Raw genomic sequence first — 576,716 nt, 5'->3', positions numbered from 1 at the left:
AAGAACAGGACAAGGAGCACGGAAGAGGCAAGGACAAGGTAAGAAGCAAGACCAGGAACAAGGAACAGAACAAGATGTGGAAGCAACATGCACTGGGACACATGGGCACCAGGAGACCTGTTGCTGAGGCAAGGAAACTCTGTGGGCTTGGGCTGATATAGCTCTGATCATCAGGATATGCCATTCCAGTTTCCTGCTGTGAACAAGTCAGCAGGGGCAGTGATCTGGTAGCATCTCTGCTGCATTCGTGGAGCAGCTGGAGCGGGCGGCATTCGTGCTACAGTGGACCTATGATGGCATCAGGGGTAAGAGAGGCGGTTTATAGGGGGCCGTCTGAGCAACTAATCATGACAGCACCTCCCCCCATCAGAGCCTCCTGACCCCCCCTTATGGGCTTGGATTTCCTGGTGAACCTCTGGTGAAATTTGTGTACCAGTTGGGGGGGCTTGAAGGTTGATGGCCAGCTTCCACGAGTTCTCCTATGGGCCATAGCCCTTCCAGGCAATGAGGTATTGTAGTAGATTCTGGACCTTGCGAGAATCTAGGATTTCTTCCACCTCAAACTGGGTGTCTTCTTTGATGGTGAGTTCAGGTTTTCAGAGAGGTGTTTTGTCTGGCCAAGAGAGGAGCGTAGGCTTCAACAACTCAAATTCAAATCGATTAAAAAAAAAAAAAAAGACCAGTGGGCTTGCCTGGGGTGTTTAGTCTTTGGGCTTGTGCCAAATGTTTAAGGTATTTATGATTGGTATAGATTGTTATTGGGTGCTGGGCTCCATCCGGCAGATGCCGTCATTATTCTAAGGCCAACCTGACTGCTAGCAGCTTACAGTCTCCTATGGTATAATTCTGCTCTGCAGGGGAGAATTTCTGAGAGAAGTACAAGCAGGTCTCAAGAGTATTGTGGTTATGCTGCAGGAAGACAGTACCCACCCCGAGGGTGGATGCATCTGCCTCCAGGATGAAGGGTTTTGCTGGACCGTTGTAGTCTAAGCACGGACTCCAGATGAACTTGTCCTTGAGTTGTTCAAAGGCTCGAAGGGTGTCTGCAGACCAATTCCTGGTAATGGCTCCCTTCTTAGTTAAGGCGGTCAAACAGCAATAACCAGGGAGAAAATTGCCTGTAGTAATTGGTGAATCCCAAGAAAAGTTGCAATGCCTTGAAGCCAATGGATCTAAGCAGTCTAAAATTTCTTTCAACTTGTTTGGGGTCTATCTTGAGTCCTTAGTGATATATAATGTACCCCAAAATGGGGAGCTCCTTCTGTTTGAATTCACACTTTTCTAGTTTTGATGTAGAGATGGTGATTTTGGAGTCGCTGCAGAACCTGCTTCACATGATCTATGTGTTGGATGAAAGACTTGAAGAAGACTAGTCATCCACGTATACCACTGTGCAGAAGTAAAGAAGGTACCTGAAGATCTTGTTGACCATAAATTGAAATATCACAGGAGCATTACATTACCCAAAGGGCATTACCAGATATTTGTAGTGCCCATCGTGGGTATTAAAGGAGGTTTCCTATTCTTTGCCTTCACAAATTCTGATTAGATTGCATGCTCCCCGGAGGTTCAGCTTGGTAAAAACTTGTGTACCCCAGAGGCGGTCAAAGAGTTTGGAAATCAAGGGTAGCAGGTAGCGATTCTTTTTTGTAATGGAGTTAAGACCCTAGTAGTTTATGCAAGGGCATCGGGTCCTGTCCTTGCCAACAAAAAAGAATCCAGCCCCAGCAGGTAATGATAGAGAGGATGGATAAAGCATCTGTCCAGATTCTGTTTGATATCCCTGGACATTACTTTTGTCTCAGGAGCTGATAGAAGGTAGGTTCAGCCTCTGGGTGGAAGCTTGCCAGGGAGCAGATCTATAGAGCAGTCATAGACTCGATGAGACAGCAAGGTCTCTGCCTGTTTTCTGAAGACATCTGAGTACTCTGTGTTCTGGGCAGACAGGCCAGTCAATTGAGCAACAGCCACTTAGCATGGGAGTCTTTTAGGTAGTGCATGGGTGAGAAAGTATGTCACCCTATGCTGTGATCTATTCCTGTACTGGTTACTCAATAGTCAAGGAGAGCATCAGTCATATAAACTGCATCACAGTATTGAGAGCCATCGGATCTTGGGGTTATCCAAAGTAATATTTTAGCTTAATGAAGGATTTGGTATCTTCTTTAAGCATTTTGTAGCTGTTTAAAACTCATAAGCTAATATTACACAAGGCTTAAAAAATGTAACAATTTTTACAAAAATATTGGGAATTGTGCCATCACTGCGATCTTATAAATAGAAAATATCAAATTATTATAGGGACCAGCTGTTAAATGTAAAGAATCACTTATTTAAAATTGATGTATAGGAAGCCAATACTCATATAGATTAAAAAATAAAAGTAAACAAAAATAGTAGTCTTGCACTGTTAATGTTTACATACCTGTTTTATGTAAACCGATTTGATATGGCTATTACCATGAAGGTCGGTATAGAAAAATGTTAAATAAATAAATAGTTAATGTGTCTAAAATGCTCACGTGAATGTGCTGAAAAATGCTGCCGGTAGGAACTAGGCTCTTCATACGCAACACCCAATTTAGCAGTATTGGGCAGTGCTCTTCGAAAAGTTTGTTTTCACTAGATAAATACTTTAGCGATCCTCTGAGGTTGTCTGGCGTTTCTATATCATCAGAAAGTCATACCATTGTTCATGTTGTTCTCAATAAATTGTACATTACTTTTTTTATGTTATCACAGTATAAGTTCCTAGTATTTGCTGGCTAGTTTATATGCGATGCAGTTTATATGACTGACTGCTCTTCCTGACTATTGAGAAACCAGCACAGGAATAGATCATAGTATGGGGTGAATTTAAAACCTTCAATGTTGGATATCGTACTCTGTTATATTAATCGGAAGGTATGTATGCAACAGTTGACACTTTTTTTTTTCCTTTGTCATCTTACATAGAAACGACGGCGGAAGAAGACCAAACGGCCCATCGTGTCTGCCCAGCAAGTTTTGCACTTTTTTTTTTTCTCATACTTATCTGTTACTCTTGGCTCTTAGTAACCTTTTGGTTCTATTTCCCTTCCACCCCCACTGTTAATGTAGAGAGCAGTGTTGGAGCTGCATCTAAATGAAATATCTAGCTTAAATAGGGGCAGTAACCGCCGCAATAAGCAAGCTACACCCATGCTTATTTGTTTACCCAGACTATGTAATTCAATCCTTGTTGGTTGTCTGTATATAGATCCACTTTTCTTCATTCCCCCTGCCGTTGAAGCAGAGAGCTATGATGGATATGCGTGAAGTATCAAACTTTCTCCCCTGCCGTTGAAGCAGGGGAGAAAGTAGTCTATTTTCCATCCTCTCTTTTTATTTTATTGATCACACTACACTGTATATACAACTCATTTGTAAAAATGTTTCTTATTTATTAAGATTTTATATTTGTTTATAATATTATTCAGTCTGAGCCTGTTTCTTCACCTCTCTTGATTTTTCTGTTTCTATACCATGTGATGTCTTCAAATCCACTATTTGTTATTTGTTTATAATTTAATGCTAATTGGTGCAGCTGGTCATATCTTCTGTCATTGCTGATGGATTGTATGTGCTAGAATGGACCACATGATCCTTGATATTTCTGCCTCTTGAATATGCTATACGGATAGGTTCCTTGCTGCACCAATTACTCTCATTGCTCTTTAAAATCACCACATACTACGATCCGCTCACTATCAGGTAACATCATATCATTACCCCGTGCCACTTGTAAAACTTCACATGTGGTCTACGCAATATTTTGTCCATGCCCACTCACTTACGTGGGCATGACCAAACGTCCTATACGCACCAGATTAACAGAACACAAATGTTGCTTAAACACTAGAGATGTGAATCGTGTCCTCGATCGTCTTAACGATCGATTTTGGCTGGGAGGGGGAGGGAATCGTATTGTTGCCGTTTGGGTGTGTAAAGTATCGTGTAAATCGTGAAAATCGTGAGCCGGCACACTAAAACCCCCTAAAACCCACCCGACCCTTTAAATTAAATCCCCCACCCTCCCGAACCCCCCCCCCCCAAATGCCTTAAATTACCTGGGGGTCCAGCGGCGGTCCGGAACGGCAGCAGTCCGGAACGTCCTCCTGCAATTGAATCGTGTTGTCTTCAGCCGGCGCCATTTTTCAAAATGGCGGCGCAAAATGGTGGCAGCCATAGACCAACACGATTCGACTGCAGGAGGTCGTTCCGGACCCCCGCTGGATTTTTGGCAAGTCTTGTGGGGGTCAGGAGGCCCCCCCAAGCTGGCCAAAAGTCCCTGGGGGTCCAGCGGGGGTCCGGAAAACGATCTCCTGCCGCGAATCGTTTTCCATACGGAAAATGGCGCCGGCAGGCGATCGACTGCAGGAGGTCGTTCAGCAGAGGTTCCGGACCCCCGCTGAACGACCTCCTGCAGTCGATCTCCTGCCGGCGCCATTTTCCGTACAGAAAACGATTCGCGGCAGATCGTTTTCCGGACCCCTGCTGGACCCCCAGGGACTTTTGGCCAGCTTGGGGGGGCCTCCTGACCCCCACAAGACTTGCCAAAAGTCCAGCGGAGGTCCGGAACGACCTCCTGCAGTCGAATCGTGTTGGTCTATGGCCGCCGCCATTTTGCGCCGCCATTTTGAAAAATGGCGCCGGCTGAAGACAACACGATTCAATTGCAGGAGGCCGTTCCGGACCGCTGCCGTTCCGGACCGCCGCTGGACCCCCAGGTAATTTAAGGCATTTGGGGGGGTTCGGGAGGGTGGGGGATTTAATTTAAAGGGTCGGGGGTGGGTTTTAGGGGGTTTTAGTGTGCCGGTTTTCCTGCCCTCCCCCTTCCCCCGATTTACGATTTTTTGACGATAAATCGGGGGAATTGGTATTGTATCGTGGCCCTAACGATTTTTGACGATTTAAAATATATCGGATGATATTTTAAATCGTCAAAAACGATTCACATCCCTATTAAACACAGGCAGGATGGAAGAACCTCTTGTAGCGCATTTCAAAGAATATAATCATCAGTATTCTGAAATTCAATGGACCATTTTAGAAATAGTTTCAGCACATTGGAGATGAGGTGACAGGATTAAACGGCTCTGTCAATGTGAACAAAGGTGGATTCATCAACTACAAACAGTGACTACGTATGGGCTTAATAAGGAAATAGAGTGGATTCACTTCATGTGAGCACTATTTCATTAGGTATGTCTGACATCCAGGTGTAGCATGACAATTCACATATCATCAGTACTGATCTCGCGGTCTCTTCGTTCAGACGCCGACAAGAGGAAAAGGCAGCAAGGTTTGGTGAGTTGCGTTTTCAAACAAACCCTTGGGAAGTGTGGCATTTTTTCTAAAGAATATGTGCGATAAAATGTTTGAATTCCTTTTCTAGAGTAAAACTTGCAAAGACAAAATACAATGTGGATACGATAAATTAGATTTCTTAGTGGATATTTCAGGAGAATCACGTCCATATAGTCCCTGAAGCAGTAGCTCTGCGAAACATATGTCGGACTGGACAGCTTTCAAGTAATTGTATATCCGAAGCACGGTAGTACCACCAGTAAACAAGGGAAATACCGTTCCACATTAATTTTAGAAAAATTACAAAAAAACAAAAAAATGATTTTTCAGTAAAAGAGTTTTGATAGATTGGGACTGATGATTAAACATCACCCATAGCGGTTAGAAATACAGGTTAACTTGCTTGTCAACCGTGGGTGTTATGATGGTCCTATATACAAACTGAATGAAATTTAGCACATAGAAGGTTAAAATAATTTTTGCTCACAACGTGTTTGTCTGAGATACAAACACATTGTATATTGACATTAACTGTAATTGGTTTTGTAGACTTCAAATACCCCAATATTGACTGGGTAAATGTATCATCGGGACATGCCAGAGAGATAACGTTCCTGGATGGAATAAATGATAGCTTTATGGAGCAATTGGTTCAGGAACCGACGAGAGAGGGAGCAATTTTAGATCTAATTCTCAGTGGAGCACAGGATTTGATGAGAGGTAACGGTGGGGCCGCTTGGCAATAGTGATCATAATATGATCAAATTTGAATTAATGACTGGAAGAGGAACAGTATGCAAATCCACGGCTCTCGTGCTAAACTTTCAAAAGGGAAACTTTGATAAAATGAGAAAAATTGTTAGAAAAAAACTGAAAGGAGCAGCTACAAAAGTAAAAAGTGTGCAAGAGGCATGGTCATTGTTAAAAAAATACCATTCTAGAAGCATAGTCTAGATGTATTGCACACATTAAGAAAGGTGGAAATAAGGCAAAACGATTACCGGCATGTTTAAAAGGGGAGGTGAAAGAAGCTATTTTAGCCAAAAGATCTTCATTCAAAAATTGGAAGAAGGATCCAACAGAAGAAAATAGGATAATGCATAAACACTGGCAAGTTAAATGTAAGACAATGATAAGACAGGTTAAGAGAGAATTTGAAAAGAAGTTGGCCGTAGAGGCAAAAACTCACAGTAAAAACATTTTTTAAAATATAACCGAAGCAGAAAGCCTGTGAGGGAGTCAGTTGGACCGTTAGATGATTGAGGGGTAAAAGGGGCACTTAGAGAAGATAAGGCCATCGCGGAAAGATTGAATGATTTCTTTGCTTCGGTGTTTACTGAAGAGGATGTTGGGGAGGTACCCGTACTGGAGAAGGTTTTCATGGGTAATGATTCAGATGGACTGAATCAAATCACAGTGAACATAGAAGACGTGGTAGACTTGATTGACAAACTGAAGAGTAGTAAATCACCTGGACCGGATGGTATACACCCCAGAGTTCTGAAGGAACTAAAAAATAAAATTTCAGACCTATTAGTAAAAATTTGTAACTATTATTAAGATCATCTATTGTACCTGAAGACTGGAGGATAGCTAATGTAATTCCCATATTTAAAAAGGGCTCCAGGGGCGATCCAGGAAACTACAGACTGGTTAGCCTGACTTCAGTGCCAGGAGAAATAGTGGAAAGTGTTCTAAACATCAAAATCACAGAGCATATAGAAAGACATGGTTTAATGGAACAAAGTCAGCATGGCTTTACCCAAGGTAAGTCTTGCCTCACAAATCTGCTTCACGTTTTTGAAGGAGTTAATAAACATGTGGATAAAGGTGAACCGGTAGATGTAGTAAACTTGGATTTTCAGAAGGCGTTTGACAAAGTTCCTCATGAGAGGCTTCTAGGAAAAGTAAAAAGTCATGGGATCGGTGGCGATGTCCTTTCGTGGATTGCAAACTGGCTAAAAGACAGGAAACAGAGTAGGATTAAATGGACAATTTTCTCAGGGGAAGGGGTGGGCAGTGGAGTGCCTCAGGGATCGGTATTGGGACCCTTACTTTTCAATATATTTATAAATGATCTGGAAAGAAATACGATGAGTGAGATAATCAAATTTGCAGATGATACAAAATTGTTCAGAGTAATTAAATCACAAGCAGATTGTGATAAATTGCAGGAAGACCTTGTGAGACTGGAAAATTGGGTATCTAAATGGCAGATGACATTTAATGTGGATAAGTGCAAGGTGATGCATATAGGGAAAAATAACCCATGCTATAGTTACACAATGTTAGGTTCCATATTAGGTGCTACACCCCAAGAAAGAGATCTAGGCATCATAGTGGATAACACATTGAAATCGTCGGTTCAGTGTGCTGCAGCAGTCAAAAAAGCAAACAGAATGTTGGGAATTATTAGAAAGGGAATGGTGAATAAAACGGAAAATGTCATAATGCCTCTGAATTGCTCCATGGTGAGACCGCACCTTGAATACTGTGTACAATTCTGGTTGCCGCATCTCAAAAAAGATATAATTGCGATGGAGAAGGTACAGAGAGGGGCTACCAAAATAAGGGGAATGGAACAGCTCCCCTATGAGGAAAGACTAAAGAGGTTAGGACTTTTCAGCTTGGAGAAGAGACGGCTGAGGTGGGGATATGATAGAGATGTTTAAAATCATGAGAGGTCTAGATTGGGTAGATGTGAATCGGTTATGTACTCTTTCGGATAATAGAAAGACTAGGGGGCACTCCATGAAGTTAGCATGTGGCACATTTGAAACTAATCGTAGAAAGTTCTTTTTTACTCAACGCACAATTAAACTCTGGAATTTTTTGCCAGAGCATGCGGTTAGTGCAGTTAGTATAGCTGTGTTTAAAAAAGGATTGGATAAGTTCTTAGAGGAGAAGTCCATTACCTGCTATTAATTAAGTTGACTTAGAAAATAGCCACTGCTATTACTAGCAACGGTAACATGGAATAGTCTTAGTTTTTGGGTACTTGCCAGGTTTTTATGGCCTGGATTGGCCACTGTTGGAAACAGGATGCTGGGCTTGATGGACCCTTGGTCTGACCCAGTATGGCATGTTCTTATGAGCTAGTAAATGTAGGCAGATATACCCTGGAGTCGTGACGTCAAAACAGTGGGACGCCCCTGAGGTTCACGCCAACCTGGAAATAAAGAAGAGGGCGGCATGCACGCGCACACCCTAGAGATACCTTGAAGGAGCATGGCGGGAGGCAGCACCAAAGCCGGTCCGGGGACACTGGAGAGGTCAGCAAACAGACGCCGCGGTGGCCATCAGTCCAAGGTGAGTGGGAGGAGCCGCAAGTAGAGAGAGAGGTAGGTGGGGCGAAGCCGTCGAAGACCGGACGCAACAGATACCTTGCTGTGTTGAACCAGGCCTGGAATCATCTGCAGGGCAGCCAAATTTGCCGGATACAAGGCCTCAGCAATGTATGATGGGAATGGACCTAGGGAGCGAACCCCCTGAACCCACACCAACAGCTAGTGGATGTACCCTGGGATGAGACTGGTCAGGAGCTTTACCTTTACCAGCCCCTTTCCCCACATGTTGAGCCCTTGGGTTCCAGGGTTCAGCATGCCAAGAGTCTTTCAGAGTGATAGAAAGTCCAGAGGTGGGCAGCAAGCAAGAGTAGTCAATGTCCAGGCAAGGGTCATATCCAGGAGTCAGTCCAAGGAGAGAACAGGGACAAGATGAGAAACTGATGAGACAGGGCAAGTATGGGTAAGACAGGCTGGAGAGACGAGGTTCTGTTCTGAAAAATATTAATGGCTCCTCAAAAAACACTGAATATAACTAGAATATTCCAATGATGGTGAATACTTTGTACAATTGCTGAGAACTTATCTGTTTGCTGTAATACGCAAACGTTCTGGGACATTAAACATTTAGCCTGATATTCCAACAAAGAGGACCTAGGTGAATATAACGCCCTTTTATAAGCAGTCCGTATTGCCAATATTGGATACCCACATTCCAAAAAATGTGTGGCCAAATCATACGATTCTTTTGAATTCCTCAACATAAGAACATAGTCGATGTATGCGGAAGAATTGACTCACTAGGAGTCCATTTTTACATGCCCTAGGATGGAAACTGATACATCAATAGATTGTTCCTGTCTATTGTTAAATTACAAATTATAGAACATAGATCAAGGATTAATAACAACATCCTCTCTGCACCTTTGGTCAGCCACTGTATTGAACGAGGGCATGTGTTTGAAGATTTAAAATGGACTGTCATCGACAAGGTTATGAGCCTGCCCCATTTGCAGATATTTCTCTTCTAAACTACAGAGAACAATTTTGGAATTATAAATTAAAAACAGAACACCCTAAGGGTTTAAATGACCTGGTAAACTGGTCATCCCTGTTATGATTGTGTTTTCTGCTATTTGTGATATGGTATACATTGTTGCCATTGACGTTATTGTGGGGTCACATGGTTTAGTCCCTTTAAAAAAAGGACGCCATGAATGGGAACTGTTGTCTGCCATTTTGAAAGAAGTTTATCACAGCACTCCGGGAGTGAGCGGAGAACGGATAAAGCTGTATATATGAAGCTTCCAGTATAGCTCCGTGAGAAAACAGAGATGTGTTTGGTTATTTGGTGAATTGTTACCCCTGATGAAGAATCAATTTCTAAACCTGGCCATGTTGGGAAAGAGTGCTACCAAGTAGGGAGGGATGTGAATCGTTTTTTGATGATTTAAAAAAATCGTCAGATAATTTTTAAATCGTCAAAAATCGTTAGAGTGCGCGATACAATACAAATTCCCCCGATTTATCGTCAAAAATCGTTAAATTGGGCACGGGAATTATTTGGGGGGAGGGTGGGAAAATCGGCACACCAAAACAACCCCTAAACCCACTCCGACCCTTTAAAACCAATCCCTAACCCTCCCAAAATGTTAAATTACCTGGTGGTCCAGTGGGGGGGGGGGGGGGGGTGTCCTGGTGCGATCTCCCGCTCTCGGGCCATTGGTGCCATTTTGGTTGCCACTAATATAAATGGTGCCGATGGCCCGATAAAAAAAAAAACCAAACAACCCACCCAACCCTTTAAACCGACCCCCTTAGCCTCCCCCACCCTCCCGACCCCCCCCCCCAAAACCTTTTAAAATTACCTGGTGGTCCGGGGGGGGGGGAGGGCGCGGGGAGCGATCTCCTGCTCTCGGGCCATCAGCTGCCACTCATAAAGATGGCGCCGATGGCCCTTTGCCCTTACCATGTGACAGGGTATCCGTGCCATTGGCCGGCCCCTGTCACATGGTAGGAGCACTGGATGGCCAGTGCCAGATGGCGCCGGCCATCCAGTGCTCCTACCATGTGACAGGAGCCGGCCAATGGCACGGATACCCTGTCACATGGTAAGGGCAAAGGGCCATCGGCGCCATTTTTTTTAGCGCAGCTGATGGCCTGGAAACGGGAGATCGCTCCCCGCGGTCCCCCTGGCCCACCAAGTATGTGTAAAAAGTTTTGGGGGGGGTCGGGAGAGTGGGGGAGGCTAAGGGGGTAATTTTAAAGGGTCAGGGTGGTTTTTTTTTTTTTTATCGGCGCGGGCCTCACTAAAAAAAATTAGTGATGTGAATTGGGATCGGTTCCGATTCCATCTCTAACCATCAGATTCCCCCCCCCCCCCAGCCGAACCCAATCGTCCCTACTACCAAGTAATTTTGTTCAGCGTCCTATCCAGCTTATTTTCATCAGCGTTCATTCAGCTAAGTATTACTTCTTCAATTTTGACTGTTTAAACAACGGAATTAAGTCTCATGAAGCAATTTTTGATAAGCAATTTAACAGTGTCCATTTGACTAAGCCTTATTAATTTGTGTATGCATAACTATGGGACATTTTGTCATCATGAATCATCTCGACATAAGGATTGCTAAGGCTATGTAGACACTAGTGTGTGGACAATTCCCATTTTTACAAAACAACAATTAAACTGAAGTATGTTGAATTAAGTTTTTGAATTTTGAAAAAATATTTAAAAAAACAATAAGGGTGGTGATGGTATGTTCGTGATTAGAAAAAGAATGGGGGAAACCTGGATGGTACCCTTTGATTCAATTTTATGAAATAACCACTACTCTCTTAAAAACATTTTTTGCTTGGATGAAAATTTTTCTTGAATTAATTTTGAGTCTCAGAAGGGTTGAATAATCAAACAACATATTTTTTGGTAAATCTGAATTTGTAGTAATGTGGTTATCCAAAATGGAGGCATAAGAGATACGTGGCCTTAAAGTCTCTAAAATGGCAGAATGTGGGGAGGCGCGCTATGGCTATATGATGAAATTGCCAAATCAGTTCAAGATTGGTGGGGGGGTGGGGGTTGTAAACCTGACCCATGATTGGGTCCAGGGCATAGTAACAGGGATAAGGATATTAATCAAGGAAAATGCATAATGAAAATCTCTTATCTGTTAATTGGTTCTAGCTGCTTGTTATGATGTAAGAGAAATACATTATCGAATCAAATGCCTGGGCACCCAAAGAGCTAAACAACATTTGGATTACCAAATGTCATTTCATTTATTCTTTCTCAATAAAAAGAAAAAGAGGACTTTCTGCTCTTATGTGAAATATTGCTTTTCCTATCTTTTGATTTGGAGATAATTTAGTTTCAGCTGTTCCCTGGAGGCAGGGGGCCAGGAGCTTAAGCCTTTCACCAGGCCTGTTTTATGAACAGGAAATCCTATGGCTTCTGCATGCCCAGTAATGCCTTGCATCATCTTCATTTTCCTCCTCTGTTAAATAATTGGGGAGGAGGGGAGGGGAGGGAGAAGGCACATGGTAGTAAAAACTAAGGGACCGTAACCATTGTTTTTGCTGCCCTTGTGTTTGATATTCAGGCAACATCATTGATAGAAGTAGTATGTCTTCTTGCATTTTCTGGCCGACTTGCGCATTTTGGGAAAGTCACACCCCGTGATGTGTTTTGGAAGGATACGAAGAACATCTGTGTCATGGCCACCATAGTGGTAAGTTGTGTCATATTTTTCTTTTGTCTAATAATGTACAGCAATATTAGGGCTATGTCTTTACTTTTGATTTCTCCATGTTTGATGCAATATAACCTAAATCCCATTATGCCAAACTACTCATTGACTTCTCATATTTTACTTCATAGAATATAATGTGATATGAATTGGTGACATAAGAGCTAAATAAAATGTCTTAATTGTCAGACAGCTTTTATACCATGGCTCTGGAATTTAACCTTTAGGGTAGCTGGCCCTTTATGAAATCAATGAATCTGGAAACAAGATGGCAAGTACTGAGGCAGACATGAGCATTCACACTCTTCATTTTGAATTTTTTTTTGATTCCAGGTGGAATTTTCTTAAACTTTGCACTTAAATAGGCAACATCTTAGCTTTCAACTAGTCTGCAGTCTGACCCAATGGAGCAGGTTGTCACATAGTAACATAGTAAATGTCAGCAGATAAAGACCAAAATGGTCCATCCAGTCTGCCCAGCAAGTTGTTTAGGGAAGTAACTGTCATTCCATGAAGGTTACCCCATTCCTTCTGTTAAGGGTAGAAACTGTGGCTCAATGCAGGTTACATCCATTAGGGGTGTGCATTCGTTTGCAACGTATTGGCAATCTGCAATGTATATGCCATATTCGTTGTATTCGTGGGGGTCATGAAACGTATGGCGAACCCCCACGAACACAACGTATCACTAACGAATAAACCCCCACCCTACTGACACCCCAAGACTTGCCAAAAGTCCCTGGTGGTCCAGCGGGGGTCTTCGAGCGATCTCCTGCACTCGGGCCGGGCCGTTGGCTGCCGGTATTCAAAATGGCGCTGATAGCTTTTGCCCTTACTATGTTACAGGGGCTACCAGTGCCATTGGTTGGCCCCTGTCACATGGTAGGAGCACAAGATGGCGCTGGCCGTCCATTGCTCCTACCATGTGACTAGTAGCAGTGAAAATCACTCTGAAACAAAATCAAGCCTGTTGCTAATCAGAGGGGACAGGAGAAAAAGTTATTCTTTTTTGCATCAATAAAAGATCTAAGTTGCTTAGGAGAGAAAAAGATATAATTATCAGAATATTTAATGATATTTACAGAGGTATTGTAGTGTAAAGGAAGCCCCCAATGTCAGTATCTCCTGTCTAAGCATAAGAAGCCCTCTCCTCCACGCCTGAGTAAACCTAGATAAATCAGGAAAAACACAGATTTTCTGACCATGAAATTCAGAATCTAAATTTTGAAAATAAGATGGCATGACCTTACTTATATCACTATTTCTGTAAAAAATAGTAAGGAAACAAGTAATGTTGCATACTCAATTATTTCGTATCCCGATGTTACAAGAAGTTGAGACAGATTAAGAGAAAGCAAATTAGAACATATAGAAACAGGAAGAAAAATTACCTTATTAATTGATGGCAAAGCATCAGTGGGAAATTTCAAAATATTCATGAAATATCTTCTTAGTTTCATAATAGTAAGTTCACCCATAATCTTGGGAAAATTTAATAAACATAAATTCAGACATCTAGAAGAATTCTCCAGAAATTCAAGCCGCCTAGAGAAATTTCCACGCTCCTGAACCAAACTAGACTGAGCAGCCAAATTATTCAAATCTTGCTGCTCAACGACCCCCGTCCCACGTGGCTTGTGAGTCATCACTCTGTGCCACGGAAATCGACAAAGGAGCATCATGTCCGATTGCCGGCAGCAATGCTTGAAGCTGGGGACTGAGAGATACCTCTTCCCCCGGAGAGACCAGCGTTCCTCCGCCGTAACTCTCAATGGGGACTGGACTGCCGGCAGCACTGGTGGATGGAGACACAGAGGAGGTAATCAAATGCTGTCCCTCAAGGTAAAGGGTTTCAGTAGGATAAACCCTGACCTCTTTCATATTCTCTTGGGTGCCATAATAAGGAAATCTTGACAAAAGTAACGAAGGTAAGATGAACAACTCTAGGTGTCTCCGTTCATGCAGCCATCTTGCCACCGCCTCCCCCCAGCTGCCAAGTTTTACCTTTCAGGTATTTAAAAAATTCTGTATTATCTCTCCCCTCTCCTCCAGTATATACATATTTAGGTCTAGTCTTTCGGTTGTCTTTCCCTAGAAAGCTTCTAACCTTTTTTTGTCTTTTTTGAGAGAGTCTCCAGAGCATAACATAGCACTCTCATGAGGCCTGAACACTTGTACAGGGGCATTATCATGTCCTTTTTCCTGCTGGTTGTGTCTTTCTCCACTGGAAAGACATAAAGCAGATCTTGCGGATCTGTTCTCAAGGTTTTTGGAGACTGAAAAGGCGAAGCTTAATATTACACAATTAATGGTTCTAAAATCCGATGGGTTTTGGATTCTGAATATCAAATTGTACAATCTGGCTTGTTTGCCCCACACACAGTAAGACTGGATTGGAGAATACACACATTATACTGATTTGACATTAGAGAAACAGCTAGTGGCCCCATTTGATCTCAAATTTATCCTATATCAGGGCTTCCCAAAGCTGTCCTGGGGACCCCACAGCCAGTCGGGTTTTCAGGATATGTGATGCTTTTATTTCTCCCTTATTGTTACGCCCATCTGTCGCAGACGGCTGCGACCACTAATGCTCACCTCATGTTTTGCTGCATTATCATCCTTTGGGAGAATGGTGGCCTCCGCCAACCACCGCCGACCAGTCTGGCGTTCCCAGGACGGCATGGGCGCTGCCAACCGCCATCTTACCCCAGAAATTACTTAGGCGCGCACACACATGGGCCACCTTTGTATATGTCATGGCGGGAACTTCGGGGGCGTCCCCTCCGGATGACATCACCCATCCATTGTACTTAAGCTGGCTGGCTCTTCGCTTAGACGAGTTAGCAAGGATTTCCCTCTTGCTGAATTCCACTCCATGGACTTCCAGTTTCACATTCAACATTTGGCGTGAGACAATCTAGGTACCCGCTCCTCGGGGACTCTCCTTCATCTCTGGTCATCCACTCCTCGGAGGACCTTCTGCCTTGGACTGCTTTCTGTCCCGCTTCCTGGGATTTCTCCTGGAACTACCTACTGTGAGTACCTTTTCTATGGACTTCAACTTCCTAACCTCTTTGTGGGATCCTCTACGGTGTACCCCGTGCCTCGGGCCACTACCGCTTCATCCCAGAAGGAACCACTTCGGTATACCCTGCCTGCAGGTCATTACCGCACCACTGCTACATGAACCTCATCAGGGTTCCTGCACCTCTGACAACCTTCTCACTACCATTACTGAGACACATCTCTGGCGTACCCCGCTCTGCGGGCCACTACCGGATCTTCACATCTGAGGTATCACCTGTGGGTATACCCTTCTGGCCAAGACTGCACTTTACTGCATTCCCCGCTCTGGGTTATGCCTTTCTCTTCCTTCAATAAAGAGTCTATTTACAGCTGTGTCTGAGGTCACGCCTACCGACAGTGAGGCTCACAGGGCTCCTCCCTGTGGGCGGAGACACCTCTCACTTCAGCCCAGGGGTTCACACTTACAAAACATAACACTTACCTTTGGGATTACAGAAACAGTTTGTTTCTACACATCATTCATGTTGGAGTTCTTGATTGAGATGAGTCTTGCCCAGTTCTTCTGCAAATGTTGATGTAATAAGTTACTCATGTGTCTTTGGACTTGCCATCTTTTGAGTCACAGGGAAGGGTAGGTTGGTATAAGATTGTAAAAAAAAAAAAAAAAACAATAAAAAAAAGGCTGTTCTTTGTAGAGTACATATTTATATTTGTATTGTGTTAGAAAATCAATAAAAAGATTATGGCAAAAAGAAAAATATCCTTGAGGCACTCCAGTTATCACAGTTTTCTCTGCAGGGTATGTTCCATTTCCTATTACACACCGTTGTATGTCAATCAACCAATTTTTAATCCTTTCCCCCATTTCGGGACCTACTCCCAAGCTTCTCATGTTTTTTTATGAGCCTGCTAATTGGGGCCATATCAAAATCTTTGCCGAAATCCAAGTAAACCACATCCAGTGCTCATGCTTGATCTAATTCTCTAGTCATATCAGATTCATTTGATATGACATTCCTCTGGTAAAACCATGTTTTCTCCAATCATGCAACCCACGGGCTTGTAGATAGTTCACTAGCCTTTCCTTAGTAGAGTCTCCATTAATTTTCCCACCACTGAAATGAGGCTAACTGGCCTGTAGTTTCCAGCTTTCTCTTTGCTATCTGTACTTGGACCAGTGCTTTTAACTATATTTATAAATGATCTAGAAAGAAATATGACAAGTGAGGTAATCAAATTTACAGATGATACAAAATTATTCAGAGAAGTTAAATCACAAGTGGATTGTAATAAATTGCAGGGAGGACCTTGTGAAACTGGAAGATTGGGCATCCAAAAGGCAGATGAAATTTAATGTGGACAGTGCAAGGTGTTGCATATAGGGAAAAATAACCCTTGCTGTAGTTACATGATGTTAGGTTCCATATTATGAGCTACCATCCAAGAAAAAGATCTAGGCGTCATAGTGGATAATACATTGAAATCATTGGCTCAATGTGCTGTGACAGTCAAAAAAGCAAACAATGTTAGGAATTATTAGAAAGGAATAGTGAATGAAACGGAAAATGTCATAATGCTTCTGTATCGGTCCATGGTGAGACCACACCTTGAGTACTGTGTACAGTTCTGGTCGCCGCAACTCAAAAAAGATATAGTTACGATGGAGAAGGTACAGAGAAAGGTGACCAAAATGATAATGGGGATTGAACAATTCCCCTATGAGGAAATCAGCTTGGAGAAGCGATGACTATTGGGGATATGATAGAGGTCTTTAAAATCATGAGAGGTATAAAACGGGTAAATGTGAATCAGTTATTTACTCTTTCAGTTAATAGATGGACTAGGGCAGGGGTGGGCAGTTCCGGTCCTCGAGGGCCACAAACCAGTCTGGTTTTTAGGATATCCCTAATGAATATGCATATGAGAGATTTGCATGCACTCTGCCTCAGTTGTATGCAAATCTATGTCATGCATATTCATTAGGATATCCTAAAACCTCGACAGGTTTGTGGCCCTCAAGGACTGGAATTGCCCACCCCTGGACTAGGGGGTACTCCATGAAGTTATATAGTAGCACATTTAAAACTAATCGGAGAAAGTTTTTTTTCACTCAATGTACAATTAAGCTCTGGAATCTGCTGCCAGAGGATTTGATTAGCGCAGTTAGTGTAGCTGGGTTTTGATATGTTCTTGGAGGAGAGGTCCAATAATTGCTATTAATCAAGTTGACTTAGGGAATAGCCACTGCTGTTCATGGCATCAGTGGCATGGGATCTACTTAGTGTTTGGATACTAGCCAGTAGGGATGTGAATCGTGCTTCTGACGATTGAAAATATCGTACGATATTTTGAAAGTAGTCAGAAATCGGGGGCTCCCCGAAACCAATAGGAAAACCCCACGAAATTGTTCATGGGGTTCTCTTATCGTTTTGGGGGGAGGGCGGGAAAAACGGCAAACAAAAAAACCCTAAACCCACCCTGACCCTTTAAAACGGATCCCTTAGCTTCCCCCCACCCTCCCGACCCTCCCAAAAACTTTTACAAGTACCTGGTGGTCCAGTGGGAGTCCCAGGAGCGATCTCCCGCTCTCGGGCCATCGGCTGCCACTAATAAAAATGGCGCCGATGGCCCTTTGCCCTTACCATGTGACAGGGTATCCGTGCCATTGGCCGGCCCCTGTCACATGATAGGAGTAATGGACAGCCGGCGCCATCCTTAAAAATGGCGTGGGCCACCCAGGCTGTTTTGAGTAGAGTTGTTGAGAGTAGTCCAGAAAAATCTTTGCAGCCCATCAGTAGAATTAAATATATTATGCCATTTATCTCGCACTGCTGCAATATATTTGGCCCCCAGTTTGTGCTTGACTAGAGAAGCCAGCAATTTCCCAGCTTTGCTCCCATGTTGAAAAAGACACTATTTATAATAGAATATTGACTTTTTCATCCTTTGGTGGATCAATGAATTCAGAACAGCAAAGGATGAAAAATAAGTATTTCTTAGCATTCAGACAGGTCAATCTACACCAGTGGGTTATGCACTTCTACCAGCAGATGGAGAAGCGAAGTCACGATAGAATTACGCCTGGCTGACGTCAGCCCACCAGTATTCTCCTATCTCCAGCAGATGGTTGTGCATCTCCCTACTGGAGATTGCATAAAAAAAAATGAAATTAATTTGCCCCACCCTCCTATGGTGATACTTTATGGTCCCTCCCTCAATCGAGTTTTCCTGAGGTGATATCTGCGGATCCCTCCCTCAGTAGAGTGCCTCAGTCCAGTAGTTGATTTTCTGGCATGGACTTTAGTTATAGAGGAATAGCTGAGAAGGTGCAGGAAGCCAAGCATGGCAGTGAAGGCTTTTGCCTCTACCCCTGCAGCCAGAGACCAACTCTATACTCAGCCGGGATGGGCTAAGCTCAGATAAAGAGTAAATATATATTAAAAAAAAAATAAAAGAAGGGGAGATACTTTTAGGGATTCTATTCCCCTTCCGGTTTCCAAGCTCAGTGCACCAATCTGACGTTCATTCCTGTCTAGGGGAGCTTGGGGAGTTATGGCAGCTTGGCGGGTTGAGCGGCCTTTTTGGCTTGGCACTGCTCTCAGGCTTTGCTTAGACACTGTATGGTAGTGCAGCATTCGCACTGCCATACAGTGTATGGGTGCGGCATTCGCACACTTTTCTATTTCGTCTACTGCAAAACAGTATCTAATGTCAGTTCATGCTTGCATGCCCAGGTAGGAGCCTACCTGGACTGTGTATTGGGCATCTACATTTTGGGTGTCCGTAGTATGTGCTTATTGGACAGAACTTGTTTTTGGGCACTCTGTCCAGGTTCGCTTGTGTGGGCGCACAATTGTCAGATGCTTTTGGGAGTGTGCTGCTAGTGGGGGTTTATCCATGGTGCCGATAGCAAAGAAGCCTAAGCACCTTACCCTTTATGCTGCTTGTCATATTCAGGCATCACAGGCTAGAGTCCCCTCTAACTTGTGTCAGCGCTGCTTGGAGGCTCAGGGAGAATTGTCTCTGACTGATTTTGCTGTGCCCAGCCTTTCCCAGCATGATAACAGAATGGGACAAGAGAGGAAACTGCCAGAGATTTCACCTGGTTTTTGGGCCCCCTAACTGGTTCGTCAGTAGGGGAAGGCAATTCAGTGAGCGCAGGACACTGTTTTTTTCTTGGGTGGAATTTTTTCAAGGGCTGCAGTCCTTTCTTCAGGCACAGTCAGCGGCCTCGGCCGAACCTAAAAGTTCAGGATCGCAAGCTACGGATCCCCGCTCACCTGATGCCGTGAGTAAGCATCGGACCATGTCTAGACCTGCTGGGGGTCACACTGATAGGGACCCAGATGGCACAGATGGTGAAGGTGATTTACTCCCTGGAAGATGGGGAAATTCCTCCAGGGTTGGAGCTGTATAGAACAATATTGCGTTTCTTTCAAGAGATGATTTGCCAGCTCTGATTTCCCAGACATTGAAGATGCTGAGGATGCCGGGTGCTGATTCCATGTCTGAACCAAAGAAAAATCCCATTTTAATTTCTTTGCGTAAAGCATCATGTTACTTCCCCATTGTGGATGCTATTCAAGAATGGATTGATATTGAATGGGGTGCCCCGGAAGCTAATTGTAAAGGGAATGAGCCTTGGAAGCACTTGGAAGCATCTGGCAGCGAGAGAATAGTTGCACTTTCTGAAAATGAATGCACTGGTGTGTGCCGTCACCAAGCGGATGACTATCCCTGTAGCTTGGGGTGCAGCATTGAAGGATGTGCAGGATAGGAGAATTGAGGCTATCCTTAAGCATGCCTTTGAGGCACTTGCAATAAATTTGCAGGTAGCCTCTTGCTGCTCCTTCGTAGCTCACACTTGCTTCTCTCTCAGGAAGTCGATGAATCTGGATTGAATTCCAGGGCAGTGATGGAACTGGCAGTCACCTCTTTGGCAGATGTGGTCTGCGACCTGGTCCGCACTTCTGCCAGAGGGGTGGCTTCTGTGATTAGCGGACAGGCATCAGCTATGGCTCATATCATTTCAAAGGATCACTCTTTTTTGTGGGTATGTTGGAAAAAATGGCCAATAAGTGGGGTGAGTCTCATGTTGCTTGTTTACCAGAGGATAAAATGCAGGCGCCAAGCTCGTTCAGCAGACGAGGCCGCGCATTAGGGTTTCAAACGTTTTCAAGCCTACAGAGGAGCAGCTTCTCAGAGGGCTCCACGTTTTGATAAGTCTCAGTCCTTTCTTCACAGGCAGCCCAGATAGGGTGCAGGCTCGAGTGGCAGTGTCCCCGACCCCCCTCAATGAAGGTGTGCCAACCCACCCCCAGAAACAGGAGATAGGGGGTTGCTTCTCTCTCTCTCTTTTTTTTTTTTTTTTTTTTTTTTAATTGGAGATAGGTTGAAATACGTTGGACCAGTGGGTTCTGGAGGTGATAAGAGACGGCTATGCTTCGGGATGTTTTCATGGTGTCTCCCTGCAACTCTCCGCAGAAGAGACAAGCAGTGGAGTGTACGTTATCAGTGTTCCTCAGCCTGTGAGCCGTGATCCCAGTGCCAATGTCACAAGAAAACATGGGCCGATACTCCATTTATTTTGTTGTGTCCAAGAAAGAGGAGGGTTCCTTTCGCCCCATCCTGGTCCTCAAGGGAATCAACTGTATTTGCAAATGACTCATTTCCACATGGAAACCTTACACTTGATGATAATGGCAGTACAGTTGGGGGAGTCTCTTATGTCTCTGGATTTGGCCTCCATATTACCATTTGGCTGGAGTATCAAAACATTTTGCTGTTTTGAGATGACATTGTCAGTTTCCAGAGCTACCCTTAGTTGTAGCCAAAGTCATGGTAGTAGTAGTGGCAGTGTTGAGAGAGGATGGCATTCTGGTCCACCCGTATTTAAATGATTGGCTAACTGGGGCCAAAAGTATGAAAGAGAGTATTCAGGTCTCGTGCAAGGTGATCACCTTTCTGCAGGAACTATATTGGGTGGTGAACTTGGCCAAAAACAATCTACTGCCATCCCTGACACTAGAGTATCTCTGTGTTCATTTCAACATAAAGCAAGGCGGAGTGTTCCTACTGGAGATCCGCATTCAGAAACTGATAACACAGGTGCCACTGTTGACAGAAACAATATGCCCGATGGTCTAGTCTTACCTACAGGTGCTCGGGTTGATGGCAGCCCACCTTAGAGGTGGTGCCTTGGGGAAGGGCGCATATGCATCCTCTTCAGCACACACTGCTTGCATGTTGCAGTCCAAAATCTCAGGACTACTCGATACGGCTTCACTTACCGGTAGAGATAGCACCCAACTGCAGTGGTGGTTGCAAGTGGATCATCTAAGGAAGGGCATTCTCCTATGAACACCAGACCTGCTAGTGCTTACGGATGTGAGCCTCCAAGGTTGGGGGGCTTACTGTTAGGAGTTGACAGAGCAGGGGTGCTGGAGTTCAGAAGAGTCTCTGTGGAGCATCAGTTGACTGATAGATAGGCATGCTTGCAATTCTTCGACCACAGGTCAAGTGGTCCAATTAATGTCAGACACTGTGACGACTGTGGCTTACATCTATCACCAGGGGAGAACCAAGAACCACCAAATGTTGCAGGAAATAGCCCCAGTCATAGAATAGGTGGAAGTACATCTTCAGGCGATCTCAACCTCACACATTGCAGGAAAAGACAATGTAAGAGCTGACTTTCTCAGCAGACAGTCTGGATCCAGGAGAATGGGAACTATCAAACAAAATGTTCCAGTTCATAGTAGGCCACTGGGGTCCTCCTGTTTCTAGATTTGTTGGCAACATCACACAATGCGAAGGTTCCTTGTTTTTTCAGTCGAAGGAGCGATCTGAAGTCTTTGACGATAGATGCCATCATGCAGGAGTGGCCAGAAGGCAAGCTTCTATATGCCTTTCTCCCATGGTCCATGCTGGGCAGAATGAGTCAGAGGATTGAGAGACACATGAGGATGGTACTTCTGGTGGTGCCAGATTCGTCCAAAAGGTCATGGTATGCAAATCTGCAGAGACTTCTGGTGAACTTTCCTCTCCAATTACTGGTCCACAGGGATCTGCTGTGGCAGGGGCCTATTTTTCATGAAGATCAGACTCAGTTTTGTCTTATGGTATGGCCCTTGAGAAGGCTCGGTTACTGAAGTGTGGATACTCCACTGTTGTGATTTCCACCCTGCTTCGAGCACAAAAGTTCTCCACTTCCTTAGCCTATGTTTGGGTTTGGTAAGTGTTTGAGGCTTGGTGTGAGGAACAAGAGGTTCATCCTCGCTTGGTTAAGATCCCACTCATTTTGAATTTTTTGCAGGATGGATTGTGTAAGGGTTTGGTCCTTAATTCCTTGAAGGTACAGGTGGTGGCTCTTGCCTGTTTCATTAGTCAGTAAATGATGAACCCTTATCAGCCCATCTGGTTGTAGCCTGGTTCTTAAACGGGGTGAAGCATCTTCGTCCTCTCTTGAGGTTGCCGGTGCCCTTGTGGAATCTTAACTTGGTTCTGGATTTTCTGGCAAGCCCCACCTTTTGACCACTGCATAGCCTCTCCTTGAGGTTGGTTACTTTGAAGACTGTGTGGCAATTTGTTCTGTGCTTAGAGTTTCTGAACCGTAGATCTTATTTTGTTAGGAACTGTTTCTGTGAGTGACTCCAGGAATGGATTTTCACTTGAATCAGTCAATAGTCCCTGGACAGGAAGAGAGATATGGATGAATATCACCTGTTATGGACCTTGGATGTCACGCGGCATATCATGAGGTATTTAGAAGATGGACTGATTGTTTATACTCCATAGTGGAAGTAAGCAGGGTGAGCTGACGTCGCGGGCTATGATAGCCCACTGGATTAAGAAGTTTCATGGCCATGTATGTAGATGCTGAGCAGCCATTGCCTAGACAAGTTAGGGCAAATTCTACTAGGGCTCTGGTAGTGTCATGGGAGGAGATTAGATTGTCTCCTGTCAAGATTTGCCGAGCTGCAACGTAGTCCTCCTTACACAACTTTTCCAGGCATTACCGCCTGGATGTGTAGGCCTGGGAGGATGCAGTGTTGATCGGGCAGCTTCCTGCCCTGTTCCGGAGTACCTTTGGTACATCCCACTTGTGTGGATTAACCTGTCTGAATGCTAAGAGAGGAAAAGATTACTTCTTACCTGATAATTTCCTTTTCTTTAATGAAGAAAAGTTAATCCACTTTCCTGCCCTTGGCTGCTGTTGTCATCCTGAGTGGCTGTTTCCAGGGATTACTGGTAAATGGCAGATCCAGTCCCTAGATATTATACTCCTTTTTTTCCTATTAACTGAGTGCTTGAATGGTTGTCTGTTGATAGTTATGTTCATGTATTGTTTAGTTGTCTACAGTTGGCTTTTGCACAGAATACTGGTAGGCTGATGTTAATGCAGGGGTATATATACTGTGACGTCAGCTTTGCTCTGTCTCCATCTGCTGGTAGAGGTACATAACCCACTAGTGTGGATTAACCTGTCTTCATTAAAGAAAAGGAAATTATCAGGTAAGTAGTAATTTCTCCATCCTCAACTGCTCAGATCACCGCCTGGCCAAGCGCAATCTAATTTTACACACTTGCTGTTCAAGTTTTAATAATTTAGATTCTAAAACCCTATGTCTTTGCATTAAGAAGGCAATAATCTCTACCCCGAAGCACTACATTCCCCGTCTCCCAAAAAAGGCCCAGTTCTCCAACATGCATCTTATTGTGCTCCTGCAGCTCGAGCCACTAAAAGTTTTGATCTTTGGCTAAATAACCTGGGAAGCACCACTGATGGCTATCCCACCGCACGTCCATATAGCACAAACCTATCCAAATAAAAGCGTGATCAGAGACCTCCAAGGGCCCAATTACAACTTTGAACTTTTTAGAAAAAAGAGTGGTGGATAATAAGAGATAGACAATAAGAGACTTAGACGCATGTACTCATGATACATGTGTGTATTCACATTCTGTAGCGTGCAAGATGCAACATGCGTCTATCAAGTTCAACTGTTTACATATAAATGGAATACCAATATGGCTCAGGACTTTTTCAGATGGCTCAAAGTGAGATTTGTCCCGCACCCGGATATATACCATACTTAGTTACCCCCCCCCCCCCCCCCCCCCCCCGAAGACCAAGGGCCCTGATTCAGAATTTCTAAGAGTTTGAAGAAGTAACATAAAAAACACATGATCATGTTGGTTAGGAGCATATAATTACTCAGTGATGGGTTTCCCCATAAGAGAGCCTTTGAGAATAAGAAATCAACCACCTGGATCATTAACAGTTTCCATAGTTTGAAAAGACAAGTTTTTATTCACTAATATTGCCACACCTACTTTATGTGAACCTGAAGAGGCCAAAAGACATCGCCCACCCACCATCTGCAAAGTTTACCATGCTCCACATCATTTAAAAGCATTTTTTGGATCATGGCAATGTCAGCAATAACGTTTCTTTAACACCTTCAAAATCTTTTGTCTCTTGATTGGGGACCCTAAGCCAGAGACATTCCAGAATACAATTCTGATAACGTCTTCAAAAGAAGAAGTAATTCAGCATCTATAATAGTAGAAAAGAGGCATCCCCTAGTGCAGGGTGACCATGAATTAACAAAACACCGCATACCAATAATGGTCCTCACGTTCAAAGTGTCCCTTACAATTAAACAAGACAAAACAACCCTCCCACCCATCCCCTTCATTTTCCTTCCCCCATACAACCCCTGTCCCTTCCCTTTTTTCAACTCTCTCCCCCTGGAGTCTTCTCCCACACAGGACTGATCATGCATATGATGCTTTTAAGGCCCTCCACCCCACCCCCAACACATCAGAAATACCGCTTTAGACAAAACTAAATCTACAAGAACTACAATGGAGAAAAAGAACTGAACAGTAATAAAAATACACAAAATCTGGCCCCTGAGAGTCTTGCAAGGCACTAGTTAAACAACTGTCCAACAAAATGATTCCCTGAAAGTGGACCTAAGTTAGGCAACTTCTATGTCCTACAGACTCTCCCTCGTCACTGCTCCATCACATGTGGTCTGCGATGATACTACTTCCCTCTCATAACCGGAAGGAAAAAAGTAATCACCAAGCGCAGGGAAAAACTGCACAACCACATAACCAGATATTGTACATGGAACAAAACTTCAGTGCAGAAAAAATTAGCAAGGCCTGAACGTTCCATAACAAATAGCAGGGGCAGAATAATGATCCAAAGGAACTTATAACACCAAATGATGGGTGAAGTCAAACTCACCCTCTCCATCATAAATAGTAAAGAAAATGAAGTCAGACATCCCATAGGCAAAGATGATGACCTTATTGGTAGATCCAAAGCACTGTTGCTCTACAGTAAGATTTCACTCCCTATCCAGCAACCGAAGAAAACTTTGCATCTTCTCAGACATATTATAAGTGGTGGTATTTCCACATGGGTAACCTTCAGCTTAGCTGGGTATTGGAGAGAGAAGCGCACCTTCTTCCTAAGTAATGTATTGCAGATGGAAGAAAAGGCTCTACAGAGCCCAGCAGCTTAACAGAATAGTCTTGAAATATCTAGATTTTCCTCTCCACCATGATGGCTTGTGCTCACCTGCAACCTGCTTATAAAACTGCAGCCTTGTGTACAAAATTTAAGAAACAAGCAATTATCACTGGAGGCCTGTCATGATTCTCTGGTCTCGGGCCGACGCGATGCACTCTCTGTATATGAATGGAGTCCAGTGAATCTGAAAGTTGAATTGAGGCTAGTAACTATTTTTCCAGAAACTCCCGCAGCTCATCCTCCAACAGTGACTTAGGCAGTCCACAAATCACAGGTTATTGCGGCATGAGCGATTCTCTAAGTTCTCCAAATTATTTTCCACTACCTCGAGCCATTCTTCCATTTTACTTACTGTTGTACTGTTGCCGCAGGCGCCATCTTTGAGGATCGACACATGCTGTTCTATCACAGCCAAACTCTGAGTGGTCAAGTCTAACACGTCCAATAAAGCATTCAATTTTGCAAAAATCTATTCAAACTTCCCACCCAGTTTAATGTTGATGGTCTTCTCTATTGCTCCAGTCATCACTTCAATCAGCACATTGGTATTAACCGGTTCTGTTGCTCTGTCTGTTTTACTGTCAGCCATCTTAGGGTCTGCCAGTTTGGTTTTTTCCCTTTCCTTTTTTAGCGAGTCTGTTAGACATGACCCGTTCCAAAAGTCCACTGACCCATTTCACTTCTATGCAGCATTTTATTCAGCCTGATTCAGGATGGCAGGGAGGCCCAAGGGGAACTGAGCAAAAGCAAGTCTGGCTACCTTCACAGCATCACGTGATCTTTGTTTTCTGTCTTTTAACCAGTTTGCAATCCACAAAAAGATATTGCCTCCTGTTCTGTGACTTTTTAATTTTCTCAGGAGCTCTCATGAAGCTCTCAAACACCTTCTGAAAAATCAAAATGCACTATATCCCCCGGCAAACCATTATCCACATATTTATTAACCCCTTCAAAAAATGTAGCAAGATTTCCCTTGTGTAAATCCATGCTGGCTGTGTTCCATTAAACTATGTCTTTTTATATGTTATGTAATTTTGCTTTTATAATAGTTTTCAAAATTCTCCCTGCAACTGAAGTCAGACTCTGTGATCTATAGTTTGTGCACAAAATAAGAGTGGGATCTGGGGATGATCATATCTGATGATCTTGAGGTAGCCAAGCAAGTAGACAAGTTGACAGCAAAAGCCAGAAGGATACTTGGGTGTATAGGGAGAGGAATAGAAAGCAGGAAAAAAAAAAAAAAGTTCAGTTGCTTCTGTATAAATCTTTGGTGAACCAAAATCTAATATCACCACAAAGCAGGGGTGTAGCCCTAAAACCAATGTGTACAAATATTACACCTGAAAATTCACGTATTATAAATAGGCAAAGTAAACTTTTTAAACCAAAAACTACTCTCTACCGAGAATCTAAAAAAATTGTTAAGGAATGGGTTGATAGTTTCATATAAAAGTAACAACCGTAACCTGCCCGGATAATCGGTGCTATGATGTAATTATTATCATTAACTACCAACCACCTTCCATCCTACCTACTGTATATTTTATTAGAAAAAATATTTAAATTACAATTATATAGGTTTTTCTTAAAAAACTTAGAAGTATGCTTTCAAAGGCTTCTTTATGATGTACTCCATATGCATGTGTATGAAAATATACTGAGTGAAGAAAAACACTTATGCCGAGGTTTTACTTATGTGTTTTTTTAAGTAAAATCTATATAATTGTTAAAAAAAAAAAAAAAAAACCTACAAAAAACCCCCTTTTTTTTTCCTAATAAAATATACAAATTTTCTGTAGGTAGGATGGAAGGTTGGTAGTTAATGATTGTAATTACATGTCCAACCGTGGGTTAACAAAGTGCTAGCCTGAGTGCACAGTATTGCATCGGCTTGTTATTTACCTTTAAATGCCTCTAATGCAAGAAGCTGTAAGCGGTTCATAGTATAGCATACATAGAATTAAAGCAAAAATAAAATTAGCAAGACCTAAGCAAACACAACAAAAAGTCTAGTATAAGTTTGCCTGTCAAACTCAATGCATGTCAATTGCAGGCAAGTGAAGGAAGTAGTGTGGGAAGGGGGTATCGTCATCACATAAGCATGACACCTACTTGTAGTATTCAGAGAGTAGGTGAGCTGTGTTGACTCCCTAACCAAGGACATTTACTGCATATCTGTTACTGACTCTGCTACATCCAGAGGGGTGACTGTAGCAGCAACCACAAGATAAGAGACTGGTGGCTTCGTATTGACTACCAGATTTATTGAAGTTTTCGAGGACAAGAGTCCACTTCATCAGACGGCTGTACTACACATTTTCAGTTTGGGTTGTCTATACAGCATACATCTTTGTAAGTAAGTATTAAACTCTTCTGTGTCCTGACTATATTTTTACTGCTCTTTTATAGCTAAATTTTCTTGATTTGATCATCTATGGGGCTCTCAAAGTCGCTGACATATACAGCATTAGATGGTCAAGAGTGCTACGACCCATCTACCTGATTAACTCTGCAGAAAATCGCCAGGTGAGGATTTTTAAATGTAAACTAATCAATTTACTAACTTTTGTGTGTGGGAGTTCTTTTGCAAACCTTGTCATAGTAAAAACTACTTTCACTGATCTTAATGGCATCATAGCACTCGCACTGAATTCATTGAAAAATTCAAACTGTAGCATGCACAATATCAATTGCATTTCAGCAACTGAAACATTTTTGTTGACCTCCAAGAAAAAAAAGTATCAATTTAACCAGTAAAAATAAATTGCAGACTGAATTGTCACCAAAATACAGCTTGAATATGATCAGACTGATAGAAAGGAAGGTCATTAGAGTGACATCTGTAAGCCATTCCATACTAGAATAAAATCATTGCCCCAGGAATTGACTAATTTGTCATGAGACAGAATTTTATAACTATTGTTGCTTTATGACGCACATCTGAAGTAATGTTGGTGGAAAGGGTAGAAACCCATCCTCTTGATATTTATCACCCTTTCTCATAAGAACATAAGAATTGCCATACTGGGTCAGACTGAGAGTCCATCAAACCCAGTACCCTGTTCCAACAGTGGCCAATCCAGGTCACAAGTACCAGGCACGATACCAAACAGTAGCTAGATCCCATGCTGCTGACACCCAGGGATAAATAGTGGCTTTTCCCAAGCCTGTCTGCTTAATAACAGTTTATGGACTTCTCTAGAGTGTGCATTCGTTTACAACGTATTGGCAATCCGCAACCTATAGAGCCATATTCGTTGTATTCGTGGGGAAACGAAACATATCGCGATTCCCACAAATACAACAAATCTTCACCGAATTATTCGGCCGTCTAAAGGAGCGAATTTAAACACCCCCCCTCCTGAACCCCCCCCCCCCCCCCAAGACTTGCCAAAACTCCCTGGTGGTCCAGCGGGGGTCCGGGAGCTGCCACCGCACTCATGCCGTCGGCTGCCAGTATTCAAAATGGCGCCGATAGCCTTTGCCCTTATTATGTCACAGGGGCTACCGGTGCCATTGGTTGGCCCTGTGACATGGTAAGGGCAAAGGCTATCGGTGCCATTTTGAATACTGGCAGCCAATGGCCTGCGTGCAGGAGATGGCTCCAGGACCCCCGCTGGACCACCAGGGAATTTTGGCAAGTCTTGGGTGGGGGGGGGGGGTCAGGAGGGTGGGGGGTTGTAGTTAATTACATTTTAGCCGGGAAACGAATAAGAATGGAACGGATCTGGGCCCCCCCTTGCCAAATGCAACATATCTGCCCCCCCACGAATACCGAATGTAATGTATGCGGTCCCTCTGCACATCCCTAGACTTCTCCACAACTTTTTTTAAACCCAGCTATGCTAACTGCTTTTATTACATCCTCCAGCAATGAATTCCAGAGCATAATTATGCATTGAGTGTGAGAGAATTTTTTCTGATTTATTTTAAATATGCTAATTACTAACTTAATAGAATATCCCTTAGTTTTTTTATTTGAAAGAATAAATAACTGATTCACATTAACCTTTTCTATTCCACTCATGATTTTATAGTCTTTTATCATATCCCCTTTCAGCTGTCTCTTCTCTAAGCTTAATAGCCCTAACCTCTTTAGCCATTGTATCCCCTTTATCATTTTGGTTGCCCTTCTCTGCAACTTCTCAGTACAGTTGGTTTTTTTTTTTTTTTAGACATATTAACCAGAACTGCATACAATACTCTTGAGTAAGGTCTCACCATGGAGCGATAACAGAAGTATTATGACATTCTTCATTTTATTCTCCTTTCCTTTTATAATAATTCCTAAAATTGTTTGCTTTTTTGACTGCCGCCACTCACTGAGCCGAGGATTTAAAAGTACTGTCCATGATGTCTCCCAGATACTGGTCCTGGGTTATAATTCCTAATATGGAACCTAACATTGTGTAAATACAGTGTAGGTTACTTTTCCCTATGTGCAACACTTTGCACTTGTCCGCAATGAAACTGATATTCAGCACTACTTAGCTGGATAGTAGACATTTACCTGGCTAAATGGCAGCTGCTGAATATTCAGCTAGATACTACTTAACCGGATAAGCCACTTATGCGGCTAAATAGATAGCCAGATATCCAGTGGGCAGGCCGTGGGTAGATCAAGGCAGTGCTACTTATTTGGCTGCCTTAGCCGGATAAGTTAGACCTGGCATAGAGCAGATCTAATGGCTGGATATAACTTATCTAGCTTAACCCCTTTCAGGACGAGAAAGCACAACACAATAGGCTCACTGACGAATATATTCGGGGTGGACCGGAAAGGGGTTATTAGTACCAAACACGGCGATATTTAGCAGCGTAGCATAATATTGAATATCCCATATAATTTAGCCAGATAAGTCTTAGCTAGCTAATTTATATAGATGGTTTGTTTTAAATATCGACCTCTTTAAATTTCATTTGTCATTTGGATGTCCATTCTCCCAGTCTCACAAGGTCTTCCTGCAATTTCTCACAATCTGCTTGGGGTTTAACTACTCAGAATAATTTTGTGTCATCTAAACATTTGATCATCTCACCCATTGTTCCCTTTTCCAGATCATTTAAAAGCATTGGTCTTAATATAGGTCTCTAAGGTTCTCCACTGTTTACCTTTCTCCACAAAACTGACCCTTTGGTCCTACTCTCTGTTTCCTATCTTTTAACCAGTTTGCAATTCACAATAGGACATTGCTTTCTACCTCATGACTTTTTATTTTTCTTAGGAGTCTGTCATATGGAACTTTGTCAAATGCCTTATGAAAATCCAAATGCAATATATCCATTAGATCATCATCATCCATATGTTTATTAACCCCTTCAAAAAATGTAGTAGATTGCTGAGGCAAGACCTCCCTTGTGTAAATCTTGTAAATCATGCTGTCTGCGTCCCATTAAATCATATCTTTCTATATGTTCTGTGATTTTATTCTTGAAAATAATTTCTACAATATTTCCTGGCACTGAAATCAGGCTCACCAGTCTGTAGTTTCCTCAATTACTCCTGAATCCTTTTTAGGTCTGTGTCACATTGGCCACCCTCCAGTCTTCAGGTACAATAGATGATTTTAATGATAAGTTACAAATTACTTATAATAGATTTTGCAGTTTTATTTTTTAGTTCTTTCAGAACTCTGGGTTTAAGCCCTAGACCATATTCTTTAGTTTGTCAGTCTGCCCTTTTACATATTCCAGATTCACTGTGATTTGTTCTTGTGAATCATAACATTAAATGTTGTTTTCAGCACAGATATCTCCCTGACATCCTCTTTAGTAAATACTGAAGAATTAATTTAATCTTTCTGCTATGGCCTTGTCTTCCCTAAGTGTCCCTTTAATTCCTTGATCATCTAACAGTCCAGCCAACTCCCTCATAGGTTTCCTGCTGCAGTTACATTTAAAAAAAGATTTTATTATGAGTTTTTACAGTTAAGTCCAGCTTCTTTTCAAATTCTCTCTTTGCCTGCCTTATCAACATTTTACATCTGATTTGTTAATGGTTTTTTTTTTTTTTTTACATGTTCTTCAGTTAGATCCTTTCTCCAATTTTCAAAAGAAATTCTTTTGGCTAAAATAGTTTTTCACCTCACCTTTTAACCAATGCTGTCAGTTGTTTGGCCTTCTTTCTGCCTTAATGCATAGAATACATCTGCTCTGGGCTTCGAAGATGGTATTTGTTAGTGTCCACCCCTGATGTACACTCTACCTTTGTAGCTGCACCTTTTATTGTTTTCTAACTATTTTCCTCATTTTTTTTCAAAGTCTCTGTTTTGAAAGTTAAATATTAGAATGTTAGATTTACTTAATGACCTTGCTCCAGTCTTTATCTCAAATTTGATTGCATTATGTCGAGTGGCCCACTACTGTTATCTCTCACACCAAATCCTGTGTTCCATTAAGAATTAGGTACCCCCTCTTGTTGGTACCGCCCTAGCATATCCTGATGTGACATTTACCTAATCAATATTGGGCTAATTGAAATCTGCAAAATTTGTTAGTTTCCCTAATTTAATCATCTGTCTGTTCATTTTGGCCAGATGGATGGTAGTATAACCCTAACTACTATACTTTTCTTTATTACATATGGAATTTCCATTCAGAGTCTACTGTGCATTTAGTCTCCTGCACTATCTTTATCCCCCACCAAGCTGATCCACCCTATCATTGTGATATAATGGTTTAGCACTCTTCCATTGGTTATCCTGTTTCCACCAGGTCTCTGAGATGCTAATTAAGCCTACCTTTTCATTCAATACTATACATTCTAACTCTGCCATCTTATTTTTTAGACTTGTAGTATTAGCATATAGACATTTCAAGGTATATTTTTTATTTGTATATACACATTTTTTGCAATTGACAGGGATAATTTGGAATCTGTTCTTTACTTATAGACAACTGGGATATGTGTGTTTCTATTGGAACCTCTCAATTGAGATGCCCTAACTCCCCTGTTTTAGTACCCTTTGAAGATACCTCCTTACAAACTATGTGCTTCTGATTGACAGTCTGCTTTCCCTAATGTTCTAGTTTAAAAGCTGCTTTATCTCCTTTGTAAAGGTTAGTGCCAGAAATCTGGTTCCACTCCTGTGAAGCTAGAGCCCATCCTTTCAGAATAGGCTCCTCCTTCCCCAAAATGATGTCCAGTTTGCAACAAAACTAATACCTACTTCCTTGCACCATCGTCTCATCTATGCATTGAGACTCTGCAGTTCTGTCTGCCTCTGGGGTCCTGAGTGTGGAACAGGGAGTATGGAAGTCCTGGATTTCAATTTTCTACCTAGGAGCCTAAATTTGGCTACCAGAATCTCCCTCTCACACCTTCCTATGTCATTGGTGCCACATGTACCATGATAGCCAGTTCCTTGCTAACACTGTCTAAAATCCTATCTAGGTGATGTGTGAGCTCTGCTACCTTTGCACCAGGCAGGCAAATTACCAAGCAATTGTCACATCCACCATTCAGCCAGCTATTTACATTCCTAATCATTGAATCACCAATTATGACAGCCAACCTAACTCTTCCCTTCTGGGCACAAGACTCATCCTTTGTGTAAGAGGATAATATATCATCTAGAGAGAAGGTCCTAGCTACAGGATCACTTCCTGATTCACCAAGTGATGATCTCCATCCAGGTGACTTTGCTTCTCCAAGGCAGCATGGGATCTGTCAGACTGGAGATAGGACTTGACTATTATGTTCCGGAAAATCTCTTCTTGATACTTCTTTTCCTCATCTCCTCCAGGACTGCCACTCTAGCCTCCAGAGATTGTTCTTATTCTCTGAGAGCCAGGAGCTCTTGGCAATGGGCACACACATGCAATCTCTCACCAGCTAGAAGATTAGCATACATGTGGCACTCAGTGCAAAAGACTAGAAAGTCTCTATCTCACTGCTGGACTACTGTCTGCATCTTAATATTGTTGTGTTCTTAGTTAATTTAGAATTACCTAGCTTTCTTTTCTTTTTAGCAGGCACACAAACTTAGTTGTCTACCTTTCTTTTTTTAATGAAGGAGAAACTAAAAATGAATGTATTCCACAGTCTTTCTCCCCAAACTTTAAGTTCCAAGATTACCCAGTAAAGCGATACTCTCTGATCCTCTTCAGCCACCAGAAAAATGTTCTGCTCTCAATACTCCCTCGGGATTGAGGGTTACCCAGCTCTTCTCCTGCTGTACATCTTGAGCTTGAAAGGGAAATTAGTATTAACAAACCAATTTCATGATGCACACTTTAATTAGTTTGCCAGAGTGACCCTCTGCTATTGTTCCTGTTTAACTTTAACACCTAATCAATCTATTACAGTTCACTCACACTTTTTCAAAGCAGATTACCTACCTTTCTTTTCTTTATCAAGTACACATACTTGGAGCTGACTACCTTTCCTTTTTAATGAAGCACATAAACTAAAGATGAGTTAACTCCATAATCTCACTCTCTCCTAAACTTTAAGTCCTAAAATTATCCTGTAAAGTGATACTCACTGATCCTCTTCAGCCACCAGCAAAATCATTTTCAGCTCTCAATGATCCCTCAGGATTCTTAACCAGAGTGATTGAATTGTGCTTGTTAATAATAATAACAATGGGCTTTATAATAATAATACTCTGAAAATGGATGGAGAAATCTTGTGGGTATGTAGGCTGATAACACTTTTCAAGACTAAGTAGCAGTGTTGAACACTACCATGCAGGAGATCTGGATTGGATTTCTGAACTCAACTTCTGGTCCTCAGGTCGGCCAGCTGGTTGGAGCTGGAGATACTGTGGAGGCAGTATTCACAGCTCCTGGGTGGAAAACATTTTGGCTAATCCCACAACAGAGACACCTGGCAGCTAGACTTTGGGAGCATGTGTGCAGGTTGCGGAATGAGTTGCAATTGGTGGCTGCAATGGCTGAGCTAGATGGGATGAAGGAGGAAATATTGGGAAAACCTTCAGAAATTTCAAATGAAGATTAATGCTGCTATGCCTCTAGACCTATGCCAGGAAAACTGCCCGCTGGCCTTTAAGAAAACACTTAAGACATGGCTGTTCAAACAAGCCTATCCCTAACCTATTATCTGTAATGTTACATTCAGTATTGTATAATGTATATTTTTTTCTTATGTACATTGTTGTCATAACACATTTCATCTGTTCCCTTCCGCGGTTATTCAATATATAGACTACTTCTTAAATGTCCCTCTCTCCTTTCTCTCTTCCATCCTCCAAGTTCCAGAAACCCTCATTGTAACTCACCTCTTCTCTTAATTCTATTAGTAGCTTCCTAGCTACGATTAAGTTAATGTTAATTTACCCTTGTTCGATGTGAACCAATGTGATATGACAGGCATCATGTATGTCGATATAGAAAAGAATTAAATAAATGAAATAAATAGCCCGGAAGAGGTCAATTCTGATTGATTTGGTTGCCCAAAGAAGATTCTGCCAGGCCAGAAAAATGAAATATAAAAATTTTAAAAATGTTAAAAGGACCATCAAGTGGCCCATTGTTTTGGAGGGCCACTTTCTAGCCCTGTTTTTGATCCCCTCTGCTAAAACATTTTGGTACTTCAATGCTGATTTCAAATGGGAGAATAAAAATAAGATTATAAGTACCATAGTGGATTGGGCTGAAATTTTATAAAACAGAACTGGATTGCAATCTTTCTTCAGAAACTGGGATCACTTGGCAGTTCTGGGTTAAAGTCTAATAAGAAAATGTTTATTGCCTCTAAATCAAGGGAAGTTTACCGACAATGCTACAGGAGTAATTTTCAAAAGAATTTATGCATGGAAGAGCATATATTATAGCAATTTTCAAAAGCCCGTTTACATGCTTAAAGCGCACTCACACATGTAAAACCTATTGACAAATCTATAGCATATATCGTAGCAATTTTCAAAAGCCTACTTATACACTTAAAGTGCATTTACATGCGTAAAACTCAGTTTTAAGCACACACATCTGTTTGAAAATTACCCAGTTTAGGCCTGGATTTATCAAAATGCACTAAATATCGCATGCGATAGAAAAAGGGGCGTGTTTTATGGTAATAGGCAGTTTATCGCAATTTGCACTATTACCTATGCGAAGTGCTAAGTTACTGCAAATTGTGAGAACTTTTTCGCACTTTGAGATAAGTGCCAGAATTGCGTTATTTCCTACATACAACCACTGGGGGGACCACTGAGGGGGGAGGGGGGGGGAGAGAGAGAGAGCAAGCCTAGCCATAATGCCCTATCCCTAAGGTATTTATATCTCTATGGGAGGCCCACCTAGTAACTCGAGGTGAGTTTTAGGTATTAGTGTAGGGGTTAGGGGCCACTTTGACATTCAAAGTGAAACATACAAACAGAAAAGTGCTCTCTTGTGAAGATTTGAGGACCCTCTGAGTGAAGAAACTCACTCAAAGATGATATTTGTGCAGTGTTTTTTCAAACTAGCTTGATGTTACCCAGGTAGAGCGTCCATCAAGCTAGGTTGAGAACACATTGCACAAATATTATCTTTGAGTGAGTTTCCTCACTCCGAGGGTCCTCGAATCTTCACAAGAGAGCATTGTTCTGTTCGTACGTCTCACTTTGAATGTCAAAGTGGCCCCTAATACCTAAACCGCACCTCGAGTTACTAGGTGGGCCTCCCATAGAGATTATAAATACCTATCTAGGGTTAGGGCATTATGGCTAGTGTCTCTCTCTCTCTCATCGCATACAATAAGCCCTTAACGCATGCAAAAACACCTTATAGCATTTTGATAAATGACCCTATTAGCTTTATATTGGTTATATGAAGTCATTTGTACTTGTAGGTGCATTATCTGTGGAAAACCTATATGAATGTTCTATATCTACTATCTAACTAGAGCATTCATAGTGCCATCATATCCTCTCCAATTGACTGAAATTGGAAGAGAAATATATTTTTTTCAAATTTGATACAGGATTTTGTCAAGTTTATTCACTGGTCTGAATCATGTTTTGGCAGATACGCAGAGCATTCCGGAGCATACGGAACACCTTGCCAGAGATCTTTTATGTGTTTCTGCTGTTCATCTTCAATGTTCTGATGTTTTCACTCATGGCCCTAAAGCTATTTGGTAGCCGGTGAGTTTTTTTGAGAATTGCAGTTAATGGAATTCCCTTTAACCTGTTTCTGTATATTACAAAATACAATATATCAGTTTATTTTATGTAGTTTCTTTTGATTGCTTATCCCAAAATGTGCTACAGTAGTAGACAACAGGAGAAAGAGTGACAATTAAAAATGGATTTCAAGGGAGAATCAATGAGCCAAAAAGACATGGGAGAAATCAATAGGTCTCTTCCATTTTTAATCCAGAATTGTTCCAGTATGTTTTTCTATTGATATTTTTTCATTGATAAATCTATAACAATATTTGCGCTGAATCATGCCATGGTATTTCATGTGGAAACTGGCAGCTATAATCACAGCCCCTGGTTTCCTGCAATGCATAGCAAGCACTGTGAAATCTAGCCCTGGCTGCAGGGCTGGTATTTCCTTGTTTGCTGCTCTGTGCAAACAAGTACTCTGCTGCTGCCTTCCGTCCCCCTTAATCAGTTTCTGTCCTGGGCTGACACAAAAAAAGCCCAGCTCCATCCAGCTATACAAAGTTTAAAAACTGATACCTCCCTCAATCCCAGGGTCTTCACCCCCTCCCCCGGAATCCATGGCCAATGCCTTGCACCCCCTCCCTTAGCCCCCTCCAACACACAATTAAGAGTTATGCATTTATAATAATTTACATGAAAAAGATCAAGTACAGTTTTCTGGGGTAAAAACATCACTTACATTATATTTATATGCACTGCTGTGATGCCAACCGAAGTCCCTGCAAAAAAAAGACACTTGGAACCCATATGGTATTAGGCCTATTGTAATGTGTATTGGGTTTGTGCATGCCCCTCCGAAAGCCCTAAAACACTAATACACTTCCTAGTAGAATACCTCACCTTAGTGTCACATGCAAAACATAAACAGACCCTTACCAAATACAGAGCAGAGCAACCATGAAATAGAAATACAAATTTGCAGACAAACTGAACTGGAAACCACAAGAAGCCAGACTCTCTATGCAGTACAATGATAGAAAAACAGAACAATCACCATTTCTCAAACATCAAACAAAATCAAGAAATATAATAAATACATAATCATAATAGTAAAAACATGCTAATATTTCAAAAAAGCTGACAAATAAGATCGAATAATTAAAAACATATACAATTTTTTTAAATGTCCCAAACACCAATAAAATATTTCAAAACTGCAGACACAGCAAATAACACCTGAAAAATAAAACTAAAAATGATTTTAAAAAATTCATGCTCTTCACCCCACTCCCAATTTTAGTTTTTTTGCAGGTTTTTTTTTATAGGAAGCTGTGGATAGTGTGATTAAGCTTTATTTTGAGTACTCTATTTGATTTATACAAGTACAATCGAAAAACATGATTTTCTCTTTCCATGATCCAAAATTGAATAGTGTGATACAAGTCTAACATTGCCTAGCAAACAGAGAAGCTGATTTTTTTCCCTTGTTACAATCTGGACATAGCATAGAAAGAACAGGTGGGCTTGAAATTGTTTGTCATGGCTGTGACCATATAGATGTGCAATATATTTTTCTTTATAGTCATACTTTTGCATTAGATAACTATTATTATAAATGTTGCATAGCATGCCTAGTAATACACAATATCTTATTATTTCTTGTATTTTTAGGAAACTTAAAACTTCAGATGGAGCACCATATTTTACAAACTACTTAGATGCAGTGTTTGACTTGTATGTCTTGGTAACAACAGCTAATAGCCCTGATGTTATGTATGTAATACTTTTATATTTTGTATTATGCAAGTGATTTATAAAAATATTAATCTGCACTTTCTTCTTCAGAATTGGTACAAAGCCCATGAATAAAAAGCACCCATGGACCTTGTCCCAATACAGTCAGTTTGAAAATGTACCTCATAAAGTAGCACAAAGAGCTGAAGAGCAAACTGGGGAAAACCCTGATTTAAAAGCAAATGCAGAATGGAGGTAGCAGTCGTTAAAGTGTGACCACTAGAGATGTGTATTAGTTTCAAACAAATGGGGAAAATGAAACAAATAGGATTCAATTTGTTTCTTTCTGGAGACCCTGAAACAAATTGAGAGGGACTCCTGAATTAAACAAATCATATTAGTTTCATTTGTTTTGAATAGAATGATTTCTATAAGCCATTAAAGTCAATGGACTCATACAAATCGATAGGAGAGCAACAGGTATACAGTTAGAAATTGATACAAAGTATATAGCAACTAGCTAATAGACATGGGTAGGATGGACATGTCAAGGAGACAACAGGGATGACATATTGCAGCAAACCATTTTGCCGATCCATCCTATCATTGCGCATCGGGTATAGTGAAGCTGATCTTGAAGATTAAGCATGTCAGGTTTGCTGTGCATTCCTTCTGAAAGCATTGTTTGTGAAGGAGTACGCTACATTAGCGCTCTCTGAATTCCAGGTTAATTTTTCCCAAACAACTGTTTCACTGCTTCCCCTTTTGTGATTGTCACTGTGCCAGTCACATACTAGAGGAAAGCCCGGAAAGCACAGAGAAACTCTTTCTGTGTTAGAGCAGACTTGGTGATATTTTTTTTTTCTTTGTGGAGACCGGAGGCAGACTGGAGAGTTGCTTACAGAGCTGCTATTGATTTTGTCTCTGCCTGAGTAGTAGGCAATGTGGGCAGTGGGCATAACTGAGCACTGAGGGCAGGGCAGAGACTGAAACATACCAGGCTATCGGGCTGATACAGTAAAGTCCGCGGGACAGCGGGCGAACGCCCGCTCTCCCGGCGCGTGCACAGGCCACTCTCCTGTGCGCGCGATTCTCTATTCAAATGAGGCCCGGCGGTAAAAACAGGCAAAAGGAGATGCTAGGGACACTAGCGTGTCCCTAGCGCCTCCTTTTGGACCAGAGTGGCAGCTGTCAACGGGTTTGACAGCCGACGCTCAATTTTGCCGGCGTCTGTTCTCGAGCCCGCTGACGGCCACGGGCTCAGAAACCGAATGCCGGCAAAATTGAGCATCCGGTTTTCGACCCGACTTCAAATTATTATTTTTTTTTTTTTTACTTTTTGAAACTTTCGGGACCTTCGACTTAATATCACCATGATATTAAGTCAGAGGGTGCACAGAAAAGCAGTTTTTACTGCTTTTCTGTGCACTTTCCCGGTGCCCGAAGAAAAAGGTAGGTGCTAATTTCTGAAAGCAAAATGTATGGCTTGGTTGCACATTTTGTTTTCTGAAGCGTGTGGGAATACCTAATAGGGCCATCAACATGCATTTGCATGTTGCAGGCGCTATTAGGTTCGGCGGGTTGGACACGCATTTTCGGCCCCTTACTGAATAAGGGGTAACACTGGCACGTCGAAAACATGCGTCCAATGGCGGGTTAACAGTGCGCTCTATCAGAGCGCACTGTACTCTATCGGCCCGTATGTTGTGAAGCCTATCACTAAGCTTATTTCAGCGTTGTCAGAACTAGTGCACAGTCACAGTGTGACACTGTGCAGTATTGTGTCTGTGTTCCTCGCTCACACACAGTGTGGCACAATCAGTGGGCATATAGCCCTTCCACAATCTCAGCTTTGTTCTCCCACCCTGTTTGATGGATTATTACACTTGGGTTGTTTGTTCAAAAAAGGCCCTCATTTAGAGGAAGAAATACTGGCACAAGACAAAAGATGCTCAAGAGAAATGATTTCCTGTACTGAATGTTATAAGAGTTATAAGAGAGAACTCATGCAAAACTACAAAATCAGGAAATGCAACAACCAGAGCTCAGGTACAGGATATAGGACATTTTTTCTATTAAAAAAAAAACCCTCACAACTTTACTAAAACCCCCTATCATTGTGAAACTATTTAGATGATGTGAATGTGATATCAATCTCATTTAAGACAATCCATTTTACAAGAAAATCCAAATTCCACCTTGCACTTTGGTGGTCTTTGTGCCACTCAACCTTGCTTCCATGCTCAGACCTTAAACCTTGCCATTTTCTTTGCTACTGTGTCTTGCTGTTGTACCCCAGACCTTACACTTTGCCAGTCTATGGGGGGGGGAGGGCATGGCTACTTTGCACCTCTTATGTTGCTTTGGAGTCTTGAAGCCGCTCTTTGTGCTGCTTGGTCCCTTTATCAGTGCCTGATTTGGGGTGGGTTCCTGCTATCTTTTCTGTTTCATTCCCTCTTCATGCTGCCTTATGAAGCTGATGCCACCTTTGGTACCGGTTTGTCACTTGAGATGCCATCAAGGACGACCGCCCGTATGACATAGTGAGGGCAAAGGTAGCGCCGGCGCCATTTTGAAGATTGGCAATACGGCCCGCATGCAGGAGGTCGCTCCTGGACCCCCGCTGGACTTTTGGCAAGTCTTGTGGGGGTCAGGAGGCCCCCCCAAGCTGGCCAAAAATCCCTGGGGGTCTGGGGGCAATCTCCTGGATGCTTGACGTCGGGAACCAGGAACCAAAATGGCACCAGCGCTACCTTTGCCCTGTCACATGATAAGGGCAAAGGGCCACCGGCGCCATTTCTCTCAACGCAGTCGTGGCCAGAGAGAGGGAGATCGCGTCGGGACCCTCCCACTGGACCCCAGGTAATTTAAAACATTTTGGGGGGGGGGTTTGGGAGGGTGGGGGATTTGTTTTAAAGGTTCAGGGTGGGTTTTAGGGTTGTTTTAGTGTGCCGGTTTTCCCGCCCTCCCCCGATTTACGATTTTTAATGATTTAAAAAAAAAACACGACTATAAGATTTCCCTCCCCCCCCCCAGCCAAAATCGATCGTTAAGACGATCGATCACACGTTTCACACCCCTATTATCCACAGACTTTTCTAGGTACCTTGGAGTTCCTTTCCCCTTCTATTGATTTCTTCCCACAAATTTTAGGACAAATTGATTAGAAAACCTCAGTTTTGGAGCCAAATATAGGCTGTAAATACTTCCCCCATAGGTTTTAATGGCAAACAAAAAACAAATTCAGCTAATACATTTTGTTTTCATTTTGAAACTAAAGAAACAAATTCCCACAAAATGAATTTTGAAACAAAGCACATTTTTATCTCTTGCACATCTCTAGTGACCACTTTTATTTGTTACAATTGCCAGATGCAATATTGGAAAAGTAATTGGTAGTTCTGGTGCAGAATATATGTAGCAAAGTACTTAACTGCAGGCGCATGAACAAAAGCTCAGAATAGTGTTAGATTTCCCTATAATGCAGTAGGAATCATTTTCCAGAAAGTATCTTTACAAATTTCTAAATGGTTTGAAGAATCACCTTTATTGGGGGGGAAATGGATTCTTTGTGTGTTGCATTAGCTTTTATTGACCTAGCATAAAACTGATCCATAGATGATGATGATGTGCATGAGCTCTTGAGACCATATAGTTCTTTTCTTCAGTAAAAGGGGAATTGCTTGATGATTAATAGCAGATTTTGTAAATGACTGTGTTCAAAGATCCTGTATCTTAGGACTGGCATTGACAGATCAATAAACTCAGTACAGCTTTCAATATGTTTGTCTGTGTAGTGCAACAAGCTAGTATGGTAGTTGTATAACTAAAGCTTCTTTTGTCCCCATTCAGGATGCCTGCTTTTGACTATAATGGGTGGTATTCCATTTTCTTCATAGTCTACATTATAATCAACACTTACATTTTCATGTCGGTTTTTCTGGCTGTGGTATACAACAACTATAGGAAGCAGTTAAAGGTAATTTTCTGAAGAAAGAGGAAGTCAAAGAGGGTATACATTATTTTTTCTAATATTAAGTTTTGTTTATTCTTTTATGTGAAAGGAAGGCGCACTTGCTTTTACATATCTTAATGAATGTTTAAAGTGTTTTCGTGTTTTAAACACTTGACTTCCTTTTTAAATATTTTAAACACATTCCTGACTTTTTTGGAAGAAGGTCATTGGGTAGCTTTTCTTCAATATTCTATTCCATTGCATCAGTGCATGCTAGTTATACTGAAAGAGTAGATGTGTAATGAAGGCTCAGCTTCTGGCTCTTCTCTCACTTCAAGTGCTCTGAACAAATTGTAGCCAGTGTATAAGATTATTATAAATCTCAGTTCAGCAACATTTCTGAACTATGTCAATGATTGAATATCTGGAATAAGACATTTTTCTTACTAGCTGCAACCTGGTAAAAATTCACCAGAAGATATTTGACTCTCTACCCTTCTATCACCCCCCACCCCCCACTGGCCCACACCTCTCCAGCTCATTCCCAGTTCACTTCCCTATTCTTTCTTACTACTTCTGAACTTCCAGGCATCCTCTTCCTGCTACATCCCTCTAAGAACAGAGTCACATTTTTTTAATACCATGCATAGTTTACAAAGAGTACCCATTAGTTCACAGTGCCCCATTTACAAAGACCTGGAAGTGTTTTGCAAGGTTGCAAGCTGGTGTCCCGTAGCTGACAGGGCATTCATTTCAATTCATAGAAGCCTTGATGACTGGCACTTCCTCTGACAAGTTTTAACTTGCAGTAATTCAACCCCTTTTTGTATTTGTTACCGTGTGTCCAATATGTGTACATATATCTTTCTGTGTAATTAAGATAAGGACAAACTGCTGATGTAGAGAGCATTCAGTTAAAAACAAAAGTGACATTTCAGTTACTTAACTTGATAAATTGTTGATTTTTCTAATTGGCACATTTTTAATTTGTATGTAGTTTGAATATTGTTTAAAAACAATATGAAAACTTTTCTATTGAAAACAAGACTTTTTTGCATAGGTTGAGATGTGACACTCTATGTAAAATTATGAAAATTTGCCACATAATCACCAAAAAGTTTGAAAACTTTGTCACAGAATTTGAAATCTCCTGCCACAGAAAACCGGAGGATCTGTTTACTGGATCTCCTAATGTATTGGCTGGATTGGATGCAGTGTATAGTATTTGTACATATTGACTTTGCTTTTCCTTTTTTCTATTTCCCTGTGAATTTGTGAGCTCTCTTCCACCTTTTCTTTTTTTGTGGTCTAAGATTGACATGCCATTATAAATGTAATATCTTATATATGTTTTTCTTTGTCTTTCTTTTTTAAACTTGAATATAAGGTATGTTATTACTGGAAACAAGTTTTACTTATTGGAACTATGTTAAATTCTACAAACATTTTTTTAAAATGTACGGGAAGAGGGACTTACTCCCCATATCCCCAAGATTAAAAAAGTGTAGTGGGATGAGGGTAACCACTTATCTCTCTCCCCTTCCCCCCAAGATAAACTAAAACAGAGTGAATGAATGGTATTGATTCCCCACATTCCCTAACTAAAATATAGGGGCTGATGTAATGAAACCTGAGCCAAAACGGCAGAAATGTTTAGCATCAATTTTTTAATACCACATGTTAAAAACACATGTTCCTGCTCAATGCTGTAAATTAATAGTATACAAATCAAACCAGCACTAAAATTCCATGGTAAGACCAAAAAGCGGGTCAAAACTGATCTTAAAATCAACATGCTGAAAACAGCAGCAAAAACTAGCGCTAATTTGAGAAATGCTTCAGTGTTCCCTATTGGTTGATAAAAGTGATCTAGGGTGACCTGTCATGTGACTGGTGGTGCACAAATGTCCATCTGTTTTCTTGGACACTCCTACTTACGTGGAAATAAAAGGCAGCTTCTTCCAGGGCCATTTTGTCAGTGCTGGCTGGTGTTAGGAGAACTCTGGACTAAGCGATGGAGGTTTTCTTTGTGTTTAAGTGGTGGTGATGGTTCTTGATTGGTGCTTTGTGATTGCTAAGTGGTCTCTTTTGTTCTGCTTGTTTTCCCCTTGTTGTTTCTCATCCTTTTGTCTTTTATATGTGTTCTTTAGAGTGCTTCTGATTGTTAATTTGTGATTGTCTATCTGTCCCACTTTTGTGTGTAGGTTCTTGAAAAAGCAGATTGGGCATTCAGGGCTGTGGAATGAATGGAAAGTGACTGAGGGGATGAGCGTGGGGATGTGGATGAGTGTGACAGGACAGGAGTGTGGGCAGGAAGGTGAGATGGGGCAGGAGGAGCATGGTGAGCCTGAGCTAGAGGGGGAAAGAAAAGGAAGCGGAAGGAGGTAGAGAGGGGGAAGAGAACAAGTAATGGAAGTGGTGCTAAGGAGGTAGGGACCCATTCCAATCATCATCTGGGAGTGATGATCAGACAGGAGCCAGCAGCTGGGGGAGAAGTGGTGTCAGTGTTATGCCGTTCATGGAAGAAGAGAGAAATCTTCTGGTGCACTGGATCTGCGATCAGCACAGTACACTGTTCAAGCAGAAGACATCCTTGAAGAGCAAGAGGTTGATCTGGGAGAGCATTGCCAAGGATGTCAGCAGCCTATCAGTGATAACCAGGACAGTGGACCAGCTAAAGCATCGATGGCAGGACACCAGGGCAACTGTCAAGGCCAAGCTGGCACTCATTGAGAGGTCGAAGCACCATATGGGAGGAGGCCCACCATGCAAAGTGCAGCTGATGCCACTGGAGTTGCTGGTGTGGGGGACTCTTTAGCAGGACAGTGTTTATACTGGTGGCACTGATATGGATGCTATAGAAGGAGCAAGTGAGTATGACGGGGAATGTATCTCTGGGGTGAAGATGGCTGGCTTGGGGGGTGGACAGAAGGATGTAATAGTACTTGGCTCTGATATGTCTTTTCTTATTTTCCCAGGTGATCATTGGTCCATGAGGGGCCTGCCACAGAGAGTGAGGCTGAAGAGTACCAGCCAGAACCTCTGGATCCACCTATGAAGGCAACTGCAGAGCAGTCCAACAATCTGCACAGTGAGACCACGGCTCTTGATACACAAGAAAATAGTCAGATGGTTAAGCTCCACTTCACATGGCCAGACACATCCAAGACAGACATCCTGGCACCAGTGCCGGCATTGTTCTATAGGTGCCTTTATGGTCGTCAGCGGTGGGGCTCCAGATCATGGAATTCTCCCACCAACAGGAACACCACTCTGACATTGACAGAATGGCAGAACAGGTAGCTGTGAAACTGCTTGCAAGGCAGGAACTCATTGAGGCCAGTATGATGGCAGCATGGATGGCAATATACCAGGAGATGGAACACATGAGGAGGGAAATTTTCAGCTGCAGAGAGAGTCCAGACTGTGCGAGAAAGCACCACCACAGCCAATGTTTTGGCTGACCGAATTAGAGCTTCATCTGGTGATCTTGTCTGTGTCCTACGAGGAAATGAACATGACCCTTTCCCTTGCGATCGGGCTCAAATTCCCCCAGGAAGCAAGATCATAGTCTGGTTCTGAAACCACAGAACACAGCATCTCCCCACACAGAGCCAGATGGAGGCAATATCCTCAAGGCAAGTTCCCACTGTGTTGAACTGTTCCTGACTTTATCTGGACCCAGCCAGGCTCTGTTTTCCAATGAAGAACAGCCAAACATCGGCTGCCAAACTGCCATGCCAGACCACTAATGACTGTCTCTGAGCCCCGCTGTCTTTTTAAGGCTGCATAATGAGAGAGGCTCTATTTTCCAATGGTGTCATTCCAGATAAGCCCCACTCAGATGCCTTGGAGCCATCGATCACCAAAGCACCAATGCTGGTCTCCTCTCCTCCCGTGAGCATTTGCCCTGTGGGCACTGCATGATCACTTTGTAGGCTTCAGACTTGTATTTCTCACTTTGTTTTCTTTCTTTTTTTTTTTTTTTGCAGGTGTGTGCATCCATCGGTGCTTGTCACTGTAGTTTAGAGAAATGGTGGTTCCACTTCTGCTCTTTCTTCCGCCACAGATGCTTCTTTTTCTCAGATGCCTCATCTCTATGCGGATGCTTTCCCCCCCCCCCATCTCCGCCATTACTCAACCCAGCACTGACACTAGTCTGTGGGCACTGGATGGCTTCAGACTTGCATTTGTCACTTTTTTCTCTCTTCCTTTTCTTTTGCAGGTGGGTACATCATTGGCACTCATCTCCTGCAGTATACAGAAATGACAATTACACTCCTGCTTTTCCTTCCATTGCAGATGCTTCGCTCATTCGGGTGCCTTGTCTCTACATAGACACTTCTCCCACTCAGATGCCTCATTTAAGCCAATTACCCACCATGCTGTTCACACTTGTTTCCTCTCCTACCATGAGTATTTACACAGTGACATTCCTCTGTACTAGTCTTGCTAATTCCACAGTGGGTATTGGATGGTACATCTCTAGGCTTCTGATTTACATTTATCACTTTTTTATTTTTCTTTTCCCTTCTTTTTTTCAGGTGAGTGCATGTACACCATCAGCACGCATCACTAAAGTCTGCAGATATGGTAGTTCCATTCTTTCTCCTTCAAACAGGGGATACTATGTCTGCTTTGCCAAGCTGTTGGTGTGGGTGTTCCAGTGTCTTGCAGCCATGGCCCACCCACTTTAGGCTGAGAGCTGCCCAACACCAAACGAGGCCTGAAGAATAGTCTCTGCTGATTCCATCATTACAGTGGCTGAAGAAGAGAGCCCGCTGAAGCAAGGCCATCACAGGAGCCCATCCCTGTCGTGGTGAAAAATTAGTCCCACCGAAGCAAGGCCACTATGGGAGCTCATCCCCGTGGCAGCGAAGAATTAGTCCTGCCAAACAAGGCCACTACAGAAGTCCATCCTGTGGTGGTGAAGAATTAGTCCTGCTAAGCAAGGCCACCATGGGAGTCCATCCTCGCAGCAGCGGAAGAAGGGGTTTGGCGGTGAGGCCCAATGCATGCATTTGAGAATGGGAGCCAGAGTGTAGATGTTTGTGTAAGAATGGGAACCTGCGTGTTTGTTTATGAGAATGGAAGCCTGTCTGTATGTGTATCTGTGAAAATGGGAGCCTGGGTATGTATATACAATATGTAACTGTATAAGAATGGGAGCCTAGATGTGTGTGAGAATGGGAGCCTGGGTGTTTTGTGTTTGTGTGAAAGAATGGAAGCTTGGGTGTGTGTATGTGTGTCAAAGAACGGGAACCTGAGTGTGGGTGTTTGTATGTGAGAATGGGAGTCTGTGTATGTGTTGGGAGACTGGGACCAACTGATTAGAAAAATAAAAAGATCAGACAAAGGTTTAAAAAAAATGATTTTAGCAATTGTATGTGCATTTCTTATAATTTAGATCTTTAGCGTTCCACTGTTCAGAGTCTGGTTTCTCAGGATTTCTATTTTGGCTTTACTTACATGTTTCTGTCTCTAAATTATAGGTGTAGTATTGCTGCTAGCATGTAGTTTTTGTAGGGATTTGTAGCAGTCTGGCTTGTTCTATTATCCCAGTAGGTGGTGTATTAATGTTCTGACTGATGTAGTATTTGCATTGCTTCTTTTTCATAAGGTTGCTGTTTTTTTGAGTCCTGACAGTCAGTGCTGTTTGTGTTACTTCACAAAATGTTTAGCAGGGGGGGTTTGCTGCGGTGACTTAGCAAATATAGTCTTTTTTTCATGTTGGGTTGTAATTTGGTAGTTTCTCTCTGCACTCTTTCTTATGATTGCCATTTTTTGTAGCTATGGTGATCCTTGCCTTTCTGGGCAGACTGGATGGGCCGTTTGGTCTTCTTCTGCCGTCATTTCTATGCTTCTATATGGAATGAGGATTCATGAAAAAATACATTGATATTTGTTTTATGACATGATTGATTGGATCTAATGTTTGTGTTCTTTGCTTTTTACCTGATATTCTTGTCTATTTATAAATTGCAATAAATCTAAAATAAATTAATATAGATTAATAAGGAATTTTTAATATTGGTAAGTGCTTGAAAAAGAGAGAGAGAGAGAGAGAGAGATTCTAAAAGGTTTCACTCATGATGCCTACAGGCTGTTGTAGACTACTTAGGAACCCATTTTAATGTGTATGCTAAGGCATCAATTATCAATAAGAGTACACCTAGTAGAATTCACATCTGTATGCCTACAGCCCACCCTTGTTAACCTTGGGCCCAACCAATCTTCGCTATATTTGTCTTTGTTGCCAACTTGCACAAAGATGAAGGAGTCAAGGCTGCTTCTGGAAAACTTGGAGACAAGGCTGAGGATCTTCATGCATGCATTACGCACAATTTAAATATTCAGAGAGTGGAAATACAACCTGTTACGGTATGCCATTTCTCTTTTTTGTGTTGGGGGGGATGGTAAGTGGGACTTGGGTACAATCAATTGCACCCATTAAATGGCATGCCAGCTATATCAAAGAAAGCTCGCTTCATCTCCTGCCACTCTGTAAGCTCCTGAAGGGGAGTTGATGTACTCCCTGACTTGTTTCATCATGGCCTTCAGTATCTAGCTGAAATGCCTTGAAAATTGAGTGGTCCATATGGGCCACTACAGCCACTGTATTCTGGAAAGCCAATGGCAAGAAAACGAAAGCTTTGAGAAACTTGACCAAGCTTGGAAGGGCATGTCCATGTTGGTTAGAGGATCAAAATAATCTAGGATTTTTTTGTAGAGAGAAATAATTGCCCTGGAGTTTAGTCTATATGTCTGAACCATATCTGTCTCTGGTAGCCCCAGCAGCGAAATATCCACTGCCTGCCCGCCCTTCTGCGAATGGTTTGAGCCAGGACAGCTTGCTCCTCTCAGACCCTCCTTTCTTCCTCAGCAATAAAGCGTATTCTTTCTCTCCATTTCTTCCCTCCCTCTTCCCTCCCCCCTCCCCTAAAGCTTCTGTCACTCTAATTCAGGGGTGGACAATTCCAGTCCTCGAGGGCCACAAACCTGTCGAGGTTTTAGGATATCCTAATGAATATGCATGACATAGATTTGCATACAACTGAGGCAGAGTGCATGCAAATCTCTCTCATGCATATTCATTAGGGATATCCTGAAAACCAGACTGGTTTGTGGCCCTCGAGGACCGGAACTGCCCACCCCTGCTCTAATTCATAGGTTCACCCACAAAATGTACCAAAGCATCAAAGAAGAAAACATACATAATCCATGTTTGCCACAGAAAAGCTCAGAGAAGCACCTATGCACAGTCCACAATGGACTAAAATGGCCACCAGAAACATAACATTTATTCCTGCCCTAACTCAGATGTTAGATTTTCCATGTAAATAAGCACTAAAATGTGTCTCTGTTAACATGGCTCTCTACATTGCCTTGTAATAGCTAATACTATCTTTTACATGTTATTTGCATGAACCCATGCTAAGTATAACATGGGTTTTTCAGCACCAAAGCCCATAGTACGTAACACCAAAAAACCATGCTAAAACCAGAGTAAAAACCCACGGTAGGCTTAGCATGACTTATTACATTGACGCCATTGTTTCCAAATCCCCAAAATTACCAGAGAGGAGTCAAGGCTCTTGCCTCCTCCAGCTGGGTTGAATACTGTGCTGGTACAACTTTTAGCAGTATTAGCACATAATATTCATTTATTCACTTTTTTCGGCTGAGTAGACCACTAAAAGATTGGTGTTTTCAGTGGCAGAAGTTCTTCCTTCTGTGTTCCTTCACGTAGTTTCTGCTGATACCAAGTATCACTCCATAGAGACCCAATATAAAGCTTTGATTAAAGGCCTGAGTCAAAATGTGCCACGCCTACAATGTTAAACACCATGCATTTTTTTCTAGAATGAGATTCGGAAACTGGCTTATATGAAGCGTCGCAAGATGGTAGATGCTTTCAACATTTTGAAGGTGAAGGAGAACTCGGAGTTTGTGGTTAAAGAAGCCCGATGGAAACAGCTAGTGAAACTGGTGGCACCAGATATCAGCAATGCACACCGGGAACTCCTATTGAGAGTATCTGATGATGAGCAAACTGGTCATGTGGGTGAGTAGCAATGAGAGTGAAATAATTCAAGGTTTATGGGGGGAGAGGGAGGTAATGACTGTGGTTCTCTAAATTAAACTGGACTCATACTTGCTAGTTAAAATTGAATTAATTAAAAAAAAAGTACTAAATCTAATCAGTGATTAAAATAATATAATGGATTCCCCTTTTTTTCTTCTTTTTATTTTATTTCTGATGTAAAGCTCATGCTTAAAGTTTTCATTGGTTCTTCTACTTAGCCACTCTCACCATTCTGAATCTAAGTAAATCCGAGAGCTGCTGTGTTGATCTTCGACAGACCCCTATGCAGGTATCATATTGATACATGCAAAGCATTAATGATTTATTCATGGACCTAGAGGTAGAGATTTACAGAAAAAAAGGATGTACCAAAAATAAAAATTGCATGATTTTTTTTCTGAAAGAACTATATGAAGAAAGTAAATATATATTAGGATTAAAAAAGAAAGAGCTGTGAAAAAGGCATAGATAAGTTGATATTCTAAAGGTAACTTCTTTATTTAGTTGTATTTTCTTACACACCAACACCCAATCCCAACAAAACTCCAGACTAGTCTCAAAGTCCCATCTCTGCCAAATATATAACATGGATTACAGCATAATTGTACAAATAAGTGTCATACAGTTCATAACATCAACATTCAAATTCCAACAATAAAACCCATTCCAATACCACAAACCAATATCCCAATGCTAACCTACCCACCATAAACGCATAGTATCGCTGCTTTTAAGATTTTATCTTTTCTTGGATTCAGCTGTAAGTTGAATGGTTATTTTATCTAATAAAACTCTGTGAGCTTCCAAGTAAGTGTAACATCCGGGCTGAAGTCCTCTCTAGAAGTCCAAAGGCACACAGTAAATCCTGGGGCTCTAGCTATCTTCACTTCCCATACAACTCATTGGCCTTAGTTTCTCCAGGATTTTTTTCTTTTTATCTAGATATGCCAATATAAAGATATTGCTATGTCACATACAGACAAAACCAATATGATCAACATAAAATTTCACATATACCACATAATTTGTCAGTATTTACCCTTGAGGCATATTTTGCATTTAACTCAACTAGTAAATTATCATAATTTCTATAACTGTACATCATAGTCAAGAATTTCCTAGACATCATCTTGTCTTCTAGGCCTCTTCATGGTTAGGTTATCATGAGTAGAAGAAAAATCACACTTGATTAATAACATCCTTATTGGCAGTAAACCAAATCCAGTGCAGACAAGAAAAGTCCAGACTGGATATTCCTCTTAATGAAATGTCATGCTTTAGGGTCACTAAGACTCTGGAACCTAAAATAAAACACACACTAACAACACAGAGAGAAACAAAGGAATCTCTCTTTGCTTGAAAGTCCTTTCAGTAAGCATCTGGAACATGATATAGTGACAATTCAAGGCAAAACATATCTGTCCTGGGCAGATAGTCTCTTATACTCCAGTCTTCTTCAGCACTCAGTGTACTTCTTTCTCTGAAGTTGCATTTACTTGAAGCTTAATAGTAGCACTCCGAATCAAGGCAAGCTCACTAGAGTTAAGTCATTTCAAGTGCTGTAGGTTCTTGTTCAATGTTTAAATCCATGCACTTGGGATGCAGTGCCTAATGGTCATCTCCTATCCTGGATCAGGTGGTGTTCTCAGTAGGTGAAGATCCCTTCTCTCCCTCTGAGAAAAATTCTTCTATAAATTCAGGATGCAATACCCAGTGGCCATCTCCCATCCTGATTAGTGCAAATGAAACTGTAGAAATTCTTGTCACAGCAGCAGCTTCCCAAAATTCTTCTTCCTATGGCTCCTTCACAGATTTGTCATAAGTTTCCAGTTCTTCTTCCTCCAGTACAAAGATTGTTTCCTACACAGCCTATGGATCCCCTTTCACTACCTCTTCTACAGTAGCACAGGCTCCCAGTGATACCCATGATACCCCAAAAGCATCATGCAAAGGTTCAGCTCCTACCCTTATATCTGAGTCTTCAGAGGAAGGGATGCTCTTCCATAGGCTGCAGACTAAATTAGACACTATCCCTTTAAGAGAGGCTCTTCTCTCTGCTAATGCACAGCTCAGCTGTCTCTTTAGTGGATTTTCAGTCAGGCTGTTGGCACTACATTTCTGCCCTGAAGTTTCCCTTACTGCAAGCTCCAGCCTCAGCAAGGGAAACAAAACTCAGATGGAACAGTCCAGGGCTCAGTTGCCTCTGCACTGGGGTTTCGTACTATGCAGCTGCAGATTCTCTTCTTTAGAGGTGCTCTTGCATCCTACCCTATTGCTTTCTCTTTGGATGCAATCTGCTTCCCTGGGTCCTCTCATTTCACTGGTCGCTAAATCAGGTAGGCTTCTGCAAGGAAGAGCGGGCTCTTCTCTTCTCAGGCATGTTCCCATGCCTCATCAGTTGTCCCACTCAGCAGCCTTGCTCACCTCTGGCCTCCCTGCTGAGATAGGTGGCTGATTCGCCCACTCCTGCAGCCCAGCACTCTGCCAGCTGATACTCTAGGCCTCTGCTAGCACAAAAGCTCTCTCCCGCCTAAGGCTACGAATCCTGACCACCTGCTTCGACAATTTGGTGGAAGCGGGGAGAGCACCAGAGCAGAGGAAGAAAGCAGCTACTTCTGTTTTGATTGAGTCCAATTGGTGGCAGATAGATCCTTCATTGGTGACCTGCTCAGGAAGGGTTTATCTTCTTGTTTGTCCCATTCCCTCAATACTGCTGACCTCTTTTTGCTACGTGGCAGCAGAGAGAGAGGCAGTAGCAATGAAACACACAGCTTCCTCTCTTGGGCAGCTGACAGCCACCTCCTCCAGATCACTCTGCTTTTTCTCCATGCCCAGTGAGATCCAAGGCATGGGTTGGGGAAGCAAAGGAAGGAGGCACAGCAGACTCCAGCTGAGCCCCTATACAAACTGGATCCTCCAGTCCTGGGACAACAAGGGATACAGGTCTGAAGGAGTGTCTTCTTCCCCCCAATCTCCATCAACTCTAGCATGCAGGGTTTCTCCTTCTGGATGATATTCTCAGAAGCTCCATGCTCCTCCTTGACTGATGTCACTCACCTCCCCTGTTGAATAGTATAGAAAATCCCTTTTTAGGGACTTATCCAAGAGGCCCTGTGGCTTGGCTTTGTTACCTCTATTTGTATCAGTTTAAAAGCTTTAAAAAAATAGTTTATCTCTAAGAAGACAGAAGGCAATTAGCTTACTTCCTTATTTTATTATCTGATTGTTCATGCACAGACAAAAATACAATCAGCAGCTAACAAAAGATAATGAGAGCTCTGAGTGGCGCAGTAATATTTCACATCTTATATATGATCGGAGGATAGTGATAACAAGCTCTGGACAAATCAATGGTCAGTTTCATACTCTACATGCATATTAATGGATTTTTACCAATATTAATTAAATTCCAATAATCTTAAGCCCCCTTTTAGAGTAAACAACTTTATCTGCCTCCATATATGGTTATACTTATGCTACTAAATATTATATAAATATATAATTCCTAGCATGTGGTAGCTAGGTTATCTTCAGTACTTCTGCCTTATAGCAGTTACTGGCTAGGCCTAAAACCACAGTTCCAATCTTATGACATCAATTACCATAACCTAACTGGGATTTCAAGCCTGAAACCCAAAAATTCAACACACCTTTTTATGCTATCTGCTGCAGCTGGTGTGATGCAGGCAACCATTCAATTGTGTAACTCAACAGTGAAGATGTTTCAGGAAAATCCAGGAAGGAAAGAGGTGGTAGAAGGTTAGTGACTGCCATGATGGTGGTAGGAGACATAGAGGTGGCAGTCTTCCTGGAGAAAGACATAAGGCACTGAACAAGAAAACACACAGATATCATACCTAAATCAACAACAATCACAAGTATGAAATAAGCAATTTGCTTTCCCAATCCCCCAAATCACCTATTCTCAAGAAATCCCAGTTCCCATCAATTTGCAAACTACCCACAATCAAGTCATGGACCTGATTAGCTAATTCTTTCAAGATAAGGACAGACTTTTGAATGTCACCTTGTTTATCAATATAAGTGCATCAGATAGTTTTAATCACTTGACAAATACCATCTTCTTTGGCTAACAATATGTCAAGGCCATCTGATTATTCAAGACCTCTATAGAAAGGGAATAAACTTCTTGCTGAAGGGCATAGATGGCTGTACTGCTTTTGTTGGCTATTTGTTCGACAACGGAGGAAAGTTAAGGACTGTCTCAAGTTCAGAAACGCCAAGACTTGGGAAAAGGAAATGGACAAATTTATCCCAACCTCTGTGTCTCAGGGGATGATGGTAACTCTTTCACTCTGCGATGTGGATGGATATGTGATGATGGGAGGAGGAATTATTGGTGAGCTGATGATGAACAGAGAAGTGGGGCACCACATGTCCCAAGGTAAAACGAGTTGTCATGTTAGAAGATAGTCTTTTGAAAGCCCTTTTCCCAGTGATAAAGTACAAACCCAAGCATTGGACCAAAAAAGCAGGAGGGTAGGCTATCTAAAAAAGCCGTTGGGGCAAATATGGAGATTAGACGCCAGAGAAATGTCCAAGTACAACTTTATTAAAACTGGAGACCAATGGTTTTTATATGTGCCCGACTCAGGCCAGAGTTTCGCCCCACACCGGGGCTGCCTCAGGGGCTAGAAAAAATAATAAATAAATATAAATCGTATAAACAATACAGGACATACATAATTACAAAATAAATAAAAATAATAATTAAAAACATGACAATGTGTGAAAACAGGTAACACACAGATATCGATATTTTACCGAACACATCAAATGAGGCAGACAGGAATACACTCAAAATGAGACATTGGAAGACAGTATTGACATAGTTCTTGTTACCTGTGTATGTTGAAGAGCAATATTTAGAGAACCAATAATATTCTTAAATGAAAATATCTAGTGGTCAGATGCTTCTGGAATAAATAAGAACTATATATAGGTCACTTAATCAAAAAATGATTGAATAAACACAAAATGAATTTTCAGAAAAACCAAAATGAAATGAACAAAGGCTGGCTGGAACAAAAACGAAATAAATGAAATATTTTACCTCAGAAGACTGTACTTTGAATATTCATTTTCATATAAAACCTGAATAATGAATGAATAATTTTTAACTGTGTTTATGGAGAGAGCAGGGGGCATGGTGCACAGGTATAAGATTTGCCTAGGGCACTCCCCTCCCCTTGCACCAGAAATGGATTCCAGGGGAGGGAGTGAAGACCCTGAGGGTAGAGGGGTGACAATTTTAAAGTTTAGGTCACTAGAAGGAGCTGGGCTTTTTTTTTGGCAGGCCTGAGACAGAGACTGAATGAAGTGTGTTGGGATGGGGGGACACAATAATTGTTCGCATAGGGCAGAAAAACAGCTAGCACCGACCATGTCCCTCCCCCATTTAGCTGTCTCTTCTCCAAGCTAAACAGCCCTAACCTCTCTAGCTTTTCCTCATAAAGAAGTTGCTCCATCCCCTTTATCAGTTTGGCCGACCTTCTCTGTACCTTTTCCAGTTCAGCTATATCTTTTTTGTGATGTGCAACCAGATTTGCACACAGTACTCAAGGTGCGGTCTCACCATGGAGCGATTCAGAGGTATTATGATCTCCATTCCTTTCCTAATATTTCCTAACATTCTGTTTGCTTTTTTGACTGCCGCCATACACTGAGCCGATGTTTTCAAAGTATTGTGCATGATAATACCCAGATACTTTTCCTGGGTTGTACCTCCTAATATGGAATCTAATGTTAAAGATGTTCTTCTTTGAGCAGGTTTTTGTGGAATAAAGAAAGATTTTATTTTTTTGATCATTGTTGCATTTTAGTGTTGTAGTTTGTTTATTCACAGAGTTTATATCTTTTTATGTATTACTTTAATTTTATGTATTGTTTCATTTGTTAGCCACTTAGAGCTGTGGTTAGGTGGCATATAAATCCTTAAATAAAATATGATCTCTAAATCTGGTGTCCATCAGAATATGTACAGCAGCATTCTGTACTGTTTGCAGTGCCTTTAATGTGGATGCCTAAAGCACCGTGCAAAAGTTATTGGCTGGAAAATAATGGTTTCAAACCCCATAAGATTCATAACTTAAAAATGAACATTTCTTTTTTACCACCAATTAAACTTGAGAATGCATTGACAAGTTTAAGTCTAAAAGAACATTGTTTTGGATAGTCAAGGAGATTGGAATTGACCGACCAGTCCTCATACTTAATATCTTAGTATATCGGAGGGAATCATCCTTCCCACAACCATCATCAAATATAGGACTCTTCAGAGTTCTCTGACACATCAAGATTCTCTTGTATGCTAGACAGAAAATTGTAACTACTTTTCCTCAGTTTACTGAGGCATTGTTCACTGATGGCTTAGTAGTGCAACATGATGTTTGTTCAGATGCATTGAATTTTTTTTTATTTTTTATTGTAGAATACATATATGATTTTGTTATTACTGCCTTGTGAACAGTATGAATGCAAAATGTTGCATATCTTTCTTGTAACAGATGGGCACAAATATCAAATTATTTTTTCTCATAGACATAGAAGCATTTGTACGCCTAGCAGACCTTCTAAACATACAAGTCATTACTACAAAAACACGCATGCATCCCTTGGAAGCCTGGATACCATCTTTATACAACTCATTAGTGAGCTGCTTCATCCGCAAGGTCGTCCAGCACAAGTAAGCCTCTTTTGTGTCAGGTAACCCACTATTGTGTTGGTTATCTTCTAAGTAGCAAAATGACAGTTTTAAGTGGACATCTTGCATGAGGATGGCCTGAGATTGTGCTACAGTATATTTTGATGCTTATTTATAGCTTTGTATGGATACTTACATTTAGAAATGATACTGTGCCCAGTTAGCTATGTGTTTAAATGTAAGGATGAACAAGGTTCATGCAGTTCCACCCTGCTTTGAATATCTTTAGGCAAAATTCTATGTGGTAGCCTGGCAGAAGAAAAACTATGTGCCTGCTCCACTACACTTGGAATCCCAAATGAGGAAATCCGTACAGATCCCTGGATGAATATGTCCCTCATTCAGTGCATCTCTAGAAAGAAGTATTTGGGAGGGCTGCAAGGGGTCGTGCTAGGTATGGAGGGGAGCAAATCAAAATTATATGTCCACATATCACGCCTATCCTCAGAGTAGTGACATGTTGATTGCAGAAAACCTGCACACAGAGGCACAATAAGGTGGTACTTCTATTCCAGTGGAAACTATATGTACTATATCATCGTTATACAGAAAACATTGAGATCATGACCCAAACAAAATTACAGAGAATTTGTGATCACCTGGGACAATCCCATTCCAGCTGATAAAAAAACTCAATGCAAGAAAACCAGGTATAGTGGTAAAGGAGAAACACACAAGAATGGCATTGCTAATAGAAGTGTAGCAAACGACTGTTCTGTACAGTGTGTGGAAAGAGAGAAGATCAAGTACCAAGAGATGCAATCCGAGATCAAGAAAATGTGGCAGAAGAAAACAGAAGCTCTCCCAATTGAATTGGGTGCCTCCAACCTGATTAGAAAGAACTTCTAAACGTACAGTGATGTGTTGACTATACATATTACGCCCTATGAGCTCCAGCTCTCTTTGGCACCATGCAAGCTTTAAAAAGAGCTTATTTCCTTAATGGTAAATGCAAAACAAAATCTGTCATATGCAAACAAACTCTCTATCTTTAAATTATCTACAAACAGATTACAAGAAGTTGTCCTAATGACCTTTTTTTCAACAAAGTCAGTTTCACCCACTCAGTAACATTATCATTAAAATGATTTGATAGCATCATTCAACCAATTCTATACTGTGGAGTCTATACAGGAAGGGACAAAATTTCAATATTAACCCTGCACCTCCGTTTATGCAACATGCCGCACATCCACAGGAGCTTCCCTAACCAGGATGACAGAAGGAGGTGGCACCTTATAGATTAGCAATGAGCTTTCAAGAACCAGAGTTTTCTTGGTTGGATGTATGTAGTACGGGAGGTGGGTAAATAAACATGAAGATGGGTGAAGGTGGGGAAAAGATACAGAAAAAAGAAAAGGCGCTGAATAAGGCAGGCCAGGGTGTTGAAAGGGAGTGTTTAATAGGAATATAGTTCAGCCTATTGACAACTGAGTTAAGTGAGAAAAACCAGGATGATTTGAGAATAGTTAAGTCCACGGAAACCTGTAGTGTGCCTTGAGCAGAACTAGAATGTATCACTTTACAACTCAACATACAAAAATATTATATTCAAATTCTGGTGTCACTTCAGTAACATGACAAACTCCCACTTTTGCCAGACACTTTTTACAAAATGACACAAAATCCTGCAAAAAAACAGGCACTCAGAACCATAACTGCAGCAACTCCTAAAAGTCAAACAGCACCAACCTTACTCTTGAAAATGCACTGCAAATATTGCGCCAGGCCTAGAACACCAATACACTTTCTACTGGGAAAATAAGACTGCTACAGATACCTACACAGGAACTACATGCTAGAAGAATCCGTCATCTATCACACATACAGAACACAGACAGACCATCAACTATTAAAGAATAAGAGATTACAATTTAGAGACACATGAAGCCAAAAACTGAAAAGGACATCAAGAGAAATTAGGCTGTGTGAGCAATGAAACATTGAAGAAAGAAACAGAAATGCTTTTCTTCCTGTACTAAGCAAAATATGAAAATAACAGAAACGTACATTCCAAAAGCTGGCATATTCCACTCTCTAACAGAAAATGAAATGCTTTTTTTTGATCATTTTATTTTTCTGATCAGGTTGGTTCTGGTCTCGTTTTCCACTTCCTTTGGTCAGTCTTCTCCTAAGTCTTTTTCCAGGGTCCCATTTCCATTTTTCTTCTCTCTCCCTGTCTTCTTCCATTCCTCCTGTACATCGGTTTCTGACATTGATCTTTCTGTTTCATGTTTTTCTCCATTATTTTGTCTGCCTATCCACCCATATCTAGATTTTACTCCTCTTTCTTCACCCTCCATTCCTCAGCCTCTTTCTTTTCACCTCCAGCCAATCTCCTGTTCTCACCTCTTTCACTTATTCCTCAGCCTCCTATTTCCTCTTTCACCCACTTTCTAATCCTGTTTTAAGCCTCTGTACTCCCCTTCCACAGCCCTCTTCTTCTTTGCTCTACCTCTCATTCTGTCACTAACCTGTCCCTTTCTTCTTCTTACACTCTGCTCAGCCTCCTAAGAACATAAGAACATGCCATACTGGGTCAGACCAAGGGTCCATCAAGCCCAGCATCCTGTTTCCAACAGTGACCAATCCAGGCCATAAGAACCTGGCAAGTACCCAAAAACTAAGTCTATTCCATGTTACCGTTGCTAGTAATAGCAGTGGCTATTTTCTAAGTCAACTTAATTAATAGCAGGTAATGGACTTCTCTTCCAAGAACTTATCCAATCCTTTTTTAAACACAGCTATATTAACTGCACTAACCACATCCTCTGGCAACAAATTACAGAGTTTAATTGTGCATTGAGTAAAAAAGAACTTTCTCCGATTAGTTTTAAATGTGCCACATGCTAACTTCACGGAGTGCCCCCTAGTCTTTCTATTATCCTCCATTTCCACACCATTCAAAGACTTGTCCCTTTCCACTGTTTCTCGCTTTTTACACAGCCCCTTGTCCCTTACCACTTCTTCCAAATTCCTCCCCAGACCCTCCATATTCTTCATACCATCCCCTCACCTTTCTACCCCATCACACCCCACAGCCCATCTAACATATACCCAAATCAATCAACTAACCCTGCTGTACTCCTAATTTCTAAGCCCCTGTTCAACCTTAGGGGATCATTCTCTAATGCTATCGCAGGCGAAAAGTCCCTTTTCGCCTGCGATAGCTAGCTCGGGGCGGTGTCGGGGCAGCACACGGGTGCCGATGCTGCAGACACATCGCTGGCGGCAAAAGATAAGATTCTTTATTGCCGTCATTTTCGCACCGAATAACTACACCTTTTATGGTGTAGTTATTTGGTGCAAAAGCCAGCAGCGATCGCAGGACCACCCCCCGTTACCACCGGATTAGTGAATCCAGGCCTAAGTCTCCACTTGCACTTTGAGTCCAAGCTCTTCTCCCAATATTCAATCTGTGTTCGACTCTACCACTTAGTCGAGTCCCTGATGTCCCCAACCCCATGTCCCAAATATCCACCCTTTTGTCTCCTATCTCCATTCTCCAGAATCTGCCTTTCTTCCTCCTTCCCCAACATCCATTCTCCATGCCACCTCCTCCCCTTCCCCAGCATTCATCCTTCTGCCTTTCCCTCTGCCCTCAGCCTGCTTCCTTCCCCTGCCTCTCCCTGACTCCAGCTTTTCCCTCCTCTGCCCCTGCCTCTTCTCTACCTCCACAACGTCTGTTCCTCTGCCTTCTTCTCTCCCCAGTGTTTGCCTTGCCCCCCTGCCTCTTCACTCTCATTATTTACCTCCTACTTCCTTCTCCAGCCTTCAACTCCTTTACCTCTTCCTCTCTAACTTCCCAAGCATCTGCTCTGCCTCTTCAGCACCTGCCTCCCTCTCCTCCCCACTGTTCTAGAAAAAGGGGGGTCATATGCTGCTCAGAGTAAATTCAGGAGTAATAGTAGAAAATATGGCATACCAGTGGAGGAGATAGAGAATAAAACAGTAACAGAATTTAAGAAGAAGTGGGATAAGCACAGAAGAACCTTAGATACAAGGAAGGGAGCATAACACCAGGATCGAGTAAGGTGGTGTTTCAGAAATATACTAAATGGGCCTTATGGTCATTATATGCTGCCATTTTCTCTGTACTGTACCATTTTCCCTCTGCAGTGTTTTTTTGTTCTTTTCATTAATTTCTGTTTTTGAAAGAGGATCAGGCTTCATACTGTCTGCCCTCTCTACAGCTGAGTGCACATATGCCAGGGACACCACCTTTCTTCTCAGCTGTGAGGAGTCAAGGCAACATTCAAATAATTCTGAAGGAAACAGCCCTGAGAAATCTCCTGCAATTCTCCCACAACTTCTCTGAAAATAGTTTTCAGTTTTCTAGTGACCCTGCTAATGGATCCAAATCCCCAGTTTGGAAATCTCAGGGATAAATATATGTTTGTTTGTTTTGTTTTTTTTAATTTTCATTGTTGTATTGTAAAAATATTTTAGCTCTGAATACCATGGTATGCAATATGTAGTTTGTGTGAGTGTGTACATGTAATAACATCTCCTGTTTATAAATGAATGCAAACTAGTATCTTAATTTTTTTTTTCTATTTCAGGGGATTTGTTTATGTTTATGATGTTGTCATTCTAGTAAATGCCATCTTCATTGCCTTGGATGAGAGAAATCCATTCATTTCTTATGCAGAATGGGTGTTCCTTACTTTGTATATTGCTGAAATACTTCTGAAGCTCTACACATATGAACCTCGAACCTTTTTTGCAAAAAACCAGTTTTGGAACTGGTAAGAAATTTTTCCCTTTCCTGATTTTTCTTTTATTGAGGTGATGGCTGTTAACCTGAGTTGTATCTTTTTCCATATTAAATTCCTTTCCATGGTTCCACTTTACCATGTTGATGGCAAATTTGCATGGTGGATAGAGTGTTTTAAATTGGAATGCTAACCTGACCTTGGGGGTGCTAGCTGACTTCATTGATAGTGGTGATACATGAAGATGTGCAAGCCCTCATCAGAGGAGCTAGAAGTGCGTGGACACATGCCAGAGAGAATGTTGTTATGACCCCGTGGAGACAATATAGCTCAGTTTGTCTCTATTAGGCATTGAATAATTGGGAGTCAAAAACAAACTTCCCTTGCAACTTAAGGCGATGGGTCACTTGATGAAGAAGAAAACAATGAGAGAGAATATTTATGATTTTATTTAATTTAACTTTAATGTTAATAGACATGACTGAATGTAAAAACAAAAAGAGATGCATCAATAAATGTCAGTGTTGTATATATGATGCATAACAATACAAGTACTAATGGGATGGATCACTTTGTATTAATGGAGTTCCTCACCTACCCCCTTAAAGCCAAATTTCACAAATCATTGGGTGCTATCGCCAAATCTAAAACAGATCTTGGTTAATATCTAAATTCCTTGCCTTGTACACTTCACATATCTACATTTAAAAAGTTCAAAACAACCACTGCTTATTCAGTTATTCTTAGAATACACCCAAATGATTAGCTGTGATCACTAGCCAAAATTCACAGAATCATAACTTATTTATTACTTTTAAATGTTATTTATTTTGTTTTGAGATTCTGCTTTTTTTTTCTCAAACATAGTTCAAACCAGATTTGTGGGTCAAGGGGTAGGTATATAAAAACACTAATAAATCATGGATCACAATTTGGAAGGTTTGCTGTTAAAATGCAAATTGCAAATTTTGGATCCTACTTTTAACATTTGTTCTATTAATTTTGCACATACCATATAGTCAGGATATATTGCCCCACTACGTCACTACAGCTTACAGTCTATTTCCTTTCTTTACACCAGGTTTGATACTTTAATTATCATTGCAGCATTAATAGCGACTCTTGTCAATACTGGACTAAAGTCAGGTAAGGAAGTTCAAATAAATGATGAAATATATTTTACTCTAAAGTTTGTTTATGTAAACTCCATTTCATGCTTTTGAGATGCCTACTCATAATGTTGTGTATGTATTTAAAACAAAGTCCCTTCCCCCCTCAAAAACAGCTTCCACGGTTTTAAGTGTCGAAATATAATATGAAAGAAAAACTTTATTATCCCTTTACAATTATTAACTGGAGCAAAACTATTTTTATACTGCTTGAAGGATTGTGCATTTGAAAAAAAATTTCGGTTTGGATTTTCAATTCAGTTTCATGTTTTATTTGGTTTTGTTTGATTTAGATCAAAAGCTCATTTGTTTAAAGTCAATAGGGGAAACAGTACATTCTATTTTGACTCAAACTTTGGGATTTTCAAACCAAGATTCATAAAACTTGCTGGCAGGCAGCAGCAGAGGTGATAGCACCTCAAGACAACAAGAGGGACATTTACATCTCTATGCCACCAAAAAAGGGGCAACCAACAGTGACATGAATAGTTCAAGCCCCTGGATAACTTATTCAGCTAAAGTTAGCTGGATACATTATCCTGGATATTCAGTGGGATACATTTCCCACTGAGGGACCGATGCAATAAAGTGTGCCCAATCTAGGTCAACAAGTGGTTCAACACACATTTTATTTATTTATTTAAAAGTTTTATATACCGCACAGTGGGGTAGAAGTCTATCCGTCTAGGCAGTTTACAAAATAAAACATTCATAATTAAAACAATACACCATGCACAAAACATAGAGTTAAATACATTAGTGTTTTTGATGGAAATATAATACGTTATATAAAAACATTATTGTAAGTTATATGCGCACGTGAATAAATACGTTTTTAGCAGTTTTTTAAATTCTTGTCAGTTTGATGTCAAACGGATATTGTCTGGAAGGGAATTCCATAAAGTAGGTCCGGCTACAGAGAAAGCACGTTTACGTGTTAAGGATAAGCTAACTGATTTTATGGATGGAATTTCAAGAATGCACTTATCGAGAGATCGGAGCTTTCTGGTGGGCTTATAAATTCTTAATAATGAACATAACCATGTAGAGTTCACATTGTATAGCAGATTATGTATTATTGACAGTATTTTGTAAGTTATACGGAATGAAATAGGAAGCCAGTGTAGATATTGTAAAACGGGAGTAATATGATCTCTGCGAGATATATTACAGAGCATTCGAGCAGATGCGTTTTGTACCAGTTGTAATGGGTGAATCGTTGATTGTGGTAGGTCAAGATACAGGGAGTTACAGTAGTCCAATGCAGATAAATCCATGTTTATTATTGTGTAAAATATTGTTTTCTTCAATGTATTCGGTAATTTGATGTAGTGCAACGGATTCTATAATTTTTGCGATAGATGGTAGTGATACAATTGGTCAGTAATTAGTTAAGTCTGAAGAATTGTGGTTTTTCTTTTTAGGGATAGGTAAGATTGATGTTTGTTTTAAAGAGTCAGGAAAAATGTCTTGAGGAAAAAGAGGCATTTACCAGTTTTGATATTGATGGGGCAATCTGATCTTTTATGCCTCTGAGTAGAAAACCGGAACAAGAATTGAAGGGGCTATTTGAGGGTTTTGATTTAGATAAAATATTAATGACTGTTTTGTCAGTGATTGAGGAAAATTCTGAGAATGAACAAGCCATTTGTGGAAAGGTATTTTTTGGAATAGGTAATGAATCAAAATCTTTTGAGAGATCCTCTGTTTTCTTCCTAAAATATGATGCAATTTTATTGCAAAAGTCATCAGAAGTTATGAGAGAAGATGTATCTTGTATTGTAGTTAAATCTTTTACAATTGAAAAAAGTATCTTGGGATTGCCATTTGCACTTTTTATTTTCGTTGTATAAGCTAGACTAACTCCCGATGCAATAAGGGGATTAACGCAGTCAAAATGCATGCCCAAACAACTGCATAGCTGATAGCGCGCGTCACATTAAATTACATGTAGATGAGGCTATTAGCTATTACCCCCTGATGCAGAAAATCCCCAGGCACCCAACACACATTTTTTAACCTGGAAAATATAATGCCAGCTCCAGAGCTGGCGTTAAGTGATTTATGAGTCATGAGCGTATGAAAAAAATAAAAAATACTGTCCTCTGTGGTCCACAAAGGAGGAACCACAGAGAACAGTAGATCTACTAAAGATCTACTAAAGAATTAATGGATCGATTACCAATAAAAACCTTTTCTGGATGCACAATATACATGCTCCAAGCTGATTTCGCCCCTTGTTATTGTGCATGTATATTGTGCATCTAGAAAAGATTTTATTTTTTATTTTTATAATCAATAACATTTCATTAATTCTTTAGTTGATGTTTAGTGGATCTCTTGAGCGCCCATAGCAATAAGTGCACAGCCACGTCTCCTGGTCACTAGGGACGCACAATTTCTCCCTAGCGCATCCCTTTTAATGCAACAACTCATTTTCATATAGCATCGGGTGTCCAGAAGAGGTGGCTGTGTGCATGTTAAAAAAAAAAAAAAAAACCCAAAACAGGGTGTCCAGTTTGGGGACACATTTTTACGTGCATTTTATTACATCAGCCTATGAATGTCCCAGATTAAAGTTATTTGGCTAATTTTAAACCTAACTAGCTATCTATTGAATATTGCCAGTTAGGTTTAAAGTTATCTGGCTACAGGTAGCCAGACAACTTATTTCTTTAAAAATTTGTAGCCTGCCTATCTAGAATACTAGGTGGGCTATAACTAAATACTCATAAAAGTATAATATCAATAAGTAAACAAAATCATAAAAAATATTCATAAAACTAGAAAGCAACAATAAAACAAGTATAAAAACAGAATGCATAAATCAACTGTTATCTTCTCATTCTGAAAAAAAAACAATTAAAACATAACCACCTCTATACATCTAAAATACATTTTTTAAAAACCTGCTTACATCATATAAACTTTCTGTCCCAAATTTTATCAAAAGATTTTAACCTTAGCCAGCCAAATTCAAAAGAATATAGCTGGTTAAGAGCAGAACAGAGTTAAAAAAAAAAAAAAAAAAGACAAGCAGGACTAGTGGGACCTGATCTCCCACCCAAGTGATGCAAATATAGGGTCTGCCAGCCCAATCCTGCCTCCACCCTTGGCCTCGAGAGAGAAGACGAGATGCAGGAACGGACATCCAGGAAGGCAGGAACACCAGGACGTAGAAGATCAAGACACCAGGACACCTGGACGAGGACCTCAGGCACGAAGATATGACATGGCATGACGAGAAGACATCACAAGATGAGGAGCTCCACAAGACTGGAAGACCTTACAAAGGCTCTGGCAGGCAGGAGCCTCCAGAGCGAAGACACCATGATGCAAGGCCAGGAACAACTGACGGAGCAGCCCTTTATAGGGCTGAGGCAGGAAACAGTCACCAAGGTGGGGCCAGCACATTTCCTGTGCCTGGCCCTTTAAATGTAGAAGAAAGGTGCGCGCCGGCGCCTAAGGAGCAGGAAACAGGGGCTGTGCAGGACCATGGCCAGCGGCCTGCACAGCATCTGTGCGTCAGACGCAGGCAGGGCCTGAGGAGCAGGCCCTGACGTCTGCAGCGGCTCCAGCTGCTGCGGGGAGCCCCGGGGGCGGCTCCAGCCGCCGGATGGCACCGGGGCTTGCGGCCTAGCGCCGCAAAGAAGAAGACAGCGTCGGGGGCACTCCCAGCCCCGAAGAAAGCTGGAAAGTCCGCGGTGAAGACTAGGAGCACGAGCGGCCTCTGGGCCGCATAGGCAGGCCGACAGAGGCGTCCTGCCGTGTCGGCGAAGAAACGCAGCGTGGGTAAGTGTCTGATAGTTTTAAAAACCCCAAGTCTCTTAAGTCCTTATGGGGGTAATTTTGTAACATTACACACCAAATAGTTCAGCAAATATGTCCATCATTTGGACCAATTTTAAAGTGGACTTACATGCATAAGTCCACTTTAAAAATTATTACACCAAATTTACCTGCACACACTTAAATCTGCTAAATTGCCTGCACAAATGTTTGTGAAAATCTACACATGCTCTTTTTAAAATCCAAAAGTGTATGCATAAGTCCAAACTCTTCAACTCTGCCCCAGGAACATCTCTCCACAGTCTGGTTAAACTGCGCAAATATGTCACATGTGAGTAAGTTTACCTGCATGTGGGGTGGGCAAAATGGCAAAGACACTCAACCTAATGTAATGTAATATAGATTATCTAATGCACAAAATGTGAAGATGCATGCTACATTAGTGAAAGAGGACCTACACAAGATTACACATCAAAGAAAAGCAAGGAAATGCTTCCATGCAGGAGCATTTTTTTTAGGACTGGACCACTATATCAATGACCTTATGATAAGGGTACTCAAAGGGAAACTCAGAACCATCCAGGAGTATGACATTTGAAGTTAAAATGATCAAACACTTAAAAAAAAACCCCACCATAAAGAGAGTAAGGTTAAAAGGGACAGGAAAAACTGTTTTCTATATATAGAGAGAAATGGTCTTTTACAAAATTCTTCTTTCTGAGGCCTGGATGCTTATAATGAGTTCTAATGTGTGTGCATATTTTTATACACAAACTTTATTCCTGACTTAAGGAGTTTTGCACACAAAAAAATGTGCAGACACATTAGCGTTCCTTCATTCAAATCTGGTATTAATCAAGCCATTAGCATCTCCCCCATTCTTCCTACCCCTGTGCCAGTGCAGAGAAGTGCATAAGCTATGCTCAAAATTTAACTCCTGCTCAGAAATGGTTTCCAGGGCTAGTGTTAGTCTAAGGAGGGTTCATGCTGTGGAGATCCTATACTCTTGGATTTATGCACATGATTTGTACATAATTTGTGTTTTCTGCACATAAACCATGATTTCTGCATATAAACCATGTTTTGGGATCCTTATTGAATGGTATTTAGCCAATTCTCTTGTGAATTATCCGGCTAAATTCAGACTTTTGAATATTCCTGCCAATTATTCAGATAAATTTTAGCTGGATAACTCATTGCTTACTGCAGTTTAACCAGATAATGTAGGGGCATTCCAGGCTGGAGTTTTAAGCCAGATAAGTATTTTTTGTGTATGTAAATTGTATGTGCAGAAAACATGATTTGTGCACATAAACCATATTTTTTGTGTATGAAATATTGTTTATGCACACAAACGGGCGGATTTTAAAAGCCTTGCTCGCGTAAATCCGCCTGGATTTAGCAAGTGTAAATCTGCCAACAACGGTAAGGGGGGGTTTAGATAGGGCCGGGGGGGAGGGTTAGGAAGGGGGAGGGCAAAGGAAAGTTCCCTCCGAGGCCGCTCCGAAATCGGAGCGGCCTCGGAGGGAACAGGCAGCGCACGCTGGGCTCGGCGCGCGCAGGTTGCACAAATGTGCACCCCCTTGCGCTCGCCGACCCCCGATTTTATAAGATACGCGCGGCTACGCGCGTATCTTATAAAATCCAGCGTACTTTTGTTCGCGCCTGGTGTGCGAACAAAAGTACGCGATCGCGCAAATATTTAAAATCTACCCCAAATTGTTCTGTGTGCTAAGCCTCTGTGCACATTTTCTGATTTGTGCACTCTTTTCTGTACTCCCAATGCATTAGCATACCATTAGCCTACTGCATCAGGAGCTTAAAAAAAAACAAACAACAAACTTGTGCGTTAAGAAACTGTGGGCTGAATTTCAGCACATAGTTTTAATGCTCAGCTAATTACTTTGGCCTCTGAGTACTCCAGTAGCGCGCACATAGAGTATTGCTCAGCTGTTCCTTGGTAGCTATGAGCTTTGCTTTCCCAGCATTCTTAGTTCCAGCTGGCCTGGGGAGTAGGAATTCAGTTTGAAGCGCAAACTGTTCTGCGACAAATTATAGGACTAGGACTGGAAGTTATATGCTCTGCATTTCCATTGCTTTTCCAACTGTAAATTTGATCACCAGTGGTGCTCCCTCCAAAGGGTGACTTGGTGTGTGCAAATTGTTTTTCATGTGGGCAAGAATTTTTTTAAACCAACATTTTTTTAGCGCCAGTATCAGTGTTGCATTTCTGTATATAGCATAAAGAAAAAATGTATGTGAGCAACCATGAAAACCTGTGAGCAATGCTCTGAAATGTATGAGCAATCACTCAGCACTCAGCTTAGAGAGAACTATGATCACCACTGTAAATTATCTTAATTGCAGTTTTATCTGTTCCTAAATTTGATTGTAATCTACGTTAAGGCTATGCATGGTATATAAATGTAAAATGTCAATATATTTATCAACATTTTACATTCACATTTAATAGACTTGTTGAGAACACTGCAATACACCAATGAAATAAGGAAACAAAACCATTATAAGCAAAGCAAAGGGTCATCTTATTTTACATTTTACTATACTAATACATTTTAACAATACAAGAACCTGATTATGGAAATAACCCTGTCTTGCATCAACAACCATTATTTTTATGAGTTTTCTGCTCTAAACAAATGTATTCAATTTTAAATCTGGAGAGCATACAATGAACAGGGTTCAGCCACTGAAATCACTTGTAGCTTGGGGAATAAGCATCAGAGATTTGATACAAAGATTAGCTTTCTAGGAAAAAACCTCAAGAACCTTATAAACTAAGTACTTTTCTTACATTGTTACGTGCTTGTGCGTTATGCTTTTTCCCTGCATTAGCAATTTGACTTCAAGATGGATGCACTCAGATAACTCGTGTTATATAATAATTATTCACTATAACCAAAGGCTTCTGCACTAGAAAGGGGTTTTTAATCTCATTGAAAGGAACGTAGATATTGAAAAACATTAACTATAACAGCAAATTCATTGTATTACGTTGTGCTGAAAGTCAGAGCTTCTGTGTCTCTCTCTGCTTTCCATCTTGACATGCAAGCTATGGCAAATCTGGTAGATTATGTCTAGGAGAGAGAGCTACTGATAAATGTATACTAAGTCAGTTCATCTTCTGTTTATTTTAGCAAGTCAGTACAACAGTCAGCAAGTTCTGGATATCGTCTTCATTTTGAGAGTCCTCAGGCTCATTAGGATTGTTGATAGCATCCAGAGGTAATTAGAAGAATTTCACACCGCATTACACTATTGCATGACAGTTTATTTATGTAAAACTATTTTAAGGAGAGGCTTGCCTAACAGAGGAGCATTGTCTTTACATGCATAGGTCCTAAATGGTCGCCTTTTGGTCATTCTTATTTTGATCCAATTAAAGGTATCACAAGACAGCTTTCTCCAGCTGTCTCCAGAACCAATACAGCTGCTGGAACTGTGCCCTTTGCATGGCTCTGTATGCAGGTTTTTATGGCTGGACTGGAGAGGATCTCCGTGCTGGGAAAAGATGAATTGGCAGTAGCATGATTCATCTTTATCTAAAATAGTAACATAGTATATGATGGCAGATAAGACCTAGTGGTCTATCCAGTCTGCCCAGCAAGTTGTGTAGGTTAATAAAATGTATAGGAGAGATGCTGTGGCTCTAAATACACGAATCCAATTCAGCAGTAGGTGAACAGTTCCACAAAGTGCTATATTAATGAAACTATGCATAGGATATTTTAAGAGACTATCTTATAGATTTTAAAAGGGACACAGCAATTTTATAACATGTGCATTGGAGTGGAGGAATAGCCTAGTGGTTAGAGCATTGGGCCTTGAACCAGGAGACCAGGGTTCAAGTCACTTTACCCTCCATTATAAATAAAATAAATACTTAGAGTTCAGTGTTGAGTGGCAAGTTATCCAGATAAACTTAGCTAGGAAACTTTAGGTGAGATAATTGGTGGGAAACACATTCCATTGAATATACTTGTTTAGGTTTAGTTATCCAGGTAATTTTACAAGGATAATTTTATACCTCTTTTCCTCCATAAATTTAGCTGGGTAGCATTGAAACTTGATGCTAACATGCTAAATGATGCCCCTGCACCATTTCTTTTTTTGATCTGGGTTCATTTCAGCCAGGTAATGACTTACCCACCTAAAACATCCACCCCAGAGAATGGGAAATTCAGAACTTTGGGTTTGTACAGCTAAAGTCCAGGATTTAGCCAGGGAAACCTGCTGAATATTGACCTCATAGCCTCATCATCTAAAAGTTAGTGTTCATAATCTTCCTGCAATGGAGAGCGCCTTCTGTCAGTGTTACAAAGAGTAAATCCAGACTTTATGCCAATGTGCAGAAAATCTCATATGTGCAGGAGTAACACAGAGAGAGGCTTGGTAAGATAAAGACAATTATGGAAATGATCTAAATATTTATGCTTTTACAGTTTCTGGATTTTTTTTAAATTTGATCTATTCCTTTCTAGAATTAGGTGCAATTTAATTCTTCATTCTTGGCACTCATGTACCTTGATTGTGCTGTAACATCTTCCTTTATTTAAGGCAGGCATTGCACTCTTGATTTACTGTTTAATTACATACTAAATCACTAACATTAGACATTCAGACATTGGTCTGAATATGCATTGATTTATTTATTTCATATTTTTTTACTTGCCTTATCACAAAAAGCTTTGCACAAAGCAAAGTACTCATCAGATCATTTCCAAAAAGCTTATATGAAAAAGTGGAGAAAAATAATTCACAAAGCACTAAAAAAAAACCTATAAATAAATCTCAAAAAGTTTTCCAAGGATTTTTCTCTAGCTGCAGTCACTTCTTTAGAAAAAAAAAGCTCTGTAATCACTTAATAGCAAAAACATGGAGGGGAGGTACTAAGTCTATAGCACTGCACAGAGCTGTACAAAAAAAACACATAAGAGGCAGTCCCTGCTCTTTAGAGCTTACAGTCTAATCAAGACAAACATACAGGGCAAAACTGACTTGGGAAATTTCATTTATTAAGAAAGAAAATTGTTAAATCAATAAGGCTGTGAGAAGGATAATCGGGGTTTAATATTTAAAAGCAGCCCCCAAAAGGTGGATTTTTACACTGGATTTGAACATGGCCACAGAGGTAGCATGACGCATCAGATCAGGAAGTCTAATTCAAGCCTACTGTGCAGCGAGGTGGAAAGTACAGAGTCAGGGGTTGGCAGTGGAGGACAGGGTTATAGATAATAGTAGCTTGCCTGATGAGTGGAGTTGATGAAGAGGAGTATAGAGAGAGAGAAGCGGTAGTGAGCAGCTGCAGTCTAAAGATCCTTGTAGGTGAGTAAGAGGAGCTTGAAATGTATATGGGAACGGACAGGGAGCCAATATAGAGACTTCAGAGGGGCTATATGAGTGTAGTAACTTTGGTGAGAGATAAGTCACGCAGCTGAATTTTGGACAGATTTTAGTGGAGAGAGATGGTCCACTGAGAGACCTGTGAGGAGTAGGCTGTAATAGTCTAAGCAGGAGCGATGAGAGTGTGAATTAAGGGTTCTGGTAGTGTATTCAGGAAGAGACAGGTTTTGGTAATTAGAGAGCAGGAATCCACAAACATTTCAAGCAAAGAGCAGCATAGGATACTTCAAATCACCATAAGGGGTACGAGGTGGGGTCTTGGAGTTTGTTGAGCAGGACAGGAGAGGGAGAGAGAGGCCCATTTGATGATTCAAAATGGGGGAAGACAGGCTGCAGGGTTCCCAGGGCTGTGGCAGTTTGTGAGTGTCGGTAATAATAGCATTTCTACTAGGGATGAGCATTTGGGAGAAATAAAATAGGAAATGAGATGAAATTTCCTATTTTGTTTCAGATTGTTTCTAAAACAGAACAAGTTAAATTCCAATGAAATTTTGTCAGAATCTCATTTGTTTTGAAAACCTATAAAAAAAAGAAAAAGTTGCTGGTTGGGCCTAGGCAGTAAGCCAAGACCCAAAGCAGGGATCCTGGCTTATTTTGAAGATATCCAGTTAAGTAGAAAGTTATCCTGCCGGCTTGCACAGGTTAGGAAAAGGGAAGCTCGTAAAATTAAGCTTCCATTTTCCTAACCCATTTACAGTCACATCTCCTGGGCGCCTGCTGCCGAGGAGGCGCTAGGGGTGCACAGTTTTCCCTAGTGCCTCCTTTTTACCGTGGCAGCTTATTTAAATATTACATCAGGTGCCCCGGTTAGGAGCGCGGGCGCTTAATCATGAGCGCCCGTTTTCCGCACTCCAATATTGCAGGGTGGGGAACATGAGTTCTGTTAGGGGCAGGGTCACTAAATTTCACACAATCCCCAAAATAAAGCAGTCCACTCCAAAAATTGTATTCCAAAATAGAAAGCATGTTTACTGAATGAAAATAGCTGATGTTTTAGTAGATAAAAGAAAAATACAAAGAAATCCAGTTCTTTCAAACATCTCAGTCACTTGTGTAGACACAGTTCTTCTGCTTCTTAAGTCTTCTCACAACGCTAGACATCCCATACTTCCTCCCCAAAAGCATTTTGCTGTTCAGCTCCAGGAATCAATATTGAGTCCTTCTTGAAAATCCTCAGTGCACTCACAAACTGGCTGGCTGGCTCAGGATAAATCTTCCCACTGGTTGGAAGTTCTTGAGATATAACTCTTGCCATATGCAGAAAAGATCCTTTCTCTTCTACATACCAAAAACTGGAACCCCAAACTAAGCCACAGCTCCTCGTGGTCCTCCTTGGCTTCCCAGCAAGACACAAATTGAAGAAAAACTCCCACAACTCCACTCAATAACTCCTCAAGATCTCCTCCCAGTGCCTCATTGGAGGATGCTTTATTCTTCCTTTTGTCCATCCCTGTTACTTGCTGTTCACATGAACTCACTCTAAACTTCCCATTGCTGAAACATTTTTAGTAAGGGCTATACCCCTTACAGATTAAATTTAGGCCAAGAATACTTTTTTCCATTCTTGAGTTAAATGATAAGGCATTCCAGGGTTGGTGCAACGTTAGCACTGTCCACTATCATACAGAAGAAGTGTCTAGTCCTTGACCTGACGTCTGCTCATCAGGTCAGGAGAAGTTGTGGTGCTGCAGAAGCAGTGATCACAGCTCTTGGCAGGGAATTCCAGGTATACTTACAGGCTGGCTTTCAAGGTGTATGTGTACCAATTGCTAGTGTCAAATGAGATAGACACAGACTCATATGAGTGAGTTGTGTTTGGAATAATTTATTATAACAGATAGGAAACTAAGCTTAACAATTCAGCATTAAGGAGTTGAAACAAAACAGGAGGAAGTCCATACAGAAAGAGGAAAACAAAAATAGATTAAACTGCCTAACATACCACAGTGGGTTATAGTGTCATCTGCTGGTGGGAGAAACTATTTTCATGTCTACCTATTAACTTAGGGTCAGATTCATTAAGGCTTCTCTCCCATTTTGAGTCTATGAAAAAAATGCTTTGTGAATCAGGTACTTAATTGTCCATTCAATTGTTATCAGTTATCAGAGTATATGAAATCAGTGTAAAGCCCAGTCAATACTCATGTCTTTTGACAGCCTAAATAGTAGCAGTTCCTCTTTCTCCTCCTCGTCCTCAATTCCAGTTTGGCTATTTGGCTGTTTTCATTCAGAAAAACTATTTAATATTGATTGTTTTATTGTAAACATTTCCATTCATGATATATTTATGTAGCTCTTTGTTGCAGGTTCCGGGTAATCATGAACACATTAATAAATGTTGTACCAACAATGTTAACCTTTGGTGGACTTATTTTGGTAAGGTGTTTTTTTTATCCCTGAAGATTGGTTGTTTGTTACAATGCCCTTTATTTGTTATATTTTTGGAATACTTTCCAAGTTGATAACTATTGTTCAAATTTGCTCACCACCTTCTGTCTAAAGGCAGGTATTCTCAGGTGACTGAAGAGACTCAGCTATGCTTCTTGACTCCTTATCCTAACATGACCAGCTAGGTCCATGACATAAGGGGAAGATTGAGCCAGTTGCAGTTTTACTCGATTGCATCTATGAACTTGTGATCCAGTTTTATTCAGAGAATAAACTATACTGGACTAGCTCAGCCTATGTTATAACTTGAAACTATTTGGTCAACTTACCTCAACCTTTCCAGAACATGCAGTTAAGAAATTCTAAACAGTATCTTATTTATCCCTTTCTTAGCCTCTGCCATGCTTATGCAGTATAGCTCTGATTTCAAGAGGACAGCTGCTTGTAACATTTCTTATTTTCCAGGCGGTTTACTATGTGTTTGCTATAATCGGAATGGAAGTGTTCAAAGGAAAAATCCAGTTCTTTGAAGAGAATTCAACCGCCCCCTATGCACGAGAATGTGGCAGCCCAGCGTTAAAGGACTCTGCCTTTTCTAAAAGCAAATACTGTAAGAACAACTTCAATCATATTGCATCCTCGTTCATTGTTCTAGTAGAGCTAACTGTGGTCAATCAATGGCATGATATCCTTTTTTGTGCAAATGATGGACATAAAATGGAAATGTATAATATTTCTTGATTGATTTGTCACCACAGTTTCTATGCTTAGAATAGACTGTATTTGATTATATTGAACTGAAAAATGGAAACATTTAGATTTGGGTTGCTGTAATCAACTGAATCAAGAAGAAATATTAAGAAGCTTTCTCATGACTAGATGAAAATTGAATCATGTAGAAGTCATCTTCCATTGTCTCTCAGTCAAACTGACATAGTGTTTGATTCATTGAATTTGTCTATGATGCACATGTAACCCCCCCCCCCCCTTCAGGGGGCCATCTTTCCACCCTGAAGAACAATGGACTGCTCACAAAGGGTGGGAGAAACTTGTGATTCTGTGGAATGTGGACAGGAAAAATCCTGCAGAGCCACCAAGATGGTTTCTCAGTCCAAAAACAAAATACACAGTGCAAACTGAAATTTATATTTCAAACAAAAAGGAGTTTACTAGAAGCAAAAAGTAAGTCCAGATGATACAAAATGTAGAAAAATTAAGAATAAGCTCTTCTTAAGTCAGTAAGTAGCAAGACAAATCTGACACAATTTAGGCACTTTCACATATTCTTTGAAGAAATCAAGCTAGGAAAAATCAGACTTTCCTAGGCTCCTGAGCAATTCTTCTTCCCAAGATACCCTTCAGAGCTAAGAATTCCTCTTCTCTCTGTTCATAAAAATACTTTTTAAATACCTTGATGGAGAAGACTGCCTCATGGACAAGCTCCCAACACTGATGTCATGGGGATAGCAACCCTCCTGGATTAGCTCCAAACAATCCAACAGCCAGAAGAGAGAGACTCTTCCCAAGAAAAAGGAGCAACTGATGTCTTTTTGTTCACTGGAGCTCGGGCAGAGCACAGCCCCTGTGTTGCCTCTCTTGAGTTCCTTCTCTGAAGACTCCTCCCAGTGACTCCTTGAGTCACCTTTATCACCCCTAACTACTTACCCATTCTTTAGGGGAAGGACCCTCCTAACAATCACCAAACCTAACAACTCCCCTTGAACCTCCCAATGCTAGAAGATTCACTTTGCTACTAGAGATGTGAATCGGAACCGGAATCGGTTCGGATTACGGTTCCGATTCACATGTGGGTTTTTTTTCCATCGGGCCCGATTGCGGTTTTGTTTATCGGCTGCGCCCGAGCCAATAAACAAAAAACCCACCCCAACCCTTTAAAACTAATCCCTTTGCTTCCCCCAACCTCCTGACCCCCCCCCCCCCCCCAAAAAAAAAAACTTTTTACAGGTACCTGGTGGTCCAGTAGGGATCCCGGGAGCGATCTCCCGCTCTCGGGCCATTGGCTGCCACTAATAAAAATGGTGCTCATGGCCTTTGCCCTTACCATGTGACAGGGTATCCGTACCATTGGCTGGCCCCATCACATGGAGGGAGCACTGGATGTCCGGCGCCATGTTTAAAAATGGCGAGTGCCATCCAGTGCTCCTACCATGTGACAGGGGCCGGCCAATGGCACGGATACCCTGTCACATGGTAAGGGCAAAGGGCCATCTGTGCCATTTTGATTAGTGGCAGCCGACAGAGCAGGATATCGCTCCCGGGACCCCCACTGGACCCCCACTGGACCACCTGTAAAATGTTTTTGGGGGGGTCGGGAGGGTGGGGGAAGCAAAGGGATTAGTTTTAAAGGGTCAGGGTGGGTTTAGGGGTTATTTTTGTGTGCTGTTTTTCCCGCCCTCCCCCAAAACGATAAGAGAACCCCCACAATCAATATCGTGGGGTTTTCCTATTGTTTCGGGGAGCCCCCGATTTCTGACGATTTTGAAAATATCGACGATATTTTCAATCGCCCGAAGCCCGATTCACATCCCTATTTACTACCAATATCTATACTTTGCTAGTAAGAGTATATGTACCCGTACACAAGAGAGCAAAACTACTTACCTGCAACTGGTGTTCTCCATGGATAGCAGGATACATTAGTTGTAGATGTGGATGATGTCATCCAATGGCACTGAGATGGAACAATATTGCTCATTCACAGCTAGCCATGTGCTATAAGGTTCTCAACCATTGATCAGAGCTATTAAAGAAAAATGTTTAAACTCCAAGGGGGAGGTGTGAGGATATATAGGTTTGATTTATTTTGTTGTCTGCTGAGAACAGCATTATAGGTAAGCAACTTTGCCCTCTTCATGGGCAAGCAGGATGAATTATCCACACATGTAGGGACTTTCATAAGGGATGTCTTGAATTCTCTTATCCACAGAGTCCTTAAGACAACCTGAACAAATATTTTTGGTGGGAAAGGATTTGAACAAAAATGTGTCTGTTTTTAAAAGGATTTCTTAGTCGTGACTGGTCAAATTTTCGAGAATCAGGATCCAGGCAATAGTGAGAAATGTAGTATGCACTAAACTCATGTATTGGTTTTACATATTTCTTCAGTACAAGTAGGGCCAAAGTGGATTATAGATACTGCCATTGCTCTCTTACATTGTGCATTTTTGCATGGCCTTGTAGAACAAGGTCTATTTCAGTATAACAAAAGGAGATACAGTCTGAGATCCAATTTGCAATTGTATGTTTCATGAGTGCTAGTCTAGATTTATTAGAGTCAAAAGAGATGATAAAAAAATACTGGGTGGACATTCTATCATTTTTAGTTTGACCAGGCTTTGCCTGTCACTAATGTTTTGTTCTGTAGTTATCTGACGGGTTTTACATTTCAGGGGTCCTCCCTCTGCTATATCCCCACCTTTTTCTGAAATGTGGCTCAGGAATATAAATTTTTCTCTCATCAAGTGATCAAGAGGCTGAAGAGCTGCGGTGGTGTTGGTCTTTCGTCTCCAAGGATTGATCCCAGAGAGTGGAGATTTTTGAGAGTGGAAGAATATTGAAGTTTTAGAAGATTTTTGGATTTGAGCCAGTTTCCTGTTAGAAGGGCAAACCCCTGGAATCTTGTAGCATTGGGTTCTGGATCTTTTTCCTTTGCCATCAGTTAACAGCAGAGGTTGGAGATTGTGGAGTTTTTTGAAATTTTGGAAGAGACTGTTGGAATTATCTATTTTGGAAGATCTACTTTTGAGCCAGGGGTCTTGCCAGCTTTCAGCCCTTGTTTCATTCTGGAACTTGAGAGAGGTTATCCTACTCTCCAAGGGTAAGGCTTTATAGAGTTTGACACTGGTGTAGTTGGGAGAACAACTAGGGGACTTAGCATGGACAAGGAGACTATTGCCTTTTGATTATGATTTATCTTATGCTATTTTTAATTTTCTCAATACTGGCATGAATTTTGATTTTCAAATGGTAAGTACATTTTTCTTTTAACACCATTCTTGGACTCCGTGGTTAGAACATAAGATATGCCATACTGAGTCAGACCAAGGATCCATCAAGCCCAGAATCCTATGTCCAACAGTGGCCAATCCAAGTCACAAGTACCTGGCAAATAGATCCCAAGCTACTATTCCTTAAATAGATCCCAAGCTACTATTCCTCATTGATTAATAGCAGTTTATGAACTTCTCCTCTAGGAACTTATCCAAACACCTTCTGAAAATCCAAATACACTACATCTACCGTTTCACCTTTATCCACATGTTTATTAACCCCCTTCAAAAAAATGAAACAGATTGGTTAGGCAAGACTTCCCTTGGGAAAATCCATGTTGACTGTGTTCCATTAAATCATGTCTTTCTATATGCTCTACGATTTTGATCTTGAGAATAGTTTCCACTATTTTTCCCGGCTCTGAAGTCAGGCTCACTGGTCTATAGTTACCTGGATCGCCCCTGGAGCCTTTTTTAAATATTGGGGTTACATTGGCCACCCTCCAGTCTTCAGGTACAATGGATGATTTTAATGATAGGTTACAAATTTAAACTAATATATCAGAAATTTCATTTTTTATTTCCTTCAGTACCCTAGGATGCATTTGAGGTATTGGCACAGGTGATTCATCTGGATGAGATTAAAGGTTTTTCCCTTTTGGCTGGAATCACAAAATATCCTTATATGCGAATGATGTACTGCTATATTTAACAGATATTGTTAATTCAGTACCCAAAGTTCTGAAGGGATATGGAAGAGTTTCAGGTTACAAGGGTAATTACCAAAACTCTGAGCTATTTTTGATGAGAGGCGTCAATGTGCAAATGCTGCTAGCATGTGTGCAGCATTTTCGGGTGGCTGTGGATGGCTTCATATTTTTGGATATTTTTATCCCTCAAAAATGGGCAGACATGTATAGAACAAACTACATGCTAGTGTATACCAAGATTATAGAGGATTTGCGAAATTGGACAGGACATCTGGTTACTTGAGTGGGGTGCATAGGGATGCTCAAAGTGAATATCTTACTCGGGCTTACTTATCTGTTTCAACATATCCCATTGACCTGCCAAAATAAAGTTTGTAGTAATCTTAATGGGCATATCTCAAGGTTTATCTGGCAAGACAAACCTCCCAGAGTGAAATTAAGTACTCTAAGGTGCACCAAGAATGGGGGTGGGATGTTGTTACCTAATTTGTTAGGGTACTACTGGGCTTCAAGACTAGCATGCCTGAAAGTCTGGATGATCAGAGATCATACACAAACTTGGGCCTGTCTAGAAGTGGGAATAGCAAGAACAGTGGACTTGTCAGTGTTGCCATGTATGCCTCCCACCTCGCTACATGTATGAAGTTACTCGAGCCTGCCCAATAATAGCGCACACAATGAAAGTTTGGAGAGGGATGTATAAGAATTTGAGGCTAATTGCAGATGCTTATGCACTGCTGGTGGTGTTAAGGGATAACCCATCTCTTTTGATTCTACTTTTCATATGGATTTGGTTAGTTGGTAGCAGGGGGTCTTAAAGCACTTGGGGTGGTTCTCTTTTGAAGATCTACAAGATGAATTTGACCTGGAAGAGGGGACAAGAGAAAGTTATAAAAGAAAACAGGCACAATTGATGAAATCTGAAAGGATATTGTGAGGAAGCAGGATGCCTTCTCGAGTAGAGCAGGCACTCATACTGTCAGGCCCCAATAAACTTTCATTGTGTGAAGAGCAGGAGACTAATGCGAATTTGATTGCTCAATGGAATGCTGAATTGGGGTTGTGCCTGACGGAAAGAGATTGGATGGGGATATGGAAAAGAATACAAAAAAAAGTTCAATCTGCAGTTGCAGAACAGAGTTAATGTGCAAACTAGTGAGAAAAACCTATAGATATCCTTTATACTTTGTGTAATTCTCTGCATGGTCATCTGTACTGGGTTGGAGAGGGTGTGGAGAGGAAGAGTCTCACTTTCATGTTTGGTGGATGTGCCCCATGATGCAGGGCTTCTGGAAACGGGGAAGCGAAGATGGCAGACATCTGGGGCTGTCTGGTGGGCCTTGAGTCCATCATTGTGCCGCCTTGGATTCTGGGTTGATATGTCATTGGCTAGAGCCCAGCGTAAATTAAGCAGTCATCTTATGCCCACTGCCAGATTTACTATTGCAACACACTGGAAGCCTCAACAGCTTATCTCTCATTGGTATAAACAAGTGCATGACACAGCTGTCATTGAAAGAATGACTCATGCTCTAGGTAAGAAGCTGTTTCTGTAAGAAAAACTATGGGGATCTTATTGGAAGTATTTGGATGTGAGAGAAAGGGGTTTAGTAATGACTTGAAGAATTATGTAGTGCGATGATAATTAGGTTAAACTCCAGAGATGTTAACTGTGGTCTTGTTATTGGCTGTACCTGTTTTTTGATGTCTGCTTATTTTTTAAGTAGTTTAAAAAAAGGTAGTCTCATCAAATGAATAAGGAGCATATTAAGATCCCAATTGGTTTTATGGGAGGTTTGAGGTGAACCAAATTATAGGAGGATATAAAGATACAGGGTGGTTGTTTTTTTAATTCTTAGTTTTGGCATGTTCCAATTACACTAAGGTGAACCAGACTGAATTTTTCAAGCCAGATTCAAACAGATGGAAAAGGTAGTCTAGTAACCTTGGCAGAGGACAGTAAAAGAGGTTTATATCCTTGTCTCTGTACACATTATATGTTAAACCTTTTTCACTTGAAACATAATAGGTTCTGGTTGAAAGTTTCCTTGATGTGAGTAGCACCTAAGACCAGCTGTGCTAGCTGTATTTACTTTTAACTTAAACAGAATCTATGCCAAAATGGAAAAAATCATTAACAATAAAAGAAGATGACATCTAGGACTGGAGTTTCTTTGTCCATGGTGCTCTTCCTATTAACTCTTCTTCTCTGATCTGAATCAATGTTCAATATACCCTGCCCTTGAAGGGTGAGAAAATTCTCAAAATCATAAGCAAGAGGTAAAAATGGAAAAAACCCTCTTTACTTCAAAACTGGGTACAAACTTCTTCTAGTCTAGTAATTAAGCAGAAATGGTTGGGATTTACGGGATATGTCAATCTGCTCTGCGAGTTTCTCATTGAGACAAAGAAGGTAGATTTGGTTTTTCCAATTTCCAGTATGTCAAGTTTGGAGAATCTACCCCCACCCAGTAATAAAGAATGGTTTTCCTGGCTAATAATACAGTTTTTCGAAGCCACAATCTTTTGTGTCTTTGCCACAGAGCAACCCCATATTGTTGGTCAAAAAGAAGCACATGAGTTTGCAGGGGGAGGTGAATCCCAGCGACTCAGGAGATTTAAGCAACTACCACTTTCCAAAAAACTTGAATTTTCATACAGCCCCAAAATTTATGACCCAGAGTACCAGGGAGTTTGGTGCACTTCTCACAGATGGGCGAGGCAGTAAGTTTGAGGTGGGAAGCCCGCACCTGGGAGTAGTAATAACGCATAAGAAATTTATACTGAGTTTCCCAGAGATCTTGGCCACAGACAATCGTTGAAATATGTTTAAAGCATACTGAGAAGCATTCATATCTAAGGGAAGTTTGTTTTGCCACTGCCCCAGTAAGCCTGCAAAGTATAATTTAGGCGTTAAACTCAGCAGGAGTTTATAATATGATTTAGAGTGAAGGAATGGCTTCTCTATATCCAATATATTGGATAGGAGTACTCTTTCACTGTTCCATTCTGGGTTTCGGAGGGACCGAATATAACTCCTGACTTACAGATAGGCAAACATATGCATCTTGAGCAAGTTAAATTCCTCTCATATACTGGAAAAAGGTTTAACATTGCCCTCCTCCGACCCACTTCAACCCTTGGGTAGCTCATCTGGAAAATATGCCCTTAGTAAGCCCCGGTATGAAATCAGGGTTCCCAAGCAGAGGTAGAAATTGGGAGACTGCACTACCGAGATGTAGGGCTGTACAAAAATATCTCTACACTCGAAGTACGGGAAAGTTCAATGAACCAAGCTTCAATAATTTAGGGGCCACTTGAGGAGAAGCATGTAAGAAATAGCTGAGACTAAGACCCGGTGTAAGAAGCATTTGTTCAAACTCAACTGGAGTAAAATAGGATGACTCCAGCACCAGTCAGCGGTGTGGCGGAGGCTGCACGCTATACTATATGTTTTCAAATCCACAAAACCCAAACCACCCTCCTCCCTTTTACATGAGATCATCATCCAGGCAAGCTGGGGCTGTTTATTTCGTCAGAAGAAACTACGTAGGAGACTATCTAAGCATGCCAAATCATGATTGATAAAAAGAAAAGGTAGAGTTTGAAATAGAGCCATTTAGGCAGGAGAATCTGAATAAGACTGACCCGGCCGGAAAGAGAAAGCGGGAAATCATTCAACATGGCCAGCAGGCGCTGAGTGGCTTAGAGCAAGAAACAAAAATTGTTTCCCAAGAAGGGCCAAATCAGTAGTAATCATGATGACCAAAAAAGAGAATGAGTCAGATACTCATTTCATAGGAAAAACCCCAAACCAGTCTCTACGCATGGCTGGGTCCACAGGCAAGGCCTCACGTTTGTCAAGGTTCAATTTAAACCTGGTCACACATCCATATTCTTCTGCTTCTAAGAGAAGAGTTGGTAGGGACTTCTGTGACTATGAGACATGTAGCAGAATATCATCCGCGAAAATGGAGAGTTTAAAAATAGGGCCTATCAGTTGTCCAATGGGGATGCCCCTAATAGCTTGGTTCATTCGAAGCTGACATTAAAAAGGTTCCAGAGCTAAAACGATTAACATTGGTGATAGGGGGCAGTCCTGGTGCATGCCTCTCTCCAGCAAAATTTCACTGGACCTGTAGCCATTAACATGCACAAAAGCCCGGGGTTCTTGGTAGAGTAGATGCAGCGTTTGAAGAAAAAAAACAGAAATGCCAAAAGCTTCCAGCACATGAAACATAAAATTCCATTCTAAGCAATCAAACTCTTTTTCCATGTCTAAGCTTAAAAGAAGAGAAGCCAGGGAGTGGTGTTGACTATGGATTATGGATACCAATAATTTCTGAATATTTGTGACTGTATTCCAACCAGGGACAAAGCCAATTTGTTCTTTCCCCACAAGTTCCGGGAGAAACTTCCCCAAGCGATTAGCCATTATTTTGGACAATAGCTTGGTGTCAAAGTTGTTAAGGGAGATGGGGCGATATGCTGCCGGAGATGTGAGGTCCCGACCCTCTTTAGGTAGAACAGTAACCATGGCTGTATTAGGCTATAACAGGAATCACTGCGAATCAATGAGAGCATGAAACATTTCAGCTAAGGGTACTAACGCTTCTTGAACTAGCAATTTATAAAATTCAGTGGGAAGACAATCTGGTCCCAGGGCCTTAAGGAGAGGTGCAGCAGTGACCTCCTGCAGTATCTCTTGGAGCTGTATTGGGACTATTGAGGCTTTGTAATTGCGACTCCGACAGACATGCAAGCCCACTGCTTTCAGATAACTTTGGATATCGCCCTCAGAGCCCAAAGCCACAGTGTATAATTGCTGGTAGAAATCTCGAAAAACATGACAAATCGAGGGGGCCAGAGTTCACTAATTGACTTGCCGGATTTCGTAGGGCAGTTATTAAAGGCACCCCTTTTTTCACACCGAATCAAATTAGCTAAAGTCTGCCTCATCTTATTCCCATATAAGAAAAAATGACTCTTATAATACATCAGACCTTTCTTCACATGCTGGTGTAAGAGGTATTTAAAATGGTCTGAAGGTCAAAAATTGTTGCCGCGAGATGGGGGTGGGATGGGCATCATAGTGACGTTTAGCTGCAAAGAGCCACTTTTCAAGAGCAAGAATTTCCAAAGTTAAAGATCTGCTTTTATGGGCCATATACAATGCAATGTCCCCTCTCAACACTGCCTTCACAGTTTCCCAGAATAAAACAGGTGAATCCATATGTGCGGAGTTGAAGGAAACATATGGCTTCATCTCTACTTGAGATAATTGCTTATCCTTATACAGAAATTTGGGGAATTGCCAGGAACGCTGAGAAGATCTAGTTGAGAGCCAGACTGGTGCATGGTCTGAAATGATTAAGGGTCCAGTGTGGGAGCAAATGTCCCTTTATCAATCAATAGATAATCAAGGTGGGATAGTGTGGCATACACTCGAGAAATGTGAGTGAATCCCCGATGAAGAGGGTGAAGCGTTCGCCAGCCATCCACAAGGTCCAAAGCGGAACATAAGTTTGGTAAACCCTTGTAGGGGGCTGTGCCCCCTACAAGGGTTTACCAAACTTATGGAATTAAAATCTCCACCCTCAAAATCTTTAATTGGTGAGCTGTGAGGCCTACCAGGAGCTCTACCTCTAAAAAAAAAAAAAAAAAAAAAAAGAAAACCAAAAAAAAAAAAAACACCCCACCTTCCTCAGCTCCACACACTCAACTACTCAAAAAGAGAACCCTCCTTTCAGCATGCTTACCCCATATTTATATAGGGCAAGACCTATTCCAAAAAGGGGATTGCCCGAAGATAGAGGAGGATTAAAATATTCCACAAAGCTGTCACAAAGGTTTGTGAAGCCACCATCACAGCAGTATCCCAACTAACTGAGAGTTCTCTAGGACAGATTTGGGAGCCACTTTCCTAAGTCCTTCAGCCTTGTCCACCCTCCCCCCAATTTTCAAGCCCTTATGCCCATAAGAGTTTACTAATTAAACTCATCATTATGTCCCCACCATAACTCTTCCCAGAACAATCCTGTAAAGTAACGTAATTGTGCGTCATACTTTTAAAATACTAGACTTTGTGTCTGTATGTGTGTGTATATATAATTTCAGAAATTATTTGTGTCTGAAGAATGTGTCATCTATGATTTTTGGAGCTTACCAAAAAATAAAATTCCAAGAAATACCTAAAATTTTCAATTAAAATAAATTCATACTACATTGGTTGAAGGTAATCTCTAAAATAGCTGGCTGGACTGAACTACTCACCATAGGAAAAACATTCAAAAATATTCACTTTATAAAGAAACACAAAACCCTGCAAAATGTTCCTCAGATCCTATATATCAAACCTGCCATACCAACATAGCACTAATTCCCAAAACTCAAACAGCAACAATCTCATATGAAAAGACAATTCCTCAAATATTCTGCTTGTCCCTAAAATATCAATACACATTCTAGTGGAAAAACAGAACAAGCTTTATTACTATCACTTCTACTACTACTAAAACATTTCTATAGAGCTACACGCAGTGCTGTACAAACATATAAAAAGACAGTCCCTGCTCAGCAGAGCTTACAATCTAATAAAACAAACATACAGAACAAGAGACTTGGTTAAAATAAAAGAAAGTTAGTCAAGACGAAGCAGACAATAAAGCATAAAATTTAAAAGCGGTTTCAAAAAGGTGCGTCTTTAGATTGGATTTAAACATGGCAAGAGAGGGAGCATGACACCCTAATTCAGGAAGACTATTCCAAGCACAAGGTGCAGCCAGGTAGAATGTACGGAGTCTGGAATTGGCAGTAGTGGAAAAGGGCGTGGATGGGAGTGACTTATCCGATGAGCGGAGTGCATGGGGGGGGGGGAGAGAGAGATAAGAGAGGAGAGTTAGTGAGGTGCTGCAGAGTGAAGGCATTTGTATGTGAGTAATAGGAGCTTGAGCTATATGCGGGAGCGGATAGAGAGCCAATACAGTGAATTCAGAAGAGGGGTTATGTGAGCATAGCGACTTTGGCGAAAGATAAGTTGCGCAGCTGAATTTAGGACAGATTGCAGTGTAAAGAGATGGCTTGTCCGGAGACCTGTGAGGAGCAGGTTGCAATAGTCTAAGCGGGAGGAGATGAGAGAGTGGATAAAGGTTTTGGTAGTGTGTTCAGAAAGGAAAGGATGGATTTTTGCAGTGTTATAAAGAAAGAAACGACATGTTTCAGCAGTGTTTTGGATATTCGTAGAGAAGGAGAGAGGAGTCTAAGAGGATTCCAAGCTTACAAGCTGATGGGACACGGATGATAACCATGTTATCCACAGAAACAGAGAAAGGAGGGAGGTGGGTTGGGGGGGGGGGGCGGGAAGATAAGGAGCTCCGTCTTGGCCATGTTGAGTTTAAGGTGGCGGCGGGACATCCAGGCATCAATGTCAGACAGACAGGCTGAGTACAAATCCCTACACAGAAGCTACTTTTTTTTTTTTTTTTTTAATTTATGAATTTTTACATTCTACACAAGAATATTTTAACCAAAACATCTTGCTAAAGGAAATACAAGTCATCTACATCAACCTATCTACTTATCCCGAAGAAAGAAAAAACAACACTTCTTAATCCTCAATCAGTAGATGAACATCCAACTACAGGAAAATTTTTTGAAATTCGATACGAAAAGGAGCAATTTCAAAGAATTTAAACTCACTTTATCATAAGTACAGTGGGATCTCTTATTTCTTATTCACCTGTTCTATTTTCGAGAAGGTTTTTTAACTGTTCTGGATCTAAGAAGGAGTAATCCTTCCCCTCAAGCTTTATTATACACCTACAAGGGTATTTTAGGAGGAAGAAACCTCCTCTGTCCTCTATTTCTTTCTTAAAGGCCAGGAACTTTTTCCTACGTTGTTGTGTATTCTTTTCTAAATCTGGAAAAATCCAAACTTTCTGACCAAAAAAGGTTTTAGTTCTATTTCGAAAGAATAACTTTAGAATGTTATCTTTATCCGTTATAAAAGCAAACTGAACTAAGAGGGTACTTCTATCACTAATGTCTAATTCATCTTGCGATTTCTGTAGCAAATCTGATATATTTATTGATGGCTCCAATACTTGTTCCTTCTGACTAGCGTTTTCTCAACTTGTCCTTTTTTCTTTGTTAACCCAACATAAAATGCTCTAACTACTACAGGAGATGCTTGTTCAGGTATGTTAAGAATTTTGATAGCATATGATTTAAACAAGTCAATTGGGCTTAGATAATCAGAAACTGGGAAGTTGGTTATCCTCAAATTCAATGCCCTTATTGTGTTTTCCAACATTTCAACCTTTCTTTGAAAAACTATCTCACTTTTCATCTGTAACCCTTGAATATTCTCAACTTGTTTCAATCAATTATCTATATTATCAATTTTCCTTTGCTGTTCTTGAATCTTTTTACTATTCTCCTTCAAAGATATATTTACCTGTCTCACTTCACCTGTCAAATTTACAATAAGAGAATCAATTTTAACCATATAATTCCAGAGGGATTCTAGAGTTACAGTATTAGGTTTTTTTATTTTAATATTAACTTGATCTAATTTTAATAAATCATTAGTATTAGACATTTTTGGTGTACTAGAGTCTTTAAATTCCACTTGAGATCTTCCTTCCCCACTTAGATCCAATACTTCTTCCTTCTGAGGAGATTCTCCCAAATGATCACACATTTTTAATTCTTCTTGTAGGTTTAGTCCAGATTCAGAACCAATTACAACCTTACTAATTTCCTCTGGCTCCACTAAGGGGGAGGACCCCTTATAGCCAGGAGGAGATGGTATGTCTGGTGCCCCCGGACTTAAGGATATTCAGTGGCCAGGTGTGGGAGATTTTGCTCAAAATCCTCCCGCACAGCGGCCTGTTCCACGGGGGTTAATTGAGAAGATTCCAGTCAGTCTGATACCTGTCTTTGACCAGGCATTGAAGAAATATTAGAGACTAGGCGCAGTTTTGCCTTTCTCTTTGTGTGAGGCATATTATCTATAGTGAAAATTAAGCCTGGACTCTTCAAGGTACCGTCAGGTTTGTACTGTTTATTCTAATTTGTAGCGAATTTCTTGGGGAAGGAGTCGGTAAAGAGAGTTTAACCAAAAAATCTTTTAAGAAAATCTTAACTTACTATTGCTTGGAGTCCTGGCAACTCCGGCAAATCAGGCAAAGCCAGGCTAAGCCAGACACATCTGCGCGCGCCCCTTAGGCGGCGCGCCTGGCGTCAGCTGCGCGCCGCCGTCAGTAGGAATATATAGTCCCGCCTCCTGTTCTTATTGGAGGAATTAATTGTGCTCCACCTCTCCGTCTGGGCTCAGGGGGCCTCCTCCAACCCCCGGTAAGGGGAGAATAAGCAGGAAATACAAAACGAAGGTTCTCTCACCCGGACTCCTTCACAGTGAGAAACGCAGTCAGTAGGAATATATAGTCCCGCCTCCTGTTCTTATTGGAGGAATTAATTGTGCTCCACCTCTCCGTCGGGGCTCAGGGGGCCTCCTCCAACCCCTGGTAAGGGGAGAATAAGCAGGAAATACAAAACGAAGGTTCTCTCACCCGGACTCCTTCACCTCACACAGAAGCTACTTACTAGCAGAATATTTTACCTCTGTCATATGTAGAGAACACAGGCCCTCGCTAAATAAGGAATAAAGGGATCACAAATTAGAAATAGAAAGATAAAGATAAAATCTCAGTTCTTCTTTGTTGTGCTATCCACTTCAGCTTCATCCTCTGTGCCCCCCTCTCCCTCTAGGTTCCTGTTCACTGCAAAGGGGAGAAGGAGAGGAGAGGCTGGATTAGGGAGCAGATAACTCTTCTCAACTTTGCACTATGCTCTGTCTGCTCCATACTCACCTTGACTGCTCACTGTGTGCCTTTCATGCTTCCTGGGAGGGAAGGGAACTGGAGCGGAAAGCAGTGTGCTGGTTTCTGCTGCCTGAGAATCAGGGCACTTGCCGAAGAGTCACTGGGGCAGAACCTTGTGTGTTTATGCCTACAGGTAAAAGCAGACCTGCTGCTGATGTCACAAGAGGCAGCCCCCTTCCACCCCACCCCAAATGCGCTCCCTAGTCTCAGCCCTGGGATGAAGCAAAGTGCCTTGACTTTGTGATACACAGATGGAAAAAGGCTTCAGCTGAGTTGATTCCCTTATTGACAATAGAAAGAGGAGAGGAAACCAGACATGTTTGGGCCAGAAGGGAACTATTAGCATCATTATTCCCTGTTCCTCCTTCAGTGGCAACAGAGTAGGCATCCAGCGCTGGTGTGCATTGAGGGTTTCTTCTGGAGCAGAATGCTTGAATATTGTTGAAACTGGTGGCAAACGAGCCTATTTCCAGAATTGCTACTTGTGAGGGTCCAGGTCGCAGCTGAGTCTGTCCACTATTGCATTCTTCTTTCCTGATAAGGAATTGTCTTGCAGGATGGAAGCATGAACAATTGCCTATTTCCAAATCCTGATGATCTCTAAACCTAGAGGAAGAGAACCCGTTCACCCATATTTATTGCTATAAAACATGGCCATTTCATTGTCAGTTTGAATTAAGACAATCCTGTTGGACATTATGGGGTGAATTTTCAAAGCTATTTACACATATAAAACTGAGTTATGTATGTAAATGACTGTATTAAAATAGGTCTGGGCTCAGTGCTTATAAGGCAACTTTTGGATATTTAAAAGAAGTAATTGACTTCTCTGTCCACTAAAAAAAATTTTCCCTAAAAAGAAAATAGCTAATGATTTGTTTGCTTAATGCACTTAATTCAGACTTGGATTTATTTGCTCACCTTTTCAGATCTGTCCCAGCCCTAGAGGGCTTGCAGTCTAAGTTGGTATGTGAGGCAATGGAGAATAGAGTAACTTGCCCAAGGTCACAAAGGAGGGTGAGTGGGAAAAGCAGGGTTTGAACCCTGCTTTCCCTGGATCTCAGCCTGCTTAAAACTGAAATAGCATAATGTTATAATGGATTAGATGTCACAGAATGGATCATAACTGTTCTATGCAGGGCATTTCATGCAAACAGGGATTTCATTGGTATGAGATTTGCCAGATTTTATGCATATAAGTGACTCTTTGGAGATAGTCCTAACCGGTAGACATGTAAAGCATGTGTGGTAGGCATTCTGGGATGAAGTTTGGGGATTTTCCATACCCACAGAAGTTATGCACTGCTAGAAGCAGGTGCAACTTCCTGTGTATAAGTTGAGTGTACTAGGGGACTTTACTCCAGCCTAGTGGTAGTCTGTGTGTAACAAGAATGCGCAGACTATACTACTATGCATAGTATTCAAAAGTTACCCTCTTATTAAACATATTTCAAAAGCATGTAAAGTCCAAATTCCTCCCAACAGCACAACCAGTGGAATGCCTCCATTCAATCCTGGTGCTCTTGCTCGCAAACACATATACATTTGCTCAAATATTGGATGGGTGATTTTATTAAAAGCTCAGTTTTACCAGTGGAAATGTCTTTAAAAATTACCCTTCCTATGTCAGATTGGATGAAGTTTGCATTGGGAAAGTATTATTCTCTGTTTACTCCATAATAGGCCAAATCAAAGGTACACTTACAATGGTTTGTTTTTTTTTTGTTGTTTTTTTTATTGGGATCTAAATATATTGCAAGGAGGCAGCAGAGTTCACCAGTTTAAAAAAAAAAATCATTATCACAGCAAAGTTCAGCTTGTGTTCAGAGGAAGCAAAGTATACCAAATTAACATGGAATGATTTTAACATGGTAGGTATTGGTAATTAGTCTCCCTGTATTTCATAAGGTATTAAGCAAAATTGAATTGCAGAGGACCATCTTTCAATACCCTTAAGACACCAGTCAAGTAAAACCAACATAGGTATTCCTTTGATTTGGCCAATTATGCAGTAGACCAAGAAGTACACTTGACCAATGTATATAGTCCATCCATATTATGTAGAATATATTATTATCCTGTGCAATATTAGTCAGTTTTGTGAGTATCCTCAAAAGCTCATGCCTCAAATACGTTAGTTTATAAGGTGCCACCAACCTCTTTATCATTTAATATATATAATGTTACCATAAATCACACAGGTATTACCATCTTTTGTGTTTCTTCCTTAACTTCCTACTCTTGGCCAGTGGATTTGCACAGGTTACCCATGAGGCGGCAAAGCTCTACTTCATTGCCTTTCATGTTGTGATTGTCATCATGATCATTAAGTAAGTTCAGCTCCTCAGCATTTCTATTACCCGTAACTGGCAATCACAGTATAACACTTTCCTTCAGGAAGACTGACAGAAATCCTTCAAATGCATGCCATTTTAAATTAGTGATAATCTTGTGTCTATTTCTTAGGCCACTTTGGTCATTTGGGGGAAAATGTAAAAAATGTCTGTATTGCGAGAAAGCGGATATTTTTAATTTGCAGTCTCCGTACTAATTTTCAAAGCGAAAGTGCACACATACTTCTGGTTTGAAATGTCTTCCTGGTAAATTTGCTCCTACTATTTCTGTATGTTGGTTTTTGGGGGTTTTTTTCATTGAGAACACTGTAACATGCATAGCTTTGAAAATGTAATCTGTGCAAATTATTTCCCTTCCCAGCCTAAACATACCCCCAGAAATGCCTCTTCTCAATGTGGCTAAATGTTCAGCATGTGTAGTTCTAGCTGCAGTGAAGGCCAACCATTTTCAGGCTGCCAGTTTACATATTTAAACCACTAGTTAAGTTACCCCCATACATATCTTTAAAAAATGTCCTCTTTATGGTGTATGGGGAGATATTGGAGGCTGGTTTTAGAGAACTGGGGTGTGACAAATCGTTGGTTTGTTAAAGTAATGATAATCGCACATTTGCTCAAATTAATCTTACTATGAACTTCTTTTCCACAGGATAAAAAGCAATTCCTTCCTAGTAACATGCATACATAGTAAACAATGGCAGAAAAAGACCACCCAGCCACTTTTATCTCTGTCCATACTGTTGAGGATACATCCCAGCTGCCAGTGCTGGAGCATAACTGCTTATTGAATTTCACTCCTTAAGAGGATAGTTTTTTGTCAACTCCCTCCTTAGTTATCCACCATCTTGGATAGATGAATATGGAAGATCCCCTATCTGGTTCACACCCAGCACCAGCTGCCTTTCCATGTCAAACCACAAAGCTCTTGCCTGAACTAGTTCTTTCACAGCTATGGCTTTTTAGATGTTTTGGGGAAAAAAATGTATGTTTAAAGGACACCATCAGGAAATTATTTGGTTTTCCTACTTTATAACCTTGTGGAATGAGAATTTTTATTGGCTAAACAACAAAGAGGAAGTGGCATTGCAAATGCTTTGTTCAAAAACTGAACAAAAACAAAGTATAATTATGGGAGTGGCATTCCCTCCAGCCTATTCCTCTCAAGATTCCCATAGCTATTAATTAGTTGTGAGTATATTATTTTGTTATTTTGATTCACTGTTTTACATTGCTTTCAGTTTCATTTGTTTTATATCCATGCTCTTGCCGTTACATGATTTTATGAATGTATAGCTGTTAGCCACCCCGATCTATTGGAGGGTGTGGTAAAGAAAACATTTTAAATAAAATAAATGTCTGTACTCACAGCATTCTTTTCTGCAGCCCTGTTCCAGTAGCACTTCCCCTCTAGCATGGAATGTCTCATTCCCTGCTGTATGGTCCCTGTTTGCTATAACTTTGGCGTAGCTTTTCAGCTCCCATGGGGTCCCAGCAGTAGTCTGTTCAGTCCAACACTTCAAATCCCAATCTCCTGTAGTGGTAACTTTCCAGATTCCCTTCACTTGACCTGCAGCACCCTTCATTCTGAAACTTCAGGATGTGATTGCAGCACTACTGCTGTTGTATTCTTCAGACCAGAACACTGTAAATAACTGTGGTATTGGCAGAAAGATTGGGTCACAGACAGATGGATGGACAGAGCATTCCTAAAAGGCATTCTCATTAATGCTTCACAATCACAGCAATGTGAATGCTTGTGGTTTTAACAGGAATACAGGGTTATAGATGGATGAACAGAGAGGGTATATGCATGAGGTGTTCTTTATTACTTTGTAGAAGAATGCCTAAAAATAAGCATAGATCCATGAGAGAACTGAGCAAAAAGACTAAAAATGCTCCAAATCCAAATAAGTAGCTAAATAAAATATACATTTATTTCAGTAACCAGAACAAATAGGAAATATATAGGACAGAGTGCAGAGATTTTGCTATCTTCCTTGGAGATTTCTGGGATGCTTGTTCCACAAAGCAATCACACTATTTTCACTAGTTTTGCCGTCTCTATTAAGGCTAAGATGCTCTTGGTTTTAATGAGATGAGAAGTTGTGTACAAGCTGTGAACTTGACAGGGTGGCCTGGGATAGGCATTAGAAATTATTTTATTTGTTTTGGGGATGGAATTACTCAGACCTGACCCTCGCTCACATTACCATGGAGTTACAGTGCATGGATGGCAACTTTGGATGTGCCTCCTATCTACTGTGACACCCTCATTACTGAATATTATTACATTGTTTAATATTAGAGTATTTCATATGCTCTCTCAGTTGGCTACTACGGTTGTAAGAAGAAATTAATGACAACTTGATAAATATTCTTGACTGTGCCACAGTTTTCTTATTCTAGGTATTTCACATTCTTGTCACGAAACAGTAGTTCAGAGTATGAGGCATGACTGACTAACTTATATTCAGGCCTACAGAATTGCTGCCTTCTAGCTGTGCAGAATTTCACTGAGCAGGAAACAGCTCTCTGCATCCCCTCCTCTCAGGCCAGCATGCAGAGAACAGAAGAGGAGGGCTGAGACTTGAAAGGACAAAGCAGAGCAGGCAAAACTGCTCTTCTCCCTAACCCAGCCCCTCCCTTCCTGTCCTGTTACTGCCATTGCTCTTCTCCCTAACCCAGCCCCTCCCTTCCTGTCCTGTTACTGCCATTGCTCTTCTCCTCCTCCTCTGGCCAGGATCAGCTGCAGTGACAGAGGTATTAACTGGAGATGAGAAGAGGACCATAGGGTGGCGGGGTGGTAAGGGAAAGAAAAGGGAATGATTGGGGGATTATTATTATTATGTGGTGGGGGAAAAGGAGAGCCTGAGAGAGAGAGATATCACTGGGGGAATGAGAAGGAGATCAGCTTGGGGTGGAGGAGCTAGGGGAACAAAAAGGGGATCATTTTGGATCACTGCAACAGTACCTGGGGGGGGGGGGGGGGGGGGGTGCCAAAAACTTATATCGGCCACTGGATTTATTGCTGCTGTTTACCCAATTGCTACATTTTCCATCTCAATGTCCTTGTCTAATCCTTCACATGACCATGAGATCAGATACGGAAATGTTGCTGGAAAGAAAGATGTTCTTTGCCTTTTATATATTGTGATATTTGCCCTGACTTGGGATTAATTCTTGGTTTAGTTATTTTGCTCTTTGTGTTAGCTTGGTCTAGGATTGCAGCTGAAGAAATCCTTGCAGGCTTGTAAGGGTAGGGGGTAGAGCTCAACAATTGGTTTTGTTATGAAAGCCAGTGACTAGTCAAAGGAGCACTGAAAGCAATCCTACAGAGAACTGTCAGGCACAGGATGACAGCTTTATTGAGACCCTCCTCTCCCCCCCAACACTCCTCCAAATAACTCTGCACATGACCATGTATGTGTAGGGAGCAATTGTCAATAGTCAGCCCAGCTGCAAAGTATGCATGCACTTTTAACATGCATACTTTACAGCCAGTTTTAGAGAGAAGCCACCAGTCACTTCTCTTTGAAAATTAGCTAGCATAAAGTCAGGGCTGGTGCAAGGGTATTAGGCACCCTAGGTGAACCTTCTGCCTTGCACTTGCACCCCTTCCCTTCCCCCGGAAGTTCTGACCCCGACCTAGACTGCATTCACTCACACACACACACTTAGGCTCCTTGTCTCATTCACACACACACACCCCTTACATAGGCTCCCTCCCTCTCTCTCACTAACACAATTGCTCTCTCATACACACCACATCCTTCTCACTCACACACACACACACACACACACAAATAGATGCACTGTTCACACCCGCCGAGTCTCTGCTTCTCTCGAGGCCCCACATGGCTGCTCTTTGCCACCCCCTAATGGCTGGCACCCTAAGTGACTGCCTACTTCGTCTGTTGGGATGCACTGACCCTACATAAAGTACACACTTACTCTAAAGGTTTGCATACTCTTACCTGTTACATAAAATAGCATACATACATTTAAAACTTGAATGTACACATGCTGTTTTTTTTACATCTGTCTCTGGGAATGCCTCTTTTTAACCCAGCTAAAGAATGTATGCTGTAGACAAGTAATTTTCTGACAAGCTGATCTACCTGAGTAAATCTCTTTAAAACTGCCTTCATAATATATTAAAGTAAGTTTGCTTACTGTAAATTGTGTTTTCTGCAGATAGCAGGATGAATTATCCATTACATATGGGTGACATCATCCAGTGGCATTAAAAGGACTCATCTCTCCAAGACAGTAAAGCTTTGAGATCTACTTAGCATGTATGGGAATTCCTGCATGGGCATTGCCTCTTGAGCCTCCTCAGTCAGCACCAGAGCTTAGCTATGTAGTCAACTTTTGAGGGAAGTGAGTGGATATTCTATGGCTAATTCATCGTACTATCTACAGAAAACACAGTTTATAGTAAGCAAACTTGCTTTTTTCTGTCGTTGGGGAGTCCCAAGTTGAGGATTGCAGTGGAGCATTTATAGAGGGGCGGATTATAAATACATTAAATAAATAGTAAGCAACTGGGTCTCCATCATGAAGAATGAACTACAGTAGGAACAGATTCTGCAAAACTGTCTGTCCAAATTTACTGTCAGTCTTTGAGAGGTTATCAAGATAGTAATGGGACATGCTGGTATGAACTGAAGACCAAGTTGCAGCTTTGCAGATATCCTCAATGGGCCACTTCATGAAGGTGAACAACTGAGGCCATAGTTCTCACTTGATGAGCTTTTAACAGAGTCTGTGAGTTGTAGTGAATAAGAGCCTTGAGTTCGCTAGGTTGTCTAGTAGAAGTGACTGCAACTAGAAAAATCATATTGCAAGTAAAACATTTTTGTGAAGCTAATTCCAGAGGCTCAAATGATGGCTTTATTAACTGGGAAAGAACCACACTGAGATCCCATAGTATGGGAGCTTTTTGCACTAGAGTTTTGAGGTACAATAGTCCCTTCATGAGTCTAGATATGAGTGGATATGGGTTTACAGTCCACCATAGTATGTTATGATGCTATGGCGCTGAGGTGCACTCATTCTGAAGAAGTGGCAAGATCTGAGTCCAAGAGGTGAAGAACATACTGTAGTAGATACTGAGGCTGGCATGAGAAAAGGTCAAATGCATTCTACAGACGCTACTTAGAATATCTATTTCACTTGAAGGCATATCCCTATCTAATTCATAGCTTTCTAGATGAGACTAATATATTGACAGTCTCTGTAATTAGTTCAAGATCTGCAATCACTGAGCGTTCAACATCCAGGCCATGTTGAGGGTAGCAAGGTTGGAATAATAAGAGTTCCTTTCTCTTGAGTTGTTAACATTTGATCTGTTCCCATTGGAATGGAAGGACTGCTGGAAAGTTGGATAAGATATGCATACCATGCTTGTCTAGGCCAGGCTGGAGCTATGAGGATCAGTTGAGCAAGATCCTGAAGAAGTTTTTGCATGATTTTTGAAATCGGTAGAAAAAGCATACATGAGGTTTGTTAAATGAGGAGGAAAGCATCCTTAGCTAGCCTTACCTTGCTTGGAAGTATTTAGCAAAATTGATTTACCTTGCTCTTCTGTGAGGCAAACAGGTCCACTGATGGTTGACCCCATGACTTGAAAAATGTTCCCACTACAGATTGTTGCAGAAACCATTCATACAGATGGAATATTCTGCTGAGCCAATCCGTGAGTATGTTGGAGTTCCCATGGGAGATAGGAGACTTGCAGTAGTGCCTGATTCATGTCTGCCCAAAACCAAAACTTGAGCGTTTCCAGCTTAGGGGCCATGAACCTGTTCCCCCAACTTGTTGACATAAGACATGGCCACCTGGTTATTGGTCTGAATCAGAATGCTCTTGCCCTCAAGAAGGTGTGTAAATACAACAATGCATTGCTTATTGCTTACAACTCGAACAGAATGATTTGATATTGACTCTTCAGAGCCAGCATGAGCTCCTCACTCCTTTGTTGAGGTGTCCGTTGTTAATATTATTCAATAAGGAAGCTAACGAAGAGGTTGCACCCACTTGAAGTACATGAGCCTGTAGCCAACCACCTGAGCTTCTGAGCCATGTTCTGGGAAATTTGGACAACTCTGGAGAGGGGCTGAGTGAGTGATTCCCATTTGGGAACAGGATCCGTTGAAGGAATCAAATATGCATGTGAGTTAGTGGAACCATATGAATGGCTGCTGCCATGTTTCTCAGCATGATTAGAAGAGATCTCACTGTTGATCGTTGAGAGGAGAACAATATGTAAATCAATGAGAGCATGATTGACACTCCATCTGAAGGTGGAAATGCTCTCTCTTGGGAATAGTCCTCTACCTTTTGCCCAGGACCTCTGAGATTTTCCCGAGAGCTGATCACTGCAGGCAACAATTGTGACACCCCACCACTGGGTCCATAAACATGGGGGGGCCCTCAAAACTAACTGGCAATGAGTGGAAGAGAGGGGACAGCTTTTTCTGCTTGGTACCTGGAGATCTTCCCAAAAGCTGACCACTGCAGGCAACAACTAGGACACCCAATCACTGGGTCCATCAACAACAGGGGGGGGGGGGAGGCCTAAAAAAGCAGTGTGTTGCAGTGCGCCACTACCAGTGAACCTAAGCCACGCTCCAAAGGGGCATGCCCCTTATGCAAGTTTTCTTTTTTCAGAAAGAAGGGGAGGGGAGGAAAAGAACAAGGGAAAACATAGTGGTTTTCTCCGTCGGTTTCCACATTGATATGTGGGCCCATGGATCAACATGCACCACAGTCCTACCTCACTATTGCAGGTACCCTGAATACAGAAGCAGTAGATACCTCTCTGACTATGGAAGAGTGTTCGTCACTGTCCATATCATTAGCATTGAGTAGTGAGTGAAATATTTTGTTTTTGCTTGGTAAAACATAATGTTTTTCATGAATGTGGTCGATCAGGTAAGTGCATAACCGGAAGGAAAGAATAAAGAGGCTTTATATGGAAGAGGACAAATAGAAAAATATAATCAGGAGATCTTTAAGGTGTTTGTATGACTAACTGTTTTATAATTTCTACAGCATTTTTGTAGCATTTATTTTGGAGGCTTTCTTTGTGGAGTATTCACTAGAAAGAAGTGACGTTGAAACTGCCATTGAAAAGAAAATCCAGGAGCTTGGAATGGGAATCCAGGAGTAAGTAAAGAAGTGGCACAATATAAATAAGGGCATCTGAATTGTAATATTTTGCAAATGGTTGTGGTTTTTGTTTGTTGGCATCAGTATTTCAGCATAGCTGCAAGCTCTGGCCCAAAATGAAGAAGGGTGCCAAATCTAAAATTTTTATTTAAATGGGATTATTACAAATATGTGAGAAAGGATAAGGGGTTGTACTAATTTAAATATCAGATAAAATATTTTGTTAAATTTATCCCACTTAAAAAAAAAAAGAAACATAAATGATTTAAGAGTGAAAAAGGCTCAAGCATTCCAATAATTAATTCCAGTAGCACTGGCTGCTTTTTATTCTTTGTAATTATCTTGAACCAAAAACATTCAAAACCCAGCTTGTGTGCAATAAATAATATAAACAAAACCATATGAGGTGTCACTTCAGTTTGTGCTTATCAAATTAACATGAATAATAGAAAAAATATTTAACACCTTTAGTCTTCATTTATAGCTGAAATCATATAGAAACAAATTAGAAATGTTTAAATGCAAAATATATTTTAGTGCATAATCCAGTATTTTGATGTATCAATCCATATTCTGTCTTTACAATGACACACATTTTCTGTCAGCATGGTGCAAGATATCCACTATATTTTATTAATAACAGTCCAGCTATAATTGTAATTGCAACTTCATGTAAATGTCAATGTTGTCTATTTTAATTATAAACCCCTACAAAGGTCCTCTGTTTCGCCCAGAAAGGGCTTTTCTCAAGGGATGCAAACCTGGCATTCCAAACGCTGGTAAAATAACAAAACAGTTATTAAAGGAAGCTGTTAAAACGAAACATTATTCTCAGAAACAAAACTCATATAGAAAGCTACTGCACTGGCTGCAAATAGCTTTTCAAAAATGCTAATGAAATATCAAAATGGTAATACTTATCTGGCAAAATTCTGGAAGTGCTATTAATTTGGTTTTTTAATGGGATTATATTCAAACTAAATATTTTGTTTGTAATATTTAAATTAGTATAAACACTATCGTTTCTACATATTTATATTAAGTTTTGGATAGTGGTTGATATTTTGTGGTATTGTTTTCACTAATTGGGATTATTTCATCATTAGCATTCTTTTACTGTTCCCAGTGAAAACTGAATCAGATTGGATGGCAATTTGTACATTTAAAGAAAAACAAACAGGAGAAAATGCTAGCAATTTTATAAGCTGTTATCTGTTTGACTGTAGTTTTCAATATAGAAACTTGCTGTTTAATCGCAGAATATGTTACTGTTTTCTGATGACAGATCACTGAGATTATGAGCCAAAGCCAGAGGTTACCATCATGTATCCCTTAATAGAGATGTGCAGGCAAAAAGATTTTGTTTTGTTTTTCGTTTTGTTTTTAGGAGTTTTTTCCCCCACGAGTTTTGTTCATGAATGTGTCATTGTTTCATTTGTGTGAAACAATGAATCAAATATTACCCCCCCCCCCCCCCCCCCCAAAAAAACCCAAAAACCCTTACAGCCCCAACTTTCCTGTTCCGGTGGGGATCTGCCGATAAGGCCTATGCCTTGCGTAGGCAGAAAATGCATTAGATCACCGTGACCTCAGCCTCGGCCTACTCAAGGCCTTGTGTCTAGGCCAGAGCCTGGACCAATACCTGACACGCGACCTGGCGTAGAGGCCAAGTACCGATGCCGGGGCTTCAACTCAGACCCAGTCCAGAGGCTGGGTCCCAATGCCTAGGCCGGAACCTGGACCTAGGCCTGACACCACGACTCAGGCCTGGAGTCCAGGTCCCGATGCTAGGGCCTCTGCCCAGACTCGAGCCCAACACTGAGACCCAACCCCAAAACTGGGTCCTGACGCCTGGGCCTCTGCTGAGGCTGGAGCTCAGTCCCAGACCTGATGCTACAGTCCAGCCCAGAGGCCGGATTCTGATGCCTGGCCTCAGTCTAGCTTGGAGCCTGGACCCATACCCGATGCCGCAACTCAGTGTGAAGGCTGGGTCCATACGGTGGGGCCTCTGCCCGGACCCAGGCCTGATGCCGAGGCCTGGTCTGGAGGCCCAGGCCTCAGCCTAGGGTCAGGCCCAGGCCTCTCAGCTCCTTGGGTGATGTCCTCTTCCTCTCACCGGAGTTAACTTTGGCGCGTTCACCTCAGTGGACATCGCTGTTTTGATGTATGGCATCCAGGCCACGCTTAAGGATCAGGTCTGTGTCTGAGCTCTGCCTAGGCTGAGGCCCAAGTGTTGGGACCTGGTTTGGACATGGGTCCTGTGCCCAGGCCCCGGCGTTGGTACCTGGCCTCCAGCGCAGGCTGTGGCCTCGGACCTGAGTCTGGGCTCCAGTCCAGGCTGAGGCCCAGGTGTTGGGACCCAGCCTCTGGACTGGGTTCCATTGTAGGACCTGGGTCCGTGGCCCAGGCCCTGGCATCAGGACCTAGCTTCTGGGCTGGGTGGCAACATGGGGCTTGGGTCCAGGTCAGGGTCCCGGCCTCACCATCTGATACCTGACGGATAAGGTATGAACCTATTTGTATGTTCATGTCTTGACCAAATCCCTGGCATCAGCCCAGGCCTAGGCTGAGACTGTGGCCATCACATGGGCCTAGGCCCAAAGCCTCGAATGCCCCAAAGCATTCATTTCAGCAAATGCAACAAATAAGGGTTGTTTCATTCGGGGGGCAATACTGATTCATTTCGGGGCCCCCCAAATGAAACAAATTGCCCTTATTTGTTGTGTTTTCGAAATTCATTTGAAACAAATGCACATACCTAATCCCTAACACTAGTGCCTGGCTCAGAAAGAACATGTGCTGCTTGATCCGACTGCAAGAGCTAAAATAGTTTTTTTTTTTGACATTTTCTTAAAGTTTAAATAGGACTCACTGTGTTGCTATCTCATCTAAGAGGGAATGGGGCATGGACTAAACAGCAAAGTATGCAGTGGGGATAGCCCCCTTGCATATGTTCTGCTTTGTTAGAGTTTCCCTCTCATTATTATCTTTGTCCCTGTTTTCTCTACAACAGAAAGGAGAAAGCAGGGGCCAAGATGCACATAATCCAGCACATGCTTTTTTATATATTGTAAGTCCTGAAGGTTTGCCATAGAAATACACCCTATTGTAGGCATTTCCTGCTGCTGGAATAAGTACTGAACACTGACAGTCAGCAAAGAGAAATTCTTTATTAGTAAGATATCTTACGGAGCAATGTGGAATACCATAGCAAAGTAAAGTACACACAGAGTTTGCTTTTTCTGAATCTGTGCAATAGATTATACGTGTCACCCTCCTCTAAACTTGCATATCATTGGGTTAGTATTTTTACATAACATTTTCTAACTGGTTAATACTCATCCCAGATAAGTTAATAATAGTGATTTCTTGTAGGTCATATAATTTCTTTTAAGTTGAGTCCACAAGGCAGAGGCAAAAGTTAATGCTGACCTTTGACATACTTTAACATTCTGGCTGACCTTTAGTATAGTTTAGCATTCTAACAGCCTTTGCCCCCGGGTGCCGGAGACCCTTGGTGCGCCACTGGGTGCGAGTCATATGGGGCCGCAAGCGGTGGCAAAGAGGAGTGGAGATTTAGCGGGCCGCAAGCAGTGCCCAACCTGCTCGCGACCCAGAAAACCACACAGTCAGCGGGCGTGATCGAGAATGAGGTAGGAGTTGGGGCCGAGCCAGGGGGTGGCGGTGCAACTGGGGGGGTGCGCAAGGGAGAAGGCTCGCCTAGGGTGCCAAATCCCCTTGCACCGGCCCTGGGCTGTAGTACCCTTAATATTAAACAAAACTGCTAATAGTACTTCTGGTCAGGTAACCCAGTTTCTATTACAGCTTTAGCAATTCTAGTTTTAAATGGTTTGGTTTTCATCTTTCAACTTGGCCAGAAGACAGGGGGTGATATGGACTCTGCTTCATAATCACTGCAGTGGTTATTTGCTCAATTACCTTATTATGAAATTCAGGTGCTTGGTCACTGTCAATGCACTCTGGTACACTGCGGCAAGGAACGTATTCCTTGAGGACCATGAGAATCCAGTTCTTCAAACCCCAGCCAAAGGATGAAGATCCCCAGTGATGGATCTTCAAAAGTTTTGGCTCTTCTCTCTGTTGTTTTTGAACTCCTCCTGATGACCTCTCTTGGGGAAAGGTCTGATGCTGAAGGAAGCAAAACTGTTACAACCCAGCTTCACTGTGAGGAAAGGTGGTGGTAAAACTTTCAAAGTCCATAGAACTTCCCCTGAGGTAATTATTCTCCACTAATCCTTCCCTGACAGTGAAAGGAGATATAGCAGATATTCCTGTTACTGGATCCAAGGATGTTCTTACTCTAGTAGAACCAGGTTCTCACCTCAGGTAAAAATCCCCCCAAAAATCTCCAACTTCTAACAAAAGTCTTTTTCTTCAGAAGTGGAAGCAGATCCTAACAGGTCAGTGATGCACTGAAAGTGATCCTTTTCCTTAAACACCAAGTCAGGCTGGGAGGCCCTAGCTCAAATCAGAGATAACTGAAATAGCTCCTCACTGTCCAAAATCCAAATCAAAATGACCATATGCTATGCTGTCCTAACTCCTCTTTATGAATCAGGAGCTCTCCACACCAGCAAATCCTCTGAGGAGGTACTATTTAGAATAGTATTCCCCTCTACTGCTGACTAACCCAAGTTTAAGGACCTAGGGCCATCTAAAGAGATCCAGAAGGTCTCTACACATTTTTACCCTGCACCAATGTTATCTGAACTGAAGATAATTGAGTAATATTAGACTCCAAGGTATCAATTCTGTCCCCTTACATAGTAAGAGTTTTTTTTCTTGTGAGCAAAGCCTAGTATGAATATCCTTGATAACAGAAAGAGACCGATGCACAAATACCAACCCTCCCCAGATAGTATCTAAGAATGCTAAGGAGAAGGTCTTTTATTCAAAAAATCTAAGACTGCCTAAACCTCAGAGGGCGCAACCTTTTCAACAGTAGTTGATAGTCATAACTCAGTCTCAAGAGTATAATAGTCCAACCAGCTCCTAGCATTAACCTGGCCTCTTAATCCATACTGAGAAGTATAAGGTCCAACCTGCAAAAGACCCACACTTACATTGCTAGCTGAATTTGGAGTCAAAGCACCTCTAATCAGTTGCTCCAGACATATTGCTCTCCAAGGCCTGGAGCAGTAAAAATTGGAGGAAAGGGAGCCACTCTGATGCCTGGACTAAGGGATGCATCTGCATCATCCAGCTGTGCCATTTCTCCCACAAGCACTGGACTCAAATGGCATCAAGAATGCAAGAGACTGCTGAAGGTGCTTGTAACTTAAAACTTGGCATGAAGAAGGGGCCACCGGTGTTTCGGAGGAACCCCACGAATCTTCCCCTTCCATCCCCATCTTTAAAGAACAAATAGCTGACAAAAACAGATAATGATGACATCTTGGATTCCCCTGCTAGAATGAATTATTGTACTTGCCAGGATAAACTCGAGTTATTTCACATATTCATAATGCATTACTTTAATGAATTAGCAGAAGCAGAATAAAAACAGTTTGAAAAGAATTATTTAATTTAGACCCACAATTGACTTTGTGCCAAAATGCAAATGCATGAATACCTCTGTAACCAGTCATTATTTGTTTGTTGAGTTATAACTATGAATGTCTCTTTGTAAACTGCTGTGATATATACATGGAATGACAGTATATAAAGTGTCTAAATAAATAAAAATAAATAGTGACATGTCTCAAACTTTCAAAATATTTAGAGTTCTTCAAATTAACTTCTGCAATCCATATAAATACTTTCTTAAATAATGCATAATATTGATAACAAAACTAAACTTTTATTTTCTTATTAAAATAAAAATGTATTAGTGTTCCAGGGAAGCAAAACAAAATATAGACATATCTAAACTATGCTAACATGGCCTAAAGCTAGCAGAGACCCCTCCAATGGGAGTTATTCTATTGCTGGACATTTAGCTGTCTGATCTAGGGCCATATCTGCTGTTTGAATTCTGAATTTTGTGTTGGTTCCCTCTGTTTCTGTGACTGGATAAGATATACCACATTTATCCTACTTTGTGTTTCCTGCAATATGTTCTAAGTCTATCTTTCTTAAGCATAATGATTATATTTTCTACATGTTGGTAGTTTTTCCTTTAAGAGAAAGAAAGAGAGTTTGGTTGTAGACAGACATAGGCTGATGAAAGAAAATCGACAAGGAGAGGAGAATGAATTTCATAGATAAGGTAAGAGGGAGAGACAGAGGAAAAAACATTAAACAGGACAGCTGAGGAGAAAATATGGACAGAGCTGTTTTTTCTGCTTGCTAAGCACAGAAAAAGTGTCAAAGCCTAATTTTTCGGGATACCAACCAGGATAATTTACACTAGTGTATTTTCTCTCTCTCTCTCTCGCTCCCTCTCGAACTCACACACAAACACCCCAAACCCCCCCCCCCACACACACACACTTATGCTCACTCATTTTCTCTCTCCCTGCCCCAAACCCACCAATGGCAGCAGCCTCCTCCTTGAGGACCATGCAACCAACACTATTCTGAAGAAATCCACCCTGTTGTTGGCATTTCCCACTGCTGAAATAAACACTAAACATCGACAGTCTGTTATGGTATTCTGCATTGCTCTGTAAAATATCTTCCTTGCTTTCTAGGCACATTTCTGTTTTTTAAAGCTAATATGGAACCCAGGATACATTTCTTAATGAAACTTAAATTGATTTTAACCCTTCCATTTGAGTCTGCTTTCTTTGATTATGCTGTGAATTTTGCGGTTACTGTTAAATATAACTTGTCTTACCATAAAATGTATCACTTGTATACCATTTGTTTATTTGTCATATCTTTAAAAAGTGAGTTAGGCCTAATTTTGTTAAACTCTTGCTTGAAAGTACCCTGAGAGTTTCTCAATATGGAACCCTTTTAAAGTAGGACTATCTCATCTGCTCCTCCTTCCCAAAGGTTGGTGATCATCCTAAAAGAACAGAATAATCCGATTTCAGTGATATTTACTTCAATGAAAGAGCTGCATGGTTTGGTTTCTAGGAGTCATTTTTCATGACTCCCTAGGTGCAAAGTTTGCGGGTACTTTGTTACCAGTGTTCCTAGCACCCATTTTCAAAGAAAAAGTACTTGTCTGCTTTTCCTTTGGCTAAAAAGTATATGCAGACTTTGCACCAGCTTTTTGTGCAGGTGACATTTCAATGGAAAATATGTTCATTTGAAAATATAATCTGTACTCATTGTTTTCTTCCACTGATCTAAGTGCATCTCTGGGTATACCCTTCATACCCCAGCTAAAAGTACCTATAGTAAAGACCCATGCATACATTAAGTCAGATTAAGGCAGGGCAATTTTCAGACAGCCAGTCCACTTGGGTAATAGCAAGTTAGCCCAGGTAAATGGCTTTGCAAATTGCCTTCCCAATCATTTACTAAAAGTAAAGAACTAAAACATCAACTACACTATTTTATCTAATCACTTCATGTAATTTGTTCTGTAAAGGGAAGATTTGCCAGATGGACAACTGCTGGACAACATGGAGACACATGACAATGATCCAAGTACTTTTGAAGAAGCAAAGATCAACTCTAAAGACCTGATGTTTCGAATTGCTTCAAAAAGTGAGTTTATTAATTCTAGGTTTTGCTAATTACAAAGTTGTCTGATAGTCAAGTATGTTCTATACCTTTATGTCTGAGGAATCTCCTGGTCAGAGGCTTCACTTGACCTCTTCTTGAGTTTTTGTAAATGGTTTGATGGTGCGGCATAGAGATGTTTCTCCTCTCAGGAAAATAACCAGGAGACCTGACCTAGGTCAGTTTAAAGAAGGAGGGGTAACACAAAGTTCCACTGTGTCATGGAAGATCTGGAAGTGAGGAGATCCAAAGAGGTTTGAGTTGAGAAATCCAGGGATCCTCTAAGTATCATGAGAGTATACTGGAAGATTTCAAGGTCATAAGAGAAATTTCTTAACATGAGAAAGAAATAGTATTCTGGAACCAAAATGAAGCTAATGTGAATATGGTATAGGAGTTTGAGTAACAAAGTGAGATGTAGTTGGGTAAAGGTAGGCTATACCTGGTGGAAAGTAATTGTTGTACTATTAAAATTTTGAGTAGTAAGTTCTGTCTGGAAATTAATTCTGCTGCAGATTGGCTGTTGGATGCCTATGAACTTCTGACTTATGGCGCATTCTAACTCTTTGTAAGCTCTGACTGCTAGTAACCCCAGAAAAAAAAAGTTGTTTGAATATACTTTGGAGTGAGACCTTATTTTATTTACAGGTTTGAGTTTCTGGGGAGAGCAGCATCTGAAAAGCAGTCTGAGGAGATCATAAAGGGGATACCTAGGTTGTTTATTCTCTGTCCAGCTCAAGAATTTTTCCCTTGCCTCTGGGCCCATGTCCATTACACTATCTGCTTGACCAATAAGAATATAAGAAGTTGACATTAGTGGGTCAGACTAAGGGTCCATCAAGTCCAGCATCCAATTTCCAACAATGGCCAATCCAGGATACAAGTACCTGGCAAGTTCTCAAACACTAAGTAGATCCCTTGCTACTAAAGCCAGTAATAGCAGTGGCTATTCTCTAAGTCAACTGATTAATAGCAGTTAATGGACTTCTCCTCCAAGAACTTATCCAAACCTTTTTTAAACCCAGCTACACTAACTGCACTAACCACATCCTCTAGCAACAAATTCCAGAGTTTGTGTGTTGAGGGAAAAATAATTTTCTCTAATTTGTTTTAAATGTTCTACTTGCTAACTTCCCTAGTTCTTGCTAGTACCCTAGTCTTTCTATTATCTGAAAGAGTAAATAACCGATTCACATTTACCCGTTCTAGACCTCTCATGATTTTAAAGACCTCTATCATATCACCCCTCAGCCATCTCTTCTCCAAGCTGAACAGCCCTAACCTCTTTAGCCTTTCCTCATAGGGGAGCTGTTCATCCCCTTTATCGTTTTGGTCACCCTTCTCTGTACCTTCTCCAGTAGAACTATATCTTTTTTGAGATGTGGCGACCAGAATTGAACACAGTACTCAAGGTGCGATCTCACCATGCAGTGATACAGGGGCATTGTCATTTTCCATTTTATTCACCATTCCCTTCCTAATAATTCCTAACATTGTTTGCTTTTTGACTGCCGCAGCACACTGAGCTGACTATTTCAATGTGTTATCCACTATGACGCTTAAATCTTTTTCCTGGGTGATAGCTCCTAATATGGAACCTAGCTTTGGGTTATTTTTCCCTATATGCATCACCTTGCACTTATCCACATTAAATTTAATCTGCCATTTGGATGCCCAATCTTCCCAGTCTCGCAAGGTCCTCCCCCAAAATAAAAATAAAAAGTTTTAATTTATGCATGCAGAGGCGGCCCCCTCCTCTCTCCCTCTGGCCACACAAAGACAAGACCCTCTGCCCCCCCCCCCCCCCCCCCCCAGAGCATCAAACCCCTCTTCCCATCCTTCCGGCCTCCCCTGGAGCATCAAAACCCTCACCCCCTGACAGCTCATTAACCTCTTCCCTGCCTCCTGTCCCCCTGATACATCAAGATCCCTCTCCCAGGCCCTCAGGCCTCCACCCCACCCCCCCCCATTCCCAGCCCCCCAACAGCTCAATAACCCCTCCCCCAGCCACTGATCTTCAGTGAAGACAAGACGCCCTCCCCTCACTCCCTTGGTTTCCCGAAGCATCAAAATCCCCAGCAGCTCAATAACCCCTTCCCCTGACCCCCCAATATCTCAATAACCCTTCATCTGCTCCCCTGAAGCATCAAATCCCCCCCTCTCCCTGGCCCCCTCTTGAGGGCTCAAGACCCCCCCCTTGCCTCCTGGTCACAGATATCTCAACCCCTCTCCCTTCCCACAGCTCAAGACTAACCTCTCCCAGCCCTCTGACAGTTCAAGATTCCCACTCCCCTGTACCCCTCCAGAGCTGTTTTACCTTATCCTGGATCCCATGGCCTTGGTCCCAATACCTGGACCTTACCCCAGTCATGTAACTGGGGCAAGGTTAGGTCGGCGCCATTGTGGAAAATGGTGTCAATCGTGACAAGTGCTAGGGAGTACCCATTCCCGACATTGGATTCAGGATAAAGGGGGCTCGGGAGGGGGTGTGGGGGTCTTGAGACAACAGGGGTAGGGGTCTTGAAGCTTCAGAAGCTGGGTAAGGGGGTTATTGACCTGTCCAAGGGGGATGTTTGATGCTTTGGGGGTGGGGGGTTTGGACATCGGGAGAGCTGCTGCCGCACATAATTAAAACTTGGTTTTCATTATTGGGGGAGTCAGGGCTGCTTCAACCAGTGGGCCCAGATTAAAATGGGGGTCAGCACTGACCCCCGCTCAATCTCCCCATTTGTTCCTGATTTATTTTTTGGAGGGCCAGCAGCCCTTTAAGATGATTGTGGTCCCATGAGGTTGGGGCCACCTTATTTTGTGTCACGGTGTTTGGCCGCAACACAAAAGAACGTGCCAACGAGTCATGATGTGTTTTCGGCAGAGGGGCCCCACTATTGTGGTGACACCTCATCCCCCCTCCCCCCATGATAGTGGGACCCCTCCTGTGGAAAAATATAGTGCTTTGATGAATCTTGGCTTAAGTTTGTATCTGAGGTAAACTGACTTGCCCAAGTTCAGAAGGAGTGGCAGTGGGATTTGAACCCTAGTCTCCACTAGACTATTCTTCCTAATTTGCCCAGGGACTTTAGTTGTGTGTGTTTTTATTGTTCATTTTGAGATATGCTTTTTGTCAGAGTGACTTTTCAACTCATAGTCTCTTCAAGAAACTGTCTTGAGGAGGAACCAAGAGCCAGCAAGTGTCGCAGGAAATAGACCAACTTATGGGATGGGCAGAAGGACATCTACAGATGACCTCAGCCTCTCACATTGCCAGAGAAAACAACTTAAGAGCAGACTTTTGCAGCAGAGAGAATCTGGTTCCAGGAGAATGTGTGTTGTCAGCTGAGGCATTTCAGCTGATAATGGATCGCTGGGGCCTTCTGTTCCTAGACCTGCTAGCAACTTCTCACAGTGCAAAAGTTCCTCGATTCTTCAGTCGTAGGAGGGATCTGTGGTCTCTGGGCATAGATGCTCTCATACAGGTCTGGCCGGAAGGCAAGTTGCTTTATGCGTTTCCTCCATGGCTCTTGTTGGGCAGGATAATTCGCAAGATCAAAGGCCACAGGAGGCTGATACGCCTGGTGGCACCAGACTGGCCCAGGCATCCATAGTATGTAGATCTGTAAAGATTCCTGGTGGAGACCCCCATTCATCTTCCGCTGCATATGGATCTGTTGTAGCAAGGAACAGTTCTTCATGAGGAGCCGACTTGACTCTGTCTTATGGTTTGGCTCTTGAGAGGGCTTGCCTGTTGAAGCATGGATATTATTCTGTGGGGGTTGTCACCTTACTTTGCGCTCGAAAGTTTTTTCCACTTCCTTAGCCTATGTGCAAATTTGGAGAATATTTGAGGCCTGGTGTGAGGAGTGGAGTAATCTTCCTTGTTCAGTTAAGATCCCAATAATTCTGGATTTTTTTCAGGATGGGTTGAATAAAGGTTTGGCCCTTAATTCCTTGAAGGTACAGATTGTGGCTCTTGCCTGTTTCAGAGGCCCAGTGAATGGTGATTACTTGTCGACTCATCCTGATGTGGCATGTTTTTTGACGGGAGTGAAGCATCTTCGGCCTCCCTTGAGGTTACTGGTTTCTTTGTGGTGTCTTAATATGGTGCTAGATATGTGGTGTCTTAATATGGTGTCTTAATATGGTGCGTAGCATTTCCTTGTGGTTATTGACCTTGAATAGTGGTGGCTATATGTTCTGCGTGTCAAATTTTCAAGCTGCAAGCCAGATCTTGCCGGGAGCCATTCCTTCCGGTGATTCCAGGGGCATTGCAGCTGCATTCTGTTCCATCCTTCTTGCCTAAGGTTGTCTTGGAATTTCATTTGAATCAGTCCATTTCCTTGCTGTCCCTGGATAAAGTCAGGGATATGAAGGAGTATTGCCTCCTGCATCCCTTGGATGTCAAGAAACTTGTCATGCAGCATCTGGAGGTTTCTGAATCTTCCCGGAAGACAGATCACCTGTTTGTCCTCCATGCTGGAAGGAAGGGCAAACAGCTTCGTGGGCAACAATAGCTCGCTGGATTAAGGAGGTGGTCACGGCTGTGTATGTGGATGCGGAAAAGCCGTTGCCTACTCAGTTTAGGGCTCATTCTACTAGGACAAAGGCAGTGTGATGGGCGGAGGTTAGATTGTTGTTTCCAGTCAATATCTGCGATATGGTCATCCTTACATACTTTTTCCAGGTTTTTATCATCTGAATGTGCAGGCCCGGAAGGTCGCAGCCTTTGCATATGGGGTGTTGACTGGACCGCAGGCAGCCTCTCACCCTGTTCGGGAGTAGCTTTGATACATCCCACTGGACTTGAGTCCATCTGTCTACACGCTAGGAAATGGAGAAATTACTTACCTGATAATTTTGTTTTCCTTAATGTAGACAGATGGACTCAGCTTCCTGCCCTTGGTTGCCAAATACTTGTGTCAATAGTCCTCCCTTGGGGCTCCGAGTCCCAAGGGATTACTGGTAAAAGTGTTCATCTAGTCCCTAGATTGGGGTACCTATATTCTTACTTGAGTTCAGTGTTCTTGTTGGTTGAGTACAGTTAGGGTTGCCTGTTTTAAATCAAGTTTTTTGCTAGTCTGTCCACAGTTGCTTTTGAAGAGAATACGGGCAGGCTGGGGTCACTGCAGGGTTATATATACTGTGACATCAGCTTGCTCCGTCTTCATCTATTGGCAGGGGAGCATAACCCACTGGACCTGAGTCCATCTGTCTACACTAAGGAAAACAAAATTATCAGGTAAGTAATTTCTCCATTTTCTACTTTTCTGTTTAATTAGGGGGTGATAGCTAATAGCCTCATTAACATGAATTTACACTATATTGCATCAGCCTGATTATATGAGATTCTGCCAGACATTTGGGACCTGGATTGGCCTCTTGGATACAGGTTATCGGGCTTGATGGACGTTTGAGCCAACCTACTTTGGCAGTTCTTATTTTGTTCTGCTTGTTGAATTGGTGTGGAAGAAAACTTTGCAGTGCATGTAAAACGAGATTGATGTACTGTAGCACTGAGTTATGCTAAGTCTTCTGAATGAGCTGTTGCACCATGATGTAGGAAACACTTTTACAAAACCATTTTCAAATATATATATATTCCTTTTCAGATGTAGTTGGATTCATTTCAGGAGATTGTTCTGAAAGTAATACCTCTTGTTATTTTTCCAGGATACAGAACAGTGGATGCATTGCTGCAGCGAATGTTTGAGGCAGAGATATCCCCAGGGGATGAGGGCCCTCCAATGGAGGAGATTTTAAACCTGTCACCGGATGACCTGTATGCATCAAACTCCACTTTCAGTAATGTTGCATAGCGTTCCCAAGTGTGGAAGGAGAATCTGAACTGGAAATGTAGCATTTCAAGAAATACTGCCCATTTTTCTTTTCTGCAATCTAACAATTACTTTCAAAATATTCTCTTTCTTACAGAAGCTTTTTACCCCAAAAGATTCTCAATTATCATGCAAAACACTTATTAGGCTAATTGATTCTTTTTAATTATTAAATAAAATAATTTGCTGCTGAAGATGAACTCTTAATACCAATATAATTATTTTTTGGAAAGGATAAAGAAAATGTCTTGAAAAGTGGAAGCTGGTGATATTAAAGAAGGTAAAATTACATAGTGGTTAAACCCCTTAGTTGTACATAAAAAAAGGACATTGTATTTTGAAGCATATTATGCATAGTACAGATAATTTCTTATACTGGAATTATTCATATTAAAAACTGATGGACTTATTGCAGCATTTGACTCTTTCATAACTAAATATTTTCAGTCACAATTTTTGTAACCATTATGTATTAAAAGAAACAGGATTTGCACTCTGGCAACTTCAGTATCTGTTGGTTTGTTGGGCTGCTGTATAATAGTGGGAAATAGTGAAATAATACAGGATTCCTATGATGGAAAGGGTAGCCCCGGCATGGAGTCAGGTGGGAATCAAAACCAGGTTCAAAGAGATTATATAGTACATGAAAGGAGTTTCGGGGGGGGGGGGGGGGGGGGCAATACTGGAAACTGCCTGCGTTGGTGCAAACTCTGCAGATATTTTTTACCTGTGTGGTTTGCACCAATAATGAGAGCAAAAGTCTACACAGGTTTTTGGCTTTGATTATTGGCTCTGGAAAAATTACCTGCTTTTTCTGTGTGCAATTTTTCCTTTGGGAACCAAGTGGGTAGGTTTGAATGAATAATCAAACCTACATGTGTAATTTCTGTCTCCACCCCAGGGAATGCTTCCAGAGCCCTTGGGTAAAAGTATGCACTTTGTATAACAACACTCATAATTTACCCACAGACAGATTAGGCAGTATTCAAAGTTCCCACTTCTGTGGGTAAAACACATTTTCACCTGTGGAAAGGGCTTTGACTATTGCTCTCCCTGTGCACAAACAAGCCAAGTACCAGTGCCTTCCTGGCTGTATGCACTGGTTTTCAAATTGCTTATGAAGGAGCATCCACAGTGCATCCATTTGGTATCCAGGAGCAGTGATTTATTTATTTATAACTTTTATATACCGAGGTTCAATTAACAAGATTAATTATCACTTCGTGATATCAGATCTTTAGTTAATGAAGCCCCGTGGATGGGAGCCAAACTGAATGCACCTAGTATTGAACCCCATTTTATAATCTTTTAGCAATTTTCAAAACTGTATGCTCTGATGCAAAGTCTGCAGATACTTTGATTTGTGGATTTTACATCAGTTTTCAAAGGAAAATTACATGCATAGTTTAATTTTGAAACCTGCCACAGAGATTTGCACTTACTTTTTTTGGCCAAAACAGTAAGGGCCAAATTGTATAACATGCGCGCAGGCGTAGATTTGTTCTCGCAAACAAATCTACGCCCGATTTTATAACATGCGCGTGCTGCCGCGCACATGTTATAAAATCCAGGGTCGGCGCGCGCAGGGGGTGCACAATTGTGCAACCTGTGCGAGCTGAGCTGAGCCGAGCAGCCTGCCTCCATTCCCTCCAAGGCCGCTCTGAAATCGGAGCGGCCTCGGAGGGAACTTTCCTTCCCCCCCCCCCCGACCTTTATTGAAGAAGTTACACCTGCCTCTGGGCAGGCGTAACTTGCATGCACCGGCTCTCCATCGCCCGGCCCGGTGGCTGTTCTTGAGGCCTCGGTCCCGTCCCCGGAACGCCAATTTTTTCAAGTCCAGGGACTTACGCGCACCGCTGAGCCTATGCGGCATAGGCTCGGCGCGCGCAGGGGGAGGCAGGGGTAGGTTTTCTGGGGTTGTGCGTGTATCTTATGCGCGCAACACTTTGAAAATCTACCCCTAAGAACATAAGTTGCCATACTGGATCCATCAAGCCCAGCATCCTGTTTCAAAAAGTGGGCAATCCAGGATACAAATACCCAAACAGTAAATACTTAGATCCCATGCTACTGATGCCAGTAATAAGCTGTGGCTATACTCTAAGGGGCGGATTTTCAGAGCCCTGCTCGCGTAAATCCGCCCAAAACCGGGCGGATTTACGTGAGCAGGGCTCTGCGCGCCGGTGAGCCTATTTTACATAGGCTCACCGGCGCGCGCAGAACCCTGGGACTCGCGTAAGTCCCGGGGTTTTCGGAGTGGGCGTGTCGGGAGGCGTGTCGGGGGCGGGGCCGGAGCGCGCGGCGTTGCGGGGGCGTGTCGGCAGCGTTTTGGGGGCGGGTACGGGGGCGTGGCTACGGCCCGGGGGCGTGGCCGCGCCCTCCGTACCCGCCCCCAGGTCGCGGCCCGGCGCGCAGGAGGCCCGCTGGCGCGCGGGGATTTACGCCTCCCTCCGGGAGGCGTAAATCCCCCGACAAAGGTAGGATGGGGGTTTAGATAGGGCCGGGCGGGTGGGTTAGGTAGGGGAAGGGAGGGGAAGGTGAGGGGAGGGCAAAGGAAAGTTCCCTTCTAGGCTGCTCCGATTTCGGAGCGGCCTAGGAGGGAACGGGGGTAGGCTGCGCGGCTCGGCGCGCGCAGGCTATACGAAATCGATAGCCTTGCGCGCGCCGATCCAGGATTTTAGCCGATACGCGCGACTACGCGCGTATCTACTAAAATCCAGCGTACTTTTGTTTGCGCCTGGAGCGCAAACAAAAGTAGGCTGTTCGCGCTCGTCTGAAAATCTACCCCTAAGTCAATTTGATTAATAACAGTTTATGGATTTCTCATCCAGGAACTTGTCCAAACATTTTTTAAACCCAGCTTCGCTAACTGCCCTAACCACATCCTCTGGTAATGAATTCCAGAGCTTAATTGTGCATTGAGTGAAAAAGAATTTTCTCAGATGTGTTTTAAAAGTGCTACTTTCTAACTACATGGAGTGCCCCGAGTCCTTGTATCATCTGAAAGAGTAAATAACCAATTCAGATTTATCCATGCTAGTCCTTATGCACAGTTGTCTCCTGAAACCTGACCACGCTCTGGGAACACCGCCAGGTATATATGGGAAATGTATGCAATGTTGTTGATCCATTCACAGTCTTTTACCCACCCTGTAGGTGGGTCATTTTTCCTAAAGCTCTTTGACCTGGACAAAAAGCTTTTGAAAATTATCCTCCATGAGAATGCATCAGCTAACATAGAATGCAGCTGTTTCAGACTTGGCTGCCTTTCTCCTACACCAGTTTCCTGCTTCTTCTAGGGCAAATAGAACACATCGGAAGGAACTGGTGAGTTGGAGATATATATATATATATATATGGAAAGCCAGGGTTAGTGCAGCTGTGGATGATGACTGCCCCCATCCCAGAGCCTGATTAGCCACCATACACCAACTTTGTCAAAACAGTAACTACAGCTGTTAGGATTTTATTATTCGGGAGAACATAACTGCATAGTAACTTCTGTAAAGGGTGCTAACTAGAAAGAAAGCACTTCTGTATGAAATGATCCTTTCATTTGTGAAGGTTATAGATATGTAGAATATTTATATATGTGTGTGTATGTAGTGTTCCGCAACACTTATGATGACAACAGTAGTAACAATTTTTGCTTTGGTAGGGGAGGTGAGAAATCGAATGTAAAGTAACACTCTCACCAACAATTCTCATTTCTAGTATGATCAGATTTCTAGAGTAGAGCACATGCCCTTAGTAGCCCCACATACTACAGTCTTCACCCACTGAATAAATATTTCAATGAGGTTTAGAAGTGCTAGAAGAAATGGAATTAGAATTTTCTCACATTGCTGCACCACTGATATCATGCCCTTGCACTCCTAATGAAGTGATAGACATATAAGATATGATGACATTGTTTTCTATGCTATGAATGATCTGATTTAAGGATTTAGATTCAGCCTTTGAAGTTTGTTTTATCAAAACACAAATGGTCAAAACAATAAACTCAAAGCCATATCAGTTTTCCTCCAACACACTCACCATGTCACGTTTCAGAACAGTAAGCCCTTGGGCTGTTGGATTGGCGCAGCCTAGTTTGTGCAAGCATGGACTAGGCCCTGGGAAACGGGGGCTGATGTGTTGCTGGCTATGGTCAGGGCAGCCAGCTTCCAGGTGGACATGGAAGGCAGGCTAAGATCAGGGCTGGCAGAGTTCTAGCAGCAACGAGGAGTCAAGCAAGCAAAGCAAAATCGAAAGTCAGGCTGGGTCAACAACAAGAAATCAGTCCAAGGTGGAGGAACCAGGGAAGGCAAGGAAGACAGGAGCAGAGCAAGGCAGGAAGGTCAGGAATGGAGGAAGAAACACAGCAAACAGGCAGGCAGAGAAGAGGAACAGGAGTTAGGATCAAGAATGACAACATCTAGGCAGAAGAATCCGTAAAGGAACCTGACTGACCTCCCTTTATCCAGGGACAATGTTGATGTCATCAGCAGGAACCCACAGGAAGTCCTGAATGCAAGGCTTATAAAGGTTCATGGTTAGAACTTGTCCTTAGGTACACTGGATGCAGGAGGTTGCTGGGAGCATGTTGGAGAACCTTGTGACCGCTGGACATTGCTGAACAAAGGGTCTGTACGAAGCACTGTAGCAACGCATGGTTGTTGGTGTGTTACATGCTACTTTAACATGTTACTTTTTTTAATCATCAAACTAAACTTTTTAGTAACTTTGTGATCTTAATTTTGTTTTTGAAAAGAAAGTACAGAAAATTAAATACCACCCTATGGTATTTACATGGCACAGCATAGATTGTCATTAATGATATTTCATGGATCATTCCTGCTCTTCACAGCTGCAAGCTCCTCTGGTTTCTCTTTGTGATCCCCTGAGTTCAGTAGTGCTGAGCAGGTCCCAGAGGGGAACCTATAACATGCAGGAGGAAGAGTATTTATTTAAAACAATTTTTAGCCTGCGCAATCTTCAACCCTAGGCAGATAAAACATAGTTAAAATAAATAACCACTTAAACAAGCAGCAAAAAAAACTCTGCTTATCCAGAGTGAAGGAATAGTCTAGTGGTTTTGGAGCAGCAGACTGCGAACCAGGGAATCCAGGGTTCAAATCACACTGTTGTGCCTTTTGATTTTGGGTAAGTCACTTCACCATCCATTGTCTTAAGTCAAACATACAGATGAATTCTCAAAAGATGCACATCTAAAAACAAATAGCACATGGGCATGTATGCCAACTTCCAAAAGTGTCTGATGTCATGATCTGGACCAGTGCATTATAGATGTCGGCTTGTACTTGGTCTGTTGGGGTAGTGAAAAGTGGATAGGTGTCTGTAGGTTCAGTGGGGAAGGATGTGGATTAGGCGGCTTGCACCAGGGGGTGTGAAGGTGGGAGAGGATATGTGTTGTAGGACTGATGTCTCCATGTTCTCTCTCTCAGCCCCTCTCTTCCACACCTGTGGTCAAATGATGTGTATATGTTGTGGAAGAAGTATGAATGCTGTCAGGATATGTGTGTGTGTGTGTGGGGGGGGGGGGGGAGGGGGAGGCAGAATGAGTGTGTGTTTTTCCTCTTCCTGCCTGCAGTTTCCACTTTGCCCCCCTTAATATTTCTCCCTTACCAACCCCTGAGTATGTGTATGTGGAGAGGGGGTTACTCTTTCCCCCATGCACATTCTCCTCCCCCACATGTGTGTGAGGGAGGGGGGCATGTATGTTATATGTAGAGACCTTAATTTTCAGTTTTTTTTTATTTTTCCTGGGAATTTCAATGTAATGAAAAAAAAATCAGAGGAAAACTGTTAAACATAGGAGAAAATCAGTAGAAAAGTCATTTTTTCAGATTTTTTTAAATTATAATATTGAAATTCCCAAGAAAAATAAAATAATGAAGGGCCACAGTTAAGTGACTGGCATGAATGGTAAGGTGGAGGAGGAATTTTCAGGGCAATGAAGAATTAGCTGGGTGTATGTGTTATGGGATTGGTCTGAGTGATCTTGGGTAGGTGTTAGGGCAACACTGGGATGTGTGAGTGTGCACACATGCACTCTCTTTGTTGCACTCATTATATTATACAAATATTAGGGGCTCCAGGTGTCATAATGCACCATTATGCTCACCTGGAGCCCTTATGCAACTCCTGCATTTCCCAGAACCTAGGTAAAGAAACTACTACTTAATATTTCTATAGTGCTACAGGCCATATGCAGTTTGGGGTAGATTTTTATAAATCTGCGCCCGTGCGTACTTTTGTTCGCGCACCAGGCGCAAACAAGAGGATGTGGGATTTTAATAGATACACGCGTAGCCATTAAAATCTGGGGGTCGGTGCGCGCAAGGCTGCCCAAAATCAGCAGCCTGCGTGCGCCGAGCCACGCAGCCTGCCTCTGTTCTCTCCAAGGCCGCTCCGAAATCAGAGTGGTCTTGGAGGGAACTTTCCTTCCGCCTCCTCCCACCCCTTCTTGTACAAGTTACGCCTGCCCGAAGCAGATGTAACTTGCGTGCGCCGGGCCAGTGTGTGCGATTCCCAGGCCCGGGAGCCATTTCAGAGGCCTCGGCCATGCCCCGAAACGCCTCTGGGCCAGAACCCCCCCCCCCCCCCCCAGGAAAGCCCTGGGACTCATGTGCGCCGCCGAGCCTACTCAACATAGGCTCAGTGCGCGCAGGGGGTACTTCGGCCAGGTTTTCGGGGGGTATGTGCATACCCCTTTGAAAATCTGTCCCTTAATACCAAAACCCTTTTCCAAACTGGGAATAGCATGTTACAGCTTAGGTACTGATTGAAGTGACTATTACCTCTTCAACACGGTGAAAGCTTTACTGCTTTCATTTTTTAAATGGTTATGGAGGTTCAACCATTTGCATTCAATGAAGTGGGGAGAAAAAAAAGAGTTAGAGCTGATTTTACAGCCTATGGGCAATATTCAGCCCTTTTGATCCTTGACCAGTAGGAGTGGTCATCTACTGGTTAAAGCAGCAACCTGCTAACAAGGGACGGCAGGTTCAAATCTCACTGATACTCTGTGTCCTTGGGCAAATTACACCATGCTCCATTGCCTAAGGCAGCGGTTCTCAAGCCAGTCCTTGGGATAAATCTACACCAGTCAGGTTTTCAAGATATTCACACTGAATATGCATAAGATACATTTGCATACAATGGAAGCAGTGAATGCAAATCTCTCATATGCATATTCATTGAGAATATGTTGAAGACCTGACTAGCTAGATGGGTCCTAAGGACTGGGTTGAGAACCATTAGCGTAAGGTACAAACTTAGGGGCAGTTCAAACTGGTCCTTGGGGCACCCCCCTCTCCCCCAGCCAGTTGGCTTTTCAAGGTAGCTCTAATAAATATTCATGATACATTTGCATATATAGGAGGAGAGCCTGAAAATCTGAGTGGCTGAGGGGGCCCCCAAGGAGTGGTTTGAGCAACTCTGCACTAAGCTGTGATAGGGCTTTACTATATGGTAAACACCTTATCATACGTGAATTGCCTGATTTGCAAGAAAAATGTTCACATCCTGTGGTAAAAATCAAACCGTATAGTAAAATCTATTTGTACTAATCTTTATGCAAATAGGGAAAACAGACACAAACTTCGCAGATGAGGGAAGTCTTTAGTTTCTCTCAATGAAATGTCATGCGGTAACACTGGAAATATCACAGATTTTATGGAAAAGCAACTTCACCTCAGGAGTTGTTGTTTGGGTAAATTGCTATTTTCTCATTTTTTTTGTTCACATCCTTCAAACCTAGCTACCAAGCACTAGGCCAATAAAAATGTCTTCCTACCTAACCAAGTTACTGCCTGGCAAAATGTTTGGCCATAATAATCTGCTTTTGGCATAATGGGGGCTTTGGCTTTGGGGATATGGCACTGTGTGCAGGAAGATCACAACACCCCTGGTATCAGGGATAGGGCACTGCATGCAGGAAGATCACAACACTCCCAGTATCAGGGTTAGGGCACTGCGTGCAGGAAGATCACAACACCCCTGGTATCAGGGATAGGGCACTGCGTGCAGGAAGATCACAACACTCCCAGTATCAGGGATATGACATTGAGTGCAGGAAGATCACAACACCCCTGGTATCAGGGATATGACATTGAGTGCAGGAAGATCACAACACCCCTGGTATCAGGGATAGGGCACTGCGTGCAGGAAGATCACAACACTCCTGGTATCAGGGCTAGGGCACTGTGTGCAGGAAGATCACAACACTCCCAGTATCAGGGATACAGCACTGCATGCAGGAAGATCACAACACTCCCGGTATCAGGGATAGGGCACAAGTTCTAGTCACATTGACTGATCACATTACTTTTTTTGTCAAGCTACCAACTGTTCCATTTCCCATCCCCTATATATTGTCAGTGGGAACCTTGGTAACATGAATAAATAAGAGGGCAGCCAATAGGAATACATATTCATTCCTAAACTGACCTGAAAAGTGTCAAATTGTATCATTTTCTGTTAGTGCACACTAATCAGAAAAACTGATTTTTTAACTAAAAAATCGTGCCAAACACGATTTTCTTCTCCTGCCAGACGATTTCGATCGTTAAGATGATCGGGCACACGATTCACATCCCTCGTATAAAGGAATACAAGTACCCCCAACCAAAACCACGCACCTATCAACTACCAAAGAATGAGCATTCTCTACAGCGGGTCCTGCCATCTGGAACAGCATGCCTACAGACCTCAGACTGGCACCCTGCCTGACAACCTTTAGAAAAAAAACTTAAGACTTGGCTTTTCCTTCAAGCCTACCCTTAATCACCTAAAACCACCTATTCACTATCTAATCAGACTCCCTTTACTCGACTAGACGTCCCGTCTAGTGTCACTCGTTATGTAGTTGTTTATCTCTGCCGGTCCTTATTTCTGGCTACCCTAGCCCCCAAGTTCAATCTCCCTGTTATATGTAGCTTTGACTCTTGTTGAATGGTTTGTTAAGTTATACCCCTGTTCCATGTAAACCGATTTGATATGATCCTTTCATGAAGGTCAGTATATAAAAGTGTTAAATAAATAAATAAATAAATACATAAATAAATAAATGTTCATTCAAAGAGTTAAGATTGTAACTATGCAATATTCCTTGCAAGCAATTCTCGCCAACTTATTAATTTAATTGAATATGTCCTGACTTATCTGTACAGCCTCATTTTATGAGGTGATTTTGTGGTTCAATAGTAGATACTAGTTTTTGAATCCCTCTGAAATTCGTAAGAATTTAAGTGCATTTGAGTGTGGTAGCAGTGAATGATGACAGACTTAATTGGCATCTCAGAGACATGGTGGAAGGAGGACAACCAATGGGACAGTGCTATACCGGGGTACAAATTATATTGCAGTGACAGAGAGGAGCACTCGGGAGGAGGTGTGGCGCTTTATGTCCGGGATGGCATAGAGTCCAACAGGATAAACATCCTGCATGAGACTAAATACAAAATTGAATCTTTATGGGTAGAAATCCCTTGTGTGTCGGGGAAGACTATAGTGATAGGGGTATACTACCGTCCACCTGGTCAAGATGGTGAGACGGACAGTGAAATGCTAAGAGAAATTAGGGAAGCTAACCAAATTGGTAGTGCAGTAATAATGGGAGACTTCAATTACCCCAATATAGACTGGGTAAATGTATCATCGGGTCACGCTAGAGAGATAGCGTTCCTAGATGAAATAAATGATAGCTTTATGGAGCAATTGGTTCAGGAACCGACGAGAGAGGGAGCATTTTTAGATCTAATTCTCAGTGGAGCACAGGACTTGGTGAGAGAGGTAACGGTGGTGGGGCCGCTTGGCAATAGTGATCATAATATGATCAAATTTGATTTAATGACTGGAAAAGGAACAGTGTGCAAATCCAAGGCTCTCGTGCTAAACTTTCAAAAGGGAAACTTTGATAAAATGAGAAAAATTGTTAGAAAAAAACTGAAAGGAGCAGCTACAAAGGTAAAAAGTGTGCAAGAGGCATGGTCATTGTTAAAAAATACCATCCTAGAAGCACAGTCCAGATCTATTCCACACATTAAAAAAGGTGGAGAGAGAGATCACGTGATGCCTTAGGGAGTGAAGACGTGTTTCCCTCCCTCTCCGCTCCCCATCTAAAACTACTTGCTGCACATATCTGCTACCGGTGAACTTATAATTGGAGCCTTATCTTCTCAATTCAACCCCGCTGCCTTATTGTGAGTCTGACTTGCTAATTATGGCTGCACAAGGCGCGAAACGGGAGAAGGAGAAAGACAGAGCCCGACTGCTGGATGCCGTGTTGGGGGAGGAGGAGCCGGGACCCTCCGAGCAGCTGGCGAATACTGCTATTGCCGATATCAAGCATGCAGTGCAGGAGGCTTTGCGGCCTGACCTGCAGGTTATTTCGGCGCAAATTGCTGACCTCTCCTCCACTATTGCCGGCTTTGAGCCACGACTCCAAGCGCTAGAGCAGCGCCTCTCTGATCAACAAGATGGCTGCCGGGAACACAAGGAGATGCTGACATATTTAAAAAAACAGCTTGCCAAGCAGGAAGACCTTGAAAGTAGGTCCAGGAGGTCTAACCTCCGCTTTATTGGCCTCCCGGAGTCCATATCGGATCAGGACCTGTCGCCCTTCTTGGAAAAATGTCTCACAGGAACTTCAGCTCCCAACGGCTCTGGGCCCACTACGGATTGAACGCGCCCACCGCTTGGGTCCCCGGCGGGACAATATCCGGCAGCGAGTGGTAATTGCAAAAATTCTGAATTTTTCACATAAAAGCGAGATACTACACCTTCTGTGTTCAGGCAAGTCTTTCACATGATAATAAAAAGATCTTGGTCTTCCAAGATTTTTCTTCTGATCTCTCAGCAAAACGTAGGGCTTTTGCTCCCATTTGTTCCAAACTGTACTCCCTGGGCCTAAAACCTGCATTGCTGTACCTGGCTCGCCTGCGGGTAACTACGGAACGGGGCACATAATGGCTGGATACGGCGGAAGCTGCCCAAAGATTTTTGCAACAACAAGAGGCTCGGCCCTTGAGTACAACATAGTAGTCAAGCTATTCCATGAAACACCACCAGAGACAGCGTTGGCTACCGGGCTGATGGGACTTCCTTCCTCACCGTATCACCTTGCACCCTGGCTCCCGCACTGACTAACTACCATGGATTCCTATGCCAGTGATGATCTCAACCTCTGTGTTGGACGGCGAGTGTTGTGGCATTTTTCTGACTGCGTATGGTTGCCGGTGGTTGCTTCCTCTGCACGCCCACACTCCCATTGTTGGGAGTGGGGATGCAGTTTTCATCCCTACGGAATTGGGTCCCTCAACTGGGGGCCCTTTGTAGGTCACATACCACCGTTATGGCCCTGTGGAACTCCAATCCTGCCGATTTGACTCTGGTTGGTGTATTAGGAGGTGGCCTGTCTTACAGGACTCCTGGTTCACAGACTGGATTACTTTGCAAAGTACATTCCAGTTGTCACTAACTACGGTGACCACAGTTTGTTTTGAGAGGAAGACGGGGGGGGGGGGGGGGGGGGAGAACGGTTGGCACATGTGCTCTCCACTATTGTTAGTGTTAAGTTTGCTGCGGTGGAGGGATTAAGGTGGGAATGGGAGGGGGGGGGGTAATGTTCTCTGAGATGTATTTCAAAATCCTAATGTTACCTTGGACATTTTGACTTTGTTGTTCTGCTTGTCTCTTTCTCAAAAGGGGGTCAATTTTAGTGGCTGGGGACCCTAGCTGGGGGGGCTCCCATCAAGGTTATGAGGGGAAGTCTTTTCACTTTCTTTCTACATAGATTACTGACCGCGTAAATGTCTAACGCTGGGTTGAAACTCTATTCCTGGAACGTGTGTGGTATAAATTCCCCCAAACGATCTAAAATACTGTCTACATTGCAGAGGAAATCGGTGAGTGTTGCGTTTCTACAGGAAACACATTTAACAGATAGTGAGCACGAAAAATTATGTCGAAGTTGGGTGGGTGAGATTCATTATGCCTCGGCAACCACTAAATCTGCGGGAGTGGCGATACTTATTGGGAAGCATACACCTATCACAGTTAAGCAAACGATAAAGGATCCAGAGGGGAGATACCTCATTCTCATCACAGATATTCAGCAACAGACATACATCCTTTGCAACATATACACTCCTAATAATCCTGGGTTGAAATTCTTTCGTGGAATATATAGTTTACTGGCCTCTTATATGGACAAAATCATCATTATTGGCAGTGATTTTAATACAACCTGGGATGCTAATCTGGATAGAGACCAACCCTTGGGTGGGCAACCTCCGTCAGACAATGGCGTTCTATTCTTAGAACACTCGTTACAGTTAGTGGATGCATGGCACACTCTCCATCCTATGGACAGAGAATATACGCATATCTCAAGGGCCCATCAGACTCAGACACGTTTGGACTACCTTTTAGTTAGTAGCCACCATTTCTCAGCCATATGAGAAGCACATATAGCCGGACCTCATTATTTCTGATCATGCACCGGTGGGACTCACTTTATTGGGGATTCACGCCCGCATCACTGGGGCTTCTTGGCGGTTCCTGCACTATATGTCCAAGGACAGTCAATTTACTGAGTACCTGTGGGATCGCTGAGTGGATTATGCTAGCCTTAACCAAGAACACTCGGACAATCCGTAACTGTTCTGGTACACAGCCAAGGCTGTACTCAGGGGCGATGTTATTTCCTATATGGCTAGATGGCGAAAAATGCGGGACAAACAAATTTTAAGTTTAAGCTCTCAACTTCACAAGGCGAGGGCCGCCCTGTCCAGTAATAACTCTCAAACTAACAGGGATAATTTTTGAACCATACAAGGTGCTCTTAACACATTAATTCATCAGTGAACCACTAAAAGCTTGCTTTATTATCAGCACAAACTGTTCCTGTATGGCAATAAACCTGGTAAACTTATGGCTAATCTCATTAAATCTCATCAGGGCTCCCGGTTCATCCCGGCCATAAGGACATGAACGGGCCAGGTCACATCGGGCACGACGGACATTTTGTGAGCTTTTCAAAGTTTTTACGCAGAACTCTATACAGCTGGGCAATGGAATTTGGAACGTTGCACTTCATTTCTAGCTATACTTAATTTGCTCCGGTTGACACAGGAACAAGTCTTGGGGCTCAATCGACCCATTACTGAAGACGAGTTACGACACACAATACAAATGGCCAAATCCTATAAAGCCCCGGGCCCGGACGGGAACCCGGCCGAATTTTACCAGACTCTCCTGGACTCTGTCACCTCCCCATTGACTAGGGCCTTTAAAACTTGTTTTGAAAGGCTTTTACCCACCACATACTAACCTAGCTCACATTACTCTTTATCCCTAAATCAGGGAAAGATCCCCTGGAAGCAGCATCCTACAGACCCATCTCTCTTTTAAATCAGGATCAAAAGATATTAGCTAAAATACTAGCAGACCGTCTGGCCCATCTGCTTCCTACTTTGATACAACCTGGACAGGTAGGATTTGTTCGTCGCCGATATGCTCTTACTAATATCCCGAAAGGTATTGGTGGTGATGACTTTGTGTCAACAGACGGATACGTCCTATCTGGTCGTCAGCTTCGATGCCAAAAAGGCCTTTGATAGGGTGGATTGGGCGTATTTGTCTTGTATCCTGGAATATATGGGATTCGATGGTTACTTTCATGATGCCATCAAATTATTTTACAATGACCCTGTAGCTAAAATTGTGGCCAATGGGATGACATCGGACGAAGTTAAGATAGAGAGGGGCACTAGACAGGGCTGTCCCCTTTCCCCTTTATTGTTTCTATTACAATTGGAACCTCTTTTGCTAGCCATCCAGAGTCATCGGGCTGTAAAAGGAGTGAGGTTCCAGACTGAAACTTTCAAATATGCCGCGTTTGCGGATGACATTTTGGTCTTCCTCACAGATCCCGCCACATCCCTACCCCCACTCCTTCAACTTTTTGAGGACTTTGGCACCTTTTTGGGGCTTAGGCTAAACAAGGATAAATCAGAAGCTTTAGCATTCCCCAGCACACTTTGAGGGGCCTGGGGAGGGCCATTCCCCCTCCTATGGGCTGTCGATAGTATCAAGTATTTGGGTGTCACTCTCCCCTCTCATGTCTCCCAGTTGTATTAGTTAAATATTCAGAGCCTTCTCTCCCACACTCAGGATAAATTGCAGCTTTGGATGACCTTGTCATTGTTGCTGGGTGGGAGGATACATTTGTTTAAAATGACTATTCTACCAAAGTGGCTTTATCTCTTCCAAAACCTACCCATCGTTTTGAAGCGTACGGATCTTTTTACTTTGGAAAACTCCATGTGATGCTTCCTGTGGGGAGGGAAAAGGGCAAGCATTCCCCTTCATTATCTTAAATCTGCCTGGGGAAGGGGGGGCATGGGGGTTCCTGATCTTGGAATATATAACGTGGCCAGTAATCTTCGCATAGTGCGTGATTGGGTACTGGGAGCTCTTCCTGGGTAAATATGGAGGCGGAGTGCACCCTTGTGGCCTCGTTTAATCTACACTACATATTACAAGTAGATCCACGAAGGCTACCGTTATCTGGGGTTATTGGTCTGTTGATAGCCCCCATAAGACAAGCCTGGCTTTTCCTGACTCGATATCTAGCTATCCCATGGCACTGTGCCTATTTGCTCCCCATCAAGGGGAATCCGGAGTTCTTACCCGGCTCTTAGTCACCAGGGTTTAAACAATGGGTCATGTTTTGGACTCTCAAGGCAAACTATTACCATGACCGGAATTACAGGATATATATGGATTATCTCCAGGTCACCTATTTTCCTATCTACAATTGCAACATTATGTTTCCTCCTTGCCTGCTGAGAGTCGACAGGCTGCTATCTTTCATAAATTGGAAAAATTCCTGTCTTTAAATCAAAATCAACCTCCCTCCCTCTCTAGACATTATAAACACCTGAGTCTGAATCGTGAGCCAGATCTGTGGTTGTTGCTGCATGATCGCTGGGAGAATGAACTCCCCTTCCAATTAACTGGTAATATGATTAAAGCAGGATTTCAATATATCACGGCTATGATTTCCAATCAATATTATCGAGAAATGCAATTTAAATTTCTTTGGAGAGCCTTTGTCTCCACTCAGGCAGCCTGCCACTCTCAGTTAATATCTTCTCCAATTTGTAGGAAGTGGAATTTACAAGCGGGTTCACTGTCACACCTGTTCTGGGACTGTAAATGCATTAGGAAATTCTGGGGGCAGGTGTTGCAGTACTTAAATGGTTTGTTGGATGTCTCTGTTCCACTTTCACCACGCGCTTTATTATTTGACCACCTGCCTTTGATGATAATAAGGACGGTTTCCACACGTCTACTGTTTCAAAGGGCGTGTTATGTGGGGAAGAAACAGATCTTACTGCAGTGAAAAGAAATGACTCCCCCATCCCTTTGACAATGACGAAATCAAAAAAGCAAACAGAATGTTGGGAATTATTAGAAAGGGAATGGTGAATAAAACGGAAAATGTCATAATGCCTCTATCATTCCATGGTGAGACCGCACCTTGAATACTGTGTACAATTCTGGTCGCAGCATCTCAAAAAAGATATAATTGCGATGTAGAAGGTACAGAGAAGGGCTACCAAATGATAAGGGGAATGGTACAGCTCCCCTATGAGGAAAGACTAAAGAGGTTAGGACTTTTCAGCTTGAAGAAGAGATGATTGAGGGGGGATATGATAGAGGCGTTTAAAATCATTAGAGGTCTAGAATGGGTAGATGTGACTCGGTTATTTACTCTTTCGGATAATAGAAAGACTAGGGGCACTCCATGAATTTAGCATGTGGCACATTTAAAATTAATCGGAGAAAGCTCTTTTTCACTCAATGCACAATTAAACTCTGGAATTTGTTGCCAGAGGATGTGTTTAGTGCAGTTAGTGTAGCTGTGTTTAAAAAAGGATTGGATAAATTCTTGGAGGAGAAGTCCATTACCTGCTATTAATTAAGTTGACTTAGAAAATAGCCACTGCTATTACTAGCAATGGTAACATGGAATAGACTTAGTTTTTGGGTACTTGCCAGGTTCTTATGGCCTGGATTAGCCACTGTTGGAAACAGGGTGCTGGGCTTGATGGACCCTTGGTCTAACTCAGTATGGCATGTTCTTATGTTAAGTGTAAAAGATTGATAAGGCAGGCTAAGACATAATTTGAAATGAAGTTGGCCGTAAAGGCAAAAACTCATAATAAAAACTTTTTAATATATATCCAAAGCAAAACATCTGTGAGGGAGTCAGTTGGACCGTTAGATGACTGAGGGGGTTAAAGGATCTCTTAGGGAAGATAAGGCCATTGCAGAAAGACTAAATGAATTCTTTGCTTCTGTGTTTACTAATGAGGATGTTGTGGAGATATTTGTTCCAGAGATGGTTTTCAAGGGTGATGATTCAGATGAACTGAACCAAATCACTGTGCATCTGGAAGATGTAGTAGACCAGATTGACAAGCTAAAGAGTAGCAAATCACCTGGACCAGATGGTATGCACCCCAGGGTTCTGAAGGAACTAAAAAACATGAAATTTCAGATTAGTTAAAATTTGTAACCTATCATTAAAATAATCTATTGTACCTGAAGAGTGGAGGGTGGCCAATGAAACTCCAATATTTAAAAAAGACTCCACGGGTGATCCGGGTAACTATAGACCAGTGAGCCTGACTTCAGTGCTGGGAAAAATAGTGGAAACTATTCTAAAGATCAAAATCACAGAGCATATAGAAAGACATGGTTTAATGGAACAAAGTCAGCATGGATGTACCCAAAGCAAGTCTTGCCTCACAAATCTGCTTCATTTTTTTTTGAAGGGGTTAATAAACATGTGGATAAAGGTAAGCCACTATATGAAGTGTATTTGGATTTTCAGAAGACATTTGACAAAGTCCCTCATGAGAGGCTTCAAAGGAAACTAAAAAGTCATGGGGTAGAAGGAGGTGTCCTTCTTGGATTATAAACTGGTTGAAAGACAGAAAACAGAGAGAAGGATTAAATGGTCAATTTTCTCAGTGGAAAAGGGTAAATAGTAGAGTGCCTCAGGGATATGTACTTGGACCAGTGGTTTTCAATATATTTATAAATGATCTGGAAAGGAATATAATGATTGAGGTAATCAAATTTGCAGATGATACAAAATTATTCAGAGTAGCTAAATCACAAGCAGATTGTAATAAATTGCAGGAGGACCTTGAAAGACTGGAAGACTGGGCATTCAAAGGGCAGATGCAATTTAATGAGGATAAGTGCAAGGTGATGCATATAGGGAAACATAATCCATGCTGTATTAGGATCCATATTAGGAGCTACCACTCAGGATCATAAGCGTCATAGTGGATAATACACTGAAATCGTCAGCTCAGTGTGCTACAGTAGTCAAAAAAGCAAATAGAATGTTAGGAATTATTAGGAAGGGAATGGTGAATAAAACAGAAAATGTCATAATGCCTATGTATTGCTCCTTGGTGAGACCACACCTTAAGTACTGTGTACAATTCTGATCACCGAATCTCAAAAAAGATATAGTTGCAATGGAGAAGGTACAGAGAAGTGCAACCAAAATGATAAAGGGGATGGAACAGCTTCCCTATGAGTATAGGCTAAAGAGGTTAGGGCTGTTCAGCTTGGAGAAGAGATGGCTGAGGGTGGGGGGGGGGGGGGGGGGGGAGAAATAATAGAGGTCTTTAAAATCATGAGATGACTATAATGGGTAAATGGGAATCTGTTATTTACTCTTTTGGATAATAGAAGGACTAGGGGGCACTCCATGAAGTTAGCAAGTAGCACATTTAAAACTAATCGGAGAAACTTCTTTTTCACTCAACGCACAATTAAGCTCTGGAATTTTTTGCCAGAGGATATGGTTAGTGCATTTAGTGTAGAGCTGGGTTTAAAAAAAGGTTTGGATAAGTTCATGGAGAAGTCCATTAACTGCTATTAATCAAGTTGACTTACAGGCCGATACAGTAAGGAGCGGTAGGAAGAGCTGCGTTAGTGCCGGGCGCACCCGCAGTTGCCGCACGCACAGTCCGGCTCACCTACCGCTTGATACCGTATTGAAATGTCATGCAAATGCAAGCTGCGTCCGTGAAGCGTTAGGCCCGCGCAACCCATTTTACTGTATAGAGCGCTATACAGTATCCTGGGTGCACTGGCCTAACGCTTCACAGACACGCTGGTATCTGTCATTTCAAATGTCACTTCAAATGACATTTGAGATGACAGGTACCAGGAAGTGGACGGTTCTCCTACGCTCGGGATTGCCAGTCCTCTCTCCCCTCCTCCCGAAGCAAGGCACAGGGAGGGGGGGGAGAGAGGACTGGTGAAACGACATGTAAAGTGTAAAGCAACGTAAAGTCCGGAGACGGACCACGGCTCCCTTGCCTCCCGGGGGGCAGCCGGCGGCGAAAGCGGACCTGCCGGCGAAGATGGATGCTTGTATGGGCGAAAGCGTGCAATTTGGCCGCTCAAGACATGACGTCACATGCCGTGACGCCAAACGTCGTGACGTCACGCCTTGAGCGGCCAAATTGCACGCACAGGGGCCGCTTTCGCCCATGCAGGCATCCATCTTCGCTGGCAGCTGCCTCCGGGAGGGAGGCAGGGGAGCCGCGGTCCGTCTCCGGAGGAGGGCTGCAAGAAAAGTAAGTCGCTTCGTTGCTACTTTTTTTTTTTTTTTCTTTTCGTTTTTTCCGCTTTCGTTGCTTCGGGAGGAGGGGAAAGAGGACTGGGGCTGCCCCGGAGACCAGCACCCATGGACACGGCCAGAGCAGGTGAGCGGGGGCTGGGGGAAAGTTTGCCGCCTACCCTTACCCCTGCCTCTAAACCAGGGGGGTAAGGGTAGGCGGTAAGTTAGCAGGTTAAACGCGCGGCAAAACTGCAAGTTAAAAAAGCGATAGTCGGGGTGCGCGTTACTGTATGGGAGGGAATAGCTAATTCGATCATTTACATCTAATAAACATGCCGCGAGCGGAAGGGGTTACCCGGTGATTTAAAGAGGCGGTAAGAATGGGTTAAAGGGGATAGTGTATCGCGGGTTGGACTAACGCGGCCGAAAAGTGAGTAGAAAGCGGTTTAGAAGCAGGGTAACCGCGGTGGCACTTTACTGTATTGACCTGTTAGAAAATAGCCACTGCTATTAATTGCATCAGTAGCATGGGATAGTCTTGGTGTTTGGGTAATTGCCAGGTTCTTGTGGCCTGGTTTTGGCCTCTGTTGGAAACAGGATGCTGGGCTTGATGGACCCTTGGTCTGACCTAGTATGGCAATTTTTTATGTTCTTATGTACCAAAATTTAAAACCCCCAAAACTGATTATAACTGCTTCAGTATAGCTGGAGGCTGAAGTTGAAGCAACTTTTCTTTGAAACTAGAGGTCAAATCCCTACTTTCTTTGGAAATTGTAAGACCCCCAAAAATCCACAACAAATTTCCTCAGAGGATTTTTTTTTTTAAGGCGACAACATATCCAGCGTCTTTCAAAATTAACCAAATCTGTATTAAAGTTTACAAATGCTCACTTTCAGTATGATCAGTGATATAGATATCAACATAAACCGCAACATTAGGGAAGTGTTTCAACAGGTTTGCCACATCTGCTGACAAAATGGCAGGAGAGTTCAAAAACCTTTGTAGCAGGTGCAGAGGCGTAGCAGGGGTCGCCAGCGCCCCTGGGCCAATGCATTTGTGTTGTCTCCCATGCACCCCCCTTTCTCCCCCACCATTGCATTACCACATGCCACAACTTTGGGGGATCTCTTTTCATTGGGGAAGGGTGGGAACCCAGCCAGCACGTCACTGCAGGGCCAGTGCTAACATTTTTTGCAGCTCTGTGCGAGCATTTACAGAGCTGGCCCTTCCTTATTCTGTGGTTTTTTGTTTTTTTTGTTTTTTTTACAGTTTATTTGTATTCATTTTCTAATCAGGGTCAGTGCAAGAATATTAGGCACCCTAAGTGAATCTTACAGCTTTATGCCCAGCTTTCCGCCCACCATGGCTCTCTCCACTCACACTTTCAAATTATACATTTATAATAGAATATTTTACATGAAAAATGACACAAAGTACAGTCTTTAGAAATAAAATATATCACAACAGTATGTGTATTATGTTTACATGCACTGCTGTGGTGTCAACCAGAAAACTCTGCATAAAAGCCAAAAAGACCCTTGGAACACATATGGTATTAGGACTATTGTAATGCATGTTGGGTATATACTTGGCCTTTGAAAGCCATGAGCAAACTAAATTACAATTACAACATAATAAACCTCCCATTCCAAAACAGCACTAATTACCAGCACTCAAACTGTTACCACCTTATGAAAAGATGACCCTGAAAACATTACACCAGGCCCTAAAACACCAATATACCTGCTATGAGAAAAACAGAACAAACCAAACTTTTACACATTCCTGCATTGAAATGATACATTAGCAGTGCAGAAAGACAGGTCAGGTTGAGAAACACTAATGGCAAGCAACCCAAAGAGAAAGGCTTGTCTGCGCCATGAGCACTGGTAACAGTGCGTTTAGGCTTGCGTTTGAAAAAATATGCACACAAATTTCAGGCACCCCTGAAGTAAGCACGGCAAGGCGCATGCTAACTAGTGCGCTTAGCTAGAGCGGAGTACCATGCTCCAAACAATTATGCAGACAAACATCATGCCTAATGTGGCACGAACATGTGTGCAGTGTCGACGCACTGTGCACACTGACGTCAACCTGCCAGGCTGCTCAGGTCCCTTAAGCCCAACGTGATTGGGAATGACATCAATACGGTGTGCTGAGCAGGGAGATCAAAGGAAGGTCTAAAACTCCCTAACTGCACTGTAAGTAAAACTTTTTTTTTTTTTTTTTAAACTTACTGGAGCTCAGCGCTTACTTGCTGAGTACAGAGACGTTCTCCGGCTGCGGGGGAAAGAGGGTGCTTGGCTCCTGCACGTGCTGCCTTTCAGCTGCACAAGCAGCTAAGTCCACGCTGGAAATCGGCTACCGGACCAAGGCACACCTCTGAGGGACCACGGAAATCACCGTAGGAATTTCTCAACTGGAGTAGGGACCTTTAGGTATCACTGCAATACTCCTCCACATCCATGAACTTATCCAGGGATGGAAAGGAGATGGACTGATTCAAATGAAAGTCCAACACCACTTTGGGCAAGAAAGAGGGAAAAGTACGCAGCTGTAACACACCCTTGGAGTCACCCAAAGCAATGGCTCCTGGCAAGACAAAGCCTGCAGCTCAGAAATTCAATGAGCAGAACATATAGCCACCAGGAACACAGTCTTCAAGGTCAACAACTATAAGGAAAGGCTATGCAATGGTCAGAACATAGGGCCAGCCAAGAAATCCAGCACCAAGTTAAGGACTCCACAAAGGAACCGGTAACCTCAAGGGAGGCTAAGATGCTTCACTCCCTTCAAAAAACGGACTACATCAGGATGGGACAATAAGGAATCACCATTCACAGTGACCCCTGAACCAGGCAAAAGCCACAACCTGCACCTTCAAGGAATTAAGGGACAATCCTTTATTCAACCCATCTTGCAAAAAATCTAGAATGAGCGGGATCTTAACTGAACGAAGAAGAACCCCACGCTCCTCACACCAGGCCTCAAACACTCTCCAAACCCGCACATAGGCTGAGGAAGTGGAGAATTTCGAGTGCAGAATAAGGTGAAAATCACCACGGAAGAATACCCAACGCTTCAACAAGTGTGCCCTCTCAAGGGCCAAATTGTAAGACAGAACAGAGTCAGATCCTTGTGAAGAACCGGACACTGCTGTAACAGATCTCGGCATGGTGGAAGCCAAAGAGTGGTTTCCACCAGGAGTTTTTGCAAATCCGCATACCACGGACGCCTGGGCCAATCCGGCACCACCAAGTGTACTAGCTGCCTGTGGCCTTTGATTTTGCGAATCATCCTGCCCAGCAATGACCACGGAGGAAAGGCATAAAGCAATCTGTCTTCTGGACAGACCTGTACGAGAGCATTTATGCCCAGATACAACGGATCTCTCCTGCAACTATAGAAACGAGGAACTTTCACATTGCAAGAAGGCTCCAACAGGTCTAGAAATGGAAGGCCCCAGCAATCCATAATCATCTGAAACGCCTCGGTAGACAACACCCATTCTCCTGGGTCCAGATTCTCTCTGATGAGAAAGTCCATTCTTACATGGTCTTTTCCTACAACATGAGAGGCCACGATAATCTGTAGATGACCTTCCACCCATTCCATAAGTTGGTCTATTTCCTGCAACACTTGCTGACTCTTGGTTCCTCCCTGGCAATTGATGTAGGCCACCGTCATGTTGTCAGACATCACGTGGACCGCTTCATTCTGCAGCCTGTGGCTGAACTACAAGCATGCCAACCAGACCCCCCGGGCTTCCAGACAATTGATGTTCCAGCAGGGCTCCTCAGCATTCCAACACCCTTGGGTCATCATCTCCTGACAGTGAGCTCTCCAACCCTGGAGACCTGCATCTGTCATAAGTACCAACCAGGTCAGGAAGGACAAGGAAACTCCTTTTCTCAGATGAGCCTCCTGCAACCACCACTGGAGGTGAGAGCAGACTTCCATCGGCAAGTGGAATTGAATCAAATAGTCCTGAGAATGCGGGTTCCAACGAGACAGTGAGCGCTGAAGAGGACGCATATGTGCTCTTGCCCATGGCACTGCTTCCAGGGTTGCCATCGAGCTGAGCACCTGTAGAAAGGACCACACCATCTGGTGTGTAGTGTTCACCAGATGACGCACCTGAGACATCAATTTCTGAATTTGAACTTCTGGCAGGAAAACCTTGTCCTGTCCTGTGTTGAATGAACACTCAAATACTCCAACCACTGGGATGGCTGAAGACTGCTCATGGCCAGGTTCACCACCCAACCGAGCTCCTGCAACAAGGAGATCACCTTGTGCGTCACCAGGTGTGTCTCTTCCTGAGACTTGGTTCGAATCAGCCAGTTATCAAAGTATGGAGTGCACCAGGATCCCTTCTCTTCCCAAGGCCACCGCTACTATCACCATAACCTTGGAAAACGTTCTGGGGGCGGTGGCTAGACCAAAGGGCAGTGTCTGAACTGATAATGGTACCCCAACGCTGCAAAACATAGAAAACGGTGTTCCAAATGGATGGGAATACGAAGATAGGCCTCGGACATATCCAGGGAGGTCAGAAATTCCCCCGACTGCATTGCCATTATCACAGAGTGTAATGTTTCCATGCAAAAATGAGTCACTTTTAAATGACAGTTGACCCTTTTGAGATCCAGGATGGGTTGAAACGAACCCTCCTACTTGGGCACAACAAAATAAATGGAATATCGCCCCATACTTGATATGTGGGCACTGGGAACCACAGCCCTCAGCCTGAGGAGCCTTTGAAGAGTAGACTCATTTGCTTCTTCTGCAGGGAGAGGCAAGGAGACACCATAAACGTGTCCTGAGGAACACTGAACACTGCAAAATTCCAGCTCATATTCTTCTTGTATCAGCTCCAGGACCCACTAGTCTGATGTGAACTTGACCCACTTCCAATAAAAGAGAGACACACATCCCCTTATCTCTTGTTCCTGAAGGTAGGTCAGTAAACCTTCATTGGAAATCTCGGGAAGGTCTTGCACCTGAGCCTGCTCCTCTCTTGGGCTGTCTGGGATGAAAGGACTGATCTGCCCAAAGGCCAAGTCCTTTGAAAGGTCTACCCTTTGTAGGGACGAAACCGCTTGGAAGCCTAGAGACGACCCCATCATACCAAAGGGGTGTTGCAATTGCTTCTTATCCTCCAGCAACAGAGGAAGCGGCGATTTGCCCCACTTACTGGCCAGTTTTCCAACTCACTCCCAAACAAGAGCGAGCCTTTAAAGGGCATCTTTGTAAGATTAACTTTGGAGACTGCATCAGCGGACCAATTTTGCAACCAGAGTTGACGCCTGGCCACTATCACCGAAGCCACTCCCCTGGCCGATGTACAGACCGAATCGCAGCCCACTTCTGCTAAAAAGGCAGCAGCAGGCTTCATAACCATTCTGGAATTCCCTCCAGAATCATAACCTCCTGAGGGAGAAGTAGACAAGATTGCGCCACTAGGGAGCAACAAGAAGTTATCTGTAAAGTCATTGCAAATGCTTCAAAGGCTTGCTTAAGGTTAGCCTCAATCCTCCTATCATGCACATCCTTCAAGGCTGCTCCTCCCTCCATGGGGATAGTCTGCTTAGAGAAGGCACATACCAGTGCATCCACTTTGGGAAAATGCAAATGCTCTTGCACAGCTGGATCCAGGGGTACAGGCTTTCCAATGTCCGACCTCCTTTAAAATTTGCCTCTGGGGCGTCCCATTCAAGATCAATCAATCCCTGAATGGCATCCATCACAGAGAAAAACAAGAGCTTTACACAAGGAAACCAAAATGGGATTCTTCTTCGGCTCTGGCATGGCATCCGCACCAGCTGCTTTCAAAGTCTGGGAAATCAGGGCTAGCAGTTCATCTCTATGAAAGAACCGAAATATGGTGTGATACGGTTCCAGACCCGGAGGTATTTCTCCATCTTCCAAGGAATCATGATCTGCCTCATCATCAGTGCCATCTAGGTTCCTGTCGGGAATACCCGCAGGGAGCAGAGGTGAGCCTCATCGCTTTAGCATAAGGACTGGAAGAGGGAGGAGTCACCGGCTGAGGGTCCAACCTGACAGGATTGGGTGAAGCTAAGGACTGTTCCTGAAGAAAAGCTTGTAAGCCTTGAAAAGATTCCACCCAAGAAAACCAGTGGGCTCAAACCAAGTCCAGAAGGAACTGGAGCAGGGTTCACAGAACTACCCTCTCCGGCAGAGGAGCTAGTCAAGGGAGAATCAAGGTCTGGCGTCCCTCCAGCCAAAGCCGTAACCAACCCATCATCAGAATGGAGGAGCCAGGATTAGCAAAATCCAAGGAAGACAACTCACCCCGAGTGTCCGAACAGCGCTGACATGTTAAAAGATAGGTCAGGCTGAGAAGCTTTAATATGACAAGCAACACAGAGAAAGGCGCTTAGACTTCTTGTTTACTGGTGCCATTGCGGCAGTAATCATGCGTCTGAACTGCTCGAGCTCAAAAACTTATGCGAAAATTAAGCGCCAGAGAGGCAAACATGGCAAGGCACACACACAACTTGTGCGCCAAGCAAAGTGTTTGAAACAGTGCAAAACTGGTGTGCGCAAAGGCATGCCAAAAATGAGCGCACAACTCGTGTGGAGGAGACGCATTGAGCACATCGACAACCTGAAGAGGGGAGGAATCACGCACAGGAGCGCGCTAAAATACTGCTGCAGCTTTCCTCACGGCATGCAAGCACAAAGCCTAATTGCGGGGCCTAGCCCACTGGGGCTGCTCAACCCACCAGGCTGCCTAGTTCCCCAACTCCAACAGGAGCAGGAACGAATGTTGGGATGGCACACCGATCACAGACACTAAAGTAAGTCCTAAAAAACTCTTCTGTCTGTATCTGAAGGTAAAACGTTTGCTTTTTTTTTTTTTAAAAACCTTACCTGAGCTCAGCGCTTACTGGTCCCCGGCTGTGGGGGGGAGAGGACATCTGCCATCATCGCCGCGCTCAGCCTCCTGCACCCACTGCCTTTCATCTAAACGAGCAACTAAGTCCACGACAGGAAACCCAGCTACCAGACGATGGCACATCTCTGAGGGACCACAGAAATCACTTCAGGAATTCTCAACTGGGGAAGGGAAGGAGAGCAAGTTGAAGTCACAATATATATATATATATGGAAGGAGAAATTTGACTTAAGGAAAAAAAGCCCTGCTCTCCTGCAGTGATACCAAAAGGTCCCTTCCCGTTGAGAATTCCTGAAGTGATTTCTGTGGTCCCTCAGAGATGTGCCATCGTCTGGTAGCTGGGTTTCCGTTCGTGCTTCAACTTACTCCTTCTCCATCTGCTGGCAGGGGAGCATAACCCACTGGGTCCTGAGTCCATCTGTCTACACGCTAGGAAAGGTAGAATTGCCAATTGCTTCAACAGCTTTTAATGCATTAGTTAGGTTAAATTCATCACACAAAGAGGATTTAAAAAATTATTTTGACATTTCAACGATTGGAATATACCATCTTTGGGAATGTGCATTTCTTATATTTTTGTATTTTGCCTTTTCTTCAGTATTCCACTGTTCAGAGTCTGGTCTCTCAGGCTTTCCACTTCTGTTTTGCCTGCATAGTTCTGTTTCTAATTTGTATTTCTTATTCTGTATTAGATAAGTGTTTGTCTATGTTGTGAATCTATGACAGAGATGCAGTATTTCTGCTACTGTTCAGGGATGGCCAACTACAGTCCTCGAGAGTCATAAACAGGCCAGGTTTTCAGGATAGCCACATTGAATATACATAAGGTATATTTGCATGCAAATCTCTTATATGCATATTCTCTGGATATCCTGAAAACCTGGCCTGTTTATGGCTCTTGAAAACAGGGTTGGCCACTCCTGGTGTAGTTTCTCTATAGGGTTTTATAGCAGTCCAGGCTGCTTGTTTGCCTAGTAAGTGGTATACTAATGTTCTAGGACCTGATATAATGTTTGCATTGCTGCCTTTTCATAGATACGGTTGCTGCTGTTTGAGTCCTGAGAGTTAGTGCTGTTATGATATGGTATGGTAAGGTTCTAGGTGTGGTTTTTGTTTTTTTTTTTGCAGGGGTTTTTATTACTTCACAAAGTGTTTAGCAGTGGAGTGAGTTTGTTTTGCATTTACCTAGGTAACACAAAAATGTAATATATTTTTTTGTATGTAATAGCTCAGTTCCACACCTGTTGCAAATCTTAAGTTCTTATGATTATTGCTGTTTTATTGTAGTTATGATATTCTCTGCATTTTTGGAAAGCGTATTTATGAAAGAATACATTGTTTTATTAAGTGATTGTATCTGATGTTTCTGTTAAGTGCCCTTTGTTTGCTTTTTACATATTATGTATTAATAAACTGCAATAAATATAAAATCAATACATACAAATAAGTCAGTCTTTTTTAATGTAGATAAGTGCTTGAAATAATGAAATATTTTAAAACACCATTCATGATGCATGATGGCTGTTGCAGACTACTTAGAAATCCATTGTCAGGTGTACTCTAAGGCAGTGTTTTCCAACCTTCTCATGCCCAGGGAACATCTATATTAACATAATTGTTATGTGGCACATCAACCTCCATTGGGCAGGCAGTGTAGACATGGAGAGGACTCATATGGCAAAAGAAGAGCTAGAGAATCACTGAAAGCCCCACCAACCTCTCAATTTTAAAACAAAGGGCAAGGGGCAAAGACACATACATGAACCCCGCATGATGCACCAGCTCCATCTATATGCAAGTGCAGGAGAAGGAAGAAGCCTCTGTGGTGTGGGCAGCCAGCTCAGTTAGTTAGTTACCCATTTGCCGGATGTGGCTGCCAGAGCTGCTGCTGCCAACACTCAAAGTCAGACATATCCAGTGCTCAGTGCATGTTCTTCCCATCTCACTCAGCCTGGGGATAAGACAGAATCTGGAAGGACTCAAAGACAAGGAAAATGAGGAGGTATTATGTGCAGTGTATGTGTTGCACAAAGTGGGTCCCAGTTATCCAAGTCCTACATGCTACCCAGTAATTACCACATTCCAGGGTTGATGTGTAGCTAGGAAGAGGAGGCCGATTACACATGTTCTCAGAAAAGAGCTTCTACAAGTTTAAGAACCACCATCTTGACTCTTGTTGCTATGAGGTGCTGACAGCAGAGCCCAGATGTTGGTTTGGATCTGAGCATCAGGCAATTGTGACTTTTCTGTGGCACACCTGATAAGGTGTGAAGGCACACTGGTTGGGAAACACTGTTCTAAGGCATTATTTATTGATAAGAGTACAAACTAGTAGGACTCAAACCTGTCTTTTGCCTATTCATGCTAACCTATATAAAAGTTTTATATAAAAGTTTTCAAATAAGTTTTCAAATAAATAACCTTGGGCCCCCCCCCAAAAAAAAAATCAGTTCTGGCAGTGCCACTGTATTAAACAAATACTTGAGTTCTGGGTTCACTAAAGACCCTGGAGAAAGACCATTGATAGTTGACAAGAACATGGATGACAGTGGGATAGATGCAACCCCATTTACAGAAGAAAATGTATGGTAAGAGCTTAGAAAACTGAAAGAGGGCAAGGCCATGGGGGCTGGATGGGTTATATCCCAGGATACTAACTGGTTGATTTTAAAAGCCGTACTTGCGCCAAAGCAAGTACGGCTTTTAACGTGTGACTCGGCCTGGTGCGTGCCACGCGGATTTTAAAACCCACGCGGGTAATGGCATAAAAACTTTAATCCTTTCAAGATTTACCTCAGCTGTTTTTTCTTATAGGGAGAGCAGTTAAATGCTTCCCCCTTGCTTAAGTTAGATGCTGATCTAAATGGGACTGAAATGACAGTTAAGGACTTTAGCATTCTTTTTAGATAGATGTAAACTGGCTCATTTGTACTTATCAGCTTGGCCATATCACCAGTTACCAACGTACTCAAAACCATCTTTCTTGTACCAGTTTTTCAACCATAATTTAAAGGTCTTTTATCAGGACAATTCCTAATTTTCTGCTCTAGGCAGTTAATATTTCTGGAGATGGTCAAGGATTCAGCTACCTTTTTAACACCCTTCCCCAACTCAAAGTGTTTTTCAATCTTGATTAGTTCACCATTTGCCATGTCATCTGTATCTAGGTGTACAGTGATATGCAGCTCACCTCTGTCATATTTCTCTAGCTAGCCTCTGGAAGGCAAATAACTTCCCTTTCTCACCAGGGTTATTTCCCAATTCTGAGAAAACCAGAGAATTAAGTACAGGTACTACTTAATGTAAATAAGAAATTTTGCACGAATGCCTCAATTAGGGGAATGTATATAAGGACTGAAAATAGGGAGGAAGGGAATATAAACGGTATCATATTCTAAGCAAAGTAAAACATCCAAAGATACTTTAAAATATCCCAAAATATTTAGTCAGGACTATAGTTCTACTTCTTTTGGGAGAAAGGAGGAAAGGAAGCTTCTTGTGTTCCAAATTATAAATTTTTGTATAGTCATTTAGATACAAAAGTATTAAGCTCCAATTTATATTATGTTATTGTACACTAAAAAATGGTTGTCCATTAGAGTTTTTCTATAAAATTATACTCTCCCTCACTAACTGGTCCTAATATGCTGGCAAAGAGTTCCATATATAGTCACAAGTCAAGCTCTCCAAAAGTCTCTTATGGACATTTTTATACTCTGCAAAACCTGGAAATGGGAGTACAGTGAACATAATTGGGCATTTCATTAACTACAAGTTATGTTCAATTGGTAAATTCAGTCATTAATAGAAATCAGACATTATTAAAGAAAATTATGTCCAAGAAAAAGTTTGAAGCTTTAGTTAATTTCGTAAACATGCATTTTATTTTATTTCTGATTGGGTCACAGTTTAACGTACACACAAAAAAGACTAACAACGAGGCATAAAATAGAAACTTTAGTTGCAATGCCACATTTTGAAAGAGACTTAAAACATGACAATAGTATGATCTAGATAATAAAAAAAAACTACACAGAGAACAGTGGTTTTACATATCAAGCTAAAATGGCAGTGAAAGTAAACTAATTCAACTCTATAAGATATTCTGAAGTATTATTTAAAAGCTGTAGGTGAGCTGCTAACAAAACAACTTAGCATGAAAACTGGCCTTTCCTTCATCTTGACAGCAATTAAATGTATTAATTAGGTGCTGTACAAATGAAAAACAGATGATGTACTCATGTTACCAAGAAAACAGCACAAATATTCCAGCTGCTCAATAAGTTAAACATCAAAACTAAATTGTGTGAAAGCAACTTGATCCTCAACAGAAACTTTTGAAAAATATAAAGCATATGAGATTTTCTTTAACAAAACTTGGGGGGGGGGGGGGGGGGGGGAGTAATTTTTTTTATTTTTTTTTATCTTACAAATAAAAGCAGATAGGTCAGTCACAACCACCCATGGAGTCTATTTTGAAAGACAGTAAGTACAAGCACTGGTAGCATATGTCGTTTGTTTTAGTTCCTATATGCATCATTTACCAGGAATGGAACAGAGCTCTCTCAACTGAGAATGTTTTTGTCTCCCTCACGCTTATTCCTCTAGTTAGGAGAAGTCCACCTTAATCAACAGCCATAGAAGCATGATAAACCACAATCAATTTTACTCATTAGCTGACATCTCCATTTTTGGTTTTTTTTTTTGCGGGAAAACACATATACAAACTTTTTTTTTTTTTATTCAAGATTAATAAAGAGATGCCCATCAGCTGCCCTCCTTAAGGCACAGGGAAGCATTGCAAAACCTAGGAAGTCACTGTGGATCAGATCCCATATCCTCAGCATAGTACAAGAATTTGAGTACTCCGCTTTAAGGTCCCCAGAACTATGCAGGAAAGGAGTAAAAGGTTGTGTTTGGAGATGGGATGGGATGGATGTGTCTGCTTATTTTTAGTAAGTTTGGGATTGTCAGCTTGTTTAGTTTTAATTGAACTAATTTGTTTTCACTGGTTTGGGGTGGGGGCAGGGAGACTTTTCATAGCCAGTCCCTTGGTGGGTGAAGGGGCTGGCTGAGGAAGTTTGTTATCATGGAGATAATTTTTTGCCGTTATGATTATTACGTTGTATTTATTATTGTGTATATTATAAGCTGATTTTGTATTTATATGCCTTTTATGCTTTTTGTTATGCATTATAATCAAAACATTTCAAAATGAAAGCAGCTTTAGGCTAGACGAGAAGGGCAGGATATTAAGTGGAAATAAAAATAGAAGGGAAGTATTTAGGGGGGTGGGGGGTGGGAGCTTAGGTGTGTTTTTATGAACTTTGGATTTGTAATGCCATATTGGTCCTGGGGGTGGCTAAAGCTCCTGACAAAGAAATGACTTTCAAAACTTAAATACATTTTTTTGGATGTAGGGAGGATAGTGGAAGGGAAGCATTTAGATATTATGTTATTTTAAGAGTGGCTAGCTGAAAGAATTGGGGGTTCAGTATGGTTTCAGGGAGGAGGGGTTACATATGGTATAATGGATTTTAGATCTGTAATAAGGTATTCCTACAGATGAAGATGTGGTCAGGATGCTATGGTCTGCGTATGGTATTTAGTATTGTAATACTGGGGATAAGAGGGTGGTCACAAATGTTCCAATAAAAGCAAAGAAATTAACTCAATTATATCAATTGCTATTGATTCAGTTTGAAATGTATTCTGTTAACTGCTTTCAACTGATTAGACATTGGGAAAAGCGATCTATGAGTTTTAAATTAGTCTCAAACAAATGAGTTTATATTGCCTTTCTTTCCATTACTGGTTTCGTACAAATATTTTTGTACATATTGTGTTGCAAAGGTGAACTTATAGGTCAGGAGGTAAGTAAAACTGATTTGAAATTTAGCAATATTTTACAGCTGTTGATTGTCTAATTGTGGATAAATTGGTGAACACTCTTTTTGTAACTGGAGCTAAATTTTATACATTCCTCGTTTGCCAACAATAAAAGAAATTAATAACATGTAGCCCATCAGTTCCGGGCCCTCCATGCTTCTCTCTGGAGTTTAGAAGTGGTACCATTGCTATGACCCTGAGCTCATTAAACTTGAGTCCCTCACTACAACAGTTGCCATGCCACATGATTTGTTTTCTCAAATTATCTTTTGTCGAAAAGTAAACATACAGAAAGAGAAAGACCCAATTTTTGCACAGTTGCACATAAGGCAGCCACATTATCTTAACCAGAGGGTACTACAACATTTTTCTGATCATATAAAATTGTATTAAAGAATTAACTTTGCATTTCATAAGTCATCCCCTTAAAATATTTATTTTCGTGATTTTTCTAACAGTAGTACTACAAGTCTATTGCGAAAGGACTTGATCTTTTTACTATACAGATCTTGAAACAAAACCGTTAATTTTTCACGGAGAGCTCCCAAAGAAGGCAGATGATGACAATCTGGTACATTCAGCAATATATGAAAGAAATCATTCCACATGTCCATATTGGGTGTCCTAGAAAGTCAATGATAAGAAATTTAATATTAAACGATTATCTACAGCTCAATATTTAATAAAAGTTGATTTAAGAATTGCCATCAGCAAAATCCCTTGATTCCTTTGGTAATACATAATCAGCACAGTAGAAGCAAAAAGTCTACAAAAGGGCTGACTCAGAACAAACAGGTACAAACTTAGATTGTAAGCCCTCTGGGGATAGAGAAATACCTACAGTACCTGAATGTAAACCGATGTGATATCTCAGATCGAATGTCAGTATATAAAAATAAATAAATAAATAAGTTTAAAACTTGTGAGCAGCAATTCCACTCTTAAGGCTTCGGCCAATACTCTAGAACAGGGATGGCCTACTCCAGTCCGCGAGAATCACAAACAGGCCAGGTGTATAGGATATCCATGATGAACATGCATAAAATGCATCCATTATATGCAAATTATTTAATGCATATTGATTGAAGATATCCTGAAAACCTGGCCTGTTTGTGGTTCTTGAGGACCAGAGTTGGCCACGCCTGCTCTAGAAAACAGAATCAAGTGAAGGAAAGGAATATTTTGCTGTGAAGGAGTGCCTCTGAAAACCCTCTTTAATGAGTGCTAGATTAGGCATCTTGTTTGGTCCACCTTAAAAGCTACAGATAGCTCAGTGGGTGGATCCAAGAGAACAGGAATATGACTCTGGGCGCAGCTGGGAACAGACAGGCCCTGGGTCTCGAGGAGAAGGCAGTTCCTGCAAGAAGCAAACACTGAAGGTAAAGAATGAATATGGATATTAGAAGTAAATGCTGAGAAATGAATATTGAATACTGAACACAAATGTTGAACTTTGAATACTGAACACAAATGCTGAGTGTGAATGTGGCTGAGGGTAAGCCACTGTTGTTAATTACCTGCCATGTATGAAGAAAGGCAGGTAATAAATGTTTTAAAATAAATAAACCAGAATCTAACTTTACCAGACGAAGGTGTAATAATAGCTACAAACAACAATTCACACCATTTCCCGACAAAAATTATATGTGAAGAGATTGGTGGTTTCATATAAACCCGGTAATCAAAGCCACTCTGTTTACATAATCATGAACCACCAGCTGCCTTCCTCCCTATAATGTTAATTTTTTGTGAAAAATATTTTTAAAGAAATTTCAAAAGTAAAGCAAAAAGTTTCCTTTAAAAATGTGCTAACCTAATGCTCATATATTAAACTGGTGTATATGTTTAAACATCAAATTGGTAAAAAGTAAATTAATGACATGAAATGATATCTTACTGCCCTCCCAACAAGGCCACATTTCAGATAGAATCCTTCATCAGGGGAAATTTCTTCTTTTGTCCTGTGTCGATTATGCGCCACTGGAAAAATTATCCCCTTCGCATTAAACAATGAATGCAAAGGTAGAGCATTGTACAACATCCATGTGTGTATATATATATATATATATATATGTATGTATATCACGTTACCTGGGAGAAATCAATGAAATGATAAAGGGGATGGAACAGCTTCCCTATGAGGAAAGGCTGAAGAGATTAGGGCTGTTCAGCTTGGAAAAAAGATGGCTGAGGGGGGATATGATAGAGGTCTTTAAAATCATGAGAGGTCTTGAACGAGTAGATGTGAATAATAGAAGGATTAGGGGGCATTACATGAAGTTAGCAAGTAGCACATTTAAGACTAATCGGAGAAAATTCTTTTTCACTCAAAGCACAATAAAGCTCTGGAATTTGTTGCCAGAGGATGTGGTTAGTGCAGTTAGTGTAGCTGGGTTCAAAAAAGGTTTGGATAAGTTCTTGGAGGAGAAGTCCATTAACGGCTATTAATCAAGTTTACTTAGGGAATAGCCACTGCTATTAATTGCATCAGTAGCATGGGATCAGTAGTATGGTGTAAAGGACTTGATCTTCCAGTCCTTTACACCACTACTGAATTCTTGTTTAATTTATTGTAATTTTAATTTATTAGTTATAGTTTTAATGTTATTAACTATGTTTCATTCTATAATTAATTTGGATTATAAAGCTTGTTGCTAATTTAATGTTCTTTGTAAACCGAGGTGATGTTTGTTAACGAGCCGCGGTATATAAAAATCCATAAATAAATAAATAAATAAATAAATAAATAATGTTTGGGTAATTGCCAGGTTCTTGTGGCCTGGTTTGGCCTCTGTTGGAAACAGGATGCTGGGCTTGATGGACCCTTGGTCTGACCCAGCATGGACATTTTTTATGTTCTTATTGTTGCTGCAAAATCCAATTACATCAAAGTAAAAGAGAAGCCTCAAAAACCAATCAAATAGCACAAACTGAATCCATGGATTTTAAACGCCCACATATCAAAAATATAAAAAAAAATACTGTTATACCAAAGATGTCCAATTTAGTTCTTCATTCATGTTGGATGGAGTTACTGTATGAAGTGTATACATCCAGAAAGCTTCTCGATGATTGAGACATGCTTGTATATTGCCCCCACCCCCCATTAGTAATTATTTGTTCTATAATAGTCCAATTTAAGTTATCGAAAGTGTGTTGCATCTCAATACAATGCTCAATTTACTGTTTTTAGGCAGAATTTATGTTCTGTTAACCGTTCCTTAAAAGCTTGTGATGTGTGCTCTATATATACTTTCGGGCATATAATTATGATAGCGTAGACCACATTAAGAGAACAACAGTCAGTAAGTGATCTCTGTTTGATCTTAAAACCAGTGACTGGATCCTGCCAATCCTTACCCTCAATGGTGTTTATACAAAAACTGCATGAACCACATTTAAAGTGCCCAGCCGTAATTGTAGAGGATTGTTCTTCCGGTAACTGGGAATGTACAAACATATCTCTGGTGTTAATGTCCCGAGATGTGGCAATCTGTGGTGGATTCTGAAACACATTATATAAAGTTAAAACATGCCAATATTTTCTTATAACTGCTACTATCTTACCCATCACTGTTTGCTTCAACACACAAACAAGCTGTGAATGTTCTTTGACAGGTTTATATTGTAATAAAGATTGGCGATTGGCAAATTTGGCCCGTTTATAAGCTCTAGATATAGCTGTATAGGGATATTCTCATGCTAGAAATTTGGCGGCCAAAATAACAGCTTGATGTTCAAACTCTATCATCTTCAAACAGATTTGTCTAATGCGAGAGAACTGGCTTATTGGTAAACCCATTTTAAATGACCTCGCATAATGACTATGAAAACAGAGTAAGTTGTTTTTATCTGTCAGTTTGTGGTAAGCTGTCGTCCCAAATTGTCCATCTCGATAAAACACAAGTACATCTAGAAATGAGATTGCATGGACCATTGTGCTGTAAATTGTAGGTTATCTAAAGTATTAATCCATATGCTACATTCTCTTAACTGATCTTCTGATGCTGTCTATACAAGAAAGATGTCATCTATATATCTATACCAACTGCGATATGCCGCCATCATTCAGATTGATATACGTACGTCGCCTCAAAAGTTGCGACATATAAATTAGCAACTGCTGATGCCCATTGGATTCCCATTGGAATCTAGTGCACTTGAAGGAAAGACTTGGATTCAAACTGGAAAAAATTATTAAATAGTACGACTTCCTTTAACTGCAGCAAAAAATCAGATGGTATACAGTGAGTATCTGATCTATTTAGTAATGCATTTTCAACCACAGATAATGCTTCTCACTGGGGAATATTAGTATAATGTGCCTGAGGCACCAGCAGTTGCCAGTTTATATGTCACTACTTTTGAGGAGACATACATATATCAGTCTGAAAGGTGGCAGTATATCGCAGGTTGGTATAGATAAATAGATGACATTTTTCTAGTATGGACAGTGTCAAAAGATCAGCTAAGAGAAATTAGCATAGGGATTAATACCTTAGATAATAACCTGCAATTTATAGTACAATGGTCCACACAACCTCTCTCGTTTCTAGATGTACATGTGTTTTATCAAGATGGACAATTTGGGACAACAGTATACCACAAACCGACAGATAAAAACTTACTCTGTTTTCATAGTCATCATGCAAGGTCATTTAAAACGGGTTTACCAGTAAGCCAGTTCTTTCGCATTAGACAAATCTGTTCGGAGATGGTAGAGTTTGAACATCAAGCTGTTATTCGAGCATGAGGATATCCCTATAAAGCTATATCTAGGGCTTATAAATGGGCCAAATTTGCTGATCACCAATCTTTGTTACAATATAAACCCGTCAAAGAACATTCACGGCTTGTTTGCCTGTTGAAGCAAACAGTAGTGATGGTTAAGACAGCAGCAGCTATAAGAAAACATTGGCATGCTTTAACTTTACATAATCTGTTTCAGGATCCACCATTGATTGCCACATCTCGGGGCATTAACAGAGATATGGTTGTACATTCCCGTTTACCAGATAAATAATTCTCTACAATTACAGCTGGGCACTTTAAATGTGATTCATGCAGTTTTTGTATCACTGTCATTAAGGGTAAGGATTGGCAGGATCTAGTCACTGGTTTTAAGATCAAATGGATATCACTTACTGACTGTCGTTCTCTTAGGGCCTCATTTTCTAAAGTATCGCAGGCCTGTGATACTTTAGAAAATCGCGCTAACGGGGGGGGCAGTCAGGCAGCAATCGCTGCCGGCATCGCACCCAATAACTACACCATAGAAGGTGTAGCTATTGGGCACGAAATAGCCAACAAAAAGGGCCTTACCTTTCCGCTGTGCATGCCGTCCTCGCGGAGTCGGCCCCGGTGACGCCCCCGACTCCTCCTCTTCCGGGGCCGACTCCGCCCTGATTTCAGTAGCGCAGGCCCGCGCTACTTTCGCTAGCTATCGCAGGCTTGCGCTAACAGGCTAACAGCACAAGCCTGCGATAACTTTGGAAAATGAGGCCCTTAATGTGGTCTACACTATCATATGTACATGCCCGAAAGTATATATAGGGAGCACGTCGCAAGCTATTAAGGTATGGTTAACTGAACATAAATCCTGCCTAAAAAGAATCAAATTGAGCATTCCTATAGTTCAATATTGTATTGAGTTGCAACACACCTTTGATAAATGAAAATGGACTATTATACAACAAATAATTACTAATTGGGGGGGGGGGGGCAATATACAAGCACATCTCAAGAGAAGCCTTTTGGATTTATAGGCTTCATACAGTAACTCCATCCGGCATGCATGAAGAACTAAATTGGACATCTTTGGTATAATAGTATTTTTTATATTTTTGATATGTGGGCGTTTAAAATCCAAGGATTAAATATGCGCTGTTTGATTGCTTTTGAGGCTTCTCTTTTACTTTGATGTAATTGGATTTTGCAGCAACAATCTGTTTCACTGGTTACTCTCAGTTACATGATGGCTGTATATACAAAAAGAGAAATGGACGTTGTACAACGCTCTACCTGTGCATACATTGTTTAATGAGAAGGAGATAATTTTTCCAGCACAGCACAAAAGAAGAAATTTCCCCTGACGAAGGATTCTATCTGAAATGTGGCCTTGTTGGGAGGGCAATAAGATATCATTTCATGCTGTTAATTTATTTTTCACCAATTTGATGGTGAAACATATACACCAGTTTATTATGAGCACTAGGTTAGCACATTTTTCAAGGAAAATGCTTCACGTTTGAAATTTCTTAAAAAATGTTTTCACAAAAAATGAACATTCTAGGGAGGAAGGTGGTTGGTGGTTCATGATTATATAAACAGAGTGGCTTTGATTACTAGGATGGTAACAGTTTCAATTTTATATGAAACCACCAATCTCTTCACATATGATTTTTAGCATTTTTATATGGATTAAAGGAAATATATTGATACACACATAGTATTGTTTTATTTCTTGAATACTGAGGAATAGTGTGAATTGTTGACAGTTTTTTAAATAAAGTCAGAGTCCAGTGTCTGGGAGTTACAGACCGCTTGTGCTCTCTCACACTTGCAACATAAGAGAGACCTAGGTTATTTTTCAATAAAGATTTTTTTTCCTTAGGCACAAAATGGGAAAATGTCCTCTCTGGATAAGGCCTATAGTTTACAATAAATTTAAGGCATGAAGCCAGCCCTGTGGTTCAGCATTAGACTTGATTTTTTAGTTGGGTGTCCAACATTGCCACCAGAGCCTGGCATGCTGCAAAGGTGATAGAAACCAAGGAACAAGGGAAGATGGCTGCTCTAGCAGACTGCTAGCCACAGAGCAATACAGAGAGAATATCAGAGGAGACTTCTCCTGCCCTCAAGGATTTTGAGTTGCTATGGCATGTAGTCATTAGTGAGAAAATGATGGGAAAAAAGGAAATAAATAACTTATTTTCCTGTTTTAATTTAAGTACACTATCATTTCCTCACTCACCAGACCCTGACCCAAGAATTTACTTACTTAATGCCTTTCATCTTTGCTGGATCTCATCCCTATCAAACTCAGGGTAAGCTTCAGTTGTGCTAGTGGTGTTTGGGTGTTTTTCCGGCATGGCACATGCGTGAGTAAAACAATGGTACTGGCGCTATTTTCACCTTCATTACTGGCAAGGCAGGAGCAATGGTGGTAGTGGAACAAGAAGCTTAAGAACATAAGAAATTGCCATACTGGATCAGACCAAGGGTCCAGCAAGCTCAGCATCGTGTTTCCAACAGTGGCCAATCCAGGTTACAAGCACCTGGCAAGTACCCAAACCTTAAATAGATCCCATGCTACTAAAGCCAGTAATAAGCATTGGCTAATTCCCAAGTCAACTCGATTTATAGTTTATGGACTTCTCCAGGAATGTATTCAACTCTTTTTTAAAACCAGCTACACTAACTGCCTTAACCACATCCTCTGGCACGGTGCTATGAACCTAGAAGTGCCAGTGAGTTAGGGAACTGGCACTGCAACTTAGAGGCATGCTGGGCCAGTGGCAGTAAAGATGCGAGTGTGGTGGTTACTCCTGCCACATCTGCTTTATGTTCTCATGAGGGAGCCCTGGGTAACATAGGAGTTCTGGGAGGAGGGACAGAAGGGGTACAATGCCATTTCATCCTGTCATTTTGTGATGTGGTTTTATACTACCCTCCATTAAAAGACAGTAAATGTCCTGTCCAAAAGGGTGTACTGCTTTGTAAATTAAATTTGTGAAATTGAATAGGTTTGTATACAAGTTTTAGCTTTAACCATTTATGCAATTGTAATGTTATAAGAAAGAACATAAGAAAATGGGTCAGACCAAGGGTCCATCAAGCCCAGCATCCCGCTTCCAACAGTGGCCAATCCAGGCCAAAGAACCTGGCAAGTACCCAAAATTAAATACTTTTATGAAGCATAATATTCTTTGTGTTCACAAGTTATATAAATAAAAACTTTACATAATAGCCTCCTCTGAACTGGGATTAATTACCAATTAGAGCCTCTATCCCAAATATTTATGAACATTTGATATTCCACCTTGTCCCAAGTTGGTCTTAAGGCTGATTAAAATATAGAAGCAATAGAACAGCTTACAGTCAAATCAGAATTTGCAATTAATGAAGCATTGGGCTCCATTATAGGAAATCCCATTTGTGAATAGTTTCAAGACCCAAATGTTGTGTATAACAGATTCCTTTGTAAAGGATTCAAGAAGTTGGATCGAATATGTGATCTTAGGGGAAGGTCTGGTTAAAAAGCTTTGCCTTCGTTTTTTTTTTGTTTTTTTTTCCCCTGAATTTAGGGTAGCATGGCTAGTGGTACTTTGTTCCATATGTTCGGTGCTCAACTGCTTAAAGCACGGAGTCTCATGCAGGACATTCTGCCAGCGGTCAGGGGCAGAGAGAACAGAAAAGCCATTTCAGCTAATGAAGTCCCTTGAGGGCGCATAAGGGAAGAGATGTTAAGAGGTATTCAGGGGCCTGTTCATTCAAGCTTTTGTAGACAAAGTAGATGGTTTTAAATGTTATCCTGTTTTCTACTGGGAGCCAGTGAAGATGATGTAGAATAGGCTTGATATGATCAGTTGGTTTTGCACCTACCAAAATTCTCATGGCCGTACTTTGTAGGAGATAGAGGCGCTTCAAAATATTTTGAGAGTTGCTGTTGTACAAGGAATTGCAGTAATAGGTTCAGCTGGTGATTAATGAATGGATTACAGTAGCAAGAATGCATTTATCAAGGGATAGACTATTAAATGTATACCCTAGAGCAGGGGCAGGCAAACTATGGCTTGCAGGCCAAAACCAGCCCATCATGTTTCATCCAGCCTGTCTCTCTCTAAAAACAAAAAGGTATGTTATGTGCGGCCCGCACCATATGTCAGCCAGGAAGAGGACCTGTCCTGCACTGTTGTGCTGTGTAGTGTCATGCAGGCAGAATTCCCAACCCAGCAAGAAGAAGAATGGCACCGTGGACTGATCCCACATTTCCTGTCCTCCTCCCCTCTTATCAAGGATCCAGGCCTAACTCATGAAAATGCTTTTCTCCAGGAAAATATTACTTGTTTGCAAAACTTTTTTTAGTTGCTATATATCTCTAAGAGCTTAAAAAAACCCATAGTTGTGCAGCAATCAGAAGAGCCATTTAGGCTAGACAGCGCAATTGGAGTTGCAGCTTTCTCTCGCAGTGCGGGGTCCAGCTGGAAGTTGATTTTGTTGCATGGAGGAGAGTGAGGAGAGCTTAGATTACTAAAACTGTTTTGTTTTCCGCTCAGCGTTAAGCCATTGCCGCTCCTGTGCAGCACAGGAAGAGGTGTTCTGCATGTGGGGATCACAAGGACATTCTGCTACCATGAGGACTGTGCGATATGCACATGAGTGGCAAGGAGGGTTTCTCAGAAAAGGTTCTAGCCATCGGGGAGGTTAAACAAGCTAAAAAACCAGCAGTCTCGGAAGTCAGTCCCAGGCTCTCAGACAGAGCTGGAAAGAGTGGGAATGGTGGCCAATTTAGAAGAGACCCCAAGGTGCCGTGGAGAGATATGTTGGCTAGGTTCCCACCCCCAGCCAGCAAGAACAGGCCCTGTATGGTGGTGGGCCCGAAGTTGACCTGCTGGCGGGCTTCAGCACCCAGCTGGCAGGAAGATGACAACGATGATGCTGGCAGGAAGGGTGAGTCACATGGTGGGACGAGAAGGGGTGAAAGTGGGAAGTTACTGAGGGGAGACAAGGGAAAGGAGTGAAAAGGGAAGGGAGTGGAGATATGTGACAGAGGGAAGAAGTGAGTAGGGGGAGGTGAGTGACAGAGGGCAGGAGAGATTGAAGGCTTTCACTGAGAGGGAAGGGAGTGAGTGGGAGGAAGTCAGAGGGAAGGGAATTAAGAGGAGGAAGTCTGTCAGAGGGAAGAGAGTGAGTGGGGGAAGGGAGCCTGACAGAGGGAAGAGGATAAGAATGAGGGGAAAGGAAGGGGTTTGAGTGGATGAGTTTGAATGACAAAGAAGGGAGTGAGGGGTGAATAACAACGGGAAGCGTGAGTGGGAATGAGGGGACTGAGTAGGAGGATAAGTGACTGATAGAGGAGAGGGAAAGGAGTGAATGACTGAAAGGTGCATTAGAGGGAAGTGAGAATAGAGGTTAGAAAGGTTAGTTTTAAGTACTTGTGTTTGATATATATATTTTTTAATATATTGTTTATAATTGAAAAATATATTGATATTTATTTAGAACCAATTCTTTATTTTAAATATAAAGAAAAGTAGCTGGGAGGAATTATTAATAAAGGGGGGAAAATAGTTGGAGAAATTAATAATTGAGAAAGAAATTACAAATTATTTTAATTGTAATTGTTTAAAGAAAAAATGTTTAATTGTATTTATATTTAACTTGTATATTATGAAAATTTCAATAAAAATATTAAGCACTAATATTTAATTGATTTTTTAGAAATGTTTTAACCTTTTTTATTCTTAATTATATGTTCTTAACTGTTTTGAAATATTTTTATTAGTATATCATGATTGATTTTATATTTATTTTGTTTTATGAGGAATGGATTTCTATTTTTGCATTGCTATACTTGCTTGTACTGGTTTCCAGTTTAGTTTTTTTGTCTGAACCTGTTTTATACTTTATGGATTTTTTAAATTTTTATTTGGTGAGAGTCTGTCTGTGTTCTGCATTTGTGACTGAGGTAAGGTAGTCTGCTAGCCAGGAAAACGCCTTGCACCTCTTAGTTTGAAGGTCTTGCTGATTTTGTTAGATGCTGGGATACATGATTGAAGGGGCTCCTTGGATGCTAAATTGATGGTGCTTAAGCTTGCTCGATACTGAAATGCCTGCAAGTGCTGGGGATTTGGTTGTCATGTTGAGGAGCTTTAAGGGGGACTCCACCCGGCCCTCGTTGCAGTCGATAACTTGTAATGTGGGCTCCAGCACAAAAAAGTTTGCCTACCCTTGCCCTAGACTTAGAGGATAGGCAGAATAGGGGAGATATGAAAGATTTAAATATCTTCAAGTTTTCAAGCAAAGGAAGTGGGCCTCTTTCAAAGGAAAGGAGGCTCTAGAACAGGGGTGGCCAACTCCGGTCCTGGAGAGCCACAAACTGGCCCGGTTTTCAGGATAGCCACAATGAATATGCATAAGCTAGATTTGTATGTATTACCCCCATTGTAAGCAAATCTATCTCATGCATATTCATTGTGGATATCCTGAAAATCTAGAATGTTTGTGGCTCTCCAGGACCGGAGTTGACCACCTTTGCTCTAGAACAAAGGGTCATGGGATGAGTGTGAAAAGGGGTAGACAGAAGAAATCTAAGGAAATATTTCTTTAGAGAAAGAGTGGTGGACACATGGAACAGTCTTCCCTGTGAGGGTATCAGTATCAGAATTCAAGCAAACGGGGGGCCCAAACAAGAGGATCTGAGGGAGAGGATGGAGCTATAAAGTTTAGCAGTAGATGAAGATGGGCAGACTAGATGGGCTGTATGGTTCTCATCTGCTGTCATGTTTTCTGTTTCATGTTGCCTTATTACTTATACAGAGCATTTTTTTGCCTCTGCTTTCATCACTAAATAGCATATTACAGAAAATAACTGTTGTAATGAATATAGGCTACATATATTTTTTTTATAAGTATTTTAGAAGCAAATCTGTTTTAGTTGGTATAATTTTGATATAAGAAACCTGAATTCTTGATGTAATAGCAAAAGCACCCAGCATTGACATATCAAGAATGTTTTTCCAAGCAACTTAAACCATGCATTTGTATTTTCATTTAAATCAAAAACTTTGATTGAAGGAAGAGTACAAAACGTTAAAGAAAAAATAATGCATCTAATTCACTTTTGCAAGTTATTAATCAAAAGTATATATTAAGACCTAAATTATCTATGCAGTTAATTAGAAAGATAAGATACATGTTAAACATCTTTCCCTCATTGCAGTCTGCTTTTTTCTATTACATCTTTGCTAACTTCCATCCTCAAATTCTGCAAATTGTCTACACAGTGGAAACAACCAATGCTCAAAAATTAGACCCAAGTTCATCTCTTTTTTCTTAAACTCCTCTCTTTTAATAGGAGAAAGAGATCCACAGTAAAAAAAAAAAAAAAAAAAGGAACTAATTCAGTTTATTGCTCTCTCTATATATATATGAATGTTCTTGAAATGCAAAAGAGTATACTATGTAATTGACTCATCTGATTATATGAAGAACATATTTGTGAGGCCAGACTTTATAAGAAAAATATTACCTTTTGAAGACACCATCAATTTTCCAGACTCCTTGTTCATTTTTCACTTTCATGTAATTGCCAAAAAGCATGCAGTAAACTGTTCCAGCAATTCCAAAGTAATCAGTCTTAAAAACAAACAAAATCATTGTTAATAAAACTACTGAAACTGAAGGATTTTTTCTGCCTCAGCAATTTTTTTCTATTCCTGTGGGCTTCCAGTTCAATCAGAACTGGCCCCTATTGAGCTGTAGGACCATCAAGCTTCATTTCCACCTACCTAGGATTTACCCCCTATTTTTACACTGCTCCACCAAATTCAGTCCAGCCTTCATAATAGCAGTCCCCAGCTACAGACAACAAACCACAGCTCCTGAAGCAACCCGGCTAATGTGGATTCCCCAAGCATGACCACTAGGTGCCAGCACTAAGCAATGACAGACTTCCTCTTCCCCATAGACAGTGAACCCGGTCTTTGACTCATCCCCAGCCATGACCTGAATGGAGAGCATAAGCCTGGCCCAGGAATTGAAACCATGACTTCTATATGGCAGTGCTCAGAACTGACCCATCAAATATTTTAGCTCATCAGAAAATTTTGCTGAAATAAAGATGTATAACAAGGAAAAATAAGAGGTGCTCAAGCAAGGGGAGATAGCTGCCCTTACTGTAGGAGCTCCTGCCAGTCAATGAATGGCATCAATATTGTATCTTAGACAATGTCCCTCCAAACCCCAATCTGGCAAGGATATATATATATCAAAAATAGGATATATATATCCTATATATATAGGAGGGCAAAAAGGCAACAACCTCCCCCCCCCCAAAAAAAAAAAATACAAAAAAACCTTAACCTTTTATTAATGAATAACAAATAGGACTCCAGTTATACAAATTAACAAATGACTTGCAACACCTTATTTAAGAAAATAGTGATCAGTCATGTTCCATGAGTTTATCTGATACATAGATCCTCTAAACTTTAGCAAAAATGTTTTAGCTTTCAAATTGTTGATTAAACCACCACAATGTACCCTTGTTGGGAAAAGTCATCATCCAGAAACAATGATCTCAAAGTTACATGTTAATTAATATTACTTTACATACTATTGTTCACTAGCAGTATTTGTTCTATGTTGTCTTCATTTATTTACATGTTCATTTTGACAGGCTTGCTAACATTTTCTACACAAATTCCTTTGGCAGTACCACTGGATGTAACATAACATCCTCAATATGCCTGCTCCTTAGTGTCTCTCCTTTACCACATCTGAGTCGCCAGTACAAACACAGATTCTTTTTCCACAAGTTATTGAACTAAAAAACAAGCCGGTGCAATATCCGCGAGGGAAAAATGGGCGCTCATGATTGAGCGCTTGCTTTCCTAACACGCCCATCTACCTTTCCTGGGCACGTGATGCAGTAGGCAAATGAGCTGCTGCATTAAAAAGGAGGTGCTAGGGGAAATTGTGCGTCCCTAGTGCCTCCTCAGCATCGGGCTTCCAGGAGAAGTGGCTGTGCATGAGTTAAGAAAATGGATGCTCGTAAACTGAGCATTTTCCTAATCTGACCACCGTCAGGATTTAAAAAACATTTTTTTCCCAGGTTGCTGCTTTCTGTGGTTCCTCCGACTTAATATCACCATGAAGTTGGAGAAACCACAGAAAAGCAGTATTTTCTGCTTTTTAGTTCAACTTTTGGGGCTCCTCAAAACTTAACACCAGCTCCAGACAGGTGTTAATTTTTGAGAGTAGAATGTGCGCATCAGGCGCACGATTATTTTTTTACATTGGGGGTAATAGCTATTAGCCTCATCAAATGGTATTTACATGTGGTGAGCACTATTAGCTACACCCTGGTTTGGATGTGCATTTTAGACGTGGTGATCCCCTTATTGGTCATGGACACGTGTCCAACCATGGGTTAACCCATGCACAAGCTTGAGTGTATGGTACTGAATCTTTGGCTAATATAGAAGAATGAGACAAGTAACACAAACCCTACAGCAAAATCCTGGAAGAAAGAAGCAAAAGTATTCCAATGCAGCAAAGACTGCAGCGGTGGAAAGAAGGCTGAGATCATGCAAGAAGAGAGTATGCTGCCAAGGTTGGTATTAAAGGCCACAGGATAGTAGCGCATATATTATGGATGATGCACAGAAAGCAACATTCTAAAAATATTATAGGACTAAGTACTTATTTATTAATTGGCAGATGTTCATTCTCTGAAGGTAATAATTTCATATAGTCACAATAATAGGTTATGTGACTGTACTGAGTTATGCCAAAGCTGAATGGTCTAGCAAGCGGAACTTTGCCCAGTAACTATCTGTATTTGCATTTATATTGAAAGCAGATTACATGTTTCCACGTACATATATCTGCAAGAAAAACATGCAGAGCCTCTTGAAGGCTGCTTGTCTGCAACCATGCAAGCCTTTGGGCCCCTATAGAAAATGACTAAGTTATGACCACAATTTCAAAAGCATCATACATGGAAAGAATAAGGTATTTCTCACATTCCTTCATGTCTATCCATTGCTTGGTGGAAGTCAGTCTATCCTGGCTCTAACAATTACCATCAAGGATTTTAGTTTCTGTACACATTTGTGAAAATACTGCACCATGTAGAGCTAGTGGGCTGAAATCCATAGAACATATTGTCCCCTGTCACATCCAATATGCCTTCAGGTTCTTTACAGATGTATTGATGATCACGTGTGCTTAGTACACTTCAGTGCCAATTCCACCACCATGAAGTGGTGTGATAACCAACCCAAATTACAGGGCAGTGTGCATTCTATATTTTAAGGCCTGATTCCAAGCATCTGCCACACCCTTATCTGAAGATTCTGGAGAAGTGTATGAATCGGGATAGCTGCAAAATCCGCTGGGTGTTGAAGACAATGAAGGCTGTCTGAATCAAAGAGAATGAACCCTTTGCCTTCTTTGGGTGAGAGGAGCCAGATGACAATCTGTCTCCACAGTCCTGCTTGATGTTGAGGGGGTTCAATGCATTACCAGCACCCAGAGCAAATCCTGCTTCCACTGATGTCAATGCCTTTGATGACAATTCTGAAAGGCTGGACTTATGGTGCCTCAAGTGCTTCTCCATGAGTTCCAAATGGAAAATGCCTCTAGGTGTCATGGTCATGCAGTGACACCCTGGGATGTCATGTGTAGCCCCCAAACACAGAAAACATTTATCACAGGAATCTATTGCACAAGGGGCATTCATTTGAAGCCACTGGCAGGCTTTTCCATAACTGCATGAAAAAGCAAAGGGGCTAAATAAAAAAAATGCAATGACTGAACGCAACATCAGGGGTACAAAAAAAGAACTGAAACTTACAAAAATAACTGAAAAAATCCCTAATGAATGCTAAAGGGTCCCTGTGATGCGATGCTATCCGGTCTTGGATTCAAGAAACTGCAAGGGAGCTGGAGAGCCAAGATCTGTGACTGGTGGGCAGAAAAGACGAGACTTAAGGGGTCCTCGAATGGACATGTCATATCATGCCATGCCGCACATGCCCAATAGGGTATGGTTAAAGATCTAGAACAGAGGTTCCCAAACCTATCCTGAGGGACCCCCCCCCCCCCAGGTATTCAGGTTATCTTCCATGAATATGCATGAGATAAAATTTGCATGCTCTGGAGGCAGTGCATGCAAATTTATCTTATGAATATTCATGGTGAATATCCTGAAAATCTGATTGGCTGGGATAGGTTTAGAACCTCTGTTCTAGATTTTTAACCATGCCCTACTGGGCATGTGTGCCTTGGAATGCTGCTTATATCCAGTTCCAGTGTTCTTGTTCTTTGCGTTTCTTGTAGCTTTTCTCCAGCTCCAGAACTTCGGCACCACGTCTCCACTTTGCCTCTCAGATATGTACCTTCCCACCACGGTGGCCTGATTGCCAAAGCTCAGACTCTCGTGACAGTTTGGACTAGCCCAAACCAGAGGCAAGGGTGTCCAGTACGTTTTTTTCCCCTATGAATTATGTACACTTAAGATGCTTTTTCCCCACAATAGATTTATTGTGGATTTCTCTCTTATGCGACTCTCATCAAGAACAAGATCTGTATAGAAGTACCTGCTCCACTAGACCTCTAGGATATGATCAACAGCTATGGAGAGATGATGAACATACAGCCTAGGTCTTGCACGATTCTCTGCTGGCGCTCCAGTTTCCTAACGTGCTTTTGGGCCCACAACAGATTCCTCTCAAAGCTGATCTCGCAGCATGTCTGTGAAGAAATGGCCCTAAAACCCCTTCTTAACCTGTTCAAGGCCAGGCATCTAGCCTGGTCCACCTTAACAGCCAGAAAGACAGAAAGATTTGGGGGCAGGGCCCCTCAAGAATAAGAGCTGGTAGTAGGCAGGCCAGGCCCAGGTCTCCACAAGGCAACACCTGCCACATTGTTGTCTTAATGTTGAATCCTGTATGTGAATGTTGAAGGCATTTGTGAATACTGCTGAAGGTAAGCAGACATTCTGTTATTTCATGTGCACTATAAATAAAAGCACTCAAAGAAGCCTTGTCCGTTCATTTACCATGCCACAAGGTTCAAAGACTCCAGTCCAGTCTGTTTCCACAACACTTCCGAAGACTCCAATCCAGACAGTGTCTGCAGCACCATCAAAAGCTTGGCTTCAAATAGTGAGTGCTACAGGAGACTGAGCCAGTTGTTCCTGCCATGTCGCCACTCCCAACCAAGCCAGTTCCTGCTACGACTCTGCTTCAAGCCGAGCCAATTCCTGTCACAACTCCTCCTAGCCGAGCCAGTTCCTTTCATGGCTTTGCTGCAAGCCAAGCTAGTTCCTATCACATCTCTGTTCCTGGCCATGTGAGCAAAATCAAAGATTCCATGCCAGGTTGTCCTAGATTCCTAGAAGCTCCAGCCCTTGCACTGATGAGGTCAAAGGCAGCTGTTACCACAACTCCAGTGCCTGCCTTTGCACTGGTGAATTCAAAGTCTACTGTTCCTTCAGTTCCATTTCCTGTTTGTATACCAGTGAAGTCAAAGCCAGATGTTATCACAGCTCTAGTGGGTTACCTTGGTCGTACCTGCTTCAGGTCCAGGATAGGTGAAGGACCCCTCTTTCTTTAGGACATAAAGCAAAGGAATTATCATCCTAAATCTTCCTGCATCCTTGATGCTGGGATTACAGTCCTCAAGTCAAAGTCCCTGCAAGGTAGATCTTACCTCCCCCTCTTTCCTTGATTTAGCGATGATCAGGAACCGAAACGTTGTCAGAAAATGGAATTAGCAAAAAAACACAGCATGCTCATCTTTGTTGAGTGGCTTTCTTTTGGTCTTTCAGGATCCACTGAATTGTCATAATGTGGTCCATTCCACTCCATTTTTTTTTTAAACCAGGATTTGAATTCCCTCAAGTCTTGATTCCTACTGTGAGATGAGTAACTGCTAGATGGGGGCCTTCATTCTACCCCATTCAAGTTTTCCAGGCCTTTGCTGAACCAGAGCCTATCCTTAAAGTTTATGTTCAAGCTTACTCTTCCAGTGCTGCCTCTAGAAGAGTAAGCTTGAACATAAGATGTACGAGTAAGGTGGAGACATGGTGCCTCTGACAGAGCAGAGCTGAAGGCACAGAGAGTGGGGCATTGTGTATCTCACTCCTGGCAAGCTAAAATGAGGTAATTGGGGGGGGGGGAGGGTATGAGGAGGGTTGTGGTGAAGGGGGGCTGGCACCTCTTAATATCTTTGCAGGCAGGTACGTGGGAGGCAGGCCAATTGCATGATTTATTGTAAACTAGTTTGGAGGTGATGACAGCATGGCCCAATAGGGCCTTTGTAAGATGTGCTGGAGGAGGGAGGGGATTGGCCCACTGGCACTTTTTTTTTTTGTTTGGTTATGACAGCACTACCTAGCTGGCCACACAAGACTGGATAACTAAAAAAAACAAAAAAAACAAAACCAACTTACACCTGGCTATATTCAAATATAGCTGGCTAGGTCTTTTAGTTATCCGGCTACATGTACCCGGATAACTTTAGGTTATTACATTCAGCAGGATTTTTATTATCTTGAATATACGGAACAAGTTATCAGCCAATGGTAGACGGATCAAGTGTCCACCAAATGGCCAATCAAATATTGGCCTCATGTTGAAATCCCAAGTTTAGTATGTTGTGGCAGTTAAAAAGCAAATAGAATATTAGGAAATATATGGAAAAGAATGCATAACAAAACAGAATATCATAATGATTCTGAGAGATGTATGGTGTGTGGCTGCACCTTGAGTACCACATGCAGTTCTGGTTGCTCCATTTCAACGAAATATACAGACACATAAGAACATAAGAACATAAGAAAATGCCATACTGGGTCAGACCAAGGGTCCATCAAGCCCAGCATCCTGTTTCCAACAGTGGCCAATCCAGGCCATAAGAACCTGGCAAGTACCCAAAAACTAAGTCTATTCCATGTAACCATTGCTAATGGCAGTGGCTATTCTCTAAGTGACACACTAGAAAAGTTACAGAGAAGGGCAACAAAAATGATAATGTGAATGGAATGGCTCCCTTATGAAGAAAAGCTAAACAGATTAGGGTTCTTCAGCTTGGAGACAAGATGACAGAAGGGATATGATAGGTTTTTTTTATATATAATATACTAGGGAAAATACATGTGTACTAAGGAAAACATCAATAATCAAATTAAATAGCATTTCCCTCATAGTCCAACATAAACACATAGGGAACTGAAATGCCAAACATACACCACCATATCAACCTGGATGACTATTAATAGATCTTTTATCAGAAATAAAGGTTTCTAGATGTAAAGGATCCATAAAAATAAACTTATTCTTTTGATATTCAAACATTTACACAGAAAAGGTAAAATATTCCCCCTTTATCAAAAACCTTATTGTAGCAGAAGAAACTGCTTTCTCCTAATTTGCGTAGATCTAGTTACGTCTGGAAAAATTTGAATCCATTGGCCACAGAAGAAGTTTCTACAAGAAAAATATTTTTGAAACAGTAAGTCCCTATCCTTTTCAGAGCAAAAAGAAAACTAATAAAGCTGCCCTAACAGGGACATTTGTCAATAGAAGCTTCTAGAAAGGTAGATAGATTTGGGCTAGCTGGTATCAAAACATCTTCACCCTAGTCCCTATCTTTTTTATAATTGGGTACATAATATATTTTTAAAATACTTTTGTCTACAGGATAACAAAATATCATGAATATATTTTTTGAACAATTCAATTGGTGACAACAATCTTGTAACCAGAAAATTTAAAAAACGTAAATTCTTAGCCCTCTGAACAATATTTAGAGCTTCTGATTATGAAGTAACAAACTATCATACCTATAAGGGAGCCCGGACCGACGTGCCGCAAATGCGCAGTAGAGAGCAGCTCTACTGCGCATGCGAGCACGTCGGCCAGAGCAGAGCGTCCCCCCCCCCCCCCCCCGAAACAAAAATGGCGCCTGCTCCTTAGGAGCAGGAGCGGCGGCGGCAGGAGCGACGAGCGGGAGGAGCAGGAGCGGCGACGGCGACAAGCAGGAACAGCGGCGGCGCGCGAGGGAGGGAGGAGTAGTAGCGGCGGCGACGCGCGCGTGGGAGGGAGGAGCAGTAGCGCGCGCGCGCAAGGGAGGGACACCCCCCCGTCTGCCGGTTGTGATCAGCTGAAAGGGGAGGGAGGAGGAGAGAGTGAGGAGAGTGAGCTGAGGGGAGGGGGAGGGAGGAGAGAGTGGGGAGAGGAGAGGGAGAATAGAGTGAGGTGGAGAGAGGAGATGGAGAATAGAGTGGGGAGGTGGAGGGAGGAGAGAGTGAGTGGGTGGAGGTGAGAGGGAGGGAGGAGAGAGTGAGGTGAGGGGAGGAGCTGGGAGAAGAATAGAGGGGGGAGGTGAGAGGAAGGGGGGGGAGGAGTGACGAGTGATGTGGTGTGGGGAGGGAGTGGGAAGGAAATAGACCGAATTTTTTTTTACAATGAAGCCCGTTGTTACGGGCCTTAACGGCTAGTCTTAATAAAGGATGAGTTTAGCAATTTGCAATGTAAAGAGCAGAGTACATAGAACACTTCCAAAGAAGTTATATGGGCCTCACAATTTTCAATCTTTATTTTAGAATCACCCATAAGAGAAACTGCTGGACATAGTTTGTTATGGTGTTATCAATTTTGGCCAAAAAACAAAATCGGAAGCCAATCAATAATGCTGGAAAGCAGAACAAACAGTAGTGATCGGTGTATCAGGGGATTCTTTAATGGTATAGTGCCCGACTCTGGCCGAGTTTCGCTCGCGCAGGAGCTGCCTCAGGGGCTACTGTACCAATGGCTACTTGTCTTATGTCACACTTTCAATGTGACAAACATTACACCCATGTTAATTGTGAATCCTTAGTGATTAATTGCATTCAGTGCTTTCAAAATGGAATGCCAAAATTGGTGGTGGGGGTTTTCTGTGTCACGTAGTTGGGAGGATAAAAAGGTACAGTAGCCCCTGAGGCAGCTCCTGCGAGAGCGAAACTCGGCCAGAGTCGGGCAATATAGCAATAAAGAATCCCTTGATACACCGATCACTACCGTTTTATCAATTTTGGCTACGGCCCTCCAAACATTTATTAAAGTCACTTGGGAAGGTTGTTCTAGATTTCCCACTGGAGATAGTACAGTTTGTTGGGAAATTTCATCTTCCCCTTCTTGAGATTTGGGGGGGGGGGGGGCAACTGCAATTCAAAATCCACAACAGACTGTCCCACTGTCTGAGTTGGTGGGAGGTTCTGGCCTGGCTCAGCGAAGCCCCAGAACTAGGTGAGGCTTCCAGAGAGGGCTATTGTGCCAGCCGTTGCACATGGTTATCCATTGGCCCATGCACCACTGAGGGGGTTGGAGAGGAAGCCCATACCTTTCTCATACAAAAAGATGTTCCAAATACAGAGGGGGAGGGGTGGGGATTTTCATAAGGGGTGTGCCCATTTGGTATATGGCAGCGTGCCACAGGGATGCTGCTTTTATGCATTCCGGTTGCTGCGATGATGTCAGCAGGGAGGCTCGGGTAGTTAGGCAGGCAGATGGTCTCCCATGACTCCGGCAATCTCTCAGGGTTTCTCCCTGGCAGCGGCTCTTCTCTCACTGGGGGATATGATAGTTTTATAAAATGAGTAGGGTGGAACAGATAACTAGGAGATGGTACATAGACAGATTTCTGAATTTTGTGATACAAATGATAAATTGAACAGGGCTCAAGCCAGATTCCGTGCTGGATAAAAGTACAGAGACTGTGATGTTGCCAATGATTAATGCGATCTTACCACGATTACATGATTTTTCCTGACTTTTCAAGTATGTTCGATTTGGTAGATTTGATTTTGTTTAAGAGGCCAGATTTTGAAACTGGATTATCTCTTTTTTGCAGGGTAAGTTTCAAAGGGGTCAATCAGAGTTTAAGCGATGTGAAGCAAGGTATTCTACAAGGTTTCTTCCTTGCCCTGCTTCTTTTTAATATATTTTTTAAAGCTTTTGGGTAAGCTTATTCGGTCTTTTGGTTTGCCCATATATTTATGTGGATGACATACAGTTTTGATAGTTTCCTGGGGAGAGGCTCAGTGGAGACAAATAATCAGATTGTGTGTTTGAGTGGTTGAAAGAAAATGGATTTTAAACTCACAAAAGATGGAGTGATTGCAGCTGGCACCATCAATTACTGGTTGTTTAACTCCTTCAGAGGAGGTCAGTCTCCGGGAGTTAGACTGAATTCAAGGGCTATCCATGGAAAGACATATTGCATTGGTTCTTAAAACAGGCTTATGTGAAACTGAAACTGGTGAGACGAGAATTGTCTTAGAGAAGTATTGAAAAACGGACCATATGCACAAGTGTTATCTCAGCTTTATTATTGTAATGTGCTTTATCTAGAATTCCCAGGGAAATTAACCTGTAAGTTACCGATTATACAGAATGCTGCTGCGTGAATCTTAAAGAGTGCTTGGTGGGTTCTGGATGCATCCTTACTGTTACAGCTAAATTGGTTGCCTATTCTATTACGGCAGTGGTTCCTAATCTGGAGTCCATGGACCTTCAGGGGTCTGTGAGGCCATCCCAGGGGATCCTCCAGAAGGTATGCTAGTAAGTATAGCTAGGGAGAAAATGAGCAGGCTGATACTACCTGTGATTGGTTAAGCTATAGCCACAAGCCAGGGCCATTAGAATGCAGCCTATTATGGCCCCAAAAACATCACCCATATTGCTGCAGAAGAGGAAGCAATCTTGTAGCTAGGAACTGCACACTCAAGTTGATGTAGCATCCTCTCTCACCGAGGATTGCTTGGAAAATTCTCTGCCTGGTACGAAGATGGCGGACTTCACGCATCATATAGATAGGATTTTAGATAGTGCTCGGGAGAAGCAGGCAGTCTTGGTACACGTGGGAACCAATGACATAGGAAAGTGCAGGAGGGAAATTCTGGAAGCCAAATTTAGGGTTTTAGGAAGAAAGTTGAAATCTAGAACCTCCAGGATAGCATTCTCAGAAATGGGAGCATTTCCATGTGCAGAACCCCAGAGGCAGGCAGAGCTCCAGAGTCTCAATGTATGGATGAGACGATGGTGCAGGGAAGAGGGTTTTTGGTTTGTTAGGAATTGGGCTTTATTTGGGAAATGAGGGACTTTTTCTGGAAGGATGGACGTCACCTTAACCAGAGTGGAACCAGACTGCTGACACTAACCTTTAAAAAGGAGATAGCACAGCTATTAAAGTAGATGAGGGGGAAAGTCGACAGTAACTCAAGAAGTGCATGGTTTGGGTGATGCATCTTTGAAGGATACTAAGAGAACAGGGAAAATATAGCATCCCAGTATAGAGGTTGCAATGAATGCTAAAGTGGACCAGGTGTCTAAGTAAAGTGCAGAATCATTTGAAATTAACCCTGTCAACTGATTAGCAGGTTCTTAATGAAAACAAAAAACATACTTTGAAATGTCTGCATACAAATGCTAGAAGTCTAAAAAAATAAGATGAGAGAGTTAGATTGTATAGCACTGAATGAAGAGGTAGATATAACTGGCATCTCAGAGACCTGGTCGAAGGAGGATAACCAATGGGCCACTGTGATACCAGGGTACAAATTATATCAAAATGATAAGATGATCAAATTGGTGGAGGGGTAGCACTATATGTTAAAGAGAGCATTGAGTCAAACAGGATAAAAGTTCTGCAGGAAACAAAATACAATGTTGATTCTTTATGGATATAAATTCCAGCTGAAAAGGGGAATAAAATAGTAGTGAGGGTGAAATGCTAAAAGAAATTAGGGAAGCAAACAAAACCAGCAGCTCAGTAATGTTGAGATTACTTACCTGATAATCTCCTTTTCCTTAGTGTAGACAGATGGACTCAGAACGAATGGGTATGGTATGCTCGTGCTAGCAGTTGGAGACGGATCTGACATCAGCACGGGTATATATACCCCCACAGGAAGCGTAGCAACTCAGTAATCTTCCTTGCAAAAGCTGTTATGGATGTGTGTGTACTGACGCCCAGTGAACTAGTGAAACAGGATTCCCCTGACCGATTGACAGTAGCTGGAGACCGCCAGCATTCCCAAACGGAAGGCGTCGACACCTGGCAAATGACATGGCTTACCTTGAATCGGTGAAACCCATGTACACAGGCAGCTGGGCGGGATGCTGAGTCCATCTGTCTACACTAAGGAAAAGGAGATCATCAGGTAAGTAATCTCAACATTTCCTGGCGTGTAGCCAGATGGACTCAGAACGAATGGGATGTACAAAAGCTTTACTCCCAGCCTGGGCGGGAGGCTGCCTGAGGCCCGTGTAGGACTGCCCTCGCAAATGCTGTGTCCTCCCTGGCCTGGACATCCAGACGGTAGAACCTGGAGAAGGTATGGAGGGAGGACCACGTCGCCGCTTTGCATATTTCTGCCGGCGACAGAATCCTGGATTCTGCCCAAGATGTCGCTTGTGCTCTGGTAGAATGAGCCTTGACTTGTAGAGGCGGAGACTTCCCGGCCTCTACGTAAGCTGCTCCGATAACTTCTTTAATCCAGCGGGCGATGGTGGGCCGAGAGGCCGCTTCTCCTTGTCTTTTCCCGCTGTGCAGGACGAACAGATGGTCCGTCTTTCGTACTGCTTCTGTCATTTCTAGGTATCTGGGCAGTAATCTGCCGATGTCGAGATGGCGTAGCAAACGCCCTTCTTCTGATTTCTTCAAACCCGCCGTGGTTGGCAAGGATATGGTTTGGTTAAGATGAAACTGTGAAACCACTTTAGGTAGAAAAGAGGGAACCGTGCGAAGATGGATAGCCTCCGGGGTGATCCTGAGAAAGGGATCACGGCAGGACAGTGCTTGTAGCTCCGAGATGCGGCGTGCTGAACACACTGCCAGCAAGAATACCACCTTCAAAGTTAGAGAACGTAGAGACAAGCCCCGAAGGGGTCTGAAGGTGGATCCCGCGAGGAAGTCCAAAACAAGGTTGAGGTTCCACAGAGGAACTGGCCACTTCAGTGGCGGACGAATGTGCTTGACTCCTTTCAGGAAGCGAGAAACATCTGGGTGCTTGGCAATAGTCTTGCCGTCCCTCCTGGGCCCGTAGCAAGACAGCGCAGCCACCTGAACCTTGATGGAGCTGAGGGAGAGACCCTTCTGAAGCCCATCCTGCAGGAAATCTAAAACAATCGGAATTGTGGTCGCATGTGGGTTGGTGCCATGAGTGTCGCACCATGCTTCAAATACTCTCCAGATCCTTACGTAGGTGAGGGATGTGGAAAACTTGCGAGCTCGGAGGAGTGTATCTATCACGGGCTCCGAATAGCCTCTTTTCTTCAGTCTAGCCCTCTCAATGGCCAGACCGTAAGAGAGAATTGAGTCGGATCCTCGTGGAGGATGGGACCTTGACGTAGAAGGTCCCGGAGAGGAGGCAGGGGAAGGGGCTCCCCTGCCAGTAGTCTTCTCATGTCCGCGTACCAGGGTCTTCTTGGCCAGTCTGGTGCCACTAGAAGAACTAGGCCCCGGTGTTTCTGAATCTTGTGGATGATGGCGCCCAGCAGAGGCCACGGAGGAAAGGCGTATAGCAGAGTCCCTGGAGGCCATGGCTGAACCAGGGCGTCGATTCCGTGTGAGAACGGATCGTGCTTGCGGCTGAAGTATCTGGGTACTTAAGCATTGGACTTGTCAGCTAGTAAGTCCATGTCCGGAATTCCCCAGTGATCTACAATCATCTGGAAGGCTGTGGGTGACAGCTGCCACTCTCCCGGATCTAGGCTTTCTCTGCTGAGGAAGTCTGCCGCGGTGTTGTCCTTCCCGGCAATATGAACGGCGGAGATGTCCTGGAGATTCGCCTCTGCCCAAGCCATCAGCGGGGCTATCTCCAGAGATACCTGTTGGCTTCTGGTTCCGCCCTGACGGTTGATGTATGCCACCGTGGTGGCGTTGTCGGACATCACTCTGACTGCACTGTTCTTCAGTCTGTGAGCAAATCGTAGGCATGCCAATCGGACTGCCCGTGCCTCTAGGCGGTTGATGTTCCACGCTGACTCTTCTCTGTTCCACCGCCCTTGTGTGGTGAGTTCTTCGCAGTGTGCTCCCCAGCCGCTCAGGCTGGCATCCGTGGTGAGCAGAGTCCACGTGGGGGAGGACATCTTCGACCCCCTGCTCATGTGGTTGGGCTGCAACCACCACCGTAATTGGGTCCGCACTCTGGCTGGTAGAGGTAGATGCACGGAGTAGTTCCGGAAGTGGGGACGCCAGCGCGAGAGCAGGGAGCGCTGTAGAGGTCTCATATGGGCCCTTGCCCAAGACACCACCTTCCAGGGTGGATGCCATGAGGCCGAGCACCTGCAGATAATCCCAAGCTATGGGCCGACTGGCTCCCATCAAGTACCGGAGACGCGTCTGAAATTTTAACCTTCTCTTGGTAGTGAGACTGACTGTGTCTGCCTGGGTGTCGAACTGGACTCCCAGGTATTCCAGTGACTGGGAAGGCTGTAGGCAACTCTTGCTGAGGTTGACTACCCAGCCCAAGCTTTCCAGAAGGGCAATCACTCTGTCGGTTGCCCGATGGCTCTCCTCTCGTGATTCCGCCCTGATCAGCCAATCGTCTAGGTAGGGATGGACAAGGATTCCTTCCCGTCTGAGTGCCGCTGCAACCACTACGACCACCTTGGTGAAGGTCCGCGGTGACGTGGCTAACCCGAAGGGCAGAGCCCAGAATTGGAAGTGGCGTCCCAGAACCTTGAAGCGTAGATAGCGCTGATGATCCGGATGGATCGGGATATGCAGGTAGGCTTCTGACAATTCTAAGGCCGTGAGGAATTCTCCTGGCTGTACTGCGGTCTTAACTGAGCGCAGAGTTTCCATGCAAAACCTCGGGACCCGTAAGTATCGATTGACTGACTTGAGGTCCAGTACAAGCCGAAAGGTGCCCCCTTTCTTGGGTACCATGAAATAAATAGAATAGTGTCCAGAATTCACTTCCCATGCAGGTACTGGGATGATGGCTTTCAAGGACAGGAGCCTCGCCAGGGTAGCTTCCAATGCTGCCTTCTTGTGTATGGGACATGAAGATTCCACAAACTTGTCTGGAGGGAGATGATGAAAGTCCAGATAATACCCCTCTCGGATGATGGCGAGGACCCACTGGTCCGACGTAATCTCGACCCATCTGGGGTAGAAGAGGGTTAACCTGCCCCCTATGGCTCCGTCCCCCAGATGAAGCGGCAGATTCTCATTGGGAGGCGCGGCCGGGACCGGAACCCAGACCGGCTCCCCTCTTGCGCTGCTTGATCCGAAAGGACTGACTCCTGGCCGGAGGACGAGGCGCCTGGTAGCGACTCCTATAGGGAGTGAAGCGCTGGGAGCTTCTACCCCTAGAGGGCCTTGGAAAGGCGCGCTGGTTCCTTCTGAACCGATCTTCCGGCAGTCGAGGTATTGGAGAGGCGCCCCATGTGCTGGCTAGTCTATCAAGGTCGCTGCCAAACAGGAAAGAGCCCTTAAAGGGCATTCTGGTGAGGCGTGTCTTCGAAGGAGCACCGGCTGACCAATTCCGGATCCAGAGCTGCCTCCTGGCTGCTACGGAGGATGAGATCCCCTTAGCTGTTGTCCGGACTAGGTCAGATGTAGCATCCGTGAGGAACGAGAGAGCTGACTCCATGTCTGCTGCTGGAGCATTGTTCCTGACCTGTGACAAACAGGAACGCGTCACCACTGTGCAGCAGGTTGCGATCCGCAAAGATAGAGCTGCCACCTCAAAGGTCTGTTTCAGAATGGCGTCCAATCGCCGGTCATGAGGCTCCTTGAGGGCCGCCCCCCCCTTCAACTGGAATGGTAGTGCGCTTAACCACAGCGCTAATCAAGGCGTCCACCTGAGGGCACGCCAGCAGTTCCTGAATAGCCAGTGCCAGGGGATACATACCTGTCAGGGCCCGACCCCCTTTGAATGAGGCCGCTGGAGCAGCCCATTCTAAATCTATCAGTTGTTGTGCGGCTTGCAAGAATGGAAAACGGCGGGCTGTAGGACGAAGACCTTCCAGCAGGGGGTTCTGCGCAGAGGGTACTGTAGCGCTGGGACCTGTAATATCCAACTCCGCAAGGCATTGAGATACCAGGTCGGAGAGATCCTCTTTAGGGAAGAACCGCCTCATAGTTCAGTATGGCTCAATCCCTGAGGGAAGTTCCCCCTTGTCCGGGGATTCGGACTCGTCCGGTGAAACATCAGGGTCCGTCTGAACCGGACTGTCTGGAGGCGGGAGATCCTGCCCACGATACGGGCATGAAGGTCCAGGAACAGGATCCGCTGGAGCCGCAACCGCAACAGCAACAGCAGCAGCAGGAACCGCAGGAACAGCAGGGCCTGGACGGGAAGCTGTTTTGCAATCTGGACAAAAGCATGAATTCCCTTAAAGAGATCCACCCAGGAAATGGAAGCAGTCTCTAATCGCCGGGGTACTAGGTCCCCCGGGATTCCAGGTTGGTCGAGACTGCCCGCTAAATCCGGGGTAGCCCCTGGGGAACTGTCAGCAAACCGTGGCTGAGACTGGTCCTGGCCCGAGGGTCCCACGGCCTCCTCACATTGGGCACAAAGTGAGTCTGGCTCTTCACTGTGCATGGCTCTACGCTGGCATGCGGAGCTGAGGCCGAGGGCTTTAATGCCGGAGGCAGGAGGCGCCCCCGCTGAAGACGCTGAGGCGTTCTGTTCCATTGAAAAGTATGCGCTTAATAATATGCGGCAGCAATGTACGCTTAATATAACAGGCGCACAAGAATATGCGGCAGCAATGTACGCGCAATACAACAGACGCTGAACAATATGCGACAGCAATATACGCTTAATACAACAGGCGCTCAATAGAACAGGCGCTCAATAGAACAGGCGCTTAATAATATGCGGCAGTAATATACGCTCAATGGTATCCAATATGCTCTTAGCAATATAGCAATATGCGGTTAGCAATACACGCTCAATAGTATTCAATATGCTCTCAGCAATATGCGGTCAGCAATATACGCACAATGGTATGCAATATGCTCTCAGCAATATGCGGTCAGCAATATACGCACAATGATATATATAATATGCGCTTAGTCATAGACAGGCGCCTATCATGGGCGCTCAATACCTGAACAAGGCCAACAAAATGGCGCCCTCCACGGCATGCCACGCCACCGATCCTCGTCCCTCGGAGACCAAAAGTAAGAGATGTACGCCTTACCTGATCCTCGGCGCTTCCCGGCTGGAACCCGGGCGGTCTCCGGCTGCAAGGGGAGAGGGCAAGTACCTTCACCGCCGCGTTTGAGGATATGCACCCGCTGCCTCGTCCACACCGGGACCGAGGCACCTCGCTCGCCACACCCGAGCCTCGCCCGGGGGCTACGTCCCTGCCGCGATTCGGCCACCGGACCGAGGTCTTAAACCTCCGGGGGATCGCGGAAATCACCCCGGGAAACTCAACTGGGGGAGGGACCCCAAGGGTATCACCGCAGGAGTGCGGGGCTCGACGTTGCAGTAGAAATTTAGTAAAAAGAAAGTAGAAAATATAAAGTAGATTGGAAACACGCTCAGCGAGCGTGCAGGCTCTCCAAACTGCTTTGGAGACGGAAATTACTGAGTTGCTACGCTTCCTGTGGGGGTATATATACCCGTGCTGACGTCAGATCCGTCTCCAACTGCTAGCACGAGCATACTATACCCATTCGTTCTGAGTCCATCTGGCTACACGCCAGGAAATAATGGGTGATTTCAATTACCCCAGTACTGACTGGGTGAATATTACATCAGGACATTCTACAGAGGTAAAATTATCCAAGATAAAATAAATGACTGCTTCATGGGGCAACTGATAAAAGAACCAACAAGAGAGGAAACTGTTTTAGACCTAGTCTTTAATAGAAAAGAGTATTTGGTGCGAGAGGTAAGTGTTGGAGCCACTTGGAAACAGTGAGCGCATCATGATCAAATTTGACCTAATAACTGAAGGGAACCCACTAAAGACATTTCCTGCAACAGCATTTAACTTTCAAAAAGGTGACTATGTTAAAATGAGGAAAATTGTTAGGAAAAATCTGAAAGGAGCAACTGCAAAGGTTAAGAGTTTAGATCAGGAATAGACGTTGTTTAAAAATACCATCTTGGAAGCCCAGACCAGATGAATTCCAGGCATTAGAAGGTGGAAGGAAGTCTAAACGATTACCAGCACGGTTAAAAGGTGAGATGAGAGAGGCTGTAATATCTAAAAGAACAGCTTTCAAGAAATGGAAAAGGGATCCGCATGAAGAAAACAGAAATAGCATATGCACTGGCAAAAGTCAGATGCAAAGCAAGAATATGAAAAGAAGCTTGCCATGGAAGCAAAAGCTCAAACTTTCAGGAACATTCAAGGTAATGCAAGGGAGTCAGTTGGTCCAACCAGATCCTCCCACGCAGGTACCCTACATACTCCCTCTCTTAAAATTGCTCATCTCACTTCCACGAGAGAAAGGGCCTTTACCATAGCGGGCCCTACACTCTGGAACACTCTTCCCACCTTCCTCCGCCTTGAACCTTGCCTGGCCACTTTCAAAAAGGCATAAAAACGTGCTTTTCAGAAAGGGCCTATCCTGAAACCAACCAAACCTAGACACACCTACCCTGTCCCCCCCGTCTAGTCTCCTAGTCTCCCTCCATCCCACCCCGCCTGCCCTTCCCCTTATCCTAAGGCAATACCTCATTGCCATCCCCCTCCCGCCCCTTCATTTTATCGCTCTGCAATTTTACAAAATCTTTCAGATAAACTGAGGTAAAACAATTTTACTTTAGTTGCAACTATTGTAAATAGATCCTTCTGTAAATAAGTTCCTTTTATTTTTATGGTTGTTCTTTATTCTCTATTTCTCGCTACCTATCTTCCCTCTCCTCTCCTGTCTCCCTTAGCCCTCCCTCTTTCTGGCCTGCTCCCATCCCCCGCCCCCTGTTCATTGTAATTCCTCCTTTAATTGAGTTACTTGTAAACCGGCGTGATGTGCCATACGAACGTCGGTATATTAAAAGTTGTTAAATAAATAAATAAATAAATAGATGAGAAAGGGTAAAAGGGGCACTTAGGGATGAAAAAGCCATAGCAGAGAGACTAAATTAATTTTTTGCTTCGGTATTCACTGAGGATGAGGTAAGAGATATACCCATGCCTGAAATGATATCCAAATGTGATAATGCAGAAGAACTGAAAGAAATCTCAATGAACCTGGAAGATGTAGGGCAAACTGACAAACTAAAGAGCAGTAAAATCACCTGGACCAGATGGTATACATCCCAGCATGCTGAAAGAACCGAGAAATGAAATTGCGGACCTACTATTGGAAAATTTGTAAACTATCGCTGCCATAGATGATATTATTGATTCTCAACCAATGTGTCACCAAGCACCAGCAGGTGTGTTGCACACTTCCTGGTCTTCCGCTGCTCTTCCCTCCCTCTCCTCCACTCCAGTGAGATGCAGACAATTCTTTGACAAATACTACTGCCATTCCTGCCCAAGCTATCAGTACATTGAAGCTCAGAGGGGGAAAAGCAGCAGTGTTTGTGGAAGCCAGCAACTGCAACATGGCCTTTTCTTCTCGCCCTTGCAACCCGGAAGTTAGCAGGACATGCAGGAAGAAGAAAGGGCCATGCTTCTTAGAGATAAAGTGCCCCAAGGCTCCCTGCGATCGCGCTTCCTTCTCCTTTTTGAGGAAGTCCTTCACTACCACAGAGCCGGGGCAGCGGCTCAAAATGAGCTTTCATCAGCTGAGCTAGAACCACGTTGAAGTCCCAAGACAGACCAGGATGCCTTAGGGGAGGCTTCAACTGAAGTAGGCCCCGCATGAAATGAACAACTATACGCTGTAGTGAGATAGGTGCACCTTCCACACCCTGGTGGTACATGCCAATCGCACTCAGGTGAGGCCTAATGGAATTGGTCTATAAGCCAGTTTTCAAGAGGTGCAAAAGGTAGTCAAGCAGTTTTTGAGTGGGGGCAGGAGAATGGATTAGGACATTCTGCTCAAATAACAGGGAAAACCTCCTCCTCTTCAGTCCATAGGTCTTTCTTGAGGAAGGCTTTCTAAAGGCCACCAGGACCCGAGACACATCCTCAAAAAGATCAAGTGGCTGCAGGATTAACTCTCAACATCCAGGCTGTGAATTGACAGGGCCTGGAGGTTGAATTGCTGCAGCCTGCCCTGATCTTGCGTGATGAGATCTGGGAAAGTCCCCAGACTGATCGGTTTCCAGATGGAAAACTCCTGTAGGAGTGGAAACCAGACCTGTCTCGGTCAATAAGGGGCTATGAGGATTATAGGTCTTGAACAAGTAGATGTGAATCGGTTATTTACACTTTCGAATATTAGAAGGACTAGGGGGCATTCCATGAAGTTAGCAAGTAACACATTTAAGACTAACCGGAGAAAATTCCTTTTCACTCAATGCACAATAAAGCTCTGGAATCTGTTGCCAGAGAATGTGGTTAGTGCAGTTAGTGTAGCTGGGTTCAAAAAAGGTTTGGATAAGTTCTTGGAGGAGAAGTCCATTAACGGCTATTAATCAAATTTACTTAGGGAATAGCCACTGCTATTAAGTGCATCAGTAGCATGGGATCTTCTTAGTGTTTGGGTAATTGCCAGGTTCTTGTGGCCTGGTGTGGCCTCCGTTAGAAACAGGATGCTGGGCTTGATGGACCCTTGGTCTGACCCAGCATGGCAATTTCTTATGTTCTTATGTTAGTTCCCCTGTCCTCAAGAAGCTTCAAGAGAGTCTTCGCCAGCAAGGGAATCGGAGGATACGCGTACAGAAGACCCTTGCCAAAGTGACAGGCAAGGGCGTCCGAGGCTGGTTTGCTGTCTGTCCTGTACAGGGAACAGAACTGAGTTACCTTCCTGTTCCACAGGGATGAGAGCAGATCTATGTCTGGGCTTCCCCAGAGGTGGAAGATCCGATTTGCGACCTCCCAGTTCAGAAACCACTCAGTCTGTCCACGACCACATTCTCTGTACCTGCCTTTGCCCTGAATACCATCCCTGCCTTTGCCCTGAACACCATCCCTGTGTCAGGAAGCATGGACTGCTTCCTGACACAGGAGGTACAATTCCATACCTCCCTGCTTGTTGACATACCACTTCGCTTCCTGGTAGTCTGTTTGGATCAGGACAACTTTGTTGGTCAGCCAATCTCTGAAAGGCCATAGCACGTATCTGATTGCCCGGAGCTCCAGGAAGTTGATCTGGCAACAGCTTTCCTGAGATGACCAGAGGCCCAGAGTGCAGAGCCCCTCTACATGAGCTCCCCAGCCCAGGGTGGATGCATCCATTGTTAGAACAATTTGTGTAGGACGACTCTGGAAAGAGATCCCCTGTTCCAGATTGGAGAGTACCCACCACCAGGACAAAGAGTCCTGGAAAGACGGGGTGACTCTGATGCAAGCCTGGAGGCTCTGCGTGGCCTAGCGCCACTACGATCGCATGGTCCATTGCACTCTGCGCATGTGTAAACTTGCCAAGGGAGTGACATGGACGATTGCGGCCATGTGGCCCAACAACCTCAACATGTCCCATGGTGACACCTGCTGGCTCCCCTGGATCTCTGCCGCAATAGACTTCAGGGTGGCGGCCCATTAAAGAGGCAGGGATGTTTTTGCCTGAGCTGTGTCTAGCAGGGCTCCTACAAAGTCCAATTGAGGTGACGGACTGAGATGGAACTTCGGGAAGTTGATGACAAACCTTAGTGACTCCAACACCCAAACGGTGAAGCTCATGGAATGAATGGCCCCTGCCTGAGATGTGCTCCTGACCAGCCAATCGTCCAGATAGGGGAAAACATGCACTCCCAGCCTGCAGAGGTGTGCCCCCACCAGTGTCAGGCATTTTGTGAAGAAATGTGGGGCTGACACTAGTCCAAACGGCAACACTCTGTTCTGGAAGTGTCGTTTTCCCACCACAAATTGGAGATACTTCCTGTGACTTGGGAAGATCTCAACATGGGTTTATGCATCCTTTAGATCGAGTGAGCACAGCCAGTCCCCGTTTTGTAGAAGGGGGAATCAAGGTGCCCAGGAAACCATCTTGAACTTTTCTTTTTTAAGAAATTTGTTCAAAGCCCTTAGGTCTAGAATGGGATGGAGTCGTCCTGTTCTCTTAGGAATCAGGAAATACCTGGAGTAGAATCCCAGCCCTCCCTGTCTTGGTGGAACAGGCTCGACAGCCCTAGCCATTAAGAGGGTGAAGAGCGCCGCAAGCCGTACTTCCTGATGTGCTACCGGCCCCCAAAATGGGTACGAGGTACAATTTGGCGGGACACCCAATAGATTTAATTGGTATTCTTCATTGATGATAGAGAGAACCCACTAGTCTGAGATTATACTGGGCCATCAGTTTGTAAAGAACCGCATCCAAACCCGCAGAGTCTCAGGTATAGGCAATTGGTTTATGCTCCCTCCGATCCAGTCAAAACCCCATCCTGAGAGTTGATTGATGGGGGCTTGGGAGCTCACATTCTGCTGGCAGGAGCGAGGGGGAGAAGGATAGTACCTCCTCTGGTGATAGAAAGACTTCCTCTGCCCCTGACTCGCCGGCCCCCTAGATAAAAAGGATGGGTCTGGAGTGCCAGCGGAGAGCTAATGAAGTGTCTCATGGTGGTCCATAACTGGACCACCTTGTCCCTCACCCTGTCTCCAAAGAGATTCTCCCCAGTACACAACAGGTCAGCGAGCCGTTCCTGAACCTCTGAACAGAGATCCAAGGCCTGCAGCCATGCCATTCTGTGGGTACAGATTCCAGAGGCCCTGTGAGTATTGGCTGATGTAGAGCTAGTAGGAGGTGATGCGGGCAATAAGCATGGCTGCCTGGAACACTTTCCTCCCAAGAGTCTCTAACGCCCTGTGGTCCTTTTCCAGGGGCGCCAAGGAATGGGTCCGAGTGTGCTTGGCACTCTTGAGGGTGGATTCAACAACCACCGATTGATAGGGCAGTTAAAGCTTATCTAATCCTGTAGCCTTCTGGATGAGGTAGACCCCTGTCCACCTTCCTGTTAACCAGAGGTACCTGTGGGGGGGGGGGGGTGTGTTCCTATATCCTCAACAGCAGCTCCTTAAGGATATTATGCACTAGGACTACCACGATTTCCTCAGAAGGCTCCACAAATGGGAGAATCTCCAGTAATCTTGTGCCTGGCATCTTCATCTGTCAATAACTGAAATGGAATGGCTTCCGCTACTACCTGCCCAAAGCCCAAAAAGGATAAGTCCTTCGGTGGGGACCTCCTTCCCTTTTCTGGAGGAGAAGGTTCTGAGAGAAGACCCTCTGAGCCATCAGAGGAGGACTCCGCAGTATCATCCACCCCAGGGATCATAAGGACCTTCTTCCTCACTGTAATCAAGAGGTCCCTGGGTGCTTGGCCTTTGTCCAGAGGCGCAGTCACCAGCAAGCCCAGTGTAGGCCCAGGTAAAGTAGGATAGGAGGCAGCAGGCCTAGTCAGAGCTTCCCCCTCCTCGGAACAGTCAATGACCATCATATCAGTCAGAGGAAACATCAGTGCCCCGCCGGGCACTGATGGCCTCCCGGGAACCAATACCAGCCAGGTCAGTAGCACACCAATGAGCCCATTGAGCTGTTCCAGCAACAGCTCCAAAGTGGACAGAACCGGCATTGTTGCAACAGGACCAGTGCCCTGCATTGCCCGCTCCACCGCCAGCTGGATGCCAAAACTGACTGGGAGGAAGGAGGGATGGCCAGATCTTCCTCAGATCCCCGAGGTGCATCGGTGACTGGTACCAGAACTGATGGAGACAGTTGCTGACCCCCAACATCAATGGAGGATGGACGCTTCTCGTTGTGGGGTTACTTTGGGGGCATCATGGCATGAGCTAGTGCATCCCCATGCCCGGCATCATGCAAAGCTGAACAGTGCCGATGCTTCCTTGGGTTCCCTCGGTGCTCGGCCCGGTCTTTTCACAGTGCCGAGGTCGAAGATGAGGAACCAGACTTCATCACCCTGGAGGAGACAGAGCTTGGCTGGTCTCCGGTGCTCCTATCCAGTGGCAGCATCGATGGAACAGATGGAGCAGATGGCTCGGACTTTACTGATCTGAAGAGTTTCTCCATCTTGTCAAGTCAGGCACGGCGTCTGTTCTGGGTCATTTGGGTGCAATTACGGCAACCATGGACATCATGCGATACCCCCAGGTGGAGGACACATATCATGGTGATCCGTGATAGACATGGCCCTCAGGCACCAGGGACATTGACAAATACCGACTGTAGCCATGACAGAAATGAAAAAAAGAGGGACACAAAAATGACAATGATGGCGGAGGGCTACAATGATCAGTGGGCACCAAGGCACCACCGCCTCAGGGGAGGTAGATGTGAAAGGATACACACTGAGAACCTAGCTGAGGAGGCTATAGGAGGGACCAAGAGGGACCTAGCTTCAATGGAATGCAAACTCCGAAGAAAAAAAATCAGGGGAAAAAGGTTTCCTGTTTCCACAAGTTTCAGAGAAAAAAAGCTCACTTAAACCATGATGCAACAGCTTTGCGGAAAAACAGATTGAAAAGGGATCCTGCGGAAATTTTGACAGAAGTTTCCATGCCAGGCTCCATCTGATTATGCCACCCATGTGTGAGGACTACCAACCTGCTTGTCCTTGAGAAACAAAATGATTCTGGAGCAGAAGAATAGGAAAATTAGTTCTTACCTGATAATTTTCGTTCCTGTAGTACCACGGATCAGTCCAGACCATGGGTTGAGCCTCCTGCCCAGCAGATGGAGACAGACTAAAACTGTAAGGGTATCCTATAACAGGACAGAGTCTACCCTGCAGCCCCTTTAGTATAACCATTGTCAAAGCAGAATAAAGATAACCAGTAAAAGATCAAGCAAGAAACAAAAGAATCTAAACAGGTAACGAGATAACTCTCAGAACAGAAGCAATTGCAAACATTGAATGGACTCTGTATAAGATCGCTCTTGTATATCCCTCATCATCAATATAGACGCTTCTGGTGCCTTTAAGGATAATCGTAGAGAAATTCCAGTGCCATGGACGGATCCAGAGTACCTCTAGGGACAAAAAAACCAAAATTTCGAGCGACCGAGGACAGATGGGAGGGCGTCAGGACTGATCCGTGGTACTACAGGAACGAAAATCATCAGGTAAGAACTAATTTTCCTTTCCCTGTACGAACCCGGATCAGTCCAGACCATGGGATGTACCCAAAGCTTCCCTAGATAGGTGGGACCGAAACAGTCCTGCTCGAAGCACTTGCCTGCCCAAAGGAACGAAACACTGAAACCTGTACATCAAGGCATTAGTGCCGAGCAAATGTATGCAGGGATTTCCAAGTAGCGGCCCTGCAAATTTCCTGCAGAGAGACCGAACGACTCTCCGCCCAGGAGGTAGCCTGAGAACGCAAGGAATGAGCCTTTAAGCCCTCTGGAATCGCGCGGCCTTGAGAAATATAGGCAGACAAGATTGCCTCCTTCAACCAGTGGGCGATCGTAGCCTTGGAAGCTTGCTTGCCCCTGTTTGGGTCACTCCATAAACAAAAAGATGATCCGAGACTCGGAAATCATTGGTGACCTGAAGATGCTGTATCAAGACGCGTTTTACATTTATTCATTTTTCGAGTTTTATATACCGTCCGGTTTCGCCATAACAACGGTTTACAAAGTTTTGATGTTTAACAGAGTGTTCAAAAGTTCATATGCTTGTTAACATGGTTATCTTAATCATTATAAACATAGTTTGGTTGTTAAATTGTACACGTTATATTACTTGCTTTGGATTGGTTCTGCATGTTTATTTGGGCCGGTCGGGAGGGAAGTTGTAGCATAGGGTCATAGGGTGTTTTGGTAGGCTTTGGTGAATATCCAAGTTTTTAGTTCTTTATTGAAGGTTTTTAAATTTTGTTGTGTTCTCAGTTTGGTTGGGAAGGGAGTTCCATAGTTCGGGGCTTCCTAGGGATATGGCTCTCTTCCGAGTTGAGGTAAGTTTGTGACGAGCAGGTGGAATTTTTAATAGACCTTTGTTAGCTGAGCGGAGATTTCACTTTAGTGAGTGGAGTTTTATGGATGCACTTAGCCAATTTGTTTTTCATATATTATTTTGTGTATTATGGACAGTATTTTGTAGTCTATCCTGTATTTTATTGGGAGCCAGTGTAGTGAGATGAGAGTTGGAGTAATGTGATCATATTTTTTCGTTCCTGTGAGCATTCTGGCGGCTGTGTTTTGAAGGATTTGGAGCGGTTGGATGGTGGTGAGAAGTAAGTTGAATAGCAGGGAGTTGCAGTAATCCAGGTTGGAGAATATGAGTAGTGGGAGGACTGTTCTAAGTCGTTGGGGGAAAGGAAAGGTTTTAGGTGTCGTAGGGTTAGGAGTTTGTGATATCAGTCTTTGATTTTTGCAGAGATGTGGTTCTTGAAGGATAGTTCCTTGTCAATTATGACTCCTAGGTTGCGAGCATGGGTGACAGGGGAGATTGCCATTTTTTGATTCATTATGTTGAGCGTTGGTATGTGCGTAGGGTTGTTCTTTCTATCCAGCATGATTATTTCTGTCTTATCTATGTTTAGGATAAGTCTCATGCTGGTTAGTAGTTGCTTTATTGTGGTGAGGCAGTTGGCTGTTTTTTTGAAGGTGTCTTCTAGTGAGTTGTGTATTGGGATAAGTATCTGGATGTCATCAGCATATATGAAGTGGGTCAGTTTAAGGTTTGAGAGGAAGTGGCATATCGGGAGAAGATAAATGTTTAAGAGTGTCGCCGAAAGTGCGGAGCCTTGGGGAACTCCAGTGTCAAGGTTTATTTTCTTTGAGGGTGTCGTTGATTGACACCTGGTAGGTCCTTTGTGATAGATAGGATGAGAACCATTGTAGGGTTTTTTCATTTACACCGATTTCGGAGAGGCGGTCAATCAATATTGAATGGTTAACCATGTCGAAGGCTGCTGATAGGTCTAGTAGGACTAGAAGGTAGCTGTGGTCATTGTCATTTAATGATAGGAGAAGTGATTCAGTGTTTAGTTGTTTCCTGAAGCCGAACTGCGTGGGAAGTAGGATGTTTTTCCTTTCCAGGTGGTCACTGAGTTGGGATTGGATGATTTTTTCAATAATTTTGGCGATGAATGGTAGGTTTGATATGGGTCGGTAGTTTAGTTGGTTTTCTGGATCAAGGTTGGTATTTTTCAGTATGGGTTTGATAATAGCTGATTTTAGGCAGTTGGGGTAGTTTTCTTCTGTTAGGGATAGATTCACGATGTCAGTTAATGTTTTGGTTATTGATGGTTCGATGGCTTTGATCGTCTGTATGGGTATGTTATCGATGGAATGCTTAGCTGGGTTCATTTTTTTGATAATATTTTGGATTTCCAGTGATGATGCTGAATCAAAGTTCGGCCAGCTAGGTGTTTGATTAATTTGTATTTTTGGGTCTTGCGTGTTGTTGTTGAGGTTTTTGTTTATGAGGTTTTTGATTTTTTCGTTAAAGACGTTGCTTGAGAGCTTGGTGATGTTTGTTCATTGGAGGATTTGGTTAGGCCATGTACGATATTGAAGAGCATACTTGGGTTGTGTTGGAATTTGGTTTTTTTTTTGAGTAGAAGTCTTTTTTTGCATTGTGGATAAGTTTTTTGTAGTATGCTAAGTGTGATCGGTAGGGGTTCAGTAGTGTAGTTTTGTTGTTCCTCCAGGTTTTTTCTTTTTTCGGAGTTCGCGTTTGGCTGATCTGCTGTTGTCATTGTACCACTGGTTCTGGTGTTTTGGGTTTTTTATTGTTTTCTTTATTGTGGGGTTTATCTTGTCTGCTATTGTTTTTGTGATGTTGAGCCAGGAGGAGGTGGCGTTTTCTGCGTTAGATAGGTCTATGTTTGATAGTTCTGTTTGTAGATGATCTTGCAGTGTCTGTATGTTGAAAGGTAGACAGTAGAAGGATCTAGGTGGGCTTTTTTCTGATGTAAATTTGAAGTTGGAGGACAGCTTGGCATAGATTAGAGAGTGGTCCGACTAGGGGATTTATTTATTTAAAATCTTTTCTATACCATCGTTAAGTTATATACCATCACAACGGTTTACATATCTATATTTGTGTGGAGAGTAATCCATATGTCGGTATTGATGAAGACGAGGTCTAGTGTGTGACCTGCTTTGTGCGTTGGGCCTTTGATGATTTGACTTAGTCCAAGGGTTGATAGGGCTTCTGTTATTGCGTTGCATGTGGGGGATTGTGTCAACGTGAATGTTAAAGTCTCCTAAGATGATGATGGGTTTGTTGATAGAATTCTTGTCAAAACTATCAGTGTTGAGCAGTGCCGATCTAGAGAATTGGGGGGGACAGTATATCAGACAGATTTGTAGTGAAGGTGAGTCGAATAGTGCAATTTCCAGTGGTGAATGGGTGTTGGTTGGGAGTAGTTTCATCTGTAAGTTTTTTTTATGATTAGTATTATTTTATTTATTTATTTATTTATTTAATGGCTTTTATATACCGACGAACGTTGGGAACATCTCATCGGTTTACAGAGAAAGGAGGAGGTATTAGACCTCCTCCTTTCTTTTTTGGTTGAGGGATTGAAAACATTCTGTAGCTGGGGTTATTGATTTGGTTTATTAAGACTGGGTCAGTGTTCCCGACCGGGGAAGGTCACCCCCAACTGAATTGGCGATATCCTCAGAGGAAAAAGCAGGGAGCTCCACTGTCTGACATGAAAGGAAGAGACAACTTTCGGGAGGAAAGACAATACAGTCTTGAGGGAGACTCCCGAATCAGAAAGACGCAGGAAGGGCTCCCTACAGGACAGCGCTTGGATCTCAGACACCCTTCTGGCAGAGCAGATAGAGACTAGAAAAACCGTCTTAAGCGTGAGATCCTTAAGGGTAGACTGTCGGAGGGGTTCAAAGGGAGCCTGACAGAGGGCCCGAAGAACCAAATTAAGACTCCACGAAGGACAAGTGAACCGGAGAGCTGGATTCAAATGCTTGGCGCCCTTGAGGAAACTGACATCTGGATGCGACGCAACCGCGTAACCATCAATATTGCCCAAGAGGGAGCCGAGAGCGGACACTGCACCCGGAGCAAACCAAAGAATAGGCCCTTGCAGAGGCCTCTCTGAAGAAAGGAAAGAATCAGGGAAACCGGAGCTGCATGCGCCGACACACCCAACTCTGCACAGACAGTTTCAAAAACCTTCCATACCCGGACATAGGCAAGCGAAGTAGAGGTCTTGCTAGCGCGCAGGAAAGTGGAGATAACCTCCTCCTTATATTCCTTTTGCCTTAGTCTCTGCCATTCAAAAGCCAGGCCACTAGACAAAAGCGATCCACCTGGTCGAAAAATACAGGACTTTGACGGAGATCCGTCGCCAGGTTGACCAGATCCACGAACCATGGTCTGCGAGGCCACTCGGGAGCTACAAGAATGACTGGACCCATGTGGAGTTCTATTCTTCAAAGAACCTTTCCCACTAGAGGCCAAGGCGGGAACATGTACAGAAGAGCATCTTGTGGCCAAGGAAGGGCTAGTGCATCTACCCCTTTCGAGCAGTGCTCCCTCCAGTGGCTGAAGAACCTGGGAGCTTTATCATTGCCCTGGGTCGCCATCAGGTCCAGGTGAGGAGAGCCCCACCTGCGGATGATCAGCTCCATCGCTCCGTCTGACAACTCCCACTCGCCCGGATCGAGGCGCTAGCGACTCAAGAAATCGGCCTGGACATTCTCCTCGCCCGCTATGTGAGAAGCTGCTAGGCGTTCCAGGTGGCGCTCTGCCCAGGCAAAGAGCTTGCTGGCTTCCAGGGCTACCAGACGACTCCTGGTGCTCCCCTGTCGATTGATGTAGGCCAAATCCTTCAAGGTGGTTTTGCAAATAGGCTCAAACGAAGCGCCACACAAGGCCTGAAGAACAAGATTCAAATTCTAGGACGGACAAAGCTGACGAATCGGAGGCCGCAGATGTTTCGCCCCTCGCAGGAAACGTGCTACACCAGGATGAGCCGCCACTGGTTTCCCCTGAATCAAACCACGTAAGGAACCCAGCGCCGCCACCTGAACCCGCAAGGAACTACATGAAAGACCCTTAGACAAACCGTCCTGCAGGAACAGAAGGATATCCGGCATGGTCGCTCGAGTAGGAACCACGTCCCGGTCCAGACACCACGATTCAAACAACTTCCAGACCCCAACATAAGATAAGGAAGTAGACGTCTTCTGGGAGCGTAATAGAGTAGCGACCCCCGGTTCCGCGTAGCCCTTAGATCTCAGCCTTTGCCTCTCAAAAGCCAGGCCGCTAGACAAAAGCGATCGACCTGGTCGAAACACACGGGTCCTTGGTGCAGAAGGTCCGGAACATACGGGAAACGGAGAGGCTACTCTACCGTCAGGTTCAGGAGATCTGCGAACCATGGACGCCATGGCCACTCGGGCACCACCAGAACAACGTCCGCCGAGTGTGCCTCGATCCGCCGCAACACCTTTCCTATGAGTGGCCACGGAGGAAACACATAGTAGTTCGTCCGTCGGCCATGGAAGAGCCAGAGCATCTACTCCCTCTGCTGCCGTCTCCCGCCTTCGAGCAAAAAACAGAGGCGCTTTCGCATTGCGGAAGGTTGCCATCAAATCGATCGCAGGTGTGCCCCAACGAGCACAAATGAGCCTGAAGGCATCCTCCGCTAGATCCCACTCTCCTGGATCCAGCCAATTTCGGCTCAAGAAATCGGCCTGAACATTGTCTACCCCGGCTATGTGGGAGGCTGCGAGACAACTGAGATGATGCTCCGCCCAGGCGAACATGAGACTAGTTTTGGACGCTACAGCCGGACTCTTGGTTCCCCCTTGTCGGTTGATGTACGCCACCGTGGTCGTGTTGTCGGACAACACTCTGACTGCCCTGCTGCGAATCAGTGGTAGGAACTCCAGAAGAGCCAGCCGAACCGCTCTGGTTTCCAGATGATTTATGGACCACGACGCTTCCTGAGGCGACCACTGCCCCTGTATTGAACGCCGTAAGCACACCGCTCCCCAGCCGAGCAGACTGGCATCCGTGGTAATGACCGTCCAAGACAGGATCTCTAAAGGAACCTCGCGACTCAAGTTGGCCGGACACAACCACCAATCCAAGCTGTCCCTGGCTGCCAGAGTCAGGGGCAGATTAAATTCTTCCGAGACCGGGTTCCACTGGGAGAGCAACGCTGACTGTAAGGGCCGCATATGAGCGAACGCCCAAGGTACCAATTCCAGTGTTGACGTCAAGGACCCCAACACCTGCAAATAGTCCCAGACAATGGGCACCTGCTTGGATAACAATCTGCGAATGCGCGCTTGCAATGTAAACATTCGGTCTTGTGTAAGAGAAACCGTTCCCTGACGCGTGTCGAACAACGCTCCCAAAAACTCCAGGGACTGCGACGGCGTCAACTGACTCTTGGAGACATTGACTATCCAACCGAGCTTGTCCAACAATTGGAGAATCCGCTGGATCGCTGCTCGGCAGAGCACCTCCGACTTGGCACGGATTAGCCAATCGTCCAAATATGGGTGCACCAACAGACCTTCCCTCCGGAGGTGCGCTGCCACTACCACCATAATCTTGGTGAACGTTAGAGGTGCTGTGGCCAGACCGAACGGGAGGGCCTGGAATTGAAAATGCTGGCCCAGCACTGCAAACCAAAGGAACTGTTGATGCTCTGCCCGAATGCAGATGTGGAGATACGCCTCCGTGAGGTCCAGGGAGGCCCGAAACTCCCCCGGACGCACGGACACGATCACCGACCATTCGGTTTCGAATGGAACACAGACCACCGGTTCCATTCAAAACCGAGGAACCTGCAGACATTTGTTGACCCCCTTCAGGTCCAGGATGGGCCGAAACGTTCCTTCCTTCTTTGGTACTACGAAGTAAATGGAATATCGGCCCCTGCGAAGTTCGTTGATCGGAACGGGAACGATCGCGCCGAGCTCCCTGAGACTATCTAGTGTGACCCGTATCGCCTGTCGCTTCACTGAGAACCCGCAAGGGGATACCAGAAAAAACGGAAAAGGCCGGTGTAAAAAATCTAACTCGTAACCGTGTCTTATCACATCTAGGACCCATTGGTCCGACGTGATCCTGGTCCATGCCTCGTGAAAACGGCCGAGACGCCCCCCAATTCTGGGAACGGAGGAATGGACCGGCCGCCCATCATTGTGCAGGTTTGCCCCCCTACACAGGCTGACCGGCGCCCGAATGACCGAAACAGCGCCTGCGAAAGGACTGCGAATAAGATTGTTGACGCTGTGCACTGTGACGAAAAGAAGAAACGGATCCCCGGGAGCCTCGAGGCCGGCAACTACTGCGAAAACGCGACCTGGAAGGGCCAGCCCCCCGAGACCGCGGCCTGTCCTCTGGTAAACCTTATTCTCCCCCAGGGATTCAATCAAATCTTCCAATTCTTTACCAAACAACACTCCCCTTGAAGGGCAAGAAACCTAGCCGTGCTTTAGAAGTCACGTCCGCCGACCAATGTTGTAACCACAACGGCCTCCGCGCGGCCACCGCCGAAACCATCGTCCTGGCCGAAATGCGAAGAAGATCATAGAAGGCATCCGCACTATAAGCGATCACCGCCTCCAAGCGACTCGCTTGGCGTGCTTCTTCCGGCGACAGAGACTCATTGGCCAAGAGCTGCTGTGCCCAGCGGAGACCTGCCCGAAGGGAAAATTTACTACAAATCGCCACACGAATTCCCAATGCGGAGACTTCGAAGATCTTTTTCAGCTGCACCTCCAGCTTCCTGTCTTGCAAATCCTTAAGAGCAGTACCTCCGGTGACCGGAATGGTGGTTTTCTTTGTGACCACCGCTACTGCCGAGTCTTTCTTCGGCATGCGCAGCATGTCCAGGCCGTCCTCCGGTAAGGGATAGAGTTTATCCATTGCCTTCGCCACCTTCAGCCCCAAATCCGGAGTGTCCCATTCCTTAAACAGCAAATCCGAGGCAGAAAAATGCAAAGGGAAGGCTGAAGGAGGCCCGCGGAGACCCATAACGACTGGGTCCGTTACTCCGAGCCGGGACTCCTCCTGTGGCACCTGGATCTCTAATTCCCCCAGAATTTCCGGGATAAGAGGTCCCAGCTCCTCCTTTCGAAACAAACGGATCACCTTCGGGTCATCCCCCTCGGTACCATGGGCCCCTCGGGAACCCGAGGCCCCTTGGTCTCCGTCCCCATCAATCCCCCTCGGGGGCTGGGACGGAAGCTTTGTATCCCTGGATGGGTCCTCCGGCTCATCCGTGTCCGTGGTCGATTCCAGCTCCCTCCTGGGAACGTAGGACCGGAGTGGTCGAGCCCTACTCTGGCCCTCCGACCCCGGACCTGGCTTGGACCTTTTTTCCGCCCGAGGCCCCGAATCCAGAGTGGAGGTCTCCCATGCCCTCTTCTTGGCTCGCCTACGGGCCTTGAAGGCCTTATGCATAAGCAGAACAAACGCGGACCCAAAGGAAGAGTCCGAGTCCTCTTCTTCCTCCCCTTCAGAGGGATGTGGAGAGAAAGCCCCCATGGCAGAAGCGCAACTGTCCCCCCTTGGGACCCCCCCGCTGCGAGGATAACCTCAGCGGAGGGTCGTCCTCCCCCTCACACGCCGGCAACGCGCCTGCCGCGGCTTCCCTCAGACCTAAAATGTCCGCCGTTCCCGCCGAAAACGGCGAAGAAAACAAAATGGCGCCCGGACCCAGTGTCCCCGAAGCCGGCCCGGCACTAATCGCCGGCCTGCTGACCTCGAGACCGGCGTGTACCTGCCTGCTGCCCCGCAACCCTGCCGGCGTCGCGGACCCCCCCTCCCCGCCGGAAACGCATGACGAACACAGGCTGTCCCTTGACAGCCGCGTGGCCGCGGACCCGCAGGCCTGACGTGCAGCTCTCCGCAGCATCGCGGCCCCAACGAGGAAAAAAGGGTAGGCACAGTACAAAAAAGAAAAGATCTCCCTGGCGACGGCGGTCCTCTACCTCCCCCCTCACAGGAACAGGACAGGAGAGACGAGGCACAGACAAAAGAAGAAAACAGGCAGTACTTTTTTTTTTTTTTTTTTTTTTAACACACAGACACAGTTACCAGTAAATCAGGTCCGGGTCCAGCTGGGAGGGGAAGGAACCGGGCACCCCGATGTCACCCCCAGCCCTGATAGACGCTGACAGTGGAGCTCCCTCATGTAATAGTGGCCTCAACCAGAGGGGATGGTCCCCTCAGGACCTCACTACCCTCTTGGAGGCATGCTCGGTGACCAGCAGGCAAGCCTCTGCAGTCCGAACCTCAATCAGTCGGCTTCCTACTCTCAAACTGCTTTCTCTTCCTTTTTTTTTTTTTTTTTAAACACACTAACTACCACCTAAATCTAGGCCTCAGAACAGACAGTAGGTTTGGCACCCTCTCCACCTGCTAGGAGACAGAAGAATACTGCCGGACTGTAGGTGGCACCAGCCTAGATATAGGCGGAGTTTTTGTTTGTAATCTTCTGTCTCCATCTGCTAGAGGGGGGGCCAAACCCAGGAGTCTGGACTGATCCGGGTAAGTAGAGGGAACAAAAGATTGTGGGATTCTGCCCAGGGTGCAGGGCAGAATCCCTACTGAACTGCACATGCTCAGTAGGGTATGGAGAAAAGCTGTAGAGACTACGAGATCAAAGCTCCGGGCCGGACTCCATCTGATATCACCACCGATGCGTGACAACTGCTATCCTGCTTGTCCTCTGAGAAATATACTTATTAGAAATCAAATTGATTAGACATTACCTTAAAATATTGTTAAATCCAATCAAGACATGGTGCTATTCTAGCTGCAAAAGTAATATTAAGATTGGCGAACAATCAATCCATTGGCAATTATAGTCTAAATGTTCAGAACATGGAAATTAGAATATACCTGGTAGTTCCATGGTTTCTTCATTAGCATTTCAATACACTGAAAACCAGATGTTTCACACTTTGCCATAAATGCAGTCCCTTTAGGAAATAACTTCATGTCTATGCTTTGTCCCAAGTCAATCAATGCTAGGCCATGAGATAAATTGTCTAGGTTGCACTCATTATTCTTCAGAAACCTAGAATGAATATCCATGTTTAATATAATATGTTTTAAATGTGAAAGGAGCAAACACATGCAGAGGTTGACATTCAAAGACTTTGGCTAATTTTTGGAGTTAGCCAGACAAAACTTGATATTTTAATATTTCCAACCTCTCAACATTTAAATTTTTCATTGGTAAATCAATACCTGCACAAAATGTAGCTAGATTAGAAGAGGCAGTGAGGTTGTTTTCTGGGGGCATAGCTAATATATATCTCCAGTGCTAGCTGGATAAAGTAATCCAGGTAATTGTCATCAGAAAAAATGCTGTTGTGGACAGATAACTTAAAGAAAAAAAAAAAATCTAGAGGCTGATTCCCCCCCCCCCCCTCCCCAAATACCTGAAATTGTAGCATGGGCCAACAGTTTCTCTTCTGCTCCTCAGTACAGGAAAATTAGTTCTTACCTGTTAATTTTCATTCCTGTAGTACCACGGATCAGTCCAGACAGTGGGTGTTAAGCCTCCCTTCCAGCAGGTGGAGACAGAACAAAACTGAAAGGACGTCCCACATTAGGACAGACCCTATCCTATAACCCTTCAGTATAACGATTGTCAAAGCAGAAAAAATAACAAAAACCCACTAGGGTCAAGCAAGTAACCATAAAGCTCAAAGGAGCAACCATGGAACAAGACAACAAACATGGCATACCTATACGCTCTTGCATATACTTGGTATGAAAAAACAAGGACCAAGGCTTCCAGTGTAATTGCTCAGTATTCTTGCACAAAAAGAAGCGGATCAGGACCTGTAAACCTGCAAGAACAAGCTTCGAGAGGACATAGAAAACGACAGACAGGGAAGGGCGTCTGGACTGATCTGTGGTACTACAGGAACGAAAATTAACAGGTAAGAACTAATTTTCCTTTCCCTGTACGTACCCGGATCAGTCCAGACAGTGGGATGTACCAAAAATTCCCTAAACCGGGTGGGACCGAGACAGTCCCGCTCGAAGCACTTGCCGGCCAAAGTAACCAAACACTGGAGCATGGACATCCAGACGGTAGTGTCGAGCAAAAGTATGCAAGGACGTCCAAGTGGCGGCCCTACAAATTTCCTAAGGAGAAACAGATTGACTCTCCGCCCAAGAAGTAGCCTGAGAGCGTAGAGAATGAGCCTTCAGGCCCTCAGGAACCGGTCGACCTTGACAGAGATAGGCTGAAGAAATCGCCTCCTTCAGCCATCGGGCAATAGTGGTCTTAGAAGCTTGCTTACCTCGGTTAGGACCACTCCAGAGGGCAAAAAGATGGTCTGAAACACGAAAGTCATTGGTAACCTGAAGATAGCGGAGCAGAACCTGTTTGACATCTAGCCAACGGAGATCACCCCCCGTGGATCCTGCAATCTCTTCTGGAGAAAACGCCGGGAGTTCTACCGACTGATTAACATGGAAAGAGGTAACAACCTTTGGCAAGAAGGAGGGCACAATCTTAAGGGAGACCCCTGAATCGGAAAAATGCAGGAAGGGCTTCCGACAGGACAATGCCTGAATTTCGGAGATCCGCCGAGCGGAGGAGATCGAGACCAGGAAAACAGTCTTTAATGTGAGGTCCTTTAGCGTAGCATGGCGGAGGGGTTCGAACGGAGCCATGCAGAGAGCCCGAAGGACCAGATTTAGACTCCACGAGGGTCAAGTAGCACGAGAGGAGGGTGGAGATGTGTAACGTCCCTGAGGAACCGAACGACGTCCGAATGGCCCGCTAGGGAATGACCTTCCACCTGACCCAGGAGAGAGCCGAGCGCAGAGACCTGCACACGCAAAGAACTGAAAGAAAAGCCCTTGGAGAGACCCTTCTGAAGGAAAGAGAGAACCACCGAGACCAAGGTGGAGCGGGCAGGAATACCCGATTTCACACAAGCAGACTCAAAGACCTTCCAGATGCGCACGTAGGCCAGGGAAGTGGACTGTTTGCGGGCCCACAGTAAGGTGGAGATGACCTCCGCCTTATACCCCTTGCGCCTCAGGCGGCGCCGTTCAAAAGCCAGGCCGCTAGACAGAAGCGATCGGCCTGGTCGAAAAATACAGGCCCCTGTCGGAGGAGCCAGGGTAGATGACTGAGGCGCAGGGGTCTGTCCGTCGCAAGGTTGATGAGATCTGCGAACCACGGTCTTTGCGGCCACTCGGGAGCTACCAGAATCACCGGTCCCTGGTGGAGTTCGATTCGTCTGAGAACTTTTCCCACCAGGGGCCACGGAGGAAACACGTGCAGGAGAGTGTCCGCTGGCCAAGGCAGGGCCAAAGCGTCCACGCCCTCTGAGCCATGCTCCCTCCAGCGGCTGAAGAACCGATTGGCCTTGGCATTGCGCAGAGTCGCCATGAGGTCTAGGTGAGGGGGGACCCCATCTGTTCACTATCAGAGCCATGGCCACATCCAAAAGCTCCCACTCCCCCGGGTCGAGGGATTACTGGCTGAGGAAGTCGGCCTGAATATTCTCCTTGCCCGCAATATGGGAGGCTGCTAAGCACTGCAGATGCTGTTCCACCCAGGTGAAGAGATGGCTGGCTTGCAGAGCCACCAGAGGGCTGCGAGTGCCCCCCTGGCGATTGATGTAGGCCACCGTGGTGGAGTTGTAGGAGAGGACTCTCACTGCCTTGCCGCGAAGAAGGGGAAGGAACTCCTGCAGGGCCAGGCATACCCGCCAGGGTCTCCAAACGATTGATGTGCCAGCGAGACTGAGTCGGAGACCAGGTGCCCTGGGTGGACTGGGAGAGGCACACTGCACCCCAGCCCGAGAGACTGGCATCCGTGGTCACTATCGTCCACTGCGGCGCTTCGAGGGGCATCCCCTGAAGGAGATGAGGCAGGGAGAGCCACCACTGCAAGTCGCCGACTGTAGAGGCCGAGAGCGGGAGAACTATGTGGAACTGCTCCGACACTGGCTGCCAGCGGGACAGCAAAGCTTTCTGTAACGGACGCATATGAGCAAAAGCCCAAGGGACAAGGTCTATGGTGGAGGCCATGGATCCCAGGACCTGCAGGTAGTCCCAGGCCGGAGAAGATAAGGCCACCAGGTTCTGGATCTGCTCGACTAGCTTGAGAGCAGGCACCCGCGGTAGGAAAACCTTGCTGACTCGGGTGTCGAAGTGGGCCCCCAAGAACTCTAACTCCTGGGAGGGCTGAAGGTTGCTCTTGGCGAAGTTTACTATCCACCCGAGGGAAGTGAGAAGAACTAACTCGATCCACCGCCTGGCGACAGGAGGCCGCCGACTTGGCCCTGATGAGCCAGTCGTCCAGATAGGGATGAACAAGAATCCCTTCCCGGCGCAGAGCTGCCACGACCACCACCATGACCTTTGTGAAGGTGCGTGGCGCCGTCGCGAGACCGAAAGGCAGCACCCGAAACTGGAAGTCCCGATTGAGGATTTATTTATTTATTTAAAGGCTTTTATATACCGATGTTCATGTACTGGTACATATCACGTCGGTTTACATAGAACCAAAGTTGGAAATTACATCGAACAAGAGGTTACAAATAACAGGGCAAATAACAGGGCTAACTTGTAAGAGATTATAGAAAAGGTGAGAACGATTTAAAATTATTATTACAAAAAACACATAGTAAATAACAGTCAAGCTCGGATTAACGAAAGCCTTAAGCCAGGGTGCATATTTTAGTCCAATTAACTGGCGAAATTATGGTTACGGCATCATATATCTGGCGTGGAGTAAGAAAGGATGTGAAAGCGAAGATACTTCTGGTAGTCGCGGTGAATAGGGATATGGAAATACGCCTCCGCGAGATCGAGCGAAGCGAGAAACTCTCTGGGACGAACCGCCGCTATGACCGCTCGCAGGGTTTCCATGCGGAAGTGAGGAACTCGTAAGGCCCGATTGACCTTCTTGAGGTCCAGGATTGGACGAAAAGACCTGTCCTTTTTGGGAACGATGAAGTAAATAGAATACTGGCCGGCGCCAAGCTCCCTCTCCGGGACTGGAACCACTGCACCCAGATCCAGGAGCTTGGCAACAGTTCCACCGCGTTCCTCTTGGACTGTCCGCATGGCGAGAAGAGAAAAAGATCCGGAAGATCGTGAACAATCTCGAAAGCGTATCCGTCCCTGATAATGTAGAGGACCCACTGGTCCGATGTGATTTTGACCCATTCCTCGAGAAACAGGGAGAGGCGACCGCCGAGGCAAGGGACCGAGGAATGAGTAGGCTGAACTTCATTGCGTGGCAGGCTTGGGGGTGGCACGCGCAGGCTGGCCCTCACGAAAGGACTGCGACCAGGACTGAGCACGAGAGGACCCCCTCAAGGAGCTACCCCGCCCACGAGGAGCGCAACGACGCTGAACCCGGAAACGAGAACGAGAGGGCGCAAAAGACCAGGCGGGCTTAGGACGGTCCTCCGGGAGCTTATGGACCTTGTTGTCAGCCAAGGAATCCATTAGCTTCTCGAGATCCTCCCCGAACAGCATCTTACCTTTAAAAGGCAGCGTACCTAACCGGGCTTTGGAAGACTGGTCAGCCGACTAACTGCGGAGCCAGAGAAGCCTCCGGGCAGACACCGCCGAAGCCATCGCTTTCGCCTGAACACGGACTAGATGTGTCCGCCCCGTACGCTATTACGGCTTCAAGACGCTCAGCCTGCTCCGCCTCTGCTGGCGGAAGCTCCTGGGCACAGAGTAATTGCTGGACCCAGCTGAGGCCGGCTCTCAGCATGAGACTGCTGCAGCAAGTCGCCCAGACTCCGAGAGCCAAGACTTCGAAGATGCGCTTCAAGTGAAATTCCAGCTTGCGATCCTGTGCATCCTTGAGAGCCGTCGATCCCTCTACCGGAATCTTAGTGTGTTTGGTGACCGCGGAGACATAAGAATCTACCGCGGGATACTTCAGCAATTCCAGACCTTCCTCCGGGATGGGATAGAGTTTGTCCATGGCACGCCCCACCCGGAGAGCCCCCTCAGGGGCTTCCCACTCCCGTAGGATCAGGAGCTTAAGCATGGGATGAAATGGAAAAGCGGTAGCCGGGGCCCGGAGCCCCCCCAGGAACGAATTCATATCCTTGGGCAGGGAATCCATGAGGTTATCCACGGTGGGACCCTCCAAGCCAAAATCCTGTAGGACGAAAGGGATGAGGGGCTCGAATTCCTCTTTACAGAAGAGACGCAGGGCTCTGGGGTCATCTCCCTCTAGAGGGGGGAAGTCCACCGCATCCGGAGAGGCGGCGGGGTCCATAAACCCGGATCTGCCGGGGGGTCAGGGAGGGGGGGTTACCCCTGGGACCACCTGCACCCGAACCGGCCCCCGGGGCTCAGCAGCCGGGCCAGTAGACAACGGCGCTGAGCGAGGGATTTTTTTTTTTTTTGGGGGGGGGGGGGGGGGGGGGGGCTTTCGTCCTACTACTGCAGGCTAGCTAAATAAGATTTATGCATGAGGACGACGAATTCCGCAGAAAAAGGGACCCTGAATTTCCGGGGGGGGGGGGGGGACGGACACCCGCGGGGCTCAAATCGGGGGGGGGGGGGGGGTTTGTTCAAAAAAATCTGGCCCCCCAGCCTCAGGCAGCTCCGAAAACGGAGCCGCTGAAAAATCCAACATGGCCGCAGTTCCCGGGCTTTGCCGACCTGGGGAAGGCCTAGCCATGCCAGGAGAAATCGATCCCCGGGCTGGATTTGCCTGCCCTGCCGAGGAGGGGCCTTCCCCACCCGGCAGGCAGGCAGAACAGAGGCCCTGCCGCGAAAAACGCGGAGAGGGCAGCCCACAAGAAAGGCAGGCTGCCTGCCGCGGCATAGCAGAGCCGCGACTGAAGGAAAAAAAAGTAGAAAAAAAGCTTTAATTGACAGCCTGCAGGCCCGGAGTGAGCAGGAGGGAAACCTGCTGACTCCTGCCTGTCTGGCTGCCTGTTCAAGGCTGTGAGGACCAGAAAAAAATAAAAAATACTGGTCTACTGCTGCAATAAGTCAGAGGTAGGGGAATACCTGCATCTTATTAAACTTTTAAGATTTTACCTAATTTTTTTTTTTTTTTTACTGAGCGCAGCAGCGGGTTCTAAACCCTCTCGGCAGCCAGATGGGGGGGGAGACGAGCCCCAGAGAGACTCGGTCCCCACACCTGGAAGCGATCACGGACCCAGGCTATGCAGCACACAAGGGGCAAAGCCCCCCTGAGTCCGGCAAGAGCAGGGAGACGGAGCCGTCTCCCTCACAGGAGAAAAACACTAAGGACAAAGAAGCACTTTTTTTTTTTTAAAGGAATAAAACCAATAAGTACTTGCTTGAATTTATTTATTTATTTATTTATTTAAAGGCTTTTATATACCGGAGTTCATGCACTAGTGCATACCACTTCGGTTTACACAGAACAAGGAACAGAAAATTACATCAAACAGATTGAACAATTAAACAAATATACAATTACATCCAACGATTGGATTGAACCTAAGAAAGAACCTAAGAAAGAAGAAGAAAAGGCTGACTAGCCTAAGGCAGAGAACCGAAGGGGAGCTGCTACACCTGCTGGAGACAGACGAATACAGAAGGGTTATAGGATAGGGTCTGTCCTAATGTGGGACGTCCTTTCAGTTTCGGTCTGTATCCACCTGCTGGAAGGGAGGCTTAGCCCACTGTCTGGACTGATCCGGGTACGTACAGGGAACTTAAATTGTAGAGGGCCAACTAGTGCTGATATCCACCCCCATTCCTTACTTTCAAAAAAAATCATAGGCAAAACTCCCCACCCTATCACCACCTCAAAGTTTCCCTAAAGCATAGCAAGAGTAAGAGAAGCTCTTACCTCTTTTCACTCTGCTGAATACAAAGTGCCAATACAGCTGAAAGATACTAGCACTTAGTATTTATTTGTTCGATTCAGGGTGTAAAGCCCAATCCCTGTTCAGAACTCAGAACTGAATGGGGATTGGCTGCTTTCCTGTCATTGAGTTTTGAACAGGGATTGGGCTTGGGCTTGAGTGATATGAATAAACTAAGAGCCGATATCTTTCAGCTATACTGGTATAGTCAGCAGAGCAAGTAAGTTTCACTGAATTTTTAGCTAAAGTTATCTGAAAACTTTATCTGGATAACTTCTCCGCTTACTAGCATATTAAATATTGACCTCCCAGTTTTTAGCACAGTAAAACTATGGAAAATTTTGCTTTAAGTTACTTGCCTTTCTCCAAGTACAAAATTGTCTGGTTTAATATCGCCATGAATGATTCCAATGTTATGTAGCTGCTCGACCATGTACAGAATACCAATCGCAAAGTAAAGTACCAATGGCTGTGGCATTGTCTTCTCACTAAGATTTTTATACAAATTTATGGCATTCTGTAGGGAAAAAAAATGAGTGTGAAGAAAAATATCCACATAAATGCATTTTCAATGAAGCACAAGATGTGAAAGTTTACAAAACTACATACTGGGATTCTAAAAAATTAAAATATACCCTACCAATAGTGACCCATAGTTGTAGAGCTCTCCAACTAAAATACTTCCATTTATAAAGAAATGGGCAGAGTAAAAGTTGATAAAAAGATGGTACAGATTTGGGTGGAGTCTCTCTCTTAGCTGGGTACCAATATAGAACTCCCATGGCTTTGCTGGTTTCTGAACCTGTAACCAAAAGGGGCAAATGGGTTACCAGAAAAACTGTAACAAAATTTTACAACAGTGAGTTTGTAATTACAATTGTTTATCCCAGAGAATATACATCTAAATTTTATAGGAAGGTATTTTCGCTACCTGGCACTATGCTCAGAATACTTAAAACCAAGAATGGAGAAATTTTCCTTACCATTAGTCCTGGCAGCACATAAGAACATGCCATACTGGGTCAGACCAAGGGTCCATCAAGCCCAGCATCCTGTTTCCAACAGTGGCCAATCCAGGCCATAAGAACCTGGCAAGTACCCAAAAACTAAGTCTATTCCATGCTACTGTTGCCAGTAATAGCAGTGGCTATTTTCTAAGTCATCTTAATTAATAGCAGGTAATGGACTTCGCCTCCAAGAACTTATCCAATCCTTTTTTAAACACAGCTACACTAACTGCACTAACCATATCCTCTGGCAACAAATTCCAGAGTTTAATTGTGCGTTGAGTGAAAAATAATTTTCTCCAATTAGTTTTAAATGTGCCACATGCTAACTTCATGGAATGCCCCCTAGTCTTTCTATTATCCGAAAGAGTAAATAACTGATTCACATTAACCTTGTGGGTTGTTTCCCCTACCAGTAGATGGAGGCTTGAGAACACTTTCTCAGCATAACATCATCACCATTACTTATGAGTGGTGCAGCTCCTGAAAAATCTGGTACACCATTGTCAAAGCTTCAGAATCAGACCCAACATCCAAACTATCTTTTCTCTCTCTCTCTTTTTTTAAAACAATTACATTGTATAACCTCAATTCCTCTGTCTTCATGCCCCCTAAACCAGAAAAGAGCACAGAAGTATAAGTAAATACAATCAGACAGCACTTAGAAGACTAATCATGTTGACACTGCAAACTGAAAAAGCCCTACTTCCCGGGTGGGTCCTGGACTGATGTAGCAGGACTAATGGAATAGAAATAGGTAAGGAACATTTCTCCTTCTATATCGCCCAGCTACACCAGTCCAAGCAACACTTATGTGAAGTACCAAAGCTCCAGTAACCCGGGAAGGAAGAAGCAAGGGCTGTCTTAAGGAATACTGGCTCTGAAGGCTGTATCCTCTTTGGACAAACATCCAGGCTGTAATGCTTAACCAGGGTTTGTAGGGAAGACCAACATGCAGATGTCCATGGGAATGACCACATGTATTTCTGCCCATGAGGAAGGTCATGCACTCTTATAGAATGAGCTTGGAGGCCCTCGGAGGCTTCCTGCCAGCTATAAGGTAGGTAGAATCAATTGCTTCCCTGATCCAGTGAGCCAGAGTGGACTTGGAAGCGGTTTCTCCTTTACACAACCCACCAAGTAAGACAATCTATCAGACCTGTGAAAGTCATTGGGCACTTCCAAATAATGAATGCGCCAAAGGTGGATAGCCAAGCATCTAAAAAAAATCTGAATTCTTTTCTGCACTTTTCCTGAGAGAAAGCTGGACAGAAAACTTCTGATTCATATGAAAAAAGAAACTGATTTTCGTGAGACAGGAAGGCACTGGACGAAAAAAAAACCCAATTTCATTCGAGGTAATCAGAGGAAAGGGATCATGGCACGAAAGGGTCGAAGCTCAGATATGCACATAGCGAAGCAAATGGCTACCAAAATGATTGCCTTCAGAATAAGAACCTTGAAATAAAAATGCCTCAAAGACTCAATAAGGGGGTGCTGCTAGCGCCCTTAACACCAGTGGAAGATCCCATTGAGGAAACAAAAGGGACGGAAAAGCGGCTGCAATCTCTTAACACCTCGGAGAAAGGAACCACATCAGGGTATGCCATCATCGACATGCCATTCTTGTGCCCTCAATAACAAGAGATGGTGGCCACCTGCACGTTTAGAGAATTCAAGGCCAAACCCTTATCCAAGCCCCCTGGAGGAAGGCCAAGATACAAAGAATCTCAGATCTGCAAGGGGAGACCAAATGTTCCTCACAGAAACTTGAATAAGTTCCAAACTCTAATAGAAGCCAGAGAAGTGGATATTTTTCTAGACTTCAAGAACATAAAGATCACAGATGTGGACTAGCCCCTTCTGAAAACCATCTCCACTCAAGAACCAAACTATAAGACAAAACTGAGTCGGATCTTCCAGAACCCACCAGGCCCTACGACTCATTCTGATCTGCATCAGAGCCACATTCCAGTGTCTACTTGGCCAATCCGGAGCCATGAGGATCACTCAGTTGTGTTCTATCTCCACTTTGCGCAGCACCCTGCCTATTAGAGGCCACAGAGGAAAGATAAACAGAAGCATTTCCACTGGCGTCATTGCCTAGCATGGCAAACTCTCTCAGACAGCTGAAGAACAGAGGGACATTGGCAGTTTTGCAGGTTGCCATCAGATCTATGTGGGGGCAGACCCCATTATTAAATGATAAGGTGGAAGGTCTCCTGACTTAGTTCCACTCCCCTGGGACCAGAAGAGTCCTGCTAAGGAAATTTGACAGCACATTCTCCTGACCCGCAATATGGACCGCCAACAGCTTAAGATTCTGCTCTGCCCATGGGAAGGGCAAGCTGGTCTTTGCCAACACTCAGACGCCAGGCGCGTTGTTCACACAAGCCACTGCAGTAACATTGTCCAAGAAAATCCTGACCACCTGGTCCTTGAGGACTGGAAGAAAGTGCTGTAGCAGCAACTGGATCACTCGGGCTTCCCACTGATTGATCGACCACGAGGCCTCTTTTTGAGTCCATTGATCCTGAGCTAAGTGCTACATGCAATGTTCCCCCCAACCTTTGAGGCTCACATCTGTCATCACTTCGATCCAGGTAGGCATCAGTAAACTGATCCCCTGAAGTAGATGAGAAGGCTCCATCCATAAGTGGAGAGAATCTACTACTGATGGGGGATAAGGGAAGTTGGATCCTATAATCCAGTGACTGAGGAGACAGTCTCGACAGGAGGGAGGACTTGCAGCGATCTTATATGGGCTCTGGCTCAAGGAACAAGATCCATTGTCACTGTCATCAGCCTGCAGATAGTCCCAAGTCCTTAGGGTGACCTGAACAATGAACATCTGTACCTGGTGAACCACTTTGCTCACCCTTTGTTTTTGGCAGACGCACACCACCAACCTGCGTATAAAAATGGGCCCCCAAACACTGCAGCGATTGTGTGGGCTGGAGATTGCACTTGGCAAAATTGAAAACCTGGCTCAAAACTTTCTAAGACATGAGTCACTCACATAATGCTTGAACGGCTAACCCATAGGACTTTGCCTAACACAGCAGATATGGATGGACCATAATGTCTTCATGCCTCAAAGCAGCTGTGACTACCATAACACTGGAAAGACACATGGGTAAGTCGCAAGTGCAAAAGGCAGCATCCAAAATTGAAGATGGTCCTGCAGAATGCAAACAAAGAAACCACTGAGCCTCTAGCCAGACTAAGAACATAAGCAATTGCCATGATGGGTCAGACCAAAGGTCCATCAAGCCCAGCATCCTGTTTCCAACAGAGGCCAAAAGAACCTGGCAAGTACCCAAACACCAAGAAGATCCCATGCTACTGATGCCAGTTATAGCAGAGGCCATTCCCCAAGTCAACTTGATCAATAGCAGTTAATGGACTTCTCCTCCAAGAACTTTTCCAAACCTCTTTTAAACCCAGCTACACTAACTGCACTAACCACATCCTCTGGCAACAAATTCCAGAGCTTAATTGTGCGTTGAGTGAAAAAGAATTTTCTCCGATCCGTCTTAAATGTGCTACTTGCTAATTTCATGGAGTACCCTCTAGTCCTTCTATTATCTGAAAGTGTAAATAACTGATTCATATCTACTTGTTCAAGACCTCTCATGATTTTAAAGACCTCTATCATATACCCCCCTCAGACATCTCTTCTCAAAGCTGAACTGCCCTAATCTCTTCAGCCTTTCCTCATAGGGAAGCTGTTCCATCCCCTTTATCATTTTGGTTGCCCTTCTCTGTACATTCTCCATTGCAACTATATATTTTTTTTTTTAGATGCGGCGACCAGAATTGTACACAGTATTCAAGATGCAGTCTCACCATGGAGCGACACCGAGGCATTATGACATTTTCTGTTTTATTAACCATTCCCTTCCTAATAATTCGTGTTTGCTTTTTTAACTGCTGCAGCACACTGAGCCGATGATTTCAAAGTATTATCCACTATGATGCCTAGATCTTTTTCCTAGATGGTAGCTCCTAATATGAAACCTAACATTGTGTAACTACAGCAAGGGATATTTTTCCCTATATGCAAACCTTGTACTTGTCAACATTAAATTTCATCTGCCATTTGGATGCCCAATCTTCCAGTCTCGCAAGGTCCTCCTATAATGTATCACAGATTGTGATTTAATTACTCTGAATAATTTTGTATCATCCGCAAATTTGATAACCTCACTTGTATTCCTTTCCAGATCATTTATAAATATATTGAAAAGCACAGGTTCAAGTACAGATCCCTGGGGCACTCCACTGTTTACCCTTTTCCACTGAGAAAATTGACCATTTAATCTTACTCTCTGATTCCTGTCTTTTAACCAGTTTGTAATCCACGAAAGGACATCTCCTCCTATCCCATGACTTTTTACTTTTCTTAGAAGCTTCTCATGAGGGACTTTTGCCTTCTGAAAACCCAAATACACTACATCTACCAGTTCACCTTTATCCACATTTATTAACCCCTTTAAAAAAAAATGAAGCAGATTTGTTAGGTAAGACTTCCCTTGGGTAAATCCATGTTGACTGTGTTCCATTAAACCATGTCTTTCTATATGCTCTATGATTTTGATCTTTAGAATAGTTTCCACTATTTTTCCTGCACTAAAATGTGGAAGCATGTTTCAGACAAATCTAGAGAACATAGGTACTCTCCCCCCTGCCTTAGTGCCATGAGAACACACCGAAGCGTTATCATCCAAAAACAAGTAACATACAGAGTCCGCTTCTATTTAAAAAAATGCAAACAACCACCTCTGTGGAACTTAGCAAATTTAAGGTCCATTTCAAGTTTTCAGACATTTTATAAGCTGTTAAAAACATCTGTTCATCCAGGCATTTAAGATTAATACTGATCGCTAATGAAAGAGCATAATAATGATTGTACTATGCATTAGAGATGTGAATCGTGTCCTCGATCGTCTTAACGATCGATTTCGGCTGGGAGGGGGAGGGAATCGTATTGTTGCCGTTTGGGTGTGTAAAGTATCGTGAAAAATCGTTAAAATCGTGAGCCGGCACACTAAAACCCCCTAAAACCCACCCCCGACCCTTTCAATTAAATCCCCCACCCTCCCAAACCCCCCCCCAAATGCTTTAAATTACCTGGGGATGCAGCGGCGGTCCGGAACGGCCCCCTCAATTGAATCGTGTTGTCTTCAGCCGGCGCCATTTTGCAAAATGGCCGCCGCAAAATGGCGGCGGCCATAGACCAAAACGATTCGACTGCAGGAGGTCCTTCCGGACCCCCGCTGGACTTTTGGCAAGTCTTGTGGGGGTCAGGAGGCCCCCCCCAAGCTGGCCAAAAGTTCCTGGGGGTCCAGCGGGGTTCCGGGAGCGATTTCCTGCCGCGAATCGTTTTCCGTACGGAAAATGGCGCCGGCAGGAGATCGACTGCAGGAGGTTGTTCAGCGGCGGTCCGGAACCCCCGCTGAGGGAATAGAGGTCCAGGAAGAGTAAGGAATCACATCTCCACCTGAAGAAATGGGAGCTTCTCTTCTTGGAACTCCACCCGGAAGAACTGCAGACAGACTGCTGGAACCAGCAAAGAAAGCCCCTGCTTTGAGCTACTCCCTTCTTGCAGTTCCAAGTGTCACTGATCCCGCTGCGGCAGCAATCACACCAGCGGGAATGGCCTGCAGATGACCCCACCGATGTGGCCCTTAATATGCTACCCTCTTTTTCTCTCTTTCCCACAAAATTTAGAGAGGCTTCTCCCCTCCAAATTTCTGACAGTATGACCCACAAGCACTGCAAACTACTGAAAGCTTCCCATGTTCCTGAAGACACACAGTTGCTTCCTTCACACACAGCTTTAAGAAGCAGGAATCAGGTACTGCACAGGGATCAGGAGAAAGGAGGAAAAAATACAAGAGAGCCTTGTTTAGTCTTTTTTTTTTTTTTAAGATGAGAAACTGCAGAAGAGGAGAGAAAAAGCAAGGTGAGGGAGGTGGGAACAGAGTAATTCCAGCAACTCGACACTGCCAATATTTCAGCAAAGAGACTGATCCCGTCTGAGCCTCTCTAAGCTTTTGAGATGGACGTCTGATTAAATTTCCCACATTAAAACAAACACAGTAAAATGTCTCCCTGCTAACAGGGTTTTCTGCATTACCCTATAATGGAGAAATTACTTACCTGATAATTTCCTTTTCCTTAGTGTAGACAGATGGACTCAGGACCAATGGGTATAGTGTACTCCTGTTAGCAGTTGGAGACTGATCAGATTTCAATCTGACGTCAGCCCCTAGTACATATACCCCTGCAGGAAGTGCAGCTCTTCAGTATTCTCCTCGAAAAGCATTGTGGATGTGTGTGTGACTGACTGATTGATTAACTTAATAATGTGATTTACTTAAATAACTTGTTAGAACATTTAAACTTGATTAACTTGAACTGGTTGATTGACTGTAGCTGGAGACCGCCCTTGTACTCAACCGGAAGGCATCGACACTCGGCAGGGTGGATGCCCTGGGTAGATGAAACCTGGTTTACCCTTGATTTCTTGACAAAAATCCATGTAAAACGGCAGCCAAGGGTGGGATGCTGAGTACATCTGTCTACACTAAGGAAAACAAAATTATCAGGTAAGTAATTTCTCCATTTCCTAGCGTGTAGCAGATGGACTCAGGACCAATGGGATGTATAAAAGCTACTCCCGAACCGGGTGGGAGGCTGCCCGTGGTCCACTTAGAATTGCCCTTGCAAATGAAGTGTCCTCCTGAGCCTGCACGTCCAGATGGTAGAATCTGGAGAAGGTATGGATGGAGGACCACGTTGCCGCCTTGCAGATCTCGGCAGGTGACAGCATTCTAGTTTCTGCCCAGGATACCGCCTGGGCTCTGGTAGAATGGGCCTTGACCTGTAGAGGTGGTGGTTTTCCCACTTCTACGTAGGCCGCCTTGATGACTTTTTTGATCCAGCGGGCAATGGTTGCCCGCGAGGCTGCTTCTCCTTGCCTCTTTCCGCTGTGAAGGATGAAAAGGTGATCCGTCTTTCGTACTGGTTACGACATTTCCAGGTATCTGGATAGGAGTCTGCCGATGTTGAGGTGGCGTAGACTATGGGCTTCTTCCGAATTCTTCAAGCCATCCAACATTGGTAGTGAGATGGTTTGGTTAACGTGGAAGTGTGAGACCACTTTGAGGAGGAAGGAGGGCACCGTGCGTAGTTGGATGGACCCCGGGGTGAGTCTGAAGAATGGCTCATGGCAGGACAGTGCTTGTAATTCCTTGATGCGGCGGGCCGAACACGCAGCCAGCAAGAACACAGTCTGTAAGGTTAACCGACGGAGGGACAGTCCTTGGAGGGGTCTGAAGGAGGATCCCGCTAGGAACTCCAAGACGAGGTTGAGGTTCCATAGAGGTACTGGCCACTTTAGTGATGGGCGGATGTGCTTGACTCCTTTCAGGAAGCGTGATACATCTGGGTGCGAAGCTATGCTGTCGACCTCGCTCCCGGAGCCGTAGCATGACAACGCTGCCACTTGTACCTTGATGGAGTTGAGGGACAGACCCTTCTGTAGTCCGTTCTGTAAGAATTCCAGGATTATGGGAAAATTAGAGGGGCGTGGCTTGACGTTGTGGTCTTCGCGCCAGGCCTCAAAAACTCTTCAGATCCTTATGTTCGTTAGAGATGTGGAGAACTTGCGTGCTCGGAGGAGAGTATCTATTACCGTCCCCGAGTATCCGCTCTTTTTCAGGCGGGCCCTCTCAATGGCCAGACCGTAAGAGAGAATTGAGCTGGGTCCTCGTGAAGGATCAGGCCTTGTTGTAGTAGGTCTCTGTATGGGGGTAGGGGTAGTGGATTCCCTGCCAGTAGTCTTCTCATGTCTGCATACCAGGGTCTTCTTGGCCAATCTGGAGCCACCAGAAGAACTAGTCCCCTGTGTCGCTGTATCTTGTGTATGATTGCGCCCAGCAAGGGCCACGGCGGGAAGGCGTATAGCAAGGTCCCCGGTGGCCAGGTCTGTACCAGGGCTTCGATTCCCTGGGAGTGCGGATCTCGCCTGCGGCTGAAGTATCTGGGTACTTGAGCATTGGATCTGCTTGCTAGGAGGTCCATGTCTGGGGTCACCCACCGACTCACTATCATCTGGAAGGCGGTGGACGACAGCTTCCATTCTCCTGGGTTTAGACTTTCCCTGCTGAGGAAGTCTGCCGTGATGTTGTCTTTCCCGGCGATGTGGACTGTGGAGATCTCCTGGAGATTTGCTTCCACCCACGCCATCAGGAGGTCTATTTCTAGGGACACCTGTTGGCTTCTGGTTCCGCCCTGTCGGTTGATGTAGGCCACAGTCGTGGCGTTGTCCGACATCACCCTGACCGCTTTGTCTCAGAGTCTGTGGGCGAACCGCAGGCAGGCTAGTCTGACTGCCCGCGCTTCTAGGCGGTTGATGTTCCATCCCGCCTCTTCTGCGTTCCACTGTCTTGGGTGGTGGACTTCGCAGTGTGCTCCCCATCCATGTAGACTGGCATCTGTGGTGAGCAGGGTCCAGATTAGGAAGGATAGTCTTGATCCCCGGCTCATGTGGCTGGTCTGCAGCCACCACCATAGTTGGGTCCGGATTCTGCCCGGGAGTGGTAGATGTACGGTGTAGTTCTGGGACAGTGGGCTCCATCGCGATACCCACTTCCAGTTTGGATGTCATCAGCCCGAGGACTTGCAGGTAGTCCCATGCTGTGGGATGAGGAGCGTTCAGCAAGGTCTGCAGCCGGTTCCACAGTTTTGATCTCCTTGAGGGGGTCAGGCTGACCTTGCCTTCCTTGGTATCGAATCGGACTCCTAGGTATTTCAGTGACTGTGAGGGCTGTAGGGAGCTTTTGTTTGTGTTGACCACCGATCCTAGGCTTTCCAGTAGTGTTATGACTCTGCTGGTTGCTTGGTGGCTTTCCTCCGGTGACTTTGTCCTGATCAGCCAATCATCTAGGTAAGGGTGAACGAGGATCCCTTCCCTCCTCAGTGTTGCCGCCACCACTACTATCACCTTGGTGAACGTCCGGGGTGCTGTGGCTAACCCGAAAGGTAGTACCCGGAATTGATAGTGACGATCCAGGACCTTGAAGCGTAGGTAGCGCTGGTGTTCCCGATGAATTGGGATGTGTAAGTAGGCCTCTGAAAGATCCAGAGATGTGAGGAACTCCCCTGGTTGTGACGGATCCTAGGGTTTCCATGCGGAAGCGGGGGATCCTTAGGTGGCGGTTGACTGACTTGAGGTCCAGGATAGGCCTGAATGTACCCTCTTTCTTGGGTATGACAAAGCAGATGGAGTAATGTCCAGTATTCATTTCCTGTGTAGGCACCGGGATTATGGCCTCGAGGGCCAGAAGTCTGGATAGAGTAGCTTCCACTGCCGCCCTCTTGAGGAGGTCGTGGCAGGGGGATTCTATGAATCTGTCTGGAGGGGTTCGAAGGAAATGCAGGTAGTACCCCTCTCTCGGATGATGGCTAGGACTCACTTGTCCGAAGTTATCTCGACCCATCTGCGGTAGAATAAGGCTAGTCTTCCCCCTATGGCTTCTTCCCTTGGATGGGTCGGCTGATTCTCATTGTGGGGTGCGGCTGGGGCCTGTCCCCGAGCTGGTTCCCCCCTCTTGTTGTGCTTGTTCCAAAAGGACTGGTTCCTGCCCGCAGGGCGGGGGGCTTGATAGTTGCTCTTGTAAGATTTGAAGCGCTGTGAGCTTCTGACCCTGGAGGACCTGCGGAAGGGACACTGGTTTCTCTTCGTCTTGTCTTCTGGCAGGTGTAATAATGGGGAGTCGCCCCATTTGTTGGCCAGTTTCTCTAGTTCACTGCCAAACAGGAGGGATCCTTTGAAGGGCATCCTCGTGAGGCATGTCTTGGAAGAGGCATCAGCCGACCAGCTTCGAAGCCAGAGTTGTCTCCTGGCCGCCACTGCGGCCGCCACTCTGGCTCCTATGCGCACTAGGTCGGAGGCAGCGTCAGTGAGGAATGATACTGCTGGTTCCATGTCTTCTCCCGGGGTGTTGTTCCTGGCTTGGGATAAGCAGGCACGTGTCACCACGGTGCAGCAGGCCGCAATCTGCAGGGACATGGCTGCAACTTCAAATAACTGTTTTAGGATGGCTTCCAGGCGCCGGTCATGAGCATCTTTGAGCGCCGCTCCTCACTCCACTGGGATGGTAGTGCGCTTGGCGACCGCGCAGACTATGGCGTCCACTCTAAGGCATGCCAGAAGCTCCTTGGTCGCTGGGTCCAGGGGGTACATGGCTGACAAGGCTCGTCCCCCTCTGAATGTGGACTACGGAGCATTCCATTCCAAGTCAATTAGCTGTTGTGCCACCTGTAGGAGAGGAAAATGGCAGGACGTCTGGCGAAGGCCCTCCAGCAGAGGGTTCATTCTAGGTTCCCCCGAGGTGCCTTGGCCCGGGATAGCGAGTTCCGTTAGACATTGGGATACGAGGGCCGGGAGCTTGTCCTTTGTGAAGAAGCATCTCATGGTTCGGTGTGGCTCTGTCCCCGAGGGGAGTTCCCCCTCTTTCAGGGGCTCGACTTCCTCTTCGGAGAAATCCGTGTCCCTGTAGATGGGGCTTCTGGGTGGTGGGAGCCTGTGCCTAGGCCTCGAGGGTCCTGGGGCATGTGGGTCCTCCGGTGGAGCATGTGGCTGATCAGCCAGAGGCTCAGTTTGCATTTTGACAAAGGCGTGAATACCCTTGAATAATTCCACCCAGGATATCGATGCTGGGTCTAAGTTGAGGGGCGCAGGTTCCCGGGGGGTCCCCGATTGTGGGGCAGGCCCTGACCTGGATCTCCCAGGGCGTCGGCTTCCTCACTCTGTGCGGCTCTGATGTGGCATGCAGGGCAGAGGCCTTGAGCTTTAATTCCTGTTTCTGGAGGTGCCATGTCTGTGAATGCGTAAGCTCTTGTGCGCCTGAGATGTGCGCGTAGATATGCGCCCAGCTCTGTGCGTGCAACTTATGCGCGCAAGGTTTTATGTGCGCGTAAGTTTATGCGCACAAGGACTTTTGTGCGCTTTGCTTTATTTGTGCGCTAGGATCGAACGGCGGGCGGCGCGGTGAATAGTGCCAAGATGGCGACGGCGAGCATGCGGGTAATATGGCGACCTCCTCGGAGGGTCTCCATGTGGGCAGACCCTTGGAAATAGCCGGGGCCTGGCCCTGCTAGGGCGGATCAACCCTGTGGCACTGGTTCCGATCGGTGACCTGTGCTCCTCCTCGATCCTCGGAAACCGGATTCAAACAGAAGATTTTTTACCTTACCTTGTCTTTGGCGCTTCCCGGTTTCGTTCTGGGTGGCTGCGGGGGGAGAGGGCAAATACCTTCACCGCCGTGCTCGAGGAGTGCACCCGCTGCCTCTCAGCCGTGCCAGAGGATTGGGGGCTAGGTCCCCGCTGCAATTCAGCCACCGGACCGAGGCTCACCTCCGAGGGACCACGGAAATCACCTCGGGAATCTCAACTGGGGGAGGGACCCGAGGGTATCACCGCAGGAAAGCGGGGCTCGTCTTCAGGTAGGTTTTCCCCTTTAATTTTGGTTTTCTTCTTTGGATTCGGTTCAAACGCTGCGAGAGCGTGCAGATAGTCCCTAACTGCTATGGAGACAGAAAATACTGAAGAGCTGCACTTCCTGCAGGGGTATATGTACTACGGGCTGACGTCAGATTGAAATCTGATCAGTCTCCAACTGCTAACAGGAGTACACTATACCCATTGGTCCTGAGTCCATCTGCTACACGCTAGGAAATAGCTAATAGCTTTATTTAAATGTGATTTGCATATGCACATGCTAAGCATTGTTGAGATTACTTACCTGATAATCTCCTTTTCCTTAGTGTATGCAGATGGACTCAAAACAAGTGGGTATAGTGTGCTCGTGCTAGTAGTTGGAGACTGATTTGACGTCAGCACGTGTACATATACCCCCGCAGGAAGTGCAGCAATTCAGTAATCTTCCTTGCAAGCGCTTTATGGATATATGTGTAACTGACCGATCGATTAAATGAACAGGATTACCCTGACCGATTGATAGTAGCTGGAGACCGCCAGGATTCTCAACCGGAAGGCGTCGACACCCGGCAGGGTGGATGCCCTATCATAAGATAACATGGCTTACCGTGAGTTGGTGAATCCCCATGTATGCTGGCAGCCGGGCGGGATGCTGAGTCCATCTACATACACTAAGGAAAAGGAGATTATCAGGTAATTAATCTCAACATTTCCTAGCGTGTAGCAGATGGACTCAAAACAAGTGGGACGTACAAAAGCTACTCCCAGACTGGGCGGGAGGCTGCCCGAGGTCTGTTCAGGATTGCCCTTGCGAATGCTGTGTCCTCCCTGGCCTGGACATCCAGACGGTAGAATCTGGAGAAGGTATGGAGGGAGGACCACGTCGCCGCTTTACATATCTCTGCAGGCGACAGCATCCTAGTTTCTGCCCAAGAAGCCGCTTGCGCTCTGGTAGAGTGAGCCTTGACCCGTAGAGGTGGTGGTTTTCCCGCGTCTACGTAGGCTGCCTTGACAACTTCTTTGATCCAGCGGGCGATAGTTGCCCGGGAGGCCGCTTCCCCTTGCTTCTTCCCGCTGTGAAGGACGAACAGGTGGTCCGTCTTTCGTACTGCTTCTGACATTTCCAGGTATCTGGATAGTAGCCTGCCGATGTCGAGATGGCGTAGAATTCGACCTTCCTCTGACTTCTTCAAACCGTCCGTGGTAGGCAAGGATATGGTTTGGTTGAGGTGGAAGTGTGAGACTACTTTGGGTAAGAAGGAAGGAACCGTGCGAAGATGGATAGCCTCTGGAGTGATTCGGAGAAACGGATCACGGCAGGACAGTGCTTGTAGCTCTGAGATGCGGCGTGCTGAGCATACAGCCAGCAGGAACACCATCTTCAAGGTTAACAAACGGAGGGACAGGCCTCGAAGTGGTCAGAAGGCGGGTCCCGCTAGAAATTCCAAAACTAGGTTGAGGTTCCACAGGGGTACTGGCCACTTCAGTGGCGGGCGAATGTGTTTGACTCCTGTCAGGAAACGTGACACGTCTGGGTGTGTGGCGATACTGTTGCCATCACTCTGGGGACCGTAGCAGGATAGCGCTACTTGAACCTTGATGGAATTGAGGGACAAACCCTTCTGAAGTCCATCTTGCAGGAAATCTAAAATGATAGGGATTTTAGTGGCATGTGGATCGGTGCCGTAAGATTCGCACCATGCTTCAAATACTCTCCAAATCCTGATATATGTTAGTGATGTGGAGAACTTGCGTGCTCTGAGGGGTGTATCTATTACCGGCCCCAAGTATCCTCGTTTCTTCAGTCTAGCCCTCTCAAGGGCCAGACCTTAAGAGAGAATTGAGCTGGGTCCTCGTGGAGGATGGGACCTTGCCGCAGCAGGTTCCTGTGTGGAGGCAGTGGTAGTGGATTCCCTGCCAGTAGTCTTCTCATGTCTGCGTACCAGGGTCTTCTTGGCCAGTCCGGGGCCACTAGAAGAACTAGGCATCTGTGCCGCTGAATCTTGTGTATAATGGCACCCAGCAGGGGCCATGGAGGAAAGGCATATAGCAGGATCCCCTGGGGCCATGGCTGTACCAGGGCATCAATCCCCTGGGATAGAGGATCCCGCCTGCGGCTGAAGTATCTGGGTACTTGAGCGTTGGACCTGTCCGCTAGGAGGTCCATGCCCGGGGTCCCCCATCGATCCACAATCATCTGGAAAGCGGTGGGCGACAGCTGCCATTCCCCTGGACTTAGGCTTTCTCTGCTGAGGAAGTCTGCGGTGGTGTTGTCCTTCCCGGCGATGTGGACGGCGGAGATGTCCTGGAGATTTGCTTCCGCCCAAGTCATCAGGGGGGCTATTTCTAGGGATACCTGTTGGCTTCTGGTTCCGCCCTGTCGGTTGATGTATGCCACCATGGTGGCGTTGTCTGACATCACTCTGACCGCTCTGTTTCGAAGTCTGTGGGCAAATCGCAGGCACGCCAGCCTGACTGCCCGTGCCTCTAGTCGGTTGATGTTCCACCCCGACTCTTCTCTGTTCCACCGCCCTTGGGCGGTGAGTTCTTCGCAATGTGCTCCCCAGCCGTTCAGGCTGGCATCTGTCGTGAGTAGGGTCCAGGTTGGGGAGGGCATTCTGGACCCCCGGCTCATGTGGCTTTGCTGCAACCACCATCGTAGCTGATTCCGCACCCTTGCTGGAAGAGGTAGGTGTACGGTGTAAGTCTGTCATCGCGGGCTCCACCGAGATAGGAGGGTGCGTTGTAATGGTCTCATATGCGCCCGCGCCCATGGTATCACCTCCAGAGTGGATGCCATAAGGCAGAGGACATGTAGGTAATCCCAAGCTGTGGGCCGGGTGGCGCTCAGCAGGGCCTGCAGACGATCCTGGAGCTTTGCTCTTCTCTTGGAGGTCAGGCTGACTCTGTCTGCCTGGGTGTCGAATCGGACTCCTAGGTATTCCCGCGACTGAGACGGCTGTAGGGAACTCTTGCTCAAGTTTACTACCCATCCTAGGCTCTCTAGAAGAGCAATAACTCTGCTGGTCGCCCGGTGGCTCTCTTCCGGTGACTTTGCCCTGATCAGTCAATCGTCCAGGTAGGGATGGACGAGAATCCCTTCCTTCCTGAGGGCCGCCGCAACTACAACTATGACCTTGGTAAAGGTCCGCGGTGCGGTGGCTAACTCGAAGGGTAACGCCCGAAACTGGAAGTGTTGGTTCAGGATTTTGAAGCGTAAGTAGCGCTGGTGATACCGATGGATTGGGATATGCAGGTAGGCTTCAGACAGATCTAGGGATGTGAGAAATTCCCCTGGCTGTTCTGAATTTTTGACAGATCGCAGAGTTTCCATGCGAAAGCTGGGTACCCGTAGGTGTCTGTTGACTGACTTGAGGTCCAGGACGGGCCTGAAAGTGCCCTCCTTCTTGGGCACTATGAAATAAATGGAATAATGCCCAGAATTCATCTCTCCTGCAGGTACTGGGATTATGGCTTTTAGGGATAGGAGCCTCTGTAAGGTAACCTCTAGTGGTGTCCTCTTGAGGGGCGAACAAGGAGATTCCACAAACTTGTCCGGCGGGAGCCGCAGAAAGTCCAGGTAGTACTCTTCTCGGATGATGGAGAGGACCCACTGGTCCGAGGTAATCTCGACCCACCTGCGGTAGAAGAGGGTCAGCCTGCCCCCTATGGCTGCTTGTCATTGCGGGGTACGGCCGGGACCGGAACCAGAGCCGGTTCCCCTCTTGTCGTGCTTAGTCCGAAAGGACTGGTTCCTGGCCTGCGAACGAGGTGCTTGGTAGCGAGTCCTGTAAGGGTTGAAGCGCTGAGAGGTTCTACCTCTGGATGGTCTAGGAAACAGGCGCTGCCTCCTCCTTGGCCTGTCTTCTGGTAGACGGGGTAATGGAGAGGCCCCCCCATTTATTGGCCAGTTTCTCGAGGTCGCTGCCGAACAGGAGGGATCCCTCAAAGGGCATCCTCGTGAGACGTGTCTTGGAAGAGGAGTCGGCCGACCAGTTACGTAGCCAGAGCTGCCTCCTGGTTGCCACTGAGGATGACACTCCCTTGGCTGCTGTACGGACTAGGTCGGAGGCTGCGTCAGTGAGGAACGAGAGAGCTGATTCCATCTCTTCTCCTGGGGTGTTGTTCCTAGCCTGTGATAAACAGGAACGCATCACCACGGTGCAGCAGGTCGCAATTCCTAGGGACATAGCTGCCACCTCAAAGGCTTGCTTCAGGATGGCGTCCATGCGTCGGTCATGTGTATCCTTGAGGGCCGTCCCCCCTTCCACCGGAATGGTGGTGCGCTTCACAATTGCGCTAACTATGGCGTCTACCTGAGGGCACGCCAACATTTCCTTAGTTGCCGGGGCTAAGGGGTACATGCCTGCCAAGGCCCGACCCCCTTTGAATGAGGCCTCCGGAGCAGCCCATTCCAGATCGATTAGCCGCTGTGCTGCTTGTAGGAGGGGAAAATGGGAGAGAAGTTTGGCGTAGGCCCTCTAACAGAGGGTTCATTCTAGGTTCCCCTGGGGCGTCATGGCCAGGGAGAACCAGTTCCGACAGGCATTGAGAGATCAGGCCTGGGAGATCCTCTTTGAGAAAGAAGAGCCTCATGGTCCGATATGGTTCAATCCCCGAGGGAAGTTCTCCCTCCTCGGGGGGCTCATCGTCTTCTTCCGGGCAATCTGAATCCCCATAAGTGGGGCTTTCAGGTGGCGAGTGGCCGTGCCTAGGCCGTGAGGGTCCAGGGGCCGGGTCATTCGGTACGTATGGACCCGGTCGGGGAGCCGATTGCATTGTGACAAAGGCATGAATCCCCTTGAACAATTCCACTCAGGAGAGCGAAGTAGGATCTGGCCTCAGGGGCATCAGGCCTCTCGGGTTCTCTGGCTGCTCACTGCTGCCTGCGAGGTCCGGAGTGTTCCCTGAGGAACCGGCAAGTACGCTGGGCTGCGACCGGCCCTGGCCCGGGACTCCCAGGGCCTCTTCACATTGGGCACATAGGGAGTCTGCATCCTCGTTCTGTGTGGCTCTGAGGTTGCATGCAGAGCAGAGGCTTCTGCCTGATTCTGGACGTGCCGGCTCTGCTGAAGCATGGGCTCTCTTACGCTCCATCTCGCTGTTAACTCCGCTAGAGTCTGCGCTTTGCAATATGTGCGAAAGGTGTGCGCCTGCCATCAGCGCTCAGCAACATGCGCCTAGGAACGGGCGCCTATGAACGTGCGCCTAGCAGCGAATGGGCACCTATCACGTGTGCCCATCAATACGCGCTTAGCAACAGGCGCCTATCGACGTGCGCATAGCAACGGGCGCCGATTAGCAACGGACGCCTATTGCCGTGCGCTCAGTAACGGGCGCCTATTGTCATGCGATTAGTAACGGGCGCTTATCGCCGTGCGCGTAGCAACAGGCGCCGATCGATGTGTGCTTGAGCATGTAACCACAGGCGCCCCTTGCGCCGTGACGATCCAGGCAGAAGGCGACGGCGAGCAGGCATGCAAGATGGCGACCCCCTTGACGGGCTGCCACATAGGCAGACTCTGCTACTCCTCGGTTCCTCGGAGACCAACAAGTAAAGATATACGCCTTACCTTGTCTTCGGCGCTTCCCGGCTGCAACCCGGGCGGTCTCCGGCTGCGGGGGGAGAGGGTGAGTACCTTCACCGCCGCGCTCGAGGAAGTGCACCCGCTGCCTCTAGGCTGCGCCCGAACTTATCTCGCTCGGGGGCCAAGCCGCACCCGAGCCCTTCTCACTCGGGGGCTGGGTCCCTGCTGCGACCGAGGCACTTACCTCAGAGGGACCACGGAAATCACCTCGGGAAACTCAACTGGGGGAGTGACCGAATGGCATCACTGCAGGAGTGCGGGGCTCGTCTTCAGATAGATGTCTTCTATTAATTTAGTCGTTAGAATTTGGAAAAAAACGCTCAGCGAGCGTGAGGTAGCTCCAAACTGCTTTGGAGACGGAAATTACTGAATTGCTGCTCTTCCTGCGGGGGTATATGTACACGTGCTGACGTCAGATCCGTCTCCAACTGCTAGCACGGGCACACTATACCCACTTGTTTTGAGTCCATCTGCTACACGCTAGGAAAATGTTGAGATTACTTACCTGATAATCTCCTTTTCCTTAGTGTAGACAGATGGACTCAGAACGAATGGGTATAGTATGCTCGTGCTAGCAGTTGGAGACGGATCTGACGTCAGCACGGGTGTATATATACCCCCACAGGAAGCGTAGCAACTTAGTAATCTTCCTTGCAAAAGCTGTTATGGATGTGTGTACTGACGCTCAGTGAAAAGTGAAACAGGATTCCCCTGACCGATTGATAGTAGCTGGAGACCGCCAGCATTCCCAACCGGAAGGCGTTGACACCTGGTAGAGTGTACGCTCTTATGGAAACAGATGACATGGCTTACCTTGAATCGGTGAAACCCATGTACACAGGCAGCTGGGCCCATCTGTCTACACTAAGGAAAAGGGGATTATCAGGTAGTAATCCCAACATTTCCTGGCGTGTAGCCAGATGGACTCAGAACGAATGGGATGTACAAAAGCTTTACTCCTAGCCTGGGCGGGAGGCTGCCTGAGGACCATGTAGTACCGCCCTCGCAAATGCTGAGTCCTCCCTGGCCTGGACATCCAGACGGTAGAATCTGGAAAAGGTATGGAGGGAGGACCACGTCGCCGCTTTACAGATTTCCGCAGGCGACAGCATCCTGGATTCCGCCCAAGATGCCGCTTGTGCTCTGGTAGAATGAGCCTTGACTTGTAGAGGCGGGGACTTTCCAGCCTCAACGTAAGCTGCCCGGATAACTTCTTTAATCCAGCGGGCGATGGTGGGCCGAGAGGCCGCTTCACCTTGTCTCTTCCCGCTGTGCAGGACGAAAAGATGGTCCGTCTTTCGTAGGTCTTGTGTAAGTTCCAAATATCGGGGCAGCAATCTGCCAATGTCGAGATGGCGTAATAAACGCCCTTCTTCAGATTTCTTCAGTCCCACCGTGGTAGGCAGGGATATAGTCTGATTGAGATGAAACCGTGAAACTACCTTAGGTAGAAAGGAGGGAACCGTACGAAGATGTATAGCCTCTGGAGTGATCCTGAGAAAGGGATCACGGCAGGACAGTGCCTGTAACTCGGAGATGCGGCATGCCGAACACACCGCCAGCAAGAATACCATCTTTAAGGTGAGAGAATGAAGAGACAGGCTCCGAAGGGGTCTGAAGGTGGATCCCGCGAGGAAATCCAAAACAAGGTTGAGGTTCCACAAAGGTACAGGCCACTTCAGTGGCGGACGAATATGCTGGACTCCCTGCAGGAAGCGAGAAACATCCCGGTGCTTGGCGATGGTCTTGCCATCCCTCCTCCCTCCTGGGACCATAGCAAGATAGGTCCACAGGCAGATCGCGAGGCCTTTCACCGCCGGCAGCCCCGACGCAGCACGCCGATAACTCCGCCTCCAGCCAGCCCCTCCGGGGACCAGCCTATCGCAGAGCCGCACCGCCAGCCAACCAAACGCGGCCACTGAGGCCTTTAAATCTTCACCCAAACGGCGCCGCGCGCCATGCGTCGCGCGCACGAAGGAGCGCGACAAAGGGGCCTGCCCCTTTGAGCGCCCTGAGTGACCCTTTGACCTAATATAAAGCTCTGTTCTATGCCCTGCCATTAATTACTGTTGCAACAATCAAAAAAAAAAAAAATTGCCTTGGACTCAGCCTTTTTAGAGGCAAGTGTTTACTTGTTTTATTCTAGATTTTGTTAGAATTAATAGTACCTAAAGCCGTTTACTTGTCTCATTTACCTATCTTACTTACTTACCTGTATTTACCTAGATTAGTCCTGTCTTTACCTAGAGTTGGTTGGATACAACAGCACCTAAGGCCTAAAGCAACTAGAGTCTTAAACACTCTTCTACATATCCTTAACTCTAATGTTACGTACTCAAACTCCCCTTTACGTCCCTCCTCCCTCCCCCTCCTCCCTTAATTATAGGTAAGTTACATTGCTTCCTAGTATCCTCCACTCTGTCAGCCCTCATCTACTGCAATCGACTGACTGCTACACTCAATACAAAATACAACCTCACTTTATACAACACACAAACACACAAATACACACTCACTTTTACCTGTGCAGCCTCAAAATGCTAAACATCCCAACACTCAGCTATTATAGACATAGACCTACTGCACCGCATGCCATACGACAACGATCAAACCTCAAAAGCATTCACACAACCATGATCTCCCCACCACTCACTCAAATCATCGGCCTCACAGCACTCACACTCATCCTCTTCAATGCACAATCATTAAACAAAAAAACCTCTATACTTAACGACATCCTCTCAGACGAAACACCAGACATCTGTGCAATAACAGAAACATGGTTGAAAGACACTGATAATGTTCTCCTTAACCAGCTCCCCAACAATATATACGATATAGTCTCCATCCCCCGATTAAAAAAGAAAGGTGGAGGCATTCTCTTAGCCACCAACAAACAACTCAAACTCACACTCCAACCCATCCCCCCCCCCCAGCTAAATTAGAAATTGGCTTGTTCAAAGCCCCCTCTCTACAAATCTGCCTCATTTATGCTCCCCCTGGAACTCTTAACAACAACCCTTCATCTCTCATTGAATATATAGCTAAAAATATCTCTATCGACTCCCCAGCTATTATCCTAGGAGACTTTAATCTCCATGTCAACACAACACCTCATACACCTAGCTGCTCCTCCTTCCTGGAAGCCATGAAATCACTAGGATTCAAGCAAATCATAAACATGCCCACACATAAAGCTGGTCACTCACTCGACCTCATCTTTACAAACCGTCACTTCGTAACTGATTCTCTATCATGCACACCCATCCCATGGTCTGACCACTATATCATAAGAACATCCAACACTCTTCAAAGACCGCCGCCCCTCCCAATCTGCTCTACCACTATACAATACCGAAAAACATGCAATAGACGCGAGCTTACCACAGCTCTATCCAACACCCAGTTTAACCTTGATCTATCAAATGCTGACACTGCTTTAACTTCATGGAATGAATACACCCTCTCAGTTGCTAATAACATTTGCCCCCTCATTACAAAAAAACTCTCCTCTCAGAAAAATACAAAAAACCCTGGTACACTCCCACACTAAAAGACCTAAAACAAGCCCTTAGAAAAGCTGAAAAAAAATTGGCGTAAAGAACCCACACCTACTCTACTTGCACGATACAAAACTTCGCTGCAAAACTATAGTGAGATGATCAACAATGCAAAAAAGAATTTCTATGCTGGTAAAATACATCAATTTCAATTCAATCCAAAAGTATTGTTTGAATATGTCACTTCACTTACTAACCTCACTCCAAATATCATACCAGAAGAAGAAGCCAAAATCAAATGCGAACAACTGGCTTCTTTCTTTCAGGACAAAATTAACAAAATTATGACATGCTTCCCCCATAATTCCCACATGCCCCAATTCAATAACCTCTGTCACACAAAAGACTCTGCACCTCAGCTAACAATCTTTGAAAACACAGCAACAACTGAAATTGAATCCCTGCTCAAAAAAGCTAAACCCTCCTCTCACCCGTCTGATACCATCCCCACAAAACTCCTACTCACTGTCCCTGATCTAATAGCCAGCCCCATTTCTAACATTATCAATACTTCCATCGAATTTGGACAAGTACCCAACTCTCTCAAATTTGCTATCCTTAAATCTACTTTAAAAAAACCTAAGCTCGACCCATTAGACCTTGCCAATTACCGCCCTATTTCTAATCTCCCATTTATTGCTAAAATCCTAGAAAAAACTATCAACCGTCAACTCAGTGACTATTTAGAAGAACACCAAATCCTCTCTCCCTCACAATACGGGTTTCGCAAATTACATAGTACTGAAACTCTTCTCTTATCACTGTCTGATTACTTTCTCAAAAGCCTAGATAGAAATCAACTACATCTTCTAGTAATCCTGGATATCTCAGCGGCTTTTGATACCGTTAACCACCAAATTCTCCTCCAACGCCTACACGAGATTGGAATAATTGGTACCGCTCATAACTGGTTTACTTCCTACCTGTCCAACCGTAATTATAAAGTCAAAATTGGCAACCACCTATCAAAAGAAATCCCCCTGAAGCAAGGAGTCCCGCAAGGCTCTTCACTTTCATCTACCCTTTTTAACATTTATCTTCTTCCGCTTTGCCATCTCCTCGCCAACCTTAAACTTCCACACTTTTTGTACGCTGATGATGTACAAATTCTTATTCCAGTAACAGAATCCATATCCAAAGCCCTTGAAATCTGGGACACTACTCTCACTGCTATCAACAATCTATTAACCTCCTTACAACTTGCCCTCAACTCCACAAAAACAGAACTCATGATCATATCTCCTCCTACTCCATTACATACTTCGCCTACCTCACCTATAACACCAACGCACATACAATTCTCTCACCAAGTCCGAGACCTAGGAGTCATTATTGATGACCAAATGACCCTCAAAAAATTTATCAGTGCAATCCTTAAAGAATGTTTTTTCAAATTACATACACTCAAAAAATTGAAACCCTTGCTTCACGCATCTGATTTCCGGACAGTTTTACAAGCCATGTTGTTTTCCAAAACAGATTATTGCAATTCACTCCTCCTAGGCCTACCTAAAAATGCCATCCGCCCCTTACAAATTCTGCAAAACACTGCAGCCCGTATCCTTACCAACACAAACTCAAAGGAACATATTACGCCAGTTTTGAAGGACCTTCACTGGCTTCCCATTCAATATCGCATACAGTACAAGACATTAACACTGATCCATAAAGCCCTCCACAATCCTGAAATGAAATGGTTTAATAATTCACTGCAATTTCAAACTTCTATTAAACCTACCAGAAATCAATACCTCGCCACATTACAGACCCCCTCACCCAAACTATATAACCATGCCTCCACCAAAGCACGAGCGCTTTCCTTTGCTGGCCCATTGTTATGGAATACCTTGCCCACTGAACTGCGCCTTGAGCCATCTCCCAAAACTTTCAAGCAAAAACTCAAGACATGGTTATTTACACATGCCTATACCTGAAATATATATGTCTTTCTTCCCCTTTATATGCCCTGCCTTATTTACCCAACACCCCCTTTCTCTACACTATCTCTAATTTCCCCTTTTTTATGCCCTTACTGTAAATACCATTCCATACATTTGCTCTTAATTGCACCTGAAGCGCTTTCTCCCCTCTCTTATCACCCCTAATTTATAACTCCATCTCCTAACCTGTCCCTAACCTCACACCTAATTTCCTAAAATCCCTTTACTTTCCAGCTCTAACTCAGCTCAGTTAATCCTAAATGATAGTTCTGTTTTAAAAGATTCTACTTGTTTTATGTTCAAATATATATATTCTTACTTTTGTTAAATGTATAATGCTTATTTAATCCTGTTAAATGTATAACGCTCCGGCGTAAGTTCCTGTTCATTGTACACCGACGTGATATCTTTGATGAGCGGCGGTATATAAAAAACTATAAATAAAATAAAATAAATAGCAAGACAGCGCAGCCACCTGAACCTTGATGGAGCTAAGGGAGAGACCCTTCTGAAGTCCATCCTGCAGGAAATCCAACACAATAGGGATTGTGGTTGCATGTGGATTGGTGCCGTGAGTGTCGCACCATGCTTCAAATACTCTCCAGATCCGGATGTATGTGAGGGATGTGGAAAACTTGCGAGCTCGGAGGAGGGTATCAATCACGGGCTCCGAGTAACCCCTTTTCTTCAATCTAGCCCTCTCAAGGGCCATACCGTAAGAGAGAATTGAGCCGGATCCTCGTGAAGAATGGGACCTTGATGTAGGTGGTCCCGGAGAGGAGGCAGGGGAAGGGGCTCCCCTGCCAGTAGCCTTCTCATGTCTGCGTACCAGGGTCTTCTTGGCCAGCCTGGCGCCACTAGAAGGACTAGGCCCCGGTGTCTCTGAATCTTGCGGAGGACAGCGCCTAGCAGAGGCCACGGAGGAAAGGCGTACAGGAGGGTCCCTGGAGGCCATGGCTGAACCAGGGCATCGATTCTGTGTGAGTACGGGTCGTGCTTGCGGCTGAAGTATCTGGGTACTTGAGCATTGGACTTGTCCGCCAGTAAATCCATGTCCGGAAACCCCCAATGATCCACAATCATCTGGAAGGTCGTGGGTGAGAGCTGCCACTCTCCCGGATTTAGGCTTTCCCTGCTGAGGAATTCTGCTGTGGTATTGTCCTTCCCAGCAATGTGGACGGCGGAGATGTCCTGAAGATTCACCTCTGCCCAAGTCATCAGAGGGGCGATCTCCAGAGATACCTGTCGGCTTCTGGTTCCGCCCTGACGGTTGATGTATGCCACCATGGTGGCGTTGTCGGACATCACTCTGACTGCTCTGTTCTGCAGTCTGTGGGCAAATTGAAGGCATGCCAAGCGGACAGCCCGGGCCTCTAGACGGTTGATGTTCCACGCCGACTCTTCTCTGTTCCACTGCCCTTGTGCGGTGAGTTCTTCGCAGTGTGCGCCCCAGCCGCTCAGGCTGGCATCTGTGGTGAGCAAGATCCACGTGGGTGAGGACATCTTCAATCCCCTGTGCATGTGGTTGGACTGCAACCACCACCGTAACTGGGTCCGCACTCGGGCTGGCAGAGGTAGGTGCGTGGAGTAGGTCCGTAGACGGAGGCTCCAGCGAGAGAGCAGGGCGTGTTGTAGAGGTCTCATATGGGCCCTCGCCCAAGGCACCACTTCCAGGGTGGATGCCATGAGACCAAGAACCTGCAGATAATCCCAGGCTGTGGGTCGACTGGCTCCCATCAAATACTGGATACGCTGCTGAAGTTTCAACGTTCTCTTGATGGTGAGACTGACCGTGTCTGCCCGGGTGTCGAACTGTACTCCCAGGTATTCCAGTGACTGGGAAGGCTGTAGGCAGCTCTTGCTGAGGTTGATAACCCAGCCCAGGCTTTCCAGAAGGGCTATCACTGTCGGTGGTCCGAAGGCTCTCCTCTCGAGACTTCGCCCTGATCAGCCAGTCGTCTAGGTAGGGATGGACCAGAATTCCTTCCTGCCTGAGTGCCGCCGCTACTACTACTACCACCTTGGTGAATGTCCATGGCGACGTCGCCAACCCAAAGGGCAGAGCCCGAAACTGGAAGTGGCGGCCTAGAACCTGGAAGCGTAGGTAGCGCTGATGATCCGGATGGATCGGGATATGCAGGTATGCCTCTGACAGGTCTAATGCCGTGAGGAATTCTCCTGGCTGTACTGCGGCCTTGACGGAGCGTAGAGTTTCCATGCAAAACCTCGGGACACGTAAGTATTGATTGACGGACTTGAGGTCCAGGACAGGCCGAAAGGTACCCCCCTTTCTTGGGTACCATGAAATAGATGGAATAATGTCCAGAATGCACTTCCCAGGCAGGTACTGGGATGATGGCTTTCAAGGACAGGAGCCTCGCCAGGGTAGCTTCCAATGCTGCCTTCTGGTGTATGGGACATGAAGATTCCACAAACTTGTCCGGAGGGAGATGATGAAAGTCCAGATAATACCCCTCCCGGATAACGGCGAGAACCCACTGGTCCGACGTAATCTCGACCCATCTGGGGTAGAAGAGGGTCAACCTGCCCCCTATGGCTTCGTCCCCCAGATGAATCGGCGGATTCTCATTGGGAGGCGCGGCCGGGACCCGAGCCCGGGCCCGCTCCCCTCTTGCGCTGCTTGGTCCGAAAGGATTGATTCCTGGCCGGAGGACGTGGGGCTTGGTAGCGACCCCTGTAAGGAACGAAACGCTGGGAACTCCTGCCCCTGGAGGGCCTTGGAAAGGTGCGCTGGCCCCTTCGGAACCGATCTTCCGGCAATCTGGGCCCTGGAGAGGCGCCCCACACACTGGCCAGTTTATCAAGGTTGCTGCCAAATAAAAAAGAGCCTTTAAAGGGTAATCTGGTGAGGCGTGTTTTAGAAGGCGCATCAGCCGACCATCTTCGGATCCAGAGCTGCCTCCTGGCGGCTACGGAGGATGAAATCCCTTTAGCTGTTGTCCGGACCAGGTCAGACGCCGCATCTGTAAGGAACGAGAGAGCGGATTCCATGTCCGCCGCTGGAGCGTTGTTTCTAACCTGTGACAAACAGGCACGCATCACCACCGTGCAGCAGGTGGCGATCCGTAAAAATAAAGCTGCCACCTCAAAGGCCTGACGCAAAATAGCGTCCAGTTGCTGGTCATGCGGCTCCCTGAGGGCCGTCCCCCCTTCAACCGGAATGGTAGTGCACTTGACGACAGCGCTAATCAAGGCGTCCACCTGAGGGCATGCCAGCAGGTCCTGGATAGCCGGTGCTAATGGGTACATGCTCTGCAGAGCCCGACCCCTTTTGAAGGCAGCCGCTGGAGCCGCCCATTCTAAATCGATTAGTTGTTGCGCCGCCTGTAAGAATGAAAAATGGCAGGCCGTAGGACGAAGACCTTCCAGCAGGGGGTTCTGCGCAGAAGGTACCAAAGCGCTGGGACCTGTAATATCCAATTCTGCCAGACACTGAGACACCAGGTCGGAGAGATCCTCCTTAGGGAAGAACCGCCTCATGGTTCGATATGGCTCAGTCCTTGGAGGGAGGTCCCCCTTGTCCAGGAGTTCGGACTCGTCCTGTGAGACCTCCTGGTCTGACTGATCCGGGCTATCCATCGGTGGGAAGTCCCGCTCGCGATAAGGTTGTGATGGGCCAGGAACCGGATCCGCAGGAGCTGTTACTGCAGCAGCCGCCGCAGGCGCAGCCACCGCAGGAACTACAGGAACAGCAGGAACCGCAGGGCCTGGATGGGCCCTGCGGTTCCTGCATCTGTACAAAAGCATGAATCCTTGCATCTGTACAAAAGCATGAATCCCCTTAAAGAGATCCCCCAGGAAATGGAAGCAGCCTCTAATCGCCGGGGTACAAGCTCCCCCGGGATGCTGTACCCCCGGGATGCCTGATTGGTCGAGACTGCCCCCTAACTCCGGGGTAGCCCCTGGGGAACTGTCCACAAATCGTGGTTGAGACAGGTCCTGGCCCGAGGGTCGCACGGCCCCCTCACATTGGGCACACAGAGAATCTGGCTCATCCCTGCGCGTGGCCCTAAGGTGGCATGCTGAGCAGAGGCCAAAGGCTGCAATGCCTGAAGCAGACGGCGCCGTCGCTGAAGACTCTGCAGCTTTCTGATCCATTGAACAATAGGCGCTCAATAATAATATGCGGCAGCAATAGGCGCTCAACACAACAGGCGCTCAATAATAATATGCGGCAGCAATAGGCGCTTAATACAACAGGCGCTCAATAATAATAGGCGGCAGCAATAGGCGCTTAATACAACAGGCGCTCAATAATAATAGGCGGCAGCAATAGGCGCTTAATACAACAGGCGCTCAATAATAATAGGCGGCAGCAATAGGCGCTTAATACAACAGGCGCTCAATAATAATATGCGGCAGCAATAGGCGCTTAATACAACAGGCGCTCAATAATAATATGCGGCAGCAATAGGCGCTTAATACAACAGGCGCTCAATAATAACAGGCGGCAGCAATAGGCGCTTAATACAACAGGCGCTCAATAATAATAGGCGGCAGCAATAGGCGCTTAATACTACAGGCGCTCAATAATAATAGGCGGCAGCAATAGGCGCTTAAAACAACAGGTGCTCAATAATAATAGGCGGCAGCAATAGGCGCTTAATACAACAGGCGCTCAATAATAATAGGCGGCAGCAATAGGCGCTTAATACAACAGGCGCTCAATAATAATATGTGGCAGCAATAGGCGCTTAATACAACAGGCGCTCAACAGGAATATGCGGCAGCAATAGGCGCTTAATGTGCCCTCAATAGGCTTTCAGCAATAAGCGGCCAGCAATATGCTCGCAATAGGCATTCAATAAGCTTTCAGTAATAAGCGGTCAGCAATATGCTCTCAATAGGCATTCAATAAGCTTTCAGTAAGAAGCGGTCAGCAATATGCGCTCAATGTGCATTCAATAGGCTGTCAGCAATAAGCGGTCAGCAGTATACGGTCAGTGGCATGCAATAGTCGCTCAGCAATACACCGAAACAAAGCCAAGGAGGAAGAAAGCCACGCCTATTACGGGCGCGGAGTACCTGAGCAAGGCCCAACAAGGGCGTCCTCCACGGCGTGCCACGCCGCCGATCCTCTGCGCTTCGGAGACCCGTAGGAAGAGATGTACTCCTTACCAGCTTCGGCGCTTCCCGGCTGGAACACAGGCGGTCTCCGGCCGCGGGGGAAGGGATCACCTCACCACCGCAATTTGAGGAAATATGCACCCGCTACCTCGTCCACGCCGGGATCGAGGGCCTCGTATACCGTCCGGGGACTGCGTCACTGCCGCGCGTCGGCAGGACCGAGGACTTTCCCACCGGGGGAGCACGGTAATCACCCCGGGAGCTCGCTGGGGGAGGAACCCTTGGGTATCTACCGCAGGAGCGTGGGGCTCTAAGTCAAATAGACAGGAAAAACGAATCTAGAATGATAAGAAAAGAGAAAAATTAAAGTAGTCTTGGAAAGCACGTTCAACTAGCGTGCAGGCACTCCAAACTGCTTTGGAGATGGAAATTACTGAATAGCTACGCTTCCTGTGGGGATATATACGCCCCCGTGCTGACGTCAGATCCGTCTCCAACTGCTAGCACGCGGATACTATCCCATTTGTACTGAGTCCATCTGGCTACACGCCAGGAAATGCTGGTTTTATTTTAAGCTAAGAAGACTGATAGCTAGGTAAGGGAGGGCGTGAAAGGAGAAAGATGAAGGTTATTTGATAAGACCTTGAATACATTTTGGTATGTTACTGACTGCTGTGTACCAATTTGCATGTGCAATGTTTTATGGAAAAATTAATAGTTTAAAAAAAATTGTACATAAGGACCGAATTTCTGGGGTTTTTTTGTTTTTGGTATGTCTCATTTAGTCGGTACAATTGGTATTTCTTCTCATCATGAAATGCAACTTTATTCCTTCATCAATACATTTTCAGCTTGCCCATAAAAATGAACAAAGACTAGTGCATTTAATTCTTGGTGTAAATGTCATATTGTCTAGAACTTAAATGTAAATTAAGTTGTGCTATCTACAATAAAAGAATATTCCATTTAAGTCTTACCTTTAAAATAACCTTATGATTGTTTTTAATATTATTTATATCCAGAACAGAAGCTTGGTATACATGAGCAAAGGCTCCTTCTCCAAGTAGGAAATCAATGTGAAATGTTTCGTTACCTTTATTGAAAAGGGGATGTGAAAGCAGAATAAAATGAGAAAAAATAGAGGAGAGGAAGATACGGAGAATTAAATCAATCAAAAATTCCACTTAATACAGAGAGGTATTTTGTTCAAGTTCACAGAGAGAAATGGAGAACTTCAACTCTGGGTTACTCTGCCCAGGGCTTAATTTGTAGATAAAAAGGAAGTGGAACTGTGGAGCAGGAGGAGGAAGTGAAGAATGGGTACCATGGCCAGGCGTGATCTGTGAGAGGGGTTGGGGCTAGGAGTTCACTACCAAACACTTCCTCCTCCTCAGCTAGTAATCCTCCATCCTTGGCCCCCACCAGTGTTCAACCTCCAGCTATCCTTCACCCACCAGAACTGATTTATATCACTGGCACTGCTCCACTTCCTCAGATCCCAGAAAAAGAGTGGTAGAACTCTGTTCTAGGTCATTCCATCAGAAATTAAGCCCTAAAATGGAGTTGAATTATCACAAGTTTGAAGCTTGTGAGCAATAGGCTAGTAACCAGGGTTAAAGCCTTGCAACTGGCACTACTGCTCACAAGTTAAAATTTGTTCTAATTAAACTGTTTTTTGTGTCTGTTCTATTTGCTGCAGTGCTTGAGGATCACACTCTCCCTTCCTGCTCTCTGAAGAATAGAAAGGGAGAGGGCAGAACAACAGGGACAGAGTGGCTGCTCTCTGCTCATCCCTCTCTTTCCTGCTGCCCTGCCTCTCAAGTCTAAAAAGAAGTGATGGAACTGTGTTCCAGATTGTTCCCCCACAAATTAAGTCCTGATGCTACCAGCCCCTACCATTTTAAACTTTGAATTACTTACTTACAAAGGAATTATAAAGATGTAGTCAGTCAATCCCATAGCTTAGAAGATTGATTTTAGATTATCTGCCTGTATTAGATTAGTGTAAATGGCATGATAGCTGTAGGCCATTGCCAACAAAAAAGTACTCATTGACCCTGAGTATTTAATACAAAATATTAACTGAGCAATGCTGTATCATATGAAATTCCTTTTCACTCAGTATTGAACTTTAGATTATTCAGCAGTTGGGCATTTTTAACACTTGCTGAGCATCCTGTGCTTCTTGCAATTACTGAAGACATTGCTACTCATTACAGTTGTGCTTATAAGTTTACATATCCCTGGCAGAATTTGTCAGATATGTAAGAAAACATACGTGATCAGACAAAAGCATAGCAATAAGGGAAATAATAAAATAGTCCTGTTCAAAAGTTTGCATACCCTTGGATGTTTGGGCTGATAAGATATAGTCAAGTTGACACACACAGATTGAGATGGCAATGAAGGCTAGGTATCCACACCTGTGCCTTGATTGAAATTAGTATCAGTGTATAAATAGTCAAGGAGTTTCTTAGCTCTTGAGAAACCGTTGTTCATGTCACTGAGGGCTGCACTAACTTTGGTGGTTACTGAAGCATGGGGAAAGCAAAAGAGCTATCAAAGGATTTGCGAGCAAAAGTAGTTCAACTTTACAAATCAGGAAAAGGATATAGAAATATCTGCAAAGATTTGAAAATGCCAATCAGTACTGTTCAAATTTTGATAAGAAATGGAAAGTTATAGGTTCTGTTAATACCAAGCCACGGTCAGATAGACCAAGAAAGAATTCAGACAGAACTGCCAGGAAAATTTGTCGGGATGCAAAGAAAAATCCACAAACAACTTCTACTGAATTACAGGCTTCTCTGAAACAAAAGTGGTGAGGATGTTTCAGCATACACAATAAAGAGATACTTGAACAAAAATGGGTTGCATGGTAACTTTGCCAGAAAAAAAAGCTATTGCTGCACCAACACCACAAAACAGCCCAATTACAATACACCAAACAGCACTAAAGGAGCCTCAAAACTTCTGGAACAAAATAATTTACAGTGATGAGACCAAAACTGAACTTTATGGGGATAACCATAAACACTATAAAGAGAAGCACACCATCCTTACAATGAAGCATGGAGGTGGCTCTCTGCTGTTTTGGGTGTGTGTGAGCTACAGAAGCAGAGGGAATTTAGTCAAAACTGATGGCAAGATGAATGCAACATATCAGAAAATATTGGAGCAAAATTTGCATTCATCAGCTGCACATGGGGCACACTTGGACTTTCTAACATGACAATGATCCAAAGCATAAGGCCAAGTTGATCCTTCAGTTGCTTCAGCAGAAGTGAAGATTCTGGAGTGGACATCATAATCTCCTGACCTCAACATCAAGACACTTTGGGGAGAACTCAAACATGCAGCTCATGCTAGACAACCAAAGAATTTAGAGCATCTAGAGGCAAGAGGAATGGGCAGCTTTACCACTTGAAAAAATAAAGGGCCTCATTCACAATTATGACAACAGACTGCAAGCTGTCATTGATGTAAAAGGGGGGCAATACACAATTTTAAGAACTAAGGGTATGCAAACCTTTGAACAGGACTATTTTAGTTCCTTTATTGCTATGGTTTAATTATTGTGCTATTCTATGATGCATAATAGTTTAATTTGAAACATTAAAAGTAACAGACATGTTTGTCTGATCATTCATGTTTTCTTAAAATGCTGCACATCTTACAAATTCTGCCAGGGGTATGTAAACTTATGAGCATAAAGGTAGATCTGGACTTCTAGCAGAGTATTTCACCATACAACTGTCTGAACTTTCTCTACTTTTTAGTGGAGAGTACATGAAGAAATTATAATCTTTATTTTATTCTCAAAACAAGTTCATCTTTTAAAATACTGAACAGAAGTCTACAGGAATGACAAATGTTTAATTAAACTATAAAACAATCTCATTATCAGGGCAAAAGGAGCTCTGGTCAGCTTTGAACTAGGTCTGTTTTGGAGAAGAGTTGGAGCTTTGCCTCTGAGCCACTATGTGGCTCCCTTGATCAAAGGCTGAACAACTCAGAAATGGCTTGCCTGCAATCTCAAGCATGTACAGGCAGCCCTCTCATGGATGATCCAGATTGGGCATTAGGAATTCAAAAGAGATTGCTGGGACTTTCAGTATTTTGGCAACTTGATATCTAGAAGGCCAAGCTGAAATGAGCCATTGGATTCAGTGACCCATTAATGCTTATAACTCTGTTTCTGTGTACCTATTTCTGTAAGTAGAAGAGTATTGTGGAAGTCATTTAAAGTATTGTGGAGTTTGTCTGTTTCAAGTATATGGTAGATTAACTGACCAGACTTTAGACTGTGTATGCATCATATAAGTCAGGTTGCAGTTTAGGTTCTGCTTAAATGCCTGCACATACTTTGAACTGGAGTTGACTCATTCTGCACAGAGCTCCCTCAACCTGACACACAAACACATATATATTCAGAAAAAAAAGATTTTGATACAGACTTCATACCTAAATACATTTTCTCTTAAATAAATGGTCAGTAAGCTTATGTGCAGTCATCTAAGATAGAAGGCTAATTCTTACCAAGTTTGAGCTGAGTCTTGGGTCGGACAGTTGACAAGTTTGAATCACATTCATAGTAATTAGAGAGAATGTTCAATGGTTCCGCTAATCCTGCTAGCAGATCTCTAATTAAGTCGTCATCCCAAGGGTTGTTGACAATGCCATCTTGAAGAAAAATATTTTTACGCAAATATTTATGTAAACCAAGCAAGCATTCTAATACCAGAACCACAACTCCGCATTCATCGCTCATGTATTTCATTTATAAACAATGAAACATCATTTATTTATTTTATTTAAAATCTTTTCTATACCGTCGTTAAGCTAGTTGCCGTCACAACGGTTCACAATAAGGCACATAATTTCAAACTTAAATGTGTTGAGTTATATTAACTAAATAGGTGCCATCAAATACTGTAACAGTTTCATATTAAATATTACTTAGTGGTTGTGATAAGTCATGTCTACTTTAAGTAAATCGGCTATAAGATAAATTAACACTTAAGTCTTGTCCTCTGTTGTTGCAATCTAATAGAGGTAAAGTAAAATAAAATATACACACACAAACACACACCATTCGAGTAAGATGATGTGTGTGGGAGTTCTTCGGACTGCATCATACAATTCCCTGGATTCTACTCTTCATTCCCTTTGTGGTATGCTTGCTTAAATAGCCATGTTTTTAAACTTTTTTTTGAATGCTTTGATTTGATGTCTCTTTGTGTTCTGATTTCTAAAGGCATTGTGTTCCATATTATAGGTCCTGCCAGGGATAGGGACCTATCCCTTACTTGCGTTAGTCTGGCTGTTTTTGCTGACGGAATAGTTAGTAGGGCTTTGTTTGCTGATCTCAAGTTTCTATTAGGGACGTGTACGTGAAGGGCTGTGTTCAGCCATTCTGCCTTTTCGTCGTGTATTAATTTATGTATGTGCAAAGAGTCTTGTATTGAATTCTTTGTTCAATGGGTAGCCAGTGTAGTTCAATTAGGGTTTTGGAGATATGGTCTCTTTTACCGGTTAAAATTCTTGCAGCTGTGTTTTGTAATACCTGTAGAGGTCTTATCGTGGTGTGGGGTAATCCTAGTAGAAGGGCATTACAGTAATCAGTGCTTGAAAAAATTAATGCTTGTAGTACTGACTGGAAGTCATTTGGTGTTAGTAGTGGTTTAAGTCTTCTGAGAGTCATAGGTTTGGCGTAACCTTCTCTTACTTTTAGAGATATATGTTGTTTCATACTTAGTTCCGTATCGATAATCACTCCAAGGTTTCGTACTTTCTCTGCTAGTTGTATTTTTTGGTTGTTATTGATTGTGATTGGGTTTTGAATGATTGTGATTTTTTTCGTTCAAGATGTAGGAATTCTGTTTTCTCTATGTTAATAACTAATTCCATCTGGTTTAAGAGCTGTTTTATTATATCTAGATACATGTTGGCTAAGGTTAATGTTTTCTCAATTGAGTCATTAACTGGAAGTATTACTTGAATATTGTCAGCATATATGTAGTGTGAGATGCCCAGACCAGCTAGCAGGTGGCATAACGGCGGCATGTATATGTTGAATAGTGTGGCAGATAGGGCTGATCCCTGCGGAACTCCTGTTTGAAGGTTTATTCTTTCTGACATTGCTTTTTTGATTTGCACTTGGAAATATCTGTTATCAGATTTCAAAAGTTGAACACTATCCTTATGAGATAGTTTTAAGACTTCTTTGGATCCACATGAAAACTCTCTTACATTGGTTCCAAGCTTTGTAATCCCAGTTGCTTTATGTAAGCTAAAATTTTATTGCATTTTTAGTATGGTCTTTTGTTAATGAGTTTTTTTGTTGTTTTGGGTGATTAGAATAATTGCACCCATTTTTATAGCGTTTTGATATTTTAGCTCTTGTATTGTTTTGTCTACTGTATTATGAAATTTATTACTTGAATTATATTGAGATGCCATTATTATTCAGCGAGGTTTAAATATTAATAGAACAAATACTCTTTTTCTGCTAAAGTGTTTTATACTTTTGTCTGAAATTGTACCAGTTCTAAGTTTGTTAATAAGTTTTAAAAATAATTTGTGTTTTTCTAATACGTATGGTGTATCTTTGGAAAACAGTCTAGACATTCTAGTAAGTCTCAGTGGATTTGCAGTTGTATTCCCCACTTAAGACTGTCAATCAGGAAATTCAAGTAATTTCTAGAGACAGTAGAGTTGCTTATCTGTAACAGGTGTTCTCAGCAGGATGTCAATCCTCACATATGGTTGACATCATCTGATGGAGCCCATCACAGAACTTTGATCTCAAAGCATCTAGAACTTTCAGGATACTCTACTGAGCGTGTGCAGCTGTATTTATTTTCCTGCCTCCTGGGCAGAGCCCCTCAGTCCATGATTTAACTAATACATGGAGAACCAACTCACAGGGGAGGCGAGTGGGTTTTGTGAGGACTGACATCCTGCTGACCTTGGAGAACATCTGTTATAGGTAAGTAACTCTGCTTTCTCCAAGGACAATATGGATGGCAGTCCTTACATATGGGTGAATCCCTGGCTACAAACTACCCCGAACAGGACAAACTGGGGAAAACTCATAGTGCTGAAGGCACCACCTTTCTTTCTTTCGTATGTGAGGCAGCCAGCCCAAAAAGGGGGCTAGGAAGGAAAAGAGTTTGGTTCTACACAAAAGAGACCCATTGGACAGACAGAGATAAAACCTGACACGCAACATTGGTGCCTAAGACTGGGGAGTTATGTGAACTCAGGGCAAATGTAATCCGCTTTGATGTACACTGGGAATATTAAAAATCTAAATAAATAAATATACATGCAGCAAAAAAGAGCAGCACAAGCATGCTCCAATCATAACTGCATACCCACACCATAGGATGAAGAAGAAAGTTGCTGGTGGAGAAAGGAGACAAGATCCATCTCCAAAACCAGAGTCACCACTAGAATTGCCACCAGTGCCACTGCTGCTGTTGCGGAGGGAAGCTTGAGTAACCAGTGGAGCTGTGCTGGAGAGAGTCCAAGATTTGCTGTTTGGAAGGAATGCCAGAGCTGCCACTTGAGTAGCTGCTGAGCAGATAAGTGACAGGAACTGTGCCCCTCTAAAGAGGAGAAGAGAGAAAGATACTGGGAGAGGTGATGAAAAGAGATGCTGGGGTAGAAAAGGAAGAGATAAGATAAGTTGAGAGTGGAAGGAGAAAGGGAAGTTGCTGAGGAGAGGAAAGGGGAAAGGTGGAACAGGGGAGAATCTAGAAGGCTTGAGATATGTTGGGAAGGAAAAGGGGGAGATGCTAGGAGAAGAGTTCATTATAATTTTCATCTAACCCTGTCAATGATTTTGAAAGTTATAGGATACTAATCTGCTTATTCATTTTTTAATTGTTCTGGCTTCTGTTCACCAAACTGAAGCAGAGTGACTTACTTGTGACAGGTGTTTGAGGACAGCAGGATGTAAGTCCTCATATATGGGTGCCATCATCCAAAGTGGAAGATTGACATCAAAGCTTGGATGCCTCCTCCAATCTAGGGAGAAGGCATCCAAAGCTAGTTTTCCTTGTGTTGTCCTCCTAGAACAGAAGTTCGAAAACTATTTGATTAGAGAATATAGAAACATAGAAACATAGAAATGACGGCAGAAGAAGACCAACCGGTCCATCCAGTCTGCCCAGCAAGCTTCACACATTTGTTCTCATACTTAACTGTTTCTCTTGGCTCTTAGTAACCTTATGTTCTAATTCCCTTTTCACCCCCACCATTAATGTAGAGAGCAGTGCTGGAGCTGCTTCCAAGTGAAATATTAAGTTTGATTAGTTGGGTAAGCGGCAGCATAGCTCTCTGCCATGAAGCAGAGGGCAATGCTGGAAATGTGTGAAGTATCAGTTTTTCTTTTCCCCTGTCATTGAAGCAAGGAGTCATGCCGGACATGCACCGAAAGTGAAGAATGCCTTGAAAGTCACATTAACTATCATCAAATATTGAAAAGCCTAATAATTGGTAATACCTATAAGCCCATGAACCCATCCCTGTTTTTTTTTCTTTTTTTCTTTTCTTTTTTTAATTGGGAGATGGATGCCCTTCATCCTTCTACTCTGTGAAGGTGGACACCTACCACCGGCCACTGGCATCCCGCTCCGTTAATGCCTCTGTGGCTACTGCCGCTCCATGCAGTGTTTTACTACCTGCTCTTTATATGCGTCCTCTAGAACTGATGGATCCCATCCCTGGGTTTTTTTTATTATTTATTTAATTGGGAGATGACAGCCCTCCATCCTTCCGCTCCGTGAAGGTGGACACCTACCACTGGCCACTGGCATCCCGCTCCGTGAATGCCTCTGTGGCTACTGCCGCTCTGTGCAGTATTTTACTACCTGCTCTTTATATGGACACCTACCACTGGCCACTGGCATCCCGCTCCGTGAATGCCTCTGTGGCTACTGCCGCTCCGTGCAGTATTTTACTACCTGCTCTTTATATGTGTCCTCTAGACCTGATGGATCCCATCCCTGTTTTGTTTTTTGTTTTTTATTTAATTGGGAGATGACAGCCCTACATCCTTCCGCTCCATGAAGGTGGACACCTACCACTGGCCACTGGCATCCCGCTCCGTGAATGCCTCTGTGGCTACTGCCGCTCCGTGCAGTATTTTACTACCTGCTCTTTATATGCGTCCTCTGGACCTGATGGATCCACAATATTTATCCCATGCCCCTTTGAAGTGCTTCACAGTTTTGGACTTCACCACTTCCTCCGGAAGGGCATTCCAGGCATCCACCACTCTCTCCGTGAAGAAATTCTTCCTGACATTGGTTCTTAGTCTTCCTCCTTGGAGCCTCAGCTCGTGACCTCTGGTTCTGCTGATTTTTTTCTGTTGGAAAAGGTTTGTCATTGTCTTTGGATCGTTAAAGTTTTTCAAGTATCTGAAAGTTTGAATCATATCACCCCTGCTCCTCCTTTCCTCCAGGGTGTACATATTTAGATTCTTCAATCTCTCCTCGTATGTCAACCGATGAAGACCCTCCACCTTCCTGGTCGCCCTTCTCTGTACCGCCTCCAACTTGTCCTTGTCTCTTTGTAGATACGGTCTCCAGAACTGAACACAGTACTCCAGGTGAGGCCTCACCAAGGACCTGTACAAGGGGATTATCACTTCCCTTTTCTTACTCGATATTCCTCTCTCTATGCATCCCAGCATTCTTCTGGCTTTTGCAATCGCCTTGTCGCATTGTTTCGCCGACTTCATATCATTAGACACTATCACCCCAAGGTCTCTCTCCTGCTCCGTGCACATCAGCCTTTCCCCCCCCATCGAATACAGTTCATTCGGATTTCCACTCCCCAAATGCATGACTTTGCACTTCTTGGCATTGAATTTCAGCTGCCATATCTTCGACCTCTCTTCCAGCTTCCTTAAATCCCGTCTCATTCTCTCCACTCCTTCCGGCGTGTCCACTCTGTTGCAGATCTTAGTGTCGTCCGCAAAAAGACAAACCTTACCTTCTATCCCGTCCGCAATGTCGCTCACAAAGATATTGAACAGGACCGGTCCCAACACCGATCCTTGCGGTACACCACTTAAAACCGCTCTCTCTTCAGAGAAAGTTCCATTTACCATCACGCATTGTCTTCTGTCCGTCAACCAGTTTGCAATCCAGGTCACCACTTCGGCACTCACTCCCAAGCTTTTTGTTTTATTCACCAGTCTCCTGTGCGGAACCGTATCAAAAGCTTTGCTGAAATCCAAGTAGATGACATCTAGCGCTCTTCCTTGATCCAATTCCTTGGTTACCCAGTCGAAAAAGTCAATCAGATTTGTCCGACAGGATCTTCCCCTGGTGAATCCATGCTGCCTCTGGTCCATCAATTCTCCGGACTGTAGATATTTCACTATTCTCTCTTTCAACAGTGACTCCATTACTTTTCCCACCACCGAAGTGAGGCTAACCGGTCTGTAGTTACCAGCCTCTTCTCTGTTCCCACTCTTGTGAAGCGGGACCACCACCGCTCTTCTCCAATCACTCGGCACCACTCCCGTTTCTAGGGATCTATTGAACAGGTCACACAGCGGACCCGCCAGCACATCTCTGAGCTCCCTCAGAATCCTTGGATGAATCCCATCAGGCCCCATGGCTTTGTCCACTTTCAGATTCTTTAGCTCTTCCCATACATTTTCTACTGTAAAATGATTTTCATCTATTCCACTACCCTCCAGCTTCTTGTGTAGAAATGGTCCCTCCAGTACGCCCCACTCATGGAATATCTAATTTGCTGCTACTCTACTCAGGGATCATTCAGAAGTAAGATCCTGTTCCTCCCTGCTTGTTGATATAGAGCACTGCTATTTGATTATCTGTCTGAACAAAGAATTGACAGGCTCAAATGGGAATTTGCGTAGTTGATGACAAACCCTAGCAATTCCAACATTCAGATAGTATTGTTCATTGATTCTAGGGCAACCTTTTGAGATGTTTTTTGAACAGCCAATCGTCACCCCCAATTTGCGCAAATGAAAAGCCACCTCCTCAAGACATTTTGTGAACACATGAGGTGTTGATGCTAGGCTTAAAGGCAGTATATGATACTGGAGGTGGTACTTCCCTAATACAAATCTGAAATATTTCCTGTGACCTTAAAATATCTCAATGTGGGTTTAAGCATCCTTTAGATCCAGCAAGGGAATCAAGGTGCTGAGGGAAACCATCTTGAACTTTGTCTTTACCAGGCATTTGTTTAAAGCCCTCAATCTAAGATGGGATAAAGTTCTCCATGTTCTCCTTTGGATCAGGAAATACTAGGAGCAAAATCCCTGTCCTCTTTCCCCTTGTGGAACAAGTTTGATCGCATTGGTCTCTAAGAGAAAGGAGTCCTTTTGTATCATTTCCTGATACGGAGAAGCAGACCAACAGCTTCTTGGTGGGTAATTTAGTAGGATTTCCAACAGGCATAATCTGTATCCTTTTCTGATTATGTTGGAAACCCAAGAGTTTGAGGTTATTCTGGGCCAGTGGTTTAATGTAAAATCTCAGCCTTCCCCTGGAAAAAAGGTCCCCTTGAAAATCCATCCCAGGCTATGACTGGGATTCTGAATGCGGCTGCTGTCTGGAACGAGAGAGGGGTCCCTGCTAATGACCGAAATTAAGGGTCGTGAGGAAAACATCTCTTCTGTGGAAAGAAATGCCTCCTCACTGCCCCACTTTTAAGCATCTTAGAAGAGTAAGACAGGTTTGGAGTGGCAGTGAAGAGAATCTGAAGCATCATAGAGTGGTCTTTTACCTGAGGCACCGCTTCTATGACTATTGCCAAAGAGATTCTCTTTAGTACAAGGCACCTCAGCAAGCCTATACTGGACCTCATCAAAGGTCTGAATCTGCAGGCATCAATACAAACAAGAAAGACTCAATGCCAGTCCAAAAACATCGAAGGTCAAATGTATCATGTGCTTTTCCACACTACAGTCCCTTGTCCACCAGCAACTATAAGCTGTCATACTGCTCTTGAAGGAACTGCTTTGTCAAGCCCTTCACATCCTTTAGAATGATGCACAGCTCTCTGGTAAACCTTTCTCCCAAAAAGGTCAAGAGTGTGAACATGTCTCCCAGGAGAACCAAAGAGTGGGTTCTGAATCACCTGGCCTTGAGAGCAGATTCAACCATAGCTGACTGATGAGGGAATTGGTGCTTCTTGAATCCAGTCTTCTGGACATGATTTATTGCATGTATATTCTTGTTAATTGGTAATAAGAGAGGGTGCGCTCTCATTTTCTCATCTCCTGGAGGATCTTGTGGATAAGCATTGCCAATTAATGGGACCCTCAATTGTTCCTCCTCCTGCAAATCAAAAGGGAATGGTATCAGCCATTCCTCTTGACAAAATCAGAGGGGAGGTTCTCTGGAAGAGACCTTCCCCTTACCTTGGAAGAGATAGGTCTGAGGACATATATGGACTTTTCCCCAGATTCACTATTATACCCCCCAAGACTACTCCAAACCTAATTATTATGGAAGGGGCATGGACTGGGATCTGGTTTGTGAGGGGACATCCCTGGATGCGGAGACTCCACCATCATATGGTAAGGACTTGGAAGTGCCTTTCCTCAAGAACTTCCAGAATTGTAAGTTAGAAGAGAGGCAAAGAGAGGCATAGGACTTTGGGCAGCTCCATTACGTAGGAAAATATCCTTCATCTTAAAAAGGAAAGATTCTATTTTACTTCTCTGGTCTCCATGGCTTAAGGAGGCAAAGAAATTCTTCACAAGTTCTGACTCCCTTGGGTTGGTAAACCCTCTATACTGGAATTGTATGAGAGAAATTCTCTTCAGAAATCCAGATCAGTTTATCATAACTAAGGGCTGTTTGTACAGTCAAGGAAAAATTCTGTACAATGGCAGCCATTTATCTTGTTAGCAACCAGATCCATAGCAGTCTGCACCATTGATGCTGACACTTCCTGAACAACACCCTGCTCTATGGATGGTGATGGCTGTTTCTCCTGCTGAATCTTGTATACCTTGCTCAGTAGGCCTCAATGGCAGTTTGTTACTCTCCCTCTCTTGATAGGTTTCAATCCCTCCGCCTACTTCAATCCCATTCCTGTTCATCTTCTGTGACCCACTCAATCTGCCCATTCAATCCATTCTCTCTCTAGATAACTATCTACCCACTGATTAAGTCCCCCTCCACTCTCTTCACTGATTTCAACTCCTCCTCCTCTCTCTTCACTGATTTCAACTCCTGGCTTTCCTACTTTCTTGAACCATCTTCCCCTTTCTTTAATCTTGGGAACTATCTTTAAAGCTGATAACCCCTCTGACCCCAGTACTTCAAAAGCTCCTTTCCTTAATCACCTTATTTAAACTTCAACTATGCTCTACCGCTCCTGCTTACCAGTTTGGTTACTGCCTTGATCTAGTAACTTTCTTCCAACTCTTCTCTCACGAAAGTGCAAAGTGTGAGAGTTCTTCCCTGTGAGCACCGAGGAATGGGTTGTAGACCTCTCTGCCTTCTTTAGAGAAGATTGAACCACAGATTGGTGTGGTAGCTATTGCTTTTCAAATCCTGGCACTTTCTGGCACTATTATATCACATCTTCCTCCTTGTTCACTGGAGCCACATAAAGGGGGTTCTCTCACATCATCTGCACTTCCTGAAGGATCTCATGAATTGAGATTTCCATAATTTTCTTAGAAGGCTCCACAAATTGGAGGATGTCCAACATCTTGTTTCTGGATTCATCCTCCATCCGCAAAATAAATAGAATGGTTTCCATCATTCTCTAGAAAAAACAACAAAGGTGAGGTCCTCTAGTGTAAACCTTCTTCATTCTTGTGGAGATGGGTCAGAGGGGAGACCTGTTGATTCCTGTTGATGCAGAGAAATCCTTATATCCATACTCACAGGAAAAGAGTCTGAGCCCAACTGTAGTGCAGGGGTATATACCTGGAACTCGCACAACTAACCAACGAGGCCATAGAGTGCTCATTTGTTGGGATCTAGATTCCAAATTCCTGTCTCTCTGGTAAGCTTTGTCTATTGATGGGCTGAAAATCACCATTGGTGCAGCTATCTATGACAATTTTCCTTCAGGAGCTAACATTGGTACTAATCTACTGGGCGGCAGTAAGAACTTCAGTATTGGCTGAACATTGGTCTGCATGGACACCGATGCCCCACCTCACTTTGTCCATGGCCTGCTGGATCTTCCTGTCAGGCTCCTCCTCAAAGACTGCCAATGCCAACACAGGTTGGGAGGTAGGAAGGCAGGCCATGTCGTCTTGGGATACTACAAATGTATTTATTTATATAGTGATTTTTTATATATCGCGGCACGTTAAGAACATCACCTCGGTTTATAATAAACAATAATTCAGCAACAGGCTTTACAGACAATATGAAATAAAGTGGACATAATATATATCAAATAACAACAAATTAAAAAAACAAAACAAGAAACCAATGATAATCATATTCCCTAGTTAATGGCCTAGTATTGATGGCTGATACCTGGACCCTTGGAGACTAGTGCTATCCCCAGGACTGAACAGAGGGTGAGCTCTACTTATTGCAACATTTCAGGTATTTCAAAGCCCCTGCTCCCAGCATCACGTATTGATGGAAATCAATGTCTATGCTTCTTGACTTTCACTTAATGCGCATCATTGGTACTTCTTGATGCCAGAATCGAAGAGGCTGAACCCTTTGCCTTCAGGTTGGAGACAACAGATAGTGGTCCATCCCCCTAGTCCCTACTTGGTGCTCCATGCCGAGAGTGTTTGATGCTCTCTCAATCCCAATACACCATAAGTGGTCAACGTATCTTCTAGGTCCATCTATGCCAAAACCAATGGGCTGGACTTACAATTCCCAAAGTGCTTTTCCATAAGGTCAAGCCAGGACTAATAGTTGCCCAAAAGTAATACCCCCTGACATCATGACTAACTCCGAGCCACAGAATACATTTATCATGGGGGCCTGTGCTAATCCTGTTGCACAAAAGGTACCTTTGGAAGTTGCTGGTACTCATCCAATCAATGAATGAAAACAGTGAAATCAAATGATGCAATGACACAAAAACACGATCAATGCCAGTGCACTGCATGGATGCTGAAAAAGAAAAGAAGAATTGACTGAAAAACCTATCTAGAAGACTAAAGGGGAGAAAAAATAAGATTGCGGAGCCCTGCAATAAGAGAGTCCTCCCTTCAAAGGATAGAAGATCCTGTAAATAGCAGACGAGAGAAAATTTGCAACTCATGGGCTCTGCAGTAAAGATGAGATTGAAGGGGCCCCCACATAGATTCATGGCAGTATGGCATGCTCAAAGCTCTAAAATTCTGAAGGAAAAATTCCATGCTGAGCTCCATCTAATCATTCATTTATTTATTTAGCATTTTTCTATACCGACCTTCATGGTTAAATACCATATCAAATCGGTTTACATCGAACAGGGATAGAGAACTGTAATAGACGGAACAACTTTTTCATAATCAGAAGAAACAAAAGTTACATTTAACAAGGACCGTAAACTTGGAAGCTTAAACAGCTGGAAGGAAAGGCCCGAGGAAGGCAATAAATTAAGAACAAGAGAGTCATAATGGAATCCGGGCTAGTGCTAGTTAAATTATTAGAAGAGGTACTAATGCATACGAAGTACTTAGAGGAGGAGCGAGGTTCCATTGCTCGTGAGCAGGTTAAGCATCTAATGTGTATCCGAGGGATCCGGGAAGGCTTGGCGGAACAGCCAAGTCTTAAGTTTTTTCTTAAATGTTAGGAGGCAAGGTTCCAGCCTGAGTTCTGCGGGGAGGTTGTTCTAGATGGCTGGGCCAGCTATCGAGAAAGGTCGGTCCCTGGTCGAGATGAGGTGAGTGGCTTTGGTTGGAGGGGCTTGTAGCGCTCCTTTGTAGATTTCTCTAATCAGTCTGTTGGAAGTATGGAGTTTGAAAGGGATTTCAAGGTCGAGATGAAGGTGATTATGGATGGCTTTGTGTATTAAGGTGAGTGATTTGTGTAGGACTCTGTGGTTGACTGGTAACCAGTGTAGGTTTCGGAGGATGGGAGTAATATGTTCTCTCCGGTTGGTGTTGGTCAAAATTCTGGCTGCGGCGTTCTGTATCATCTGTAGTGGCTTGGTACTTGAGCTGGGTAGGCCTGTGAGTAGAGCGCTGCAGTAGTCTATTTTGGCAAATATCAAGGATTGAAGAACTGTCCTAAAGTCGTGGAAATTTAGGAGAGGTTTGAGTCTTTTTAACGCCTGTAGTCTGTGGAAGCAATCTTTGGTTATGGTGTTGATCATATTCTTTAGATTAATCATGTCATCCATGTGTCAGGACTGCCAACCTACTTGACCATGGAGAAAGCAGAACTGCTTACCTGTAACAAGTGTTCTCCTAGGACAGCAGGATGTTAATCCTTACATGTGGGTGACATTATCAGAAAGAGCCCAGCATGGAAAACATTTGTCAAAGTTTCTAGAAACTTTGACTGGCACACTGGGCATGCCATTATCCGCACGTCCACATAGGGTCCCTCTTCAGTCTCGTAACACAGAATTCACAAGTGAAAAAAATAGAACAAGAAAACACAGGAGAACCCAACTCTGTGGTGTGGCGGGCAAGTTTCCAGAGGAAATGCAAGGACATCGGAGATGCCTATCTCCGGCCTCACTCTCTCTCTCGTGTCCCAATGGAGGAGTGGAGAGGGACGGCGTATCTAGCGGCTCCCTGTGGCCTCCCGGTGTTGACACCCCCAATGCCAGAGTAGATTGGTCAGACTTTTAGTCCTCAAAAAGCTTTTCCATCTTATCCAGCTGGGCGCGAAGGCCTTTTGGGGGTCATTTGATCGAAGAGAGTGCACCCCTGGATATCGTGCGACACCCCCAGGCAGGGGATACAAACCTCATGTGGATCTGCGATAGACATGGTCTGCGAGCATTAGGGGCATCGCGAAAACCTGGAAGCCACCATAAAAAACAGCTAGCGAACAGTTGATGGCCGGCGGTCACTGAGAAGCAACAGACCGGCAATCGATCGCAACAAGGGGAAAAATTCAACCTACCGTGCCGCAGGAAAGACACTGTCCAGTGGAAGAGACTGCCAAAAAATGACAGAAGGACTTTGAAAAACGAATGAAAATGTAGAGCTCGCTACCACTTCGCAGAAAAAGACTGAAGAGAGATCCCGTGTGGACGCTCAAATAGTGGCATGCTTAGCATGCTCAGTGTACCAGTCAAAGTTTTTAGAAACTAACAAAGGTTTTCCGTGCCAGGCTCCATCAGATGATGTCACCTACATGTGAGGACTAACATCTGCTTGTACGAGAAGAAACATTTTTAGCAATTATGTGTTATCTGATAACATAATATACACCTTGTTTCACTGTATGCCTGGGATAGACTTCCTGAGTTGGCATATCATGTTGCCTCTCTGGCTTTATTAAAATCCAGCTGAAAATTCCAACTTTATGAGGCTTCTTTTAAATCAAACTCTGGTTCTTCATGATCAAAGTCTTGCTGATTGTAACTACTTTTCTATAAAACCAGTCTGATACCATGAGCATGAAGTTATGTGTTGTCGCCCAAAATGCTTGAGGAAATCGTGGAAGATATGGCTAGCATTAGTTTATTCACACAGCTCATACAGCACAGCAGACAAATAAAAATACAGTGTCCATGCACTCTGCAAAGAGTGAAAGCCAAACAACTTCAAAAAGGGAAGCCTCTCCCCCTGTGCAGCCTCACGCAACCTTGTTGTCCAAGGAGTCAACAGAAAAGTTTCTTATTTGCTCTGTATGTTTTGACTATTTTATTTATTTATTGGTTTTTGTATACCGTCACTAGGGTTCCACCGTAACGGTTCACAACAAATAATAATAATACACAATAAATATACTAAAATCAACTTCCTAGGACTAAAAAATAAAACAAATTTCAACCATTCAAATAAAAACAACTCATAAAACAATTAAATAAACTTATCCTATGGCTATCCCTCCCTCCTCCTATCTTATAACCAATGTATGGTGGAAACAATAACACCCAAACCATCTTCTATAAAACAAGAAAAATAGTTAAAACTGTAAAATCATGTCATAAGAACAGAATTTAAGATGGGTTGGGATAGGCCTCCATAAAAGCCAAGTTTTTAAAACCCTCTTAAATTGTTTAAAATTCGTCTCCTCATAGAATCTATGTGGGGAGCATGTTCCATATTTTAGGACCTGCCAGGGTCAGAGCCCTGTCCTTCACTTCATTCAGCCGTGCTGATTGTACTGCTGTAATAGTAAGTAAACCTTTATTAGCAGAACGTAAATTTCTCTGGGGGACATGTAATTTGATGGCAGCATTAAGCCAGTCCACCTGGTCACCATAAATTAATTTGTGCAGAATGCAAATTGATTTAAATTTAACTCTAGATGCAATAGGCAGCCAGTGTAAGTTGATCAAAGTTGGGGTGATATGATCAGATTTCCTTTTTCCGGTCAAAATGCGAACTGCTACATTCTGTAAAACCTGTAAAGGTCAAGTAGTGGACGCAGGTAATCCTAAAAACAAAGAATTACAGTAGTCTAAACTACTAAATAGAAGGGACTGAAACACAGTATGGAAATCACCCTGATTAAGTAAAGGCTTCAGGTGACGTAATACTAGGAGCTTCGCGTACCCCCTCCTTTACTTTTGTGGCAATATGTTTCTTTAAGCTAAATTCAGGATCTAGAATAATACCAAGGTCTCTAATACTTGCGGATAATTGAAGAGTGGTATTGTCCTGAAACACTGAATGGTTGTTACTTCTTGGAGAAATTTTCCTTTCAAGGAAAATAATCTCTGTCTTCTCAACGTTCAGAACTAATCTCAACTGGGTCAATGCCTGTTTTATGGCGTTGAAATATAAGGACACAAATTTATTAGTTTTTTCCACCGACTCATCGATTGGGACCAAAAACTGAATGTCATCTGTGTATAAAAAAGTAAGTCAGACCCAGACGTGACAGGAGATGGCATACTGGCAACATATATATATATATTGAATAATGAGGCGGAGAGAGGAACCCTGTGGAACACCAGTTTTTAACTCACGAGTGGCGGAACACGTACTATTAATTAGAACTTGAAAGAAATGATTCGTTAAAAAGGATTTGAACCACCTAAACACTGTCTCAGTGATACCGATTTCTATTAGTCTCTGAAGTAAAATTTGATGATTTACGGTGTCAAAACCCGCCGATAAGTTCAGGAGAACTAGGAGATATGACTTCCCATGGTCCATCCCTCTAAAACTGTATCCGAAAGTGATAAAAGTAGTGTCTCAGTACTAAAATGACGCCTAAAACCAAATTGCGAGGGGTATAAAATATCATTAATATCCAAAAATAAAAATAATTGTTTAAAAACTGATTTTTCAATTAGCTTTGCTAAAAACAAAAGATTTGACACCGGTCGATAATTGTTCAACTTCGTGGGATCTAAATTTTTTCTCTTAAGGATGGGTCGTATTACTACACCTTTGAAGATATCAGGTAAGGTACCTTCTCTTGGGAATTATTTATGATGTTAGTAATAACTGGGACAATAGCTTCAGAGATCAGTTTCAGATCTGTTGTTTTAATGGCATCTAACGGATGATTAGCTGGATTTAATGATCTCAATAGTTAAACTTCTGTTCAAAAGATCTCATCAAAATTAGCCCATTTTTGATGGTCTCTTGCTTTCAAAGTGATGTTCTGTTGAATAGACTTATCAAAACTCATTAGAATTTTCTCAATTTTTCCTTTGAAAAAGTTAGCAGTTTCGTCACATCGTGACTCTTCTAAATATGGGGTGGGCTGGGTTACGTCAGAAGTTAGTTTCTCTACTGTATTGAAAAGTGCCTTATTGTTAGAAAATTTATGAATTGTCTTACCATAATATTCTTTTTTCGCTGCGTCAATGGTCTTTTATAATATGCTAAGAATACCCGATAATTAGTTAGTGCTTCAATAGATCTAGTCCTCCTCCAAATTTTTTCTTTCTTTCTTAGCATTCTCTTATTTGATCTGATTTCAACAGTGTACCAAGGATTTGATTTCTTGTCTGCTGTAATAGAAACATAGAAACATAGAAATGACGGCAGAAGACGACCAAACGGTCCATCCAGTCTGCCCAGCAAGCTTTCACTTTTTTTTTTCCCTTTTCCCCCATACTTATCTGTTACTCTTGTCCCTTGTAACTTTTTTGTTCTATTTCCTTTCCACCCCGCCATTGATTTAGTTAGCAGTGCTGGAGCTGCATCTAAGTGAAGTGTCTAGTTAATTGTTTAGGGGTAATAACTGCCGTCATAGCAAGTTACTCCCATGCATGTTTATCCAGCCTGTGCAACTCAGTCCTTGTTGATTGTTGTCCGAATATAAATAATCTTTTCATCATTCCCCCTGCCGTTGTAGCAGAGATCTTTTCATCATTCCCCCTGCCACTGAAGCAGGGGGAATGATGCTGGATATCATTGAAAGTGAAGTCTCAGGCTTATTTAGTTTGGGGTAGTAACCGCCGTATCAAGCAAGCTACTCCCCTGCTTTTTTGTGGATGCAAATCCTTTTTTTTTTTTTTTTACATTTCCTCTTGCCGTTGAAGCATAGAGCAATGTTGGAGTCGCATTAACCGTGTGTATGTTTATTGAATTAGGATATTAATCTCCAGGTAGTAGCCATCATTCCCGCAAGCCCCCCACCCCATGCCTCTTAACTTCATTCACATCCCCTAGACTTTATGGATCCACAGTGTTTATCCCACGCCTTTTGAAATCCTTCACAGTTTTGGTCTTCACCACTTCCTCCGGAAGGGTATTCCAGGTATCCACCACCCTCTCCGTGAAGAAATACTTCCTGACATTGGTTCTGAGTCTTCCTCCCTGGAGTTTTAAATCGTGACCCCTGGTTCTGCTGTTTTTTTTGCAATGGAAAAGGTTTGTCATTGAATTTGGATCATTAAAACCTTTCAAGTATCTGAAAGTCTGTATTATATCTCCTCTGCTCTTCCTTTCCTCCAGGGTGTATATATTTAGATTCTTCAATCTCCCCTCATAAGTCATTTGATGAAGACACTCCACCTTTTTGGTCGCCCTTCTCTGTACCACCTCCATCCTGTCTCTGTCCCTTCGGAGATACAGTCTCCAAAACTGAACACAGTACTCCAGGTGAGGCCTCACCAAGGACCTTACAAGGGGATAATCACATGCCTTTTCTTACTCGATATTCCTCTCTATGCAGCCCAGCATTCTTCTGGCTTTAGCTATCGCCTTGTCACATTGTTTCGCCGACTTCAGATCATTAGACACTATCACCCTAAGGTCTCTCTCCTGCTCCGTGCACAACAGCCCTTCTCCCCCCATCGAATACAGTTCTTTCGGATTTCCACACCCCATATGCATGACTCTGCACTTCTTGGTGTTGAATTTCAGCTGCCATATCTTCGACCACTCTTCCAATTTCCTTAAATCCCGTCTCATTCTCTCCACTCCTTCCGGCGTGTCCACTCTGTTGCAGAACTTAATTTCATCCACAAAAAGACAAGCCTTACCTTCTATCCCATCCACAATGTCGCTCACAAACATATTGAACAGGACTGGTCCTAACACCGATCCCTGCGGCACTCCACTCAACACAGCTCTCTCTTCACAGTAAGTTCCATTCACCGCTACACATTGTCTTCTGTCCTTCAACCAGTTTGCAATCCAGGCCGCCACCTTGGCACTCACTCCTAAGTTTCTCATTTTATTCACCAGTCTCCTGTGCGGGACAGTGTCCTCGATCTAATTCCTTGGTTACCCAGTCAAAAAAGTCAGATTTGTCTGACAGGATCTTCCCCTGGTGAATCCATGCTGCCTCGTCCAGCAATTCTCCTGACTGTAGAGATAGTTCACTATTCTTTCTTTCAACAGCGACTCCATTATTTTTCCCACCACAGAGGTGAGGCTAACCTGTCTGTAGTTACCAGCCTATTCTCTGTTTCTACTCTTGTGAAGCGGGACCACCACCGCTCTTCTCCAATCACTAGGCACCATTCCTGTTTCTAGGGATTTATTGAACAGGTCACACAGCAGACCTGCCAGCACATCTCTTAGTACGTATTGGATTGATTCTATTAGCTACTGTTGTGTCCGTCGCTGTCCGACGTCTCTGCTCTGCCCACCTTACCTCGTTGGCGACTTCCTCCGTGGTTGATGGAAGGCTAGCTGCTGCCGTGTCTCCAGGCCGTCCTCCTCCGGCGTTCCCGGATCGGCTCGACGCTGCAAGCCGCCATGTTGACCAGATGCCTAAGGGCGCGCGCGGCCCGACTAATGTACCAGCGTTGGCGCGAACTTCAGGGGCATCTCCCTGAGATGACGTCATCAGCTCCAGATAGTTAAGGTCTCAGTCTTTGCTAACAGGACGAGTTAGCAAGGGATAGGTTTACCTAGCTTCCTCCAGGTCGTTGCGTATGGGATTCGCTCTCCGCAACCCTAGCTACTCTGCCTCCTCGGACTTCACTAGAGGTACCCGCTCCTCGGGGGCCTCACTCTCTCTTTTTCTTTTAAGGTCGCAGTCCGGAACCGCTACTCACTCCTCGAGGGCCCATGTCCCGGACCAGCTCCTGCTTACAACATTAGTGAGTTTCCATCTCTCTCTCAGTGCCTTCCCTGGGACCAGGTTCTTGCTCCTCGAGGGCCTACTGCATTCCAACTCCTGGGCTGCCTTAAGAGACTATGGTGTGAGTGTTATCACCAAGGACTTGTTCCAGAACTCTGCATATCCTATCTACTCACTTTCTTAGATTCTCTACAGCTCAGCCACCTTGGGATCGCTGTTCCAATACCTGAGGGACTACAGCCCAGCTGGGCGCTTCCAGCTCACTACTGCCACTTCTGATGGTTTAATATATTGTCTAATAAAAGAACTAGTGTGTGTCTGTCTCCTACACTCAGCCTGACCAGTGGTCCCTCTCGGGATCTCCCCCGAGGGCATGGTCACCTGCCACTGGGTCCAAGGATCCACCCACAACTATTCTAAATAACATTGCTAACTCCCAGCTATAACAACAGAGCTTTAATAACAGCTACCTCTTCAGTTATTTCAATCCATGAGTCTACAGCGACTTGTGTGGAGGAAAGATTAATATTGTCTAATTTTCCTATCAATTCATTTTGCAGTTCCTCTGAATTAAAGGGTGGTCGATATTTAAATTGAAGGGGCTCTGCATCTTTATGATCCCCTGGATTACAAATACACAAATCTGCAAGAATTAAAAAGTGGTCTGACCAGGGAACTGGTGTGATCTTAGCAGGAGCTTAAGACTTAATCAAATTGTTAAAAAACATTGTACAGGGCATGGCCTAGTTTATGTGTGGGTTCTTTACTTACGGGCCGATATAGTACAGTGCGCTCAGACGGAGCGCACTGTTAACCCGCCATTGGATGCGCGTTTGACGTGCTAGCATTATCCCTTATTCAGTAAGGGGCCGAAAACGCACGTCCCCCCCCGAACCTAATAGCGCCCGCAACATGCAAATGTGTGTTGATGGCCCTATTAGGTATTCCCGCGCGATTCAGAAAACAAAATGTGCAGCCAAGCCGCACATTTTGCTTTCAGAAATTAGCGCCTACCGAAAAGGTAGGTGCTAATTTCTTCGGGCACCGGGAAAGTGCACAGAAAAGCAGTAAAAACGGCTTTTCTATGCACCCTCCGACTTAATATCATGGCGATATTAAGTCGGAGGTCCCGAAGGGTAAAAAAAGTAAAAAATAAAAATAAAAATTTGAAGTCAGCCTGCGGCTGTCGGGTCAAAAACCGGACGCTCAATTTTGCCAGTGTCCGGTTTCCGAGCCCATGGCTGTCAGCGGGCTTGAGAACCAACGCCGGCAAAATTGAGCAACGGCTGTCAAACCCGCTGACAACTGCCGCTCCGGTCCAAAAGGAGGCGCTAGGGACACGCTGGTGTCCCTACTGCCTTCTTTTGCCTGTTTTTACCGCCGGGCCTCATTTAAATACAGAATCACGCGCACAGGAGAGTGGCCTGTGCGCGTGCCGGGACAGCGGGCGTTTGCCCGCTCTCCCGCGGACTTTACCTTATTGGCCCGTTAGTAAGTTGAAACCACTAGCAGATAGGGCACACAACAGAGTTTCACAGGCTACAGGACAAGGATCTTTATCCATGTGAAGATTAAAATCTCCTAAGATGATGGATGGCCTGTCCGGCTTTAAAGTTGTCATAAAAAATTCAACAATAGGGGAGATATTTAATTCTAAAAGGCCGGGAGGGCAGAATAATAAACAAATTTGCAGAGCATTAGATTTAAAAACTGAAATTTCATGATTAGGTATTTGAGCTATAGGAGTAATTTTCAAGCCAAGACTTTTTTTCGCTATCAACATTATGCTGCCACCACGGCGTTGGGGTCTGGGTACAGAAAATCTCTCATATCTGCTGTTAGCTAATTCATTGACAATTACAGAATCTGATTTCTTTTGTCATGTTTCAGTCACAGCTACAAGATCTGGGGACTGATCTTGAATAAGGTCAGATAGAATCACTGTTTGTTTAGTAACAGATTGTGCATTAATCAGGGTAAAAGACAGCAGCAGACAGTTAGTAATGGACATGATGTTTCTACATGTTAGCCGAGTCAAGTTATTCATGTTCTGTTTCCTAGTGGTTGTTGTAAACACTCTATTTTTTCTAGTTGACTTGTTCATGTCATATCTTCAGTTATATATATAGATAGGGATCCGTTCTTGAGAAACCGAATTAAAGCACATGGTAAGTATTAGGAAAGAATACTAAACAGTGCCGTACAAAGTGCCAAACGAAGGGGCGAACAAAGGGGCCAAGCGCCTTTGGCGCGCGACGCCCTTATGGCCCTCTCAGCGCCCTTAGGTGACGTCTCCAGCAGCTGAGAGAGGAACGGGGCGGTGCTTAGGAGCAAGGGTTTCCCAGGCAATGTGCTGAGATGAAAGGTAACTTTGTAGTCCAGCAGGCACAAGGCAGGCAGGCTTGAATTTGCAGAGAAACAGCCTCTGTTGGTGCTAATAGTATTTTGGGGGGAACAAAGTTGCAGCCATCTTAAGAAGGTCAGTTTCTCTGTAGTCTAATCAAAATATGATTGCCTTTGTATTGTATTAAAAGGATATGTTATCATATTAAATATTCGGATCCTGCACAGTTGAGATCTGTACATTACAATCAGAGAAAGCAGCACTTGTGTTTGTAGTATGAATGAGAAGGGACTCATCGTACCTGAGAATCTGTTGTAAAACCTAAGCAATTCCCTTAATTTTAATACATTTTCTCATCACATTTTACCTATGGTATTAACGAGCTGGTCTGCTTCATACTGCACACATTCATTTGGCTGTTGCTGAATGATGGGCAAAGGCTTTACAAGTGTGGTGAAGGGAGTTTCATTTTCTGTATTGGAAACTTTACAACCAGCAAGATGATTGTTAGCCTGTTCAATGTCATCAGTCATGCTGCCAGCACCATGCTGTTGGAGAAAGGCAGGTGAAGTAGAAGATTGTGTCTCTTCTGACAGCTTTTCTTGTTCTGGACTTTGCTCTTGAATTGGACTGCAAATGATAGGAGAGAATAATTAATATGAAAACTTTGACCTAACAGTACTGGTTAGCTAACAATTACGAATCCCACTCGCTAATAATTTGTTGCCATAAGTACAAAATAAATTCTTATTTATCAAGAAACTAAAAGATCAATACATACAATATGCCATGCTGGTCAGGCCAAAGGTCCATTGAGGCCAGCATACTGCCTCAATCAGATTAAGAAATACTCAGTAGTAAAAAAAAAAAAAAAAAAAAAAAAAAAAAAAAGAGGATAGTTCTATTCCTTGTTACTCACTCCCAGGGATATAAGGTAACTTTCCAAGGTATATTTGGCTAATAATTATGGACATTTCTCTCCAAGAACTATCCAAACCGGAGGTTTAGTGAGGGTCTATAGAGCTCAGGGGCTAATGCATTTGTGTTACCTCCCCAGCATCCCCCCAAATATCCTCCTTGTAGAAATGCTTAAGAACAAGAAAGCCATACTAATAAGAAACCCCAGAAAAACAAATGAACATAAGTTGCCATACTGGGTCAGACCAAAGGTCCATCAAGCCTAGCATCCTGTTTCTAACAGTGGCCAATCCAGGATGCAAGTAACTGGCAAGCACCCAAGCTGTTTAACTCCTCTTCATAATATAACCATTATTTCATTTCTATTGCTCTTCTCTGTACCTTTTCTAATTCCACTATATCTTTATTGAGATGGGTTGACCACACATCATCATCATAAGACTTGCCATACTGGATCAGCCTGAGTCTCCATCAAGCCCAAGCAGAAATTAGTACTTACCTGATAATTTCATTTCCTCTAAGGAGAGAAGGCCAATCACCACAAGTGGGTTATGCACCTCTACCAGCAGATGGAGACAGAATAAAAGCTGATGCCCCACATCAGCCCATCAGTATTCTATGAAAAAGCCAAACTGTGGACAAACTGATTATACTTCACTCATCACGCATGCTTCCAACTAATAGAGAACACTAAGTGCAGATCCAAGAATTAACATTCACTAAACTGATGGGCCAGTTAAAACACTTACCAGTCCTCCAACAAATAGCAGGAACACCATCCTGCAACGTCCATACCTAAAGAGTGAACCAAATGCAAAAATCAGAAGCTGAGGGTAGGTCAGGGATTGGCCTGCCTTCCTTAGAGGAAAGGAAATTATCAGATAAGTAGTAATTTCTCTTTCCTTTACTCTCAGACAGGCCAGTCCCCACAAGTGGGATGTTCCAAAGCTACTCCAGAACAGGGTGGTAAGTTGCCCATGGTCCAGTTAACACCATATGCACGAAAGCTGCACCCTATGGCACCCAAATGTCCAGGTGGAAGGTTTAGAAAGGTATGCAAGACCACCACATCGCTGCCTGGGAAAATTCGGCCAGAGATGATAATCAAGGATCTGCTGAAAATAGCGCTTGTCCCCTAGTGGCATGCTTCTCAGTCACTTAAAGAAAGTAATCTCGGCAACCACGCAGGTAACCATGACATCTATTTATTTATTTATTTATTTATTTATAGTCTTTTCTATACCGTCGCTAAGTTATATACCATGGCGACGGTTTACGTGTAGGAACATAAGTAAGTTTGGAGTAAGTGTACTATAGTACATTCTAACAGGTGCCATTAAGTTTCGGTTACATTAAATCATAAAAATACGTACAAATGTTTAGTGATGGTTCTAGCCAGGTGTACGTAGAAGGTACTTTTACAGGTCAAAAAAAAATCACATTTACTGTGTTATATTATTACATTCATTGTGTACTCAATTTGTTAAAATATTGTAATGCACATTTATGAGAATAGTGCTGTGTGCCGGTGCTCTTCTGTTTATTCCAGTGTATTTTCTATTCTCCAGTCTCTTTATAAAAGACTTGTTTAAAAAGCCATGTCTTTAGACTTCTCTTTCCAATGGGCTACAGTTGCCCAAGTTGCCAGTTCCCTTCCACCACGGAGCTGAAACAATAGATCAGACTTCCTGATATGTTTAGTAGCCTCTAAACATCACCTCAGATGCCACTCGACATCCACGGCATGCAAGAAAACAATCATTCTCATCTCTGTTCCAGCCCAGTATAGGCAGGAGGATTATATTCAAATATAACGTCAAAACCATTTTCAGCAACAGAAGGTACTCCACAACTGCATCGCCCCTAGTATCCCACGCAGGAAAAAAACCAAACAAACAACTGTCCTCAAGGAAAGAAGCTTCAATGAGAGGCTATGTAGAAGTCAAAAGGTAAGACCTGTCAAGAATTCAGAACCACAAGGGCACCAGTAGACACCAGGGAGGATAAAGACTCTTAACTCCCTTCAAGAATTGAGACACATCCGGAGGGAAAGACCAAGGCCCTCTATTGACTTGCCTCCTTTAAGAGGTGAGAGCTACCACATGAATCTTCCAAAAATTAATGGAGAAATGACTTACCTGATAATTTCTTTTTCCTTAGTGTAGACAGATGGACTCAGGACCAATGGGTATAGTGTACTCCTGATAGCAGTTGGAGACTGAGTCAGATTTCAGTCTGACATCAGCACTACATATACCCGTGCAGGAAGCTCTGCTCTTCAGTATTCTCCTCGAAAAGCAATTGTGGATATATGTGTGTTTGAATAACTTAATTAACTTAAACTGGATGATGTGATTTCTAGCTGAAGACTGCCGGTGCATTCAACCAAGAAACGTCGACACCCGGCAACTATGGGTGTTTTAACTAGGGGTAAAGTCTGGCTTACCCGTGCTTGCCTTGCTCTCAGGGATTGTGATTGTCCCCCGAGGTTGCCGTATTTTAGGGCAGCTGTGGGCGGGATGCTGAGTCCATCTGTCTACACTAAGGAAAACAAAATTATCAGGTAAGTAATTTCTCCATTTCCTCGCACATATCAGATGGACTCAGGACCAATGGGATGTACAAAAACTACTCCCTAACCGGGTGGGAGGCTGTCCGTGGCCCACTTATTTTATTTATTTATTTCAAAACTTTTATATACCGGTATTAGTGGGGACATCATACCGGTTCACATAATAACTGAAAGTTTGGAAAATACATTTCAACAGGGAGAATGAACCTGGGCGGGGGTAAACCAAAAGGTAGTAGGAGGATAGAGAAAACAAGAAGGTCATAACAAGAGAAATAATTTACAAATTTACAATGAATATCTCCTTAATATAAGGAGAGGGTGCCCTTGTGAATGCTGTGTCCTCCCGGGCCTGCACATCCAGGTGGTAGAACCTCGAGAAGGTGTGAATGGAGGACCACGTTGCCGCCCGACAGATCTCAGCGGGTGACAGCATCTTGGTTTTTATTTTATATTTAACATTTTTATATACCAAAATTCATGTAGCAATTTTACATATCAATTCGGTTTACATTATAACATTAACATGCATGTGAGAATGCGGTTACATCGAACAGGGAGATAATCTTGGAACAAGTAACTGGGGAATAAATTACAACGAATAAATAAAGTAGAGCGAGTTCTACTGGATACCGGATACTGGACAGGATACCGTTAAGATATCCCATGCATTTGACTCTCACCCCCTCCCTGCAACCCCCTCCCTGTAACCCACGACCCACCCCCGCGCCTTCCTCTGTATGCCCTCCTTTGTATTTTCCCTTCACCTCCTTCTCTCTCCCTCACCCTTCTACCTCCGTTATCCCCTCGACACATCCCCTGAATCGCTGACTTTCCCTGCTCAACACGGTTGTTACTACCTTTATTATGTTAACTCTGTATAGTTTAGATTATCCTTTGCTAGTAACATGACACCCCCTTCATAATTATTCTCTTTTTGATTTACTATTGTTGTCTAAGAACCCCTTTCATACTCCACATTATTATATTCACATATATCCATTGTATAGTGGTTGCAGACAGCAATTAAGTTACCCCTTGTATATTGTTGCTTAGAGTAATTAATTACATATATTGTTTGTATATTTGTATATATGTTTCCCACTCCCTGTTATTGTTCTTTGTAAGGGCTATGCCCAAAAGTTATTAGTTGTATGTAAACAGATACGATGTGCGAACGGCTATCGGTATATAAGAAACTCCAAATAAATAAATAAAAATAAAATACTGCGAAGATTGAGACGAAACCTGGCTAAATATCTAGGTGCTTATTGGAATCAATAGTCACGGTACATGGAGCACCTGATTGGATAGATAAGGCGGCGATTATTGGCATAGATTAAAAGCTAGTTCGAATAGCCAAGTTTTGAGTCTCTTTTTAAATGTGCTTGGGCAAGGTTCCTTCCGCAGTTCTGGCGGTAGAGAGTTCCATTGTGCAGGGCCTGCTGTGGATAGAGATCATTTATTTAAAGAGGTTTTGATAGGCGGGGCAAGGAGGGTATCTCTATACGCTGCTCTCACCGGTCTTGCGGGTATATGTGGTCGAATAGGTATACTGAGTTCCAGTGGATTGAGGTTGTGTATATATTTGTGTATGATTGTTAGTACTTTGTAGGAGATTCTGAACTTTATTGGGAGCCAGTGAAGGTTTCTCAAGATGGGGGTAATATGATTTCTTTTGTTAGAATTGGTCAGGATCCTAGGTGAAGCGTTTTGAAGCATTTGTAAAGGTTTTATGGAGTTAGCTGGGAGGCCAAGTAGAAGGGAATTACAATAGTCAATTTTTGAGAAAATGATTGCCTGGAGAACCGACCGGTAGTCTTGGAAGTGGAGGAGCGGTCTGAGCCGTTTCAGAACTTGTAATTTATAGAAGCCATCCTTTGTGGTATTATTAATGAATCTCTTTAGGTTTAGTTGATTGTCCATGATGACTCCGAGGTTTCTGACTTGAGTAGAAAAGGAAGGTTGAATAGAAGGGAGTATGTTAGACATTGCATTGTTACAGTCCTGTGAGACGAGGAGAATTTCAGTTTTATTTGAATTAAGGATTAAGTTCAGGCTCATGAGCAGGTTGTTGATGGATTGGAGGCAGTTGTTCCAGAATTCTAGTGTTTTTTTTTAAGAGATTCCATAACCGGGATGAATATTTGTACATCGTCTGCATAGATGTAGTGGGTTAGTTTTAGTTTGGAGAGGAGCTGGCAAAGTGGTAGAAGATAAATGTTGAAGAGGGTAGGGGATAAGGATGAGCCTTGAGGGACTCCTAGAGAAGAGCGGACTGGGTGTGATTCGTTATTGTTGACTCTGACCTTATACAATCTGTTATGTAGAAAAGATTTGAACCAGCTGAGAGCAATGCCTTTGATGCCGATGTCGGCTAGACGGTCCAGAAGTGTTGAGTGGTTCACCGTGTCAAATGCGGCCGATAGGTCAAGAAGAATGAGTAGACCGAGTTGTTTTTTATCCAGATTCAGCAGTATTGTGTCTGTTAGGGAGATTAGGAGAGCTTCAGTGTTTCGGGCTTTTCGGAAGCCGAATTGAGAGGGGGCTAGTATTTTGTTGTCGTCTAAGTACTCCGAAAGTTGCTTATTCACTATTTTTGCTAAGATTTTGGAGATGAAGGGGAGTTTAGCAATCGGGCGATAGTTGGCGGGGTCATCTGGAGACAGGTTGGGTTTTTTCAAAAGAGGTTTAAGAATTGAGAGTTTCAAAGGGTCAGGAACTGTACCTTGCATTAGTGAGCAGTTAATGATGTCGGCAATTGGTTTGGCGACTGTTTTTGAGATGGCAATGAGCTCAAACTTGCGAGGCAGGTTTGAGCTTCTTTAGTACTGTTTCAATCTCTAAGGAGGAAGTCGGCTCGAATGTTTCCAGACCCGTGTTCTGTTGAGTATGTGAGGAGTAGGCTGGTGGTGGAAGAGGAACTTTGTTGGCCTTTAAAGGTCTGATCAAGTCTGTGATTTTTTTCTCAAAATATGTGGCTAACTCCGAAGCTTTGCTGGCCGCTTGATCGTCCAGGATGGTCGTGGGGGAAGGTTTGGTGAGAGTCGAGACGAGGGAGAATAAAGCTTTTGGATCGAAGATGAAGTGGTGTATTTTCTTTGAGAAAAAATCCCTTTTAGTTTGTAGGATGGATATCCGGTAGCGGTGCATGAGGGATTTGTAGGCTCCCAGGTTTGATGAGGAAGGGCTCTTTCGCCATGCATGTTCAAGTCTTCTAAGTTCTTGTTTCAGGGTTTTGAGTTGAGGGGTGCACCAGGGTTTCCTGTTGTTTGAATTAGAGAGGAGGGCTTTTGTAGTTAATGGGCACATGAAGTCTGCTACGTTCTTAGTTATTTTAATCCAGGAGGAAGTGGCTGAATTGGCATCCATGAGGTCTAATTTGTCTAATGCAGAGGATAGTTGTGGGCTGAGAGATTCTGGGTTGCATAACTTCCTGAATTGGACTGAGGTTTTTTGTACTGGAAGGGGGATGGGTTGGATGAGCTTGAGAGTAGTAGAGATCAATCTATGGTCCGACCAGGGGACTGGGGAGTAAGTTGTGGATGCGGCAGTGGTGAGGCTTTCATTTATGAAAATTAAATCCAGTGTGTGTCCCGCTTTGTGCGTTGGATCGTTAATAATTTGTTTGAAGCCCATATATTGAAGTGTGGTGAGAAAGGTTTCACAACTGGAGGATTGAGGGGTTTTATCCACGTGAAGGTTGAAATCTCCCATTATTATAGCTGGGGTATCTGTGTTAATGTGTTTGGCTAAAAGTTAAATTAAAGGTGACGGGTCTGCTTCTAGGCTTCCAGGAGGGGCATAGATAAGGCAGATTTGAAGGTGTTTAGATTTGAATGTTGCGAATTCAAGAGTGGTAGATGAATTTGAAGCCTGTAGAGATAGCCCTAGCTCTTTTTTTGTGGCTAATAAAAGACCGCCGCCTCTTTTTTTGAGTCTAGGGATAGAGAATATGTCGTAGGAATGTGTAGGGAGTTGGTTGATTAGGACAGTGTCTTCCGGTTTCAGCCATGTTTCGGTAATTGCGCAGCAGTCCGGATTTGATTCTGTTAGATAGTCAAGGAGGAGATGGGTTTTTTTCGAGAGTGATTGTGCGTTGATCAGGGTTAAGGAGAGTAGCATGAGGCCCAGTAGTTGGTTCAATGGTGAAGTCATGATTGGAATAATTCTTTTTTGTATGACGTTGGAGTTGGTGTAGTAAATAACGGAGTTTCTCCTTTGGTTGTAAATGATCGGGATGTTGAAAGTGTGCATGAGGAATAAAAATTCTGGATGAGTGGTGAAGTCTGAAGGAATGTTGGTAAAGTCTGGATAGATGCTGGGGGAGTCTGCGGGAATGCTAGAGACGTCTGAATGGGTGTTGGAAGTTCTGGATGGATGCGGAGATGTCTGGATGATTGCTGGAGGTGTCTGAATGCATGCTGGAGTCGCGTGAGTTTAGAGGACTCCGGGGCTCTCTCCTGGTTGGCTGCCTGAATGCTGGAGGTTGTATGGATGGGTGCTGGATGAGGTTAGATGAGTGCTGGATACTTGATGGATGGATGCTGGAAGGAGGTTAGATGAGTGCTAGAGACTGGAGATGAGTGCTGGAGACTGGAGATGAATGCTGGAGACTGGATGGATGGATGCTGAATGATGGTTGGGTGAGTGCTGGAGGATGGTTGGAAGAGAGCTGTGGGATGGAAGCAAATGTGGCTCTGAAGGCAGGGCTGGGGCACGTCAGACTGTCTCTGGGAGTGAACCTCGGACCTGGGGCTCACCAAGGGGTACACTAAGGGGCAAGCCCCTTAGGTCGCGCTCCTTCAGGCACGCGACACCCGGCGCACGATGCCGTCGGGAGCCTCGCGGGTTTAAAGGGGCTCCAGCCGGCTTCCGATTGGCCTAGTGCTTGTCGAGGGCGCGGCTTGTACTCACGCGGCTTGCAGGGCTTCTCTTTCCAGGGTCTCTCCTCCTCCAGTTTATAGATTTCCTCTTGCCGCTCGCGTCTGCACGGCACACCAGGGGTGGTGAGCGGGCTCCTGTCCGCTCACCACCCCTGGAGAAGGCAGCGAGATGGTTTGGTTTAGATGGAAATGAGATGGAGAAGGCAGCGAGATGGTTTGGTTTAGATGGAAATGAGAAACCACCTTTGGAAGGAAGGAAGGTTTCTGCCCAGGACATTGCCTGGGCCCTTGTGGAATGGGCTTTGACTTGCAGAGGTGGAGGCTTTCCTGCCTCTATGTAGGCCGCCTTGATTACTTCTTTGATCCAGCGGGCTATGGTTGCCCATGAGGCTGCTTCCCCTTGTTTCTTCCCGCTATGAAGTATGAATAGGTGGTCAGTCTATCGTATGGATTCCGATCTTTCCAGGTATCGGACTAGAAGTTTGCAGACGTTCAGAGGGCGAAGAAGGCGTGAGTCTTCCAAGTCCTTATGCTCATCTGGAGAAGGCAGCGAGATGGTTTGGTTTAGATGGAAGTGAGAAACCACCTTTGGAAGGAAGGAGGGGACAGTGCAGAGCTGTATGGATCCCAGTGTGAATCTAAGGAACGGTTCCCGACAGGATAGTGCTTGAAATTCGGAGATGCGATTGGCTGAACATATTGCCACTAGGAATGCAGTCTTCAAGTCAGGAGCCATAGTGACAGACTGCGAGTAGGTCTGAAGGAAGCTCCCGCCAGGAAGTCTAGGACTAGATTGAGATTCCATAGGGGCACTGGTCACTTTACTGGTGGTGGGATTTGTTTGACCCCTCTCAGGAAACGGAAATAGTCTGGGTGGGATGATAGCGTGATGCCGTCCACTTTGGCTCTGAAGCAGGCCAGCGCGGCCACCTGAACCTTGATGGAGTTGAGACACAACCCCTTCTTCAAGCCGTCCTGCAGAAATTCCAGGATCATGGGGATTTTGACTGTCCACGGGAGGATGTCGTGGTCCTCACACCAGACTTCGAATATTCTCCATATTCGTATGTAGGTTAGAGACGTGGGAAACTTGTGTGCTCGGAGTAAGGTGTCAGTCACTGCCCCCAAGTATCCGCTCTTCTTCAGGCGAGTCCTCTCAATGGCCAGACCCTAAGACAGAATCGAGTTGGATCTTCGTAGAGGATTGATCCTTGCTGGAGCAGGTTTCTGTGTGGTGGTAGACACAGAGGGTTCCCCGCCAGAAGTCTTCGGATGTCTGCGTACCACGGCCTTCTTGGCCAGTCCGGGGCCACTAGCCCCCCCCTGTTGTGTTCTATCTTGCGGATGATCCCGCCCAGTAGTGGCCATGGGGGAAATGCATACAGCAGGTCTTCCTGTGGCCAGGTCTGGACGAGGGCGTCGATTCCCTGGGATTGTGGTTCTCGTCTGCAGCTGAAGAACTTGGGAACATGGGCGTTGGACCGGGTGGCCAGAAGATCCATGGCTGGTCTTCCCCAGCAGTTTACTATCAACTGGAAGGCTGTGGTCGACAGCCTCCATTCCCCTGGGTCTAGACTCTCTCTGCTGAGGTAATCCGCAGTGACATTGTCTTTTCCTGCGATGTGGGCGGCTGAGATCCCTTATAGGTTTACCTCTACCTACGCCATTAGGGGGTCTATTTCCAGGGACACCTGTTGGCTTCTGGTTCCTCCCTGGAGGTTTATGTAGGCAACTGTTGTGGCGTTGTCCGACATGACTGACATTCGCCCCGGAGTCTGTGACTGAATTGAAGGCAGGCTAGTCTGACTGCCGGGGCTTCCAGTCGGTTGATGTTCCATCCCGACTCTTCCTTGTCCCATTGCCCCTGGGCCGTCAGTTCCTGGCAGTGGGCTCCTCATCCTTGTAGGCTCGCATTCGTGGTGAGCAAAACCCAGGTCAGTGGGGATAGCCTTACTCCCTTCCTCAGATGGTCTTCTTGTAGCCACCATTGGAGCTGGGTAAGAACCTTTGCCGGTAGCTGGAGGTGAATGGAGTAGTTCTGGGACATCAGGTTCCACTGCGACAGTAGGGAACGTTGTAGTGGTCGCATGTGGGCCTTTGCTCATGGGACAACTTCTAGGGTTGATGTCATGAGGCCGAGGACCTGGAGGTAGTTCCATACCTTGGAGCGGAAACAGGTCAACAGGTTTCTCAACTGGTCCATCAGTTTTCTTCTTCTTGTAGGGGGAGGAACGACCTTGTCTTGTTTGGTGTCAAACTGGTCTCCCAGGTATTCTAGAGATTGAGAGGGCTGCAGGCAGCTCTTGGTTGGGTTGACGACCCACCCGAGATTCTGCAGTAGATTCTTGACTGGCAGTCGCCTGATGACTTCCCTCTGGTGATTTTGCCCTGATCAGCCAATTGTCCAGATATGGATGTACGAGGATTCCGTCTTTCCTCAGTGTTGCCGCCACTACAATAATGATTTTGGTGAGCGAGGGGTAGTAGCTAGTCCGAAGGGTAGCGCTCGGAACTGGTAGTGATGGTCAAATATTACGAAGCGTAGAAAGCGCTGATGGTCGTGATGGACCAGGATGTGGAGATAGGCTTCTGACAGATCCAGAGAGGTAAAGAATTCTCCTGGCTGTACTGCCTTTATGAACGAGAGTAGGGTTTCCATGCGGAAGTGAGGAAACCTGAGGTAGCGATTGACTGACTTGAAGTCCAGGATGGGCGGGAATGTTCCCTCTTTATTGGGGACGATAAAATAGATGGAATAGTGCCCAGTATTTTGTTGGTGCGTGGACACCGGTGTTATCACCCTTAGGGTGAGCAGTTTTGTCAGTGTTTTGTCAGTGTGGTTTCCACCGCCATTCTCTTGGAGGAGGCGTGGGACGGTGATTTCACAAATTTGTTTGGAGGGATACTGTGGAAGTCCAGGTAGTATCCCTCTCGAATGATGGTTAGGACCCACTTGTCCGACGTTATTTATTTATTTTATTTATCAGATTTTATATACCGTCATTTGGCTTCAACATAAAGCCATCATAACGGTTTACAAACATAGGAAGGGTTACAAACATTTCAAAAATGAATGATAACAATGAGAGACATCTGATCATTACATTTTTAAATAACCCTAGCATTACGGACTGCACTAAGGGGTGCACAAAGGGGTGTGCCCCTTTATCGCGCCCCTTCGGCATGCGACGTCTGATGGAGAGGCAGGCTTTAACGGTCCGGTCATTCAGTGACGTCATGGGGGGGGGGGGGGGGGTCTCAATCGTTGTACTCACATCACTACTTCCTAGTTTCTGATGAAATTACAGCTTTTCTTTTAGATTTTTCTCATGGCTGTGTGGTGAGATATGCTGCAGGGTGCCCCATCTTTGGTAGAAGAGGGCAAGCCTGCCCCCTATGGCTTCTTCCCGTGGATGGGTCTGTTGATTCTCATTGTGGGCTGCGGCTGGGGCCTGGACCTGAGCTGGCTCAGCTCTTGTTGTGTCTGTTCTAGAGGATTGGCCCCTGCCTGCGGGGCAAGTTGTGTTTTTGTACGGTCTGAAACGCTGGGATCCATCCTCTGCCATTGGATCTTCGGGGAGAGGGGTGTTGGTTTCTTTTGTTCCTGTCCTCCGGTAACCGAGGTACTGGGGATTCGCCCCATTTGTCAGCTAACTTCTCCAGTTCGCTTTCGAACAGGAGGGCACCTTTAAAAGGCATCCTCATGAGTTTAGTCTTGGAAGTCGCATCAGCTGACCAACTTCGGAGCCAGAGTTGCCTTCTGGCTGCCACTATGAATGAGATGCGCACCAGGTCGGAGATCGCATCCGTGAGGAAAGATATTGCCGGTTCTAATGTTTCGATGGACGTGGTTGAGTCCCTAGACAGTGACAAGCAGGCACGTGTCACCATGGCGCAGTAGGCAGCGATCTGCAGGGACATAGCTGCGACATCAAATGACTGTTTATGGATGGATTCCTGACATCTGTCCTGGACATTCTTGAGTGCAGCTCCTCCTTCGACTGAACGGTGGTGCGCATAGAGACCACGCAGACAATGGCGTCCACTTTGGGGAACCCCAGGAGTTCATTGGCTGAGGGTTCCAGAGGGTATAGGACTTCTAGGCCCGTCCTCCTTTGAGGCTAGCCTCCGGGGCATTCCATTCCAGGTCAAATCAGTTGTTGTATGGTCTGCAGAATTGGGAAATGGCATGAGGCCTGATGAAGCCCGACCAAAACAGGTTCATCTTTGGCTCCGCTACGGAGCTTGTGCCTCGGCTGGCCAGCGTCTTCAGGCTCAGAGACACAAGGTCTGATAGCTCGTCTTTGGAGAAGAAGCGCATCATGGTTCGATATGGTTCCGTCCCTGGAGGGATTTCCCATTCCTCCAGGGAGTCCGGCTCTTCCTCCGAGGTGTCTGTGTTCCCTTTCCCCGGAGGAGGCACGTCTCGGGGCGGAGGCACGTCTCGGAGAGGACGAGAGGGGCCTGGAAGGTTTTGTTCTTCTGGTGGAAACTGAAGCTGTGTCACAGGTGGCACCAATTGCGCCTGGACGGTTTGCAGCCCTTTGAAGAATTCCACCCAGGAAAAGGTCCCTGGGTCCATACTGAATCCAGCGGTGTTCCCTGAGGAGCCCATTCGGAGGAGGGCTGGAGCCAGGGATTGAGAGAACATAAGAAATAGCCATGCTGGGTCAGACCAAGGGTCCATCAAGCCCAGCAACCTGTTTCCAACAAAGGCCAAACCAGGCCACAAGAACCTGGCAATTACCCAAACACTAAGAAGATCCCATGCTACTGATGCAATTAATAGCAGTGGCTATTCCCCAAGTAAACTTGATTAATAGCCATTAATGGACTTCTCCTCCAAGAACTTATCCAAACCTTTTTTGAACCCAGCTACACTAACTGCACTAACCACATCCTCTGGCAACAAATTCCAGAGCTTTATTGTGCGTTGAGTAAAAAAGTATTTTCTACGATAAGTCTTAAATGTGCTACTTGCTAACTTCATGGAATGCCCTCTAGACCTATTATTCGAAAGTGAAAACAACAGATTCACATCTACTCGTTCAAGACCTCTCATGATCTTAAAGACCTCTATCATATCCCCCCTCAGCTGTCTCTTTTCCAAGCTGAATAGCCCTAACCTCTTCAGCCTTTCCTCACAGGGGAACTGTTCCATCTCCTTTATCATTTCGGTTGCCCTTCTCCATCGCAACTATATCTTTTTTGAGATGCGGCGACCAGAATTGTACACAGTATTCAAGGTGCGGTCTCACCATGGAGCGATATAGAGGCATTATGACATTTTCCGTTTTATTAACCATTTCCTTCCTAATAATTCCTAACAGTCTGTTTGCTTTTTTTTTTGAGTGCTGCAGCACACTGAGCTGACGATTTTAAAGTATTATCCACTATGATGCCTAGATCTTTTTCCTGGGTGGTAGTTCGTAATATGGAGAGGTCAGGTGTAATGTCATTGGTGGAACCGGATTCCTCTAGTGGCTGAGGGGGGCCTTGTCTCGGTTCCCCCAGAGCCTCTTCCCACTGTAGGTACAGGGCAGAGGCCACTTCGTGTTGCGCAGCTCTCAGGTGGCAGGCTGGGCAGAGGGCTTGTCCCTTGGCTTTCTTGGCCGACGGTGCCATGATTTGTGCGCATGGAGTGGTTCAAATCATCTATGCGCATATGTGTGCGCGCCGGGAGGCTTATTTGTGCATGCAAGATGTGTGCGTGCCACTGTGCGCGCTGCTGTGCACAGAAGTAGTTTGTGCGCCCGGCTCGCCGCTGTGCACTCGGCTCAGTTGTGCGGACAAAACGGCGATCAAGGGGGGGAAATGGCACAGACGACTATGCAGGCGAGATGGCAACCCCCCCCCCAGAGGGTCTCCATGTGGAAAGACCCTAGCCCCTGGATGGGGCTGCTTAACCCGATGGGACAGATGCCAGATGATTGATCTGTGCGGCTCACCAAGCCTCAGAGACCGAAGACTTAGATAAAGTTTTCTACCTTACCTTGTCTCGGCACTTCCCGGTCTCTTGCCTGTCGGTCTCTGGCTGCAGGGGGAGAGGGGAATACATTCATCGCCATGCTCGGTGTTGCACCCGCTGCTTCTCAGCCACTCCCGTTCCTGGGGGCTAAGTCCACGCCGGAAACCGGCTACCAGACCGAGGCTTACCTCTGAAGGATCTCGGAAATCACCTCAGGAATTTCTCGACTGGGGGAGGGACCCTTAGGTATCACCGCAGGAGAGCGGGGCTCGTCTTGTAGAGGTAAGATTTTCTTTCTTCTTTGGTTTGGATTTAGTCTAACGCTGTGCAAGTGTGTGTAGAGTCCCAAACTGCTAAGGAGACAGAGAAATACTGAAGAGCAGAGCTTCCTGCACGGGTATATGTAGTGCTGAAGTCAGATTGAAATCTGATTCCGTCTCCAACTGCTATCAGGAGTACACTATACCCATTGGTCCTGAGTCTATCTGCTGCACGCTAGGAAATGGAATTTCCACTTTCATAGGCTGAGAACTTGCATCTCACACACCGTTAACACAAGCCAGAGAAGTAGAAAAAAATGTTCCAGCCTTGCGCAAGATAGAACCACTGCAGCAGAATAACTACACTTCAATAACTGAAGGACAAAATTAACCCAGATTTTCATGTAGAATGGATCCATGCACAATAAATCTGGCCAGGATGGCCACTTGAGAGTACTGCCAAAAAGTAGACAGACCAAGGGACCATCAAGTCCTGTATCCAACAGTGGCCAATCCTGGTCACAAGTACCTGGTAATTACCCAAACATTACACAGATCACAAGCTACTATTGCTTATTAATTACCTTCATAGCAGTTTATGGATTTATCCTCTAGGACCTTATCTAAACCTTTTTTAAACTCAGTTACAGTAATTGCTGTAACCACATCCTCTGGCAATGAATTTCAGAGCTTAACTATGCGCTGAGTGAAAAATAATTTTCTTCTATTTGTTTTAAATGAGCTACTTGCTAACTTCATGGAGTGTCCCCCTGGTCCTTCTATTATCTGAGAAGTAAAAAACTGATTTACATTAACTTGTTCAAGTCCTTTCATGATTTTGTAGACTTTAATCATATCCCCCCTCAGTCATCTCGTCTCCAAACTTAACAGCCATTCCATGCCCCTTATCATTTTGGTCGCCTTTCTCTCACTTTCTCCAGGGCAGCTATATCATTTTTGAGATGCGGTGAGCAGAACTGCACACAGTATTCAAGGTGCGGTCTCACCATGGAGTGATACAGAGGCATTATGACATCCTTGTTTTTATTTTCCATTCTCTTCTTAATAATTCCTAAAATTGTTTGCTTTTTTTTTTTTTGATCATCACAGCACACTGGGCTGACTATTTCAATGTATTATCCACTATGATGCTTAGATCTTTTTCCTGGGTGGTAACTCCTAAGATAGAATCTAACATTGTATAACTACAGCAACGGTTTTTCCTTATATGTATTACTTTACACTTGTCCACATTAAATTTCATCTGCCATTTAGAAGCCCAATCTTCCATTCTCGAAAGGTGCTCCTGCAATCCATCACAATGTGTGAATGAGATTTAACTACTCTGCATAATTTTGTGTCATCTGCAAATTTGATCACCTCACTCACTGTACCCCTTTCCAGATCATTTATAAATATATTAAAAAGTACCAGTTCAAATATAGATTGTGAGACACACCACTGTTTACCTTTTTCCACTGTGAAAAATGACCATTTAATCCTACTCTGTTTCCTGTCCTTTAACCAACATGCAATTCACAAAAGGACATCATCTCCTAACCCATGACTTTTTAGTTTTCTTAGAAACCTCTCATGCAGGACTTTGTTGAACGCCTTCTGAAAATCCAAATACACCACATCTACTGGGTTCACCTTTCTCCACATGTTTATTTGCCCTGTCAAAAAAGGGTAGGAGATTTGTGAGGCAAAACTTCCCTTGGGTAAATTCCTGCTGGCTGTATCTCAAACTAGGTCTGTCTAAATGTCTTGTGATTTTATTCTTTATAACAAGTTTCCATGATTTTTCCTGGCACTGAAGTCAGGCTCACCAGTTTCCCAGATCAACCCGGATCCTTTTTTAAATATAGGGGTTACATTGGCTATATTCCAATCTTCAGGTACATCAGATGATTTTAAGGATAGGTTACAAATTTTTACTACTAGGTCTGAAATTTCATTTTTTAGTTCTTTCAGAACCCTGGGGTGTATACCATCCGGTCCAAGTGATTTACTCCTCTTCATTTTGTCAATCAGGCCTACAACATCTTCCAGGTTCACCGTGATTTGGTTCAGTTGATCTGAATCATCACCCATGAAAACCTTCTCCGGAACGGGTATCTTTCCAATATCCTCTTTCAGTAAACACTCAAGCAAAGAAATTGTTTAATCTTTCCGTGATGGCCTTATCTTCTCTAAGTGTTCCTTTAACCCCTTGATCATCCAACTGTCCAACAGACTCTCTTGCAGGCTTTCTGCTTCGGACATATTTTTAAAAGTTTTTATTGTGAGTTTTTGCCTCTATTGCCAACTTCTTTTTAAATTTTCTCTTAGCCTGTCTTATCAATATCCTACATTTAACTTGCCAATGCTTATGCTTTATCCTATTTTCTTCTGATGGATCCTTCTTCCAATTTTTGAATTAAGATCTTTTGGCTAAAATACCCTTTTTCATCTCACCTTTTAACCACGCCGGTAATTGTTTTGCCTTCCCTTCCACCTTTCTTAATGCATGGAATACATCTGATCTGTGGTTCTATGATGGTACTTTTTAACAATATCCATCCACGCCTGTTGCATACTTTTTACCTTTGTTGCTGCACCTTTCAGTTTTTTCTAACTTTTTCTCATTTTATCAAAGTTTGCCTTTTGAAAGTTTAGCACTAGAGCCCTGGATTTACATATTGTCCCCCTTCTGGTCATTAATTCAAATTTGATTATATTATGATCACTATTGCCAAACAGCCCCACCACTGTTACCTCTCTCACCAAATCCTGCGCTCCACTGAGAATCAGATCTAAAATTGCTCCCTCTCTCGTTGGATCCTGAACCAATTGCTACATAAAACTGTCTTTTATTCCATCCAGGACCTTTATATCTCTCTAGCATGCCCTGATGTTTCACTTACCCAGTCAATGTTGGGGTAATTGAAATCTCCCATTCTTATTGCACTACTAGTTTGGTTATCTTCCCTAATTTCTCTTATTTCACTGTCTGTCTCACCATTTTGGCCAGATGAACAGTAGTATACTTTTATCACTATTCTCTTCCCCAACACACAAGGGATTTCTACCTATAAATTTGATTGTACATTTAGTCTCATGCAGGATCTTTATCCTATTGACTCTATGCCATCTCAGACATAAAGTGCCACCCCCGCCACCAACATGCTCCTTTTTGTCATTGCGATATAATTTATACTCCAGTATAGCACTATCCTATTGGTTATCCTCTTTCCACCATGTCTCTGAGATGCCAATTAAGTCTATGTCATTCACTGCTATATATTCTAATTCTCCCATCTTACTTCTTAGACTTCTGGCATTAGCATACAAACATTTCAGCAAGTTCTTTGTTTGTATTTACATTCTGCTTTTCAGTTGACAGGGATAAATTGGAATCTTTTAGCTCAGGTGAGTGTTTAATTATAGGCACTTGGACTCCTTTTCTTATTATTGGAACCTCTCTGTTAGGATGCCCTAAATCTATTGGTTCATTAGTATCCTTTGAAGATACCTCCCTCCGAACCATGCGCTGCTGAGCGACTGTCAGCTTTCTTCTTTGTTCTAGTTTAAAAGCTGCTCTATCTCCTTTTTAAAAGTTAGCGCCAGCAGCCTGGTTCCACCCTGGTTAAGGTGGAGCCCATCCCTTCTGAAAAGACTCCCCCTTCCCCAAAAGGTTCCCCAGTTCCTTACAAAACTGAATCCCTCTTCCCTGCACCATTGTCTTATCCATGCATTGAGACTCCGGAGCTCTGTCTGCTACCCTGGAAGTTCTGGACTTCAGCTTTCTCCCTAAGAGCCTAAATTTGGCTTCCAGAACCTGCCTCCCATATTTTCCTATGTCGTTGTGCCCACAATTATTCCTTTATAGTGCTTCTTACTAACTTGTTCTATTCCATTCATAATTTTCTAGACATCTATCATATCCCTCTTTAGCCATCTGTTCTCCAAGCTGAACAACCCTAACCTCTTTAGCTTTTTCTCATAAGGGAGCTGCTCCATCTACTTTATCATATTGGTTACCCTTCTCTGTACCTTTTCCAGTTCAGCTACATATATGGCAACCATGAATGGAATACAGTCTTTTAAGAACTCCATGGAACTCTAATTTCTCCCTCCATAAAATCTACAAGACTTATCTCCACTACCAACAGAACCCTTTCCCTCGCAGCCCCCACCCTTTGGAACTCTATGCCTCTTGACCTACGCACCGAAACCTCCACACCCACATTCAAAAAGAAACTCAAAACCTGGCTCTTCCTCCAAGCATACCCCCAATCATCACCACTTACTAACACTCTAACCCCATCTTCATCACTTACCAACACCCCCCTCTCAGGACCTACATCTAACACTTACCCCCTCTAGCCCTCCCCTCCTCCCCCCCCCCTTCTGTAAGGAACTACAAATGTTTCTCTTAACATTTCTATATAAAGAATGTTTGTGTTATATAACCTCACTTCAACGAGTGTTGTATTCGGGGTTATATAACTTTGTATATAACCAGTGTACATAATGAATGTTTCTCTAAACCTTGTACATAACCTATCCCTTTGTGTCATTGTTTACACCCTCCCCCCGCCCCCTCCTTTGTCACTCCTCATCTGAATCCCTCCCTCTTCAATTTATCTAGTTATTGTTCTGTTACTGCATTCTTTTGCTTACTGTTCTTTGTAAAGGCAATGCCTATATATACTTTGGTTGTAAGTTACTTGTAAACCGACACGATGTGCAAACGGTTGTCTGTATATAAAATCATTTAAATAAATAAATAAAATATAGAGCTAATATGATATTCTGTTTTATTCTCCATTCCTTTCCAAGTAATTCCTTACATTGTTTAATTCTTTGACCACCACTGCACACTGAGCAAGGATTTTAAAGTATTCTCTATGATGACACCCAAATCCTTTTCCTGGGGGGGGTGCTCTTAATATGGAACCTAATATTGTAAAGTTACAGTATAGTTTACTTTTCCCCCATGTGCATCATTTTGCACTTGTCCACATTAAATTTCATCTGCCATTTGGATGCTCAATCTCCAAGTCTTACGAAGTCCTCCTGCAATTTCTCATAAGCTGCTTGTAATTTAACTGAATATTTTTATGTTATCTGCAATTTAATCACCTGACTCATTATACCCTTTTCCAGATCATTTATAAATATTTTAAAAAGCACCAATCCAAGACAGATCACTGTCTACCTTTCTGCATTGAGAATACTAACCATTTAGTCTTACTGTTACCTATCTTTTAATAAGTTTGCAATCCACAATAGGACATTGCCTCCTATCCCATATTTTATTTTTCTCAGGAGTCCGTCATGAGACTTTATCAAACACCTTCCGAACATCCAAATATACTATTATCCACTGGCTCACCATTATCCACATGTTTATTAAACCCATCAAAAAAGTTCAACAGATTGGTAAAGCAAGACTTCCCTTGTATAAATTCATGCTGGCTGTATCCATTGAATCATGTCTTTCTAAATGTTTTGCGATTTTCTTCTTTAGAATAATTTTTACAATTTTTCACGGCACTAATTTCAGGCTCATTGATCTATAGTTTCCTGGATCACCCCTGGAGCCCTTTTTGGCCACCTTCAATCATCAGGAACAGATGATTTTAAAGAGGACTGTTGCAAATTATTTATTTAGCCATTTTATATACAGTCATTCCAAGTAAAGATCACAACGGTTTACATCATGACAAAATTATTATAGGTAGCCAATTACATTCACTTGATGTGTTCATGTATCATACATTTCAGCGAAAGACACATACATTGAATAGGGTGGACAGGACTGGTGAGATATACAGGAATGAGGTAGCACTTTTAACACAAGGTACCGTGAGGGATATAAACTTAGGTTTTGCTTTCTTGTGTGGTAGCACCTAATATGGAACCTAACATTGTGTAACTATAGCATGGATTATTTTTCCCTATATGCATCACCTTGTACTTATCCACATTAAATTTCATCTGCCATTTCGATGCCCAATTTTCCAGTCTCACAAGGTCTTGTGATCACTGTTGCCGAACAACCCCACTACCAACATCTCTTGCACCAAATCCTGATTCCACTACGAATTAGGTCTAAAATGGCTCCCTTCTCTCATCTTTTTAAAGACCAGCTGTTCGATGTAGCAGTCATTTATTTCATTTAGAAACTTTACCACCCTAGCAGGTAATACTGGGGTAATGGAAATCTTCTGTTATCTTCTGCCAGCACACAGACCTGACATTTCCTCATCGATCATAGCGATGCAGAGTGATAACCTGTTCGCCGCAAGGGAGGGGGCCCTCGAGCAGTTGGCATCTGTGTCTTTACCATCGCAGGTGTTGAAGGCATCTCCCCAGATTGTTTTGTCCTCTTTGGTTATTCCCATTCAAAATTTGAGAACAGGCTTGTTATCTTTGACTTCTGGTCTTGATTTTTCTGCTCTACCGCTAGCTGGGGAACTCTCAAAACCTCTCAATAAACTGGCATAAGTAACTCTGGATTCTATTTGGGAACTGGTTTCTCGCTTTGGTCAAGATTTGAAAGCAGTTTCTCATAAGTTGGATTCATTTTCTGCTAAAACGGACCTCTGGTCTCTTTCCACGATCTCAAAATATGTGAGGATGACATCAAAATAGTTTCCTTTCAACAGAATTTGGATAATATTGCTGCAATTCAATATAATTTGGTTCAAGAGCATGGAGTTCTTTCTACAAGGGTTGAATTTCTTTAAAATTCATCAAGATGTCTGAATTAATGTTTCCTTAATTTCCCCAAAATTATGGGTGAACTTCTTATTATGACTCAAGAGAGTTTTTTGGACATACTTAAATTTTCAGCAGAAGATACTCCATCTATAAGGTTATTTTTCTTCCGGTTCTCCACACTCTAATTCACCTTCCTTTAATATGTCTCAGCTTTTAGCAACGTCTGGATATGAAATAATTTCCCAATTTGCTCGTTTCCTTTGTAATAGATGCTGATTTAAGAAAGGTCATGTCTCTGTATTTTCATAATCTTAATTTGGAATTTCATGGCCAGAAAGTTTGTGTTTTTCCAGACTTATTTAGAATTACTCAGGAGCTTAGAAGAGGATTTCTCGCACTTAAGACAGGAGGTGTTGGCAATAGGGGCCATCTTTTTGCTACGCTATACCTGTAAGTGTCATTTTACACGATGTTAGGTTCCATATTAGGAGCTACCACCCAGGAAAAAGATCTAGGCATCATGGTGGATAATATTTTAAAATCATCGGCTCAGTGTGCTACAGCAGTCAAAAAAAAGCAAATAGAACGTTAAGAATTATTAGGAAGGGAATGTTTAATAGAATGGAAAATGTCATAATGCCTCTATCGCTCCATGGTGAGACCGCACCTTGAATACTGTGTACAATTCTGGTCGCCGCATCTCAAAAAAGATATAGTTGCGATGGAGAAGGTACAGAGAAGGGCAACCAAAATGATAAAGGGGATGGAACAGAGGCTGAAGAGGTTAGGGCTGTTCAGCTTGGAGACGAGACGGCTGAGGGGGGATATGATAGAGGTCTTTAAGATCATGAGAGGTCTTGAATGAATAGACATGACTCGGTTATTTACTCGTTTGAATAATAGAAGTACTAGGGGGCATTCCATGAAGTTAGCAAGTAACACATTTAAGACTAATCGGAGAAAATTCTTTTTCACTCAATGCACAATAAAGCTCTGGAATTTGTTGCCAGAGAATGTAGTTAGTGCAGTTAGTGTAGCTGGGTTCAAAAAAGGTTTGGATAAGTTCTTGGAGGAGAAGTCCATTAATGGCTATTAATCAATTTTACTTAGGGAATAGCCACTGCTATTAATTGCATCAGTAGCATGGGATCTTCTTAGTGTTTGGGTAATTGCCAGGTTCTTGTGGCCTGGTTTTGGCCTCTGTTGGAAACAGGATGCTGGGCTTGATGGACCCTTGATCTGAACCAGCATGGCAATTTCTTATGTTCTTATGTTAAATTTCATTCCAATAATTATATCTTCTTCTCTCCTGAGCAGTTAAAAACGTTTATTGATGCTAGGAAATCTGACATCCTCTTCAGTTGCCCACGTAGACCAGTAGTCTTGACTTTATATTTGCAGGGTGTATTATTATTGCTAAGGCCTTTTCTTATATGTTTTTTTCTTATTTAATATGCTTCTCTGTTATCTTTGTCTTTTTGCCACTAATTTCCTTTGTTAAAATGGTGTAGCATCAATAAGATGTTATTTGTCACTTTTTCTTTTTGATATTTCCTTTTGTTATTGATGCTAACCATTTCATACTGTGTTACAAGTTAACTGTGTGTGTGCTTTAATATAAAAGCTTAAGAAAATATAGATTAAAAAAAAAAAAAGAGATGGGAGCAACCCGTCATCATCATCATCAGTGTCATCTTGATCCACATCCCATCTAACAGTCAGGCATTCTTGCGCCACATTGTTTGCATGCGGTGGCAGATACAGGAAGGCCCCGAACATGCAACCTTAATTTAAGAGGCAATGTAGTCTCTGTAGAATGCCCCTGCAGAAAGGTCTGTAGGTCCTGGAAAAATTCCATCCACAAAAGAGAGGATGGATCCATACTAGGCCCCAAAGGTTCGAACCTGATGTTCTGGGAGCGAGACTCTGCTGAGGATGTCTCTTCCAGTGCATCAACCAAAGAGGAAGACACTATCATTGTGTTGCCTTCAGCCTCACTCCCCGACCAGCGTCGGCAAAATCAGTAGGGGGAAATCACTTCTAGCAACCAGGCAGCATTGAAACAGGCTCGCAGAAAGCTCCGGCTGTATTGCCTTTTGTGGCATGGAACACAAACAGATAAGTGCTTACACTTCTTTGACGCTGGCGCCATGGAGCTGGTTGGTTGATGCATGCCGCAGTAAGAATTGCGCTCAAGACACTTTAGCAGACAGGAATATGGCCAGGTCTGCGAATGAGATACGCGCACAATATGTGCTCAGTGACGCGCATGTAATACGCACTCAGCAGTCTTCAAGCGCGCACACCAAAAGGCCGCATAAGTACACACACAATAGAAGTGCAAATCTGGGTGCACAAGAAGGAGCACATGCACGCACATCAACATCACACAGAAAAAGGCACGAAGGACCCACAGAGGGCTACCACGCGACTCTGGAAAAGAAGACTCAACCTGCCGAGTCAACCTACTGAGCTTGTGCTGCTTCTACACCTCACTAATGCCAAAAAGAAGGACCCGGTAAGAAGGAAGGACAGCCTCACAAAGAACTTTTTTTTTTTTTTTTTTAAACTTGAGCTTAAGCCCTCCTTGGCTGAATGCAGAAACAGGTCTCTGGCTATGGAGGGAGAAGAGAGTGAAGGTCTTCACCACCGAGCCTCTCTTGGCCTGCAACCATTTTTTTTTTAAGCCCATGCCAGAAAAAGGCTATCAGATTGAAGAGATTATCCCATGTCTATTGAACTGAGGGAGGGACCTAAAGATATCACCTCAGGAGGCAAGTGGTACTGTCCAATCATCTTGTTTTCTTTTCTTTTCCTTTTTTATTTTACAGGCAATCGCCAACAGGGAAATGCATGTCAACTATCTCCTGGAGACGGAGAATACTGGTGGGCTGATGTCGGGGCAGGGCCATATATCCGTGATATCAGCTTTTACTCTGTCTCTAACTGCTGGTAGAGGTGCATAACCCACTTGTGGGGATTGGCCTGCTTGAGTGGAGAGGAATAGCATTTAATTTCTTCATTTTGCCTGATATTTGAAGCTGACTTTCATATCCCAGCAAAGCTAGCTCAGGAGATGGTGGAGGAATATTCAAAGTCCTTTTTTGGGTTCAGACTGTCTCCCCCTGTTACCAACAGCATCTGTTGGTAACAGGGGGAGACAGTCAACATGTGTTGTTGTGCTCATTGGCACCTGGTTAGGTTCTTGTTGGTCTTGCTTGTTCGGGAACAGTCTGTAGCTAGGGATTCACCCATGTATGAGGACTACCATCCTACTTGTCCTAGGAGAAAGAGTTGCTTACCTATAATAGGTGTTCTCCTAGAACAGCAGGATCTTAGTCCTCACGAAATCCGCCTGCCACTCCGTGGAGTTGGGTTTCCTTATGTTTATTATTTTATTTTTTCATAATTCTATGTTACGAGATTGAAGAGGGACCCCATGTGGACGTGTGGATAGTGTAGTGTGCCAAAGTTTCTAGAAACTTTGACTTAAGTTTTCCATGCCAGGCTCCATCTGCTATAGTCACCCATGTGTGAGGACTAACATCCTGCTGTGCTAGAACACCTGTTGCAGGTAAGCAACTCTGCTTTCCTCTCTTTCACTCCCCTCCCTTTCCTCTAGACCTATCCCACTCCCCTCCCTCTTCTCTTTTCCTTTTTAATGCCTTCCTTTTCCTCCCCCTTTCATCCTTTCCAGTCCATTTCCTCTCCCCCCTTCTCTTCACTCTCTCACAACCCTTAAGATGGCAGGGGCTGGCCTCCATGCTAGCTACGTCCTTCAGCCATGCAGGTAGGACCACCTCTTTTCCAACTGATGGAACCTGGGATCCTCTAGCAGTGGCTTTCCTGTGTGTTGTTGATTCCTGCGCCTCTTCTGCTGGTAGAGTATGGTAAACTTTGTCAATCTTTGGCCACCACCACCACAAGTTAAAAAAAAAAAATTTTTCTTGGGTTGACCAAATCTGGTCACTTGAAATTGTAAATTTCAGCAAAAACATTAGACCAAAAAGCTTGAATGCAGGGATTAAGTCCACCAAACATATGTGACCATATTTTCTCCAGCACAAAGAGTAGTGGTCTTAATTTGAGTCATTTCTTCCTTAACTTTATCTCCAGGGAAGAAATGGAGGAACGCAGAGTCAAGAACTAGGAGGATCCGGAGAAAAGAGTGTGAGAGATCCAAGATGGCCGATTAGCTGCACCGCAATGAGCGTCCCTCTTGTTTTCCGGTGAAAGATTTCTAACAGAAATAGATTATGCCGCAATCAGGTCGGAAAAGACGGGCCAGGGAGAGGCAATTGAAAGAGGTCCCCCTGGCGAGTCTGATAACCGGCCCCATGGACGCCCATGTTGTGTGTGGGATTATGTACCTGGGAGAGCAATTGCAGGAGATGGATCGGGAAGGCGGTGAAACATCAGATCCCCTCCTAGACTCGATGCTATCTCTGTCCCCAGTTGTGAGAACACCGCCAGAGAACCCCACAGGAAGAGTGCATTGAAATCGGTGACCCTCCCTGTAAAGGCCGATGATAATGGTGGCCTGGGTATAGGTGGTGAAAAGGATCTGGAGGGAAGGCACCAGGAGGAGAAGTGCACTGGCTGGAGGTTCGAGAGATTGAACTGAGGACTTTACCTATGGTAAGAACATAAGAAATTGCCATGCTGGGTCAGACTAAGGGTCCATCAAGCCCAGCATCCTGTTTCCAACAGAGTCCAAACCAGGCCACAAGAACCTGGCAATTATCCAAACACTAAGAAGATCCCATGCTACTGATGCAATTAATAGCAGTGGCTATTCCCTAAGTAAACTTGATTAATAGCCGTTAATGGACTTCTCCTCCAAGAACTTATCCAAACCTTTTTTGAACCCAGCTACACTAACCACATCCTCTGGCAACAAATTCCAGAGCTTTATTGTGCGTTGAGTGAAAAAGAATTTTCTCTAATTAGTCTTAAATGTGCTACTTGCTAACTTCATGGAATGCCCCCTAGTCCTTCTATTATTCGAAAGTGTAAATAACAGAGTTACATCTACTCGTTCAAGACCTCTCATGATCTTAAAGACCTCTATCATATCCCCCCTCAGCCGTCTCTTCTCCAAGCTGAACAGCCCTAAACTCTTCAACCTTTCCTCATAGGGGAGCTGTTCCAACCCCTTTACCATTTTGGTTGCCCTTCTCTGTACCTTCTCCATCGCAACTATATCTTTTTTGAGATGCGGCGACCAGAATTGTACACAGTATTCAAGGTGTGGTCTCACCATGGAGCAACACAGGTTTTTAGAGGCCAAGAAGTCTAGAACCCATTCTTTTTGTGCACCCTTGACATTATTGTGAGGAAAGTTTATTACCTTGCTTAGTGCCTACATAGTATCCTACCAGCTCTTCATGAGCCAGTATGTGAAAATTCTAAAAGAGGTGAAGATCATGTCAAAGCCATTTCCATTAGGAGAAACATGATGCTGTAGAGTCACTAGTTGGTAAGGGTATGGAGTGTGGGAAAACAAATGTTGACCTATGATATTTTTGAAACTGTATCAAGAGTCTCCGTAGTAGGCATTGGTGCCTGCAGACCTTAGACAAGACACACATGAAAGACTCTGCATGCACTACAATGGAGAGAGTCTCCTTGGAGATACATTTTATTTTTTATTTATTGCAATTTTTAAAATTTTTAAAATCAGGAGTATACCTTGACATCTAGAAATTACAACTGACAGCAGGAAAATAAGAGAAAAAAAAGAATATCAAACATTTACCAAATTAACAATCCTGTCATGTTGTATCATCTCAGTCCCCAAATAGAGAGATCCAAGTTCTTATGAAGCTTAATTAAGGAAAAACTATTAAACTTTCATGAAGCAAGCATTAGCTTAAGTGGGATTGAAACTTACATGTTTGAGAACAAATTGCATCATTCATTGAGGTAGTGTATCGGACTGGGTATTACCTTCAAATTTCACATTAGAAGAAATGTTAACCGTAATAAATTTAGTAGGTTGTGACTGATCATGAAATGTATATTTAACATTACAGAAACTTATATTACATTTACAAGGAAATTTTAACCTAAATGTAGCTTCCATTTAGGGACTTAGAAAATCAAGTGAGAAAGATTCAGGAAGAAAATGTGTTGAGTGCCTTGAATCAAGATCTTGGGAATATAAATGAACAGCAAAGTATGTTGATTAAAGAGAATCAGCTTCTAGAATGAAAAACCTTAGGTTAATAAATTTCCCAAAAGTGCCTTTAATCTCAACAAGAGACATGTGGATTAGATATGCCACAGAGATTTTAAAATTCATGCAGCAAACTATACCTCCGTTGACAAAGATCTTCTATATACCATCGACAAAATTAATATCTAGTGAAGGACAGGATCATAATGTTCTGTCACTTTTAAACATGTCTGAACTTTTGGAATCATCAGCAACTATGGAAGCTAGACCAGCAACTCTAGTAATATCTTTACTTTTTGAATCTGATAAGGATTTGATCATGAAAATGTATTTTAGACACCGTAAAGAATTATTTTTGGGGTTGTTAGTTCAAATATTTCCAGATGTGGCTAAAGAAACGCAAAAAAGAAGGAAGCAATTCCTGATTATGCGTCCTAGGTTGCTACAAATGGGAGCTACATTCCCAGTGAAGGGAGAAGGCATCGCGGGCTGGATAGCCGTTCCCCGCTATTAGGGAGCAGAAGCTTCTCACCTTGTGGTTGAGAATGGAGGTGAAGTGGTCCACATCCGGAAAACCCCATTGGCGGAACAGGTCAGCTGCCCCACCGGGTTGAGGGACCACTGATGTGGTTGGAGGGACCGGCTGAGGTATTCCGCCAGCACATTGATGTGACCTGGTAGGTAGGTGGCCCGGAGATACATCCCTTGGGAGAAGGCCCAGTTCCAAATCTGCACGCCTCTTGGCAGAGGAGGAACAAGCTTGTGCCACCCTGTTTATTGATGTACCACATCGCAACCTGGTTGTCTGTCCTGATCAGAACTTCCTGATCTCTAAAGGCCCACAAGGTGTATTATATCGCCTGAAGCTCCAGAAGGTTTATCTGGCAACGTGCCTCAGCAATGGTCCAAAAGCCTTGGGTGTGTAGGCCGTTCGTGTGGGCTCCCCAGCTCTGAGGAGAAGCATTGGTGGTGAGGGTGACCTGGGGCGGTGTGGCCTGAAAGGGAAATCCACGTTCCAGATTGGAGAGGGCTTCTCACCAGGCCAGAGATACCCTGAGAGGGTGGATAACACATTGAAATTGTCGGTTCAATGTGCTGCAGCAGTCAAAAAAGAAAACAGAATGTTGGGAATTATTAGAAAGGGAATGGTGAATAAACAGAAAATGTCATAATGCCTCTGTATCGCTCCATGGTGAGACCGCACCTTAAATACTGTGTACAATTCTGGTCACCGCATCTCAAAAAATATAATTGAGATGGAGAAGGTACAGAGAAGGGCTACCAAAATGATAAGGGGAATGGAACAGCTCCCCTATGAGGAAAGGCTGAAAAAGTTAGGACTTTTCAGTTTGGAGAAGAGATGGCTGAGGGGGGATATGATAGAGGTGTTTAAAATCATGAGAGGTCTAGAACGGGTAGATGTGAATTGGTTATTCCCTGTACGTACCTGGATCAGTCCAGACAGTGGGTTATGTCCCCAATCCAGCAGATGGAGTCAGCACAAGCTTTGAGGGGGCGTATCCATATATACTACTACCCCCTCTGCAGGAGTTCAGTATCTTCTGACTCCAGCAGATGCGAGTAGGGGAATCAGGCTTCCCCTCTTTCTCATTTTCTTGCTTGATTATCTGGCTTGTTGCTGTCTTTTTCTTGTGGATCAAGTTTGTATCAATTTTGTACTAAGTAAAAAAAAAAAAAATAAAAAAAAAAAGAATAGTAAGGCAGGGGCCTTTCAACTTCTGGGGAGTGGCTTCTCTTCCTTGTCTCTTCTCTGCGGCCTTGCTGTTTATTTCTCGTTGCAGCCAGGGGTAAGTTGGTTTTCCTTTGCAGTTTTTCCCTTCACAGCTCAGCCCCTGGTGCCCGCGAAAGCCGGTGGACCCGGCCTCTTCGCTTTTATTCCCTCACCCGCAGCCATTTTACAGCTCCTCATGGGCTGCTGCGGCGCTTAGGAAAAGACGTCTGGGGCGGGTTGTGTGGCCGGGAAGGCCCCCCCCCCCCGTGGCACCCTCCTCTATTTTCGGTCAGCGGGCAGTGCGGGCCGACCGGGCCCCCCCCGCAGCGGCGCTTTTGGGCGCGTGGCCCCCCCCCCGAGGCTTTTTCTCATTTTTGGAGCCGTTTTCTTGTCTCCCACAGCGATCCCGATGCCGCGGCCGTCACGCTGTGCGGCCTGCGGTGACCCGGGGTCCCGGATTTCCCGGGAGGGCATCTGCGCGCGATGCCTTCCCGGGGGGGAAGGTACCTCACAGTCCCTGACTGATTTCTCTTTTTTGCCCGGGCGGCGCGGGCCGGCCACTCCGTCATTTTTGGCGGGAACGGCGGCCATTTTACACTCTGAGCGCCCTGAGGCGCAGGCCACAAGGGAGAACGGATCCCGGGAGGATTCTACAAGCGGGGGTGCTCCCCCGATTTTGGTGCAGGAACCAAGCACCCAGAGCCAGGGAGCAGGAACCACGCCGCTCTTCGAAGCGCACCCGAGCAGGCCGGGGTTCTCTCCAGAGTTTATCCTGCTCATGCATACCGCTTATCTGCAGGGGCTGGAAGCGCCTGTGGAACCCCCCCCTCCTAAGATCCCATATGGGTGTCGCCCTCGACGCCGGCCCCCCCCCCCCCCCCCCGACCCTCCGGGAGCGAGGGCCTCCCACCCTCCCACCCGAGTCCGCTCTGCGTCCGAGGCAGTGGGGGCGGTGCCAGACCCAGCAGCACATGGACCTGACCTCCCGGATGGGGGACAAGGGGACGGCACGCAGGATGGGGATGATCCGCGTACCCTACGCCTCTTCCAGAGGGAAGAGCTGGATGACCTCATCCCGCAGATCATTCAGGAATTAGATTTGGACCCGCCACCAGACCCGCCTGCCCCAGTAGCTCCCGCTGTCGTCACTTCTTCAAAGAAGGGAGATCCAGTCCTGGCGGCACTCCGGCCGAGGGCTCGGGCCTTTCCCATTAATGACTCGTTTTTACAACTTCTCACCAGGGAATGGGACACCCCGGAGGCCTCCCTGAAGAGCAGCCGGGCCATGGAAAAGTTGTACCCGCTCCCCGAAGATTTTCTGGACCTCATCAAGGTCCCAAAGGTGGACTCCGCAGTGTCGGCTGTCACGAAGAGGACGACTATCCCAGTAACGGGAGGTACGGCGTTGCGGGACACACAGGATCGTAAGTTGGAAGTTTTCCTTAAGCGGGTCTTCGAGGTCTCCGCACTGGGTATGCGGGCGGTGATGTGCAGTTCGCTTGCCCAGCGGGCTAGTCTCCTTTGGGTGCAACAACTCCTCACATCTCAGGTCCTGCCGGCCGATGAGGCTGCCCAGGCAGATCGACTAGAAGCCGCAGTGGCGTATGGGGCGGACGCCTCGTACGACCTCTTTCGGGTCCTCGCAAGATCCATGGTTTCGGTAGTGGCAGCACGACGGCTACTGTGGCTACGCAACTGGGTGGCTGATACGTCCTCTAAGTCCAGTCTGGGCTCTCTTCCCTTCAGGGGCAAGTTCCTCTTCGGGGAGGATTTGGACCAGATCATCAAGTCCCTGGGGGAGAACGCTGTTCATCGGCTGCCGGAGGATAGGTTTCGACCATCCAGAGCGTTTTCTTCTTGGACCAGAGCCAGAGCGCAACGGCGCTACAGGGGATACAGACAGGCGGGCTCCCGGCCATCCGCCCCCAGGTCTCAGCCCTGGTCGCGCTCCTTTCGCGGGCGTCGGCCCGCACGCACTGCTCCCGGACCCGGGAACCCCTCTACCAAGTCTTCACAATGATGCCAGTCTCGCCCACTCCCCTGTCCCCAGGATTGGGGGCCGGCTAACGTATTTCTACGCGGAGTGGGCACGGATCACCTCGGACCAGTGGGTCCTGGATACCATAAAACACGGCTACGCATTGGAATTTGTCCGCCCCCCGCAGGGAAGGTTCATCTTTTCTCCCTGTGGCTCGGACCTCAAGAGAAGAGCGGTGCAGCTGACTCTGGACAGACTCCGGGAGATAGGCGCTATTGCGCCCGTGCCCTTCGGAGAGGTGGGCTCTGGCCACTATTCCATCTATTTCGTCGTGCCAAAGAAGCATGGTTCCTTCCGGGCTATCCTAGATCTCAAGGAAGTCAACAAATCCCTTCGAGTCGTTCGGTTCCGCATGGAAACGCTCCGATCAGTGATTGCGGCGGTACATCAGGGGGAGTTCCTCGCCTCCCTGGACTTAACGGAGGCCTACCTGCACATTCCCATCCGCCCGGACCACCACCGTTTCCTTCGTTTCAAAATCCTGGCACAGCATTTTCAGTTCACGGCTCTCCCGTTCGGATTGGCAACGGCGCCGCGCACCTTCACCAAGGTCATGGTAGTCGTGGCTGCAGCTCTCCGGAAGGAGGGCATCCTGGTTCATTCTTATCTGGACGATTGGCTCATCCGGGCGAAGTCATTCGATCATGGACGCTCAGCGGTGACTCGAGTAGTACGGTTTCTACACTCCCTGGGATGGGTAGTGAACTTCTCCAAGAGCTCCCTCATGCCCTCGCAACGCTTGGATTTTTTGGGGGCGACCTTCGACACCCTACTGGGCAAGGTTTTTCTGCGCCAGGACAAGGCTCAATCCTTGCAGGATCACACACGACGGTTCTCTGCGTTACCAGAGCCCACCTCCTGGGACTACCTACAACTCCTGGGAGTGATGGGGTCCACCATCGACCTTGTACCTTGGGTTTTCGCGCACCTCAGGACCTTACAGTGGGCGCTCCTCTCCCGTTGGAAACCAGTATCGCAGGACTACCAATCAACCGTCTGGAAACCAGAGCGGTCCGGCTAGCTCTGCGACATTTCCTCTCGCTTCTTCGGAACCGGGAAGTCTGAATCCTATCGGACAACGCTACCACCGTGGCCTACATCAACTGACAAGGAGGCACGCGCAGCCCGCAGGTCGCGCTCGAGGCGGCGCTGCTGATGCAATGGGCAGAGAGTCATCTCGTCCGGCTAGCGGCCTCGCACATCGCCGGGGTGGACAACGTCCAGGCGGACTTCCTCAGTTGTCAACTGCTGGACCCAGGAGAGTGGTCTCTCTCCGACAAAGCGATGCAATTCTCGTCCATCGGTGGGGAGCCCCCCACTTGGATCTGATGGCGTCCGCTCTCAACGCCAAGGCTCCATGCTTCTTCAGTCGACGGAGAGCGCGCGGCGCGGAGGGAGTGGATGCCCTGGTCCTTCCGTGGCCCCCACATCTTCTGCTCTACGCTTTTCCACCGTGGCCCCTGGTGGGCAGGATGCTCCGCAGAATAGAAAGCCATCAGGGGACCGTGGTCTTCGTCGCTCCAGAATGGCCCAGGCGACCCTGGTTTGCAGACCTGCTACAGCTGGTGATCGACGGGCCAATCAGGCTGGGGCACCTCCCCCAGCTCCTACATCAGGGCCCGGTATTTTTCGAGCAGGCAGAACTCTTCTGTCTTGCGGCCTGGCTTTTGAGAGGCGCCGCCTCCGGCGTCGGGGCTACCCGGAGGCGGTAGTATCCACGCTATTGCGGGCACGAAAGATATCGACGTCGGCGGCCTACGTTCGAGTCTGGAAGGTGTTCGAGCTGTGGTGTACCAGCCAGGCCACAAGACCCGTTAAGGCTTCTGTACCTCAGATCCTTCAGTTTCTACAGGCGGGAGTGGAAAAAGGGCTCGCCTATAGTTCACTACGGGTTCAGGTGGCCGCCCTTGGTTCGCTGTTGAGCGATGGGGGCTCTCTTCTGCAGCATCCTGACATTGCTCGTTTTCTCAAGGGTGTCAAGCATATGCGTCCTCCGTTACGGGACCCTTGTCCCTCCTGGAGTCTTAACCTTGTGCTTCGCTCCCTGTCGGGATCACCGTTTGAGCCGCTGCGCAGCGCAACGATAAAGGATCTCACTCTCAAGACTGTATTTCTTGTGGCCATCTGTTCCGCTCGACGCATCTCGGAGCTGCAGGCTCTGTCGTGTAGAGAGCCTGGAGTTTCGCTTCGCACCGTTCCCTCCTTCCTTCCGAAGGTGGTTTCTGCATTCCATGTGAACCAGACGGTGGAGTTGCCGTCCTTCTCCTCCTCAGAGCCGGTCTCTCCGTCTCTTGGATGTCAAGCGCACTCTGTGCCTCTATCTGGAGGCTACAAATGAGTTCCGGATCTCTGACCATCTCTTCGTACTCTGGTCCGGTCCAAAGAAGGGGGTCTCAGGCCTCGAAGACTACCATTGCCAGATGGCTGAAGGCCGGCATTGCTGCTTCCTACATTGGGGCGGGACGGACTCCCCCACCCGGCATCGTAGCGCATTCTACACGTTCTCAGGCGGCTTCCTGGGCGGAGGCTTGCTCGGTATCCTCTCTAGAAATTTGTAGAGCAGCCACCTGGAAATTGTTACACACGTTCTCGAGGTACTATCGTCTGCACCTCGCCTCTTCATAATGCCTCTGTATCGCTCCATGGTGAGACCGTACCTTAAATACTGTGTACAATTCTGGTCACCGCATCTCAAAAAATATAATTGAGATGGAGAAGGTACAGAGAAGGGCTACCAAAATGATAAGGGGAATGGAACAGCTCCCCTATGAGGAAAGGCTGAAAAAGTTAGGATTTTTCAGTTTGGAGAAGAGATGGCTGAGGGGGGATATGATAGAGGTGTTTAAAATCATGAGAGGTCTAGAACGGGTAGATGTGAATTGGTTATTTACTCTTTCGGATAATAGAAAGTCTAGGGGGCACTCCATGAAGTTAGCATGTGGCACATTTAAAACTAATCGGAGAAAGTTCTTTTTCACTCAACGCACAATTAAACTCTGGAATTTGTTGCCAGAGGATGTGGTTAGTGCAGTTAGTGTAGCTGTGTTTAAAAAAAGATTGGATAAGTTCTTGGAGGAGAAGTCCATTATCTGCTATTAATTAAGTTGACTTAGAAAATAGCCACTGCTATTATTGGCAACAGTAACATGGAATAGACTTAGTTTTTGGGTACTTGTCAGGTTCTTATGGCCTGGATTGGCCACTGTTGGAAACTGGATGCTGGGCTTGATGGACCCTTGGTCTGACCCAGTATGGCATCTTCTTATGTTCTTATGAGAGGGTCCTGACTGTAACTGGAGCCTCCAGATCCTGAGATGCCTTCTGCCACTGGGACCGCAAGGCCCACTGAGGGCTCCTCATCGGAAGCGGGCCAAGGGAGTTACATGGACAGAGGCTGCCATGTGGCCCAGTATGCGGAGCAGGAAACAGGCTGGCACCCTCCTGCTGTTGCGGATAAGGGTATCCAGCAAAGCAAGGGCAATCGCTTGATCCCTGGGCAGGAAAGCTTTCACTTGTGCCATGTCCAAACTGGCGCCTATGAAATCCAGCTGGGAGGACAGGCAGAGGTGCGACTTGGGGAAGTTGATAACAAACCCCATTGTCTGCAGGGTCTGCACTGTCAAGGCCAGAGCTTGCAAGGCCCTGGAGCGGGAGTCGCTCCTGACCAGTCGTCCAGATATGGAAACACATGGATGGAGCAATGCCTGAGGTAGGCAGCCACCACCGCTAAGCATTTGGTGAAGATGCTGGGGGCCGATGCCAGCCCAAAGGGCAGAACTTTGTACTGGAAATGTGCATTCCCCACCACGAAGCTGAGGTAATTCCTGTGGTTGGGGACAATCGTAATGTGTGTGTATGCCTCTTTGAGGTCGAGGGAGCAAAGTAGCCTCCTCTTCAGAGGAGTGGGATCAGTGTGCCCATAGAGAACATCTTGAATTTTTCTCTTTTGAGAAACCTGTTCAATGCCCCGAGGTCGAGAATGGGGCGCAAGCCGCCATTCCTTTTCGGGATAAGGAAATACCTCAAGTAAAACCCTTGGCCCTGTTGATGGCGAGGGACTGGTTCTACTGCACCTGCTGCGAGGATGGTGGAGAGTTGCATTTGAAGAACGGCCAAATAGGCGGATGAACCCCACGATGGTCATGGGGGAGAGGTCTCTGGGAGTCGGCTGAAGCATAGATGGTACACCTGGCGGACGACAGAGAGGACCCAGCGGTCCGGTTATCTCCTCCCAGCGACAGGTGAAGCTGAGTCTGCTCAGACTGGGGGATCAGATGCCAGGGGACCTGCCAGTTGACTTACGCTCTCTTGCCACCAGTCAAAAGCCCGTGGCCGGGGCTTGATGGGTGCTGGTTGGGGCCTGGGGGCCCGCTGCTGGTGGGGACGACCTCTGGAACTGATTCGAGATGGGCTAGTCCGAGTGGCAGGGGATGAATACTTCCTCTGCCAATAAAAAGATGTACGAGAACCTTGCCTGGAGGATTTCCTGGCTGAGGACAGCCCTTCTGAGGCACTAGTGGATAGCTGCTGGAGGGTATCATGATGGTCCTTCAGCTGAGACACTGCATCCCGGATCTTATCCCTGAACAGATTCTCACTTGTACAGGGGAGGTTGTCGAGCCTATCCTGGACCTCCATCTGGAGGTCCGAGGCCCGGAGCCAAATCATCCTTCTGGCGCCAATGCCTACAGTAGCTAAGCAGGCTATAGTCTCAAAAGCATCGTAGGTGGAACACACCTCATGTTTTCCTGCCTCCACACAAGAATACAGGCAAGGGCCTCCTGTTATTCTTGGGGAAGGCCCTCTGCAAAATCCTGGACTGTCTTCCAGAGACTGCGGTTGTACTGGGTCATGTAGAGTTGGTAGCCTGCAATGCAGGCAATCACCATGGCACCCTGGAAAATTTTTCTTCCTATGGCGTCTAACTCCCTATGCTAGTGTCCTGGAGGGGTGAAGGCATGGGTACGGGAATGCTGGGCCTTTTTCAAGGCGGACACCACGACCACCGACTGGTGGGGGAGCTGTCTCTTCTCAAACACCAGGGCCTGTTGCACGAAGTAGGTGGCATCAGCTTTTCTGTTAACTGGTGAGACAGATGGGATGTTCCCACATGCGGAAGAAAAGTTCCTTAAAAATATCATGGATTGGAAGTGCCACTACCTCCTTAGGAGAGACAATGAACTGGAGGACTTCCAGCATCTTGTGATGTGCATCCTCCTCCGTAAAGAGCTGAAAGGGGATGGCTTCAGCCAGAGCCCTGACAAACCCCACAAAAGATAGGTCCTCGGGTGCTGACAGACGCCGTTCCTCTAGCGGGGAGGGTTCCAAGAGGGGGTCGTTGGAGTAATTGAGGATGAATCTGTGGAGTTATCACCCCAGGGATCATAGGGATCCTCTTCCTCACTTGGGCCCATGTGCCAAGGGCGAGAGCCATAAAGGGCATCAGCCCTGGGCTCAGAGGGCATCAGAGGCCGTAAAGGCATCGACGGCACCCTCGGCATCGAGGGGATTATCGGCCATGGTAAGCCTGAGGGAACTGGCAGTGGCTCGGGGAACCATGTGTGAAGGAACATGGTACTGGCCACATCTTCCTCCTCAGAGGACCCTGAAATCGGGATCGCTCTGATGGAGGGCATCGAGGGCCCCTCGGGCACCGGCTGCGTCGGTAGGGCACCAAGAAGGACGTACAGATGCTCCAGAAGAGGTGCTAAATCGATGGCGGAGGCTCAGGCCTGGTATGGGGACCGGTGGCACCGGCAGCTCAACGCCTTGCAGTGCCTTGAGCACCACCGATTGCACCCTGCAGTCCAACTCCTCCTGGAAGTCCTGAGTGGTCAGGACTAATAGGGGGGGGGGGGGGGACGAGGCATCGGCTGCTCATCCTCAGATCCCCAAGGCAGCACTGAGCCCTGCACTGGTGTCGGTGCGGAACGACTTGGGCTACCGAGGGCACTGGAGGATGGGGCCTCTGGTGGCAGGTGCCACTTCAATGGTGGCTCATTAGCTGCCGATGCCGCTCTGGAACCGGAATCATGACTGGGCGATGATCGGTGCCTGTGCTTCCGGTGCCCGGCCCAGTCTTTCCCTGGTGCCGAGGAAGTCGATGACCCCGAGGTCTGTGAGAGTGGAGAGACCATAGATGATTGATCTTCTCCCCGGGGGGGGGGGGGGAGGCCGGTTCAGATGGCTCTCCATGATCCTTGGGCTTCTAAGAGACCGACGTAGGTGTGGAGGACTTCGGGTCCCGAAAGGTTTCTCCATTTTGTCGAGGCACGCCTGATGCCCTTTGGGTGTCATCTGGTCATACAGATGGCACTCTCTGACGTCGTGCAAGGCCCCCAGGCAGAGGATGCAAACCTCGTGTGGATCCGTAATGGACATGGTCCGCGCACACTGGGAGCACCAAGGAAAACCGGTCAACGCCATGAAACATATCCGGCATGCGGTCGATGACCGCCGGACACCGCCAGCTGGGGAGTTGGGAATCGACCACAAGTTGGAAAAAAAATGGCTGAAAAAGTCTTACTGTACTGAAGAGGCACCAACCGCAAAGGGGGACCTGACGAGAATCTTAAAAACAGCTCGAAGAAATCGAGTGAAAATTCGAAAAAGTTGGAGTTCCACGGACCGTGAGGAACTGCACTGCGAAAAAGAAAAGACTGAAGGGAGACCTCGCGTGGATAGTAGAAGACTGGGCATGTTCAGTTTGACAAAGGTTTCCCATGTCAGGTTCCATTGGATGAGAACTACCACCCTGCTTGTCCTAAGAGAAGTTGTGTGATGCCCCCAGGAAAAGGATGCACACCTCGTGTGGTTCCATGAGGGATATATTCTGAAAGCACTGGGGGCACCGACGAACACTCTGACGCCATGACAAAAAAGGAAGGCTGGTGCACGGTCGATAACCAGCAGACACTGGAAGATGGCACTGCTGGTAATCAACTGCACAGAAGGTAAAACAAAACTTACCACATCGCCAACTAAGAAAATCCGTTAGGATTGAGAGGGACCCAACGAGGAAAAGCTTTCCGAAGAGGAAAAAAAAAAAAAAAGCACAAGCCCCACAACAGCGAGACGACTGCTCCGTGGAAAAGAAGAGACTGAAGAGGGATCCCGCGTGGACAGTGCCGGGCTCCATCTGAGAATGTCACCCATGTGTGAGGACTAACATCCTGCTTGTCCTAGGAGAAAGGGAATGAATGGAAGAGTGAAGAGAAGAAGAGGAAAGGGAGGGGTGCGCCATCCACACCCTTCAGGGGGTCAGATGTTTGCAAAGTCAGGAAACAGGGTTCTTTGGTGGGAGGGCAGGGTTGCCAACTTCTGAGAAATCTGAAAATATTAATGGCACGCTATCTGTCAGGCCCCAGGAACGCTAGTGCCCCCTTTACCACCATACAATGAGCCACATATTTCCCATCCTCCCCACTCAGAAAATATGCAAGGTGGACTCCTCCACTAGCCCTCTTGATTTTAAATTTCCTATGCGGCCCTTCCCTTGAAAAGTTTGGGGATACTTGCAATAAATTATACATGTATTTCAGATCAACCCCTAGGAAGATATGGGTTAATATTTTGCATAAAAAAGTAATAGTTTCAAAAAATATAAGGCTTATGGCAGGTTCTTCACTGCTCAGCCACTGCTTTTATAAAAAGAAGGGCCGTGAGTTGCAGATACCTATTAAGTAGTCAAGGGGTGTAATCTTCTTTCCTAAAAGTGTCAGATCAAATCCAGAAAAATATTTTGTTCTCTATGGTAAGATACCAGATCTACTTAATAAACTTGTTTTTTAGTGAAAATAACTAATAACAACTAAGTAACTTGACAGATCTATTGCAATTTAAGTGTGAAATTATTATAAACAAAGGAAAACAGACATGCCATATTTGACATTTATAATTTACAATCTAATACCTTAGTTTCCTAGTTTTAGATGGCTCTGTGAATATGTTGTCAGTCGGATCAAAAACCATGCGTCCATCATTGTCAGCAACCGCATTTTCTGAAATGAAAGCAAAATAAGATGCTCAGTTTATTTAAAGGTGGAAATGATGTTATGATTGATGTGAGAGTCTATTTAATCACATCAACAATAACACAATTTCCACCTTAATATGATTTTTTTCACATAGATATTAACATGACTTCCAAGCAAGGAAAATAAAATGCATGAAGAGTGAATCTACATGGAATTAGGATTTTAAATTAGGGGCCAGAGTGGAAAGCACTGTTACTGGGTAAGTGGCAGGTATAGTCGTAGAATAGGATTAGCATCACAAGGTAAGGAGGGGAACAGAGGCTTAGAGAAACAGCAATAGAATAAGGAGAGACTGAAGCATATGAAGGGGCAGCAGCAGCATTAGGGTGGGGGAAGAAGAGTGTGGAAGCATAGAAGCCATTTTTGTAAATGATTGGGGGATGCTCAATTCAACACAAATTACCCTGTGCAGCCAAAAAACAAAAGAAAAAGCAAAGCATGTAGGGTTGTAGATGAAACTGGCCACATAGGCTGTGAAGGCACGACCGCTAGTGCGAACATTTAAAAGGAAATACATCAGGGGGCGCTCTTGAGCAGCGACCAAGATGGCTGCCTAACCTTGGAGCTCCGCCAGATCTTGCTCCTACCGATTGAAAACCCGCTTCAATTAATGCTACATTTCGCCAGAGATATACATTAACTGCTTCTGAAGATGTCCACCCCCAAAACAGGAAAGATCGAGGCAGCGTTCACTGCAGCTTCAGGCTCTAAACGAGCAAAACAGGATCCGCCTACACCGGAGAAATCCCATGCGCCGAAAATAATGGCGTCTGCGGATCTGGTTTTGCTTGAATTGAAACAGCTGAAGGATATGATACAGCTCAATATTGATGCCACAGCAGCCATCATGGGCGATTTACAATCTATGGCCCAACAAATGGCAAGCTTTCAGACCTGATTGGATGATATGGAATTGCAAACCTCATTGCTCTTACTATCTACTGCATCATTGCCGCGCCTGAACCGTGAGGTGGAACAACTACAAGATGTGGAAGATCTGTCTATTCGCAATCGCCGCAATAACTTAAGGGTTTTGGGGGTACCTGAAGGAGCTGAGGGAGTAGAAGCCATTGCGTTTTTAATTAATCTGATTCCATCCTGTTTGCAGGTAAAGTTTGACTGCCCTTTTGAGATCGAGTGAGCACATCGGATCCCGTCAAGGCCTCTTCGCAATTCACAACACCCTCAGCCTATCATTTTTAAAGTGCTGAGATATCCCCAAGTACTCACCATATTAACTGCTGCAAAAAGCAAGTCACCAACAATCTTCTTTTGGTTCCAGACTTTGCAAAGCAACGGCTATTAAGCGAAAAAACTTTCTGGCTCTACGTCCACGATTAAGAGCTCTGGGGGCACAATATGGCCTCCTTTATCCGGCGCAAATGAAGGTTACCTACCAAAACCAAACTAAAATATTTCATCAGCTTGCTGCACTTGAATAATTCCTACAAGCACAGGACCATGCTCACGGCATGGTCACCTGAACCTGCATTTATACTTGTTGAGTTTTAGTCACTTTCTGGGTGATCCCTGTATAGGGTAATCAGCTACATTACTGGGATCTCCGAGTCATAATTTTTTTTTTTTTTTGGTTTCTCTTTCAGCAACAGGCTGTTATGCTGGGGGGGGACGGGACTGCATTGGCGAATGCTAGCTATGCATGGACTCTATTCAACTTTTTATTTGGATTTTGTTTACTACTTCACGTGGAAGATCTGGTGTGGGTACTGAGAGACTCTGGTAGCCTCTGGCCAGACAGGAGGCTCATTTGCATTATGAGGCCTTTTATGGCATTGTTGACTTTTCCAGCCTTGCTAATTTCTCTACCACTAAACTTTCTTTTCCTGTTTTTCTTTTTCCTCGCAATGGTTCCTGGTCTGCTTACTATTTTCTTTTTTTCATGCAGCTAAACATTGTTAATAATTGAAATGCTAATGTTGTTCGCCACCCATTACTAAGATGTTTATTACCATCATGGCGTCTGCTATTGGTTCTATTACAACCATCTCTCTGAACGTCAACGGCTTCTCACACCCTATTAAGAGGAAACAAATACTGACATATATTCACTCTCTCTAAACCAGCGCTTCTCAACCGGTGTGTCGCGACACACCAGTGTGTCGCCAAGCACCGGCAGGTGTGTCGCATGCTCCCGGTCTCTCCCGCTGCTCTTCCTTCCCTGCTGCCATTGCCGCTGGGCTATCAGAACATTCAAGCCCAGTGGGAATGGCAGTAGTGATAGAAGAAGCTGTGGCACCTGCGGCTGGCTTTTTCTTCTTCCCGCGCCTGCCCCCTCCCGCCCCCGTGACCCGGAACAGGAAGTGATACACAGTGCGGTGTGCGGGAAGGAGAAGAGCCGTGCCACGTGGAAAAGTAGCAGCGGTGGCAGCAGCATCGGCCCCCGAGCAATCGAAGCAGCCGGCCGATGGGATTCTATTTTCTTGGCCTGCGGGGGCTGGAGAAGGAGGCTGCTGCAGCTACCATTTGTGCTCGGGGGGGGGGGGGGGAAGGAAGTGAATGAGAGAAAGAGAGAGAAGCAGCCAGCCTGCCTGTGTGTGTGTGTGATTGAGAGAAACTGGTCAGGGAGATGACGTGTGTGTATGTGTGTGTGTGTGTGTGTGTGTGTGTGAATGTGAGAGAGAGAGAGAGAGAGAGAATGGAAGTGAGAAATCTGGGTATGTGAGAAAGCATGGGAGTAAGAAGCCTGGTGTTGTGGGGGTGTGTATGAAAGAAAGCATGGGAGTGAGAAGCCTGTGTGTATGTGCATGCATGAGAGAGAGACTGGTTGGTAAGGTGACAGTGTGTGCGAGAGAAAGAGACTGGTGTGTGTGAATGTGAGAGAAAGAATGTGATTCATACTGGGTCAGACCAAGGGTCCATCAAGCCCAGCATCCTGTTTCCAACAATGGCCAATCCAGGCCATAAGAACCTGGCAAGAACCCAAAAACTAAGTCTATTCCATGTTACCGTTGCTAGTAATAGCAATGGCTATTTTCTAAGTCAACTTAATTAATAGCAGGTAATGGACGTCTCCTCCAAGAACTTATCCAATCCTTTTTTAAACACATCTACACTAACCACATCCTCTGGCAACAAATTCCAGAGTTTAATTGTGCGTTGAGTGAAAACGAACTTTCTCCGATTAGTTAAATGTGCCACATGCTAACTTCATGGAGTGCCCTGTAGTCTATTATCCGAAAGAGTAAATCACCGATTCACATCTACCTCTCATGATTTTAAACACCTCTATCATATCCCCCCCTCAGCCATCTCTTCTCCAAGCTGAAAAGTCCTAACCTCTTTAGTCTTTCCTCATAGGGGAGCTGTTCCATTCCCCTTATTTTGGTAAACCTTCTCTGTACCTTCTCCATCGCAATTACATCTGTTTTGAGATTCGGCGACCAGAATTGTACACAATATTCAAGGTGTGGTCTCAAAATGGAGCGATACAGAGGCATTATGACATTTTCCATTTTATTCACCATTCCATTTCTAATAATTCCCAGCATTCTGTTTGCTTTTTTGACTGCCGCAGCACACTGAACCGACAATTTCAATGTGTTATCCACTATGATGCCTAGATCTCTTTCTTGGGTTGTAGCACCGAATATGGAACCTAATATTGTGTAACTATAGCATGGGTTATTTTTCCCTATATGCATCACCTTGCACTTGTCCACATTAAATTTCATCTGCCATTTGGATGCCCAATTTTCTAGTCTCACAAGGTCTTCCTGCAATTTATCACAATCTGCTTGTGATTTAACTACTCTGAACAATTTTGTATCATCTGCAAATTTGATTATCTCACTCGTATTTCTTTCCAGATCATTTATAAATATATTGAAAAGTAAGGGTCCCAAAACAGATCCCTGAGGCACTCCACTGCCCACTCCCTTCCACTGAGAAAATTGTCCATTTAATCCTACTCTCTGTTTCCTGTCTTTTAGCCAGTTTGTAATCCACGAAAGGACATCGTCACCTATCCCATAACGTTTTACTTTTCCTAGAAGCCTCTCATGAGGAACTTTGTCAAACGCCTTCTGAAAATCCAAGTACACTACATCTACCGGTTCACCTTTATCCACATGTTTATTAACTCCTTCAAAAAAGTGAAGCAGATTTGTGAGGTAAGACTTGCTTTGGGTAAAGCCATGCTGACTTTGTTCCATTAAACCATGTTTTTCTATATGTTCTGTGATTTTGATGTTTAGAACACTTTGCACTATTTTTCCTGGCACTGAAGTCAGGCTAACTGGTCTGTAATTTCCCCGGTCGCCCCTGGAGCCCTTTTTAAATATTGGGGTTACATTAGCTATCCTCCAGTCTTCAGGTACAATGGATGATTTTAATGATAGGTTACAAATTTTTACTAATAGGTCTGAAATTTCATTTTTTAGTTCCTTCAGAACTCTGGGGTGTATACCATCCGATCCAGGTGATTTACTACTCTTCAGTTTGTCAATCAGGTCTACCACATCTTCTAGATTCACCGTGATTTGGTTCAGTCCATCTGAATCATTACCCATGAAAACCTTCTCCAGTAGAAAGGGTCTATCTCCAGAGACATCTGCTGGCTCTTGGTTCCTCCCTGGCGGTTGATGTAGGCAACTGTTGTCACGTTATCTGACATAACTCTGATTGACTCACCCCTGAGTCTGTGGCTGAATCACAGGCATGCTAGTCTGACTGCTCGAGTTTCCAGGCAGTTTATGTTCCATCCCACCTCTTCCTTGTTCCATTGTCCCTGGGACGTCAGTTTCTGACAGTGGGCTCCCCACCCTCGCAGGCTCGTATCCGTAGTGAGTAACATCCAGTTCGGTGGGGATAGGTTTACTCCTCTGCTTAGGTGGTCTTCCTGTAGCCACCATTGGAGCTGGTCTCAAACCTCTGCTGGTAGCTGGAGGTGAATTGAGTAGTTCTGGGACAGTGGGTTCCATTATGACAGTAAGGAGCACTGTAGCGGTCGCATATGGGTCCCTGCTCACGGAACTTCCAGGGTTGATGCCATGAGGCAGAGGACTTGCAGGTAGTCCCATACTTTGGGACGTACATTCGTCATCAATCTTTGTCCCATCAGTTTCATTCTCTTGGGGGGGGGGGGGAGAGGAAGACCTTGTTCTGTTTGGTTTCGAACTGGGACCCCAGGAACTCTAGTAACTGGGAGGGCTGTAGGTGGCTCTTGGCTGTGTTCACGACCCACCCAAGCTCTTGCAGTAAGTTCTTGACTCTGGTGGTCACCTGTCGACTCTCCTCCGGAGACTTTGCCCTGATCATCCAATTGTCATAAGAACATAAACACATAAGAAATTGCCATGCTGGGTCAGACCAAGGGTCCATCAAACCCAGCATCCTGTTTCCAACAGAGGCCAAACCAGGCCACAAGAACCTGGCAATTACCCAAACATTAAGATCATTCAATGCCACTGATGCAATTAATAGCAGTGGCTATTTCCTAAGTAAATTTGATTAATAGCCGTTAATGGACTTCTCCAAGAACTTATCCAAACCTTTTTTGAACCCAGCTACACTAACTGCACTAACCACATCCTCTGGCAACAAATTCCAGAGCTTTACTGTGCGTTGAGTGAAAAAGAATTTTCTCCGATTAGTCTTAAATGTGCTTCTTGCTAACTTCACGAAATGCCTCCTAGTCCTTCTATTATTCGAAAGTGTAAATAACCGATTCATATCTACTCGTTCAAGACCTCTCATGATCTTAAAGAAATCTATCATATCCCCCTTCAGCCGTCTCTTCTCCAAGCTAACAGCCCTAACCTCTTCAGCCTTTCCTCATAGGGGAGATGTTCCATCCCCTTTATCATCACACCAAAAAATGGGATCACATCCTCCAAAATCTTCACTGGCTGCCTATAAAATTTAGGATACAATTTAAATCCCTCATGATGATTCACAAGGCTCTTCACAACATCTCCCCCCTCAACCTATCCTTCCAACTACAGCAACACATCTCCAATAGACCAATCAGAAGTGCATACCAGAACATGCTTCACACCCAGCCAACAAAAACCTCATTGAGGAAACGAGCTCTGTCCACTGCAGGTCCCCATCTTTGGAACCTGCTCCCACCGGACCTCCGCCAAGAACTATGCCTTCCGACATTCAAAAAGAAGCTAAAGACTTGGCTATTCACTCAAGCTTTCCCTGAGAGCTAAAATCTGGTGAAGCGACAGACGATATACCCTACCTCTGTACATATGTTCCTGATTTATGGTTCCCAGTTACATTTAATTGAGTTTATGAAAGTTCTCTTTATTAGTTTTCCTGTATACTTGTGTTAATGTATTCTGCCTTGAGGTGACTGTTTTAATGTATTTCCGCCCTGGAGGCGACTGTTCAGTTCCTTGTAAACCGGTGCGATATGTATTCTTTACAGGAACATCGGCATATAAAAATTAAAAATAAATAAATAAATCATTTTGGTTGCCCTTCTCTGTACCTTCTCCATCGCAACTATATCTTTTTTGAGATGCGGTGACCAGAATTATACACAGTATTCCAGGTGCCGTCTTCACCATGGCGTGATAGAGGCATTATGACATTTTCTGTTTTATTAACCATTCCCTTCCTAATAATTCCTAACATTCTGTTTACTTTTTTGACTGCTGCAGCACACTAAGCCGACAATTTTAAAGTATTATCCACTATGATCCTAGATCTTTTCCTGGATGGTAGCTCCTAATATGGAACCTAGCATCATGTAACTACAGCAAGGGTTATTTTTCCCTATATGCAACACCTTGCACTTGTCCACATTAAATTTCATCTGCCATTTGGATGCCCAATCTTCCAGTCTTGCAAGGTCCTCCTGTAATGTATCACAATCCGCTTGTGATTTAACTACTCTGAATAATTTTGTATCATCCGCAAATTTGATAACCTCACTCATCATATTCCTTTCTAGATCATATATATATATCCAGTAAAAGATCTAGGCATCATAGTGGATAATACTTTAAAATCAGAGAGATATAGAGAGAGATATAGATAGATATATATATATATAAGCACTGGTCCAAGTACAGATCCCTGAGGCACTCCACTGTTTAACCTACTCTCTGTTTCCTGTCTTTTAACCAGTTTGTAATCCACGAAAGGACATCGCCTCCTATCCCATGACTTTTTAGTTTTCTTGGAAGCCTCTCATGAGGGACTTTGTCAAACGCCTTCTGAAAATCCAAATACACTACATCTACCAGTTCACCTTTATCCACATGTACCAGGACTCCTCCTTTCCTCAGTGTTGCCGCCACGACCACCATAATTTTGGAGAAGGTCCTGGGGGCGGTTGCTAGGCCGAAGGGTAGCGCTCGGAACTGGTAATGATAACCCAGTATCGCAAATCGCAGGAAGCGCTGGTGGTCCCAATGGACTGCGATGTGAAGGTAGGCTTCGGATAGGTCCAGAGAGGTTAAAAATTCTCCCGGTTGTATTGCCATTATAACGGAGCGTAGGGTTTCCATGCGGAAGTGTGGTACTCTCAGGTAACGGTTGATGTTCTTGAGGTCCAAGATGGGTCGGAATGCTCCTTCCTTCTTGGGGACAATAAAATAGATGGAATAGTGGCCAGTATTTTGTTAGGGTGTGGGCGCCGGGGTTATTGCCTTCGGACTTAGAAGTCTTGCTAGTGTGGTTTCCACTGCCAGTCTCTTGAAGTGGGAGAGGCAGGGTGATGTCATAAATTTGTCTCGAGGTATGCTGCGAAATTCCAGAGTACCCTTCTCAAATGATAGTTAGGACCCACTTCTCCAATGTTATCTCAACCCATCTTTGGTAGAAGAGGGCAAGTCGACCTCCCTATATCTTCCTCCTGTGGATGGGTCTGCTTCTTCTCATTGTGGGGTACAGCCGGAGCCTGCCCCTGATCCTGCTCCTCTCTTGATGTGTCTGTTCTGAAAGGACTGAGACCTTCTTGAGGGGCGAGGTGCCTGGAACTGTGTGCTCTTATAGGGTCTAAAGTGCTGCGATCCTCTGCCCTTGGTTCTTCTGGGAGAGGAACGCTGAGGTCTTTTATTCCTATCTTCCGGTAGTCGGGGTACTGGCAATTCGCCCCATTTATTGGCTAACTTCTCCAATTCGTTTCCGAACATTAGAGATCCTTTAAAAGGCATTCCCATGAGGTTCGCTTTGGATGTCCCGTCAGCCGACCAATTCCGTAGCCATAGTTGTCTTCTGGTTGCCACTATCAAGGCAACGCCCCTGGCTGAGGTGTGCACTAGATCTGAGGTAGCATCAGTGAGGAAACAGGCCGCATGCTCCATCGTTTCTCCGGCCATAGTTGCGTCTCGAGAGGAGCAAGCAGGAACGTGCCACCAATGCGCAGCAGGAAGCAATCTGCAGTGTTCATTGCTGTTGCATCAAAGGCCTGCTTAAGGATGGACTCCAGTCTGTCCTGGGTGTCCTTCAGTGCTGCTCCTCCCTCAACGGGAATAACTGTGTGCTTTGAGACTGCACAGACCATAGCGTCCACCTTTGGGAAACACAGGCAATCCTTGGCCGGGGGTTCCAGAGGATATAGGGCTTCTAGGGCCCGCCCCCCTTTGAAGCTGGCCTCCGGTGCAATACATTCCAGGTCAATCAGTTCCTGGATCGCCTCCATCATAGGAAAGTAGCATGGGACCTTACGAATGGACACCAAAATGGAGTTCTTCTTCTTTGGTTCTGCCATAGAGTCTGTGCCCGGAATGCCCAGCGTCTTCAGAGTCTGGGAAACAAGGGCTGGTAATTCGTCCTTGTGGAAGAATCGAAGCATGGTTCGGTATGGTTCCATCCCTGGAGGGATTTCTACTTCTTCCAGGGAGTCACTCTCGTCATCTGAGGTGTCTGGTTCCCTATTAGGGAGGTTCTTGGTTAGGCGAGGCAATGTCGCGAGGAACTCGGGAAGTGCCGGGAAGGTCTTGTGCTTCCGGCAGGGGTTGAACCTGGTGCGCAGCTGGGGCTTTTTGTGCCTGAACAAAGGTTTGCAGCCCTTTAAAAAGGTTCCACCCAGGAGAAGGTCAGGAGGGGTTATAGTAGGAGCACCAGAGGTGCCTTCCTGTGGGGGGGGGGGCAGAGTCAGAGATACATAGGTCCGGGGTACAAGCATCAGTGGTTCCGGACCTCTCTCCTGGATGTAGGGGACCAGGCTTTGGTTCCCCTTGGGCCTCTTTGCACTGCTGGCATAGGAAAGATTCCAATTCAGGTTGCGCGGCTCTTATGTGGCAGGCTGGGCAAAGGGAGTGTCCCTTGGCCTTCTTGGGCGGCGGTGCCATTGTTTGTGCGCGTGGAGAGCTTCAAACGCGGCTGTGCATGTAGCTATGCGCAAAGGTACGCACCACTGTGCGCCCGGGCTGCAAACTTTGTGAGCACGTCTCAGTGGATGTGGTTAGTGCAGTTAGTATAGCTGTGTTTAAAAAAGGATTGGATACGTTCTCGAAGGAGAAGTCCATTACCTGCTATTAAGTTCACTTAGAGAATAGCCACTGCCATTAGCAATGGTAACATGGAATAGACTTAGTTTTTGGGTACTTGCCAGATTCTTATGGCCTGGATTGGCCACTGTTGGAAACAGGATGCTGGGCATGATGGACCCTTGGTCTGACCCAGTATGGCAGGTTCTTATGTTCTTAGTTGTGTGCGCTGCTGTGTGCATGTATCTATGTTGGACGCGCGCAAGTTAGGCGCATCAGTCGCCCGGCCTGCCCTGCGCGTACCGCTGGACGAGGAAAAAATATGGCGCCGACGACTCTGCTTGCAAAATGGTGCCCCCCCCCCGCCCGGAGGGTCTCTACCTGTGTGGACACTTACACTGGATCAGGGCCTAGCCCATACAGGGCTGCGCAACCCGATGGGTGTCCCTTTAACCTCGCCGGAAGAGATGTTCGGTACGGCTATCCGAGCTCTGGAGACCAGAGACCTAAACTTAAAGGTTTCTACGTTACCTGGTATTGGCGCTTACTGGTCGCGTGCTGGGCGGTCTCCAGCTGCAGGAGGAGAAGGAAATACTTTCACCGCCACGCTCGATTCTGCACCCGCTGCCTTTCAGCCATTCTGGGGGCTAAGTCCATGCCAGGACCAAGGCACACCTCTGAGGGATCTCGGAAATCACCTCAGGAATTCTCAACTAGAGGAGGGACCCTTAGGTTTCACTGCAGGAGAGCGGGGCTCGATCTTCTTTAAGGTAAATTTCTTCTTTCTTGCTGTAATTGTTAACACTATTCTCGTGTGTGGGATAGTGTCCGCATCTGCTATGGAGATGGAGAAATATTGAAGAGCTAAGCTTCCTACACGGGTATATATAGAGTGATGTCAGCTTTGAAATCTGACTCAGTCTTCCATCTGCTATCAGGAGAGCACAATACCCATTGGTCCTGAGTCCATCTGGCTACACGCTAGGAAATTGGCATTTAGAAATCTAGCCATAACAGGAATCTCAGAGACCTGCTGGAAAGTTAATATCTAATGAGATACTGATACCAGGGTACACATGTTTTCAGCAGGGCAGGGCAGATCTAATTGGTGAAGGGATGGCATTATTTGTTAAAGATGGCATAGATTCAAGTAGGATAAAAGTTTTGCAAGAAACAAATTGCACTCTGGAATCCTTGTGAATAGAAATTCCAAGTATAATGAGGAAGAGTATAGTAGTGAACATATACTATCGATTGCCCAGTCAGGATGAGGAAACAGACTGCAAAATGCTAAGAGGTAATAAACAGGATATTAAATTTAGCAACACATTAATGGTATATTTCAATTACCCAAGTATTGACAGGGTAAATGGCACTTCAGAACAGCGAGGGAGGTAATGTTCCTAGATGCCATAATGGACTATTTCAAGCAGAAGCTGGTTCCGTAAAAGACAAGAGGGAGAACTACTTTAGATTTAGTTCTTGGTAGAATGCAGGATATAGTGCAAGGAATAAAAATGTTGACTCTGCTTGGGAATAGTGATCTCAAAGCAATTAGCTACCAGGGTAGATACAGAGGGGAGAATCAAAGTAAAACTACTACCATAGCATTTAACTTTAAAAAGGAAGACTACAATAAAATGAGGAAATACGTTAGAAAAAACTAAAAGGAGCAGTTGCAAAGCTTAAAACTTTACATGAGGAATAAACATTATTTTCAAAAACTATCTAGGAAGCCCCGATAAAATATATTTCATGTATTTAAAAAGGCCAAAAACAAACCAAACAACTGCCAGTATGTTTTAAAAAATGAGGAGAAAGAAGCAATTAAAGCCAAAAAGGCATTTTTCAAAAAATGGAAAACAGACACAAATGAAACAGGAAGAGTATAAACATTGGCAAGTTAAATGTAAAGTAATAAGTTTAGTTTTAATATATTGCTTATCTTTAACCAATCAAGATGGCATATAGATAAAATCATTACAAATATTAATTTAACAATCACAACTATAAAACATTCATACCTTTAAAAGAAAATAAGTTAAAAAAAATAAAATAGCAGTATAAATCAACTAAACTCATTAAATGAGAAATTACTGCTTACCTGATAATTTCCTTTTCTTTAGGACAGACAGATGAATTCAGCACCAGTGGGTTAAGCACCTCTACCAGCAGATGGAGTCAAATAAAGCTGACATCACAGTTTATATACTCCTGCAGTGACTTCAGCCTGCCAGTATTCTCTTCAAAAGCCAACTGTGGACAGACTAGCAAAAACTTGATTAATAACAGACAACCATTTCAGTACTCAGCCAACAGGAAACACAGAGCTCAAACAAAGAATGTATCAACACTAGCCTAAGGACTGGACGAACACTTACCAGTAACCCCTGGAACACATAGCCACAAAGGAAGACTATAGCACAATCATTCGGCAGCTAAGGGCAAGAAGCTGAATTCATCTGGCCATTCTAAAGAAAAAGAAATTATCAGGTAAGTAGTAATTTCTCGTTTCTTAGCATTCAGACAGATGAGTTCAGATCCAATGGGATGTACACAAGCTACGCCCGAATATGGCAGGAGGCTGCCCAAAGTTGTCAAAACCTCACTTGCAAAGGCTGCGTCCTCCCAGGCCTGCACATCCAGATGATAATACCTAGAAAAGTTGTTTAAGGAGGACCATGTCGCAGTTCGGCAAATGTCGACGGGAGACAACAATCTAACTTCCGCCCATGACACTGCCTAAGCTCTAGTGGAATGAGCCCTAACCTGACTAAGTAACAGCTTTCCAGCATTCACATATGCGGCCGTGACTACCTCCTTAATCCAGCGAGTTATTGTAGCCCGCGAAGCTGGCTTGCCCTGTTTTTCCACCATGGAGGACAAACAGGTGATCTGTCTTCCAGAAAGGTTTAGAAACCTCCAGATACCTCAAGATATGTCTAGACATCCAAGAGTCACAGCAGATTCCTCCGCATCTCTTTCCCTATCCAGAGACGGCATGGAAATGGACTGATTCAAGTGAGAATCCGAGACCACTTTGGCCAAAAAGGAAGAAATAGTACGCAGCTGAATCGCCCCTGGAGTCACTCGAAGGAATGGCTCCCGGCAAGATAAGGCCTGTAGCTCGCATATTCTATGGACCGAACAAATCGCCACATGAAATTCCATTTTTAAGGTCAGTAACCACAAGGAGAGATTGTGCATCGGTCGAAACGCAGGGCTCGCTAAGAAATCGAAAACCAAATTAAGACTCAAGGGTACTGATAACTGCAAGGTAGGACGAAGATGTTTCACTCCTTTTAGGCCACATGTGGGTGAGCTGATAAAGATCCACCATTCACCTGACCCCTGAAACAGGCAAGAGCCGCTACCTGCACTTTTAAGGAATTAAGGGCCAACCCTTTATTCATTTCATCTTGAAAAAATTCCAAAATGAGCAGAATCTTAACCAAAGAACACGTCGATCTTCACACCAAGACTCAAACACATGCCAAACCTGCACATAAGCTAAGGAAGTGGAGAACTTTCTTGCTCATAGCAAGGTGTTATTCACCACAGTAGAATATCCATGCTTCAGCAAGCGAGCCCTCTCAAGGGCCATATCGAAGACAAAATTGAGTTGGATCTTCATAATGAACAGGTCCCTGCCACAACAGATCCCTGTGCACCAGAAGCTGGAGGGGGGAGGTCTACTACCGTGTTTCCCCGAATATAAGACAGCGTCTTACTTTCTTTTTACCCCCAAAAGTCCCACTATGTCTTACTTTCAGGGTATATCTTATATTGGAAAAAAAACCTGAGTGTTCAAAAAAAAATTATTTTTAAATACCTGTCGGAGGGCCGCGTGGGTCCAGGCGGCTGGCGGCGGGAGCCGGGTGGTCGCGTGTTAAATCTAGGCCGCGGGCAGGTGGGCGCTTGTTCCAGGCGGCGGTGGCGGGCGGGTGGACGCGCGTTAGTTTGAGACGGCCGGCGGGCGGCCACGTGTTAAATCTAGGCCGGGTCGCACAGGCGCGCATTCATTCACTGCCGGTGGGGGCTGCCTCGGCAGCCCCCACCGGCAGCCCCCACCTGGAACAAGCGCCCACCCGCCCGCGGCCTAGATTTAACACGCGACCACCCGGCTCCCGCCGCCAGCCGCCTGGACCCACGCGGCCCTCCGACAGGTATTTAAAAATAATTTTTTTTTTAAATGACAGGTACGTCTTACTTTCGGGGGATGTGTTACATTAGCCGACCCCCCTAAAATTCCCACTACGTCTTACTATCAGGGGTGTCTTACTATCGGGGAAACACGGTAGGAGCCTTTGCAGATCCGCATATAAAGGTCTCCTGGGACAATCTGGTGCCACTAGAGGCACCATCCCTCTGCGAGTCTCGACCCTCCAAATCATTCTGCCCAACATGGGCCATGGGGGAAAAGCATACAGCAGCTTGTCCTCTGGGCATTCCTGCATGAGTTCATTACCCGATGACTTTGGATCTCTCCTGCGACTGAAGAATCAAGGAACCTTCACATTGTGAGAAATCACCAGCAGGTCTAGAAACAGAAGGCCAAAGTGATCTACTAACAGCTGAAACACCTCGTCTGACAATACCCATTCTCCTGGGTCCAGACTCTGCCTGCTGAGAAAGTCTGCTTTTACATTGTCTTTTCCTGCAATGTGCGAGGCTGAGAACTCCTGAATATGCACTTCCACCTATTCCATAAGTTGGCTATTTCCTGCGACACTTGCTGACTATTGGTTCCTCCTTGTCGGTTGATGTAGGCCACTACCTGACCACGCGACCCTGCAACCTGTCGCCGAACAGCAAGCATGCCAACCAGACTTGCCCAGGCTTCCAGCCAATTGATGTTCCAGAGAGACTCTTCTGTACTCCAGCACACTTGCGCTGTTAGCTCCTGACAGTGAGCTCCTCAACCCTGGAGGCTCATATCTGTCATGAGTACTAAGCAGTCCGGAGATTTTAGGATGTGGGCGGCTGAGTTCCCTTGCAGGTTTGTTTCCACCCACGCCATTAGGGGGTCTATTTCCAGGGACATCTGTTGGCTTCTGGTTCCTCCCTGGCAGTTGATGTAGGCACTATTGTGGCGTTGTCCGACACAACTCTGTCCGATTCTCCCCGGAGTCTGTGACTGAATCGCAGGCAGGCTAGTCTGACTGCTCGGGCTTCCAGTCTGTTCATGTTCCATCCTGACTCTTCCTTGTCCCATTGCACATGGGCCGTCAGTTCCCGGCAGTGGGCTCCCCACCCTCGTAGGCTCGCATCCATGGTAAGCAAGACCCAGGTCGGTGAGGATAGCCTTACTCCCTTGCTCAGATGGTCTTCTTGTAGCAACCATTGGAGCTGGATCAGAACCTCTGCCGGTAGCTGGAGGTGAACTGTGTAGTCCTGGGACATCGGGTTCCATCGTGACAGTAGGGAACATTGTAGTGGTCGCATGTGGGCCCTTGCCCATCAGACGACTTCTAGGGTCAATGTCATGAGACCGAGGACTTGGAGGTAGTCCCATACTGTGGGGCAAGCGCCATTCAACAGTTTTCTCAACTGGTCCATCAATTTCCGTCTCATTGTAAGGGGAAGAATGACCTTGTCTTTTGGGTGTCGAACCGGACTCCCAGGTATTCTAGTGATTGGGAGGGCTGCAGGCAGCTTTTGGTTGTGTTGACGACCCACCCGAGATTCTGCAGTAGGTTCTTGACTCTGGTGGTCGCCTGGTGACTTCCCTCTGGAGATTTTGCCTTGATCAGTCAATCGTCCAGGTGCGGGTGTACAAGATTTCCTTTTTTCCTCAGTGTCGCTGCCACTACCACCATGATTTTGGTGAACGTCCGAGGAGCAGTAGCTAGTCCGAAGGGTAGCACCCGAAACTGGAAGTCCATGATCGTGAAGCGTAGTAAGCGCTGGTGGTCGTGATGGACCAGGATGTGCAGATAGGCTTCTGAAAGGTCCAAGGAGGTCAGAAATTCTCCCGGCTGTACTGCTCTTAGGACCGAACGTAGGGTTTTCCATGCGGAAGTGTGGTACCCTCAGGTAGCGGTTGACAGACGAGGTCCAGGATGGGCCGGAACGTTCCCTCTTTCTTGGGGACGATAAAATAGATGGAATAGTGCCCAGTATTTTGTTGGTGCGTGGGCACCGGTATTATAGCCTCTAGGGAGAGCAATTTTGTCAGTGTGGTTTCCATTGCCGTCCTCTTGGAGGGGTAGTGGCAAGGGGATTTCACAAATTTGTCTGGAGGGATGCTGTGGAAGTCCAGATAGTATCCCTCTCAAATGATGGTTAGGACCCACTTGTCCGATGTTATCTTGACCCATCTTTGGTAGAATAGGGCAAGCCTGTTCCCTATGGCTTCTTCCTGTGGATGAGTCTGTTGATTCTCATTGTGGGATGCGGCTGGGGCCTGGACCTGAGTCGGTTCCCCTCTTGTTGTGTTTGTTCCGAAAGGACTGGCCCCTGCCAGTCCCCTCTTCATCTGAGAACCATTGAAGGTGAGCTTGCTCACCTGAGAATATCAGGGGCCTGGCCCTAACCCATTTTAGAGCAATCCAACTGCACCACCAGTGAATCCTACTATCTGCTGAAGGCAGAGTATACTGGGAGTTTCTTTGTGCTGCACCACTTATACATAGTGATGATGATGTCACAGAAAAAGCCTATGTGCTTTGCTCCATCTGCTGGTAGGGGAGACATAACCCACTTGTTTGGACTAGAAATGGAATGAATGGAAATTATATTTTATGTAAAATTTCACTTTTCTCCCTATTCTACCTACCTTGCTCTTCTTGAATAGATCAAAGATGCATACCAGGAAGTTGGAAAGCTCTTAATCTTAATATCTTTAAAAAGACCTCATTTACCTTTATCCTCTAGAACTTGCCATGAATTCACTGATAATTTGTTGAATGGTGTAGAAATAGGTCCAGCAGCAAATGCAAAGTCTCTTGTGCTGTTAGGACTAGGTGCCAGAGTTTTATTACAGCGTACAGCCCATACAGTGCAGTCATCCAAACATTCTACTGTCTGTGCTTCTTCCTACATTAAGGATGCAAAGAAAGCAAATGTTCACTTATAACTCTTTCACTTGTATTAAATGTATCTAAGTAAAAAATGTTATACAAATAGTTCAAACGCTGCATAACCATATTTCAGAACATTTTCATCAACTGTTTATCTATATAAATAAAAATGTAAATGTTCGTTTGTTCAAAATCTTAAATCTCCGAAAGTTCACCGATTGCTTTGAAATTTTGATACGTTTCATTCGATTTCGCACGCGTTTTTATATACCTATATTACATAGAAACATAGAAATGACGGCAGAAGACGACCAAATGGCCCATCCAGTCTGCCCAGCAAGCTTCACACATTTTTTCTCTCATACTTATCTGTTTCTCTTAGCTCTTGGTTCTATTTCCCTTCCACCCCCACCTTTAATGTAGAGAGCAGTGATGGAGCTGCATCCAAGTGAAATATCTAGCTTGATTAGTTAGCTAATTAATTAATTAAACTAATTAAGATAAATAGATGTCACACCTGTGACAGGTAAAAACATGATTTTTTGCAAAAACAGCACCATCTGTTGGACGTAAAAGCAACACATGCTATCTACAATATAAATGGGCTCTGACCGACGGACCGCAAATGTGCAGTAGAGAGCTGCTCTACCGCGCATGTGAGGACCATAGAGCTCTGCGCTACGTGCTGGGTGTCACAGAGGGGAGGAGGAAAGGGTAAAAGAGTCGCCGAGCCAAGCTGTCCACCGCCAGGGAAGGGGGGAGGGAGTAGGGACTGTCGGACAGTTACACACAGGAGGAGGAAAGGGTAAAAGAGTCGCCGAGCCAGTCCGTCCACCGCCGGGAAAGGGGGGGGGAGGGAGTTGGGACGGCCGGAGCAGAGCAAATGCGCATTGTGAAATTAAACCAGACAGAGCCACGGCAACGCGTGGCCGGGTACAGCTAGTTATATTGGAGAGATTACTTACCTGATAATCTCGTTTTCCTTAGTGTAGGCAGATGGACTCAGAAAGAATGGGTATAGTGTGCTCGTGCTAGCAGTTGGAGACGGATATGACATCAGCACGTAGTACATATACCCCTGCAGGAAGTGCAGAAGCTCAGTAATCTTCCTTCCAAAAGCATTATGGATATATGTGTGACTGACCGATTGATTAACTGAACATGATTAACCTGACCGATTGACAGTAGCTGGAGACCGCCAGTGTTCTCAACTGGAAGGCGTCGACACCCAGCAGGGTGGATGCACTATGTAAGGAAACATGGCTTACCTTGAAACGGTGAATCCCCATATATATATATATATATATATATATATATATATATATATATATATATATATACACACATACATACATACATACATACACACACACATACAAATATACATATATATATATATATATATATATATATATACACATATATATATATATATACACATACATACATACAAATATACATATATATATATACACATACATACATACAAATATACATATATATATATATATATATATACATACACACACACATGTATACATATACATATATAGGCAGCGGGGCGGGATGCTGAGTCCATCTGCCTACACTAAGGAAAACGAGATCATCAGGTAAGTAATCTCTCCATTTCCTAGCGTGTAGCAGATGGACTCAGAACGAATGGGATGTACAAAAGCTACTCCTGGACTGGGTGGGAGGCTGCCCGAGGTCCGTTTAGGATTGCCCTTGCAAATGCTGTGTCCTCCCTGGCCTGGACGTCCAGGCGGTAGAATCTGGAAAAGGTATGGATGGAGGACCACTTTGCCGCTCTACATATCTCTGCAGGCGACAGCATCCTAGTTTCTGCCCAGGAGGCCACTTGTGCTCTGGTAGAGTGAGCCTTGACTCGTAGAAGTGGTGGTTTTCCCGCTTCTACGTAGGCCGTCTTGATAACTTCTTTGATCCAGCGAGCAATAGTCGCCCGTGAGGCCGCTTCTCCTTGCCTCTTCCCACTGTGAAGGACGAACAGGTGGTCAGTCTTTTGTACTGTTTCCGACATTTCCAGGTATCTGGACAGCAGCCTGCCGATGTCGAGATGACGCAGTATTCGACCTGCTTCCGATTTCTTCAATCCTTCCATGGTTGGCAAGGATATGGTTTGGTTGAGGTGGAAGTGTGAGACTACTTTGGGTAAAAAGGAAGGAACCGTGTGAAGATGGATAGCCCCTGGGGTGATTCTGAGAAACGGATCGCGGCAGGACAGCGCTTGTAGCTCTGAGATGCGGTGTGCTGAGCATACGGCCAGCAAGAACACCATTTTCAAGGTTAACAAACGGAGGGACAGGCCTCGGAGGGGTCTGAAGGTGGGTCCCGCTAAGAATTCCAAAACTAGGTTGAGGTTCCACAGGGGCACTGGCCATTTCAGTGGCGGGCGAATGTGTTTGACTCCTTTCAGGAAACGTGAAACGTCTGGGTGTGTGGCAATGCTGTTGCCGTCACACCTGGGGCCGTAGCAGGATAGCGCTGCCACCTGAACCTTGATTGAATTGAGGGACAGACCCTTCTGAAGCCCATCCTGCAGGAAATCCAAAATGATGGGGATTTTAGCGGCATGTGGATTGGTGCTGCGAGTTTCGCACCAGGCTTCAAATACTCTCCAGATCGTTATATAAGTTAGTGATGTGGAGAACTTGCGTGCTCGGAGGAGTGTATCTATTACCGCCCCCGAGTATCCCCTTTTCCTCAGTCGAGCCCTCTCAATGGCCAGACCATAAGATAGAATTGAGCTGGATCCTCGTGGAGGATGGGACCTTGTCGCAGCAGGTCCCTGTGAGGAGGCAGGGGTAGAGGATCCCCTGCCAGTAGTCTTCTCATGTCTGCGTACCAGGGACTTCTTGGCCAGTCTGGGGCCACCAGAAGAACTAGGCCTCTGTGCCGCTGAATCTTGTGTATAATGGCGCCCAGCAGGGGCCATGGGGGAAAGGCATATAGCAGGATCCCGAGGCCATGGCTGCACCAGGGCGTCGATCCCGTGGGATAGAGGATCTCGCCTGCGACTGAAGTATCTGGGTACTTGAGCGTTGGACCTGTCCGCTAGTAGGTCCATGCCCGGAGTCCCCCACTGATCTCGTTCAAAATTCTTCAGGAATTCTCCATATTTTCCAGGTTTTTTTTAAATAAATCATATCAGATTGAACCAGCTTATGCTGCACATTCTCCACAATTGAAATCCGTGATTCCAAATCATCCAGTTTTAACCCATAAGTAGCAACTTGACCTTCTGTAGTTAAAACATGGTGGTTAGTATCCAAGGATATAGCAATTAAAGTAGCAATAGCAGTTTCCAGAGACACCAAAGCATTCCATACAGAATCTAAAGTTATCACTGGGTTTTTTCAAGAATAGGTTTAAAAATCGGGCGTACCTTGGAGTTTATCACCTTCACTTACAGGGTTATTGTTGCCTTCCTCTGTTCCAAGAATTATTGTGGAGACGGGGAGGCCCATGGAATCCCTCTCACGTGGATTCTCCAAAGGTGATACCACCACGGTATCCCTTCTTGGGGTCTCAGTTCTAACCTCTCCTCCTTATCCCATATCTTGAAGCGTTGACTGAGCTGCAAAAATGTTGGAAAACGCAGTGTATGGGGGTAAAGATACTGTATGCGCACCTTATGCTAAAGTTTATCATGAAAGGGTGGTCTTGCGCACGCATTCTAAATTCCTGCCTATGGTGGTGACAGACTTCCATCTTAGACTAGTCTATCGTTCTGCAACTTTTTTCCAGGCTCCATTCGCACCAAGGAGAACAAGCACTGCCTAGTTTGGACTTCAAGCAAGACTTAGCCTTCTATCTGGAGCAGACAGAAGTCCATAGACAGTTCACCCAACTTTTTATTTCTTTTTATAAGTGTAGGATGGGAGTTAATGTTGCCACATAGACACTATCTAATTGGCTAGCAGATTGCATCTCCTTCTGTTATGCCCAGGCAGGATTGCATCTTTAGGGTCATGTCAAGGCTCATTCTGTTAGAGCCATGGCAATGTCTGTGGCCCTCTTGCGAGCAGTTCCCATGGAGAAGACCTACAAGGCGTTCTCTCCACACATTTGCATCTCACTATTGCCTGGATAGGGATGGCGGACATGATTTGGAATCTCTTTGAGGCGTAACATAAGAACATGCCATACTGGGTCAGACCAAGGGTCCATCAAGCCCAGCATCCTGTTTCCAACAGTGGCCAATCCAGGCCATAAGAACCTGGCAAGTATCCAAAAACTAAGTCTATTTCATGTTACCGTTGCTAGTAATAGCAGTGGCTATTTTCTAAGTCAACTTAATTAATAGCAGGTAATGGACGTCTCCTCCAAGAACTTATTTATTTATTTAGAGATTCTTATATACCGCGGTACGTATAGTTATACATCACCTCGGTTTACAGTAAACAATAAATTAGCAACAGGCTTTACATACAACAAGATACAACTTATCCAAGCCCAGCTACACTAACTGCACCAACCACATCCTCTGGCAACAAATTCCAGAGTTTAATTGTGCATTGAGTGAAAAAGAACTTTTTCAGATTAGATTTAAATGTGCCACATGCTAACTTCATGGAGTGTCCCCTAGTCCTTCTATTATCCGAAAGAGTAAATAACCGATTCACTTTTACCTGTTCTAGACCTCTCATGATTTTAAATACCTCTATCATATCCCCCTCAGCCATCTCTTCTCCAAGCTGAATAGTCCTAATCTCTTTAGTCTTTCCTCATAGAGGAGCTTTTCCATCTCCTTTATCATTTTGGTCACCCTTCTCTGTATCTTCTCCATCACAACTATATGTTTGAGAAGCGGTGACCAGAACTGTACACAGTATTCAAGGTGCAGTCTCACCATGGAGCGGTACAGAGGCATTATGACATTTTCCGTTTTATTCACCATTCCCTTTCTAATAATTCCCAACATTGTTTGCTTTTTTGCCTGCTGCAGCACACTGAACCAATGATTTCAATGTATTATCCACTATGACGCCTAGATCTCTTTCCTGGGTGGTAGCTCCTAATATGGAATCTAACATCGTGTAACTATAGCATGAGTTATTTTTCCCTCTCCCTGCCTAGTGCCCATTGTTTGTGTTCAGGCTGTCTCTCCCTCTGTTACCAACAGCACTGTTGTGCATGTTGGCACCTGCTTGGTGTCTGTTGGCCCCCTTTTGTTTTGGGGAGCAGCTTGTAGCTAGGATCTCCAATTCTGCTTGTCCTTGGAGAAAGCATAGGTGTTCTCCAAGGACAGCAGGATGTTAGTCTTCACAAAACCCGGCCACCACCCTGCGGAGTTGGGTTTTTCCTATTTTTATTTTTTATCATAATTCTCTGTTACGAGACTGAAGAGGGACCCCCACCATGGATGCCTGGTATAGGGCATGCTGGGCATACTCAGTATGCCAAGTCAAAGTTCTGGAAACTTTGACAGAAGTTTTCCATGCCAGGCTCCATCTGATGATGTCGCCCACGTGTGAGAACTAGCATCCTGCTGTCTTTGGAAATCACCTGTTATAGGTAAACAACTCTACTTCATGTTGTATGGTACCATGATGATGTACAGTCCTGCTCAAGCTTCTATATCAGCACAAATGTTTCCCACTGTTATGTAATTATCTTGATGTTAAAAGAAAACTATTTCTGAGTAAATTTCAGTACAATCTACAGTGACTTCAAGTAATTTTTGATTTATATATATATTATATTATTTATTATTTTATTTATTTTATTATTTTATTTATTTATTTTTATTTTTTTTTCCTAGCGTGTAGCAGATGGACTCAGAACGAATGGGTATATTGTGCTCGTGCTAGCAGTTGGAGATGGATCCGACGTCAGCACGTAGTACATATACCCCTGCAGGAAGTGCAGAAGCTCAGTAATTTCCGTCTCCAAAGCAGTTTGGAGCTATCTCATGCTCGCTGAGCGTTCTTCCAAATTCTAACGATTAAATTCACAGACGAATCCTACCTGAACACGAGCCCAGCACTCCTGCGGTGATACCCTCGGGTCCCTCCCCCAGTTGAGTTTCCCGAGGTGATTTCCGTGGTCCCTCGGAGGTGTGAGCCTCGGTCCGGTGGCCGAATCGTGGCGGGGACCTAGCCCCCGAGTGAGAAGAGCTCGGGCGCGGCATAGAGGCAGCCTCGGTCCCGATCAATTCGCGGTGAGGACTTGGCCCCCGAGCGAGACGAGTTCGGGCGCGGCTTAGAGGCAGCGGGTGCACTTCCTCGAGCGCGGCGGTGACGGTAATCACCCTCTCCCCCCGCAGCCGGAGACCGCCCGGGTCGCAGCCGGGAAGCGCCAAAATCAGGTAAGGCGTACATCTTTACTTTTGCTGGTCTCCAAAGAGCGAGGATTAGCGGGCTCTGCCTACGTGGAAGCCCGCCATTTTGCCTGCCTGCTCGCCATCTGCCCTGGTTCGCCGCCTCGATCTAGTGTTCAGACCAGACTAAGCGCTCAGGCAACGGGCGCGTATGTTAGGCGCCCGAAAGTAGATGGGCGCACGTTGATAGGCGCACATTAATCAGCACACATCTTCGCGCATATTACAAGGCGCATACTTTCGGCTGGGAGCACACCGGCGCATAGAGATAACAGACGCGATGGAGCATATGAGAGCCCATGCGTCCACAGAGCCGGCACCTCCAGAATCAGGCATAAGAGCTCTAGGCCTCTGCTCAGCATGCCACCTCAGAGCCACACAGAGCGAGGAAGCAGACTCCCTATGTGCCCAATGTGAGGAGGCCCTGGGAGTTCCAGGCCAGGGCCGGTCCCAGCCCAGATTGATTGCCAGTTCCTCAGGGAACACCCCGGACCTAGCAGGCCGAGTTGAGCAGCCGGGGAACCCTAGAGACCTGGTGCCCCTAAGGCTAGACCCTGCTTCGCTCTCCTGGGTGGAATTATTCAAGGGGATTCACGCCTTTGTCAAAATGCAGTCTGATCCCCGAATGGACCCATACGTTCCGGATGACCCTGCCCCTGGACCCTCTAGACCTAGGCACGGCCACCCGCCACCCGGAAGCCCCACTTATGGGGATTCAGATTGCTCTGAGGAAGAAGGTGTGCTCCCCAAGCATGGAGAACTTCCCTCGGGGATAGAGCCGTATCGAACCATGAGACGCTTCTTTCTTAAGGAGGATCTCCCAGACCTGGTCTCTCAATGCCTATCGGAGCTGGCTATCCCGGGCCAAGGCACCCCAGGGGAACCTAGAATGAACCCCCTGCTAGAGGGCCTTCGTCAGACGGCTCACCATTTTCCCCTCCTTCAAGCAGCACAGCAGCTAATCGATCTGGAATGGAATGCACCAGAGGCCTCATTCAAAGGGGGTCGGGCCTTGTCTAGCATGTACCCCCTGGACCCGGCAACCAAGGAGCTGCTGGCGTGCCCCGAGGTAGACGCCATAGTTTGCGCAATTGTAAAGCGCACCACCATTCCAGTGGAGGGAGGGGCGGCCCTCAAGGATGCACATGACTGGCGCCTGGACGCCATTCTGAAACAAGTCTTCAAGGTGGCAGCCATGTCCCTACAAATCGCGACCTGCTGCACCGTGGTGATACGTTCCTGTTTATCACAAGCCAGGAACACCACCCCGGGAGAAAAAATGAAATCAGCTCTCTCATTCCTCACTGACGCTGCTTCCGACTTAGTTCGTACGGCAGCCAAGGGAGTATCATCCTCAGTGGCAGCCAGGAGACAGCTCTGGCTACGAAATTGGTCGGCCGACTCCTCCAAGACGTGCCTTACAAGAATGCCCTTTAAGGGATCCCTCCTGTTCGGCAGCGACCTCGAGAAACTGGCTAACAAATGGGGCGCCTCTCCATTACCCCGTCTACCGGAAGACAAGTCAAGGAGGAACCAGTGCCCTTTTTCCTAGGCCATCCAGAGGTAGAAGCTCTCAACGCTTCAACCCCTACAGGACTAGCTACCAAGCACCTCGTTCTCAGACCAGGAACCAGTCCTTTCGGACCAGGCACAACAAGAGGGGAACCGGCTCGGGTTCGGGTCCCGGCCGCACCCCACAATGAGAATCAGCCGACCCATCTGGGGGAAGAAGCGTCACTCAGGAAGGAAGGAATTCTTGTCCATCCCTACCTAGACGATTGGCTGATCAGGGCAAAGTCACCGGAGGAGAGCCACCGGGCAACCAACAGAGTTATATCTCTTCTGGAAAGTCTAGGATGGTTAGTCAACACAAACAAGAGTTCCCTACAGCCTTCACAGTCACTGGAATACCTAGGAGTCCGATTCGACACCCAGGGAGACAAAGTCAGCCTGATAGCAGATGGGAGATGGAAACAGATTTCAAAGTTGATGTCAGCCTACATATACCCATGCAGAAGCTTAGCTCTTCAGTATTCTGATCTTAGATCTGTTTTACAGTGTCTTATATTCGCAAATCTCGATTATTGCAATGCTTTGCTTCTTGGATTGCCACAGTCCAGAATCCGCCCCTTGCAGGTCCTGCAGAATGCTGCAGCACGGATTTTGACCGGTCAGAGAAAATGTAACCACATTACACCAACACTGATTAAACTGCATTGGCTTCCAGTTCAATATCGAATCCAGTATAAAGCGGCTTGCATAATCCATAATGTTATTTATGGCGAACATACTGAGTGGTTGAACACATCAATACGTCTTCACGTACCTCAAAGAGACTTGCGATCGGCAGACAAAGGACTTCTTTCAATCCCTACCATCAAATCAGCTAGATTATCCCATGTAAGGGAGCGTGTTATATCCATCGCAGGAACAAAAGTCTGGAACTCTTTACCTACCTCATTGAGACTTACTACCGAAAAAAAGCAAGTCAAAGCAGAACTAAAGACCTGGCTGTTTAAATGCGCATTTGAAGAGTATGAATCAGTTAACCAGCACTGTCAGAAATAAGCAACATAGTATAAGCATGCTTTATCTGTAAACCATCTTGAGGAGTTACCCTTTTTATTCTATTAGTACGTCATTTAGTTTAATATGTTTTTATATTAATGTTTTATGACTGTTTATTTGATTAATTATTATGAGTTTTATCTTAACAGCTAATTTATTCTTTTACTCTATATAGTTTTTAGCTGTTACTATTTTATGAATATTGTATTTCTGATTTTGTTTATGCTGTGTAAACCGATGTGAAGGCTTGTCCGATGTGTCGGTATATAAAATTTAATAAACCATTAAGCCATTATTCTCCTCGAAAAGCAATTGTGGATATATGTGTGCTCTGATAATCAAGTTATCCAAGTTAATCAAGTTAACTTGATCAACTAGGACTGGTTCAACTGATTCCCAATTGGAGACCGCCAGTGCACTCAACCCGATAATGCCGACACCCGGCAATTATGGGTGTCTCGAATAGGGTAATACCTGGCTTACCCGTTCTTGTCTTGTTCTCGGGGCTTGTCACCCGAGGTTCCCGGATTCCGGGGCAGCCGTGGACGGGTTGCTGAGTCCATCTGTCTACACTAAGGAAAACGAAATTATCAGGTAAAAAATTTCTCCATTTCCTAGTGTGTAGCCATATGGACTCAGGACCAATGGGATGTACAAAAGCTACTCCCGAACCAGGCGGGAGGCTGCCTGTGGCCCACTTAGTACTTTCCTTGCAAAGGTTGTGTCCTCCTTGGCCTGCACATCCAGGCGGTAGAACCTGGAGTAGGTATGTATGGAGGACCACATCGCCACCTAACAGATCTCGGCAGGTGACAGCATCTTGGTTTCTGCCCAGGACACTGCCTGGGCCCTTGTAGAATGGGCCTTGAGTTGTAGAGGTGGAGGCTTCCCTGCCTCTACATAAGTCGCCTTGATTACTTCTTTGATCCAGCAGGCTATGGTTGCCCACGAGGCCGCTTCCCCCTGTTTCTTCCTGCTGTGAAGGACGAACAGATGATCCGTCTTTTGTACCGATTCCGATCTTTCCAGGTATTGGACTAGGAGTCTGCCAACGTTAAGATGGTGAAGGCGTGAGTCTTCCGAGTCCTTATGTTCATCTGGAGATGGTAGCGAGATGGTTTGGTTTAGATGAAAATGAGAAACCACCTTCGGAAGAAGAGAGGGAACAGTGCGAAGCTGTAAGGATCCCGGTATAAGCCTGGGGAACAGTTCCCGACAGGATAGTGCTTGAAGCTCGGAGATACGACAGGTTGAACATATTTCCACTAGGAATGCAGTCTTCAAGGTCAGGAGCCGTAGTGACAGACCGCGTGTAGGTCTGAAGAAAGCTCCCGCTAGGAAGTCTAGTACTAGATTGAGATTCCATAGGGGCACCGGCCACTTTAATGGTGGTCTGATTTGGTTGACCCCTCTCAGGAAGTGGGAAACATCTGGATGGGTTGATAGACTGATGCTGTCCATGTTGGCTCTGAAGCAGGCCAGCGCAGCCACCTGAACCTTGAGGAAGTTGAAAGACAACCCCCTTCCTTCAAGCCGTCCTGCAGAAATTCCAGGATCATGGGGATTTTGACTGTCCGAAGTATCTTGCGGTCCTCACACTAGGCTTTGAGTACTCTCCATATTCGTATGTAAGTTAAAGACGTGGAGAACTTGTGTGCTCTGAGCAAGGTGTCAATCACTGCTTTAGAATATTCGCTCTTCTTCAGGCGAGTTCTCTCAATGGCCAGACTGCAAGAGAGAATAGTCTTTGTGGAGGATCGGTCCTTGCCGGAGAAGGTCCCTGCGTAGAAGTAGGCACAGAGGGTTCCCCACAAGACGTCTTCGCATGTCTGCGTACCATGGCCTTCTTGGCCAGTCCGGGGCCACTAGACGCACTAGTCCCCTGTGGTGTTCTATCTTGCAGATGATCATGCCCAGTAGTGGCCATGGGGGAAAGGCGTACAGCAGGTCTTCCTGTGGCCAGGAGCGCTGGTTTCTTTTGTTCCTGTCCTCCGGTACACGAGGTACTGGGGATTCGACCCATTTCTTCGCTAACTTCTCCAATTCGCTTCCGAACAAGAGGGATCCTTTAAAAGGCATCCTAGTGAGGTTCGCTTTGGAGGTCGCGTCGGATGACCAGTTTTGGAGCCATAGTTGTCTTCTGGCTGCCACTATGGAGGAGACACCCTGGCTGAGGTGCACACTAAGTCTGAGGTAGCATCCGTGAGGAAGAATATCAGTGGTTCCAGTGTTTCACCGGACGTAGTTGAGTCTCTGGAGAGGAGCAAGCAGGCACATGTTACTACGGTGCAGCAGGAATCAATCTGCAGGGTCATTGCTGCAACATCAGAGGACTGTTTAAGGATGGCCTCCTGACATCTGTCTTGGGCATCCTTGAGTGCTGCTCCTCTTTCGACTGGGATGGTCATGCACTGTGAGATGGCGCAGACCATGGCGTCTACTTTTCGGAACCATAGGAGTTCCTTGGCCATGGGTTCCAGAGAGTATAGGGCTTCTAAGGCCCATCTTCCTTTGAAGCTTGCCTCCAGGGCATTCCATTCCAGGTCAATCAGTTGATGTATGGCCTGCAACATTGGGAAAAAGCATGAGGCCTGAGGAGGGACACCAGGATGGGGTTAGTCTTTGGCTCCGCTGTGGTACCCGTGCCTGGAATGGCCAGCGTCTTCAGGGTCAAAGAAATGAGAGCTGGTAACTTGTCTTTGGAGAAGAATCGCAGCATAGTTCGGTATGGTTCCATCCCCTTCCTCCAGAGAGACAGTCTTGTCCCCTGAGGTGTCTGTAATGCCTGTAGGGAGGCTCTTGCTTATGTGTGGCACGTCTCAAGAAGTCCGAGAGGTGCTTGGAAGATCTTGTGCTTCTGGTGGAGACTGGGACTGTGTCGCCGGCGGTACCGATTGTGCCTGAACGAAGGTTTGCAGCCCTTTGAAGAATCCCACCCAGGAAAAGGTCCCCGGGTCCATATTGAATCCCAGCGGGTTTATGGTGGAAGCCACCGAGGTGCCTTCCTGTGTAAGCGCCGAGTCGGAGATACAGAGGTCCGGGGTACTATGGTTAGTGGATCTGGAACCCTCGCTTAGGTTCCCTCTGAGCCTCTTCGCACTGCTAACATAGGGCGGAGGCCACTTCAGGTTGCGCAGCTCTCAGGTGGGAGGCTGGGCAGAGGGCTTGTCCCTTGGTCGTCTTGGCTGGCGGTGTCATGATTTGTGCTTGTGGAGTGACTCAAAAGTCATCTGTGCACGTTGGTATGCGTGCCAGAAGTCTTAGTTGTGTGCTCCGGGTGCGCCGATGATGTGAGTGCGGGATGCGCATGCAGGCTACCACTTTCTTTGCACGGGCTTCTTCATGCGCTCGGCCCATTTATGCAGGCCACTGTGTGCACGGCAACGTTGTGAGCATCGCTGTGTGCGCGCACGGCACCTTTGTGCATGCCGCTGTGCGCACAAGTTGGTTGTGTGCCTGGCTCGCCGCTGTGTGCACGGCTCAGTTCTGCGGACAATACGGCAGACAAGGGGGGGGGAAATGGCGCAGACGACCACGCGGGCAAGATGGCGACCCCTCCTGGAGGGTCTCCACATGTGTAGACCCTCGCACCGGATCGTGGTCTAGCTTGGACGGAGCTGCGCAACCCGATTTAACAGACGCCGGAAGGGACGATCTGTGCGGCTATTCGAGCCTCGGAGACCGGAGACTTAAAAAAGAGGTTTCTACCTTACCTGGTCTCGGCGTTTCCCGGTCTAATGCCGGGTGGTCTCCGGCTGCGGTGGGAGAAGGCGTTACCTTCACCGACGCACTCTATTCTGCACCCACTGCCTCTAAGCCACACTGGGGCTCTCCATGCCAGGAGCCGGCTACCGGACCGAAGCTTACCTCTGAGGGATCTCGGAAATCACCTCAGGAATTCTCGACTGGGTGAGGGACCCTTAGGTATCACCGCAGGAGAGCGGGGTTCATTTTCGAGGTAAATTTTCTTTCTTCTGTGTTTTAAAATTGCCGACACTATTCTAGTGCGTGGAAATGTCCCTATCTGCTTTAGGAGACTGAGAAATACTGAAGAGCTAAGCTTCCTGCACGGGTATATGTAGGCTGACGTCAGCTTTGAAATCTGACTCCATCTCCCATCTGCTATCAGTACACTATACCCACTGGTCCTGAGTCCATCTGGCTACACGCGAGGAAAACAGACATTAATGTGTCGTGGTACATGTGGGCACCAATGATATAGGAAAATCTGGGAGGGAGGTTCTAGAAGCCAAATTTAAGCTCTTAGATAGAAAGCTTAAATCCAGAACCTCTGGTAGTATTCTCTGAAATGCTCCCTGTTCCACATGCAGGTCCCCAGATGCAGGCAGAGCTCTGGAGTCTCAATGCGTGGCTGAGATGATGGTGCAAGGAGGAGGGATTCAGTTTTGTAAGGAATTGGGGAACCTTTTGGGGAAGGGGGGAGTCTTTTCTGAAGGCATGGGCTCCACCTTAACCAGGGTGGAATCAGACTGCTGGCACTAACCTTTAAAAAGGAGATAGAGCAGCTTTTAAACTAGAACAAAGGGGAAAGCCAACAGTCGCTCAGCAGCGCATGGTTCAGAAGGAGGTATCTTCAAAGGATATTAATGATGCATTAGAATTAGGGCATCCCAACAGTGAGGTTCCAATAATAAGTAAAGTAGTCCAAGTGCCTGTAATTAAAAACTTACCTGAGCTAAAAAATGCCAATTTATTCCTATCAATTATAAAGCAGAATGAAAATACAAACAAAAAACTCACTTTGAAATCTTTGTATACTAATGCCAGAAGTCTAAGAAGTAAGATGGGAGAATTAGAATGTACAGCAGTGAATGATGACAGACAACTGGCATCTCAGAGACATGGTGGAAGGAGGATAGCCAATCCTCCTTCCACCATGTACCCCTTCCACCTTTGTACCCCGGTATAGCCAGTGCTATACCGGGGTACAAATTATTTCGCAATGACAGAGAGGAGCATCTGGGAGGCGGGGTGGCGCTTTATGTCCGGGATGGCATAGAGTCCAACAGAATAAAGATTCTGCATGAGACTAAATGCACAATCGAATATTTATGGGTAGAAATCCCTTGTGTGTTGGGGAAGAGTATAGTGATAGGCGTATACTACCATCCACCTGGCCAAGATGGTGAGATGGACAGTGAAATGCTAAGAGAAATTAGAGAAGCTAACCAAATTGGTAGTGCAGTAATAATGGGAGATATCGATTACCTCAATATTGACTGAGTAAATGTAACATCAGGGCATGCTAGAGAGATAAAGTTCCTGGATGGAATAAATGATAGTTTTATGGAGCAATTGGTTCAGGAACAGACGAGAGAGGGAGCAATTTTAGATCTAATTCTCAGTGGAGCACAGGATTTGGTGAGAGAGGGGTATCAATGGTGGGGCCACTTAGCAATAGTGATCATAATATGATCAAATTTGAATTAATGATTAAAAGGGGGACAGTAAGCAAATTCACAGCTCTAGTGCAAAATTTTCTAAAGGGAAACTTTGATAAAATGAGAAAAATTGTTAGAAAAAAATTGAAAGGAACAGTTACAAAGGTAAAACATGTGCAAGAGGCATAGACATTGTTAAAAAAAAACAAAACCATCCTACAAGCATAGTCCAGATGTACTCCACACATTAAGAAAGGTGGAAGGAAGGCAAAATGATTACCGGCATGGTTAAAAGGTGAGATGAAAGAGGCTATTTTAGTGAAAAGATCTTCATTCAAAAATTGGAAGAAGGATCCAACAGAAGAAAATAGGAGAAAGCATAAGCATTGGCAATTTAATGTAAGACACTGATAAGATAGGCTAAGAGAAAATTTGAAAAGTGGGCTGTAGATGAAAAAACTCACAGTAAAAACTTTAAAAAATATATCTGAAGCAGAACGCCTACGAGGGAGTCAGTTGGACCGTTGGATAATAGAGAGGTTAAAGGGACACAGAGAAGATAAGGCCATCGCGGAAAGATTAAATGATTTCTTTGCTTCGGTGTTCAATGAAGAGGATGTTGGGGAGATACCCGTTCCGAAGAAGATATTAATGGGTAATGATTCAGATGGACTGGACCAAATCACTAAAACAAGAAAATTATTCCTTACCTGCTAATTTTCGTTCCTGTAGTACTCAGGATCAGTCCAGACTGTGGGTTATGCTCCCATTCCAGCAGGTGGAGTCAGAAGCAAAAGCTCGAGGGGAGGTCCTATATGACCTCACACCTTGTGCCTCAATCCTCAGTAACTAGACTTACAAAGCCAAAGAGAAGAGACGGAGGAATCAAGAATAACACTTATTCAACAAGAATGAACGAAGAATAAAAAACTGGTAAAACAACACCAACATGGAACTTGTAAACCAAACTGTAAAACAGTGAACCCTGGAGCCCCAGGGCTAGATTAAGAGGAGAAAAAGGAGTAGAATCAGAGAGCAGAGGCTTATCCCCGAATAAAAAAAATCCCAAACACCAGGGAGGGTGTCTGGACTGATCCTGAGTACTACAGGAACGAAAATTAGCAGGTAAGGAATAATTTTCTTTTCCCTGTACGTACTAGGATCAGTCCAGACTGTGGGATGTACCAAAGCTTCCCTACTCCGGGTGGGCCGATAACAGCCCTGCTCTCAAAACACTACCCGCCGAAGGATCCGAAACCCGGAGCACGAACATCCAGACGATAGTGTCGAGAGAAAGTATGTAAGGACTTCCAGGTGGCCGCTCTGCAAATCTCTTGAGAGGACACGGACGAACTTTCTGCCCACGACGCAGCTTGCGCCCGAAGGGAGTGTGCCTTAACTCCTATAGGCGGAGAGCGCCCCTTTCCTATATATGCAGCAGCAATCGCACCCTTGAGCCATCGGGCTATGGTTGTCTTAGAAGCCATGTGACCCCTTCTGGGACCCGACCATAGAACAAAAAGATGATCTGAAAGACGGAAGTCATTAGTGGATGCCAAGTACTGAATTAGACATCTCTTTACATCCAGACTACGGAGCTGTCTAGAATCTGACGGCAAGAAGGAAGGGAGTTTCTACCGACTGATTCAAGTGGAAAGAAGAAACCACCTTTGGGAGAAAAGAAGGTACCGTCCGTATGGAAACTCCGTCATCCGAAAAAACGGAGGTAAGGTTCTCGGCAAGACAAAGCTTGGAGTTCCGAGATACGTCTCGCGGAACTTATGGCCACCAGAAAAGTAGTCTTTAAGGTGAGGTCTTTGATGGAGGCCCCCCGTAAAGGCTCAAAGGGAGGACCTCCGAGAGCCTCGAGCACCAAGTTAAGACTCCAAGACGGACAGGGTGATCTGGAAGGAGGTTTCAGATGACGTACACCCCTGAGAAAACGGAGGATATCCGGGTGAGAGGACAGCGACGAGAGAGAACCAGACTGCAACAAGGCTCCCAACGCCGATACCTGCACTCGAAGAGAGTTATAGGCAAGCCCCATCTCAAGTCCGGTCTGGAGGAAAGCTAAAACCTGGCTCACTGAGGCCCGACCCGGAAAAATGGAACGGGTCACACACCAATCCTCAAAAACCTTCCATATCCGCACGTAGGTAATGGATGTGGAAGACTTTCTAGCCCGCAATAAGGTAGAAATAACCGCTTCTGGATATCCTTGACGCCTCAGCTTGCGCCTCTCAAAAGCCAGGCCGCAAGACAGAAGCGATCTGCCCTCTCTAAAAATATGGGCCCCTGCTTTAGAAGTCGAGGAATGTGTCAGAGATGAATCGGTCCCTCGCGAGCTAGATGAAGAAGATCCGCGAACCACGGTCTCCTTGGCCACTCTGGAGCTACCAGAATTACCGGTCCTGGATGATTCTCTATCCGACGGAGCACTCTCCCCACCAGGGGCCACGGGGGAAAAACATAAAGGAGGACCTGTCTGGGCCACGGAAGTACCAGGGCATCTACGCCCTCCGCTCCGTGCTCCCGCCTGCGACTGAAGAAGCGCGGAGCCTTTGAGTTTCCGGCAGTGGCCATGAGGTCCACGTGAGGACGACCCCAACGCCTCTCTATCAGAAACATCGCTTCCCTGGAGAGTTCCCACTCTCCTGGATCCAGCCGTTGTCGGCTGAGGAAATCCGCCTGTACGTTGTCTATACCTGCGATGTGAGAGGCCGCTAAGCGGATTAAGTGTCCGCTCCGCCACTGCATTAACTTTTCCGCTTCCCACGCGACTAGGCGACTCTTTGTGCCTCCCTGACGGTTGATGTATGATACTGCAGTTGCATTGTCCGAGAGGATACTGACCGCTCGCCGACGAACCAGCGGAAGGAATCCCTGTAGAGCAAGACGTACTGCCCTTGTCTCCAACCGGTTGATGGACCACTGTTTCTGTTCCTTCGTCCAAATGCCTTGGATGGAACTCGATTGACATACCGCCCCCATCCTGAGAGGCTGTGCATCTGTAGTAACCATCAACAGTCCGGCGTTTCCAAAGAAACTCCTCGAGACAAAGAGCGGGGATCCAGCCACCAACGAAGACTGAGTCCTCGTCGCTGGGGGGGAATTGGCAGAATCGACACTGTCAATCTCGAGATACTGGCTTCCACCGGTATAACAGCGCCTTCTGTAGAGGTCGGAGGTGCGCAAACGCCCAAGGTACAAGGTCTATCGTGGAGGCCATCGTTCCAAGAACCTGCAGGTAATCCCAGGCTGTTGGGACTTGGAGTGTCAAGAATCGAAAAAACCTGCTCTCTCAATGACTGCGCCCGTTCTGGACGCAAGAACACCTTTCCTTCCCTTGTGTCGAAGTGAGCGCACCAGAAAGTCTATTGACTGGGAGGGTGTTAGGTGGCTCTTGTCGTAGTTGATTATCCAAGCCCAGCGATTGAAGCAAGGACACTACTCGGTCCACAGCATGGACCCCCTGGCTTTTGGACTTTGCCCGAATGAGCCAATCGTCTAGATACGGGTGCACCCGGATCCCTTCCCGCGAAGTGCCGCTGCGACTACTACCATTACTTTCGTAAATACTCGAGGAGCCGTTGCTAGACCAAAAGGCAACGCTTTGAATTGGAAAATGCTGTCCCAGAATCTTGAAGCGCAGATACTTTTGGAAATCCGGATGGATCGGGATATGGAGGTACGCCTCCGTCAAGTCCAATGAGGCTAGAAAATTCTCCCCGATGGACCGCCGCTAACACCGATCTGGAGCATTTCCATGCGGAAGCGTGGGACCCGAAGCGCCCTGTTGACGGTTTTCAGATCCAGAATGGGTCGAAAAGTGCCCCTCCTTCTTGGGTACTACGAAGTAGATGGAGTATTGACCTCGTCCCAACTCGGTTTACGGATACTGGCCTTATTGCCCCTAGGGCCCGCAAGCGTTGTAGAGTCTGTCGTACGGCTTGCTGCTTGTGAAGCGAAACGCAAGGGGAGAAAAGAAATCTGTCTTGGGGGCGCGGACAAAATCCAACGCGTAACCTTGTTTTAAGATGTCCAAGACCCACTGGTGCCGTGGTGACTCGGGACCATGCTTCGTAAAAGAGAGAGATCCGGCCCCCCACCCGCGGGATCAGCCCGCGGACTAACTTGGCATCATTGCGCTGGCTTGGAGGCTGAGCGGGGGGGGCCGTAGCCTCTCTTTCCCGAACGTCGCCCTCGAAAGGACCGATTCCATCCTTGTGAGCGGTAGGAGGGAGTCCTCGATGTCGGTTGTTGTCTGTTGTTCGTGAGCGTCTTGGTTCCGGGAACGGTTTCTAGAGAAACTGAATGATCTAGCTGACCGTGGTCTATCCTCCGGAAGCTTATGTACCGCGTTCTCATTCAGAGATTTGATTATCTGGTCCAAATCTTCACCAAAAAGGAACTTGCCCTTAAAAGGCAAAGAACCGAGACGTGTCTTGGAAGAGGAATCTGCTGACCAGTTACGGAGCCATAGGAGACGGCGGGCCGAAACAGCCGCCACCATAGAGCGAGAGAGAACCCTGAGAAGGTCATACAGTGCGTCCGCACCGTATGCCATCACGGACTCTAATCTATCTGCCTGATGAGCCTCGGCGGCAGGAAGATCTTGAGAGGTGAGGAGTTGTTGTACCCAACGTAAGCCAGCTCTCTGCGCGAGGGCGGAACAAATGGCAGCCCGAACTCCGAGAGCCGAAACCTCAAAGATCCTCTTAAGGTAGACTTCCAATTTCCTATCCTGTAGGTCCTTTAAAGCCGTACCACCAGTAACCGGAATGGTGGTGCTCTTTGTAACCGCCGAGACCGCAGAATCAACTTCCGGTACCTTTAAAAGATCCAGGAAATCCATCGGGAGAGGATACAGTTTCTCCATGGCTCTGCTTACCCTGAGGGAAGCTTCTGGAGTATCCCACTCCCTGGAAATCAGTTGTAGAAAACTGGGGTGCGTAGGAAACGCTTTTGCCAAGGGCCGGAGCCCCGCAAGGAGGGGGTCCCCTTTCCTTACCTTGGAATCCGAAGGCGTTGGATCCGGGGGGGGGATCAATGTCCATTTCCTGGAGAATATGTGGAATGAGGCTCTCTAACTCATCCGCTTGGAAGATGCGTAGCACCCTCGGATCGTCTCCCTCTACCTGCACTGAGAGAGAAAGATCAATCACCCAGCTGCATCTGGATTGACAACCCCCCCTGGGATTATGGAGATCCCTGAGGCGGACCCGAGAGAGGTCTGGGTGGCATCTGCGCCGTAGCTATCGGTTGGATCAAACCCTGTGAGGAAGGACCCCCCTAGTGAGGGATCTATACGTGGAATTTTGGCAGTAGGAGGCTCCGAGGGAGATAACAATGACTGACCGCTGGTTTGTAAAAAGGCGCGATGCATCAGAATAATGAATTCCGGGGAAAATCCTGGTAAACCCGGAGGAATTCCCCCAGGGAGTCCCCCAATAGTAAGATGTTGTCCCTGGGTCCCTGTGGTCGTCAAAACGGTAGTCTGTAAAGGAATAGGATCCTTCTCTTCCTCACAGTCTGAGACTCCTGCCTCATCTTCCAAAAACAAAATGGCCGCCGTTCCCACACTTAACGGAAACGGAGCCTGCCGCTGCCTGCAAGTGTTCCCCTCCGTTGAATTTCCTGTGCCATCTCCGGCCGGTGCGCCTAACACATCAGTAGGAACGCAGTCAGAGCACAGTCCCTCAGTGGAGAGGCGACTCCCCAATGGCCACAAACGGAACAAGCCGACGTTCGCGGCATGAGGAGGAGAGGCAGGAAACTAAGCGGCGCGGCAGTTGAAGAAAAAGAACCCCGGCGCTCTAAAACCAACGCCCGAAAACCCTCGACCCCCTCCTACCGACCGAGATAGCTGCCGGGGAAAGGACCTCCCAGAAGCCGGCGGCCCCGGGGAATGTTGCGTCGCGGGGCCACGGGTCGGTAATCAAAAACAAGTTAATTAGGAAGGGGGAGGTAGGGGTGTCTTGAAGGTAGCAGTCAGAAACACTGACTGAAAAACAACAAATGTCGTCGTCCTCCAGTGCCGAGAAAACTGGCAAGAGGAAACCTGAAAGAAAATCTTTTTTTTTTTTAAATCACTTACCAAAAACGACAGTGAGAAAACGACTAGGGGAAAGGAACAGAGAGACAGTTAGTCAGCAAGTTCCTCTCTACCCAACAAAAATTATCCCACTAAAGTTTAAAGAACTATTACTCTTTTTTTTTTTTTTTTTTTTAAATTCTTGATTCCTCAAAGATACAGGAAATAAGGCCTAAAACCTAAAAACCTGTGCTGGGGACTGGTCAGTCCCCTGCTCACACCTGCTGGAGTCAGAAGATACTGAGGATTGAGGCACAAGGTGTGAGGTCATATAGGACCTCCCCTCGAGCTTTTGCTTCTGACTCCACCTGCTGGAATGGAGCATAACCCACAGTCTGGACTGATCCTAGTACGTACAGGGAACTAAGAGATGTGGTAGGTCTGATGGAACAGCTCCCCTATGAGGAAAGACTAAACAGGTTAGGACTGTTCAGCTTAGAGAAGAGATAACTGAGGGGGGGATATGATAGAGGTGTTTAAAATCATGAGAGGTAGATGTGAATCGGTGATTTACTCTTTCGGATAATAGAAGGACTAGGGGGCACTCTATGAAGTTAGAATGTAGCACATTTAAAAACTAATTGGAGAAAGTTCTTTTTCACTCAGCGCACAATTAAGCTCTGGAATTTGTTGCCAGGGGATGTGGTTAGTGCAGTTAGTGTAGCTGGATTTAAAAAAGGTTTGGAGAAGTTCTTGGAGGAGAAGTCCATTACCTGCTATGAATCAAGTTGACTTAGAAAATAGCCACTGCTATTACTAGCATTAGTAGCATGGGATAGACTTAGTTTTTAGGTACTTGCCAGGTACTTATCTGGATTGGCCTCTGTTGGAAACAGGATGCTGGGCTTGATGGTCCCTTGGTCTGACCCAGTATGGAAATTTCTTATGTTCTTATCCACCAGCATCACCAGCAGATCAGATGGCCCTGCCAATGGTGTCCATCGATGAGGCTCCAGGCTTCAACTCTGTAGACGCCGGTGATGTCGATGTCAATGGCTCAGACTTGCCTGACCCGAAGAGTTTTCCATCTTGTTGAGTCGGGCATGACGTCCCTTTAGAGTCATTTTGGCAGACCTGCGACACCCCCGGATGTCATGCAATGCTCCCAGGCAAAGGACACATATCATGGGGACCCATGACAGCCATGGCTCTTGGGCACTGGGAGCATTGACAAAAACCTGAAGTGGCCATGATGGAAGCAAAAAAAGAGGGATGCAAGAAAAGTCAAAGATGGCAGCAGGCAATAATGACCAGCAGGCATCAAGGCACCACAGCCACGGGGAAGGTAGAGGCGAAAGAAAATTTACCAGAAAATGCTGAGAAATCTATTTAAATGAGGCTACAGGAGGGACCCGGTGTCTTTGGTACATGAGGAAAAAACCCCAAGAAAATTGGGGAAGAGAGTTTTCCACAGATTTAAAGAAAAATATTGATGAGCTCACTCACAACCGCGATGCGAAAGCTCCACAGAAAAAAAAAAAAGACTGAAGAGGGACCCCGCATGTGATTTATTTATTTATTTATTTAAATTCTTTTAATATACCGATGCTCAAGACCAGGTCTTATCGTACCGGTTTACAATGAACTAGGGGGAAAAAACCAGTTAACAATAGAAGCAGGAAATGACATTATAACAGGGAATGTGGAACTTGGTAGTTAGAGGAAAGGATAGGTTAAACAATTTCTAACAGGAGAACAGAGCAAATAAGCATGTGATAAGGCATGCTCAAAGTTCTGGAAACTTTGACAGATGTTTCTGTGCCGGACTCCACCTGATGATGTTACCCATGTGTGAGGACTACCATCCTGCTTGTCCTTGGAGAACATAATATTAAAAACAAACTGAAGTGAATTCTTAACATAAGTATATACTTATAAATAACTGAAGAGGAGGAAATGGTCAAAAAGTACATGTAATGTTTTTCTTCAAACAAGGCTCCAAATCTTACTCTAAAACATCATCTCTGGTTTTCCATGATTATGTAACCAAAGTAGCCAGTTCACTAAAGAATTTCCAATATCATTAGAAATAAAAAAAAAATAAAAACTGAGGTAAAACTAGGTTCTCACTACACTTGAAACTTTCATTTATGCCAGCATCACACAGAATAAGTTGCAATTGATATAAAGGTAAAATTAAAATATGTAAACCCACACCTATGTATCTATTTAAAAGTACACCATTGATGACAAAAAATATTTATAAAATTTTCATTAAACTTTTGTATATTTAATTATTTTTTATTTATTTTTATTAATAGGAGGAAAAGACTTCAGATACCTGAAGGGCTAACTAAATAGTCATCCTGGTGATGTTCAATCATTAGTCATAAAAACCTCCTTTTGAAATATGATTTTTGCATGAAATAATTTTCTATGCACATTAATTTTTCTTTGATCATTGGATTCTATTTGCAGGAACAACGAAGCAGATTATAACTGATGTAGAATACTAACCTAACTAATATTCTTCAACACAAAACTCATCTTCCAACACTTACGTTTTGTTTTTCAGAATGTCCATTACCAGTATGCTGCCCAAAAGTGTTCATGTCAATAGTCTGACTTTTTTGCTGTGGGAACCTAGTAAAGCAAACAGTTTTAAAGCAGTTAGGTACCACCATCAAGTAGAAGATTGACTCTTATTTATTGAATGAAATCTTTGTTTACCCATTCTCTTTGTTTACATCATCTTCAAAGATGCAGAAATTGGTCAGTAGAGGTGAAACGTTGCTATATAGTCCAAAAATTCCATTTGGGTTGGCAGTTCTGTCATCTAACACAAAAATTCCAAAGTAAAATCAGCATAACATAGTATCAAATCCTGCAAACTACTACATCACTGTCATTCCATTTTATGAAAATACCAAATTTGTTTAAAGGGATTGAGGGAAGCCCCATAGTGGAAGCAAAAGGCTTAGGATTTTTAATCAGGTCTGCTCACATGTATTATTTGCTACCCGAGTACTTATATTATGCAGTTTGAAGAAAAAGCATATCATATTTTCAGCATTGTCTAGAAAGTACTTGATTGCTGTACACTGCAGAATGTGTGACTGAAAGAGACAGAATTAAAGTCTAAAAGTTTAACTTTTTTTTTTCTTGACAATGTATGATTTGTTTTTAACTGTGCTTTTGGTATGTGTTTCCTGACATACATACACAAACATCTAAATCTATAGAAATATAACACACAAACAAGCTATCTATACATTCCATGGAAATCAACACATAAATCACATGCGGGGTCCCTCTTCAGTCTTTTTTTTTTTTCTGTGGAGCTTTCGCATCGCGGTGTGAGTGAGCTCATCAATATTTTTCTTTAAATCTGTGGAAAACTCTCTTCCCCAATTTTCTTGGGGTTTTTTCCTCATGTACCAAAGACACCGGGTCCCTCCTGTAGCCTCATTTAAATAGATTTCTCAGCATTTTCTGGTAAATTTTCTTTCGCCTCTACCTTCCCCGTGGCTGTGGTGCCTTGATGCCTGCTGGTCATTATTGCCTGCTGCCATCTTTGACTTTTCTTGCATCCCTCTTTTTTATCCTCTTTTCTTGCATCCCTCTTTTTTAAATTTTTGGTGCCTTCTGTATTTATTTTAAATTTTGAGTTTCATCTTTAATAAAAATATTTAAAATCAGCACTTTTGCAGCTCAACATATTTTTATTTTAAAAGTTACAACCAAAGCAAATTTGCTTACCATAAATGGTGTTTTCTGCAGATAGCAGGATGAATTAGCCATTTCATGTGGGTTATGTCAACTAACGACACTAAATGGGCTTGTCTTTCCAAGCTTGTAGAGCTTTCAGCTGTATTGAGCATGGCCTTAATCGATTTGCTAGACTACAATCTCTTGGTAGAACTGAGCTAAATTGATTTAGTTTTGTGTTTTGTAATGATGCAAATAGGTCCCCGCTGTCTAAAGATCCTAGAAGATGAAAAGTGTTTGCTACTGACTAATACAGAGACCACTTGCGAGGTCAAAAAACGCTGCTCAGGCAATCTGGGTACGCCTAGTAAATAATGGCTTGCCTGATGTCTTTCTGCCCAGTTCCATATCTTCAGTGCCTCCCCGGCAGAGAGGCTATGATCCTGTTCCCCTCTGCTTGATAACATAGAACATGGCTATCTCAATATCTGTTTGTGTCAGGATCCTCTTTTCTTGAAGATGTGTGAAGGTAATGAGCATATGCCAAGATTGATTTGAAAAAAGATTTCCTAAAAAGACTAAACTTTTGGGGGATGGAAGGATCACATATGGACACTCCTCCCCCCCCCCCCCCCCAACCTTTGGTAGAAGCATCTGTGTGAGATGAACTGATGGGGAAGTAGTAAAAGTGGGGCTCCATTTAGGAGCACGTGGAGCTGTAACCATAACTGTACGTCCCTTGCTATTGATGGTGAGATCTGCAGCACTGAAAAGAGAGGTTGAGAGAGTTGATCCTAATGAGACCTCAGACCCCACTGTACATGTCAGATGTAAAGGCAGGTTAGTGGAACTACATGATAGCTGTCACATGACTTAAGAGTACGAGGAGCTTACTAGCTGTGAAAGTTGGATTAGATAGTTGTTTCCAGATGAGCGAGGATGTGGTGGGCATTTGATCATTGGATAGGAATATTCTCTATAGTGATGAGTCTTTGCAGGCCCCTATGGAGGCAATGTGCAAGCTCGAAGTTTGACTTCTCCAAATGAATGAGAAATCCTAGGCACTGTAGGAGACAAACAGTCACATCCAGAGAGTGGAGAACTGCTTCTTGTGATTGTGCTTTAATCAGTCAATCGTCAAGGTACAAGAAAATTTGTATTCTCTGATGAGGCAAGTGCACTGCCACCACAGCAAGGAACTTTGTGAAGATTCTGGGAGCAGAAGATAGGCCAAAGGGAAGGACTTTGCATTGGAAGTGGGAAGAATCCACCTGGAATCATAGATAATGCCAAAGGGAAAGATGAATTGGGATGAGAGTATAGGCATCCTTGGATCCAGAGTATAAACCCATTCATCTTTAGAAAAAATTTGAGAATTGTGCTGAGAAAGTTCATTTTGAATTTCTCCCAGAGGATATACTTGTTCAGAAGCCTCAAGTCCAAGACTGGTCTTAATTCCCCTGACATCTTTAGGATGAAAAAGTATCTGAAACAGAAATCCTGCATGTGTTACGATGCAGGGATCAGGTCTACTGCCTGTGCTTAAGAAGCAATTTCACTGCCAGCTGGATTTGAGATATATCTGGACGGGGAGGAAAACAGTGCAGAAGGGTGAGGGCTGGGAGAAACACAACTGGTATCCATACTACACAATCTTGAGGACCCAGGAGTCCTTGGCTATTTGATGCCAATTCACCAGAAAATGTTGAATTCATCCCACTACTGGAAGGGAAGGGAGGAGCTTGGACAACAGGATCAAAAACTAGCCTCTGGGTTAGGTTAGGTTTACTAAGTGTTTTTTGGCAGACGGTGCTACTATTGTCGCTGTGCCTGAAGAGGTGGAAGCTGGTACTAATGAAAAGGCTGGGAAGGCTGCTGTGGTAAAAGGGTTGCTTATAAGAATAGTATGGACGCCACTGAAGAGTTGGCTGCTCTGGTGCCATGCAGAACAACCATACTGCCACATTTTGGCTTTTATTTGGGAGACTGTTTCTTGGAAAGTCTCCCGGAAAAGGTTGTCTCCCAAGCATGGGAGATCCACTAATTTGTCATGGACGTCCTCCCGACGAAACCTGCTTGTAGCCACGTCATATGCCACGCTGCAATAGAAGCTGCAGAGATGCATGAAACAATCAAACGATTCATACACAGAACAAAGGTGGTGTTGGATGGCTTCTTCCGCATCCCAGAAAGACTAGACTGAGAAAAGGTATTCTGATAAGAGGACGGTAAGTATGGCTTCAACTTCTGAAGGCAGTCAGTGAGGTATTATACCATGTAGAACTGATGAATGGTGATGAGAGCAGAAAACAGTCTCTGGATCATCCTTTTGCTGAAAATGTCTAGAAATTTATGATCTTTCCGTGGCAAGGAGTTGGAATGAATAGGGGTTCTCTTTGCTTTTTTCATATCAGATTCCACTACTACTGATTGGTATAGCAGATGAACCACGCCAAAGCCTGGTGACTGTTGAACCCTATGCTTAAGGTCTAGCTTTCAAGCTGTAGTGGTACATGAAATCAGCGTTTCCCATAATTTCATCAGTAGGACTTTTAGAATGTCGTCAACTGGTAAGGTGGCAGGTTCAGCCAGTGTATTGGAGAAATTACTTACCTTGCATGTAACAGCTAACCTGCTTATCGCCAGAAAATTAAATATTTTGTACCTACAAGGTAAACTCTAACCCATCTGTTTCAGTCTACTGCCAAAGTAGCACTGCTATGAAAAACACTTTTAGATAATTCAGTTGGCAGCTAAATTCAATAAGTTCATTATTTATGGGTGACCTGGCAGTGTTGTACAATTCATGCTCAACTAATGGAACTATGTAGAGATCCTCTCAAATCTCTACCAGAAGGAATGATTCATTTACTGAATGGGAGGAAACAGAATAGTTGTATAGATCCCCTATGTGGAAGATGGAAAATGGTGTACTCCTATTCTATATAAACCCCTGTCACCACTTTAAGGTGTGGAATCTTAAGCTGACCCTTCCAGGGACAGCTTGTCCATGGCTCTTCCCTGGATTTTCAAATTTTTCAGCAGGAAGGTCTCTGGATTGTGAAAAAGGCTTTCATCCTTTCTAGTTTATAAAGAACCAGTAAGTTTACCATAGGGATTTGAAACGAATTGTATTTCTCTCCAACTTTATTTTTTTTGTTTTGGTTTTTTTTTTATTTTAGCCTGATTTTTTTTAGATATTTATTTTTTGTTCTAACAAAGATTGGAAGTAATCAATGAATTTTATTTTTGTAATTCATTTTTATCTTTTAAGTTGCTATTATTTTATTGTTGGCTATGTAAACTGCTTTGATCAATTATATAATTGCAAGAAAACGGTATAGAACTAATTTAAATAAATAAATAAGGACTGTGTCTGAAACAGTGCAGACTATGCTTGGACACCTATTAATGTTTTGCGCTTCAGAGATAGGAGTTTTTTTTCCACCCTCCTCTCATATTTTTGGTTTCCCTTTTGAAACATTCTTTTTTCAGCATGCCTCACACCCAGAGGATCTGTGTACGTAAAGCAAAGAAGTGGCATTTCTCAATCTGAGAACACAAATGAAATGAACTGTGAGATCTGAAAAGGAGTGGATTCTCATCCATTCCTGGATTAAGGAGTGAAAGGGGGGAGGGGGGGGAGGAGTTGACTGGACCTAGTAGTAGGTTCACTATCATCTCAAGGAGGAGTATAAAGGTTCCCAACAGTGCCGGAGCGCACTGTTAATCCGCAATTGGATGCGCATTTTGGACGCGCTAGCTTTACCCCTTATTCAGTAAGGGGTAATAGCGCATCCAAAACGTGCGTCCAACCCCCCCCCCCCCGAAACCTAATAGTGCCCACAACATGCAAATGCATGTTGATGGCCCTATTAGGTATTCCCGCACGATTCAGAAAGCAAAATGTGCAGCCAAGCTGCACATTTTGCCTTTAGAAATTAGCACCTGCTAATTTCTGCTGGCACCAGGAAAGTGCACAGAAAAGCAGTAAAAACTGCTTTTCTGTGCACCCTCCGACTTAATATCATGGCGATATTAAGTCTGACGTCCCGAAAGTTCAAAAAAAGTTAAAAAAAATAATTTGAAATAGGCCCGCAGCTTGAAAACCAGACGCCCAATTTTGCCGGTGTCCGGTTTCCGAACCCGTGGCTGTCAGCGGGCTCAAGAACCGATGCCAGCAAAATTGAGCGTTGGCTATCAAACCCACCGACAGCCGCCGCTCCTGTCCGAAGAGAGGCTCTAGGGACGCGCCAGTGTCCCTAGCGCCTTTTTTTTTTTTTTTTTTTACTGCCGGGCTTAAATTACATTTATTTACTGTATCGCGCGCACAGAACGGGTGCTCGCCCGTTCTCCCGCGATTTTTCTGTATCGGCCTGACAGTGAGTAAAGAAAAAGAAGAACAAATTCAGGAGAGGTAGGAGTGATTGGGATTTTTTCTATATGGACTGACTAAATTGAACAAAAAAGGAACTATCCCCTATCATTTGGGAAGCTTAACTGTCCTAACTGATTGGAGAGGAAGAGAAATTAGACTTATCAATTGAAATTAGATTGAATCATTCCAATACATTTACTAAAAGAAGGATCATCATAATCTACTTAAAGCATTTTCCAACTGGTGTGCCATAGCTGTAGCGCTGGTGGCCATAACAGTTCAGTTTCTTTCCCCAACAGCTGGCCTGCAGGATATCCTACCACCAGTAGGGGGAGTCAGAGAGCAGCACATATGCTGCTGCTTCTGCTGGCTCTACTCTGCAATTGAATCGGCATGGGGTCCCTGTAGAATCAAGTCCTGCTGGCCTCATGCAGTTCCGATGACAGAGGGAAACAGGCATGGAAGAAAGAAACAGCACCAAGTAGGTGCTACTGGAAGAGGCAGCTGAATTTGCTAGGAAACTGAGGGTGTTGAGGAGAGTGAAGGGAAAGACAGGAAAGAGAAAGTACTGATGTCAAGGAGGGGAGAGGGTAGGAGAGAGGTTGATGGAGATTATATTGAGGAAGGAGAGGGTAGGAAAGAGGTGATCGAGATGATGTCAGGGGGTAGAGGTAGAGAAGTGAGGGGAACATAAGAATACCAGAGGGTGAGAGGAGAGAAAAAGAAAGAAAGTGATGATGCAGGGGTTAGAGGGGAGAGAAAAGGGAAGAGATTTTGCTAGGGCATAAAAAGTAAGGGAAGAGAAAGTGATGATGCTGGGAGATAGGGGGAGAGGGATGGGAGGAAGTGATGATACCAGAGGTGGGGAGAGGGAAGGAAAGAAAAGGTGATGTTGCCAAGGGTAGTGGAAAGAAGATAAGGATTGGAGTGGAGTGAAGGGAGGAGGAAGAGGGGAAAAGATGAAGTGATATGATGTGATTTGGGGGAGGGAAGAGAAAAGTTAATAATGTGGGGAAAGTGAAGGGAAAATGATGATGCCAGGGATTGGAGAAGGAAGAAAGAAAAGAGAATGATGATGTCGGAAGAAGGGGTATAGGGAAGGTGCTGGTGTGCCATGATGAAGTAAGCCCAAAGCCAGGTATGCCACAACACAAAAAAGATTGAGAATCACTGACTTAAAGACTATTACATAGTGAAACAACTAGAGCTGTAAAGAACTATCACAAATTTCACCATTCATCAGTAAAGTTATGTTGGAAACCATCTAATGCTTCCAGCATGATTATTGCTGCTGTTATTATTAGTGCTATTTACAAATGACTTAACATTTGATTTACTAAATGCAATGCACAAGGCTTTGAAGAGAATTCTTCCCTTCCCCCCTACTTAGGGAATACTGGAAATTAACTTAAAAGTAACAGCATGGGAAATTTGCATATCAGACTGAGGTGTGGTTCCTGGAGCCTTTATCCAGGATTATCAGCCTAGGCAGGGGTTTCAATTATGTAGTGAAAGTCAGTGAGCATGATTAAGCATCAGCACTCCTGTTGCTGGCAGGAAAGAAGTGACTGCACATTGTTCTGGAAGCTGAGAAAGAAGGGTGGGAGATGCTTCTTGGCCCTTGCCTAATGAATGTCATTGAAGCTCCACAATGCCAAAACTAAAGAGTAGAAACCCTTTAGTTTCTTCGGTTTCGAGGAGACAGATAATGTGTCTCCCTGATCCTGTCTGGTGCTCAATGCTGAGCAGACAGACAGACTATCTCTAAATATGAAAAAGATAGATTGTTTACCTAGCCCAATATCCATCAAACAATGTACGGAATGATTTGTTTGTGAAGGGAGTAAAGATTCTGATTGTCACCCAGGCACGTAATGTTAGATTCATCGCCATCTTTGAAACTCCAGATTAATCATGTTGTTCACAGTACTTATTATAAATTACACATATGGGAAACTGTGCCTCTTTTTAGATGAAAATGATTTGAAAACTGTGTAGCATTATTGTTTTGTCTCACCTAGACTACTGCAACGTCTTATATTTAGGTGTTCCCTGTACGTACCCGGATCAGTCCAGACACCTGGGTTGTGACTCCGCACCAGCAGATGGAGACAGAGCAAAACTTGACGGGCTCCCTACATATAGTAAGGTGCCACCCACAGCCCCTCAGTCTTTCTCTGTCTCCAGCAAATGGGGCAGGTCCACCCACAGTCTCTGGGATCCCGAGGGTTTTTATTCGGGCCTAGTCAGTCAGGGATAGTTAAAAAAAAAAAAAAAAAAAAAAAAAGATTAATAAGAGGATTAGGATTCTCAAGGTTGATTACTTAAAAAAAAAAAAAAAAAAAGGAAGGATCAATTTTTACAGGAAGTCATCTGCAGAAGGACGAGAAGTCTCCCGTCGGTGGAGCCTCCCAGGAGGGTTGGAAGGTCCTGAGAGGACCATCCCCTCCAGGTTGAGGCCGCTGCTGAGGGTTGAGGACCCGGCCAGTGCGGGCAGCAGCGTCGGGGGTGACACCGGGGAGCCCGGTTCACTCACCCCCGCTGGAGCAGAAGACTACAGGACCTCGGCCAGCGGCTAAGTGTAAAAAAAAAAAAAAAAAAAAAATCTGTCTTGCGGTTTTTATTTTTGTGCCGTGCCGGCTCGCTCTCTCTCTCTCGTGCGGTCGAGGCGCTTCGCGTACGGGGGGCTGACTTATTTTTTTCTGTGCCTCCCAACGTCGGGGCGCCGGCTGGGGATGCCGAGGGGGTCGGCCTGCCGCGCCCGCAGTTCCGCGCGCGTTTCCCGGGACGGGGTCTGCGCCAATTGTGTCTCGGGGGGCGAAGGGGCGTCGGAGGTCGCTCGTGGGGGTTGATCTCGGGGTGCCCGCTCGCCGAGCGCAACGGAACGATCGAGGCCGCGCCGTTTGACCCGTTCCCACTGAGCGCGGGAACGGAAGCCATTTTGTCCTCGGTGAGGGAGGCCACGAGGAAAGCGCTTCAAGATGGCGCTCAGCCACCCTCGCTGTCACCACAGCTTCCGAATTCGGGGGGAGAGGCCCCGAGGCCTCGTGGATCCAGGAGCCTTAGTGCTGAAGAGGATTCTTCGGGATCGGAGGGATCCTTTTCGGCTGATTTTGCCCTATTTGCTTAGAAAATTGGCAAACTACGAAAAATCCAGACGGAAGGCTGGAAAGTCGTCAGGGGGCAGGGAGGAGCGCTCCCCGCCCGGAAGAGGACCGCTCGGTCCCGGGGGGCTCCAGTCCCCCTCGGGAGAAGAGGCCAGCGCGAGGAGAACTGCAGGACTCGGACACGGCTTCCACCGCATCCTTGGAGGAGGATTCGGCTTCGGCCGTCCCAGAAGGGCCTGAGGGGCCCGACGAGGAAGGGCCAGCCCAGCCGGGAACCGGCAAGGGGCCGCAGGCGGCAGAAGGGGATGACCCTAAAGTCGTACGCCTGTTTCGCCGGGAAGAGCTCTCTTCCCTGATTCCAGCTACACTGGCGAGCTCGGGGTGGAAAGCCCCACCAGTGGAGTCTCGTCAAGGGGCCAAGATGGACCCGGTGCTCTTTGGGCCTGGCAGGGCCCACGGTAGCGTTCCCTTTTCACTTCTCGGCCTCCGATATCTTGTCCGGGAGTGGGATACACCGGAACTGGGTCTGAAGGTGAGTAAAGCCATGGACAAGCTGTATTCTCTCCCAGAGGACGTCTTGGAGCTGCGGCGGCTCCCGCGGGTGGACGCGGCAGTGTCTGCGGTGACGCAGAGGTCCACCATCCCGGTCACGGGCGCGACGGCGCTGCGGGATATCCAGGATAGGAAGCTGGAGGTGCAGCTCAAGAAGGTCTTCGAGGTGTCCGCCCTGGGAGTCCGAGCGGCTATCTGTAGTAATTTTGCTCTACGGGCGGGGCTCCGCTGGGCCCAAACTCTCCAAGCCAATGCGGGCCTCTCCGCGGGGGAGGCGGCGCAGGCGGATAACCTGGAAGCGGTGATTGCTTACAGCGCTGATGCGATGTATGACCTGCTGAGAACTTCGGCCAGGGCGATGGTGTCGGCGGTCTCGGCTCGCCGTCTCCTCTGGCTCCGTAACTGGGCCGCGGACGGGGCCTCCAAGGCCCACCTTGGTTCTTTGCCTTTTAAGGGCAAGCTTCTCTTTGGTAAGCAGCTGGATGACCTGATGCAGTTCCTCAGTGAGAACAAGGCTTTTAAGTTGCCGGAGGATCGGCCCAAGCCTCGGTCATCCTTTGCCGCGAGGACTCGTTTTTCGGTACAACCGGCGCCAGAGGCCGCAGAGATCGTCCGGGTCGGGCTAGGCTTACCGATCGGGCGCTGCTAGATCTTCGTCATGGTCTCAGTCCTTTCGAGGGAAGAAGTTCAACAGATCTGGTGGACCCTCGTCGGGATCCGGGACCAAACCAGCCCAATGAAATGAGGATGGTTCATTCCTCGTTGCAGTCTCCGGTCCTTGTGCCCAACGTGGGAGGGAGGCTCACATTGTTTTACGAGGAGTGGACCAGGATCACTTCAGACCAGTGGGTTCTCGGCGTGATAAGACACGGTTACGCTTTAGGTTTTGTTCGGCAACCGGTGGACAAGTTCCTCGTATCTCCTTGCGAGGCCATCGTCAAGCGCGCCGCGGTCAGGACCACCTTTCGACGCTTGGAAGGACGGGGTGCCATTACTCCCGTTCCACCGCCACAGCGAGGCGAGGGAAGGTATTCCATTTACTTCGTGGTCCCAAAGAAAGACGGCGTGCGTTCCGGCCCATTCTCGACCTGAAAGGCGTTAACCGGTGTCTGCGCGTGCCGCGTTTCAAGATGGAAACGATACGCTCGTCGTGGCCGCGGTTCGCACCACCTCAGCAGTTTAGCGGGTCTCACATCGCCGGAGTAGACAACGTCCAGGCGGATTTCCTCAGTCGCCATCGGTTGGATCCCGGAGAATGGGAATTGCCGGATGTCACGTTTCGTCTCCTCTGTACCAGGTGGGGACGGCCCCGCCTGGATCTGATGGCCACCGCTCACAACTCAAGGGCTCCGCGGTTCTTCAGCCGTCGGAGAGAGCGGGGCGCAGAAGGAGTCGATGCGCTGGTGCTTCCCTGGCCCACGGACGTGTTGCTGTATGTTTTTCCCCCGTGGCCCTTGATAGGCAAGGTCCTACGAAGAATCGAGCTGCATCCGGGGGAGGTGATCTTGGTGGCGCCGGAATGGCCCCGGCGTCCGTGGTTTGCGGACCGCATTCAGCTGGCAACGGAGTCCCCGCTTCGGTTTCACGGGGACGCTGCAATCCTTCGTCAAGGACCCGTCTGTTTGGAGGATGTGGATCAGTTTTGTCTCGCGGCTTGGCGTTTGAAAGGGCGCGCTTGAGGACTAAGGGATACTCCGAGGCCGTGATCGCTACTCTGTTGAGAGCTAGGAAGCAATCGACGTCCTTACCCTATATGCGGGTATGGACGGACTTCGAAGACTGGTGTAGTGTTCACGACGTAGATCCTATTCGCCTGGAGATATCGTCGGTTCTCGCCTTTCTGCAAGAAGGTCTGGTGAAGGGGCTGTCCTGGAGTACGCTGAAGGTCCACATAGCGGCGTTAGATTGCCTCAGAGGTAAGGTCCACATAGCGGCGTTAGATTGCCTCAGAGGTAAGGTCCGGGGTCGGTCCTTACCTTGCCATCCGGACGTGGTACGTTTTCTGCGTGGGGCCAAACATTTACGCCCCCCGGTACGGAATCCTTGCCCGTCTTGGAATTTAAATTGCGTGCTGTCCGCGCTTTGTAGGGCCCCGTTTGACCGATCAAGAGGGCAACTCTGGAGGATCTCACCTTGAAGGCGGTGTTCCTGGTCGCGATTTCGTCCGCTCGTCGGGTTTTCGGAATTACAGGCTTTGTCTTGTAGGGAACTTTTCTTGCGTTTTTCGGATGTCGGTGTTTCCCTGCGGACTGTTCCGTCCTTTTTGCCCAAGGAGGTGTCTTCTTTTCTCCTGAATCAGTCGGTGGATCTCCCGGGGTTTTCGGCCTTGGATCCGATAACCAAGGAGTCGAAAGAGTTGCGGAAGCTTGATGTTCGCAGGGTGCTCCTTTGTTATCTGGAGGTTACGAACCCTTTCCGGGTTTCCGATCACCTGTTTGTGCTCTGTTCCGGGGCTCGCAAGGGGGCTGCTGCTTCGCGTGCCACCATTGCCCGTTGGATCAAGGAGGCGATTGGTCCGGCGTATCTGCTGCAGGGCAGGGTGGCGCCTAGGGGACTTCGGGCCCATTCGACTCGGGCGCAGGCCGCGTCTTGGGCGGAGGTCTCTCAGGTGTCCACGCAGGAAATCTGTAGAGCGGCGGCGTGGAAGTCGTTGCATACTTTTACTAGACATTACAGACTTGAGGTCCAGGCAGCTGAGTTGCAGGGGTTTGGAGCGAGTGTTCTCCGAGCGGGACTCTCTGCTTCCCACCCTTGGTAACTTAGCTCTGGTACATCCCAGGTGTCTGGACTGATCCGGGTACGTACAGGGAAAGGAAAATTAGTTCTTACCTGATAATTTTCGTTCCTGTAGTACCACGGATCAGTCCAGGCTCCCGCCCGTCTGTTCTGATTGCGCTGAAGAGTGAGAGAGTCCGCTCGTTTTGCGTTTTAAATGCTGCATTATTTCGGTTTTGGAATAAGGCCGCTTGCCTCTGGTTCTGATTGTGTTCTGTTTTCAGCCAGGGGTGTGTTGAATTTGTTAAATCTTTTCAGGTTTTTCTAGTTACTTAGTCAGGCTCTTGTTTTGCTTTGACATTACGTTTGACTGAGGGGCTGTGGGTGGCACCTTACTATATGTAGGGAGCCCGTCAAGTTTTGCTCTGTCTCCATCTGCTGGTGCGGAGTCACAACCCAGGTGTCTGGACTGATCTGTGGTACTACAGGAACGAAAATTATCAGGTAAGAACTAATTTTCCTTTCCACAAACTTCCATAAAGGCGTTGCAATATGTCCAGAATTCTGCCACTAGGATGGCAGCTGAAACTCCGATTTTCCAACATATCACGCCAATCTTTTCTTAGTATCATTGGTTGCCTGTTCAGTGGAGAATAAAATTTAAAAAGTTTTAATGCTAGTTTCAAGGGGCTCGATGGTCTTATGCCTGAATGATTTAATTCTTCTCTGAAATTTTAATTAACCTTCTAGGCCGCTTAGATCAGCCTCTTTAAATCTTTTGGATGTTCCATCACACAAGGTTGTTCGATTAGATGAATCCTGTGAGCGCTTATTTTATGTGCAGGGATCTGAGATTTGGAACTCACTTCCCTGCTCTCTCAAAGAGGGACTTCTTATTCTCAGGTTTAGAAAGCGGGTCAAGGGGTTCTTTTTCAACAAGCTTTTAATTAGGATATGCTAATTTTATGGAGGTGTTGACTGATGGTCAGATTAATATCATCCAAAGTGGCTAAATCACCGTTTTTGGGTCAGTTTTTTTTTTTTTACAAGAATAGTTTTACTCCTTTTATTATTTATTTTAATTATTTGTTCTTAATTTATTTACCTTCTATGTTTAGTTTAATAATGGGAGTAATAGAGGCTGGGCAGAGCACATTTTTTCTGTTCTGTGATTTGTTGTAATTAAAATTTTGTAATAGATATTTATGTTGTGGTTTTATTATAATCACTAAGAAATTTGATTAGTGGTATATACATTTTTAAATATATAAAATAAATCCCCTCTGATATTAATGCTTCTGCCAGTCATCAGTGCAGCTCCCAGGTTCCTCAATGTCCATGTCTCCAATGTCAATATCCAAAGTACTCTTCCATGAGGTGAACATGGGAACAATACCCTCTAAGAGTCACAGTTGTACAGAGGGAACAATTCTGATGTCGTGGTCAGTCCTTAGGCAAAAAAGACATCTATAACAAGGATCCATGATAGACATGACCAATTCGCACATGGGAACTTTTTGAAGCCACTAGTTTCTTCTTCTGGGGCATCAATAGAAACATCAACAAAAGCAAAATCAAATAACTTGATGTAAGGAAAATGTGACTGATGCCACCTCAGTGCACTGTACCAGGTGGCCATCAAAAATAAAAAAGCTTAACCAATGCTTGAAAATCTTATCTAAAGATAATAAAAGGGGCATCCCACAAAGAATGAATCCTGTACTCCTGGGAAGCAAAACAATCCTTGGCAAGCAGGAGAGAGAAGGTCCATAACTGGTAGACTTTGCAGTAAAAATTAGACTGAAGGGGCCCCACATGGAGGAATGACATACTGCAAATGCCTAGTAGGAGATTCTCAAAGCTTCTAGAATATTTGAAGCCTAACTTCTGTAGCTGGACTCCATCTGATGTCATCCATGATCGAGGACTGCCATCCTGCTTGTCCTCGGAGAAACTAAACCCTATATGAAGCACTGTCAAACCGCACTCCCATATAGGATTTTACACTTTCAGTTTCTAATGCTCCATAAACAGCACAATGATACACAGTTCTGTTCATAACTTCATGATACATACCATTATTTTTGCAGAAGGCCTCAAGATCCTCTTCAATTTGAAAATAACTGGTTGAGGGTCCTTCTTCCTCAATATCTTTTTTGAGGGTTGGTGCTTGAAATATATCCCTAATAAAATCTGTTCCCAAAAGAAAGATTCTTCTGTCACAATATATTCTTAACCAATCCATCAAATGTCTCTTGTGCCTAAAATTTTTGGTTTATATAACTAACTGAAAAGTTATTGGAGAAATTACTTACCTGATAATTTCATTTCCTTAGTGTAGACAGATGGACTCGGGACCAGTAGGTTTGTGCTCTCCTGCCAGCAGATGGAGACAGAGCAAGCGACGTTACAGTATATATAGCCCTGCAGTGACCCCAGCCTGCCTGTATTCTCTTCAAACGCAATCGTGGACAGACTAGCAAAAAATCTGATTAAAAAAATATAATTAAAAACAGGTTACTAGAACTGTACTCAACCAAACACTGAACTCATGTAAGATTTTAGGTATCCCAAGATAGGGACTGGATTAACACTCACCAGTAATCCCTTGGAACCCAGAGCCCCATAGGAGGACTACTGACACATACATACAGCAGCTGAGGGCGGGAAGCTGAGTCCATCTTTCTACACTAAGGAAAACGAAATTATCAAGTAAGCAATTTCTCCATTTCCTAGCGTGTAGGCAGATGGACTCAAGACCAGTGGGATGTACCAAAGCTACTCTCCAACAGGGTGGGAGGCTGCCCGCAGTCCAGTCAACACTGCATGTGCAAAGGCTGCATCCTCCCGGGCCTGCACATCCAGATGATAAAACCTGGTGACAGTGTGTAAGGAAGACCAAGTCGCAGCTCTGCAGATATCGAAGGAAGAAAAATTAACCTCCGCTGATGACACTGAGTCCTAGTGGAATGTGCCCTAACCTGAGCAAGCAACAGCTTTCCAGCATCCACATATGTGGCCATGACCACCTTGATAATCTATTGAGCTTTGGTAGCCCACAAAGCTGGAGCACCCTGCTTACTCCTGCCATCGAGAACAAACAGGCAATCTGTCTTTCGAAATGACCCAGAGACCTCTAGATACTGCACGACAAGACGCTTAACATCCAAGGAGCGCAAAAGGCAAAACTCCTCCGCATCCCTGACCTTATCCAGGGATGGCAAGGAGATGGACTGATTCAAATGAAAGTCCGAGACGACCTTCGGCAAGGATGGAACAGTATGCAGCTGTAACACCCCCCCAGAGTCACCCGAAGGAACGGCTCCCAGCAAGACAAGATCTGCAGCTCAGAAATCCGAAGCGCAGAACATATAGCCACCAGGAACACAGTCTTCTAGGACACTAACCATAAGGAAAGGCTAGGCAGTGATCGGAACATAAGGCCCACCAAAAAGTCCAGCATCAAATCAAAACTTCACAATGGAACTGGTAACCTCAAGGGAGGTCTAAGATGCATCATTCCTTTAATGGGCGACATCAGGATGAGATGACAAACACCATTCACCAGGCCTCTGAATCAGGCAAGAGCTGAAACATGCACCTTTAAGGAATTAAGGGCCAAGCCTTTATTCAATCCATCCTGCAAAAAGTCCAGAATGAGAGGGATGTTAACTGAACAAGGAAGAACACCCCCGCTTCTCACACCAGGCCTAAAAAATTCTCCAAACCTGCACATAAGCCAAGGAAGTGGAGAACCTGCAAGCGCAGAGTAAAGTGGCAATCACTGCAGAGGAATAACCACACAGTCAAACCCTCTCAAGGGTCATACCGTAAAACAGAATAGAGTCGGATCCTTGTGAAGAACCGGTCCCTGCTGCAGCAGATCCATGTGCGGAGTAAGACAAAGGGGGGCCTCCACCAGGAGTCACCGCAAATCTGCATACAATGGATACCTGGGCCAGTCCGGCGCCACCAGGAGTACTAACCCTCTGTGGCCTTCGATCTTGCGAAAATTCCTGACCAGCAAGGGCCACAGAGGAAAGGCATAAAGCAATTTGTCTTCTGGCCAGACCTCTGCAAGAGCAACTACTCCCAGGGACCAAGGATCTCTCCTGCAACTGTAGAATTGAGGAACCTTCGCACTTTGAGAAGTCGCGAGCCAGTCTAGGAATGCAAAGCCCAGCAATACACAATCAGCTAAAATGCCTCGGCTGACAATACCCACTTCTCCTGGGTCCAGACTCTACCTGCGGAGAAAGTCTGCACTTACGTTGTCTTTTCCTGCAGAGTGAGAGGCTGAGATCATTTCCAGATGACATTCTACCCATTCCATAAGCTGGTCTATTTCCTGCAACAATTGCAGTGCAGAGTCTTAGTTCCTCCTCTCTAGTGACTGCTGTAGGCCACTGTCGTCGCGTTGTCCGCCATCACACGAACTGCTTGATTCCAAAGCCTTTGGCTGAACAGCAAGCATTCCAGCCGTACTTCCCATGCCTTCAGGTGACTGATGTTCCAGCAGGACTCTTCAGCATTCTAGCGCCACTGGGACATTAACTCCAGACAGTGAGGCCTCCAACCATCGTAGAGTACTAACCAGGCTGGAGAGGACAAGGGAACTCCCTTTCTCAGATCTTCCTGCAACCACCACTGGATTTGGGAGAAGATGTCCATCGGCAAGTTGAGCCGAACTGCATAATCCTAATACTGTGGGTTCCAAAGAGACAGCAGAGTGCGCTGAAGAGGATGCATATGCGCCCTTGCCCACAGCACCACTTTCAGGGTAATTGCCATCAAACCAAGTACCTGTAGGCAGGACCACACCATCGGGCGTATGGCGTTCATCAACTCACGCATTTGAGACATCAATCTCTGGATTCGAACTTCCAATAGGAAAACTCTATCCTGTCCTATGTCGAACTGGATCCACAGATATGGTTGAAGATTGCTCTTGGCCTGGGTCACCACCCAACTGAGCTCCTGCAATAAGGAGATAGAGTTGCTTACCTGTAACAGGTGTTCTCCCAAGACAGCAGTATGTTAACCCTCACAGATGGGTGACATTATCAGATGGAGCCTGGCATGGAATACTTTTGTCAAAGTTTCTAGACACTTTGACTGGCACCCTGAGCATATCACTATCCCTTCAGTTTTGTATCAAAGCATAGAAGGCGAGCAAAAAATAAAATAAACTGCAGACGAACCCAACTCCATGGGGTGGCGGGTGGGTCTTGTTGAGGACTAACATTCTGCTGTCTTGGGAAAATACCTGTTACAGGTAAGCAACTCTGCTTTTTCCCAGGACAAGCAGGATGGTAGTCCTCACAGATGGGAGAGTACCAAGCTGCAGGCTGCCCCTGGAAGGAATCGGGCCAACAGACAACCAATAATGTGCAAAAGGCACAACAACAGGGGTGCTGTTGGCAACAATGAGAGGTAGCCTGAACCGCACATTGGGCCCTAGGCTGGGAGAGTTGGGTTCTCAGACTTGGAACAAATTAGGAAGGACAGACTGGCCGAAGGCACTGTCCTGTCGACCATCCTTGTCCAGACAGTAGTGGGCTGTGAATGTGTGGAGGGAACTCAATGTCATGGCCTTGCAGATCTCAGCAATAGGGACGGTACGGAAGTGAGCCACCGATGCTGCCATGGCCCTCACTGAGTGCGCTGTTACTTGGCCTCCAAGCGGAAAGGCCAGCTTGCTCATAGCAAAAGTGATACAGTCTGCCAACCAAATGGACATGCTCTGCTTGTTGAAGGAGACGAAGAGTTGGGTGGACTGCCTGTGTGCTGCAGTGCGCTCCAGGTAAAATGCCAGAGCACGTTTGCAGTCCAAGGTGTGCAGAGCCTGCTCACCCTGGTGGGAGTGAGGTCTCAAAAAGAAGGTGGGCAGTACAATAGACTGATTTAGATGGAAGTCAGTCACCACCTTAGGCAAGAATTTAGGGTGAGTGTGTAACACTACCCTATCGTGGAAGAACCTCTTATAAGGTGGATAGGTTACCAAAGCCTGAAGCTCACTGACCCTGTGGATAGAAGTAACTGCTACCAGGAAGACCACCTTCCAGGTGAGGTGTTTAAACTTGCAGAAGCGCATAGGTTCGGAGTCTGCATGAGCCATGCTAGCATAACGTTGCAGTCCCAAGCCACAACGGAGGGAGGACGCAGTGGAGGCTTCAATTCTAGCAAGTCTCTCATAAAGTGCCCCACTAACAGTGGTAGGCGCTAATGGCACTCAGTGGTCCAATGTGATTTCGACCCACCTCTGATAAAAGAGAGAGAGAGACATCCCCCTATTTCCTGTTCCGGTAGGTGGGTCAGCAAATCTTCATTGGGAAGCTCGAGAAGATCCATCCCCGAGCCCACTCCTCTCTTGGGCTGTCAGGGACAAAAGGACTGAGACCTACTGAAAGGCCGAGTCCTCTGAAAGATCGTCCCTCTACAAGAATGAAAATGCCTGGAACCCCGGAACGACCCCTCATACCAAAGGGGTGCTGTAATTGTTTCTTATCCTCCGGCAACCGAGGTACCAGAGACTTGCACCATTTACTGGCCAGTTTCTCCAACTCATTCCCAAACAAGAGAGAGTCTTTAAAGGGCATCTTGGTAAGATTGACTTTGGAAGCTGCATCAGCTGACCAATGTCGCAACAAGAGCTGACACCTGGCCGCTATCAATGGAGCCAATTCTCTGGCCAAGATTCGGACCAAATCACAGCCTGTGTCTGCTAAAAAGGCGGCAGCAGGCTCCATATCCGCTCTGGAATTCCCTTCAGACTCATCAACCTCCTTAGAGAGAAGTAGATAAGATCTTGCCACAAGGGCGCAACAGGAGGCAATCTGTAAATTCAATGCCACTACCTCAAAGGCTTGCTTAAGAATAGACAATCCTTCTATCATGTATATCCTTCAAGGTCGCTCCTCCCTCTACAGGAATAGTCGTCCACTTAGAAATGGCACATACCAGAGCATCCATTTGGGAAACACAAATACTCTCTCATAGCCAGATCCAGGGGGTACAGACCTTTCAATGTCTGACTCCCTTTAAAATTTACCTCTGGGACATTCCATTCCAGATCAATCAATTCTTGAATGTCATCCATCACAGGGAAAAAAACACAAGGCTTTACGTAAGGAAATTAAAATGGATTCTTCCTCTGCTCTGACAAAGTATCTGAACCAGGGACACTCAGCTGTTTCAAGGTCTGGGAAATCAGGGCCGGCAGTTCATCTCTATGAAAAAACCACAACATGGTTCGCTACAGTTCCAGCCCTGGAGGAATTTCCCCATCTTCCAGGGAATCAGGATCAACCTCATTATCAGTGTCATCCTGATTCCTGCCAGGAGCACCTACAGGGAACCAAGGCAAGCCCCAGCGCTTAAGCATATGACTGGAAGAGGGAGGAGCCGCCAGCTTAGAGCTTGACAGGACAGAAATGGGGGAAGCGGAGGATCACACTTGAAGAAAAGCTTGTAAGCCTTGAAAAAAAATTCCACCCAAGAAAAAAGCAGCTGGGACTAGACCAAGGCCAGAAGGAACTGGAGCTGGTCCCACAGAACTGCCCTTGCCAGCAGAGGAGCCAGTCAAGGGAGAACCAAGATCTGGCACACTTCCAGTCAAAACTGTGACACACCATCATCAGAATGAGAGGATCCAAGTTTAGCAAAATCAAAGAAAGGCAACTCTCCCTGAGCATCTGAACAGCACTGACACAGGTTAGAAGCCAGGTCAGGCTGAGAAGCCCTAATATAACAGGCAACAAAGAGAAAGGCGCTTAGGCTTCTTGTTTATTGACGCCATGGGCGATGGTAACTGTGCGTTCAAACTGCTCACAAATTATAAATGCCCCAGCAGTAAGGGTGGCAAGGTGCACGCACTACTAGTGCGCCCTGCTGGAGCGTATCACCACACTCAAAAAAGATATGTGCACAAAAGTTGCGCCTAGTGTGGCATGCACAATATGTGTGCAGATCCGACGCACTGCACACAACGAAGTCCAAAAGAGGGCAGAAAGCACACACAAGCATGCAAAAATGCCGCCATGGTCAACCACACAGCGTGCTGAGAAAAGCCTATTGCAGGGCCTAGCCCACCTGGGCTGCTCAACCCCCAGGCTGCCCAGTTCCCATAACCCCAACGGGAGTAAGAACGATGTCAGGATGGTGTGCGGAGCACGGAGACTGACAGAAGGCCTTAAAAAAAAAAAAAAAAACCCTGTCTTTGTAGGTAAAAGTTTTTTCTTTTTTTTTTTTTTTTTTTTTTTTTTTGTAAACTTACCGGAGCTCAGCGCTTACCGGCTGAGCACAGAGATGGTCTCCGGCTTCAGGGAGAGAGGGCATCTGCTGTCACTGCTGCCTTTCAGCTTTACAAGCAGCTAAGTCCATGTCTAGAAGCGGCTATTGGACCAAGGCACACCTCTGAGGGACCATGGAAATCATCTCAGGAATTCTCAACTGGGGGAGGGACTATTACGTATCACTGCAGGAAAGCTGGGCTTTCTTTTCCTGAATTCAGAATTTCAAATTTCTACTTCCAAAAAGGAGATGCACGTCCAGCATCTGCTGGAGATGGAGAATACTAGCAGGCTGGGGTCACTGATGTCAGCTTGCTCAGTCTCCATTCTCTGGTAGGGGAGCATAACCCCACTGATCTTGAGTCCATCTGTCTCACACTAGGAAAACATGTCTTTTTTTTTTGTTTTTAAACATACTACTGTTATACTTTCAAGGTATTTTAGAGAATACCATACCACAAGCATTACTACCCAGATATACATGCTATCCATTCCATTACTAAGACTGTCAATCATGCCCACCTGCCAGATTTTCTAAGTATGTTAATCTGCAAGTAGAAAAAAATATGTACATATTCTTAATATGAAGTTTTACATAGCAAAAATTTAGAAATTATTGCTACTAGCTGTTAAATGTGGATTGAAGCAATGTTTTTAAATCATATAGCAAGATAACAGGAAAATTAAAGTTCTGTTGTCAGGTAGAGTATATCACATACTTTGATGTTGGGGTCTCAAAAGTCAACATGGAAAAACATTTGGGGAAACAATTCAGCATTCAGTCATGTGAACAGTTTACACCCGACTAAAAATACTGAGTTAATATTTTCTGCCTTGTTCTCTTCTCCAGTTTTCAGAGCTGGCAAGACCCACTGAGCAAATTGTTCACTTATACAGGGTTGCAGCTCCAATGGGGTGACAACACACATCAGAGCTAGCCTATGGAGTCTAAGCAGTACAGAGAACCTGCCTTATCCTCTCCCCTCCCCATTGCCTACTGCTGGCTTTCAGTAGTAGTGGCTCAAATAATCAACTTCCTGTGCTGTCAGGGGCCAGTCTCATGGTGAGGCACAAGATCTATGTGATCCACATTGCTCCTACCATTAGACTGGACCCATACAGCACAAGAATTTGACACTTAGGCACCACTTCTGCAGAGTTGGGAAGATCAAAAGGAGGCCATGCAGGGCAAAGAGGGTCAAGGGGTAAGGAATGTGGAGAGCGCCCTCTAGGGGTATTATGGGGACATGGGGAGAGCCTTCCTAGGGTGAGAGGGCATGTGGTGAGAGCTTTCCAAGATTGGGAGGTGGATGTGGCGAGTGAATATGGGGAGACTATTCTGGCAGCTGAGGAGAGGGAAGACAACCTGGGGTGGGTGACAAGAAGAGAAAGGACATCAGGAATATGGAGAGAAAAAAAATGATGCAGAATGGATGGAAGAGAGAGAACCAGGGACTAAGGGAGAGAGGACTGGGCTTGGGGGACCAGGGAGAACTAAAGACTGAAGGAGCAAGCACTCTGGCTAAGCAGAGAATGTGATAGAAAAAGAAAGGACGATGGAGGGAGAAAGGGCCAAGGCTGAGCTAATACAGCAAGGACTCAAGCAGATTGGGGTGGGTATCCAGGAAGATAATTTAGGGAATGGAGGAGAGAGCATATGAAAGAGGAAAAAAAGGAGAAGAAATGGAGAAAAATGAGCAGGGAAGAATCTGAAGAAATGACAAGGAGGAAAAGAAGAAAGGAGAGAAGCAGAAGAGAGTAGAAAGAGAAGGAAGAGGCAGTATCAAATTATCAACTTTGAAGGAAAAAGACAAAGAAGGGAGAGAAACAGGACACCAGAGTGTGAAAATAAAGGCACAGAAACAAGAACAGACAATTTTAAAGAGAAATGCTGAACCAGAACAAACAAGCCTGAGAGACAAAAGGATGGAAACTATTATTTGACATCACTACCCTTGGGACCTAGGCATATCTCACACACACCTAGATAGGATTTTAGACAGTGCTGGGGAGGAGCCGGCTGTCGTGGTACACGTGGGCACCAACGACATAGGAAAATGTGGGAGGGAGGTTCTGGAAGCCAAATTTAGGCTCTTAGGTAGAAAGATTAAATCCAGAACCCTCCAGGGTAGCATTCTCTGAAATGCTCCCTGTTCCACGCACAGGTCACCAGAGGCAGGCAGAGCTCCGGAGTCTCAATGCGTGGATGAGACGATGGTGCAAGGAAGAGGGATTCAGTTTTGTTAGGAACTGGGGAACCTTTTGGGGAAGGGGGAGTCTCTTCCGAAGGGATGGGCTCCACCTTAACCAGGGTGGAACCAGACTGCTGGCGCTAACCTTTAAAAAGGAGATAGAGCAGCTTTTAAACTAGAACAAAGGGGAAAGCAGACAGTCGCTCAGCAGCGCATGGTTCGGAGAGATGTATCTTTAAAGGATACTAATGATGCATTAGAATTAAGGCATCCAGACAGTGAGGTTCCAATAATTAGAAAAGTAGTCCAAGTGCCTGTAACTAAAAACTCACCTGAGCTAAAAAATTCTAACTTATCCCTATCAATTAAAAAGCAGAACAAAAATACAAACAATAAACAAACTTTGAAATGTTTGTATGCTAAAGCCAGAAGTCTAAGAAGTAAGATGGGAGAATTAGAATGTATAGCAGTAAATGATGACATAGACTTAATTGGCATCTCAGAGACATGGTGAAAAGAGGATAACCAATGGGACAGTGCTATACCGGGGTACAAATTATATCGCAATGACAGAGAGGAGCAGTCGGGAGGAGGTGTGGCGCTTTATGTTCGGGATGGCATAGAGTCCAACAGGATAAACATCCTGCATGAGACTAAATACAAAATTGAATCTTTATGGGTAGAAATCCCTTGTGTATCAGGGAAGACTACAGTGATAGGGGTATACTACCGTCCACCTGGTCAAGATGGTGAGATGGACAGTGAAATGCTAAGAGAAATTAGGGAAGCTAACCAAATTGGTAGTGCAGTAATAATGGGAGACTTCAATTACCCCAATATAGACTGGGTAAATGTATCATCGGGTCACACTAGAGAGATAACGTTCCTGGATGGAATAAATGATAGCTTTATTTATTTATTTATTTAAAAACTTTTATATACCGGTATTAGTATGCATACATCATACCGGTTTACAATGTAACTTTAAAGGTAGAAATTACAATGAACAGGGAAGGTGAACAAGGAGGAGTATACAAAGAGCAGGAGGTGGAGGAATTAAAGCAATAAATAAAAACTGCAACGGACTATTTACAGGAATATACAAGGCGTAGGCAAGATACTTGCAGAAGTCGGTGTACTTAATCAGGGTAGGCTTGTCGGAAGAGCCATGTTTTAAGTTTTTTTCTGAACTTGGCGTAACATGGCTCTAGCCTGAGAGTGGTAGGGAGGGTGTTCCATTGTTTAGGGCCTGCAATGGATAGTGCACGGTCCCTAGTAGAGGAGAGGTGGGCTTTTTTCAAAGGGGGAATGGAGAGGGTGCCTTTGTTGACAGTGCGAGTGGGTCGTTCAGTGCGTATAGGACGAAAGGGTTCATCCAACCAATTGGAATTGTGCGAGTGAATGGACTTGTGCACTATGGTTAGAATTTTGAAGAGAATTCGGGATGCGATGGGGAGCCAGTGGAGTTCTTTGAGTATTGGGGTAATGTGATCAGCTTTCCTTGAGTTGGTGATGACCCTGGCGATGGCATTCTGGAGCATTTGTAAGGGCTTGGTGGTGGAGGAGGGTAGGCCAAGGAAGAGGGCATTACAGTAGTCCAGCTTTGAGGAAAGGGTGGCTTGGACGACGGTGCGGAAGTCATGATAGTGGAGGAGGGGTCTGAGTTTCTTCAGGATGTGAAGCTTGAAGAAACCTTCTTTGAGGATGGAGTTGATCTGTTTTTTGAGATTGAGTTGTTGATCTATGATAACCCCAAGGTCTCTTACTGTGGGTTGGGGTGTTATGACGTTGAAAGCTGGATCGTTGGAGATCGGTGGTTTGGGAGGGAGGTGAGGAGAGATAAGGAGCAGCTCTGTTTTGGAGGAGTTTAGAGCGAGGTGGATGTTGGTGAGGAAGTCATTGATGTTGGCAAGACATGTGTTCCAGAAGGCAAGGGCATCTGAGAGAGAGTTGTGAATGGGAATGACGATTTGAACGTCATCTGCATAGAGGTAGAATTTGAGGCCGAGGTCTGTGAGGAGCTGACAGAGGTGTGAGATAAATGTTGAAAAGGGTGGAGGAGAGGGAGGAGCCTTGTGGGACACCTTGAGACAAGGGATAGAGTGTGGAGTTGGCGTTTCCTATCTTGACGGAGAACTTTCTGTTAGATAAGTAGGATTTAAACCATAGTAGGGCTAGGCCTGAGATGCCTATTTCGGATAGCCGGTTGATGAGGAGGTTATGGTTGATGGTATCAAAGGCAGCTGAGATGTCGAGTAGGGCGAGGAGGTAACAGTTGCCTCGGTCCATGCCTATGAGTAAGTGGTCCGTGAGGGAGAGCAGGAGGGTTTCTGTATTGAGGTATTTACGGAAGCCGTATTGGGCTGGATGCAGAATGTTGTTGCTTTCTAGATATTCTGTAAGTTGGATGTTTACAATCTTTTCCATAATTTTGGATAGGAAGGGCAGGTTAGAGATAGGGCGGAAGTTAGCGGGGTCTTTAGGGTCTAGTGTTGGTTTTTTTAGGAGGGGCTTGACAATAGCTTGTTTAAGAGCATCTGGGACAGAGCCTGAAGAGAGGGAGGAGTTTATGATGTCTGCAATGGGTTTGGATATAGTGTTCGGGATGGAGAGGAGGGATTTTGTGGGAATGGTGTCTGAAGGGTGGGAAGCTGGTTTAAGTTTTCTGAGAATAGATTCCACTTCTTTAGCGGAAGTCAGGTCAAGGGTTTGGAGGGTGGGTGAAGTGGGGGAAGGTTGGAGGGAGGGGGAAGGGGAGGTGGATGGAGAAGGGTGTTGAAATCTGCGGAGGATGTTGGTGATTTTTATGAGGAAATACTGGGCGATTTCTTCGCTCTTAGTGGAGGCATCATTCTCAGGGATAGTGGGCTGAGAGGATTTGGTGAGGTTGGCAACATAATTGAAAAGGGCTTTCGGGTTGTACATGTATTGGTGGATCTTAGCTGAAAAGTAGTCTCTTTTTGTTTTGAGGGTGGTTATTCTATATTGGTGAAGGGTAGTTTTGAAACTTGAGGCGAGTTGGGGTGAGGGGGCTTTACGCCAGTTTCTCTCACGCTGCCTGAGGGTATTTTTTAGGGATCTTAGTTCAGTCGTGTACCAGGGTTGATGATTTTTTGTGGGTTGGGTAATGTTACGTCTGGAGATGGGGCATAGTTTGTCAGCAATTTCAAGAGTCATGCTGAGCCAGGATTTGATGGCAGTCTCTGGACTGGAGCAGTCAAGGCTAGTGGATGTGTTGGAAATGGCAAGAGCCAGTTCATCTCCAGAGCAGGGTTTCCTGAAGGTGAAGGTGGTGTTGTTTGAGGGAGTGGGGGTAGTAGGGAAGTTAAGGGGGAGGAGGGCTTTTATGAGGAAGTGGTCTGACCAAGGTACAGGGGAGCAGGTGGGGGGGTGGGATGGTAGGAAGCAGTGGTTGATGAATATAAGGTCAAGGGAGTGACCAGCTTGGTGCGCGGGGAGGCAACAATTTGTCTAAGGCCTAGAGCTTGGAGTGCAGTAAGGAATGCCTCACAAGAAGGGGTAAGGGGGGTGGCATCGACATGGAGGTTGAAGTCTCCTAGTATGATGGAAGGGATTTCAATGTTTATGTTGGCAGATAAGGAGCAATTGGTTCAGGAACCGACGAGAGAGGGAGCAATTTTAGATCTAATTCTCAGTGGAGCACAGGACTTGGTGAGAGAGGTAACGGTGGTGGGGCCGCTTGGCAATAGTGATCATAATATGATCAAATTTGATTTAATGACTGGAAAAGGAACAGTGTGCAAATCCAAGGCTCTCGTGCTAAACTTTCAAAAGGGAAACTTTGATAAAATGAGAAAAATTGTTAGAAAAAAACTGAAAGGAGCAGCTACAAAAGTAAAAAATGTCCAAGAGGCGTGGTCATTGTTAAAAAATACCATTCTAGAAGCACAGTCCAGATGTATTCCACACATTAAGAAAGGTGGAAAGAAGGCAAAACGATTACCGGCATGGTTAAAAGGGGAGGTGAAAGAAGCTATTTTAGCCAAAAGATCTTCATTCAAAAATTGGAAGAAGGATCCAACAGAAGAAAATAGGATAAAGCATAAACATTGGCAAGTTAAATGTAAGACATTGATAAGACAGGCTAAGAGAGAATTTGAAAAGAAATTGGCTGTAGAGGCAAAAACTCACAGTAAAAACTTTTTAAAATATATCCGAAGCAGAAAGCCTGTGAGGGAGTCAGTTGGACCGTTAGATGATCGAGGGGTTAAAGGGGCACTTAGAGAAGATAAGGCCATCGCGGAAAGATTAAATGATTTCTTTGCTTCGGTGTTTACTGAAGAGGATGTTGGGGAGGTACCCGTAATGGAGAAGGTTTTCATGTGTAATGATTCAGATGGACTGAATCAAATCACGGTGAACCTAGAAGATGTGGTAGGCCTGATTGACAAACTGAAGAGTAGTAAATCACCTGGACCGGATGGTATACACCCCAGAGTTCTGAAGGAACTAAAAAATGAAATTTCAGACCTATTAGTAAACATTTGTAACTTATCATTAAAATCATCCATTGTACCTGAAGACTGGAGGATAGCAAATGTAACCCCAATATTTAAAAAGGGCTCCAGGGGCGATCCGGGAAACTACAGACCGGCTAGCCTGACTTCAGTGCCAGGAAAAATAGTGGAAAGTGTTCTAAACATCAAAATCACAGAACATATAGAAAGACATGGTTTAATGGAACAAAGTCAGCATGGCTTTACCAAGGGCAAGTCTTGCCTCACAAATCTGCTTCACTTTTTTGAAGGAGTTAATAAACATGTGGATAAAGGTGAATCGGTAGATATAGTATACTTGGATTTTCAGAAGGCGTTTGACAAAGTTCCTCATGAGAGGCTTCTAGGAAAAGTAAAAAGTCATGGGATAGGTGGTGATGTCCTTTCGTGGATTGCAAACTGGCTAAAAGACAGGAAACAGAGAGTAGGATTAAATGGGCAATTTTCTCAGTGGAAGGGAGTGGACAGTGGAGTGCCTCAGGGATCTGTATTGGGACCCTTACTGTTCAATATATTTATAAATGATCTGGAAAGAAATATGATGAGTGAGATAATCAAATTTGCAGATGACACAAAATTGTTCAGAGTAGTTAAATCACAAGCAGATTGTGATAAATTGCAGGAAGACCTTGTGAGACTGGAAAATTGGGCATCCAAATGGCAGATGAAATTTAATGTGGATAAGTGCAAGGTGATGCATATAGGGAAAAATAACCCATGCTATAATTACATGATGTTGGGTTCCATATTAGGTGCTACAACCCAAGAAAGAGATCTAGGTGTCATAGTGGATAACACATTGAAATCGTCGGTTCAGTGTGCTGCGGCAGTCAAAAAAGCAAACAGAATGTTGGGAATTATTAGAAAAGGAATGATGAATAAAACAGAAAATGTCATAATGCCTCTGTATCGCTCCATGGTGAGACCGCACCTTGAATACTGTGTACAATTCTGGTCGCCGCATGTCAAAAAAGATATAATTGCGATGGAGAAGGTACAGAGAAGGGCTATCAAAATGATAAGGGGAATGGAACAACTCCCCTATGAGGAAAGACTAAAGAGGTTAGGACTTTTCAGCTTGGAGAAGAGACGACTGAGGGGGGATATGATAGAGGTGTTTAAAATCATGAGAGGTCTAGAACAGGTAGATGTGAATCGGTTATTTACTCTTTCGGATAGTAGAAAGACTAGGGGACACTCCATGAAGTTAGCATGGGGCACATTTAAAACTAATCAGAGAAAGTTCTTTTTTACTCAACGCACAATTAAACTCTGGAATTTGTTGCCAGAGAATGTGGTTCGTGCAGTTAGTATAGCTGTGTTTAAAAAAGGATTGGATAAGTTCTTGGAGGAGAAGTCCATTACCTGCTATTAAGTTCACTTAGAGAATAGCCACTGCCATTAGCAATGGTTACATGGAATAGACTTAGTTTTTGGGTACTTGCCAGGTTCTTATGGCCTGGATTGGCCACTGTTGGAAACAGGATGCTGGGCTTGATGGACCCTTGGTCTGACCCAGTATGGCATTTTCTTATGTTCTTATGTTCTTAGAATTTAAATGTTGATAACTGGATAATGTTGCCCGATTTGATATTATTTTCTGGTGCATAATTAATTCTCATGCATCCAGAATAAACTCACCAGCTCTGAGGATTTTGTACTGGTTTTGAAATATTTTGTGGTGATAAAATTTAAAGTGGGTGCTTTTAGGTATATTTTAAGAATATACTGCTGCAAAACTTCATAGGGACAGTCCCACATCCCACAGGCCCCTACCCCAACTCCACATGAACTGCTTGATCACTACTGGCAGCACGAACAAGTATCCCAGATTCATCCATTAGAAATACAGTAACCTCACTCTAACGCCAATGCAACTATAAATAGTGTTCAGACACTCAATTATTTTTGTGAAAAAATAAAAGAATAGAGAAGCCCACGAAGGGCTCCATGAGAATCTGTGGGAGGGGCAGCACAGTTATTTGCACAGGGCAGCAGAAGAGGTAGCACCAGCCCTGCCAATTTGTCTTTCTGCTCCTGAGGTCACCTAAGGAAGCATATGAACTTAAAGGCAATGCCCACAACCTTCAGTGTTACCAAGTGGCTACTTTCACTCAAATTTTCTTCAAACATTTTTTTTAATTAATCTTGGGATTTCATTATTAAATATTTAGACAAAACAAATTACATAGCATAACAATCCATAAAACACTTACTATACAGGGATGGAAATAAAGAGCTTGCAGTCCTTGGGAAGACATTTCCAAAGGGAAACTATTTGTTTTCCTTTGAAAATCGTGCTAATGCACAGGATGTGATCTGCACACTTTGCACCTAAAAGCCGGAATAAAGTACACACTAGAAAATAATCTCTGAATATATTCTGCCTCTCAATCCTGACCTGATTCAGCTCACTTTACCTTGTGGCTAAAAGTATATGCACTGTGAACAGCTTACATACTTTTTACCCATGAGGGAGGAGATTTGAGGGAGAGGCAATAAGACCACGTTTTTCTCCAGGTAAACACCGATTTACCTATGTAAAAATATCCAATTATTGCTCCCTTAATAATTAACAGTGTCACAATTTATAACCCAAATTGGGTTTTGTAAACACGCATTTAGATAGGATAACATACTAAAACATATAAAGCAAGACAATGCTGATTGGTACTAAGTATCTCCTCTAAATTTACAACAAGGATTATTTATGGAGGCCTTCTGATTGGTTTGAAATGTACCAAAGGTAGGGGAGGAGGAGCAGTAGGGTACTCAAATTCTAGCCCCTTACCAATATTTTAAAAGCAAAAGTACAGAATTGCATAAGGTCCTGATTAGTTCTGGATCATAAAGGGCCCTCCCCCCCTTTGTGCACCCCTTAGTGCAACCTGTAGTGCAAATGCCAGTTAATATCTTTGCAATTGAATATCTCTCCTTTGTTTAATATACTTCCTGTTATCCCTTTTTGCTCAGGAGATCTTTGGCAGCTGGGTCCAGAGGGTACATGGCTGCCAGAGCCCGCCCACCTTTGAACGTAATTTCCAGGGCATCCCATTCCTGGTCAATTAGTTGCTGGTCGGCTTGTAATAGTGGGAAATGACAGGAGGTCTGACGGAGTCCCTCTAGTAGGGGATTCGTCTTCGGTTCCCCTGAGGCACTTGTACCCGGGATAGCAAGCTCTTTTAAGATGTGTGTGGCCAGGTCTGGAAGCTCGTCCTTGGTGAAGAAGCGTCTCATGGTTCGGTGGGGCTCTGTCCCCGGAGGGAGTTCCCCTTCCTCCAGGGGTTCTGAATCCTCATCCGAGTTGTCCGTGTCCCGAAGGTGGGGCTTCTGGGCAGTGGGATCACTTTCCTGGGCATAGAGGGTCCTGGGATGTTGAGGTCCTCTGGTGGAGCTTGTGGCCGTATTATAGGAGGCCCCGGTTGCATGTAAACGAAGGTATGCAGACCTTTGAAGAATTCCACCCAGGAGATAGATGCTGGGTCTAGACTAAGGGGCGCCCTGTCCCTAGGGAGTCCAGTTTGAGGGGGGGGGGGAGGTCCCCGCTGTGCAATGCTAGGTCCGGCATACTGTTCGAGAGGCTGGAACCTGGTACCGGCTGGGGAGGGCCATGAGTTGGATCCCTTAGGGCCTCTTTGCACTGTATACACAGGGCCGTGGCCTCCTCATGCTGTGCAGCTCTAATGTGGCATGCTGGGCAAAGGCCCTGAACCTTGTTTCTTTTCCGGTGCGTCGAAGTTGTGTGCGTAGGTTTGGTGCATGCTGTTGTGCGCACAGATTGAAGTTATGCGTCTGGCATAGTAAGCATGTGGCTACGCGCGTCGCTTGTGCGCACGGCTCAGAACGGCGGACAGGGCAGCGAACAGATCAAAATGGTGACAGCGACCACACGGACAATATGGCGACCACCTCGGAGGGTCTCCACGTGGATGGACCCTCGGATCTGACTGGGGTCTAGCCCTGCTAGGACAGATCAACCCGGTGGCACCGGTCCCGGCTGATGACCTGTGCGACTCCTCGAGCTTCGGAGACCGGAGACTTAAATAGATTTCTACCTTACCTTGTCTCGGCGCTTCCCGGTCTCGTTCTGGGCGGTCTCTGGCTGCGGGGGGGGGGGGGGAGGAGAGGGAAAATACTTTCACCGCCGTGCTCGAAGTTGCACCCGCTGCCTCTCAGCCTCACCCAATGTCGGGGGCTAGGTCCCCGCAGAGGTTCAGCCGCCGGTCCAAGGCTTAGCGGAAATCACCTCGGGAATTCTCAACTGGGGGAGGGACCCAATGGGTTTCACCGCAGGAGAGCGGGGCTCGTCTGTAGAGGTAAGATTTCTTATTTTGGTTTTCTTTGGTAAAATTACTCTAACGCTGTTGCAGTGTGCATAGAGTCCCTAACTGCTATGGAGACGGAAAATACTGAAGAGCTGCACTTCCTGCAGGGGTATATGTACTAGGGCTGATGTCAGATTTAAATCTGATCAGTCTCCAACTGCTATCAGGAGTACACTATACCTATTGGTACTGAGGAAAATGGATACTGATATTGATTATTCACTTATAAGGGCATGATTGATACTTGATAAGAAATTAGGCTTCTGTAAGTAATAAAGCTCAAAATGTCAATTTTTACTACAATTGAAGGAAATACAGAGTTTCAGCAAGGGTAAGAAAGTATGCTAAAGAAATGAACTAATAGGAACTAGGAATTCTACTATTGGTAACACTGATTTAACAATATCAACAATAGAGAGTTATGAGGTCAGTAATAGAAACTAACGTTTCTAGAAAAATCATCTTAATCATATCCAGAAAGTTTATTCAGACGTATTACATTTTAGTCTATTAAATAAATTTGTTTCAGACTTTTTTTTCCCAGTTGGAGAGTTTGCACCCAAAGCAAGTCAAGAAAAATATTAACTTGTTCCAATAACATTTTGCATACTGTATTCTCTTTAGTTTTCATTTTGCTAAATTTCACCTCTGTGCTTCCTTTTGTATTTATCAGTTGCCCCATTCCCCCTTTCACTGTTTATTGTAATTTTCCACCTTTTTTACGTTAAAATGTAAACCGATATGATGTGTATTTTAATGTCGGTATAGAAAAGCTGTTAAACAATAAATAAATAAAAAAGTATATTGACTAGTTCTTCACATTCAAGGGGACTAATGCAGCAATCACACTACTCAGAAAAAGTAAGACATGCATTATAGCCAAATTATAAATTTATGATCCCTAAAGTCATACTAAAGTTTCTAATTCACTAGCAAATTAGAAAGAATTTTTAGTATACAAATCTAAGCAGAAGGAAATGCTAAAGGAGGCATTATCACATATCTCCAAGAGGTGCAATTTAAAGTTCTACGTAAGTGATATGCATTGCAACTGATGATAGGGAATCAAACTCTTGTCTAAAATGTGCATCTGATACAAGAAAAAGTTCCTTTCATGCACTGGAAAATACAGTTACATTTTATGATGTCTGTGGAGTATTTGACAGCTACATCATTAGATCAGCTACATATTGAAAAGATTTTGGAAATATAGAGATATAATGAAGGATCACTTTCACAAACTGTCTTAACTTTTGACACAAGCATAGTATATGACAATAAAGATAACATGGCCTATCCAGTCTACTCAGTTGAGATTCATCCACTTTGGGTACATGCATATACAAATTCCTATATGCAACCTAACACCAACTCCCCTATCAATCATGTTTTTTACCTGACCTCATAGCCCTTTTCCTACCACTGCCCTCCATGTCTATCCTCAGCATGCCCATAATCTTGTAAGACTGACTGCCTCTACCTATTGGTAAGCCATTTCAGACTTTGCCATCCTCAGCTTTGATTCTTACATGATGAATAATTTGCCAACATACAGGTCTCCTCCTGTGTCTTTATTACCAAGCTTTGTAATAATCCACAAAGCTACCAAGGTTAGAGAAGGCTGTTAAAAAAAAAAAAAAAACACACACAGTTCCAGCCTCCCCATACTCATCGAAATTTGGACTTTATCCATACTCTATCCATGCAGGTCACCCGCTCATGTTCTTGGCTGTTTCTACTACTGTTGCTTAAGTTTGAAAACACCACTCCGTGTAGGGTTACCTCAATACTTTCTTCAAAGACCATTTCAATCACACCACTGCAGTTCAGTGTTGTAACTGCTGCCTCAAGTAGATTACCCTGACATCAGCTTTGAAATGCATGCAGTCAAAGCATTCTAGCTATCTTTTTGAGGCATCTAGTCAACCCAGCTCAGAGGATTAATATAGGAGATTAAGAAATAGGCGGCTTGTTTGATAGGTATTGATATGGAATGTGCGCTCTAGTGAAAGGTTGGTTAAACTCAGATGAATAAGTGATGGTAGAGGGAGAATTGTGGGAGATGAAAAAAAAACAAGGGCCCAATATTCAGCCAGAAAATAGCCATTGGATAAATTACTTGTCCAGCTACCTTTTAGCCGGAGAAATTTGTGGGCGGATCGGAGAAGCCCTACTTAGATAGCTTATCTGGCTAAGTAACAATATTTAGACTTAAGAACATAAGAAATTACCATGCTGGGTCAGACCAAGAGTCCATCAAGCCCAGCATCCTGTTTCCAAAAGAGGCCAAACCAGGCCACAAGAACCTGGCAATTACCCAAACACTAAGAAGATCCCATGCTACTGATGCAATTAATAGCAGTGGCTATTAATAGCTGTTAGTGGCCTTCTCCTCCAAGAAATTATCCAAACCTTTTTTGAACCCAGCTACACTAACCACATCCTCTGGCAACAAATTCCAGAGCTTTATTGCGCGTTGAGTGAAAAATTTTTTTCTCCGATTAGTCTTAAATGTGCTACTTGCTAACTTCATGGAATGCCCCCTAGTCCTTCTATTATTCGTACGTGTAAATAACAGAGTTACATCTACTCGTTCAAGACCTCTCATGTTCTTAAAGACCTCTATCATATCCCCCCCTCAGCCGTCTCTTCTCCAAGCTGAACAGCCCTAACCTCTTCAGCCTTTCCTCATAGGGGAGCTGTTCCATCCCCTTTATCATTTTGGTTGCCCTTCTCTGTATCTTCTCCATCGCAACTATATCTTTTTTGAGATGCGGCGACCAGAATTGTACACAGTATTCAAGGTGTGGTCCCACCATGGAGCGACAGAGGCATTATGACATTTTCCGTTTTATTAACCATTCCCTTCCTAATAATTCCTAACATTGTTTGCTTTTTTGACTGCTGCAGCACACTGAGCCGACGATTTTAAAGTATTATCCACTACGACGCCTAGAACTTTTTCCTTGGTGGTAGCTCCTAATATGGAACCTTACATTGTGTAACTACAGCAAGGGTTATTTTTCCTTATATGCAACACCTTGCACTTGTCCACATTAAATTTCATCTGCCATTTGGATGCCCCATCTTCCAGTCTTGCAAGGTCCTCCTGTAATGTATCACAGTCCGCTTGGGATTTAACTACTCTGAATAATTTTGTGTCATCCACAAATTTGATAACCTCACTCGTCATATTCTTTTCCAGATCATTTATTTATATATACACATATATACATACATATACACATATATACATATATACATGCATATATATATATATATACATATATATATATATTTATTTATTTGGAAAAGCACCGGTCCAAGTACAGATTCCTGAGGCACTCCACTGTTTACCCTTTTCCACTGAGAAAATTGACCATTTAATCCTACTCTGTTTCCTGTCTTTTAACCAGTTTGTAATCCATGAAAGGCCATCACCTCCTATCCCATGACTTTTTAGTTTTCGTAGAAGCCTCTCATGACTTAGTCGGATAAGTTACTCGTTTATGTTAGACCTGTTCAACATGAGTATATTTGCTGACTTTTTTGAAGGGCTGTTATAAAATTCCTCCCAAAATGTATTTGAAAATCTATCCTCCTCCCCTCCCCCGAGTACTGTTAGGAGTCTTCCAAAGAGACTTACGTACAACAAGTGATAAAGTGCATGCTAAAAAACACTGCACAACAGCACATTTCCCTTAACTCATTGCTCCACCCCCCTATCCCTTAGCAAGTCCACATGGTGGAAACAGCTGAGGAGCACTGGTGGCAACAGTATCAGTGGCATGGATTGTTACTGTTCCTCTCACTCTCCCACTGAAACTGCCATGGGATTGGAAATGGGGGATCACAGCAGCATGGATTCCCACTGCCCAGCCCACCCTCCTTCTAGGACTTTGGCTGCCTGACGTGCATAGCTGTTTCACTAAAGGTCTGAAGCCACGCATACACACACGAATGCGTACAAATGGCTAGACAGACGAAGGCCCCACAACAGGCGCTCTTACTAAAACTGAAAAGGAGCTTAGTAAAACTTGTAATTTTAGTAGCAAAACAAAGCATTTTATTAGTGGCCAAAAATGGAAGTACGGGGTTTAAACATGTGGTATCTCAGAAAAATGGAGATTATGACATTGGATATAAATACAATGATTTCAACAGAGGAAAGAGGTACTGGTATACTTTGGACAGGAAAACTGTGATAAGGTCAATATTAACTTAATATAATTATAAGTGTTAAAGAAAAGTCTGAACACATGTAATAGTTATCATATATAAACATGTTTGGTATTTTTGTTTTGGTTCAGCAAGAATAGCACAGTATTTATTTTGAAAGACAGTAAAAATAGATACAATTAAAAATGCATAGTTAATGATACATGGCCAAATATTTATTTGTAATATTTAGATTATATTTTTTCAAACAAGAGTAAAAATCATTGGACTAGGATGTCATGGTTAAATACATACTGTATGTAATTTGTATGTTTATATACTGTGTTTCCTAAATAAAAGAAAAACAAATAAAAAATAAACTAGCTTGACCTGCAATATCAAATATCACCGTCTGTTTACCTAATGCTTCTTTTGTGTGGATAGTAGGAGATGGTAGCACTTTTGATGGAGTTGCCTGAATAAAACCTAATGATGAGTTCGGAGTAACATGAGAAGTATTTCCAAAGCCCCCGGAAACATTGACAGCAGCAGACCCTAGAAGAAAGAGGATGCAAGAAGGCAAAATTAGCAATTAGACCATCTAAGAAGGAAACACATACATACAACTGTCATTTGCTATAAAGAAACAATAATGAAATATGCTTTTATTTTATGACATGCTTTTCCAGATAGGGAACTCAAAGTGTGTTATAGATATAATGGCCAAATAGCACAACATAGTTATTATAGCAGAGGATGCATGTTAGGCATAAAGAAATATTTGGTATTGTAGCTTTCTCATAAGGAACTTTGTCAATGCTTTTGCAAATCCAGATAAACTATATCAACTGGTTCACCTTTAACCATGTTTATTTATACTCTTAAAAACTGTAGCAGATTGGTGAAGCAAGACTTCCCTTGGCTAAATCCATGTTTGCTTTGTCTCATTAAACTATGCCTATCTATATGTTCAGTAAATTTTGTTCCCTGTACGTACCCGGATCAGTCCAGATGGTGGGTTATGCCCCCCCCCCCCGTCCAGCAGATGGAGTCAGACAAGAAACTTCTGAGGGTACTACCCTATAAGACAGCATACCCACTATCCCTCTTCAGTGAATTCTGGCTCTCCACTGTGCACTTGCTGACAGACCTGGTTTCCTTTCTTTCCCTCTGGCTGTGTTCCTGCTTTCTACCTCAGCCGGGTTAAGTGCCTGTAATTTCTTCTTTTCAGATTTATTTCTCCATCGTGCCGAGCTGCTGGTGTGTATGTTGAAGGTTTCAATCTCTCCCCTCCCCCCTCTGCCGCATTCCCCGGGGCCGCCGCCCACAGGGAGGTCACATTCCTCGGCGGGTATCGTGAGGACTTGGGTCGGTGAGATACTTTGAGCGGTTGGCTGGGTCCGGAGCAGAAGTTTGCGGCGCTGCCGGAGTTTGATTTCCCACGCTTCCCTCCCCCCCTTCGACATGCCGAGAGCGTCGGCATGCACTGTGTGTGGCACGCCCGGGTCCCGGCTCTCCCGGGAGGGAGTTTGCACAAGCTGCCTCCCCGGTGGGGAGGGCAGCTTGCAGCCGCCGGATATCTCTGGATCACGCGGTCAGGATCGCCCCAGTGGACAGCAGCAGGCCCCGATCCCGCTGCGTGCAGGAACGGCGGCCATTTTGAATCAGGTCCCGTCGAACTCCGGCTCCTCGGAGGAAGAGGCCCCATTTTCTTTTTTTTTTTTTAATTTACTCTTTATTAATTTTTTTTAAAGCATTACAAATAAGGATTCAATTCCTTACCATAAGGTATAGCATACATACCATTACTTACAAATAAAATAATAACATTTATCAGAACTTTCTCTTATGCTACTACCTTATTATTACCATGAAATCAGAGAGATCTAATTAAGTAATTAAGGAGCAATAACATCAATAACAGTTATTTATAATTACTAGGAAGTGGTCGAACTAATTTATATTACCTGAAACTAACAGAACTCAAGCTGTTATTTCTTTGGAGATCAGGAACTTTTCTAAGTTCTCCGGTTCAAAAAAAACATAACGTTCATTCTCAAACGTCATAACACATTTACAAGGAAACTTGATCAGGATTTGTGCTCCAAGAGCACGCGCTCTAGAACATAAACTCAAAAATTTTTTCCTGCGCATCTGTGTTGATCTAACTACATCTGGATACACCCATATTTTTTCTCCCAAATACAATTTCTCTCTATTCTTTAGGAAACTCCTCAGGACATTAACTCTTTCACTAGATGTTACAAATGAGACAAACAAAACACCTCTTGACTCTATCTGATCCTCTTGTGAGGTTTCTAAAAACCCCGATAGGTCTTCTATGGGTGACAGTGTCCCTACGTTGCCCCTAATAAGATTATTGTCTCTTATAGATATACCTTCCCCTTCTTGTCTTTTTAATGTATCAGATATGAAATATACTTTAGTAGTATTAGGGATACTTGTAGAGGGAAATGATAACACCTCTCTCATATATCTATTTAATTGTTCTTTAGGGGATATAAGTTTGCATTTAGGGAAATTTACCATTCTCAGATTTTTATATCTGAGATTGTTTTCCAGATTTTCTATCCTTTTTTCTGTTCTAGTATCTCCCTGAATCAATTTTGCCTGAACTTCTTTAATCTTAACTATCTGAGAGTCTAATTCTTGAACTTTGATAGAGTTAGATAAAACTACTGGATTTACTATAGAAGATTGTTCCTGGAAATTTTGGAAAGCTTGTGTTAAAGAAATAATTGTTTTCTCGAATACCGAAACAGCATTCCACAGTACGTCCAGAGTTACAATTTCAGGTTTCTGTAATAAAGTAATCTCGGGTATTTTAAACGGAGACTTATGAAAAATTTCCCCTGAATTCCCCTTGTCTGTTACAGATTCCCCTCCTGTGGTTCTTGGTGAAGTTTTCCCAAGACCACTAACTGTCCCGATATTAACTTCTTTCAAGGCGCTCAGAATGTCCTCGCCTTGAAGTTGACCAAATATAGAACCAGCTGAAGCTCCCTCGATCGCATTCCTCTCCTGTGACATCTTTGGTCTCAGAGGGTCTGTAGTTTCAGCTGCACTATAATGGTCTGGGGGTGGGGGGGTTTCAGGAGCCCCCGGGCTCAAAGATGTCTCATCGAAGGGTTGCAGAGTATGCTCCTGTTCCTGCAACCCAGCCGACGCACCTGGGGCTACTGCGACCGCAGGGTAGAACTCCTTAATCTTGGTTTGTACTGGGGAAGGTTGAAGTGGGGTCGAGGTTCCCTCCCTCACCTTCCCTTTTCTTTTCGTATGTGGCATAGTTGGAAGGAAATAAATTTATGTTCAAGAAAAAAGGAGTTCTGCTTACCGACTTCTTCCTAATGGTACAATTGGATCTCTCTGTGGGAGCTGAATAGTATGAGAGGGAAGAAAGAAGAAAAATCTTCAATTAGGCAATTTCTTCTCCAGCACTAGGATAGATTCCCCAGCCAAAGCCGCGCGCCGGCGTCAGCTGCGCGCAGCTGTACGCCGAGTTTTAAGGGCAGGGTCCCGGTTCCTCCAGGAAGTGACGTCACGCCTCGCCACGCCCCCTTCCCTGCCGGGACTCACAGTCTGGTTGTATTTGACTTGTTAGCGGCGGGAAAAGCCTCCTTGAGGCCCCATTTTCTGTTCTGCCACCGTTCCTGACACTGGTACCGCCTCTGGATCCGTCGCTTCAGTCAGGGGATGCCTCAACCAGACCCCCACCGGGCCCACCGGCTTTCCCCCCAGATTTTGTACTATTGATGCATAACGCATATTTAACCAGGATGTCCCAGCCACTGGACCTCAGCCCGACGCCTGCTTTGGCTCCAGAACTGGTCTGCAGACTCCTCCTCCAAGACTCGCCTGGGATCTCTCCCCTTTAAGGGCAAGTTTCTCTTTGGAGAAGATCTGGATCAGATCATCAAGTCTCTCGGAGAAAATGGGGTGCAAAGGCTTCCGGAAGATCGGCCGCGATCTACGAGATCTTTCAGTTCCTCCAGAAGTTGATTTCGCAATCAACGCCGTTTCCGCACCACGACACAACTGACTTCCCGGACACCCTCGTCCCACTCGCATTCCTGGACCCGTCCCTTTCGAGGTCGCAGACCTGCCAAGGACAGGTTGGCCCACGGGACGTCCTCCAAACCTCCTCAATGATGCCAGGCCGACCCACTTCGCAATCCCCAGGATAGGGGGCCGAATTTCTCTCTTCTACGAGGAGAGGGTCCGGATCACGTCGGATCAGTGGGTCCTAGATATCCTAAAACAAGGCTACACATTGGATTTTGCTCGGCCCCTAAGAGACAGGTTCCTCTTTTCTCCCTGTGGGTCACTCCAAAAGCAGATCATAGTATGCCAGACACTAGACAGACTCCTCGTGCTGGGGGAAATTGCTCCAGTGGCTCCCTCAGAAGTGGGCCGGGGCCATTATTCCATCTACTTCGAGGTACCCAAGAAGGAAGGCACTTTCCACCCAATACTGGATCTCAAATCTGTAAACAAGTCCCTCAAGGTCCCACACTTCAGTATGGAGACCCTGTGCTCTGTGATTGCGGCAGTCCATCGAGGAGAGTTCCTGGCCTCGCTGGACCTTACGGAGGTGTACCCGCACATCCCAATTCTCAAGGCGCATCAACGATTCCTCCGATTAAAGATCTTAGGACAACATTGTCAATTCCAGGCCCTCCCTTTTGGTCTTTACAAAGGTCATGGTGGTGGTGGCGGCCGCCCTCAGTCGGGAGGGAATCTTTGTTCAACCCTACCTGGACGACAGGCTCATTCGCGTGAAAACCTTGAGCCAGGGTCATCGGGCGGTCAGAGTGGTACAACTCCTCCAATCCCTCGGGTGGATCATCAACTACGCCAAGAGCAGTATTACTCCTTCCCAGTTGTTGGACTTCCTGGGCGTGCGATTCAACACAGCGGAGGGCAAGGTGTTCCTGCAGCCGGATTGGGCCCAAACGTTTCTCTAGTCTCTCTTTGCCCACAGCTTGGGATTATCTACAGGTTCTGGGATCCATGGCATCCACTATCGATCTGGTGCCCTGGGCCTTCGCGCATGTGTGTCCGCTGCAGAGGGCATTGCTCTCCCGCTGGAAGCCAGTGTTGCGAGACTTCCAGGCCATCCTCCCGATTCCACGGTCCGTCGGGGACAGCTTTCTCTGGTGGCTGGACCCTCTCCACTTGGCTCAGAGAATGCCCTTGGACATTCCAGAATGGATAATAGTCACCACAGATGCCAGCCTCTCCGGTTGGGGAGCGGTCTGCCAGACGAGGTCCCTGCAGGGAAGGTGGACGAAAGCTCAAGCACAGTGGCCATTCAACCGCTTGGAGACCAGAGCGGTCCGATTAGCGCTGAAGAATTTTCTTCCCCTCGCTCGCCATCAGGCGGTCAGGATACTCGTGGACAACGCGACCACGGTGGCGTACATAAATCGCCAGGGAGGCACGAGAAGTCGGCACGTCTTGCTGGAAACGGACAAGCTCATGAAGTGGGCAGAACTCCACCTGGCTCGGTTGGCAGACTCACACATCGCAGGAGTGGACAACATTCAGGCGGACTTCCTAAGCCAGCAACATCTCGATCCCGGAGAGTGGGAGCTATCCGAGGAGGCGATGCACCTACTAGTACGATGTTGAGGGATTCCCCACTTGGATCTCATGGTGACTGCCCACAACGCGAAGGCTCCTCGCTTCTTCAGCTGCAGAAGAGAATGCGGCGCGGAGGGTGTTGATGCACTAGTACTGCCGTGGCCCTGTCATCTTCTCCTCTACGCGTTTCCACCGTGGCACCTAGTGGGCAAGGTCCTACGAAGGATAGAGGGCCACCAGGGCACCGTAATTCTGGTGGCTCCAGAGTGGCCTCACTGGCCATGGTTTGTGGACCTACTCAACCTGGCGGAGGATGGACCCCTACACCTCTGTCATCTTCCGCACTTCCTCCGCCAAGGACCAATATTTTTCGATGAGGCAGCTCGCTTCTGTCTTGCGGCTTGGCTTTTGAGAGGCGCAGACTGAGACGCCGTGGTTATCCGGAGGCCGTGATCTTGACCCTCCTCCAAGCGTTGAAGACGTCCACCTCCGTCGCCTATGCCCGGGTGTGGAAGGTTTTTGAGTCATGGTGCACGGACCACTCAACACAGCTGAGGCACGTTTCCGTATCTCAGATTTTCTCAATCCTGCAAGCAGGGTTGGAGAAGGGTCTAGCCTACAATTCTCTGCGGGTACAGGTGGCTGCCCTAGGGGCCTTGCTTCGCCGAGGGAAGGAAATTCCGCTCTCGTCTCACCCGGATGTCATCCAGTTCCTCAAGGGAGTAAAGCATTTGAAACCACCACGCCAAGCTCCTTGCCCCCCTTGGAGCCTCAACTTGGTACTCCAGATCCTGGGTGTACCTCCCCCCCCTTCGAGCCTCTACTCTCAAGGACCTCACTCTTAAGACTGTTTTCCTCGAGGCCATTTGTTCGGCCTGCCAAGTCTCCGAGCTGCAGGCGCTGTCCTGCAGGGAACCGTATCTACGATTCACCGACTCAGGGGTTACCTTGCGCACAGTGCCCTCGTTCCTGCCCAAGGTGGTCTCTGCCTTTCACCTGAATCAGACAGTGGAGCTTCCTTCCTTTTCATCTGTTGACTCTCGAGATCTCCGCAAGCTCGATGCCAAGTGCTGCCTGATTTGTTACCTGGAGGTCACCAATGAGTTCCGTCTCGCGGACCACCTATTTGTTCTTTGGTCAGGCCTCAAGAAGAGGTCCAAGTCTTCTAAGACGACAATTGCTCACTGGCTGAAGGCAGCTATTGTGGCCGCGTATATTAGCGCAGGGAAGCAACCACTGATGGGCGTCAGAGCCCACTCTCTCCACTCCCAAGCGGCATCCTGGCAAAGAGTCATTCCGTCTCTTCTCAGGAAATATGTAGAGCGGCCACCTGGAAGTGCTTGCATACATATGCTCGGCTATCGCCTGGATGTCTAGTCATCGACTTTTGGTTCTTTTGGCGACAGGGTCATGTGAGCAGGGCTATCTAGGGCCCACCCTCAGTAGGGACTGATCCAGGTACGTACAAGGAAAAGAAATTTATTCCTTACCTGCTAATTTTCGTTCCTATAGTACCACGGATCAGTCCAGATGCCCTCCCTCTGTATCGTGGAGATTTACATTTGGGGGTTTTACTGCTCGATTTCCTTGTCTTTGCCTCTCTGTGTATCTATGGCTCTCTTTTCGCCTTTGGCGCTATTTTACAGTTCTTTTTGCAAGTTTGCAATTGGTTCAAGTTACAGTTTAAGGTTATATGCACATGTTTTGCTTGATCCCTCCTCTTTCTCTCTCTTTATGGCTTTGATAGTCTATTTACTGAAGAGGGATAGTGGGTATGCTGTCTTATAGGGTAGAACCCTCAGACATTTGTCTGACTCCATCTGCTGGACGGGGGACATAACCCACCGTCTGGACTGATCTGTGGTACTACAGGAACGAAAATTAGCAGGTAAGGAATAATTTTCTTCTCTTTATGATAGTTTCTACCATTTTGCCTGGCACAGACATAAGACTCACAGGTCTGTAATTTCCCGGATCATACCTGGATCTCTAATTTAAAAACAAAGTAGTCAATAACAAGTCTCTGCCAGCTCCTGCTCAAAATCTTTCTGCCAAAAAGGTTCAGTGCCCCAAGAACACACAGCAGTAGGGCTTTAACCACAGCATAACCCTTCGTAACAGTGCCCAAAATCAGCAGCAGGCCTCTGAACCAGCAGTGGAGATAGGAACTGCAGCCATGACCACAGTCAGAAGGCATGAAAGACCTGGAAGATTAAAAGGCTGTGTCTGCAGCATGGTAATACTACCTACATCAGAGAAAGCTTAGAGCCAACTCAGCCTTGGCACAGACAGAAAAGAAAGCGGAGACTTAGAGAAAGAATCTGGTTCAGGTCTCTCATCTCCTCCTGCTTAGACTATTGCAACCTGGTCCTCATAGGTCTTCCAGTGAGCCATCTCTCTCCACTACGATCTAACCTAAATTCAGCTGTGCAACTTATCTTTTGCCAAAGTTGCTACACTCATATATCCGCTCTTTTGAAGTCACTGCATTGCTTCTCTATCTGTTCCTACATACAGTTCAAGCTTTTCTTACTCATCTAACAAGTGCCTTCACTCTGCAGCTCTTCACTACCTTTCCTCTCTCTCTACACACCTCCTCGTGCACTCTGCTCACACAAGTCACATCTCTCTATGCCCTTCTTCTCTACTGCCAATTCCCGACTCCGTGCCTTCCACCTGGCTGCCCATGGCTTGGAATAAACTTCTTAAGCTGATTTATCACACTCCCTCTCTCACCTTGTTTAAATTCCATCTAAAAACCCACCTTTTTGTTGGGGGTTTACGATGGTCTCCACCGGACATGGAGCTAGTCGCCAATCCACCTCAGGGTTCTGAGGAAGATTTGACCACCCCTCCTGCCTCCCAGTTGGTTTTTGGTATTGGCAACTTTCGAGAAGGAGCTGAAGCGTCTGGTCTAGATGGCGGTCTAGCGGGCCTTGCAGGGCATTGGACTGGCGGTACAGATGGTGCCAGTGCCGGCACTCGCCCTGTTGGAGCTGCTGCTGGAACAGCTGAACGTGCTTGTCAGTGTGTACTGACCCAGTTGGCACTGGTTCCTGGGAGGCCATTGATGCCCAGCGGGGCACAGATGCTTCCCCTGACTGATACATGAGCTCAGCCCATCCTGCCGAGTACAGAGTATATCCCCGGCAGCAGGGGGATAGGGCTAATGCCTTCACCGCCATGCTCGGCTTCAGCATCGCTAGCCTCTCAGCTGAATCTCTCCTGGTAGCTAAGTCCACGTCGGTAACAGGGGATAGGGCCCTGGGTGCTCGGCCTCATCCAAAGGCATGGGCAACGGTAGCACCAGTGCTGGCCCCAACAAAACTGGACAGGGGACTGCAGGCCTCGACGTCTATCAGCTTCGATGGAGCTTTCTACTTGGAGGAACCAGCAACAAGCACTGTATCAGTCAGGGGAAGCATCGGTGCCCCGCTGGGCATCAATGGCCTCCCAGGAACCAGTGCCAACTGGGTCAGTACACACTGACAAGCACGATCAGCTGTTCCAGCAGCAGCTCCAACAGGGCGAGTGCCGGCACTGGCATCATCTGTACCGCCAGTCCAATGCCCTGCAAGGCCCGCTAGACCGCCCATCTAGACCAGACGCTTCAGCTCCTTCTCGAAAGTTGCCAATGCCAAAAACCAACTGGGAGGCAGGAGGGGTGGTCAAATCTTCCTCAGAACCCTGAGGTGGATTGGCGACTGGCACCATGTCCGGTGGAGACCATCGTAAACCCCCAACATGGATGGAGGATGGGCACTCCTTGCTGTGGGGGCACCACGGCAGGAGCCAGCACCTTCCCGGGCCTGGCACCATGCATCAAGGGTGACCGGTGCAGATGCTTTCTTGGCTTCTCTTAGTGCTCAGCTTGGTCTTTCCCCGGTGCAGAGGTAGATGATGAAGAAACAGACATCCTCGACTTGGAAGAGACCAACAGGGGCTGGCCCCAGCACCCCTATTCGCCAACGTTGTTAATGGATCCGATGGTGCTGCCAATGCCGAGGACTCTTTGTCCATCGGTGCAGCTCCCAGGTCTATCGGCGCCGATGCTGCCAATGCCTATGTCAAGGCATCGGAATTCCTTGTCCCAAAGATATTCTTCATCTTGTCAAGCCGAGCGCAATATCCCTTGGAGATCATCTGAGTGCACATGCTGCAACCGTGGACGTCGTGCAATGCTCTCAGGCAGAGGACACAAACCCAGTGGGGGTCCATGATGGACATGGTCCTTGGAAACGGGGCACAGAAAGAAACCGGACAAGGCCATGAGGAACAAAACAAAAGGGAAAAACAAAAGATGGTGACAGCTGGCAATCGACGCCGGTGGACTTCGAGGCACCGCCTCCATAAGGGGTGAATGGAAGCAAAGAGACTTACTGAACCACGAAAAACCTGACTGGGAAAACTAGAGGGAACCGAGAGGGACCCGCAATCAATGAATTTAAATACAAAACCCCGAACAGAACGGTGAAAAAAGTTTTCAAGGCAATTTCAAGAGAAAAACCATGAGCTCACTCTGTCACGAGGCGAAAGCTCCACAAAAAAAAAAAAAGAGACTGTAGAGGGACCTCACGTAGACATGTGGATTAGGGCATACTTGGCATGCTCAAGTTTGTGGAACTTTGACACAAGTCTTCCATGCTGGGCTCCATTCGATGTCACCCATTTATGAGGACTACCATTCTTCTTGTCCCAGCAGAAATCCTGCCATCCTCGCAGAACATGCTACTTATGACTTTTCCAAGTACAAGCAGGATGGCAACGCTCACAGTGGGGAGTTCCTAGCTAAAGACTGCCCCGTACGAAAAAAGGGGAAACAAGTACCACAGGCACAGCGTAATAATTTTGTTGGTAACAAACATTTTTCCATTTTATAATTTCTCCTATGAAAGGCAGCCTGGAACATAAACAGTGGAGGTGATGGACAGAATGGAGATGGATTCTACACCTCAAATAAACTCTATAGGATAGACTGGCCAAACCTACTGTCCCATCGGGATTCCCTGTACAAACAGAAATACAATGTGAATATGTGGAGAAAACTCCACTATTAGGTAAGACACCAATGTTGCCATGGCTCAGGCACAATGAACCTTAACATAGTCCACGAGATTCAGGACCATCTGGACATAACAGAAGGAAATGCAATCTGTTAGACAATTAGAAAATGCCTATTTGACAATGTTAATCCCTAGGTTGTTAGTGTCAAAAGAAACAAAAAAGGTTGGGTGGACTTTCTATGGGCTTCAGTCCACTCCAAGTAGAAGGATAAGGTTCTCTTGCAGTCTAAATTGTGCAGCAATTGTTCATCTTCGTGGACATGAGGCTTGGGAAAAAATGTTGGAATGACGATTTATTTAAGATGAAATTCTTGCACTATCTTAGGCAAGAACTTGGATGGGTACAAAGAATCACCCTATTGTTATGGTTATTGGTGTTTGAGTGGATCCTTGGACACTGTGGCAGCTGACCATGCCCACGGGGGGCAGTCCCATAAGGGACCACAGTGTCAGGCTAAACTCCGGACAGATAAACACAGATTTGAATCTTTTATTAAACAGTATATGGAACCACCAGATGTGGCAGTAGTGAGTAGTGGTTGTAGAGCCCGGCTGGGCAGGTTTCTCACAGAATGTTGGAAGCGGATCCTCTGTAAGCAGTGCTGTAGTGGAAAGAGTCCCTCGAGGAGCGAGTACCTGATCCCTTAGAGAAGAGAGACTCAGTAGCGTTGTACTCATTAGCAGTAGCAGAGATTCCACTATACAAGAGCTCTGGCACCAGAGCAGAAGACAGGCCCTCGAAGAGCGAGTACCTGATTCCGGTGAAGCTGTACTGTAGAGAGATGTTTCTGTACTCACAGATGACTGTAGTTAGTTCTTCCAAGTAGAAGGTAGAAGTAGCAGGCAGCGACACAGGGAATATGGGCCCTCGAGGAGCGAGTACCGGTTTCCTGATAGCACCTGAAAGAAGCAGAGAGGCCCCTGAGGAGCGGGTACCCCGTTAGTGACCCCGCAGGGTAGTAAGAGTTCCAGTTAGACCTGGAGTGGCAGAGTAGCTTAGGAACGGAGAGCGAATCCCATCCGTACGAATCCTGTTGCTAACTCAACGAGCTAGCAAATGTAGTAGGCAGATATACCCTGAGGATCGCACCAACGTGGAAATAAAGATGAGGGTGGCGTGCACGCACACGCCCTAGAGGTACCTTGAAGAACGGTGGGAGGCAGCACCAAAACTGGTCTGGGGACACTGGAGAGGTCGGCAAGCAGACACCGCGGCGGCCATCAGTCTAAGGTGAGCAGGAGGAGCCGCAAGTAGAGAGAGGTAGGCAGGGCGAAGCCGTCTAAGACTGACGGATGCAACACCTATCATGATGAAATTTGAAATAAGCTGGTTAAAGTTACTGGAGCCTTTAGCTCACTGACCACCAATAAAAATGACCTTCCAGGTAAGGTACTTCAGGTCACAGGAGCACAGTGGCTCAAAGGGAGCTTTCATCAGCTGGGATAAAATCATGCTGAGTTCCAAAGATATGGCTGGAGGCCTGATGGGAGGCTTCAAATGAAGCAGGCTCTGCATGAACCAAAGATGGTGAAATGCATCAAATGCACTAAGGTGAATGCTTACTGAGTTGGTCTTAAGACCTGATTTGGATATATGTAGAAAGTAATCAAACAATTTTTGTGTAAAGCAAGGGAAGAAACTCTGCTTCGCCTTCAAATTAGATCTGCTGAAGCTCTCAACTTCTTTCTTTCTACACTCCTAGAGTATACTGATCCTCCTAGTTGGCACTTCTTTGCTGTCCTTCTCTGGTTCTATCAGACTGACTTCTACAAGACTTTGTACTTTCAGCTGTTATGTGCCAGAAATTTGGAACAAGTTACCAGTACTTCTAAGCCTCAAATGCCCTACCTCACTTCTGAAAAAAGCCAAAGCACAGTTGTTCAAGCAGGCCTTGGGAAAGTCACTATCACTGTACCTCAATTTAGTGACTAATTGGGAATTAACAACACTGTTCCTTCTCCCATTTTCACATCAAGAGTTTTCGCACCAGAAAACTGTTGTGACGCTATCAGCCCCACAAGAATCTCTATGTGCATTTATAAATTATTACACCATAAAGCATGCTTGGATTCTTGCTATATAAAAAGTACTATATAAATCCAAATTAATTAAGCACAGACTAACCAAAGTAGATGATGATGTTTTGTATGACTCATGAAACATTACCTTACTTGTCAAACCTGAAGACACATCACCACCACACAAAGGCAGATTACATTTCAGCAATGGTCAATTGATAGTAAAGATACAAAATGGCAAAAAAAATAAGGTATAATGTACAATATGCGCACATAAACAAAAAATTACCACCTGGGTTCCACAAAGGTCTTACCATCTCTTCTCTCTGTACAATCCCTCTGGAAACTTTCATTTTGATGCCTTGAAAAAAACAATCAAAAATATTAGCGTGGAAAACCTACTTGTTTCGTAATTGTACTCAATAGCATCAATATAGAGACATTATTGCTTACCTGATAATTTCCTTTTCTTTAAAAAAAAAAAAAAAAAAAAAAGTTAATCCACACCAGTGGGTTGTGTACCTCTACCAGCAGATGGAGATGGAGCAAAGCTGACATCACGTTATATATATATCCCTGTATCACCATCAGCCCGCCAGTATTATCTGCAAAAGCCAAGTGTGGACAACTAAAGAATACATGATCATTAGCATTAAGACAACCATCAAAACACTCAGTTAACAGGAAAACAGAGGTCAGACAAGTAGAGTAATATCATTAATCTAGGGACTGGATCTGACATTTACCAGTAATTCCCAGAGATGCAGCCACTCAGGAGGACAACAGTACCATCATCTGGCAGCCAAGGGCAGGAAGGTTGATTAACTTCCTTTTATTTAATGAAGACTGGTTATCAGGTAAGTACGAAATTCTCCATTTTTAGCATTGAGACAGGTTAACGCACACAGGAAAATTAGGTTCTTACCTTTGCTAATTTTCGTTCCTGTAGTACCATGGATCAGTCCAGACAGCTGGGTTATGCCTCCCCTCCAGCAGATGGAGTCAGAGAGAAAACTGAAAGCACCCCCTAGATATACTAGTGTGCCACCTGCGATCCCTCAGTATATGCGATATCAAAGCAGAAGTACAAAAACTAACCATCGCAAATGCCACCCCCAATAAATTTCCATAATCGAACGGATTGTAGTGCAAACTCGAGGTCAGATCAAATAGTAACCTCCATGAACACAGACAAACAAACAGAACAGCAGGTTGTAACATCTACAGAAAACACTGACAACCATACAGTGAAGAACAAACACTTCATCCTTGGTGTGGAAAACCACCTGGAAATATAAGAACACGAGCGGACTCCCAGAACACCGTGGGCGGGCGTCTGGACTGATCCATGGTACTACAGGAACGAAAATTAGCAAAGGTAAGAACCTAATTTTCCTTCCCCTGTACGTACCAGGATCAGTCCAGACAGCTGGGATGTACCCAAGCCGCCTCAACTGGGGTGGGACCCTGAGAGTCCCGCTCGAATCACGCTGCTACCAAACGACTGTGAGGACGGACCCCTGACATCCAGGCGATAGTGCCTGGCAAACGTATGCCAAGATTTCCAAGTGGCCGCCCTACATATCTCCTGGGAAGAGACCAAACGATTCTCAGCCCACGAAGTCGCCTGAGCACGCAACGAATGAGCCTTAAGCCCATCCGGAACAGGCTTACCGCAGCTAATGTAGGTGGATGCAATGGCCCCCTTCAACCATCGGGCAATTGTAGCCTTAGACGCCTGAAGACCCTTCTTGGGCCCATTCCACAACACGAAGAGATGATCCGACTTTCGAAAATCATTAGTAACCTCCAAATAGCGCAGGAGAATTCGCCGGACGTCCAGGCGCCGCAAGTCCTTACCTTGGGGAGACCGCAAGTCCTCCGCCGAAAAGGAGGGTAGCTCAACCGTCTGGTTGACATGAAACGCCGAGACCACCTTAGGAAGAAAGGACGGCACGGTCCGTAAGGAAACTCCCGAATCAGAAATACGCAAGAACGGTTCTCTGCAAGAAAGAGCCTGAAGCTCCGACACCCTCCGAGCCGAGGAGATAGCCACAAGAAAAACCGCCTTGAGGGTCAGATCCTTCAACGAAGCCGAATGAATAGGCTCAAACGGAGCCGCACACAAACCACGGAGTACCAAATTCAAGTTCCAGGAAGGACAGGGAAGCCTAAGAGGAGGATGCAAGTTCCTAACTCCTCGCAAGAACCGAGCGACATCTGGGTGACACGCAAGGGAGGACCCTTCCAGCTGACCTCTCAAGCATCCCAGAGCCGCCACCTGAACGCGAAGCGAATTATACGCCAAACCCTTCGACAGGCCCCCCTGTAAGAACATGAGGATCTGAGGAATGGTCGAACGCTTAGGCGCAATACCCAAACCAGCGCACCAATCATGGAAAACCTTCCAAACCCTAGCATAAGCGAGTGTAGTAGAAGACCGACGCGCTCGAAGCAGGGTAGACACCACCGCATCCGAATAACCTCTCTTCCTCAACTGCTTCCGCTCATAAGCCAAGCCGCCAGACAAAAGCGATCCGCCAGTTCGAAAACTACCGGACCCTGACGCAGGAGATTGGGAAAATGACCTAACCGTAGAGGGCCGTCCACCGCCAGGTTGACGAGATCCGCGAACCACGGCCGACGCGGCCACTCTGGAGCCACGAGAATTACCGGACCTTGATGGGACTCTATGCGTCGGAACACCTTCCCCACCAGGGGCCACGGTGGAAACACGTACAGAAGAATGCGACGGGGACACGGAAGTACCAGCACATCCACCCCCTCCGACGCGTGCTCTCTTCTTCGACTGAAGAAACGCGCCGCCTTCGCATTTATCCGAGTCGCCATGAGATCCAAGCGCGGAGTCCCCCACCGCCGAGTGATGAGACCCATCGCCTCCGGGGAAAGCTCCCATTCTCCGGGATCCAGACGTCGTCGACTGAGGTAGTCTGCCTGAACGTTGTCCACGCCCGCAATGTGGGAGGCCGCTAGCCGCGACACGTGGCGTTCCGCCCAGGCCATCAACAACGCGGCCTCTGTCGCCACCGCACGACTTTTCGTGCCTCCTTGTCGATTTATGTACGCCACTGTGGTCGCGTTGTCCGACAGAATCCGTACCGACCGGCCGCTTACCATGGGAAGTAGGCGACTCAAGGCCAGACGTACCGCCCTGGTTTCCAAGCGGTTGATGGACCAAGTGGACTGGCGCGCCGTCCAGGTGCCCTGAACAGCTCGGGATTGGCAGACCGCCCCCCAGCCGGAAAGACTGGCATCCGTTGTCACCACCATCCAAGATGGGGGTTCCAGGGTCACTCCTTGGAGCAGGTTGTCCGAATTGAGCCACCAGGCGAGACTGGATCGGGCCTCCTCCAGTAGAGGGAGCTCCAGACCAAAATCCTCTGATCTGGGATCCCAACGAGATAGCAGAGATCTCTGTAAGGGCCGCATATGCGCAAAAGCCCATTGCACCATCTCCATAGTAGATACCATATGCCCAATGAGCTGTAAATGATCCCGCACCGTGGGAGTCGTGAGAGCCAGCAGGCGCCGTACCAGTGTCATGAGATTGAGCATGCGCTGATGAGGAAGAAAAACCTTGCCCACCAAGGTATCGAATCGCGCGCCCAAAAACTCCAGTTGTTGGGTCGGCTCGAGTCTGCTCTTCGCGAAGTTGACTACCCAACCCAACGACTGAAGTTGACGCACTACCAGGGAAACTGCCCGTTTGCAAGCCGCATGCGACTTTGCCCGGATGAGCCAATCGTCGAGGTAAGGGTGCACGAGTACTCCCTGCCGACGAAGAGAAGCCGTGACCACGACGAGCACCTTGGTGAACACTCGCAGCGCGGTGGCCAGACCGAAAGGAAGGGCACAAAACTGATAGTGGGACCCTAGCACCATGAAGCGTAGGAACCTTTGATGCCGCTCTCGGATACCAATGTGGAGATAAGCCTCCGTCAAGTCCAAAGAAGCCAAATATTCTCCCTTGTGGACGGCCGCAATAACAGACCGTAGAGTCTACATCCGAAAGCGAGGCACTCGCAAGGCCTTGTTCACGCCTTTGAGATCCAGGATCGGTCGGAAGGTACCCTCCTTTTTGGGAACCAGAAAATAAATGGAATACCGACCCGTCCGAAGCTGGCCCGGTGGGACCGGGATCACCGCCCCCAGAGCCTGTAGGTGATCGAGCGTTTGAGCTATAGCCAGCCTCTTTTCTATCGGACCGCACGGCGACACCAGAAAGAGATCCCGGAGGGGACGTGCAAAATCCAACTCGTAGCCGTACCGGACCACGTCGAGGACCCATTGATCCGAAGTTATTTTGACCCATTCCTCCCAAAACCGGGACAGCCGACCTCCGATAACGGGAACGGAGGAATGGGCCTGCGCACCTTCATTGCGCGGGCTTAATGGCAGCGAAACTTTGTGAGGAGCCTCCACGTTGAGGCCTCCTGCCCCGAAAGGAAGGAGACCAGGGCTGGGTTCTCGTGGCCTGCTGTCTCTGGGGAAAGGTACCACCTCGTCCCGCACGGAAACGCCGTTGACCCCGAAAACGAGCCCTAGCATTCCCAAACGCCCGTGATTGACGCGGCTTATCCTCCGGCAACTTATATACCTTGTTGTCGCCCAGGTCCTTAATAAGCTGATCCAGCTCCTCTCCAAAAAGCAACTTGCCCTTAAAGGGAAAGGAGCCTAATCTTGCCTTAGAGGTGGCATCCGCCGACCAACGACGGAGCCAGAGCAACCTCCGAGCCGAAACAGCCGATGACATGATGCGAGCCGAAGTACGCAACAAATCATATAAAGCATCCGCGGTATAAGCGACCGCAGCCTCCACACAATTTGCCTGCTCAGCCTCACCCGGAGGAAGCTCCTGCGTGGTCAGCAACTGCTGGACCCATCGCAGGTTGGCCCTCTGCACGAGGCTGCTGCACGCTGCTGCCCGGACACCTAGGGCCGCCACCTCAAAAATACGCTTCAGTAAGATCTCCAGCTTACGGTCCTGGAGATCTTTCAAGGCTATCCCACCCGTAACAGGGATAGTCGTATGTTTAACCACCGCCGTGACAGCCGAATCCACCGCCGGTGTCTTTAGGAGTTCCAAGGCATCCTTAGGCAAGGGATATAGCTTTTCCATAGCTCGAGTGACCCTCAGAGAAGACTCTGGCAGCTCCCACTCCTTGGAAACGATCTGTAACACCTTGTGATGGAATGGGAAGGTCTGAGGAGGAGCCCGAATCCCCGCCATGGCGATATCCCCCGTAGAAGTATCAGCGTCCTGAGGGGGCGCCGTCAGCTCAAGCTCTTGCAAGACATGGAGGACAAGAGAGCTTAACTCCTCTTTGCCAAATAAGCGCAGCACCTGGGGGTCATCCCCCTCCACGGACAGCTGTTCGTCCGCTGCCAGCAAATCCGAAGGCTCCTGGGGACTCAGAACCGGTTCCGCGTCCCCTGCGCTCTCAGCCGCCCCCCCCCGCGGGCGGGAGACACTGGCCCCGGAGGACCCCACGCCCAACGGATTCCCCTGGGGCAAGGAAGGTTTAGGGATCTTGGGGGGAGAAGGGACTTCTGCTTCCCAACCAGATTCAGCCTGTAAGAACGCCTTGTGCATCAGGAGCACAAAATCGGAAGAAAAAGGCACCGATCGTTTTAAATTCCTGGCAAAAGCCCCTGAAGGAGGAGGGGGGCGGGGGCTTCCCGAATCGGCCGGGGACCGCAGATTTCGCTCGCCCGGGGAGGGGGGAGGAAAGGTTTCCTCCTCCGATGCCTCCGAGTCTGCCTGCCGCGTGGCCAAGATGGCCGCCACACTCCTCCCCGATGGAGGAGGGGCCGAAGAGCGGCTGCTAGCAGCGCCGCGATGCTGCGGCGAAGGAGGCAGGGAAAGATCGCTGCGGGCAGCGCTCGGCCCCCAGGAGGGTCCCTCGTCCCCGGGGAGACATCGGGGACAGAGGCCCTCCCTGGAGAGTCGCGCCCCCGCTCCCGCACAGGCCACACAGGCCGAAGATCGCGGCATCACGGGCAGAAAATGGAGCCCTGAAGAAAAAAGGCGCCAAAACCGAAGTGAGTGCTAACCCCTCACCAGCCCAGTGCGCCGGGTGACTAAGCCACCCTCTCCGGGGTCCGCAGAGGCTCTGGCAGGCCGGGGTGTAAGGAACAAGCCCACTGCCTGTTACCAACAGGGCTGTAGTGTCTAAAATCAAAAGTTCCTTTTTTTTTTTTTTAAACCCCCTTCAGGGTTGGGACCCCTGGAATTGGGGGGGGAGGGTGACCGGCCCACCGGTAAGCTCTCCCCCAGCCTCAAGGACCGTCTAGTCCGGGAACGTTCATAGGGTAGGTCCCTATGTGCCTGCCCCACACTGAGCCCAAACCGCGCTGCGCACAACCAAACACACCACAGACAGGACAGAGAGAAGAAAACCAAATGATCTGTCCCCCTAATAAAACGTCTAGTTTTTCTTTTCCCCCAGTACGAACACACTGACCAGGGCAGGACCGCAGGGTTATGCCTCTCAATCTGCTGGAGTCGGAGAATATACTGAGGGATCGCAGGTGGCACACTAGTATATCTAGGGGGTGCTTTCAGTTTTCTCTCTGACTCCATCTGCTGGAGGGGAAGCATAACCCAGCTGTCTGGACTGATCCTGGTACGTACAGGGAACAGTGGGATGTACCAAAGCTACTCTCAATCAGGGCAGGAGGCTGCCCACAGTCAAATCAACACTGCACATGTGACGGCTGCATCCCCCAGGACTTGCACACCCAGGCAATAATACCTGGAAGTTGTATAAGAAAAAAAACATATCGCAGCTTGGCAAATCTCAACGGAAGACAATCATCAAATCTCTGCCCATGACACTGCCTGAGCCCTAGTGGAATGAGTGCTAACCTGACTAAACGGCTGCTCAGCATCCACATATGCGCCCATGATAACCTTCTTAATCAGCAGGCTATCATAGCCCCTGACTCCAGCTCACCCTGTTTACTTCCACCGTGGAGCATAAACAGTCGGTCCCATCTTCCTGAATGGTTTAGAAACCTCCAATACCTCAAGATATGCTGCTTGACAACCAAGATCTCTAACAGGTGATATTCATTCACTTGTTTCTCCCTACCCAGATTGATTGATTCTATTGAAAATCCAAGACCACCTTTGGCCAAAAAGCCAGAAATGTTCGCATCTGGATCGCTCCCGGAGACCCCCGCAAGACAGTTCCCAGCAAGAGAGTCTGCAGTTCAGAAACTCTACACACAAAACATTGTCCTCTAGTAAGTAACCTCAGGAAGAGGCTATGCAGTGGTCAAAAGATGGGACATGCCAGGATTCTAGAACCAGATTAAGACTCCACAAGAGCACCAGCAACAACAAGGGGGAACAAAGATGCTTCATAGCTTTCAAGGCCGGCCACAACTGGAAGGGCTGACAAGAGTTTATCATTCACGTGACCTCGGAACAGACCAGTCGCCACCTGTACCTTCAAGAAATTAAGGGCCAAATCCTTACACAACCCACCCTGCTAAAAACAAAACCGAGCGGGATTTTAACCAAATGAGGATAAACCCCTCATTCCTCACACCAAGCCTAATACATTTGCCAAATGTGAACACAGGCTAAGGAAGTGAATAACTGTCGTGCTTGAAGAAAGTGGAAAACTCACACTTCAGCAAATAAGCCTTCTCAAGTGAAACATTGTAAGACAAAAATCAAATCGCAAATTTGAGAAGAATAAGCTTCTGCCATTGCAGATCTCTGCAGACCAGTAATCAAAAAGGATATTCCATGAGAAGCCTTTTTAGATCTGCATACAACAGCCTCCTGGGTCAATCTGGCACCACCAGAAGTACCAACCCTGGGTGAATCTTGAATCATTCTGCCAAACATGGGCCAAGGGGAAAAAGCATATAGAAGCTTGTCTTCTGGCCACTCCCGGGCATTAATGCCCAAAAACTGGAACTGAAGAAGTGAGGAACCTTTGCATTGCGTGAAGTCACCAGGAAGCCTAGAAACGGGAGGTCCCAGTAGCCCTCTATGAGCTAGAGCACTTTGTTGTACCATTCCGTTTATCCTGGATCAAACTCTGTCTGCTGAAAAAGACAGCTCTTTCATTGTCTTTTCCAGCAATGTGCATGGTTGAGATCCCTTGAAGATATACTTTCACCTATTCCATGAACTGGGCTATTTCGTGTGATACTTACTGGCTGCTCTTGGTTCCTCCCTGTCAATCGATGTAAGCCACTGCCGTCGCATCGTATGACATTTGGACCATTCGCCCCTGCAACTGCTGAATTGCAAGCATGTCAACTAAACAGCATGGGCTTCCAGCCGATTGATACTGAAGAGGTGCTCCCTCTGTACTGTAGGGTCCCTGCGCTTTCAATTCCTGACAGTGAGCCTCCCAACCCTGGAGGCTCATATTCGTTGTGCACAGAAGCCAGCTCGGTGTTCATAGCGGAATGCACCTCATTAGATGATCTGCTTGCAACCAACACTGCAGGCAGAAGTTGATCTCCACTGGTATCTGAAATCATATCAAGGAGTTCTGAGATTGTGGACTTTAATGCTTCAACGGCAGGGGGAATGAAGATAAGAGGATTTACATTCAGACAACAATCAACAAGGACTGAAATGCACAGTCTGGGTAAACAAATAAGCATGGGAGTAGATTGCTTGCTGCGGCAGTTACTACCCTGAACTAATTAAGCCTGCTACTTCCCTTGGAAAGCATATCCAGTGCAGCTTACTGCTTCAATGGCAGGGGGAATGAATAAAAGAGGATTTATATTCAGACAAAGACTGAATTGCACAATCTGGGTAAACAAATAAGCGTGGGAGTAGCTTGCTTATTGTGGTGGTTACTACCCCTAACAAATTAAGCCTGATACTTCACTTTGAATGCATATCCAGCGCAGCTCACTGCTTCAAAGGCAGGGGGGATGAAGAAATAGGATTTATATCCAGCCAACATCTAACAATGCATTGATCTGAGTGGTATGAGCATACAGACATCGGGATAACTTGCTTGATACGACAGTTACTACCCTCAAACATAAGCCTTATACTTCTCTTTGATACAGCTCCAACACTGCTCTCTGCATCAATTGCAGGGGTGGAATGAAATTAGAATCAAAAAGCTACCAATAAGGGCCTTGAACTCAACGGTCGGAGTAAGAGATAAGTATGAGAAAATAAGTGTGAAAGCTTGCTGGGCAGACTGGACGGGCCTATTGGCCTTTTTCTGCCATCATTTCTATGTTTCTTTGTTTCGATGCATTAGCAGTGTACACCAAAGAGGATGTAAATGCACCTTGCCCTTGGAACCTCCTCTCAGGTGGCTGCCATCAACCCGCGCACCTGTAGATAAGACCACACCGCCAGGCGTATTGCTTCTGTCAATAGTCTCACTCACACCATCAATTCTGAATGCGGACCCCAGACAGGGAAACCTGTCTTGCTTCATGTCGAAAACAAACACCTGGATACTCCAGTGTCTGGGATGGCTGCAGATTGTCTCTTGGCCAACTTCACCTAGTTCCTGCAGCAAGGAGATCACCTTTCATGAGGCCTGAAAATTCATAAGAACATAAGAATGCCATAATGCCAAGGGTCTATCAAGCCCAGTATCCTGTTTCCAACAGTGGTCAATCCAAGTCACATGTACCTGGCAAGTACCCAAACACTAGATTTATTTATTTAGAATTTCTTCTATACCGATAGCCGTTTGCACATCGTATATGTTTACATATAACTAGGAACATTTAGGCAGAGCCCTTTACATTTAGGCAGTGCCCTTACATGTAACAGTGACAACTATATGAGGCAAGGAATAGTAAAATAACTATATGTTAAATACGAGGAACTATGTGTTACATATCATGCTAAAGAACTAAAGTACTAGATAAGATAGATAAATTAGATAGAGCACAAACTACTATTGCTTTATAAAAACCGTCACAGCAGTCTATGGATTTAACCTCTAGGAACATATCAAAACCTTTTTTAAACCCAGTAACACTAACTGCTGAAACAACATCCCCTGGCAATGAATTCCAGAGTTTAACTATATGCTGAGGGAAAAAGAATTGTCTTCGATTTGTTTTAAATGAGCTACTTGCTAACTTCATGGAGTTCCCCCTGGTCATTCTATTATCTAAGAGAGTAAATAACCGATTTACATTAACTTGTTCACATCCTTTCATGATTTTGTAGACTTCTATCATATCCCCCCCCCCCCCCCCCAATCGTCTCTTCTCCAAATTGAACAGTCCTAACTTCTTTAGCTTTTCCTCATAGGGCAGCTGTTCCATGCCCCTTATTTTGGTCGCCCTTCTCTGCACTTTCTCCAGTGCAGCTATATCATTTTTGAGATGCAGTGACCAGAATTGCACACAGTATTCAGGGTGCAGTCTCACCATGGAGCAATACAGAGGCATTATGACATCCTCCATTTTATTTTCCATTTCCTTCTTAATAATTCCTAACATTCTGTTTGCTTTTTTGATCGCCACAGCACACTGAGCCAACGATTTCAATGCATTATCCACTATGACACCTAGATCTCTTTCCTGGGTGGTAACTCCTAAGATAGAACCTAGCATTGTGTAACTACAGCAAGGGTAATTTTTCCCTATATGCATCACTTTGCAGTTGTCCACGTTAAATTGCATCTGCCATTTGGTAGCCCAATCTTCCAGTATCACAAGGTCCTTCTGCAATTCTTCACAATCCGCTTGAAATTTAACTACTCTGAATAATTTTGTGTCATCCGCAAATTTGATCACCTCACTCGTTGTACCCCTTTCCAGATCATTTATAAATATATTAAAAAGCACTGGTCCAAGTACAGATTCCTGAGGCACCCCACTGTTTGTTTTTTCCACAGTGAAAACTGACCATTTAATCCTACTGTTTGCTTTCTTTTAACCAACTTGCAATCCACAAAAGGAATCGCCTCCTATCCCACAACTTTTTCGTTTTCTTAGAAGCCTCTCATGCGGGACTGTCGAATGCCTTCTGGAAATCCAAATATACCACAACTACCAGTTTACCTTTGTCCACACAATTACTCTGGAATTTGTTGCCAGGGGATGTGGTTAGTGTTATTGCAATATAATTTGTACCATGGTATAGCACTATCCCATTGGTCATCCTCTTTCCACCATGTCTCTAATGTTGAGATTACTTACCTGGTAATCTTGTTTTCCTTAGTGTAGACAGATGGACTCAGGACAAATGGGATAGTATCCGCGTGCTAGCAGTTGGAGACGGATCTGACGTCAGCACGGGGGCGTGTATATATCCCCACAGGAAGCGCAGCTGTTCAGTAATCTTCCTTGCAAAAGCTGTTATGGATGTGTGTCCTGACGCTCAGTGAAAAGTAAAGAAAAAAGTGAAAACAGGCCTCCCCTGACCGATTGACAGTGGCTGGAGTCCGCCAGCCTTCCCAACCGGAAGGCGTGGACATTGGCAGAGTGTACGCTCTTAGGAAAACAAATGTCAAAGGCTTACCTGGGATCGGTGAAAACCCATGTACACAGGCAGCTGGGCGGGATGCTAAGTCCATCTGTCTACACTAAGGAAAACAAGATTACCAGGTAAGTAATCTCAACATTTCCTGGCGTGTAGCCAGATGGACTCAGGACAAATGGGATGTACCAAAGCTTTACACCCCGCCTGGGCGGGAGGCTGCCTGAGGACCATGTAGTACCGCCCTCGCAAAAGCCGAGTCCTCCCTGGCCTGGACATCCAGACGGTAGAACCGAGAAAAGGTATGGAGGGAGGACCATGTCGCCGCTTTACAGATGTCCGCCGGTGACAGCATCCGGGATTCAGCCCAAGACGCCGCTTGGGCTCTGGTAGAATGAGCCTTAACCTGTAGAGGCGGAGCCTTCCCAGCCTCCACGTAGGCGGCTCTGACAACGTCTTTAATCCAGCGGGCAATGGTGGGCCGAGAGGCCGCTTCACCTTGCTTCTTCCCGCTGTGTAGGACGAACAGATGGTCTGTCTTCCGCAGGTCTTGAGTCATTGTCAGATACCTGGGCAGCAATCTGCCGATGTCGAGATGGCGTAATAAACGGCCTTCTTCAGATTTCTTCAAACCTACCGTGGTAGGCAAGGATATGGTTTGGTTAAGATGAAATTCTGAAACCACTTTAGGGAGAAAGGAGGGAACCGTCCGAAGATGGATAGACTCCGAAGTGATACGTAGAAAGGGATCACGGCAGGACAGTGCTTGTAGTTCAGAGATGCGGCGTGCGGAGCATACGGCCAGCAAGAATACCAACTTCAGGGTTAGAGACCGTAGAGACAAGCCCCGAAGGGGTCGGAAGGTAGATCCCGCGAGGAAATCCAGAACCAGATTAAGGTTCCATAAGGGTACAGGCCACTTTAGTGGCGGACGAATATGCTTGACGCCTTGCAGGAAACGAGAAACATCAGGGTGCTTGGCGATGGTCTTGCCACCTCTCCTGAGCCCATAGCACGATAGTGCCGCTACCTGAACCTTGATGGAGCTGAGGGAGAGACCCTTCTGAAGCCCATCCTGCAGGAAATCCAACACAATAGGAATAGTGGCGGCATGTGGACTGGTGCCAAGAGAGTCGCACCATGCTTCAAAAATTCTCCAGATCCGTACGTAGGTGAGGGATGTGGAAAACTTGCGAGCCCGGAGGAGTGTATTAATCACAGGCCCCGAGTAACCCTTTTTCTTCAGTCGAGCCCTCTCAATGGCCAGACCGTAAGAGAGAACTGAGCCGGATCCTCGTGCAGAATGGGACCTTGACGTAGAAGGTCCCGGAGAGGAGGCAGGGGGAGAGGCTCCCCTGCCAGTAGGCGTCTGAGGTCCGCGTACCAGGGTCTTCTTGGCCAGTCCGGGGCCACCAGAAGAACTAGGCCCTGGTGTGACCGAATCCTGTGGATGAGGGCACCCAGTAGAGGCCACGGGGGAAAGGCATATAGGAGAGTCCCCGGAGGCCACGGCTGGACCAGAGCATCGATGCCGTGCGAGCACGGGTCGCGTCTGCGGCTGAAGTAGCTGGGTACCTGAGCATTGGACTTGTCTGCCAGTAAATCCATGTCCGGAATCCCCCAGTGATCGACAATCATCTGGAAAGCTGTGGGGGACAGCTGCCACTCGCCTGGATTCAGGCTTTCTCTGCTGAGGAAGTCTGCTGTGGTATTGTCCTTCCCGGCAATGTGGACGGCAGAGATGTCCCGCAGATTCGCCTTTGCCCAAACCATTAGTGGGGCGATTTCTAGAGATACCTGTCGGCTTCTGGTTCCGCCCTGACGGTTGATGTAGGCCACCGTCGTGGCGTTGTCGGACATCACTCTGACAGCTCTGTGCCGCAGCCGTGGAGCGAAACGAAGGCAGGCCAGTCTGACTGCCCGGGCTTCCAGGCGATTGATGTTCCATGTGGACTCCTCCCTGTTCCAGCGCCCTTGCGCGGTGAGTTCTTCGCAATGTGCTCCCCAGCCGCTTAGGTTGGCATCCGTGGTGAGCAAGATCCACGTGGGCGCGGACATCCTCGACCCCCTGCTCAGGTGGTCGGACCGCAACCACCACCGCAGCCGGGTCCGAACACGGACCGGTAGAGGGAGGTGCGTGGAATAGGCTTGGTGATGGGGGCTCCAGCGAGAGAGCAGGGAATGCTGAAGTGGTCTCATATGGGCCCGTGCCCAAGGCACCACGTCCAGGGTGGATGCCATGAGACCCAGAACCTGCAGATAATCCCAAGCTAATGGCCGACTGGTTCCCAACAGATACTGGATACGCTGCCGAAGTTTCAACTGTCTCCTGGTCGTAAGACTGACCGTGTCCGCCCGAGTGTCGAACTGTACCCCCAGATACTCTATGGACTGGGAAGGCTGTAGGCAGCTCTTGCTGAGGTTGATGACCCAGCCCAAGCTTTCCAGAAGGGCGATCACCCTGTCGGTCGTCCGCAGGCTCTCCACTCGGGATTTCGCCCTGATCAACCAGTCGTCTAGGTAGGGATGGACCAAGATCCCTTCCCGCCTGAGTGCCGCCGCCACAACTACGATCACCTTGGTGAATGTCCTTGGGGAGGTGGCCAACCCGAAGGGGAGAGCTCGAAACTGGAAGTGGCGGTCCAGAACCTTGAAGCGTAGGTAGCGCTGATGATCTGGATGTATCGGAATATGAAGATAGGCTTCGGACAGGTCTAATGCCATGAGGAACTCTCCGGGCTGGACTGCGGCTTTGACGGAGCGCAGAGTTTCCATGCGAAACCGCGGTACCCTTAAGTACCGATTGAGGGATTTGAGGTCCAGAACAGGCCGAAAAGTGCCCCCCTTTCTTGGGTACTATGAAATAAATGGAACAGTGTCCAGAATTCACTTCCCAGGCAGGCACTGGGAGGATGGCGTTCAAGGTCAGAAGCCTCGTCAGGGTGGCCTCCAATGCTGCCTTCTTGAGCGGGGAACATGAAGACTCCACAAACTTGTCCGGAGGAAGATGATGAAAGTCCAGATAATACCCCTCTCGGATAACTGTGAGGACCCACTGGTCCGACGTGATCTCGACCCATCTGAGGTGGAAGAGGGTCAACCTGCCCCCTATGGCTTCGTCCCCCAGATGAATCGGCAAATTCTCATTGTGGGATGCGACCGGGACCCACGCCCGGCCCGGTCCCCCGTGTGCGCAGCCTGGACCGAAAGGACTGATTCCTGGCCGGAGGACGCGGCGTCTGATAGCGCCCTCTATATGGAACAAATCGCTGTGAACTCCTGCCCCTGGAGGGCCGTGGAACGGAGCGCTGTCCCCTCCTGGACCGGTCTTCTGGTAGGCGAGGCACAGGAGAGGCACCCCAGGTAGCGACTAGCTTATCAAGGTCACTGCCAAACAGAAACAAGCCCTGAAAAGGCAATTTGGTGAGGCGAGACTTCGAAGGTGCATCAGTGGACCATGGCTGGATCCATAGGTGTCTCCTGGGGGCCACGGAAGACGAGATCCCCTTAGCCGTGGTTCGAACCAAATCCGATGCGGCATCGGTGAGGAAGGAAAGAGCGGGCTCCATGTCAGCCGCCGGAGCGTTGTTCCGGACCTGAGACAAGCAGGCACGAGTGACCACCGTGCAACAGGCCGCAATCCTCAAAGAAAGAGCTGCCACCTCAAAATTTTGCTTCAGAATGGCGTCCATCCGCCTGTCATGGGGCTCCCTGAGGGCCGTACTCCCTTCCACAGGAATGGTAGTGCGCTTGACCACAGCGCTAATCAAGGCGTCCACCTGAGGGCAGGCCAGCAGGTCCTGGAGAGCCGGTGCCAATGGGTACATGCCTTTCAGGGCCCGGCCCCCTTGAAATGAGGCCGCCGGTGCTGCCCATTCCAAATCAATGAGTTGCTGAGCCGCCTGCAAGAAAGGAAAATGGCGGGCTGTAGGACGAAGACCTTCCAGCAGGGGGTTCTGCGCAGAAGGAATCGAAGCACTGGGACCAGTGATATCCAACTCCGCCAGACACTGAGACACGAGGTCCGAGAGGTCCTCCTTAGGGAAAAAGCGCCGCATAGTCCTATATGGCGCAATCCCCGGGGGGAGGTCCCCTTCGTCCGGGAGTTCGGACTCGTCCGGCGAAACCTCCTGGTCCGACTGATCGGGACTGTCCAGTGGCGGGAGGTCCCGCTCCCGAGAAGGCTGCGAGGGCCCAGGAACAGGATCCCTAGGGGCTGCCATCATGGCGGCAGCCGCAGCATGCGCCGTAGACGCCGCCACCGCAGGAACCGCAGCAACCGCCGGAAGAACAGGCGCAGCAGGGACCGTAGGGCCTGGACGCAAAGTCGTCTGCATCTGGACAAAGGCATGAATTCCCTGAAAAAGATCCACCCAGGAAATGGAAGCAGCCTCAAAACGCCGGGGCACAAGCTCCCCCGGGATTCCTGAGCGGTCGAGACTGCCTCCCAAATCCGGTGTAGCCGCAGGTGAACTGTCAAAAAACTGCGGCTGAGATTGGTCCTGGCCGGAAGGTCCCCCAGCCGCCGCACATTGGGTACATAGGGAGTCGGGGTCAGTACTGCGCGTGGCACGAAGGTGGCATGCAGAGCAGAGGCCTAGAGCTGAAACGTCTAGGGCAAGCGGCGGCGCCGCTGCGGCCGCGAGCTGATCCATTAGCAAAATATAGCAAGCGTGCGCTACTTATGCAGCAGCAATTGGCTGAATAGAACAGGCGCACAATAACAATAGTAAGCGGCAGTAATAGGCGCTGAATAGAACAGGCGCACAATAGCAAGAGCAAGCGGCAGCAAATAGGCGCTGAGCAAAACAAGCGCACAATAGCAATAGTAAGCGGCAGCAAGAGGTGTTGAGTAAAAACAGGCGCACAAGAGCAAGAGTATGCGGCAGCAATAGGCGCTGAAAATAACAGGCGCACAATAGCAACAGGCTGTGGCAGCAAGAGGCGCTGAGTAGAACAGGCGCACAATAGCAACAGTGTGCGGCAGCAATAGGCGCCGAGCAGAATAGGCGCACAATAGCAACAGGCTGCGGCAACCACCAGCAACGGCCAGAGGCACACAGTACTAAGCAGGTAGCAATATACACATAATGGCAGTCAATAGACATACAGCAGCAATATGCGGCACATACTCACAGTGGCAGCCAATAAGCAAGAACAAGGAGGAAAGAAAGCCGCGCCCATTACAGGCGCGGAATACCTGAGTCAGGCCACAAATGGCTTCCTCCACGGCTTGCCACGCCGCCGGTTCTCTAGATAGCGGAGACCTGGGTGAAGAGACGTACGCCGTACCAAATCTTCAGCGCTGCCGGGCAGGATTACAGGCGGTCTCCGGCTGCGAGGGGAAAGGGCAGATACCTTTCACCGCCGCGGTTGAGGCACTGCACCCGCTACCTCGTCCACGCTGGGAGCGAGGGCCTCGGCAGGACCGAGGACTTTCACCTCCGGGGGACCACGGCAGTCACCCCGGGAAGCTCAACTGGGGGGCACGGCCAGAACGGCCCCTGAGGAGCGCGGGGCTCAAAAAGGTGTTGAAGAAAGGTAAAGTAGAATCTAGAAGAGAAGAAAACAAAAATGAAAGTAGTCTTGGAAAGCACGCTGAACCAGCGTGCAGGCACTCCAAACTGCTTTGGAGACGGAAATTACTGAACAGCTGCGCTTCCTGTGGGGATATATACACGCCCCCGTGCTGACGTCAGATCCGTCTCCAACTGCTAGCACGCGGATACTATCCCATTTGTCCTGAGTCCATCTGGCTACACGCCAGGAAATATGCCAATTCTCTTTCATAGCTCTTGGCCCGAATTAACCAACTGACGAAGTACAGGTGAATCAACATGCCATTCTCTCTCAACACTTCTGCTACCAGCACCATGACCTTAAAGGTGGTTCTGGGCACAGTGTCAAAACCAAAGGGTAGCGCTCAAAAGTGATGTCGCTCCAAAACAGCAAAACGAGGAAAACCGTTGATGCTCCAGCCAGATTGGAATATGCAGATAGTCCTTGGACAACTCCCGACTGTACTGCTGTCATGAGAGTAAGCTTTCCATGCAGGAACTTGCAAAAACCGATTGACTCCCTTCAGATCCAGGATGGGGAGAAGAAATATCAGCCCAAATTATCTTAAGATATGGGCCCTAGATCACAGACTGTAGGCTGCTGAGTCATAACATACACTCCACTGTGTCTCTTTTGTGGAGAACTGCAGGGAGACACCACAAAAACGTCCCAAGGAATGCTGAGAAACCCCACTCGTCTGATGTGATCTTGATTCACCTCCGATAAAATGGAGAGACAGGCAACCTCTTGTACCTGCGAGTGGGTTGGCACACCCTCATTGAGGGGTTCAGGGAGGCATCGCCACTCGAGCCTGCGCCCCGTCTGGGCTGCCTGGAACGAAGGACTGAATCTACACAAGGGTTGAGGCCTATGAAAAAGTCACTCCTCTGTAGGGTCGAAAACGTTTCAAAACCCCCAGCACGATATATTGTGCCAAACAAGAGTGGTGCCCACATTTAATCCTCTAACAGAGGAACTTGGGACTCACCGCACTCATTGGCCATTTTTGTGTTTTGTTTTGTTTTTTATCAGTCTGAAACCAGAGTGATTCTTAAAAGTCTATTTCAACAGAGTAGGCTTTGGATTGTCTCGGCACCAATTCGTCAGCCATAGCTGATGCTCAACCCTGCTTAGCTTCCGAGATTAGTCAAGTTCGGGCTCATCCCGGGTGGAGAGGCTGTAGGGCACTGCTCTGAATTAAAATCAGACTGATCCATTTCCTGAGAGTGAGGAAGGCAGAGCAATCCACCAGGGAGCAGCAAGAGGACATCTGTAATTCATTGCCACATGCCTTAAGGATAGGCTCAATTCTCCTATCCTGCACCTCATTCAAGCCACTCACCCTTCCATAGGGATAGTCACCCGCTTTGTGATGGCCCCTCCTCTGGTATACACTCTCAGAAAGCTTTCTCTGCCAGATTCAGGGTTACATCGCTACCAAACGCTACCCCCCTGTAAAAATAACATTCGTGACACCCCATCAATCAATTCCTGAATATCATCCATAACGCTTCATGTAAGGAATCTAAATGGGATTCTTGTTTGGCTCCAGCACCCGGCACCCTTAGTGCCTGGGCGATCCGAGCCAGCAACCCATCTCTATGAAAGAAACTCAATATTGTACTATACAGTTCCAACCCCAGAGGAATTTCCCATCCTCCAGGGAGTAAGGGCCACTTTCACCATCTGTGCCAACTGGGTCCCTACCAATGTGACCCGTAGCAGGTTTGTGGGGGGGATGCCAGACATGAAAAATAGCACATAAGTAAATACCTGCTAGCAGCATGCTCCCAAAGCGCCTCAACATTGTGCGCCCAGGTGCGCACCCACACAAGCATGGACAGGATGGACAAAAACAAGGCCTGTCCAATAAGCGCCCAAAACTTATAGGCACACAAGACGCAGTGTAGATAGGCGCCCATCTGAGCGTCTCCCCATCCCCGTGCGCCCACCTGAGCACCCACACCAAGGCGAACACCTGGGCGTGCAAGTGCGAGCAGATGTTGGACAGTGTTTCGCAGCAGACCTGAGCACAGAAAAGTGGCCTACAACAGGGCATCTAAGCAAAGCCTGAAAGTGGGGCCTAGCCAAAAAGGCTCCTCATTCCACCAAGTTGCCATGACTACTCCAGCTCCCTCAGAGGCGAGAATTGACGGATCGGCACGGCGAAGCTCAGAGACAAAAAAAAGAGGGGAATGGAAAACCTTACTCCTCCCTTTTTTTTTTTTTTAAATCCTTACCTGAACTCAGTCCGTCCCAGTGAAAAATAAGAATCAGTCAGTCTCCGGCTGCTGGGGGACAGGGAAAAGGCCTTCACTGCCGTGCTTGGCTTCCTGCACCCGCTAGCCTCGCAGCTGGTTTCTTTTTTTAACATCTAAATCAATGCCGGAAAACCAGCTACCAGACCGAGGTACTTGTCTGAGGAAGGGATCCACAGATATCACCTCGGGAAAACTTAAGGGATGGAGGGATCATACCACAGGAGAACGGGGTGAATCAGAATCAATTTCCTTCATTTCTCCATTTTTTTTTCAAGTAATCTCCAATAGGGAGATGGACGTCCACCATCTGCTGGAGATGGAGAATAGTGGGGGGCCTGATGCCAGGGCAAGGGTATATATACCGTGATGTCAGCTTTGCTCCATCTCCATCTGCTGGTAGCAGTGCATAACCCACTGGTGTGGATTAACCTGTTCAAAAGCACAGTTGCTTACCTGTAACAGGTATTCTCCTAGGACAGCAGAATGTTAGTCCTCACATGTGGGTGACATCATCCGATGGAATCTGGCACGGAAAACGTTTGTCAAAGTTTCTAGAAACTTTGGTCGGCAAGCTGAGCATGCCCAGCCTGCTACTATCCGCGCATTCACTCAAGGTCCCCATTCAGTCTCTTAACATAGCAAAAAATGAGCGAAAAAAGAAAACAAACCGAAGGTGAACCCAACATCGTGGGGAAGGCGGGCAGGATTCCTGGTACACTCAAAAATATGGCGAACCTAAGTTCCCCTGCTCGGCGTCCTTCTTTAAGGAACTCCATCACATGACTTTAGACATGACGTAAATGAAATTCAGCCTGCCCTTTAAATCAAATTTAAAGGAGCGAAAACCAATTTGATCGTTTAATCTGACCGGAGCTTCAGTTTTTTAACTTATGGATCCAAAACTGCTCCCTATAATTTAACAATCCCATATTCCCAAACATTGTATTACTTGTTACTTTCTCAATCACTGTCCATTGTAAATCCTCAAATGTATGGCCATGCTCCACGCAATGGCTCACCAATGGGGCCATCAACACTCCACTGTTGATTCTGGATCTGTGTTCCATCAGGCGAATCTTGATAGCTCTACTCGTTCAACCCACATAAACCTTAGGACAGTCACATATGATTGCATACACCACATTAATTGTAGCACAATTAGTCAAAAATCTTCGTTTCACTATATATCCAGTGTTTGTCAACCCAAGAATCCCCTTCAATAGCGTTTACACACACTGAACAAGCTCCACATTTCTTATGTCCTCCAATATTTACAGACTGCTGATTTCCAATTTTCAAATTAGCCCGGACAACCTTGTCCCGGTTATTAGAGCCGCGACTTGTTGTAAACAATGGCAAGTCCTTAAATACACTGTGCAGTTCCAAAACATGCCAATGTCTTTTGACTGCCTTAATCACAGCTGGAGTTGAAGTGCTCTGTTGCAATACAAAAACCAAGCGTTCCTGTGCTCTTCGTTCCTGATATGTCAATTGCGTTTGATCACTATATTTTGATCTCTTATAAGCCTGCCGGATAACCTTAGCAGGGTACCCTCGATCTCTGAACCTCTTCATCAATAGTACTGCCTGTACTTCAAATTCATTCTTAGAAGAACATATTCGTTTAATCCGGAAAAATTGAGATACAGGCAACCCCTTCTTGAAGGCTGCTGAATGATGACTGTGGTACCTCAACAAGTTGTTTTTGTCAGTTGGTTTTCTATTTACCGTTGTAATTATTTGACCATCCCGGATCTCTACCACCACATCCAAATACACAATCTTCGAAGCACTGCACTGGTAAGTAAACTTCAAATTTTGATCCATGGTATTAATCCAAGTCATAAACTCATCTAAAAAGTTTCTTTTGAATTTTTCCAAATGACGAAGATATCGTCAATATAACAATGCCAGGTCGCAATCCTAGACCACCATTGGGACCCGTAAATTAATCTCCTCAAAATATGCCACAAATAAATTTGCAACAGCCAGAGCTAATGACAAGCCCATAGGTATCCCATGGTTTTGATGATACTTTCCATCAAAACTAAAATAGTTGTTAAATATGACCAATTCAGTGAGTGTGTTCAACAAATCTTTCTCCCTATGGCGTCAAGCTGCCGATGCGCAGGTCCTGGAGGAGCGGAGGCATGGGTGCGGGAGCGCCAGGCCTTTTTTAGGGCGGATGCCACTACCACCGACTGGTGAGGGATCTGCCTCTTCTCGAACTCCAGGGCCTATTGCACCAAGTAGGTGGCATCGGCATTTCTGTTAACTAGGGAGACGGAAATGGGGTGACCCCATACATGGAGGAGAAATTCCTTAAAGATGTCATGGATCAGAACTGTCACGATCTCTTTATAAGCGTCAATTAACTGGAGCACTTCCAGCATCTTGTGGCGCGCATCCTCCTTCTGTAAGGAGCTGAAAAGGGATGGCCTCAGCCATAGCCCTAACAATCCCCGCAAATGACAGGTCCTCAGGCAGTGACCGGCGTCGCTCCTCTGGGTGCGAATGCTCCAAGAGGGGGTCGTTGGAGTACTCCGAGGACGAGTCAGTGAAGTCATCATGCCCAAGGGTCATAAGGACCCTCTTCCTCACTGGGCCAGGACACCAAGGGCAAGGGCCCTGAGGGGTATCCACCCTGAGCGGTATCCACCCTGAGCGAAGAGGGCTTTGGAGGGCGCAAAGGCATCGACTGACCCCCTTGATACCGGAGGATCCTCGGCAGTGGCAAGCCGGAAAGGCCCGGCAGCGGCTTGGGGAACCGTGGGCGAGGAGGCCTGGTCCCAATGGCCTCATCCTCCTCGAAGGACCCAGAAATCAGAATCGCTCCGGTGGAGGGCATCAGTGGCCGGTGGGGCATCAAAGGCCCCTTGGGCACTGGCTGTGTTGGTAGGGCGCTAAGAAGGATGTTCAGACGCTCCAGCATGGATGCTAACATTGATGGCGGAGGCTCAGGTACTGGTGTCAATGCCTTGCAGTGCTTTGAGCACCGCCGACTGCACCTTGTGGTCCAACTCCTCTTGGAAGTCCTGAGTGGTCAGGACTGATGGAGGGGGACGAGGCCCAGCATCAGTGGGGAACACCTCGGGCTACCGGGGGCAGTGTAGGATGGAGCCTCCGGTGGCTGGTGCCCCTTCAATGGCAGCTCAGCGGTCGCCGTTGCCGCTCCAGAACCGTGTCGGGTGACCGGTGTCAGTGCTTCCGGGATCGCTTCCTATACTCAGCCCGGTCTTTCCCTAGCACCGAGGAAGACTATGACACCGAGGGTCTCGGAGAGTGGAGAGACCACAGAGGATCGATCTCCCTCACCCCGATTCTTGGGAGTGGAAATCAAAGGAACCGCGAGAGACGGGGACTGCTCCCCGAGATCCTTGGGCATCGAAGCAACCGACACAGGAGTGGAGGATTTTAGGGTCCCGAAAAGTTTCTCCATTTTGTCGAGGCACGTTCGCTGCCCCTTGTGTGTCATCTGATCGCACAGACACCCATGGACATCGTGCGAGGCCTCCTGGCAGAGGCTGCAAACCTCATGCAGGTCCATAATGGACATCGTCCAAGGGCACTGGGTACACACTGACGAAAACCGGTCGACGCCATGAAAAAGACCAGGAGGTGGAGAGTCAGGAATCGACCATAAGATTGAGCAAAAGTTGAAAAGAACCTACCTTATCAGGAAGGGGGACCCGAAAAGGATAAAAGAGAACTCGAAGAAAATAGAGAGAAAGTTTGAAAAAAAGTGGAGCTCCACAGACTGCGAGACAACTGCACCGCAGAAAAGAAAAGACTGAAGGGGAAACCTCATGTGGATGAGTGGATAGTAGCAGGTTTTCCATGCCGGGCACCATCAGATGATGTCACCCACATGAGAGGACTACCATCCTACTTGCCCTAGGAGAATACTAAGAATTATTATTTTTCAAATAAAAGACTCCAGCCCATACCATAATTTTTTTTTCACCCAGATTAACTAAGACACAGGCCAGTACTTTCATAGCATAAAAACAAATTCTTAACAGTCAGGGAGATACAAAGCCTTTATTCAAAGAGTACATTTTCCATTTCTATGCTTTTTGGAAATACCATAATTGAATAAGAATGTTTTTATAATACATCCAACTCACTATCATTGGCAGTATTTCTTCATATCTCACCACCTATTTAAAAGTTGTTTTATGTATGTACATAAAATGCATTTATACTACTATTAAATTGGTAGGTAATCTGAAGATACATGGCAGTTCCATAGTTAAGATTCAAAGAAGACTGAAATACTGAGCAATTCACCTATCAAAGTGTTCTGCTCCCGATGAGACCCAACACTGAGTATTTTTTCAGCACTTTCTACTATGCTGTATTCATTTATTTAATCCAAAATGTTTAACAACCCCTTACTTCCTGAACCCAGGTAAGAAAGTACTATTCTTTGTTTCAGGTTCTACTAATACAGACATCATAGTTATGTTTTCTTGTATCAGGCAGCAACAAGCTAATCATCCAGATTTATTTGTATTCTTTAGCAAGAATATAGTATATCATTTTAAAGCTAGAACAACCAGGAACTAAGTGGGATTACATACAGAAATTCTAAAACTATTAAACAGATCCTTCCTGAACTAACCAAGCAGATTTTCAGCCAATACATCAGTGCCAATGGACCTTGAATCAAAATAAGTTTATAACTGTAAACTTGTTGGAATTGTGGACCCTTGGACCAGGATGAGCGTTGGTGCTACCATTGAGGGGCAGCCCCCAATAGCCCTCGTCGCTGGCTGGCGGTGCAGGTGAGGACAACCTGGCTGGAGCTTCACACCTATACCAGCCCTCGTTCTCCTCAGGTTGAGCTCTTGGGTACCGGGGCTGGCAGGCCTTAGGTGCGGGTCGCCTCGACGAAGACTGGTGCAGCGACAGGCAGAGGCGAAGACAGGAGACCGGGTCATGGCTGGCGGCAAAGGTGCAAAACTAGCATCCAATCCGAAGATCCGGGGCAGGCAGCAGACTAGCAAGACGAGGAACCAGGCCAAGGATCAAGACGGGCAGCAGATGAGCAGAGACGAGAAAGCAAGCCGAAGTCAGAAGCAGGAGATCAAGCTGAGGATGGAAGCACAGGAACTAGAGGACAAGGAGAGGCACAGAGACAGGAACAGACAGGAACGCAGGAGCTGGAACCACCAAAACAGGAACCAAGGACAGGATCAGGATCTGAAGACAGGAACTAGGATCAGCAACACGCACGCGGCTAGGGAGAGGCCTGCTGTGTCCAGAGCCGTATGGGAGGCATGCCAGCGGCTGACTCTGGATTGGAGCACACCGTGCCAGCAGAGAGGAACCGTGCAGAGCATCAGAGGAGGTGGGGGGGGGGGGGGGGGGACCAGCTGTGAACTGCCGCAGCCAGGAACCACACCAGAAATTGCTATAACAATGTCTACTAGGGGAACTATATACACAAAACTGTAAACCTCTGCGCACAAAATTTAAAAATTCTGCATATTTTATATACACAATATACATCACAGAGTAATTAATTTAAAATGTAATACAGAAAAGTTATTATTCAAAGATGCAGAGTTGTAAAAATTTTGAGAATTCCCCTAGAAGTACACTGTAGGATTGTCCCTTCCACCCTCTCTCCCCTAGTCCCCTGGCTAGATCCCTTTCATTCTGCCCGCTCAGGCTCTAACTCCTTTGCTCTCCATTATTTCTCCTGTGCCCCTCCAGGCTCAACCTTCTCCCAACCCCCCATTTCACCTGTTTCTCAAACAGCCCCTCCCACAGGCTCCCTTTGTCCCACTCTCTCTCTCTCACACACCCACACATACTTCTTCACACAGGCTCCCTCTGTCCCTTTTTCTACACACAAGTTCCTCCTTTCTATCACACACACAAACACAGACACACACCCTCATACAGGCTCTCTCTGTGCCTCTCTCACACACCCCCAAACAGGGTCACTCTTTCTCGCACACACACAAAGACCCTCACACAAGTTCCCTCTCTCACAGGCTCCCTCTCTCACACACAGTCTCTGAGGAAGTCAAAAAACTTTATTGTATCTCTGTTCAATGTAGTGCAATATAGTTCAATTTAGCTAATGTTCTTTCCTGATTTATGCTATGCTTGTTATGCTTGCTGTGAACAAAGATAGAGGCTACTTTTTAAGAGTATAATAAGAATGAAAGATATGTAAACAAATTTGTACAAGGTTGCACTTCAGTAGATTTTTTTGTTCCCTGAACAAGATAAGAGATAATTGATAGAAAATAGATCTAATGATGTGTGACTTTTTCCTATCAGTAACAAAATGTGTTATGTTTGTAAGTAATTACAAATAGAACCTAGATCATGCTGACCTAATGATTAATCAGGACCTAAAACCTATGGTATTTGAATAAAATGCAGAGATGTAACCGTAAAATTATTTTAATGTTTTGCTTTTTCATGCTGATCTTGTGTTTGGTAACATATAAGATTGATCGTACTTACTGGATTTCAAGACTGAGAGCCTGTTTGAAGTGTGGTTTTTTTCCCATGAAATATTTTTTCTATGTAAATATTACATTCCAATTAAACTTGGTAGATCTGTACGACAACAGATTCATTTTCATCTATTTTAAAATTGTGGAATCACCAGGGCCTTTAGAAAACTAGAAAATCATAAAATATCCACAACTCCCCTCTTTTTCGCATGCACGCACATCCTTTCACAAAGGCTCACTCTCTCTCATGCACACAAAAACCCTCTCAATGCAGGCTCCCCTCCCTCTTGCAGATATACCCACGCACAGGCTCCTTCTGTCAAATAATTGCACACCCCTGCAAACAGGCTCCCGCTCTCTCACATGGGCTCCCTCTCAAACACACAGACACACACCCTAACATAATATCCTTTTCTCACAGATATCCTCACTCAGGCACATAGGCTCCAAATCTCTTACTCCTATACACACTTCCTCTCTCTCACACATACATATGACCCTCACATGCACGTGGTCATTCTGGGTACTTCCATTGCCTTCAGCTGCAAGTGGGATGGGCTCCAGGGTATCCCTCATCTTTGTCTTCAGTCAAGGATGGAATAGGCTCTGACAACAGCTCCAATGGACTTCGGCTGTGAGCGGAATGGGCTCCACCTGCAGCCCACCAAGCCTCGCTCCTCCCAGGCCTGGCGTGACTGGGTGTGCATATCATGCATTTGCACGGGGCGGCACAACCAGGGGAAGCGGCAGCGAGCTGGCAGCAGCAGGAGAGGCCCATGGGACCGCTAGCAGCCAAAGGAGAGAGGCGCAAACCACCAGCAGCCTTTGGAGAAGCCTGTCTGTTTGCATGCATGCCTGCACGCACACACAGGTTCCGTTCTCCCCCCAATCAGAAAGGCCTGTGGATAGAAAGACTGTGGTGGGGGGAGGCAGGAGGATGATGCTTGGCACAATGGCTTCCCTAGGGCAGCTGAGGCCCTCGCATCGGCCCTGAACCGGAAGGGGGAAGGAGCAGCATTGAAATTGTTTGTACGGGGCAGCACAACCGCTAGCACCGGCCCTGGTTCCTCCTTCCCCGCAAGCGAGATGTATTCAGATTGCCACCTGCCAGGCCTCTCTGATCTTTGGCTGTGAGCGGGTTGGTCTCTGCTCATGTCCATTGGGCTGCTCGCCAAACTTTGCACAAGAGGGGAATTCTGCACTGCACAGTTGTAGACGTTCCCGAGGGTCTAGGGTTGCTACTTTTACTTCCCACCCCCTTTTTAAATGTGCTTCCCTCTAATTATCTCAGCTTCTCTTCCCCCTCTTTCTCCCCCATTCATTTTATTCATCTTACCCTTCCCACCCTCAAACGTCTCCACAAGCTTATGCTTCCATGTGCTACAATTATAATAATAATAATAATAATTAAAAAAAAAAAAAAAAAAAAATTTACAGACTACTATTCACCCAGCAAACCTGATTTTCATCCAAGAATCTATTCTAAATACTTTAGAATGTCTGGATCTCCATAAAAAGAACTGCAATTTAAAGATATGCCCTTAAGTGTGTGTTTGGAAAGCATCATTAAGGAGGACAGAGCTCAATTTATGAATTGTTCTAACCTACAGGTGCTCCTTAGCAATGCCTGCATCCCAGCCTTGAAAGACACTGGAGGAGGCCTGTTGGGAAAAGATGTAAACTGACGAAATACTGTTGCTTACCTGTAACAGGTGTCTCAAAAGACAATAGAAATGTTAGTCCTCACAAGTGGGTGACATCATTCAATGGAGCCAAAGTTTTTATAAATTTGACTGTGCCTCATTGAATTTGCTCAGCATAACATACCACACAGTGACCCCTTTAGTCTTGTACCTTCGCATATACAACTTAAGCCAACTCCAAGCGGAGGCAGGTGAGTTTCATGAGGACTAGCATCCTTCTGTCCTTGAAGAACACCTGTTACAGGTAAGTAACTTTCTCCAAAGACAAGCGGGGAATCCTTAGCTACAGATTGCCCCAAAAGGAAAAAGGGGAAAACAAGTGCTAATAGACATATCGAATAAATGTTGTTGGCAACTAGCCTTTTATCCATTTCTCATCTATGAGGAGCAGTATGGAATAAAAACAGGCCCTAGGAGGGAGTGGAGTTGCGTTCTCCAGCTCAAACAAAATCCATGGGACAGACTGGCTAATTCTACTGCTCTCGCCATCCCTGTCCAAACAGCAATGTTGGGATTACTACCTGATAATCCCCTTTTCCTTAGTGTAGACAGATGGACTCAGAACAAATGGGATAGTATCCGCGTGCTAGCAGTTGGAGGCGGATCTGACGTCAGCACGGGGGCGTATATATCCCCACAGGAAGCGTAGCTATTCAGTAATCTTCCTTGCAAAAGCTGTTATAGATGTGTGTACTGACGCTCAGTTAAAAAGTGAAACAGGATTCCCCTGACCGATTGATAGTAGCTGGAGACCGCCAGCATTCCCAACCGGAAGGCGTGGACACCTGGTAGAGTGTACGCTCTTATGGAAATAGATGACATGGCTTACCTTGAATCGGTGATACCCATGTACGCAGGCAGCTGGGCGGGATGCTAAGTCCATCTGTCTACACTAAGGAAAAGGGGATTATCAGGTAGTAATCCCAACATTTCCTGGCGTGTAGCCAGATGGACTCAGAACAAATGGGATGTACAAAAGCTTTACTCCCAGCCTGGGCAGGAGGCTGCCTGAGGCCCATGTAGTACCGCCCTCGCAAATGCAGAGTCCTCCCTGGCCTGGACATCCAGCCGATAGAACCTGGAGAAGGTATGGAGGGAGGACCATGTCGCCACTTTACAGATTTCCGCAGGCGATAGCATCCTGGATTCTGCCCAAGATGCTGCTTGTGCTCTGGTAGAATGAGCCTTGACTTGTAGAGGCGGAGACTTCCCGGCCTCTACGTACGCTGCTCTGACAACTTCTTTAATCCAGCGGGCGATGGTGGGCCGCGAGGCCGCTTCCCCTAGCTTCTTCCCGCTGTACAGGACGAACAGATGGTCCGTCTTTCGGAGGTCTTGTGTAAGTTCCAAATATCTGGGCAGCAATCTGCCAATGTCGAGATGGCGTAATAAACGCCCTTCATCAGATTTCTTCAGACCCGCCATGGTAGGCAAGGATATGGTTTGATTAAGATGCAACTGTGAAACCACTTTAGGTAGAAAGGAGGGAACCGTACGAAGATGGATAGCCTCTGGAGTGATTCTGAGAAAGGGATCACGGCAGGATAATGCTTGTAGCTCTGAGATGCGGCGGGCTGAACATACAGCCGGCAAGAACACCATTTTCAAGGTTAGAGAACGAAGAGACAGGCCCCGAAGGGGTCTGAAGGTGGAACCCGAGAGGAAATCCAAAACAAGGTTGAGGTTCCACAACGGCACAGGCCACTTCAGTGGCGGACGAATATGCTTGACTCCCTGCAGGAAGCGAGAAACATCCGGGTGCTTGGCGATGGTCTTGCCATCCCTCCTGGGACCATAGCAAGACAGCGCAGTCACCTGAACCTTGATGGAGCTGAGGGAGAGACCCTTCTGAAGTCCATCCTGCAGGAAATCCAACACAATAGGGATTGTGGTTGCATGTGGATTGGTGCCGTGAGTGTCGCACCATGCTTCAAATACTCTCCAGATCCGGATGTATGTGAGGGATGTGGAAAACTTGCGAGCTCGGAGGAGGGTATCAATCACGGGCTCCGAGTAACCCCTCTTCTTCAATCTAGCCCTCTCAAGGGCCATACCGTAAGAGAGAATTGAGCCGGATCCTCGTGAAGAATGGGACCTTGATGTAGAAGATCCCGGAGAGGAGGCAGGGGAAGGGGCTCCCCTGCCAGTAGTCTTCTCATGTCCGCGTACCAGGATCTTCTTGGCCAGTCTGGCGCCACTAGAAGAACTAGGCCCCGGTGTCTCTGAATCTTGTGGATGACAGTGCCTAGCAGAGGCCACGGAGGAAAGGCGTACAGTAGGGTCCCTGGAGGCCATGGCTGAACCAGGGCATCGATTCCGTGGGAGCACGGGTCGCGCTTGCGGCTGAAGTATCTGGGTACTTGAGCGTTGGACTTGTCCGCCAGTAAATCCATGTCCGGAATCCCCCAATGATCCACAATCATCTGGAAGGCCGAGGGTGAGAGCTGCCACTCTCCCGGATTTAGGCTTTCCCTGCTGAGGAAGTCTGCTGTGGTATTGTCCTTCCCAGCAATGTGGACGGCGGAGATGTCCTGAAGATTCACCTCTGCCCAAGTCATCAGAGGGGCGATCTCAAGAGACACCTGTCGGCTTCTGGTTCCGCCCTGACGGTTGATGTAGGCCACCGTGGTGGCGTTGTCGGACATCACTCTGACTGCTCTGTTCTTCAGTCTGTGAGCAAATCGAAGGCATGCCAATCGGACAGCCCGGGTCTCTAGACGGTTGATGTTCCACGCTGACTCTTCTCTGTTCCACCGCCCTTGTGCGGTGAGTTCTTCGCAGTGTGCGCCCCAGCCGCTCAGGCTGGCATCTGTGGTGAGCAAGATCCACGTGGGTGAGGACATCTTCGACCCCCTGCTCATGTGGTTGGACTGCAACCACCACCGTAACTGGGTCCGCACTCTGGCTGGTAGAGGTAGGTGCGTGGAGTAGGTCCGTAGACGGGGGCTCCAGCGAGAGAGCAGGGCGTGTTGTAGAGGTCTCATATGGGCCCTCGCCCAAGGTACCACTTCCAGGGTAGATGCCATGAGACCAAGAACCTGCAGATAATCCCAGACTGTGGGTCGACTGGCTCCCATCAAATACTGGATATGCTGCTGAAGTTTCAACTTTCTCTTGGTTGTGAGACTGACCGTGTCTGCCCGGGTGTCGAACTGTACTCCCAGGTATTCCAGTGACTGGGAAGGCTGTAGGCAGCTCTTGCCGAGGTTGATAACCCAGCCCAGGCTTTCCAGAAGGGCTATCACTCTGCCGGTGGTCCGAAGGCTCTCCTCTCGTGACTTTGCCCTGATCAGCCAGTCGTCTAGGTAGGGATGGACCAGAATTCCTTCCCGCCTGAGTGCCGCCGCTACTACTACTATCACCTTGGTGAATGTCCGTAGCGACGTCGCCAACCCAAAGGGCAGAGCCCGAAACTGGAAGTGGCGGCCTAGAACCTGGAAGCGTAGGTAGCGCTGATGATCCGGATGGATCGGGATATGCAGGTATGCCTCTGACAGGTCTAATGCCGTGAGGAATTCTCCTGGCTGTACTGCGGCCTTGACGGAGCGTAGAGTTTCCATGCAAAACCTCGGGACACGTAAGTATTGATTGACGGACTTGAGGTCCAGGACAGGCCGAAAGGTACCCCCTTTCTTGGGTACCATGAAATAAATGGAATAATGGCCAGAATTCACTTCCCAGGCAGGTACTGGGATGATGGCTTTCAAGGACAGGAGCCTCGCCAGGGTAGCTTCCAATGCTGCCTTCTTGTGTATGGGACACGAAGATTCCACAAACTTGTCCGGAGGGAGATGATGAAAGTCCAGATAATATCCCTCCCGGATAACGGCGAGGACCCACTGGTCCGATGTAATCTCGACCCATCTGGGGTAGAAGAGGGTCAACCTGCCCCCTATGGCTCCGTCCCCCAGCTGAATCGGCGGATTCTCATTGGGAGGCGCGGCCGGGACCCGAGCCCGGACCCGCTCCCCTCTTGCGCTGCTTGGTCCGAAAGGACTGATTCCTGGCCGGAGGACGTGGTGCTTGGTAGCGACCCCTGTAAGGAACGAAACGCTGGGAACTCCTGCCCCTGGAGGGCCTTGGAAAGGCGCGCTGGCCCCTTCGGAACCGATCTTCCGGCAATCTGGGCATTGGAGAGGCGCCCCATGCACTGGCCAGTTTATCAAGGTCGCTGCCAAATAGAAAAGAGCCCTTGAAGGGCAATCTGGTGAGGCGTGTTTTAGAAGGCGCATCAGCCGACCATCTTCGGATCCAGAGCTGCCTCCTGGTGGCTACAGAGGATGAAATCCCTTTAGCTGTTGTCCGGACCAGGTCAGATGCCGCATCTGTAAGAAACGAAAGAGCGGATTCCATGTCCGCCGCTGGAGCGTTGTTTCTAACCTGTGACAAACAGGCACGCGTCACCACCGTGCAGCAGGTGGCGATCCGTAAAGATAAAGCTGCCACCTCAAAGGCCTGACGCAGAATGGCGTCCAGTCGCCGGTCATGCGGCTCCCTGAGGGCCGTCCCCCCTTCAACCGGAATGGTAGTGCGCTTGACCACAGCGCTAATCAAGGCGTCCACCTGAGGGCACGCCAGCAGGTCCTGGATAGCCGGTGCCAATGGGTACATGCTCTTCAGAGCCCGACCCCCTTTGAAGGCAGCCGCTGGTGCCCCCCATTCTAAATCGATCAGTTGTTGCGCCGCCTGTAAGAATGGAAAATGGCGGGCCGTAGGACGAAGACCTTCCAGCAGGGGGTTCTGCGCAGAGGGTACCGAAGCGCTGGGACCTGTAATATTCAATTCTGCCAGTCACTGAGACACCAGGTCGGAGAGATCCTCCTTAGGGAAGAACCGCCTCATGGTTCGATATGGCTCAGTCCCTGGAGGGAGGTTCCCCTCGTCCGGGTGTTCGGACTCGTCCTGTGAGACCTCCTGGTCTGACTGATCCGGACTATCCATCGGTGGGAAGTCCCGCTCGCGATAAGGTCGTGATGGTCCAGGAACCGGATCCGCAGGAGCTGCTAATGCAGCAGCCGCCGCAGGCGCAGCCATCGCAGGAACTACAGGAACAGCAGGAACCGCAGGGCCTGGATGGGCAGCCGTTTGCATCTGTACAAAAGCATGAATTCCCTTAAAGAGATCTACCCAGGAAATGGAAGCAGCCTCTAATCGCCGGGGTACAAGCTCCCCCGGGATGCCAGATTGGTCGAGACTGCCCCCTAACTCCGGGGTAGCCCCTGGGGAACTGTCCACAAATCGTGGTTGAGACTGGTCCTGGCCCGAGGGTCGCACGGCCCCCTCACATTGGGCACACAAAGAATCTGGCTCATCCCTGCGCGTGGCCCTAAGGTGGCATGCAGAGCAGAGGCCAAGGGCTGCAATGCCTGAAGCAGGCGGCGCCGTCGCTGAAGACTCTGCACTGTTCTGATCCATTGAACAATAGGCGCTAAATAATAAAACGCAGCAGCAATAGGCGCTCAATAATAATATGTGGCAGCAAGAGGCGCTTAATACAACAGGCGCTCAATAATAATATGCGGCAGCAATAGGCGCTTAATACAACAGGCGCTCAATAATAACATGCGGCAGCAATAGGCGCTTAAAACAACAGGCGCTCAACGTGTGTACCGCAATAGGCGGCCAAGACACCAGCGCAATGGTATGCAAGAAGCACACAGCAATATGCAGCGAGCAATATACACTTAATGGCCTTCAATAGGTATTCAGTAATAAGCGGTCAGCAATATGCGCTCAATGTGCATGCAATGAGCTTTCAGTAAGAAGCAGTCAGCAATATGCTCTCAATGTGCGTCCAATAAGCTTGCAGCAATAAGCGGTCAGCAATAAGCTCACAATGTGCATTCAATAAGCTTTCAGCAATGAGTGGTCAGCAACATGCTCTCAATGTGCAGTCAATAAGCGTTCAGCCATACACGCTCAATGTGCCTGCAATAGGCTCACAGCAATAAGCGGGCAGCAATATATATTCAAGTTGCATTCAATAGGCTGACAATACGCAGTCAGCAATATACGCTCAATTGGCATGCAATAGGCCTCCAGCAAGAAGCGGGCACCAACATATATGCTCAATTTGCATGTAATAGGCTGACATCAATAAGCGGTCAGCAAGATACGCTCAATGTGCATTCAATAATCTTTCAGCAATAGGCGGCCAGCAATATGCGCTCAACAATACACCGGAACAAAGCCAAGGAGGAAGAAAGCCGCGCCTATTATGGGCGCGGAGTACCTGAGCAAGGCCCCACAATGGCGTCCTCCACGGCGTGCCACGCCGCTGATCCTCTGCGCTTCGGAGACCCGTAGGAAGAGATGTACACCTTACGAGCTTCGGCGCTTCTCGGCTGGAACACAAGCGGTCTCCGGCTGCGGGGGAAGGGATCACCTCACCACCGCAATTGAGGATATGCACCCGCTACCTTGTCCACGCCGGGACCGAGGGTCTCGTATGCTACACCCGAACGTCGTCCGGGGGGCTGTGTCACTGCCGCGCTTCGGCAGGACAGAGGACTTTCACCGCCGGGGGACCACGGCAATCACCCCGGGAGCTCGCTGTGGGAGGAACCCTTGGGTATCTACCACGGGAGCGCGGGGCTCTAAGTCAAATAGACAGGAAAAACAAAGTAGAATCTAGAATGATAAGAAAAGAGAAAAATTAAAGTAGTCTTGGAAAGCACGCTCAACTAGCGTGCAGGCACTCCAAACTGCTTTGGAGACGGAAATTACTGAATAGCTACGCTTCCTGTGGGGATATATACGCCCCCGTGCTGAAGTCAGATCCGTCTCCAACTGCTAGCACGCGGATACTATCCCATTTGTTCTGAGTCCATCTGGCTACACGCCAGGAAATCAGGTGGAGAGAACTCCATTACAGCTTTGCAGATGTATTCTATGGAGATTAATCGTAGGTGAACCACCGATGCTGCAATGGCTCGGACAGAATGAGCCTTAACATGGCCCGCCTGGGCATAACAGAAGGAAACACAATCTGCTAGCCAACTGGATAAAGTCTGTTTGGAAATGGCAATCTCCAGCTTATTTTGTGTCAAAAGAAACAAAAAGTTGGGTAGAATTTATAGGGGCTTCAATCCACATCAGGTTGATGACCAAGGCTCCCTTGTAGTACAAACTGTGCAAAGCTTGTTAACATTGGAGAAAATGTGGCTTGGGAAAAATGGTGGAAGGACTATTGACTGGTTAAGATAGAAATCAGACACAACCTTATGCAAGAACTTAGGATGGCTGTGCAGAACCAGTGTCTGAAAGCTTTTAGCACGTATTGCATAGCCATTAGCTCCAGGAAGCTCATCTGATGAAACTTTTCCTGAGCAAACCAAAGACCCTGGTGCAGAACCCCTCTAATTGAATGCATCAGTTGGGAGAACAATTTGGATCAGAGAAATTTGGAAGGATATACTGAGTTAATAGTTATGCTGGGCCAATGGTTTACATAACACCTTAACTTTCCTCCAAAGGAGACTCTAAGGAATGAGCAATGGGAAGTCTCCAGTCCCATCTCTGGTTTCAGTTGCGAAGTGTGGATTATCGGTCCTCTGCTGTCTGGATTGAGAACAAGGAGCCTGTTGTTGATAGGGATTAGGGAGCAGAGGACAACACCTCTTCAGGGGATAGAAATATCTTGTGGGGAGCCCCACTCATGTACCTCCTGAATAATATAGGAGGGAGGGTAATAAATAACTGTAGAAAGATATCTGAATCTTGAAGTCATGATCTTATGAGATTCCCCACTTCCCTGACTATCTCTTAAGAGAATGTTTCGTTTTCCTTGGAAAAGGAGAAAGAAGTTGTATTTGAAAAATTCTTTAAAAACAAGGATCGACTTTTCTGTGGTCGGAAAATATTTGTTTTTCCTGATAAGAACATAAGAAAATGCCATACTGGGTCAGACCAAGGGTCCATCAAGCCCAGCATCCTGCTTCCAACAGTGGCCAATCCAGGCCACAAGAACCTGGCAAGTACCCAAAAACTAAGTCTATTCCATGTTACCATTGCTAATGGCAGTGGCTATTCTCTAGGTGAACTTAATAGCAGGTAATGGACTTCTCCTCCAAGAACTTATCCAATCCTTTTTTAAACACAGCTATACTAACTGAACTAACCATGTCCTCTGGCAACAAATTCCAGGGTTTAATTGTGCGTTGAGTAAAAAAGAACTTTCTCCGATTAGTTTTAAATGTGCCCCATGCTAACTTCATGGAGTGCCCCCTAGTCTTTCTATTATCCGAAAGAGTAAATAACAGATTCACATCTACCCATTCTAGACCTCTCATGATTTTAAACATCTCTATCATATCCCCCCTCATATCCCCCCTTCTCCAAGCTGAAAAGTCCTAACCTCTTTAGTCTTTCCTCATAGCGGAGTTGTTCCATTCCCCTTATTTTGGTAGCCCTTCTCTGTACCTTCTCCATCGCAATTATATCTTTTTTTGAGATACGGTGACCAGAATTGTACACAGTATTCAAGGTGCGGTCTCACCATGGAGCGATATAGAGGCATTATGACATTTTCCGTTTTATTCACCATTCTCTTTCTAATAATTCCCAACATTCTGTTTGCTTTTTTGACTGCCGCAGTACACTGAACCGACGATTTCAATGTGTTATCCACTATGACACCTAGATCTCTTTCTTGGGTTGTAGCAACTAATATGGAACCCAACATTGTGTAATTATAGCATGGGTTATTTTTCCCTATATGCATCACCTTGCACTTATCCACATTAAATTTCATCTGCCATTTGGATGCCCAATTTTCCAGTCTCACAAGGTCTTCTTGCAATTTATCACAATCTGCTTGTGATTTAACTACTCTGAACAATTTTGTGTCATCTGCAAATTTGATTATCTCACTCGTATTTCTTTCCAGATCATTTATAAATATATTGAAAAGTAAGGGTCCCAATACAGATCCCTGAGGCACTCCACTGTCCATTCCCTTCCACTGAGAAAATTGTCCATTTAATCCTACTCTCTGTTTCCTGTCTTTTAGCCAGTTTGCAATCCATGAAAGGACATCGCCACCTATCCCATGACTTTTTACTTTTCCTAGAAGCCTCTCATGAGGAACTTTGTCAAACGCCTTCTGAAAATCCAAGTATACTGTATCTACTGGTTCATCTTTATCCACATGTTTAACAACTCCTTCAAAAAAGTGAAGCAGATTTGTGAGGCAAGACTTGCCCTGGGTAAAGCCATGCTGACTTTGTTCCATTAAACCATGTCTTTCTATATGTTCTGTGATTTTGATATTTAGAACACTTTCCACTATTTTTCCTGGCACTGAAGTCAGGCTAACCCGTCTGTAGTTTCCCGGATCGCCCCTGGAGCCCTTTTTAAATATTGGGGTTACATTTGCTATCCTCCAGTCTTCAGGTACAATGGATGATTTTAATGATAAGTTACAAATTTTTACTAATAGGTCTGAAATTTCATTTTTTAGTTCCTTCAGAACTCTGGGGTATATACCATCCGGTCCAGGTGATTTACTACTCTTCATTTTGTCAATCAGGCCTACCACATCTTCTCCATTACGGGTACCTCCCCAACATCCTCTTCAGTAAACACCGAAGCAAAGAAATCATTTAATCTTTCCGCAATGGCCTTATCTTCTCTACGTGCCCCTTTAACCCCTCGATCATCTAACTGTCCAACTGACTCCCTCACAGGTTTTCTGCTTCGGATATATTTTAAAAAGTTTTTACTGTGAGTTTTTGCCTCTACAGCCAACTTCTTTTCAAATTCTCTCTTAGCCTGTCTTATCAATGTCTTACATTTAACTTGCCAGTGTTTATGCTTTATCCTATTTTCTTCTGTTGGATCCTTCTTCCAATTTTTGAATGAAGATCTTTTGGCTAAAATAGCTTCTTTCACCTCCCCTTTTAACCATGCTGGTAATCGTTTTGCCTTCTTTCCACCTTTCTTATTGTGTGAAATACATCTGGACTGTGCTTCTAGAATGGTATTTTTTAACAATACCACGCCTCTTGGACATTTTTTACTTTTGTAGCTGCTCCTTTCAGTTTTTTTCTAACAATTTTTCTCATTTTATCAAAGTTTCCCTTTTGAAAGTTTAGCACAAGAGCCTTGGATTTGCACACTGTTCCTCTTCCAGTCATATTATGATCACTATTGCCAAGCGGCCCCACCACCGTTACCTCTCTCACCAAGTCCTGTGCTCCACTGAGAATTAGATCTAAAATTTCTCCCTCTCTCGTCGGTTCCTGAACCAATTGCTCCATAAAGCTATTATTTATTCCATCCAGGAACATTATCTCTCTAGCGTGACCCGATGATACATTTACCCAGTCAATATTGGGATAATTGAAGTCTCCCATTATTAATGCACTACCAATTTGGTTAGCTTCCCTAATTTCTCTTAGCATTTCACTGTCCGTCTCACCATCTTGACCAGGTGGACGGTATTATACCCCTATCACTATAGTCTTCCCCGACACACAAGGGATTTCTACCCATAAAGATTCAATTTTGTATTTAGTCTCATGCAGGATGTTTATCCTGTTGGACTCCATGCCATCCCGGACATAAAGCGCCACACCTCCTTCCGAGTGCTCCTCTCTGTCATTGCGATATAATTTGTACCCCGGTATACCACTGTCCCATTGGTTATCCTCTTTCCACCATGTCTTTGAGATGCCAATTAAGTCTATGTCATGATTCACTGAGGTTAAATTGGGTCAAGTAACAGCAGACGAGTAGGGCTTAAAGCAAAATAAATAACCACCTCTACTCTGGTTTATTGTTACCTATATATTTTTTTCTTTTTTTGGTCCCCTAATTATATGGATTTTGTGGGACAATTAATGTTTATTTTAAAATTTTGCCTTATGGAATAATATGGATTGTACACAAGTTTGCTTACTTTATGTATTATAATATGTTTCATGTGATAATAAGAAATACTTAAGAGAAAATTATAAAAAAGAAATAAAGAAATAAAGTTTGCAGAGTAGTTAAATCTCAAGCGGTTTGTGATGAAATGTAGGATGATCTTGCGAGACTGGAAGACTGGGCTTCCAAATGGCAGATGAAATTTAACGTGGACAAGTGCAAAGTGATGCATATAGGGAAAAATAACCCTTGCTGTAGTTACAGAATGTTAGGTTCTATCTTAGGAGTTACCACCCAGGAAAGAGATCTAAGCGTCATAGTGGATAATACATTGAAATCATTGGCCCAGCGTACTATGTTGATCAAAAATGCAAACAAAATGTTAGGAATTAAGAAGGGAATGGAAAATAAAACAGAGGATGTCATAATGCCTCTGTATCGCTCCATGGTGAGATCGCACCTTGAATACTGTGTGCAATTCTGGTCACCGCATCTCAAAAAGGATATAGCTGCACTGGAGAAAGTGCAGAGAAGGGCATCCAAAATGATAAGGGGCATGGAATGGCTGCCCTATGAGGAAAGGCTAAAGAAGTCAGAGCTATTCCATTTGGAGAAGAGATGACTGAGGGGGGGATATGATAGAAGTCTACAAAAGCATAAAAGGACTTAATCAAGTTAATGTAAATCGGTTATTTACTCTCTCAGATAATAGAAGGACCAGGGGGTACTCCATGAAGTTAGCAAGTAGCTCCTTTAAAACAAATCGAAGAAAATTATTTTTCACTCAGCGCATAGTTAAGCTTTCGAATTTAAAGCCAGAGGATGTGGTTACAGCCGTTAGGGTAACTGGGTTTAAAAAAGGTTTGGATAAGGTCCTATAGGATAAATCCATAAACTGCTATGACAGTAATTAATACGCAATAGTAGCTTGTGATCTATATAATGTTTGTGTACTTGCCAGGTACTTGTGACTTGAATCGGCCACTGTTTGAAACAGGGTACTGGGCTTGATGGACCCTTGGTCTGACTCAGTATGGCATATCTTATGTTCTTAAGTTATGTACAGATCCATACTGTCACCAATTTTCTAAAACATAGCTAGTTATTTTGAAGGCAACAGTCCACAGACAATGAGTTACACAACACAGGCATAGAAGAAGAAAAGATTGTTATGGGTAACAGTTACTCATATCTCCATTGATGATAGAATACAGAGACGTGCATCAAACTTAGATCAGAATAGATGGGTGGATAAATAAAAATACATAGGACTGTAAATGCACCGGACCCTTAATGCTCAATACCTTAAAGGCAAGGTTCAATATCTTAGAGTATCAAGTTAGTAGGAGCTATATACAATACAAGTAATTTAGAAAAGGAGAAATGTATTACTTATAGCAATAACCAATAATAATGAATGTAGCTGCACTTTGGGTTTCTTGTAATCTATGTATTTAGATGGTAAATCTATACAGAGTGTTTTAGTAGTCCAAGCAAAATAAACTGTACTACAGGTAGCAGTACTAAGATCAGCCGGCTGCAAAAAAAGGTTATAGCAAGCAAACTGCATGTATCTTAGCAAAGGAAGATTTAGCAATTGCAATCATATGAAGGTCGAAGTCAACTTAGAATATAAACACACTCCTAAATCTCAAACTTGAGTTTTCAATGTCAGGAGATATGCTGGCCAAAGCAATGTTCTAGTCTGATACTGGAATTAAGCTACTGCTTATAAAAAAATAAATTCAGTTTTTGGAGTTAAGGCTTAATATACCGAATGTCATTCAGTCAGTGATGGCTTTAAGAAAGTAGTTTTGAAATGTTCATAGCTATTCTTTGAGCCTAATGGCAAAATGAACTGGACATCATCAGCATAAATCCAGTAAGGAATCCCAAAAGATTGCAGTATTACTCCCAAAGGACACAGCAGATGTTAAATGACATAGGAGACAGCAGTGAGACTTGTGGTATCCCATAATTAGAGAAAATTCCCTTCTTCTCTACTCTAGTTGTCAATTTTTCAACTGACTTATGCCCCATTTTTGTTTCTCAATGCTCTCACTTCGTACACATACATATCTTTGTTGATGCCTCAATAAATGTTCATATTTGAGTTATTTTCATACCTTGAGTTTGAGGATGTCTTGAGCTGGGTTCCAGCTGCTGCCGAGTGGAGCAAGCTACATGCAGTAGCTGTTAAAGATGTAGAATTTGGATTTGGCATAGGATGTACAGATGAAGATAACTGAAGCTGATTCATTCCCAGACACAAGGAAGTTTGCATATTTGTGGCTGGACACAAAGGAGTTGCCCATTTTTCTTGCAAAGATTCATTTGCATTCAAAGATGTGTGTTGAACCTATTAAAGAAATACATTATTTTTGCATCTAATGTCCCAAGTTTTTCCAATTATTTGAAATAAGTGAAAATATCTATCTTATAACAAAATGTGGACTTAACTGTAACATCTTCTAAACTGATAAGGTACACACAGATCACATCACATCAACATTAACTACAACAATATATAACCTTTATTTTCAAGTATTGGAGAAATGACTTACCTGCCAATTATGTTTTCCCTAGTGTAGACAGATGGACTCAGGAACAGTGTGTTATGCTACCCTGCCAGCAGATGGAGCAAGCTGACATCACTATATCTATATATCTATCTCTATATATACTCCTGCAGTGATCCCAGCCTGCCAGTATTCTCTTCAAAAGCAACTGTGGACAGATTAGGAAAAAACTTGATTAAAAACAGTAAATAACTGTACTCGACAAACAATATACACTGAACTCAAGTAACATAGGTACCCCAAGCTAGGGACTGAATGAACACTAGGGAAAGTAATCCCTTGGATCCATATCCCCACAGGAGGTCTATTGATACAATCAGTTGGCAGTCAAGGATGGGAAGCTGAGTCCATCTGCCTACACTAAGGAAACTATTAAGGAAACTACAAAATTATCAGGTAAATAATTTCTCCATTTCCTAGTGTGTAAACAGATGGTCTCAGGATCAGTGGGATGTACCAAAGCTACTCCCGAACAGGGCGGGAGGCTGCCTGTGGTCCAGTTAACACCTCACAATCAAAGGCTGCGTCCTCCCGGGCCTGCACATCCAGACGATAAAACCTGGAAAAGGTGTGTAAGGAGGATCATGTCGCAGCTTGGAAACTGTCGATGGGAGACAATAACCTAACCTCTACCCATGACACTGCTTGAGTTCTAGTGGAATAAGCCCTAACCTGAGAGGGCAATAGCTTTTCAGCATCCAAATACGCAGCCGTGACCATCTCCTTAATCCAGTGAGCTATGGTAGCCCGCGAAGCCGGTTCAACCTACTTCCTTCCACCATGAATGACAAACAGACAATCCGACTTTCAGAAAGATTCAGAAACCTCCAGATTCTGTACAAGTCTCCTGACATCCAAGTAATGCAGGAGGCGAAACCTCTCCACGTCCCTGACCTTATCCAGCGACGGCAAAGAAATGGACTGATTCAAATCAAACTCAAAGACCACCTTAGGCAAGAAGGAAGGAACAGTATGCAACTGCAACACCCCTGGAGTCACCCAAAGGAACAGCTCCCGACAAGATAAGGCCTGCAACTTGGAAATGTGACACAAGAAAATGCCATACTGGGTCAGACCAAGGGTCCATCAAGCCCAGCATCCTGTTTCCAACAGTGGCCAATCCAGACCATAAGAACCTGGCAAGTACCCAAAAACAAAGTCTATTCCATGTTACCATTGCTAATGGCAGTGGCTATTCTCTAAGTGAACTTAATAGCAGGTAATGGACTTCTCCTCCAAGAACTTATCCAATCCTTTTTTAAACACCGCTATACTAACTGCACTAACCACGTCCTCTGGCAACAAATTCCAGAGTTTAATTGTGCGTTGAATAAAAAAGCAGAACATACAGTCACCAGCAACAGTCTTCACAGTCCACAACTGCAAGGAAAGGCTACACAGCGGTCGAAACTTAGCGCCCGCTAAAAAATCCAGCACCAGGTTAAGACTCCACAAAGTAACTGGCAACTGCAAGGGAGACCGAAGATGCTTTACTCCCTTCGTGAAACAGGCCACATCAGGATGGAACGAAAGTGAGTCACTCACCGTACCTCTGAAATATATAAGAGTCACAATCTGAACACACATTAAGAAAGGTGGAAAGAAGGCAAAACGATTACCGGCATGGTTAAAAGGGGAGGTGAAAGAAGCTATTTTAGCCAAAAGATCTTCATTCAAAAATTGGAAGAAGGATCCAACAGAAGAAAATAGGATAAAGCATAAACATTGGCAAGTTAAATGTAAGACATTGATAAGACAGGCTAAGAGAGAATTTGAAAAGAAGTTGGCTGTAGAGGCAAAAACTCACAGTAAAAACTTTTTAAAATATATCTGAAGCAGAAAGCCTGTGAGGGAGTCAGTTGTACCGTTAGATGATCGAGGGGTTAAAGGGGCACTTAGAGAAAATAAGGCCATCGTGGAAAGATTAAATGATTTCTTTGCTTCGGTGTTTACTGAAGAGGATGTTGGGGAGGTACCCGTAATGGAGAAGGTTTTCATGGGTAATGATTCAGATGGACTGAATCAAATCATGGTGAACCTAGAAGATGTGGTAGGCCTGATTGACAAACTGAAGAGTAGTAAATCACCTGGACCGGATGGTATACACCCCAGAGTTCTGAAGGAACTAAAAATGAAATTTCAGACCTATTAGTAAAAATTTGTAACTTATCATTAAAATCATCCATTGTACCTGAAGACTGGAGGATAGCAAATGTAACCCCAATATTTAAAAAGGGCTCCAGGGGCGATCCGGGAAACTACAGACGGGTTAGCCTGACTTCAGTGCCAGGAAAAATAGTGGAAAGTGTTCTAAATATCAAAATCACAGAACATATAGAAAGACATGGTTTAATGGAACAAAGTCAGCATGGCTTTACCAAGGGCAAGTCTTGCCTCACAAATCTGCTTCACTTTTTTGAAGGAGTTAATAAACATGTGGATAAAGGTGAACCGGTAGATATAGTATACTTGGATTTTCAGAAGGCGTTTGACAAAGTTCCTCATGAGAGGCTTCTAGGAAAAGTAAAAAGTCATGGGATAGGTGGCGATGTCCTTTCGTGGATTGCAAACTGGCTGAAAGACAGGAAACAGAGAGTAGGATTGAATGGGCAATTTTCTCAGTGGAAGGGAGTGGACAGTGGAGTGCCTCAGGGATCTGTATTGGGACCCTTACTGTTCAATATATTTATAAATGATCTGGAAAGAAATACGACGAGTGAGATAATCAAATTTGCAGATGACACAAAATTGTTCAGAGTAGTTAAATCACAAGCAGATTGTGATAAAATTGCAGGAAGACCTTGTGAGACTGGAAAATTGGGCATCCAAATGGCAGATGAAATTTAATGTGGATAAGTGCAAGGTGATGCATATAGGGAAAAATAACCCATGCTATAATTACACAATGTTGGGTTCCATATTAGGTGCTACAACCCAAGAAAGAGATCTAGGTGTCATAGTGGATAACACATTGAAATCGTCGGTGCAGTGTGCTGCGGCAGTCAAAAAAGCAAACAGAATGTTGGGAATTATTAGAAAAGGAATGATGAATAAAATGGAAAATGTCATAATGCCTCTGTATCGCTCCATGGTGAGACCGCACCTTGAATACTGTGTACAATTCTGGTCGCCGCATCTCAAAAAAGATATAATTGCGATGGAGAAGGTACAGAGAAGGGCTACCAAAATGATAAGGGGAATGGAACAGCTCCCTATGAGGAAAGACTAAAGAGGTTAGGACTTTTCAGCTTGGAGAAGAGACGACTGAGGGGGGATATGATAGAGGTGTTTAAAATCATGAGAGGTCTAGAACGGGTAGATGTGAATCGGTTATTTACTCTTTCGGATAGTAGAAAGACTAGGGGGCACTCCATGAAGTTAGCATGGGGCACATTTAAAACTAATCGGAGAAAGTTCTTTTTTACTCAACGCACAATTAAACTCTGGAATTTGTTGCCAGAGAATGTGGTTCGTGCAGTTAGTATAGCTGTGTTTAAAAAAGGATTGGATAAGTTCTTGGAGGAGAAGTCCATTACCTGCTATTAAGTTCACTTAGAGAATAGCCACTGCCATTAGCAATGGTTACATGGAATAGACTTAGTTTTTGGGTACTTGCCAGGTTCTTATGGCCTGGATTGGCCACTGTTGGAAACAGGATGCTGGGCTTGATGGACCCTTGGTCTGACCCAGTATGGCATTTTCTTATGTTCTTATGTTCAGGGAATTAAGGGCAAATCCCTTATTCAACTCATCCTGTAAAAAATCTAGAATAAGTGGGATCTTAACTGAACGAGGAAGAACACCATGCTTCACGCACCAGGCCTCAAATATTCACCAAACCTGCACATTTGCAAGAGACATGGAGAACTTCAGAGCGTGCAGTAAGGTAGCAATCACTACAGAAGAATATCCACACTCAAATAGGCGAGTCCTCTCAAGGGCCAAACCATAAGACAGAACCGAGCCAGATCCTTGTGAGGAACCGGCCCCTGCTGCAACAAATCCATGTGCGGTGGAAGTCAAAAGGGGTCTTCCACCAGTAGTCTCCGCAAATCCACATACCACGGACGCCGGGGCCAATCCGGAGACACCAGGAGTACTAGCCCCCTGTGGATTTCGATTCAGCGAATGACCCTGCCCAGCAAGGGCAATGGAGGAAAGACATAAATCAATTCATCTTCCGGCCAGACGGTACGAGAGCATCGATGCCCATGGCCCACGGATCACTCCTGCGACTGAAGAATCGAGGAACTTTAACATTGTGAGAAGTCGCCAGCAAGTCTAGAGACAGAAGGCCCCAGCAATCCACTATCAACTGAAATACCTCGGTGGATAACACCCATTCTCTGGGGTCCAGACTCTCCCTGCTGAGAAAGTCTTGTTCGTATGTTGTTTTTTCCTATGATGAGACAGGCTGAAATCATCTGAAGGTGTCCTTCCGTCCATTCCATAAATTGGTCTATTTCCTGTGACACTTACTGGCTTTTGGTTCCTCCCAGGTGATTGATGTAGGCCACCATCGTTGCGTTTTCTGACATCACGCGGACCACTCAACCCAGTAGTCTGTGACTGAACTGCAAGAACAACAATCTGACCTCTCGGGCTTTCAGGCGATTGATGTTCCAGAGAGCCTCTTCGCCCATCCAACATCCCTGGCCATCAGTTCCTGACAATGAGTTCCACAACCCTGGAGACTCGCATCTGTCATGAGCACCAACCAGGTTGGGGAGGACAAGGAAACTCCCTTTCTCAGTTGAGCCTCCTGCAACCACCATTGGAGGCAAGAGCAGATTTCCATCAGCAATTGGAGCCGAACCGAATAGTCGATACTGCGGGTTCTAACGAGACAGCAGTAAGTGCTGAAGAGGACGCATATGTGCCCTCATCCATGGCACCACTTCCAGGGTTGCCGACATCAAACTGAGCACCTTTAGATAGCTCCACACCATCAGAAGGTGAGTGTTCACCAACTGATGCACCTGAGACATCAACTTTTGGATCCGTGTGTCCAGTAGAAAAACCTGGCCCAGCCTTGTGTCGAAGTGAACTCCCAGATACTCCAATTGAGAAGGCCGGAGTCTGCTCTTGGCCAGGTTTACCACCCAACCCAACTCCTGCAGCAAGGAAAAAACCTTGTTGGTTGAGACAGCTTTCTGCAGAGGACCTGGCCTAGATTAGCCAGTCATCCAAGTATGGATGTACCAGTATCGTATCTTTTCTCAACGCCGCCACCACTACCACCATAACCTTGGAAAAAGTTCTGGGGGTGGTGGCCAGACCAAAAGGCAGCGCCCAAAACTGATAATGGCGACCCAGCACCGCAAAGTGTAGAAAACGTTTGTGCTTCAAACGGATGGGAATATGAAGATAAGCCTCAGACAGATCAGGGAGGGAAGAAACTCCTCTGATTGTACGGCCATTATCGCAGATTGTAAAGTTACCATGCAAAAATGAGTCATTCGCAGATGATGGTTGACACTCATGAGGTCAGGATGGGGCTTGGGTAACAACAAAAGAAATGGAATAGTGCCCCGTATTTTCCTGAGATGCAGGCACAAGAACTACAGTCCTCAGCCGAAGGAGCCTCAGAAGCATAGACTCGACTGCCTGCTTCTTCTGAGGGGACTAGCAAGGAAACACCATGAACACATCCCAAGGAATGCTGAGAAATTCCAGCGCATACCCTTCCCGTACCACTTCCAGGACCCATTGATCCAATGTGATCTCGACCCACCTCTGATAAAAGAAAGATAGATGTCCCCCTATCTCCTCCTCCCAAAGGTGGGTCGACAAAACTTCATTGGGAAGCTTGGGATGGGCCGCCACCTGAGCCTGCACCTCTCTTGCACTGTCAGCGACGAAAGGACTGAGACATACCAAAAGGCTGAGTCCTCTGAAAGGTCAGGTTTCTGAAGGGACAAAAAAGCTTGGAACCCTTGAGATGACCCCTCATAGAAAAGGGGTGCTGCAATTGCTTCCTATCCTCCGGTAACTAAGGAACTAGAGATTTGCTCCACTTATAGGCTAGCTTTTCCAACTCACTCCCAAACAAGAGTGAGCCTTGAAAGTGCATTTTTATAAGATTAACCTTGAAGGCTGCATCAGCTGACCAATTCCATAACCATAGCTGACATCTGGCCGCCATTACGGACCAAATCACAGCCCGCCAAATCACTTCTGCCAAAAAAGGTGAAAGTGGATTCCGTAACTGCTCTGGAATTCACCCCCAATTCATCCACCTCCCGAGGGAGATTGCAACAGGATGTAATCTGCAAGGTCATCGCCAGTATGTCAAAGGCCTGCTGAAGGATAGACTCAATCCACCTATCATGCATATCCTTCAAGGCCTGTCCTCCCTCCACAGGGATAGTTGTCCATTTAGATACGGCAGCAGACAAGCACATCTACTTTGGGCAAATGCAAATACTCTCACAGCAGGGAAAATGCAAACGCTCTCACAGCAGGATCCAGAGGGTATAGACCTTCCAATGCCCAACCCCTTTGAAATTTGCCTCCAGGACAATCAATCAATTCTTGAATGGCATCCATAACAGGAAAAAGGCAAGAGGATTTATGCATGGAGACCAAAATCGGATTCTTCTTTGGCTCTTAGAATCCGCCTCAGGCACTCCCAAGCATCTTCAACGTCTGGGAAATCAGGGCCGGTAGTTCATCTCTATTAAAGAACCATAATATGATTTGATACGGCTCCAAACCAGGAGGAATTTCAATATCATCCAAGGAATCAGAATTCCCTTCATCATCTATACCATACGGGTCCCCACTGGGGACACCTGTGATGAACAGAGGCATACCATGGTGCATAGCTATAGGATTGGAAGAGGGAGGGGCCACCAGCTGAGGGTCTGACATGACTGGAGTAGATAAAAGTAGAGGAATGCGCCTGAACAAAGGCTTGCAAATTTTGAAAAAATTCCACCCAAGAAAAAGCAGCCGGATCCAGACCAAGCTCAGAACGCACTGAAGCAGCCCAACTGAACTGCCATCTCCTGCAGCAGTACCAGATCTAGCACACTTCCAGCCTAAACTGTAACCAAACCATCATCAAAATGAGAGGATCCACATTTAGCAAAATCTGAGGAAGACAACTCTTCCTGAGTATCTGAAGAGCACTGAAATGTTAGGCTGAGAAGCACTAATATGACAGGAAACACAAAGAGAAAGGCACTTGGGCTTCTCGTGTACTGGCACCATGAGCAGCGGTAACTGTTCGTTCAAGTGGCTCTCACTCAAAAAAGTTATGCACACAAATTATAGATGCCCCAGCAAGAAGCGCGGCAATGCGCACGCATTACTACTGTGCCCCACTGGGCATATCACCACGCTCAAAATGTTATGCGCACAAAAGTCGCGCCTAGTGCGGGTGGACAACATGTGCACAGAGCCGATGCATCTGCAAACAGATGTCCTGAAGAGCAGTGATTCTCAACTGGTGTGTCGCGTCAAACCAATGTGTTGCCAAGCACTGGCAGGTGTTGCAGCTCCCGGTGACACCCAGCCCCAGTTATGTTTCCCTTCTCCCCAGAGACAGATTGGCCTATCAGAGGATCAATCATCCCCCAGTGGGCTGATGCAGCTGGTGGTGGAGAAATGCTGTGTGGCCAGTGGCTGAATGGGAGAAGCTGCATGCTGCCACCAGAGGCCAGACTGGCGGGGCTGAGCAGCGGAGTGATGCTGCGTGCTGCTGTCAAAGGCCAGGCCGGCAGAGGCCAGGCTTATTGGGACAAACAAAAAGAGGCTCCATGAGAGAGAAGAAAATTGCTTGTGTGTACGTGAGCGGCAGCTTTGTATATGTGTGTGGTAGAATGGGTGCCTGGGTGCATGAGTGGCAGCTTTGTGTGTGAGTGGTAGAATGGGTGCCTGGGTGCGTGAGTGAGAGCTTGTGTGAGTGGTAGAATGAGTGCCTGGGTGCGTGAGTGGTAGAATAGGAGCAAGAGTAAGACAGACTGGCTAGGGAGGTGAATCTTGTATGTGGGTGAGGAAGAAAGACTGGTCAGGGAGGTGACTGGTGTGTGTGAGACAGACGTTTGTGAGTGACTGGTTGTGGGCTCTAAGGAAGAGGACCGTGAGTTCAGAGCTTCAACAGCCATTACTGCTTCTGGTGTGTGTGTGCTATTGGCCTGCAAGGGAAAGGAGTAGATGAGTTGCTGGAGAGGGTAAGTAAAGGTGGCTTTTTAAGTTTATTTTTCTTGATTGACTGTCATTTTATTATTGGGTATTATGTGATATGTCTACTGTTTTGAAATATTTTATTGATACTTGCACAATTTTTAATAATTTTTATGAGTTTCTAATTGTTGGATGTTATTCTGTTCATCAGCTATTTTGTAACTTTTATTAGTATAGTTTTACAATTATTTCTGTGTGAGGATCTATAGCAGGGGCTTGTTCTGCTTTCCTAATAGGAGGTGAATTAGTGTTTAGGGTATGGGTTAATTTGTAGTGTTGCCTTTTCATAGATAGGGTTGTTTTTGTATGAGTGTGTTCCATAATACAGGTGTAACTTTGTGCAGATTAGTTTGTGTGCATTATTGCAGATCCTGGGACTATGTTGGGGGCTATATTTCTCTTTCCATTTCTTCAGGTTTACACTGCATGCAGAGTGGCTTTTTTGGTTTTTCATTCCAGTTTGTCTTCATATTTATAATTTGTGGTCTTTCTGTACTTGTTGAAGGTCAGTTCTGTGTGTGTGTGACCGAGATGAGGTATTTTCCTCCGGCACATCCATAAAATATTTTCATCCGGCACAAAATCATAAAATATACTATTAAAAATAAAGCATATTTGAACCTCTACATTAATGGCGGGGGTGGAAGGGAAATAGAATAAAAAAAAGGTTACTAAGAGCCAAGAGAAACATATAAGTATGTGAGAGAAAAAAAAAGTGCGAAAGCTTGCTGGGCAGACTGGATGGGCCGTTTGGTCTTCTTCTGCCATCATTTCTATGTTTCTATGTTTCCTAGCATGTAGGCATTTGTATCAATCTTATTTTGTTGTATTTTCTCAATAGGACATGCATTAGTGGTACTGTCTTTTCATGAGGGGAATTGTGCCTGCCAGTAAAGGGAGTTTTCTTTGTTTTTACTGAGATGTCATCAGAACCAGAAAATCTTTTTTGTATGGTGAGTTATACGGGTAATGCCCTAGTTCTGCTCTGCACCCATTGTTGGGGGTCGAGGAGGTTCCTGAGGATGCAGAATGCATGTTTATATTTAGCCCCGTGTCGGTGACATGTTCAGTGTGTCACGCATGTGAGAACCATCTGTCAGGTGTATCACGGCCGAAAAAGGTTGAGAACCACTGCAGCAAAGGGCAGAAAGCGTGCACAAGAGTGTGCGAAAATGCCGCAACGGCCCACCATGCTGCGTGCCAAGAAAAGCCTACCGTAGGGCCTAGCACACCCAGACCACTCAACCCGCCAGGCTGCCCAGTTTACTTAACCCCAATGGGAGTGGGAACATCGTCAGAACAGCACACTGAGCAGGGAGACCAAAGGAAGCCGTAAAACCCCTTCTCTGTAAGTAAAAGTTCTTCTCAGTTTTTTTGAAAACTTACTAGAGCTCAGCACTTAACGGAAGAGTACAGAGACTGTCTCTGGCTACAGGGGGAGAGGGCAGCTGCTGTCACTGCCACCTTTCCACTGTACAAGCAGCTAAGTCCACATCAGGAAATCCATGGAAATCACCTCAGGAATTCTCAACTGGGGGAGGGACCTTTAGGTATCACTGCAGAAGAACAGAGCTTTCTTTTCCTCAGTATAAAATTCTCCTTTCAAAATTCACAGCAATTCCCATAGGGAGATGCATGTCCACCATCTGCTGGAGACTGAGAATATAGGCAGCCTTGGGTCAGTGCAGGAATATATATATACTGTGACATCAGCTTGCTCCATCTCCATCTGCTGGAAGGTCCTGAGTCCATCTGTCTACACGCTAAAAGTTTTTTTTTGGCGGGGGGGGGGGGGGGGGGGTTGAGCACCTGGCAGAGAAAGGGGTTGGAAAAGAGACATGATTTTGAAGTAGGAAATTAGAATTAAGATAGCTCAGCCTATTCTAGAACTAAAAGTGTGACCAGCCCTTTGGAACAATATGCCCCCCCCCGACCTCCGCCAGGAAAACTGCCCACTGTCCTTCAAGAAAAAAAACTTAAGACCTGGCTGCTCACTCGAGCCTTTCCCTAACATCACAAACGTCTTTAGATACCCAACCTAATCATATCTAATTCGATATCCCGCAAATGTCAATTGTTACCCCACCATGTTATGTTACTTGGCAGACACTATAACGAATGCTAATGTATCTTGTTGATATGTTTCTCAATTTCTGTATCTCTAATTCCTAGTTATAACCTCCTCGTTCTTCTTTCCTCTTCTTTAACTGAATAGTTTTTGGTTAATCCATCTCTGTTTGATGTAATATATCTTGTTCGATGTAAACCTTCGTTTGATGTAAACTGATGCGATATGACTTGTGCCATGAACGTCGGTATAAAAAAGAACTTAAATAAATAAATAGTTTCATGGCATTAGAATGTTCAAAATTCCAACTAAAACTAAATCGTAAAAAAAAAATAAAAAATTTAAAAGGATAAAACTGAAAGTGCTGAAAATCTGATGATCACACAGGAGCCAATAAATTGTAATTATTTTCATACAATTGCTATTCCCTAAAGCCAATATATTTTAAGATTCATGCTTCATATAAACACCTAGAGAAGCTTCAAGCTTTCAGGAATTTACAGCTCTGACGTGGCCCACCCACAGCACAACTATCAAGCTAGGATTCATTTGCAAATTCCTTTATTACCTACACAAGAATGAACCCAGATTGATGAAATTGTAGAAGAGGCAAATTATAATCATCTCTCAGAAACCTTCCAAGAAATTCTATACTACTATCACCAAACTTATGATACCATTTGCTGGGTTCATTTTCAGAAGCCAGAATAACTGGAAACATCATACAGCAGAACACAAAAAATATTTCAGAAGAAATACAGAATTTAACTTTATCAACATAAATCTATAAAAAAAAATATTGAAAATTGATTAGCATACTAAAAATTAATTAAAAACATTCAAAGCTAGCAACAGCTTTTTAAAAATATATATACTTTTTATTTTCAAAATAATCACAAAACAAATACCAAAAATTTAATTCAAAAAAATGAAGTCATAAAACCATAAATCTAATAGCTATTTGAAACATTTAAAAATACTACAAGGGCCCACATATATCTATAAACGATACAACCCCTCTTATAAAAATTAAAAATTTCCATCAAAAATAAACCCAAAAGACAATGCCCAAAAAAGTACCCCACTATCACACTGCAAAAAAATGTTTTTCTTGGACATCAAAAAGATGAATCTCAAATGTTGATGGAAAACCACAACTTCAAATGTTCCTTCCAAACAAACTGTAATATAACAATTTCAAATATCCATTTAAAGCTCCTCTCAGGTGATTTTTGATTGAGAAGTATCCCAAGATTCCTTGCCTTTATGTTCCTCCTAAGATTCATAAAAGTCTAGTTGCATCGCTGGGGAGACCGACTGCATCACGGTTGGGTTTGATTTTGGAACCCCTATCTAAATTTGTGGATAGATTTTTTCAGCCATTTGGTTTTGATATCTCGTCTTCTGTTTTATATTCTTCTGAGTTTTTTTTCAACATCTGCATCAGTTGATTATAAATGACAGGGACTTTTGATTAGCAACAATAGACATAGAACCCTTATATCCCAATATTCCACAATGCGAGGCCCTTTCAATGATTAAGAACTTTATGGATCTTCAAATTGCACCTGTTAAGAGTTCCTAAATCTTTTTGGGTTGCTTTAGCAAAACTAGCATTGATGGAGAATTATTTTGAATTCTGTGGCATTTTTCTTTTTTTTTTTTTTTTTTTTTTTAAAACAGGGTAAAGGCACAGCAATGGGGGCCACTATGGTACCTGATTTAACTTGTTTCTATTTCTCCTTCTTCGAGAGTGATTTTGTATATATGGAGAAATTATTACTTACCTAATAATTTTGTTTTCCTTAGTGTAGACAGATGGACTCATGACCAGTGGGCTATGCAGCTCTCCCAGCAGATGGAGACTAAGCAAGCTGACGTCACAGTATATATACTCCTGCAGAGACACCAGCCTGCCAGTATTCTCTTTAAAAATGAATGTGAACATATAAAAAAAATTGATTAAAAAGTCAGCCATTACTGTACTCAAACAGGAAACACTGAACACAGGTAATTAATGCATATACCCCAATCTATGGACTGGATGACACATTAAACCAACCAGGAGGACCATTAAACCAACCATGCGGCAGCCAAGGGTGGGAAGCTGAGTCCATTTGTCTACATTAAGGAAAACGAAATTGTCAGTTAAGTAGTAATTTCTCCTTTCCTAGCATGTAGACAGATGTACTCAGGACCAGTGGGATGTACCCAAGCTACTTCCAATTAGGGTGGGAGGCTGCCCATGGTCCAGTCAACAGCGCATATGCAAAGGCTGCATCTTCCCAGGCCTGCACATCCAGCCAATAATACCTGGAAAAAATGTTAAAGGAGGACTACATCGCAGCTCAGCAAATATAGACAGGAAACAATCTAACCTCCACCAATGACACTGCGGGAGCCTTAGTGGAATGAGCCCTAATCTGAGTAGGCAATGGCTTTTCAGCCTCCACATATGCAGCCATGACTACCTACTTAATCCAGCGAGCTATTGTAGCTACCCAAACTGGTTCGCCCTGCTTCCTTCCTCCATGAAGGACAAACAGGCAATCCGTTTTTCAGAAAGGTTTAGAAACCTCTAGATACAGCACATATCTCTTGACATCCAAAGGACACAGCAGGCAATACTCTTCCGTATCTTTTCCCTTATCCAATGGCGGCAAGGAAATGCACTGATTCAAGTGAAAATCCCAGACCACTTTAGGCAAGAAAGAGGGAACAGTATGCAGCTGTATCGCTCCTGGACTCATCCGAAGAAACAGCTCCTGGCAAGACAAGGCCTGCACTTGGAATTCGGTGCGCAGAAGATATTGCCAACAGTAACACTGTTTTCAAGGTCAATAGCCACAAGGAAAGGTTACACAGCGGTCGAAACATAGGACCCGCCAAGAAATCCAACACCAAATTAAGACTCCATAAGGGAATCAGTAGCTGTAAGTGATGACTAAGATGATTCACTCCCTTCAAGAAACGAGTCACATCAGGATGAGACGATAAGGATTTACCTGGCTTTTGAAACAGGCAAGAGCCACAACCTGTACCTTCAAAGAATTAAGGGCCATCCGCTTATTTAACCCATCCTGCAAAAATTCCAAAATGAGCGGGATCTTCACTGAATGAACACCACCTCGATCCTTCACACCAAGCCTCAAATAACTCACCAAACCCGCACATAGGATAAAGAAGTAGAGAACTTCCGAGCACGAAGCAAGGTGGCAATGACCGCAGAAGAATAACCATGCTTCAACAAGCAAGCCTTTTCAAGGGTCATACCGTAACACAAAATCAAGTTGGATTTTCATGAAGGACAGGCCTCTGCAGTAACAGATTCTTGTGTGGCGGAAGATAATGGGTGTCTTTACCAGGAGTCTTCGTAGACTTGCATACCATTGTTATGATAACGTGCATTTTGTGGATCCTTGGGTGCTGTGTAGGTGACCACACCCACGGGGAGGAGCCCCATGAGGAGCCACAGCACTGGGCTAGACTCGTACACACAAAACAGAGGATAGTTCTTTATTGTACAGTTTGAAGATCTCCACCAGAGGTGGCAGTAGTGAGGCAGTCTAAGGTTGTATTCTCAGGGACCTCGGCAGAGGGAGCCCTTCTCTCCTTGATGACATCAGAAGGTTCCGCAGCAGGTCTCCCAGCGAAGAGATACTGTGGATGAGATAGACAAGAGTTAAGAGTACTCACTAGATATAGCTGTTGGTATGCGATTCCACCAGGTATGTTGTAGAAGGTACAGACACCAAGGCAGGGAAAGCAGGCCCTCGAGGAGCGAGTACCTGTTCCCTGTAAGGCACCTGAAATAAAGCACAGGATCCCCAAGGAGCGGGTACCCAGGTTAGCGATTACCCCGAAGGGCAGATAGAGAGCTTCCTGCTGCAGCACGGAAGCGGCAGAGTAGCATAGACAGGAACGGATTTGAGTCCTTGCTAACTCAATAAGCTAGCAAATCTGTGGAAGTAATATACCCCACATGGCGTGATGACAGCATGAGGGAACGCAGAGGTTTGTGCCAAGGGTGGTACAAAGGCATGGGTTGCGCGCGCGCACACCCTAGTAGGTACCTGGAAGGAGCAATGGCGGGAGGCTGCACCATAGCCGTTCTGGGGACGCCAGAGAGGTCGGCTTGTCGATGCTGCGGTAGCCATCTTTCCAAGGTAAGCGGGAGGAGCCGTGAATAAGGTGAGGAAAAATGGGGCGAAGCTGTCGAGGACCGACGGACACAACAACCATGGCCTTCTGGGCCAATCTGGTGGCACCAGGAGCACCACCCCGCTGTAGCCTTCAGTCCTCCAAACTATTCTGCCGAACAGGGGCAATGGGGAAAAGGCATACAGCAGCTTGTCTTCCAGCCAGATGTGTACGAGAGCATCGATACCGAAGGACTTTGAATCTCTCCTGTAACTGAAGAAGTGAAGAACCTTCGCATTACAAGAAGCCGCCAACAGGTCTAGAAACAGAAGGCCTCAGCGATCCACTATCAGCTGAAATGCCTCATCCAGCAACACCCATTCTCCCGGGACCAGACTGTCCTGGCTGAGAAAGTCTATTACGATGTATTTTCCTACAATATGAGAGGCCGAGATCACCTGGAGATGCCCTTCCTTCCATTCCATAAGTTGGTCTATTTCTAGCGAACCTTGCTGGCTCTTAATTCCTCCCTACCAACTGATGTAAGCCACTGTCGTTGCGCTATCTCACATTTATTCTGACTGCTTATCCCTGAACTTCAAGCACGCCAACCAGATCGCCCTGGCTTCCAAGTGATTGATGTTCCAGAGAGACTCTTCTGTGTTCCAGCACCCTTGCGCAGTTAGTTCCTGACAGTTAGTTCCTGACCGTGCACTGACAACACCCACTCTCCCTGCTGAGAGTCTGCACTAACATTGTCTTTTCCTGCTATGTGAGAGGCCGAGATCATCTGCAGATGACCTTCCGCTCATTCAATAAGCTGGTCTATCTCCTGTGACACTTGGTGGCTTTTGGGTCCTCCCTTACGATGGATATAGACCACCACCATTGGGCTGATTACGTAACATGAACCACTTGATTCCGCAGCCTGTGGCTGAACTGTACGCATGCCAGCCGTACCGCCCGGACCTCCAGGCAATTGAAGCTCCAGTGGGACTCATTGGCATTCCAATGCCCTGGGCCATCAACTCCAGACAGACAGTGAGCACCCCAACCAAGAAGACTCGCATCTGTCATGAGCATCAACCAGGCCGGTGAGGACAAGGGAACTCCCTTTCTCAGATGGTCCTCCGGCAACCACAAGCAACCACCAGCAAGGGTGCTGGAACACAGAAGAGTCTCTCTGGAACAGCAAATGGCATAATCCAGAGACTGCAGGTTCCAGCGAGATAGAGAGCGCTGAAAAGGTGCATGTGCCCTTGCACACGGCACCACTTCCAGAGTAGCTGCCATCAAACCGAGTACCTGTAGGTAGGACTGACGCAATTGAGATAGGAAAATTAGGTTCTTACCTGATAATTTTCGTTCCTGTAGTACCAAGGATCAGTCCAGACTGCTGGGTTATGCCTCCCCTCCAGCAGATGGAGTCAGAGAGAAAACTGAAAGCACCCCCTAGATATACTGGTGTGCCACCTGCCATCCTTCAGTATAATTGATATCAAAGCAGAAGAAATGGATCATCCTTCCGCCAAAAATAGCCAAAAATGAACTATGGCCACTGGCTAGATCAAGTAGTAAAACTCTGCAAAAGTAAGCATTAACATCGCTCAAACACTACTGAGCCAACCAAGCAAACAAAGCCAAAAGGCAACGAAATGAATAATCACTTACCGTATCAAGTTATCGATACCTGAAAGAGTGGAAAAGATACTGTTACGAGCGGACTCTCCTGAAACACCATTACTGGGCGGGCGTCTGGACTGATCCTTGGTACTACAGGAACGAAAATTATCAGGTAAGAACCTAATTTTCCTTTCCCTGTACGTACCAGGATCAGTCCAGACTGCTGGGATGTACCAGAGCTGACTTAAATGGGGTGGGACCCCGAGAGTCCCGCTCGAAGTACGCTGCTTCCAAAGGAAGTAGGTGACAGCCCTCGAACATCAACCCGATAATGTAGAGCGAAAGTATGCAATGACTTCCAAATGGCCGCCCTGCAAATCTCTTGGCTCGAAACCAGGTGACTTTCTGCCCAAGAAGTCGCTTGAGAACGGAGAGAATGGGCCTTGAGCCCCTCAGGAACAGCCTTACCGCCACCAATGTATGTGGCAGCGATCGAGCCCTTCAACCAACGGGCAATAGTTACTTTGGACACCTGAAGCCCCTTCCTGGGGCCATGCCACAAGACAAACAGATGATCAGACCGTCGAAAATCGTTGGTAACTTCTAAATATCGCATGAGCACTCGACGAACATCCAAACGTCTCAAATCTGATCCTTGAGAAGACTGTAGTTCTGTCGCCGAGAAGGAAGGCAATTCCACCGTCTGATTTACATGAAAGGCCGATACCACCTTAGGTAAGAAAGAAGGTACCGTACGCAACGACACACCTGAGTTCGAAATACACAAGACCGGTTCTCTACATGAAAGAGCTTGCAACTCAGAGACCCTACAAGCGGACGCGATCGCCACGAGAAACACCGTCTTGAGAGTTAAATCCTTTAAGGAGGCCCGCCTGAGAGGCTCAAAGGGGGCCGCATTGAGGCCTTTGAGAACCAAGTTCAAATTCCAAGACGGGCAAGGAGGCCGCAGCGGAGGACGCAAGTTCCGAACACCACGTAAAAAGCGTGCTACGTCTGGGTGACAGGCGAGAGAGGACCCTTCAACCTTTCCTCTCAAACACCCCAGAGCTGCTACCTGAACCCTCAGAGAACTGTAAGCCAAACCCTTCTTCAAGCCGTCCTGCAAAAACGTAAGGATTTGAGCTACAGAAGCCCGGCGTGGCGCAATCTTCGAGACACCGCACCAGGAGTCAAACACCTTCCACACTCTAGCATAAGTAAGCGTAGTAGAGGGCCTCCGTGCCCGAAGCAGTGTGGAAATGACAAGCTCAGAATAACCCTTTTTCCTTAATTGTCTCCTTTCATAAGCCAAGCCGCCAGACAAAAGCGATCCGCCAGATCTAAAAATACCGGCTCTTGCCGAAGGAGGTTCGGAAGATGACAGACGTAAAGGCCCGTCCGACGCAAGATGAACCAGATCCGCGAACCATGGTCTTCTTGGCCACTCCGGGGCCACTAAAATCACCCGACCACGATGCGATTATATGCGTCTTAACACCTTGCCGATCAGAGGCCATGGAGGAAATACATAGAGGAGGACGTGACGAGGCCATGGAAGCACGAGTGCATCCACTCCTTCCGACCCGTGCTCTCGCCTTCGGCTGAAGAAACGCGCCGCCTTTGCATTGTGCCGAGTCGCCATCAGGTCTAGGTGCGGAATCCCCCATCGTAGGGTGATGAGACTCATTGCCTCGGCCAAGAGCTCCCACTCTCCGCGGTCCAAGCATTGTCGACTGAGATAATCCGCCTGAACGTTGTCTACGCCTGCAATGTGGGTGGCCGCGATGTGGGACAGATAACGCTCCGCCCAGGTCATCAACAACGCTGCTTCGGTCGCCACCAGTCGACTTCTTGTACCGCCCTGGCGATTTATATATGCTACCGTGGTTGCGTTGTCCGAGAGGACTCGAACCGCCCGACCGCGTACCAGGGGCAGAAGGTGGCGCAAGGCTAGACGTACCGCTCTGGTCTCCAGACGGTTGATGGACCAAGAGGCCTGGCGAGGGGACCACGTTCCCTGTACCGCTCTTGATTGACAGACCGCTCCCCAGCCCGTTAGACTGGCATCCATCATCACTACCACCCACTGAGGAGGATCGAGATCTACCCCCTGCAAGAGGTGGTCCGGGATCAACCACCAAGCTAGACTGGACCGAGCCGGTTCCATCAGCGGCAACTGGGCACCGTAATCCCCGGTTTTCTGGTCCCAGCGAGAAAGAAGAGCGGTTTGCAAAGGACGCATATGCGCAAAAGCCCACGGCACCATTTCCAGAGTAGAAACCATATGTCCAATGACCTGCAAATAATCCCATGCCGTAGGTAAGGGGAGATCCAGTAGGTTCTGTACCTGAAGCATCAGGTTCTCCAGTCTCTGCTGAGTCAGGTATACCTTGCCCACCAAGGTATCGAAACATGCTCCCAAAAATTCCAAACACTGACTCGGAACCAGCTGGCTCTTTGCAAAGTTGACTACCCAACCTAGCGACTTCAGTTGCTGAACCACCACCTGGACTGCTCGCTTGCACGAGTCCTCCGACTTTGCCCGGATAAGCCAATCGTCGAGGTAGGGATGCACCAATACTCCCTGACGGCGCAGGAAGGCTGCGACTACGACGAGAACCTTGGTAAACACTCTCGGAGCTGTGGCTAACCCGAACGGGAGGGCGCAAAACTGAAAGTGTTCCCCGAGCACCATGAACCTCAGGTACCTCTGGTGGCGCTCCCTGATCCCAATGTGAAGATACGCCTCGGCCAGATCCAAAGAAGCCAAAAATTCTCCCCTGTGGACGGCCGCAATAACAGATCGAAGAGTTTCCATGCGAAAACGGGGAACGCGCAAGGCCCTGTTTACTCTCTTCAAATCCAAAATTGGCCGGAACGTACCTTCCTTCTTTGGAACCATGAAGTAAATGGAATACCGACCTGTTCTGGTCTCGTCCGGCGGAACGGGCACCACTGCCCCCAGGGATCGTAACCGGGTCACGGTTTGGGCTATTACCAGTTGCTTTTCCGGAGGACCACAAGGAGATATCATAAAAAGATCCCGGAGGGGCCGAGCAAAATCCAACTCGTAACCGTGACGCACCACGTCGAGGACCCACTGGTCTGAAGTGATCTTGACCCATTCCTCCCAAAACTGGGATAACCGGCCTCCGATGCGTGGGAAGGAGGAATGGGCCCGCGCACCTTCATTGCGCAGGTTTGCCTGTGGCCAAACCCTGCGAGAAACCCATTCGTTGTGGTCGTCTGCCTCGAAAGGAAGGAGTCCAAGACTGAGACCTGGGGCCCTGCTGCCTTTGGGGAAAAGATCCACCCCTTCCTGTGCGAAACTGGCGTTGCCCTCAAAATCGGGACCGCGTGTTTCCGAAAGACCGCAATTGTCGGGGCTTGTCCTCCGGCAACTTATACACCTTATTGTCTCCCAAGTCTTTGATGAGTTGATCCAACTCCTCACCAAACAACAACTTCCCCTTAAAGGGAAAAGAAGCTAGTCGCGACTTAGAAGAGGTATCTGCCGACCAACGACGGAGCCACAATAGTCGTCTGGCTGCAACAGCCGAGGACATAGTGTGGGCCGAGGTCCTTAGCAAATCATACAGGGCATCCGCTGTATAAGCAACCGCCGCTTCCACACAATTGGCCTGCTCCGCCTCTTCCGGCGGGAGTTCTTGGGTGGTTAGTAATTGTTGCACCCAGCGCAGTGTGGCCCTCTGGACCATACTGCTACAAGCCGCAGCCCGGACTCCTAAAGCCGCTATCTCAAAAATGCGCTTTAATAGGACCTCTAACTTCCGGTCCTGGAGATCTTTCAAGGCTACCCCTCCCATGACGGGAATGGTAGTATGCTTAACCACCGCAGTGACTGCCGAGTCCACCGAAGGGACCTTAAAAATCTCTAACGAATCCGAGGGCAGAGGATATAATTTATTCATTGCCCTGCTAACGCGCAGGGATGCCTCTGGAACCTCCCATTCCTTAGATACGATCTGTAATACCTTAGAGTGCAAGGGAAAGGTTTGCGGGGGGGCTCTCAGACCAGCCATAGCTACGTCCCCAGTGGAAGTATCCGTGTCCTGCTGCGGCGCTGGGATCTCCAGCTCCTTCAAAACATGAAGAATCAAATAGTTCAGCTCGTCCCTGCCAAACAGGCGTAAAACCAGGGGGTCGTCCCCTTCGAGAGACCCCTGAGCGTCGGAGATGTCGGCCCCTGCCCCATCCGGTGAGCCCTGGGTGAGATCCGGGAACCCTGGATCGTCGGCATCCCCAAGGGAACAAGCTCCTGATTTGCCCGGAGCTTCAGCCTTTTCCTGGTCTCCCGATTTGTCCTGCACCGAGGACACCTTAGGCACTTTTAGAGGGGGGGGTTCGTCTGGCTCCCAGCCTGCTTCTGCCTCCAAAAAAGCCTGGTGCATCAACAGCACAAACTTGGAGGAGAAAGGCACCTTCCTTTTAATTGATCCCCCCACGGGACGCACCGGAGGGGGGGGGCTCTTGGGGCATCAAATTCGGAGCCACTATAAGGACTCAAAGCCGGTGGTGAAAGCGGAGGAAAATCCTCCTTCTCAGAGGCAGAATCAACATGCTGCCTCGTGGACAAGATGGCCGCCGGCTCCCCCTCACTGGGAGGTGGGGCCGACGATCGCGGCGCCGACAGCCTCCTCAGCCGCGCCGAGGAGGACGGATCCGCGCCGCTGCGGGCTGTGCTCGGCCCCCGGAAGGGTCCCTCGCCCCCCGGAATGCAGCGGGAGCAGAGACCCTCCCGGGAGAGTCGCGCCCCCGCCCTACCGCAGGCCGTGCAGGCCGAAGAACGCGGCATCGAGGAGGCAGAAGAAAAGCGCGCCAAAAATAGGAGCCCTGTGCAAGCGCCTCTAACGCATGGTGAAAACCTCCACCCCCTCCGGAGTCCCTGGTCAGGCTAATTACCAGCGCGGCAGGCTAGGGCTGGAAATGGATCACTGCCTGCTACCAACAGGGCTTATGTGTCCTGCATCCACTTTTTATTCACTCTCTTTCTTTTTTTTTTTCTTTCAAGTAAAGCCCTCTTCAGATCAAAGTCTGGAATCACTGTACTTCTGGGGGGGGGGGGGGGGGGTGACCGGCCCACCGGTAAACTTTCCCCCATGACCAAAAGGGACACTAATCCGGGTAAAACAATGAGAGCCAAGCTCTCAGTGCCTGCCTGTACGCTGCGCTAGCAAAACCAACAAACAACTGCTACAAAAATAGCAACTTTTTTTTTTTTTTTTTTTACACTAAGCAAGGAAGAGAATAAAACCAGTTGATCTAGCCAGCACAGTTATAAAAATCATAAAGAACACCTGAAAGATTGTTTTAGTCAGAACAGACAGGACCGCAGGTTATGCCTCTCAATCTGCTGGAGTCAGAGGAAATACTGAAGGATGGCAGGTGGCACACCAGTATATCTAGGGGGTGCTTTCAGTTTTCTCTCTGATTCCATCTGCTGGAGGGGAGGCATAACCCAGCAGTCTGGACTGATCCTGGTACGTACAGGGAAAAGAACATAAGAAATTGCCATGCTGGGTCAGACCAAGGGTCCATCAAGCCCAGCATCCTGTTTCCAACAGAGGCCAAACCAGGTCACAAGAACCTGGCAATTACCCAAACACTAAGAAGATCCCATGCTACTGATGCAATTAATAGCAGTGGCTATTCCCTAAGTAAACTTGATTAATAGCCGTTAAAGGACCTCTCCTCCAAGAATTTATCCATGGTGAAAAGGGGAGGTGAAAGAAGCTATTTTAACCAAAAGATCTTCATTCAAAAATTGGAAGAAGGATCCAACAGAAGAAAATAGGATAATGCATAAACGTTGGCAAGTTAAATGTAAGACATTGATAAGACAGACTAAGAGAGAATTTGAAAAGAAGTTGCCGTAGAGGCAAAAACTCACAGCAAAAACTTTTTTAAATATATCCGAAGCAGAAAGCCTGTGAGGGAGTCAGTTGGACCGTTAGATGATTGAGGGGTTAAAGGGGCACTTAGAGAAGAAAAGGCCATCGTGGAAAGATTAATGATTTCTTTTCTTTGGTGTTTATTGAAGAGGATGTTGGGGAGGTACCCGTACTGGAGAAGGTTTTCATGGGTAATGATTCAGATGGACAACCAAATCACGGTGAACCTAGAAGTTGTGGTAGACCTGATTGACAAACTGAAGAGTAGTAAATCACCTGGACCGGATGGTGTATACCCCAGAGTTCTGAAGGAACTAAAAAATGAAATTTCAGACCTATTAGTAAAAATTTGTAACCTGTCATTAAAATCATCCATTGTACCTGAAGACTGGAGGATTAAAGGGCTCCAGGGGCGATCCGGGAAACTACAGACCAGTTAGCCTGACTTCAGTGCCAGGAAAAATAGTGGAAAGTATTCTAAACATCAAAATCACAGAACATATAGAAAGACATGGTTTAATGGAACAAAGTCAGCATGGCTTTACCCAGGGCAAGTCTTGCCTCACAAATCTGCTTCACTTTTTTGAAGGAGTTAATAAACATGTGGATAAAGGTGAACCTGTAGATGTAGTGTACTTGGATTTTAAGAAGTCATTTGACAAAGTTCCTCATGAGAGGCTTCTAGGAAAAATAAAAAGCCATGGAATAGGTGGCGATGTCCTTTCGTGGATTACAAACTGGCTAAAAGACAGGAAACAGAGAGTAGGATTAAATGGACAATTTTCACAGTGGAAGGGTGTGGGCAGTGGAGTGCCTCAGGGATCTGCATTGGAACCCTTACTTTTCAATATATTTATAAATGATCTGGAAAGAAATACGACAAGTGAGGTAATCAAATTTGCAGATGATACAAAATTGTTCAGAGTAGTTAAATCACAAGCAGATTGTGATAAATTGCAGGAAGACCTTGTGAGGCTAGAAAATAGCAGGAAGACCTTGTGAGGCTGGAAAATTGGGTATCAAAATGGCAGATGAAATTTAATGTGTACAAGTGCAAGGTGATGCATATAGGGAAAAATAACCCATGCTATAGTTACACAAGAAAGAGATCTAGGCATCATAGTGGATAACACATTGAAATAGTCGATTCAGTGTGCTGCGGCAGTCAAAAAAGCAAACAGAATGTTGGGAATTATTAGAAAGGGAATGGTGAATAAAACAGAAAATGTCATAACAACCTAATCACACCACTAATGATCACCCCTTCAAACGTAAGAGACCTTGGAGTTACTATTGACAATAGGCTGAACCTCAAAAAATTTGTCAAGAACACAACGAAAGAATGCTTTCACAAACTACACATATTGAAAAAGTTGAAACCTCTCCTCCATTTGCAAGACTTTAGAACAGTCCTCCAAACAATTCTATTTTCAAAAATCGATTTCAGCAACTCTCTACTAATTGGCCTTCCAACTATCACCACCAAACCACTACAAATGTTGCAGAACTCGGCTGCCAGGATTCTAACCAACACTAGTAGAAGAGAACACATCACTCATATACTAAAAAACCTACACTGGCTCCCTATCAAATCCAGAATCATATTCAAAGTACTTACCATAACCCACAAGACCATTCATTCCCAAACTTCGCTAGATCTAAGCTGCCCACTTCGTCCGCATGCATCATCAACACCTATCAGAACCAGCTACCTAGGCACCTTATATGCACCTCCAGCCAAGTCTTTGCTCAAGAAACGTGCATTCTCGACGGCCAGCCCCTTTCACTGGAATGCCCACCCCACTGACCTTCGTCTTGAAACTTGTAGTCGAACGTTCAGAAAGAAGCTCAAAACTTGGCTTTTCACAAAAGCCTTCACTTAAAGATCTCTCATAATCCCTTACGCTAGATGTCTGATGATGTAAATATTTCATCTTATAACTTTGCCTCATGATTCCACCTGTTAGATGTACATTATGCTGAACTTATATTTATTAAGTCTGATGTAAACCTAACTTTTTATTGACTGTTTTATTTGTAATTATTTGCAATTATGGATATTTATTTATAATTTATAATAATTTAATTCTTGTTTTCTGCTCTAAGTTCTTACGAAGTTAGCCCGGTTATTTGTACCCACTTGTTTGATGTAATTTCCAACTTTGGTTCTATGTAAACCGACGCGGTATGTACTAGTACATGAGCATCGGTATATAAGAGCCTTTAAATAAATATAATGCCTCTGTATCACTCCATGGTGAGACTGCACCGTGAATACTGTGTACAATTCTGGTCACCGCATCTCAAAAAAGATATAATTGCGATGGAGAAGGTACAGAGAATGGCGACCAAAATGATAAAGGGAATGGAACAGCTCCCTTATGAGGAAAGACTAAAGAGGTTAGGACTTTTCAGCTTGGAGAAGAGATGACTGAGGGGGGATATGATAGAGGTGTTTAAAATCATGAGAAGTCTAGAACAGGTAGATGTGAATCGGTTTTTTACTCTTTCGGATAATAGAAAGGCTAGGGGGCACTCCATGAAGTTAGCATGTGGCACATTTAAAACTAATCGGAGAAAGTTTTTTTTCACTCAACGCACAACTCTGGAATTTGTTGCCAGAAGATGTGGTTAGTGCAGTTAGTATAGCTGTGTTTCAAAAAGGATTGGATAAGTTCTTGGAGGAGAAGTCCATTACCCGCTATTAATTAAGTTGACTTAGATAATAACCACCGCTATTACTAGCAACGGTAACATGGAATAGACTTAGTTTTTGGGTACTTGCCTGGTTCTTTTGGCCTGGATTGGCCACTGTTGGAAACAGGATGCTGGGCTTGATGGACACTTGGTCTGACCCAGTATGGCTTGTTCTTATTCCTTCTGAAAATCCAAATACACTACATCTACCGGTTCACCTTTATCCACATGTTTATTAACCCCTTCAAAAAATGAAGCAGATTTGTTAGACAAGACTTCCCTTGGGTAAATCCATGTTGACTGTGTTCCATTAAACCATGTCTTTCTATATGCTCTACGATTTTGATCTTGAGAATAGTTTCCACTATTTTTCCCGGCACTGAAGTCAGGCTCACTAGTCTATAGTTACCCGGATCGCCCCTGGAACCTTTTTTAAATATTGGGGTTACATTGGCCACTCTCCAGTCTTCAGGTACAATGGAAGATTTTAATGATAGGTTACAAATTTTAACTAACAGATCAGAAATTTCATTTTTTCGTTCCTTCAGTACCCTTGGTATGCATACCATCCAGTCCAAGTGATTTGCTAATCTTTAGTTTGTCAATCTGGCCTACTACATCTTCCAGGTTCACAGTGATTTTGTTCAGTTCGTCTGAAAACTGTCTCCCCAACTGGTATGCCCCCAACATCCTCATTAATACACATGGAAGTAAAGAATTCATTTAGACTTTCTGCAATGGCTTTATCTTCCCTAAGAGCCCCTTTAACTCCCTCTGTCATCTAATGGTCCAACCCACTCCCTCACAGGTTTCTTGCTTCAGATATATTTTAAAAGTTTTTATTATGAGTTTTTGCCTCTGTGGCCAACTTCATTTCAAATTCTCTCTTCGCCTGTCTTTACACTTAACTTGACAATGCTTATGTTTTATCCTATTTTCTTCAGATGGATCCTTCTTCCAATTTTTGAAGGATTTTTTTTTGGCTAAAATGTTGAGATTACTTACCTGATAATCTCCTTTTCCTTAGTGTAGACAGATGGACTCAGAACAAGTGGGTATAATGTGCTCGTGCTAGCAGTTGGAGATGGATCTGACGTCAGCACGGGTACATATACCCCCACAGGAAGTGAAGCAACTCAGTAATCTTCCTTGCAAAAGCTGTTATGGATATTTATTTATTTATTTATTTACGGGTTTCTTATATACCGAGGCACGTTTGCAAAACATCACCTCGGTTCACAATGTAACATAACTTAGCAACAAGCTTTACAATAATAACATTAACAGGTAGGGGGTTAACAAGGGCAGGAGATGATAATACGAGAAATGTATACAAATGTACAAGTTGATTTTAACAAGAGGGTTAAATAAAGCAATAAGGATAATTAGCAGGGTAAAGTATTAGATGGAGGGGGGAGAAGGGGAGCAAGCCTATAGTGGGTGGGGGGTAGGGAGAGAGAATAGAATGGGCGAGGGTCAGTGGGCGGTCAGATGGGCGGTCATGTCGCATCTATGGGAGGAGTCAGTTCGTTAGTCAGGGTACGCTAGTTTGAACAGCCATGTTTTAAGATTGTGCTTGAATTTTTTGTGGCAAGGTTCCTGGCGTAGTTGGGAAGGCATTTTATTCCAGTGGGAGGTTCCTGAAATGATGAAAGATCGCTCTCTAAAGGTGGTATGCTTCATACACTTAGGAGAGGGTATTTGGAGTTTGGCTCGGTGATGCGTTCTTGTGGGTCTTGTCGGAGTGTGAAGCAGGAGATGTTCTGGGAACCATTGCATGTCCTGGTTATGAATGGCTTTGTGTATGAGCGTGAGTACTTTATATACTATCCTGGAGGTTACAGGGAGCCAATGTAATGATTGAAGGACTGAAGTAATGTGGTCATGACGGTGAGTGTTGGTAAGGATGCGTGCCGCAGCATTTTGTAATAACTGTAGAGGTTGTAGGGTACTTTTTGGTAATCATAGGAGGATAGCGTTGCAATAATCAAGTTTGGACAGGATCATAGCTTGCAGAACTGTGCGGAAGTCGGAGGTATGAAGAAGTGGTTTGATTCTCTTCAATGTGTGGAGTTTGAAGAATCCGCTTTTTATAGTGGCTGAAATGAATTTTTTGAGGTTAAATTGGTCATCTATCATAATGCCAAGGTTGCGGACTAGTAGTGTAGGAGGGCAACTTGGTAGTGGGGGTGTGGGGGAGAGATAGCGTGAAGGGTTGTTAGGAGGGGAGAGAATGAGTAGCTCTGTTTTGTTAGTATTGAGTGCTAGGAAATTATCGGAGAGCAATTTATTTATCTCAGATAGCGCAGAGTTCCAGATCTTCATTGCATTGGCCATGGAATCATTAATAGGGATGAGTATCTGCACATCGTCAGCATATATAAAGTACTGGATACCCAGTTTAGAGAGGAGATGGCAGAGGGGGAGGAGGTATATATTAAAGAGTGTAGAAGAGAGGGATGAACCCTGTGGTACTCCTTGAGATAGTTTGACAGGGTTGGATTTGTTACAACCAATTTTTACACTGTAGCTTCTGTCACTAAGGTATGATTGGAACCATAATAGGGCTGTGCCAGCAATGCCAATTTCCATGAGGCGTTTGATGAGTGTGAGGTGGTTGACGGTGTCAAATGCCGCAGAGATATCTAATAGTGCAAGAATGTGGGATTGTCCGTTGTCCATGGCTTTAAGTATAGATTCTGAGAGGGTGATGAGTAGTGTTTCCGTACTATGGTGTTTGCGAAAACCATATTGGGATGTTGAGAGTATGTTGTGTTCATCAATGTATTCAGTGAGTTGTTTGTTGATAATCTTTTCCAATATTTTGGAGAGGAAAGGGAGGTTTGATACTGGGCGATAGTTGGCTAGTTCATTAGGATCCAAATTAGGTTTTTTTGAGAGTGGGTTTGATAATGGCATGCTTGAGTTGCTTTGGGACTTGGCCTAGAGTAATGGAATTGTTCAGTATGTTTGCGATGTGTTTGGCTGTAGTAGACGGGCTTGTGAGTAGTATTTTGGTGGGCAGGTTGTCTGAGGGGTGATAGGCAGGTTTGATTTTTTTGAGAGTGGTTTCAATTTCTAGTGCAGATGTGTTTTCGAAGTTCCATAGAGAGGAGTTTGGGTTTTTTGTGTGTGGGTGTGAGTGTGTGCTTTGGTTGGTGTAGTTTATTGAGGTGTTTTTAGGTGCAGGTGAGTTTGGGGAGCCAGAAGGAGCTGTGAAGCATGCCATAATGGTTTCCACTTTAGAAAGGAAGTAAGATGCTAGATTCTCACATTTTGTTTCATCGTCATTGTCGGGATTGTATCTGTCTTGAGATGTGATGAGGCTGTTTACATATTGGAAGAGGGCTTGTGGGTTGAACTGGAATTGGTGGATTCTTGTGGCATAGAAATCTTTCTTTGCTTTTTCTGTGGCTTTTCGGTAGGCGTGTAATTGTGTGCGAAACTGTGATAGTGTGGTAGGAAGGCGGTTCTTTCGCCAGGTTTTTTCTAATTTACGAAGATTCAGTTTCATGGTTTTAAGTTCATTTACATACCATGGTTTTTTGTTGTTCTTTTCTAAGTTGATTTTTTTGGTTTGAGAGGGGCAGAGTCTATCTGCTATGTTGGTGGTGATTTGGAACCATGAAGAGGTGGCGGAGTTAGCATCTGTAAGGTCTAGGTTAGGTAGTTCCTCTGAAAGGGCTTCTATTATGTCTTCGGTTTTAGCCTGTTTACGGAATCCGATTGTTTTTGTAGGTAGTGAGGATTTGGGGGAATCTTGTATAGTGCACCATGTATCAATACGGTAGTGATCTGACCAGGGAATAGGCGTACAGATGGGGTGGTCAGATTGGATTAAGGTATTGGTAAATATAAGGTCAAGGGTATGACCCGCTTTGTGTGTGGGGTTAGTCACAATCTGTTTGAATCCAAGGGCATTCATAGCTGTCAATATGGTTTCGCATGATGGGGAGAGGGGGTCACAGTCAACATGGAGATTGAAGTCTCAGAGAATGATGGCTGGGTTGGCAATGTTTATATGTTTAGAAATGTATTCTATGAGGGGGGAGGGGTTCTTTTCTAGGATGCCGGGGGGGGGGGGGGGGGGGGGGGGGGGGGGCGTAAATTAAGCAGAGTTGGAGAGAGCTGGACCTAAAGATGCTGATCTCTAGTTTGGGTGGGGGGGGAGAAGATTGGAGAGAGAAGTTGAATCTCTTTTTGGCTGCGAGGAGTAGTCCACCCCCTTTATTTTTGGGTCTAGGAATGGAGAAGATGCTATAAAGGTCTGTGGGGAATTGGTTGTTGAGTGCAGTGTCAGTATCCTTTAACCATGATTCTGTGATGGCACATATGTCAGGAGATTCGTCAGTAAGTATGTCATATAGTATGGTGGTTTTCTTTACAATAGATTGTGCATTTAGAAGTAGAATAGAGAAGGTCATTAAACCTATCAGTTGTGAAAGGGGAGAGGCCATTATGGGTATAAGTGATCTGTTTTGTATGGTTTGGTAGGTGTCTCGGATCACTTTATATGAAGTGTAGAAGTGTGTAATGGTGGGAATGTGTTGGATGTGTTGATAACCCATATTGCTGATTAATGGGTGGGTTGCAGTAAGGTAGGTGGTTGATAGGTGTGAGTAGTGAGGTTGTTCACTGCAGGGAGTCGGGGTGTAAGGAAAACATTAACATACACGATTCACTTTTACAAATGAGACATCAGCAGGTGACATTAGCATAGGAGAGCGTGGTAGAATGTTGTATTGGGATAGGAGAGAAGCGAAGTAGGTGGCCGAATGATATTATGGTTCAAATGGTATTGATGTCCATATACATATTCTTAGTTAGTCTTGTAGAATAGATAGTGGGTAGAGATCCTAGGGAGATGGTTACATGAGTCAATTGGTTCCAGGGAGCCAATCGAGAGAGGTGAACGAATGCTACTGACTCACCATTGGTCTCAGTGCTTTTGCACAGTCTGTAAAGGTCCTTCTTGTGCCTGGGCTTCGAAGATGTGGTGGTAGGCCAGTAGAATTTCAGGTAGCTGTAGTTATCCCCAGGTGGGTGGTGTCGTCTGCATGGGGCCTTTGTTTATTTGTAGGAACTCCCTGGGTGGTGATCGGGGCTCCTCGGGGCTGCAACGAAGAGGCGAGACAAAGGGGCCAGCCCCTTTGTCGTGCTCCTTCGGCGTGCGACGCACGGCATGCGACGCCTAGTCGCTGTGGATGATTTAAAGGGCTCCTGGCCCTGCCGTGATTGGCGGCGCTGCGGTGCGTCTGGTTGGCTGTCGGCCCGGAGGAGGGCTGAGGGAGGAGCCGGTGGGCTTTGATCGGCGCCTCGTGGTCGGCACGGAGGTCTGCCGGGGTGAGGGTGCGTTTTTGGGCCTTACCCCGGTGGGTCTCGGCGCCGGCTGCGCAGGCCTCTGCAGATTCGCAGGCCTCTGCAGATTCGCAGGCCTTCGCAGGCCTCTGCAGATTCGCTGAAGAAGAGGATTCCTTCGTCGCCGCGGGTGAGTTTAAAGGGCTCCCGGCCCTGCCGTGATTGGCGGCGCTGCGGTGCGTCTGGTTGGCTGTCGGCCCGGAGGAGGGCTGAGGGAGGAGCCGGTGGGCTTCGATCGGCGCCTCGTGGTCGGCACGGAGGTCTGCCGGGGTGAGGGTGCGTTTTTGGGCCTTACCCCGGTGGGTCTCGGCGCCGGCTGCACAGGCCTCTTACGTCCCGTCCATCTGCAGATTCGCTGATATATGTGTACTGACGATCAATGAATTAGTGAAACAGGATTCCCCTGACCGATTGATAGTAGCTGGAGACCGCCAGCGCTTCCAACCGGAAGGCGTCGACACCTGGTAGAGTGGACGCTCTTATGTAAGAAAATGACATGGCTTACCTTGAATCGGTGAAACCCATGTATACCGGCAGCCGGGCGGGATGCCGAGTCCATCTGTCTACACTAAGGAAAAGGAGATTATCAGGTAAGTAATCTCAACATTTCCTGGCATGTAGCCAGATGGACTCAGAACAAGTGGGATGTACAAAAGCTACTCCTGGACTGGGCGGGAGGCTGCCTGAGGACCGCGTAGGACTGCCCTCGCAAATGCTGTGTCCTCCCTGGCCTGGACATCCAGACGGTAAAATCTGGAAAAGGTATGGAGGGAGGACCATGTCGCCGCCTTACATATCTCTGCGGGCGACAGCATCCTAGATTCTGCCCAAGAGGCCGCCTGCGCTCTGGTAGAATGAGCCTTGACCTGCAGAGGTGGTGACTTTCCGGCCTCTACGTAGGCCGCTCTGATAACTTCCTTGATCCAGCGGGCTATGGTGGGCCGAGAGGCCGCTTCCCCTTGCTTCTTCCCGCTGTGAAGGACGAACAGATGGTCCGTCTTTTGTACTGCTTCTGTCTTTTCCAGGTATCTGGGCAGCAATCTGCCGATGTCGAGATGGCGTAGCAAACGCCCTTCTTCTGATTTCTTCAAACCCGCCGTGGTTGGCAAAGATATGGTTTGATTGAGGTGAAATTGTGAGACTACTTTAGGTAAGAAAGAGGGAACCGTGCGAAGATGGATAGCCTCTGTAGTGATTCTCAGAAAGGGATCACGGCAGGACAGCGCTTGTAGCTCTGAGATGCGGCGTGCGGAACACACTGCCAGCAAGAACACCATCTTCAAAGTTAGCGAACGGAGAGACAGGCCCCGAAGGGGTCTGAAGGTGGATCCTGCGAGGAAATCCAAAACTATGTTGAGGTTCCACAGGGTCACTGGCCACTTCAGTGGCAGACGAATGTGCTTGACTCCTTTCAGGAAGCGGGAAACATCTGGGTGCGTGGCAATGGCCTTGCCATCCCTCCTGGGACCGTAGCATGACAGCGCAGCCACCTGAACCTTGATGGAGCTTAGGGAGAGACCCTTCTGAAGCCCATCCTGCAGGAAATCCAGAACAATAGGGATTGTGGTCACATGTGGATTGGTGCCATGAGTGTCGCACCAGGCTTCAAATACTCTCCAGATCCTTATGTAGCTGAGGGATGTGGAAAACTTGCAAGCTCGGAGTCTAGCCCTCTCAATGGCCAGACCGTAAGAGAATTGAGCTGGATCCTTGTGGAGGATGGGACCTTGACGAAGCAGGTCCCTGAGAGGAGGCAGGGGCTCCCCTGTCAGTAGTCTTCTCATGTCCGCGTACCAGGGTCTTCTTGGCCAGTCCAGATAATACCTGAACAAGGCAGACAAAATGGCGACCTCCACGGCGTGCCACATGCAGGCAACGCCGCCGATCCTCGTACCTCGGAGACCAAAAAGTAAGAGATGTACGCCTTACCTGATCCTCGGCGCTTCCCGGCTGTAACCCGGGCGGTCTCCGGCTGTGGGAGGAGAGGGGAAATAACTTCACCGCCGCGGTTGAGGAAATGCACCCGCTGCCTCTAAGCCGCCAAACTCGTCTCGCTCGGGGCTAAGTCCACGCCGGGACCGAGGCACCTCTCAGCCAGGTCCAAGCCCTTCTCGCTCGGGGGCTAGATCCCTGCCGCGATTCGGCCACCGGACCGAGGCGTAGACCTCCGAGGGATCGCGGAAATCACCCCGGGAAACTCAACTGGGGGAGGGACCTGAAGGTATCACCGCAGGAGTGCGGGGCTCGTCTTCTGAGAAATTTGGAAAGTAGAAAGTAGATTTGGAAAACACGCTCAGCGAGCGTGCAGGCGCTCCAAACTGCTTTGGAGACGGAAATTACTGAGTTGCTTCACTTCCTGTGGGGGTATATGTACTCGCGCTGACGTCAGATCCGTCTCCAACTGCTAGCACAAGCACACTATACCCACTTGTTCTGAGTCCATCTGGCTACACGCCAGGAAATAGCCTCTTTCACCTCACCTTTTAACCATGACGGTAATCATTTTGCCTTCTTTCCACCTTTCTTAATGTGGCGAATACATATGGACTGCGCCTCTACGATTGTATTTTTAAACAATGTCCATGCCTGTTGAACACTTTTAACCTTTGCAGCTGCACCTTTCAGTTTTTTTCTATTTTCCTCATTTTATCAAAGTTTCCCTTTTGAAAGTTTAGTGTTAGAGCTGCAGATTTACTTATTGTCCCCCTTCCAGTTAGTTTAAATTTGATCATGTTATGATCACTGTTGCCAAGTGGCCCCACCACCGTTACCTCTCTCACCAAATCCTGCATTCCAGTAAGAATTAAATCTAAAATAGATCCCTCTCTTGTTGTTTCCTGAACCAATTGCTCCATGAAGCAGTCATTTATTACATCCAGGAACTTTGTGTCTCTAGCAAGTCCTGATGTTACATTTACCCAGTCAATATTGGGGTAATTGAAATCTCCCATTATTATTGCACTTCCAAATTGGTTAGCTTCCCTGATTTCTCTTAGCATTTCATCATCTGTCTGACCATTTTGTCCAGGTGGACAGCAGTATACTCTTACCAAACACACATGGGATTTCTACTGACATATATCAATTACTGGATCAGAACGTCCAGTAGGAAAACTCTGTTCTGTCCCGTGATGAATCAGACCCCTAGATACTCCAACGGCTGGAATGATTGAAGATTGCCCTTGGTCAGGTTCACCACCCAACCGAGCTCGTGCAATAAGGAGATCATGCTGTGTGTCATCAGGCGGCTCTCTTCCTGAGACTTGGCGTGAATCTGCCAGTCGTCGAAATGCGGGTGCACCAGGATTCCTTTTTTTTTTTTTTTTTTTTTTGCAAGGCCGCTGCTACTACAACCATAATCTTGGAAAATTTTCTGGGAGCGGTGGCTAGACCAAAAGACAGCGCCCAACACTGATAAGGCAACCAGAACAACGCAAAGCATAGAAAGCTTTGGTGTTCCAATCGGATAGGAATATGAAGGTAAGCCCTTGACAGATTCAAGGAGGTCAGAAATCCCCGACTGCACTGCCGTTATCACAGAGCATAAGGTTTCCATTCGAAAACGAATTACCTTCAAGTGACTGTTGACCCTCTTGAGATCCAGGATTGGATGAAAGCAGCCCTCCTTCTTGGGTACAACAAAATTAATGGAATATCAAGCCATACTTTGAGACGTGGCCACCAGAACCACAGCTCTCACTCTAAGGAGCTTTTAAAGCATAAACTCCATCGTCTGCTTCTTCTGTGGGGAGTGGCAAGTGAACACCATGAACACGTCCCAAGGAATACTGCGAAATTCCAGTGCATACCCTTCACGTATCACCTCCAGGACCCATTGGTCCGCTGTGATCTCGACCCACCTCTGATAAAACAGACGTCCCCCTGTTTCCTGAGCTCGGGAAGATCCACCCCCTGAGCCCGCTCCTCTCTTGGTCAGTCGAGGACAAAAGGACTGAGCCTACCGAAAGGCCGAGTCCATTGAAAGGTCGTCCCTCTATAGGAATGAAGATGTTTGGAACACTAGAAACAACCCCTTATACCAAAGGGGCGCTGTTACTGTTTCTTATCCTCCAGCAACAGAGGCAGCAAAGACTCCCCCCACTTACTGGCCAGTTTCTCCAACTCGCTCCCAAACAAGAGCGAGCCTTTAAAGGGCATCTTGGTAAGACTGGTTTTGGAAGCTGCGTCAGCTGACCAATTTTTCAACCAGTGTTGACATCTGGCCACTATCACCGAAGCCACTCCTCTGGTCGAAGTCCAGACCAAATCATAGCCTGCATCTGCTAAAAAAAGGTGGCAGCGGGTTACATAGCCGCTCGAATTCTGTCCAGATTTATCAACCTCCTGAGAGAAGCACACAAGATCTAGTCACAAAGGCGCAACTGGAGACAATCTGTAAATTCATTGCCATTGCCTCAAAGGCTTAAGAATAGCCTCAATCCTTCTATCATGTACCTCCTTCCAGGCCACTCCTCCCTCTACAGGGACAGTCCACTTAGAAACAAAACATACCAGAGCATCCACTTTGGGAAAGCGCAAATGCTCTCTCACAGCCTGATCCAGGGGGTACAGGCCTTCCAATGTCAGACCCCTTTTAAAATTTGCCTCTACCCATCCCAATCAATCAAATCCTGAATGGCATCCATCACAGGCAAAACACAAGAGGCTTTACGTAAGGAAACCAAAATGTGATTCTTCCTCAGCTGACATAGCATCCAAACCAGGGACATCCAGCTGTTTCAAGGTCTGGGAAATCAGGGCTGGTAGTTCAGTTCTATGAAAGAAATGCAACATGGTTTGATACGGTTCCAGCCCTGGAGTAATTTCCCCTTCTTCTAGGGAATTAGGAGCAACCTCATCATCAGTGCCATCTGGATTGTCGGGAACAACTGCAGGGAGCTAAGGCGAGCCCCGGCGCTTAAGCATAAGACTGGAAGAGGGATGAGCCACCGGCTGAGGAACGACTGGACAGAAATGGGGAAAGCGTAGGACTGCACCTGAAGAAAGGCTTCTAAGCCTTGAAAAAATTCCACCCAAGAAAAAGCAAGTCCAGACCGAGCCCAGAAAGAACTGGAGCTGGTCCCACAGAACTGCCAGCGAAGGAGCCAGTCAAGAAAGAACCAAGATCTAGCGCCCCCCCCCATTCAAGGCCATGACCAACCCATCATCACAATGGAAGAGCCAGGCTTAGCAAAATTCGAGGAAGTCAACTCTCCCTGAGCATCTGAGCAGTGATGACACAAGTTAGAAGCCAGGTCAGGCTGAGAAGCCCTAATATGGCAGGCAGCCACAAATAGGAAGACGCTTAGGCTTCTTGCTTACCGGCGCCATCGCTGCAGTACAGATGCATTGGAACGGCTCATGCTCAAAAATTAAATGCTCCCAAAAAGTAAGTGCCTAGAAGAAAGCGTGGCAAGGCGCATGCAAAACCTGTGTGCCGAGTTAAGCTGAGCGCACAACGCACGCGCTTAGCCGGCCTATAGAGGGCAGCAAAACATGCACAAAAGTGTGCAAAAACGGCTGCCGCAGCCTACCACGCTAGGTGCAAGAAAAAAGCCCAAATGCGAGGTCTAGCCCACCTGGAACATTGCTACCACCAATGAAACTGCTAGGCCCATGGGGGCCCCCTGTTATATGCCACCATCACACAGCCAAAACCCACTGCCCTATTGCAGACTAACGGAAAAAAGAACACTAAAACTTTCCTAATCACTCTGGTTTCCAAATTATTGATGGGCCATGAGGTTTCTGCAGTTGACCAAAGGTCCTGTGCAGAATGACAAATGGATCCCCATTCTCTTAGAGTGGCAGAATGGCCAACTCTACAACTATGGATAAATTGTCTTGTGAGAACCACCAGGACAAACTTGATCTGTCTTTTCACAATAAGAGAAACTTGACCTCGAAAACCACCAACTGGGAATTCTACCACGCTTGCTGGGCCTCCTGCCATGGTCTCATATGCTCAAACACCCAAGCAAGCAAGGACTGCATAGAGGCCATGGTGCTGAAAATGTGAAGATAATCCTAGACTCTGGGATTCCTCAGGCTCAATCAATGACTAATTTGTCCTGTCCGAAGCAAGGAATACCTTGTATACGCTGGTCTAAAAAATATCATCTCCCCCCCACCCCGCAGTATTCCAAACTCCGTGATGAACTTAGTTTTTCTCTTTGCAACATATAAAACCCAGCCTAGGGTATGCAACCTCAGCACCACCTTGGGACTAGCCTCCCAAGGTGGTGCTGGCAAACATCCCTTGACTGCACCTGAATAAGCCAGTCAAACAAATAAGGTTACATGAGAATACCTTAGCATAATACTGTTGTGATTACCACCATCACTATGCGAGGGGCTGCTGTGAGTTTAAACAGAAGCGCTTGAAACTGAAAATGTTTCCCCAGCACCAAACTGAGGAACTTTGGATTATCTCTACGAATGGGGACGTGAAAAGGGGCCTTTGTCAGGTTTAGGAACAGAATCACAGCCCCTTACAGGAGATGTTGATCCCACGTGGATTGGATGCACCAGCCTTCACTTGTGAAGCACACAGAGGGACTATGAAGGTCTTGTGCACTGGAAGCGCAAACGCTAAGACGTGACTGTCCCCTACAACATACAGGACCCTTTGAACCGTTGGTACCTTGGTCCACTCATTGTGGAAACAGGCCAACCGTTCCCGATGTGGATTAGTTGATAAAGCCAGCCATCTGAGACTTTGGCCTATTGGAGAAAGTGTTACGCCCCCCCTGGGATTATCCTCCAGTAACTTATGAGACTTGGAATTTCTGATGCATTTCACAAACTGCTCCAAGTCCTCGCTACAGAGCAGCTTGCCTTTAAATGGGAGTCTATCCAGTTGTGATTTGAACCACACATCCGCCATCCAGTTATGCAGCCAGAGAAGCCTCCTGGCCAAAACTCCTAACATCATATTTCTAGCCAACATACAAATTAAATCATAAAAGGCATCCACTATAAAGGCCAACCCAGCCTCCAGATGCTCTGCTTTTTTCTCCGAAAGATTAAGACATTTGAACTTGTTACACCCAGGATAAAGAGAATCAGGCCATGAAGTTACAAAATTGCCGACCAGAACAGGACTGCCTCCTCCTCCACCCGGTTGGACAGAGCCCACCCACTTGTGACATCATCGGGGCACTGGGATGAAATTAGAGTGCAGATGCCAAAGGTGTTGCACATTGAGGCGGAGCGTGCCGTCTGTGTGCACCAAAGGAGTGCTCAAAAAGAGCTTGCTCCTACATGCGCCACTGAGTGTGCATAAGTAGTAATTCTTTTTAAATCCATTATGAATCAGGAAGATTCTATTCCAGTAATCCATGGAAGGGGATGATGTGCCAGTCTCCCATGCTCTTATGACTAGCCACAAAGATTATCTACAGTCAAATTTTATCCATTTACTAAAGTTTCATCTAATCTTTTATCTACTTAATGTACAAGCGATAATGAAATCTAAAATAATTGGGAGTTTAAGTATGATCCCGAAGTACTGTCTTACTGAGACATGGTTATTAGATAGTGATACGGTCTTGTTAAATCGATGCAGAGGAGGAGGTCTTTAAAAATATCATGGATAGGAACTGCCACGATCTCCTTAGGAGCGCTGATGAACTGGAGGACTTCCAGCATCTTATGTCGTGCATCCTCCTCCATAAAGACCTGAAAGGGAATTGCTTCAGCCATTGCCCTGACAAACCCAGCAAAGGACAAATCCTCAGGGGGCGCCCGTACCGCTCCTCCAATGTAGAGAGCTCTGAGAGGGGATCGTCTGAGTAATCCGAGGATGAGTCCGTGCAGTTATCACCCCAAAGATCATAAGGTCCCTCTTCCTCACTGGGACCAGTATGCTGTGGGTGAGGCCTGTGAGGGGTATCAACCCTGGGCTCCGATGGCTTTGGAGGCCTCAAGGGCACCACAGGCATAGACAGCTCCCCTGGCAGCAAGGGGATCGGACGACGAGGTAGGCCGGAAGGACCCGGCACGGGCTCAGGAAACCGTGGTCTGGGAAATACGGTACTGGCCATATCTTCCTCCTCGGAGGACCCGAGAATCAGGATCACTCCTGTGGGGGGCATCAGTGGCTGCTGGGGAACAGAGGGCCCCCTCAGGAGCCAGTTTTGTCAGAAGGGCACCCAGGAGGACATCCTGACACTCCAGCAGGGGTGCTAGCATTGAGAGCGGAAACTATGGCACCAGAACGGGGACCGGTGGCACCGGCAGCTCAACACTCTGGAGTGCTTTTGAGCACCATGGACTTCACCCTGCGGTCTAACGTCTCCTGAAAGTGCAGAGTGGTCAGGACTGATGGAGGGGGACACGGCGTACCAGCTCTTCCTCAGATCTCCGATGTGGCACGGTAACCAGCACCAGTGTCAGTGGGGTATGTCAAGGACTACCAGGGGCATCAGAGAATGGGGCTTCCGATGGCCGGTGTCGCTTCAAAGGCGGCTTGGCAGGCGCCGATGCCACACCAGAACTGGTGCCATGCGATGGTGACTGGTGGCAATGCTTGCGGGATCTTCTTTGGTGCTCGGCCCGGTCTTTCCCCAGCACCAAGGAAGCAGAATAACCCAATGTCCCAGGAGAGTGCGAGACCATGGACGATCCAGCTCCCTGATCCTTGGAGGTAGAAGCGAGAGCAATAGCCAGGGGAAGCGTATCCGAAGGCTCCCCACGACCTCTCGGCGTCGTCTGAACCGACACAAAAGTAGAAGGGGCAGACTATGGGGCTCCGAAAAGTTTCTCCATCTTATCAAGGCGCGCTCGACGCCCTTTGGGGGTCATCTGATCACAAAGACGGCACCCACGGATGTCGTGCGAGGCCCCCAGGTAGAGGATGCAAATTCATGCGAATCCATGAGGGGCAAGGTCCGAGGGCAGTGGGGGCACCGACGAAAACCAGTCGACGCCATAAAAACACCCAGCGTGCGGTCAATGACCGACAGTGACCGTGAGGTGAAAGTCAGGAATCGACCGCAAAATTGGGAAAAATGGGTAACAGAAAACCTACCAGACAGAGGAGGCATCGACTGCGAAGGGGGACCCGATGAGGAAAAAAGACAGCAACTCGAAACTTGTTCAAGAAAACAAAAAAAAATGGAAGAGCTCCATGACTGAGGCAACCGCACCGCAGGAAAGAAGAAACTGAAGGGGAACCTCACATGGATGCATGGATAGTAGCAGGCTAGGCATGCTCAGTTTGCTGGTCAAAGCTTCTAGAAACTTTGACAAAAGTTTTCCGTGCCGGGCTCCATCGAATGAGGTCATCCACATGTGAGGATTACCATCCTGCTTCTCCTAGGAGAACATATCGTCTCTATATCGCTCCATGGTGAGACCGCACCTTGAATACTGTATGCAGCTGTAGTCACTATATCTCAAAAAAGATATAGTTGCACAGGAGAAAGGACAGAGAAGGGCGACCAAAATGATAAAGGGCATGGAACGGCTCCCCTATGAAGAAAGGCTAAAGAGGTTAGGGCTATTCAGCTTGGAGAAGAGACGGCTGAAGAGGGATATGATAGAGGTCTATAAAATCATAAAGGAAAATTAGTTCTTACCTGATAATTTTCGTTCCTGTAGTACCACGGATCAGTCCAGACACCTGGGTTGGGACTCCGCACCAGCAGATGGAGACAGAGCAAAACCTGTCGGGCTCCCTACATATTGTAAGGTGCCACCCACAGCCCCTCAGTCGAACATAATGTCCAAGCAACTAAAGTGCCCGACTAACTAAAAACATCTTAACATAGGCCAATTCACAAAAACACCCCCGGCTGGAACCAAGCTGCCAGAACCAGGAGCGAACGGCCTTATTTCGAACTTGAACAACGTTGGAATTCCAACTTGAATAACAAGGACTTAATCCAACCGAGCGGACTCTCCCTCACTTCAGCAGAAAACAGAACATACGGACTGGAGCCTGGACTGATCCGTGCTACTACAGGAACGAAAATTATCAGGTAAGAACTAATTTTCCTTTCCCTGTACGTACCCGGATCAGTCCAGACACCTGGGATGTACCAGAGCTAATTACCGAGGGTGGGAAGCAGAGAGTCCCACGCGGAGAACACTCACTCCAAACCCCTGAGTCTCAGCTGCCTGGACATCCAGCCGGTAATGTCTAGAAAACGTATGCAACGACTTCCAAGTCGCTGCTCTACAGATCTCCTGCGGGGACACCTGAGAGACCTCAGCCCAAGACGTGGCTTGCGCACGAGTCGAATGAGCCCGGAGACCCCTAGGCGCCGATTTGCCCTGCAGAAGGTACGCCGAACCGATTGCCTCCTTGAGCCATCGCGCAATCGTGGAGCGAGAGGCAGCAGACCCCCTTCTGGAACCAGAACAAAGAACAAACAGGTGGTCTGAAACCCAGAAAGGATTCGTAACCTCCAGGTAACGGAGTAAAGTCCTACGGACATCGAGTTTCCTTAACTCTTTCGACCCCTTGTCCATCTGATCCACGGTCGAAAAGGCTGGAAGCTCCACTGACTGATTCAAGTGGAAGGACGACACCACTTTCGGCAGGAAAGACGGAACCGTTCTCAAGGAAACCCCGGAGTCCGAGATTCGCAAAAACGGTTATCTACAAGACAGAGCTTGTAGCTCCGAGACCTGCCGGGCGGACGCAATCGCGACCAAAAACACCGCCTTCAAAGTAAGATCTTTCAGTGTCGCTCGTTTCAGAGGCTCAAACGGCGCTGCGCAAAGAGCGGACAGGACGCAGTTCAAATTCCATGACTGACAAGGGTGCCGTACCGGCGGGCGCAAATGTTTAGCCCCTCGAAGAAAACGCGCCACGTCCGGATGGCGGGCCAAAGCCACTCCTTGGACCTTACCTCTGAGGCAACCAAGGGCAGCTATCTGGACTCTTAGGGTACTCCAGGACAGCCCTTTCGAGAGACCCTCCTGTAAAAAGGCGAGGATCTCAAGCACAGCTGACCGGATGGGGTTCACCTCGTGAGAACTGCACCAGTCCTCAAACACCGTCCAAACCCGAACATAGGCTAAGGACGTAGACTGTTTTCTAGCTCTCAACAGAGTGGCTACTACCGCATTCGAATACCCTTTAGCCCTCAAGCGCGCCCTCTCAAAAGCCAAGCCGCAAGACAAAAGTGATCCGCATCCGCCAAACAGACGGGTCCTTGACGAAGAAGGATCGCGTCCCCGCGAAAGCGAAGAGGAGGTTCCATGGCAAGTTGCAGGAGATCCGCGAACCACGGTCGCCTTGGCCATTCCGACGCAACCAAGATCACCTCCGCCGGGTGCAACTCGATTCACCGCAGCACCTTGCCTATCAGGGGCCACGGAGGGAATACATACAGCAACACGTCCGTGGGCCAGGGAAGCACCAATGCATCGACGCCTTCTGCCCCCCGCTCCCTCCGCTGACTGAAGAACCGCGGCGCCTTTTGTGTTTTGAGTGGTGGCCATCAGATCCAGGCGTGGCTGTCCCCACCTGGCACAGATGAGGTGATAAGCTACGTCTGGCAGTTCCCAATCTCCTGGGTCCAGACGGTGTCAGCTGAGGAAGTCCGCTTGGATGTTGTCTACCCCGGCGATGTGGGACGCCGCGATGCCGCTGAGATGTCGCTCCACCCAGCACATCAACCAGCTCGCCTCCTGCGCCACCTGCTGGCTCCTTGTTCCGTCTTGGCAATTGATATAGGCCACCGTGGTCGCATTGTCCGACAGTACCCGGACCGCCCGACCCCGTAACAACGGGAGGAAGGCTCTCAACGCCAACGTTACAGCCCTGGTCTCTAACCGGTTGATGGACCACAGCGACTGCTGGATCGACCACTGCCCCTGTACCGAGTGTCCCCGACAGACCGCTCCCCAGCCAGAGAGACTGGCGTCCGTTGTCACCACCGTCCAGCTGGGCATAAGCAGGGAGACTCCGCACGTCAGGTGGTCGGGGAGGAGCCACCATTGCAGGCTGGCCCTGGCACTGCCTGTGAGAGGAAGAGGACGATAAAACTCCTCCGATGCCGGCTTCAATCGGGAAAGTAATGCTGATTGTAACGGTCGCAGATGAGCAAAAGCCCAAGGAACCAAAGCGAGAGCGTCGATGCCATCGAGCCCAAGACCATCAGGTAGTTGCAGACTAGCAGGCACCTGCTGGACAACAGCCGTCTCACCTGACTCTGCAGCTTGACCACTCTTTCCTGGGACAGCGATACCCTGGCTCTCTCCGTATCGAACAGGGCCCCCAGGTATTCCAACCGCTGAGTAGGCTCCAGCCGACTTTTGGCTAGATTGACCACCCAGCCGAGAGACCGCAAGAGTTGCAACACCCTGGCAACCGCCTGTCGACACGCAACCTCGGATTTGGCCCGAATGAGCCAATCGTCCAGGTACGGGTGTACCAGGAAACCTTCCCTCCGGAGCTGGGCAGCCACCACCACCATAACCTTGGTGAAGGTGCGTGGCGCCGTGGCGAGGCCGAAGGGAAGAGCCCTGAACTGATAGTGTTGGCCCAGGATGCAAAACCTCAAGTATTTGTGGTAGACCGGCTGAATCCCGATGTGCAGGTACGCCTCTGTAAGGTCCAGAGACGCTAGGAACTCGTCCGGACGAACCGAGGCCACCACCGAGCGAATCGTCTCCATTTTGAAGCGCGGGACGCGAAGACACCTGTTGACCCCTTTCAGATCTAGAAACGATGAAGTAAATGGAGTATCTCCCCTTGCCACGCTGTTTCGGGGGGACGGGAGTGATGGCGCCCAGATCTTCCAAGCGCCAGAGGGTTGTCCTTACCGCTGCGTGCTTGACTAACCCCTTGCATGGAAATACGAGAAACTTGTCCGCCGGCAGACGTGCAAAATCTAACGCGTAACCGCGACTTATTACGCTGAGGACCCACTGGTCTGAAGTTATCTTAGTCCATTCCTCGAAAAACAGCGCTAGCCTTTCTCCTACATTTGGCACGAGTTCCCGAGGCTGCAGCAAGGAATGATCCTTTCTCGTTTCATTGGGCCGATTTGGACCCCGCTCCCGACGAGGGACCACCTGTTCTGTTGAACTTCTTCCCCCGAAAGGACTGGGACCACGAGGTGGTCCTGGAGGAGCCGGACCGGTAGGAAGTCCCTGCCCCAGACGATCTCTGCGGGCGCTGACGCCGGTTGCCCCGAAAACGGTTTCTGGAAGAGAAAGAGGTTCTAGGCCTGGGCCTGTCTTCCGGCAACTTAAAAGCCTTGTTCTCCCCTAGGAACTGCATCAGATCGTCTAGCTGCTTCCCAAATTATAGCTTCCCTTTAAAAGGCAAGGAGCCCAGGTGAGCCTTAGACATACCGTCCGCAGCCCAATTTCGAAGCCACAGGAGGCGGCGAGCAGAGACCGCCGACACCATGGCCCTGGCCGATGTCCTCAGCAAATCATGCATAGCGTCTGCGCTGTAAGCTATCACCGCTTCCAAGTGATCAGCCTGCGATGCCTCCCCCTCGGAGAGACCTGCATTCGCTTGGAGATTTTGGGCCCAGCGGAGCCCCGCCCGCAGCACAAAATTACTACATATGGCCGCTCTGACTCCCAGGGCGGACACCTCGAAGACCTTCTTGAGTTGCACCTCCAGCTTCCTATCTTGAATATCTCTGAGCGCCGTGGCGCCTGTAAATGGAATAGTGGACCTCTTCGTCATTGCCGACACCGCCGCGTCCACCGGCGGGAGGCGCAGCAGCTCCAAGACGTCCTCTGGCAGAGGATACAGCTTGTCCATGGCCTTACTCACCTTCAGACCCAATTCCGGGGTATCCCATTTTCGAAACAGGATATCGGAAGCAGAAAAGTGAAACGGAAAAGCCACCGACGGACCGGCCAGGCCTAATAACACCGGATCCATATTGGCCCCTTGGCGGGATTCCACCGGTGGGGCCTCCACCCCGAGCTCGTCGAGGATAGCCGGGATGAGGGGAGACAGCTCCTCTCTCCAGAACAGGCGTACGACTTTGGGATCATCCCCTTCCGATGCCAGAGTACCTTTGCCGGCCCCCAGCTGGACTGGACCCTCTTCATCGGGCCCCCTCAGGCCCTCCTGGCCCCTGAGGCCGGCTCCTCCCCCGAGGAGGTGGTAGCATCCGTGTCCGAGTCCCGCGGGCCACTCCGCGACGGCCTCTTCTCCCTTGGAGGGCCCGGCAAGTCCCGGTTCCGGGCTGTCCTCTTCCGGGGCTGAGAGCGTTCCTCCCTGCCCCTCGAAGCCTTCCCAGACTTTTGTTTGGACCTCTTATATTTAGCTAATTTCCGGAGCAACAAAGCAAAATCCGCGGAGAAATAATCTTCTGAATCCGAGGAACCTTCATCCACACTATGATTTTCTGAGCCTAGCCCCCCCCCCCCCCCGGGCCTCTCCCCCCGGGGCCCGCTGTTGCGGCGAAAGTGAAGGTGGCTGGCCGCCATCTTCGATAGCTTTCCTCGTGGCCTCCCCTCACAGAATTCAAAATGGCAGAGGCCAGGGTTTCTGATCCGTTCCCGCTCAGCGCGGGAACGGATCAGAAACCCTGGCCTCTGCTGGCGAACGGGACGCCCGAGATCGGCCCCCCCCCCCCCCCCCGAGCGACCTCCGACGATCCCTCGCCCCCCGAAATACAATTCGCGCACACCCCTTCGCGGGAGACCCGCACGCACAGCAAGCCACCCCTTTCGGCATCCCAGGCCGGCGCGGCAAACCTCGCAGAGAAAACTTTAAAACAAGTTGTTCCCCCCCCGCCCCCCCGCGAAGCGCCCCGACCGAGAGAGAGAGAGAGCGAGAGACGGCGCAGCAAAAATGAAAGTCCCGAAACTTTTTTTTTTTTTTTTTACTTAGCCGCTGGCCCAGGTCCTGAAATCTTCCGCTCCAGTGGGGGTGAGTGAACCGGGCTCCCCCGTGTCACCCCCGACGCTGCTGCCGGGCACGGCCGGGTCCTCGACCCTCAGCAGCGGCCTCGACCAGGAGGGGATGGTCCCCTCAGGACCTTCCCAACCCCCCTGGGAGGCTCCACCGACAGGAGACTTCCTTTCCTTTTAGTGTTTCTTCTCTTTAAAAACAAAAAAAAAACAAAAAAAAAAAAACAAATTGAAGCTAATATAATTTTAATTAAGGTTTGTTTTTTTTTTAAACTATCCCTGACTGACTATCAAAAACCCCAGGGATCCCAGAGACTGTGGGTGGACCTGCCCCATCTGCTGGAGACAGAGAAAGACTGAGGGGCTGTGGGTGGCACCTTACAATATGTAGGGAGCCCGACAGGTTTTGCTCTGTCTCCATCTGCTGGTGCGGAGTCACAACCCAGGTGTCTGGACTGATCCGGGTACGTACAGGGAAAAGGACTTAACAGATAAAAAGAAATGTTATTTACTCTCTCAGACAATAAAAGGATTAGGGGGCACTCCATGAAGTTAGCAAGCAGCTCATTTAAAACAAATCGGGAGACTAGACAGCTGGGTCCCTCTTCCGGGACCGGACCAACTACCCGCCCTTGCCGCTGTGAGGGGGAGGAGCCGTGAGCCATAAGAACGCCGCGGCGGCGTCTGAGAGCCGGAGACCAGACAGCTGGGTCCCTCTTCCGGGACCGGACCAACTACCCGCCCTTGCCGCTGTGAGGGGGAGGAGCCGTGAGCCATAAGAACGCCGCGGCGGCGTCTGAGAGCCGGAGACCAGACAGCTGGGTCCCTCTTCCGGGACCGGACCAACTACCCGCCCTTGCCGCTGTGAGGGGGAGGAGCCGTGAGCCATAAGAACGCCGCGGCGGCGTCTGAGAGCCGGAGACCAGACAGCTGGGTCCCTCTTCCGGGACCGGACCAACTACCCGCCCTTGCCGCTGTGAGGGGGAGGAGCCATGAGCCATAAGAACGCCGCCGCGGCGGCGCATCACCGCCGCCGGCGCATCACCAAAGCCGTGCGCACCTAAGGGGTGCGCACCTAAGGGGTGCGCACCTAAGGGGTGCGCACCTAAGGGGTGCGCACGGCTTTGTCCGGCTTAGTCCGGATTAAGTCGGGAAAAGGAAGAAGAAACCCTGCGTCTGTGCCCCTTTACTGAGACCAAAGTAAACAGGTACTATTTAAAGCGTCTATCTCATATTTGTTTGTTGCTTGTTGAAATAATGCCTGCCAAGAGAAAAGGTAAGGTAAGGATGTTTCCCTCAGAACCCCTGCCTCCCTTAATGCAATTAGAGATAGACCGCTTTATGTCCCAGTTAAAAAAAGATAATGCCGAGGAGTCCATTGGAGGCCTCTTGCAAGGAGAACAAGGAGCCTCCCAGGAAGAGGCATCTCTTAGTCCTGTGTATCGTTTGTCTCCCTTCCAACGTGGAATAAACGGAGGAACTGAATCTTTGCCCACTGATGATGTGGAGCAAAAGATTGTACCTGAGGGAGTAACCTCCGTTTTGGTATCGGGTGCAAAAGTAACTGAGGAGGGTCCTCTTGAAATAGGGGAACCCTCAGTGTCCTTAGCAGGTCCACAACTTCGACCTCTTCAACTCGATATCCCCGTGGAGGAAAGGCCATTAACAACACGGCCAGAGACTGTAACATTGGCTGCTATCTGGGACTTGGTGAGCGGATTGAATGCTACGGTGAATAGGTTGGAAGGGAAACTAGATAATGTAGCTTCCAATCTACAACAACAAGTTTCTACTATACAGAACCAAGTTACTGGTCTTTCTACTAGAGTTGATGCAATAGAGAAAAATATGGAAGAAGTAAAATTAGTGAAAAATAAGTTGATTAGTGACTATCTTGTATGTTCTAAACGTATAGAATATTTAGAAAATAATGCTAGACATTTGAATGTCAGGATTATTAATTTTCCAAAAGTTTTAGGGGAAACTACTTTTACATCTTTAAAGAGATTCCTGTCTGAGATATTAGGATTTACAGAAAATGAAATGCCTCATATTAATACATGTTTCTTTGTAAAAAAGAGATCCTTGGAGCCAGTAATAACTGTTCCAGATAACCTGACTGGTTTTCTGGAAGATTCAACTCTTCAGGTTTTAGACAGGAATACTCTAATTGTTTCTTTTGTCACTACTAGTGATATTACTAAATTAATGAAACATTACTTCCAAAAGTTTCCTCTTGTTTATATGGGACAAGATGTCAAAATCTTCCCTGATTTAGCACCAGCTACTCGTAGTAAGCGTAGAGAATTCCTATTATTAAAACCTAGAGTTATCACTTTAGGTTTTTCTTTTCTTTTGAAATATCCTTGTAGATGTTTAATTAAGAGAGGTAATGAATCGTTTTGTTTCAATCAAGTGGAACATCTGACTCAATTCCTTGTAGCTAGAGAACCAATCACCTCTTCCCCAGTGGTAGCTTAGAAGTCAGGCAAAAAATATATACTGGGAAATGTACCTTAAAATTGAAATTTCCTGGTTTAAAATCTCCAATTATTTCCTTATACTTTGTTTCTCAGATGTTTGTATTTAATACTCCTGATGGAAAATTTACAAAACTTTTTGTTCTTTTTAAGAATGTTTTCACTTCAACATAGATAATTTTGAAATATGAATATTATTAAATAGGTTCTTGTAATTGTTGAAATGAAGAAACTGTAATATGAATTTCAAATGGTGTATTTGAAATGGAAGATATTTATGTAATGAATTATTTGAAAATTATTATAAATAAATATTAAAAAAAAAAAAAAAACAAATCAAAGAAAATTATTTTTCACTCAACGCATATTTAAGCTCTGGAATTCATTGTCAAAGGATGTGATTACAGTAGTAAATGTAACCGGGTTTATAAAGGGTTCGGATAAGTTCCTAGAGAAGTCCATAAACTGCTGTTAATCAATAAGGAATAGTACCTTGGGATCTATTTAATGTTTGGGTACTTGCCAGGTACTTGTGGCTTGGATTGACCACAGTTGGAAACAGGTCTGACCCAGTATGACATGTCTTATATTCTCTACTAGACATTCCAGCAACATAACTAGTTTGCTTAGATGAAACTAGACAGAGAACTTTCTATGTAGAAGGACCAACTATATGAAACAGTCTGATGTAATTAGTATAATTTCATGTTTAAGAAACAGATGAAGTATTTCATTTCTCACAAGCATTTGCCTTTCTGAAAACCTGATTGTACCTTTATGCTACTATACATTGTGAGAAATTGTTATATTAAATCTGTTTCTACCTTTTTATTATGTTTTTATTTCTTCTGATTTTGTCTATATTATGCTATATCATTTTATTATATATGTTAAGTGTAACCCGCTGAGCTCTTTGGACTATGTAGGAAATAAATATTAAATAAATGCATTTGAATATCAACCACCATGTTAATTCAGGTTGGAAAGAAAGATTCCTAACAGATAGTTCTAGGTTTGCTAACTGCTCACCCCCACCCCAAAAAAAAAAAAAAAAAAAAAAAGGCAAGCCCCATGCACCTGTAGTTACCCTGTATAATTTTTATTTTAACAGTAGGAGCCCGTCATATGTGGCACTAGCAGCAGCACTAGCTTGTTCTTTGGCTTTGTGGACTGGAAATTGAGCCAGTGCATGTCTCATTCTCAAGCTCTATCTTCCATATGGAAGTCAGGAGGTAAAAAAACCACTGAGGGTCTTGACAGCAGGGCACACATTGTCTAAGATAAAATGAAGGGTCCAAGAGACAGGGGAGAGGGAGGAAGGAGTCTGACAAGCTGGAGGTTGGCAAAGAAAATGGCACTTGTATTTTATGTAAACTAGACTCCCTTGAAAAAAGAAAAAACAGCCAGGCTGGCCAAATACCAGCTAGTTGGCAACATCAATCAGTTCAGAGCAACACACAGTTACTACCCTTAACAGAACACATAGGGTTAATCTGCACAGAATGGCAGTTATTACCATAAGTAAATTGCTGGCCAGACTAGAAGGCCATTTGGTCTTTATCTGCCATCATTACTATGCTACAAAACTGCAAGCTATGTAGAAAATCTCACCTGTGTTTGCTGTGAAATGGATGCTCTATCCAACTCTGTCTGTTTCTCTGTTACTGCCATCTGTTTGCTGAGCTGTGCCATTTTCTCCCGTAAAAGCTGTTCCTGGAGAGCTGCTTCTTTTATTTTTTCCAAATATTCTTTTTCTTTGTCTTGTTATAAAAATAGTGAAAATAGAGAATGAATGTTTAAGCATAACACCTATCAAAAAAGACAGTTAGGAGAGCTAGAAGAGAAGAGATATGCTATTCAAGTTGGTTCTGTAAATCTGACCCAGAGAAGCTTGAAAGCTACCCAAATGACTTATAATCTACAAGCTATCTTATTACACCGGCAGTATTGGGGAGCAGAAAATTATACTATGAAATACCTAGCTGGCTAGATTTCTACAAATAAGTAGTACAGGCAAAATACCTTGAGGCAGTTGGTACTAATGCTAGTTCAAAGTTCAGCTGAAAGGCCTGCCTGCTTGGTTTGGATGACCTGAGAGATTGTGAGGCACAGAGATATTACTAAATTCAGCTTTTCATGACCAAAACATGAACAAGCATGCTGTTTGGGGAGCTCCTTTTGAAACTCTGCAGTGCTCATTTTTGACTGGTCATCTAGAAAATGATTAGGTAAGGCTATATATTTTTATTACAATATACTGAACAACATGCTAAAATGCAAAATGTCAGGGGTACCAGTAATGATGTACCGGACCGGGGCCTAGCCCAACCAAGGCTGCTCAACCCGATCGGTGCTCCCTTTTACCTTGCTGGGAGAAATCGGTAAGGCAATCTAAGCCCCAGAGAACTTAGTTTAAAGTTTTCAGCTTACCTGGTCTCGGCGCTTACTGATCGCGTGTCGGAATGGTCTCCAGCTGCGGGGGGAGAGGGCTTTACCTTCACCGCCGTGCTCGGATGTACACCCGCTGCCTTTCAGCCGCTCTAGGGCTAAGTCCACACCGGGGTTACCAGCCACCGGACCAAGGCACGCCTCTGAGGGATATCAAAAATCACCTCAGGAATTCTCATCTGAGGAGGAACCCTTAGTTCCCTGTACGTACCAGGATCAGTCCAGACGGTGGGTTATGTCCCCCGTCCAGCAGATGGAGTCAGAAAGATACTCAGGGAGGCGGTGAACTGCGTTCTCCCCCAGGGACTTGATGATCTGGTTCAAATCCTCGCCGAAGAGGAACTTGCCCTTGAAGGGTAGAGAGCCTAGACTTGACTTAGAGGAGGCATCCGCCGCCCAATTCCGGAGCCACAAGAGACGTCTTGCCGCGACTACCGAAACCATGGATCTTGCCAATACTTGGAACAGGTCATACAAGGCATCCGCCCCGTACGCTATGGCGGACTCCAAACGATCTGCCTGGGTGGCTTCTTCGGGCGGCAGGTCTTGAGAGATAAGAAGTTGTTGAACCCAGCGAAGACTGGCCCTCTGTGCGAGCGAGCTACACATGACCGCTCGCATCCCTAGAGCGGAGACTTCAAAAACCCTTTTAAGAAAAATCTCCAACTTGCGGTCCTGGGTGTCCCGCAATGCTGTGCCGCCCGTCACCGGGATAGTTGTCCTCTTGGTGACTGCCGATACCGCCGAGTCCTCCTTTGGCACCTTGATGAACTCAAGGAAGTCCTCCGGGAGCGGATACAACTTTTCCATCGCTCGGCTGACCTTTAAGGAGGCCTCCGGAGTGTCCCATTCCCTAGCCAGAAGCTGCAAGAAGGAGTCGTGCGTAGGAAACGCCCAGGACCGCGGCCTCAGGGCGGCTAGGACTGGATCCCCCTTTTTGGAGGACGTCGAGACAACTGGGGCAACTGGAGCTGGTGGGTCTGGTGGGAGATCCAGATCCAGTTCCGCGAGGATCTGAGGAATCAGATCATCTAACTCCTCCCTCTGGAAGATGCGGAGCACTCGAGGGTTGTCATCATCATCCGGTTGAGCGTCCGGCGGGGCATTGTCCGGAGTGCCTGGGGGATCTCCCCCCAGAGCCGGGGCAGCGCCCGCCCCTCCCGGGGCAAAGCGTACCCGGGCGGTCAAACATGGGGCCTCCGATACCGACCCCACTAGGTCGGGAGGGCTCTGTGGGGCAGCCGGGAGACGCGGTGTTTTCGCAGGGGCATATCTAGGGTGACGTTAGCTTTGAAATCTGACTCAGTCTCCCATCTGCTAGCAGAAGAGCACAAAATGAAGAAAATAATCTAATGGTTCCGGAGAAAAGAAGAAACATTCATTCCTATGTTTGGTGATGCACTTACAAAGGTATCAAACTAAAAGAAAAACCTAAGAAAATTGTTTCCTGTCGAAAAGCAAGGAAACCTTTCCTTCTCAACTGAGTAACGGGCTAAATCAGGAAATATTTTCATAAACTGACCATAAAACAAAACAGAGAAATGTCAAAAATAACTTCGCATCACATTGCTTAAATCAAAAGAATTAAGAAATTTTAATAAACAAACAAAAGTTGTAGTAGTCAAATGTCTTTGAGCTTCTATACAGCACTGACCCAAACAGAGAGAGAGAGTGAGGACTGAACTGCTATCAGACGGCAATCCTCACAGATAGCAAGGCACTTGGACCTGTTCATCCCCGGTGCCTAGTTCTCCTGAACTTCGGTTCTAGGCGACCTCCTGTGTGCATACCAATGCCACCCAGGCATACACACACACACACCCCTTTAGGACGCGCGCAAACACACGCTCAAGGCTAGGTCGCGGTCCTACGTGCACAAGTACATGCGCAAATAGCGCTCGTATAGGCCATGGTCGTATGCACACAAGTACCTGGGCAAATACGCGCTCAAGTTTAGGTTGCAGTCTTATGCGTACAAGTGCCCATTCAAATATGCGCTCCAATCTAGGTTGCGGTCTTACACACACAAGTGCCTGCACAAATACAAGCTCAAATCTAGGCCGTGGCTTTATGTGCACAGGTTCCTGCATATGCAACCACTATGCGGTGAGCATGCACGCATAAGCCTACACATGCGGGAAAAGAACCGCTGCCATGGCCTACCACACAGCTAAGCAAAGCCTGTCTGCACCTTCAGCGCTTTAGGTCCGATCAGTTTAACATCCGCACCAAAAATTATCGGTTTGAAGAGCTTCTCAACAGCTCAGTCTTCTTGACTGGCCACAAATCCATGGAAAATGGGGCCAGGAGCTAGCATCCCACTAAACACGCTTTATGCATAAGCAAATTAAAAGAGACAAAAAACCTCTACCAGAACCAGAGATTCCTCCTCAGTGCACGTGCCTTTTTGCACCTCGTCACCCGTGAGGCTTGCTATACCAACCAGTGCAGTCATACTCAACGCAGGGGGGGGGGGGAGGGGCCCTCCCTCCGGAACACCATGCCCTACGCATAGGCTGTTCCTCCCCACACCTGCAGCAAGCAGGGAACTTTCCCTCATCGCCACGGAGCCAACACCTGGTCTCCTTCACAGGCAGAAAAGCTGCTAAAAAAACCCATTGCTGAGCTCCCTGAGCTGCTAAAGTAGCTTCCCCCCCCCCCAGGAACCACGCTGCTGCACAGATTCTTCTAACTAGTTCCTTGTTCTTTTTTAACACTCAGAATAAATAAAGATACATAGAAAGCAAGTTTGCTTACCGTAAATGGTGTTTCCGTAGATAGCAGGATGAATTAGCCATGCTGTCATGGGATCTGTCCATCAGGTCCGGGAGGCGGAGCTTGATAAAGCAGAGGTTGATTTTTTAGTCCCTCTGCGGCTGCGTGTGAGTTCCCGCGCAGGAAGTACAAGATCTCCTCAGTCTGTGATTAAGCGTGATAGAAGTATGTTGAGACTGCCAGGGAGGAGGGTGGGTCAGCATGGCTAATTCATCCTGCTATCTACGGAAACACCGTTTACGGTAAGCAAACTTGCTTTTCCCGTCGATAGCAGGGCTGAATTAGCCATGCTGTCATGGGAGTCCTAAGCTCCCGATCACGTTTGGAAAAATGGTGAAGGTGGAACGTGATCAAAGTAGAGTGGCAGTCAAGGAGCCTCAGAGAAGAAAGAATGCAAAACTGCTTGTCCTATCTTCGCATCTGCTGTGGCTTGCTGGTCCAAACAGTAATGCGAAGTGAATGTGTGTAGTGAAGACCAAGTAGCTGCCTTGCAAATGTCTATAGGTGATACATTGCGAAGGTGAGCCCATGAAGTTGATAAAGCTCGTACTTGGTGAGCTGTAGGTGTGGAGGAAAGAGGTATGTTGTTTTTCTCATAACAAAACTGAATGCATTGAACGATCCAACTGGAGATTGTACGTTTAGAGACTGGTAACCCTGGAGCTTTTGGATCAAAAGAGAGGAACAGTTGCGAAGGTCTAGAAGTGGAATGTGTTCTCGATATATAGTGCTGTAACGTTCGTTTACAGTCTAACGTGTGGAGGAGTTTTTCCCTATCACTATGGTGAGGCTCTGGAAAAAAGGTTGGCAGTTCAATAGTCTGATTGATGTGAAAGTGTGAAACCACTTTTGGTAAGAACGATGGATGTGTTCTAAGTACCACCTTATGTGGAAAAAACTGTACATATGGAGAATAGTGCACTAAGGCTTGTAATTCACTCACCCTTCTTGCTGAAGTTACTGCAACAAGAAAAACAACTTTCCACGGGAGATATTTGAGATGGGCCGACTCCAAAGGTTTAAACGGTGGAAACATGAGTTGGTCCAGTACTGTGTTGATACTCCGTGGAACAGGGGGTTTGGCAACTGGAGGACGCAAATGAGACAGTCCTTTAATGAAACGGGAAAGGAGTGGATGGGTGGATATAGATGAATTATTGAAAAGTCTATGATAAGCTGCAATGGCACTGAGATGTACATGGATGGAAGACGTGGCCAATCCGGTGTCGTAAAGGGTGCATAGGTAGTCAATCAGTCTGTGTGGGGGGCAATCAACGGGTTGTATGCCCTTGGAAATACACCATAAGGAATAACGTTTCCACTTATAGTTATAATTGCGTCTGGTGGACAATTTTCTGGATTCCAGAAGAATTAATTGTGCCTGCTCTGATATATTTTGCTCCGTCAAAAGGCACCGTTCAACAGCCATGCCGTAAAATGAAGAGAGGCATGTAAAGGATGTAATAGAGTTCCCTGATCCTGAACGAGAAGGTCGGGACGTTGAGGGAGACGTATGGGAGGTTCCTGAGACTGTACCAAGGTTGACGCGGCCAAGCTGGAGCTATGAGTATCAATCGTGCTTTGTCCTCTATGCACTTCTGGATGGTTCTCGTTATGAGGGGAATAGAAGGAAAGGCGTAGAGGAGGTCTTGGGACCAAGGGATCAGGAAAGCGTCCTGTGCTGTCCGGCGAAGACTGGGATGTATGGAGCAGAAACGAGGAACCTGTGCGTTGAACTCCGTCGCGAATAGGTCGATGGCTGGGGTTCCCCACCGTTCGAATACACGTTGGGCGATGTCCGAATTGAGAGTCCATTCGTGAGGATGGAAAATGCGACTTAACTTGTCCGCTCTCGTGTTGACTACTCCTGGAAGGTAAGTTGCCTGTAGATGGATGCAGTGTTGATGAGCATGCTGGTAAAGTAGTAATGTTTCTCTGCAAAGGGGCCATGAACCCGATCCCCCTTGCTTGTTGATGTAGAACATTGCTACCTGATTGTCCGTGTAGATCATTACTCTGCGGCCTCTCAGGTAGTCCTGAAAAGCTAGGAGGGCAGTGCGGATCGCCCTGAGCTCCAGCAAGTTGATTTGAAGACTCTGTTCGGACAAGGACCATAGACCTTGTGTCTCGTACACTTCCAGGTGTGCTCCCCAGCCCTTTCATGATGCATCCGTGGTCAGGACTATGTTGTGGCCGGGAGTCCGGAACAAAGCTCCCTTGGAGAATGTGTTGGTGGACAGCCACCAAGTGATCTCTTTTTTCATTTGGGCAGTAAGTGTAATGGTGTGTGTCAACGGTTGAGTGTGCTGTCTCCATTGACGCTTTAGTCCCCACTGTAGGTGTCTCATATGCAACTTTGTGTTGGGAACCGTAAAATTGGCCGCCGCCATGTGACCGAGGACTACTAAAAGTTGTCTGGCTGTAGGTGAAGGAGTGTTCAGCAGTTTGAGCAACAGGGTTCGTAAGAGGAGTTGTCTGTCTGCTGGAAGGAACGCTCTGCATTTGGTGGTATCCAGAGACGCCCCTATGAACTGCAACTGTTGGGTAGGCTGCAGATGTGATTTGGGAAAATTTATCACTAATCCCAACTCTTGTAGGCAGAGAATAATCTTCTGGAGATGACAGATTAGGTTGTCCTGCGTCTGTGCTACGACAAGCCAGTCGTCCAGGTATGGAAAAATTGTCATACCCTGTTGTCTGAGATAAGACACCACCACTACCATGCACTTGGTGAAGACCCTGGGGGCAGCTGACAACCCAAAGGGGAGCACCTTGTACTGATAATGTTGATTCTGGAAACTGAAGCACAGGTACCGCCACGATGTGGCGTGAATTGGAATATGGGTAAAGGCCTCCTTGAGGTCGATAGAGCACATCCAGTCGTTGGGTTGTAGGAGTGGAAGAATGGTTTTCAAGGATACCATTTTGAACTTCTCCTTTATGAGGAATTTGTTGAGTTCTCGGAGATCTAGAATCGGACGTTGACCCCCCGATTTCTTTGGCACAAGGAAATAAGGGGAGTAAAATCCTTGGTTTCTTTGTGAATAGGGGATCGATCTGATGGCTCGATGTTTGAGCAAAGTGGAGATCTCCAGTTGTAGTTGATCTTGCGCCTTTCGATGTTGTACTGTAGGAGGGCGAGGTAAAGTTGGTTTGGATTGAAACTGTAGCTGGTAGCCTTGACGAACAATCTGTAATACCCATTGATCGGAAGTAATGTGCTCCCATACCGAAAGACAAGCTTGTATTCTCCCTGGTGGTGCAAGGGAATGTGGCGGTGGCTGAATACTCAAAAAGACTGCGTCGGTTTGGATGTTGCAGCAGATTGCTGTGGTTGCGAACGCTGAGCACGGGGTTTCACCCGTCTCTGGAACTGCAGTTGCTGAGATTGTTGCTGAGGCCTTTGATAGGCGGGATATGAAGAAGGTCTGTAGGCCTGATAGGAGCGGTAAGGTCTACGACCGAAGGTAGAACGTCTATTGGAAGCGTATGTTCTCCTTGGAAATTGAGAAGATGCAGATTGCAGCGATTGTACCGCTAGGGCCTCTTCCTTGAGTTTCCCTACGGTCTCCTGAAGTTTTGCTCCAAACAGATTGTCACCCGTGCAGGGGAGGTTAGCTAATTTATGATGTACATCTTCTCGAATCGTGCTGGAGTGTAACCACGCTGTACGACGAGCTGCAATTGAGATGGCGGAAGCCCAAGAAGAAGTTTCCAGTCCTTCGTAAATGGACCTGAGTAGGTGTCTGGTGCACTCTTCCATGTCATGAAGTGGTTGCGGTAGGGTTTCTGCTGAGGTTGTTAGCAATCCTTTTGTTGCCTGAAGACATTCGTATAGGTATTGCACCATGTAAAATTGGTGGTGCATGATTCTTGTTGATAACATTGCGTTTTGAAACATTTTACGACCCACCTCATCAAGATATCTATGATCCCTGTTAGGGGGGTAAGAGGAGTGAGTCTTTGATCTTTTGAAACGTTGCATCGCAGACTCCACCACAAAAGACTCATGAGGCAGTTGTGGCAGTGAGTAGGGTGGATCCTTTCTCATTCTGAACTTTAGATCAGATTTTCTAGAGACCGCTGAGATAGCCTGCGGTGTTTCCCAAGACTTTAAGAGCACTTGATGCAGGAGATCATGAGGTGGTAACGCCGTCGGTTCCCCTGGTGTGTCAAATATCTTGAGGAGGCCTAGAGTCTCCGCTCGGGGATCGACTTCTTTTTGAAGTTGTAATTGTAGAATGTTGCCTATTTTTTCAAGAAATTTAGGATAAGAGAGGTCTTCCGGTGGTGAATACGGCTCAGGGGGTTGCTCTTGCGGGTCAGAAGGGAACCCTGTGGAAGAGGAAGGAGACAGAGATGGAGAACGAGAGTCTCTGGGGTCTTGCGGACTGGCTGGGAGTGGAAAGTCATGGACTGGGGTTGGAGAAATAGGAGCGACCAACGACGAAGTAGTCGCCGGTAGATCTGTAGAGGCCGGTATTGGTGAATCGTGATGAGACATTACAAATGCGGACTCCAATGTCTCATAGAAGCCTGCGAGGGATTGAAAGAGTTGCAAGAAAGCCTGTTTGGCATGAGCCGGCATGGCCGGTTTAGAAAGAGTAGGAGATTCCCGGTCATGTTGAGGAGATGGAGAACGGTGAACCGTCGAAGGGGAGTAACTTGGAGCTCTCGAGGTATGAGCAGAGGAAAGGCAGACAGGGGACTCTGTCAGACGTCTTGACTTTGAAGAAGAAGACGACCTCGACGAGTCAACTCGTGAAGCGCCAGATTTTGGGGCTGAGCTTCCTTTGTGGGAATGATGTTGGTGGGAGTGCCTGTGGTCATGACGACTACGTTTTGATCTGCTATGATCCCGCTTCCGTGTGTTGGAGGAAATTTCCGACCGAGGTTTAGAACTGGAGGAAGTAGAAGGTGAATGGTGTTTCCCTTTTTCGCTGCACGAGTAAGGGTTGCACACCCTGTCCTGTGGTGCTAAGGGCTGATTTACCCGAAAGGCTATACCACTCTCGTCTGCGTTGGGTCGGTTCAGTCACCCATGTTGTAGAAGGTGATCTGTCTCCAGATAGTAAAGGGGGCGCCGAGGCTGGCGCAGTCATGATCGGCGCCGGAAGTGGCTTGGATGATGACGTCGCCGATCCCGGCGCCGATGTGGGTATTGACCGCGCCGAACCCGGCTCCGTGTCGTGTTGCGGCGCCATACGCGCCGAATTCCGGCAGGGGCCGTGTGTGCCGAAGTGGGCTCCGACTGTATCTGCGCCGTGGGGGTCGGCTTCGTAAAGGCCGGCGCCATGCGGTGTGTGGAAAATGACGGCGCCGAACGGTGCTTTGACGATAGAGTCTTCTTTTTTGGAGGCGGCGGTAACGGCGCCGTAGGTCGGCGCGGTAGGGCTGAAGAATGAGCTGTGAGCTCCGATTTCTTATGCATTTCTTATGTGATGCGCCTGAGAGGAGGAAGGAACAGCGACTCCAGACTCCGCTGGAGGTCGCGGCGCACGCATGGTAGACCGGTCTCGGCCTACAGAATCAGGGCCCTGATCCTTACTGCGTTCCTCGTCACAGGAAGCCGCTCGTTTTTTTGTTTTTGAACTTACTTTCGACGGTCCCGGCAAAGAATGAGCTTCTGACGGCTCAGATGTACTGAGGAGTTCTTTTAGTCGGTAGGCCCTCTGCCGCTGTGCTCTGGGAGACATTCGAGCACAATATTCGCAATTTTTTACATTGTGTTTTATGCCGAGGCAGCGGTAACAGCGGTCATGGCCGTCTGTTACTGACATCACTCTGCCGCAGCGACATCTCTTGAAGCCTGATTTCGACATGAGGAGATTCGATGCTCCGCGTGCGTTCCCGCGCGCGGAAAGAACAGACTGAGGAGATCTTGTACTTCCTGCGCGGGAACTCACGCGCAGCCGCAGAGGGACTCAAAAATCAACCTCTGCTTTATCAAGCTCCGCCTCCCGGACCTGATGGACAGATCCCATGACAGCATGGCTAATTCAGCCCTGCTATCGACGGGAAAACCAAATCTTTCCTTTGGTACAGAGTTTTTGGTTCCAGGAGCGCAGGCCGTATGGCAGATCAGAAAAGAGCGAGACCAATGACTATATCAGTCTCCTTTCGCCACACTTGAGTGAACCAGCCCAGAACATTTCATATAAAAGGGATACTTCCCTGATCCACTGGGCTTGCAGTGCAGAACTCCCAGTAGATTCCACCTCTGTCTCAAGGGGGATGAGGGATCTGGACCACCAGATATCCACCCCATGGACCTCCAGACCAAGCTATCAGAAGGTTCACCAATCCCCTGTTCATCCTCCTCAAACCAGGGGGGATTGCCCCATCAGGACCTCACAACCCTCAGAGAGGATCCAGAAATTTTGTATTTTAAATCTTTTTTTTCTCTCCAGACTGCAAGTCTTTTACCATCTACCATCTGCTGGAGACAGAGAAATACTAAGGGTCTGCAGGTGGCATACTAGGTTATGTATAGCGTCAGAGAAACTCTCTCCATCTGCTGGTAGGGAGGTAAAACTCAGGAGTCTGGTCTGATCTGGGTACATACAGGGAACTTCCTATTGATTACCTCTCTGAGTATATAAGAACTACCATACTGGGTCAAACTGTCCATCAAGCTCAGTATCCTGTTTACAACAATATCCAATCCAGGTCACAAGTACCTGGCAGGATCCCAAATAGCAGACAGATCCCAAGTTGTTTACGCCCAGGGGCAAGCAGTGGCTTTCCCCAAGTCTACCTAGTTAATAAAGGTTTATAGACTTTTCCACCAGGAACTTGCACAAGTATGGCCAAAAAGAAAAGCAATGGAGAAATTACTTACCTGATAATTTCGTTTTCCTTAGTATAGACAGATGGACTCAGGACCAATGGGTATCGTGCTCTCCTGATAGCAGATGGGAGACTGAGTCAGATTTCAAAGCTGACGTCAGCCTACATATACTCGTGCAGCATGCTTAGCTCTTCAGTATTCTCCTCGAAAAGCCAGTGAGGATATATGTTGCTTGATACACTTGAGTATAAACAATAAACGCAGACACCTAGGTAACTGCGAGTGTCTTAACATAAAGGTAGTCCGAGGCTTACTCGTACAGTCTTGAGATTGATATCCGAGGTTCTCTATTTCTGGGGCACCCGTGGGCGGGATGTTGAGTCCATCTGTCTACACTGAGGAAAACGAAATTATCAGGTAAGTAATTTCTCCATTTCCTAGCATGTAGCCAGATGGACTCAGGACCAATGGGATGTACAAAAGCTACTCCCCTACCGGGTGGGAGGCTGCCCGTGACCCACTTAGTGCTGCACTTGTGAAGGCTGTATCCTCTCTGGCCTGGACATCTAGGCAGTAGAATATGGAGAAGGTGTGTAGGGAAGGACCATGCTGCCGGCAGACAGATCTCGGCTGGCAAAAGCAGCCTGGTTTCAGCCCGGGAGTCTGCCTGGGCCCTTGTACAATGCGCCTTGACCTGTAGAGGTAGTGGTTTTCCTGCGTCTATGAAGGCAGCATTATTGACTTCTTTTATCCAGCAGGCTATGGTCACCCGCGATACCGCTTCCCTGGTTTCTTTCCGCTGTGAAGCATGAACAGATGATCAGTTTTGCGCAAGGATTCCGATCTCTTGAGGTATCGGACTAGGATCCTGCCGACATTAAGGTGGCGAAGGAGGCGTGAGTTTTCCGAATCTCTGTGTTCATCTGGTGATGGTAAGGATATGGTCTGGATCATATGGAACTGGGAAACCACTTTCGGAAGGAAGGATGGTACCGTACGCAGCTGTCAGGTGCCTAAGGTGAACCTGAGAAATGGTTCTCAACAGGATAATGCTTGAAGTTCGGAGATGCGCCAAGCTGAGCATATTGCGATCAAGAATGCAGTCTTTAAAGTCAAGAGGCGTAGGGACAGGCCGCTTATTGGTCTGAAGGAGTCTCCTGCTAGGAAGTCTAGTACTAGGTTGAGGTTCCATAGAGGCACCGGCCACTTTAGGGGTGGCCGGAGTTGTTTGAGGCAGACAGAGAGGTATAAAGATGAGACCTTCAGGGACATAGTAGTCAAGTCCCAACTTCAGACTGGCAGCCCTGGTGCTGCCTTGGAGGAAGAAGGCCTAATGCTGGGAGAGCACCAACCAGGTGCAGCAGGAAAGGATCCTGTAGCAAGGACCTGCTCTCCAGGTGATGCTTTGTCCTTTCGCACTGAGCATATCTCCCCAAGGTCTATTGCCCAGGAGGGAAGGGTTAGGTCGGCCGTCATAGTTGGCGATTCGATCATTAGGAATATAGATAGCTGGGTGGCTGGTGGGCGTGAGGATCGCCTGGTAACATGCCTACCTGGTGCGAAGGTGGCGGACCTCACGCGTCACCTAGATAAGATTTTAGACAGTGCTGGGGAGGAGCCGGCTGTCGTGGTACATGTGGGCACCAACGACATAGGAAAATGTGGGAGGGAGGTTCTGGAAGCCAAATTTAGAAAACTTAAATCCAGAACCTCCAGGGTAGCATTCTCTGAAATACTCCCTCTTCCACGCGCAGGTCACCAGAGGCAGGCAGAGCTCCGGAGTCTCAATGCGTGGATGAGATGATAGTGCAAGGAAGAGGGATTCAGTTTTGTTAGGAACTGGGGAACCTTTTGGGGAAGGGGGAGTCTCTTCCGAAGGGATGGGCTCCACCTTAACCAGGGTGGAACCAGACTGCTGGCGCTAACCTTTAAAAAGGAGATAGAGCAGCTTTTAAACTAGAACAAAGGGGAAAGCCGACAGTCGCTCAGCAGCGCATGGTTCAGAGAGAGGTATATTCAAAGGATACTAATGATGCATTAGAATTAGGGCATCCCGACAGTGAGGTTCCAATAATTAGAAAAATATTCCAAGTGCCTGTAACTAAAATCTCACCGGAGCTAAAAAAAATTCTAACTTATCCCAATCAATTAAAAAGCAGAATGAAAATACAAACAAAAAACAAACTTTGAAATGTTTGTATGCTACTGCCAGAAGTCTAAGAAGTAAGATGGGAGAATTAGAATGTATAGCAGTGAATGATGACATAGACTTAATTGGCATCTCAGAGACATGGTGGAAAGAGGATAACCAATGGGACAGTGCTATACCGGGGTACAAATTATATCGCAATGACAGAGAGGAGCACTCGGGAGGAGGTGTGGCGCTTTATGTCCGGGATGGCATAGAGTCCAACAGGATAAACATCCTGCATGAGACTAAATACAAAATTGAATCTTTATGGGTAGAAATCCCTTGTGTGTCGGGGAAGACGATAGTGATAGGGGTATACTACCGTCCACCTGGTCAAAATGGTGAGACGGACAGTGAAATGCTAAGAGAAATTAGGGAAGCTAACCAAATTGGTAGTGCGGACTCAATAAGGACATTGAATGGCATTTATTCGTGTAAATGGGGGTGGGACTTATTTTTGACGGTCTCGCGATGACACCTGTTTTTGGCGCCAAGGCTTCTTCTTTAAATTGTGTTCACATAGTGAGGGTGTTTGCGCTCCATGATATGATTAAAGGATGTAAGTATACATTGTATCTCTGTTACTGTTATAGCCTCTTATGTTATGTTCCACTCTGACTGACTGTGTTTGTATTTTAGAATTTATATTCTGTGTGGTCCCTCCCGATGCAGCCACCAGCGAAACACGGGACCGTGTCGGGGGACTGATACCTGTTTATATACACTAACGTGGAGTTGCCGTTTTCTACTGACTGTAAGAATTAAAACTGAAAAATTTCTACTATATCTTGTGGTGGAACTGAAACTTTTTCCTTGCACGTTATATTTGGAAACTTCAATTACCCCAATATTGACTGGGTAAATGTATCATCGGGACACGCTAGAGAGATAACGTTCCTGGATGGAATAAATGATAGCTTTATGGAGCAATTGGTTCAGGAACCGACGAGAGAGGGAGAAATTTTAGATCTAATTCTCAGTGGAGCACAGGACTTGGTGAGAAAGGTAACTGTGGTGGGGCCGCTTGGCAATAGTGATCACAATATGATCAAATTTGATTTAATGACTGGAAGAGGAACAGTGGGCAAATCCAAGGCTCTCGTGCTAAACTTTCAAAAGGGAAACTTTGATAAAATGAGAAAAATTGTTAGAAAAAAAACTGAAAGGAGCAGCTACAAAAGTAAAAAATGTCCAAGAGGCGTGGTCATTGTTAAAAAATACCATTCTAGAAGCACAGTCCAGATGTATTCCACACATTAAGAAAGGTGGAAAGAAGGCAAAACGATTACCGGCATGGTTAAAAGGGGGAGGTGAAAGAAGCTATTTTAGCCAAAAGATCTTCATTCAAAAATTGGAAGAAGGATCCAACAGAAGAAAATAGGATAAAGCATAAACATTGGCAAGTTAAATGTAAGACATTGATAAGACAGGTTAAGAGAGAATTTGAAAAGAAGTTGGCTGTAGAGGCAAAAACTCACAGTAAAAACATTTTTAAATATATCTATTTTAGCCAAAAGATCTTCATTCAAAAATTGGAAGAAAGATCCAAGAGAAGAAAATGTTGGCAAGTTAAATGTAAGACACTGATAAGACAGGCTAAGAGAGAATTTGAAAAGAAGTTGGCTGTAGAGGCAAAAACTCACAGTAAAAACTTTTAAATATAACCGAAGCAGGAAGCCTATGAGGGAGTCAGTTGGACCGTTAGATGATCGAGGGGTTAAAAGGGCACTCAGAGAAGATAAGGCCTTCGCGGAAAGATTAAATGATTTCTTTGTTTCGGTGTTTACTGAAGAAAATGTTGCGGAGGTACCCGTAAAGGAGAAGGTTTTCATGGGTAATGATTCAGATGGACTGAATCAAATCACGGTGAACCTTGAAGCTGTGGTAGGCCTGATTGAGCAACTGAAGAGAGGTAAATCACCTGGACCGGATGGTATACACCCCAGAGTTCTGAAGGAACTAAAAAATGAAATTTCAGACCTATTAGTAAAAATTTGTAACTTATCATTATAATCATCCATTGTACCTGAAGACTGGAGGATAGCTAATGTAACCCCAATATTTACAAAGGGCTCCAGGGACGATCCGGGAAACTACAGACCGGTTAGCCTGACTTCAGTGCCAGGAAAAATAGTGGAAAGTGTTCTAAACATCAAAATCACAGAACATATAGAAAACCAAGGTTTAATGGAACAAAGTCAGCATGGCTTTACCCAGGGCAAGTCTTGCCTCACAAATCTGCTTCACTTTTTTGAAGGAGTTAATAAACATGTGGATAAAGGTGAACCGGTAGATATAGTATACTTGGATTTTCAGAAGGCGTTTGACAAAGTTCCTCATGAGAGGCTTCTAGGAAAAGTAAAAAGTTATGGGATAGGTGGCGATGTCCTTTCGTGGATTGCAAACTGGCTAAAAGACAGGAAACAGAGAGTAGGATTAAATGGTCAATTTTCTCAGTGGAAGGGAGTGGGCAGTGGAGTGCCTCAGGGATCTGTATTGGGACCCTTACTTTTCAATATATTTATAAATGATCTGTAAAGAAATACAACAAGTGAGATAATCAAATTTGCAGATGACACAAAATTGTTCAGAGTAGTTAAATCACAAGCAGATTGTGATAAATTGCAGGAAGACCTTGTGAGACTGGAAAATTGGGCATCCAAATGCCAGATGAAATTTAATGTGGATAAGTGCAAGGTGTTGCATATAGGGAAAAATAACCCATGCTATAATTACACAATGTTGGGTTCCATATTAGGTGCTACAACCCAAGAAAGAGATCTAGGTGTCATAGTGGAGAACACATTGAAATCGTCGGTTCAATGTGCTGCGGCAGTCAAAAAAGCAAACAGAATGTTGGGAATTATTAGAAAGGGAATGGTGAATAAAACGGAAAATGTCATAATGCCTCTATATCGCTCCATGGTGAGACCGCATCTTGAATACTGTGTACAATTCTGGTCGCCGCATCTCAAAAAAGACATAATTGCGATGGAGAAGGTACAGAGAAGGGCTACCAAAATGATAAGGGGAATGGAACAGCTCCCCTATGAGGAAAGACTAAAGAGGTTAGGACTTTTCAGCTTGGAGAAGAGACGACTGAGGGGGGGATATGATAGAGGTGTTTAAAATCATGAGAGGTCTAGAACGGGTAGATGTGAATCGGTTATTTACTCTTTCGGATAATAGAAATACTAGGGGGCACTCCATGAAGTTAGCATGGGGCACATTTAAAACTAATCGGAGAAAGTTCTTTTTTACTCAACGCACAATTAAACTCTGGAATTTGTTGCCAGAGGATGTGGTTAGTGCAGTTAGTATAGCTGTGTTTAAAAAAGGATTGGATAAGTTCTTGGAGGAGAAGTCCATTACATGCTATTAAGTTCACTTAGAGAATAGCCAACTCCATTAGCAATGGTAACATGGAATAGACTTAGTTTTTGGGTAATTGCCAGGTTCTTATGGCCTGGATTGGCCACTGTTGGAAACAGGATGCTGGGCTTGATGGACCCTTGGTCTGACCCAGTATGGCATTTTCTTATGTTCTTAACTCCTTTCAGGAAGCGAGACATCAGGATGAGTTGATAGCCGATGCCGTCCGCTTCGGACCGAAGCACGCCAGTGCAGCAACCTGAACCTTGAGGGAGTTGAGAGACAACCCCTTCTGCATGTCGTCCTGTAGGAATTCTAGGATCATGGGAATCTTAGCTGTCCTCGGAAGGAGGGTGCAGTCTTCACACCAGGCTTCAAATACTCTCTAGATCTGTACGTAAGACAGAGATGTGGAGAACTTGCGTGCTCGGAGCAAGGTGTCAATCGCAGCTTTTGAGTAGCTGCGCTTCTTTAGGTTAGTCCTCTCAAGGGCCATACCGGAAGAGAGAATCGAGCTGGGTCATCGTGGGAGATCGGTCCCTGCAGAAGGTGACCCTGTATGGCGGTAGATGCAGAGAATTCCCCGCCAATATAGTCTTCACATGTCCGCGTCCCATGGCCTTCTTGGCCAATCCGGGGCAACTAGTAGGACTAGACCCCTGTGGTACTATATCTTGAGAATGACCCTTCCCAGTAGCGGCCAAGGTGGGAAGTTTACAGGAGGTCTTCCTCTGGCCAGTTCTGGACGAGAGCGTTGATTCCTTGAGGCTGTGGTTCTCGTCTGCAGCTCAAGAATCTGGGGACTTGGGTATTGTGCTGAGTTGCTAGGAGGTCCATGGCTGGGGGACCCCATCGATTCACTATCATCTGGAAGGCTGTGTCCACCAGTGACCATTCTCCCGAGTCTAGGCTCTCTCTGCTGAAATAATGTCTTTTCCCACGATGTGGGAGGCCGAAATCCCTTGCAGGTTTGTTTCTGCCCACTCTGTGAGAGGGTCTATTTCCAGAGACATCTCCTGGCTCCTGGTTCCTCCCTGGCGGTTGATGTAGGCCACGGTTATGGCGTTGTCTGACATGACTCTGACAGGCTCGCTTCGGAGTCTGTGGCTGAATCACAGGCAGGCTAGTCCGACTGCTCGACCTTCCAGGCGGTTTAAGTTCCATTCCGCCTCTTCTTTGTTCCATTGTCCCTGGGCTCCCCACCCTCGCAACTCGCGTCTGTAGGGAGCAAGGTTTACAAGTAACTCAATTAAAGGAGGAAAATACAATAAACAGGGGGCAGGGGATGGGAGCAGGCCAGAAAAAAGGAGGGGGGTAAGGGAGACAGGAGAAGAGAGGGAAAGATAGGTAGCGTGAGAGAGAGTAAAGAAAAACCGTCAAAATAAGAAATAGGAGGAACTTATTTACAGAAGGAGCTATATACAGTAGTTACAATTGGGATAAGATTAATTACATTGGACACAATGCGCAATTTTGTAAATTTGCAGAACGAGGGCGGGCAAAGGAAGGGCGAGGAGGAAGTGCCTTAAGAGGGGGGGAAAGGGCGGGCAGGGTGAGAGGGATTGAGGCTGAGGGACTGTATGGGAGGATCTAGGTAGGTGTGTCTAGGTTTGATTGGTTTCCGGATAGGCCTTTCTGAAAAGCCACGTTTTTATGCCTTTTTTGAAGGGCTCCAACATAGGAAAATAGCATGAGGCTTTACAGAGGTACACCAACATGGGATTCTTTTTAGGTTCCAATGTAGGATCCGTGCCTGAGAGACCCAGTGTCTTCATAGTTTGGGACACAAGGGCTGGTAATTCATCTTTGTGGAAGAATCAGAGCATGGTCTGGTATAGTTCCATCCCTGGGGCGATTTCCCCTTCTTCCAGGGAGTCTGTTTCCTCCTCTGAGGTGTCTGGCTCCTTATCCGAAATGATCTTGGATAGGAGAGGCATGTCTCGAGATCCTCAGAAGGTGCTGGGAAGTGCTTGCGCTTCCGGCAGAGTTTGAGGCAAGTGGACAGCCGGGGCTAGTTGCGCCTGGACAAAGGTTTGCAGTCCTTTGAAAAATTCCACCCAGGAGAAGGTTCCTGGGTCCATGTTGATGCCAGGAGGGATTGTAGTGGTAGCCACGGAGGAACTTTCCTGTGGGGGCACAGAGTTGGACATAGTTAAGTCCGGGGTGCCATCATCAGTAGTTCCGGATCCCGCTCCTGGCCGTGAGATGTCTTGATTAGACTCTCCCTGGTTCTGTTCGCACTGCTGGCACAGCAGGGATTCTAATTCAGGCTGCGCAGTTCTCAAGTGGCAGGCTGGGCAAAGGAAGGGTCCCTTGGCCTTCTTGTATGGTGGTGTTTGTGCGCATGTAGGGCTTAAAAATTTGTCCGTGCGAGAGTTATGCACATCGGGAGCGCAGAAGTTATGCGCAGTACATACACACAAGTTATGCGTGCAGGCGGCGGATTTTGTGCGCATGGCACAGTTATGCGTGCAGTTGTGTGTGCGGCCTAGTTGTGAGTGCCGTTGTGCGCACAACCCAGATGTGCGCGCAGTTAAGCATGCATCTCTATGGAAGCGCTCAAGTTAGGCACCTCGGGCCTCTGGCTTGCTCCACGTGTACCGACGGCGAGGAGGGAAGATGGCGCAGACGATCCCAGCAACAAGATGGCGACCCCCCCCCCCCCCTCCATGTGTGTAGACCCTCGACCAGATTGGGGCTTAGCCAGAAGAAGGCTGCTCAACCAGATTTAAACCTCGGAGGAAGGTCGGTACGGCTGTTCGAGCCTTGGAGACCGAAGACTTTATTTAATTTTATTTAAAAACTCTTATATACCGGTATTAGTAAGCATACATCATACCGGTTCACATTGTAACTTAAAGGCTGAAAATACAATCAACAGGGAGGGCGAACAGGGAGGAGTATACATAGAACAGAAGGCAAAGAAATTAAAGCATTAAGATTGTAACTGGCTATTTACAGACCTTATCTGGTCTCGGCGCTTACCAGTCACGTGCCGGGCAGTCTCCAGCTGCGGGGGGAGAGGGAATTACCTTCACCGCCATGCTCAAATCTGCACCCGCTCCTTTTTAGCCATCCTGGGAGCAACATCCACGCTGGGAATCGGCCGGCGGACTAAGGCTCACCTCTGAGGGATATCGAATCAACCTCAGGAAAGTCTCGATTGGGGGAGGGACCATTGGGTTTCACCGCAGGAGAAGTGGGGGCTCTTCTTAACGGTAAACTTTTCTTCTTTTTTTGTAAATGTTACACTATTCTCTTTTGGATAGTGTCCGCATCTGCTATGGGAGACTGAGAAATACTGAAGAGCTAAACGTGCTGCATGGGTATATGTAGGCTGACGTCAGCTTTGAAATCTGACTCCGTCTCCCATCTGCTATCTGGAGAGCACAATACCATTGGTCCTGAGTCCATCTGGCTACACGCTAGGAAAAAGGCCATTAAGATGTCCTGTCATTTGTGCTCTCTTTATCAAAATGCAGCAATACATCAAGAAAGTTAAAAGACAGTTGAACATTAAAAAAAAAAAAAAAAAAAAAAGATATAAATATACACACACACATATATATATATATATATATATATATATATATATACACACACACACACATAAATAAATGTACCCCATTGCTTCAGTTTTCTTTGCTGCTCATATTTCTTCTTATAAACGTTGGCTCGAAATTCTTCAAATGATAATTCAGATTCACCACTAATAAGTTTGTCTTTACAGTACATTGGAAATTGCTTGAATTCACTACATGAAGATGGCTGTGCAGAAACAGCCGACTTTGAAATAACAATCACTCTGTGCTCTCTGTAGGAACATAAAAATGTGAAAGTGGTTGCAATAAGCAAAATGTTTAACTTTATTTTACAAAAAAAAAATCTTATGTGAAATTTACAAAAAACATACTCACTTAATGGAGTCTCCTGAATAAGTGGATGCCTGAGATTGCTTCACGTTGAAATGCTGAGTACAGCCTGCAATTGAACTCTAGATTGGGTGAAGAAACAATACACAAACTAAGAGGTTATTTTTATTACTTTCTTCTGCTCTAATTTCAGGTTTCTATCCATGCACCCTAGGCTTTTCCAGTGGAGAGTAACATTTGCTCTTGAATAAAAAATGCTTGTATGAGAAAATTCTTCACTAAGGACTTTGCCATCATGTCAGACTTTAAGAGCATATTTCAAAAACTGTAAAGGTCACACAGCACACTTTCAGTTAAACACGCATCACAGGGCAATATAATGGTTGTAATAGAATTGAGAAAGTAAGAAATTTATATATTTACAAAACAAAATTTTGCCTACCCCTCATCTTGCTTTGTCATCTCCCAAAATCTTTCTGGTGATCACACCCCCTCCCCCTTTTAATTTTTTGGCAATAGAGTTCAACTACATTGCAAGCTCTTCTAGGAGCAGACGGTTTAATGAAACCAAAAACCCATTTTACTGGTGTCAAAGTCCTAAAATCACAGGCTTGCATGGTTCCTGGGATGCTTAAAATTGTGAGATCTGTTTAGTGTACAAGAGGTAAGGTAGCCTCCAAACAGCATATTCCCTCCAGTTTAACTTAGCCATAAGCAATGGTCGAGTATAGCTACCTGTCTTTCAGAATAGCATGTAGTGTCAACATTTTCTTGCACAGATGAAGATGGAACAATTTGATTTAAAATCTGAGAATCCTGAAGAGGTCCTAAAGAGCCAGCTGCAAGAAAACAGACAAAAATGTACACATTTTCAGATTGATAGTAGGGGTAAGAATTGACAAACTGTAAAGGTCACACAGCACACTTTCCCCTACTATCAATCTGAAAAGCCTGATAGATTAAAGCTGTGCCACCCAATTTATAATTTCGGTCTTGTAGAAAACACTGGTTAGGCTCTTTCAGCAAATAGCAGTTTTCCTTAAAATGCCAGAATTTATTTAAAATATGTTTTAGTTAGCTCAACAATATACATAAAGAATTTTCAAAGATGAGTAACATTAAAAAGTACAGTTATTAAATAGTCACTTTTTTTTAGAACAAAATGGAAAGTGGATTCTGAGGAGTCAATTCAAAACATCCTATATAAATTCAATAAAATTAAGTTGACAGTGTAACTTAGTAGAAGGTGTGATTACAAGCCACCACCAGGAGGAGATTCATTCACTATGGAAGATTGTGTGTCAGTTATAGAGATATTTTGAAAGGAATACTACTACAATTTACTACAATTTTTTTCTGTAGAAAATTCAACTGTCAGAAGAAGCAAAAGATCCTGTTTTAAGTTTGATTTCCTAAAGAGGGAAGCAGTATTAGTGTATATTTTTTGAAAGCCCCCATTCTAAATCAGAGTGCACCTCTGCTGAGCCCTATGACAGCACACAAAAAATATTCAAATTGACAAATGCAAGGATTAAATATTTCATGATCACCACAAGAGTGAACTCTGGTAGAGATTTTATTTAAATCTATGTTGGTGGTGAAGGTCACATGACCTGGTGGAGGGGTAAGACATGTTCTTGCTGAGCTCAGTGTTCCCTCCCTCCAACTATGTTTTATTTTGCATAGAACTAGACAGGTATTTCCTTATTCATCTTCAAACCAGTGTTCTCCTGCTACCCATTTTGAATACATGGCACTGGTTTTGTTGTATGATAAGACTTTCTCCCCAAATTACTCAAGTTTCTACCTCTGCTGGGAAATAAGGACTTTAGTCCAGGAATGCATAATAAGGTGTTTCGAGAGTGGCATGACAAGGGGATTCAAACGATACTGCACATAGTTGAAACAAATCAGGTGCGCCCCTTTCAAGCACTAAAAAAGGAATATGGATTTCAATCCCAAACATTTTTACGGTTATATCCAGGTACGACACTATATTCACTCTTTGACCTTGCCAAACCCATACAATCATGCTTGGAACTCCTCTCAGACTTTCTTGATTTAGAAGAACCCAGTAGACACAAAATATGTCTGGTATGTTAATACGTAAGCACCAGCCCACCTTGCGACAGGATACTTTAACTGACGGGTGGAACAAGGAGTCTGGCTCAATCTTTATCGTCCTATACTCCACTTATAGAACTCCAATTTATTTATTTATTTTTTATTTTAAGTTCCTTGATAGATTTTATATCGCTTCGGCGAGGGCTGGTAAGAGGGGGTTTCCGGGAACTGGATGTTGCCCTAAATGGGGAGATGTTAACAGCACATTAGATCACCATTTTGGACTTGTCCTGTACTGCATCGGTTTTAGGCCCATATTCACAGCTATCTTATTTGCTTGAATGGAGTTTCCTTTTCTTTAACGGTGAACATTTTTCTCTGGGATGATCCTAATCAATATGGGAAATGGTTGGGTAGAATGATGATGTTATTAGCCAAGAAATGTATACTGCAGAAGTGGACATCCATGGATTCACAGACTCTGACAAAACTTAGTGCTCTAGGTCCATCAAACATGAGTCTTAGATAAATATGTTGAAAAACTGAATGGCTCTGGAAAAAGAGGGATTTTGTGAAGCGACGGGAAGTTAATTTGAATTCTTTGTCTCCCTTTGTACGGGGGTTGCTTCTCAATGATTTGCCCATAGGACACACTTAGGTGACAATTAGTCATTGTGCAAGTGAAGCTGACACTATCAAATTTATCAACTTTGATGGGAAGGTTCAGGATCCAGTAGGGTGGGGGAGGGGGAGCTTATGGAGTTTTTGATGATGTATTTTTAATGTTTTTTTTATGCCTGTTGGTCTGCAGAGTTCCTTTCTGACAGGCAATTAATGTATATTGTATTGCTGTTTAAGGAGGAATATCTGTTGTTATATGCATGTTGTCCCGAGTCTGGAGAAGAAAATTATTCCTTACCTGCTAATTTTCGTTCCTGTAGTACCATGGATCAGTCCAGACAGTGGGTTATGTCCCCCGTTCAGCAGATGGAGTCAGATCAAAGTTCTGAGGGAGGTGCTACATAAGCCCACACCCCCTCTATGTCCCTTCAGTAACTAGACTATCAAAGCCATAAAAAGAAGGAAAAACGGAGGGATCAAGTAAACCTCAGTTAACAGAAAACTAGAACCATAAACTGAAGTTGCAACTGGAAAACTGTTGTCCCAACGGCAACTTGCCAACAGAACTGTATGAAATAGCTTCACAGAAGAAAAGGAAGAGGTCAGCCCAAAAAGGGCGAACGCATAGAATCAATCGAGCAGCAGATCCCCTGTCCAGACAACCCACCAATCTGAGGGCGGGCATCTGGACTGATCCATGGTACTACAGGAACGATAATTAGCAGGTAAGGAATAATTTTCTTTTCCCTGTACGTACCAGGATCAGTCCAGACAGTGGGATGTACCAAAGCTTCCCTATTGAGGGTGGGCCATAGATAGCCCTGCTCGAATGACCCTGTCGCCAAAGTACCCAGAAGCCGATGAGCAAACATCCAGACGATAGTGGCGAGCAAACGTATGCAGTACTTCCAGGTGGTCGCCCTGCAAATTTCCTGCGACGAGACCGACAGACTCTCTGCCCATGAGGTCGCCTGGGCGCGGGTGGAGTGAGCCCAGACCCCCAGTGGAGGAGGTTTCCCCTCTACAATGTAAGCTGACGTAATGACTTCCTTCAGCCAGAGGGCGATTGTCGTTTTAGAGGCTAAATGCCCTTTACTAGGACCGGACCAAAGACCGAAGAAGTGGTCCGAGAGCCGAAAGGCGTTGGTCACTTCCAAATAACGCTTAACATCGAGTATGCGTAGGTCCAGAGAGTCAACTGAAGAGAAAGGATGCAGCTGCACCAACTGAATCAGGTGAAAGGTAGAAACCACCTTGGGTAGGAATGAAGGTACTGTGCGTAAGGTGACCCCGGAGTCGGTAAAGCGTAGATTCGGTTCCCTGCAGGATAACGCCTTAAGTTCCGAGACCCGACGTGCCGAACAAAAGGCCATCACAAAAAAAATTGTCTTGAGAGTGAGGTCCTTGAGAGTAGCGGTCCGTAAAGGTTCAAAAGGACTGCCTCCAAGGATCCGAAGCACTAAGTTAAGGCTCCAAGAGGGGCAAGGAGCCTGGAGCGGCAGCTGCAAATGCTTTACTCCCTTAAGGAAATGAACGACGTCCGGATGAGAAGAGAGTGGAATCTCTGTCCCTCAGCGAAACAAAGCTCCTACGGCCGCCACCTGTACTCGAAGAGAGTCATAGGCTAACCCCTTCTCCAAGCCTGCCTGTAGGAACGAGAGAATCTGAGTCACCGAAGTGGATTCTGGTTGTGTAGCGTGCGCCGTGCACCAAGATACGAAAAACTTTCCACACCCGGCCATAGGCTACGGAGGTGGAAGTCTTCCGTGCACGAAGGAGCGTCGAAATCACTACCTCTGGGTAACCACGGCATCTCAATTTGTGCCTCTCAAAAATCAAGCCGCAAGACAGAAGCAAGCTGCCTCGTCAAAAATATGGGGCCTTGAAGAAGTTGTGAAAGATGCCCGAGGTGCAGAGGCCCGTCCATCGCCAGGTTGAGAAGGTCCGCAAACCATGGGCGGCGAGGCCACTCTGGAGCCACCAGAATCACGTGTCTTGGTGGTTCTCGATTCTTCTTAATACCCTGCCCACTAGAGACCAGGGGGGGAAAACAGAGCGGAGTAGATGACAGGGCTAAGGCAGCACTAGAGCATCGACACCCTCTGCCTCGTGTTCTCTTCTGCGACTGAAGAAGCGAGGGGCCTTCGCGTTGCGAGCTGTCGCCATCAGGTCTACATGAGGAGTCCCCCAACGGTGAACGATCAGGTGCATCGCCTCCTCCGAGAGTTCCCACTCTCCCGGGTCTAGATGTTGACGGCTGAGGAAATCCGCCTGTATGTTGTCCACCCCGGCAATGTAGGAGGCCGCCAATCGGACCAAATGTAGTTCCGCCCATGCCATGAGTTTGACCGTTTCCAAAGAGACGTGTCGGCTTCTCGTGCCCCCCCCCGGCGGTTGATATACGCCACCGTGGTCGCGTTGTCCAAGAGTATCTTGACCGCTCGATGGTGAACTAGCGGCAGGAACTCTTTCAGGGCTAGGCGGACCGCTCTGGTTTCCAAGTGCCTATGCTTTCATCCACTGTCCCTGGAGGGACCTTGTCTGGCAGACTGCTCCCCAACCCGAGAGACTGGCATCCGTGGTGACCACTATCCAATCCGGAGCCTCCAAGGACATCTCCTGAGCCAAGTGCCGTGGATCTAGCCACCAGTGGAGACTGTCTACGGCTGTCTGAGGAATTGGGCGAATCGCCTGAAAATCTCGTGAGACCGGCTTCCAGCGAGAAAGCAGAGCTCTCTGTAGTGGCCATAGATGTGCGAAGGCCCAGGGTACCAGTGAGGTAGACCTTCAGTTTCCTTTCCTGTAGATCCCTCAACGCTGTGCCCCCTGTGACTGGAATGGTGGTGCGTTTGGTGACTGCCGAGACTGCGGAGTCGACCGTCGGAACCTTGAGGAGCTCAAGGAAGGCCTCGGGCAGCAGATATAGCTTCTCCATGGCCCTACTAACTTTTAGCGTGGCCTCGGGAGCATCCCATTCCCTAGAAAGCAGCTGGAGGAACGTGGGATGGGAAAGCCCACGCCATGGGCCAGAGCCCCGCCAAAACGGGGTCCCCCTTGTTAGCCGTCGGCCCGGGCCCCAGTGGATCAGGTGGAGCCTCCAGGTCCAGCTCCTGCAGAATATGTGGGATCAGGTCATCTAGCTCATCCTTCTGGAAAATATGCAGGACTTGGGGGGGTCATCCCCTTCCAGCTGGGCTTGCAACAAAGGGTCATCCCCACCAGGATCCGTGACCGGGTACCCCCCCCCCACGCGTCAGAGGGTAGCCGCTAGGCAATCCCAGGGTGCGTGGAGATGGGCCCCCCGTCCCCCCACTCTGAGGGCCGGTGCCCGGCGGTAGGACTCCCTCAGGAAAGGAATCTGTGCGTGCCAGCTTGGGAGGGGGTGGCCTGGGAAGAAGATCCAGAGGCTGGGAGAGTCTGGCCAAAAAAGGCATTATGCATCAAGACTACGAATTCCAGGGAAAACGCCGGCAGATCCGAGGGGGGGTCTGGTCAGAGGCTCCTCAGACTGGTGCAAGGTGATTGCTGGCTGCACGGGGTCCAAAACCGGCGGCAGAATTGAAAATGAGGGCTCCCCTTCCCCCTCCGAGACCTGAGTCATCCGGGTTCTGCCGCAAAATGGCCACCGTTCCCGCGCTATCGGGGCCTGCTGCTGTACACCGCTGCAGTCCTGAATTCATGCGCCAGAGACATCCCCCTGCCTCGACCTGCTCTCCCCACCGGGGCGGCAGTCGGCGCAAAGTCCGTCCCTGGAAAGACAGCCCCTGTGGTGTCCACACGCGGCGCATGTCGAGAGTCTCGGCATGCCGCGTGTGGGGAGGGGGGGGGGAAGGAGGAGAGGCGCGGGAACTGGCGGGCTGAGGAACCGCGAGCGCCAAGTGTACTTCAGAGCTGCTCGAGCCCCCCCCCCCCCCCACACAGCCCAAAAACACCATCCGGGGAATGGGACTTCCCGGCGGACAACGGCAGCAGCAGCCCCGGGGAATGTGGCGTCGCGGGGCCACCAACGTGCACCCCAGCGGTGCAGCACAAGTCCAGAAAGAAAGGCTGTAAAGGCAAATAAACACAGGACACTTACCCTATCTACCAAGTCAGAGCAGTAGGAAGAAAGCAAGGCGGACATAAAGAAAAATAAAGCAACAGGTCTGCCTGCAAGTGCCACTAAGGGAGCCAGCCAATAGGGCTCTCCCTAAGAGAAAGCTGAACTGTCAATCTTTTTTTTTTCCAATGAGAACTTGATCCCTCACAACAAGATAGTTAACAAAAAAGGTAAAAGTGAGGAGAAATTCTACACTCAATCCATGTATTGGGGAACTAATGTTCCCCTGCTCACATCTGCTGGAGTCAGAAAGATACTGAAGGGACATAGAGGGGGTGTGGGCTTATGTAGCACCTCCCTCTGAACTTTGATCTGACTCCATCTGCTGGACAGGGGACATAACCCACTGTCTGGACTGATCCTGGTACGTACGGGGAACATGAATTTTGTGTATGCTTCAAGCTCTCGTTTTATGTATTTTGTGTCATTTTCAATAAACAAATTTGAACTTAAATCTATGTTGGTAGCCATAATAAAAAGAGAAAACATACTGCAGAAGTGTGAAAATATAATAGATGCATAAAATGCAACAGGAAAAGAGAAGCTTTAGAAATACCACCACAGAGAAAGGTAAAAAAAAAAATTTGTTATTTTGAAATATCTACATAGAACTACTGCTTTAAATCATCTCTTACCTTGCTTGGGTAAATTTCTCTGGGATATTCTGATCTGAAATAATCTAGGCAAAAACGGGAAAAAAAAAAAAAGTTTTGTTTTTTTTTTAGTTTGATCAAAATACCAAACAGAACTGAAAGTAGAAATTAACTTATTTATTTAGTAAATTTTTAAACCACTCATTCACATATAGCTCAGGGAAGCATATATATAAACTTCAAATATATGAAAAGAAAGAAGGTGCACAAATCAAACTAGACAGTTCTTCTTGATGTAAGGCAACACAGCCAAATTCATTAAATGGAAGAGACTAAATTATTCCAAAAATCCAAAGGATTTATTGATTGTATTCGATTGGAGGAAAGACTTTATAAACAGTATAGTACAGCTATGTTTCCAGACAGGTACATGTTTTGCAAAACAAGATGCAAAAGGAGGGACAGGATACTGCAACAGTCTGACAGATGGAGAAACCAACTTCCAGGGGAGGTGGGTAGGTTTCATGAGGACTAACATCTTGCTATTCTCAGAGTACACCTGGTACAGGTAAGCAACTCTGCTTTCTCCAAGGACAAGCAGGATGGTAGTCCTCACACATGGGTGAATCTCTAGATATAGGTTGCCCGAGAAGGGCAAAGCAGAAAACCGCACCGTGCAGAAGTACGACCAGTCTCCCTTTTGCCTGTGAGGCAGCCGACCCACAAGGGGTCCAGGCTGGAGAAGAGTTGGATTCTACAAAGAAAAACCATAGAAATGACAGACACAAAATCCTCAAGCATAGCAGGGGCGCCTAAGGCAGAGGAGTGATGCGAGTACAAGCAGAAGCATACTCCACATCACAGGTAAAACATTACAAGCAGGGTTTCGGATCAGTAAACCTAACAATGAAGTAGGTCTAGAACCTTCTGGGTACAGGAAAAAGCCTAGAGATGTACAAAAAAGAGGACTTGTGGATGAAGACTGAGCAGTTTCCTTTGGTGTTAGAAGACAACAGAAAACCCAACTGGGACCTGAGAATTCCCCAGAAAGTAACTGCGGTCCACTGACATCCGAAGGACTAAATGTCTCTGCAAGAGTGTGTCCATGTATGACTGATAGGCACAATGGGCAGAAAAGCCCAAGCAACGCTTGGAGAATAATAGCAACAACGGCAGGGCCTGAGACAGAACCTTCATACTGAAGCATCAAACCTAGCTGACCATTCAAGACAGCATCAAGAGTTTCAGGGGATGAACAGTAGCACCTGAATAAGATCACCAGCCCAATTCCTGAGCAGGGAGAGAAGGTAGGCCTGAAACATACCCACACTGCACCCTCTCAAGGACAGGGCTATCCATCCTGTCCACAGGATTAGTTAGGTGGGCAGGAAGGCACTTTAGGCAACCTAGTGAGAAAAACTATGGGAAGAATTGGCCAGAGCCTGGCGAAAAGGATAATGTAGTGCATCTTTCTCTGCAGGTACATACTAAGATATACCACGAACGCCTTAGCTTTTCCTCCCCTGCCCCCGGCATTCCAATTGTAAGAGGGAGCGAAAACACGAGGAGGCAGACCACTGGACTGTCGGGGCAATCACAAGTCGCTAGGTTGTATATTCCAACCCAAGCGAATAACTTGCTGCCAATTCCAGTAGGGAGTTACACTCTGAGATAGAGCCCTTGGAGGGTTCGGAACAGCTGAAACTAAGAGCAATTTCCCCAAGGAAGAAATCCATAAACACTCCACTAAGAGAACAGAAGTTGGGGTGCCGCAAGTGCAAACCCTGTCAAGCAGGATTTCTTCACCGGCCCGGAAACCTTAAGAGTACCAGGGGAGGGCCAGGGACCTAGACACAAAAAAAAAAAAAAAAAAAAAAAAAGAGGGGGAGGCCTCTTATTGGCTGCCAAGAAAGAACTCAAATTAAATTCTCAGACAGTTAACACTGCCCCCAAATTCGAAATCGGCTTTATCAAATCTTCCCAATTAAAAGTTTGCCTAGTCTACACTCCCCCAGGTCTCCTCGATCACAACTCCTCTCCTCTCATTGAATTTATAGCTGACCAAATAGATATGGACATCCCTGCCATTATCCTTGGGGACTTCAACCTCCACGTAGATACTATTCCCCCCACCCCCCTCCTCCAAAGCCCATCTTCCATTTCTGCTATGGGCTTTAAACAAATTATAACCAACACCACCCACAAAGCAGGCCACACCCTCAATTTGATATTTATAAATTCCCACCTCCTCCCTGCTGACACACCTGCCTGCACCCCTGTCCCCTGGTCTGACCACTCACTTATAAAAACCAAGTTCACCATAAAGAAAACAACCTGCCCCAACCAAAAACACATCAATACTATACAGTTCAGAAAACCCTGCTCCAAAGATGATCTTATTCTCTCCCTCACTAATGCTCGATAATTTAGACCTTTCTAATGCTGACACCGTCCTCTCCTCTTGGAACAAGATAACCAACAACATTGCTGACAAAATTCGCCCATTAGTGTCTAAAGAACTAAACCCTGCATTTAACACAAAAAAACCTTGGTATTCTCCTGAACTAAAGATACTCAAACAAAAATTAAGAGCTAAAGAAAAGAAATGGCACAAGGATCCTTCCCTGCTAGCCACATATGAATACTCTCTCCACTCCTACAGAATTACCATCCTTAAAACAAAATCAAGACTACTAAGCCCTTAAAATCCACAATTTCCAATATTATGCCAAAGCCCTCTTTCCATATGTTTCAGAGCTCACAAAAAACAGCACCACCCCCCATCTCAGATAATGAAGCCAAAAGCAAATGCAACAAACTAGTTGACTTTTTCCACAACAAAATCGTCAAGCTTATGTTACGACTCCCACCAGCCACCCCCCACCCCAATGCCATTCCTAAAAATCCTAACATCACCCTGGACTCCTTTGAAACCACCTCCTCTTCTGAAATAGAATCACTGCTAAAGAAAATGAAACCATCTTCACACCCGTCTGACACCATCCCTACAAAATCTCTTTTGACCATCCCAGATATTATAGCTAAACCATTAGCAGAAATCATCAACTGTTCCCTCTCCCTCGGATATGTTCCCACCGCTTTGAAATAAGCCATCCTCAAACCCATTTTAAAGAAACCTAACCTAGACCTGTCAGACCCTTCAAACTTCCGGCCAATCTCTAACCTTCCATTCCTAGCAAAACTTATGGAAAGGGTAGTTAACCTCCAACTCACTGATCACCTGGAAAAACATATTCTATTCCCGTCCCAATTTGGCTTCCATAAATTCTTCAACACAGAAACCCTTCTAATATCCCTCAAAGATACCCTCCTCAAAAGGACTAGACAAGGGCCAATCCTACATTCTAGCTATGCTAGACATTTCATCCGCTTTCAACACCAGTCACAACATTCTAATAGATAGTCTCTCTGAAATAGGCATCTACGGAATAGCCCTTAGTTGGTTTGAATCTTTCCTCAACAATAGACACTACAAGGTCAGAATAGGCAATAACGAATCTAACCCCATTAACTTAACTCGTGATGTTCCCCAAGGCTCATCCCTCTCCACGACCCTCTTCAATGTCTACCTCCTGCCCCTATGCCAACTCCTTGCTGACCTAGGTCTTACACATATCTTCACGGACGATGTCCAAATCCTTATCCTCATTACAGAATCCATACCTAAATCCTTCAAGATTTGGGACAACTGCCTCATTTCGATCAACCACCTCCTCACAAACCTCAATCTTGCCCTCAACACATCCAAAACAGAGCTCTTTATCTCTGCAGATCACTACAACCCCACTCCTTCGGCCCCCTCCTTTACTTTCTCCCAGCATGAAAGAGACCTAGGCGTCATTTTAGACAGCTAACTCAATCGAAAAAAAATTCATCAACACCACCACCAAAGATTGCTTCTACAAACTTCAGGTTCTAAAAATACTAAGACCCCTCCTTCATCACAAAGATTTTCAGACAGTCCCTCAAGCCACATTATTTACTAAAATTGACTACTGCAACAGCCTACTCTTAGGCCTGCCCACAACTACCATCAAACCTCTCCAAATGCTGCAAAACGCTGTGGCTAGAATCCTCACCAACACCCGCAGAAAAGAACATATTACACCAATTCTTAAAGACCTCCATTGCCTCCCGATCCCCTCCAGAGTTCTCCATAAGAGTCTCACAATTATTCACAAAACTCTTCACAACCAAAATGTTCACTGGCTTAATGATTCCTTACAGTACCATACCTCTAACAGACCCACCTGATCCATCTACAAAGGATCCCTTTTCACACCCTCTCCCCAAACTCACCCAATACATTTCCACCAAAGAACAAGCACTATCCATAACTGGAACATCAATATGCCCCCTGACCTGCACCAAATGTAACGAAACAAAAAATTAAAATGAAAAAAAGATGTTAAACAATGGTAGACATTCAATGAGGTATCGGAACTGGAAATCTAATCTATTCTAAAAAAAAACTAAATCCCGCCCCACATGCATATGACACAATAACAACCGTAGACATAAAAAAAGTAGCCAATACAGTATCCCCGACATTGGCAAATATTGTTAATCTATCCTTAGAGGAAGGAACCATGCCAGAAGCACTAAAAGGAGCAATCGTAAAACCAATTTTAAAGAAGAAAAACAGAGACCCACTTAACCTGAGCAATTACAAACCAGTATCAAACCTACCCTTAATTGCAAAATTAATAGAAAAAACTATACAAAAGCAACTAGCAGAACACCTAGATAGCAATAATATCCTTCCCAACATGGCTTTCGAAAACACTATAGCACAGAGACACTACTGCTAGCGCTGACAGATAATATCATGAGGGGGTTCGATAGTGGTAAACATTACATTCTAGTGATGCTAGACCTGTCAGCGGCCTTTGATACTGTAAATCATAACATACTTTTAAAGAGACTAGAAGAAATAGGATTAAGTAACAAAACTATCAAATGGTTTAAATCATATCTAAGTAACATATTTCCAAGTACAAATCAAAGATGTAATGTCAGAAAAAATAAACCTTCAAAAAGGAGTACCACAGGGATCTACCCTATCTGCTACACTTTTCAACATATACCTGTTACCATTATGCCACCTGCTGGCTGGTCTGGGCATCACACACTATATATACACTGACGATATTCAATTAATATTACCCAACGACAACACAACTGAGAAAACATTAAACATAGCTAACATGTATCTAGATATCAAACAGCTACTAAACCAAATGGAGTTAGTAATTAATATAGAGAAAACAGAATTCCTACATTTAGAACGCAAAAATATGGAAATCATACAGAGCCCAATCACACTCAAAAACAACCAACAAATAATTTTAGCAGAGAAAGTACAGAACCTAGGAGTAATAATTGACACAGAACAACATATATCTTTAAAAGTAAAGGAAGGATACACCAAACTCATGGTTCTCAGAAGACTCAAACCACTTCTAACAACCGCCAACTTTCGATCAGTACTACAAGCATTGATATTTGCAAGCACTGATTACTGTAACGCCCTTCTACTGGGTCTACCATACGCCTCACTAAGACCACTACAAATTTTACAAAACACAGCTGCAAGAATTTTGACCGGCAAAAGTAAGAGACCACATCACCGAAACACTGGCTGAATTACACTGGCTTCCCATTGAACAAAGAATACAGTATAAAATACTGTGCACCATACATAAACTAATACATAACGAAAAAGCAGACTGGCTGAACACAGCCCTTCGCGTACACGTCCCTAACAGAAACCTAAGATCAGCCAACAAAGCACTCCTAACCATTCCTTCAGTCAAAACAGCAAGACTAACACAAGTAAGAGAAGGGGACTATCCTTGGCTGGACCCATACTATGGAACTCCATGCCTTTGGAGTTAAGATTACAAAGAGACAGTAACTGGAAGATATCAGATTTGCTTGATGTCCTTTTTCCCCCACCCCCAATCTCCCATTTCCCCATCACAAATGACATGAATCTTTTGTTTGGAACAATAAAGGCCGCAGTTTATTAACCATACCCGGGCCCTCTAACAATACATACAATACATAACCCCATTATTCATATCTCAATAATGCCCCCCACCTCTTCCAGTGGTAGAGCTTAATTGATACAATCCTCTGAGCATCGGCCCCCCTCTTGCTCATTGTCAATCTCGTGTAGCAGCCCCCCCGCACCACACGAGATTCCCCCCTTTCTACCAACTTTTAACCATTACATAAATTCAGAACCTTATGGGCTCGGGTTTACCGCCACTGCGACAACATCATTTCCCCCAACAAACAACCCTAAAACGCATCCTTCAATCGGGTGGGAGGGAGGGAAAGCCTCTGCTCGCTGCCTCAGCCGTTCCTCACAGACTGAGGCGCGAAGCCGTTTACCCATTATATCCTCCCCCTCCACCAATCACTATCTCTGCATTCAAATATTCTTCTTCCATTGGCTGACTTCCTCCCTTCACCCTTCTGTCCCTTCGTTGACCTTTCCTCTCCTCATTTAACCCCTACCGCTCACTTCACTTCAGTTACTAGCGCGGAGCTAGACAAGCTAACTCCACTTCATCAAAACCTTTAGAAAAAATTTAAAAACCTGGCTCTTTAAACAAGCTTTTCGAAAAAGAGAAGGGAGAATAGAACCCAGGGAAGTGCAAGGTACGAACAATTGAACACCCAACACATACTGCAGTAATCATTAAGGGTGGTTTTTTTTTTTATTTATAGTTCATCACTAAAGGATGTTACAATTATAAAGCTAGTTTTGTACTCAAAACTGATAGAGAGTTTTGGACATGATTTATTACATTTACCAATTAATATTGATTACAAACTATGTTATTTATTTATTTAGCAGTTTTTTATACCGACCTTCATAGTAGATAACCATATCGGATCGGTTTACATTTTAACAAAGGGTAAAACTGAGGTAACAATTCTGGTAAATAATAGATAACAAAGGAAAAGGAATAAGTCAAAGTTACAATCAACAAGGTATGGAAAACTTGGAGGCTTAAAGACAAGCTGGAAGGAAGATAGAGGCAGGTAGAATAAATATAACATGATACGAATAATTTAACGGGTTAGAGCATATGCTTTAACCAGGAAATGCCAGTGGCCATTGTTCAGGAGGAAGTGTGTCAAAGTCCTTGTAAGAAGTGAGGCTCAAACTAGTGATTATCCGGTGGATCTGGGAAGGCTTGGTGAAAGAGCCACGTCTTTAGTCTTTTTCTGAAGGTTAAGAGGCAGGGTTCCAATCTGAGATTTGCTGGGATATTGTTCCAGATAGCTGGGCCTGCAATTGAAAAAGCTCTGTCTTTGGTCGTAGAGAGGCGAGTGGCTTTAGTAGGGGGAAATTTCAGAGTGCCTTTGTGGATATCTCTCGTTGGTCTGTTAGAGGAGTGGAGTTTGAAAGGGATATCCAGGTCGAGTTGGAGTTGCTGATGGATGGTTTTGTGTATTAGGGTAATAGATTTGTACAGGATTCTGAAATTTACTGGTAACCAATGTAGGTTTCTGAGGACGGGGGAGATGTGTTCACCGCGGCTGGTGTTGGTCAGCAGTCTCGCTGCCGCATTTTGTAACATCTGCAGTGGTTTGGTGGTAGATTTAGGGAGGCCTAGAAAGAGGGCACTGCAGTAATCTATTTTGGCGAACAGAAGAGCCTGGAGGACTGTCCTGAAGTCTTGGAAAAATAAGAGTGGTCTCAGTCGTTTCAAAACCTGTAGTCTGAAGAAACTGTCTTTGGTAGTTGTGTTGACCATTTTTTTAAGGTTTAGACGATTGTCTATTATTACCCCAAGGTCTCTAACGTGCGTACAGGTGATGTGAGCATTGTGCGGTGAAGGTGGAGGAAGATTGTTTTCATTTGAAGAGATGAAGAGAAGTTCCGTCTTTGAGGCATTGAGGACCAAGTTTAAGCTGTTGAGTAGATTAGTAATGGATAGAAGACAGTTATTCCAGTAGGTGAGAGCTTTTGAGATGGATTCTGTTATTGGGATTAGAATCTGTACATCATCTGCGTACAGATAGTGAATTAGGTTGAGGTCTGTCAGTAGTTGGCAGAGGGGGAGGAGGTATATATTAAAGAGGGTTGGAGATAAGGAGGATCCTTGTGGTACGCCAAGGGAAGATTTTGTTAGAGGTGACTCCTTGTTATTGATTTTGACTTTAAAAGTCCTATTGCTGAGAAAGGACCTGAACCAGTTGTGGGCTGATCCGGAGATGCCGATATCCTCAAGGCGATCCAGGAGGATGGTGTGGTTGACTGTGTCAAATGCCACCGAAATGTCTAACAGAACTAATAAGAAGGAATGTCCTTTGTCTAATCCCATTATAATATGGTCTGTAAGCGAAATGAGGAGGGTCTCCGTGTTGCGTGATTTCCGGAAGCCATATTGCGAGGGGTATAGGATCTTATGGTCCTCTAGATATTCTGAAAGCTGGGTGTTTACCAGTTTCTCTGTAAGTTTGGCAACGAATGGTAGATTGGAGATGGGTCTAAAGTTGGCTAGTACATTAGGGTCTAGATTGTGTTTCTTGAGGAGGGGCTTAAGAGAAGCAGTTTTTAGGCTGTCTGGGTAGCTTCCTTGAGTTAGAAGGCTGTTAATAATATTTGTTAGAGGTCCTGAGATTGTGTCTGGAATAAGCAGCAGGAGTCTTGATGGGATATTATCAGCCGGATGACTAGATGGTTTCTGTCTTTTTAGAATGGATTCAATCTCTTTGGTGGAGATTAATTCGAAGCTGTCCAACTTAGGTTTAGCGAACAAATTGAAATTCTCATCTGATTTGAGAGGTGTTGTATTAGGAGGAAGGAGGGCGAGAGTATTTAGGATCTTCAGTTGAAAAAATGAGGCGAGTTCATTAGCCTTGGATAGAGCTTGTTCGTCTGGAATAGGTGGCGGGGTTGAATTAGTTATTTGTGTTACGTAAGCAAATAGGGCCTGGGCGTCATACTGGTAGTGGTGTATTTTGTTGGCGTAATATTCCTTTTTTTTTTGTAGTATGCAGGTCCTATAGCGATGTAAGAAACCCTTGTATGCTGAAAGGGTAGTTGAGTTGGGGGTTTTTCGCCATCTATTTTCTTTATGGCGTAAGTCCTGTTTCATCTGTTTTAGTTCGGTGCTGAACCAAGGTTGATTCCCCCTTTTTTTTGGATTGATTGTTTTGGAGGTTATTGGGCACCATTTGTTTGCGACTGCTTCAGTAATTGTTTGCCAGGAAGATAGGGCTGAGTCGGGATTAGACAGGTCCAGGTTGGAGAGTTCCTTGGAGAGCTGCTCGCTGAGTATATCAGATGGACATGATTTCCTGAATTGAATGGTGGAAAGGTGCGGAGAGGTGTGAGTCTGTTTGTATGTGGAGAAGGATGATTCTATCAAGAAATGATCTGACCAAGGGATTGGGGTACATGTGGGATCAACCGTGCATGTGAATTTAGAGTTAATGAATATTAAATCCAGGATGTGACCAGCTTTGTGTGTGGGGCTGTTGATAGTCTGAGAGAATCCCATAGCAGTGAGGGTGGTGAGGAAGGCTTCGCAGTTCGCAGATCGCGGTATAGCGTCTGTATGGAGGTTGAAATCACCCATAATCATAGTTGGTAGGTCTAAGTTAATATGTTTTGCTATGGATTCTATGAGGGGTGAAGGGTCGGTTTCTAAAACTCCAGGAGGAGCGTAGACTAACAAAATTTGTAAAAGTTTTGACTTGACTAATCCTAGTTCCAATTTGGATTCAGTCTTGATGGTGTGAGCGGTCAGTCTGAGTTCTTTCTTGGAGGCTAGAAGAAGTCCGCCTCCTCTTTTTTTGTGTCTATGGAAGGTGAAGATGTCATATAACTGGATAGGTAGTTGGTTGGTTAAGGCAATGTCCGAGTTTTTTAACCAGGTTTCTGTGATGGCACAGATGTCTGGGTTGGAGTCCAGGAGGTTACCGAACCTTATGGCACCTGTGTAAACTGATAGATTTTAGTATCATAACTTATGTGCTTTACTGTAAACAGTTGTGACGGTATCCATCTTAACAATGGTATAGAAAAGATTTAAATAAATAAATTACTGCTAGCATCATTTTTACTGAAGTTTCATTTTGTGACCCCTAGTTCTGTTTCCTTTCCAATGGAAAAGGTTTGAAGTTTGTGCATCATTAAAATCTTTCAGGTATCTGAAAGTCTGCATCTTCTCCCCTGTACTTCCTCTCTTCTAGGGTATACACATCTAGATCCTCCAGCCTCTCCTCATGTGTCTTCAGACACAGACCCCACACCATGTTGGTCGCCCTTCTCTGGACTGCCTCCATCCTGTCTCTATCCTTTTCGAGATACGGTCTCCAGAACTGCACAGTACTCCAGGTGAGGACACACCAGGGACCTGTACAAGGGCATTATCACCTTTTTCTTGCTGATTATTCCTCTCTCTATGGAATCCAGCATTCTTCTGGCTTTAGTTATTGCCTTCTCACATTGCTTCGCCATCTTCAGATCACTAGATACAGTTACCCCAAAGTGTCTCTCTTGGTCCATGTACAATCATGTTTCACTTCCCGTCATACACAGCTCTTTCTGATTACCACACCCCATATGCACAACTTGGTACTTTGTGCCATTAAATAGAGCAAAGTTCACTCTGTTTTCTCTCCACATTTTCAAAAACATATTCGTTTGAACAACTCCCAGCAGTTCAAGGAGCATGGAAAATACTCCCCCTCAAAACAAATCCCACTCAGAATATTACCTGTAGCTCCTCATGGTTGCTCCAGGTACTCAACCTCTTGAGGCAACACATGTTGTCCATGAGTTGCCCCAGAAAACAAGTGGCCGAGTGCCAAGGGAGCCAAATCCGGGCCACCAAAGACAGTCTTCTGCCTAAGCCAGATACCTTCCCCCTTCCGTTTGAGCCCTCCAGTGCTGGTGGCCAGCCAAGACATGAAAAATAGGGTTATATCTCAGCATGACCATGGAACGAGAGGTCTGGAACATAGTAAGGAACAGGAACAAACCAGAAATGCAGAAGCCTACGTAGGAGAACAGCCAGGAGCACTGAAGGTAGAAGCTGAAGATAATGCAATCTTCTGGATACCAGAACAGAATCAGAGTATGAGGACCAGAACATAGGACCAAGCTCTGGCAACTGCCTGTCAAGACTGCCTCAGTATAAATACAAGCCTATACAAGAAACAAAATGGCTACTGGGGGAAGTGGGGAGCACAGAGTTGGGTGGATTAGACAGTTCAAGTGGCTCACAGCATCACCTGAATGTTGCAGGAGCACTTGGCAACAGATCCTTACATAAGGGACTCAAGATGTGGAACTATAGATCCACTAAAGATGACATCAGAGAGAAAGTCCAGAAATTTCTGCACTATTTGTTTTGTTTCACCTACCAACATTCAGGCCCCCTCCTACCATTTAACACTACACTCCTCCATATTAGAGATTTATGCATCCTAGTAAGGAACTTATAGGTATTCTAACGGTTAGAGTTACAGCATTGCCTTTCAATCCTCAATGAATGACAGAATTTGGATGGCTAAAGCACTGTGCAGACAAAAATGCCCAATAGCAAGGTAACTTTGCCAAGAGGCAAGACACAAAACAGATTATAGCCATATGAGAAAAGATTTAGCTCTGCATATGGTTATAGGTGCCTAAAACACACAAGCAGTACTGGAAAACAGCAATACTATGTAAGGTCTCTAGTTATCACTGTTTTTATAAAATAGACTTCATATCAAAGTGTCCCAGGACAGTGTGTTAAGTGATAACAGATTTTATAAGAAGGCCTGAGAAAGAAAATTGTATACAAATGAGATGAAACTAAATAAATCAAAGTACAAAATACATATTTGTGTAGTTTGAGCTTCATGACTTGTCCTTATCCTTCTCTTGCCGTGCCAGTTGTATGAAAACAACTTAAAATTTACTCAGTAAATCCAAGTTAACTATAATGGGTGTTCTACGTGGACAGCCAAATAATCAGCCACAAATAAATGGGTGAAATCATCCAATAGCGCGCGTAGCCGCGCGTATCTTATAAAATCCGGGGTCGGCGCGCGCAAGGGGGTGCACATTTGTGCAACCTGCGCGCGCTGCCTGTTCCCTCCGAGGCCGCTCCGATTTCGGAGCGGCCTTGGAGGGAACTTTCCTTCGCCCTCCCCCCACCTTCCCCCCCCTAACCCACCCCCCCCCGGCCCTATCTAAACCCCCCCCTTACCTTTGTCGGCAAAGTTACGCCTGCTTAAAGCAGGCGTAACTTTGCGCGCGTCGGCTGGCTGCCCTGCTCCGTGGTCCGGTCCCGGGGGCTGTTCCGGAGGCCGCGGCCACGCCCCCCGGAACGCCCCCGGGCCGAAACCATGCCCACGTCGCCGCCCCCGAAATGCCGCGCCCCGCCCCCGACAGGAAGCCCCGGGACTTATGCGTGTCCTGGGGCTTTACGCGCGCTGGCGCGCGAGAGCCCTGCGCGTGTAAATCCGGAAGGATTTACGCGCGCGGGCCTTTTAAAATCTGCCCCTAACTGCACTAACCACATCCTCTGGCAACACACATTCCAGAGCTTTATTGTGCGTTGAGTGAAAAAGAATTTTCTCTGATTAGTCTTAAATGTGCTACTTGCTAACTTCATGGAATACCCCCTAGTCCTATTATTTGAAACTGTAAATAACAGATTCACATCTACTCGTTCAAGATCTCTCATTATCTTAAAGACCTTTATCATATCTCCCCTCAGCCGTCTCTTCTCCAAGCTGAACAGCCCTAACCTTTTCAGTCTTTCCTCACAGGGGAGCTGTTCCATGCCCTCTATCATACTGGTTGCCCTTCTCTGAACCTTCTCCATCGCAACTATATCTTTTTTGAGATGCAGTGACCAGAACTGTACACAGTATTCAAGGTGCGGTCTCACCATGGAGCGATACAGAGGTATTATGACATTTTCCGTTTTATTAACCATTCCCTTCCTAATAATTCCTAACATTGTTTGCTTTTTTGACTGCTGCAGCACACTGTGCAGACGATTTTAAAGTATTATCCACTATGATGCCTAGATCTTTTTCCTGGGTAGTAGCTCCTAATATGGAAGCTAACATCGTGTAACTACAGCAAGGGTTATTTTTCCCTATATGCAACACCTTGCACTTGTCCACATTAAATTTCATCTGCCATTTGGATGCCCAATCTTCCAGTCTTGCAAGGTCCTCCTGTAATGTATCACAATCCGCTTGTGATTTAACTACTCTGAATAATTTTGTATCATCCGCAAATTTGATAACCTCACTCATCGTATTCTTTTCCAGATCATTTATATATATATTGAAAAGCACCAGTCCAAGTACAGATCCCTGAGGCACTCCACTGTTTACCCTTTTCCACTGAGAAAATTGACCATTTAATCCTACTCTGTTTCCTGTCTTTTAACCAGTTATTCTGGGAATACACAGAACTTCCTGTAAGATCACTGCCATGCAGATCTGTTCAGACTTGTGTATAAGCTTAGAAGAGAAGCCAGTTCCAGAAGGGGAGGTGAGAAGTTGTGTGGCTGATTATCTAGCTGTCCCTAGAACACACCCAATCCAGGTAAGCAACTTTTTTTTTCTCCAAGGAATAAGCAGGATAAACAGCCACACAAGTGGGATTCTCTAGCTAAGGATTGTGTTCCAACAACAACAAAAAAAAAAAAAAAAAAGTGGGGGGAACGCAGGGAAAGAAAAGGAAAAACTAGTGTTAGGACAAAAAAGCAAAATTAATTCTTACCTGATAATTTCCTTTCCTTGAATCTAGTCAAACTAGTCCAGATGAATGGATTATGCATGTGGACCATCAGATGGAGACAGTTTAATAAGTTCGCTGATACATACATATATATATATATATATATATATATATATATATATATATATATATATATATATATATATATTCATGCTGACCTCAGGCTGCCATTACCACCTGTAATAAGTTAACTTTGGACAATTTAAAATCTTTATCCCTCAACCATACATTTTTTTTTAAACCAGAGGGTTTCTAAATCCAGGAAATCCTAATCAGAAACGGAAAAAGAAAAAACAAATTACAACTTTGTAAAGAATATATCTGTTTGTACAATATACTCGAGTACACCATCTCTTCTTATATTCTAACTGTAAAATGGATATGAGTTTGGTAACAGGAAGGGTTCTGGACTGGTCTGCTGGACTCAGGGAAAGGAAGTTATCAAGTAAGAACTAATTTCTCCTTCCTCTTCATTCAATCAAATCAATCCAGTCAAGTGGGATGTGATCAAGCTATTCCTGAACAGTGCAAGACACTGCCAAACCTGCTCTCAACACCTCCACAGCAAAATAATACTTAAAAAAATGAATGCAGTGAAGACCAAGTTGCCATTATGCAAATGAACAATAGAGGAATCAACCGTAACTCTGCCCAAAATGCTGCCTGAGCCAGACTGTTTTGTAAGAACCTACTGGAACTCACATATGCCAAGATGCCTTCTGTAATCCAACATGCTGTCAAAGCTTTAGAAATCACCTCACCACTTCGAGCTCTGGTGAAAAAAAATACCCGGATCTGACTTTCAGAAGGCATTAGTGATCTTGAGATATCCCAACAGAACTCTCTGTACATCCAAGCAGTGCAGCAACCTGCGATCTGCCTCATCTGAATGTTTACTAAATGCAACCAACCAACCCGATTCAAATGAAAGGCAGAAATCACTTTTGAAAAAAGGTCAGAAACATGACCATATCTTTTGAGAACACCAAGAAGGGCTCTCTCTGCAAGGCAAACACCTGCAACTCAAGAGATCCTTCTCGTTGAACAAATAACAAGAAACACCACCTTTAAAGTAAGCAGTCTGAGTGAAATTTCCCTGGCAGGGAAAAACTGTAAACCCAATAAAAAGGTCAAAATCAAATATAGATCCCAAGATGGAACAGGACTCTGAACCAGAAACCTAATATGCTTCGCTCTCTACAAGAAACGTGATATATCTAGACAAGGTGAAAAGGGATTACTCATATGTCCCCTGTAGCATGCAACAACTGCAACCAGTACCTTCAAAGAATTATGCACCAAACCCTGAGAGCTCTTACTGCAAAAACTCCAAAACCATCGGTGTCAACACTTCCCTAGAGCACAACCGCTTATTGGTGCACTATTGCTCAAAAATACTCCAGACTAACACAGACTTCAGAAATGGACTATTTCCTGGCCTTCAAAAGAATACTGACTGCCTCTTGGGAATAACCTCTCTTTGTTAAAGGATACCTCTCAGGGGCCAGGTCATAAATTCTCCTTTTCTCACCACCACAATTATATAATGTAGAATCTCCATTCAGAAATGTGGAACTTTCAAGGCAAGGCCTGGACAGGCCACAAGGCATGGAGCAAGAAGGCTTGGAGGCCACAAGACAAGGCAAGGAGCAGCAGCCAGGTCAAAAAGCCAAGCGTGACTCCATGAAAAGGTAAGGGCAGAATGGCAGAGCTGGGTTATAAAGGGCTGGAGCTTGGATGTGGTATAAACAGTGAGAAGCAACATGGCAAGGCTGGAGGCTAAGCTTGCTGAGGACTCCTAGTGGATTGGAAGTTGCAAGATAGGCTGAGTCAGGAGGCCATTGAGGAGATGGCTCAGATAACTCTGAACAGAGCTCACTGGAGACCTCTGCAGGTGGGGAGGCAGCATAGCAGTTAGAATCAGGGTATGAGGTGGCTGAACAGCAGACAAAATCATAACACTAGAAAAGCATGCAAGGTGCTGTTGCCAAGTCCAAATGGAAGTTCCTGAAATTGAAAGTGTCCCTCCTAGCACCGCAAACCTAAAGCTTCAAATGACTTCTTCGAATGAGGATGTGAAGATAGGGATACCAGGAACTCCCCCTTTCAGATAGCTGTAATCACTGGGCACAGAGTTTTCATCTGAAAGTGGGGAATCCGCAGAAATGTTTACCATATTTTTTTTCAGTTTTACTATTTTTAAGTATAACATATTGTCTAACCACAAACATAAACAAGAGTAATCCATATCAGAAATGTGTTTACACCTTTTTCAGGTCCAGAATGGGCTGATATGTGCCCTCCTATTTTGGCACCACAAAATAAAATGTAATATATGCCTTGATTTCTCTCTGCTTCTGGGGCCAGAATCACTGATCCCAACAGAAGACGACGGTCCAACATGGATTGCACCACAGTTTTTTTCCCCTTTGAAGTACATGGAGAGACTATGAAGGCATTGACTACCAGGAAGCAAATTCTAATGCATAGCTGTCTCTTATGACAGAAAGGACCCACTGCTCTGTTATCAACTTGGTCCACACTTTGTAAAATTGGGCAAACAGCCTTCCCCATACACACACACACACACAAATAGAGTGGACCAATTAAATTTCATTGCGCCCCCTTAAGTCCTCAAGAGCTAGGGGGGTAAACTCTCCCATAAGGTCTTACGCCCCTCCCCACCTCCGAGAGGATTGAGATTTGCTTGAATACTGCCATTGTGAAGAGGATCTTTTTCCCGGATGGCAACATTTGGCCTCCCTGAAATTCTGCCTGCTGGGGAAGGACTTCCAGCCCCACTTTGGCTTATCCTCTGGCAGCTTATGAGGGTTTGGGCCCCCATCTCTCATCTGTTCCAAACAGTCTCCAAAAAGTACCTTCTCTTTGAAAGGAAGATTACTTAATTGAGATTTGGACTACATATCTGCCGCCCAATTTGTGGAGCCAAAGAAGCTGCTGGGCTGAAACCGCAGACACCCTACGTAAATCATACAATGCATCCTCAATAAAGGTCTATCCAGCTCTAGATGTTCTGCCTCCTTTTCTAATAGTAATAATAAATAAAAATTCTGCTGCTTGTGGCGCCTGTAATATCATATGGCAAAGGTGCGGACGACCATCATATGTGTCTTGTCATTGGCTGTATTAATAAAGCCTATAGTGACACAGAGACCTGGTATTTGTGGTGCAGCAGGCTAGAGTGGTATAGCCTTAAGGCACTATATCCAGATTAATCATCGGTCATTCCTCACCACTGTCCTTATACTGGCTGTGAATCATTGTAGCTGTGGTTAACATGAGATAAGTGCACATTATATGTTGTTCAAACGTGCACTCTCTTATTCCTGAAGTTAATCCTTCAACTCTGCAGGGTTTCGGAGTAGGTTACACTCCTTCAGGGAGCTTCAGGATGTTTCTGATGAATTACTTCAGCTTTAAATAGCCTATAACTTGTTGAGGAAAAAAAGAGCCTGTAAATGCTTCAAACGATAGCAATGAAAAAATGGCTGAAAGACAGAGGGACACTTACTAGCTCTTTAAGAGATGGTCAGCATGACGCATTGCAAATGCCGATTCTTTGGTAATGACTGTGAACAACAGTGGAAATACGTTTTTTTTTAAAACTAAAATCTAAGACATCCATTTTTTCTGAACTATGTGTATCGTTTGAAGAGGCTGAAGAGGTTAAGGCTGTTCAGCTTGGAAAAGAGACGGCTGAGGGGGGATATGATAGGTCTTTAAGATCATGAGAGGTCTTGATGTGAATCGGTTATTTACACTTTCGAATAATAGAAGGACTAGGGGGCATTCCATGAAGTTAGCAAGTAGCACAATTAAGACTAATCGGAGAAAATTATTTTTCACTCAACGCACAATAAAGCTCTGGAATTTGTTGCCAGAGGATGTGGTTAGTGCAGATAGTGTAGCTGGGCTCAAAAAAGGGTTGGATGAGTTCTTGGAGAAGTCCATTAACGGCTGTTAAGTTGACTTAGGGAATAGCCACTGCTATTAATTGCATCAGTAGCATGGGATCTTCTTAGTGTTTGGGTAATTGCCAGGTTCTTGTGGCCTAGTTTGGCCTCTGTTGGAAACAGGATGCTGGCTTGATGGACCCTTGGTCTGACCCAGCATGGCAATTTCTTATGTTCTTAAGAAAAACCTCTAAGGTCAAAACCCCCTTTCTTAGATGATCCACTTTAATCCACTACTGTAGTTGAAAGCAAACCTCTAGCGGCAGGTGAAGCCGAATAGTCTTGATTTTGTGGGCTCCAACGAGAAAGCAGAGTGCGCTGAAGGGGACACATATGCACCCTCACCCAGGGCACCACCTCCAGGGATGCCACCATCAATTCGAGTATCGAAAGATAGGATCACACTGTCAGGCGTATTGTGTTCATCAATAGTCACACCTGCGCCATCAGCCTCAGACAGATCCACAGATGTCAGCAACTCCCTCGACTGTACTGCCATTACCACTGAGTACAAGGTTTCCATGCGAAAATGAGTCTCACACACAGATGACTATTGACTCTTTTTTGATCCAGGATGGCACAAAGAGCCCACAATCTTGGGCACAACGAAATAAATGGAATATCGGTCCGTATTTTCTTGACACTTGGGCACTGGAATCACAGCCTGCAGGCAGAGGACTTTTGGCAACATACACTCCACTGCCTGTCTCTGTGGAGAGTTGCAGGGAGACACCATGAACACGTCCAGAGGAACACTGCAAAACTTCAGTGCATAGCCAACCCTTATCACATCTAGAACCCACTGGTCTATCATGATCTCAACCCACCTCCGATTAAAAAAAAAAAAAAAAGAAAAAAGAAATAGGTCACCTATCTCCAGATCCCGAAGGTGGGCTGTTTGGGGTGCTCTACTACCTGAGCCTGTGCCCCATCTGAGCTGCCTGGGACGAAAGGACCGAGATCTACCAAAAGGTAGATTCTTCTGAAAAACCGCTCCTCTGTAGGGTCAAAAACATCTGAACCCTCTAGAACAACCTCTCGTGCTGAAGGATCCTGGCGCCTGTTTCTTACCCTCTGGTAATCGAGGAACCAGGGACTCACCACACTTATTGACCATTCTCTCCAGCAAACTCCCAAATAAGAGTGAGCCTTTAAAGGGCAATTTCGTAAGGTTAGACTTCGAGGTTGTATTGGCTGACCAATTTCTCGGCCACAGCTGACATCCATCTGCTATTACCGAAGCCACCCCTCTAGTCAAAGTGCAGACCGCATCTGCCAAAAAGGCGGCTGCTGGTTCCATCACTGCCCTGGAATTTACACCAGATTCAGATTCAATCTCCTGAGAGAGCAGTAAACAAGAGCAAACAACCAGGGAACAACAGGAAAGAAGCTATCTGCAAATTCCTTGCTATTCCTTCAAAGGCCTGCTTAAGGATAGCTTCAATTTTCCTATCCTATGCATACTTCAAACCCACTCACTCCCCCTTCTCCGGTAATAGTCGTCCGCTTGGTAACAGCACACACAAGCACATCCACCTTCAGAAAATGCAATGACTCTCTTGCAACTGGATCCAGGGAATACAGTCCTTCTAAGACTCGTCACCCTTTAAAATTAGCTTTGGGGGGGGGGGGGGCGCGGGGGGGGAGCCATTCAAGATCAATCAATTATTGAATGACCGTCACAATAGGGAAGAAGCATTAAGCTCTACGCAAGAATATCAAAATGGGATCTTTCCTTGGCTCAGACATGGATTCAGCCACAGGTACTCCCAGCATCTTCAATGTTTGGAAAATCAGAGCCAGTAACTCATCTTTATGAAAGAACCTCAACATAGTTCTATATAGCTCCAATCCTCCAGGGAATAAGGATTGGTGTCATCTGTGCCATCTGGGTCCCTATCGGGAAAACCAGCTCTAGGCGTATCCCAGTGCTTACCTGCAGCACTAATCATGCAGGATTTCATCGCTTCTGATCCGGACTTAAGACTAGCTAGGGACTGAGCCTGAAGGAAGGAGTACAATCTTTGAAAAAAATTCTACCCAAGAAAAGGCAGAAGGATCCATGCCAAAACCAGGGAGCAACTGTCCTTTCCAGACTGAACTACTTCCCCTGCTGACGAACCAGTTAGGGAGCTCCAAAATCAGCCAACCCTTCAGGCAGCTCTTTTTCCATTCCTGCACCAGGCTGGGAAGAGCCAGGCTTAGTAAAATCAGATGTAGGTAATAGGAAAATTAGTTCTTACCTGATAATTTTCGTTCCTGTAGTACCACGGATCAGTCCAGACACCTGGGTTGTGACTCCGCACCAGCAGATGGAGACAGAGCAAGATCTCTCGGGCTCAGCTACATATAGCAAGGTGCCACCCACAGCCCCTCAGTCTTACGTAATGTCAAAGCAGAAATGAACAACTAACTAGCTAAACTGCCCGCAACAAGGGCCAAATTCACGAACTCCCAACTGGAACAGGACTCCCAGAACACTAGGAGAAAAAACAAGTATTTCCATCTTCAAACAAGTAATCCAACAAGCGGACTCTCCATTACTTCAACACTGACAGCACAGACAATACGGGCGGGAGCCTGGACTGATCCGTGGTACTACAGGAACAAAAATTATCAGGTAAGAACTAATTTTCCTTTCCCTGTACGTACCCGGATCAGTCCAGACACCTGGGATGTACCAGAGCCAAGTTACCGAGGGTGGGATCCAGAGAGTCCCGCTCGGAGTACCCTCTCACCAAAATCCCCAGAGTCAGCGGTCTGAACATCCAGCCGGTAATGCCTAGTAAAAGTATGTAACGACTTCCAGGTAGCCGCCCTGCAAATCTCCTGAGGCGACACCTGAGAAGCCTCTGCCCATGAGGCAGCATGCGCTCGAGTCGAGTGGGCCCCGAGACCCCCGGAAACAGACTTGCCCCGCATCAAATATGCGGAACCTATGGCCTCCTTGAGCCAAAGGGCAATCGTAGCTCGAGAGGCCGTACCACCTCTCTTTGGACCGGAAAACAAAACAAAGAGGTGGTCAGTCACCCTGAAAGGATTAGTTACTTCCAGATAGCGGAGGAGAACCCGCCGTACATCTAGCTTCCGTAACTCTCTGGCCTTCGGCTCCGTCAGCTCACCCCTTGGAAAGGCGGGGAGCTCTATCGACTGATTCAAGTGAAACGCCGACACCACCTTTGGTAAAAAGGAGGGAACCGTGCGCAAGGAAACTCCCGCATCAGAGATCCTCAAGAACGGCTCCCTACAAGACAGAGCCTGCAGCTCTGAGATTCGTCTCGCTGACGCGATAGCCACGAGAAAAACCGTCTTCAGCGTGAGATCCTTTATCGTCGCCTGCTTGATAGGCTCAAAAGGTGCCGAACACAAGGCCGAGAGGACCCAATTAAGATTCCAGGACGGGCAAGGTTGCCTCAACGGAGGGCGTAAATGCTTAGCACCCCTAAGAAAACGAGCAACATCCGGGTGCAGGGCCAGAGGCGCCCCACGCACCTTACCCCTGAGACAACCTAACGCCGCCACCTGAACCCGTAGGGTACTGCAAGAGAGGCCCCCCTGGAGAAAAGCCAGTAAGTCAGGGACGTCCGCCTTCATAGGATCTACCTTGTGATCTCTACACCAACCTTCAAACACCGCCCACACCCACACATAGGCTAAGGACGTGGACTGCTTCCGAGACCGCAACAGCGTGGCTACTACCGCATCCGAATACCCTTTACTCTTCAAACGCTTCCTCTCAAAAGCCATGACGCGAGACAGAAGTGATCCGCCTCCTCCAAGTAAACGGGGCCTTGGTGGAGAAAAGCCGCGGACCCTTGAAAACGAAAGGGAGGGTCCACCGCCAACAGCAGAAGATCCGCGAACCACGGTAGTCTCAGCCACTCTGGCGCCACCAGAATCACCTCCACCGCATGCAGTTCTATTCTTCTTAGAACTTTCCCGATCAGAGGCCAAGGAGGAAACACATACAGTAACACGTCTGTTGGCCAGGGAAGTACTAGGGCATCGACTCCCTCGGCCCCCCGCTCTCTTCGGCAGCTGTAAAACAGAGGCGCCTTCGTGTTGTGATAGGTGGCCATCAGGTCCATGTGAGGAGATCCCCACCGGTCGCAGACGAGCTGAAACGCTTCTTCCGACAGCTCCCATTCTCCGGGATCCAGATGATGCCGGCTGAGGAAATCCGCTTGAACGTTGTCGACTCCGGCTATGTGAGAGGCGGCAATATTGCTGAGATTATGCTCCGCCCAGCACATTAACTGATGCGCTTCTTCCGCTACCGGCTGACTCCGTGTTCCGCCCTGGCGATTGATATACGCCACAGTCGTTGCATTGTCCGACAACACTCTGACCGCCTTCCCCCGTATTAGCGGAAGGAAGGATTGCAGCGCCAGGGTCACCGCCCTGGTCTCCAAGCGATTGATGGACCACCGTGACTGTTCCCTGGACCACTGTCCCTGCACCGATCGTCCAAGACAGACCACACCCCACCCGGAAAGGCTGGTGTCCGTGGTGACCACCGTCCAGTCGGGCATGAGCAGGGAAACTCCGCTCATCAGATGATCCGGCGCTAGCCTCCAGTAGAGAATGCGCCTCCGTGAGTGGCAGCGGTAGATGGAATTGTTCGGACCCTGGCTTTCAGCGGGAGAGCAATGCTGATTGCAAGGGTCGTAGATGAGCGAACGCCCAGGGAACCAACGCTAGTGTGGACGCCATGGAGCCCAAGACCGTTAAGTAGTCGCAAACCTGTGGGATCTGCAGAGATAGCAGTCGCCTCACCTGTCCCTGCAGTTTGAGCATCCGCCCCTTGGATAGGAAGACCTTGCCCTGCCGCGTGTCGAACCGCGCTCCCAGATACTCCAGGGTCTGGGTAGGATCTAGGCAACTCTTGGCAAGGTTGACCACCCATCCCAGAGAGCGCAAGAGCTGAAGGACTCTGGCGACCGCCTCCCGACACCGCAACTGGGACTTCGCGCGAATCAACCAGTCGTCCAAGTAGCGGTGCACCAGAAACCCCTCCCTCCGGAGCTGGGCTGCCACCACTACCATTAACTTGGTAAATGTGCGTGGCGCCGTGGCCAGACCGAAGGGAAGAGCTCTGAACTGATAATGGCTGCCCAGAATACAGAACCGAAGGAATCTCTGATACTCCGGCTGAATGCCTATATGAAGGTACGCTTCTGTGAGGTCCAAGGAGGCCAAGAACTCTCCTGGACGAACCGCCGCAACAACCGAGCGAATCGTCTCCATTTTGAATCGTGGAATCCGAAGACATCTGTTGACCCCTTTCAAGTCCAGAATTGGCCGGAACGTACCCTCCTTTTTGGGCACTACGAAGTAAATGGAGTACCGCCCCTTGCAGTGTTGTCCAGGAGGAACTGGGGTTATCTCCCCCAAGCTTTCTAGGCATTGGAGAGTTTCCTGCACTGCTACTCTCTTTTCTCGAGACTTGCAGGGCGAGACGAGAAACTTGTCCGCCGGGATCCGTCCAAAATCTAAAGCTTAACCGTGTCTTATCACGCTGAGGACCCACTGGTCCGACGTTATTTTGGTCCATTCCTCGGAGAACAATGCCAACCTGGCTCCCACGTTTGGTACCACTGCTGGGAGCTGTCGAGAGGAATGGACCACACACGTTTCATTGGGAAGTTTTAGGTCCCGACCCCGACGGGGTTCCGCCCTGCTTCCCAAATCTTTTCCCTCGAAAGGACGGAGTCCACGACGACTGTTTGGCAGCTCCGGAACGGTAAGACGAACCAGAAGATCTCTGCGGGCGCGACCTTCTGCCGCCCCGAAAACGTGTCCGAGCGGGGAAGGAGCTCCGCGACCTAGGTCTGTCCTCCAGGAGCTTAAATGGTCTGTTCTCGCTAAACGACTGCATCAGATCATCTAATTGCTTGCCAAACAACAGCTTCCCCTTAAACGGCAGCGAACCTAGGTGAGCTTTGGAGGAACCGTCCGCCGCCCAGTTCCGTAGCCACAGGAGACGACGTGCTGTAACTGCCGAGCCCATAGATCTGGCCGAAGTGCGCAACAAGTCATATAGCGCATTCGCGCTGTAAGCGATCGCCGACTCCAAGAGGTTAGCTTGGGCCGACTCCTCATCTGAGAGACCCGCATTGGCCTGGAGTAACTGGGCCCAGCGTAAGCTGGCCCTCAAGGCAAAGTTACTACATATGGCTGTGCGGACTCCAAGGGCAGAGACCTTAAAAACCTTCTTCAGCTGGAGTTCTAACTTCCTGTCCTGGATGTCCTTCAATGCCGTGGCCCCTGTTACTGGAATGGTCGACCTCTTCGTAACCGCCGAGACGGCTGCGTCCACCCTGGGAAGACGGAGAAGCTCCAGCGCGTCCTCCAGCAGCGGATAAAGTTTATCCATGGCCTTACTCACCTTCAGGCCCAATTCCGGAGGGTCCCATTCCCGGAACAGTACATCCGACGCTGAAAAATGAAAGGGAAACGCCACCGCTGGACCACGGAGGCCCAGTAACACTGGATCCATATTTGCCCCTTGCCGGGCCGGTACTGGGGGGGCTTCCACCCCTAGCTCCTGCAGAATGGCCGGAATCAGTGGTCCCAGTTCCTCTCTCCGAAACAGCCTGACCACTTTCGGGTCATCACCATCACCCGCTGCAGGGCTTTTACCGGAGCCAGGGAGCGCTGCCATCTCTTCCTCCGCCTCCTCGGCCCCTCCCAGGGGCCTTGAGGGAGACTGCGTGTCCTCCAGCGAGGAGGAGTCCGTGTCCGTGCCCTGCGGGGACCCCCGCAACGGGCGCTTGTCCTTAGGAGGGTCCAAGCTCCTCCGGGACCCTTCCCTGGCTTTCCGCTTTCGGGACCGAGAATGCTTCTCCCGTCCCCCCGCCGAGGTCTTCCTGCCGGCCCTGCGCTTGAACGCCTTATGCTTTAAAATCTTCTGCAGCAGGAGCGAAAAATCCAAAGAGCAAGAGGAATCCGAAAAAGATGAAGTCTCCTCAAAACTGCCCTCCGATCTGGGTGACGGGGGGCAACCCCCCCCCCCCGGCAGGCCTTGCCTGCGGGGAAAGCGCGGGCGGGAGGGCGCCATCCCCTGCAGCCACTCGCGTGGCTTCCCGAACAGTTTCCAAGATGGCCGCCGTTCCCGCACTCAGCGGGAACAGATCGGCCCCGACCTCAGCGCTCGGATCTCCACGCGGCGGCGATCACACTGACCTGGGCCGACCCTCCCGACCTGCCTCGGATGGTCCCTCGCCTCCAGAGACACACACACACCGAACAAACGCCGTCGCGTGGCAGGCCGAGCCTCAGGGCATTTTCGTCGAGCCACAGCGCACCCCCCCCCCCCCCCCCCCGCGACCCCCCCCCCAACCAAAAACCCTGGCGATTAGCGAGCCAACAGCGGGGAGCGACGGAGAGCCAGCGCGCGGAGAAATAAAAACAACTTTTTTTTTTTTTTCTTGCGTTCGCTGTCCAGAGTCCTGTGAGTGCTGCTCCAGTGAGTGAACTGGGCTCCCCGGTGTCACCCCTACCACCGCTAACCTGAAGGGCCGGGTCCTCGACCCTTAGCGGCTGCCTCAACCAGAGGGGGATGGTCCCCTCAGGACCTTACAACCCCCCTGGGAGGCTCCCAGGATGACAGCTCTTCTTCAAATCCTCTTCTGTATATTATTATTATTTTATTTTTTTTTAAACTGCTAACCAGATCCAAGATCCCCGAGAGAACTAACTAGCTAGCTAAGCCAAAAAGTCTCCCCAGGGACCCCAGAGGCTGTGGTTGTACCTGCCCCATCTGCTGGAGACAGAGTAAGACTGAGGGGCTGTGGGTGGCACCTTGCTATATGTAGCTGAGCCCGAGAGATCTTGCTCTGTCTCCATGTGCTGGTGCGGAGTCACAACCCAGGTGTCTGGACTGATCCGGGTACGTACAGGGAATCTGAGTTTCCAAATACTGCTGACACAAATTAGAAGGAATGCCAGGTTGAGATTGACAAGCAAAACATAGGGCAATGCACTTAAGGTTCTTCGCTATGTGTGGCATTAGTCTGCCAATATGTTCTAACAGGCATAGTGCATCCAAAAATTAAGGCCTGAAAATAAGGCATACAACATTGTGTCTATTTAAGTGCCCCCCCCCCCCCAGGACACTCATAATACGTGCAAAAAAAGCATGTACGTGCACAAATGGGTGCCCTGGTAGACGCTTCTATGCGCCCAATTAGGCGCACAACAGGTCATATAATCAGACGCACAAGCACGATCCAATGGAAACTTAAGAGGGCAGTCTGCAGTATACAAAAAAAATGTACGAAAACGCTGCAGCAGCCTACCACTTGGCTAACAAGACAAGCCTTGGAGCAAGGCCTAGCTGCAAGGGCTGCTCATCCCACCAGGCAGCTCCCAAGTTACAATGGAGGCAGGAACAATCGTCTGAATACGCACAGAGCACAGAGACGGGGGGGGGGGGGGGGGGGGGAAGAAGGTATCTTTACTCGACTCCCATTCTCTTTATTTTATTTATTTATCGTCGCCCCTTTACCTGAGCTCTGCCTGGCCGAGTTCAAGGTCCGTCTACGGCTGCAGGGGAAAGGACATAAGCCTTCACTGCCATACTTGGCTTCCTGCACTCACTTCCCTTTCAGCTGGTGTTTTTTTTTTTGTTTTTTTGTTTATTTTTTATTTTTACAGCTAAGTCCACGCTAGTTGAAAAACCAGGCAGTCATCAGAGTCCATGGAAATCACCTCAGGAATTCTCAGCTGAGGGAGGGACCATAAGATATCACAGAAGAGTGGGCCAAATTAAATTTCCTTCTTTTTTTCTCCTCAAATTTAAAGCAATCACCAGTAGGGAGTTGCACGTCCACCATCTGCTGGAGACAGAAAATACTGGTGGGCTGATGTCACTACAGGGGTATATACACTAATGTCAGCTTTGCTCCATCTTCATCTGCTGGTAGAGGTGCAAAACCCACTGGTTCTGGAATGTCCATATGCTAAGAAATAAGTCAATATAATTGCTGTCTGGAGTAATAATTTTAAATGCAGTACAGAAATAAAAGATAGTCCAACAGAAATGCATAATTCCCCCAGGAGTAAAGAGTCCTCTAGAATATTATGGAGCACCCGATCTATTTTGCAGGGAGGCTTCACACAACTCCTTCAGTCTCATAGGCCTGCCTCTTTCCCATGTCAGTGTCATTCTGATGGTTTGTAAAAGCCTCTGTCTTTGTGGTACCATACTGTATTTTATTTATTTTTACAAAAGACAAAATGGTAAGGTAGTATATAGCAGAGAAATATGTAACAAAAATGAGTATCACCATGAATTATAGCATCAGTAGAAGAAAAACAAAGCTGCTTTTACCTGTACTGTTGATCCAGTACATCCATTGGCTCCGCATTGTTTTGAATAGCATTCTGAAACACGGCACTGGCATGCTGCACATTTCCTTGGTGTTCTAGTTGCTGAGCCCAGGCTATATACAAAGAAGCTGACTTGATGCCAATTCCTTCACTGCCAAGGTAGTCATAAAACGTAAGAGGTTCAGGGATGAATTCTGCCTACAGAAAGTATACAGGAATACATCAATGCTATAAACAGGTTAATTGCTGTATTCAACCCCCTAAAAAGTCAGATTTGTGTGAATTACAAATGACACTTACAAAGATTGCTCCAGACAGCAGAGTTGCTTACCTGTAACAGGTGATCTCCTAGGACAGCAGGATGTTAGTCCTCACATATGGGCGACATCATGAGCTGGAGACCAGTATGGAAAACTTATGTCAAAGTTTCTAGAAACTTCGGCACACTCAGCATGCCACTATCCATGCATCCATGCAGGGTCCCTCTTCAGTCTCGTAACATAAATTATGAAAAAATAAAACAAACATAGGAGAAACCCAACCCCGCAAGGTGGCGGGAGGGTTTTGTGAGGACTAACATCCTGCTGTCCTAGGAGAACACATGTTACAGGTCAGAAACTCTGCTTTCTCCTAGGACAAGCAGGACGGTAGCCCTCACACATGGGTGAATCCCTAGCTATAGGATGTTCCCGAACACAAACAGAACCAACAGGTACCGAACCAGGTGTCAACGGGCACAACAACTCAGGTGCTGTTGGTAACAGCGAGAAACAGCTTGAACCCCCCCCCCCCCCAAAAAAAAGGGGGGGGCCCTAGGCAATTCTTATGTTCTTACTCCTTCACACCGAAACTGCTATCGTGTCTGCCATCCCTATTCAAACAGTAGTGTGCAGCAAGTGTGGAGGGAACTCCATGATGCTGTCTTACAGATCTCAGACACTGGTACCATTCTCAGGTGGGCCACCAAAGCCCCCATGGTTGACAGAATGAGCCTTGACATGGCCCCCAAGCTGCAGTCCCGTCTGCACATAGCAGGAGGAGATGCAATCTGCCAGCCAGTTAGAGTATGCAAGGCAACCGCAACTCCCAATCTGTTCTTATCAAACGAGATGAAGAGTTGAATGGACTGTCTGTGGCCTGCTGTCTGCTCCAGGTAAAAGGCCAAGGCTCTCTTGCAATCCAAGCTGTGCAGAGTCCGTTCACCCTGGTGTGAACGAGGCCTGGGAAAAAAGGTGGGTAGGATGATTGATTGGTTCAGATGGAAATTCCGATCTAATACAGAATTCAGTATAAAATATGCACTATTCATAAAATATTATATGATGATAATACCGAATGGCTTAACACTAAAATTTGAATACATGTCCCAAAAAGAAACCTGCGATCTGCTAATAAAGGGCTTTTGTCAATTCCATCATTAAAATCAGCGAGGCTCACACAAGTAAGGGACAGTGCAATATCACTAGCAGGCCCAACACTGTGGAACACGATGCCACAAGAATTAAGAGTGATCACAGAGGATAAACGTTTTAAATTCGATCTTAAAACTTGGTTGTGCACACAGGCATTTACATCCGAGAGCAATGATACATAGAAGAGCTTTACAGCTTTTTTAAATTTTACTATGTATGTAGGTTCTTAAGAATGTTTTACTTAAAATCCTGTGCACAACATAAAATACATTAAGACTGATGATTATTTTATGCTACAGATTTCGTTTTTTAGAATTAGTGGTTCTATTTTTTAATATGATTATGATGTAATAGCGTATTTAGATGTTTGGCACTTGTACTAATTTTGTTTGTATTTTATTAATTTATATTTTGTGCCATATGAACCTTTGTGAAGGAATTGATCCAAATGACGGTATATAAACCTTACTAAATAAATAAAATAAAAAAGAAATCCTTCGCCATCTTCGGCAGGAACTTAGGGTGCATATGCAGGAACCACCCTATCATGAAATAACTTCGTGTATGGTGGGTAGATCAAGAACTCCTGAAGTTCACTGAGCCTAATTGCCGAAGTGACTGCAACCAAAAACATGACCTTCCATGTCAGTACTTCAGGTCACAGATGCACAATGGCTTGAAAGGATCCTTCATGAGATGGGCCAACACCACACTGAAGTCCCAGGATACAGCAGATCAACGCAGAAGTTTTAATTGAAGCAGACCTCGCATGAACCACCCACTAAGGGCTGCATAGATATGGGCGAAGCATCCACCCCCTGGTGGTAGGCCCCAATGGCACTCGTGTTCCCTGACAGAGTTGGTCTTCAAGCCAGCACCCAACAGGTGCAGCAGATAGTCAAGTAATTTTGGTGTAGGACAAGAGAACAGAACCAATCCGTGACGCTCACACCACATGGCAAACCTCCTCCACTTCAGGCCATAATGCTTCCTAGTGGAAGGTTCCTGGAAACTAGCAGGACCTGAGATACATCATCTGACAGGTCAAAGGGCTGCAGAATTAGCCTCTCAACATCCAGGCCATTAGGGACAACGCCCTGAGGTTGGGATGGCACATCCTGCGTGACATGATCTAGAGAGTTCCCCAGACCGCTCGAGTCCCTGATAGAGAGATCTTGAAGGACCAGGAACCAAACTTGCCTCGGCCAATGAGGGGCTATGAGGACCATGGTTCCTTTGTCCTGACAGAACTTCAGGAGAGTCTTCATCAACAGTGGAAGCGGAAGATATGCGTATAGAAGGCCCCTGCCCTAATGGAGGCAAAGGTGACTGGTTTGCCGTCCTGATTGTACAGGGGGCAGAAGTGTTTCACCTTGCTATTGCAGGGGGAGGCGCAGAGATCCATGTCTGAGATTTCCCAGAGGCGGAAGATCCGGTCCACCTCCGCCGAATCCAGAGTCCACTCGTAGGATCGGAAGGCCCAACTAAGGCAGTCTGCAACCACATTCTCCATCCCCGCAAGGTATATGGCTCAGAGCAGCATGCCCTGAGACCGAGCCCATTACCAAATCTGAACAGTTTCCTGTCACAGGAGGAACGATCCCATACCTCCCTGTTTGTTGATGTACCACACTGCCACCTGGTTGTCTGTCTGGATCAGGACCACCTTGTTGGACAAGCGATCCCAGAAAGCCCAGAGCGTGTACCGGTTCACCATCCAAGCGAGCTCCTGCAATAAGGAGATCACCTTGTGTGTCAACACGCGGCTCTATTCCAGAGACATGGTTCGAATCAACCAGCCATCTAAATATGGGTGCACCAGGATTCCTTCCTTTTGCAAGGCTGCCACTACTACCACCATAACCTTGGAAAATGTTCTGGGAGCATTGGCTAGACCAAAAGGCAGCAACCAAAACTGATAATAGTGCCCCAACACGACAAAGCGTAGAAAGTGTTGGTTTTCCAATCGGATGGGAATATGAAGGTAAGCCGCTGACAGATCCAAAGAAGTCAGAAATTTCCTTGACTGCACCACCATTATCACAGAGTGTAAGGTTTGCATGCAAAAATGAGTCACCTTCAAGTGACAGTTGACCTTCTTGAGATCCAGGATGGGACAAAAGGCGCCCTCCTTCTTGGGCATAACAAAATTAATGGAATATCGCCCCATACTTTGAGACATAGGCACCGGAACCACAGCCCTCAGTTTGAGGAGCATCTGAAGCATGACCTCCACTGCCTGCTTCCTCTGCAGGGAGTATCAAGGTTTTCCGGCTGTAAAAATGATGCTCTGACCGTCTAAGAGCTGGTGTTTATTCGGTTGAGATCCTGTCCGAAGCGGAATTTGCCGCTAAAGTGTTTGCACCGGCATTCGAGTGGAGTTGTATTCCCTACTGTTTGTCCTGAAGCAGCTCAAAGAGTGAAACTCAGCCTGAGTCGGGCTTTTTATGATGTTTTGTGCTAAATAAAGAACTCCTGGTGTTCACTGATCCTCTTGTCTTGGTCGCAACTGCTATATTGGATCAGTTTCTGGTTTGCTTTTTTGGGCATATCCCAAGGAATACTGCAAAATTCCTGTGCATACCCTTCTTGTATCACCTACAGGACCCACTGATCCAATGTGATCTCGACCCACCTCCAATAAAGAGAGAGAGAGAGAGACAGACAACACCTTATTTCCTGTTCCAGAAGGTGGGTCAGCAAGCTTTCATTGGGAAGCTCGGGAAGGTCCACCACCCGAGCCTGCTCCTCTCTTAAGCTGTCGGGGACAAAAGGACTGAGACCTACCGAATGGCTGAGTCCGCTGAAAGGTCTTCCCTCTGTAGGAATGAAAACGACTGGAACCCGGAGACAACCCCTCAAACCAAAGGGGTGCTGTAACTGCTTCTTATCCTCTGGAAACCAAGCAAATGTAGACTCGCCCCACTTACTGGCCAGTTTCTCCAACTCGCTCCCAAACAAGAGAGTCTTTAAAGCGCATCTTGGTAAGACTGGCTTTGGAGGCTGCGTCAACTTACCAATTTCACAACCAGAGTTGACGCCTGGCCGCTATCACCAAAGCCACTTCTCTGGCCGAGGTCCTGACCAAAGCACAGCCTGCGTCTACTAAAAAGGTGGCAGCAGATTCCAGAACCGCTCTGTAATTCCCTCCAGATTCATCAACCTCCTGAGAGAAAAGCAGACAAGATCTTGCCACTAGGGCACAACAAGAGGCAATCTATAAAGTTGTCATCACCACCGCCTGAAAGGCTTGCTTAAGAATAACCTCAATCCTTCTATCGCATACATCTTTCAAGGCCACTGTTCCCTCTACGGGGATAGTCGTCCACTTAGAGACGGCACATACCAATGCATCCACTTTGGGAAAATGCAAAATGTTCTCTCACAGCCGGATCCAGGGATTACAGGCCTTCCAATGTCAGAGAACCTTTAAAATTTGCCTCTGGGACGTCCCATTCCAGATCAATCAATTCCTTAATGGCATTCATCACAGGGAAAAAACAAAATGGGATTCTTCCTCGGCTCTGACATGGCATCCGAACCAGGGACCCCTAGCTGTTTCAAGGTCTGGGAAATCAGGGCTGGCAGTTCATCTCTATGAAAGAACTGCAACATGATTTGATATGGTTCCAGCCCTGGAGGAATTTCCCCATTTTCCAGGATCAACCTCATCATCAGTGCCATCTGGATTCCTGTTGAGAACACCCTCAGGGAGCCGAGGCGAGCTCAGACTCTTAAGCATAGGACTGGAAGAGGGAGGAGCCATCGGCTGAGGGTCCGACCAGACAGGAATGGGGGAAGCGGAGGACCACACCTGAAGAAAGACTTGTAAGCCTTGAAAAAATTCCACCCAAGAAAAAGCAGCTGGGTCCAGACAAAGCCCAGAAGGAACTGGAGCTGGCCCCACAGAACTGCCCTCGTCAGTGGAGGAGCCAGTCAAGAGAGAACCAAGATCTGGCATCGTCCCAGTCAAGGCCGTGACTCACCCATCAGAATGGGAAGAGCCAAGCTTAGCAAAATCCAACAAGCGCTGACACAACTTAGAAATTAGTTTAGGCTGAGAAGCCCTAATATGACAGGCAACACAAATAGCAAGACACTTAGGCTTCTTGCTTACCTGCGCCATTGCAGCGGTAAACATGCATTGGAATGGCTCATGCTCAGAAGTGGAATGCGCACAAAAAATAAGCACCTAGAATAAAGCATGGGAAGGCGCACTCTCAACTTGTACACCAAGTTAAGCATGGGAACAGTGAAAAATTGTGCGCGTAAAATGCACCCCCAAAAACTGAGTGCACGTGTGCACAGAGCTGACATACTACGTACACCAATGGCAGCAGAACATGCACAAGAGCACACAAAAACAGCCTATCACGCGGCAAGCAAGAAAAAAGCCTAAGTGCGGGGCCTAGCCCACAGGGGACTGCTCAACCCGCCAGGCTGCCTAGTTCTCCCAACCCCAAAGGGATTGGGAACGAACGTTGGTACAGCACTCAGAGCACGGAACCCGAAGGGAAGTTCTGAAACCCCTCTGTCTCTGATTCAAGGAAAATCTCTTTTTTTTTTTAAACCTTACCTGAGCTCAGCACAAACTGGCTGAGTACAGAGACTGTCTCTGGCTGCGGGGGGGGGGAAAGAGAGGACATCTGCCGTCTCCGCCACACTCTGCCTCCTGCACCCACTGTCTTTCAGCTGAACTAGCAGCTAAATCCACCCCGGGAAACCCAGCTACCGAACCAAGGCACACCTCTGAGGGAGCACGGAAATCACCTCAGGAATTCTCAACTGGGGGAGGGACCTTTAGCTATCACCACAAGAGAGTAGGGATCAAACCTTTCTTCAATTTAAAAGTAGAATTTCTTCTTCCAAAAGGTACAGTGATCCCCATAGGGAAAGCATATCCACATCTGCTGGAGACACAGAAATACTGAAGGGCTGAGGTCACTGCAGGGGTGTAACTAGAGTGATGTCCGCTTTTAAACCTGACTCCATGTCCATCTGCTGGTAGGGGAGCATAAACCCATTGGTCCCGAGTCCATCTGACTACACACTAGGAAAGCAGAGTCTAAAGTTCACTTGTTCTTTATACTGAAGTGATGGATATAAGAAACCTCTTTACAAGTGAGAAACTTCAAATCCAACTACTTGAGAGGTTCAAAGGGAAGCTTCATGAACTGAGATAAAACTACAAGGATCCAAGGCACTGGACGTTTACTGATCAGAAGCATGGAACGATACAGTTCTTTCATGAACTTTGATACCAAACGCTGGGGAGAAATTAGTACACATTCCACTTGCTGATGAAATGCCACCATGGCACCAAGGTGACCGAAAATGCTAAAAACGCCTTGGTGTATTTAAATAGAGCACACAGATAAAATTGTCTCCAAGGTGCCTATAATCATCTCATAATAAGCAGGTTACGGATACATTTAAAAACAGAAACACAAATAAACCTGCAGCAACTTCCACAGGCCTTGCCCAGTTTACAGACAAGTGATGGCTGCTGTCCACAGAAGAAATGTTAAGAAGCTGGTGCAGAGGGAAGGAAAAATAAGTTAATAGAAGGGCTGCATGAAAGCACAACAAATGAGAATAAAAAGTGCCTGGAGAGGTAAGGGGAAAGAAAAATGAAAGCAAAAAAAAAAAATTACGTGAGCCAAATGGCAAAAACTAAAAAAACTATTGGGTGGGAGAGGGAAGAGTGAGGAAGGTGAGAGGGAACCAAATATGAGACAGGGTAGAGAAAGTAACCCAAGCCACGCCGCACTGCACAATAATTCCCCCTCTCCTCACCAAGATCTCAATCCTCACATATACACCTCATCCTTCACACAAATGCAAATTAATTTCTAAATAAAGCAATTAAGATTTAACAGAAGTTTTATTAAATTGAATTGCAAAGTATTCCTAGAAGTCCTATTCGCACTGTGAAAACACTGATTACAAAAAAAAACCCCTAACAATTCAGTACCCTCTAAATGGACTCCTGCTCTCTTCACCTTCCTAACTCCTGGCAGCCACCAGGAGGGAGGCAGCTGGTATGGGTGAAGCTCCAGATTGTCCTACTAAAGGGTGCATTCACCAGCTGCTGGTGTAGGCCTCGAAGGTTCGCCTACGAGGCTGCGTCAACTACTCTGCAGCACAAAGGGCTCACTTTCACGCTGCTTTTTACACTAAAAACACCTAACTAGCAGGGAAATGAAGACCTAAATTTACAGTTTATAAAAATCTAGAATCGGACGTTCTTACTATAACTAATATTAACTAATGCTACTATAACTAGTATTAAATAAAAAAAACAAACCTCAAAATATGGTTATTCAAAGATGCCTACCCCTAACCATGCGCACCTCAATCCCCTCTGGATTATCTCTACATAACCTCACCTACCCTCCCTATATGTTTCCCATCAGTCTCTTTACACATAATTTTTTGAACACTCTAGTTACCTCTTTCACCTGCCTCATGCCACTTCAGACATTGACACATAATCTGTAAATAGTTCTCTACTGTTATATTCTGCCGTTGTAAGCTGTTTTAGTTTTTATGATATTCTACGTATGCATCTATCCCTGTCTCTTTATGCATTTCACGTCAACTTCTCCCGGTTTTGCTGATCCTTAATTTTTGTAACTGATTTCTCTTTCTTTTTCTCCCTGTTTGCAATGTAAATCGGCATGTCACTGACGAATGTCGGTAAAGAAAATCCTTTAAATAAATAAATAATGTGATTCAGTGATTCTTTCACTAACATGGCTACTCCTAGAGATTCTGTGGAATTCAAGGGCTACTGCTAGAATAACTTCAAAACTAATGATTAAAACAAAATGTTTAACTCCTTCAGTGCATCACCACTGTTTATATGTTCTTTCAAAATACTATACTAACTATACAGACGGTACTACTGATGTTTAATGAAATTAAGTCTACTTACAAATTTTATGCAGAACTGGATGAATCGTTCATCATTATGGTATCTCTTGTCAGATAAAAAATTTTTTACAAGACGTTCCAGCAAATAGGATATGTTCTGCTTTTCTTGAGGAGGAAGAGTTTCTTCTGTCCATTGCACATACCTGGAATATGAAGTCTGAGAATCAAGTATTATTGTCATTCTGTGTCTGAATTATCAGAACAATTAAATCTCTTCTCTTACCTATCCCAGAGATTGAGAGGATCATCTCCACTATAGTTCTGTATATGGGCTTCAAACATTCTACAAAATAAAATCATAACACTAAAGTTTAATATTTGCATATTTGAAAGTTTGAATAAAACAGTCACAAGACATGATTTGTTGTGCACTCATAAGAAGTTGCTATACTGGGCATCCTGTTTCCAACAGTGGCCAATCCAGGCTACAAGTACCTGGCAAGTACCTAAACACTAATTAGATCCCATGCTACTGATGCCAGTAATAGCAGAGGCCATTCCCTAAGTCAACTTGATTAATAGCAGTTAATGGAATTCTCCTCCAATAACTTATCCACACCATTTTTAAACTCAGCTACATAACTGCACTAACCACATCCTCTGGCAACAAATTCCAGAGCTTAATTATGCAATGAGTGAAATAGAATTTTCTCCAATTTGTTTTAAAAGGACCCACTAGTACTAATTTTTTAATTACTCTCCCAAATGGTTACTAAGACCAATGGTCTCAGGATTCAAAGCTACAACCATAAGGCCCAGAAGTAGCAATTTTACCACCATGCTAGACTACCACCAAACTAGACTACTGTAATGCACTACTACTGGGCCTCCCATCCACCTCCCTCAGGCCACTACAACTCCTCCAAAATGCAGCAGCAAGATCACTCTCAAACACCAAAAAAATCTGATCACATCACACCAATCCTAAAAAACCTGCATTGGCTGCCCATCCCACACAGGATACAATACAAAGTGCTAACCTTCATACACAAAGCACTATACACCGAAAAATTCGACTAGCCAAACCCGGCCATACACTTCCAAACCACCCAGAGAGCACTCCGCTCAACCAACACCGGACTCATCCCAACTCCATCACCTAAGCAGCCCACCTAACTTCAACAAGGAACTGAACCCTAACCATAGCAGGTCCAACACTCTGGAACTGCTTACCACCCCAACTCAGACTCAACCCCACAACCCAATCATTTAAAAAGGACCTAAAAACATGGCTCTTCAAAAAAGCATATCCAAACAACCACCCCCCACCCAACTCCCAACACACAAAGCTGAATCCCCCACCTCTGCCCACCACATCCCACAACACCCCCCACAGAACCACGTCAGCTCCAACAATTCAAACCTTCTAATTATACCGCATACATAGTTCCATCCACCTCGTACATTTCACAGAACCACTCTCCACAGACAACCACAAAGATGCTATCCTAAAGGACATAAAAGGCACTGTAAAAAATTACTAATCTCAATAAAAAGCTACTAACTAATCTCAATGTAAGAAGTTACTAACTTCATTGTAAAAAGTCACTAATATCAATGTAAAAAGCTACCTAGCTTACTGTACTATTTATAACAATGTTGCAAATCGCAATAAGTTCATGAAGCTCCAATGCAAAATAGGAAGTCTACATCGATAGAAAAAGCTACTGTCTCAATGCAAGAAGTCACTAACTTCATTGTAAAAAGTCACTATTCTCAATTGTAAAAAACCACTAATACCAATGTAATAAGCTACCTAACTCATTGTGCAATATATATTTTTTTTTTAATATACCGACATTCAATCTGAGATATCACATCAGTTTACATGCAGGTACTGTAGGTATTTCCCTATCCCCAGAGGGCAAATAAGCGCAATAAGCTCGCAAAGTTCCAATGTAAAATAGAAGTCCACATCGATAGACCCCACTATCTCCATGTAAACCGGTGTGATATGTTCAATGAACATCGGTATAGAAAAACAAAAATAAACAAACCATGCTAATGCCTGAGGAATGTTCCAGATATCTCCAAATCATCTGGGAATGCTGCAAGAACAGCATTCACCGCAACCCTCTCCCTTTTCCCGCTTAAGGGAGGGGAATCATGGTCATTGCTTAAGGATGACATGGCCAAATTTAAGCTTATGACTGCAGAGTTCAGGGAATGTCCCCCGGCCTAGGATGGTAACTACAATGAACAAATTAAATGTCAGTGTCCCTGTCCAGATTCCCTGGGCACTCCACTATTCATTTCTCTACATTGGGAAAACAGACATTTAGACATACTCTCTTTGGTGAAAAGCCAGGAAACAGTTACTAAGCTATCCCATGACTTTATAATGAATTTCCTTTAGCTACATGTTTATTTACACCTTAAAATAATTCTACTGGGAAAATTGCCTCCAAGAGATCAACCTCCTCCTCTCTAGCCTAAACCTTACACTCAATCCAGCCAAGACTGAAATCCTCATCTCATCTCACCGGATGACAGCAATACACCTCAAAAGTCACTCAAAAATAACTTTGTCACTCAAGCTAGAGACTTGGGAGTATTAATCGACAACCATCTGAATCTAAAAACATTCCATCAACATAACCAAGAACGGCTTCCATAAACTGCAAATACTAAAAAGAATTAAACCTCTTCTTCACTTTCAAGACTTCAGAACGGTCCTCCAAGCTGTCCTATTCTCCAAGATAGACTACTGCAATTCCATTTTGCTAGGTCTACCCACCTCATCAACCAAACTGCTTCAGATGCTTCAAAATGCGGCGGCCAGAATACTGACAAACTCGGGCAGAAGAGAACACATCTCCCCCATCCTAAAAAATCTTCACTGGCTTCCTATACGTTTCAGAATTCTACACCAGTCCCTCACAATTATCCACAAAACCATCCACAATCAAGCACCTCTTAACCTTCAAATCCCACTCAGACTACACACCTCATCCAGACCTATCAGAGAAGCCTACAGAGGATCCCTATACGCCCCTCCAACCAAAGTGACTCACCACATAACCACAAGAGAACGGGCCTTCTCTACAGCGGGTCCAACCATTTGGAATACTATTCCCCCTGAACTCAGACAAGAACCCTGCCTACTAACTTTTAGAAAAAGGCTTAAGACTTGGTTATTTAAACAAGCCTTTACATAAATTCACTGATTCCCATAGCTAAGGCCTCCGATTCACTCCAAATAACTGGCATTATTTTCGAGTTACCTATGCTCTATCTTCTTCTTCCCCCAGTTTTTCACCCCTGTTTTATTGTAACATTTATTCTTTACTATGTTAATGTTTTAAGGTTATTGTACCCCAGTTTTCTGTAAACTGACATGATATGACACTGTCATGAATGCCGGTATAAAAAAGCATCAAATTAGTAAGGCATTACATCCTAGTGCTATCACGACATAAGACGCTGTAAATGACGCTGGTTTACAATACATAAAAGGCATACATAGCACACAGTAAGGATGACACCCAACTTAGCTGATGAACCATTATTCAAAATATAAAAAAAGACAATAAAATGATTTTTTAGCAATGGTATCATTAATGCATTCCATTTTTCAGACCTGATGAAGGGAGCTCCTGAAAGACTTAAGGAATAAGAACATAAGAACATAAGAAAATGCCATACTGGGTCAGACCAAGGGTCCATCAAGCCCAGCATCCTGTTTCCAACAGTGGCCAATCCAGGCCATAAGAACCTGGCAAGTACCCAAAAACTAAGCCTATTCCATGAAACCATTGCTAATGGCAGTGGCTATTCTCTAAGTGAACTTAATAGCAGGTAATGGACTTCTCCTCCAAGAACTTATCCAATCTTTTTTTAAACACAGCTATACTAACTGCACGAACCACATTCTCTGGCAACAAATTCCAGAGTTTAATTGTGCGTTGAGTAAAAAAGAACTTTCTCCAATTAGTTTTAAATGTGCCCCATGCTAACTTCATGGAGTGCCCCCTAGTCTTTCTACTATCCGAAAGAGTAAATAACCAATTCACATCTACCCGTTCTAGACCTCTCATGATTTTAAACACCTCTATCATATCCCCCCTCAGTCGTCTCTTCTCAAAGCTGAAAAGTCCTAACCTCTTTAGTCTTTCCTCATAGGGGAGTTGTTCCATTCCCCTTATCATTTTGGTAGCCCTTCTCTGTACCTTCTCCATCGCAATTATATCTTTTTTGAGATGCGGCGACCAGAATTGTACACAGTATTCAAGGTGTGGTCTCACCATGGAGCGCTACAGAGGCATTATGACATTTTCCGTTTTATTCATCATTCCTTTTCTAATAATTCCCAACATTCTGTTTGCTTTTTTGACTGCCGCAGCACACTGCACCGACGATTTCAATGTGTTATCCACTATGACACCTAGATCTCTTTCTTGCGTTGTAGCACCTAATATGGAACCCAACATTGTGTAATTATAGCATGGGTTATTTTTCCCTATATGCATCACCTTGCACTTATCCACATTAAATTTCATCTGCCATTTGGATGCCCAATTTTCCAGTCTCACAAGGTCTTCCTGCAATTTATCACAATCTGCTTGTGATTTAACTACTCTGAACAGATTTGTGAGGCAAGACTTGCCCTGGGTAAAGCCATGCTGACTTTGTTCCATTAAACCATGTCTTTCTATATGTTCTGTGATTTTGATGTTTAGAACACTTTCCACTATTTTCCTGGCACTGAAGTCAGGCTAACCGGTCTGTAGTTTCCCGGATCACCCCTGGAGCCCTTTTTAAATATTGGGGTTACATTTGCTATCCTCCAGTCTTCAGGTACAATGGATGATTTTAATGATAAGTTACAAATTTTTACTAATAGGTCTGAAATTTCATTTTTTAGTTCCTTCAGAACTCTGGGGTGTATACCATCCGGTCCAGGTGATTTACCATCCGGTCCAGGCGACCAATAGCAGCGGTCGGTCCCAATGACATAGTGAGGGCAAAGGGCCGTCGGCGCCATTTTGTTTACTGGCAGCCGACGGCCCACGCCCAGGAGATCGTTCCCGGACCCCCGCTGGACCACCAGGGACGTTTGGCAGGTCTTGGGGGGGGTCAGGAGGGTGGGGGGGGGGTTTGTTACTTTTTTTTTTTTTTTTAATATTCGCTCCATAAGACGCACATACATTTCCCCCCCCCACTTTTGGGGGGAAAAAAGTGCGTCTTATGGAGCGAAAAATACGGTACTTGCTGGAGAAACTGTGGTGGCCTTGGCACTTTTTTTCATGTTTGGCACAGTGTGAGGTAGTGACTTTTTTTTGGAAGCACATTTTTGAGTAGCTTACACAACTTCTGAAGGTAACGATTCATGTTGAACCTTGTCATGCCTTGATTAATATCCCCATATTGATTTTGAATAAGCATGCTCAACGTTTTTCACAACATGTGTTCACAGCGGTCCATTGCAAGTTAGCCACTTTTCCTTAGTGATTCACTATTTACATGGATATTATCGATTAGTTCGCTTCACTGCCTTAAAACACAGTACACTGCCATCCTTTGAGGCTACTTGGGAACCCTCTAAGCCTGGCTTTGGACTCAGGCTTAGAGGGTTTTGCAAGGTTGAATGCCTGAGTCTCTTGTCTTCTGGCGGGTGTAAGAAAATTATTACTTACCTGCTAATTTTCGTTCCTGTAGTACCATGGATCAGTCCAGACCGTGGGTTATGTCCCCAATCCAGCAGATGGAGTCAGTCCAAAGCTTTGAGGGGGCGTCACCATAAGTACTACTACCCCCTCTGCAGGAGTTCAGTATCGAGTATATCAGAGCCCGAGAAAACAGAAAACCTCCTGAGTGGATCAAGTTGAAACAAGACGGCAACAATAAGCCGCTAAACTGAAATAGAGAAAACTGGAACCTCCCCACGAACGGGTGGGGGCCATGAACATAGCGTGTCAACCTCCATAAACAGTGAAAAACTGGTACACGTAAAAAGGAAACAGCAGGAAGACACTACTGTAACATGAGGAACAGCTGAGAGAATCAGCCCCAAGACAGCGGAGCAGGAGAAGAACCCAAATGCGGTGGGCGTCTGGACTGATCCATGGTACTACAGGAACGAAAATTAGCAGGTAAGTAATAATTTTCTTTTCCCTGTACGTACCTGGATCAGTCCAGACCGTGGGATGTACCCAAGCTTCCCTAACCCGGGTGGGATCCTGCGAGGCCTGCTCGTAGAACCTGTTCGCCAAAGTGTCCATGAACGGACGAGGCGAGATGTAGTCTATAGTGTCTTGAGAACGTGTGCAACGACTTCCAGGTGGCCGCTCTACAGATTTCTTGCGAAGACACCGAGCGACTCTCCGCCCAGGAGGCCGCCTGAGAACGTGTAGAATGCGCTACGATTCCGGGCGGGGGCGTCCGCCCCACCCCAATGTAGGAAGCGGCAATGCCGGCCTTCAGCCATCTTGCAATGGTCGTCTTCGAGGCCTGAGATCCCTTCCGGGGCCCGGACCAAAGGACGAAGAGATGGTCAGAAGTCCGGAAATCATTCGTAGCCTCCAGGTAAAGGCGCAGGGTGCGCTGGACGTCAAGGAGACGTAGCGAACGCGGCTCCGACGAAGGGAAAGATGGAAGTTCCACCGTCTGATTCATATGAAACGCGGACACCACCTTCGGAAGGAAGGAGGGCACAGTACGAAGCGAGACTCCCGAATCGGAAAACCGGAGATAAGGTTCTCTGCACGACAGAGCCTGTAGCTCGGAAATACGCCGAGCGGAGCAGATGGCCACCAGGAACACAGCCTTGAGAGTGAGATCCTTGATTGTCGCATTTCGGAGAGGTTCAAACGGAGGTCCCGACATGGAACGTAGTACCAGATTGAGACTCCAAGAGGGACAAGGGTCCCGCAATGGAGGCCGCAAGTGCTTGACTCCCTTGAGAAAACGGACCATGTCCGGGTGTTGTAACAGAGAACCTCCGTCACGCAGGAGGGAGCCGAGAGCGGCCACTTGAACCCGAAGAGAGTTGTAAGCGAGTCCCTTGTCCACCCCTGCTTGGAGAAACTGGAGGATCTGGGAGACAGACGCCTCCTTGGGTCTGGTGTTCAGGCCGGTACACCACAGCTCGAACACCTTCCAGACTCGAACATAGGCCACCGACGTCGAAGTCTTTCGAGAGCGTAGCAGCGTAGACACTACCGCCTCCGGGTAACCCCGTCGGCGGAGGCGGCGCCTCTCAAAAGCCAGGCCGCAAGACAGAAGAGTTCTGCCTGGTCGAAAAATACCGGTCCCTGGTGAAGGAGGCGGGACAGATGTCCCAGACGGATGGGTCCGTCGATTACCAGTTGAAGGAGGTCCGCAAACCAAGGCCGTCTTGGCCACTCTGGCGAGACGAGTATTACCGTCCCCTGATGAACCTCTATCCGGCGGAGTAGTCTTCCCACCAGTGGCCACGGAGGGAACGCGTATAGGAGTAGATCGGCCGGCCACGGGAGCGCGAGAGCATCGACGCCCTCCGCCCCCCGCTCTCTCCGGCGACTGAAGAACCGAGGAGCCTTGGTGTTCTGGGCGGACGCCATGAGATCCAGGTGGGGAGGTCCCCACCTCCGGACAAGCAACTGCATGGCCTCGTCGGAGAGGGACCACTCTCCGGGATCCAGAAACTGGCGACTGAGGAAATCCGCCTGGACGTTGTCTACTCCCGCGATGTGTGAGGCCGCCAGACGGCCCAGATGCCGTTCCGCCCACTGCATCAGCATCGCTGCCTCGAGTGCGACTTGCGGGCTGCGAGTGCCGCCCTGTCGGTTGATGTAGGCCACCGTTGTCGCGTTGTCGGATAAGATTCTGACGTCCCGATTCCGAAGGAGAGGCAGGAAGTGGATAAGCGCCAACCTGACCGCTCTGGTTTCCAGACGATTGATGGACCACTTCGACTCCTCCGCGGACCACGTCCCCTGTGTGGCGCTGCGATCGCAGACTGCTCCCCAGCCTATGAGACTGGCGTCGGTGGTTACCACTACCCAATCTGGTAGATCGAGGGACATGCCGCGAGCCAGATTCTCCGGGACCATCCACCAGGAGAAGCTGCTCCTGGCAAGCTGGGGCAGCGGGAGAATCACCTGGTAGTCCTGCGAGAGTGGTTTCCAACGGGAGAGAAGTGCTCTTTGCAGAGGTCGGAGGTGCGCGAATGCCCAGGGGACCATGTCGATGGTAGACCCCATCACCCCCAGGAGCTGTAAATAGTCCCAGGAGGTGGGAGCTGGTAATGCAGAGAACCGCTGTATGTGCTCTCGTAGGGCCTGTGCCTTGTCCTGCCGTAGGAAAACCGCGCCCAGACGGGTGTCGAAGGTCGCTCCCAGGAAATCCAAGCGCTGCGAGGGCACGAGGGAGCTCTTGGAGAAGTTCACCACCCATCCCAGAGACTGCAAAAACTCTATCACCCTGGCCACTGCCGTCTGTCCATGCCGAAAAGACTTCGCTCGGATGAGCCAATCGTCCAGATAAGGATGAACTAGGATACCCTCCTTCCGAAGGGCAGCCGCCACGACCACCATAATCTTGGTGAAGGTGCGCGGAGCCGTTGCCAATCCGAACGGGAGCGCCACAAACTGGAAATGCTGATCCAGAATCTTGAACCGTAAGAGACGATGATGCTCCCGGCAAATGGGAATGTGAAGGTAGGCCTCCGTCAGGTCCAAGCAGGCCAGGAACTCCCCTCGATGTACCGCCGCGATCACCGATCGTAGCGTTTCCATGCGAAACCGGACCACCCGAAGGGATTTGTTGACTTCCTTCAAGTCCAGAATGGGGCGGAAGGAACCGTCCTTCTTCGGTACCACGAAGTAGATGGAATAATGGCCCGAGCCCACCTCTGCGGAGGGTACGGGCACAATGGCGCCTATTTCCCACAATCTGTCCAGCGTCAATTGCACCGCCCTTCGCTTGACAGCCGAGCCGCAGGGAGAGAAGATGAACCGTCCCTTTGGAGCGCGGGCAAACTCCAACGCGTAGCCGCGTCCTATGGTGTCCAAGACCCACTGATCCGAGGTGATCCGCGCCCACTCCTCGTAGAAGAACGCCAGCCGCCCTCCAATCCTGGGGACGGCGGAGTGGGCGAGCTGAACATCATTGAGAGGACTTGAGAGAGAGTTGTCCCGCCGCGGGAGCGGGACGCGCGGGGCGGCGCCCGCGAAAGGAGCGTGTCCAGGTCTGAGACCTGGTGGCAGGGGGCCGAGCCGCCGCCGGCCTGTAAGTCCTGTAGCGTCTTTGCGCCCTGGCTCTGGTCCGGGAGGACGAGAATGCCCTGGTGGAACGATATCTGTCTTCCGGCAGGCGATGGACCGCGTTTTCCCCCAGGGATTTGATGATCTGGTCCAGGTCCTCCCCGAACAGGAACTTACCCCTGAATGGCAGGGAACCCAGACTCGATTTGGAGGACGTGTCCGCCGCCCAGTTGCGTAGCCAGAGAAGTCGACGAGCCGCCACCACCGAGGCCATGGAGCGGGCGAGGATCCTAAAGAGATCGTAGGAGGCGTCAGCCCCGTATGCCACCGCAGCTTCCAGTCTATCCGCCTGGGCGGCCTCCTCGGGTGGTAACACCTGCGAGGTGAGCAGTAGCTGCACCCAGAGAAGACTGGCCCGCTGGGCAAGCGAGCTGCACATCGCCGCCCGCAGCCCCACGGCGGAAACCTCGAAGACTCGCTTGAGGAAGACTTCCAACTTTCGATCCTGCGTATCTTTTAGCGCCGCTCCACCCGTAACCGGTATGGTCGTCCTCTTCGTGACCGCCGACACCGCGGAGTCCACCCTGGGTACCTTGATGAGATCCAGGAAATCTTCCGGCAGCGGATACAGCCTCTCCATGGCGCGGCTGCCCTTTAGAGCGGCTTCCGGGGCATCCCATTCCCTGGTGAGAAGCTGCAGGAACGACTCGTGAATGGGAAAAGCCTGAGCTCTCGGACGCAGAGCTGCCAGTACGGGATCCCCCTTCTTAGAGGAAGTGACGACAGCGGGCGCAACGGGAGCTGGCGGGTCCGGAGGAGGATCGAGGTCCAATCCCTGGATGATTTGAGGGATTAGGTCGTCCAGCTCATCCCGCTGGAAGAGGCGCAGCGTGCGTGGATCCTCTCCCTCCGAAGTAGAGTCCCCTTGCCCCGAAGCTGCAGGATCCGCCCCAGGGGAAACTGGGGCCGACCCAGTCCCCCCCGAGGCCACCGGGAGTCGGGCGTGTACGGGGAGCTGTGGGGCCCCCACGCCCGCCGGAGCGGGGGGGGCCGGGGAGAGGGACGAAGGCCGCGGTAGCTTGGGTGGTGGAGGTCCCATGGGAGCCGCCAGCTCCTGAAGATACGCAGTGTGCATCAGCCGAATAAATTCCGGGGAAAACCCCGGCCTACTCGGGGGGGGTACCGCGGGTGGGGGCCCCGGGGGACCCTGCCCCTGCGGGTCTTCCTCCGGATCTGTCTCCGGATGTAGGTACGGGGGAGAGCCCTCTGAGGCTTCCCCATCCCCCAGCGCTGCCTGTGCTCCCTCAGGGTGCAGCGCATGTAAAATGGCCGCCGTTCCCGCCAGGAATGGGGGAGGGGCCGGCCCGCGCCGCCCGGGTAAGGCTGCCATAGGGAGAGAATGAGTGAGGGTCCGAGACGTGCCTTCCCCCCCGGGGAGGCACCTCGCGCAGATCCCCTCCCTTGACACGCGCGATCCAGGCTCGCCGCAGGCCGAGCAACGCGCCGGCCGCGGCATCGAGATCGCGATGGGAAAACAGGTCCCGGCAGCTAGAACACCCCGACCTCGGGGGGGGGGCCGCGAGACGAAGCGCCGCTGCGGGGGGGCCCAGATGGCCTGCACTACCCGCCGACGAGAAAAACGCCGCTGCGGGGGGGCCCGGATGGCCTGCGCTACCCGCCGATGAGAAAAACGGCGCCGCGGGGGGGCCTTCCTGGCCGCACGACCCGCCGACAACTCTCCCCCTGCTCCCTGCTGCAGCCCACGTGGAGCCGCAAGATGGCCGCGGGAGAGGGAGAAGACGCTGGTAGGCCGGTCCCACCGGCAACCGCGTCCAACCTAACTGTAAAAATAAAATAACAGCAGCAATAGAAAAGGCAACTTACCCCGAAGAAGCCACTAACGCCGGAAGGAGAGAGAGAGAGAGAGACAGAGAAGCACGACAGGGAAGCCACGCCTCTCCAATTAGGTAATTAACTTTGTCCTAATTAATTAATCTTTTTTTTTTTTTTTTTTTCAACAACTTGATCCAGACAAACTAGTTAAAGACAGAGGATAAAGTCCTAAGACAAGGGAAACACAAACAGGTTATAGGTGATCGGGAGCAAGCCCAGATTCCCCTACTCGCATCTGCTGGAGTCAGAAGATACTGAACTCCTGCAGAGGGGGTAGTAGTACTTATGGTGACGCCCCCTCAAAGCTTTGGACTGACTCCATCTGCTGGATTGGGGACATAACCCACGGTCTGGACTGATCCAGGTACGTACAGGGAATACCCCTTTACTCATTCTCCTTATGTTGTTTTCAACACTTGTACTTGGTGATTTTTTTTTTCATTTTCTACCCTTTAGCGCTCAAGGCTTTGCTATCTCTCCTATGCTATGATGTGTAATATGCAGTAATTTTTGTTTATAAGTATTATACCTGTTCTGCTCTGTGGGGGGTTGGTTGATTGCTTTTCTATAATTTGAAATGACAAAGGATGTAGTTATGTTTATGTTAGTTGTATTTTTCCTAAATCACCCCATAAACATTTTCAATTTAAAAACAAAAAAAGAAAATGAATAAACTTATGAGACCTCAATAGACTAATATAGACTTCCAATGGCTATTTCCACGATGACACTATTTATGTCATGTGGCAGTCTCCACAACACCTCTCCAAGATTGTTTCTTGATGTCTGATACTAACAAAAAAAAAAATGCCAAGAGGACCCAATACACCAAGTGTTTCGGCAGGATCATCTGCTTCATGGATAAAGAAGCTGTAGGACCATGCGACAAAGTAAACACCTTATTGGCCCCTGAAGCAGGCAATCCTACCAAAACATGGAGTGGCAGGCCCCCTTGGCATCTTTTATAATTCTTGATGCCATCTGATACTATCTTGGAGAGGTGTCATGGAGACTGCCACATTACATCAGCATCATCATGGAAAAACCCACTTAATGTTTAGTCTACAGAGGATTCAGATACTTTTTTTTTGGCATGGACATTCATATTGATGATAAATAGTGATTGTATGTAAGTTGAAGGGGTATATGATTACAACTATGGTACTAATCACTTGGATAAACAAGAAAGTAGCAACAGTGACTTTATCTTGGAAATTCACTGGACTATATCTTTTCTCTGGAGGAAGGGATAGATCCCCTAGGGCAGTAAAAAAAAAAAAAAAAAGGAGGAGTCCCTCAAGGATTCACCCTTTAAAGGACTATTTCCTACAGCTGGAGAGGAGGGTGGAAACCCCAAGGCAACCTGGAAGATAACTCTCAGAATTCTCACCTCTACAGAAGTACCCAGGACCAGAACAGTGGACCTCAAAGCAACAGGAATGAAGGAAATCAAGAACCCTCACATGCATATACATCCTTCACAATTCATTTTTATTTTGCTTCTCTAAAGAAAAGAAAAAAAGATGTGGTTAGTGCAGTTAGTGTAGCTGGGTTCAAAAAAGGTTTGGATAAGTTCTTGGAAGAGAAGTCCATTAACTGCTATTAATCAAGTTTACTTAGGGAATAGTCACTGCTATTAATTGCATCAGTAGCATGGGATCTTCTAGGTGTTTGGGTAATTGCCAGGTTCTTGTGGCCTGGTTTGGCCTCTGTTGGAAACAGGATGCTGGGCTTGATGGACCCTTGGTCTGACCCAGCATGGCAATTTCTTATGTTCTTATGTTCTAAAATCCCCTACCTAAAGACTCCAAATGAAAACTACGAACGAAACGCAATTTAAAAAGAAATAGGATTAGAAAAAATTTCCCAGGTCTTGACCTAGAGAAAAGGAGAGAAACCAGAAAACAAAAGTTACCCCCCCAAAGGGGAAGAAAAAAAAAACCTCTTGCTATGGTTAAGAGAAAAGGCTGTAACATGGTACTCCCGGGAAGCTAATGAAAGATCTGCCATCCAGTCCAGTCGTGGCTAAATACAATCATTTTCTAAAAGCAGCTGGCCAGTAAGCCAGTTTAAAAATACCCATCCTCTGCAGCATCCATTTTGTGTTCAGCATCGGAAGCAGTTTGTGATTATCAACTTGATTCTCCCTTCCATTAGTACAGACTAGTCCATATTAAGGTTCTTGCAGCTCGATGGATCTGCCCAGCATTTCATTCTGATTTTAAAGATTAACAGCACATGATAGCCGAATAGAAAGGCTCTAGAACTACTCTTCCGGATAATTGTCCTAAATTTTCAACAGCAGTTCAACTCCAGTCCACTGGATTTCTACGTGGAACATCAATCCGCCTCCACACAAAAAAGTCAAATAGGGACTTGGATGACCATGTCACTTGCCCTAATTCCTATTAGTAACCATTTCAAATACCATTTTGAGAACCACCATACCTAGAGTGCGTAAGAAGAGAACATCTTACAGATTTAATAACACGCACCATGCATAACTTTGCTTTTCTCATATTAACATCCCCACAGAATCTCCTTCTACACCCCACCCTTATGCCACAAAGCAGCGCACAAATCCCTGCCCCCCTTCCCACCAAGTCACTATGAACTTACTGTACACAGCTTTCTATGTCCATGACAGCTTCTCTCTCTCCCACACAAGCAGCTCACCGCGTTGATTTCTTATTTTTTTTCTAAAGAACTGTCTTGCCCGGGCTAAATTCAAACAATCCACGCAGTCGCAAAAGTTTGAATTTAGACCGTTTCAATTGGATGTTTGCCTCACTAGCGTTCAAGGAGCAGTAGCCAACCAGAAGACAGAAGTCAGCTCACGTGATGACTATAAGGTTAGTTAAATAGAAACGTTTATACGGTGCGCGCTGCAAACAGTGTTGCATGTAGTATCGCTAGTTTGGGCTACGGTGGGGGTGTCTACTTCTTCCTGTTGTGCGGGGAAAAAAAAGTCTCTTGTATGGATTGGGCTAAACGATAGGAAGACTGGATTACCATAGTAACCCGCACTATTATTTTTAGGCCGAAGAAATCCTTTAAATCTCTCCTCTGATAGCAGCTGCAATGTGATGACACATCGGGCTTCAGCCAATCAGCGGTGCTTCTATCTTCGCCACGAGCGGAGCACACTCCGTTTGCAGCACTCGGGGAGGGGGCCTTCCATTTTCGCCGCAAATGGCGCGCCTAGGCCTTCGTCTTCGACCGCTTTGTTCGCGGCATGCCGGGGTCTCCTCTGTTATTTTCTGCGCTGCGCAGTAGCGCAGAATTCCCCTAGGATTAACATAAGCATAGACATCTAAAAGCATACATTTGCAAATCACAAGCAAACATGTAAATGTTTTCCCTGCCCCGACTGCACCCCACAGAACATCTCTTGCCAGTGTGGGTGAAATGGGGTTGTTTGTATTCTTTCATATAAAGTTTTATGCACACAAGTCACTTTGAAAATCGAGCCTTAAACATACGCAATTTATGTGAATACTTTGGGAATCACTTTGCAATTGCTTGTGTAAATTGTTAATTTCCTGCAGACGTTACACCTTTCCACAGACTTTAGAAGAGAAACTACATACATAATATTCAATGGGAAAACTGCCCACATATACAATAACAGCTGTTCCCTGTACCTACCAGGATCAGTCCAGACTGCTGGGTTATGCCTCCCCTCCAGCAGATGGAGTCAGAGAGAAAACTGAAAGCACCCCCTAGATATACTGGTGTGCCACCTGCCATCCTTCAGTATTTCCTCTGACTCCAGCAGATTGAGAGACATAACCTGCAGTCCTGTCTATCCTGACACACAATCTTTTTTCAGGTGTCATTTATTAATTTCTTGACTTGTACTGTCTAGATCGATTAGTTATTTCTCTGTTTAGTTTAAAAAAAAATAAAATAGTGGGACTGTTTTAGTTTCTTGTTGTTTCCCTGTTTTCAGCGCAGCGTGCTATTCTTATACAGGCAGGCTGAGAGAGCTTTGCTCTTCTTTATTTTCCCGGTTGGTGTCCCTTTGGTCGGGGGGAAAGTCTACCGGTGGTCCGGTCGCCCTCCCCCGTCTATTCCTGCTTTATTCCAGGGGTTTTTTCCTCCTGAAGAGGGCTTCTGTTTTTAAAAAAAACAAAAACTAAAGGCTGTTTTAAATTCAGCGTGAGGACCCGTAAGTCCTGTTGGTAACAGGCTGCGGTCCCTTGTAGCCCTAGCCTGCCGCGCGGACCAGGGACTCCGAAGGGGGTGAGGTCTCTTCACCCGGCGATTTTTTCCCCTTGCTGTTTTTTGGCGCGAATCCCTGCTCCCAACCAGATACTCACGGTTCTGCCGTAGGATGCCCCGAGCTTCGGCCTGCACGGCCTGTGGCAAGGCGGGGGCGCGACTCTCCAGGGAGGGTCTCTGCTCCCATTGCATTCCCGGGGGCCGAGCGCTGCCCGCAGCGCAGCTTTTCATCCCTCTTCAGTGCGATCAGGGAGCCTGGCAGCCGCACGGTCATCAGCCCCGCCCCCCACTGTTAGGGAGCCGGCGGCCATTTTGACCATGCGGCAGCCTGCTGATTCGGCATTGGAGGAGGATGATTTTTCTCATATCTCTCCTCCTGCCTTGAGCCCGTGCAGTGGATACGAATTGGACGCTCCTCGAGCCCCTCCCCCCCGGGACCAGCCCGCGGGGGGCTCCAAAAGGAAAGTGCCCTTTTCTTCAAAATTTGTCTTATTGATGCACCAGGCATTTTTAGACGCGGAGGCAGGTTAGGAGCCGGATGAACCCCCCTCCCCCTAAGGTTCCCAGAGTCTCTCCTGAGCGGGGCAGAATCTCTCCTGAGCGGGGCAGGTCTGGGCCTAGGGACAAAGCGGGGGGTTCAGATCCCACCAGACTTTATTCATTAGGCGGCAAGGGGGGGTCCGGTAGCTCCGGATCTCACTCAGGGGTCTCCGGATGGCACAGGATCGCCGGATGGTACGGGGACTGAGGTCTCTGACGCTCCGGGGGCGCTCGAGGGCGATGACCCCCAGATCCTGCGCCTGTTTAGCAAAGATGAGCTTAACTTTTTAATCCTTCATGTTTTGAAGGAATTAGAGATCCCAGCGCCACAGCAGGACACTGACACTTCCACTGGGGACATAGCTATGGCAGGTTTAAGGGCCCTCCCACAGTCTTTTCCCTTACATGCCAAGGTTTTACAGCTAGTTTCCAAAGAATGGGAGGTGCCGGAGGCATCACTGAGAGTCAGCAGGGCCATGAATAAATTATATCCCCTGCCTGCAGATTCTTTGGATATTTTTAAGGTCCCTGCCGTGGATTCTGCAGTGACGGCTGTAGTTAAGCACACTACCATACCTGTCACAGGAGGGGTAGCTTTGAAAGATCTCCAAGACAGAAAGTTAGAGGTGCTGTTAAAGCACATCTTTGAGATAGCGGCATTGGGGGTCCGAGCAGCGGCATGTAGCAGTATGGTTCAGCGCGCTACTCTCCGCTGGGTCCAACAGTTGCTTACCACACAGGAGCTACCACCAGCCGAGGCTGAGCAGGCTAACTGCATGGAGGCAGCGGTTGCTTACACGGCGGATGCCTTGTATGATTTGTTGCGAACCTCGGCCCTGACTATGTCATCGGCGGTCGCTGCTCGGCGTTTACTCTGGCTTACGCGTTGGTCGACGGATGCCTCGTCAAAATCGCGCCTCACATCTTTTCCCTTCAAGGGGAAGTTGCTGTTTGGGGAGGAGCTAGATCAGCTTATCAAAGACTTGGGGGAGAACAAAGTATATAAGTTACCGGAGGACAAGCCCCGTTCGTTTCGCTCGTGTGGGAATGTACGATCCCGCTTCCGGGGACAACGCCGGTTCCATATGGGAAGGGGGGCTCCTTTCCCACAGAAACAGCAGGTTCCCAGGTCTCAGCCTTGGTCTCCTTCCTTTCGAGGCAGGCGGCCACAGCGTCTGGGATCCTCGCAGAACCTGTCCACCGGCAAGCCTTCGCAAGGAAGGTGCGCGGGCCCATTCCTCCCTCCCCTGCATCGGAGGTCGCTTGTCCCTGTTTTGGGAGGAATGGGTCAAGGTCACGTCGGATCAGTGGGTTCTCGACGTAGTTTGTTACGGCTACGAGTTGGACTTTGCTCGGCCCCTCCGGGATCTTTTTATGGTCTCTCCCTGCGGTCCTCTGGAGAAGCGGCAGGTTATCGCCCACACTGTGCACAGGTTGCAGTCTCTGGGGGCGATATTGCCGGTTCCTCCGGAGGAGACCAGAACAGGCAGGTATTCCATTTACTTTCTGGTCCCAAAGAAGGAAGGTACGTTTCGCCCAATTTTGGATTTAAAAAAAGTGAACAAGGCATTGCGGGTTCCCCGGTTTCAGATGGAAACGCTAAGGTCAGTTATTGCGGCCATCCACAAGGGAGAATTTTTGGCTTCTTTGGATCTGGCCGAGGCGTACCTTCATATCGGGATCAGGGAACGTCACCAGAGGTACCTCCGGTTCACAGTTCTGGGGGAGCACTTCCAGTTTTGCGCCCTTCCGTTCGGGCTAGCCACGGCCCCGAGAGTGTTCACCAAGGTTCTCGTCGTAGTTGCAGCTTATCTGCGACGTCAAGGAATTCTGCTGCATCCCTATTTGGACGATTGGCTCATCCGGGCAAAGTCGGAAGAGGCGTGCCGACGAGCAGTCCAGTCGGTCGTGCAGCAACTTCAATCGCTAGGTTGGGTCATCAACTTTGCAAAGAGCCAGTTGGTCCCGAGTCAACAGTTGGAATTTTTGGGGGCGCGCTTCGATACCTTAGAGGGCAAAGTATTCCTCACGCAGCAGCGCCTAGAGAACCTGATGTCTCAGGTGCAGACCTTGCTAGCTCTACCGTTGCCTACGGCTTGGGATTATTTACAAGTCATTGGACATATGGTTTCTACTCTGGAAATGGTGACGTGGGCCTTTGCTCATATGCGTCCTTTACAGCGAGCTCTCCTCTCCCGCTGGGACCAGAAATCGGAGGATTATGGTGTCCAATTGCCGCTGTTGGAGCCAGCTCGGTCCAGTTTGGCTTGGTGGTTGATCCCAAACAATTTATTGCAGGGGGTGGACCTAGAGCCGCCCCCGTGGATCGTAGTGACGACGGATGCCAGTTTGACAGGCTGGGGAGCGGTCTGTCAGTCCAGCGCGGTGCAAGGCCTGTGGACCCCTCTTCAGGCAGCTTGGTCCATCAACCGTCTGGAGACCAGAGCGGTACGTCTCGCCTTACGCCACCTTCTTCCGTTGGTTCGAGGTCGGGCGGTGCGAGTTCTATCGGACAACGCAACCACGGTAGCGTATATCAATCGTCAGGGCGGCATAAGAAGTCGGCCGGTGGCGGACGAAGCGTCGCTGTTGATGGCCTGGGCGGAGCGTCACCTATCCCGCATAGCGGCTACCCACATAGCGGGCGTCGACAACGTACAAGCGGATTATCTCAGTCGTCAATACTTGGATCCCGGAGAGTGGGAGCTCTCAGCCGAGGCGATGGGCCTCATCACCCGACGATGGGGAACTCCGCATCTGGACCTGATGGTGACTCGGCAGAATGCGCAGGCGGCGCGTTTCTTCAGTCGACGGCGAGAGCACGGGTCGGAAGGGGTGGATGCCCTGGTGCTTCCATGGCCTCGGCACATCCTCATCTATGTGTTTCCCCCGTGGCCCCTAATAGGAAAGGTGTTAAGACGCATAGAATCCCATCGAGGCCCAGTGATTCTAGTGGCTCCGGAGTGGCCAAGGAGACCGTGGTTTGCGGATCTCGTCAACCTGGCACAGGACGGTCCTCTCAGATTGGGTCATCTTCACCACCTGCTTCGGCAGGGACCCGTATTTTTCGATCAGGAGGACCGCTTCTGTCTGGCGGCTGGGCTTATGAGAGGCGGCAGTTAAGGAGGAAAGGATACTCAGAACCGGTCATTTCCACGCTCCTTCGGGCGCGCAGACCCTCCACTACGCTAGCCTACGCCAGAGTGTGGAAGGTGTTTGACTCCTGGTGCTCTGCATCAAAAATCCCGCCGCGAAGGGCCTCGGTAGGGGATATCCTTACGTTCTTGCAGACGGGTTTAAAAAAAGGGGTTAGCTTACAGTTCTCTAAGGGTTCAAGTGGCGGCCCTGGGCTGTTTGAGGGGCAAGGTGGACGGGTACTCGCTCGCTGTCCACCCAGATGTTGCTCGTTTTTTGCGGGGCGTTCGGAACTTGCGTCCACCATTTCGACCCCCTTGTCCTTCCTGGAGTTTGAATTTGGTGCTCAAAGGTCTCGTTAAGGCCCCCTTTGAGCCTCTCAGGAGGGCATCGCTAAAGGATCTCACGCTCAAAACCGTGTTCCTAGTGGCAATTGCGTCAGCCCGTCGGAACTCCAGGCACTTTCGTGCAGGGATCCATTTTTACGGATTTCCAGTGCCGGCATGTCGCTACGTACGGTCCCGTCGTTCTTACCAAAGGTGGTGTCGGCTTTTCACCTTAATCAGACCGTAGAATTACCTTCGTTCTCAGAGTCGGACCTAAAGTCTTCGCACGGTTCCGATTTGAGGCGTCTAGATGTGCGGCGAGTGCTCATGCGGTATTTGGAGGTAACTAATGCATTCAGAAGGTCGGATCACTTGTTTGTCCTGTGGCAGGGGCCCAGAAAGGGCCTACAGGCGTCCAAAGCAACTATTGCTCGTTGGCTGAAGAGTTCGATCGCATCCACATATATTGGCTGTGGTAAGTCTGTTCCTGAGGGGCTCAAGGCGCACTCTTTGCGTTCTCAGGAGACTTCCTGGGCAGAAAGTCGTTTGGTTTCTAGCCAGGTGATTTGCAGAGCAGCCACGTGGAAATCATTGCATACCTTCGCTCGTCATTATCGGCTTGATGTTGGCGGCACATCAGCTGATTCCTTTGGCAGCAGTGTCATTCGAGCGGGACTCTCTGGGTCCCACCCCAATTAAGGGGGCTTGGGTACATCCCAGCAGTCTGGACTGATCCTGGTACATACAGGGAAAGGAAAATTATGTTCTTACCTGATAATTTTCGTTCCTGTAGTACCAAGGATCAGTCCAGACGCCCGCCCGTTATTGTCTATCCAGAGAGTCTGCTCCACTAGCCAGTTCTTTTTCAATATTTCAGCGCGGTAGGTACCTATCCCTTTTCTTTGATTTTAGAGGGTGGTGCTTTTTTGAAGTTCTGTTAATGTTCACCAGTTTTTGGCATGTGAGAGTTTAACTATTTGATCTAGACAGTTGCCATGGTTTATTCGTGGCTAAGTTGGCGGAGGATTGGTTTGGCTTTCTTCTGCTTTGTTATACTTTATACTGAAGGATGGCAGGTGGCACACCAGTATATCTAGGGGGTGCTTTCAGTTTTCTCTCTGACTCCATCTGCTGGAGGGGAGGCATAACCCAGCAGTCTGGACTGATCCTTGGTACTACAGGAACGAAAATTATCAGGTAAGAACATAATTTTCCTTTAATGTCCCCAACTCCATTCCCAGAAATGCCTCCACTCACTGTGGGTAAAGGTATGTACATAAAGGCACAATGTATGTATTTCAACTTGCATATTGGACAGGCAGTTTTATAAAAGTCTTATTTCTCCAAGTTAAGCATTGGTTTACCTGTGGAAAAGGCTTTGAAAGTTACCCTAAGGATTTTTTTAAATTACAAAATTCAATTATATTTTTGCTGGATGGAAATCTGTTTAATATACACACCATACAAAAATAAAATAATTATTGAAAGTGCTATTAATAACCTTTATTTGGTATTTTAAAGATTGGGCTAATTTGAGGTTTGGGATCTCCCTATTCTTGAGTTACTTGGGCCATGGTGTCTTATTTTGGGCTACTAACTTTATTTAAAATCTGGCAACATTAGCTGCAGAATACAAGAAACCAGTACACAAATGAATGAAGTAATTAAATGCTTAGACCTGTTACAGACTGTAAACTGAGCTCCCAGATCCCCAGAAACTTTTAAGCAGAGATATTGGTTAGGGGCAATGTACTTAACATGGGACATGTTAGCCCAATGTGTAAATCAAACTGTATCTGTTTTCAGGAGACTGCAGGCTATTGTTATTTTGATTAGTTATGGAGGAGGTTTAAGAAAGAGATGAAATGATAGGGTAGCCAACTTCCCATAGCTTTTTTGAGGAATATTTTCTGCAGTATGATGATAACTAGCAGAATCTGCAACAAGATAGACAGCCAGGAAGATGTGGAAAACATGAGAAGGGATCAGGTGAAACTTGAGGAATGGTCTAGAGTAGTGGTTCTCAACCTTTTTTCAGCCGGGACACACCTGACAGATGGTTCTCGCATGTGTAACACACTGAACACGTGACTGTCACAGGGCTATATGTAAACATACACTCTGCATCCATTGGAACCCCCTTGACCTCCAACAATGGATGCAGAGCAGAACTAGGGGCATTACCCATAGAACTCACCATGCAAAAAAAAGATATTCTGGTTCTGATGACATCTCAGTAAAAGCAAAATAAACTCCTTTTGCTACCAGACACAATAGCCCTCCTTATGAAAAGGCAATAATTTGCCACTAATGCATATCCTATTGAGAAAACACAACAGATAAGATTGATACAATTGCCTACATGCTAGTAAAACACCTCGGTCACACACACAGAACCGACCTTCACCAAGTACAGAAAGACCACACATAAATATGGAGACAAACTGGAATGGAAAACCAAAAAAAAGCCACTCTGCATGCAATAAACCTGGAGAAATATAGTACCTAACACAGTCCCAGGATCTGTGCAATAATGCACAGAAATTAATCTGCACAAAGTTTACTCCTGGGGAATTCTGTGCTCTGCGGAATGCAGAATTTGCGCAGAATTCCCCCTTCCCGCAGATTTCCTCCCTCGTTGCCCTTCCTGCAGATTTTCACTGTCGCCTCGTCGATTTCCTCCCTCCAAAACCGGAAGCGCACGGACAGCAGCCATCACGAGAGTGGGGGCATCTCAGCACGGCAGAAAATAGCAGAGGAGACCCTGTCATGCCGTGAACAGAGCATGTCCCGCGGCACATGGGACGCGCTCCGTTCGCAGCAAAGATGAAGGCCCGGCGCGCTGTTCGCGGCGAAGAGGGATGGCCCCCGTGTGCCGCGAATGGCATGCCCGGGCCTTCATCTTCGCCGCAAACAGAGCGTATCCTGCGGCATGCCGGTGAGAGAGAATGTGTGTGTGAGAGAGGGGAGGGTGACAGAGAGCATGGTTGGTGAGAGGGGGGTGGGGAAGGTGAGAGAGAGCATGGGAGGTAAGAGAGGGTGGGTGGGGGGATGCTTAAATGTGGTTTTCAGAGAGAGTGAGCCTATATGAGGGGAAGGGAATGCCGGTGAGAGAGAATGTGTGTGTGAGAGAGGAGAGGGTGTGGGGGAGAGTGAGAGACAGCTTGGTTGATAAGAGGGGGAGTGGGGGGGGGATGATTGAAGGTTTCAGAGAGGGAGCCTATGGGAGGGGAGGGTGACAGAGCAGGAGGGTGAGAGAGAGCATGGGAGGTAAAAGAGGGGGGCTGGGGGGATGCTTGAGTGTGGGTTTCAGAGAGTGAATTTATATGAGGAGATTGTGAAGAAGTGTGTATGTGTGTGAGAGATTGGAAGCTCGTGTGTATGAAAAAGGGATTCTGTGTATGTGAGGGTGCTAGCCTGTGTGAAGGGATTGTGTATGTGAGGGAGCCTGTATGAGGGTGTGTGTATGTGTATTAGAGAGAGGGAGGGGCAGAGGGAGCCTGTGTGAGGGGCAGTACTGAGAACAGGGTCAAAGTCTGGGACTGGCAATAGAGTGGAAAGGGTTGAGCCTAGAGGTGAAGGGGAGAGATATTGGCAGGTGGAGGAGTTGGGGCCTGAGAGAGCAAACTGGCCAGGGGAGTAGGGAGAGCGAGTGGAATGGACACTCTTACAGTGAATTTCTAGGGAAATTCTCAAAATATTTAAAATTCTGCAACTTTAAGTAACAAATTTTTCTGTAATAATTTAAAATGTAGTTACTTAAAGACTGTCATGTAAATTGTGATATTTTGACCAATATAAAGTTTGCAGAATTTTGCAGAATTTTCAGTTTTTTTGTGCAGAATTCCCCCAGGAGTAAAAGTTACACCTGCATTATGGAACACATAACAACCCTATCTATGAAAAGGCAACACTACAAATATTAAATCAGGTCCTAAACACTAATACACCTCCTATAAGGAAAACAGAACAAGCCAAGCTGCTATAGATCCCCACACAGAAATAATTTATTAATAAATGTTTCAAAACAGCTGATGAACAGAATAAGATCAAACATTTAAAATTCATAAAAATTATTAAAAATTGTCCAACTACAGTGGTCCCTTGACTTACGAACTCAATTGGTTCCAGAGGGCTGGTTGTAACTCAAGTTGGTTGTAAGTCAAGACTATTTTTTCCATAGGAAACATTGGGAAAACCAATAATGCATTCCGATCCTCCCAAAAGCAACCCTTACCTAACCATTTCTAAAATAAAAAATGGTTGTATAAGGTCGTTAATTACCAGAAACACCAATACATCCCTAGTGTACTCACCAAAAGGTTATAGAATGTGCTTAGCTTACCAGAAACAAGTTTATTTTTCTATTCATTTATTTATTTAAAAGTTAACATCTCTGATTTGCAAGAAGGGAAGAGGGGGGAGGGTGAAATGGAAGGTGATTATTGTTCAGAAGGAGAGTCCCATTCCATTAGAACATCTGGAATCTGGCTCTCTGGTGTCCTTTCTCTACTTGGAGGGATCTGTAGCCCACTAGGACCTGCTTCTGGCTCACTTGTTCTCAACCTTTTTGCAACTAAAAACTGGTCTAAGGTTGTCTTTTTCTGTCTTTTCTTCAACACTGTTCTGTAGTATGACATGACATTATCATTAAGCAAGTGAATGCAATGATTGGCTTTCCTAGCGTGTAGCAGATGGACAGCCCTAATACATATACCCCTGCAGGAAGTGCAGCTCTTCAGTATTTTCTGTCTCCATAGCAGTTAGGGACTCTATGCACGCTCGCACAGCGTTAGAGTAATTTCACCAAAGAAAACCAAAAGAATAAGAAGAAATCTTACCTCTACAGATGAGCCCCGCTCTCCTGCGGTGACACCCATTCGGTCCCTCCCCCAGTTGAGGATTCCCAAGGTGATTTCCGAGATCCCTTGGAGGTAAGCCTTGGGCCGGCAGCCGACTCTCGGCGGGGACCTAGCCCCCGACCTCGGGTGAGGCTGAGAGGCAAGCAGGTGCATCCTCGAGCGCGGCGGTGAAGGTATTTTCCCTCTCCCCCCGTAGCCGGAGACTGCCCGGAACAAGACCGGGAAGTGCCAAGACATGATAAGGTAGAAATCTATTTAAAAGTCTCCGGTCCCCGAAGCTTGAGGAGTCGCACAGGTCACTAGCCGGGACCAGTGCCACCGGGTTGATCTGGCCTAGCAGGGCTAGACCCCAGTTAGATCCTAGGATCCTTCCACATTGATACCCTCCGAGGTGGTCGCCGTCACCATCTTGATCTGTTCGCTGCCCCTATCCGTGCGCACAGAGGCGAGCCGTGCGCACAGACGACGCGCATAGCCACGCGCTTACTGTGCCAGGCACATAACTCGATCTGTGCGCACAACAGCGCGCACCAAACTACGTGCACAATTTCAATACACCGGAGCGCATAACTGTATTTTACGCGCACAAGCCATGGCACCACCGGAAAAGAAACTCAAGGCTCGGGGCCTTTGCCCAGCATTCCACATTAGAGCTGCACAGCATGAGGAGGCCACGGCCCTCTGTATACGAAAGATGGACCATCTATTCGTCCTTCACAACGGGAATAAGCAAGGGGAAGTGGCCTCGTGAGCAACCATAGCCCACTGGATCAAAGAAGTCATCAAGGCGGCCTACGTAGAAGCAGGCAAGCCACCGCCTTTACAAGTCAAGGCCCATTCCACTAGAGCCCAGGCAGTGTCCTGGGCGGAAACCAAGATGCTGTCACCTGCTGAGATCTGCCGGGCGGTGACATGGTCCTCCATCCAACAGGAAGACGCGGTTCACCAAAACCCATTTCAAACATGAGAACATTTTTTTTAAAAAGTCACTTAGCTTCAATATGCAATTCCAGTGTGTCCATTGGCATGAATTACCCCGACAAGGCCCCGTTTCGAAATCCTTCTTCGTCAGGGGGAGCCACTTGAACACTGCCTATCTCAGCTCCAAAATATTCTTGATCGTAATCCATATTAAAGCTCGCAGAAGCGCTGCTCAATACTCCTTACGACAATGGCGAACCCCCATTAGGGGAGTATTGAGCAGCGCTTCTGCGAGCTTTAATATGGATAGGCAGTGTTCAAGTTTTTGGTGTTCAAGGTTTTGGTGAACCGCGTCTTCCTGTTGTGTTTTTCACACTTTTGGATGAAGAGTTTTCTTGAATAAGTATAAAATGACAAGTGAACATTTTTTGATAAAATAAACAAAAGGACTTTAAGGTGGACGGGGGTGCTCATGATTAAATAAAGATTAAGCATGGTACACCTGGATGGTGCCTTGTAAATTTATGAAGCATCACCTTACACCTTTAAAAACATTTTTCTTTGTTTAGAAGTCTCTTTGAGACTCTCAAGCAAGTGTGAAAAATGTGGTTACAAAACATTTTGAAACATTGAAATTTTTAAATTGTCATCTATGAGTGATTATAAAAAATATAATTTATATATTAAAAACTAGATATTAAAAAAAGGGGTATATAGTTTTTTATTTTACTGGAAGTATTCAGTTGAGCATGCAACTGATTGAAGGCAGTAGCTAGGCTTCCCAGAGACTTTTGTTGCTCAGTGTTATGCTGGGCTAGGCCAGTGAGCTGAGCCGAGTCCATGGAGTTAGCAATCTGTTGGGTTTGTGGCATAGTGTGGACTCTTGGTGCAGTGGCGATGACTCCTCCCACGGGGAGGGGCCCCCTTGGGGAACCACAGCGATAGGCTAGACTCAGAGAGCAGACACTGGAGATGAAAAGCTTTATTATACTGCTGTAGATAGATGGTAATTGTGCAGGAAGAAATGGCACTGAAGTCCAGCAAGGTGCCATACGCTCAGACAGTCTCAGATGTAGAAGTCTCACCCGGATGTACAAGGTTGGTAGTGTTCCGCAGAGCGGGATAAGCCGAACCTGATGGGTGGAAATGGAGAGCTGGAACATAGAGGTACTCACTGAAGAGTAGTGCAGGAATCCTCCTGGTAGATGATGAAGGTGGGACCCGAGGTCCATGGTGCAGGACACTCTGAGCTGGTTAGGCCCTCGAGGAGTGAGTACCTGGGAGTGCAGATAATCCTGAAAAGAGAAGAGAGATCCCCGAGGAGTGGTTGTCTGAATTAGTAGTAGGAACTCCAAAGGGTACTTGGAAGCGAGAGGCCCCCGAGGAGTGGGTGCCCAGAGCTTCTTCAGGAGCGAGATACCCCGGAGGGTAGCGAGGAGTCTAAGCGTGCAGCTTAGAAGCGGTCAGAGTAGCTAAACCGAAGTTCTTGCTAACTCGTTCGTTAGGAGCAGAGCGGATGCTTAAATACCTAGAGGTATTGACGTCATGCGGTGGGGACGCCCCCGAGGTTCCTGCCATAACGTGTAGATAAGCGTAGGCAGCCACGGGAAGGAGCATGGCAGATGGGGACGCCCATGCTGAGTTGGAGAAGCCAAGGGTTTCGGCACTCGGCACCGGAGGCAGCCATCTTACCCATGGAGGAGGAGGAAAAGGGCAAGAAAGAGGTGAGGCAGAGCAGTTGCAGCCATCTGTGACCGACTGACGCAACACTCTCACACACACCCAGTCACCTCTCTGCCCAGTCTCTGTCTCTCTCACACACCCCAGTCACCTCCCTGCCCAGACTCTGTCTCACACACACCCCAGTCACCTCCTTACCCAGTCTGTCTCTCACACACACCCCAGTCACCTCCCTGCCCAGTCTCTATCTCTGACACACACTCCAGTCACCTCTCTGCCCAGTCTCTGTCTCTCTCACACACCCCAGTCACCTCACTGCCCAGTCTCTGTCTCTCACACACACTTTGCTTAGAGCCCCAATGCTGTGTTCCCCTTTAATTTCGCAGTGGCAGATTTCCCAAGGCTGCCGCTGCCTTCTCAGCCGCACTGAAGCAGCAAACATTTATTTTAGAAAAATATGCCACAGCACTCAAGCCTGTCTTCTGGCTGTCGCGATATCCCTAGGCACCCGCGGCCCCCCCCCCATCTACCTGCTTTTGCGGCCGCTGGGAGCTCCAATTGCCCCATCTGTAATCAGCATGACTGAGTGCCACTTTTACTTTAATGCGGCTTTGCCACGCTCACTGTCGCATCGGGGGGGAATCCCCGGAACAACTAGCCTCTTCTCGCTTGCAACTCACCGCCGCTTTGGGGAATCCCTACTCTATCATGGTTCCCTGCCGCTTTGGAAGCGGGAAATTCTGGCATGGCAGGCCTCTTTTCTTTGTGGCTCGCTACTGTGTTTAATTTCACGACTTCCACGTGGCGGTCACAGGATCGGGCTTCTTTGCCGCCATGGGCCTGCACAGTGCCACTCCTCCCAGCCCCCTCAAACAATCCCACCCCCGGGCTGTGAGATGCCCCCCTTCTTCCTGCCCCACCGGCCAATCAGCGGCTTCCTCCTCCCACTGGCAGGAAGAAGGGAGGAGGCTTCCGATTGGCCCACGGGGGCAGGAAGAAGGGAGGAGGTTTCCCATTGGCCCGTGGGAGCAGGAAAAAGGTAAAGGGAAGTATAACTGGGACTTTGGGACACCGGGAGCCATGACACACCAGCTGGTGTTGGCGACACATTGGTGTGTCGCGACCCACCAGTTGAGAACTGCTGGTCTAGAATCTGGTGGTTACAATTTAATGCTAAAAAAATGCAGAGTAATGCATTTAGGGTGCAAAAGCCCAAGGGAGATGTACTGTATAGGGGGTGAAATTCTAAATAAGAAAGAGGCATGGGATCTGGGAGCGATGTATCTGATAATCTTAAGGTTGTCAAACAGGTGGATAAGCCGATGGGTAGGAAGGGAGGAGGCATTGTAACTGTTTTAGTTTGATAAGGAATAATTCACAGACACCAATTTAATAATAATTTTTAATAAGCAAATTGGTAAAAGTTGATTTGCTATATCCTTTTTAATGTTTCTTTAGTATACACTTAGAATATACAGTAAAGTATATAATTCCTTATCCAGTTATCTCTAGGGATCTCTTCAGAGATAATGAAATAAACGCAGAGACTTTCCCATTGATATCTATACTTGATTAATATTGTATCAAATACTTACGATGTAAGTTGTAGCTGGCCAGGCTATTGATACTCACAGTGGGGAGGGAAGTTAGCACTGTGATACAGGATATCTTCTGGGCATGCGTTTCTCTCTCTCTCTGCCTCCAAAGCGATGATAAAGTTTTACCCTGTTTTATAATGTCCCAAGTGAAATCCAAGACAAATGTTCTTTTCTGATTGGTCATAAATTGAAGCTCTTTTCCTCAAATATGGTTTTGTACCAGAATAACCAAGTTCTCTTGTCATATATGGTTTTGTGCCAGAATAGCCCCAGCCAACTAAGAATCACTTATTAGCATGGCTCTTCCCTATAGAAACAGTTGTTTCTTTGGGAGTTATTTCTGACCCCAACCAATCAATGACTATAGCAATGACTGTATCCAGGACTTCAGCTCTGGTTGATAGACAGACCCAAATGTAGACTAATTTAACACACTCCAGATGTTGTTGTCACTCTTCCAATGTCCAGCATCTCTGAGAAAAATGCGAAGTCAGCAAAGCTTCAGCCTGTCACTAGTAAGTGTTAGCTGGCTTACTAGTTAAATCCACTGTATCCAATACAATATTAATTCAAATAAGGAAATCAAAGAAATAATCTCATCATCCCACAGCATGACACTAAATATAGAAAATATTAAAGCAACAGAATTGAAGGGTTTGTGAGGTAAGAATAGGCACTATGGGTTAATCTGCTGAGGGAATGGAACATCTATTTATATTGGTGTAATATACAGACAAAAAATGGATAATTTTAATGGAGGACATTCACAAAATTGCTATGGAAGGAGAAGTGCTGATGCTGGTGAATTTCAATCTGCTGGATGTTGATTGGCTATGGGTCTTCTAGAAGCAGTGAGATCCTGGACTCCCTGCAAGTAGAACTATTCTGTCAGCTGGTAACAAATCCACATGGGAGGGGATGATACTGGATCTGGTCCCTACCAAAGAAGACAATATCTTTGATGTAGTGGATGATCAGCTGGGATCCAGTAATCACCAGATGGTATGGTTTCCCGTCGATAGCAGGGCTGAATTAGCCATGCTGTCATGGGGACATCCTCCAGATGGCGAGAGGTGAAGCTTTCAAAGCTGTTACAGAGCTTGGCTCTGTGCGTTTGAGTGGGTCTTCCCATGCGATAGAGCGCCTTCTCCCTCAGTCTGTTCTTTCGCGAGCCAAGAAGCACACGGAGCTACACTCTTCCTCACAAGAACTAAAAAAAAAATTAATAAACGTGGAGGAAGAAAACAGGAAAAAGATAGCCCACAGGAATGCACCTGCAGGAAGATAATATCCATCAAGGATAGACATTCAGCCTGTTATGTTTGCCTGGGCCCGAGTCACGACCAGGCGGCCTGCAAACACTGCGGCCAACGGGCACAAAAAATTGAACGGTTATGGCAGGCTGCCTCGGGGTCCACCCCCCTCGGAAGTTCATTCATCACCAGGGCCGGCCCCGAAGCACCCACCCATGCTGAAGAGGGCATCGTGCCTGGGGATTTCGAGACCAGATAATGCAGCCGTGACCCTACCCGGCCTAAAAAGCATCCAACTGACAGATCCTTGCTGGCATCAAAGACACCGTTGGAACTCTCCGATGCTGCTTGGGTAAAGCCGGCATTGACGCTCCCTCCAACGCTCCCTCCAACGCACGACGGCCCTTTGCCCTTACTATGTCACAGGGGCTACCGCCGCCATTGGTCGACCCCAGTGACATAGTGAGGGCAAAGGGCCGTCGGCGCCATTTTGACTACTGGCAGCCGACAGCCCAAGTCCAGGAGATCGCTCCGGGACCGTTCCTGGACCCCCACTGGACCTTCAGGGACTTTTGGCAGGTCTTGGGGGTGGGGTCTGGAGGGTGTTGTAGTAAATTAATTTTGGAGGTCTTGGGGGGCGTCAGGAGGGTGGGGAGTTTTGTTAAGATTTTTACTTTTTTATTAAAGATTTGTCTGCGAGCCAGATGCAGCCATCAAAAGAGCCACATCTGGCTCGTGAGCCATAGGTTCCCGACCCCTGGCCTAAACCTTTCCAGATCCTGAGCTTCCTTGAGACCTTATGTGAGTTTTGTCATCTAGTTCTGTTCATGAACCTTGTCTACTCTACCTACTCACTTTCTACAGTTTCTCAACAGCTCAGCCATCCTGGATCGCGGTTCCAGTGCCTGAGGGACTACAGCCTTGCCAGGCATATCAGCCTACTACTGCCACCTCTGGTGGTTTCCAAAACCTGTTTAATAAAAGAACTAATGTGTGTCTGTCTCCATACTCAAACCTAGCTGGTGGTCCCTCTCGGGATATCCTCCCGGGGGCATGGTCATCTGCCATCGGCCCAGGGATTCACCACTACTATCTCAGATTCATAGCAGATTGCTAACTACCAGCATAGCGGAATATAACAGAATCTGAGTCACTACAAGATAGCTGATTCCTCCTTCTTAGGAGCCATTCATTCAGATCTCCCATCTATGGCCAACTTTCTTAACAGATATAACAGATTGCTACTCCTGACGGAGAACCCTAACAGATTGATAACTCAGTAGCAGATTTCCAACAGATTTCCAACAGATTGCTAACTCCGTACGGAGATTCACATCACCGATGCACAGGGGCCAATGATCATTGGCATGCTGACGCAAGGGATCTTCCCCACAGCTGGAAAGACAATGCTCACTCCCACAACCCACCACCACAGGTGCAGGAGGATCTTGGACAGCCCTCTTCGGTGCACACGCCCCGATCCAGATCACCATCAAAAGTTGGGAGGGGACAACCGGGGGGGTCTCCGGTGTGGAATCGAGAGACTTAATTACGATAGATGTTCCCTCGTCGCACTCTGAACTCGCCGACTCTGACTCCTCCTTCTCCTTGTCCTCCCGCCGGGTGTAATCCGACCTTTCCTTCACTAACCAAGAGAAAAAGTAAACATTTCTCCTTACAGGAGCCCCTACACAAGAGACTGTGACCAGTGACAGACAAGCGTCCTCAACCCCAGCACTCCAAGGGGCCCAACTCGAACATACTTTTAGCGCCATTACCAAAGCCCACTCGACGGCGAGTCCAACCTCCAGTGATACCCACCCCTATACCAGTCATAGCCAAAAATGCCATCTCGCAGATCTCCACAGCCCTCACTGGGATATTCACCTCCCTACAGTCAGAGATCCCATGCCGACACCCAGACTTCCCACCTTCAGAGGGGGATCCACCTCCATCCCTGCACATCCTGCACAGCTCCCCAAGCAAGGAGCCACTTCATCCAGCAGACCTTCCAGCGGACAAAGGGACGTCTCCCTCACCCAGTTTCTCATCACAATCGTCGCCAGCACATGACACACCTCCCTCCTCACCGGCATCGTCCACTAGCTACCCCTCCGACTTCCGCAGAGGATCCCCCAGAACCTTATTTTCCCCCGGAGGATCTATACTAACCAAATTTATTGAGAAGGTAGGAACTGCTCTACATGTCGAGACACGGAAACTTCCTGACCCTAGGACAGGGAGCCTGTGCATTCTAAAGATCTTTGAGGTGCCTGCTGAGCCCACAGCTCTCCCATTCCAGCGGGTGTTGGACTCTGTCCTGGAGAAGTCCTGGGAAACACCTTTCATGGGGCCCTGGCCTCCAGGAAAACTGACATCAAATTTTGTATGTGCCAGTCACCTTACTACACTCCACAGCAGTTGCCACAAGCATCTATAGTGGTGGAGTTGGCCATGAAATGAGCAAAGAAGACACGTCTTCACTCAAACACTCCGCTGGCAAGGACAACCGATAACTTGATGAGTTCACCAGAAGGTTTTTTCAATCTGCGATGTTGGGTGCGAGGATTCACCAGCACCAATTCTATATATCGCAGTATTTGTATGAGTCCCTGCAGACCCTAAAGGGTTTACTTCCAGACTTCCTCCCTTCGGCCCTTTCACCTCAACCAATACAGGACATGGAAGAGGGTCTTCGTCATCTACTCCGGACAGTGTATGAAGCCTTCGAAACTTCCTCTCGAGCGTCAGCGTTAAGGGCCAGTGCAATTTGGGAAGACATACATGAGAAATTGGCAAACCTCCCATGTAAGGGCGATAATTTGTTTGGTACCCACCTGCAGGAGACTGTTTGTTTCGCAGCTGAAGGAGCAAAATGTTGCGATGCAATCCCTAACCACGCAATCAGACTAGTTTGCCTATAATCGCCGGTCTTACTACTGCAGACAGAGCTATCAGCGAAGGCCATACTGCCCGTATACTCCATACCAGCTCCCACCCCTTCCACAGCTGTGGCGGCAATCACAGCCACAACAGCAGAGAGGGCAGCCCCAAATCCAACTCCAGCAAAGACAGCTGCCCCCAACCACTCCAAAGCCTCAACAGAGTTTTTGAGCATTGCAGGGCCTTTGCCACCATGCATCACAGGAGGCAGGATCTCCTCCTTCTACCACACAGACTGTTAGGTATTGGAAATCATACGGAATGGTTACCAACTGAAGTTCAAATCCCTACCGCCTCTTTCCACCTGCCCGAGCCAGGGTGACCCTCAGCAGTTGGAAGCCGAACTTTCAGCTCTACAAACCCAACAAGTTGTTTAGAAGTTGGACAGGACTATCTGGAATACAGGATTCTACTCCCCCTACTTAATTCCCAAGAAGTCGAGAGACCTTCACCCTATCCTGGATCTCCAAGGCCTCAAAAAATATCTCGTGAAGGAGAAATTAAAGATGGTTTCCCTTCTTCCTCTTTTGCAGCCCAACAACTGGATGTGCTCCTTGGACCTCAAGGATGCCTACTCCCACATTACAATGCATCGCTCCTCTTGGCGATACCTCTGCTTCCAGTCCAATGGCCAGCACTACCAATACAAGGTGCTCCTCTTTGGACTCTTGGCAGCCCCCAGGGTATTCACCAAATGCCTAGCAGTGGTGGTGGCCCACCTCAGAAAGAAAGGAATCGAGTTATTTCCCTAATTGGATGACTAGCTGATAGTAGCCTCGACAACGGAAACCCTCCAGCAACACCTCTCCTTAACAATCAGCTGCCTTCAGGACCTAGGTCTGATCATCAACTATGAGACGTCCAATCTACAGCCTTCATGAACACTCCAGTTCATTGGTGCTGTACTCAAAACCTTGGTAGGGAGGGCATACTTACCAGAGGACAGAGTGCGGGAATTCCGCAGACTGATGATCGACCTATTGCATACTCAGTGACCCTCAACTCTTCAAGTCTTGACTGTACTTGGTCACATGGCGGCTGCGATTCATACAGTGACCCACACCCGGTTACACATGCGAGGACTACAATGGGAGCTCAATCGCCAATGGTCCCAATTTCGCCATCCCTTATCTCAAACTATCTTCATCACACTGGACATGAGGAAAGATCTGGTCTGGTGGCTGAAACTGTGAACTCTGACCAAGGGAACCCTGTTCCACCCCCTGCCCCACAATGTCATTCTCACCACGGACACCTCCCACAAGGGACAGGGAGCACACCTGGATTATCTTCAAACGTAGGGCAATTGGTCGCTCCCGGAGCAGTCCTATCAAATAAATCTGCTGGAGCTGTGAGCAATACGAAACACCCTTCAGACCTTCACCCATCATCTCTCTGGCAAGAGGGTCATGGTGCACACGGACAATCAAATGGCAATGTACTATATAAACAAAGAAGGAGTGTCCGGTTCCTGGATCCTCTGCAAGGAGGTGGTGCACATCCTACAATGGGCAACCTGCCATTCCATCACTCTACAGACTACCTACAGACTACCTACCACCCTCACGAATGGTCGCTCAATCAGCGGGTGGCCGATGATATCTTCGCCCAGTGTGGAACCCCAGTGCTGTACCTCTTCGCCACAGAACAGAATCGGAAAGTACCAAATTTCTGTTCAGTCTTCCCCAGCGCGCTGAGGAAAGTGCAGGATGCCTTCCTAGTCCCTTGGTTGAAGGGACTTCTGTATGTGTATCCTCCAATTCTGCTACTCTCACGTACCATTCAGAAATGCATGCAAGATCTTGCTGAACTGAAACTCATTGCACCAGCTTGGCCCAGGCAACCTTGGTACGCTTATCTAGTTCGTCTGTCGATCCAGCCACCTATTCCATTGGGTCAACAGACAGACCTATTATCACAAGAGGGAGGATCCCTCCTACAACCCATGCAAGACTTTCTCCACCTGACTGCCTGGAGGTTGAGTGGGCATTACTGAGAGGGCAAGGCATATCGCTCTCAGCGCAAGAGATCCTAGTCGCCTCCCGAAAGCCTTCAACTAAGCGTAACTACTCCATCAAGTGGAAAAGGTATTCGGCCTGATGCATAGAATGCAACCTAGACCCGTTTGCTTGCCCGCCAGAAAATCTACTCGACTACTTGCATACACTTTACCGAGCTGGGCTAGCGACAGCCTTGGTGAGAGTCCACTTTAGTGCCATAGCGGGCTATCTCAGGCCCCACCAGGGTCATCCCATCTCGTCTCACCCATTGGTCACTAGATTCATCAGCATGGAAACACTTTAAATTATCAATATCTCCGTCTCCCAATTTTTAGTCATTTGAGCACCTCCAGAATGTGACAGATCAGCTCAATGTGAATATCAGTTTGAAATTTAATGATTAAATACCCACTTTTGGTGGGCCTGGTATTTAAAACATTCTGGAAGGACAGAATACTACAATACCTTGAAGTCAGTGGGTAACAGGTTCTTAGAAAACATAATTTCACAAGGTAAAATCTTGTCAAATTTATTTATTTGATGAAGTGGCCAGAATACTAGACTGGGTATTCAGTCTCTCTGAATTTCAGTAAAACCTTTGACACTATTTAACAAAGAAAACTGATGAGCAAGCTAGCCAGTCTGGAAGTTGGAAGAAAAATTATAAAATGAGTGAGAAGTTGGCTGAGGAAGAGAACTCAGAAAGTGGTAATGAATGGTGTCCACTATGGCGAAGGAAAAGTAACCAGTTGGGTGCCATAATGATCAGTACTAGACCCAGTCCTGCTCAATGTCTTTAAGTGACATTGGGGAAGGATTAGATGGGAAAGTGTGCCTGTTTGCAGATTATATGAAAATTTGCAACAGCATACACCTGCCAGAGGAGATAGATCTGATGAATAATGATTTTTTGAAAACTGGAAGAGTGATCAAAGGTATGGCAATTACACTTTAATAAAAAAAAATTCAAAATCATGCAATTAGGATGCTGAAATTCAAGAGCCAAACAACAAGAGACCTGAAGATCATCACCTCTGATGACTTCAAGGTAGTCAGTCAGTATGACAAAGCGGTTGGAAAAGCTAATGATATACTTTGGTGTATAAAGAGGTATCACTAGCAGAGAGAGGAAAACAATATTAGCTCTGCACAGATCTCTGGTGGGACCTTACTTTGAGTACTTTGTTCAGTTTTTGAGATGACATTGATCAGATAGAAGCAATTCAGTTGAGGGCCTTCAAAATGATGCATGACCTGTGCTACAAACCTTACAGGGAGCAACTGGAAGAGCTAACGGTGTACTCTCAAGAAGAAAGAAGGGAATAGGGAGATATGCTGCAGACATTTACGAAGGAAATTTTGAAAGCTATTTACCAGGGTAAAAAGTGATGTACCTAAGTAAATTGGCCTGTCTAAAAAGTGCTCTTCTGCCCTGCTAAAAGTATGCATGGGGATCTATTGTTTGAAATTCAGAAAACTGGTTAAATCCTGGTTGTTCTGTAAGATTTGTAACTAATTGTAATTTTCTTTTTAATCTGTTGGTTTTATCTTACATTTTTTTGTAGTATATCATTATTTTGTATTAGATATTTAAAAAATGTTTTATTATGATCAAGAATTTATTTTATAATTATCATTTTATTGTAAGCCATTTTGAAGTTAATGTGAAAAATGGTCTAGAAAAAATAAATATTACTATTAACCGGTTAAAAAAGGCATTCTCAGGGATTTGTTTAGATTGGGAAAGAATCAGCATGTATACTTGGAATTTTCAAAAATACCCCCTTAGCTGCCTGCACAAATGGAAGGTGTAAAGTGTGCAAGCATTTTTGGCATACCTATTTATGCTAATTTCCAAAGTGGAACTAATCTAGAAGCTTCTCTTTGAAATTTAGTGACAAACATATGCAATAAAATTATCTGCGTACTTTGCAACTATGCAAATATTAAAAAATTATCCCCTAAATACTGTATCTAGCAGGTTTCAGTAAAATACCAGAACATGTCACAAAGGTAAATGTATGGAAGCTCAAAAGGAATGTGAGAGAATATTTTTTTCATTGAGAGGGTAGCAGACACCTGGAACAGATTTCCAGCAGAGGTTACAGGATCATAATCAATGGTAAAATTCAAACATGTGTGGGATATATACAAAAAATCTGTAGTGGCAGTGGAAGGAATGGAGAGGACCGATGATGAAGTAAGACTTGTGGAAGCACATAGTCAGGTACAAATGGGCAGACTGAACCAGATGGTATTTTCTGCCAAGATTTTCTGTTTCATAAGATTTTCCCCTAAATTTAAAATGGAAGACAGTGAAAATAGCTCATGATTTTTAATTAATTCAAGATTTATATAGATTTTTTTTCCAGCAATGGCCTATAATGGTAAGTTACATGACTTCAATAAATAATTGTATTAAATAGAAGTAATGAATACTTTCAAAGAGTATATTGTTTTTGTGGCACCTGCTGCAGAATGTTAAGAGATTCTGGTGTAACCTAGACATTGGGTGATGTCATTTGCAGGTGTTTGAGCCTTGTGGTGAAGATCTGCAGATTAGCACTTATTTGACAGGGCACTGTTAGCCACATCTGTACTTATCTGTGAAGAACATAGTAATCAGATTTTGAGGAGGATGTTTTTAAACAGAAAATGAAAATTCAAAGTAAGTCAGAAAGAGGATAGAAGGGGAAACTGCACACATGCAGTTTTTCAATAATTGTAGCTCATTTTGTAGTCTATTTATCAAATCGTGATAATGCATGTTGTCCCACATTAACCCATGCTACTGTACGTTGTTGGACGTTGTCATGCATTAATGTGTGTTGTTAGTAAATAGGCTCATTGAGATTAATCGGGTTTATTTACTAATAACATACATAAAAGTGATTTGATAAACAGACCCCCTTATTTGATATTGATATGAATGATTCCTTTAATACAGTATTATTGTGGAGTAAGAATAGTATTTTCACACTTCCAAGTTATTTTTCTTTTCTTAAAGCTATATTCCTCAAGATATCAAATTTTGTTTCTTGACTAGTACTCCTTATTCATAGATCATTTTTCTTTTAGATACACATATAATATTATAGCAGAAAATATATATACTTTTTTTTAAATTATGGGTACCTCCTTATATCCTAATCTGCTTCCTTGAGTCTGCTCTTCAGCTGGCTGTGTTATATTCATGCTTTACATCTATCAATATGGTATTTGTTCAGGGCTGTATTACCCCTAATTTATTCAGGTTTTTTTTTTAAATTCTTATTTATAGTTTTTCAAAATACAAATAAAAGCAAATACATCAAGTAGAGTCTTACAATAAATGTAATTAACAATTATCCATAAGAAATTAATAAGAAACATATACCAATTTCACTTTTTCTCTTGTATTTGAAATTTTAAGCACCATAAGTCAAAATTCCTCTACTTATATGAACTTATATGAATTCCAACCCATAGAAAATAGAGGGGGGGGGGCGGGGGCAAGTGAAATCAAAATGAGAGGTTTTATAGAAATTCCTTATCTTAACAGTGGCCTTAACATAGACTATAACTGGAACATCATGTTTATGACCCTAACTTAATTAACCGGGGAGGAGGTGGTTGGTCTTCTGGCACCTATGAATTGACGTAGTTGTTCTGATTGAAAAAAAATAAAACAATCATCCCCTTTCTTAATTATACACTTGCATGGATATCGAAGCGTAAATGCATAACCTAGAGACAGAACATCTTGTCTTAAAGATAGAAATTCTCTCCGTCGTATTTGTGTAATTGGAGCTAAGTCTGGATATATTCTTACTGTTTGACCATAGAAATTTAAAGGAAATTTTCTAAAGAAATTACGCATCACATTATTAAGGTCATATACAGAAACAAATGCTACTAGCAATGTTTTCCTTTCCAGTACATCCATGTCGGTATTTTCTAAGAAACGGGTTAGATTTAATGGAATAGCCAGTATTGGTGGAGGCCCTCCAGCAGAAGGTCTATTACTACTATTTAGAAATCTACAAAAGTTTATAGATGGCATATTTTCTTCTGTAAATTCCAGTCCTTCTCTGAAGAGTCTCTTCAAAGTAATAAAAGGGATTTCCCCAGCAACTTTTGGAAAATTCATGTTGCGTAAATTTAAATGTCTGATGTTGTTTTCTAGGTTTTCTAAGCGTTTAGAGCAGGCCATCTGCTCTTTAATTACAGCAACATTAACAGCTTGCAGAGATTGAATTTTATTTTCAGTCTCTGCCATCTTATTCAATGTCTCCGTCGTCTGTTCCTGCATTCCAAGTATTTTCTTTTGAACATTATAATTCAGGGAATCCACTTTTTGCTCTAAGCGCTTCATAGCCTGTCCTTGACCAGCCACCAAGTCCCAGAGCGACTCAAGTGTCACAACCCCTGACTTAGATGTAAAAACTGGGGGTGCGTCCCCCAAGCCGATAGATATTGAGTACTGACCTCGGTCCACCGAAGCTCCCTCGATATCCTCTCCGAGGTTAGCCTCCTGACTCGAGGCCCCCAAGGTTCCCACTCCCGCAGAACCCTCCGTTTCTGTCCGGGGGGATTCCCTCGTTGTCGGCTTACTTCCTGGATCGGCTTCCACCTCCCCAGTCGCTTTGGCCGCGTCATCGACCTGCGACCGGGAAGTCCATCGGGGTCATGCTGCGCCGGGGGTGGTCTGGTATCCGGGCTGAGAGAAGCCTCGTCTGCAGGAGTTCCCCACTCTCCCCCGCAGTGACTCACATCAGATTCACCAGTATTCTCTGTTTGTTCCAGCTGGTGCTAAAAACGGATAATATCAAGTTGCCCCGTGGAAGGTAAGGTCTCAGGTGGAAAGATCCTTACCTTCCCCTTTCTTTTCGAAGGCATATCGAGTAAAGAAAATATTTTCAAAAGTAAAGCTCGGGCCACGTAAAAGTAAAGCTCGGGCTCCACGTCTATGCCACCATCTTGCCCCCCTATTCAGATTTATAATATTGGGAGCAGCTAAGTTGGGAGGAGCAGTGAAAAATTTTAAACACAAAAATAGAACAATACTAGGCCTGGAAGTCAAAATGAGACACAAAAAGTGGAACATAGGCCAAATTACAAAAGATAAACATAAAAGAATACCACTAACTCTTAGGGGCAAAACCAGGAAGCTCATAGTACAATACAAGATGGGAAGGACAATTTTCAAAGTAATTTAGAGTGGTTAAATAGCTATTTACCCTCGTAAATTGGCTGCCAAAATTGCCCTCCCTCAATGCAGTATTGCGTTTCACAAGTCCTTCATGAGAGACTCCAAGATAAATTAGTCATGGAATAGGAGGCAACGTTTTATGCATTGTGAACTGCAAGATAGGAAACAGAGAGTAGAACTAAATGGACAGTTTTTTCTCAATGGAGAAGGTAAATAGTGTAGTGCTCCAGTAATCTGTATCGGGGCCAATGCTTTTTAACATATTTATAAATGATCTGGAAAAGGGAACAATGAATGAGATGATCAAATTTGCACACAACCTAAAATTATTCCAAGTTGATAAATCACAAATGGATTGTGAGAAATTGCAGGAGGATCTCGCAAGACTGAGAGACTAGGCATCTAAATGGCAGATGAAATTTAATACAAGAAGCCTAACTTTCACATCTGTTCATGGTACTGGATTTGCATGTGTAAGTGGACACAAAGAGGTCCATATTCAAAAGCATTTAACTGGCTAACTCAATATCTGGGCACTTATCCGGCTAAATTTAGGGGTGTTCCAGGAACATAACTGGGAGGAGTTGAGTTAGCTGGCTAAGTTCACAGTTAAACCAAACTATATGTAAACACCACTGTGAACAGCGATCCTCCCAATTGTTAAACTGATCAAGAACAAAATAATGCTCTGTCGCTGTGGAAACAAATTTTTGTTGAATTTCATCTATCCATTTTGAAAAAAAATTTTTCAATGATAAACTTTCAATCTCAACACCTACACTCCAAAGTAGGTATGAATAAATTTTCAATAAAGCTTAATACTTTTAACAAAATTTATCTGAAAAAAATATTTTTTAGGAAGAGCAGAAGGTTTCATATAGGGGTAGATCTTTAAAAAGTACGCTGGATTTTATAAGATACGCGCGTAGTTTCGGACACGCCCCTCCCTCCCCTTTTCGAAAGCCCCGGGACTTACGCGTGTCCTGGGGCTTTACGCTCGCCGGCGGCCTATGCAAAATAGGTGCGCAGGCGCACAGGCCTTTTAAAATCCGCCCCATAAAGTGTAGGTGTCCCCGCACCAGTGTCATGATGGTTATAATCAAGACATTTTATGGTGATATTCCCCTGAAGAAAGACTCAGGTCTGGAAACACGGACGTGTCAGGATTTATTATTATCATTCAAGAAAGCCAAAACTAAAGAAACTTGACAAGTGCAAGGTGATGCATATAGGGAAAAATAACCCTTGCTGTAGTTACACGATGTTAGGTTCCATATTAGGAGCTACCACCCAGGAAAAAGATCTAGGCATCATAGTGGATAATACTTTAAAATCGACAGCTCAGTGTGCTGCAGCAGTCAAAAAAGCAAATAGAATGTTAGGAATTATTAGAAAGGGAATGGTTAATAAAACGGAAAATGTCATAATGCCTCTGTATCGCTCCATGGTGAGACCGCACCTTGAATACTGTGTACAATTCTGGTCGCTGCATCTCAAAAAAGATATAGTTGCAATGGAGAAGGTACAGAGAAGGGCAACCAAAATGATAAAGGGGATGGAACAGCTCCCCTATGAGGAAAGGCTGAAGGAGTTAGGGCTCTTCAGCTTGGAGAAGAGACAGCTGAAGTGGGATATGATAGAGGTCTTTAAGATCATGAGAGGTCTTGAACGAGTAGATGTGACTCGGTTATTTACACTTTCGAATAATAGAAGGACTAGGGGGCATTCCATGAAGTTAGCAAGCAGCACATTTAAGACTAATCGGAGAAAATTCTTTTTCACTCAACGCACAATAAAGCTTTGGAATTTGTTGCCAGAGGATGTGGTTAGTGCAGTTAGTGTAGTTGGGTTCAAAAAAGGTTTGGATAAGTTCTTGGAGGAGAAGTCCATTAATGGCTATTAATCAATTATACAGGGGTAGATCTTTAAAAAATACGCGATCGCGTACTTTTGTTCTCGCACCAGGTGCGAACAAAAGTACGCTGGATTTTATAAGATACGCACGTAGCCACCCGTATCTTATAAAATCCGGGGTCGGCACGCGCAACGGGGTGCACATTTGTGCAACCTGCGCGCGCCAGCCCAGCGCGCGCTGCCTGTTCCCTCCAAGGCCGCTCCGATTTCGGAGCGGCCTCGGAGGGAACTTTCCTTCGCCCTCCCCCCACCTTCCCCTCCCTTCCCCTACCTAACCCCCCCCCCCCCCGGCCCTATCTAACCCCCCCCCCAACCTTTGTCGGCAAAGTTAAGCCTGCTGAAAGCAGGTGTAACTCTGCGCGCGCCAGCCGGGAGCCCCGGTCCCGGGGGCTGGTCCGGAGGCCTCGACCACGCCCCCGGCCCGGCGCCACGCCCCGGGCCCGTCCCCGAAACGCCGCGGCATGCCACCGAAACGCCACGTCGTTTCTGGAACGCCCCTGGACACGCCCCCTCCCACCCCTTTTCGAAAGCCCCGGGACTTACGCGCGTCCCGGGGCTTTACGCGCGCTGGCGGCCTATGCAAAATAGGCGCGCCGGCGCGCGGGAGCCTTTTAAAATCCGCCCCTTAGGGAATAGCCACTGCTATTAATTGCATCAGTAGCATGGGTTCTTCTTAGTGTTTGGGTAATTGCCAGGTTCTTGTGGCCTGGTTTTTGGCCTCTGTTGGAAACAGGATGCTGGGCTTGATGGACCCTTGGTCTGACCCAGCATTGCAATTTCTTATGTTCTTATGTTCTTAAATATCAGCATAATCTCATCTTGAATGGTTTCATTTGTTTCCACCTAGAGAGCAGTGTTGGTTACAATACGGACGCTACAGAAAGTTTGGGACTATACAGAGAAAATATTAAAAAAAAAAAAATCATTTTGAAAAAAATCACATATATGGTGGTGGCAGGAGGTTAATGATTATAACCATCATGACCTACTACCTACTACACTACCTACTGCTACCTTATTGACTGACTAAATACAAACAGCAAGCTGCAGCTCTCCTTGGATTCACCTGGTTTCCTGGTGCTCAGCTAGCTTGGGGAAAGGGCTAATTAGGGTGGCCAACTTTTCCATGGACCATAACTGGACACCCCACTAAATGTAAAGTGTTTTTTTCTTTTGGGGACACAGTCTGTCATTTGTCGAGCCACTCATTACTTGGCTTTCAAGCATGCCTCTCACTCAATATACTTTATTTTATAAAATGTTATTTCAGCTATCCTCATAAACATATCAACCACAGCCCTCTCATGCAGTTTTGCTCTCTGTCACAACTAAAGCCTTTCATATATACACTCACCTCCATATTTCCCCATAAACACATACACACTCAAAAATGTAGCCTCCTCTCTCATGTAAACTCACTCCTAAAACACGTAGCCTCCTCTGTCATGTAAATACATTCCCAAAACACGTAGCCTCATCTCTCTCACACACACACTCCCAAACACGCTTGCAGCCTCCTCTCTCATACACACACATACATACTCCCAAAAACACGCCTGCAGCCTCCTCTCTCATACACACACATACATACTCCCAAAAACACGCCCACAGCCTCCTCTCTCATACACAAACACACACACTACCAAACATGCCTGCAGCCTCCTCTCTCATACACATACACTCCCAAACACGCTTGCAGCCTCCTCTCTCATACACACACATACATACTCCCAAAAACACGCCTGCAGCCTCCTCTCTCATACACACACACTCCCAAACACGCCCGCAGTCTCCTCTTTCATACACACATGCTCCCAAACACATCTGCAACCTCCTCTCTCATACACACACACACACACACTCCCAAATGCCTGTAGCCTCCTCTCTCATACACTCCCAAACATGCCCGCAGCCTCCTCTCTCATACACACAAGCCTGCAGCCTCCTCTCTGACACAGGTGGTTCATTCTCCCTTTCCTTAAAACCTTCCCAGCCTTTCATCTCTGTCTCCTTGTGCCACCTGTTTCTCATTTTGCCCTCTCCCTCCTTTGTGCATCCCTCTCTTGTGCTACCCTCTGGTTTCTAGTGCCCTCCTTCCCCATGCTCTTGTCTTTCTCTCCCTCCTCCTTCCCTCCTCTCTTTCCTTCCCTCATTCCCCCGCTGTGCCATTCCCCTTCCTTGTAACCTTCATCCCAGGCCTCCGCTGTCTCTTCTCTCCCTTGCTCCCCATGTATCTTCCTTTCCCTCCCGTTTTCTCTGTATCCCTTCTGTATCTCCTCTTTCCCCACCCGGTGTCTTTGTCTCTTTCTCCACCTTCCCTTCCTCTGTTCCTGATCCCTGGCCCGCTACAGCTCCTCTCTCAGGTTTTGGCCCAATACTCAGTGAGGGAGAGGAAGGGATCCAGAGGGCCATTGCTACAGAGATCTGTAGAGCCACTAGGTACTGAGAGCTGTGCTGTGCCTTGCCTCCTCTCTCCTCCCATTCAATCACAACACAGGAAAGGAGACGAGGGCAGGGACACAGCTCAGCCCTTGGCTCTTTCTCTCCCGGTAACCAGGAATCTGGGGGAAAGAGGAGGAGCCTCCTGCAAAATCTGGATTTTTAGTGTCCGTTCAGTACTTCTGACTGGACACCGTACAGCACATCTGAAAACCTGGCTGTCCGATCCAAAACAAGGCAGTTGGCAACCCTAGGGCTAATGAAGATCAAGGAGTTTGGCCAAGCTTAGCTCTTTCTTCTGCAGTCATTCTTAGCAGAAAGCTCTTCCTCTCCTTTACATTGTTTTCTGTGTTCCGGTGCTATCAAGGGGTTTTGGTGCTGCCTACTGGTACGTGATGCTGGGGGGAGATTCTCACTCCATTGCTGAGGGCAGTCAGTGTGTGTGAGGAGCCCGGGAGCAGAGCAGTAATTGATTTATTTTTCAGCATGCAGGCTACCTGACTCAAACAAAAAAAAATAAAATAAAAGAACCGTTTGTTTTTTGCAGCTCTGGTGCACAGGGAAAGGGATCTGAATCCCTGAGCTGATATTCCCAGCAGGCCTGGCTCCCCACATGGAGCATTTTTGTTTGCTTGCTGTTCCTGTTTCTTTAAAAAAGAAAAAAAAAAAGTGAGGTGGTATTTAAAGCAGCAGCTTCAGGCTGCCTTGTAAAAAAAAACAGCAGCAAGATTTAGGATCTTTTCCATTCTTGCACAGAGAACATGAGCTACTTTTATGGCATAGTAGGCAGAGTGGAGAGGGAGGGAGGTGGTAAGTATAAGTCGGACAATAAAAGAAAAGAACAAAGGATGTGCCCTGCCCAGTTTTGCCTGATGCTACTTCCTCTTCCCCCAGCTCCAGGTGGCTTTATCATTATAGATCTGCTTTTCAATTATAAAGCAAGGAGGAGAAGGAAAGGAATAAGGAGGGCCACTCAACTTGCATTCCCCTAGGTTAGTGATGGCAAACTCCAGTCCTCGAGTGCCACAAACAGGCCAGGTTTTCAGGATATCCACAATGAATATGCATGAGATAGATTTGCATACAATGGAGGCAATGCATGCAAATCTTTCTCGTGCATATTCTTTGTAGATATCCTGAAAACCTGGCCTGTTTGTGGCACTCGAGGACTGGAGTTCGCCATCACTGGGTTGTCTTGAACAATGCACTGATTAAGATGATTAAAGTGAAGGATTTTGTATAAGCAATTCAATGGGGCAGATGCTTAGTACTGTCTAATATGTTCGAAGAGGACATGGGATTAAATATACACTCAGTTCAAGTGAGTAGTTTTAAAAAGAAATATTTTAAGTTGTTTTATTAATTTATTTTTTGTAGCTTTCTAGGTTTTTTTAATAGCTATATGCTATGTGGGATAGCTCACAAGGACCTCTCCTCCATTGGGATGCAGCGTTATATTAAAAAAAAAAAAAAAAAGAGCTGCCTGTGGTTTGAAGGCATTCAGGCCTCCATTAAGGTTTGAACAGAGCTACCAATGTTGAGCATTCAGCTGTAGTAGGGGTGTGCAATTCCCAGTGAGCAAGGCCATAGAGCAAGATTTCCTTCAGGTGACCAGTTGCTCAAGAGCAGCAGCTCTCTGCAAGCAAGCAATATGGGCAGCAACATGAGGTTCCTATGTGGTGGCGCTTATCCACATGGCTATTACCCATATTGTGGGCGGTAACATAATAACTTGGTAAATGATGGTAGATAAAGGGTGTTGTTCACCCAGTCTTCCCAGAAATTTCTTATGTAATCCCCATTCCTTTTGTTAAGGGTTGTAAATGCCACTCCGTGAAGGTTACCCCATTCCTCTTGTTAAAGATAGTAACTTCCACTTTGTGCAGGTTACCCACATACAGAAATTATACCTAAAGTGTTGCATGTGCCGGCCGCAGCAGGCCCACGGCCAGGCCCTCTTACCCCTTGTTGCCTGCTCCAGTGCCTGGTTCTGCTGCTCTTGCGGCCGGTGGCCACAACCTCCGACCCCGGGCCGCTCCTCTTGCTCCCAGCTCCGCAGCGGATGTCTCTGCTCCACGGTGGGTCTCCCCGTGTGGTATGCAGGGAGACGCCGCCATCTCGTGCCGTGCCCCTCCCTAGGCACGC

General features: G+C 45.8%; 2 protein-coding genes across 8 annotated transcripts in view; one reads left to right on the top strand and one right to left on the bottom strand.

Moving 5' to 3' along the window:
* Window positions 1-113,073, top strand: part of LOC115087300 (two pore calcium channel protein 1-like) — a 225,122-nt gene extending 112,049 nt beyond the window's left edge. For 4 of the 5 annotated variants that reach the window (XM_029594324.1, XM_029594326.1, XM_029594323.1 and 1 more), the window contains 16 exons: window positions 12,212-12,340; window positions 28,347-28,463; window positions 36,909-37,027; window positions 38,666-38,767; window positions 42,581-42,707; window positions 50,547-50,748; window positions 57,331-57,475; window positions 62,056-62,241; window positions 63,290-63,354; window positions 70,325-70,412; window positions 74,897-74,966; window positions 75,444-75,663; window positions 91,822-91,912; window positions 98,993-99,106; window positions 106,614-106,732; window positions 112,412-113,073. In XM_029594324.1, coding sequence (XP_029450184.1) covers window positions 12,212-12,340; window positions 28,347-28,463; window positions 36,909-37,027; window positions 38,666-38,767; window positions 42,581-42,707; window positions 50,547-50,748; window positions 57,331-57,475; window positions 62,056-62,241; window positions 63,290-63,354; window positions 70,325-70,412; window positions 74,897-74,966; window positions 75,444-75,663; window positions 91,822-91,912; window positions 98,993-99,106; window positions 106,614-106,732; window positions 112,412-112,557 — 2,040 coding nt within the window. In that variant the 3' untranslated portion in view covers window positions 112,558-113,073. The other variant, XM_029594327.1, reaches the window with a different exon arrangement.
* Window positions 113,074-142,029: 28,956 nt separating this feature from the next.
* On the bottom strand, window positions 142,030-545,212 carry BUB1 (BUB1 mitotic checkpoint serine/threonine kinase). 3 transcript variants are annotated; one of them, XM_029594321.1, is made up of 26 exons: window positions 544,165-544,216; window positions 542,936-543,049; window positions 530,691-530,750; window positions 530,469-530,610; window positions 522,121-522,317; window positions 495,054-495,097; window positions 488,370-488,473; window positions 487,680-487,756; window positions 487,386-487,576; window positions 467,798-467,946; window positions 418,425-418,657; window positions 378,278-378,324; window positions 365,698-365,832; window positions 343,871-343,987; window positions 330,065-330,170; window positions 329,896-329,977; window positions 306,832-307,006; window positions 290,435-290,522; window positions 251,630-251,892; window positions 230,857-231,000; window positions 227,295-227,410; window positions 198,263-198,424; window positions 197,982-198,139; window positions 190,667-190,844; window positions 156,311-156,417; window positions 142,030-144,681 (listed from the first exon to the last, which is right to left on the bottom strand). In XM_029594321.1, the coding sequence occupies exons 3-26, from the start codon at window positions 530,747-530,749 to the stop codon at window positions 144,492-144,494; spliced, it is 3,264 nt and encodes a 1,087-aa protein (XP_029450181.1). In that variant the 5' UTR covers window position 530,750; window positions 542,936-543,049; window positions 544,165-544,216; the 3' UTR covers window positions 142,030-144,491. The 3 variants fall into 3 exon arrangements, with proteins under 3 accessions (XP_029450181.1, XP_029450182.1, XP_029450180.1); XM_029594322.1 differs by lacking the exons at window positions 542,936-543,049; window positions 544,165-544,216 and adding an exon at window positions 545,194-545,212; XM_029594320.1 differs by lacking the exon at window positions 542,936-543,049 and having other exon boundaries at window positions 544,165-544,298.
* Window positions 545,213-576,716: the final 31,504 nt, after the last annotated feature.

Source organism: Rhinatrema bivittatum, chromosome 3, assembly GCF_901001135.1.
Source record: "Rhinatrema bivittatum chromosome 3, aRhiBiv1.1, whole genome shotgun sequence".
In the NCBI taxonomy this organism is placed as follows: domain Eukaryota; kingdom Metazoa; phylum Chordata; class Amphibia; order Gymnophiona; family Rhinatrematidae; genus Rhinatrema; species Rhinatrema bivittatum.
The sequence above is the reverse complement of the archived record's forward strand: the minus strand, read 5'-3'. Positions and strand labels throughout refer to the sequence as shown.

Excerpts from the sequence above, each read along its gene's own strand:
- BUB1 (XM_029594320.1), bottom strand. The coding sequence starts at position 544,187 with ATGGACATAGAAAGCTGTGTACA. Across the intron at positions 231,001-251,629 it reads CCAGCTCGTTAATACCATAG|ATGGCATTGTCAACAACCCT; the intron begins GTAAAATGTGAT and ends TTTTTCTTCAAG. Across the intron at positions 190,845-197,981 it reads AATTTTGTACTTGGAGAAAG|GTTTCTGAAGAATAATGAGT; the intron begins GCAAGTAACTTA and ends TATTCATTCTAG.